This window comes from Dendrobates tinctorius, unplaced genomic scaffold, assembly GCF_039654945.1.
Source record: "Dendrobates tinctorius isolate UK_male_01 unplaced genomic scaffold, ASM3965494v1 ptg000060l, whole genome shotgun sequence".
Taxonomy (NCBI): domain Eukaryota; kingdom Metazoa; phylum Chordata; class Amphibia; order Anura; family Dendrobatidae; genus Dendrobates; species Dendrobates tinctorius.
The window spans coordinates 43,777,501-44,350,501 of record NW_027361728.1 but is presented as its reverse complement, the minus strand read 5'-3'; the positions used below and the strand labels follow the sequence as shown (position 1 = coordinate 44,350,501).

General features: G+C 44.9%; 5 protein-coding genes across 6 annotated transcripts in view; 2 read left to right on the top strand and 3 right to left on the bottom strand.

The window, feature by feature from the left end:
* Window positions 1-6,671: 6,671 nt before the first annotated feature.
* On the bottom strand, window positions 6,672-102,599 carry SERPINI2 (serpin family I member 2). The gene is made up of 8 exons (XM_073579131.1): window positions 102,309-102,599; window positions 97,976-98,206; window positions 76,938-77,132; window positions 59,203-59,395; window positions 56,906-57,003; window positions 42,343-42,429; window positions 30,981-31,067; window positions 6,672-6,856 (listed from the first exon to the last, which is right to left on the bottom strand). The coding sequence occupies exons 1-8, from the start codon at window positions 102,568-102,570 to the stop codon at window positions 6,780-6,782; spliced, it is 1,230 nt and encodes a 409-aa protein (XP_073435232.1). The 5' UTR covers window positions 102,571-102,599; the 3' UTR covers window positions 6,672-6,779.
* A 66,892-nt stretch (window positions 102,600-169,491) lies between these two features.
* On the bottom strand, window positions 169,492-426,653 carry WDR49 (WD repeat domain 49). 2 transcript variants are annotated; one of them, XM_073578935.1, is made up of 18 exons: window positions 426,360-426,653; window positions 421,246-421,686; window positions 412,993-413,169; window positions 412,035-412,206; window positions 407,070-407,237; window positions 344,046-344,194; window positions 343,558-343,791; window positions 307,168-307,332; window positions 252,325-252,440; window positions 244,825-244,955; window positions 238,451-238,549; window positions 219,387-219,545; window positions 215,631-215,818; window positions 209,642-209,839; window positions 209,020-209,192; window positions 180,928-181,034; window positions 176,175-176,321; window positions 169,492-169,714 (listed from the first exon to the last, which is right to left on the bottom strand). In XM_073578935.1, the coding sequence occupies exons 1-18, from the start codon at window positions 426,510-426,512 to the stop codon at window positions 169,569-169,571; spliced, it is 3,123 nt and encodes a 1,040-aa protein (XP_073435036.1). In that variant the 5' UTR covers window positions 426,513-426,653; the 3' UTR covers window positions 169,492-169,568. The 2 variants fall into 2 exon arrangements, with proteins under 2 accessions (XP_073435036.1, XP_073435037.1); XM_073578936.1 differs by lacking the exon at window positions 169,492-169,714 and adding an exon at window positions 175,510-175,664.
* A 58,672-nt stretch (window positions 426,654-485,325) lies between these two features.
* Window positions 485,326-556,384, bottom strand: PDCD10 (programmed cell death 10). The gene is made up of 8 exons (XM_073578934.1): window positions 556,229-556,384; window positions 529,949-530,151; window positions 521,944-521,997; window positions 503,139-503,256; window positions 502,647-502,773; window positions 500,325-500,403; window positions 499,693-499,775; window positions 485,326-485,810 (listed from the first exon to the last, which is right to left on the bottom strand). The coding sequence occupies exons 2-8, from the start codon at window positions 530,042-530,044 to the stop codon at window positions 485,729-485,731; spliced, it is 639 nt and encodes a 212-aa protein (XP_073435035.1). The 5' UTR covers window positions 530,045-530,151; window positions 556,229-556,384; the 3' UTR covers window positions 485,326-485,728.
* LOC141092603 (uncharacterized) lies at window positions 547,241-549,864 on the top strand. The gene is made up of 2 exons (XM_073578932.1): window positions 547,241-549,103; window positions 549,182-549,864. The coding sequence occupies exon 1, from the start codon at window positions 547,413-547,415 to the stop codon at window positions 548,352-548,354; it is 942 nt and encodes a 313-aa protein (XP_073435033.1). The 5' UTR covers window positions 547,241-547,412; the 3' UTR covers window positions 548,355-549,103; window positions 549,182-549,864.
* Window positions 556,385-556,605: 221 nt separating the features above from the next.
* The window catches only part of SERPINI1 (serpin family I member 1), a 61,447-nt gene continuing 45,051 nt past the window's right edge, over window positions 556,606-573,001 (top strand). Inside the window, exon 1 of the mRNA XM_073578933.1 lies at window positions 556,606-556,760. The gene's annotated coding sequence lies outside the window, so the exon portion shown is untranslated. The remainder of the gene's footprint in view (window positions 556,761-573,001) is intronic.

Here is a 573,001-nt window from a genome sequence, read left to right as displayed (position 1 = left end):
TATACCAGTCATATATATCCTCCATCCCATAGTCCAGTGCCCATATACCCATCACACATCCTCCATCCCATAGTCAACCATTATGACATCATAATGAGCGGCGGCGGGGCTTGCAACCTATGATGACATCAGCGTCGCCATGGCAACCATTGTGACATCATAATGAGGGGCGGGGCTTGATACGCACACACTGCTTCCCCAGTATGCAAATAGGGGCATTAGGACATCATAATGAGGGGCGGGGCTTGACGCACACACACTTTTTCCCCAGTATGTAGATAGGGGCAAAATTGTTTGGTGAATTGGAACGTGCGGGTTTAAAATTTTGCCTCACAACATAGCCTAGGACGCTCTCGGGGTCCAGGCGTGTGACTGTGCCAAATTTTGTGGCTGTAGCTGCGACGGTGCGGATGCCTATCCTGGACATACACACATACACACACACATACATACATACACACATACATACACACTTTGAGCTTTATATATTAGATATACGTGCTAATTGCAGACAGGTGAGATAAACACACCCTGTGGGAGTAACTGGGTGGCTGCACGCCAGAATGGAAAAGGCCAGCATAATTGCAAAAAAAAAAAAAAAAAATTCACCTAGTGAGGCTGTGTGCACCGTCCTGGGGTCCCACAGGGGGCGTGTTACTGACAGCAGGGAATGCTGTGTTGAATGGCTGCACGTGCCTGGTAATTCCCTGGAGGGAATGGACGTCTACCGCATGATGGTGAAGGAACCATGCGTGACCCTGATGTGGGTGAGATAACGCTGAGGCTGAAGAACCTGTGTAATGGACATTTGTTTGACCTGTGTGATCTAAGGATAACCAGAGTGAAGCTATAATGGACGCTATGCTGTATATGAACTTTATGTTGCTTCTATGGGTTTGTGCTGCTGAATAAACCGCCTGGACTGTTATGAGTTTATGAAAACACGGTGCCGGATGTGTTTTGTTCGCTGCCTAGCGAGGATCACCTAACTGAATGACAGCGCTACCTCACAATTGGTGGAGAAAGCTATGGGCATTGTTGTAGCCTTGTTGCTGGGAGCAACGGAAGAGGACTGCAAAGTCGGTTGCTAAGCTGACGGTTGGGGAAGCCCCTGCCCGGCTGTGGTTCTGGAACGGTGGGGCAGCCTAGTGAGTAAGGCACTGTCCAGATCGGTGAGCCCAGTGCGGCCGTTTCCCCAGGAGAAAGAGACTTATAGGATACCTCTGCGGTAGAGAGGTCCGAGAACCTGCGCGGCCAGCAGGTGACGGTTGTGAAAACCGTGTTGTACTGACCGGGGTCAGTGAGAAAGAGACCGGTGATTGATAGGGTGCCTCTGTGGAGAAGAGGTATCCGAGTACCTGTAGGGCTGACACAGGTAACGGACAGGTGTTCGTGTTGTACTGACCTGGGTCAGTGGGAAAGACTGTGTACCTGGAGGGTTCAGTGAGCAAGGTCCTGGAGGGTAAGTGTTGGGAGGTTCTGCGAGAAGAATCGGATCCCTGGAGCACGTGGTATGACCTTGGACCTGGTGAGGCTTGAGTGTTGGGCAGTCTCAGGTGAAGACGGATGTCCTGAAGAGCACCCGCTAAGCCCCTGGATCTGGTGAGGCCGGTGTGTTGGGAAAACCTGGGAGGAGGGCTGCTCCCTGAATAGCACCCGGTGCGCCCTGTGTATTGGACGGTCTCAGGCGGAGACGGAACGTCCTGAATAGCACACAGAAAGGACACGTGAGTTTTGTGTGGTGTTTTTTTTCTTCTTTTCTCAACTCAGCCTGCAGTGGCTCAGTGGGGGTCAAGAAGGTGACAAGCGGCTTCCTGTAACTCGGCAGGGTTACAAAGGGGACAAGCAGCCTCCGGTAACTCGGCGGGGTTACGAAGAGGACACCTGCCGCTGTATGTGAACAGCAGCCGGTGGTGTCGGTGATCGGTGACAGCAGGAGCTATGGTGGTGCCAGCAAGGACTTGTGTGGTATCATTAAAAAGACAAACTGTGTTGTGTGAACTGTGGTCTGAGAAGACCGGTACAACGGACATGGGGAAATCCCGAAAAGGGGCGGTGGCCCAAAACGGGGTGGTAGCCCAAAAGAGGGTGGAGTCCCAGAAAGGGGCGGTGACCCAAATTGGGGTGGTAACCCAAAATGAAGTGGAGTCCCAGAGGGGGGCGGTGACCCAAATTGGGGTGGTAACCCAAAAAGGGGTGGAGTCCCAGGAGGGGGCAGCAAACCAAATTGGGGTGGTTCAGGAAATGGTAGCACTGGTAGCCTCACTGGGTATGTCTGGGGAACCGCAGTGGGTCTGTATGAGTTTTGAGGAGTGCGGCATGTATTTTCCAGATAATGACGGGCCACAGGTGTGTACCGTGATGCTGCATCGGGAAGGAGTCTTTGGTAGACTGGACTCAGAGAGTCAGGTGACTCTGACAGGAACTCCTCTCGTTTTATCTCTGACCGAGAAAAACGCCAGGGTTCGCTGTAAACATGGGGTCACGGTGAACTACGCAGTAGACAGAGTAATGTTTGAGGGGACCAAAGGTGGTGAGTGCCAAGGGGGTGGGATACCACGGGACTTAGTCTATGTCTTGGAGAGGGGCCGGGACTTTGTTTTGTTTGATGACGTATGGTCGGACGATGGAGACGTTTCGACTGTGGGGCCAGCAGACACTGAGACAGTGACGGCTCCTGATGTGGACAGGTCAGAGGTAGAACTGACCGGAAGAAGTACATCTGCCCAACTTACGGACCTGACGTCTCGTGATATGACAGATGGTGGGCTGGGAGTTGAGATGACTGGGGTAAAAACACGGTTAAACGGTAACGGGACCGTTCACTCGGCTGACGGGACTGACCCAGTGGTACCCTTTGACAATATAATCAAAGAAGTAGTGGTGAGACACGTGCTGGCCAAAAGAGAACAGGATCGTGAGATACAGCTGATAAAGGAGACAGTGGAAGGACATCTCGAACGGGAAAGAGTCCTGAGACAAATCACAGCACAGGGTTGAGGAGCTCGAGAAAGAGGTCTTGGAGCTCAAAGAAACTGTAAGTGGTCTTCTGCGGGAGAAGAACTTGGACAGTGAGGAACAGCGGCCGGGTCCGACGGGTTGTGGAACGGAGCTGCCGGTGCCTGTCTTGGCAGACGGTTGGGAAGAGATGAGATCTCGTGAGGTTGAGGAGCTGAGAACTGAAGAAGACAGTCACCCGGTCGTGTCAACTGTAGTGAGGGAAGTGTCCGTGGTAAAGCCAGAGCCTCCTGGTCAGGAAGAGAGCAAGACCACGACCTTCAAGTTTGTGATTGATGTACCAAAAGACATGCAAGAGGCCTGTGCTGAGGAAGGTGTGCATGAGGCTTTCAAAGAGGCGGTCAAAGCGTGTAAGGTGCACTGGGTGCCTGAGACTCAGCAGTTGTTGATAATGTCAGCCAGGGAAGACACAGCAAAGCGGGTGGCTGTCCTGGAAAACATGCATCTGCAGTGTCTCCATGTCAAACAGTTGGTTAGGCGGAGTAATATCAAAGCTGCTCGACGCCTAGAGTTAGCAAGAGAGGCTATGGATCGGTTGGGTTTGTGGAAAGAGGTAGTTCCGGTTCCCAAAGGTCTGATTGGGAGAATCATTGGAAGATTCGGGAAGGTAATGCAAGACCTTGTAAATAGCTCCGGTGTGATGAGGGTGAGGATCCCTCCTGATGATGAAGACCAGGTATCCAGTGAAGAGGGTAGGATTCCCGTCCTGGTAGTTGGCTCTGTGGAAAGCCTGAGAAACTTTCGGATGCTCTTGGAGTATCGAGTGGGGTACCTGCAAGAGATTAAGCAGTTGAGGCTGGACCGTTGGCGAATCAATAAAGAGTTTCGGAACACCAAGTGGCGGCCGCCTTCAACCCAAGATGTAAGGACCTGAAGGGTTCCGCCAAGAAGTGACATGGCAGAAGGCCAAAGAATGTCAGCAAGTGGTAGTTCGACTGGCAGGACGACGTTGAGAGACCGTAGTTCCTGTGAGATGCTGAATGAGTCAGACTCAGGCTTAACTAAGACTTATGACCGCTGGGGGCGGGGGAGGCCATATGATGGACGGAGACGGATCTCTCGACCTGTGGGGCAAGGTGTAATGAGTGCCCGGTCTCGAGATCCTGGTGTAATCTATGTTCAACCCTATAAGTTTGAACAGAGGGGGGAGGTATGTGGTGTAGTGACCACTGTGTCCACTAGGGAGTGCTGTATGGATATCCCAGGAGAGTGGATGAATGGCAAGATACTGAATGACCGTTATGTATCTCAAGGTGGGTGGCCTTGAGATGGAGATTTATGTGTGTGCTATTCAGCAGTGATACTGCTGAGGTGCTGGTTCAATGTGTCAGGGACTAGTTACCTACAAACCCACCCAGGGGGTGTGCTTAATAACACTATTGTAAAGTGTATATGTGTGTGGGAGGGACCTGTGATGAGGTCATAGTCATGTGACCCGGTGGGCGTGGCTATGGACCATATAATGTGGCCAGGGTAGGTCACATGTGGTGAATGCTGGGACCTGGTTGGTCCAGTGTGGAAGGCCCTGTCTAAGAGAGATGGGAGCATCTTCCTGACAGCAGGGAACGCTGTAATGAATGGCTACACGTGCCTGGTAACTCCCTGGAAGGAATGGACGTCTGCCGCATGATGGTGAAGGAACCATGACTGACCCTGACATGGGTGAGATAACGCTGAGGCTGAAGAGCCTGTGTAATGGACATTTGCTTGACCTGTGTGATATAAGGATAAACAGAGTGAAGCTATAATGGATGCTATGCTGTATATGAACTTTATGTTGTTTCTATGGGTTTATGCTGCTGAATAAACCATCTGGACTGTTATGAGTTTATGAAAACATGGTGCCGGATGTGTTTTGTTCGCTGCCTAGCGAGGATCCCCTAACTGAATGACAGCGCTACCTCACAATTATTATATTGAGATTTAACTAACTGTGGTTATAACAAATTATAATTATCCTCCATCACATAGTCCCGTGCCCATATACGCATCATACATATCCACAATCCCATAGACCCGTGCCCATATACCCATCATACATATCCTCCATCCCATAGTCGAGTGCCCATATACCCATCACACATCCTCCATCCCATAGTCCCATGCCCATATAACCATCATACATATTCTCCATCCCATAGTCCCATGCCCATATACCCATCATACATATTCGCCATCCCATAGTCGAGTGCCCATATACCCATCACACATCCTTCATCTCATAGTCCAATGCCCATATACCCATCATACATATCCTCCATCCCATAGTCCCGTGCCCATATACCCATCACACATCCTCCATCCCATAGTCCCGTGCCCATATACCCGTCATACATATCCTCCATCCCATAGTCCCATGCCCATATACCCATCATACATATTCGCACCATCCCATAGTCGAGTGCCCATATACCCATCACACATCCTTCATCTCACAGTCCCATGCCCATATACCCATCATAGATATCCTCCATCCCATAGTCCCGTGCCCATATACCCATCATACATATCCTCCATCCCATAGTCCAGTGCCCATATACCCATCACACATCCTCCATCCCATAGTCCCGTGCCCATATACATATCCGCCATCCCATAGTCCCGTGCCCATATACCCGTCAAACATATCCTCCATCCCATAGTCAAGTGCCCATATACTCCTCACACATCCTCCATCCCATAGTCAACCATTATGACATCATAATGAGCGGCGGCGGGGCTTGCAACCTATGATGACATCAGCGTCGCCATGGCAACCATTGTGACATCATAATGAGGGGCGGGGCTTGATACACACACACTGCTTCCCCATTATGCAAATAGGGGCATTATGACATCATAATGAGGGGCGGGGCTTGACGCGCACACACTTTTTCCCCATTATGTAGATAGGGGCAAAATTGTTTGGTGAATTGGAGCGAGCGGGGTTAAATTTTCACCTCATAACATAGCTTAGGACACTCTCGGGGTCCAGACGTGTGACTGTGCCAAATTTTGTGGCTGTAGCTGCGACGGTGCGGATGCCTATCCCGGACATACACGCACACATACATACACACATACATACACACACTTGAGCTTTATATATTAGATAAGAGCTGACCGCACTCCACATTGGAAGCTGTGACAAAGAACGTTGGAGTCGCGTTCAAAACACGTTGCCTTTTTCCTCCCCCTTCACCTTTCTGTTTTCTCACGACAAGGATGTTTTTTTTTTTTAAATCTATTTTTCCAATAAACGGATTGGTTTTACCTGGAGGTGGACTTTCCTCTTGGTTTCTGCACTGTGTGTATAGCATAGCTTCCGTTCAGCTCAGAGTCAGGACCACCTTAGTTTTTCTTTACAATTTAATAAAAATTACTATATTTTACAATTGTCTTTTTGTGCATCTTTTCCTATAGGATTTATAGGTGAGTATATGTGTATTTTTGATGTATTTTTAAAGGGACCCTACTTCAAATAACAGAAAGCGGTGGAGAACCCCTTAAAATTAATGGGGAAATACAGCAGCATGCCACTTTTTTCTGCACTATTTGCCAAAATGTGACCTGTGCAAGAAAATATAACACTATACTAAAATGATTAACAATACCTATAGAAAACATGCTTAACTGGACAAGATAGAAAAAAAAAGGCAAACGTGTCACTTGGATAAATTTGATAATTTCTTTTTCTTTCTTTACAAGAAAGCAAGACATGACTTGATAATAGGAAAGAGGTCATGTCTCTGACATCCTATGAATCGCAGTGTTGATGGCATTTATAACGATTCAATATCTCGTCCTCTTGCGTCGCTTTGATCTGGATTTGTCACCTTTCCCATAAATAGAATTGATCCTAGGAGAGTAAACAATACATTAGAGAACAGCAATATCTCACCACCGGATGATCAAGAAACAATGGTAATCAATAGCCTTCCATGGTTTTACCATTACCGATATCACTGCGTTGAAAAGTGTCAGCATTGCAATGGATGGTGGTTCTTCCCAGTGGCATTATAACCAGCACACTTACTTGATGCTTGGGGTTCATATTTCACATTTATCAAGTACTTTGAGTTATAGGACTATCAGCTTTGTCTGATATATGCAGTATGTGCAGGGAAGATATAGATCTTCAATTAATTTCACATATTTAAAAGGTTACGCACTACTGGATTTTCCATGAAATAATGCATTAACCTGCTCACCCTGTCTTCACATTCTGCAGCAGAAAGCATGAGATATTAGCCATGGTTATGATAGCCATTGCCCCTTACAAACAATAAATCAGCTCCCGTGGATTATTTTGGCAGTGAAAGCTGCAAGTGACATTTTCATAGATCGTCAACTGTCGATCATGAATGTGTAACATTTTAGGTGAGCCATGTCGGCCTATAGCAGAATGTATTAACTACTACGCACAGAGCAAAAACACATGAATTAGAAGCCATACTTACTATGAAATATGAGGGCAGTGGTAGTCCATTACAGAGTTATTTGTATAAGGGCAGTGGAAGTAACAGTTGTGCTCAAAAGTTTATATACCCTGACAGAATTTTTGCTTTCATGGCCTTTTTTCAGAGAATAATACTAAACCTTTTTCTCCACTCATGGTTAGTGGTTGGGTGAAGCCATTTATTGTCAAACTACTGTGTTTTCTCTTTTTAAATCATAATGACAACCCAAAACATCCAAATGACCCTGATCAAAAGTTCACCAAATACCCCATTTCTTAATACCGTGTATTGCCCCTCTAACATCAATGACAGATTCAAGTCTTTTGTGGTACTTGTGGATGAGATCCTTTATTTTCTCAGATGGTAAAGCTGCCAACTTTTCATGGTAAAAAGCCTCCAGTCCCTGTAAATTCCTGGAGTGTCTAGCATGAATTGCACGCTTAAGATCTCCCCAGAGTGGAGCAATAATATTGAAGTCAGGAGACTGAGATGGCCACTCCAGAACCTTCACTTTGTCCTGCTGTAGCCAATGACAGGTCGACTTGGCCTTGTGTTTTGGATCGTTGTCATGTTGGAACATCCAAGTACGTCCCATGCCCAGCTTCCGGGCTGATGATTGCAAATTTGCCTCCAGTATTTGCTGATAACGTGCAGAAAAAAGTTCAATTTTGGTCTAATCGCTCCAAATTACCTTATTCCAGAAATTTGGATGCTTGTCTCTGTGCTGGTTTGCGAATTGTGCGAGAGATATTTGTGGCATTTGTGCAGTAATGGCTTTCTTCCGACGACTCAACCATTTTTCTTCAAGTGCCTCCTTATTGTGCATCTTGAAACAGCCACACCGCTAGTTTTCAGAGAGTCCAGTATTTCAGCTGATGTTATTTGTGGGTTTTTCTTTGCATCCTGAACTATTTTCCTGGCAGTTGTGAACAAAATTTTTGTTGGTCTACCTGACCGTGGTTTTGTTTTTACAGAGACCCTGATTTTCCATTTGTTAATAACAGTTTAAATACTCCCGACTGACAATAATTCCTTGGATATCTTTTTGTATCCCTTTCATGTTTTATACAGTTCAACTACCTTTTTCCAAAGATCCGATGACAATTCTTTTGCTTTCCCCATGACTCACAATCCAGAAACTTCAGTGGCTGGATGACCCAAAAGTCATTAAATTAGAATAATTAACAAAAAGCACTTGAAAAGGCTTCTTAAGTGTTTTAAAAGGTCCCTTAGTCTGTTTCTGTAGGCTCCACAATCAAGGGGAAGACTGCTGACTTGACAGATGTCCACAAGGCAGTTATTGACACACTCCACAAGGAGGGTAAGCCACAAAAGGTCATTGCTAAAGAAGCTGGCTGTTCACAGAGTGCTGTATCCAAGCATATTAATGGAGAGTTGAGTGGAAGGAAAAAGCGGGGTAGAAAAAGATGCAGAAGCAACTGGGATTACCGCAGCCTTGAAAGGATTGTTAAGAAAAGGCCGTTCAAAAATTTGAGGGAGATTCACAAGGAGGAGACTGTTGCTGGAGTCATTGCTTTAAGAGCCACCACAGACAGATATATCTAGGACATGTAAGACTAAAAAACAGAGGGCAACACTAATTCATAATTGAACTAAAGGGGTTCTCCTAAAGCACGCTGCATACAATAGAGTAAGAGGAAGAGAAAACTGCTCGCTTAAAAAATAGGGAACTCCCAGGAAAAAGGTGACCTGTGACAAATGCTAGAAAATTTGCTCGGGATGCAAAGAAAACAACTACCACAAAAGACTTCAAGCTGTCATTGATGTTTGAGGAGGCAATACACGGTATTAAGAAATGGGGTATGTGACCTTTTGATCAGGGTCATTTGGCTTTCTTCTGGCAGCTCGACCATGCAGCCCACTTTTCTCCAAGTGCCTCCTTATTGTGCATCTTGAAACAGCCACACCGCTAGCTTTCAGAAAGTCCACTATTTTAGCTGATGTTATTTGAGGGTTTTTCTTTGCATCCTAAACAATTTTCCTGGCATTTGTCACAGGTCACAGGTGAGGATATTACCTTTAGTAGCCATTCAAACCCATTTGTGTCAACTTCTGTGCATGTTAAAAAGCAAAAATTCTGCCTTTTGAGCACAACTGTATATATTGTGCTTGAAGCAGTGTAAATGCTGTCCAGTGACAAGACATCATATAGTATGCCCAGATACAGTAAAGTGATCCTAGATTATACCTGAACTGATGAATTGTGCAGCTATAACGATATGCACCAAAACTGTGCTTTACTCACTCTCCCCAGGTCTGCTGTTGTCTGCATCGCTGATGTCACAATACGTTGACAGTGCTGTAACCAATCAAGGCGCACCCCTGATGAAGCCACCATGTGTGGCGTAACGCGTGGGGCTTGGTACTCTCTCGCCTCTCATTCTTATTAATGACTCTGAACGTTTTTCCATCAGGTTATTTGTCAGTTCCTTGATCTGATTTTTCTTACAGGTATTTACATTTTGAGATAGCTCAATATCCCAAAATGTGCAGCAAAGAAGACTCAAGACAACATACCCAGAAGGGAGGAGAGAAAATTTCTAAAACAATCCACAGGGAGGAGATTGGAACAAAACAAAATTCTCTAAACTGCATGCTCACAAATGCCAGAAGCCTGACAAAGAATATGTTGCGGCGAATCCTCGTAAATTGGCTCTTTGGTACGTTTAATAGTCAACTAGGAAGGTGACAACTATCTATGGGGATAAAACGATTAGAATCTGTAGTTTTTCTAAAAGTCCGTGTTTGAATTTTATTATTTTCAATAAAAATGGGTCTAAAAAGTTGACAGAGCTGGTGGAAGAAAAACTTAAAAAGTACTCATTTTTATTTAAATTAGTTAAAAATTGTTCAAGCTCCTTGCGACCCCCCGACCAGATAAAAATTACATCATCGATGAAACGTACCAAAGAGCCAATTTACGAGGATTCGCAGCAACTGTTCAAAAGTGCAGGATTTTGACTTGGAAGCAGTCACTCTCAAAAAACAATTCCTAGAAAAAGGGTATAATGATGCTTTATTGGAGGAAGTTATATGTGCCGTGAGGGATAAAACAGCGAGAAGCCTTTTAAGGGCTGATTCACTCGATCTAAGATGTAATACCAGCAAACCTCCGCATAAGATGCAGGACGACTTTATCCCTATCATTTCAGAGTATAACTCCAACTCCCACATTTTAAATAAAATAGTGAGAAAACATTGGAATCCTTTGAGAGAGGATAAAACTCTGGGCTCGATCATTCCACAGGGTCCAAGATTTGTGTACAGGAAGGCACGTAACCATAAGAGTATTATAGCTCCGAGCGTGCCCTCAAATAGTATAAAAAAAATCCACTCTTCCTTTTTTGGCCAGTTTGAAAGGTTTTTTCCCTGCAGAAGTTGCTGCATTTGCTGCCAAACAAAAACTGGCAAACAATCAACCTTTATTAAGGCTGTGGGCACACGTAGCGTTTTAAAACACTCACTAAAAACCGCACTCCTTCCCAGAAATCGCGCGTTTTTTTCCGCGCGATTTCACCGCGATTTTACCGCGATTTTCGTGTGCGATATTCAAGCACTTTCGAAGCGATTTGAAGCATCGCTTGGAAAGTGATTGACAGGTTGGTCACACTCGTCAAACATAGTGTTTGACAAGTGTGACCAGGTTTTTACTATGCGGCCTCAATAGTAAAAGATAGAATGTTAAAAATGATAAAAAAATTAAAAAATGGGGGTATATTTACCTTCCTGCGTCCCGCGCTGCATTCCCGGGCCTCAGTGTTCCCAGTAATGCCTTGCGAGACCTGTGATGACGTAGTCTCGCGTTGCTATAGCGATCTCGCGAGACCACTAGAGTCACGCGAGACTACGTCATTACAGGGCCTTGCCGCAAGGCATTACTGGGAACGCTTAGGCCGGGAATGCAGCGCGGGACATCGGAAGGTAAATATACCCCGATTTTTTCTTTTTTATTTTTTTTTTTACATTGGTATGGTGCCCAGGGCCTGGAGGACAGTCTCCTCTCCTCCACACCGTGGGTACCAACCGCACATGAGACGCTTAACTTCCTGCATGGTGGGCATAGCCACATGCGGGAAGTAAGCGATTCTCATGCATTCCTATGGGTGTGGAATCGCGGCAATTCTTTGCGATTCTGAACAAAAGAATGAGCATGCTGCGATTTTTTCCGCGATGCGATTCTGCCGCGGAAAAAAGCGCAGCATTAGCACAGCATGTGCGGAATGCCATAGGAATGCATGGGGGGCGTTCTGTACACGATTTTTAAACATTTTCGCTGCGTTTTCGCGCTGAAAATCGTGGCAAAAACGCTTAAAAATCGCTACGTGGGCACATAGCCTAAAGGTAGCAAGGAATATACGATTGATGACTACATCACCTGTGCTACAGAGTGTCATTTACATGATAAAATGCCCCTGTGAAAAAAATCTATATAGGGCGCACTAAACGCCCATTAAAAATAAGGATAAACGAACATATCCAGAATATGAAGAAGAAATTCATGGGCCATCCTCTGTCAAGCCACTTTCCTAATTATCATGAAGGTTTGGTGTCTAATATGGCAGTTATGGGGATAGAACTCGTTCATAAACAGGCACGCAAAGGAGACCATATAAAACTAATGTCTCGCGCTGAGTCACGCTGGATTTTTATTCTTGATACTCTCATTCCTAAAGGACTCAATAGTGAAATTGAACTATTTGGCTTCCAGTGATGACGGACATTTTTAATTGATTTATTTACTTCTATTGAGTGTGTGCCTATATACTACAGAGATTGCAAGCAGGAGCACATCCCTGAGGAAGGAGACAGGAGTCTCTGAAACATGTCGGATAGCTTTTTGGTCCTCATTGCAATCTCTAGGCTGCAGTCCAGTGCATCACGTGTCTCTGACTTCACACAGGTCCTGTGCTGACGAGCATAGTGTGAAGTTCAGGCACCTAGTTCAGTGTGTTTTCCCACCCAGCCTGCCATTAGAGTGACTGCTGCCACCGGCCGGGGTAGCATCGCTAACAGGATTACTGCAGTTCTTAAGCAAGAAGCATTTAATCAGCAACCCACCAGAGGAGTGTTATTATTTACAGAAGGACTTTTGGGATCTCCAAACACAGAATCAGCGTTCACTTGTGAGACTGAGCCCGCTCTCCCCTTCTGTGGCTGTTAACCCCTACTGCTTTACAAGGTAATCTTGGTTTCTTGCACTACAATTGGTATTAGCATCCAAAGGGATATATATGACTTTTTTAGTGTTACTTATTGTAGTTCTCTGCCCAAACCTGGTTCTTTTATTGTGCTCTGGACTTTGATTTTTTTTTTTCTCTTCAAATTCATTTGAGTAAGACAATAGATACCAGTGACTCTAAGCACAGTAGTAATTCATTTATCTATACAGACTTTCCCTTTGACATCTATGGTGACTGGTGTCTTTCTACTTTTGCTGCTGGAGTCTCTATATATACTTGAGCGCCACTGAGGTTTTTATATTATATGGTTTCTGCTAATAACCAAGAAAAATGATCGTTCACAAGTGGTGCAGAATCCAACCAGAGGAGCAGCACTTTTAGACCTAATACTGTCCAATATTCCTGACAGAATAGCAAATTTGCAGGTTGTTGGGCATCTAGCAAGTAGCGACCACAATATTGTACAGTTTCACTTGTCTTTTGCTAGTGGGACATGTCAGGGAGTCACAAAAACACTGAACTTTAGGAAGGCAAAGTTTGACCAGCTGAGAGATGCCCTTAATCTGGTTGACTGGGACAATGTCCTCAGAAGTAAGAATACAGATAATAAATGGGGAATGTTTAAGAACATCCTAAATAGGCACTGTAAGCGGTTTATACCTTGAGAGAATAAAAGGACAAAAAATAGTAAAAACACAATGTGGCTAAACAAAGAAGTAAGAGGGGCAATTAACAGTAAAAAGAAAGCATTTAAACTACTAAAGCAAGATGGCACCTTTTGAAGATCTAAAAAACTATAAGGAGAAAAATACTTTATCTAAAAAAACTAATTAAAGCTGCCAAAAAGGAAGCAGAGATTGCTTAGCATTGCTAAGGAGAGTAAAACTAATCCCAAGCTGTTCTTCAACTATATCAATAGTAAAACAATCATAAGTGAAAGTGTAGGCCCCTTAAAAAATTGTGAGGAAAGTATGGTTGTAGATGACGAGGAAAAAGCTAATATATTAAATACCTTCTTCTCCACGGTAGAAAATGAAATGCTAGGTGAAATGTCGAGAGAAAAAGAAAACCCTATTTTAAGGGTCACCAGTCTAACCCAAGAAGAGGTGCAAAACCGTCTCCAGGTCCAGATGGCATACACCCACAAGTGCTAAGAGAACTAAGTAATGTAATAGACAAACCGTTATTTCTTATATTTAGGAAATTATAGGCCAGTAAGTCTAACCTCTATTGTTGGTAAAATATTTGAAGGATTTCTGAGGGATGTTATTCTGGATTATCTCAATGGGAATAACTATTTAACTCCATATCAGCATGGGTTTATGAGGAATCGCTCCTGTCAAACCAATCTAATCAGTTTTTAAGAAGAGGTAAGCTATAGACTGGACCAAGGTGAGTCATTGGATGTGTTATATCTTGATTTTTCCAAAGCGTTTGATACCGTGCCACACAAGAGGTTGGTACGCAAAATGAGAATGCTGGGTCTGGGGGGAAATGTGTGTAAATGGGTAAGTAACTGGCTTAGTGATCGAAAGCAGAGGTTGGTTATAAATGGTATATTCTCTAACTGGGTCGCTGTGACCAGTGGGGTACCGCAGGGGTCAGTATTGGGACCTATTCCCTTCAACATATTTATTAACCATCTGGTAGAAGGTTTACACAGTAAAATATCGATATTTGCAGATGATACAACACTATGTAAAGCAGTCAATACAAGAGAAGATAGTATTCTGCTACACATGGATCTGGATAAGTTGGAAACTTGGGCTGAAAGGTGGCAATGCAGTTTATCAATGATAAATGTAAGGTTATACACATGGGAAGAAGGAATCAATATCACCATTACACACTGAACAGAAAACCTCTGAGTAAATCTGACATGGAGAAGGACTTGGGGATCCTAGTTAATGCTAAACTTACCTGGAGCAGCCAGTGCCAGGCAGGGAGTGCATTAAAAGAGGTCTAGATACACATGATGAGAGCATTATACTGCCTCTGTACATATCCCTGGAGCATCCAAATGGAGTACTGTGTACAGTTTTGGGCACCGGTGCTCAGGAAGGATATAGTGGAACTAGAGCGAGTACAAAGGAGGGCAACAAAATTAATAAAGGGGATGGGAGAACTACAATACCCAGAGAGATTAGCAAAATTAGGTTTATTTAGTCTGGAAAAAAGACAACTGAGGGACTACCTAATAACCATGAATCAGTACATAAGGGGACAATACAAATATCTCGCCGAGGATCTGTTTATACTCTCAGGCAAAACTAACAGGTCAAGGAAATTCTTATCCTCTCTTGCTGACAACTTTATCTTCCAAAAGGTAGGGGAGAAAACAAGGGGAACTGCTACCTTGGATCTAATCCTTATAAACAGGGAGGAAATGGTTGAGGAGGTAAAAGTGGCTGGGACCCTAGGAGGTAGCGACCATGCTATTTTAGAATTTTGGATAACTAGAGGTGGAAGACCTGTGAAGACTCAGACGTCAAGGTTAGATTTCAGAAAGGCAGATTTTAAGGGATTCAGAAAGAGAATTGGAGGGATCCAATGGCTGGATATCCTTAAAGACAAAAATGTCCAGGAAGGATGGGAAATCTTGAAAAATGAAATTCTCAAAGCACAGTTGTTAACAATTCCGAAAAGAGGGAAGAATAGGAAGCATTTAAGGAAACCAGGATGGATGAACACAGAACTTAAGCACATGCTAAAAAGGAAGAAAAAAATGTTTATAAAATGGAAAGAGGGAGGCATATCTAAAGAAGAATATAATGCTGTCTGCAGAACCTGCAGGGCACAAATCAGATTAGCTAAAGCTGAAAATGAACTGAGGCTTGCAAGAGATGTCAAAAGCAATAATAAAGGATTTTGGGGATATGTCAAAAGTAAAAGAAAAGTCAAAGATGCTATAGGATTTTTACAGGATGAAAATGATGAAATGGTAAGACAGGATGTTGAGAAGGCTGAACTTTTAAATTCCTATTTTGCATCTGTTTTCTCTCAGAAAGGAAATGCAACATCAACTGTTATTCACTGTCCTATTAAGGGAATAGAAGAATCCAGGATATCTATAAACAGAAAGATAGTGAGGAAACACTTAGCTAACCTAAATGAATTCAAGTCTCCAGGTCCAGATGAATTACACCCCAGAGTACTGAAGGAGATAGCAGAAGAAATTTTTGAACCCCTCTCCATAATCTTTGAAAATTCTTGGAGAACAGGAGAAGTGCCAGAAGACTGGAGAAGAGCAAATGTTGTTCCTATCTTCAAAAAGGGGAAGAGGGTGGACCCAGGCAACTATAGGCCGGTGAGTCTGACTTCTTTACCAGGAAAGATCTTTGAACAAATTATTAAACAACATGTATGTCAATACCTGGATAAGAATGAAGTGATTAAACAGAGTCAGCATGGGTTTCTAACTAACAAGTCATGTCAGACTAACTTAATTTCCTTCTATGACGGTATCACTGATTGGGTGGATCAAGGAAATGCTGTAGATATAGTATATCTTGACTTCAGCAAAGCATTTGACAAAGTCTCTCATACAATCCTTATTGAAAAAATGACTAAGTATGGAATGGACAAGGCAACTGTTAGGTGGATTCATAACTGGCTTAGTGATCGGACCCAAAGAGTGGTCGTAAATGGCTGCACATCCAGTTGGAAGAATGTCTCAAGTGGGGTACCACAGGGCTCTGTCCTGGGCCCTGTATTGTTCAACATCTTTATCAACGATTTAGATGAAGGAATTGAGGGTAAACTGATTAAATTTGCTGATGACACAAAGCTAGGAGGGATAGCTAATACTAGAGAAGAGAGAGAGAGGATTCAAAAAGATTTAAATAAACTGGAGAAGTGGGCAGCAACTAACAGAATGGTTTTTAACAGGGAGAAATGCAAAGTACTACATCTGGGCAATAAAAATGAAAAAAGCATATATAGAATGGGAGGAATAGGGCTAAGTGACAGCACATGTGAAAAAGACTTGGGTATACTAATAGATCACAGACTGAATATGAGTCAACAGTGTGATGCAGCAGCAAAAAAGGCAAATGCAATTCTAGGATGTATTAACAGAAGCATACAGTCTAGATCACGTGAAGTCATTATTTCCCTCTACTCCTCTTTGGTCAGACCTCATCTGGAATATTGTGTCCAGTTTTGGGCACCACATTTTAAAAAAGACATCAACAAACTGGAGCAAGTTCAGAAAAGAGCGACCAGAATGGTGACCGGTCTGCAAACCCTGTCTTATGAGGAAAGGTTGCAGGATTTGGGAATGTTTAGTTTGCAAAAGAGAAGACTGAGAGGAGACTTAATAGCTGTCTACAAATATCTAAAGGGCTGTCACATTGTAGAAGGATCAACTTTATTCTCATTTGCACAAGGAAAGACTAGAAGCAATGGGATGAAACTGAATGGGAAGAGACACAGATTAGATATTAGAAAAAACTTTTTGACAGTTAGAGTGATCAATGAGTGGAACAGGCTGCCACGAGAAGTGGTGAGTTCTCCTTCAATGGAAGTCTTCAAACAGAGGCTGGACAGACATCTGACTGGGATGATTTAGCGAATCCTGCTTTGAGCAGGGGGTTGGACCAGATGGCCCAGGAGGTCCCTTCCAACTCTACGATTCTATGATTCTATGATTCTATACCAAGGAAGGTGACGGCCACAAGGGGGCATTCTCTGCGTCTTCAGGAGAGAAGGTTTTTCCACCAACATAGAAGTGGATTCTTTACTGTTAGGGCAGTGAGAATCTGGAATTCCCTGCCTGAGGAGGTGGTGATGGCGAACTCAGTCGAGGGGTTCAAGAGAGGCCTAGATGTCTTCCTGGAGGGTAACAATATTGTATCTTACAGTTATTAGGTTCTTTAGAAGGACATAGATCTGGGGATTTATTCTGACGGAATATAGGCTGAATTGGATGGACAAATGTCTATTTTCGGCCTTTTTAACTATGTTACTATGTTACTTATACTTGATTTTTGCTAAGAACTTCCGTCTTTGTTGGACAGGTTTGTTATTAGACATTATACTGTTTTCAGTGATATGTTGTAATTATGAGCAGAGCAATGCATGTATATGCTAAACAGTGCATTTATTATCATTTATTCTACATTACTGTTTAAATTATCCATTTTATTGTACTTGATTGTGGGAGATTGTGATATGTCCATTTGCTATTACTTATATGGACTCTGTACAGGTGGTTGAGTCACTGTTCCCCCTTGACTTTTCCACCACCTTTTTTAATGTTTTCAGAGTTTTCTTATTACTTGCCTCTCTTACATGCCTTTATCGATATCATTATTTAGGCATTTTTGGTGCCAATTAGATGCCTTTTCTCCTTGTTCATAATAGCTATCCTCTCAGGCATTTGGCTCATTGGTCTGTCCATTCATTTGATATTACTACTGCGGTGCTGTTCCACTTGCTTTATATAAGACAGTTATAGACACCAGTTTGTATTTTCTATAACAAAAAGGACGCATCAGACATCTATGGATGTGAGCAGCTGGCCTCAGCTATAGCGTCCTCTTGATGTCTGATTTGGGCAGAGGTGCGAACAGTTACACCAGAGCTGATTGGGTGCAGGAATTTGATTGGGTGCAGGAATTGTGTGACATAGCTATCTCACACAAGCCTCGGGAGAGCAAATGCCGACACTGCTGGATTGGCGTTGGCATCCCAGGCGAGTGTAAGTGTTGTTATTTCATGGGTGCAAACATGCTGAGAATGGGTTGTCCGAGTAGTGGACAATCCCTTTGAATTATATTTTTCCCTGAAACACCACAGCATTTCAGAGTTAAACATATATGGCTGAGATCATACAACCAGTGCCTTATACATGCAGCCCATGAATCTGGCACCATGTATCAGCCAGCAGGATCCCTTTAAGACTAGTGTTGAGCGATACCTTCCGATATCGGGAAATATTGGATCGGATTGGATCGGACCGATACCCCAAAAATATCGGGTATCGCCGATTCCGGAAACCCATGCAAGCCAATGGGGAACAAATATCGGAATGAAAATAAACCCTTTCTTTCCTTGCACATCCAGTTCGGGAGGGGGGAAGAGTGTGGGCGGTGCGTGGGCGGAGACTGTGCGTGTGTGTGTGTGCGGGGTCTGTACGGGCTTCTCAGGGTCTGTGCGGGCCTGCCGGGAGTCTGTGCGGGCCTCTGCTGGGGGTTGTGTGTGTTTGTGCAGGCATCGTCTGATGGGACTACAAGTCCCATCGGGCTATGCCTACTACAATGACAGTGATTGACACATTAGCCAATGATGGGACAGTAGTAGTCCCATCATCCGGCTAATGTGTTGAATGTAAAAAAAAACAAAACAACATACATACTACATATATACTACATTCATACAACATACATACATACTACGTACATACTACATATATACTACATTCATACAACATACATACATACTTCATAATACATACATACTACATTCATACAACATACATACTACATATATACTACATTCATACAACATACATACATACTACATACTACATATATACTACATTCATACTACATATATACTACATTCACACAACATATATACATACTACATACATACAACATACATAAAACATGCTACAGACATACAACATACATACTACATACATTCATACAATACATACATATAGACATACAGTACATAAAACAGAGTACATACTCACCATCACTTGTCACTTTGATCCCCGAAGCCAGTGTCATCTGTAAAAAATATTAAAATAACAAACAACCAATATACTCCCTGATCCGCAGAAATCCACGAGTGTCCCACGACGATCTCCCATGGAGAACAGCAGCATCAGCTGATGCAACCGCTCTCTAGGGGCTCCAGGAATACAATGACGGGAGGTAGGTATCCTTCCACCACTGTAAAAAAATAGTCCCTAGTCTCACTTTTGGCATTGCTGTGTGAGAAAGTTCCCACACAGCTTTTGCCATAAAGTGAGACCAGTGAACTATAGTAACCTCTCAGTGATGCACTGCAGGAGATTGTCGTGGGACACTCGTGGATTTCTGTGGATCACGGAGTATATTAGTTGTTTGTTATTTTAATATTTTTTACAGTGAGATGACACTGGCTTCGGGGATCAAAGTGACAAGTGATGGTGAGTATGTACTCTATGTTATATGTACTGTATGTCTATGTGTATGTATTGTATGAATGTATGAATGTATTGTATGTAGTATGTATGTAGTATGTATGTAGCATGTTGTATATATGTTCTATGTAGTAAGTATGTAGTATGTATGTATGTTGTATGAATGTAGTATATATATAGTATGTATGTAGTATGTATGTTGTATGAATGTAGTATATATGTAGTATGTATGTATTATGTAGTATGTATGCATGTTGTAGGAATGTAGTATACATGTAGCATGTATGTAGTATGTATGTATGTATGTTGTATGAATGTAGTATATATGTAGTATGTATGCATTATGTAGTATGTATGTATGCAGTATGAATGTAGTATATTTGTAGTATGTATGTATGTAGTATGTATGTATGTTGTATGAATGTAGTATATATGAAGTATGTATGTAGTATGTATGTATGTTGTATGAATGTTGTATATATGTAGTATGTATGTTTTTTGTTTCTTTTTTTACATTCAACACATTAGTCGGATGATGGGACTACTACTGTCCCATCATTGGCTAATGTGTCAATCACTGTCATTGTAGCAAGCATAGCCCGATGGGACTTGTAGTCCCATCGGACGATGCCTGCACACACACACAACCCCCGGCAGGCCCGTACAGACCCCCGGCATGCCCACACAGACCCCCGGCAGCCCGCATAGACCCCCAGCAGACCCGCACAGACCCCCAGCAGGCCCATACAGACCCCCGGCAGCCCGCACAGACCCCCGGCAGCCCGCACAGACCCCCGGCAAGCCTGCACAGACCCCCGGCAGCCCGCACAGACCGCACATCATGATGACATCATTTCAGCAGCCAATCACAGCCATACCATTAGTTAACATGGCTAACACGACTGGCTCATTGCATTATGGGAACTTCCGATTCCGGTATTCGATATTGTAACTCGGTATCGGAACTCCGATACAGCGAATATCGGCCGATACCCGATATTTGCAGTATCGGAATGCTCAACACTATTTAAGATCCCATAGGTGATTTATGTGATATTTATGTCACGTGGTTGACCATAATCCTTTTTCCTTTAGGAGAACTGCAACTCCCAGCATGTACTGCAGCTCCTATGACATGCTGAGAATTATAATTCACCAATAGTGTGATGATTTTCTTTTGACATAGTGGCATGGGAGCAGAGTGGAAAAAAAATATTTTATTAGCTCTATTTTTTTTTGCTTATTTAGCCTGACTATTGACACTGCAACTTCGTGCTCTGTGCACTCAAGATAACTGCGACATACTTTCTGACCCTGGCGCCATGTTACCAGGACCTGTTTTAGGCAACGTGGGGCCCTGGGCAAAAGTTTAAAATGGGGCCCCAAATGCTGGCATATTGCACATCAAACGGAAACATTTCGATTGTAGTTACTGCTCTCAGTTCAGGCCGCTAAACGAGTGTTGTCACGGGGTCCTTCTCCGGTATCACACAATCAACAGAGCGAGGGAAGTGTGAACAATCCCAAGACCTTTATTATAGGCAAAATTTGAAGGTCCATAAACAATCCACCACACTGAGGATACAATAGTCCAGAACACGTATGCAGTTCAGTAACAGGATAGAATATCCAGGGAGATGAGAGTCCAAAAATCCAGCCGCCAGAGGATAAAAAGTCCATACGCTTCCCCTTCTTTCTCACTTGCTGTGTTCACACAATGCTCTCCACACAAGAACTGACTTCCCCCCTCCTGTCCTTTCTAGCCCTCTCCCTATGTCCAGGAGTAGTCAGATGGGTTGGAGTGGTTTTTTGGCCTCCCAGACCTGATAAAGGTGCCTGGGGGATTAAGACACTACAGGGGGCCATGATTAAGAGACATAGATACAGTCAGGCTGCAGACATACAAGGCAACAAGAAAAACACTATGAAAATCAGTGAAATAGAAATATACACAAAATGATATCCACATAGCATATCACACCAACACAACCGTGATTGACAATATTGAAGATGTTTGACGCTCGTTTCCTGGCCTCTTTACAATCACTCAATGAATAGGCAGCATTTTGCTTGATTAGTATAATACACACCATAGTCCTCTACATAGTATAATGCACACCAGAGTCTTCTATATAGTATAATGTGCACCACATTCCTCTATATTGTATAATGCACAGCCCATATTCCTCCATATAATATAATGTACCCCATAGTCCGCCATATAATATAATGTGCACCATAGTCCTCCATGTAGTATAATACTCTCATCATAGTCCTCCATATAGTGTAATACACTCCTCATAGTCCTCAATATATTAAAATACACTTCTCCGTTCACCGTATAGTATAATGCACCCCCATAGTCCTTCATGTACTACAATTCACTTCCCATAGTATAATGCGCCCCATAGCTCTTCATATAGTATAATGTATTCCCCATAGTCCTTGATACATTATAATGCAGGTCCCATGTAGTACATATAGTATAATGCACTGCCCATAGTTCGATAGAGTATAATGAAGCCTCCATATAGTGTAATGCAGCTACCTCTCAGAATATAATGTCGCCCCTCAGAGCATAATGCAGTCACCCCATATAGCATAATGCAGCTACCCTACAGAATATAATTCAGCGCCCCATAGAATATAATGTATTCCCCCCATAGAATATAATGTAGCCCTCTCATACAGTATAATGCAGCCCCCATAGAATATAATAAAATGCAGCCCCCATAGAATATAATGCAGACCCCCATAGAATATTATGTAACCCCACCATACAATATAATGCAGCCCTCTTCATATAGTATAATGCAGCCCCCATAGAATATAATGTAGCCCCATCATAGAGTATAATGCAGGACCCTCATAGACTATAATGTAGCCCCCTCACTAAGTATAATGCAGCCACCCCCCATGGAATATATGAAGGCTCACCATACAATATAATGCAGGACCCCCATATAAAATAATGCAGCATCCTCATAGGGTATAATGCAGACCCACCCATAGAATATATTGTGGCCCCCCTCATAGAATATAATGCAGCTCCCTCATAGAGTATAATGCAGGACCCCCACAGAGTATAATGCAGCCGCCTCATAGGGTATAATGACTCCCATAGAATATAATGTAGCCCCCACACAGAGTATAATGCAACCTCCCAAATATAGCATAATGCAGGCCCCATAGAATATAATGCAGCCCCCTCATAGGGTATATTGTAGTCCCCCACCCCCCCTTAGAATATAATCCATCCCCATAGTCCAGTACTCACTCACTGTTAAATAAAAAACCCCACAATACTCACCTCTCCTCGTTTCCCGCGCAGTTCCAGGTTCTGATCCAGTCTCAGCAGCTGCACTGCCATGCACACGGCGGGTACTTCATCAAGTGATGTCATCACGCACCCACAGCATCAGAGGCAGAGGGGGAATGATGGGAGAGAGCGCGTCATCTGATGCTCTGTACTCCATCATTGCTTTCAACTGTATCGGCGTCTATGATGTCGTGGCGTGGGGCCAGTGGCGGGGATTTTGGGGTCGGCGCTGGCACCAGGCTGGCCCCCCTGACTCACGGACCCCATAGGGACCATGTGGTGAGCTGTTGTTAGCGGTTACCCACTGGCTGGGGGCCCCTGGGGGAGCGGGGGCCCTAGGCAGCTGCCTAGTCTGCCTACCGGCCCTGCATGTTACACAGGCAGGAGTGAATGGAGGAGTTGCCATCCTGACTAGTTGCAGAGGTAGCATATAGAACTGGGGTGTGCAACATTTTTTAGTCCAAGGGGTTACATTGCCAATCCCAAAGCCTGCAAAAAATGTAAAGGGGTACTTACATGAATACATCACCAGAACTACCATTAGTACACTAATACATCATCAGAACTAAAGTTAGAAGTAAGTTAGAAGTATTTGAGCAGGATTTGGAGAGATTCAGCTCCATTTCTGCGCCACAAAAAAAAAAAGTGTGAACATATGCTAATTTACCGTTTTTGGAGCAGAAACTGAGCAGCATCTTGCCAAATTCTTCTCATAATATTAATACTCTAAATTTTGAGGATTTTTAAGTTTTAAAGAAGCTGATGCACTGTAGCCTCTATGACATACAGTAAAAAAAAGTTTTTAAAATGACAAAAATTAAAAAAAAAACAAAGTTCAAATCACCCCCCTTTTGCCCCATTCAAAATAAAACAATAAAAAAATACACATTTGGTATGACTGTGCTCAGAATAGCCAGTATATCAAAATACAATAAAGGGCAATCAAAACATTGTATCTACACCAAAATGCTATCAATAAAAACGTCAGCTCAGGGTGTAAAAAGCTCTCACGTAGCTGCATATCACTAAAATTGAAAACGTCACGGGTTTGGAAAATAGGCGACACAAAGAAAATTTTTATTTCTGAATTTTTTTTGGCATTTAAATAAAAAAAAAAAACTATACACATTTGATATCAAAGTACTCTCACTGAAATAGAGTATCATATTACCTGGTCAGTTTTACTGTTAACAATTGTGAAATTGAATTTTTTTTCCCCATTTCAACTGACTTGGAATTTTTTACCGCATTCCAGTGCATCAGATGACATTGCCCACAAAAAACAAGCCTTCGTATGGCTATTTGGATGATAAAATAGAAAAGTTATGGCTCTTGGAAGACGGGGAGGAGAAAATGAAAAAAAAAAAAAAAAGTGGCCTAGGGGTGAAAGTGTTACAATTTACAAGCCCCAATACATTTTCCTCTCTTAAAGAGTAATGTGTCAGTAAAAATCCTATGATACATAGTTGATACTTATAGGATCTGATTTTTTTGGCGCATCCATAGACTTGAAAAACGCCACAAACTAGTGCATGTTGCAATTTTTTTCATGCAGAGTTCAGTCCAGGAAGCAAAAAAATGGTCATCGGAACAGCCCTACTGAATAAAAAAACGGGTCCTGTGTTTTTTTTCTTGGACAGCACTTGGAGCAAAAATTCAGTTGTATGGACCACAAGGTAGGGACTAACCACAAGTCTTCTCGACTACATCATCTAAAAAGCTATTGAGTTCAGGTCTGTAGCCCCGTGGCCGGTCCGTGCACTGCGGTCCATACTCTGTGAAGCATTGATGTGTGAAAAAGACCTTCAATGCAACTTTGCCAAGAACACGGTTATGTTCGCACGATTGAAATAAGGCTGCTGATCCTTGGATATTGCCGCTTTACAATAGTAATACAATCACTAATCCCCTGCACTTCATGCTTGATTTTGCAGGATTTTCTGTCCTACAGATACATTTCGGACACACAACACAGTCACGCTAATTGTATGTAATCGCCTGGATAGCAGAATAACGTTCCCAGCACCACGTTCCGTTCTGCCTCAGTAGCAGGAATGTGTAGGACGGTCTCCTTGCCCTAAATACGCCGTCTGAGTGTAAATGCAGACACAAGAGCGGACCGGCCTGATGGATAATCTTCCGGAGACGGTATAAAGGCCAGTGCCGGCCTTGTTATTCATGCACAAAGAGCTGTGTATTGGGTTAGAAGAGAATGTGATGTGTGACTGTGAAGGACATGACAATAGTATGGCCTGTCAACCTTGAGGTAAACCATTTTATTTGCTGTTGTCATCCACTGAGCCATTAACAAAAACTGTCAAAACAGCTCACAGCGTATGTAGGAAAGAGCAGGTTTTGCCTCGCTTTATTCAGTAAATGTATTTTATATATTAAATTACTTTATTGTAACAAGAAAAAAAAAATGGAACATTGATAAAAGCGGCAAATATCCTAGCAATGCTGCGTCCAGGAAATAGTGTGTTCTACTGCACCAAAATAATAGTGTCACACCAAGTACAGGTATCCATGTACTACCACTAATGTCAGGGCTTTGGTTAGCACTAAGCGGGGGTCCAGCGAACACGGCGGTCCCAGCAGCTATTTACAAAAGAAGAACATTATTTATTTCATTTTTTTAAATTTAGTGAAACCTGTCACCTGATTCCTGCTGCCCGCTCTGGCATTTCAAAGAAAATACACTTTACAAATACAGCTGAGAACTGTAGCTGGAGACCAGACTAGTCTGGCGCTTCGTCTCGCACCGCTTGTTCCTAGTGCTGCTGCAGGTATCTCATGCATACATAGGGAGAGACCTGTCAATCACCTCAAGGGGAAGAGGCGGCTAGGGGACTAGATTTGTCTCTGACTCAGGCCGATTGGGTCTTTAAAGTGAACTTGTCATGAAATTAAAGGGACTCGGCACAGGATGACTTTTCAAACTAAGTACCACCGCTCGGTGCTTCACAGTGTGGCCAATCCTTTATATACACCTTCCCACCTGCTAATTTTCCCTCAATCTCCACCTCCCCTCTTCTTTGATTGACAGCTCTGGTGGAGAAAAGCAAGCAGGTGGGAAGGTGTATATAAATGACTGGGGCCGCTATGATGCACTGAGTGCCTGTACTTGGTTTGAACAGTCATTCTGTGCTGACAGAGTCCCTCTAACGCTATTAGGCCATGAACACATGTTCAGTATTTGGTAAGTATTTTATATCAGTATTTGTAAGCCAAAACCAGGAATGGGTGATAAATACAGAAGTGGTGACATGTTTCTATTATACTTTTCCTCTGTTCCACTCCTGGTTTTGGCTTACAAATATTGATGTAAAGTACTGACCACATACTGAACATGTGAACATGGCCTTAACCTGCAGATATGGAGTTATTCTGCAGGAAAGGGCTCTTACTCACTTGCGAGAGACTTGCACGATTCTCATGCGAGTCTCTCGTATGAAAACCTGGCACTGCCACCGGCACTCAGACCAGAGCGTGTGGCTACATGTATTTATATGCAGCGTCATGCTCCAGTCCGAGTGCCGGCGGCAGTGCCAGGTTTTCATTCAAGAGACTCGCACAATTCTCGTGCGAGTCTCTCGCAAGTGAGTATGAGCCCTTAATAGTGTCACGTCGCTGTCAGACTCGGGGCCTGCTGTCCCGGCCTCGGCCACTAGGTGGCGGACTGTCATGTCGCCGTCAGACTCGGGGCCTGCTGTCCTGGCCTCGGCCACTAGGAGGTGCCGGACTGTCACATCGCCGTCAGACTCGGGGCCTGCTGTTCCTGCCTCGGCCACTGGGAGGCGCCGTGGTTCGTCCCCGAGTGATGGCGGTGACAGAGAAGGGGCTCCTGCGCAGGCATCTGATGGACGCAGGCTCCGCTCCTCGGTCGGTCATGGAGGGGTTGGTGCATGATGCATCGCCATCTGGCCTAGTCCTGGGGGCGGTCGTGATGACATCATCAGTCCGGGAGCCTGAGGGATGACCTGATCCTTCAAATACCTTGGGACTGGTCTTGCAAGCCGCCAGATATATTCTTGGTTCCCCTATGTGCTACTGTGTGATTTACTATTGTTTGACCTCAGTCTGGATTTCTGACCCCTCTACTGCCTGACGATTTTGTACCTCTGCTATTCTCCCGGTTTGTGACCTTGGCCTGGATATTCGACTCTGCTACTGCCTGCCGTTTTTGTACCTTTACTGCCCTCCCGTTTTGTGACCTTGGCCTGGACTCTCGACTCTGCCACTGCCTGCTGTTTCTGTACCCCCGCTGCTCGCCCGGTTTCTGACTATGTTTTTGGCTCCCTGCCTTCCCTATTGGTGACCGTCCTGCTCTGGCGCACTGCTTCTAGACAGCCACCCCCTTGGCCTTGCTACAATTCCAGATCCCTGTATAGGGGTTAAGGGTCTCAGGGTTTCTCGGGGTGCTGTCCCTACTGCAGTCCAGATCCGCGGACGGACGTCACAAATAGCATTCTGAAGGTGTCTCATTGACTGACAGCCCTGCTGCTGTGAGGAAATGAGTTTTATTCCTCCAAGCAGTCTTGGGCTTTCAGTCATAGGGGTGTAGCAGCTTCATCTTCAGTCACCGCTCAGTACATAGTGAGTGGCAGCTGTGATTGCTCTCCTAGTACTAACAGTTGGCTCTAAAGGCTCATTCACATGTCAGTATTTGGTCAGTATTTTGCATCAGTGTTTGTATGCCAAAGCCAGGAATGGAACTTACTGAGAAAAAATATAATTGAAAGACTGACTCCTGTTATTTGTTTTGGAGACACTCCTGATTTTGGCATACAAATACTGATGAAATAATGATCACAAATACCGATGTATGAATGAGGCCTAAGGCTGAGCCAGCTATCAGTTAGTGTCAGGATGTTGTTACAGCTGCCACTCACTATGTATTAAGTCGTGACTGAAGCCATGATGGCCATGCCTTTATGCATGAAAGCCTGAGGTTGCCAGAAGTAATAAAGCTCATTTCCTCTTGGCAACAGGGCTTTCAGTGTGGGCACCAGGCAGCCCCAGACTAACCCCATATCTGCAGGTTAAGGCCGGTTTCGCACATCCTGATATTTCCAGTACCGGAAAACCCGGTACCGGAAATATCCGTGTCCGTGGGTGTAATACTTGTGGTACACGTGTGGCAACTGTGTGCATACCCGTGTGCTGCATCAGTACCAGCCGTCTTCAGCACCTGCCGCCGTGGAACAGCGCTTACTTTAGAGCTTCTTCCCCTGCGGCAGGTGCTGAAGAAGGCTCTCATCATTCTCCCCTGCTCTGCCGGCGATCAGCATGAGCAGAGGAGAATGATGAGAGTTATATTAAAGTCAGAATGATGACAGCAGGTGGCGGCTTATGGGACCAATACTCCCATCACCCACAGTTGCTGCCGATAATAACAGTGACAGCAGGAGCGGATGATCGGGGATTTTCTCAGCCGCTGCTTGCGATCTAATGAATAAATGAATGAAAAACCCGACGTGGGTTCCCCATTTTCTTCAACCAACAAGGCAAAAATCACAGCTAGAGGATGTAACTCTCAGCTGTCAGCTTCAGCAAGGTTGGTAATCAAGAAAAGAGGAGTCCCCATGCTATTTTTTAAATTATTTAAATAAATAATTTAAAAAAACAGCATGGAGTCCCCCCATTTTTGACAACCAGCCTTGCTAAAGCAGTCAACTGGGGACTGGTATTATCAGGCTGGTAAGGGGCCATTGATATAGGCAATAGGCATCTCAGCCTAAAAACAGCAACCCGCAGCTGCTCAGAAAAGGTGACTAATCCAAGCGAACCCTTGATCTCCTGTAATAAAAATAAAATAAAAAAAACAACAATATACCATACCTGTTCATCGTTGTGTCCCACGCCATAATCCATGTCTGGGGGCTAAATAGTTTTCAACCTGGACGGTGCCAAGATGTGACCGTCCCAGCTGTAAAGCACTGGTGAATGAGCTGCTGAGAGCATCATTCACCAGCAGTGACAACATCACTGGCATTTTCTCACAGTCCTGAGGTCACCGCAGTTCAGCCCAGCTTTGATGTCACCGCTGGTGAATGATGCTGCGTTTTCAGAAGCTCATTCACCAGTGGTTTTCAGCCGGGACAGTCACATCTTGGCACAGTCCAGACTGAAAACTATTTAGCCCCCAGACATGGATTATGGTGTGGGACACAATATCGGACAGGTATGGTATATTGTTTTTTTTTATTTTATTTTTATTACAGGAGATGGAGGGCTTTGCTTGGATTAGGCGATACAGTAAGTATGGTTCAATTGAGATTAATAAAGGCGTCTGTGTCATTTTTTCAAATAAAAGACTTTATTCTGGCTGTGTCTTTATTTATTTAAATAATTTAAAAAAACATTGTGGGGACCACTCTATTCTTGATAACCAACCTTGCTGAAGCTGACAGCTGAAAGTGCAGCATCATTCACCAGCAGTGACATAATCACTGACATTTTCCCACAGTCCTGAGGTCACCGCAGTTCAGCCCGGCCTCGATGTTGTCACCTATGGTGAATGATGCTGCGCTCTCAGCATCTCATTCACCAGTGGTTTTCAGCCGGGATGGTCACATCTTGGCACTGTCTAGGTTGAAAACTATTTAGCCCCAGACATGGATTACCGCATTGGACACAATGATGGACAGGTATGGTATATTGTTGTTTTTTTAATTCACTTCTATTACAGGAGATCAAGGGCTTCACTTTGATTAGGCGATGCAGTAGTTCAGTTCAGCCCGGCCTTGATGATGTCACTGCTGTGAATGATGCTGCTTTTTCAGCAGCTCATTCGCCAGTGGTTCTTAGCCAGGACATTGATGACAGCTGAGCTTTTATAATTCTATGGAGGAGGAGGAGCAGGAGGCCGACACAGACATTCTGCTTCAAGTTCTCCTGAGATGACAGTTACAGTTCTCCATAGAATTTTATGAGCACCAACTGTCATCTCCTGTCTCAGTAATGAGAAAGTCTGTCCTAACTTAAAGGGATTCGGTCACCCTATTTTTCGAGTATCAGCTGCTGGCACCGCCATCAGGAGCTTATCTACAGCATTCTGTAATGCTGTAGATAAGCCCTCAATGTAACCTGAAAGATAAGAAAAATGAGTTAGATTATACTCACTGGGGGGCGGTCCGGCGCTCCACATCTCCTAACGGTGATGTCCTCTTCTTTGCTGCCTGTCGTGGCTCCTGCACAGGCACACTGCTCTGCCCTGTTGAGGGCAGAGCAGAATACTGCAGTGCGCAGGTGCCAGACCACTCCCGGCGCCTGTGCACTACAGGACTCTGCTCTGCCCTCAACAGAGCAGAGCAGTGCACCTGCGCAGGAGCCACGACAGGCAGCAAAGAAGAGGACGTCACCGTTAGAAGATGGGAGGCGCCGGACCGGACCGCAACACCCATTGGACAAAAACCGGACCCGGACCGCCCCTGGGTGAGTATAATCTAACTCATTTTTCTTATCTTTCAGGTTACATCGAAGACTTATCTACAGCATTACAGAATGCTGTAGATAAGCCCCTGATGGCGGTGCCGGCAGCTGATACTCGAAAAATCGGGTGACAGATTCCCTTTAAGACAGATTTTACCTGTGAAATGAGAATATTCAGAATACATGATCGGAAAGAAGCAGATTTCTCTGATAAGATATAATACAAAGTTGCTTATTTTCATTTGCATTGTTGATTTATGGAAAAACTTCTTTTTATCCTACTATGTGTACATTTTTGTGCTAGTCATCAGCAGCATGCTTCCACTGACGTTAATGAACGATGTGTAGGGCCAAAAAGTTAAATGACTTCCAAAGTCTCCGAGGTGGACAGGTGATAAATGTTCAATGTGGCAAAATATCTAAGGTCAGCTTACCTGATGGATTGTGTCTGATGAAGAACAAGAATGGTCGATCTGCAACAAATCTGTGATTGGTCAAGCTCATTGCAGCAACGTGCATTCCTACAAGGAAAAGAAGATGAATTTGGCTTCTGTGTCTATTGTCTTGGTTTTCTATTAATGAAATGTCTTTTAAAGGGGTTTTTCCAGGCTTAGGGTTCAAGTTTGTAGTCAGTCTTTGTCTAAATCTAGACTGCACACTTGTGAATCGCACACTGCACGCTGTAAGGATTCTCAGACGCCGGAAGTGGGTGATCACATGACTGCAAGTATGTAATTTGCATACCTCTGCCAGACTTAGTCCAAGAGTGATTCTCATGCACCACTGGTGGCACTGTGCTGACTTGGTTAAAGCCCTTCACAAGGTTCAAAGCCATAGAAAATCCAAGATTCTGAAGCACCAGAGAAAATAGGAATAAAATATAACCTTTATTCCATCATTTAAAAATCAAATGGTGAAATACAATTAAGGTGTCACAATCCATTTTTGGATCTGTGGCAGATCTGGCTTCTCAGATTAAAACTTTTTTACTTTCCTTTTTGCTGATGTAATTGCATTGCTGTTGGGTCTGCTCATGTGGGTGGTGACCACTCCCACCATCCTTCAAGAGGTTGCCTGATGCATCAGCTGACTATTGGTTATACAGGTCCTTTCAGGAGACCAGCCTAGCAGAAGCAGTTCTCTGGTGCCTGCCGCATTTGGTGTTGAGTCCTGTTGCTGTTGATATCTTTGGTGTGGAGCTTTGCAGCGGTGAATATAAGCTAATTGTGGTGTTTTACCTCCTAGTCCCTTTTAGTGTTTGTCACTTTCCCCTGTGTGTATTATCTGCAGTGGCAAAGGCTAGTGCTCCTTGCCGGCCAGTGCATTAGCCAGGGCAGACAGGTGACACTAGGGATTAGGTTCCTGATGGCAGCAGGGAGGTGGACCTGCATAGGGTGTTAGGGGAGTGCAAGGACAGGCTCAGGCTGAGCTCAGGTGGTGACCATCCCTCATTCCCTATCGCGAGGGCCTTCCTTTCGCTTTTTCCATCCCGTTTTGTGTGAGTTGCACCGTCCATTGACCGACCACCCATTGGGGTCAAGTCACACCGTGACATTAGGTAGACGAGTGAAGCAACGCTTCGCCCCACAAGAGCCTTATTCATGTCAGAATCTTTATGGTACTTCTGGCTTTAAAAAGGCCCTTTTGGGCCGAAATGCTGCTTCACTCATCTACGTCAATTGTATTTCACCATGTGATTTTTAAAGGATGGAATAAGCATTATTTTTATCCCTATTTTCTCTGGTGCCTCGGAATCTTGGATTTTCTATACTTCTGGCCACATTCTGACTATACTGTGTCCAGCCTCACTCAATATACTTGTATTGAGCGGGGCTGTGCCCGTATAGTCTGTACATGACCACATGTTTGCAAATCACATACTTGCCGACACACACCCAGCACCCTGCTCCCAGCACCGGCACCAGAGAATCTTCACAGTGTGCGCAATGTGAGGATTCACATAGAGTGACTGCAGACTTGTACACAAAGGTTGGACTCACACCAATATATAGCGCCCGATGCGATATGCTAATGACCCTTAGCTCCTGCTCTGCTGCAAGCATGAGCTGAGTGTCAGTGCTCTATGCTCCGATCCATGAGAGAATTGCAGCACAGGTGTGAGGGAGGCAAAGAAAGTAATTTCTTCATCTCCTCCATGTCATGTCTCAGTGTATATCTGACTGCATTGGGATGACATCCGAGTGAAGTCCGATATTTCATAGATAACCATAGACTTGTATGGGTGCGAGTGAGCCGAGTCTTGTTGCTAATCACAGCATGCTGCCATTGTTCTATTATCCCAAAAATAACCGCAGATCTGCACTGCTTCATAGTATAACACTGGGCCAAATGCTGTCCGATAAAATAAGGGATAGTACTCGGTCATGTTATACGCTCGCGTGACCCCTGCCTTAGGCTGGTTTCACATTTGCGTTTTTTAGCGCTGGAAAAAAACGCACACCTGCGCATGCGTTTTTTCCCCTATATTTAACATGGGTGCGCATACCTGCGCGCTGGTAAGCGCATGTATGCGATTTTCATGCGCTGCGTTTTTTTGGGGTGTGCGTTGGGATTTTCCAGACGCAGCATGTTGCATTTTTTGGCCCTGCAAAAAAGCGCATGCGCACATATGCGCACGTTTTGCGCTAAAAATGGCCATTATAGCCTATGGATGCGCATATGTGCGCACTGGCATGCTCATGTATGCGTTTTTTTGCATATGCGTTTTTTTTTTTAAACCATGGAATTTAGGGGTTTGGGTTAGAGTTAGGGTTAGTTAAGGGGGTTTAGGGTTAGGGTCAGGGTCAGGGTTAGGGTTGGGGTTTGGGTCAGGGTTAGGGTTAAGTATGGTTTTGTTAAGGATTAGGGTCATGGTTAGGGTCAGGATTAGGGTTAAGTATGGTTTTGTTAAGGGTTAGGGTCAGGGTTAGGGTTAGGGTTAGGGTTAGGGTCAGGGTTAGGGTTAGGGTCAGGGTTAGGGTCAGGATTAGGGTTAAGTATGGTTTTGTTAAGGATTAGGGTCATGGTTAGGGTCAGGATTAGGGTTAAGTATGGTTTTGTTAAGGGTTAGGGTCAGGGTTAGGGTTAGGGTTAGGGTTAGGGTCAGGGTTAGGGTCAGGGTTAGGGTCAGGATTAGGGTTAAGTATGGTTTTGTTAAGGATTAGGGTCAGGGTTAGGGTCAGGATTAGGGTTAGTATGGTTTTGTTAAGGGTTAGGGTCAGGGTTAGGGTTAGGGTCAGGGTTAGGGTCAGGATTAGGGTTAAGTATGGTTTGGTTAAGGGTTAGGGTCAGGGTCAGGGTTAGGGTTAGGGTTAGGGTTAAGTATGGTTTTGTTAAGGGTTAGGGTCAGGGTTAGGGTTAGGGTTAGGGTCAGGGTTAGGGTTAGGGTTAGGGTCAGGGTCAGGGTTAGGGTTAGGGTTAGTTAGGGTTTAGGGTTTGGGTTAGGGTTAAGTATGATTTGGTTAAGGGTTAGGGTCAGGGTTAGGGTTAGGGTTAGGGTCAGGGTTAGGGTTAGGGTCAGGGTTAGGGTTAGTAAAGTCATGGTTTGGGTAGTGTGAGGGGCCACCTAAAAATGTTGGAAAAAAACGCAAACGCGGTAAAAACGCGCTAAAAACGCATACAAACGCATAAAAACGCTGCGTTTTTTTCATGCATGCTCATAAAAATGCTTGAAAAAAACGCAGCAGTTGTATGCTTATGTATGCGTTTTTTCAATGCGTTTTTTTGCGGGAAAAACGCGCTGCAAAAAAAAGCAAGTGTGAAACTAGCCTTACTCTCCTACATCAGGGCATTTGTGGGTCTACAGATTTTGCACCTTTCTTTGTTACACCACTGGTAGAGAAATACATTCATTTCTAGCAGCTGTGCCGCAGAACACAGGTATTGAGAACCGCAAAATGGGGAACAGATCAGAAGCACTCAACTTCTCATATCAGAAAATATCATTAAATTGTTTCACGCTTCTCCCACTGTCTGCACTGCGAATGGGTAAGAATAGAGAAATATCTCGCCGACTGCATGTCTCTGTGAGATAATTCACTGAATATGACCAGCTGTATCCTGAGAAAGAAAAATGTTCTCCCCTCTGTCAAAGAGAAAAAGAACAAACTAACGTCAGGCTGTTTTTACAGAAGAGGTTTTTTTGAGTGGACCTCTTACTTGTTTTACATGTATAGAAATGTATCTTATGTGGGAATGCAACATAATAATTGTATTGGGCACATTTATCAATAACAATTTAATAAAAGTGGGTAATGCTGATTGATAAATCTGTTTAGGGCTATGTTCACACATTGCGTTTTTGCAGATTTTTTATGCAAAAGAATAGCCACTTTTTACAGTACCTGCAAAAGCTATGAGATAGCAGAAGTCTCAAGCACACAATTGCTTTTTTTTTTTCCTGGCCGAATTGAAAAACTGCTGCTTTTTTGAAAACTGCAGCGTCGCTTCTTTCAGTGTTTTTTTTTTCACCATATGAAGCAATGAGACTGCAAAAGAGCAAACACAGCAAAACCATAGGCGATTTTGGCTGCAGAATAAAATGCAGCAAAAAAGCAACATGTGAGTGTGGGAAGAACGGTCCCCCCCGTCGAGTGTCCAGGCCGGAACCAAAGGAGTGTCATCCAGGTTCCGGGGGAAACTGTTCCCGGGGCACAGAGTTCAGGGATGGACCGTTGTGACAGACAGCAGAGCTAGGGGAGGGACCAGTACAAAGAGGGCAGGGAATTCCCTGGGCGATGAGTCAGCAGACCGGGACAGAGGCAGCTGGAGATGAAGGGAGCAACTGCAAGTGAGAGTAACTTACCAGGGCCAGGCAAGACGCTCACTGAGGGCCCCAGAGAGACTGCGCCAAGACGAACATCTGAGACTCGTCACCCCGCTACAGCTCGCGGCCACTGCAGCCCCAGTCCAACCCGTGGCCACTGCCGCCTCTCCACAGCCCAGGGCTGATGCCTGCCCGCGGTCACCTGCGGCCGCCTCTCCTCAGCCCGCGGCTGCGGCCTGCCCGCGGTCACCCGCAGCCACCTCTCCTCAGCTCACGGCTGCGGCCTGTCCCCGCCACCCGCAGCTGCCCCACTCTCACCAGTGGCCGCGGCAAGTACAGTGTCATTGGCGGCCACGACTGTCCCGCTCCGATCCGCAGCAGGGGCTGAGCCTCGGTTTGCCGTGGATTACCCGTCGCAGCCGTTAGCTGCGCAGGTGGCCCGTCATTCAGCACCCGACATCACTGCCACTTGCCCCAGTCCAGGGGCTGCGGCCTATCCGTCCAAGGACTCCGCCGGGGCCCGTGGGGCTCCAGGGTCAACACGCGCCAGAGCGCACGAAGATTCCACCAACGCCTCAGCAACTGGGCCCAGCAACTACTACGCCGAAGGACCACCATCCCGAACGGCGTGGGACGTCTGGACAGCTAAGTGACTGTATCATTATGGACCCGTAGTCGGCCACAACACAGCCCTATAGTGACCGGCTATTGCTGGGAGTAGTTGTGTTCTAACGTTTTGTGTTTGTTTATATCGAGCCCCTGCGAGGGCAACCCGTGTTACCCCTTTTGTTGATCAAACCTTGACTGAGGAAAGTTCCCTCTAGTCATATAAACGTTATTCTAGTAAGCACCAAATTGTCTCGCGACTCGTCACTGCATCCTGCCTACCTGCAAACACTACATTTGGCGTAGTCGGCAGGATGCAGTCTCCGAGCGCGGACAACGAGGGCACCCTGCCCAGCATTTTTTTGGGGGCCATGCTGAGCAATCTGCCCAGGTTCTCCGGCAGCAGTACTATGCTGTGGAATTGGACGGAGCGAATGCGTGGGTTATTCAGGATGCATCCGCTTACCCCTGACCTAGAGGCAGAAGTGGACCTGATGGCGTTGGATGGGGAAGCCCAGGATACTGTAATGTTGAGGCCCCGGGGGCAGCGAAACACCTTCATCAGGGTATTACAGATTTTAGAAGAGGCCTATGGGGACCCGACCGATGTGGGGGAACTGAGAACCCAGATGTTTAGACGCATGTAGAAAGAGGGGGAAACAGTGACCCAGTATATGAATGTTTTGCAGGAACTGTTTTTAGCCATTGAAAGGAAGGATGGAGTCGCCGTGGGGACTGTGGACGTAACATTACGTGATCTGCTAGTGACCGGGTTACGAGACACCCTGACAAGATAGGCTTTGCGAGAGCGGGTGCGAGTGGACCCACATCTGACCTTTTCAGAGATAGGGAAGGAGGCACAGGTTCGGGAGCAGGGGGTGACGGTCCCCGTGGGGATGGCTCGGAGTATTGAAGCATCCATAAGCGCCCTGAGCGAACCCCACTGGGTACAAGAGGTGAAGCGAGAGATACAGAGCATTAAAGGTGAACTGGCCGAAGCCAAGAAAGCAGCCACAAGGAGTCGGCCAGGGCCGGGTAAAGGAGGCATGAACCATCGCGGCCCCCACCCAAGTCGGTCCCCACGACCATTTGCCTCTTACGATTGTGGAGAATTGGGACACCGCCCGGAGCTGGAGCCCATCACACGGGGTGGAGGAAGTCGCGAAGACCTGGTTGCGCGTTGCCCAGTGGTATGGGCAGAGATCGAAGGCCGTGCCGTGCGATGCCTAGTAGATACGGGATCGCAAGTTACGACCATGCCAGAGACTTATTTTTGGCAGCATTTTCCCGAAGCAGTGAAACCTCTGTGGGGGACCGTGATAAAATTGGTAGCCGCCAACCAGCTACCAGTTCCTGTCGTCGGAGTAGCCTGGATGCAGGTTTCGATAAACAGCAAATCACTCGCCGGGGAGTGGTACTGACCCAGGGAGACACAAACAGCAAACATCCGGTTATTCTGGGTATGAACATACTACGAGAGTTCGGCCACCTCCTCCTCAATGAACCCACACAGGAGACTCTGAGCCACTGGGGTTCTCGCACGGCCCAAGGGCAGGTCTTCCAGCGGTTGGTGTGGGAGGCGCGAGTGCTCCAGGAGTGACAGGAGGGTGAGGCGCTGGGCAAGGTCATCGCACCAGCGGCCCCCCCACTCGTGCTTCCTCCAGGGCAGACGGTGGTAGCTCTGCCGATCCGCGCCCCGATGCCACTGGAGGGCGTGGAGGTGCAGGTGGAACCATGTTACTCAGAGCGCCTGCACCCTGGCATACTGGTAGCCCACCCCCTGGCCACAGTGCGGGAGGGGACCGTCCTGGTGCCTTGTGTCAACCTGGAAGACCAAGAAATCGCCCTGAAGCCCCGGGCCGAAATGGCCAAACTAGTGAGGCCTTTGGAGGTGATGCTGCCAGACCCCGCGGTCCAGTTGAAGGTGCAGCCGAAGATCCTTGGGTAGTAACGGTACGAATCCAACAGGCTGTCGCACCCTCGGTCCAAGAAAAAGGTTGAGTCATCCTGGAGAGAATGCGGGCCGAACTCTCCGGCCTAGCGCCAGCCCAGCTTCTCCAAATAGAGACACTTCTTGGACAATTTTACAGTGTCTTCGCCAGCCACGAGGACGACTTCGGATGTACCACGGCCATCACGCATGGGATCCCCACGGCAGGAGCGGCCCCCATCCGGGAGCGATATCGGCAAATACCACCGCAGCTATACCAGGAAGTGAAGATTCTGTTAGCCCAAATGCTCCGGAAGGGTGTCATACAGGAAAGCCAAAGCCCCTGGGCGCCCCCTATTGTCTTGGTTCAGAAAAAAGATGGCACCCTGCGTTTTTGCGTGGACTATCGGAAGTTGAACGCTTGCACCATAAAGGATTCGTATCCACTGCCCCGCATAGAAGAGTCTCTGTCCGCCCTGGGGAATGCGACGTACTTTTCAACCCTTGACCTGGCCAGTGGGTACTGGCAGGTGCCGATGTTAGAGGAAGACAGGGCCAAGACGGCATTCATCCTTTCCATGGGACTGTTCAAGTTCAATCGGATGCCGTTTGGGCTGGCCAACGCCCCAGGAATTTTCCAGCGGCTGATGGAGTGGGGTCTAGGAGACCTCAACTTTGAAGCCACGTTGATATACCTGGACGACATTATCATCTATTCCGCCACGTTCGAGGACCACCTGAAATGGTTGGGGCAGGTGCTCGGCCGGCTGCAGAAGTACGGGTTAAAGGTAAAGCCACAGAAATGCCACCTGTTCCGAACCCAAATCGAGTACCTGGGGTATACCGTCTCGGCAGAGGGCGTCAGACCCTCCCTGGAAAAGGTCGCTGCCATCCAGGGGTGGCCCACCCCCGAGACGGTGAAGGACGTGCGGGCCCTCTTGGGGTTGGCCGGCTACTACCGTCGGTTCGTGAAGAACTTTACACGCTGAGCTCAAGCCCTGCAAGACCTGCTGAAGGGGGCTCTCGCCGGGGCAAATGGACGGAAGATCCAGTGGCAGCAACCGCCGGAGAATGCGTTTCAAGATCTCAAGGCTGCTCTCTCGGACGCCCCAGTATTGGCATATGCGGATTTTTCGCAACCATTCATCCTGCATACCGACGGGAGCCTCCAGGGACTAGGAGCTGTGTTGTCACAGGTGCAGAACGTCCGGGAGAGAGTGATCGCCTATGGTAGCCGATCGCTGAACGATTCAGAACGCAACCCGGACAATTACAGCTCCTTTAAGCTCGAGCTCCTCGTGGTAGTGTGGGCAATGACGGAGCGATTCGCAGAGTACCTGGCCGGCTCTGAGGTAGTAGTGCGGACCGATAACCCATTAGCCCATCTGGAAAATGCCAAACTGGGGGCCCTCGAGCAGCGGTGGGTGGCTCGGATGGCCAAATTCAATTATAAGATCATCTACAAACGGGGAGCTGAAAATTTGCACGCCGACGCGCTCTCCAGAATCTGACACACCACCCCAGGACGAAGTCAAGACGACGAATTGGAAGCAGACGAGACGCCGTTCACCCTTACCACTGCCGCGCTTACAGCCACTGCACAAGAAGCGCCTCAGCCGGGACCCTTAGGGGGAATGCTGGAACAGCCGCACGACAAGTGGTTCCAGCAGCAACAGGAAGATGGAGAAATTGGACTCCTGCGCCGATGGGTGGCTACCGGCAAATTGCCCACTGGCTCACAGAGACAGACTTTGACCCAGGATATGTTGCTGATGTTGCGCCAGTGGGAGAAACTAGTCATAAAAGAGGGACTTTGATATTGGAGAGTCGGGTCACAAACAACGTCTGTGCCAGCATGGCAGGTGATCGTGCCCGGAGCCCATCTCAGCCAACTGGCTCGGGAAGCCCACGAAAAGGGGGCTCACTTTGGTGCTCAAAAGATGTTGCAATGGCTGCAGCAGATAGTGTACCATCCACGCTTGCACGCTGCTGTGGAAGAAATTTGCCGAACCTGCCGCCCGTGCGAGCTCGCTAAACCTCCCGCGCAACGAGCCCTTGGGGTATGAGCACTGTCTCGTTATGGTGGATTATTTTACCAAGTTCGCCGTGGTCACCCCCACCCGAGACCAGACAGCGGAGTCGGCCACCTATGCGATTTGTCAAAACTTTATCCAAGTGTACGGCTGCTCGCAACGAATACATTCGGACCAAGGAGCGTGGCTTCCTAGGAAGAGTCATGGAGGAACTACATCATCTCTACGGTATCGATAAGTCTCGGACTACACCCTACCACCCGCAGGGAAACAGAGCCTGCGAACGATTCAATCGGACACTAATCCAAATGCTGCGTATCCTGGAGAGTGACGGAAAGGCCCGCTGGCCTGAATACGTCCCTGAGCTGATGTGGGTATATAATAACCGGGTGCACCGGGTAACTGGTTACACCCCCTACTCATTGCTGTTTGGACGGGAAGGCAAAGGAATCACAGAAGTGGAGTTAAACCCAGAGGAACCTCTACCCTGGACTGGAGTATCCTCCTGGGTCCGAAATCACCGGCACCGGCTGCAGACCCTCCACCGAATCGTCCATACAAAGCTCCAGGATCTAGAACACCTGGGGGGAGCGCTGCCCCCACCAATTGACTTCCAGGCTGGGGATCGGGTACTTGTACTAGATCAGCGCCCCCAAAACAAGTTAGAACCACGGTGGGAGGAGAACCCGTACCGAGTGTTGCGCCGGATAAGCCCCGACGGGCCTGTGTATGAAATACAATCGGAAAGAGACGGTGCACCCCTCACTCGTACAGTGCACCGAAATATGTTGCGCCCCTGTGCGTCCACTGATACCATACGACCCGAACCGATCACTCAGGTCCCCGACCCCCCCGTCAACGGTCTGGGACCTGGATGATGAAGAGGACTTCCCTGCCACATCCGCAGGCCCTCCTAGTAATGATATTACAGCAGACCCAGTGAGCCTGCCAGAATCGACCAATCCACCACCATCCACCACCCCAGAGAGCTCCACCCCGGTCGAACTTAGACGCTCTGAGCGATCAACAGCTGGCAAACCCCCTGAACGTTATGAACAGGACCAGTTCGTATGGCGACAAGGACTGTCATCCCAAAAAGCTAAACTGAGTCTACAAAAACCCTCGCCCGAGGACTGGCGAGCCTACAGGGCGGGGGAGTGTGGGAGGAACGGTCCCCCTCGTCGAGTGTCTAGGCCGGAACCAAAGGAGTCGTCATCCAGGTTCCGGGGGAAACTGTTCCCGGGGACAGAGTTCAGGGACGGACTGTTGTGACGGACAGGAGAGCTAGGGGAGGGACCAGTATAAAGAGGGCTGGGAATTCCCCGTGCGACGAGTCAGTAGACTGGGACAGAGGCAGCTGGAGACGAAGGGAGCAACTGCAAGCGAGAGTAACTTACCAGGGCCAGGCAAGATGCTCACTGAGGGCCCGAGAGAGACTGCGCCAAGACGAACAGCTGAGACTCGTCACCCCACTACAGCCTGCGGCCACTGCAGCCCCAGTCCAACGGCTGTGGCCTGCCAGCAGGCGGCCGCTGCCGCCTCTCCTCAGCCCGCAGCTGCGGCCTGTCCCCTGCCACCCGCAGCCGCCCCGCTATCACCAGTGGCTGTGGCAAGTACAGTGTTGTTGGCGGCCACGACTGTCCCGCTCCGATCCGCAGCAGGGGCTGAGCCTCGGCTTGCCGCAGATTACCCGTCGCAGCCGTTAGCTGCGCAGGTGGCCCGTCATTCGGCACCTGACATCACTGCCGCTTGCCCCTGTCCAGGGGCTGCGGCCTATCCTTCCAAGGACTCCGCCGGGGCCCGTGGGGCTCCAGGGTCAACAGGGCGCGCAAAGATTCCGCCAACGCCTCAGCAACTGGGCCCAGCAACTACTACGCCGAAGGACCACCATCCCGAACTGCGTGGGACGTCTGGACAGCTAAGTGACTGTATCATTACGGACCCGTAGTCGGCCATACCGCGGCCCTATAGTGACCGGATATTGCCGGGAGTAGTCGTGTTCTAACGTTTTGTGTTTGCTTGTATCGAGCCCCTACGAGGGCAACCCGTGTTGTCCCTTTTGTTGATCAAGCCTTGACTGAGGAAAGTTCCCTCAAGTCGTATAAACGTTATTCTAGTAAGCACCAAATTGTCTCGCGACTCTTCACTGCTTCCTGCGTACCTGCAAACACCACATAAACATAGCCTAAGGCTGTCTAGTCCAAGTTTACACTGCCTATTAATAGCTAGATAAGAGAAACGTGCCCCACAATTGTGTCTCATGATCTTGCACGCAAGGCCACACCTCTGCCCAATAAGCAAGAGAGACCACACCCCCTTGTCAAACAAACAGAAAAGTGTCTAAACCACAACATAAATATGCAGCAAATCATGAGATTTTTTAACGCAAATTATGCTAGAATTCTGGCACAATTGTCTTTATAAATACCGAATGCCCCAATCCATTTTATGTCGCTGTTAACCTGTTGATGCAGCAGCTTCACTTCCAGCTTCATTTACTTCAATGGAAACCTTCTGAACCACTTTGGAAATGTACAAGGTGGAAGTGTCTGAAAACAATTTTGGGATAATTAATACAATAGAATGTTATATAAAGTGCAGTTTAGAATCTGTTGTAATTTACATCTAGTGGTTTCTAAGAGTGAACGCATGAGTACTGGAAATGCAGCAGATCTCCCTGCAGGTTTGGACATGGGCGATCCGCAGAGCCTTAGGCTACTTTCACACATCAGGTTTTCGGCGTCAGGCGCGATCCGGCGTCGTGCCGGAATGCCGGATCCGGCAAATGTTTTGTAAAACCTGATGTGCCGGATCCGGTTTTCTGCCGGATCCGTCTTGTTCTTGACAGACAAAACCGGATCCGTCTCATCCGGTTCATCCGTTTTTCTATCCGTTTTTCGACGGATTACGCCGGATCTGGTTTTTAAAATTGACCCTTGTGGCCTTCCGAACGGGATTGGCTACTGGAAAACTATATATAGCATGTTCCTACAGCCCTTCTTTGACAGGTTGTAGAGGAGAAAGTGCAGGTTGGAGAGAAGAGCAAGTTACTGGCGAAGATGGATGTCATTGTAAATATTACCACTAGAAGTTCTGTGACGGTTTCAGTAATGAGGGACAATTTTGCACTATACTTTATGTCACCTCAAGGCAGAGTACACTGGCAGGATGACAGAGTGTGAAAGATTTGTGCCCTAACCAAACTTGTGTACCTTCTGGACCAACAGTATATACCTTTGCCAACCAAAGTTGGCTATCTTGTCATGGTCTTACTATTTTTAGCTTTAGGCCACAGGTGTGTACCTGGCTGTGTTTTATGCAAAGTATTTCACCTTTTAACAAAAGTTGTGTACATTGTTAGGAAATCACCAACAATAAACACAACTTTTCAGGTGAAATACTTTGCTTCAAACACAACCAGGAACACAACTGTGGCAAAAAGCTAAAATTTACCCACAGTTATATACCTGGTTTTGAATACCTTTTTACCTTTTAAATACCCTGTATTTAACCTTTTTTTTAAACATATTTCGCCGCAGAAAGAAATGACAGACAACCGGTGTAAACAATAATTTAACTTTTATTTAAAATATTTTTTTTTGTGTAAACTGTTTTTAAAGTTAAAAAAACTTTTTTAATAAAGGTTTGAAACCAACCAAATGGGCATTTTTATTACAAAAAAAACATTATAACTCGGTGTAGTGTGGGGTGGAAATACTGCTGGAGGGGCTGCGGGACACTTCGACAATGGGAGTGTGGAGAGAGGACTGGGATCGTGGTGGGGAAGGAACAGTTAGAGGTGATGGTGTGGAAAAAGCTACAGAATGGGTGGACATGTGGGAGGCAGAAGAGGTGGTGGGCGGTGGAGTGGAGGGTTGGGCAGGGACTGTAGGAGCAGATGATGTTGATGGAAAGTTGTATGGGGAAGGAGTTTGGTACGGGGAAGGAGTTTGGTACGGGGAAGGAGTTTGGTACGGGGCAGGTTGCTGGAAGTGGGGAGATGTCTGGTACTGGGGAGGTTGCTGGTACTGGGAAGGTTGCTGGTACTGGTGAGGTTGCTGGTATGTAATAGGAGGGGGAGGATGGAAAGTGGCTGGAGGGGGTGCAGATGTAATAGGAGGGGGAGGATGGAAAGTGGCTGGAGGGGGTGCAGGTGGAGGAACTACAGTGGTGGGAGGTGGAGGTTGGGAGGTAACCTGCTGTAGAGCACCGTGGCACGAATGCATTACATGCATCTGCTGGGTAGGAGATAGTGTTGCCATGCGCTCCACAACAGACCTGAAAAAGGTGTGGTTTGGCGAAGATCTTGCTTCTGAGTGCATGGTTTGCAGAAGTGTCTTCACCTCCAGAATGCTGGAGTTGATCTGCTGAAAGCCTGCGGAGATTTGCTCTGACAAGACTTTTAGACAGTTCTGGAAAGATGCATTCAGATGCAAGAACTCTGGCGCATAACTCTTTTCCTGACCCCTCTGCCGCTGCCGCCCAGTACCCGCAGGTGTACTAGAGGTGGCAGGGGCAGAAGGGTGGGGTAAAGGGAAAGCGATCTCCTCACCAGCAGCTTCATGTAATGTAGGCGGCCACGATGCTCCTGTGCTGGTGGATGGGACAGATGGGTCGAATGTGTGGGAAGGCTGGGAAGGTGCAGATGTACCGGGGCGGTCGAAGTGTCCCTCGGTGCCGGTCTCCTCAGGGATCGCCTCAGAAGGGTCCAATCGTGCAGGCTCCCGAGTGCTGCTCACCGTGCTGTGGAATAAAGAGAAAAAAAAACAATTAAAATACTGACATGGTATGGCCCTGGCTGAAAAAAAAAAGTTACATCTAACATTTTTTTTCACATGTGGTGTGTAATATTTACCTTCTAGTGACCATTGTTTCCCGGAGGAACGACAGGGCTTGTGCGTACTTGTACTTGCTCCTGCGTCCTCCAGATCCACTCGGGGCCCGCATCTCTTTATTGAACTCCTTCTTGAAACGATCCCTCACAGACCGCCACCGATTCACAATTCTGTTCCCTGAAACGAGAAAGGAGTGGTTAGTATACAACATCAGTATTTCACAAACTCCAGTCCTCATGGTCCCCAGGGGTCATGTTTTCAGGATTTCCATAGTAAATAGAAATCCTGAACACATGATCCGTGGGGACCACGAGGACTGGAGTTCGGGAAACACTGGTTTACATCAAGCAACCGGTACTGTATATACTTACGCTCTTTAATCTGGGCCCGAACATCGAGGTCCTCCCAGCGGCCCACAAGGAGCGAACAGATTTCCTCCCAGAGTCGTCGGGTAACGATAAGGTCAGCGTGGCGGCGGTCAGCCATATTCCAGAGCGGCTCCCTTTCTCTGACGAGATCGATGAGGTGGTCCACATCGAGTCCTCCATCCTCACCGTCAGAGTCGGGAGCACGCTGTGAAGGCTGTTAAAGAAAAAGACAAAAATAACATAATTAGCCTCCACAAAAGAAATGAAATAAAAAGTGCAAAAAAACAAAGCAAAAATATTTATACTTACACGCTGGTGACCGCCGCGTTGCTGTCGCCGACGACCCTGGGAGGCACTGCGAGGACCTCTTGGCCGAGCACCAGATTGGGAAGACTAGAGAAGAAAACAAAAAATGTTATGTCTTTGGATGTAGGCATTTGTTTGCTGTGTGTGGTCTGCAGAACATTGTTTTCTATGTGTTGTGTGTAGTGTGATGTTGTGTTTCTGCATTTGATGCAAAAAACTTACCAATTGTGAGCCCACTCCAAGTGTCTGTCCACCCCTTCCTTCTTCTTCTGGGAGCTCCTCTTCATCTTGTGAATCCTGTTTTGAAATAAAAGGCAATGAATAGACATATATTACAGAGATGATGGATTTTGGAAATAAAAACTTACCGTCAAACGCTGACGATGCGAGGGAGGGCTCCCAGAAGATGATGTGCTGTCTTCCTGGTGGCCACACTCCATGCCTGTGGGTGGTGTTCCAGCTGCTGCCATTGCTGCTGCTACTGCTGCTGCATCTATTGGGCGGCTGTTGAATAAAGAGAAACAAAGGGCCAATGAATATCTTGATATTCAATAGCCCTAGTTTGGAGGAATGGGGGATTTGATAATTACCGTCTCTCATCTGCTGCTGGCCTCCCCTCCTCAGCATGTTCCATTTGCTGCTCCATTTGGGGTGGTGGTGGTGCTGATGGTGCTGCAGTGGTCTCCTGCCTTCTCCTGCTGCGCTTGGTTGCTTTCTTGGGTGGCATGTTGGGTGTGGCTGTGGGTCCCACTGTCTTGCTTTTATATATGTCTTGTGGGCAGAGCTACTGAGCATGCTCAGACCAAAAAACCGGATCCGGCCACCGGATCCGGCTTTCGCCGGATCAGGCGCATTGCGGCGCTCATAGGCTTTCATTGTGTGAAAAAGCCGGACGCGCCACATTGCCGGATCCGGCGAAAACCGGATGAAACGCATGGCCATCCGGCGCAAATGCAAGTCAATGGGGGGAAACCGGATCCGGCATTGCATTTCGCCGGATCCGGTTTCTGTCAAAAGCGCCGGATCGCGCCTGACGGCGAAAACCTGATGTGTGAAAGAGGCCTTAGCCATACCAGCTAGGTGACATAACTAGTCTCATCCACAAGCTGCACAATTGTTCAGAAGGGAAACTGTTCTGTGGCTCTGTCAAGGCTTTGTCTGAGCCCCGCAAAATGGGATTCAGACATTTGCATTGACGTGCCATTGACTATAATGAAGCAGGTGAACTTGTGTGTGCTCCATCAGACATCATTTACATCAACAAATGGTTGCGTCAATTGTCGTGTCAGCGCAAACGTCCAAATCCCATTTTGCAGAGTGAAGATCCTAATGAAGCAACTGATCGTATGCTCAAACTCTGTGCCTTAGGGCTCATGCTCACTTGCGATGAAATCGGACAAATTCATTCCGATGAAAAAAATCGGATTGAATTTGTACCAATGTTAATCTATGACGATGTCTTCTTCTGCGTTCTTTCTCCAGCTCAGATTGGATTAAGATCGGGCTGGAAAAAAAAAAAAAATCGCAGCATGGTGCGATTGTAATTGCAAATCGGATCGCATCCCGCAATAGAACTCAAAGGGTGCGAGAAAAAAAAAAAAAATCGCACAGCACTCGCACCATGCGGCTATACAGTAAAATCACACTGACAGGTTATAATAGAAAATATAGAATAAATGTATACACATAGAATAGGTGTGTATATTTTATATATATATATATAATATAGTGACACATATACACAGTGGCATGCGTTGAGAACAAGAAAACATGAAAATGATTACTGTAAATCAAAATTAATATCCCATGGAGGTCTGGATTTGGAAGGATACTCAAAATCAAAGTGGAAAATCAAATTACAGGCTGATCCAACTTCAGTGGAAATGCCTCAAGACAAGTAAATGATGCTCAGTAGTGTGTGTGGCCCCCACGTGCCTGTTTGACCTCCCTACGACAACTGGGCATGCTCCTGATGAGTCGGCAGATGTTGCCATGAGGGATCTCCTGCCAGACCTGGACTAAAGCATCTGCCAACTCCTGGACAGTCTGTGGTGCAATGTGATGTTGGTGGATGAAGTGAGACATGATGTCCCAGATGTGTTCAATCGGATTCAGGTCTGGGGAATAGGCGGGCCAGTCCATAGCTTCAATGCCTTCATCTTTCAGGAACTGCTGACACACTCCAGCCACATGAGGTCTGGCACTGTCCTGCATTAAGAGGAACCCAGGGCCAGCCGCACCAGCATATGGTCTCACAAGGGGTCTGAGGATCTCATCTTGGTACCTAATGGCAGTCAGGTTACCTCTGTCGAGCACATGGAGGGCTGTGCGGCCAAACTGGTCATGCTGAAGGATATTGCAGGCAGCAGATCGCTCTCCACGGCATCTCCAGACTCTGTCACGTCTGTCACATGTGCTCAGTGTGAACCTGCTTTCATCTATGAAGAGCACAGGGTGCCAGTGGCGAATTTGCCAATCCTAGTGTTCTGTGGCAAATGCCAAGCATCCTGCACGGTGTTGGGCTGTGAGCACAACCCCCATCTGTGGACGTCCGGCACTCAGACCATCCTCATGGAGTCGGTTTCTAACCGTTTATGCAGACACATGCACATTTGTGGCCTGCTGGAGGTCATTTTGCAGGACTCTGGCAGTGCTCCTCCTGTTTCTCTTTGTGGGTCACCCTCCCAGGGCTGTGGGGTACTCGGTACCGGGCCGGTAACTCAGAGGGGAAGGTGTCAAAGCAGCGGTGACCCTGTCCATGGCCCTGGGCACCCAATGTAAAAAGGGGGGTTTGAATGGTGGAATGTAGTGTATTAGATGAATAGTTCGTGACGCCACCTGTGGTGTTCGGCAATAGAGATGTAAGCCGACGCTGCAGACAGATCCTCTGGGACTGATGGTGTGGTGCAGCAATGATGTTATAGCCCTCCACAGGCAGGTCTGTAGTCCCAGGGCAGAGTAGGTGAAGTGACACGTAGATGGTGTAGTGTCTGGTGCAAGGGTGCTTGGGCTGCTTCCAGGGGAGATGCTCTGGGTGTCCACCTCCTGGTGGGTTGAGGAATTGCCGGTTCCCAGATGGCATGGCTGCTGCCTGAGGTACCTCAGGGGTGGTGATTTGAGGCTGTGGGATGGGTGTTACCGTAGCCTGGCACATGGGGGTCGGCACAAACACAGTCTTGGTGATCACTGTGGGTGGAAGAACAGCAGGCTTCTCCTGCCTGTAGGCCGTGATGAAATCCTGTGGGATGCGGTGTATATTTAGGGCGTACTATCCCCTTAGCCCCTCATGCCGGGTGAAAGTCACGTAATCCCCTGGTTGCAGGTTTCGAGCAGGGTGTCCCTTTTTCAGATGAGACTCCACATCTCTCCGATTGAAGAACAGGTCGGAGATCCCTATGGGGTCAGAGATAAAACCAAACCCCCGCTCGTGGTTCACATTAAGAACCTGGCCCCATCCTGCCGAATCCCAGGACCCATAGGGACCAGCACGGGCTCTCTCTTTGCGGTCCAGATCAGGACCCAACACAGCCAACCTCCCGCTGCTCGGCTGCCAGCTGGCGGATGGTTTCCTGACAGTAGTCCCTTGTCCCTTCTTCCTCTTCCTGGGACCGCCCTCTGCACTCCGTGGACCGCGGCACCACCGCCAGGGGTTCAGATGGTTCTCCCGGGGGGTGGTATCCCGGTCCCAGACCAAATCTAGCACGACCTGGCCAGCCGCTGCGACCGCGGTACACCCCAAAGCTTTCCCAGGTGTAGGGACATCAGACGTACCTGGGGCCTCCTGGCGGTGCTCTGGCTCCCGTGCAGGCTTGAGGGCAGCGGTGGTGGTTGTGACTGCCCGGGTGGATATCGGAGGCGGCAGTGGAACGGATAGCAGCTCTAGGCCCGTGGGGGCCTCCGGTGGGACCTGCACAGCCGCGTCAGCTCCAGGCGGGAGCTCCTCTTCCTCCGCTTCAGCTCCCAGGGTCTCATACAACTCCTCCTACCGCGGGTGTAGGCCCCTCCGGGGCATGCTGCCAGTTTATCCTCAATAATGCCTCCTGCCTCAGCCGCAGATGGTGTGTTAGATGGGTAATCTCCTCCAGCTGTCGGCGGTTCATCTGGGAAGTGGGGTCGGAGCCTTCAGCCATTGCGCCGAGGAGATTTAGCTCGACCTCCTCGCGCTCCACAGGCCTCCTCCCTTCTCCTTCCAATATGGCGTTCTGGCGTTCTCCCTCCTTCCTGGGCTCTTTTCCCGCCACTGTCTCCCACCCCTCCTTCTGAGGGCGGCGTCTTCTTCCAACTCCTCCATACCAGGCCAGTATATAAACCCCTCGGGGGGTGGGCCATGTTGCTGTCGCATAGAAGTTCAGACAGGGGAGGCGCAGGACAGTTCGCGGTCTTTTCTTAGGACCACCCATGTTGTCACGCCTTTCTTCACCGCGCCGGCGGCCATTTCTAGCGTTCATTTTACAGTCTATTAAATTGGATCTTCTGCACATTTTCAAAAGGTTTGAGTCTTAGGCACACAGAACCCGATGGCATCGGGTCTCGTCATCCTGTTTGTGATGCCAGGTTGGGTCGCCCTCCCAGGGCTGTGGGGTACTCGGTACCGGGCCGGTAACTCAGAGGGGAAGGTGTCACAGCAGCGGTGACCCGATCCGTGGCCCTGGATGCCCAATGTAAAAAGGGGGTTTGAATGGTGGAATGTAGTTGATTAGATGAATAGTTCGTGACGCCACCTGTGGTGTTCAGCAATAGAGATGTAATCCGACGCTGCAGACAGATCCTCTGGGACTGATGGTGTGGTGCAGCAATGATGTTATAGCCCTCCACAGGCAGGGCTGTAGTCCCAGGGCAGAGTAGGTGAAGTGACACGTAGATGGTGTAGTGTCTGGTGCAAGGGATGTGGCAGTGCTGGGCAGGTTGGCGCAGGAATGAGTGGAGGCCACCAGGGCATGTAGTTCCAAAGCTTTACTCACAGTCTGTTGTACAAACAGGTGCCTGCCTCCGTGCCATGTCCTCCGGGTCAGGGACTCAGTCAACCTCCAGGCCAGATGGAATACTCCTTTCCAACACTCCGCCAACATGTGCCTTTCTGAACATCTCCTCTTATAGCGCCTTTAAATGAAGTACTCCTAGTACTGAGTTACACTGGAGTTCCTCCTGTCCGATGTTCTTATGAACTCTACTTGTACGGCAGACAGCTGTAGCCTGCTTCGGGGACTCCTTGCTACTAAGTCCCGGCTCACTATCCAGTTGCTGTTGTGCCCCCAAGTCTTGTGTGGGAATAAAGTGGTCACTACTTCTATTCCTCCGGTGTCTGCTGCAGGACCACTAGTATCAATAGAACCTCGGGGACCGGGCCCCGACCTTGCGCTTAGAACTTCTAGGAAGGGTTCTCTTCTAACCCACGTCCTCTGTTCTCTTTTACTCCTCACGTTCCATACTAATCTTCCTTTCTATGGAGAATCAGGCTTTCAGTCTATGTTGCTCTCTCTTCCTTTCCTGTGCCAACAGACCCAGGTCACTGGGATCTGCTGCAGCACTTCCATCCATCTATCGATCTCTCCGGGGAACTTCTTCTCTCCAACTTTCTAACCAACTGACTTCTCAATCCTCAACTCTTCCCGCTCTCTGTAATATAAACTAACTCCACCCACCTCCCAGCATGTTTCGTGTTCCAAGCAGGGAGCCACCAATGGGTGCTTTGCTATACTCCAAGCATGGAGCCGCCGAAGGTGCTTTGCTACACTACTTTGTGGTGTGCGGTGCAGGTGTTGGAGTGTGGTCAGGTGTCTCCACCTTACCTGGATGGTGGGGTACCACACCTCAGGAGGAGGTGCAGTACTTCTGTGGCGACTGAGCCTCAGAAGGGGCCACACTTGCACAAAGGCTGAGATAGCGGTCCTACTACTGTTGCCCTCCTGCAGCCGCCTTCACACCTCCTGGTGTACTGGCCTGTCTCCTGGTAGCGCCTCCAGCCTCTGGACACTACGCTGACAGACACAGCAAACCTTCTTACCACAGCTCGCATTGATGTGCCATCCTGGATGAGCTGCACTACCTGAGCCACTTGTGTGGGTTATAGAGTCCGTCTCATGCTACCAGGAGTGTGAAAGCACAAACAACATTCAAAAGTGACCAAAACAGCCAGAAAGCATTGGTACTGAGATGTGGTCTGTGGTCCCCACCTTCAGAACCACTCCTTTATGAAGCGTGTCTTGATAATTGCCAATAATTTCCATCCGTTGTCTATTCCATTTGCACAACATCATGTGAAATTGATTGTCAATCAGAGTTGCTTCCTAAGTGGACAGTTTGATTTCACAGAAGTTTGATTTACTTGGAGTTATATTCTGTTGTTTAAGTGTTCCCTTTATTTTTTTGAGCAGTGTATATATCTTTATATTTCATAGAGAGATACATTGAAGAATAGCCGTTAATTTATTTGTTGGCTTTTGTCAAATCATAGCAGAAGCTGACAGGATTGGAGATATCGTTTACATACAGTAAACCACTCGTACTGTTAATAGTACAGTTGTGGCCAAAAGCATTGACACCCTTGCAATTCTGTCAGATAATACTCAGTTTCTTCCTGAAAATGATTGCAAACACAAATTCTTTGGTATTATTATCTTCATTTAATTTGTCCTAAATGAAAAAACACAAAAGAGAATGAAGCAAAAAGCAAAACATTGATCATTTTACACAAAACTCCAAAAATGGGCCAGACAAAAGTATTGGCACCCTCAGCCTAATACTTGGTTGCACAACCTTCAGCCAAAATAACTGCGGCCAACCGCTTCCGGTAACCATCAATGAGTTTGTTACAATGCTCTGCTGGAATTTTAGACCATTCTTCTTTGGCAAACTGCTCCAGGTCCCTGATATTTGAAGGGTGACTTTTCCAAACTGCCATTTTTAGATCTCTCCACAGGTGTTCTATGGGATTCAGGTCTGGACTCATTGCTGGCCACCTTAGAAGTCTCCAGTGCTTTCTCTCAAACCATTTTCTAGTGCTTTTTGAAGTGTGTTTTGGGTCATTGTCCTGCTGGAAGACCCATGACCTCTGAGGGAGACCCAGCTTTCTCACACTGGGCCCTACATTATGCTGCAAAATTTGTTGGTAGTCTTCAGACTTCATAATGCCATGCACACGGTCAAGCAGTCCAGTGCCAGAGGCAGCAAAGCAACCCCAAAACATCAGGGAACCTCCGAAATGTTTGACTGTAGGGACCGTGTTCTTTTCTTTGAATGCCTCTTTTTTCTCCTGTAAACTCTATGTTGATGCCTTTGCCCAAAAAGCTCTACTTTTGTTTCATCTGACCAGAGAACATTCTTCCAAAACATTTTAGGCTTTTTCAGATAAGTTTTGGCAAACTCCAGCCTGGCTTTTTTATGTCTCGGGGTAAGAAGTGGGGTCTTCCTGGGTCTCCTACCATACAGTCCCTTTTCATTCAGACGCCGACGGATAGTACGGGTTGACACTGTTGTACCCTCGGACTGCAGGGCAGCTTGAACTTGTTTGGATGTTAGTCGAGGTTCTTTATACAAAATCCGCACAGTCTTGCGTTGAAATCTCTTGTAAATTTTTCTTTTCCGTCCACATCTAGGGAGGTTAGCCACAGTGCCATGGGCTTTAAACTTCTTGATGACACTGCGCACGGTAGACACAGGAACATTCAGGTCTTTGGAGATGGACTTGTAGCCTTGAGCTTGCTCATGCTTCCTCACAATTTGGTTTCTCAAGTCCTCAGACAGTTCTTTGGTCTTCTTTCTTTTCTCCATGCTCAATGTGGTACACACAAGGACACAGGACAGAGGTTGAGTCAACTTTAATCCATGTCAACTGGCTGCAAGTGTGATTTAGTTATTGCCAACACCTGTTAGGTGCCACAGGTAAGTTACAGGTGCTGTTAATTACACAAATTAGAGAAGCATCACATGATTTTTCGAACAGTGCCAGTACTTTTGTCCACCCTCTTTTTTATGTTTGGTGTGGAATTATATCCAATTTGGCTTTAGGACAATTCTTTTTGTGTTTTTCATTTAAGACAAATTAAATGAAGATAATAATACCAAAGAATTTGTGTTTGCAATCATTTTCAGGAACAAACTGAGTATTATCTGACAGAATTTCAGGGGTGTCAATACTTTTGGCCACAACTGTATATGTGTGTAAAATTTGGGACCTGTAGGTATTTAATAAAAGAATGTATTCATGGGAAAAAATTGCATGGGCTCCCACGCAATTTTCTGCACCAGAGAGGGAAAGCCAGTGACTGAGGGCAGATATTCATAGCCTAGGAAGGGACCATGGATATTGGCCCACCCTGGCTAAAAACATCTGCCCCCAGCCACCCCAGAAAAGGCGCATCTATAACATGCGCCAATTCCAGCACTTAGCCTCTCTCTTCCCATTTCCCTGTAGTGATGGCATATGGGGTAATAAGGGGTTAATGTCACCTTTGTTTTGTAAGGTCATTAAGCCTGGTTAGTAATGGAGAAGTGTCAATAAGACACCTATCCATTACTAATCCTGAAGTTTGTAAAGGCTTAAATAAACACACACAAACGCTGAATAAAGTATTTTAATTAAATAAAAGAACCCTTGATCTTCTGTAAAAAATAACAAAACAACAATATAACATACCTGTCCGACGAACACTCAGTCCCACAGCGTAAATCCATATCTGGGGGTTAAATAGTTTACAATCGGGAGCGGTGCTAATGCCTCCCAGCCTGACCTGCAATGAACTCGGCAGCCTGGGAAAATGAACTGTCACTTTCCCACACTGCAGAGTTCACCGCAGGTCATGAGCACCGTTCCCGATTGTAAACTATTTAACCCCCAGATATGGATTTACACCGGGGGACTGACTGTACGCCGGACAGCTCCGGTCCTGAGTGCCGTCGGCAGCGCCGAGTGTTGATGCGATAGACTCGTGTGAGTTTATTGCATCACACACGGTAGTGGAGTCCCAGCCAAAGGGGTATTCCCATCTCCAAGATCCTATCCCAATATGTAATAGGTGTAATATTATTAGCAAATGCCTCCAACTAGAAATGTAGTATAGTTCTTCTGATTCGCTATGTCGCTTTCACCATGTGCGAGTGCATTGAAGCAGCTTAGATATCCATGGTTACGACCACTCATATAGTGGCAGTTAGTTGGTTAGTTGCTATAACCATGGATACCTAAGCTACTGCAATGCCTGCACATGGGGAAAGCAAATCAGAAGAACTATTCAACATTTCTTATTAGAAGGATTTGCTAATATTATTATTATTATTACACCTACCACATATTGGGATAGGATGTTGTAGATGGGAATACCCCTTTAATGAGATTGTATGAGTAGAAACGGCAGTTTCCCTGCTGTGTCTACAAGAAAACGGTCATCTATGATGACAAAATATAATAGATTTGTGAACAAAATGGACTAATTCCCACAATCTTTTAGACAGATAAGACCATCACGCATTAAAGTATTGCTATTAGGCTGCGGCTACATGACGACTTTAGCCATCACATCGGTCACACTGCCAAGTGTTGGTGTATATCATGGCCACGTCGCAGCTTAGTGAATGTAACTGGAAGTCACATTTTATCCCATAAAGTGTCACAAGTAGGTCACAGAAAGTAAGAATCACTTGCAATTTCTGTGACAAAAATCACAAAATATGCAAGTGATTCCAGATTTTTGAGACTTACTTGCCATGCTTGCTTTAGCTGATGCATCCCAATTTGACTCCATTCACTTGCATTATTCTGTGAAATAACAGCGCCATACAGCATTATTTAGCTGTGTGACCTGTGTCTTTGTGTAGCCTCTGTCTTTGGGCTCATCTGCAAAGAAAAAGGATGAGAGCAATCCAATAAAAAAATTGTATTGCACTCTGACCACCCTGACCAATGTTAATCTATGAGTCACTGCTCATCTACAATTTTTTTCTCAGCACAAATCGGACTGAGAAAAAAAAAAATAAATAAATCGCAACATGATGCTAAAACTAACCTGCCATTATGATTCTTCAGGACATTATGAGTTCGTAGATACCAAACATGTAAAGGTTCTTTTTTATTTAAGTGGTACAAGAAAAATTTAAATTTTGGCAAAAAAAGGGCTCAATTTTCTGAGGGCTTATTTTTTGCGTACTGAGCTGATGTTTTTATCGATACCATTTTGGGATAGATACAATGTTTTGATCACCCATAATTGCACTTTATAGCAATGTTGTAATTCTTTCATTTTGATTTTATTTCTTGGTATGCCATTTACCGATAGGATTAATTATTTTTATATTTTGATAGATCAGGAGTTTCTGAACGCGGCAAAACCAAATATGTGTTTTTATTTTTCCATTGTTTTATTTTAAATGGGGCAAAAGGGGGTGAATTGAATTTTTATTTTATTTTTAAAATATTTTTTAAAACTTCTTTTACTTTTTTACATGCTTCAATAGTCTCCTTAGGAGACTTGAAGTTGCTATGTGTAGCAAAAATGATAATCTGCTAAGAGTGACGGCCACGGGGCAGCGCTCATAGCAATTCGGGAATTACAACCACAGGGGTCTCCTGCAGACCCCAGGTTGTAATGTCAACCCATCGGCACCCTGCGGTTATGTGACAGGGGCGCCAATGGATAGAGCTAATAACGTGCATCCAGTATGCACAAGTTAAATGCCTCTGTGAGAGATTGGCAATGGCATTTAACATGTTAACAGCCGCGGATAGATTCCAATTCCCTGACCATTCAGATGTTATGTGCCGGAAAAGGTGCGGGCTCAGCGCCGGAGACCGCACCAAAAAGGGAGAGGCAACCTATGATGGCGGTCTTGATTAAAAGATGTTCTGGAGTCAGACGCTACTGATTTATGAAAAAGTGTGTGCATCAGACAAGAGGTGTACACCTCAGTGTGAACCTTGCCACAAATCCTACTTCAATCCCTGCTGGAGTAGGATTTGTGGCATAGCAAATGCCACTGCTCATCATGACTTTGACGTCATTACACCCCATATCGCCTCAGCTTCACCAATTAATCGGTGCTGGATGAAATGGTGTGAGAACGCTAAAAGCCACAAAATTTTACCACTTTTCAAAACTTTTCATGACAAAATACTAACATAGAAGTTTCATAAATCTGGCCCAATCTCTTTAAGCAGTTATTTCAATCTTACTGGACGATGGCATGGTATGCGATCTATTAGATATTTGGTATTTTCAGCCTAATTGCTAGCAGCTGTGGCAAAGGCCCAAGGATCCAAATAAAACCATTTCTGTTACAAGGAACGAATGCAAAGTCTATAACTCATGTCAAGATAATAGTGTGGAAAGTGAATTTATGGACTTCCTCACGCTAACGTTCCTGCCAGTTGGAATGTTGTCTCTATATCCAGTCTTATTAGGATTTTTCTCTTCTGCCATTGAGCCTTTTTAACTTCCTTTATTCACTAAGTGTTATGTGTAATTGCACTTCATTTTTGCATGATGCAAATTAGTACAGTAGCAGAATTAAGTTATTTAAGGCACCTGTTATTCCAGAGAGATTGCAGTTTGGGTTGAAGACATCCGACACGTTCAGATGAAGTAGAGATTGCTTTAAATCAACTTTATGTTCTATTTTAAACCTGCAAAAAAAATACTTTACAACATGTTGGCACAAGGTCATCAATCCTCTTGTCATTTTCCTACCAGTGTCGCATGTAAAAGTATATTCACACCTGCAATACAATTTACAGGAAGGCCAGCGCAACTTGCACATACTTGTAAATACATTAGACGATTTACTTTGCGTTAATCCTGTATAATCCAATATTATTCACAGCTGTATCCTTCATTCTGCAGACTCGTAAGTCCACCATGAATGGACAGAGTTTGTGTGATAATTTCATCGCATGGTAGATTTCCAACAATCAGCAGAACTATGAATGCAGCTGGGCTATTACAGGAAGTAACTTGTGTTCTAATTTTCTATTTAGACTATATTCTACTCTGGGCACATGTTCTGCTCTCTATTAGGGTATGGTCACACAACTGTAATTTCTCTCATCCGAGAAAATCGGTCCGATTATGCTAATCACACTCTGATTGCACTTTGATCAGTTTGATTAGAGTTTGATCAGAGTGTGATATGATTTTCTTGGATGTGCAGAAGACGGGAAATAAAATCTCCAACTTCTCCATTCTGTCAGTCCGTGAAAATTTGATCACACTTGGATGTCATCTGAGTTTGGACCGATTTTTTTGACGGACCCATTGACTTGCATGACCAAGAATGCTGCAATCTTTTTCCTCTAACAGACTTGGTCCAAGTAAAAAAAATCAGCCATGTGCACTGCCCCATGGAATAACAAGTGTGATCCAATGTTTTGTTGGATTCGCTCAGACCAAAAATATGGTCGTCAGCACTTGCCCTTAGACTGTATTTGGTCAAAGGCAATGCCTGAGCTGACTTATCCTAGCAGAGGATAAGGCTTATCCTGCATGACACCACATAGCTCCATGTTTGGATTTTTTATGCCACTCCTCCTACTTTTGAGACAAGTGGGACAATAGCGTCCATAAACCCGTGATCTTCACCCCTCTTTGAGGGACAGTCTGCTCTTCCTTCATTTGACCAGCAGTCCTTCCTTTGATGGGCAACCTCTGCAAGTCAGAAAGAGGAGACTCATGACTAATGATGTCCTACCATCCTCAAACCATGCAAAGCTTTTTAAAGGAATAGTGTGGCACCCCTGAGGGTTCAGTCACCACAAAGGTACTGCACCTCACCCAGAGGTGTAGTACCCCACTCTCAGGTAAGGAGGGAGCACCCCACAGGACTCCAACACCTACATCCCAGCACATATCACAGAGCAGGGTTCTGTTCCTTCTCACTGGCAGCCCTACTGGGTAGGAAAGGGTGTTGGGAGGTGGGTGGGGTGTAACAGAAGGAGAGCAGGAAGAACAGTGCAGAGTTAGGCAGAACGTCAGGAGGAAGTGAAAGGGAGCAGACGTGCTGACTAGCAGTTCACTGGTAAAGCTAAAGGAAACAGACAGAAGCAAGCTCCTAGAGGGGAGCAGAAGGGGTCTCAGGGGCACGGGTAGTGCGGATGCCACCCGTGGGGCCCGATCCATTAGTGGAGAGACCAGGTCGCAGTGGGGTACTGGCCCCCTAGCCTAGTGGAGTGATCATCGGGCTCAGCTACAAGCCAGACGCAGAGGCACCTGTAGGTGTTTCAGCCACAAGCCACAGTTATCTTCACCGGAAAGGCAGCCAAAGAGGAGCAAGGGAGTGCAGAGAGAACGCTACCTGACAAGGTTGCTGGCCTGGGACACTGACTGTGAGGTGTTGGGTAGGAGAGGCGAGAAACCAACACAGTAAGACGACCAGGAAAGGCAAACACTGAAAGGAGTCTTGGAAAGGTGTATCCCACTCTACCTGGGAGTTTACTGGACTCCTCACCTGGAGGACACGGCACCAAGCGGGCATCTATACAACAGAGAAGTTCTAGTAGAAAGTAGTAAGTTTAATCTGATCATAGTTATTACTTGATTGATAAGGGTTTCTTGTGAATAATTGGGTGGAATTAAATTTATTAACTGTATTTCTCAAATGTTTACCCCCTTGTTCAATTTTTTTTTTCAAATGTGCTTATTTTATAGGGTCACTTTTGTCTCAGCAAACTACATAAATCAATAGTTTATAGTAAATATTATCGGAGAAATATGTTTCTCCTCTTATGAGCCACTTTTCCTTAGCCCCTTTGCCTCCTGAATTTATTATGCACTCTGAATATAGTTAAAAGTCCATTTTTGCATCATTCATGTAAAATATAAAGCATTACCTGGGCAAACTGATATCAACTTGTTCTTCCTTCATGTTGCTGTTCCAGTCTTTTAGTCGTGCTGCTGTCAATTGTTTTTCCAAGTCTTCTATGTCTGCGTTTTCTGCAGGAAGAGCTAGTAATAAACTGAGATTGCCTCCTTTGTAGGGAAGTTCCAGTACTTTATATTTAAGATTATTCTCTGAAAAATAGCCTAGAAACAAATAAGAATAAGGAGAAATTAACAGGTGGAAAAAAGATGAGACGCACCATTTTATGAAGGATAGCGCTGGGGTAGCAGTCTGCAAGGATTTTAGTTACTGAATGATGCTGTGGCCTATAATTTAGCCTATGGGTAACAGATGCCACTATTACGCATCTGTCACACCTAGGCTATAATGGTATCCGTTTAATAGATATCTCCATGAAAAGCTATTGCAAAGTTTATGACGTATCTGTTGAATGGATATCTATGATGGATAGCATACCTTTACATCTGTAACCCATAGGCTAATAATACAGTATAAACTTAATGGAAACATTTTTTTACACAATCCCATCTATGAAAATAGCATAGCTTACTACGCTATTCCATACTTCATTTTTAGCAGTATACTTAAGTATCCTGACAGGGTACTTGAAGATACTCTTTTGGCCCCTGCTTGACTAATCGTCCCCTGTGGACTTGTTTTGTCCGTGGATAAAACTGCAGTGTGAAATCAGACACAAGAAATGTCTTCCAGCATCATACACACCCCAACCATTCTTCCCCACTTGCACGTACCATATACCTGCTGTACAGGCTGTGAAAAGTCACTCCCGATAGAGATGGATTTTTTTTAATTAATATTCATAGAAAACTATTTTAAGAATTTTCATTTATTTTGCCTGTACTATGTTATTAAGCAAAAAAAATGGACTTATCTAGCAGTCATCACAGAGTTAAAACTCCTGAATGGTAAGACAAACGTCAGAATGGTAGGGCAAACGTCAAAATCGTATGGCAGACTTCTAAATAGTAGGAAGGCTGACTCCTGAATGGTAGGGCAAACTTCAGAATGGTAAGGAAGACTTTTGAATAGTAGGAAAGACTTCTGAATGGTAGGGCAAACTTCTAAATTATGATACAGTCCCCTAAATGATTAAGAATCCCAAATAACTGGACTAATTTCTAAATGGTAGAATAGACTCCTGAATGGCAGGACAGACATTTAAATGGTGGGTCAAACTCCTGAATGGTAGGGCATGCTTCTGAATGGTAGTGTCACGCAAAGTGTGGGAAGACTTAGTGCAACATGAAGGGATGAGGGGAAGGGAGCCCAACACTAGGGAAGGTGGGAGTGGGGACCCATAGGCAGCTCTAGTCACCGTCACCCTGTCTGCCTTAAATGTCACTATATAAGTTCTGTACCTATTGCCAAGCAGGAACCTAATCCCTGCCTGACCCTGGCAATAAGCCCTGCTTTGGGAAGTACAGGGTGTGCACTAGTCAATCCCCACTACAACTAAAGACAACTGGGATAAATAAACAAGGGGAACACTTATCTTGAGTAGACTCAGAGTGGTAAAACAGACTTCCTCCAACAGCACCAAAGAGGATAGCTAACTGCTATAGCTCCAAGTCTCAACAGGGAAAAGGAAATATCACCAGTTATTCCCAAAAGCAGACAGGAAGTCTATAAACACCCAGTCCACATGTGTCAATTAGAGCTGGGGGGAGGTTGCTACTGGGACCCAGAGACAGAAGGACTAGGAAGATGTCTGCAAATCCAACCGCAGAGACCTTCTGCAGCCAGATACTGTGCGACTGTCTTCAGCCTCTGATGTTGTGAGCTCATTTTCGGGTTTGCCTCTGGCTTCTGGTGAGGGTTATGGAGCTGGCTGTGCTGACAGAGGAGTAATGAGTTCTCTATCTGAACTCCCTCTGTTGGTGAAGGGAGGTAATGAAGCTGATCTAAATGGCAGAGACCGGCCACCTGAGGAAGAGGACTGCGATTGCACATCAGGAGTTTCTGATTGGATTTAAGGCAGCCGACTCCCTAGTTTCTTGTTGGTGATTTTTCCTGACTGTGGCTCCTGGTTTCCAGTTTGGTTCCTGCCTTCCTAAAGCTAAGTTTTCTCTGCTATTGTTCATATGAGTTTTTGTCTGGTTTACTTAGTTTTTGTGTTCAGCCAGCCCTGGCTGGGACTGGGCTGAATCCCCATTTTGTCTCTGATCAGTTGATCTCTTTTGCTCTGTCTTCAGAATATACCTAAGTGCTGATATAGTGATTTGAAGTCTAGCGACTTCAGGGCCTTTTTCTATCAGACGTGTTGGACATTCTTTTTGGCAGGGTTTTTTGCGTGATTGCAGACAGCAGCTTTTCTTTCCTGTCCTTTCTAGTTAGCGAGGGCCCCATCATTTGCTCAGCCTATCTTTCTACCTGTGTCTGTGTTTTCATCTTGTTTCACCGACAATACATGTTGGGGGCTGTCTATTGCTTTGGGGTCTGCTCTGGGGCAGTTTAGATTTTCCCTTTCTTTCTTTAGGCTTATTTAGTTCTCCGGCCGTGAAGAGGCGTCTAGGACCACCGTAGGCATGCTCCACGGCTACTGCTAGTTGTTGTGGATAGGACCCGGGGTCTGCAATCCGCTAGTTATCAACCTCTCTGGTTTTCTGGGCTTAGCTTGCTTTTTGTTTTTTCCTCCTCGGTGACTCATTCATAACACTCTGACACATCTGTGGCAGATAGGGCAAACTTCAGAATGGTAGAGCAAACTACTTAAAGATTGGGTAGGCTTCTGAATAGTAGAGCAGACTTTTTAATGGTAGGGTAGACTACTAAAAAGTAGGACAGACTTCTAAATGTTAGGGCAGACTTCTGAATAGTTAGGTAGACTTATAAATGGTAAGGCAGTCTCCTAAATGTTAGGAATGGGCAAATGTTAGAGTAGGGCAAACTTCAGAATGGTAGAGAAGACTTCTTAATGCTTGGGAAGACTTCTGAATAGTAGAGCACACTTTTTAGTGGTAGGGTTGACTACTGAAAAGTTGGACAGACTTCTGAATGGTAGGGACGATTTCTGAATAGTTGGATGGATTTCTGAAAAGTAGGGTAGTCTGCTGATTTGTTAGGGCAGAGTCTTGAATGATAGTAAAGAATCGTGAGTTATTGGGACAAATTTTAAATGATAGGATAGACTTCTGAATGGTAGGACAGACTTCTAAATGTGAAGGCAAACTTCTGAACGGTAGGTGTGACTCTTAAGCATTAGGGCAGACTTCTGACTGGTAGGGAAAACTTCTTAATGGTAAGATAGACTTCTGAATAGCAAGACAGTCTCCCGAATGGAAGGGCAGTGTGTACTGAATAAAAGGGCAGTCTTCTGAATGATAGGCCAATTTCCTAAATGATAGGGCAGATTCTTGAATGGTAGGGTACACTCCTGATTAGTAGGTCAAACTTCTGAAAGGTAAGGAAGTTTACTATCTACTGCAAATAATCTCATTACTAAAAGTTGATGCAGTATTGAACTGCCTTAATGGTCGCTCTATTGCTTTCTTCATATGCTATGTGGGGAAAGTGAAGAAGAAAAAATGTAGAATTGACAAAGCATTGTCTAAGAGAGTCAAAGGAAACAATTACCGTATCCCAGGAAAACAACATACTGTAGGTGTTGGTGTTCTGTAACCTTATATTTACCAGTTTCTACATAGAATTATTTGTGTTTTTAGATCCTTTCCACTGACTATAAACCAGTACAATAATATAGCATCACTGTCATGTTATGTAAAAGGACTTTGACATACTTTGTGTACAATAAAATTTAACTTTATTTCTCTTTCCAAACTATTTGAGTGACTCATGAGCGTTAAAAATACACAAATAGCGCTGTCATTGTCACACCTTATCATTTTGACACCTACATATAATAGAAATATAGCAATAAAAGACAGAAAACTATAAAAAAAATTAAGCAAATTAAGCCTTACTCCTGACACTTTACACAAAAAATCCTCCAAACAGGACAGTTTTAATGATTGGTGTCATTGCATGTTGTCGCAACTTTTAATTAGTGTTGACACATTTCCACTTGTATGTATCTCAATTTATATTTAGACATGCAGCCAGCAAAACAGCATGAAGGTTTATAAATGCTTAGTTATAAAGTTTGTTTGTTTTATAACTTTAACACAACTTAATGTTCTGCCATTGTATATTAATGTGTGTTGTGTAAATGCGGTTTTATTATAAATTTTACAAGGGGGGTTGAATGCAAATGAATATAAACTGTCCATGTTATGTAATTTTCTCTATGAAGATCCCAGGATAGATGAGACCTCTTGGCTAACATAGAAGCATTACATTAGTCTGGAGATTAACCCCTTCATGACCTTGCAATTTTCCGTTTTTGCTCCCCTTCTTCCCAGAGCCATAGCTTTTTTTTTATTTTTTAGACAATATGGCAGTGTTAGGGCTTGATTTTTGTGGGACATGTACTTTTTAACAGCACCATTGATTTTACTATAAGGGGTACTAAAAAATGTAATAATAAAAATTCCAAGTGCAATGAAATTGCAACTAAAGTGCAATCCCACAATTGTATTTTGGTTGTTTTTTTTTTACCATGTTCATTAAATGTTAAAACTGACCTGCCATTATGATCCCCCAGGTCATTACAAGTACACAGATACCAAACATGTATAGGTTATTTTTTATTTTAATGGTGAAAAAAAAATTCCAAAATTTGTAAAAAGCCTCATAGCGTCTCTATTTTTCAGGATCTGGGGCTGAGTGAAGGTCTATTTTGTGTGCTCTGAGTTGACGTTTTTATTGATACCATTTTGAGGTAGATGTTTTGATCTCCTGTTATTGCATTTTATTGCAATGTTGTGTGGAGCAAAAAAAATGTAATTCTGAAGTTTTAATTTTTTTTCTCGTTACTCCGATTACCGATTAATTTACTTTATATTTTGATCGGACATTTCTTAACGCGATGATACCAAACGTGAATTTTTTGTTAATGTTTTGTTTTGAATGAGGCAAAAGGGGGGTGATATGGACTTTTATGAATGGTAACTAACCAGTGTATATGGAGTGCCAGGAATGTGCAGACTGTCCTTGTTGTCATCTTTTAAGGGTGGGTGGTGGGTGCCCACCCACCCAGGGGGTTTTAAAGACGGCACCATGCATTAACTTTACCATTTGTTGCTGCATAGCAACCAACAAAGACAGTTTGCATATTTATGGCATTCTATATACACTGCTTACTTACCATTCATGCTACCTATACCTTTGTACCCCTTGTTAACCGGTGCATCCCAACCATGCCCCCTTTTTTCCCTAACTACTTCTTTGCAGTTTTGCTCATGGTCTTGTATCTGATATGCCCTCTCCACATCTTCATGTATTCCTTTATTTTTTCACCTCCAAGCTATCTTTAGAGATCTTTCCAGGAATTAAAATATCCCATCTGTTACAGAATTGGCATGTTAAACCCATAGACTTCATGGTTTGACTTAGGGTGTAAATATATGTATACATGTAAATAAGTTCATGTCACCTACTCACGTCAACTTTGTTTTCTTCATCATATATATACTGTGCAGCAATATATAAGTTTTCATCACCTGTTTCCATGATTTATAACTTTAATCGGCACTGTGCTCATTTTAATTGTGCCTCATTTTTCATAGTGACTAATTTGATATAGATTCCATGAATCGAAACCTCATTACGTATTGTCACAATTAAGGAACAAGCGCTTCTATATGAATGCACCTTCTGTACCTTATCAATAAAGCTTCACAATTTATACTTCACTAATTGATTGTGCAGTGGACATTTCTTTTTAGTTACAGGGGGGACATAATGTTAGGGACAGCAGGCAGTGGTATTTTCTATTAATGTCAAAAGATGTGTATAATTCGGTGTCAACATGGTTTGTCCATAAGGAGTGGTGTGTAGAGAAAAGAGGAGGAGACCTAACACTGAACCCTGAGGAACCCCAACAGGAAGGGGAAGAGGAGAGGAAGATGACCAAGCAAAAGATACAGTGAATTAGTGGTCAGAGAGGTAAGAGGACAATCAAGAGAGAGGAATCCTTGAGCATAGTATAGTGAGGAGGAGCTGGTGATCCACATTGTCGAATTCTGCAGAGAGATCCAGGAGAACCAGATGTGAGTAGTGACCCTTAGATTTAGCTGTTAGTAGATTGTTACAGATGTTATTTAGGGCAGTTTCTATAGATATCAGATGGTAAAGGGTCATGAAGAGAGGTATCTGAGAGATAGCGGATAAAGGCCCTTTTACATTTAGCGATGCACCAGCGATCCGACGAGCGATCCGACCCGGTCAGGATCGCTGGTGCATCGCTAAATGATCGCTAGTGAGCTTTCATACAGAAAGATCTCACTGCGATGCAGCAGCGACGCAGCGCACGATACTTACCATTCACACACAGCGATCCTGCGTCCTCCCGCCCGCGTCCAGCGTCGCTCGTCGTCACAGCAGGAAGTCTCAGCAGGAAGCGCCCGACGAGAAATGGAGCCGGACATTCTCGCGCGATCAGCGATGGACAGCGGGGGAGCCGGTCGCTGGTAAGTATCACACATAGCGATATCGCTAGCAATATCGCTATAACGTCACAAAATCGGTGACGTTTTAGCGATATTGCTAGCGATATTGCTTAGTGTAAAACCCCCTTAAGTTATGTTACATTTTTTCTGAGAAGGACCACAAGAACACCTGGTCCTGAAGCAGCACAAGACGTTGACTCTATGGAAGGGACATTCCCCAGGAAAAATAAATTTGTATTACCATACTTGTTACAGCCACAGAGATTAAACTTGGTCCTTATATGAATGGGGCTTAATTTTTATTCTTTTTTTAAATTTTACTAAAGCAAGTTTGGATGATAAATATTTAAAAGTACTAGAAATACAAATCTGTTATAACTGCATGTGGCTATGCATATATTTATATGGGAAATATACATAATTTAATATCTGCAAAGGAATATAGCTGTAATTTCTTTCCATAATGTTTATTTTTTTTTAAAAAGCTGTTAAAAAACACTATAGCAATAGTAAACAAAAAATGTAAAAATGATAGTGCCTATAAAAAAAAATAGTCATACAGTGCCCACAATACTGCAATATACTGTTTTTGGCACCTGCATATATTTTATACTTGATTTCTGAGAAAAGAAAGAAGACGCAGAGTATTAAAACTAAACCTGTACAGTACCTCATCTATCATTTTAAATAGTTATCTAATATTTTTGTTTTTTTTCCCACGTAATATCAAAGTATTGAAACAATTCAAGATAGCATGATTTTTTTTCATCTAGATCAATTTTATCTACTAGCAGAGAGATACAAGATATCACACATTTTTACTAGCTGTAAAAGACATAAGTAATCTGAGAAAACAGATTTTCTTTACGAAAACTAGATTTCTGATTTTTTGTAAAGTTTTTTCTTCTGCATTTTTATAGAACATTGGGTAATACTAACAATAGTAATAATAATAATCTTTATTTAGATAGTGCCAACATATTTCGCAGCACTTTACAATTCAAATGGGATCTGTAATTTTCTCTCTTCCAGTATGGGTATTAATATTAGTCCTTAGGCCGCTCTGCTGTTAATGCTCAGCTCATTACCAGGAATAGAAAAAAACAATGTTATCCCTCAGCTCAAACTAACGTGTACAAATGACTTTGCATATCTACTCTGCTTAGCATGTCCATGTAGTCCCTGTTCACCATTTCTTCCATATGCAGAGGTCTGGCCTTCACTGCAGTGGACTGCACCAAATAAGTACAAGTCTGGTCAAAACCAAAGAAGCTGGGACAATAACAAAATCATAACCAAATGCATGGTCAAGATGTAGCTCAGTTTAAAGAGGTACTTCAGAGAGATAAAAAAGTATTCTAATGGTCATGCCGTCATAAGCTACAAAGATAAGATGACTAGTTCTAATTCTGACAGTTCCTGCAATTCAATGTGACTGTGGATTTGTTCCTTGGTGCACCCCTTCCCTCCTGGGATGTTATGTCCCAGATGAGGGGGGTGACCGGCTCCTGGTTGCTAGTAACAGCCAGTCCCTGATGATGTCTCCCTCCATGTAATCCAAGATCAGGGGGCGTGGTGAGGCCATGGCCAGCCCTTGCCAGAGCAATCAGTCTATCTGTGCTTTGCCTTCTTCTCTTCCCCCCCACATCAGATCTGTCTGCACAGAAGCTGCACATATATGCACATTGTCACTGTGACTTTTGTGAGGGGTTGACTCACTCAGCTGCTTCCAAAGGTAGACACAGGAACGCTTCTTGTGGTAAATCACCTGCTTGTATATTATGGAACAGCATAAACCATTGCAGGGTTTAGCAAAGTAAACCTGGCCTTGCTGGCATAACAGTAAATCAAAAGAAAAGTATAACAAAGTCCATATGTCTGAGGGGTTCGCCAGCTCAGACCACCATGTGTCTTCAGCTCCACCTGGAACCATGTCTGGTGTCTCTGCTCTCCAAAGCACAAAAAAACAGAGAGAAAAAAATCTGTGGCTGTACAATTAACATCCCAGCCACACCCTCGAGGTGGAGATATGGTGAGTAGGCGTCCCACCCATCTCTGACCTACTCACCTACAAACCCATCCCTTATGATTGCTGATTAGCTTCTTCAGCACATAGCATGCTTGAGAGAAACTTATGGGTTTCTAGATCACAGAAGAAAGCAATCTCCGTGATACATATCTCCCTTCACAAACAGTACCAGTGACCTAGTCATACTATGTATAGGTTTACAGACAAGCCTACAGAGTTATCATACCCGAGAAAGAGACACCAACAGATGCTGGATATGACAAATTGAGCTCTTCTACATTTCTATGTAGTAGTGCGGGAAAGGTGGTCAATAATTGGGTGCTGCTGAGTGGAGGGAGGAGGGTGCGGGTAAGTATGCAAAGCACAGATTGACTGCTGCTTGGCAGAGACTGAGCATTCCACCTTATCTCGGACTGCATGGAGGGAGATGTCATCCGGGGACAGGCTGTTACTGGCAGACAGGAGCAGGCCATGCCCTCGATTTATGACGTAACTCCCAGAAGGAAAGGGAAGTAACTAAGAGCAGATGCACCGTCACATTGTATTGCAGGTAAAGTAAGCATTATTAGCAGTACTATTCATGTTATCAATATAGTTTATGATTGTATGGCCATTAAAACACTTTATTATCTCCCCAGAGTATCCCTTTAAGTCAGAGAGGTTAGGCAGTTACATATGTTTTCAGACAGACCAAGGGCCAATCTATGAAAAGCGTTTTGGGGTAAACAGCAGACACGTAAATCAAAAAGAACGTACCCGAGCATTTAAGAAAATACGAAAGCTGGCAAAAACAGATACACTAGTTGAAATTTAAATAGTATACTGAGTGTGTACACTGCTAACGGAGAGTTAGCGGTGAATGTTGAAACACATAGGTGCGGCTTCCACATGGCTGCTAGAGGATGAGTAATTTGGGGCCAACTATAACCCTTTATACAAATTTTTGTTTCCATGAATATTACCTTCTTAGGCTGGTTTCACACTTGCGTTTTTTTGCGCTGTGTTTTTGCGCATACGTGCGCATGCGTTTTTTTCCTATATTTAACATGGGTGCGCATTGGTATGTGTTTGTATGCGTTTTTCGTGCGCTGCGTTTTTCTCCAGTGTGCGTCCATAATTTCCAGACGCTACATGTTGCATTTTTTGGTCCGCCCAACCGCTTTAAAAAAAACGCATGCGCACGTATGCGCATGTTTTGTGCAAAAAATTAACATTAGAGTCTATGGGTGTGCATACGTGCACATTGGCATGCGCACGTATGCTTTTTTTTGCGCATGCGTTTTTTTAGGTCAAGATTATCTAGACACATGATAAAACCCACCCCCTCCAAAAAAAACATGTCTATATAAAAGTAGGTGTCTGCCAGAACTGTACCACAACTATAGAGACAGCCTAGAGAGCAGACAGACTGCAAAAGAAGACACGATTTTCAATTCCAGCTTCAGCGGCAAGAATGTGAGTATTATTACATCTAATGTATGCCTGTCCTTTTAAATTGTATATGTACTAATGCTTTGTATTATTTTTTCATGCAGTCTGTCTTCGGAATCGGAATATTCACCATCCCGGCAGGAACTGGCGCAAGCAGACCGTGAGGTGATTATTTTCGTGCGTTTGGTAAGTATATCTGCTGCTTCTTAAAATCTAACTTTTTTTTTTTTTTTTTTTTTTCAGACATCGTCATCTTCAGTAGACGCGACTAGTGAGGGCGAACAGCATGAGCAGCCAAGCCCAGTCCCGGTGGTGATACGGAATGTAAGTATAAAATGATTTGCAATGTCCTTTATTTTTTATCTTCTATCTTTCTTCTTTTCTGGATCTTTTTTTAACTTTTCATTCACCCAAAATTCAAATATTATAATGAATGTTTTTTCTCTAGTTTCCACAACGGGATGAAGACGTCTACCTGGAAAATGAGCACCTTATCCGCCTGGTCCAGGAGTGTGCCCTGTTGTGGGACAGCCATGACCAGCTGTACAAGGACAATGTGGTGACCCGGCGGCTATGGAATGAGGTGGCCGCAGCATTGATGGATGGCTGGGACAGCGCCCCTGCAACCTCCAAAAAGGCGTTTAGTAAGTATTTCCCTGCTCTGTTATGCCGCAGTGACTATTGTCCTTGATGGCACTATTGGGTTTCCTGCTAGATATATTCTAGCAGGAAACCCAACAGTGTCATCTGGCTCAAAAGTGACTGCTTTGGGTATTGTATTGCTGTATTATGCCGCATTGACTCTTGTTCGTGATGGCACTTTTGGGTTTAATGATAGCATATATCGTGCATCATACACAATTGTTAAATGTTGTTTGTTTGTTTTTCCAACAGTGAACAAAGTCCGAACACGTTGGTGCTCGATCAAGAACCGCTTCAACGCTGATGTTCGTGCTGAGGGGCAGGGTCGCAGTGGTTCAGCGGCAAGGACCAGAACAAAATACCGGTACTATCAAGCTTTGCAGTTCCTAAGACCGGTCCTTGCCACCAGAGCATAAGTATTATAATTTTTTGGTTTTTATTAATCTGTGTTTTTCTATTCCACAGCTGATGCTTCTTGTAAATGCATGATAGTAATGTTTTTCCTTTCTTCCACAGCTCCTGGAGCAGCACCCTGCAACCTGCCCCTGGAGCGGTCCTTCATCGGACGACCTCGGACCCATCTCAGCCATCCGACAGCCAGGAAGCACCTTGCACATCTGCAACACGGACAGCTGCTGACCAGGAAGCTGGTCAATCAGGTGTTTCCCTGTCCCAGGTCTCTGCCACTGGTTATGCGGGAACTACCCGCCAGCGGCAGAGGGCCTTGGACAGGAATGTCTTGCCCGAGTTTATGCACTTGAGCGAGGCCTTTAATGCCAGCCTCAAGTCGCTGTCAGACAGAGTGGAAAGCGGTTTTTCACTCATGGAACGTGGTTTTAACCACATGGAACACCGCTTCCACTCTGTCGAACAGCGCCTTGACCGTCTGGAGGCCGACCTCAACAGACCAGAGCACCATTTTTTTAGTAAAATTGAAAAGGGCATAGCGGAACACCTTAGTCCTGAGCAACAGCTGAGTGTGCTGCAGGCCTGCAACAATGCTTTCTTGCAGGCTATGCAGCAGAATTGGTACGGGCAGCAGTCGGTGTCATTTCCAACTGTGCCACCATTGCTGCAAAAAAACGCAGCCTTTGTATGCGTTTTTTTAATGCGTTTGTGTGCGCAAAAAAGCAGCGCAAAAAAATGCAAGTGTGAAAGTAGCCTTAGACCTCTTTTTACCTTGCCTTTTCTTTGCTCCTTCTCTCTTCTTTATGCATTTAAACTGAATTCTATTACTTACTATTACTATACTATGGCATCTATTTGGAGGCAAGCTTTTGTGTTTCACGTAATATTCATGCTCACCATGTAGGTGTCTGCTTTTGTCTTTGGGGGCCATGTGCAATGATTTGTGGCATCAGCATGGGTCTATACGTCTTAGTACTTTTTCAATTTTGTATTTAGATTATAATGAAGCATTTTCTTAGATATTACATATACTGACTTGTGTCTTTCTCTTTTGGTACTTTATCTTGCTTTCTTCATACATTGGCTGGTACTCCACTTTTAATAAGGGGTACCCACTGTATACTTATTTGCCGACGTACTGTCATTGGACACAGAATCCCTGTCTATTGGTACATTTTCTGCAACACGATGATGAGAGACATCACTATAACTATCAAACCTACTGGCTGTACCACCTAACAGGAAGAGGGTCCCATCCTCCAACCCTCTCTGATACTGTGTAGAAACTGTCAATAATGCGATCTCCTTCCACTGTCAACACTACCCCAAGAACGGATTGGCAGCATCTGACATGGGTATAGACTGACGCAGGTGACAATTCAGCTGAGTATATTACAGTCTGCAACAGCAACAGAGCTGAAAAATCCACACACCCCTGATGTGAAAAATCTGACCATCAGGACATTGAGGTTAAGGCTGTGTGCACAAGGTGCATTTTTGGTGCATTTTTCCTGCACCAAAAGCGCTAGGGAATCCTTATGCCAGCAAAGTCAATGAGAATCCTGAAGTGCTGTGCATGTGATCAGTAATTTTTCTTTCCAAATTTTTGCTGCTTTAAAATCCACAGCATGTCAATTCTTTGTGCTATGTTTTTCATGCATTGACTTCAATTGAGTCAGTCAAAAAAGCAGGTCTAAAAATGGTAGCAGATTTGCAGAGTTTTTGCTTGCAATTTTACGGTTTTTCTACGATGTTTCCCATAGTGTCATCTGTGTGAGAGCACGAGAAACACCGACACGGCGGTTCTGATCAGAGTGCTGCAGGGTTATGCTGTCAGATGTCAGCGTTACCCCAGAGATGTGACTGTGACCCATGGTAAAAAGTGTACCGCAGGTCACCAGCATTAGCTGATGGCAAACTACTACTCCCATTAGGCGACGCCTGCTGTTACTGATTACAGCGGGAGCAGATGTTGGATGATGGGCGTAGTCATCAGCTGGCACCTGTGCTCAAAGTAAAAAAAAAAAAGTTAAAATAAAGAAATTAATAAACACCATATACTCACCTTAACGCCTAATCCTTGATGCCCATGTCACCTGGAAAAGAGAAAAAGTAATAAACCACCATATCCCCAAATAGCAGCATGCTACCATTGTATATTTTTGTTGTGTGTGTCTATTTAACTCTTTACTTACAGGTTTAGTAATGAGGGTATCTGGCTGACACCTCTTCATTACTAAACCTAGGGCTTGGTGTCAGTGACAGCTGCTGACACCAACCCCAATTCCATTACCCCCATTCGACTGCACCAGGGCATCGGGAAGAGCTTGGGCTAAGTGCCTGAATTGGCGCTTCAAATATGAAGTACCATTTCTGGGACAGCTGAGCGCTGGTATTTTTAGCTTGGGACGGGGCAAATAAGCATGAAAAGGAAGGTGTTGAACAAGGAAATTATACCAGAAAACTTTCCCTTTTTCAAATATCTTTATTTAGCGCTAAAAAGTATTCATAGTTGTACAAAAATGCCTAAAAAGGCATGCAAAAACGCACCAGAAACTAACGTTTTTTCCATTGCGTTTTTATTGCCAACAAATTCCTAGAGATACAGAAATTTCTGCAATCAAATGCTCAACATGTGCACATGGCCTTATTGAATTTTTGTATATGTGAGGAAACTGCTTAAAAGCAGAGATAGACAGGTATTCATGTTTCTTCTGTTTCATGTATTAAATGCTTAAAGTGGCTTCACTGTTTAACTTGGACTAAAGTAAAGTTGTTTTATTTAAATTACAAGTCTATGTATTGTCTCTGGCTGCTGAAATTACACAGCAAACAAGAAAAACCTGGAAAATTAGATAATTCTGCATTCATTTCCTAACAGATTGTTGAGAATGTAATGCTGGCTTTCCCAAATTGGTCAGAAATTTGAAGACATTGACAGTTTTGCAAGGAAACTTTTGGAAACAAAGAAGAATGACAGTTTGTGTATTTGCTCAGAGCATTTTTCTCCGGATTTTTCAAAAACCCTTAATCATCTAAAAGGAAATCATAGGCCTGAAACACAAAATTTAACGCTCAACCCATAAAAGTAAATGGTAGCACATCACAGTCTTGATGGAAGTCACGAAGGATGTTAGTACATGTACCGATATTTACCGAGACACGAAGATGACAAGCACCTCAATCTACCTTTTCTTTGCAGTAAAACATGCATACGTAGGTGCAGATTCTACATGGGAGAAAAAGAATATCAACTTAACCTATAAGTTATTCTTTATCCCCTACTAAAGAAAGGCGATTAGGGTATATTCTTTAGTGTAGTGCAGCGGGGTTGGTGCAGTGCAACAGATAGGCAGTGACCATAGGAAAGTTCAAAACAATGTGTCTTTAATGTCCAATGTAAAGGGGGTTTTACTCATAGCGATATCGCTAGCGATATCGCTATAACGTCACCGATTTTGTGACGCTATAGCGATATCGCTAGCGATATCGCTATGTGTGATACTTACCTCCGACCGGCTCCCCCGCTGTCCATCGCTGATCGCGCAAGAATGTCTGGCTTCATTTCTCGTCGTCCGCTTCCTGCTGGCGCCGACAAGTGACGCATGGACGCGGGCGGGAGGACGTCAGGATCGCTGTGTGTGAAAGGTGAGTATCATGCGCTGCATCGCTGCTGCATCGATGTGAGATCTGCCTGTGTGACAGCTCACTAGCGATCATTTAGCGATCCACCAGCGATCCTGACCGGGTCGGATCGCTGGTGCATCGCTAAATGTAAAGGGGCCTTATCTCACAAATGGAAAGCAAATGGAATCCTCCGTATCGCACCCGGTAGTCAAGACAGTCTGTATGTGAGACCAGTTCCCACAGGCAACTGCACCACCGTGTCACGCTGAGGGGTGCCAGGCCTTGTGGCTTTGCTTGGCTCTGTTACTTCACACCACCTGAATCTTGCAGAGCCACCTGCTCTCCATTTGGTAAACCAAGATTGACACAACCAACCCTTTGCTGCAGGGTTTAAATGGAATCTGTGGCCATGGGCTATTTGTTAGACCTGGTCTGGAGGGAGCAAATGGCCCACTACCATCCTGTAGTTCACTCCAAAAATAAAAGCCCTTAACTGGTTTTCCTAAACACTTCCTTGGCCAAATAACTCGTCCAGGTCCACACTTACTTTTATTTTGCACTGCAGCCACAGTTATATCTGTGACTGCAATGCACTGCAGCAGGTTTAATAGGACTCTGTTCGAATCCTGGGGGACACATATCGACCCTCACATATGATCCTCCTCACGGCCTCACATTAGAAATAAGGTCTATTCTGATTGAGTTAATGAAAAAATAACATCCAAGGTCTAAGATCCTTCAATTATGTGACAACAATAGAGAAATGCTTGGCGTAACTTCCTATATCCAAGAGTCTTACTATATTACAGTACATAAGATTATGGAACCACAATATTGCTTTATTCTATTGATACATATTGGCTTACTGGAGGAATATATATCTAGATAGTGCAGGGAGCACAATTTTTTACTTTTTTAGGAAAAGCAGGAAGGCATCTATATGTGCCTTAATACAAGAAAATACGCTTACAAATAATATGACCTATGCGTAACAACTCTAACTCATTAACCCTTTAGGATTGAGCGATGGTGTTTTTGTATGTAGTTGGCTATTTTATGTACTTTTCAAAATGTAAGTATATTTTCAGGTGAAATATAATTTTTTTCAGATGAGATTTCCAAATAATTTGCTGCTTGATTTGGAATAGTAACAGCTTCCTATATAAGGTAATTCTAATCTTAATTAGTAATATGTTTTTATCTTCATACAAAATTTATTTACTAGAATTGTACAAAAAAATATATATGTATACAGTTGTGCTCAAAAGTTTACATACCCCGGGCAGAACTTTTGCCTTCTTGGCCTTTTTTCAGATATTATTTTTTCAGCATGTTATCAGACCAAAATCAGAAAGAGAAAACACAGTAATTTGACAATAAGTGGCTTCACCAAACCACTAACCATGAGTGGAGAAAAAGTTTTGACGTTATCATTCATAGTCTCTGAAAAAAAAGGCCAAGAAAGCAAAAATTCTTTTGAGCACAAATGTGTGTATATATATATATATATGAACAACGACAAAGCAAAGTCCAGCAATAACGTGAGCAATCCAGGATGCTGTTAAAAATTTTTTTCTTTTTATTCATAAATCCATTAAAATGCAATGGTCCAAGCAGTTCAAAACAGCAATAACGCAGGAAAGTAGTGCAGATAGGACTACGCGTTTCAGCGGTAGAACCCGCCTTCTTCACGGTCCAGAATCTGGAGATTCTGGACCGTGAAGAAGGCGGGTTCTACCGATGAAACGCGTAGTCCTATCTGCACTACTTTCCTGCGTTATTGCTGTTTTGAACTGCTTGGACCATTGCATTTTAATGGATTTATGAATAAAAAGAAAAAAAATTTTAACAGCATCCTGGATTGCTCACGTTATTGCTGGACTTTGCTTTGTCGTTGTTCACATTTGTATGGATGGACTCCTACATCCAGATCTGGGCACAACGGAGTTAACCAGGTCAGCTGCGGTTCCAGGTGGTTCACAGGAGTGAGCTGGTCTACATTGTTGGATTTATATATATATATATATATATATTCATAACAATCTTGACACCTTACCGAAGGTTGGTCATCCAGCTTGCCCAGATTCCAGCATAGTAAATCTGTCTTGTAATGTACATGTAATGCAAGTGAAATAAAGTTGTTGGAATTATTAGCCTGAGATCAGATGCAAAGGGGATCTACTTTGAACATCATCTTCAGTGCAAAAAAAAACTGGAATTACAAAAATCACTAGGGAACACTGATCCATACAACTATTCAAATTAGGCAGATTCCCTCGAATTTGGAGAAGACATTGTAGCAAATTTATTCTCTACAGCATCCGGAGCATCATAAATGGATCGGTTAAATCATGTGATAGTGTACTCACCTGGCCCTCATATTTCCCAATGACGCACCTTAACATCTGGACCTCCGCTGGCTCTCTCACTCCGGCTCCAGGCTTCTTCTTTTCAGACTTCTGTGTAGACTGGGCCTCACACATGCCATGACCTCACGTGAGGCCTGGCCAGCGCCGGAGGCACCAAAGGGTTAAGCATGATGGGAAGAAAATTGGAGCTAAAGGGAGGGAGCCAGTGGAGGACTGGCCGGTGAGCTGTGGAGGCAGGAAAGGTATATTTTTTGTTTGTTTTTTAACCATTTCCTGCCCTTAAAAGCAATCCAGAATAATAGCATTTGGCCATTTAACTAGATTGCAGCAAATCAAATTGTGAAAAATTCAGATTCTGGAGAATCCAAATTTTATTATTGAAACCTAATTTGATTTGGCTCATGTCTCGTGTTCACCATACAGGTTATCAACACAATACCGCACAGTATGACCAATGGTGCGGCCGGTGTTTGGGCCCCTAGCAATTTAATGTTTAACATTGATAAATGATGTTAGTGGAAATACTCCTTTAATAATATTGATTAAACTATTGACATCATGATGTAATAATTAATAATAGAATCTTGTCACTGTCACGCAATGGTTTACTACAAAGCAAAAATAAAATATTTAAAAAAGGAAGATGATAAACTGACTGAACAGAATAGACACAGCAGAGAGACAAGCTTACCAAGCTTTGTGGCTACATGCAGGTTCATCATCGGGACCTTGGCACTAATGCCCCTTTTCACGGTGAAGTTTTGTGGATGAGTCGCGTCTGGACTGAACTTGTGTTCCCATTCTCCTTTGAAATAAATAGCATTGACCAAAATAAGTCTTGTGAGTGGCCCAATGTCTCCACTTGAAACCATATTCCGGATTTTTCCTGTACAAAGAATGATAGAAAAGAGATGTATTTAGAGGAGCGAGGTGGCCCTGATATAATCCCTTCTCTAAAGAGCACGTTTTATTTCAGGTTTTTTTCTGAACTGTACATGACATGGCTTTTATACGCTTGAGGTTTTATGCGAAGGAAAAGAATTACATAGTTTGGATGTGTCCGTCTTGTATTTCTTTTCGGCTGACATTTTCAGCAGTTACCAGCATCCAGTTAGGAAATTAATCATAGTAAAGAGTTACCCAGAATCCTCACTAGCTGTCTTATTTAACCCAGTCATATTATTATCATATTTATAACATGATTTGTAAAAATAACATTTTCATAATCGTTTATAGATATTTTACTTGGTTAAATGCTAAAAATAATGTCTTATTTTCTATCACCTAAATCTTATAAAATGATGCATTAATGACATTGTTTTATATATGTGTCACTTAAAAGGGTACACCCATCTCCTAGATTGCAATATTTAATAGGTGTGATAATACTATTATTAGCAAATACCTCCAATTAGAAATGTAGTACAGTTCTTCTGATTAGCTATGTGGCTTACTTCTTGTCCAGGCATTGCCGTACCATGGTATCCATGGTTATGACAACTACTCATATACTGACAGTTAGTTGTTAGTGGTCAAAACGATGGATGCCTAAGCTATTGCAAAGCCTGCACAAAGCCTGGGTAAGTTACATGGGTTATCAGAAGAACTATACTACATTTCTATTTGAAGGTATTTGCTAATATTATTATTACACATGCTACATATTGGGATAGGATCTTAGAGATGGGAATATCCAAAAGGACAGGCCTCCCGTCTAGATTCTTCTCACTGTGAAGACGTCTGAATGACAAATCTGCCCATTTATATATCAAAGATCTTCTGTTGCTTTTTTTCTTTCTACAAAAGCAACCTTGTGGTACAGCAGAAGTCACCTTGTTTTACTCTGTAGAAGGACAAAAGATTACTAAACCCTGGACCCCTTGATCACGGGGGCTGGCCTTCAGTCACTGGCTAGGTCCAATACGGAACTAATGGACAGGAGATTAACCCCTTTGTGCTTTTCAGGATTTTTACCAGACTGTTTCCAAATTGTGCAGAAAATGTTGCAGGCTAGCGGTCAGAGTGGGCAACTACTTTTCTTGTATAATTTAAAGGGAATTTGTTATCTCCATAACATGTAGTCATATAGGGGAGATAGCCCGTGTAAAAATAATGTTTAGTTTATTAATCTGCCCCTGTATTCTGCTAAAATTCCTTTTGAATCCAATATACTAATTAGGGTGCAAAGTGCACCCATGGCACAGCTGAGCAGGTCTGAGCACTATTCCACCCCCAGAATTTGCATGCCTCTGCCTCGCTCTATGATGAATGACAGTGCTGGGTTACCTGGAGCGAGCGCTGTTTGAAGGGAAAGCTCGCTCCATTATGCCCTCACTGTAGGAGCAGTAGAGCATGATTGCACACAGATCTCTCCTCTCTGCTGCGGCCGCTCGCTGCACTTGGAATTATAATTGAGCTGCCATAGAGAGGTGAAGGGAGTGCATACCTCTGCTTCCTTCAGGGCAACAAACATGCCAGTATGCCATAATACACAAGGCACTTTGAATACCAAAACAGTATGGGGGGACACCCTTACAGCGTCTACGGTTCTCAGGGAATACTATTTCTCCCCTGCTATAGGAAATCTTACAGATCACTCAATGTTCCTAGGCCAAAAAAGTATGAAAATTAGCTCTCCTCCCCAAGGAAATAAAGCTGTCTAATGCCAAATATACTCTTGAGGGGCAGGAAATCCAAAATAGCCGTCCTCCTTCTTGATGGAAACATTGGTCACTATTGATAGTCATTGAATGAGATGACAGCACATCGTTACAACTGTAAAACCCTGCAAGTAAATTTATGACCCTAGTTTACAGGTGAATATTCATTTATATTCCTGCAATCTTGCATGGGAAGCTTATGGACATACGGAAAATCAATCCGAGTGGGTAAGTAACAAGTATGGTGTGTATTAGGAACCAAAACACTCCTTTAAGGTTTAGCGAATGTGACACAGAGCGAAGAACCCATGGAGATCACTGACAAACACATAGAGTGACAGAAAATAAAGAAATGGGAAAATAGTAGATATTGTTTCTCTTGTTCCTGTTCCATCCATATTTCTGTAATACCTACAAGTGTGCTGAGCCGCTGTCCTCTGACAAAGAATAATACCCTCCCAAAGCACAGAATATAGATGGACATCACTAAGGAGACGGAAACTTTCTATAGACGGATCAGGAAGAAAACAACATTAATCAGAGTAACTTTAAAATTCTTTAATCCAGGTCCATTTTTAAAGAATTACTATGATTCTATGATTCTATAAAGCTGACCTGTCATCAGGTCAGTAGTCAATATTACCAATATTACATGCATTTTATCCCAACTGAAGCACTGAGTAATCTGCTTTCTTCTTTCTTTTAAAATCTAGCATACGGTTCCAGAGATAAGGGCCATTTTATTTGGTGCAAATTTTTATAGTCTTTAGTAAGGGGACGTGGCTTACATGATCCTCAGGGGCGTTTCTATAAAGTACTCTGCATTATTACCCTATAAGCCACGCCTCCTTCGTAATGAACATAAAAATTAACACTAAAGAAAAAGGTCCATATCTCTGAAATTGTATGGCAGATAAAAAAAAACAACAAACTGAATACTCAGGGGAGTGGCGGGAATAAAATATGATCAAAAACTCGCCACTTTTTGGTTAGTGATAGGTCCTCTTTTAACAGCTCTGTCTTAAATGAGGTTGTCCACTACTCCACTACTAGATAAAACCTTATTAATTGCCCCTGTGTGCTGCATAAATAAAACATGTACACTTACCAGAAAGCAGAGAAGCGGCTCCAGTCCAGGTGGTAAGTATACATTTTTTTCAATGTATGCAGCACACTGGGACCTTTCAGCAACACAGATACTTACTCTTACTAGTACTATTGTTATCATTTATTTCCTTACAGAACTCCATCCTCAGAGGAGAGAGCAGTAGGTTTTAGCATGTTGTTCCTTCTTGAGCACACAACTATGTCCCCTGGAGAGTTCACTGCAGAATGAGTAGCTGCCATGTATTAACTCATTTCACTATGGTCAATTTCATTTTTGCACTTTTGCTTTTTCTTCACTTTCTTTCAGAAGCATAACTTTTTATTCATCCACTGACATAGCCATATGTGGGTTTAATTTTTGCACAAATTGTAGTTTTGTATGACACCATTCATTTTACCCTATAACATATCTGCCGTATGATGTTGTAATGAGTGATTCACTTCTAAAATTTAAGAAGGACCTGGATGCCTTTCTTGAAAAGTATAATGTTACAGGTTATATACACTAGTCTCCTTGATATTGCGTTGATTCAGGGAACTAGTCTGATTGCCGTATGCGGAGTCAGGATGGAATTTTTTTCCCAATGTGAAGCTTAGTGTTTGCCGCATGGGATTTTTTTGCCTTCCTCTGGATCAACATGTTAGGCTATGGGTTGAACTAGATGAACTTAAAGTCTTCCTTCAACCTTAAATACTATGTTACATGCTGAAACCCTATAAATGTGGAGAAAAATTGCAAGTAGTGTGAAATGAAGGAAAAAACAATTCCATTATAGTTTTTGGAATTTAATAATAATATTTATATAGCGCTAACATATTCCGCAGTGCTTTACAGTTTGCACACATTATCGATCCTCGATGGGGCTCACAATCTAAATTCCCTAAAGTCTTCTGGAATGTGGGAGGAAACCCACACAAACACGACGAGAACATATAAACTCCTTGCAGATGCAAGGCTGCAGTGTTATCCTCTGAGCCACCATGCCGCCCCTTTCTTTTTTATGACTCTCACTGTGTAGTACAACTGACCTGACAACATGATTCCCTGGGTAAATACCGTTATGCTGATGCCAGACATTATATATATTATATACAGTGAAGGAAATAAGTATTTGATCCCTCCTTGCTGATTTTGTAAGTTTGCCCACTGACAAAAACATGAACAGTCTATAATTTTAAGGGTAGGTTCATTTTAACATTGAGAGATAGAATATCAAAAATAAAATTCATAGTCACTTTGATCTTGGAACCCAAGGATGAAATAAAACGGAAAACATGTAGTATATATAAACTTTTTAATAACGACATTGATCTTAAAAAGACAATTAACATGACAAACTGGGAGAAAGATCTGAACTTTACTCAAGATTCAGAACAATGGGAAAAATCTATTAAAACATTATATAAATCCAATACGTGTAAGAAGAAGGACCGTACCGTGGGTACCTGTTCTGTGCCAGTTCTGGAACTGTCGGGGCTGTCTCCTCTGTTGTCCAGGGGAAAGCTTAAGGGACCAGACCAACCCTTGCATGCAGAAGCTGGGGGTGTAGTTAAGGGGACACACCTGCAGTGTGTGCGGAAACAGATTTGGCGGGAGCAGACAGCGCGCAGCAGGGAGCAGTGAGTGCTCTGGCCCCGAAGCATCTGTGCAGCGCAGGCCCGTGCCCAAGCACCGTTACCGCCACCTCCGCCGCTGGCAGAGACTGTGAGGAGATATGTGCATTGTGCTCCTCGGTCACCATGAAGTGAGGTGCTAGACGATTCGCGCCTGTGCCGCCCAAGAGAGACTGGGTGAGGGACCATTACTCGTGCCCTGATTCCAGAGTGTGCATCTGCCAGACCACGGTGGATGCAGACAGCATAGAGGCCCACACTCTCTCGGCTACATCAGTATATGAACTAGGGACTACCAGAAAACGGATTTGCATTATCTTCAGGACCCCCTCCAGACAAGTACTACGCTGGCCGTTGTGGACATCATCTCCTGCTCTGTGATTCATCTCATCCTGGAGAACGTCTGACAGGATAAGTGACCCAACAAGAACTGTGATACTCTGTTTTGCTGTTCTTTCATTCAGCATATTGTTCATCCTTTGAACTGTTTACGCCCTGTTAACCCTTCACCTTCCTGCGTGGAATATCCCCTGTTAAGTAAAGTTATTAACCATTGCTCTTCCTTCTGCCTGTCACTGCATCCCGCAACCTACTCACACAATTTACGTAGTTGGCAGGATGTAGTCTATGGGCACAGAGGGGACAGACCAAGCAGTCATGGGTTCCCCAAGGGCTAGAATCCCGCTGGGGGTAATGCTGAGCAAAATCCTAAAGTTTACAGGGAGCAACACTTTGCTATGGGACTGGACTGAGCGGGTCAGGGGCTTGTTGAGGATGCACCCCATGACTTCTGTGATGGAGGCAATGATTGCCATGATGATCCTGGACAGAGAGGCAAGGAGCTCCATCATGTTTCGGCCCCCACACGAACGGGGCACCTTTGCAAAAGTACTGAAAATCTTAGGAGAAATGCATGGAGACCCCACGGATGTTGGAGAGTTGCGCATGTGCTTGTTTAGCCATGTCCAAAGGTAGGGGGAATCCATGACCCAGTACATGAACGCGATGCAGGAAATCCACACCGCAATTGCTAAGCGAGATGGCGTAGGTGTAAGACCCCCTGACAAAGTTCTGAGAGATCAGCTAGTAGCAGGCTTTAGCGATGCGCTGCTTAAATAAGCCTTGCGGGTTAATCTATGCATGTCCTTTTTGGAAGTAGGGGCTGAAGCGCGCGCATGAGCAAGAGCAGAGGGTGACAGTCCCGGCAGGGAAGGTCCGGAGTGGGGAGGTGTCTGTCCTGTTAGCTACTGAACCAGACAGGGTGAGAATTTCAGAGGGAAATTCATGACCTGCGAGAGCAATGGTCTGACCTGAAAAGGGAAACCTTCAGCACCTCTGGACTCCTCCGGGGTCAGAACTGGCCCCGAGCCTCGTTGGGGGCTGAAACCGCCTCGCATAGAGGGGCCGCCGACCTGTTTCAATTGTGGAGATGCTGGACACTTTGCTCGAGGATGTGCATGTCGGGGAAGTCCCCTCCACCGCTGCCCATTACACTAGTAGGCTTCGTGGCTGGGGGACGCTGCCTGGAGCCTGAGCAGCCAAGAAGGAGAGAGAAGAGTCCCACAAGTTTAGTTTCTTCAAGTCCTCATGTTTGGGCCGAAATGGATGGTCGGGTCGTCCGCTGCTTAGTTGATACCGGCTCCCAAGTAACAATTCTGCCAGAGGCTTACTTCAGACGTCATTTTGCCAAGACAATGTGGCCTGAATGGGGCCCCGCGATCAGACTGACGGCAGCCAATCAGTTTCCCATCCTGGTCACAGGGGTGGTCTGGATGCAAATCACCGTACGTGGCAAGGATGTGGGCTGAAAAGGAGTTGTGTTGACCGCTGGGGACCCTGGTACCGGCCCCATTGTGACTTTAGGAATGAATGTACTGAGGGAACTGTGGAACCTCCTGGTGAGCGAGTCAGCTGATGTGTGTTATGCGAGGCTTAGGTCGAAGGAGGCTGACAAAACCCAGGCCCCTGCGGAGTCCCTCAAACTAGGGAAAACCCTGTCTGACCCTCAACTCAGGGTTTTTGCTAAAGGTGCAAATGCCTGAGCCTCCAGCCTCTCCTTATCTCCTGCTCAGCCCTAAGCTGAACCCTCCACCCTCCACCCAGTGAGTTGTCAAACCACCAAAACCCACACAGTAATGACAGACAGGGAGAACTTAAACCGCACCGCGCCGCATACACACAGGACAATACTATAATGTGAACAGGGCAAAACAAAGCACAAATATAGGAAGGCGAAAAGGTAACAACGGATCATACGACACCAGATATGAATTTCTCTCTCCAACACCTCCACTCCTGACCGGAACCACTTGGCACAAAACACAAGCTATAATCGGCGACGCCCACAGGCCAGCACGACTATTTAAAGAACGTGGGCGTGACCAAACATCCCACCTGATTTCCAGCTAGATTAACCCCAGATAACCTGAGTAAAATCAAACCGGCGCCACTGAGGCTATAGTGGACGGAGATGGAACTACCGCTGCCTGCCAGACGCTGTGGTGTGAACAGCGTCCGACTTGACAGTACCCCGTCTTCTACGAGGGACCCCAGGGCCCTCAAGACTCATAGGACCCGGCTTGTCCGGATGACGGCGGTGAAAGGAACTGACCAGCCGATCCGCATGTATGTCCGAGGCTGGTACCCAAGACCTCTCCTCCGGACCATACCCCCGCCAGTGCACCAAATACTGAAGAGTACGGCGCAGTACTCGAGAGTCCACCACCTTGGAGACTTCAAACTCTAAATCGCCATCCACCATGACTGGAGGTGGCATCGGCGTCGTGTCCACAGAGCCTACCACCTTTTTCAATAAAGACCTGTGAAACATGTTGTGTATCTTGTATACCGCAGGAAGCTCTAACCGATAAGCAACCGGGTTTATGATGGCAGCAATCTTAAAAGGGCCAATAAACCTTGGACCCAATTTCAATGATGGAATTTTGAGTTTTATGTTTTTAGTAGCTAACCACACCCAATCACCCACACACAGGTCCTGACCTGGCACGCGTCTAGAGTCAGCCACACGTTTGTATCTAGCACTCATGCTCAGCAATCGCTGTTTCACACTTCTCCAGACCGATGATAGTTGAACTCCAAACCGGTCCTCCTCTGGGACGCCCCCAGAGCCCCCCTGACGCAAGGTACAAAATTGAGGATGGTGCCCATAAACACAAAAGAACGGAGACTCTCCCGATGATTCTTGGCGGTGATTATTTAATGCGAACTCGGCCAAGGGAAGGAACGTCGACCACTCCTCTTGGTTGTCAGACACAAAACATCGCAAATACTGCTCCAGATTTTGGTTCATGCGCTCAGTTTGACCATTTGACTGCGGATGAAACGCCGACGAATGAGACAACTTGATCCCCAATCGTGAGCAAAAAGCTTTCCAAAACTTCGCCACAAACTGGGTACCCCTATCAGACACTATGTCCGATGGAACTCCGTGCAGTCTGACCACCTCCTGCACAAAGACCTGAGCCAACGTCTTCACGTTGGGCAAGGACGGCAACGACACAAAGTGCGCCATCTTCGAAAATCGATCAACCACCACCAGGATGACCGTGTTCCCCGCCGAGGCAGGCAAGTCTGTGATAAAGTCCATGGAGATTTCTGTCCATGGCCTACTAGGTATCCCCAGAGGCTGTAGAGTGCCAGCAGGACGGGTTCTGGGCGACTTGGCCCTGGCGCACGTGATGCAAGCTGTCACGTAGGAAACCACATCCTGCCGGATTTTTGGCCACCAGAAGCGGCGCGATACCAGTTCCAAGGTGCCCCTAACCCCTGGATGACCGGCCAGGACCGAGTCGTGGTGTTCCCCCAACACTTTAAGACGAAGATGAAGGGGTACGAATGACTTATTAGCGGGAAGTCCTGGTGGTACCTCCTCCTGGGCCTCAGCAATCTCCGCCTCTACCTCAGTCGTGAGAGCCGAAACCACTACACCTTCCTGGAGGATGGGTACCGGCTCTTCCCGAGGTTCTTCCCCCGGAAAACACCTGGACAAGGCATCCGCCTTGGTGTTTTTCGCCCCAGGATGGTAAGTCACCAGAAAGTTAAAACGTGTAAAAAACAATGCCCAGCGAGCCTGCCTGGGAGACAGACGCTTGGCCGACTCCAGATAGAGCAGGTTTTTATGGTCGGTGATGACTGTGACCTGGTGGGCCGCCCCCTCCAAGAAGTGTCACCATTCCTCAAAAGCCAATTTGATGGCCAACAACTCCCTGTTGCCGATGTCGTAATTCCGTTCGGCCGGCGACAGCTTCTTGGAGAAGTAGGCGCATGGACGCAAATTGCTCAAGGACGAGCCCTGTGACAGTACTGCCCCCACTCCCACCTCAGATGCATCGACCTCCACCGTAAAAGGTTTAGATACATCCGGTTGCACCAGAATGGGGGCTGAAGCAAAACGGTTCTTCAGAAGCTCAAATGCACGCACCGCATCCTCAGACCAGATAGCGAGATTGGTACCTTTTTTCGTCATGTCCGTGAGCGGTTTGGCTATAGTAGAGAAATTTTTAATAAACTTCCTATAATAGTTGGCAAACCCAAGGAACCGCTGGAGCGCTTTTAGATTACCAGGCCGTTCCCATCGCAGCACCGCTTGCACCTTCGCGGCATCCATTTTAAACCCTGCGGCGGACACAATATATCCCAAAAAAGGCAACTCTTGAACAAAAAACACGCATTTTTCAAGCTTAGCATAGAGCTTATTCTCACGGAGCAGCTGTAACACCTGCCTGACATGCTCTAAATGAGTGTCCTGGTCGCTCGAATAAATAAGGATATCATCCAGGTACACAATCACAAATTTCCCCAGCACATGAGCAAATACATCATTTATGAAATGTTGGAACACAGCAGGTGCGGTTGTCAATCCAAATGGCATAACTAGGCTTTCAAAATGACCCTCAGGGGTATTAAATGCCGTCTTCCACTCATCCCCCTGACGGACCCTTATGAGGTTATATGCCCCCCTGAGGTCAAGTTTGGAAAACCACTTCGCACCAGCCACCTGGTTGAACAAATCAGGGATCAGAGGCATCGGGTAGGGATCACGGACCGTAATCTGGTTTAACTCCCGGAAATCCAGACACGGGCGTAACCCCCCATCTTTTTTCTTAATGAAGAAAAACCCTGCTGCTACAGGTGAGGATGAAGGCCGGATGTGCCCTTTACTTAAACTCTCCGCAATGTAGTCCTTGAGAGCTTGTCTCTCCGGACCAGAAATACTAAACATCCTCGCCTTTGGCAATTTAGCCCCGGGTTTTAACCTAATTTGACAGTCATAGGCTTGATGTGGAGGTAGTTCTGAGCAACCCCTCTCAGAGAATACGTCCGCAAAATCCAGCAATGCCTCCGGAAGGCTGGGCTTCACGGCGGACACACATGTGGCCAAGCAATTCTCCTGGCAGAAACTGCTCCACTGGACTATGTCCTGGGTTCTCCAGTCAATCACCGGGTTGTGCTTAGACAACCATGGGAAACCCAGGACTATTTGTGCTTGGAGATTATTGAGTACCTTACATGTAACCCACTCAGAATGTAGGACCCCAATGTGGAGTTTAACCTCAGCTACAAACTCAGTAATCTCCCCCTGTGGGAGGGGAGCGGCATTAATGGTAACCACGCGAATAGGATGAGGGAGTTTTTCGATCTTGAAACCTGCCATGCGTTCAAACTCCTCATCCATGAGATTGGTGGCTGAACCGCTATCCACAAAAACTGATATTGGTAGCTCTCTGCCCGCAATAATAACCCTGGCAGGGAGCATACATTGAGATACCATCATGGAGGATATGCATACGCTCAGTTGGGCCTCCTCCATACCCTCTGAGCTTACCAGTTTTCCGCCGGTGCGACTTTCTTTGGTAGCACAGGACAAGCATTTACATAATGATCTCTTTTACCACAGTAAAAACATGCTCCATGCTTCCTGAACCCAGGAACGCGACGCTGCACATGTGATACCCCAGCGATTTGCATAGGTTCCGTGGGCTCATCTGCAGCAACCACACTGGCACCCCTGCTTTCCCCCAGAGGCAGCGTCTCCTGCGCCCCTTGACGCAAACGGCGATCAATACGAATAACCAAACTCATGGCAGATTCTAACGATGCAGGAGTCTCATACATCAGGAGGGCCTGTTTAACTCTTTCTGAGACCCCATGAATAAACTGACTCCGCAGCGCTGGGTCGTTCCACTGTGTGTCTACTGCCCAACGGCGAAATTCTGAACAATAGTCTTCCGCCATACGTTCCCCCTGACGGAGGGCGCGGATTTTAGATTCTGCTAAAGCCAATCTGTCGGGGTCATCATAAATGAGCCCGAGTGCTGAAAAAAACATTCTCAACCGAATGAAACGTAGCAGAGTCGGCTGGTAAGGAAAACGCCCATGCTTGGGGGTCCCCACTCAGTAATGATAACACCAGACCCACCCGCTGAGCCTCATTACCTGAGGAGACCGGGCGCATGCGAAAGTATAACTTGCAGGCCTCCTGAAAGATGACAAATTTGCTGCGTTCCCCAGAAAATCGTTCAGGCAGCGGAATCTTAGGCTCTGCACCTGCACCAGCAGAAGCCGCTTGTACATTAGCTACAACCAGGCCCTGCTGCTGAACTGCCCCCTTCAACTCGGTGACCTGTACGGACAGCGCCGCCAACTGGCGGTTTATGGAAGTCATGGAATCCATGGAAAAATGTTGGGCCGATTATAATGTTATGCGAGGCTTAGGTCGAAGGAGGCTGACAAAACCCAGGCCCCTGCGGAGTCCCTCAAACTAGGGAAAACCCTGTCTGACCCTCAACTCAGGGTTTTTGCTAAAGGTGCAAATGCCTGAGCCTCCAGCCTCTCCTTATCTCCTGCTCAGCCCTAAGCTGAACCCTCCACCCTCCACCCAGTGAGTTGTCAAACCACCAAAACCCACACAGTAATGACAGACAGGGAGAACTTAAACCGCACCGCGCCGCATACACACAGGACAATACTATAATGTGAACAGGGCAAAACAAAGCACAAATATAGGAAGGCGAAAAGGTAACAATGGATCATACGACACCAGATATGAATTTCTCTCTCCAACACCTCCACTCCTGACCGGAACCACTTGGCCAAAACACAAGCTATAATCGGCGACGCCCACAGGCCAGCACGACTATTTAAAGAACGTGGGCGTGACCAAACATCCCACCTGATTTCCAGCTAGATTAACCCCAGATAACCTGAGTAAAATCAAACCGGCGCCACTGAGGCTATAGTGGACGGAGATGGAACTACCGCTGCCTGCCGGACGCTGTGGTGTGAACAGCGTCCGACATGACAATGTGTTTCTGAATTGGTGGAGCACTCGCACCCCCCCAGAGAAAAGTGTTCTAACAGTTGATACGAGTGGCTCAAGCCCAAGAGACATTAAGTGGAGGAAAAGCTCTAGGCAAGGTGATCATTCCAGCCTGCATTATTCTCATCTTACCACCAGGTCAGACTGTGCTCTCATTGCCCATCCGAGCCTGTACCCCTCTTGAAGGAGTCGAAGTCCAGATAGAGCCAGCTGACGCTTTATCCAGAGTGACTCATGAATGACCTGGACCTAACCGAGATGAAGAGCTGGAAGCTGAAGATATCCCTGAGTTCCGCAACTCCGACAGGACGATGGCGGCAACACAGGGACAGATCGGGGAAACTTCCAGGGGTCACATACTGGGGTGACCCTGTGATGATTGAGTACGGCTTCAACAGGAAGATGGGGAACTCACTCAGATGAGGCAATGGGTGGCCTTGAAGCAACTTCCCATCCATAGAGAGCGAGACGCTCTGTCTCCGGGAGCCCTACAGATCCTTCAACAGTGGGAGAGGCTCCAGTTGGAAGATGGCCTGCTGTATAGGAAGGTGCAGTTAGCAAGAGATATGGGGATCACCTGGCAAGTGGAGCTTCTGTAAAAATTGCTCCAGGAGGTGGCCACTGAAGCTCACAAGAGAGGAGCCCACTGTGGCCCGGAAAAGATGTTACAATGGCTGAAGAAGATGGTCTGCCATCCTCGACTGAAAGCCACAGTGGATGAAGCTTGTCAGCAATGCAGGAACTGCGAGTTGGCGATACCCCCAGAACAGGGGGCCCCTACGCAAACTATCGTGATTTCTGCTCCCCTAGAGGTGTTGATTATTGACTACCTGACTGTGGACCCAGCTCACCTTGGATATGAACATTGTCTGGTAATGACCGATCACTTCCCCAGATTCATGGTGGTAACCCCAACCCAGGATCAGACTGCTGAGTCGGTGGCACAGGCTATTTGCAGGGACTTCATCTGAGTGTATGGTTGCCTGAAGAGGATTCACTCTGACGAGGCGCATGCTTTCAAGGACGGGTTATGGAAAAGTTGCATCGCCTGTACCAGATTGAGAAATCCAGAATGACGCTCTACCATCCTCAAGGGAATGGGGTCTGCAAGCGTTTTAATCAGACACTGATTCAGATGCTGAGAACTCTGGAGGAAGACCAGAGGGTTCGCTGGCCTGAGTTCGTGGCTGAATTAGTCTGGGTGACAACAATGGTTGCACAGTATGACTGGATATACACCATACATCCTTCTGTTTGGCCAGAAGGGGAGAGAAATCATGGAACTGGAATTAGATCCAGAGGAGGACTATCCACAGACGGGGTGTCCACCTGGGTCCGCGAACATCACCACCATCTGCAGACTCTACATTGACTTGTGCAGACCAAATTCCTGGAACTTGAACATCATGAAGGTGACTCCCCCGCAAGGGACAGCTCTTAAGGCCAGGGACCGCATGTTGGTCCAAGACAAACGTTCTCGAGGCAAGCTGGAGTGTCGGTGGGAGAAGACCCCGAATCGGGTAAAACCCCGAATTGGATCCGAAGGTCTTGTCTATAAGGTTCAGCCTGAAGGGGAAGAAGATGCTCCCACTCAAGTGATTCATCAGAATATGTTGTGTCCTTGCTTGTCACAGGACCCTGATCAACCAGAGAGAACAGCAGTTGTCTTAAGTATAGTAAAATATTGAGAGAAGATATACTTAAAAGATAGAAGTGATATGCCACATGCACTGCTTGTTCTTGTTGTTAAAAAAAAAAAATGTGAGCAGCTTCATAGGATATAATGGCTCCGTGTGGCACCCATGAAAAAACGAATACCACTCGTGAAACGGTCAAAAAGATACAAGTTTTCTTATCGTGAATGCCCGTTTGTTTTGTTTTCAAGAAGTCTCTGCAATGCTAGCGTCTGCTAAGAGGGTGCATATATGTATATAATGCTTCATTGTATATTGTGTATTGTATATTGTATAGAAAGCAAATAAAAATAAAGAATTCCAAGTCATTGCTCCCTCTTTCACTACCTTTATACATGGATCTAGAAGATCTACCACACTAGAAATGAAAGGAGGCAGCCAAGGAAGGTTGATTGGGGTCTGGGCATAGGCAATAAGCGACCAAAATGTGGCACAATAAATGATATGATATGGACAGATAAGATACCGGACTAAAAAATCCAAAGAACACAGCCCGTCACTAGGCACCTAAGGTTAGCAATCAAATGTGCTTCTGTGGGCTATCAGATGAAAACTTTAGATTAGAACCACAAATTGTAAATGCACAGAAACAAAATGAAATAAAATAGAATAAAGCAATAGTGCAACATTGATGCTACAGGACCTGTGTTAATGGCAAAATTAGTAATACAACACATGGGACTATACATCTTAAGCATTCATATTGTGTTTTATTACTAATTTTGCCATTAACATAGATTGCTGACCTTAAACAGGTGCCCAATGAAGAGCTGTGTTCTTTGGATTTTTTATTCTGGTATCTTGTCTGTCCATATCACATTATTTATTGTGCCACACATTTTGTCTGCTTATTGCCTATCCCTGGCCCCAATCAACCATCCTTGGCAGTACCCTTACATTTCTAGTGCAGTAGATCTTCTATATCCATATTATATTTTTGGCAGGTTAGTACACAGGACCAGTCTCCCTGCCAGCAGCTATAGCTTTCAAAGTTTATAGGAGGAACGCCTGCGCCAGTGTTTTTCTCCACATATCATATATCTTTATACCTGTTTATCACAGTTCGCAAAGTGCACTCCATGCATTAGAGAGGTAGATGATTTCAAAATAGCAACGTAAACTTTCCAAGAATGTAATTGTGAGAAGAGAACATGTGGCCAGTTTATCTTATTGACTATTGATGCAGTCATACAACCACTTGGTTTCCTGGATTTTACCCAGTAATCTAATGTGAAAGAAAACAACTGAACAGATGTGACTGTTATTGCACATGACATGTCACAAGCAGTCTAAACATAGTGTTTTAGGTATGATATAATCTTAAAGGGACATTCCAATCATAAACATTTATGCTGTAATTGGTTGATCATAAATGGGGTCCTACCTCATCTATCCCCTATTCTATAAGGACTTAAATGATCAAAGCCATCAGAGGTGGCAAGCAGAACTTATCACAGACATCAGTTGAGAGGACCATGTGCAAGCATTACCCACATTTCCATTGACTTCTATAGAAAACGAGACTGTCAGAAATGGTAAACAGGAGTTGAAGAACTGCTATTCTCCCAAAAAGAGTTCACTCACACTAGCGTATAACACATTGCCGATTTGGCATGAATAAACAATAGCAGCATGCTATGAGTGCATCTAATAATGATCAGATCATGCATCCCCATACAAGTCTATGGGTGCATGTAAAACATCGGACTGCATTGGATGTCATCCTAGTGTAGTTTGATATATAAGCACAGAGACCGTAGAGAAGATGGAGAAATTAAGTTCTCCATACTGGTGCTGCAATTCTCTCATGCGAGAGAATCTGATCACAGATGAAACTCGAATCACATTCTTGACAGATTTTGAGCTGAGTTTCATTAGCATCATCGGCCCAATTCTCTCGCATGAGAGAATCAATGGCAGTGTTGGCAAGCCCAAAATAAGGATCTCAGAGGTGGAACCTTACCTCTCAAATGTTCACTGTTACACCCAATGCTGGAGCAACTGGATTTTTGGACCCACTGTGCCACAGGACTGGACCTGCCGAGGAAGGGGCATAGCGAAGCGGCTACCTGGTGTTCACTGGAGCTCCTGATGGGGGAGACAGACTTGGCTGCAGTTAGCAGCCATGAAACCACTCCTGGGCAGATCCCGGTACTGCAGTTGCTGACCCAAAGGGTCAGGTTCGCTAACACAGGCTAGAGCTACATTGAGACTAGGATACTCAATAAGGGACTGGCTGCATATGAACCGGGAGACAATGTTCAGGCACTGGTCACTGGCCGTACTGGGACCAAGAGAGTTTGGGAACAGGACTGGCCGCATTGGGACCAGGGGACAACCAGGAGCCCCTTTTTACCATAGGGGGTTGAGCCATGTCAAGGCATCTTCTGCTAGGTAGGACATCAGGAATCCCACCTTGGCCCAGTTGGAGGAAAACTGGTAACCAAAAACTTCATAGCGCCACATGCACTGCTCCAGGAACCCACTGCACTGCTTCGGATCCCCATAGTACCCAGGCAGATCAGACAGGATGAGTTCCACTCCAGAGGCATAAGTTTTGGGTTGCATAATCACAGCAGTAAGTACTGCAACTTGGGCTGGTACAACCGACGTCAGGGCTTCCAATCTGGAAAAAATGGTGCAAAATTTTTTCATGGCTCTCTTGCTGGCAGCTCACCTGCTGAAACAGCTCTGAACACAAGTGCCGCAAGTGGATTTGTGGACCCACTGTGCCACAGGGCCAGGCCTGCCTAGTAGGAGCATAGCTAAGCGGCTACATGGTGTACACTGGGGCTCCTAATGGTGGAGACCAACTGGGCTGCAGGTACATGCCAGGTACTACTCCTGGGCACCTCAGGGGTCTGGTTTGCTGACACGGAGTAGGGCTAAGTTCAGATGCATCATTCAAGGATACTGAATCTGGGACTGGCTGCATACAGAATGGACAATGTTCAGGCACTGGTCGCACTGGGACCAGGGGAGTTCAGGAACAGGACTGGCTGCACTGGGACCAGAGTACAACGTTCAGGCTCTGGTTGCACCAAGACCATGGATTAGAATTCAGGACACTGGCTGCACCAGGACCAGGGGTTCAGGCTCAGGACCCTGACCACAACAAGACCAGGGATTCAGGTTCACGACCCTGGACGCTCCGGGACCAGGGGACCTCACTACTGCACTGGTAGAGCACCACACTACCTAATGACTGGGACTCCCAATGCTGGAGACTGGGCTGCAGATAGATGCTAGGTACCACTCTTGGGAAGATCCCGATACTGCAGTTGCAGACCTCAGGAGTCAGGTTTGCTGCACTGGGACCAGAGGACCTCATAAACACACTGGTAGTACATCATAATACCTAATGAATAAACTCATTGCTTGGTGCCTCCCTAAAGGAGAGGGAGACTTTTATACAGGATGACTCCCAGCAATAGGAGGAGAGACATCCAGCAGATGTACTAATTATACTAAATGCCTCTCAGCTACAGGCTAAGGGCATTTACTATATGTGCACAGCCCCTGTAAGACCAAGGAGGCACGTGCACATAACACGCGCCACCAGGAACTGCGGCACGTACAGCAGCAGAGAAGAAGCATGCCGGGGGACCCCGCCTCGGGGTCGGGCTAGTGAGTATGCCGACATCCCTGAATGGAGGGGGAAAGGGGACAACATGTAGGGGAGCCAGCCATAGTGCAACATTCATCAAATGTTCAGTGGTGTCACACACATTTTAGAGTGAAATATATACTAAAATCAGATTCAATGACAATTTGAGTCATATGACTGGGACTAATCATTGAGGAAAATAGTGATAATTCTAATGAAAATCTACTGCTCACAGCAATACATGAGAAGTAAATCTTTGTCAGAAATTTGAAGGTAAACCACAGATTTCAGTTGTGGAAATACATGACGGATTTTAAACCAATGTGTGAACAAAGGCATAGCCTGTGGATATGCCAATGATATGTATGTACAAAATTTAACCAAACCTTCACATTGAAACTAGTTTAAATAATAAGTGAAACTGTTACCTGATTCATGCAGCCCAAGCCCTAATCAGCATGAATCGGTCACCAGCTTCGTTATTGCAGCCAAATAGTTTTACTCTGAAATGTCGTGGAGTATCAAAGAAAACAAAATTTAAAATACCAGCTGGATTCTAAGAGACTTTGATGACTAGTTCAATGCAGGTACCTGGTCTTTTCTACCGCACCCCACCCCTCATGAATGACAGATCTTTCCTTTTGTATGTATATAGAGAAAGATCTTTCAGCCATGTGGAGCACAGAGGGAAGAAGGTGCCGGGGATCTGTCTTGTACTCATCAGACACAAAGTCCCTAGATGGCTTTTCAAATTAAATTTACTGTGAAATGCCACAGTGTTAAACATACACAGGTGGAATAACACAAGCAGTGTCTGATTCATGCTGGCTGTGGTTCGGGCAGCATGAATCTGCTAACAATCATGAATCAGCTTTAATTTAGAGGATTATCAGAATTGCTAAACTTAGACTCACAAAAGATAATGTATAAGGTTGAAAATACTGCCTTTTCCCTGTAGACTTGCTGTATCAAGAAAAGAAACTGTTGTGTGCAAAATGTCTTTATTTTTTAACAGGTTATTAGGGTACTCTGTCACCCACGTATATGCTAATGTTCCTGTTCTCCTTTTCTGAATATTTTCTTTTAATTTTAATAGTAAGAAACAAAAGTGGCAAAAATCCATGGCAGAAACACGAAGAAAACGTGACAAAAAATATGTACCTGCAGATAAAAATATATGGAGCAATTCAAAAAAGTGTTTTCACTACAAAACTGGGGTAAAACACTGTGAAAAATGGCAAAAAAGTTCCAGTTTGAAGTAACTTGGCTGGACTGGGCTGGATGGGGGGAGGGGGAGACAGTCTAGCCTTTAAATTCAGAATAAGTTCCCAGCATTTCTAGTTAGGTGCACAGAGGTGCACGACACTGAGAAGATGGTCCGAACTCATTAGGTGGCAAATTCTTCATTAAGACTGTCGTGTGCAGCGTGAGTCTAAATGAATCAGCTTTATTGTGTTTTAAGAGTACAATATAAGGTGACATAATAATTATAAAGTTGGAACAAACACCTGGAAATGTTGAGGTAGAGATATATTTTATAAAATCTTCATGCAAATGTCAAATATGAGATGTTGTATCTGAATCGACTGACAAGAAATATTTGGAGGAATTAAAAGCACGATAGAAGCAGAAGAAGCAGAAGACACATAATTTGATTCCACATTTTATCCATGACTCGCAGATGACAAAATGAGTGTAGAGTCCAAACCTGTTTGAGAACTCTGGTAAATTCCAAAGTGCTCTATATAATCATTTTGTAGGACTTTCTTAGCTGAAGCAACAATCAATCGATGCACCAGAAAGTCTCAAGGATCTAAATTGTTGATCACATTCAGAAGAAATTAAGGGCTCATACTCACATGCGAGAAACTCGGACGAATCTCGCACGTCAATACCCAATACTTCCGCCGGAATTACAAAGTGTATGGATCTGTAACACCACAGCTTTCTACATTGGTTAGAGGCTGTTCTGCAACTCAGCTCTTATTCACTACAATGCACAGCCACAGTGGGACCCACAAACAGGTAATCAATGGGGTATCTGACTGCTGGAGCCCTTCCAATCTGATACTCTGACCATTCCTAACGATACACATCAGTCATGGACAAATGCCTTAAAGGGGTTGTCCCTGACTTTAACATTGATGGCCTATCTTCAGGAAAGATCATTAATGTCTGACCAGAGGAGGTATGACAACCGGCACTCCTGCAAATCTACTGTTCCCAGTGACGGAGGCGGCTGGACCTGTTTAGCTACGGAGCTGCACAGCTCTGTCAAGTGTATAGTGGCCACTATCTGACACTGCATATCTGCCACCTATTCAGATCAATAGAGGGTGGATGTGCAATATTTTTCTGTAGCCAATTGTTATGAATGAGTCACCGAAGGAGGAAAAAGCAAAAATACAAGCTAAGTCCAGAAAACCGGAGAGTTTGGTAGCTATCGGATTGCAGACCCCTGATCCTATCCACAACAACTAACAGTAGCCGTGGGGGGTTCCTACGATGCCCTAGACCCCTCGATCACAGCCGGAGAACTAAATAGGCCTAAAGAAAGAAAGGGGAAATCTAAACTGCCCCAGAGCAGACCCCAAAGCAATAGGCAGCCCCCAACATATAATGACGGTGAAGCAAGATGAAAACACTAACACAGATAGAAAGATAGGTTGAGCAAACGATGGGGCCCAAGCTAACTAAAAAGGACAGGATAGAAAAGCTGCTGTCTGCAATCCGTAAAAAACCCTACCAAAAAATGTCCTAACCGTCTGATAGGAAAAACAGGCCCTGAAGTCGCTAGGACTTCAAAATGACTATATCAGCACTCAGGTAAATTCTGAAGACAGAGCAAAGAGAAAAACTGATCAGAGACAAAAATGGAACTCAGCACACCCCCGACCGGGGATGTCTGAACTCCAAAAATCAAGGTAAACAAAACAAAACTAATAAGTTCAATAGCAGAGCAAAAACTTATCTTTGGGAAGCAGGAGTCAGACTGGTCTCCAAGAATCCAGCAGAGAAATCACCAGTGACTCAGAAGGGCGTCGGCTGCCTTATATCCAGTCAGAAGTTCCTGTTACCCAGTCATCATCTACAAGATCAGGTGTTTGGTAATCAGCCTCACTACCTTCCTTCACCAGAAGAGGGAGTTCATCAGACATCGACGGTGAAGGGGAAAATGAACTCACAACAGCCAATATTCGGTCGATGGAGTTGTGCTGTGCAGCTCCGTCACTGAGCAGTTCTGGTCACCGCCGACATTAGGAACAGCTTATTGGCGGGTGTGCAGGGTATTGCATCCCCACCGATCAGACATTGATGACTTATTCTACAGATTGGCCATCAATGCTAAAGTCCCCGGCAACCTTTTTAATATGAATAACACCGTTCTTTCATTCTGTGCCATCGGAGTGAGGAGAACGGCCTAGTAAAAGGATCATGGCTGTCTTGCTGACACTTTTTGTTCTTAGACAGTTTTGGAGGAAACTTAGGGAGGGACTGACATGGGACTTTGTCTACCTACCAGGGTTTTTATTATTATTACATTTATGTCTGTCTATCATCAATCAGTTTCTTAATATCTAAGGCTTCCAGGTTTTGACTATTGGAGCAGAGCATTCTTTGTAACACAATTTACAGTGAACATCGTTTCCAAGTAGAACAAAACGACAACTAAACATTTTTGTTATCTGAGCAGAATGTATAGATTACCGTTTGTTTGCGTTTCCACCCATGCACTTATTATTTCAGCAGAAGCTTTCAAATCTTGGAAATTCACAAGCTTTATTTCACTCTTGAAGAAATCTCTGTTGCTATGGAGATACTGCTCCTTCACGTGGAAGCCTTCTTGAAGGTAGAGGGCATTTGCAAGATTAAATGTAAATTCTTTATTTTCTTCTGAAATGACAGCAAGCAGCTTTTGGAGCCCAGAAAACTCCTCACCTAGAGAACACGAGTTGTGTATTAGTGGATTTTATTGATCAAAGTAAACATTAAAAAAATGTAGCATAATAGGACTTCAGAGGAAAACGTATCCCCTGTCTTGTACCGTGGCATATACTGCACATTACATCAGGCATTATACAAATGGCTGTCCGAATATAATATATGGCACGTCATGCAGGGGTCGTATTAAAGGTAAGAAATAGGATGTGGAAAATTGTGCTTGTCACTATAACAGAAAAATAATTAGCTCTCAGTCTGCAGCAGAAGAAGCTGAACAATCCAGAGCACCCGAATCTATTCAGTTACAAAGAGATGAAGGTCTTGATTTACTAATCCAGGAGAACGTTCATCCAGCCCTGTATTCCCTTCATAGATCTATATAGAAGTAATAGTAATAACTGGCAACACACAAGAAATGTGTTTGATCTGTGTCAGCACTATGTAGGAGGATCGGGATGTGTTAGAATTCTGTTTCATCTTAGTGATTTTCATTGAAAACCCAAAGAAACATCTAAAGTAATAGCCCAAAGCGAATGTCCACATTTGACCAGCATGTAGACTTTTGGTCTAAAATATTTTGCTGACTAAGGCCTCTTTCACACATCCGGTTTTCAGCATCAGGCGCGATGCGGCGAAAAGTGTAAAAACCGGATCCGGCGCCGGTTGCCACCGGATCCGGTTTTTCCCCCATTCAGTTTCATTATTGCCGCATCGCGCCGGATACCTATGCGGCGTATCCGGTTTTTGCCTGATCCGGCAAAAACAGCCTGTCCGGCGTCTGGAAAAAACGTTCCATGTAACTTTTTTTGCAGCGCCGGACCGGCTTTTTCCACAGCGCATGCCCGGACTCTGTGAATGTTAACCCCACAAGTGCCCGGCGAGAGAGAGAGAGATCTCTCTCTGTCACCCGGACACTTGTGAGAGATCTCTCTCGCCGGGCACTTGTGGGGTTAACACTCACAGTGTCTGGGTGAGAGAGAGAGATCTCTCTGTGGGGTTAACCCCACAAGTGCCCAGCAAGAGAGAGAGATTCTCTTGCCTGGACACTAATGTTAACCCCCCATGTCTCTCTCTCTCCACCCCCCTCCCCTCTCCTCCCCTCCCCTCTCCTATCCTCTCCTCCCCTCACCTCCCTTTCAGCAGCTGTCTCATTGGCTGCCTCTGTCCTGCGGCTCCTTTAATAATGTCCGAGCCGTATCATCTCGCCGCACACACATCCGGTGTCACGGCTGCAGGCCGGATCCGGCGGCCCGGCTTTTTGCCGCACGCCGCCGGACCCCACACACCGGATGTGTGAAAGTAGCCTAAAAAGGCACTTTCAGAAAAAAAATATTATTTGGTCCATTGGTAATATATATCTGCTACATATTGTTCATTTTCTTACCGATCACTGTATTCTTTCATTGTCAGCTCTTTTCCAGATCTTACGATATACTGTATCACGTGACTCTCAATCTTGGAATGATGCAGGCTTTCATATGTGGACTGGACTGCAGGGTCTCAGTACTTTGCTTTGAGACTAGCCACAAGGAATGCATAAATAAACTGATTTCCATCCACACATAAGGGCCTGTAATATTTCAGAGAATTAGATGCACGTGGTATAAAACAGAATCGATTTAGAGCAGATAATATAAGACCATTCTGTCCATTCAGTCATATCTGACCCTTGGATACTCTGTAGGCTTCTCCTCACCATTCTACTCTGTTTTCCACAGCATTTTTCATTTGTTTGATGTTCATTCCAATGTCATTTTTAGTGGTATCCATCCAACGACCTTTGGTCTCAACTGTTTCCTTCTACTATTCCTAGCAGTACCTCCTTTTCTGAATGAATTTGCCCTCATTACATGTCCAAAATAGGCCAGTTTCTGTCTGGTGATCTTGTCTTTGAAGGGCAATACTGAGTTTATATGATCCAGAACATTTTTATTGATGATCCTAGCTATCCATGGGACAGAAAGAAGTCTTCTCCAGCACTACATCTTAAAGGCATCACTTTTTCTTCTGTATGCTTTCATGAGTGTTTACACCTCACAGCCATAATTCACAATTGGGATCACAATTGCAGTGCTCAATTATTATAACATGGACATCCTTGCAATTCCATATTTGTTCCATGGTTGTCAAAATGTTAATTAATGCTTATTCTCTGCTTTCAAACAGCTACATTAATTAATGAAGCACCCAAGAAAAATGAAGCTGTTGACCACTTGTATTTCTTATTGTTGATTTTTATGTGGACTTCCTCATTGTTGGTAGTCATGATTTTGGTACTCTTGATGATCAGGTAAAGTCCCATCTAATTGCTTTCTTTCAACTTCAGGATCAGGTTCCATAGGTCTTTCACACTCTGTGGCAGCAGGCTTGTATCATCTGCATATCTCAGATTGCTGATGGACTTATCCTGCGTTGCAACCTTTTATCAATTTTTCTCTGCCATCCATGTCCAGGAAGATTAGCTGCCATTCCATGGGTTATAAACGTTTTGATTATGTTGCGCACCAGTGGCAAAGGAACATCAAGATCTTTGGAGATAGACTTGCATCCTTGAGATTGTTGATATTTTTCAACAATTTTGGTTCTCAAGTCCTCAGACAGTTTTCTTCTCCTCTTTCTGTTATCCATGCTTAGTGTGGTATAAACAGACACGCAATGCAAAAAATTGAGTCAACTTCTCTTTTTTTATCTGGTTTTAGGTGTGATTTTCATATTGTCCAAACCTGTTACTTACCACAGGTGAGTTTGAATGAGCATCACACGCTGGAAGCAAATTTGTTTATCCACAATTTTGGAAAGGCGCCAACAACTTTTGTTAGGCCCATTTTTTGAGTTTTGTGTGAAATTATGTCCAATTTGCCTTTTTTCTGTTTTTGTTTTTTTTTGCGTTGTTCCAATGCACACAAAGGAAATAAATATGTGTATAACAAAACATGATATGTAATTGCAATAATTTTCTGAGAGAAATACTTCATTTTCTGGAAAAATTTAAAGGGTGGCAACCCTTTTGGCCATGACATATACATGATTTAAAAAATAGAAATAAAATTGTTGATAGTTTATTTTTAAGAAGTAACAAAATGCAAAAGGAATCAACAAAAGAGGAATCTAAATCCATATTTGGAGTGACAACCCTTTACCTTCAAAACAGCATCAAAGCATCAATTCATCTAGGTACATTTGCACATATTTTGATAAGTAACTGAATATAGAGGTTGTTCCAAACATCTTGGAGAACTAACCACAGATCTGTGGATGTAGGTTTGCACAAATCCTTCTGTCTCTTCATGTATCTTGTAAGTATTTCACTACATGCAAGCTGCATGCAGACAGCCATCCCATTTCCTTGTCCTGTCAGTCCCAAGACTCTCACATTATTTTCTTATGCATTCATCTAAGCTAAAATTTGATTTTTTTTTATTAGATGTAAGCTTGTGTGTGTGCCCAGGATAGGCAATAAAGTTTGATGGTGACTATCCTGACAGCTGTGAGAATTGAGCAGCTTGCAGTACATGAAAATACATGTAAGCTGCAGAAGTCAAACTGTGCACACTTTTTAACAAAAGCCTATAAAAATGTATTTTTTCATACCAAACTTGCAATGCAATAAAAATGTATGCATTTAGGCATGAAGTAGATGCCCTTAAAACAAAAAAAGTGCTGTGCCCAAGTTTATCCTTTCTAGTTTGCACTGGTTAACTTTTGATTAATTTTCCTGTTTGAAACAAGCTGAATTGTTAAATGTTAAAAACCAAAACAAAGTTGATAAAGTATAAAAGTCAGCACAGAACAGTGAACGTGCTGTGAATTGATGACACCGTCAGTCCCATAAAGACCATTTCTAAATCCAGTTTTCGATTGTATTAACCTATGATTGATAATCTGTCCAAACATGATTGCAAAACAAATAGGTTTCAGTTACAAGCCCATCTTTTTTATCTCTCCTGAGTTCTATAGTCAGAAATAGTCCGCTGACGCATTAACATTATTGGCTTTAGGCAGGACAGACCCCATTTGCTGGCAGTATAAACGAGCATTGATTAGCTACCAAAATCCGTGTACAAACTACAGGTCTGGGATTAATAAAATGGAGACTCACTTTCTTGATTTCCCTGCAGTTTTAGAACTTCCTTTATTTGATGCGATGTTGTTCCTTTTGCTCCCAGTTTTATCATTCCAAGAATCAATGTAGCGCCAAGTGGGGAAAAAATAATGTTTTCTTCTGTGTCAACTGAACGTATGGCCCGGTGCAGATCCACAGCAAATTCAGTAATGGTATCTCCCCAGTGTCTTGGAGCCACGCTAGTTATACAAACTCCAGCCAGAGCAACAACAAACAGCAGCATGATAGTTCTTCTCATTGTAATGCAATCTCCAAGTACCCTTCTGGGTCCTGAATTGGGAACGATATAAAACAAAAACAAAGGATGTAACTAGATTGCTATTGTCTCTTACCGTCTCTAAGCAATTTGCTCAATTCATAAAGCTACCTGCCATCCAGGATGGAATCTAAAATGGAATATTCCTTTACTATTGTGCCACGTTGAAGCTCTTAACATACAAATACATCTGTTTCTTCATTACAAATTTCCATTGCATTTTATATTCTAAATTATACAAGTAAATACTGAGTTAATTAACTTTACACTAATTGTATACAGTTACATCAAAGTTTGAAACTTTGCTTCTTTTCCCTTATTTCTGATACTTATTTCTATCTTATAAAAATACTTACTTGTAAAACAGCTCAGCATTTCCCCCGACAAGAAAAGTAAATGTCTCTGAAATGTAGAGGGAGCAGCTATAATCTGTCAGAGCAATGATTAATTTCTTAAATGGCAGGCTACGTTTGTTGACACTGCTATCTGGAAACTTTTTTAACTACACAAAATCTTCCTTTGGATTGTAAGTGTATTTCGTTCCCGTTTCACTGTGTGGAAATATTGATAAAACACAAAGAGCCCGATTAGTCACTTGCTTTTTTTTAATCACTTTTCTTTTGTGCTTTATGTTAGGCCTTGATGATTTTTTTGCGTCAAATTTCTTCAAAACGCCATTCACGAATTTTACACAAAGTAATAAATGGTCTTTATTTTGGTCTTTAACCTCTTGGTAACTCTTTAAGAAAAAAGGGTAAACGCTGCATGTTTTGCAAAATGAGACAAACTTTGCTCAAAAATATCTGGTGTATATGAAATCATTCTTGGGAGGGACTGGAATATATTTTGGACAAATTTTAATGTTGATGATGAAGCAAACCCTAAACTCCACCCACAATCGCGAACATTAAAAAAAAGTTGAATACATGTAAAATTAAATAAAAAACGGCCAAATGGAATGATGAATATGGCGCAAACAAAAAAAAGATGCAAAACACTAAAAACTCAGCAAAAAAATAGGAGCAAATGCTATAATAATGAATCTCGCCCCCCGAAGAGTAGAAAGGATGACAGATAAAATAATGCTTTATGGATTATTGCTATATCTTCTTTACATGAATTACTAAAAAAGAAAGTGAAAAGAGTGAAAAATTAAATTTTATTTACTTCTGCATTTTCTGGAAATGAACGGTCTTGAATGATAAAACAGAATTATTTTAACTATAAATGGCATTTGTAATCAGCCTCAGAGTATGTGCGCATAAAATCTTTTTCTAGCAGCAGAGCCACCATGTTTTTCTAGTAAATGCCTGTGTTTTTTTACTGAGGTGGCTGTGCTTTTGCTGTCATTTTTTAGAGTGGGTGGCCAAACACCTTTTCTCTCTGTTTCCATTATAGCAGCGAGTGGGCTTCTAGCGGAAGCTGCTCAAAAATGAGCATGTTATTTTAACTGCTTCAAGGTTTCTGAACCCAGAAGCTGTAAAAGGAAGTAGCAAGCGATGGAACATGTGCACAGCAATGATGTTTATACATTGCTGTGCACTTTGATCATTTTTTGCAACCCTTTTTTTTGTCTGCATAAAATCCACCTGAAAAGATGATGTGTGCATGTACCCTTAAACTTGATTTTGCCCCTATTGTAGAAAGATCTGTGGTATATGGTTTCTTCTCAAGAAAGCTGCCTCTCAGTAAAGCATCTTATTGGGCTTTTTGAAGCAGAAAAGAAATTAAGTCAGCTGCTTATAGTACAAATAGGCAAAATATTCACGTTATAAATTCCCTAATACGCCAGCACAAAATTATTCCTTTATGAAAAAAACTCTCAGCTTGATATATTACGAAAAAAAGATTTTGTTGTTAAGGAACACCATTGACAAGGTTGTAGGATGGGCCCAGAAAATCCTAATGATTACCCCTATGAAAATAATGACAATAATTTTTATTTCTATAACAACAACATATTCCGCAGCACTTTCCAATTTTAGAGGGGACTTGTACAGACAATAAAGACATTACAAAATAACACATGACTCAGATACCAAAAGGAGTGAGGGACATACTGGTAAGCTTACCATCCCTGAGGAACTAGGAGAGACAAGAAAGCTAAATGTAAAATGTACATCTATTGTATGGTCCAACTGTCAATATAATAAATAGGGTAAACAAATTGCTCTGTATGAATTGGTTACCAGCCAGTATGTGTACAATATAGACACAGAGGGCTACTAAGTGCATGGTGGGTGTGTGAACAGCTGCTATGAGGGTCAGAATTTTGAAGAAAATTTTGTGTGGGCAAAAAGGGGATAGCTAGCTAAGTGAGGTTGGGCAATAGGCCAGTCGAAAAAAATGTGTTTTTAGGGCACGCTTAAAACTGTGGGTATTGGGAGATAATCGAATTGTCCTGGGTAGTGCATTACAAAGAATTGTCCAGCACGCAAGAAGTCTTAGAGATGGGAATAGGAGGTTCATATTATTGAGGATTTTAGTTTTAAGTCATTAGCAGAATGAAGGGCATGGGTAGGATGTTAGACTGATATGAGGGAGAATATGTAAGATAGTCCTGAACTGCAGAACGCTTTGCAGGTGACATTGATAAGTTTATATTGAACTCTGTGGCATATGGGTAACCAGTGCAACAACTGTCACTGGTTAGAGGCTTCAGTGTAGCGTTTGGAAAGGAATATGATCCTGGCTGCGGCATTGAGGACGGAGAGGGGAGAGTTTAATGAGGGGGAGACCGATTAGTAGAAAGTTGCAATAGTTCAGATGAGAATGAATAAGAGCAACAGTAAGAGTTTTTGCCGAGTCAAACTTAAGAAAAGGTCAAACTCTGGAGATGTTTTTGAGGTGTAGCTGACATGAGCAAATGAGTGATTGGATTTCGGAAGTGAATGAAAAATCTGATCCCAGTCAAATATGGGCCCAAGACAGTGGTCAGTTTCTGTTGAGTGTAAAGAATGGAAACCAGATTGTAAAGGGTCAAGAAATGTGTGATCTGACAGATAGTGTTTTAGACAGGAGTTGACCAAGCATTCCAGGAGTTTAGAGATGAAAGGAAAATTGGAGACAGGTCTGTAGTTAGCAGCGCAGTTCTGGTCAAAGGATTTTTTTTAAGTAATGGATGCATGTTGGGATGTTTAAATAAGGAGGGAAAGATACCAGATGAGAGATTAAATATTTTAGTTAGGTGATTGGTGATAGCCAGAGAAAGGAACTGGAGGAGATGTGAGGGCATAGTGTCACTGGTGCAGGTAGTACGGCGAGAAGATGCAAGGAGCCTGGTCACTTCTTCCATGACAGGTTGAAAGACCAAAAATGAGCTAGATGCAGTGCAGGAGGGTGGAGAATGCATTACTTTAGAGAGAGTTCAGTATTTCAGCTGATGTTATTTGTGGGTTTTTCTTTGCTTCCCGAACAATTTTTCTGGCAGTTTTGGATGAAATTTTTGTTGGTCTACCTTACCATGGTTTTGTTTTTACCGGACCTCAGATTTTCCATTTGTTTATCACAGCTTGAACGCTACTGACTGGCTTTATCAATTGCCTTGGATATCATTTTGTATCCCTTTCCTGTTTTATACAGTTCAACTACGTTTTCCCATAGATCCGCTGACAATTCTTTTGCTTTCCTCATGACTCACAATCCAGAAACGTCAGAGATCTTGGCGCCGGGGTCTCCATCTGCGCATGCACCGCCCCCAGCAGCCATTTTCCCAGAGTTTGCCACATAGGAAATCATGCAACTGTGGGGGCTCTGGCCTTTCACAAAATGTTGGCAGAAACCCCGCAGCATGGATCACCTGCAACATGGAACACCCGCAGTGGCGCGCCGCACATCCAAACAACCCCTTATACCAGCTTGCAGCCTGCAGTGACCCTAGGACCCTGCTTCAACATGGCTGGTAAGGTATATCCTCATTATAAGAACAGAGGGAAGAAAAAAGACCATGTAAAACACTGGTATGCACACCGAATCAATACATGAAAAATCAGTATATGAATAATGCTTTTATTGAGAAAACCAAGCCACACAATTTAAAATAAGATGACTAATGTCACAACATCACACCCCTGAACCGAAATGTAACATGCAACCATGAATGGAATCATAGTCCCCCTATATGTATATGCCAAAACCACTGCAGAAATGGAAGCCTGTCAAGATGCACTGTGGGAAAATGGATGAAAGATCATGAATGGAAAACCCAGAGGTGGACTAAAACATATCCACTAACAAGGCACACCGCAACAAACAAGGTAATATGAACAACAGGGCCAGTGAATTATGGTGATCATCAGTAATCCATACTCACTACACATCCAAAGTGATGAGACATGTCCTGGGTGCCTGCATAACCCACAACAGTGGGAAGAAAACTGCCACCAACCATATATCTGTTGAGGATATTGAAGGCTGTTGGAAAAAAAATGTGCATGTGGAAAGCCAGAATAGGCTAAAAAGGCAGGGAGGACATGGAGCAGGGGTGTCTCTTCCCACACGCACGTCCTTTAGATACCCAATGTGTACCTTAGTTACCAGCTCCCTGCATCAGCGCGCTGGTTACTAAGGTACACAGCGACGCCGGGCGCTCGGCGTTGCTGTGCTGATCGCTGGTGAAGCTGTCTGTTTGACAGCTCACCAGCGATCACATAGCGACTCACCAGCGATCCTGACACGTTGATATTGTTGTCTGGATCGCTGGTGAGTCGCTATGTGTGACGGTACCTTAAGACTCACGGAGCCATCCCAATCTAGGACATTTCAAATGGCTGAAGAGAGGGAGGAGAAATCTCCATCGGCAAACATCCAATGAATATTATTTTTTTGATGGATAAAAAAGCACCTTTATTGTGCCAACATATGTAATAATAAAGCTGGTCACCTAGAGAGTTCTCTAGTTTTAGTGGTCCCCTAGTTCTCTAGGTGACCAGCTCTTTTATTCCATATGTTGGCACAATAAAGGCATTATGTATCCATCAAGAAAATATTATTCATTGGATGTTTGAACAAATGCGCAAAGAACAAATATATATTAAAGTGTTAAAAAATAATATATACAGACCCAGTAATAATAGTCAAGTGGCCAGGGACAATAAAGTGCAAATATATATTTAATATAAAGTGCCAATGTGTAAAGAAATGCCCATAGAGGAAAAGTGAAAGCAGTATACTGACCAGTAAGAGACCCCCGCAGCAGCCTGCACCTGCCTGATGCACGTTTCACTCCAGCTCAGTCCTCGTTAAAGCTCGTTAACAGAGTACTGTCCTGATATTTATCGCATACTTATATGTAACGGTCACCTTTTGCCATGTTACTCTAATTTTATTGGAATTTGCACCTGATATATGGCAATATTTTACTGTTTTGGTGCTTTAAATATATATATATACCCTGTACCACCCCACATAGTAATATTTTTTTCCACTTTTTGTTTTTTGTCCTTCCCCTAATCTGTATCCTTTTAATTGAACTAATAAATATATATTTTATATACATACTTTAGTTGTGTATCATGTTTGTCGGTGCTATATCCAGTGGATACACAACTTCCTTATATTGATTTTTTTCTTTTTGTGCATATTGATTAAAAGGGTTTCCATGTAAATTCCCCAAAACCATGATTCAGACAAAACCTCCAAAGGAACCTCTCACCAGATGGAGTCATTTTGGACTGGTCTCTGTTCTGGCGGTGTCTCACCATTTTAGCGCATCAAGTGTGGACGACCATAGATCTGTGAACGCCTAAGAAGATGGATACCACCACAGCAGACGCCAAATGGAGTCCAAAGTTTCTCCATCTTACTCATTATTCCTACTGGACTTTACTTACACACCCCTTTTTGTCCAGGACTATTTTTGATTGGTTCTTTTTTATATTTTTTATAACACTCCCTCCTTGTGTATGCCACACCCCTGATGAAGGCAACAGTCCGAAACGCACGTTGGGGAAGCACACCATTCTGGAGAGTGAGACCCCATTATCCCTGTAAGCATTTCTTACATATTTTTGTGACTATTTTTGTTCTTTATTAGCTCTTCTTTTAAATAACTGGTCTCTCTTCCCCACACACTAGTAATTGCTTTCTAATGTATTGATTCAAGCCATATATTATTGTTTCTACCTCATTTTTGCTTTTTCACTTCACTTTTTTGCACACTGTTGTCCAATGATTTTTTTTTTTTTTTTTTAATATTTCACCTTAGCACCGTGCACTTTATGGTAGATTATTATCTTGTCTGTGTATAACATTGGTTATAATTATACGTTCAGGTTTTTTACAACCTATACAAGTACATATTTTTACACATTTTTATATATAGATTTTGTTTCACACTTTCTACTATTGTAGGATTATTGTCATTATTTTTAATATTTGACATTGGGATTCGCAATTTTATGGCCCGATCATTTCTTTGTAAAATTTGCATGGCCTTTTATGTGGATGTGCGGCCTTATTTTTTTTTTATCAACTCTTGTTCTATGTGCTGTTGATTTTGTTCCCATTTTTATCTCCCGGATTTTCTTTAATTAATAAAATAAAATGTTATATTATTATTATATTACCTCCTGGACTTATTGATCGGGTTTTCTTTCTTTTTATTTCCCTTGGTTTTCCCCGATTGTCCATGATTGATTTTATTGTTCTAAATTTTTAAGGTGCAAGTTTTGTACTACAACTGACTGGATATTATACACCATATAATAATAATAATAATAATAATAATAATAATAATGTTTACCTTCACAGTCCACACTCCCTGCTCTCCTTAGTATTCCTTTGGATCAGTTTCTCATTATGGTGAGTGGTTCTCTTGAGGGTTTCATCCGAATCGCATTTTTATGAGCTTTATGTGGAAACCTAGACTTTTGCTCAGCGTAAAACCCAAGAATATGATCCAGCTCCTCATTCTAGAAGACATCAAAAAATACTATGTACCCCAAAATGTTAACATTAAAACCAATAATTTATCCTCACAAAACCAGCCCCCACTCAGGTCCAGCATCTGTCACTGGAACAATAGGGAGTTCCCACTTTACTGGTAGAACAAAGACTCTGGAAAAGTGTAATGGCTCAAGCCCCCTCAAATATTATCTAGTGAATTCTGCACTCCCAAATCCAAATGCTCCCTCCTTCTGAGCCCCACTGTGCCTATACTGCAGTATGCAGCTATGTTTGGCCTTATCGTAGTGGGGACAGAGCACTTAATTTATGTGGTGCCTGACACCAAAAGCACAACCTGGGCAGAAGGTATGGGGTGCTGCATATATGGGTTTTCTACACTTTATGAGGCCACAATATATTTGTACTAAACTGGCACATTTGCAATTCTCCAGGAAAAAAGCTTGTTGTGGATGTTACAATATAGCCACTGCAGCCTGTAGATGAATTCATTGAGAGGTGTAATTTTTACAATGGGGTCACTTTTGGGGTTTTTCTGATGTTCTGGCACCTTCGGGGCTCTGTAAATGTTGGCCACAAACTATTCTACCAACATGCGTGCTCCAAAACCCAAATAACGCTCCTTCCTTCTCAGACCTCACATGTAAGCTAGCAAAAATTTCTGACAACATATGGGCCATTACCGCGTTTGGGATAAGTTGCACAATAAATTATGGGGTCCAGTTTTACCTATTAACCTTTATGTTCCTGACAAATTTGCATAAAATGCAAGAATGCCATATTTCCACTTCTCAATGTTACAAAATTCTGTGAGGCACCTGTGAGTTTAAAATATTCATCACATCCTTAGGTAAATTATGTATGCAGTGAAGTTTCCAATATGGGGTCACCTGGGGGGGCTCCTGCTAATGTAGTCCACAATCTATTCAAATGATTTCTGCATAAGTAATGAGTAATAAGTGCATTGAGTAAATTATAAATTTGGTGCTAAAACAGTATTTTAGTGGGAACAAAATTTTTTTTTTTTTCTCACATCTAAATGTTATAAAGTTTCATGAACCACCAGTAGGTTAAAAATGCCCAATACACCCCTAGATGAATTACTTGAGGGGTCTAGTTTCCAAAATGGGCTGACTTGTGGGATATTTCTGTTATTTTCTCATGTCTCGTGTTCTCCAGATGTGACATTCACAATCTACAGTATTCCAGACTAATAGCGCTCTTTCCTTTTCTAGCCCTGCCATGTGCCCAAACAGACATTTTTTACCACTTATGGGGTATCATTGCGTTCAGGAGAAATTGCATAAAAATGATGGGGTCTGTTTTCACCTGTTATTATTTATTATCCAAACTAGACATGTGGGAAATGTTATTTATTAACTATTTTGTATGACATACAGTGGGGAAAAAAAGTATTTAGTCAGTCAGCAATAGTGCAAGTTCCACCACTTAAAAAGATGAGAGGCGTCTGTAATTTACATCATAGGTAGACCTCAACTATGGGAGACAAACTGAGAAAAAAAAATCCAGAAAATCACATTGTCTGTTTTTTTTTTCATTTTATTTGCATATTATGGTGGAAAATAAGTATTTGGTCAGAAACAAAATTTCATCTCAATACTTTGTGATATATCCTTTGTTGGCAATGACAGAGGTCAAACGTTTTCTGTAAGTCTTCACAAGGTTGCCACACACTGTTGTTGGTATGTTGGCCCATTCCTCCATGCAGATCTCCTCTAGAGCAGTGATGTTTTTGGCTTTTCGCTTGGCAACACGGACTTTCAACTCCCTCCAAAGGTTTTCTATAGGGTTGAGATCTGGAGACTGGCTTGGCCACTCCAGGACCTTGAAATGCTTCTTACGAAGCCACTCCTTCGTTGTCCTGGCGGTGTGGTTTGGATCATTGTCATGTTGAAAGACCCAGCCACGTTTCATCTTCAATGCCCTTGCTGATGGAAGGAGGTTTGCACTCAAAATCTCACGAATCACGGCCCCATTCATTCTTTCATGTACCCGGATCAGTCGTCCTGGCCCCTTTGCAGAGAAACAGCCCCAAAGCATGATGTTTCCACCACCATGCTTTACAGTAGGTATGGTGTTTGATGGATGCAACTCAGTATTCTTTTTCCTCCAAACACGACAAGTTGTGTTTCTACCAAACAGTTCCAGTTTGGTTTCATCAGACCATAGGACATTCTCCCAAAACTCCGCTGGATCATCCAAATGCTCTCTAGCAAACTTCAGACGGGCCCGGACATGTACAGGCTTAAGCAGTGGGACACGTCTGGCACTGCAGGATCTGAGTCCATGCTGGCGTAGTGTGTTACTTATGTTAGGCCTTGTTACATTGGTCCCAGCTCTCTGCAGTTCATTCACTAGGTCCCCCCGCGTGGTTCTGGGATTTTTGCTCACCGTTCTTGTGATCATTCTGACCCCACGGGGTGGGATTTTGCGTGGAGCACCAGATCGAGGGAGATTATCAGTGGTCTTGTATGTCTTCCATTTTCTAATTATTGCTCCCACAGTTGATTTCTTCACTCCAAGCTGGTTGGCTATTGCAGATTCAGTCTTCCCAGCCTGGTGCAGGGCTACAATTTTGTTTCTGGTGTCCTTTGACAGCTCTTTGGTCTTCACTATAGTGGAGTTTGGAGTCAGACTGTTTGAGGGTGTGCACAGGTGTCTTTTTATACTGATAACAAGTTTAAACAGGTGCCATTACTACAGGTAATGAGTGGAGGAAAGAGGAGACTCTTAAAGAAGAAGTTACAGGTCTGTGAGAGCCAGAAATCTTGATTGCTTGTTTCTGACCAAATACTTATTTTCCACCATAATATGCAAATAAAATGAAAAAAAACAGACAATGTGATTTTCTGGATTTTTTTTTCTCAGTTTGTCTCCCATAGTTGAGGTCTACCTATGATGTAAATTACAGACGCCTCTCATCTTTTTAAGTGGTGGAACTTGCACTATTGCTGACTGACTATATACTTTTTTTCCCCACTGTAACTCTCTGTTTTAAGTGCATAAGAATTAAAAGTTTGAAAATTATCAACATTTTCTCCAAATTCCCAATATTTCCACAAATAAACACAAGTCATATCGAACAAATTTGACCACCATCATGAAGTGCAATGTGTCACAAAATATCATTCTCAGAATAACTGGGATCTGTTGAAGCTTTCGAGAGTTATTACCTCATTGAATAACACTGGTTCAAAAAAGAAAGAAGAACGAATTCAAACAATTATCTTGTTCATTAAGGTTAAAATTGGCTTGGTCACTAAGGGGTTAAGAGTTACCAAAAAATTATGGTGTCCACTCTACCAATAATCATTTTAGGTCTATGGGCAATCAAATATGCCGTGGCGTGATTGTTTAAAAATGTATGATATAACAGGTTAAAACAATATCTACTCTCATCTCATTATTATTAATTTAATCAGTATTCTGTTGACCCACAGCATTTACAGGTTATCACAAATTATTAAAGTCCAGGTGGAAGCTTCTTGGAAATTCTTCCCATGCTGGGTATACCATCTGTTAACAAAGGATAACTTTTTTCTTTTCTTCTTATTATTGTGAGTCATTAGAATGGCAATACGCCATGTGGTAGAAAGTGTGTATAAAAGCAAATGTGATTTATAGCACTAGAAAAATAGCCCTAAATACATTTCATATCTAGATGTTAGTATTTCATTTTTTTCTTTGTCACAAAGTTAGCTAAGAATAAGAATACTAGCGGATAGTGAGGAAGAAAGTGGGAAAGAATCAAGGAACAATTATCCACTTCACACCCCAAGCCTGTTTAACCCCTTCACCCCCAAGGGTGGTTTGCACGTTCATGACCGGGCCAATTTTTACAATTCTGACCACTGTACTTTTATGAGGTCATAACTCTGGAACGCTTCCATGGATCCCGGTGATTCTGACATTGTTTTCTCGTGACATATTGTACTTCATGTTAGTGGTAAAATTTCATTCAAATAACTTGCGTTTATTTGTGAGAAAAACGGAAATTTGGCGAAAATTTTGAAAATTTTGCAATTTTCCAACTTTGAATTTTTATGCCCTTAAATCACAGAGATATGGCACCCAAAAAACTTGATAACTAACATTTCCCACATGTTTACTTTACATCAGCACAATTTTGGAACCAAAATTATTTTTTGTTAGGAAGTTATAAGGGTTAAAAGTTGACCAGCGATTTCTCATTTTTACAACACCAAAAAAATACTTCAGGTTCAATTTTTTTTATTTTACCAAGGGTAACAGGAGAAATTGGACTGCAAAAGTTATTGTGCAATTTGTCCTGAGTACGCTGATATCTGAGATGTGGGGGGAACGACTGTTTCGGCGCATGGCAGAGCTCAGAATGGAAGGAGCGCCGTTTGACTTTTTCAATGCAAAATTGTCTGGAATTCAGATCGGACGCCATGTCCCGTTTGGAGAGTCCCTGATGTACCTAAACAGTGGAAACCCCTACAAGTGACCCCATTTTGGAAACTAGACCCCCCAAGGAACTTATCTAGGTATGTGGTGAGAACTTTGAACCCACAAGGGCTTTACAGAAGTTTATAACGTACAGCCGTACAATTAAAAAATCATATTTTTTCCACAAAAATGATCGTTTCACCCTCAATTCTTATTTTTCCAAGGGTAACAGGACCCTAAAAGTTATTGTGCAATTTGTCCTGAATACGCTGATACCCCACATGTGGGGGTAAACCACTATTTGGGCGCATGGCAGAGCTCGGAAGGGAAGCAGCGCCATTTGATGTTTTTGGCTGGAATTGAGATCGGACACCATGTCGCGATTGGAAAACCCCTGATGTACCTAAACAGTGGAAACCCCCCACAAGTGACACCATTTTGTAAACTAGACCCCCCAAGGAACTTATCAAGATGTGTGGTGAGCACTTTGAACCCCCAGTGCTTCACAGAAGTTTATAACGCCCGGGCGTGAAAATAAAAAATTCGTATTTTTTCCACAAACATGATATTTTAGTCACCATTTTTTTATTTTCCCAAGGGTACCAGGAGAAATTGGACCCCAAAAGTTGTTGTCCAATTTGTCGTGAGTACGCTGACGCCCCATATGTGGGAGAAAACTACTGTATGGGCACACGTCGGGGCTCGGAAGGGAAGTAGTGACGTTTTGGAATGCAGACTTTGATGGAATGGTCTGCGGGTGTCATGTTGCCTTTGGAGAGCCCCTAATGTACCTAAACAGTGGAACCCCCCACAAATGACCCCATTTTGAAAACTAGACCTCCTAAGGAACTTATCTAGATGTGAGGTGAGCACTTTGAACCCCCAAGGGCTTCACAGAAGTTTATAATGCCCGGGCATGAAAATAAAAAAATCGTATTTTTTCCACAAACATGATCAATTAGTCCCCAATTTTTTTATTTTCCCAAGGGTAACAGGAGAAATTGAACCCCAAAAGTTGTTGTCCAATTTGTCCTGAGTACGCTGACGCCCCATATGTGGGAGAAAACTACTGTATGGACACACGTCAGGGCTCGGAAGGAAAGTAGTGACGTTTTGGAATGCAGACTTTGATGGAATGGTCTGCGGGTGTCATGTTGCCTTTGGAGAGCCCCTAATGTACCCAAATAGTGGAAACCCCTCACAAATGACCCCATTTTGAAAACTAGACCCCCTAAGGAACTTATCTGGATGTGAGGTGAGCACTTTGAACCCCCAAGGGCTTCACAGAAGTTTATAATGCCCGGGCATGAAAATAAAAAAATCGTATTTTTTCCACAAACATGATCAATTAGTCCCCAATTTTTTTATTTTCCCAAGGGTAACAGGAGAAATTGAACCCCAAAAGTTGTTGTCCAATTTGTCCTGAGTACGCTGACGCCCCATATGTGGGAGAAAACTACTGTATGGACACACGTCGGGGCTCGGAAGGGAAGTAGTGACGTTTTGGAATGCAGACTTTGAGGGAATGTTCTGCGGGTGTCATGTTGCCTTTGGAGAGCCCCTAATGTACCTAAACAGTGGAAACCCCCCACAAATGACCCCATTTTGGAAACAAGACCCCCTAAGGAACTTATCTAGATGTGTGGTGAGTAGAGTTGAGCGACTTTTGGTTTTTTATGGTCGCGTTTTGTTTCGTGAAACCCGACTTTTCCAAAAGTCGGGTCGAGCAAGATCGTCCGATTATAGGGAAAAGTCGGGGTCGTCCCGAAACACGAAACCCAATGTAAGTCAATGGGGAATAAAAGTCGGCAGTGAGAGGAGGACAGGAAACACACCTACAGTGCCCATTTGAATGCCAAAAGCATCAATTCTTCTTACTTAAGCTTGTCAACCTTAATTAACTTCATAATATAAGTTACGCACTGAAAAATGGGGGTTATTTGGCTAAAGTTGTGGGGGGGGAGGGCTGGCTGCAGGTTTTCATGTGCCCTGGGCGAAAGTGCGCCCCTTTAACACATACCACAACTCATCATGCTCCGATACGGCAGATAAATAGCGGTATAGTACAATGAAAAATACCTCACTTTTTACATCTCATGACGAGGCCCATCTATTTCTCCATACAGAATCATTGGTCCCATATAATGTTTGAAACAGTATATGATGAGCTCCACATAATGCTACAGTATATGTTGTTCCCCATGGATGAAGCTCCACTGTCTTATGGGCCCAAATAATGCTCCAAACATAATGGGCCCCATTTCTAATGCTCTAGTGTATAATGGGCCCTGTAAATGCTGCTCCAGTGTCTGATGTCCACCTTTGGAATGTTCCAGTGTATGGTGGGCCCCATCTATCATTCTCCAGAGTATAGTGCTCCCCAAAAATTGCTGTTCCAACATTGAAAACAATCAAATAAGTCTCCTCGTTAGGGAATCCCTGTACTTGTCTGGACAGGTGCTGTAGCTTGCTTAACAACTCGCCAGCCGTTCTCACGCCCAGTATGGATTGCACGTGATTGCACAAAGGTTAGAAAGGGTACCGTATCCCTGGATAACATGTATGGATAGCGTACACATTCAAAATATATGTCTCAGGAGGCAGGCTCAGATGGTGTCAGGCACAGTATGGATTGCACGTGATTGCACAAAGGTTAGAAAGGGTACCGTATCCCCGGATAACATGTATGGATAGCGTACACATTCAAAATATATGTCTCAGGAGGCAGGCTCAGACGGTGTTAGGCCCAGTATGGATTGCACGTGATTGCACAAAGGTTAGAAAGGGTACCGTATCCCCGGATAACATGTATGGATAGCGTACACATTCAAAATATATGTCTCAGGAGGCAGGCTCAGACGGTGTTAGGCCCAGTATGGATTGCACGTGATTGCACAAAGGTTAGAAAGGGTACCGTATCCCCGGATAACATGTATGGATAGCGTACACATTCAAAATATATGTCTCAGGAGGCAGGCTCAGACGGTGTTAGGCCCAGTATGGATTGCACGTGATTGCACAAAGGTTAGAAAGGGTACCGTATCCCCGGATAACATGTATGGATAGCATACACATTCAAAATATATGTCTCAGGAGGCAGGCTCAGACGGTGTTAGGCCCAGTATGGATTGCACGTGATTGCACAAAGGTTAGAAAGGGTACCGTATCCCCGGATAACATGTATGGATAGCGTACACATTCAAAATATATGTCTCAGGAGGCAGGCTCAGACGGTGTTAGGCCCAGTATGGATTGCACGTGATTGCACAAAGGTTAGAAAGGGTACCGTATCCCTGGATAACATGTATGGATAGCGTACACATTCAAAATATATGTCTCAGGAGGCAGGCTCAGACGGTGTTAGGCCCAGTATGGATTGCACGTGATTGCACAAAGGTTAGAAAGGGTACCGTATCCCCGGATAACATGTATGGATAGCGTACACATTCAAAATATATGTCTCAGGAGGCAGGCTCAGACGGTGTTAGGCCCAGTATGGATTGCATGTGATTGCACAAAGGTTAGAAAGGGTACCGTATCCCCGGATAACATGTATGGATAGCGTACACATTCAAAATATATGTCTCAGGAGGCAGGCTCAGACGGTGTTAGGCCCAGTATGGATTGCACGTGATTGCACAAAGGTTAGAAAGGGTACCGTATCCCCGGATAACATGTATGGATAGCGTACACATTCAAAATATATGTCTCAGGAGGCAGGCTCAGACGGTGTTAGGCCCAGTATGGATTGCACGTGATTGCACAAAGGTTAGAAAGGGTACCGTATCCCCGGATAACATGTATGGATAGCGTACACATTCAAAATATATGTCTCAGGAGGCAGGCTCAGACGGTGTTAGGCCCAGTATGGATTGCACAAAGGTTAGAAAGGGTACCGTATCCCCGGATAACATGTATGGATAGCGTACACATTCAAAATATATGTCTCAGGAGGCAGGCTCAGACGGTGTTAGGCCCAGTATGGATTGCACGTGATTGCACAAAGGTTAGAAAGGGTACCGTATCCCCGGATAACATGTATGGATAGCGTACACATTCAAAATATATGTCTCAGGAGGCAGGTTCAGACGGTGTCAGGCACAGTATGGATTGCACGTGATTGCACAAAGGTTAGAAAGGGTACCGTATCCCCGGATAACATGTATGGATAGCGTACACATTCAAAATATATGTCTCAGGAGGCAGGCTCAGACGGTGTCAGGCACAGTATGGATTTGACGGCCCAGATTACACAGCGGAGGAGCAGGGAGAGGTAAAGATTGCAAATGCTGGGGCCCTGCCCAAGCAAGGGGGGCCCACTCGTGGGCGTCGGTACTGGCACTGGGCCCCTCATAGTACAGCGGTGTGTCTGACGGTGGGTGTGCACCACCACCGTCAGAGACACTTGATTGCACTATGAGGGACCCTGTGCCAGTGCCCGCGCCCAAGAGTCGGCCTACCCACCTGTCCAGGGCAATGGCACTCGCACGGTGTCGTGCGCTAGGTGGTGACCCCGGCCATGGGGGGGGAGGCAGCACAGTTAGGGAGTTTTAGAAAGTGGCATATGTTGATGTTGGACATTCAGCTGATGCAAAAGGCGAAATAGGTGAAGTACCAGGAAGAGGTGGACCAAAGCAAGCCATTTTTCTGTCACCCTATGTGTCATCAGGGGAAGGTGGGACAAAATCCTTGGAAACCCATGCGTGGTTCATTTTAATGAAGGTTAGATCATCCACATTTTGGGTTGACAGACGGGTCCTTTTTTCTGTCAGGATTGATCCAGCTGCACTGAAGACTCTTTCCGATAGCACACTTGCAGCTGGGCAAGCGAGCTCCTGTAAGGCATATTGGGCCAATTCAGGCCAGGTGTCCAGTTTAGCGGCCCAATAGTCAAAGGGGAATGACCTGTGTGGGAGAACATCGATATGGGAGGAAAAGTAGTTTGTAACCATAGTTGACAACTGCTGTCTCCTGTCACTTTCCATCGATGCAGTATTACCAGTTGTGTGAGCGGTATTTGAAAAATCAGTCCACAACATTGTCATGAAACCCCTGTCTCCAACGCCACTTCTGCTATGTGCACCACGAACACCTCTGCCAAGCTGCCCCCGGCCCGTACGGCTCGTGTGAGAACCATCACCGCTGCTGTGTGCTGGGAATGCCTCAAGCAACCGATTTACCAGAGTTGCTTGTTTATTAGCCAATATTAGGTCAAGGTTCTCCTGTGGCATGATGTTTTGTAATTTGCCTTTATAGCGTGGATCCAGGATGCTGGCCAACCAGTAGTCGTCATCGTTCATCATTTTGGCAATGCGGGGGTCCCTTTTTAGGATCCGCAAGGCATAATCTGACATGTGGGCCAATGTTCCCGGTGTCAATGATGCACTGCGAGTGCTGGGTGGAGGAGCACTTTCTGGCAAATCCACATCCCTCCAGTCACGCACAAACCCTGTACCAGACCTTGCCACGCCAACATTTTCACTTGCCCCACGAGATGCATCCTCCTCCCCTAAGTAATCATCCCCATCATCCTCCTCCTCCTCCTCTTCTTCCTCCACCTCGTCCAGGAGAGGTCCCTGAGCAGACAATGGCTGAATGTCATCAAGGATTCCCTCCTCCTCTTCCTCCTCATCAACATTGGCTGCAGATGCCTGCTCCTTAAGGTGCGTCAAAGTTTGCATGAGCAGATGCATAAGTGGGATGCTCATGCTTAGGATGGCGTCGTCTGCGCTTACCAGCCGTGTGCATTCCTCAAAACACTGAAGGACTTTACAAAGGTCTTTCAGCTTCGACCACTGCACGCCTGTCAACTCCATGTCTGCTCTCAAAGTGCCTGGCCGTGTATCCTCCCACAAATGCATTATGGCCTGCCTCTGCTCGCACAGCCGCTCCACCATGTGCAGGGTGGAGTTCCACCTTGTTGCAATGTCGATAATGAGGCGGTGGTTGGGAAGGTGGAGCAATCGCTGCAGCTTCTGCATACGAACGGAGTGTACAGGCGACCAGCGGACAGTCTTTGCACCTTCTGGAGCAGGGCTGTTAACTCCGGATAATTTTTGAGGAAGCACTGCACCACCAGGTTCAAGGTGTGAGCCAAGCAAGGTATGTGGCTGAGTTTTGAAAGGGCTATGGCTGAAACAAAATTACGCCCGTTATCACTAACTACCTTGCCTGCCTCAAGATGTACACTGCCCAGCCATGACTCAGTTTGTCGCTTCAAGTACTCGGCCAGCACCTCGGCGGTGTGTCTGTCACCCAAACACATCATCTGCAACACAGCCTGCTGACGCTTTCCACTAGCTGCTCGATAGGGGGACACATCGTGTGCAACAGTGGCAGCTGCAGATGGAGTGCTCGTACGACTGCGCTCTGTGGACGAGCTTTCGCTTCTGGAGGAGGAGGAGGAGGAGGGTCGAACGCCTACAGCCAACTGTTTCCTATACCGTGGGCTAGGCAGCACTGTCCCACCACCGCTGTCCCCTGTGGACCCTGCATCCACCACATTAACCCAGTGCGCAGTGATGGACACGTAACGGCCCTGGACATGCCGACTGGACCATGCATCAGTTGTGAGGTGCACCTTTCCGCTCACTGACTGCTTGAGTGCATGGACAATGCGGTCTTTCACATGATGGTGGAGGGCTGGGATGGCTTTGCGAGAGAAGAAGTGGTGACTGGGTAGGTCATAGCGTGGTACTGCATAGGCCATGAGTTCGCGGAAAGCTGTGCTTTCCACCAACCGAAAGGGCATCATCTCAAACGAGATTAGTTTGGCAATGTGGGCGTTCAAACCCAGTGTACGCGGATGAGAGACTGAGTACTTTCTTGACCTACTCATAGTGTCTGGGAGGGTGAGCTGGACTTGAGAGCTGCATATGGTGGAAGTAGCGGTGGACAGGGCGGACTGAGAGAGGGTTGATGATGGTGATGGAGTTGTTGTTCTTTCTGATGGCCTAGAATCAGTCTTTCGTTGATATAACAGTGGGATTCCCTGACTGCTGTGGCCTTGCAACGACACCTCAACATTTGCTGCTGTGCTAACCGGTGGGCTTACAGTGGGGGAAACAATGTAGCGTTGCTGACTACCTTTGTTGTGATCAGTTGCACATGTGGCACTTGAGGTTTGGTGTTGTGTCCACGCTTGCAAGTGCATGCTGGTTAAATGTCTAAGCATGTAACTGGTATTCAAATTTTTCAGATTTTTCCCTCGGCTAAAGGTCTTTGCGCACTTCTTACAGATAACCTTGGCCTGATCATGAGGATTTTGTTCAAAAAACTGCCACACTGCACTCTTCCTACTTTGGCAGACATTTTGCGGCCTAGCACGCTGTGATCTTTTGACCCTCTGGACAAGCTGTCCAGCAACTCTTTTGATGTTTGGAACCTGTCTTTGGAGTGCTCCGGGCCTGCCAGATAACAGCTGTTGCGATGTCGATGTCTGCTGTGGATGCTCCTCATCTGAGCTTTTGGAAGCAGCACCCTCTTCCCCCAATGGATGCCAATCTGGGTCAACAACTGGGTCATCCATCACCTCCTCTTCTATGTCATGTGCACCTTTCTCTGTGTCACCGTGTATGGTGGTATAGTGTGCGGGAATGGGCACCTGAGTCTCATCAGGGTCAAAATCTGGCTCTGTACACTGCGAGGACAATGTAGTGCTCTGAGTGAATGTACCAGCAGAATCATCCATCAGCGGCTGTGCATCAGTGCACTCCATGTCAGATTCATCTTGGCCTGGGTAATTCACCATTTGACTTGATAATCCAGGCATGGTATGTGAAAACAGCTCCATGGAGTAATCAGTAGTATGGCCTGCGTCATCCTTCAATCTTGGTTGGGGTGAAGGACACAAGGAAAGGTGTGGTTCATGAACATGAGCCTCCAATGACGACTCAGTGCTTTTACTTTTTACAACTGAAGAAGAGGAGGCGATAGAGCTGGAGGCTGAGTCAGCAATGTAAGACAAAACATTTTCCTGATGCTCTGCCTTTAAAAGCGGTTTGCCAACTCCTAGAAAACTAAGCGTTCGAGGCCTTATGTAGACAGACGATGACGCAGGGTCAGCACCTCCTGCATTCGGTCCTATTTTGCTCTTGCCACTACCATCAGATCCACCATCAACACCATCATTACCAGCTGCCAACCCCCGCCCAATTCCACAGCCTCTTCCACCAGCCTTCCTCATTTTTGGTAGAAATGTAGACAAAATCCAACAAACTATATAGTAATGTAAAACAAGGTACAAGGTGTCTATAGGACAGGGGAGATTTAGAATTTCTGCACACACTTGTGGACAGTGGACACTTTTGGATTGTGTGAGGCCCACTGATATCTGAGCGCTATGTGACACGCTCGATGGCACAGCTGCCTATGACCAAAGTGACGAGAGGATAATGGAGATTTTGAATCTCTGCGCACACTTTTGGACACTGGACACTTGTGGATTGTGTGAGGCCCACTGATATCTGAGCGCTATGTGACATGCTCGATGGCACAGCTGCCTGTGACCAAAGTGACGAGAGGATAATGGAGATTTTGAATCTCTGCGCACACTTTTGGACACTGGACAATTGTGGATTGTGTGAGGCCCACTGATATCTGAGCGCTATGTGACACGCTCGATGGCACAGCTGCCTGTGACCAAAGTGACGAGAGGATAATGGAGATTTTGAATCTCTGCGCACACTTTTGGACACTGGACACTTGTGGATTGTGTGAGGCCCACTGATATCTGAGCGCTATGTGACACGCTCGATGGCACAGCTGCCTGTGACCAAAGTGACGAGAGGATAATGGAGATTTTGAATCTCTGCGCACACTTTTGGACACTGGACACTTGTGGATTGTGTGAGGCCCACTGATATCTGAGCGCTATGTGACACGCTCGATGGCACAGCTGCCTGTGACCAAAGTGACGAGAGGATAATGGAGATTTTGAATCTCTGCGCACACTTTTGGACACTGGACACTTGTGGATTGTGTGAGGCCCACTGATATCTGAGCGCTATGTGACACGCTCGATGGCACAGCTGCCTGTGACCAAAGTGACGAGAGGATAATGGAGATTTTGAATCTCTGCGCACACTTTTGGACACTGGACACTTGTGGATTGTGTGAGGCCCACTGATATCTGAGCGCTATGTGACACGCTCGATGGCACAGCTGCCTGTGACCAAAGTGACGAGAGGATAATGGAGATTTTGAATCTCTGCGCACACTTTTGGACACTGGACACTTGTGGATTGTGTGAGGCCCACTGATATCTGAGCGCTATGTGACACGCTCGATGGCACAGCTGCCTGTGACCAAAGTGACGAGAGGATAATGGAGATTTTGAATCTCTGCGCACACTTTTGGACACTGGACACTTGTGGATTGTGTGAGGCCCACTGATATCTGAGCGCTATGTGACACGCTCGATGGCACAGCTGCCTGTGACCAAAGTGACGAGAGGATAATGGAGATTTTGAATCTCTGCGCACACTTTTGGACACTGGACACTTGTGGATTGTGTGAGGCCCACTGATATCTGAGCGCTATGTGACATGCTCAATGGCACAGCTGTGACAAAAGTGACTAGAGGATAAGGAAGATTGGATTGCTTTTAAAAAAGCAGTTTGCGGAGCAGTGGGTAAACAGCAATGCCAGCGTGTCAGGAAGCCTTAAAAGGCAGCCCAACAACCAACACCACTGATACACCACTATATAGCCTCCCCTTGCACTGCACACACACTGACTTGTGTGTTGTGCAGGCCAAATCGCTAGCAGCAGAAGCAGTTTTTTTGTCTTCTTCCCTGCCTAACGCTCTCCCTACAGAATCAGCAGCAACCTCTCCCTATACTAAGATCGGCAGAAGTAAGATGGCGGTCGGCATGCACGCCCTTTTATACCCCCTGTGACGCCCACCAAAGCAAGCCAATCAATTGCATGCCCTTCTGAAAGATGGTGGTGACCCGTGCCTAGGTCATCACGTTGCCCACAGTGTCCGTGGATCCTGATTGGCTGAAAAAGAGCGCAAAACAAACTTTTGAAACGCGACTTTGGCGCGTAAGTCGCCGACCTCGTGGCCGACCTCATCCTAGGGTCGGGTTTCGTTTCATGAAACCCGACTTTGCCAAAAGTCGGCGACTTTTGAATTTTTTCGACCCGTTTCGCTCAACTCTAGTGGTGAGCACTTTGAACCCCCAAGGGCTTCACAGAAGTTTATAATGCCCGGGCATGAAAATAAAAAAATCGTATTTTTTCCACAAACATGATCAATTAGTCCCCAATTTTTTCATTTTCCCAAGGGTAACAGGAGAAATTGGACCTCAAAAGTTGTTGTCCAATTTGTCATGAGTACGCTGACACCCCATATGTGGGAGAAAACTACTGTATGGACACACGTCGGGGCTTGGAAGGGAAGCAGTGACGTTTTGGAATGCAGACTTTGATGGAATGGTCTGCGGGTGTCATGTGCGTTTGGAGATCCCCTGATGTACCTAAACTATTGAAACTCCCCACAAGTGACCCCATTTTGGACACTAGACCCCCCACGGAACTTATCTAGATGTGTGGTGAGCACTTTGAACCCCCAAGTGCTTCACAGAAGTTTAGAACGCTCGGACGTGAAAATAAAAAAATCATTTTTTTCCACAAAAATGATATTTTTGCCCCCAATTTTTTATTTTCCTAAGGGTAACAGGAGAAATTGGACCCCAAAAATTGTTTTGCAATTTGTCCTGAGTAGGCTGATACCCTACATGTGGGGGTAAAACACTGTTTGGGCGCATGTCAGAGCTTGGAAGGGAAGGAGCACCATTTGACTTTTTCAACTCAGAATTGGCTGGAATTGAAATCAGACGCCATGTTGCATTTGGAGAGCCCCTGATGTGCCCAAACAGTGGAAACCCCCAATTCTAACTCCAACCCGAACCCCAACACACCCCTAACCCTAATCTCAGCCCTAACCCTAACCCTAGCCCTAGCCCTAACCCTAACCCTAGCCCTAGCCCTAACCCTAACCCTAACCCTACCCCTAACCCTAACCGTAATGGAAAAATGGAAATAAATACATTTTTTTTATTTTATTATTTTTCCCTAACTAAGGGGGTGATAACAGGGGGTTTGATTTACTATTTATGGCGGTTTTTATGTTTGCCGGCTGTCGCACGCTAAAAGACGCTTTTTATTGTAAAAATAGTTTTTACATCACCACATATTGAGAGCTATAATTTTTCTGTATTTTGACCCACTGAGTCATGTGAGGTCTTATTTTTTGCGGGACGAGTTGACGTTTTTATTGGTACCATTTTCGGGCACGTGACTTTTTTTATCGCTTTTTATTCCGATTTTTGGGACGCAGAATGAACAAAAACCAGCGTTTCATGAAATTCTTTTGGGGGGGTGCGCTTACACCGTTCCGCGTGCGGTAAAATTGATAAAGCGGTTTTATTCTTCAGGTCAGTACGGTTACAGCAATACCTCATTTAGGTCGTATTTTTTATGTTTTGTCGGTTTTATGCAATGAAAACTATTTTATATAAAAAATAATTATTTTTGCATTGCTTTATTCTGCGAGCTATAACTTTTTTATTTTTTCGCTGATGATGCTGTGTGGCAGCTCGTTTTTTGCGGAACAAGATGACGTTTTCAGCGGTACCATGGATATTTATATGCGTCTTTTTGATCGCGCGTTATTACACTTTTTGTTTGGCGGTATGATAATAAATCATTATTTTTTGCTTCGTTTTTTATTTTTATTTTTTAAGGGGTTCGCTAAAGGGGTTAACTAATGGGACAGTTTTATAGGGCAGGTCGTTACGGACGCGGCGATACCTAATATGTGTACTTTTATTGTTTTTTTTTATTTTCAAAAAATGGATTTATTTGGGGGAATATTTTTTTTTTTTTGTAATTTATTTGGCGATTTTTTTAAATTATTTTAACACTTTTTTCTATTTTTTTTTACTTTATTAAATAGTCCCAGGTGGGACATCACTGTTCTGTGACAGATCGCTGATCTGTCACATCACAGATCACTGTGACAGATCAGCGATCTGTCACAGGCAGTGCACAAGGCTTCCTCATGCCTGCGCTTTGCAGGCACTGAGGAAGCCAGCTTCCTGCAGGCCCCCGAAGGCCCCCGTCGCCATCTTGGATTCGGGGGCCTGCAGGAAAGGAGCCCCCGGCAGCAGCGCTGCACATTGCGCTGCCGTGGGGGGCTCAGGGAAGCACGGAGGGAGCCCCCTCCCTGCCGATGCTTCCCTTTAACCCCCGGTATACCGCGATCATGCTTGATCGCGGTGTGCAAGGGGTTAACGTGTCGGGGGCGGTCCGTGACCGCCCCTGACACATTGTGCCAGGTGTCAGCAGTGATAATCAGCTGACACACGGCCGCGATCAGCGGCGCTCACCACGTGGGCGCCGCTGATCGCGGTAGACGTACTATCCCGTTCATGGGCATAGGGGCCCGGGTCCCATGGACGGGATAGTACGTCTGATGTCAGGAAGGGCTTAAACTTCATTACCAGGTAATAACTCTTTAATGCTTCAATGGATCCCACTGATTCTGAAAATTGTTTTTCATGACATATTCTACTTCATTTTAGAGGTAAAATTTATTTGATATGGCTTGAGTTTAATTGTGAAAAAGACAGAAATTTGGAGAAAATTTAGAAAATTTCGCAATTTTCAAACTTTTAATTTTCATGCCCTTAAAACAGAGAGCTATGTCACACAAAATAGTTAACATTGCCCACATGTCTACTTTATATCAGCACAATTTTTGAAACTTTTTTTTTCGTTAGGAAGTTAGAAGGGTTAAAAGTTGACCAGCAATTTTCATCTTTCCAGCAAAATTTACAAAACCATTTTTTAGGGACCACATTGCATTTGAAGTGACTTTGAGGGGCTTTTATGACAGAAAATACCTAAAAGTGCCACCATTCTAAAAACTACACCCCTCAAGGTGCTCAAAACCACATGCAAGAACTTTATTAACCCTTCAGGTGTTTCACAGGAACTAAAGCAATGTGGAAGGATAAAATCACATTTAACTGTTTTTCACAAAAAATTTATTTTGGATCCAATTTTTTTAATTTTCACAAGGGTTACAGGAGAAAATGGACCCAAAAATTTGGTAAAACGATCAGGGAGACCTGCGCTGAAGGGCTAAACAGAGGCAGCCAAATGGACAATTCTAGGTCATATGCACCACTTAAATAAATGAAATGCCGGTACAGCAATAATGCAAAGATAAATATAACGTACTAATGCACATAAAAAATGATAATAGCATAAAATAATCCTGAATCAGACAGGAAAGCACTCACCAAAAGAAATGATGATTACGTGAGTTGCAGAGGATGATTAGCATGAACGTGGTGCCAGTGCTGGCCTGGAAGTGTAGAGTTGCAAGGAGAAATGAGCTGAGCGTGCTCTGTGATAAGCAGGGGTGCAAGCTGCAGCATCTGTGGCAGTTACATACCAACAGTAGTAACTTAGGCACAATGAAGAGCGGTATTGCCGTAAAAGATCCGTGCACAATGGGCATCCTTCCAGATAAGGAACGTGTGTGCGAGGCACAGGGGAGGACAGGTGGTGAGGGAAGCGGGAAAGGGAAAGCTCCGGCCGGTAGCGTCCCTAGAATCCCGCTTGGAGACGGCCGCCCGAGAGTACGTACAGTAAGCGTGTGACGTCACAGCCTGTACAGGGCAATGTGCAGGCCAAAAAGCTAACCAACGTGTTTCGAAGGCACAGTCAGTCTTCTTCATCAGGGTTTATTTAAGTGGTGCATGTGACCTAGAATTGTCCATTTTGCAGCTTCTGTTTAACCATTCAGCGCAGGTCTCCCTGATCGTTTTACCATTGTTTTTAATTGCGGGCTGATACCGACCCGCATTTGACCTAGCAGCTGGGGAATTATTAGTGGTTCATTTTTGGGTAAGCGCTTGTGTGATTTTTTTTGTTTATTTAAAATTGGTTTAAGGACCCAAAAATTTGTTGTACAATTTCTCCTGAGGAAGCCGATAGCCCATATGTGGTGAAAAACTACTGTTTATGGGCTCAGAGAAAACAAAAAGCCAAAAAACACAAATTAAAAGTAAAAAATTAACTAGAGTAGGTCTGTCCCACAAGGGTTGTCGTGACGTGGCGGGATGGCTTGTACATTATTTTGATCAAAATTATGTTTACTAAATACCCTTATTATTATTACCTTTATGCATTATTTGCAGTTTATTTTTTACTTTTTATTTGTGTTCTTTGCTTTTTGTTTTCTCTGGTTAATGGTCATGTGTCAATATGCACTTACATTGTGCATACACATTAATTTATTTTCTTAGTTCAGACTTCATTTTGTTTATGGGCTCAGAAGGGAAGGAGCAATGCTTGACTTTTTGAACGCAAAATTGGCTGGAATTGAGAGCAGACGCAATGTCATGCTTGGAGAGCCCCTGATCTGCCTGAACAATGGAAACCGACTGAAAGTGGTCCTATATTAGAATTGATCTGATCTAATTTTTCCTGGTATATGAATTCTATAATGTAGTGGCATATATTAGATGTGCAACAGGTATGCATATATAAATAGTGTAGAGTGCATTAGGTTGGCATAAGGGAGTTATGAAGAGTACGTCAGGTTGGAATATGTGAGTTGTGTAGATTACATCTGGTTGGCATATGTGAGTTGGGTAAATTGCCTCAGGTTGGCATATGTGAGTTGTGTAGCATGCATCAGGTTGGCATATGGGAGCTGTGTAGAGTGCATCAGGTTGTCTAAGTCAGATATGAATTTAGTAGTCCATGGATGAGTGGTACAGTTTTAAATTCTATTTTATACACAGGCCAGGTGTGTCAGGCAGATGTTTCATTGATAAATGGTCTCCTTGCATATACCCCTTCTGTAACACACTCGGTACCTACCTTTCTATGTTGTTTGAGGGACCTCACCAGGGAAATGTTGCCATAGTACGATACAGGCACCTTCAGATCCGGAAATACCGGTGCCCGCTCCTTCCAGACTTCCAAATATTAGGGTCTTGATCACTGCCTCCAGTAACTGAAAATACATACCGGTGTGGCCTTCACATTATGATAGCATGAAAGAGTTATACATTGCCATCTGTATGATGTGTATGGCCAATTTCTTGGACCACACCTTGATCTTTCTCGTGGCATTGTACGCTAGAGGACTTGGTCAGAGGGATCAACTCCCCCATGTTCTTGTTGTACCCCAGGAAACAGTCTGATTTGGTGACCCGTATAGAGGACCCTTGTACAGCGGATAGGTTGCTGCCATCACCAGGTATGATGGTCGAGAAAAGGACTTCCCTGTTGTCCTTGATCTTGACCATCAGCATGTTGTCGCTACATTGGGCTCTGCTCTCACCTTTTCTGAGCAGCTGACCAATCTTAGGGAGACCATTCTAATTTTTGTGGACAGTACCGCAGGCTGCTGTATCTCACGCAGAGAGGGACTTGAAGTGTGGGATGCTGGTATAAAAGTTATCCACGTAAATGTGATAACCTTGATCCTGCAGTAGCTGCACCAAATCCCACACAATTTTCCCACTCAGTCCCAGGACAGGGGGACATTCAGGGGGTTTAATCTGGGTGTCCTTTTCATAAACTCTAAACCTGTCAGTGTACTCTGGGGTACTCTTGCACAGCTTCTAAAGTTTAATTCCATACCTGGCCCTTTTACTGGGCAGTTATTGCCAGAATTTGAGCCTTACATTGACATGTATTAGGAACTTATCCACACAGATCTCCCTTAAGTGAACGTAAGCCTCAGCAAACTTGTTGTTGAAGTGATCAATGACTGGCCAAACTTTAAAAAGTCAGTTAAATTGGGGTCATCTTGGGGAGCACACATTGCATTATCATTGTAATGCAAAAATTTGTGGATGGCCTTTATGGATCATAACCATGCAGAACAGTGGATTGTTGTATAAAACATCAACAAACCAATATTGCAGAAGTTCTGGCTTCTTCACTAATCCCATGTGAAGGACAAGGCTGCAAAACGTCATAATATCTACTGTGTCTACAAGGGTTCAGTTAGAAAATGATGAAGGGCGGTTTTGTGCCAAAAAATGGTGTACAAATTTGTATTGATCAACATGAGGCTTGCAAAATCCTCATGAAAAAACACTTTGAAAAAGTCTATTTCTGTGAGGCCGATGATATAAAATTTGATGCCTAATTTTGCCACAAAATCAGGAATCTGTGGCTCCATTTTCAGGGATGAGGCCATACAGGGTCAGTGATGGGAACGTTAGTTCATTTTCTGTCCTGGGGCATCTGCATGGCAATTCAATATCACTTGAGGAAGAGGAGGATGAAAAGTAAAGGAAGGTGGCATTCTCTCTCTCACTATCAGTGTCAGAAGCAAGGAAGTCATGTATACCAATTGTTCTGTCTCCGACATTTAATTCAGAATCCCTGATTATCTGCTTGTTGAATGTTTTCAGTGTTTTCTGGCGCCATCTAGTGACCAGATTCATTACCGCAGTGTTATTGTGTGTTTTACTTTCATTTTCCCATTTCCCTCCATTCGCAATGCATTCTGGTAAAGTTGCAAGGCACCCTGGTAAGCTTTGCAAAGGATTATGGTTAGTCCAGCCCCCATTTCCCTCCAGTTCTCCATTTTCCCTCAGCCTGCATCCTGGAAGCATCTTATTTCTCTTCTCCCCTTGTGACAGCATCGCTGGTATGTAATCATTCCTCCTGTATATAATTTCTGTTCCATAACAGCCTGGTTAATCAGTCCTTCCCCTGGTTAGCTATTAGTGCAAATGTTGATTTGTGATGTATCATGTATGTTACAGTTGTGGCCAAAAGTATTGACACCCCTGCAATTCTGTCAGATAATACTCAGTTTCTTCCTGAAAATGATTGCAAACACAAATTCTTTGGTATTATTATCTTCATTTAATTTGTCTTAAATGAAAAAACACAAAAAGAATTGTCCTAAAGCCAAATTGGATATAATTCCACACCAAACATAAAAAAGAGGGTGGACAAAAATATTGGCACTGTTCAAAAAATCATGTGATGCTTCTCTAATTTGTGTAATTAACAGCACCTGTAACTTACCTGTGGCACTTAACAGGTGTTAGCAATAAATAAATCACACTTGCAGCCAGTTGACATGGATTAACCCCTTCCTGCCATCCGACGTACTATCCCGTCCACGGTACCCGGGCCCGTATGACCGGGGACGGGATAGTACGTCGGGCCCTTTAATGCGATACCGCGACTAAAGTCGCGGTGATCGCATTAAAATTCCGACGCCATCTCACCTTAGAAAAGATGGCGTCGGCATCCCGGGCTGCGATCCCGCCCCCCCGGCATCCAGAGCGCTGTGATTGGCTGTTCAATTCTGAACAGCCAATCGCAGCGTTTCTCATTGTTTCAGCCAATCAGCTTGGCTGAAACAATGATGTCCTAGGCGGGGATCGAGTACCGATGTACTCGATCCTAGAGCCGGTGCCTGGCAACACCAGGCACCGGCAAAAAGCACCCGGATTGGCGCGATCGCCGATCTGATCGATCGCGCCAATCGCAGTGCACAGCGGCGCTATATCGCCGCTGTGCCCTGCCAGTACCGGCCAGGATCGGTGCTATATTAGCACCGATCGTGCTGGAGCCTGATGCAGGCCCAGTAGGGCCTGCAGGAGTTGGCTGGCGCGATCGATTAGATCGGCGATCGCGCCAACCACAGGGCACAGCTGCGGTCACCATGTGACCGCTCTGTGCCCTGCTGGTGACCTGGGCATGACCTGCCTAGTAATCGGAGCTGTGAGCTCCGATTCTAGGCAGTTGCCATGGTCACCAGGCAGATCAGGGATTGGTGGGATCGATGTAATCATTCGATCCCACCAATGACAGGTCACAGCAGCGATGTGACCGCTCTGTGACCTGCCCCCTGACCTGCCTCTGACCTGTCTGACCTGTCTGCAGGGGTTCTCACTCTAGCTGAGGATTCCTGCAGAGAGGTCGGACGCAGCAAGAGCTCCTGTGCTGGGTATTGTGGTGCCACAGCTTGTAGCATCACAATCCCTGCAGAAGAAAGAAGAAGAAGAAGAAAGAAAACTACAATTGTAAGTGTTAATTGATCCCTGATCCCCTGCCCAATCTATCTTCACCCCCCCAATCTATCTTCATCCCCCCATCCCCCCTCCACCCCCCCTCTTACCCCCCTTTTACCCCCCTCCACCCCACTTTTGCGTCACCTCCGTGCGCAGCCGGCGAGCGTTGATCGGTGACGCAGTTCACCGATCAACACTCGCGCTCGCTTTTTTTTCCTTAGCCCCCTTTGCGCCACTTCCGTTCACACATTCCGCAGCCGCAAAAGTTGGATAAGTGACACACGTCACTTATCCAAGCTTGTGCCTGCCGTTTTTCATTTTTTTCACCCCCCTTTGTGCCACCTAACTACAACCCTAACTGTTGATCCCTGCCCAATCTATCTTCATCCACCTCAATCCCCCCATCCCCCTTCCCCCTATTTTTACCCCCCTCCACCCCACTTTTGCGCCACCTCCGTGCGCAGCTGCCGAGCGTTGATTGGTGACGAGGTTCACCGATCAACACTTGAGCTCGTTTTTTTTTCCTTAGCCCCCTTTGCGCCACTTCCATACACACATCCCGCAGCCGCAAAAGTTGGATAAGTGACACACGTCACTTATCCAAGCTTGTGCCTGCCGCTTTTCATTTTTTTCACCCCCCTTTGTGCCACCTAACTACAACCCTAACTGTTGATCCCTGCCCAATCTCTCTTCATCCACCCCAATCCCCCTTCCCCCTATTTTTACCCCCCTCCACCCCACTTTTGCGCCACCTCCGTGCGCAGCCGCCGAGCGTTGATTGGTGACGCAGTTCACCGATCAACACTTGAGCTCGCTTTTTTTTCCTTAGCCCCTCCGTACACACATCCCGCAGCTGCGAAACTTGGATAAGTGACACAGTTCACTTATCAGAGTTTGCCGTTTTCCTTTTTTTTTTTTTTCCACCCCCCCCTTGCGCCACCCCGTGCGCACATCCAGCAGCCTAGTTTTGATAAGTGACACTTATCAGCTAGGGCCTGCTGTTTTATACTTTTTTCCACAGCTTTTTCTTTACAGAAAGTTTACACCAATCACTCCCCCCCTCACGTACACATACAGTTTTCAATAAAGTGTACACCCAAGCACCATATTTACACAAAAATGTCATCAAATTCATCCCAACAGCGCTATTCAGTGGAGGAGGCATATGCTTTACTTGCCTCCGAAACTGATAGCGATTTGGATGACGATCCGACTTTTCTTTATTTTTCGGATTCTTCATCCTCTTCTTCTTCCTCTTCTCCCTCCTCATCTTCCTCCTCGGGTCCTGCGGAACCGCCACGCAGACGCTCCAGGACAGAAGATGAGGCAGCGCCCACCATGCCCGCAGCTGACCCAGTGCTCCCCGTATGGACCTCGCCCCCCGAAAATTACGAGCCACTGATTCCTGATTTTGTGGCAGAATCAGGAATCAAGTTTGACACCACCGGCCTCACAGAAATTGACTTTTTCAAAGTCTTTTTCTCTGAGGATTTTGTTAACCTCATGGTGGAGCAAACTAATTTGTACGCTCGTCAATTTTTGGAGCAAAACCCGCGTTCAACATTTTCAAACTGGTCTCCTGTAGACGCAGTTGAAATGACGCAGTTTTGGGGCCTGGTCCTCCATATGGGGATACTGAAGAAGCCGGAAATTCGGCAATATTGGAGTGTTGATATTTTATACAACACTCCAGTGTTCCGAATGGTCATGGCCCGGACGCGTTTTGAGGCCATCCACAAGTTTCTGCATTATACTGATAATGCAGCGTGTCCCGCACAAGATGACCCCAACTTTGACCGTCTGTTCAAAGTTCGGCCGGTCATCGAACACTTCAACAAAAAGTTTGCTGAAGTGTACGTGCCCCAAAGGGACATCTGCGTGGATGAGTCCTTGGTTCACTTCAAGGGAAGGCTGCGATTCCGTCAATACCTGCCCAGTAAGAGGGCCAGGTACGGAATCAAACTCTATAAGTTGTGTGAGAGTACCTCAGGGTACACCCACAAGTTTAGAGTTTACGAAGGGAAGGACACCCGGATTGAACCCCCTGAGTGTCCTCCTTTCCTGGGAGTGAGTGGGAAAATTGTGTGGGATTTGGTGCACCCACTGCTGGATAAAGGTTATCACCTCTACACTGATAACTTTTATACCAGCATCCCACTCTACAAATCCCTCTCTGAGCGACGTACCGCAGCCTGCGGTACTGTCCGCAAAAATCAGAGAGGCCTCCCGAAGACGCTACTTGGGCAGATGCTCCGAAAAGGTGAGAGCAGAGCCCAATGTAGCGACCACCTGCTGGTGGTCAAGTACAAGGACAAGAGAGATGTCCATCTCTTGACCACCATACACGGTGATGGCAGTACCCTCTGCACTGTACGGGGTACCTCTACACAGGTCCTCAAACTGACATGTGTAGTGGGGTACAACAAAAAAATGGGGGGAGTTGATCTCTCCGATCAACTCCTCCAACCGTACAATGCATTGAGGAAGGCCAAGGTGTGGTACAAAAAGCTGGCCGTGCACATCGTCCAAATGGCAATGCTCAACGCATTCCTGCTGTCACAATGTGCATGCCCCAGCGATACGGCGTACCTTCATTTCCAGGAGGTAGTGGTTAAGGCCATGATGTTTGGCGCTCAGGAAGGAGCGGGCCCCAGTACTTCAGGAACTGAAGGTGCTCGTATTGTCCCAGGTCAGCATTTTCCGGGGGTGGTCCCGCCAACCCCAAGAAAAGGTAAGCCGCAAAAAAGGTGTCGAGTGTGTTACAAAAAAGGAATACGCAGGGACACCACTTACCAGTGCGACACCTGCCCCGAAAAACCTGGCCTGTGCATGAAGGATTGCTTCAAATTGTACCACACCTCCATGCACTACTAATTTACATTAGATTAGTTGGGGGCACATCTAGATTTGTTCATTGGGGGTCTAGTATCCAAAATGATGTCATATGTGGGTTTTTTTCCTGTTTAGGCACATCAGGGACTCTGCAAATGGAACATGACGCCAGCAGACCATCAAAGTCTGCATTCCAAAACAACACTACTTCCCTTTCGAGCCCCAACGTGTGCCTAAACAGTTTTTTCCCACATGTGGGGTACCAGAGTACCCAGGACAAATTGGACAACGACTTTTGGGGTCCAATTTCTCCTGTTACTCTTGGGAAAATTAAAAATTGGGGACTAAATGATCATTTATGTGGGAACAAAACAGGATTTTATATTTTCACGCCTGGGCATTATAATCTTTAGTGAAACACTTGGGGGTTCAAAGTGCTCACCACACATCTAGATAAGTTCCTTAGGGGGTCTAGTTTCCAAAATGGGGTCACTTATGGGGGGTTTCTACTGTTTAGGAACATCAAGGGCTCTGCAAATGGAACATGACGCCCGCAGACCATTCCATCAAAGTCTGCTTTCCAAAACGTCATTACTTCCCTTTCGAGCCCTGACGTGTGCCCAAACAGTAGTTTTCTCCCACATGTGGGGTATCAGGGTACTCAGGACAAATTGGACAACAACTTTTGGGGTCCAATTTCTCCTGTTACTCTTGGGAAAATTAAAAATTGGGGACTAAATGATCATTTATGTGGGAACAAAACAGGATTTTATATTTTCACGCCTGGGCATTATAATCTTTAGTGAAACACTTGGGGGTTCAAAGTGCTCACCACACATCTAGATAAGTTCCTTAGGGGGTCTAGTTTCCAAAATGGGGTCACTTATTGGGGGTTTCTACTGTTTAGGAACATCAAGGGCTCTGCAAATGGAACATGACGCCCGCAGACCATTCCATCAAAGTCTGCTTTCCAAAACGTCATTACTTCCCTTTCGAGCCCTGACGTGTGCCCAAACAGTAGTTTTCTCCCACATGTGGGGTATCAGGGTACTCAGGACAAATTGAACAACAACTTTTGGGGTCCAATTTCTCCTGTTACTCTTGGGAAAATTAAAAATTGGGGACTAAATGATCATTTATGTGGGAACAAAACAGGATTTTATATTTTCACGCCCGGGTGTTATAAACTTCTGTGAAGCCCTTGGGGGTTCAAAGTGCTCACCACACATCTAGATAAGTTCCTTAGGGGGTCTAGTTTCCAAAATGGGGTCACTTGTGGGGGGTTTCCACTGTTTAGGCACATCAGACGCTCGTCAAACGTGACATGGCGTCCGATCTCAATTCCAGCCAATTTTAGGTTGAAAAAGTCAAACGGGGCTCCTTCCCTTCTGAGCCCTGCCATGTGCCTAAACAGTGGTTCCCCCCCACATATTGGGTATCAGCGTACTCAGGACAAATTTGACAACAACCTTTGGGGTCCAATTTCTCCTGTTACCCTTGGGAAAACAAAATATTGGGGACTAAATGATCATGTTTGTGGAAAAAATATGATTTTTTATTTTCACGCCCGGGTGTTATAAACTTCTGTGAAGCCCTTGGGGGTTCAAAATGCTCACCACACATCTAGATAAGTTCCTTAGGTGGTCTAGTTTCCAAAATGGGGTCACTTGTGGGGGGTTTCCACTGTTTAGGCACATCAGACGCTCGTCAAACGTGACATGGCGTCCGATCTCAATTCCAGCCAATTTTAGGTTGAAAAAGTCAAACGGGGCTCCTTCCCTTCTGAGCCCTGCCATGTGCCTAAACAGTGGTTCCCCCCCACATATTGGGTATCAGCATACTCAGGACAAATTTTACAAGAACCTTTGGGGTCCAATTTCTCCTGTTACCCTTGGGAAAACAAAATATTGGGGACTAAATGATCATGTTTGTGGAAAAAATATGATTTTTTATTTTCACGCCCGGGTGTTATAAACTTCTGTGAAGCCCTTGGGGGTTCAAAGTGGTCACCACACATCTAGATAAGTTCCTTAGGGGGTCTAGTTTCCAAAAGGGGGCCACTTGTGGGGGGTTTCCACTGTTTAGGCACATCAGACGCTCGTCAAACGCGACATGGCGTCCGATCTCAATTCCAGCCAATTTTAGGTTGAAAAAGTCAAACGGGGCTCCTTCCCTTCTGAGCCCTGCCATGTGCCCAAACAGTGGTTCCTCCCCACATATTGGGTATCAGCGTACTCAGGACAAATTTGACAAGAACCTTTGGGGTCCAATTTCTCCTGTTACCCTTGGGAAAACAAAATCTTGGGGACTAAATGATCATGTTTGTGGAAAAAATATGATTTTTTATTTTCACGCCCGGGTGTTATAAACTTCTGTGAAGCCCTTGGGGGTTCAAAGTGGTCACCACACATCTAGATAAGTTCCTTAGGGGGTCTAGTTTCCAAAATGGGGTCACTTGTGGGGGGTTTCCACTGTTTAGGCACATCAGACGCTCGTCAAACGTGACATGGCGTCCGATCTCAATTCCAGCCAATTTTAGGTTGAAAAAGTCAAACGGGGCTCCTTCCCTTCTGAGCCCTGCCATGTGCCTAAACAGTGGTTCCCCCCCACATATTGGGTATCAGCGTACTCAGGACAAATTTGACAACAACCTTTGGGGTCCAATTTCTCCTGTTACCCTTGGGAAAACAAAATATTGGGGACTAAATGATCATGTTTGTGGAAAAAATATGATTTTTTATTTTCACTCCCGGGTGTTATAAACTTCTGTGAAGCCCTTGGGGGTACAAAGTGGTCACCACACATCTAGATAAGTTCCTTAGGGGGTCTAATTTCCAAAATGGGGTCACTTGTGGGGGGTTTCCACTGTTTAGGCACATCAGACGCTCGTCAAACGTGACATGGCGTCCGATCTCAATTCCAGCCAATTTTAGGTTGAAAAAGTCAAACGGGGCTCCTTCCCTTCTGAGCCCTGCCATGTGCCTAAACAGTGGTTCCCCCCCACATATTGGGTATCAGCGTACTCAGGACAAATTTGACAACAACCTTTGGGGTCCAATTTCTCCTGTTACCCTTGGGAAAACAAAATATTGGGGACTAAATGATCATGTTTGTGGAAAAAATATGATTTTTTATTTTCACGCCTGGGTGTTATAAACTTCTGTGAAGCCCTTGGGGGTTCAAAGTGGTCACCACACATCTAGATAAGTTCCTTAGGGGGTCTAGTTTCCAAAATGGGGTCACTTGTGGGGGGTTTCCACTGTTTAGGCACATCAGACACTCGTCAAATGCGACATGGCGTCCGATCTCAATTCCAGCCAATTTTAGGTTGAAAAAGTCAAACGGGGCTCCTTCCCTTCTGAGCCCTGCCTTGTGCCCAAACAGTGGTTCCCCCCCATATATTGGGTATCAGCGTACTCAGGACAAATTTGACAACAACTTTTGGGGTCCAATTCGGCGCGCGAATTTTGGCTCATCTTTCATCGTTTTTAAGAAATCTCAAGATGGAAGAGGCCAGGAGCCATTTGGTGAGCTGCATTTCTTGCTACATGTTCACAGACTTACCAGTGGAAAAGCCAAACTTCACATGCCACAAATGCAAGCTTGTGTCCCTGTTGGAGGAAAAGTTGCAAAATCTCGAAGAGAGGTTGGCTACGTTGAAGATCATTAAGGAAGGTGAAGAGTTCTTGGACAGAGCAGAATTATCTCTTCATGTTACAGAAAGAGAAGAAATTCAATGTGCACCTGAAGAAACAGAGGAATGGAGACATGTGACCCAGAGAAGCAGGAGGATCAGGAGGCAGTCAGCACCCATACTGCTCAGAAACCAGTACCAGGCTCTCACGCAGGAAAATGATGAAGAAATACATCAGGATAAGACTTTGCCAACAAACAGCAACCTTGTACGCCTTCAGAGTCCTCCTGGATGGAGAAAGAAAAATGTTGTGAAGAAGAAACGGAGAGTGGTGGTCATGGGGGATTCCCTGTTGAGAGGAACAGAGGCCGCTATCTGCAGACCGGATATAACTTCAAGAGAAATGTGCTGTCTTCCAGGTGCAAAAATTAAAGATGTGTCTGACAGGATATCAGGACTCTTCAGACCTACAGATGACTACCCATTCCTGCTACTACATGTGGGGACAAATGACACCGCAAGAAACGACCTGGAAACCATCTGCAGAGACTTTGAAGACTTAGGCAAGAAAGTGAAAGAACTGGGAGCGCAGGTGGTCTTCTCTTCCATCCTCCCAGTGGATGGCCATGGAACAAGGAGGTGGAATAAGATTCTGCAGGTGAACAACTGGCTACGTCGATGGTGCCGTCAGCAACGATTTGGATTTCTGGATCACGGAGTGAACTACTTATACGATGGACTACTTGCTAGAGATGGGGTGCACCTTACGAAGACTGGAAAGCATGTATTTGGAAGTCGCCTTCCTACACTTGTAAGGAGAGCTTTAAACTAGAACAACATGGGAAGGGAAGCAAAAGACCAGAAAAAGCCATACACCTGACAAATGCTATTGAGAACTCTGCTAATAGAAGTGGAAAGGAAGAACAAAGACGAAAGAATCTAATTAATAAAAATATTGGAGAAAGAGAAACCAATCACAAACTAAAATGTTTCTATACTAATGCACAAAGCATGGGCAACAAACAAGGAGAATTGGAACTACTAACACAGGAAAAGAAATATGATGTCATTGGAATCACTGAAACTTGGTGGGACGATACACATGATTGGAATACAAGACTAGAAGGATACAACTTATTTGCAAGAAACAGACTTGATAAACGAGGAGGGGGTGTTGCATTGTATGTTAGAAACGCATATATCTGCACAGAGATTGAAGCTTCAGAGACTGGGAGTTCTGTGGAAACTGTTTGGGTAAGAATACAAGGACAGAACAATGGAAAGGACACCATTGTAGGCATTTACTACAGGCCGCCTGTGCAAGCTGAAGATATGGATGAACTCTTTATGCATCAAATGGCCAAGTTCTCCAAAAAATATGACATAGTTGTCATGGGAGATTTCAACTATCCAGACATTTGTTGGGAATCTCTCTCAGGCAAAACTAACAGGTCAAGGAAATTCTTATCCTCTCTTGCTGACAACTTTATCTTCCAAAAGGTAGGGGAGAAAACAAGGGGAACTGCTACCTTGGATCTAATCCTTATAAACAGGGAGGAAATGGTTGAGGAGGTAAAAGTGGCTGGGACCCTAGGAGGTAGCGACCATGCTATTTTAGAATTTTGGATAACTAGAGGCGGAAGACCTGTGAAGACTCAGACGTCAAGGTTAGATTTCAGAAAGGCAGATTTTAAGGGATTCAGAAAGATAATTGGAGGAATCCAATGGCTGGATATCCTTAAAGACAAAAATGTCCAGGAAGGATGGGAAATCTTGAAAAATGAAATTCTCAAAGCACAGTTGTTAACAATTCCGAAAAGAGGGAAGAATAGGAAGCATTTAAGGAAACCAGGATGGGTGAACACAGAACTTAAGCACATGCTAAAAAGGAAGAAAAAAATGTTTATAAAATGGAAAGAGGGAGGCATATCTAAAGAAGAATATAATGCTGTCTGCAGAATCTGCAGGGCACAAATCAGATTAGCTAAAGTTGAAAATGAATTGAGGCTTGCAAGAGATGTCAAAAGCAATAATAAAGGATTTTGGGGATATGTCAAAAGTAAAAGAAAAGTCAAAGATGCTATAGGATTTTTACAGGATGAAAATGATGAAATGGTAAGACAGGATGTTGAGAAGGCTGAACTTTTAAATTCCTATTTTGCATCTGTTTTCTCACAGAAAGGAAATGTAACACCAACTGTTATTCACTGTCCTATTAAGGGAATAGAAGAATCCAGGATATCTATAAACAGAAAGATAGTGAGGAAACACTTAGCTAACCTAAATGAATTCAAGTCTCCAGGTCCAGATGAATTACACCCCAGAGTACTGAAGGAGATAGCAGAAGAAATTTCTGAACCACTCTCCATAATCTTTGAAAATTCTTGGAGAACAGGAGAAGTGCCAGAAGACTGGAGAAGAGCAAATGTTGTTCCTATCTTCAAAAAGGGGAAGAAGGTGGACCCAGGCAACTATAGGCCGGTGAGTCTGACTTCTATACCAGGAAAGATCTTTGAACAAATTATTAAACAACATGTAAGTCAATACCTGGATAAGAATGAAGTGATCAAACAGAGTCAGCATGGGTTTGTAACTAATAAGTCATGTCAGACTAACTTAATTTCCTTCTATGACGGTATCACTGATTGGGTGGATCAAGGAAATGCTGTAGATATAGTATATCTTGACTTCAGCAAAGCATTTGACAAAGTCTCTCATACAATCCTTATTGAAAAAATGACTAAGTATGGAATGGACAAGGCAACTGTTAGGTGGATTCATAGCTGGCTTAGTGATCGGACCCAAAGAGTGGTCGTAAATGGCTGCACATCCAGTTGGAAGAATGTCTCAAGTGGGGTACCACAGGGCTCTGTCCTGGGCCCTGTATTGTTCAACATCTTTATCAACGATTTAGATGAAGGAATTGAGGGTAAACTGATTAAATTTGCTGATGACACAAAGCTAGGAGGGATAGCTAATACTAGAGAAGAGAGAGAGAGGATTCAAAAAGATTTAAATAAACTGGAGAAGTGGGCAGTAACTAACAGAATGGTTTTTAACAGGGAGAAATGCAAAGTACTACATCTGGGCAATAAAAATGAAAAAAGCATATATAGAATGGGAGGAATAGGGCTAAGTGACAGCACATGTGAAAAAGACTTGGGTATACTAATAGATCACAGACTGAATATGAGTCAACAGTGTGATGCAGCAGCAAAAAAGGCAAATGCAGTTCTAGGATGTATTAACAGAAGCATACAGTCTAGATCACGTGAAGTCATTATTTCCCTCTACTCCTCTTTGGTCAGACCTCATCTGGAATATTGTGTCCAGTTTTGGGCACCACATTTTAAAAAAGACATCAACAAACTGGAGCAAGTTCAGAAAAGAGCGACCAGAATGGTGACCGGTCTGCAAACCCTGTCTTATGAGGAAAGGTTGCAGGATTTGGGAATGTTTAGTTTGCAAAAGAGAAGACTGAGAGGAGACTTAATTGCTGTCTACAAATATCTAAAGGGCTGTCACATTGTAGAAGGCTCAACTTTATTCTCATTTGCACAAGGAAAGACTAGAAGCAATGGGATGAAACTGAATGGGAGGAGACACAGATTAGATATTAGAAAAAACTTTTTGACAGTTAGAGTGATCAATGAGTGGAACAGGCTGCCACGAGAAGTGGTGAGTTCTCCTTCAATGGAAGTCTTCAAACAGAGGCTGGACAGACATCTGACTGGGATGATTTAGCGAATCCTGCTTTGAGCGGGGGGTTGGACCAGATGGCCCAGGAGGTCCCTTCCAACTCTACGATTCTATGATTCTATGATTCTATGATTCTATGATTTCTCCTGTTACCCTTGGGAAAATAAAAAAATTGTTGCTAAAATATTATTTTTGTGACTAAAAAGTTAAATGTTCATTTTTTCCTTCCACGTTGCTTCTGCTCCTGTGAAGCACCTGAAGGGTTAATAATCTTCTTGAATGTAGTTTTGAGTAGCTTCAGGGGTGCAGTTTTTAGAATGGTGTCACTTTTGGGTATTTTCTGCCATATAGACCCCTCAAAGTGACTTCAAATGTGAGGTGGTCCCTAAAAAAAATGGTTTTGTAAGTTTTGTTGTAAAAATTAGAAATCGCTTGTCAAATTTTAACCCTTATAACTTCCTAACAAAAAAAAATGTTGTTTCCCAAATTGTGCTGGTGTAAAGTAGACATGTGGGAAATGTTATTTAGTAACTATTTTGTGTCACATATTTCTCTGTTTTAAGGGCATACAAATTCAAAGTTTGAAAATTGCAACATTTTCAAAATTTTTGCCATATTTCTGTTTTTTTCATAAATAAACGCAAGTTATAGCGAAAATTTTTTACCACTAAAGTGAAGTACAATATGTCACGAGAAAACATTCTCAGAATCGCCTAGATCCGTTGAAGCGTTCCAGAGTTATAACCTCATAAAGGGACAGTGGTCAGAATTGTAAAAATTGGCCCGGTCATGAACGTGCAAACCACCCTTGGGGGTGAAGGGGTTAAAGTTGACTCAACCTCTGTCCTGTGTCCTTGTGTGTACCACATTGAGCATAGAGAAAAGAAAGAAGACCAAAGAACTGTCTGAGGACTTGAGAAACCAAATTGTGAGGAAGCATGAGCAATCTCAAGGCTACAAGTCCATCTCCAAAGACCATCTGCACTGCGTTTTTTTATTCCCATAGGGAATAATGGTACTGTACACCGCAGCAAAAACTGCTGCAGACCCGCATCGGCCAAATCCGCTGCGGAACCGCAGCAGAATCCGCAACATGTGCACACACCCTAATACAGCTACAGCAATCTCTGCACAGCCAAGCATTCCTCCAAGACACCCTGTCCCACAAATCACACAGGACAAATTCCGCTACATCCGTCTCCTCAAAGACTGTATCCATAAGCAGCGTGGTCGCCATTGTCAGTACAAATGCTGAAGTCGCCAAAATGCGAGCAAGCTATGCTGAAGAAGAGATGCAACTTAAATTAGAGAAAGCACACCTAGAAGACCAAGAGAGAAAGTCACACATACAGTTGCGCTTAGAGAGGGATGAGCAAGAGAGAAAGATGCAGTTAGAGAAGGCGCGCGCGGATGCCGCCTTAGAGAGCCTAGCAGTAAAAAGAGAAGCTGCTGCAGCACTAGCTGAAGCAGGATCGCTAGAAGCAGCGCACAACCCTGAGCTGCATAGCCGAAGCAGTATGTCAAGTCTGAAGTTGCCACTGCAAGATTCGCCACAACGCACATCTCAGTATGTTAATGAACTTCCTGATCCAAACTATAACCAAGAACATGACACATCCAGTGAAGCGAGTGAGAGTCATCATGAGGCTCAGCTCCAGGAAAAGTCATTCTGCTAATGACTACCTTGCCCCTTGCTAGGTAACCAACGTGAATCACCTTGCTGACACACCGCACGTCAGACCAAAGCAATATGACACTGGCTGAAGCCACCCTGAGGATACTAACAGGTATGAACACACCTCACATCACTATGAGGGTGGCCCATCACCAGTATACTCTGCTGACAACCTGTTCACAACAGAATTTGCTAAGTTCTTCACACGACGTGATCTGGTTGCCAAGGGACTCATAAAATTCACTGACCACGCTGAAGGTTACAGAGTTTGGAAAGCTTCCTTCCAAAATGTTACTAGAGACTTGGGGCTAAACACAGGGAAGAGATAGACCTCTTAGTCAAATACCTAGGAGAAGAGTAGGTCAAACACGCAGTAAGGATCAGAGACATTAATATAAACCACCCTCAAATCGGCCTTAAAAACATCTGGAAGAGGCTGGATGAGTGTTACTGCTCAGCAGAGGTAATGGAGAGAGCCTTGTTCAAAAGAATGACTTTCCTAAAATATCTAACAAAGGTCTCCAGAAACTTAGAGAACTAGGTGACCTACTAAAGGAAGTCCTAATTGCCAAATGTGAAGGTAACCTACAAGGACTTGCATTCCTTGACACAGCCAAAGGTGTTAATCCTATAGTCCAAAGGTTGCCCTACAATCTACAGGAGAGGTGGCTCACACGTGGTTTCACGTACAAATACAAACACAGTGTTCCATTCCCTCCATTCTCCGTTTTTGTAGATTTTATACACGAACAAGCGACAATCAGAAATGATCCCAGCTTTGACTTTGCAATATCATATACCACACCGTCACCAGCTGCAAATCCACGCAGAACGTCTGTGGCAGTGCACAAGACTTATGTTTCTTCTCCAAGTTCCAATTACAGGTCTGCTGGCCGCTCTCAATCAGAGACAAAGGTGCACTAACCTGACAAACAGTGCCCGCTTCAGCAGAAGCCTCATCCTCTCCTGAAATGCAGAGACTTCAGGGGAAAATCTATGCCAGATCGCAGAAGCTTCCTGAAAGAGAATGGTATCTGCTACAAGTGCTGCTCATCCACAACTCATCTCGCCAAGGATTGCAAGGTCAGTGTAAAATGCTCAGAGTGTGGCATCACAGATCATAACACTGCTCTACACCCTGGCCCAGCTCCATGGAGTGCACAGAACACGCCAACTGACAGTGAGCATGGCGGGGAGGAAAGGAGCACTGATGCAGCTTCGCCAGAGATCACTTCACAATGTACTGAAGTCTGTAAAAGGACAATAGACAGTAGGTCCTATTCAAATATATGCCTTGTCAGAGTGTACCCAAAGGGTCATAGAGACAAAGCTGTGAGACTGTATGCTAATCAATCCCTGGCTAGATCAACATTCTTTGACCTATTCAATATCAAAGGGCCAAGCACTCCATACTTATTAAATACATGTTCAGATACTGTGACAACAGCAGGTAGAAAAGCCACTGACTACCAAATTGAGTCCTTAGATGGACAATTCTGCCTACCGCTACCTACAATCATCGAGTGTAACCAGATCCCAGACAACAGATCTGATCTGAAATACCTATGCCAGATGTGGCAATCCATCACGCTCACTTGAAACGCATAGCACACCTTATACCAGAACTCGACCATCAGGCAAAGATAATACTGCTGTTGGGAAGAGAGATCCTAAAGGTTCATAAAGTAAGAAGTCATATCAATGGACTCCACAATGCTCCCTATGCCCAAAAGCTAGACCTAGGATGGGTCATAATAGGAATAATAATAATAATAATAAATCTTTATTTATATAGCGCCAACATATTCCACAGCGCTTTACAGTTTAACAGCTTCAAAACACAAGTCATAAGTAACAACATTAACAATGCAATAATTAAAGCAAAATAAGACAAAATAAGATGACCCTGCTTGTGAGAGCTTACAATCTACAATGAGGTGGGGGGAGATACAAAGTACAGGTGTGTATTTACAATGGTGTATTTACAATGTTGGTCCAGCCATCTTGAGGGATAGATTGAGATAGTGAATGGGCTACACACGCACACTTACACATAAAATGATTGATTAGTGAATGTGAAAGGCTGCTCTGAACAAATGCATTTTGAGGGAGCGCCTAAAGCTGTGTAAATTGTGGATAGTCCTAATTTCTTGGGGTAGATCATTCCAGAGGATTGTCGCAGCACGGGAGAAATCTTGGAGTTGGGAGTGGGAGGTGCGGATGTGGAGGAAATGTATGCTTGGGACATATGCTTGCCCCATCTTCTATGACAAGCATGTTAACAAATACATTGGGGAAAGGATGCCCATCTCTGTTTCAACCTTGCAACAACAAGTTCAATGTCAAGGAACTACCACACAGCATCCAACTACCCAGTCATTTAATAGACTTTACTAATGACAGCAGTATGGTGTCAGGAAACTATGAGGATCAGTTGGGGTGCAAAGTCTTCCAGAGAACTAAGCAAGACAACCAAGTAGCAATGTCAGTAGAGAACAAGTTGTTCTTAGAGGTAATGGACAAGGGACTTGTAAAAGATGAGATCAACAGCTGGGTCGCACCTCTTCCCTTCATAATCAACAGACCACGTCTACCAAACAACAGAAATCAGGCATTAAAACGTTTCTCCTCTCTCAAACATAATCTACAAAGGAAACCAGAGATGAGAGATCACTTTTTCTCCTTGATAGCAATGATTTTTGAGAACTGCCATGCAGAGCTAGCTCCCACTCTCAAAGACATGTTTGGAGTATAACACCCTAAGAAACCGGGCCAGATTAGAGTGGTGTTTGACTGCAGTGCTAAGTTTGATGATGTCTCCCTGAATGATGCTCTACTGACAGGACCAGACATCAATAACAAACTGCTGGGAGTACTTATGCGCTTCCATAAGGATTCCATTGCCTTCATCGCTGACATCCAGCAAATGTTCCATTGTTTCCTTGTGAGAGAGACAGGAACTTCCTAAGATTCTTCTGGTACAGAGACAATTATCCTACTAAAGAGGTCACAGAGTATCGCATGAGAGTGCACATCGTTGGCAATAGTCCTTCTCCTGCAGTCGCCATTTATGGTCTCAAAAGGTCAGCTCAAGAAGGAGACACAGAATACGGATTAGACATCAGACAATTCATACAAAAGGACTTATGTTGATGACTGTCTGAAAGCCATGCCTTCAAATGAGACTGCCATCAGTCTTCTCATGAAAGCCTAAGAGATTCTTGCTTGCTCTAACCTCAGGCTTCACAAAATAGCCTCAAACAGCCAAGAACTCATGAAAGCATTCCTGTTATGAATGGGTCACCGAGGAGGAAAAAACCTAAACATGCTAAGCCCAGAAAAACCAGAGAGGTTGGTAACTATGCAGATTGCAGATCACTGATCCTACCACACAACTAGCAGCAGCCGTGGAGCGTGCCTACGATGAACCTAGACGCCTCGTCACGGCCGGAGGACAGAATAAGCCTAAAGCAAGAAAAGGGAAAACTAACTGCCCCAGAGCAGACCCCAAAGGAATAGACAGCCCCCACACATCTATTGACGGTGAAACAAGATGAAAACACAAACACAGGTAGGAAAATAGGCTGAGCAAACAATGGGGCCCAAACTAACTAGAAAGGAGAGGAAAGGAAAGACACTGTCTGCAATCTGCCCAAAACCCTACAAAATAATGTCCAACACTTCTGATGACAAAATTAACCCTGAAGTCACTAGACTTCTCCCACTATATCAGCACTCTGAAATATTCTGAGACAGAGCAAAAAGAGGCCAATCTAATAAGGGACAAAAATCAAATTGGCAAATACAGATAAATAAGAGTGGAAATTCAGCACAGCCCAAGCCGGGGCTGGCTGACCACAGCGATTTGTGAAAAAAAAATGGAAATTTGGCACAAATTTTGAAAATTTCACAATTTTCCAACTTTGAATTTTCATGCCCTTAAATCACAGAGATATGGCACACAAAATATATAATAAGTAACATTTCCCACATGTTTACTTTACATCAGCACAATTTGGGAACCAAAATTTTTCTTTACTAGGAAGTTATAATGTTTTTTTTTTTAGGGATCACATCACATTTGAAGTTACTTTGAGGGGTCTATATGATAGAAAATACCAAAAGTGACACCATTCTAAAAACTGCACCCCTCAAGGTGCTCAAAACCACATTCAAGAAGATTATTAACCCTTCAAGTGCTTCACAGGAATTTTTCGAATGTTTAAAAAAATGAACATTTGACTTTTTTTCACAAAAAAATTACTTCAGGACCAATTTTTTTAATTTTACAAAGGGTAACAGGAGAAATTGGACTGCAAAAGTTATTGTGCAATTTGTCCTGTGTACGCTGATACCCCATATGTGTGAGGGAACCACTGTTTCGGCACATGGCAGAGCATGGAAGGGAAGGAGTGCCGTTTGACTTTTTCAACACAAAATTGGCTGGAATTGAGATCGGACCCCATGTCGCATTTGGAGAGCCCCTGATGTGCCTAAACAGTGGAAATTCCCCACAAGTGACCCCATTTTGGAAACTGGACCCCCCAAGGAACTTGTCTAGATGTGTGCGCCCAAACAGTGGTATATCACCACATATGCGGTGTCAGCTTACTCAGGACAAATTGCAAAATAAATTTTGGGGTACTGTTTCCCTAGGGAAAATAAAAATTGGGTGTGAAAAGATCATTTTTGTGGAAAAAACTTGTGACTCAGCAGCGATCGTGACTGGGGCTTTAAGAATGAAGCTTTAATCACCTTGTGATTAACGTTGTTGTGACTAGCTGGCCAGGTGCTTGCAAGCCCAACTCCGCCCCCTTGTGTGATAAGCACCTCACTGTCTATTGATATTGTATAAACAGAAACCGAAAGGCATGACCTGGAATATAAATTGGTGTACATGCAATGTGTAGGAGCATGGTCACACTGACCATTAAACAGACAAAACTGAATGAACACATATTCTGTTAATAGTAAGCAGAGGCATAGCTAGGGTTTTGGTTCGGGGGGGGCGAAACTTCTGAGTGGGCCCCTACCTAAGTAACTTTGATTACAACTCGGTGACGCACCCTAATAGTGGATGTAGGATATGACTGCGCTGTTACTGAAAATAATCCCTATATAAAGGCCAACGTGGATATTACCGCCATATGGTCAGTGGTAAATACCAGTCCCACAAAACATATGTGATTACTGCAGTTGTAGTTGGTGTCTTACCGCTGACGATCTTTCTGATGGAATCGTTCACTTTTCACATCTTTTCCATCTGGCCCAGACCGACATGACAACTCCTCCAGCCAGGACTCTGCTACAGAGAATACAACAACGACATGTTTCACTTCTCATATTCCAGCCCCATCACCATCTATCTTCAACCTGCACAAACCCCTCATCCTGCTGATACCTCAATGCTGAGCCGCTGCTGCCATATCTGTCCCTATTACTGCACCTGATACCCCAATGCTGAGCCACTGCTGACGTAGATAGACCATTATTTTTAGTCTTTAAAGATTCCATAATAACAGGGTCTGTACCACAGAACTGGCGTATAGCAAATGTGGTGCCAGTATTCAAAAAGGGGACAAAAACTGAACTTGGAAATGATAGGCCAGTAAGTTTAACCTCAACTGTGGGTAAAATCCTGGAGGGTTTTCTAAGAGATACTATACTGGAGTATCTGGAGACGAATAACCTCATGACCCAATATCAACATGGGTTTAGAAGGGACCGTTCCTGTCAGACTAATCTGATAAGCTTTTATGAAGAGGTAAGTTTTGGACTGAACCAAGGGAATGCAGTGGACGTGGTGTACATGGACTTTTCAAAAGCTTTTGATACGGTGCCACACAATAGGTTGATACATAAAATGAGAACAATGGGGATAGGGGAAAATATGTGTAGGTGGGTTAAGAGCTGGCTCAGGGATAGGAAACAAAGGGTGGTTATTAATGGAGCACACTCGGACTGGGTCACGGTTAGCAGTGGGGTACCACAGGGGTCAGTTTTGGGCCCGCTTCTTTTTAACATATTTATTAATGACCTTGTAGAGGGCATAGAGAGTAGAATTTCAATATTTGCAGATGACACTGACCTCTGTAGGGTAATTAATACAGAGGAGGGCAATTTTATATTACAGGAGGATTTATGTAAACTAGAAGGTTGGGCGGATAAATGGCAAATGAGCTTTAATGAGGATAAATGTAAGGTCATGCACTTGGGAAGAACAATCAAGATGTATAATTATGTGCTTAATTGTAAAAAACTAGTCAAAACTGTCACTGAAAAAGACCTGGGTGTATGGGTGGACGACAAACTCACATTTAGTGGCCAGTGTCAGGCAGCTGCTGCAAAGGCAAATAAAATAATGGGATGCATTAAAAAAGGCATAGATGCTCGTGAGGAGAACATAATTTTACCTCTATATAAGTCACTAGTGCGACCACACTTAGAATACTGTGTACATTTCTGGTCTCCAGTGTATAAGAAAGACATAGCTGAACTGGAGCGGGTGCAGAGAAGAGCGACCAAGGTTATTAGGGAACTGGGGGGTTTGGGGGTTTGCAATACCAAGACAGGTTATTACACTTGGGGTTATTTAGTTAGGAAAATCAAAGGCTTAGGGGTGATCTTATTACAATGTATAAATATATGCAGGGACAACACAAAGACCTTTCTAATGATCTTTTTACTCTTAGACCTGTGACAGGGATAAGGGGACATCCTCTCCATCTGGAGGAAAGAAGGTTTAAGCATAATCACAGACGCGGATTCTTTACTGTAAGAGCAGTGAGACTATGGAACTCACTGCCATATGATGTTGTAATGAGTGATTCCCTACTAAAATTTAAGAAGGGACTGGATGCCTTTCTTGAAAACTATAATATTACAGGGTATATACACTAGTTTCCTTAATATTGCGTTGATCCAGGGAGTTAGTCTGATTGCCGTATGTGGAGTTGGGAAGGATTTTTATTTCCCCAATGTAAAGCTTACTGTTTGCCACATGGGTTTTTTTTGCATTCCTCTGGATCAACATGTTAGGGCAAGGTAGGATAGGATATGGGTTGAACTAGATGGACTTAAAGTCTTCCTTCAACCTTAATAACTATGTTACTTTCTCTCTCACCCATGACAGCACCACGGAGAGAGGGGATCCGCCCTTCAGGGACAGGAACCTACAGATAAAAGGGCGGTACTTCTCTTCCGCCTTCAGTTGGGTTCCTGTCCCTGACGGGGGACCCACAGTACGGTACCATTCGTGTGTCCAGGATCTGGGGCCGGCCTGACCGGTGATGGCAGCGGGGAGGCCCCTGCCTCAGGAAGGTGCAGTGCCCGAAGCCGCCACTGCCGGGGCCGATGCGGGCTGCCGGGTGAGCGGGCGGGAGAGACGCCGGAACCGCCGCTCCGGAGAGGAAGTCGGGGCTCACGGGGACCCGGCAAACATATGGGCGGCGCCGGGGTACAGAGGTGTACCAAGATGGCGGCCGCCCCGGAAGTAGAAGCCGGATTCCGGGTCCCGGGAACCGGCGCATGCGCAGGAGCGCTCTCCTGGGGACCGCGGTGCAGGATGGGAGCAGTGACGTCACGGGGGGGAGGCAAAATTTAAAATGGTGGATGCAGAACTCCTGGCTGGAAGCGATCCTGATAATGGGGGATAGCGACCAGCAACAGGAGCAGCATGCCAGGCTGCAGCCCAAGCAGCAGCACCACCGACACCACCACCGGCAGAAGGAACGAGACAAAGATGGCCGTTCCATCAGTCACTCCACACGGCGCAGTACGTCAGCAGCAAGGAGCAAATCGCCACCAGGAGATCAGCCTATACAGGACCTGACTCCATCTCCCGAACCGGTACCTGCAGCCGCGCACCTTGGGGGTAAGTGATCTTCGTGAATGTCCACCCTTGTAATACATTCCTCTCCCTTATTAGGGAAAGAAGAAGGGGAAAAATAAGAACAGGGAATGCCCCACTTGCACTAGAGCCCTACCTGTATCATGGGAGAAAAAACTATGTGAGTCTTGCACAAAAGAAATTCTTTGTCAGGAGACTCCGGATTTCGCATCCGACCTAATGGCCGAAATTAAATCAGAGGTTTAGAGTGCCCTCGTATCCCTTAAGCATATGGATAAAACGAGGAAGAAAGACACGATAGAAACCTCCCAGTCAGACTCTTCCACGTCGGGAGAAATCACGTCTAAAACCTCGGAATCCGTCTCATCATCCTCAGACGAGGAAATAGGAAGGCGTCACTGTTTTCCCCTAGAAGAGGTAGACAGACTAGTAAAAGCTGTAGGTCTACCATGGGGGTATTGGACCCTAGGCCGGATAAAACAGTCCAGGACATAATGTTCGGGGGACTAGGCCAGAAAAAACAGAGAGTATTTCCGCTTAACGAAATTGTCAAGGGCCTAATCAAAAAAGAATGGGACAAGCCAGACAGGAAAAATACTACAGTCCCTTCCCTTAAAAGGAAATATCCCTTTGAGGAGGAGGCATCTACGTCTTGGGATAAAGCCCCGAAACTCGATGTAGCAGTCGCTAAGGCATCAAAGAAATTCGCCCTTCCCTTTGAGGACATGGGCACCCTCAGGGACCCCCTAGAAAAAAAGGTGGATACCTTTCTAAAGGGGGCATGGGAGTCAGCAGGCGGTAACCTCAGGCCAGCAATAGCGGCAACATGTACCTCAAGAGCCCTAATGATATGGGTGGACCAACTTGAGAAACAGCTGAGGGAAGGGACACCAAGAGATAAGATCCTAGATTCTATCCCAGTAATAAGGGGAGCGGCTGCATTCCTAGCGGACTCATCGGCCGATTCAGTCAGGCTATCATCCAAAACAGCAGCACTTTCAAACGCGGCCCGAAGGACACTATGGCTTAAAAGTTGGCCAGGGTACCTACAGACCAAAATGAAATTCCTTTTTGGGGAGACGCTAGATGACATCAACTATAAAGCAGGGGACAAGAAGAAAGGATTCCCAAATGTGGGTCCAGCAGCATTTAAGGGGCCCTTTCGAAATAGGAGGTTTTTTCAGAGGAGACCACCGAGGGAACAAAAGTGGGATGACAAAAGAAGAGATAGAGGGTTCTTCTTTAATAACTCTCCCCGAGACAAAAAGCCCTCCAAGTGACAGTACACCCAGGGTGGGTGGAAGGTTAACCCTCTTTCTTCCAGCCTGGAGGAGAATTTCAAACAATCCATGGATAGTAAACATAATCCAGGAGGGCCTAAGAATAGACTTTCTCTCTCTTCCACCTCAAAAGTATGTAACAACGCCGCTGAGATCCAGTACGCAAGAACAGGAAGCGCTAGAAAGCGAGGTCCTAGGCCTAGTAAAAAAAGGAGTCCTCCAGGAGGTTCCCCTGCAGGATATGGGCAGAGGGTTCTACTCCCCTCTTTTTCTAGTAACCAAACCGGACGACACCTTTCAAACGATTATAAATCTGAAAAAGCTAAACGAATACGTCAGGAATCAGCTTCAAAATGGAGTCGATCAGGTCCACCACCAAAGTCCTGTTCCCAAACTGCTACATGACGGTGTTAGATCTCAGCGACGCCTATTATCACGTCCCTATCCACAAAGACTCCAGAAAATATCTCAGGTTAGCCGTCTCAAAGGGCAAGGTGAAAGAATTCCAGTACAGAGCCCTGCCGTTCGGAATATCGATAGCCCCGCGGGTATTCACCAAAATAATAGCAGAAATGATGGCTCATATAAGGGAACAAGACATAGTAATAATCCCGTATCTAGATGATTTCCTAATAGCAGGCAGCTCGGCTCAAAAATGAAGACAACAAAGGGACAGGTTGATGGACACTCTACAAGGCCCAGGCTGGCTTCTAAATCTAAAAAAAATCAAGATTGGAGCCCAGCAGGGTACAAGAATTCTTGGGCCTAAAGGGGGTTTTACACTAAGTGATATCGCTAGCAATATCGCTAAAACGTCACTGGTTTTGTGATGTTATAGCGATATTGCTAGCGATATCGCTATGTGTGATACTTACCAGCGACCAGCTCCCCTGCTGTCCATTGCTGATCGCGCGAGAATGTCCGGCTCCATTCCTCGTCGGGCGCTTCCTGCTGAGACTTCCTGCTGTGACGATGAGCGACGCGTGGAGGCGGGCGGGAGGACGTCAGGATCGCTGTGTGTGAATGGTAAGTATCGTGCGCTGCGTCGCTGCTGCATCGCTGTGAGATCTTTCTGTATGAAAGCTCACTAGCGATCATTTAGCGATGCACCAGCGATCCTGACCGGGTCATATCGCTGGTTGGATCGCTGGTGCATCGCTAAATGTAAAAGGGCCTTAACACTAGACTCAAACATTCAGGAGTGTCACCTCCCAGACCACAAAAAGGAGAAAATCGCTCAAATTACAGCAAGAGCAATCCAAAATCCCTCTGACATTAAGGAAAGCTATGTCACTGCTGGGTTCCCTATCTGCCTGCTTGCCAGCAGTTCAATGGGCTCAGTTACACACGAGAGATCTCCAGTGGGACATATTAGCCAACCAGGCAGCAATAGGGGGACACCTAGAGGGTCGTATTACCCTAAATTCAAGAACTATTCATTCCCTAGCTTGGTGGGGAAACCAGGAAAATTTGTCCAAAGGGATCCCCTGGGTAACAAAGATAACACACATAGTGACAACGGATGCCAGTCCGACAGGATGGGGAGCACACATGAACAACGAGGTGACTCAGGACGTATGGGGAGATCAAAAACTAAAAGCCTCCTCAAATCAAAAAGAGCTTCTAGCAGTAGGCTATGCACTGACACACTTCCTACCCCTGCTCCAGAATCACCATGTCCACATTCTTTCGGACAATCGAGTCACAGTGGCCTATATAAATCATCAGAGGGGAACCAGGTCCCAAGCCCTAATGGACACATCCGCCAGAATCCTCAAACTGGCAGAGGCAAACCTGCTGTCTCTGTCAGCCCTACACATCCGGGGTACAGAGAATCAAAGGGCAGACTTTCTGAGCTGCACCCAATTACGACAGTGGGAATGGGTACTAAAGTGGTCCATTTTTCGGCAGATTGTAAAAATGTGGGGGACCCCAGACATAGATCTGTTTGCCGATTTCAAAAACAAAAAAGTAGACACCTTCTGCTCCCTAGATCCCAGGGGGAATCCTCTAACTCTGGACACGTTTATGCTCCCATGGACACAGAGTCTAACATATGCCTTTCCCCCAATCATGCTCAGTCCAGCGGTCCTAAGGAAAGTCAGGGACGACGGGGCAAGAATAATACTAATAGCCCCTTTCTGGCCCAAAAGAACCTGGTTTTCCTGGCTAAGAATGCTCTCAGTAACCGACCCATGGATCCTACCTGATCTCCCGGACCTGCTATCGCAGGGCCCAGTGTTACATCCTCAGGCACCGAACCTCCATTTAACAGCATGGAATTTGAGAGGGCGCTGATGAGGGACAGGGGATTTTCAGAGAACCTGATAACTACACTACAAAAAAGTAAAATACAAATCTGAACTGAGAAAGTAAATTAACGTGTATGCACAATGTAAGTGCATATTAACACATGACCATTAACCAGAGAAAACAAAAAGCAAAAAAAACACAAATATCCTGAACTAAAAAGTAAAAAATATACTGCAAATAATGCATAGAGGTAGTAATAATAATAATAATAAGGGTATTTAGTAAACATAATTTTGATCAAAATAATGTACAAGCCATCCCGCCACGTCACGGCAACCCTTGTGGGACAGTCCCTACTCTAGTATTTAAAACCTTTTCACTTGCCAAGTGACGTGAATGTGAATAAGGATCGAGCGGCTGAACCACTAGTAACAGCTTAGGCCAGACTGGATGGATTTCCCAGCTCAGAAAGAGGGCGGTCACACCAATATATGCACTGAATGCACAATGAAATGAATAAAATACAAATCTGAACTGAGAAAGTAAATTAATGTGTATGCACAATGTAAGTGCATATTGACACATGACCATTAACCAGAGAAAACAAAAAGCAAAAAAACACAAATATCCTGAACTAAAAAGTAAAAAATATACTGCAAATAATGTGGCAGGTGACCCTTGGGTATCATGGTTTATTAAGGCCGCAACCAGATCTAGGCCAATAGTTAGTCAAAGGTTACCATCATGGGACCTGAATCTTGTACTTTCAACACTGACAGGCCCTCCGTTCGAACCAATTTACTCGGCACCCCTAAAAATCCTATCACTTAAAACGGTGCTTCTGGTGGCACTAACATCAGATCGAAGAGTGAGCGATATTCAAGCCTTATCAGCAGGGCCGCATTTTACAAAAATTCTAGAGGATAGAGTCATCCTAAAACCTGACCCGGCCTATCTACCTAAAGTATCATCACATTTCCACAGGTCCCAAGAGGTAGTCCTTCTTTCCTTCTGCCCAAATCCCAAAAATCAGGGGAAAGAAAAATTCCACACTTTAGATGTTAAAAGGTGCCTAGTACAGTACTTAGCGGCCACCAAAAAATGTAGGAAGGAAGGCTCTCTCTTTGTATGTTTCCTGGGTCCTCGGAAGGGGCTCAAGGCATCCAAGAGTACCCTGGCAAGGTGGCTAAGGGATGCGATTGCCCTGGCATACTTATCCAGTGTAAATACCATCCTGGAGGGGCTGAGAGCTCATTCCACAAGGGCAGTGGCGACCTCATGGGCTGAAAGATCTGAGGTATCAATAGAACAAATCTGTAAGGCGGCCACCTGGTCATCACCTTCGACCTTTTTCAGGCACTATAGATTAGATCTAGCCTCTATGTCTGACCTGACCTTCGGGAGAAGGGTCCTTCAGGCGGTGGTCCCTCCCTAGGCTACCAATCTCTGTTATTCTCTCCGTGGTGCTGTCATGGGTGAGAGAGAATAGCTTAGTTACTCACCGATAACGGTGTTTCTCGGAACCCATGACAGCACCCGCTTATTCCACTCCCCTTCACGAGTGTGGTGAGCACGTTTTACTGTTAGTACAGTGTTTCCGTTTAGGCACGGTGCTTTTGATAAATAAGCAGTATTATAATATTGTGTACATATTTCTGTTGTCTAACTAACCTGGAGACCCTCTGATGCTCTGTAACCAACTGAAGGCGGAGGAGAGGTACCGCCCTTTTATCTGTAGGTTCCTGTCCCTGAAGGGCGGATCCCCTCTCTCCGTGGTGCTGTCATGGGTTCCGAGAAACACCTTTATCGATGAGTAACTAAGCTAATGTATGTGTCCCTATTACTGCACTTGATACCCCCTATACACACACGGCTCTGCTCTGCACCCCCTAAACACACACGGCTCCGCTCCGTACACCTTGTACACAGGCGGCTCTGTTCCGTACACCTTGCACACACGCGGCTCTGCTCCGTATACCTTGTACACACGCACCTCTGCTACGTACATGCTGTACACATGCGGCTCCGCTCCGTACACCTTGTACACATGCGCCTCTGCTACGTACACGCTGTACACATGCGGCTCCGCTCCGTACACCTTGTACACATGCACTTCTGCTATGTACACGCTGTACACACGCGGCTCTGCTCCGAACACCTTGTACACACCTGGCTCCGCTCTGTACACCTTGCACACACACGGCTCTGCTCCTCACGCCCCATACACAAGCGGCTCCGCTCCATACACTTCGTACACACACGGCTCCGCTCCGTACACCTTGCACACACGGCTCTGCTACGTACACCCCGTACACACACGGCTCCGCTCTGTACATCTTGTATACAAATGGCTCCACTCACACCATACACATGCGGCTCCGCTCCTCTGTACACCTCATACATGCATATCTCTGCTCCATACACCTTCTACACACACGGCTCTGCTCTGTACACCTCATACACAGCTCTGCTACATCCACCCTGTAAACCCCTCCTGTCCCCACACAGAAACTTACATCACCTCATCCAGCACCATGACAACCAACACAGCAGAGTCCTGCAGCCATTGAAGCCACTGATCATGTGACCCCCTGACTCCGCCCCTCCTGTGACCTCATCACAGGTCCTGTGCACACAGAATAGCCCACGACGACATTGCTGGCTGTGAGGTGGGGGACCCACTGCTGGCACCTGGGCCCCCCACCACCTGCTCAGGGGCCCATAGCGGCTGGGCGGCAGAGTAGGGAGATCGATTCTCCCTGCTCTGCCGCAGAATGTAACTGTATGGGCGCACTGTGCATGCCGATACAGTTACAGTAGCGTAGCTCGGTGGGCCCCCTCAGAGTGCGGGGCCCGGGGCCACCGCCCCCTCTGCCCCCCGGTAGCTTCACTACTGATAGTAAGTATCACTACTGATAGTAAGTAAATATCAAAAGGGCATACAAATGACATAGGGTACTTAGTAAACACTGTTTTGATATATATAAAAAAGCGGAAAACCCGAGATGTACAGTGGGGCAAAAAAGTATTTAGTCAGTCAGCAATAGTGCAAGTTCCACCACTTAAAAAGGTGAGAGGCGTCTGTAATTTACATCATAGGTAGACCTCAACTATGGGAGACAAACTGAGAAAAAAAAATCCAGAAAATCACATTGTCTGTTTTTTTTTCATTTTATTTGCATATTATGGTGGAAAATAAGTATTTGGTCAGAAACAAAATTTCATCTCAATACTTTGTGATATATCCTTTGTTGGCAATGACAGAGGTCAAACGTTTTCTGTAAGTCTTCACAAGGTTGCCACACACTGTTGTTGGTATGTTGGCCCATTCCTCCATGCAGATCTCCTCTAGAGCAGTGATGTTTTTGGCTTTTCGCTTGGCAACACGGATTTTCAACTCCCTCCAAAGGTTTTCTATAGGGTTGAGATCTGGAGACTGGCTAGGCCACTCCAGGACCTTGAAATGCTTCTTACGAAGCCACTCCTTCATTGCCCTGGTGGTGTGCTTTGGATCATTGTCATGTTGAAAGACCCAGCCACGTTTCATCTTCAATGCCCTTGCTGATGGAAGGAGGTTTGCACGCAAAATCTCACGATACATGGCCCCATTCATTCTTTCATGTACCCGGATCAGTCGTCCTGGCCCCTTTGCAGAGAAACAGCCCCAAAGCATGATGTTTCCACCACCATGCTTTACAGTAGGTATGGTGTTTGATGGATGCAACTCAGTATTCTTTTTCCTCCAAACACGACAAGTTGTGTTTCTACCAAACAGTTCCAGTTTGGTTTCATCAGACCATAGGACATTCTCCCAAAACTCCTCTGGATCATCCAAATGCTCTCTAGCAAACTTCAGACGGGCCCGGACATGTACAGGCTTAAGCAGTGGGACACGTCTGGCACTGCAGGATCTGAGTCCATGGTGGCGTAGTGTGTTACTTATGGTAGGCCTTGTTACATTGGTCCCAGCTCTCTGCAGTTCATTCACTAGGTCCCCCCGCGTGGTTCTGGGATTTTTGCTCACCGTTCTTGTGATCATTCTGACCCCACGGGGTGGGATTTTGCGTGGAGCACCAGATCGAGGGAGATTATCAGTGGTCTTGTATGTCTTCCATTTTCTAATTATTGCTCCCACAGTTGATTTCTTCACTCCAAGCTGGTTGGCTATTGCAGATTCAGTCTTCCCAGCCTGGTGCAGGGCTACAATTTTGTTTCTGGTGTCCTTTGACAGCTCTTTGGTCTTCACCATAGTGGAGTTTGGAGTCAGACTGTTTGAGGGTGTGCACAGGTGTCTTTTTATACTGATAACAAGTTTAAACAGGTGCCATTACTACAGGTAATGAGTGGAGGAAAGAGGAGACTCTTAAAGAAGAAGTTACAGGTCTGTGAGAGCCAAAAATCTTGATTGCTTGTTTCTGACCAAATACTTATTTTCAACCATAATATGCAAATAAAATGAAAAAAAAACAGACAATGTGATTTTCTGGATTTTTCTCCCATAGTTGAGGTCTACCTATGATGTAAATTACAGACGCCTCTCATCTTTTTAAGTGGTGGAACTTGCACTATTGCTGACTGACTAAATACTTTTTTGCCCCACTGTATATAGTTGTGCTCAAAAGTTTACGTACCCCAGCAGAATTTTTGCTTTCTTGGCCTTTTTTCAGAGAATATGATTGATAACACCAAAACTTTTTCTCCACTCATGGTTAGTGGTTGGGTGAAGCCATTTATTGTCACACTACTGTGTTTTCGCTTTTTAAATCATAATGTCAACCCAAATCATCCAAATGCCCCTGATGAAAAGTCCATATACCTTGGTGATTTTGGCCTGATAACATGCACAAAAGTTGACACAAATGGGTTTGAATGACTACTAAAGGTAACATCCTCACCTGTGACCTGTTTGCTTCTGTGATCTGTTTGCGTGTAATCAGTGTGTGTGCATAAAAGTTGAGTGAGTTTCTGGGATCCAGACAGACTCTTGCATCTTTCATTCAGCCACTAATGTTTCTGAATTGTGAGTCATGGGGAAAGCAAAATAATTGTCAACGGATCTATGGGAAAAGGTAGTTGAACTGTATACAACAGGAAATGGATACAAAAAGATATCCAAGGAATTGATAATGCCAGTCAGCAGCATTCAAACTGTGATCAACAAATGGAAAACCAGGGGCTCTGTAAAAACAAAACCACAGTCAGGTAGACTAACAAAGACTTCGTCCACAACTGCCAGGAAAATTTTTCGGGATGCAAAGAAAAACTCACAAATAACATCAGCTGAAATACTGGACTCTCTGAAAACAGTGTGGCTGTTTCAAGATACACAATAAGGAAGCACTTGAAGAAAAATGGGCTGCATGGTCTCTACCCTCTCCTAGTGTATCCTCACCCATCCATGTAGACTGAGCCCTCGCGGGCAGGGTCCTCTCTCCTTCTGTACTTGTGTGTCCCTTGTCTTGCACATGTTTATTGTACTTCTCTATATTTCCCCTTTTCCCATGTAAAGCGCCATGGAATAAATGGCGCTATATAAATGTATAATAATAATGGTCGAGTCGCCAGAAGAAAGCCATTACTTCACAAATGCCACAAAGTATCTCCCCTATAATATGCAAAACAGCAGAGACAAGTCTCAAAACTTCTGGAACAAAGTAATTTGGAGTGATGAAACCAAAATTGAAATTTTTGGACACAATCATAAACGTTACATTTGGAGAGATGTCAAAAAGGCCTATGATGAAAGGAACACCATTCCTACTGTAAAGCACTGAGGTGGATTGCTGATGTTTTGGGGATGTGTGAGCTACAAAGGCATGTGAATTTTGGTTGAAGGAAAGATGAATGCAGCACGTTATGCGCAAACACTAAAGGCAAATTTTTAAGCATCAGCCCGGAAGCTGCGCATGGGACATACTTGGACGTTCCAACATGACAACGATAGCTATCATGAAAAAAACCTCATAAAAGACTAATTAATAAAGGTATAACTTTTTATCAATTAAAAAAGGGACAAACAACATACAGTAACACACACCATACAAAAAGTGCACACTACGTCCACCCTATACATGGACCCTGGCCTATCACCTACCTACCTGAGGAGGTTGGCACCCTATAAGAAAGATACGAGAATGGCACCCCTGCTCAATGATGACTGGCCGTATTGTCCTGTATAGCGCTCATGGCAAGTGACCGATATACACCTCTCATGTCCTAAGGGGACCCACAGACAGTCTTGATACTAAAGGGAGGGGTCATCATACTATTTGGGGGGCTATATGGGGGCATCATACTATTTTGAGTGTTATGTGGGGTGCCATCATATTATTTGGAGGGCTGTGTGGTGAGCATTATACTGTTTAGAGGGCTGTATGGGGGCCAATTATACTGTTTGGAGGGCTGAGTAGGGGACAATTATCCTGTTTGGAGTGCTATGTGGGGTCCATTATCCTGTGTGAAAGGTTGTGCAGAGGTGATTATACGGAATGGAGGATTGTGTGGCAGTCATTATGTTTGCATGTCTATGTGGGGGACTATTGTACTGTTTTGAGAGCTTGTTGGGGCCATTATACAGTGTGGAGGGTTGTGTGGGCAACACTATACTGCATGGAGGACCACTCTACTGTATGGAGGGCCATGATAATGTATGGAGGGCTTTGTGGGGGCCATGATATTGTGTACAGGGCTGTGTTGGACCCATCATCAGGGCTGTCACTAGGAATTTTGGGGCCCCATACTGGCAAAATGTTTGGGGCCCCCTTGAGATTCCACCCAGGATCCACCCCAGCCCCGTCCTCCATCCCTCGAACTGTCCAGTCCCACTGCTCTCTTTTGGAAAAACTCCACCTTTCACCAATCACACATTAACAGTTTCCATCTCCAGATCACACACATAGCCAGCAGCTCTTGTTTTGGCCAAAAGATGTTTTAAATCTGCCACCACAACAAGGTAGACTCTTTTGGCCGGGCCCTACTCTACTCTAACCTATTAAACATTTGTTTCTGAATTTTCCCCATGGTGGGACGATTAAAGGATTATCTTATTTCTTAAAATATCCAATATAATCTAGGTATATTTTTTATTTATTTTTCAATTTTTAAAATGACCAATAATATCACATCCAAAGGGACAAATACCACCGCACCATGACCAGACACCATATTACCACCACATGATAACCAATAATACCACATACAAGGAAGAAATACCACCACACCATGTCCAGACCACATATTACCACCACATAGTGACCTATAATACCACACAAAAGGAACAAATACAGCCACACCATGACCAGACCACATATTACCACCACAGTGACAGAATAATAGCACATACAAGGGACAAACACCACCGCACCATGCCCAGACAACATATTACCACCACATGGTGACTGAATACTACAATACTGATCATTAATAAAAAAAGATAATACTATCACCATACGTGCCATTATACACAGGAGCTCTGTAGTGTCGAGCTCTGTATATAGTGTCAGTGTACAGGTAATACAGTGATCACTGGTGACATTGACACTATACACTATATACAGAGTTCCTGTGTACGGTGTACAGGTAGTACAGTAATCACTGGTGACATTGCACACAGGAACTCTGTATATAGGGTATAGTGTCAGTGTACAGGTAACACACTGACTCACCAGTGACGTCTCTAGGTGAAGTCCTTCAGCTTTGCATTTCATCTTTCATCCAGCACAGACCGCCATCACATCTTCCAGCCAAGGCTCGTTTCTGCAGGAAATAACACAGTTATCTAGAGCTCCACTTGCAGAACACATTACTTAATTTTTTCCAACTTCTACACTACACCAGATGAAGAAAAAAAGGTGACATAGTGTCGCTCTGCACAGTAACAGGACCTCCCCCCATTTAAAACAGTATCCTCAAAAAAAAAAAAAAATACATCACTGCAGTAATAATATCCCTTAATTAGCCTCTATGGTAATAATATCCCTCATCCTGACCCCCGTGTGTCTCATTCCTGGCTTCAGCCATATGTTCTCTTATCCTGCCCTCATGAGTATCCATTCTGCCCCATATGATCTCCTGGTCCTGACCCATGATCCTGCCACCCCATCTGTCTACATCGTATCCATCCTGCCCCATGATCCTGCACCATGTGTCTCCCATCCTGCCCCTTATGTCTCACATCCTGCCCCCTCCTGTGTCTCACATTCTGTCTGCGCCTGTGTCTCACATTCTGCCCCCCGTGTCCATTCTGCCCCCTCCTGTGTCTCACATTCTGCCCCGTGTCCATTCTGCCACCTCCTGTGTCTCACATTCTGCCCCCTCCTGTGTCTCACATTCTGCCCCCTCCTGTGCCTCACATTCTGCCCCCTCCTGTGTCTCTCATTCTGCCCCCTCCTGTGTCTCACATTCTGCCTCCGTGTTCATTCTGCCCCCTCCTGTGTCTCACTGTCACATTCTGCCCCCTCCTGTGTCTCACTGTCACATTCTGCCCCATGTCTCACATTCTGCCCCCGGCTTGCCGCTTTCAATAAAAATTATTAAAAAAAGCCACACCTTTTCCTTACCTTGCCACGCTCCTGCGGCGAAGCTTCCTCCGGCCCGGGCCATCATACTGTGTTTTGATCACTGATTTCTATGACAGCCCTGTTAACATCATTTAACATATAAAATAATGAAATCTACAACTGTGCAAGCTTCTTCATGGACATAGACATATTAATCGTTTCTTTACTGTGAGTGAAAAAAAAAATCCCCACTTTTGAATTTGCAGTCAACTATCAATTCTAACAAGTCTCAATTTAATTTCCTTTGTCAAAAAAAAGTATTGAAAATGCTGAGTAAGTTGGAAAAATTGATGCTGATTTATTAAGTCTATTGGAAAAAATATGGAAATGTCCCATGCCAGCCAAATCAGACACCCAGCTGTAAACTGCACTATTTCAGCCTTCTTTGCACCTCATCAGAACAGAATAAGGTAGTTTGCAATTTTTTTTCTCTTGGAGCATTCAATGAAAATAAGTCTCCATATTGACATAGATCTATACAATGATATCCAGCATCCCCTCTGAACTCTACTCATGCATCTCAAGCAGAACCCTGATTTACACCGTTGAAGGACAAAAAGCCATAAACAGCACACTCTACAAATGGGTCTCTGATTTCCCTGCTATCAGCTGCTTTGCATTTTTTATTAATAAAAACTAATCTTATGCAAATTGCTTTTAAAGTGTCTCCTGCCTATTTACACAAGATGGTAACCTGCAACAACACTGTATGCTAAACATGCATTTAGCCCTATTGTCATTTTGTATGCTGAAAGAGTTTTGGAAGATTTTTGGGCAATATTTATGGACTTAAATTTTTTTAATTGCATCAAATATAAAATTTGCCTCCGTTATTCAGAATCAAAAGAAACATTCCACTAAAAAATATATAAATTATAATACATATATATATACTGTATATATATACACACACACACAAAGTATGGGGCAAGTTTTGGATGCTTTGCTGTGGAGGCTGTGCACCCGCTGATTGTAATTGTGCTGTTCTAATTTTTGCTATACACATACAAAGTTAGTTAGGTCCAGAAATATTTAGATAGTGTGACACAAGTTTGGGCATTTTAGCTGTTTACCAAAACATATTCAATGTACACTTATTTAATCAATATGGGCTTAAAGTGCAGAACCTCAGCTTTAGTTTGAGGGTATCCACATCCTTATAGGAGTAAGGCATTTTTTTCAAGGGACCAAAAGCAATTGGACAGTTATCTCAGAAGCACTTTAATGGGCTGCATGGGCTATTTCCTCATCAATCAATAATTAGTTACACAGGTTAAAGGTCTGGAGCTGATTCCAGATGTTGCTTTTGCATTTGGAAGCTGTTGCTGTGAACTCACAAAAAACGATCTAAGTAGCTCACAATGGAAATGAAACAGATCATCATTAGGTTGAAAAAAGAAGAAATCCATCAGAGAAATAGTAGAAATGTTAGTAGTGGCCAAATCAACAGTTTGGTACATTTTGAAATAAAAAAGAGCACACTGGTGAGCTTGGAAATTCAAAGAGCTTTGGGCGTCCATGGAAGACAACAGTGGTGGATTATCACAGAATCCTTTCCATGATGAAGAAAAACCCCTTTACAACATCCACCCTAGTGAAAACACCCCCCGGAAAGTAGTTGTTTCAGTATCTAAGTCTACCACAAAGAGAAGGCTTTATGAGATCAAATACAGAGGGTTCACTACAAGGTGCAATCCATTAGTCAGCCTTAAAATTAGAAAGGCCTGATTAGACTATGACAAAAAACATCTAAAGAAGTCAGCCCAGTCCTAGAAAAGTATTCTTTGGAAAGATGAAACTAGGATCAACCTATACCAGAATGGGAAGCAGAAAGTACGGAAAAGGATTGAAAATACTCATGATCCAACGCATATCACATCCTCTATAAAACATGGTGAAGGTACTACTATGTCACTAGGGTTTACTGATGGGACTGAAGACAGACGTAACTGGATGAATTCTGAAGTGTACAGGGATATACTTTCTGCTCAGATTCAACCAAATGCAACAAGGTAACATAGTAACATAGTTATTAAGGTTGAAGAAAGACTTTAAGTCCATCTAGTTCAACCCATAAGAAAAAAATTCCTTCCCGACTCCACATACGGCAATCAGACTAGCTCCCTGGATCAACGCAATATTAGGGAAACTAGTGTACATACCCTGTAATATTATGCTTTTCAAGAAAGGCATCCAGGCCCTTCTTAAATTTTAGTAGGGAATCACTCATTACAACATCATATGGCAGAGAGTTCCATAGTCTCACTGCTCTTACAGTAAAGAATCCGCGTCTGTGATTATGCTTAAACCTTCTTTCCTCCAGATGGCGAGGATGTCCCCTTATCCCTGTCACAGGTCTAAGAGTAAAAAGATCATTAGAAAGGTCTTTGTGTTGTCCCTGCATATATTTATACATTGTAATAAGATCACCCCTAAGCCTTTGATTTTCCTAACTAAATAACCCCAAGTGTAATAACCTGTCTTGGCATTGCAAACCCCCAAACCCCCCAGTTCCCTAATAACCTTGGTCGCTCTTCTCTGCACCCGCTCCAGTTCAGCTATGTCTTTCTTATACACTGGAGACCAGAAATGTACACAGTATTCTAAGTGTGGTCGCACTAGTGACTTATATAGAGGTAAAATTATGTTCTCCTCACGAGCATCTATGCCTTTTTTAATGCATCCCATTATTTTATTTGCCTTTGCAGCAGCTGCCTGACACTGGCCACTAAATGTGAATTTGTCGTCCACCCATACACCCAGGTCTTTTTCAGTGACAGTTTTGACCAGTTTTTTACAATTAAGCATATAATTATACATCTTGTTCGTTCTACCCCAGTGCATGACCTTACATTTATCCCCATTAAAGCTCATTTATCAGCCCAAGCTTCTAGTTTACATAAATCCTCCTGTATTATAAAATTGTCCTCCTCTGTATTGATTACCCTGCAGAGTTTCGTGTCATCTGCAAATATTGAAATTCTACTCTCTATGCCCCCTACAAGGTCATTAATAAATATGTTAAAAAGAAGCGGGCCCAAAACTGACCCCTGTGGTACCCCACTGCTAACCGTGACCCAGTCCAAGTGTGCTCCATTAATAACCACCCTTTGTTTCCTATCCCTGAGCCAGCTCTTAACCCACTTACACATATTTTCTCCTATCCCCATTGTTCTCATTTTATGTATCAACCTATTGTGTGGCACCGTATCAAAAGCTTTTGAAAAGTCCATGTACACCACGTCCACTGCATTCCCTTGGTCCGGTCCAGAACGTACCGCTTCATAAAAGCTTATCAGATTAGTCTGACAGGAACGGTTCCTCGTAAACCTATGTTGATATTGGGTCATGAGGTTATTCTTCTTCAGATACTCCAGTATAGTATCTCTTAGAAAACCCTCCAGGATTTTACCCACAGTTGTGGCTAAAATTACTGGCCTATAATTTCCAATTTCAGTTTTTGTCCCCTTTTTGAATATTGGCACCACATTTGCCATACGCCAGTCCTGTGGTACAGACCCTGTTATTATGGAATCTTTAAAGATTAAAAATAATGGTCTATCTATGACTGTGCTTAATTCCTGCAGTACTCGGGGGTGTATCCCATCCGGGCCCGGGGATTTGTCAATTTTAGTGATTTTTAGACGCCGCCGTACTTCCTGCTGGGTTAAGCAGGTGACATTTAATGGAGAATTTTATCCCTGATCATGTTATCCATCATGGGATTTTCTTGTGTAAATACTGTTGAAAAAAGTCATTTAGCATATTGGCTTTTTCCTCATCCCCATCCACAATTTCACCCAGAATATTTTTAAGGGGACCAACACTATGATTTTTTAGCTTCTTACTATTTATGTAGTTAAAGAATATTTTGGGATTATTTTTACGTTCTCTGGCAATGAGTCTCTCTGTCTCAATCTTTGCTATTTTGATTTGCTTTTTACAGAATTTATTTAATTTTCTGTATTTATTTAATGCCACACTACTATACTTGCTTTAATTCTCTAAATGCTTTATTTTTGTCACTTATTGCTCCCCTTACAGCTCTATTTAACCATAGTGGTCTCCTCCTATTTCTAGCATGTTTATTCCCATACGGTATATATTGTGCACAGGTCCTATTCAGGATGCTAATAAACGTCTCCCATTTTCTTTGTGTATTTTTATGTCTCAGGATATTGTCCCAGTTAATTGCACCAAGATCATCTCTCATCCGTTGGAAATTTGCTTTCCTGAAGTTTAGTGTCCTTGTTACCCCTCTACTACACATCTTATTAAAGGATACATGAAAACTTATTATTTTGTGATCACTATTACCCAAGTGACTCCCAACCCTTATATTTGATATGCAGTCTGGCTTGTTGGTTAATATTAGGTCTAGTAGTGCCCCCCCTCTTGTTGGGTCCTGAACCAGTTGTGAAAGGTAATTGTCTCTCATAATTGTCAAAAACCTATTACCTTTGCTGGAACTGCAGGTTTCGGTTCCCCAATGTATTTCAGGGTAGTTGAAGTCCCCCATAATAATGACTTCTTGAGTCGCTCACCTATTTGCTTTATGAGGATATTCTTTGTTGCTTCCATTATTTTTGGAGACTTATAACAAACCCCTATCAGTAATTTATTATTTTTTCCCCCTCCCCTTATCTCTACCCACAGGGACTCTACATTTTCTTTAGATTCATATATTATCACGCTTAGATTGGACGCTCTTTGCAGTACCATGATCCAAAACATAATGCAAGAGAGAAAGAAGAACAAGCACTCCTTCTGCAATCAACCAAATGAAAGAAGGTGGAGACTTGTGAGTTATTACAATCACCTGGTTGGGTTGTGTGTGCAGGCACAACACTGGCAATCGTGTGGGTGGTCTCCCTCCAATGGCAGCAGGTGCATCCGCATAGCCTCAGGCCATCAGGTATCAGAACTCGTATATAGCAATGGAAGAAAAATACTGCGAACTTGTTGAGCACTGCTAAAACTTACTGCAAAAGGAACCCAAGAATATTTTTTAAGACAAAGAAGTGGAATATTCTGCAGTGGCCGAGTCAATCACCAAACTCACAAACAAGCAACAACTGAAGTCAGCTGTAGTAAAGGCCTGGCAAAGTATCCCAAAGGAGGAAACTCAGTGGTTGGTTATGCCCATGATTTCCAGACATCAAGCAATCATTACCTGAAAATGATTCTCTTCAAAGAACTAAAAATGAACAGTTTATTTATTGTAAAGTTCATTTAATTTTGTCCAATTACTTTTGAGCCCCTGAAATCAGGAAGCTTTGTAGAAAATGGTTGCAATTTCTAATGGTTTCACATAATATTTTTGTCCAACACCTTTAATTAAACCTGAAAGTCACTGGCCAAAAAATTCTGGGCCTAACTGTACATACAATTTCTGAAAGTCAATAAGAAATGCATACTTAAACACAGATATATCATATGTAGGGTGTATATACCTATACAAACATAAACTGCAACGTCAGTGTGAACAGAGCTTTACCTGTAGAGTGCTTGTATATGAATTTGAGTGTGTAGACATGGGTAACTATGGACTACTTTGGTTCTAAGTGCCTGGGCTATCATTGTTCTGATTTTTTCTGTCTGAGTCACTCAGATTGTGTTGTGTGAGTAACTTAATATTAGGACTTATGACATTAACCTACTTAGTTAGTCGCCAACCGTTTTAAGTGAACGCTAGAGAAAGACAGACACAAGTGATTGTAGACAGATGCATGTTTAATACACAGTACAAGAACACATAGTTGTCAAGGGCTCAGTTCACCCTCTAGAATGAGCTACTTTTCTATTATCCTTGTGGTTCTCTTGTTTCTCTTTATCTTGCATTCTTGAAACATTCTCTCAGTTACTTGTTTTGCTTCTCGTTCACGTTGCAATATTTCTCTTGGGAAGAGGCTTCCCTCATCAAACACGGCTTTCAGGGCTACAATAGTGATAGAATCACATTTACATTATTCATGCGACTGGCAAGAGCCCAAAAAGACTTCATTAACACCAATGACTGCTAAACTGACCCAGTTTCACATTATTATCCTGTCTCTTATCACAGACAAGGTGACATTTTCATATGACCAAGGGCACAAGCAATCCAAAGTGAGGAACTTGTTTCAGTAAATACAGTGCATGCCATTAGCGGGTTTCTTCTTCCTTTTCCCCCGCACACATTTGACAGTATATTACAAATAAACTCTAATCTTCAGGATTTTGCTTTTAGTAAGACAAGAATTCTCATTAGTATGTCTTTGCCGTAAATATACAAGGTGGGTTTTCAGTTTGTTGTAATAACAAGTAGAGCTAAGTATGCCATGCCTTTGTGACATCCCCTCTCTTAAAATTAAATACAGTTTTAACCTCCAATTGCAAAGAGGCAACATATTTTTCTTCTTTCCTAGTATATTCTTACTGGAAACATGTTTCAACACCATGTTCCTCCACTTGACAACACATTGGTAAATCCACTACTCTATTGGTGTAAAATTGTGGCAATAAATGGGGCATAGAATGGATTAGATCCTTGGAAGATCCTCACAATATCTCATTTTGGTATTTCATACTATGTTGCGACATACTCATGTCGATTAAGCAGGTATTTCTTAATCCTCCATGTGTCTCCATTTTTGAATGTCCCAGATGGGCACATCAGTCATTCGGCTGGCTGGTGGAAACGATTAGGGACTTGACGGCATGTTGTGAAAAATGTCATTCACATCTCTTGAAATATTATGTGTTCAATCATCATCAGTACTATTTTTTTTAAAAGTGGATGGAGATTGTCTTTTATAGTATGGCTCCCAAAAAGAAAGTTCCCCATTAGTAATACCTTTTGGAATATACTTTACTATAGGGCCTTATAGTTATATTATCTGTATAGTATACACAATATTACTGGTATTACTTTTAGGATTAGGGTGGACCAGGGAATGTATAGGGTTAGCCATCATAGAGCGAGGGTACTGTTGTAGTCATACTAATAGGGTGTCAACCACGGTAGCTTGTAAGGAAAAATTATATATGTAAATAGGGTGAAGACAGAAAACATTGAGTCTCCCTATAATCTGTACCCTAAATAGTATTTCCAGCCTTTGAGGCTATACATTAATAAACATTATACATAGTGTCTCTTCTTATTCATTTTACGACTATTATGTGTTTATCTATGGAGACATGCAGTTTGGGGCTTTTTTAATATATAATAATAATAATGATGATGATGATGATGATGAATAGTGTTTTCAATAATTGTGGATTTACTGTCATAAGGCTAGTTTCACACTAGCGTATTTTCCATGCAGCACACGACACCGCTAAGCCCCGCCCCCTGCCAGCTCCCTGCCCGCCCCATCCGGTCATCGCCGCCTACTATCACACACGGCCGCATGCGATCTGCACACCCTATCTTTAGCATAGGGTGCGCTGGCCGTGCGCTAGTAGGATTTTAGCGTGCGCTGCGTTCTTTTGAAGGTACGCCCGTGTGCGCCGAACGCACCATGTTGCATTTTGGCACGCTCGGCGCACCTTCAAAAGTGTGCAGCACACGCTAAAATCCTACTAGCGCACGGCCAGTGCACGGTCTGCGCACCCTATGTTAAAGATAGGGTGCGCAGATCGCATGCGGCCGTGTGCGATAGTAGGTGGTGATGACCGGATGGGGAGGGCAGGGAGCCGGCAGGGGCGGGGCTTAGCGGCGCCGTGCGCTGCATGGAAAATACGCTAGTGTGAAACTAGCCTTACTTAGTTTAACTGCTTCACAACATGGCCAATTTCCAGTTTTGCATATTAATTTTTTCCTCCACTTCTTCCCAGAGCACTTTTATTTTTCTGTCCACATAGACATAGGAGGGCTTGTTTTTTTTGTGGGACGAGTTGTACTTTTGATTGACACTGTTCATTTTCCCACATAGTGTACTGGAAATGAGAAAAAAATTCTAATGAGGAGAAATTGTGGAAAAAAAACACAATTCTGACATTGTTTTTTGGGAACTGTTTTTATAGTGTACACGTTGCGGTAAAAATGACCTCGGAATATAATTCAGCTCATCAACACAATTACGGTGATACCAAACATGTCCATTTTTTTTTACTTTAGTGGTGAAATAAAAATCAGTATTTGCTTAAACAAATTTGTGGGGTTGTGTTGCCACTTTCCAAGATCCATAACATTTTAATTTAATTGATCAATGGAGCTGTGTGATGGCTAATTTTTTTGTGTGGTGAGATAAAGTTTTTATTGATTCTATTTTCTTATAGATATAATAGATATATCTTATGGATCACTTGTTACAGCACTTTTTGTCAAATTGCAGTGACCAAAAAAAAAATGTATTTTTTGCGTTCTTTGTTTATGTTGTTTACGGTTTTGGTTAATTCTTTCTATATTTTGATAGATCAGAATTTTCTGAACGCAACAATTCTGAACTTTAATTTTTTTTTATTTTATCATATTTTTTTAAAACATTTGTTTTACTTTCCACTGTTCTTAATAGTCCTCTTAAGGGACTTTAACCTGCAATCATCTGATCGCCTGTGCTACATACAATGATGTCAGAGCATCGCGTTATATAGCAGAAATCATAGTCTCCTTTGTAGCTCAACAACAGGCAGGCTTTCTAAGGAGCTCCGTAATGACAAGCACGGGGGTCTTCATCACAACCCCGGCTATCGTATCAACCCTTTGTCAACCAGTGAGCTTGTCACAGGCGCGATGATAGGCACATGGAATTACGTACTCCCATGTCGGCACATGTTAAATGCTACCGTCAGAGTTTGACAGCGACTTACAGGTTAACAAATTCTGGAGCAGGTCTTCTCCACCTGAGAGTCTTAGCGGCAGGTCCTGGCTGTGACACACAGTCATCACATGCTGAGTATGGCACGTACATGTCGGGAAGGGGTTAGTTTTTGTGACAACTCTTTATATTGCTTTACCTTAGGTCTGTAAGGCAAACATACTGAACTTTCCCTGCTCCCCTACCGGTCAGCAATATCAGATGTGATTACTACATCCCTGACCATGGTGGGGAATGTGCACCATCAAGCCTGTATGATGGACAATGCTACAAGTTTCAGGGAAAGTCCTGCTAGGCAGCATATTAGAAAGGTGGATCATAATTGAGAGTGTAAGCCAATCATAGGTGCAGATCAGCAGACAAATGAGGGGGCAAGGTTGTTATCTAATGAACATTCAAAGTGCTCTATTTAATCCCCGTTGCTCATTTTGGCATTCACAGTTATTGGATATACCACTACTCTGGGGAGTAAAAAACTAAGGATTAACTACAATGTTTCTAACCTGGCTTGGTTCCTGACCAATCTTCTGTTTAATCCCAGATTGCAGTTGTAGATTTAAACCTTAATCTGCCAAATCTCTCTCTACATCTCCCGATGCTCTCTGACCTCCTGAATTTTGAACTAATATTTCTGGATTACACTTTGAACTCCGATTTTGTCCTTTTCCCTGTCTTTTTGGTTAAAAACCGGCATACTTACACTTTCCATTCTATTTCCTCTTAGCTTTACCAGCAGTGAATATGCAGAAGGGGGCTATTTTGAGGAATATAAGGTTTACTAGCTGAAGAGCCTGGCATTGCCCGGGCATAGTAACTAACTATGGTTAGTTATATAACAAATTATAATAATTATATCTATACATATAAAGCTGTGTGTATAACCCCGCCCACTCCTAATAGCCACACTCACTATAATATCCCACATCATCCCTGTTAGGCGTCGAGTTTCCCCCACTGAACAGGGGGAATCTCAAGCCATGTCCTCTGCGGTCTCCCATTCCTCTGTGGCTACAGAGATTCCTGCTCAGCAGAAACGTTGGTCCAGGCATCTTGCCCAGGCTAATGCTAGGCGTCTGGTTGCTCCTTCAGGCTGTGCTGTAACACCATGTTTGAGTCAGCAGCAAGCACACGCTCCAGGGACTAAGTCCTGTATTCTGCCTACTGAGCATGCCCGTGGGACGACCTCTCATTGGAGGTCGGAGGTCACATGCGCAGGTCCTGTTCCTGCTCTGATTGGTCCACTACTGGGAAGGTCCCGGAAGGACACTGCTATAAAAGAGTCGCATGGCCGCTCGGCCATGCGCTAGTATAGACTCTGATGGCTAGTTGTGTGTGTGATGACGGATGTATGAGACAGGTGACTGACTCATTATGAAATCCCTACCCTCGGTTGTGTATGTGTTAGGGTTTAGGGAGATAGAGTCAGCGCCAGTAGCGGCATAAGCTATGTGCCACAGAGCATCCCGCTCTCCACAGAAGCATTAGCAACAGGTAGAGCCATTCAGCACAAGGCACCACTGTACTGCAAGAGCAGCAGTGTTCCTCGCAGCGGCACCATGCACAAGTCAAGCGCTTACCCCCCTGCTCAGGGTGGTAAGTGGTGTCCGCTGAACCAGTGCAGTGTGTACGTGGTGCAATTAAATTATTAGTTCTGGCATCGCAGTTGCGGTGTCGAATGCTAGTGGGACTAGAAGGACTCTAACCCTGTGTCCTTGGGACAGAGTCCTGTGTCTCTTGGCTAGTGTTCACCTTGCCGAGTCCTGTGAGGTTAACAGGCTCCGGCATTTACGTGAGTGGTAGTGTGGCTCTGTGAGGTAACATAGCCTGCTTCCATTCACACTGGGCCAGTGGTTACCCACCGGTGTTAGTTACTACTACTCCATATAGCGTCCGCCATTACTGAGCAGCAGTTTGTCATCTCTGCACAGTGGACCCCGGGTTGCAAACGCACCTTATTCCATCTTTATTATTTGGGGTGTTCAGCAAGCCAGAGCGACAGAAATACTACTCCTAATATCTTCCATCATCCAGAGCCACCGGACTACTGCCCCTAATATCCCACATCATCCCGTCAGCCAGAACCTCTGGACTGCTACCCCTAATATCCTACATCATCCCATCAGAGTTACCGGACTACTACCACTAATATCCCCCATCATCCCGCCAGCCAGAGCCACTAGACTACTACCACTAATATCACACATCATCCCTTCAGTCAGAGCCACCAGACTACAACCCCTAATATCCCACATCATCCAGTCAGCCAGAGCCACTGGACTACTACCACTAATATCCCACATCATCCCGTCAGAGCCACCGGACTACTACCACTAATATCCTACATCATCCCTTCAGAGCCACTGGACTACTACCCCTAATATCCCACATCATCCCGTCAGCAAGAGTCACTGGACTACTACCCCTAATATCCCACATCATCCCATCAGAGCCACTGGACTACTACCCCTAATATCCAATCATACCATCAGCCAGAGCCACCAGACTACTACCACTAATATCCCACATCACCCTGTCAGAGCCACTGGACTACTACCCCTAATATCCCACATCATCCCGTCAGAGCCACTGGACTACTACCCCTAATATCCCACATCATTCTGTCAGCAAGAGCCACTGGACTACTACCCCTAATACCCCACATCATCCCGTCAGAGCCACCGGACTACTACCACTAATATCCCATATCATCCCATCAAAGCCACCAGACTACTACCCCTAATATCCCACATCATCCCATCAGCCAGAGCCACCGGACTACTACCCCTAATATCCCACATCATCCCATCATAGCCAGTGGACTACTACCCCTAATATCCCACATCATCCCGTCAGCAAGAGCCACCGGACTACTACCCTTAATATCCCACATCATCCCGTCAGAGCCAACATTGTCTGGTTGGTGCTGTTACACCATTAAAAATGATACCTGGGTTGGAGAAATTCATGTTGTGTTTCATTTTTTAATCTGTGCTTGAAGTTTTAAGTTAATGAGGTGATCCATGCCATACAAAGATCCTGATTCTGGGCTCCCCTGCAGTCTGTGTCAGAGTGTGGTCTGTGTCGGCACTGTAATAAATTGTGATATTTCCAGTTTTACAGAAGGAGGATAACACCATAGAAATGATAAGAATAATAGGCCTCAGTTACCACAACTGTCGACAAGGAAAACTGTTGCTCATAGCAACCAATCACAGCTCAGCTTCTTTTAAACAGCTCTGGTGAAATGAAAGATGCTTAGTGATTTTGTGGGGCTATGTGGAGTGGGCGTGGCTGATACACACACACACACTGATTTTTATATATATATATATACTATATATATATATATACACACTATATATATATATATATTATATATATATATATATATATATAACATATTCTGGTTTGCTTCACACTAGTTTCCGTACTTCTTGTTTCCATATGTGCCGATTTATGGTTTTGCTGCCATCAGTCTGAATCTACAATGTCCACATTCCAATAAGAACAAGGAAAACCAATGCATGACTAGGTGTGTCCAAACAATTTACTGGCAATGTAATTATAATGGATTATGGTCATGTTCTGATTACTTACTCTCAGTGAAGGTGGGGGATTGTACAATATTAGTAGTTTTTTCTTCTACCTTCTCTCCAAAGTATTTGTCAGGATTTACGAAAAAATCAGGTTTGCTCATTTCAGCAGTTTCCCGCAGAGAACTGATGTTTAACAAGCTGAACGTACCTGCCATGAGTCACATAGAATAGTCATTAAACTTAGTTTGTACAGTTTTTCCAAGCTTCATATTAATCACTACTGCAATTGTTCAATCTAAAATATAGCACAACCACATGAAAGATGTGCTTTCAAATAAGGCCGGTTTCACATTAGCGCTTTTTAAGCGCACGCACGGCCGGGGGTAGCTCCGCCCCCGAGCCGGCTCTCTGCCCGGCGTGCCCGCCCCTTGCTTATAGCGCCGCCTCCTAGCGGACAGCGGCGCCTGCGATCGGCGCACCCTATCTTTAGCATAGGGTGCGCAGATCGTGCGCAGGCCGTGCGCTAGTTGCGCTTTGACCTGCGCTGCGCACTTTTGACGGTGCGCCGTGCGCGCCAAAATCGAACTTTTCGGATTTTGGCGGTCACGGCGCACCGTCAGAAGTGCGCAGCGCAGGTCAAAGCGCAACTAGCGCACGGCCTGCGCACGATCTGCGCACCCTATGCTAAAGATAGGGTGCGCCGATCGCAGGCGCCGCTGTCCGCTAGGAGGCGGCGCTATAAGCAAGGGGCGGGCACGCCGGGCAGAGAGCCGGCTCGGGGGCGGAGCTACCCCCGGCCGTGCGTGCGCTTAAAAACCGCTAATGTGAAACCGGCCTTATTCTACTCAAATGAAATTATGAATTCTTACAGGTAAAGTTACAATTGAAAATGTAGAAAACACAAAGAATATTTCTTGTTTTACAAAAATCTGTAGTACAACTATAGGGGTGTGAGGAAGACTCCTCAGATTCAGGCCTTAGCATTTGTGGGGACTTTATGCCGCCCTGCCACATAAGACCTGTGGTGTCATGCAGATATTTGGTGACATACTGTTGTTTTATGAACTGTAGCTCCATGTAGAGGAAAGAGAAGAACCTATTCTGAAGATTTAAAAAAATGAATGCAAACTACAAACAAAATGGCCTGGACATCTTTAGTATTTGATTAATATTCAAGCACAAATATGCTGTGGCCAATATACATCATATATACATACACTTTGAGTCATATATATATATATATATATATATATACAGTAGGCGCCATCTATGCATACAGTGTGCATCATATTTACATACAGTGTGTGTCATATATGCATAGTGTGCATCATGTATACATACTGTGCATCATATATGCATAAACTGTGTCATGTATACAGTGTGCGTCATATGCATATAGTGTGCGACAGTATGTGTCAGAAATGCATACAATGTTCATTAGCGCACTGCAATTAATGCACACATCAATTCCTCTATTGCTATACACATACAAAAATCTGAGGCACTTCGTTTACAATTTTTGATCAAAAAGTGTAAAAGCCTTCCAACCATGACAAGGTGACCTTAATTCGGATAGTCCTTAATTCTAGTAACTCACTTCTCCATGTGCTCAGAAAGACCTCAAATTAAATGGAAAAGAGATAGGAACCAGACTTAGCTCGTGATAAAAACCTTTCTCGAAAAGAATGATGGATAAGGGGGCACAAATTGGGAAGTTTGCATAATCATGCCTGAGGTCATTTTTTGATGATTTGCGCAAATTGAATTGCAAATTGTTTGAATTCACCAGGATCTGGAAATTGTATAAAATTCAACTTAAATTCGATTGTTCATTTCTAGTCTTTACCCCACTGACACCCTTATTTTATTGAATTTTCATATTTGCAATTCCACCATACCCCTACAGGTCAAAATTTATAAAATTTGCCATCAATTGCACCATATCTTTACAGTACTTTCCAGTGTAATATAAGAGCTTGAGACCAATGTGTCAAAGGTAGCAAGTCAGTAATGATTTTTTTGTGCACACTGACTTTTTTTTGCATGTTAACTGGTACACTTCCCAATGTTAGAAAAGAGTGGGAGACCAGTGCATGAAATGCTGCACGCTAACATAGAATTTTTGAATTGTGACTTTTTATGTATGTTAAAAATGGTTGAAGGATAAATGTATATTACTTTTATAAAACAGCTCGGATCTCTATAGAATCTGCAACTTTTTAGGACTTTTAAACAGCAATCCAATAATAAATATGCAGAATAATAAATGCCGAGAAGCAGGTTATCCGCATCAATGTGCCACTCAACCAACCAACCCAACAGCGGGGTCACAAACGCTACAGGCTTATGTGCCCAGACACACGGCCATCGTCCTTGTATCTCACACATTGCTCCCCTGCTTAAGATTTTGTTATGCTTCAATAAATCATGGATTTTATAGGACGGTGAGTGCCATCCCATTCATTCTTTGCATCCAAGAAGTATTTGCATAATTAGCATAAAAACACAGTGTCTGCAAATTGAGATTCTGGCTTGGCTTTTATCCTAAGTCATGTAACAAGGCTCTTTAAAGGGTGGACATTGACTTTTAGGATTGCTACTTCCAATAGGTGGCACTAGAGTTCTAGTCCTCTTCCTCTCTGAAGAGACAATTTGCATGATTAGCATATTTCCCAGAGGAGCATTGTGGCTTTAGGTCTCCTCACCTCGACATGCTTAGCATGTCATTCTCAGCAAGGAGAAATTATACTTCTTCGATATTGGTCAGACACATCTCTCACAGCCAAACCAGATCTCACACTTTGCACTGACGAGGGGCAGTACCCCGAAACACAGTGTCTGCAAATTGAGATTCTGGCTTGGCTTTTATCCTAAGTCATGTAACAAGGCTCGTTAAAGGGTTAACATTGACTTTTAGGATTGCTACTTCCAATAGGTGGCACTAGACTTCTAGTCCTCTACCTCTCTGAAGAGACATTTGCATAATTAATTCATTCTTTGTGCATAGAATGCCAAATGCCCCATCTGAGTCTGCAGGTGAATGTAAATCTGATCTCCTTCAAGTATGTATTGTCCTTTAGGACCCTATGGAATATATAGATGCATAACTCTATCAGGACTCCCTAAGGGTCTGTTTGTAGTAGGTGACCAGTAGCACTGAATGACCACCAGTATGCTGATCACCGGTTGTTTGCAGGCCAAGCTGGCTTAAGATGAGCACTGAATGATCTGTAATAGATTGTTCAATAGACATAGGCTGCCATTGCTCTTGGTAGTGCAAGTCCTGTTTACACAAGACCATGCACCGCCAAGAATGATGACCTTTTGTGCAAAGGTCATTTGACCCAATGAATGAGAGTTTTACCTGTTCATCAAGAGATTGGAAGCCTATTTAGACAAAAAGGATTATCATGAAACAAGTGTGCCTAGGAAAGCTTGCTCACAACAATCGTGCAGGGTAAATGCCCTTTAACTCCATAACATTTAAGATGCACACTTTTAGCATATACTCTTAAATCCAAATAGTTGTGTAACATCTAAAAAGAATTTTGCATCTTTAAATAGGCCATCTATATATAGTCAGTGGGGGTCCAACTATCGACTTGGCACAAAAACAGAAAGAAATGGAGCATCACCCAGTCCTTAGTGATTAATTTCTTTAATCCATGATTAGGATAACGTCAACATCATAATAAAGTGCGGTGTGCAGGTGGCAGGGGAGTGAGCAGGTAAGAAAGCCTGACGGACTATGGCAGTTTCACGCTTCTACGGGTCCAACTATTGACTTCCCCGCCAGTGAGCTGTTCGAAGGGGCTGCAGTTTTCAGAAAACACTGCAGATTCTTCTACTGGGTTCATCTGCAGACCGTCTACATAGTAGCAGCAGTGATGGGAAATACTGACTATCATTTGCCCATCATATGCTCTAGTGCTCTAGTTCTATCCCCTATACTTCTGTCATTTGACAATCTTTAAATGTTGCACCTTTGGAGATCAATAAGCCATACTCCATTACACTTCGTTTGAAAAGAAAAATTAAAGGATAATTAAGCTGTCATAATCAGATTACCAGCTGTGTATGTGTGTGTAATGATGCATCGTAATGACTATAAATGAAAATAGTAATCAGAAGAAACCCCGGGATGCTATATGTAATAGAAGGTTCATGGTGTCCTGGCAGCTAAACCAAAGCATTGTGGACCTCCTACTACCTTCAACATCATAACACTTTTTCTGATTAGCAGGCCCTTGTAATGCATTATGATGCACATTTTGCATCATAATGATTACAAATGGGATTATTACTCAGAAGAGGCCCCGGGATGCTATAGGTAGTAGGAGCTTCACAGTTCTCTGGTCCTGGACTAAAGACATGGCCACTGAAATAGGGTGGCGAGAATCTTGTTGCTCATGTCTATCGCTGAATAATCAACAGTGCTAAATATTTTATTTTATTACCTTGTATAAAGTTGTCAGAATAACAAACTAAATCGTTGGGTTTAGAATATTGCAATCCTACTTTCTCATATGATTTACAGTTGAATACTGATGGCAGTCACATTAATATTCATAAAGTGTGTCACCTTCATATTTTGGCTTGTAATCACAGTACTATATTTGTAAGCAATGTTTTACATCATGCTTCAAGATACCTTGCAAGTTTAATGAACAGTTTCCATTGTCACAAATCAAAAAACTTTCTTAGAGTAACATTGTGACTGGTGATATATTATTTATGATTATGATGCTGTAGTAAAACGATCATATCATAAATTTCATATGGATCAACCACAACAAATATGTCAGTGCACTTACCAATTGCATTTTGGACTGAATCCCCAATGAAGTTTGAATGTAACTTTTCTTTTAACCCATTTCTTCTGTAGTTTTTCCCTAAGATTGTGTTTTCCCATGGACTATTCCTAAATAAATAAATAAAAAAAAAACGAATAGTTAATACAAAATGCGTTCATTTATGTTGGTACAATGCCAAAAGAAACAACTGGGATTTAAGCCAAATTGTGATTGTTTTGTCTTATTTCTGATTGCAAAATTTTATAAAATTTAATAAAAATTACAGTTACTAAAGGAAAACTCATATGAATAAAATTCCATTTCCTTGCATTGGGGGATAGAATAATACCAATGTGAATAATACCAATGTAAGAGTGTGAACTAGGGCATATGTTATGTTGTGCCTCCCATCCTATTGTGTGTCAGTTCCAGGAAAAAAATGTAGAACGTCTTTAAAATAATAAAACTTAAAAAGAAGATAAGGGCTGAACAACATGGGAATATTACAACTCCCAAAAATCACCAGTAAGTATAAGCCACTGAGTTGTTTTCCTTTGTCAAGTAGCTAAAAGATCTACAGTACATGAAGTCAATATTTGGTTGCTAAAGTTTATCTGTTTTTTTTTAACTTGTAAACATATAATTTTGCTGCTACTACAACCCTCATAACAGTAAATCACTTAGAGACTGATTATTCCTTTGATTTTTTTTTAAGTGACTTGTTTTTTTTATTGTCGTGTTGGCTGTTGGTTTTTACACCTAATTCTCAAAAGTGGTGCATATAGGTTAATGATTTTTTGCACAAAATTAAAATGCTCTTTTTGTCTTTAACTCTTTTCAGTCCGTTTTTGAGCAAAATGTCACACTAAACTTTAAAGTGTTACATATTAGTCTACAGATGGAAAAAGTAAAAATTACATAGATTTTATACTCCACTACTACTACTGTGACAGGGAAGCTACAACAACTCAGCTTGGTGGTGGCAGACTTGCGCTCAGTTGCTTTGCATCACCCATTGACTCGAGGCTTAGGTCCCGCTTCTCCCGAGCAACCCCTGGTGGAGCCCAAGATCACTTTACCAAATAGGTTCTCTGGGGTTCATGTTAAGTTTGTGGTTTTCAAGGAAACCTGCAAACTTTCTTTTAGGTTACATCCTCAATCCTAGGGTACAGGAGGATCGGGTGAGGATCATCAACTCCATGGTGACCCTCAAGCCTGAGCCTTTTTGTCTCGTCTCATTCTCAGTGACTTCAGTCAGTCGAGGAATTTTTTCAGGCTCTGGGTCTTATCTATGATGACCATGACCATGCCTCTCTGGCTAAGTCTAAACTACGTCAGCTTCAGCAGGAAGACCGGCCAGCAAAGGAGTATTGTTCGATTGGTGGTCTACAGACACTTGGTGGAATGACCCTGTGATCTGTAGTCAGTTTTTTGAGGTGCTTTATGTGAGGATGAAGGATGTCTTTGCTCTGTATGAGACCCTGGAGGCAACCATGTCTCTAATTGTCAATATAGACCCTTGTCTCAGAGAGAGACTAAAGGCGATACCTTATTTTGGGGTTCATGTGTCTAATGAACCTAGGCCTGTGTCCACTGAGGAACCCATGCAATCGGCAGGGACAACTCGTTGCAGCGGTCATCCAATGGTTCAGCACACAAGAGGAGTGTTTTTTTGTCTGGGGGATGGGTCATTTTGTGATTATCTGCCCATCCATATGTAAATGCGAACAGCCGCCGGAAAACTAACAGGACCAGCTTGCGTGAAGGTTAGCAACCTGGGTGTACATATTTCCTCCATTGGTAGGTTGCAATTCTTTCCATCCGCTTAAATCATTTTGGGAGGAAGAAAGGTGTCTAGTTCTGCCTTTTTGGACAGTGGGTGGGGTTTAATCTGGTTGACGCTCTATTTGTCCACACCCAGGGCCTTATTCCCCATGAATTGTCAAGAACTATTCCAATAATCGCAATAGATTCTGCACCCTTGAGTCAGGAACATTTCACCCAGATCGTTCAGGATATCCATCTTCAGGAAGGGGCCATGTACACTGAATCCATCAAATGTTGTGTGTTAGAGGGCTTGCCCTTTCCAGTGGTTCTTGGCCTACCTTGGCTGACATTACACACTCCTGTGGACTGGAAGGCATGGGAGGTAATGAGGTGGAGCACTTACTGTTAAAATAACTGCATGAGCACTTATTTATCCAAAGCAACTACCAGGACTCTACCGGAGTATTTGTCTTATTACGAGGATGTGGTTTTGGAACAAGGGTGTCAAGAACTAACACCTCATCGCCCTTATTATTGCACAATTAAATTATTTGCTGGGGCAAAGTTGTCTAAGAGCAGGTTGTATAATATTTTAGGTCCTGAGAGGCAGGCCATGAAAGAGTATATCACAGAGAGTCTTGCTAAGAGACATATCAAACCCTTCTCATTTCTGGTGGCAGATGGATTTTTCTTTCTTTTTTTTTTTTTTAAGAAGAAACATGGGGGGCTGCACCCCTGCTTGGATTTCCATAAACTAAATTGGATTACTGTTTGGGATCCATACCCTCCCCCTATTCAGGATCCCAACCTGGCTTCTCCAAGTCGGATCCATGTGGGTCTGGTGACCGGAGGGTCCCAACCTGGTTTCCACAGAAAAGAGGAGAGGCGGGATGAGCTTAACTCTCATTGTTTGAGTTTTTAATCAATCTGCATAGTTCATCCTTCTCCGTTTTGCAGGTCAACAAACTAACTGGTCTGGTACATTGTGTAATCAGCATATTGTTCAATGATCCTGTGTCCCTGTCTTGCAAGGATAGCGGACAATAAGTTGCAACAAACATCAACTCAAAAGTCAACATAAAGGTAATAGTCTATGTGTCTGGGCCTACTGAATTTATGTCTGGCGTAATTAAGAAGAAATGCCATGTTGTCATACTGTGGTTATCCTCAAAGAATATTAAATTAAAGGTTTCTTCTTGGAAACTAGGACCCTGGTTCATTAGTTCCTATAAGATTGTTGCTGTCGTCAATCCAGTGGCATTTCGCCTTGCTTCACTATCTACTTTTAAGATCCATAATGTATTTCACCATTTTCTTCTCAAAAAATATGTAGTCTCCTCAGTACCGTCCCTATCACTATCTTTCCCTGTCAGGGTTATTGGAAGTCTGGAATTCCAGATGGCTAAAATTCCTGCTTTAGTAGTTTAAATGCTTTCTTTTTACTGTTAATTGCCCCTCTTACTTTTTTGTTTAGCCACATTGGGTTTTTCCTATTTCTTGTCCTTTTATTTCCACAAGGTATAAACCGCTTACAGTGCCTATTAAGGATGTTCTTAAACATTTCCCATTTATTTTCTGTATTTTTACTTCTGAGGACATTGTCCCAGTCAACCAGATTAAGGGCATCTCTAAGCTGGTCAAACTTTGCCTTCCTAAAGTTCAGTGTTTTTGTGGCGCCCTGACATGTCCCCCTAGCGAAAGACAAGTGAAACTGTACAATATTGTGGTCGCTATTTCCTAGATGCCCAACAACCTGCAGATTTGTTATTCTGTCAGGTCTGTTAGAGACTCTATAGCGACGGGGTCTGTTCCACAGGACTGGCACATAGCAAATGTGGTACCAATATTCAAAAAGGGCTCTAAAAGTGAACCTGGAAATTATAGGCCAGTAAGTCTAACCTTTATTGTTGGTAAAATATTTGAAGGGTTTCTGAGGGATGTTATTCTGGATTATCTCAATGAGAATAACTGTTTAACGCCATATCAGCATGGGTTTATGAGGAATCGCTCCTGTCAAACCAATCTAATTAGTTTTTATGAAGAGGTAAGCTATAAACTGGACCAAGGTGAGTCATTGGATGTGGTATATCTTGATTTTACCAAAGCGTTTGATACCGTGCCACACAAGAGGTTGGTACACAAAATGAGAATGCTGGGTCTGGGGGAAAATGTGTGTAAATGGGTAAGTAACTGGCTTAGTGATAGAAAGCAGAGGGTGGTTATAAATGGTATATTCTCTAACTGGGTCGCTGTGACCAGTGGGGTACCGCAGGGGTCAGTGTTGGGACCTATTCTCTTCAACATATTTATTAACGATCTGGTAGAAGGTTTGCACATTAAAATATCGATCATAGAATCATAGAATCGTAGAGTTGGAAGGGACCTCCTGGGCCATCTGGTCCAACCCCCTGCTCAAAGCAGGATTCGCTAAATCATCCCAGTCAGATGTCTGTCCAGCCTCTGTTTGAAGACTTCCTTTGAAGGAGAACTCACCACTTCTCGTGGCAGCTTGTTCCACTCATTGATCACTCTAACTGTCAAAAAGTTTTTTCTAATATCTAATCTGTGTCTCCTCCCATTCAGTTTCATCCCATTGCTTCTAGTCTTTCCTTGTGCAAATGAGAATAAAGTTGATCCTTCTACAATGTGACAGCCCTTTAGATATTTGTAGACAGCTATTAAGTCTCCTCTCAGCCTTCTCTTTTGCAAACTAAACATTCCCAAATCCTGCAACCTTTCCTCATAAGACAGAGTTTGCAGACCGGTCACCATTCTGGTCGCTCTTTTCTGAACTTGCTCCAGTTTGTTGATGTCTTTTTTAAAATGTGGTGCCCAAAACTGGACACAATATTCCAGATGAGGTCTGACCAAAGAGGAGTAGAGGGAAATAATGACTTCACGTGATCTAGACTGTATGCTTCTGTTAATACATCCTAGAATTGCATTTGCCTTTTTTGCTGCTGCATCACACTGTTGACTCATATTCAGTCTGTGATCTATTAGTATACCCAAGTTTTTTTCACATGTGCTGTTACTTAGCCCTATTCTTCCCATTCTGTATATGCTTTTTTCATTTTTATTGCCCAGATGTAGTACTTTGCATTTTTCCCTGTTAAAAACCATTCTGTTAGTTGCTGCCCACTTCTCCAGTTTATTTATATCTTTTTGAATCCTCTCTCTCTCTTCTCTAGTATTAGCTATCCCTCCTAGCTTTGTGTCATCAGCAAATTTAATCAGTTTACCCTCAATTCCTTCATCTAAATCATTGATAAAGATGTTGAAAAATACAGGGCCCAGGACAGAGCCCTGTTGTACCCCACTTGAGACATTCTTCCAACTGGATGTGCAGCCATTTACGACCACTCTTTGGGTCCGATCACTAAGCCAGTTATGAATCCACCTAACAGTTGCCTTGTCCATTCCATACTTAGTCATTTTTTCAATAAGGATTGTATGAGATACTTTGTCAAATGCTTTGCTGAAGTCAAGATATACTACATCTACAGCATTTCCTTGATCCACCCAATCAGTGATTTCATCATAGAAGGAAATTAAGTTAGTCTGACATGACTTATTAGTTACAAACCCATGCTGACTCTGTTTAATCACTTCATTCTTATCCAGGTACTGACATACATGTTGTTTAATAATTTGTTCAAAGATCTTTCCTGGTATAGAAGTGAGACTCACCGGCCTATAGTTGCCTGGGTCCACCTTCTTCCCCTTTTTGAAGATAGGAACAACATTTGCTCTTCTCCAGTCTTCTGGGACTTCTCCTGTTCTGCTCCAGCCTACCAATACATGGAGGGGGCGATTGCCTGGTATGTTGATGCACAAAAACAACTTGTATGCGGCGCTGTTCACACTAAGGCCATGCACAGCGTCCAGGCCAGCCTAGTACCAACACCCTTCTATTAGTTCAGGCGGGCTGCCCAGCGCTAACAAATGCATGCCGTGTGGAAAACAGACACCACAGTTTACAAGACCAAATGAGCCCAACTGCACCCTGAATAAAAAGTGCAAAAAACACATTTTAAAAAAATATATATAAATATATCTTTCATAAAAAATGTGGAGTATTGGTTAATATTTTGGCCAAAATATGTGAGCCCGTAACCTACGTCAAAGATCTCCACGCTTACGGGTACCTAACACTAAATAATAATAATAATACAGCACAGTACAAAAAGAGGACTTGAAAAACCTTGTTGTTCTATTGCTGTTCTCATTATTGGAGGTTTTTCAAGTCCTCTTTTTGTACTGTGCTGTATTATTATTATTATTTAGTGTTAGGTACCCGTAAGCGTGGAGATCTTTGACGTAGGTTACGGGCTCACGTATTTTGGCCAAAATATTAACCAATACTCCACATTTTTTATGAAAGATATATTTATATATATTTTTTTAAAATGTGTTTTTTGCACTTTTTATTCAGGGTGCAGTTGGGCTCATTTGGTCTTGTAAACTGTGGTGTCTGTTTTCCACACGGCATGCATTTGTTAGCATGGATTCTTCTGTTCCCTTAATAGGACAATGAAGAACAGTTGAAGTTACATTTCCTTTCTGAGAGAAAACAGATGCAAAATAGGAATTTAAAAGTTCGGCCTTCTCAACATCCTGTCTTACCATTTCATCATTTTCATCCTGTAAAAATCCTATAGCATCTTTGACTTTTCTTTTACTTTTGACATATCCCCAAAATCCTTTATTATTGCTTTTGACATCTCTTGCAAGCCTCAATTCATTGTCAGCTTTAGATAATCTGATTTGTGCCCTGCAGGTTCTGCAGACAGCATTATATTCTTCTTTAGAAATGCCTCCCTCTTTCCATTTTATAAACATTTTTTTCTTCCTTTTTAGCATGTGCTTAAGTTCTGTGTTCATCCATCCTGGTTTCCTTAAATGCTTCCTATTTTCCCTCTTTTCGGAATTGTTAACAATTGTGCTTTGAGAATTTCATTTTTCAAGATTTCCCATCCTTCCTGGACATTTTTGTCTTTAAGGATATCCAGCCATTGGATCCCTCCAATTCTCTTTCTGAATCCCTTAAAATCTGCCTTTCTGAAATCTAATCTTGATGTCTGAGTCTTCACAGGTCTTCCTCCTCTAGTTATCCAAAATTCTAAAATAGCAGATGATACAAAACTATGTAAAGCAGACGATACAAGAGAAGATAGTATTCTGCTACAGATGGATCTGGATAAGTTGGGAACTTGGGCCGACAGGTGGCAGATGCAGTTTAACGATGATAAATGTAAGGTTATACACATGGGAGGAAGGAATCAATATCACCATTACACACTGAACGGTAAACCACTGGGTAAATCTGACATGGAGAAGGACTTGGGGATCCTAGTTAATGATAAACTTACCTGGAGCAGCCAGTGCCAGGCAGCGGCTGCCAAGGCAAACAGGATCATGGGGTGCATTAAAAGAGGTCTAGATACACATGATGAGAGCATTATACTGCCTCTGTACAAATCTCTGGTTAGACCGCACATGGAGTACTGTGTAAAGTTTTGGGCACCGGTGCTCAGGAAGGATATAATGGAACTAGAGCGGGTACAAAGGAGGGCAACAAAATTAATAGAGGGGATGGGGGAACTACAATACCTAGAGAGATTAGCAAAATTAGGATTATTTAGTCTAGAAAAAAGATGACTGAGGGGCGATCTAATAACCTTGTATAAGTATATAAGGGGACAATACAAATATCTCTCCAAGGATCTGTTTATATCAAGGAAGGTGATGGTCACAAGGGGGCATTCTCTGCGTCTGGAGGAGTAAAGGTTTTTCCACCAACATAGAAGAGGATTCTTTACTGTTAGGGCAGTGAGAATCTGGAATTCCCTGCCTGAGGAGGTGGTGATGGTGAACTCAGTCGAAGGGTTCAAGAGAGGCCTGGATGTCTTCCTGGAGCGTAACAATATTGTTTTTTACAGTTATTGTTAGGTTCTTTAGAAGGACGTAGATCTGGGGATTTATTCTGACAGAATTTTATAGGCTGAACTGGATGGACTAATGTCTTTTTTCGGCCTTACTAACTATGTTACTATGTAAAATTGTTGATTCTCGCTTGGTTCGTCGGTCTTTTCAATATTTAGTGCATTGGAAGGGATACGGTCCAGAGGAAAGAATGTGTATACCAATCTAATGTTTATGCGACAAGGTTGGTTCAGGCCTTTCACACTTCACATCCTGATAAACTGGGTTCTGGGGTTGCAGAGTCCGCTCTTAGGAAGGGGTACTGTCATGGCCATACTGCAACAGAGCAGGGTCAGACAATCGCAATGCCTGGTGACACATACACCTGTGGTAGTTATAATGACTTTACCATCCTATTAGCAGTTTTAGCTTTCTTTGCTTTGGTGCTGCAAGAGTTAAACTGCTTAGTTGGACTCCTGGAGTTCTCGGTCTTGGGTTGTATCAGCTGTTCTCTATTCATTACTCCCAGCAGGTATAAGAAGTTTACTCCTTGCTTCTGACCTTGCCAGTGTCAGTTACTACTGTAGGAGGAGGAGTCCCCGCTGTGTGTCCAGGCCGGAACCAAGGGGGCTGTCACCAAGGTTCCTAGGGGGACTGTTTCTGGGGACATAATTAGAGGACGGACCACAGAGACTTCTAGAAAGGTTGGGGGAGGAGCTAATATAAAAGGGGCTGAGGATGCCAGCAGAGGGCAGTCTACGGAGCAGGAGAGAAGGAGCAAGGAAGCTAGAGGGCGCCAGAGCCAGAGCAAGGAGAGCAAAGCAGTGACGGGAGAGACTGAAGGGAGACTCACCACCGACAGAAGGAAGACAGCACCGTGGCATCCAACGGAGAGGCACCGACCGCCTGCCCACACTCCAGCGGCCGCCACCGCCCGATTCCACCCCGTGGGTGCGGCCTGTCCACTGCTGCTCATGGCCGCCTGTCTCCACCCCGCGGGTGCGACCTGTCTGCTGCCACCCGCGGCTGCCGCCGCCCGACTCCCCCCTGCAAGTGCGGCCTGCCCACTGTCGCCCACGGCAGCCACCGACCGACCACCACGCGGGTGTGGCCAGTCCGCTGCCACCTGCGGTCGCTGCCGCCCGACTCCACCCTGCGGATGCTGCCCGTCCGCTGCTGCCTGTGGCCACCGCCGCCCGACTCCACCCCGCGGGTGCGGCCTGTCCGTTGCCGCCCGCGGCCGCCACCGCCTGACTCCAGCCCGCGGGTGCGGCCTGTCCGTTGCCACCCATGGCCGCCACCGCCCGACTCCAACCTGCGGGTGCGGCCTGTCCACTGCCACCAGTGGCCCCCGCACCTCAGCTCCGGCCCGCGGCTGTGACCTGTTTACCACCACCTGCAGCTGCCCTGCCCGTCCCCAGCTGGTGGCTGCGGCCTACACCGTCCATCCCCGGGCAACGTCGTCCCACGTCCGCCGGAAGGTGGAACGCAGAGGAACTCTTCAGGGGCATGCTGTGCTCCCACTTCGCCGAGCATAGGAATGCCCAAAGTCTCCGCCAAATCCTCGTCAGCTGGGCCCAGCGGCTGATACACCGAAGCATCATCGACCACCGCTCTGCCGGACATCAGAGAGGATAAGTGACACGTTATAGTTAACATTCTGGACCCGTAATCGGCCATACCGCGGCCCTATAGTGACTGGTCTTTGCCGACTTAGTCGTGTATGTGTCACCAGTGTATTCTTGTTTTGATCCCTGCGAGGATAACTGCTGATTAGAGTTGAGCGATACCGTCCGATACTTCAAAGTATCGTATCGGATGGTATCGGCCGATCTTTAAAAAAAGTATCGGTATCGCCGATTCCGATACCGGAAGTCCCATTCAAGTCTATGGGACTTCCGGTATCGGAATAAGAAAAACCCTTTCCTGCCCTTGTACAGCCTCTCTGGGGTCTGTACGGGCCTTTCGGGGGGCTGTGCCGGCCTGCCAGGGGGTCTGTGCAGGCTCCGGTGGTCTGTGCCGGCCTGCCGGGGGGCTGTGCCGGCCTGCCGGGGGGCTGTGCCGGCCTGCCGGGGGGCTGTGCAGGCTCCGGGGGGCTGTGCCGGCCTGCCGGGGGGCTGTGCCGGCCTGCCGGGGGGCTGTGCCTGCCTGCCGGGGGGCTTTGCAGGCTCCGGGGGTCTGTGCAGGCATCGTCCGATGGGACTACAAGTCCCATCGGGCGATGCCTGCTACCATGACAGTGATTGACACATTAGCCAATGATGGGACAGTAGTAGTCCCATCATCCGGCTAATGTGTTAAATGTAAAAAAAAAAAAATTACATGCTACATACATACAACATGCATACTACATACATGCTACATTCATACTACATACTACATACATGCTACATTCATACTAGATAAATACTACATGCAACATACATACTACATGTATACTACATGCATGCTACATACATACCACATATATACTACATACATACTACATGCATGCTACATACATACCACATGCATACTACATACATGCTACATTCATACTACATACTACATACATGCTACATTCATACTACATAAATACTACATGCAACATACATACTACATATATACTACATGCATGCTACATACATACTACATACATGCTACATACTACATGCTACATACATACCACATACATACTACATATATACTAACTGCATGCTACATACATACTGCATGCTACATACATACTACATACATACTACATGCTACATACATACCACATATATACTACATACATACTACATACAATACATTCATACAATACATACATAGACATACAGTACATATAACATAGAGTAACATACTTACCAATACTTGTCACATTGTTCCCCGAAGCCATTGTCGTCTACGGAATAAATATTAACATAACAAACCACAAAAATACTCACCCACGATCCGAAGCAGTCCACGAGTGTGTCCCACGACGATCTTGGGTAGAGAACTGCAGCATCAGATGATGCTGCCGTTCTCTACGGGCTGCAGGAATCCAATGACGGAAGGTAGGTATCCTTCCGCACTGTATTCCTCCGCCACTTAAAAAAAAAAAAAGTCCCTAGTCTCACTTTATGCCATTGCTGTGTGGGAATTTCCCACGCAGCAATGGCATAAAGTGAGACTAGGGACTTTTTTTTTTTAAGTGGCGGAGGAATACAGTGCGGAAGGATACCTACCTTCCGTCATTGGATTCCTGCAGCCCGTAGAGAACGGCAGCATCATCTGATGCTGCAGTTCTCTACCCAAGATCGTCGTGGGACACACTCGTGGACTGCTTCGGATCGTGGGTGAGTATTTTTGTGGTTTGTTATGTTAATATTTATTCCGTAGACGACAATGGCTTCGGGGAACAATGTGACAAGTATTGGTAAGTATGTTACTCTATGTTATATGTACTGTATGTCTATGTATGTATTGTATGAATGTATTGTATGTAGTATGTATGTAGTATATATGTGGTATGTATGTAGCATGTAGTATGTATGTAGTATGTATGTAGCATGCATGTAGCATGCAGTATGTATGTAGCATGCATGTAGTATATATGTAGTATGTATGTAGCATGTAGTATGTATGTAGCATGTATGTAGTATGTATGTGGTATGTATGTAGCATGTAGTATGTATGTAGCATGCATGTAGTATATATGTAGTATGTATGTAGCATGTAGTATGTATGTAGTATGTATGTGGTATGTATGTGGCATGTAGTATGTATGTAGCATGCATGTAGTATGTATGTAGCATGCATGTAGTATGTATGTAGTATGTATGTAGTATGTAGCATGTATGTAGTATGTATGTGGTATGTATGTAGCATGTAGTATGTATGTAGCATGCATGTAGTATATATGTAGTATGTATGTAGCATGTAGTATGTATGTAGCATGTATGTAGTATGTATGTGGTATGTATGTAGCATGTAGTATGTATGTAGCATGCATGTAGTATATATGTAGTATGTATGTAGCATGTAGTATGTATGTAGTATGTATGTGGTATGTATGTGGCATGTAGTATGTATGTAGCATGCATGTAGTATGTATGTAGCATGCATGTAGTATGTATGTAGTATGTATGTAGTATGTAGCATGTATGTAGTATGTATGTGGTATGTATGTAGCATGTAGTATGTATGTAGCATGCATGTAGTATATATGTAGTATGTATGTAGCATGTAGTATGTATGTAGTATGTATGTGGTATGTATGTGGCATGTAGTATGTATGTAGCATGCATGTAGTATGTATGTAGCATGCATGTAGTATGTATGTAGTATGTATGTAGTATGTAGCATGTATGTAGTATGTATGTGGTATGTATGTAGCATGTAGTATGTATGTAGCATGCATGTAGTATATATGTAGTATGTATGTAGCATGTAGTATGTATGTAGCATGTATGTAGTATGTATGTGGTATGTATGTAGCATGTAGTATGTATGTAGCATGCATGTAGTATATATGTAGTATGTATGTAGCATGTAGTATGTATGTAGTATGTATGTGGTATGTATGTGGCATGTAGTATGTATGTAGCATGCATGTAGTATGTATGTAGCATGCATGTAGTATGTATGTAGTATGTATGTAGTATGTAGCATGTATGTAGTATGTATGTGGTATGTATGTAGCATGTAGTATGTATGTAGCATGCATGTAGTATATATGTAGTATGTAGTATGTATGTAGTATGTATGTGGTATGTATGTAGCATGCATGTAGCATGCATGTAGTATGTATGTAGCATGCATGTAGTATGTATGTAGCATGCATGTAGTATGTATGTAGTATGTATGTAGTATGTATGTAGCATGCAGTATGTATGTAGCATGTATGTAGTATGTATGTAGTATATATGTAGTATGTATGTAGTATGTATGTAGCATGTAGTATGTATGTAGCATGCATGTAGTATGTATGTAGCATGTAGTATGTATGTAGCATGCATGTAGTATGTATGTAGCATGTATGTAGTATGTATGTAGTATATATGTAGTATGTATGTAGCATGTAGTATGTATGTAGTATTTTTTTTTTAACATTTAACACATTAGCCGGATGATGGGACTACTACTGTCCCATCATTGGCTAATGTGTCAATCACTGTCATGGTAGCAGGCATCGCCCGATGGGACTTGTAGTCCCATCGGACGATGCTTGCACAGACCCCCGGACATCAGCACAGCCCCCGGCAGGCCGGCACAGCCCCCCGGCAGGCCGGTACAGACCCCCACAGGGTGCACAGCCCCCCGGCAGGCCGGCACAGCCCCCCGGCAGGCCGGTACAGACCCCCACAGGGTGCACAGACCACCGGCAGGCCGGCACAGCCCCCCGGCAGGCCGGTACAGACCCCCACAGGGTGCACAGACCACCGGCAGGCCGGCACAGCCCCCCGGCAGGCCGGTACAGACCCCGGGCAGTCCACACAGCCCCCCGGCAGGCCGGCACAGCCCCCCGGCAGGCCGGTACAGACCCCGGGCAGTCCACACAGCCCCCCGGCAGGCCGGCACAGCCCCCCGGCAGGCCGGCAGAGACCCCCGGAAGGCCCGAAATGACGGCGCATCATGATGCGCACACACCGCGCATCATGATGACGTCAGTCTGTCAATCAACTTTGAACTTCCGATTCCGATGCCGAATTCCGATATTGAAAAAATATCGGAAGTCGGTATCGGAATTCCGATACAGCAAGTATCGGCCGATACCCGATACTTGCGGTATCGGAATGCTCAACACTACTGCTGATAGCTTGTTTGGTTGCTCGAGATAGCCCCTATAGGCATCTATATTTATATAAAAGTTACATCTTAACCCCTTCACTCCCAAAGGTGGTTTGCATGTTAATGCCCGGGCCAATTTTTACAATTCTGACCACTGTCCCTTTAGGAGGTAATAACTCTGGAACGCTTCCATGGATCCTGGTGATTCTGACACTGTTTTCTCGTGACATATTGTACTTCATGTTAGTGGTAAAATTTCATTCATATAACTTGCGTTTATTTGTGAAAAAACAGAAATTTGGCGAAAACTTTGAAAATTTCGCAATTTTCCAACTTTGAATTTTTATGCTCTTAAATTACAGAGATATGGCACTCAAAAAACTTAATAAGTAACATTTCCCACATGTTTACTTTACATCAACAGAATTTAGGAACCAAAATTTTTTTTTGTTAGGAAGTTATAAGGGTTAAAAGTTGACCAGCGATTTCTCATTTTTACAATACCATTTTATTTTTAGGGACCACATCACATTTGAAGTCACTTTGAGGGGTCTACACTGTGTGCAGAATTATTAGGAAAATGAGTATTTTGATCACATCATCCTTTTTATACATGTTGTCCTACTCCAAGCTGTATAGGCTTGAAAGCCAACTGCCAATTATGTAAATCAGTTGATTTGCATCTCTGTAATGAGTAGGTGTGTGGTCTAATGACAGCAAAACCCTATATAAGGTGTGCTTAATTATTAGGCAACTTCCTTTCCTTTGGCAAAATGGGTCAGAAGAGAGATTTGACGGACTTTGAAAAGTCAAAAATTGTGAGATGTCTTGCAGAGGGATGCAGCAGTTTTGAAATTGCCAAACTTTTGAAGCGTGATCACCGAACAATCGAGCGTTTCATGGCAAATATCCAACAGGGTCGCAAGAAGCGTGTTGATAAAAAAAAGGCGCAAAATAACTGTCCATGAATTGAGGAAAATCAAGCATGAAGCTGCCAAGATGCCATTTGCCACCAGTTTTGCCATATTTCAGAGCTGAAACGTTACTGGAGTATAAAAAAGCTCAAGGTGTGCCATACGACCACCTTTCAACAAGAAACATAAGATAAAACGTCAAGACTGGGCCAAGAAATATCTTAAAGACTGATTTTTCTAAGGTTTTATGGACTGATGAAATGAGAGCGACTCTTGATTGGCCAGATGGATGAGCCCGAGGCTGGATCATTAAAGGGCAGAGAGCTTCACTCCGACACAGACGCCAGCAAGGTAGAGGTGGGGTACTGGTATGGGCTGGTATCATCAAAGATGAATTTGTGGGACCTTTTCGGGTTGAGGATGGAGTGAAGCTCAACTTCCAGACCTACTGCCAGTCTCTGGAAGACACCTTCTTCAAGCAGTGGTACAGGAAGAAGTCAGTATCATTCAAGAAAAACATGATTTTCATGCAGGACAATGCTCCATCACATGCAACCAAATACTCCACAGCGTGGCTGCCCAGTAGAGGTCTAAAAGAAGAAAAAATAATGACATGGCCCCCTTGTTCACCTGATCTGAATCCCATAGAGAACCTGTGGTCCCTCATAAAATGTGAGATCTACAGGTAGGGAAAACAGTACACCTTTCCGAACAGTGTCTGGGAGGCTGTGGTGGCTGTGGCACGCAATGTTGATCGTAGACCGATCAAGCAACTGAGAGAATCTATGGATAGAAGGCTTTTGAGTGTCATCGTAAAGAAAGGTGGCTATATTGGTCACTTATTTTTTTTGTTTTGCTTTTGAATGTCAGAAATGTTTATTTCTACATTTTGTGTTGTTATATTGGTTTACCTGGTGAAAATAAACAAGTGAGATGGGTATATATTTGGTTTTTATTAAGTTGCCTAATAATTATGCAGAGTAATAGTTACCTGCACAAACATATATCCTCCTAAGATAGCCAAATCTAAAAAAAAACCACTCCAACTTCCAAAAATATTAAGCTTTGATATTTATGAGTCTTTTGGGTTGACATAGTTGTCATTCAATAATAAAAAGAATCTTTTCAAATACAACTTGCCTAATAATTCTGCACATGGTGTATATGATAGAAAATACTCAAAAGTGACACCATTCTAAAAACTGCACCCCTCAAGGTGCTCAAAACCAGATTCAAGAAGTTCATTAACCCTTCAAGTGCTTCACAGGAATTTTTTGAATGTTTAAAAAAAAAAATGAACATTTAACTTTTTTTCACAAAAAAAAATTATTTCAGGTTCAATTTTTTTATTTTACCAAGGGTAACAGGTGAAAATGGACTGGAAAAGTTATTGTGCAATTTGTCCTGAGTACACCGATACCTGATATGTGGGGGGAACTACTGTTTGGGCGCATGGCAGAGCTCGGAAGGGAAGGAGCACCGTTTGACTTTTTCACTGCAAAATTGGCTGGAATTCAGATCGGATGCCATGTCAAGTTTGGAGAGTTCCTGATGTGCCTTAACAGTGGAAACCCTCCACAAGTGACCCCATTTTGGAAACTAGACCCCCCAAGGAACTTATCTAGATATGTGGTGAGCACTTTGAACCCCCAAGGGCTTCACAGAAGTTTATAACGTACAGCCGTACAATTAAAAAATTATATTTTTTCCACAAAAATGATCTTTTCACCCCCAATTTTTATTTTCCCAAGAGTAACAGGACCTCAAAATTTATTGTGCAATTTGTCCTGAGTACGTTGATACCCCATATGTGGGGGTAAACCACTATTTGGGCGCATGGCAGAGCTCAGAAGGGAAGCAGCGCCATTTGACCTTTTTGGCTGGAATTGAGGTCGGACGCTATGTCGCGTTTGGAAAACCCCTGATGTGCCAAAACAGTGGAAACCCCCCAATTCTAAATCCAACCCTAACCCCAACACACCCCTAACTCTAACCCTAACCCGAGCCCTAATGGGAAAATGGAAATAAATACATTTTTTTTATTTTATTATTTTTCCCTAACTAAGGGGGTGATAACGGAGGGTTTAATTTACTATTTATGGCGGGTTTTTATATTTGGCAGCTGTCGCACACTAAAAGACACTTTTTATTGTAAAAATAGTTTATGCATCACCACATTTTGAAGAGCTATAATTTTTCCATGTTTAGACCCACCGAGTCACGTGAGGTCTTATTTTTTGAGGGACGAGTTGACGTTTTTATTGGTACTATTTTCGGGCATGTGACATTTTTTGATCGCTTTTTATTCCGATTTTTGGGACGCAGAATGAACAAAAACCAGCGTTTCATGAATTCCTTTTGGGGGGTGCGTTTACACCGTTCTGCGTGTGGTAAAATTGATAAAGCAGTTTTATTCTTCAGGTCAGTACGATTACAGCGATACCTCATTTATATTTTTTTTATGTTTTGGCGCTTTTATGCAATGAAAACAATTTTATATAAAAAATAATTATTTTTGCATCGCTTTATTCTGCGAGCTATAACTTTTTTATTTTTTTGGTGATGATGCTGTATTGCAGCTAATTTTTTGCGGGACAAGATGATGTTTTCAATGGTACCATGGTTATTTATATCCGTCTTTTTGATTGTGCGTTATTGCACTTTTTGTTCGGCGGTATGATGATAAAGCATTATTTTTTGCTTCGTTTTTTATTTTTATTTTTTAAGGGGTTCAATAAAGGGGTTAACTAGTGGGACAGTTTTATAGGGCGGGTCGTTACGGATGCGTCGATACCAAATATGTGTACTTTTATTGTTTTTTTTTTATTTTCAAAAAATGAATTTATTAGGGAATATAATTTTTTTAATTTATTTAGCGATTTTTTATAAATTATTTTTACACTTTTTTTTTTTATTTTATTACATTGTCCCAGGGGGGACATCACTGTCATGTAACAGATCGCTGATCTGTCACAGGAGGTACTGGAGGCTTCCTCATGCCGGCGCTTTGCAGCCATGAGGAAGCCAGCTCCCCTGCAGGCCCCTGCCGCCATATTGGATCCGGGGACCTGCAGGGAAGGAGGCCCGCAGAGCAGCGCAGCACATCGCGCTGCTTCGGAGGTCTCAGGGAAGCACGGAGGGAGCCCCCTTCCTTCGCGCTTCTCTCCTATGCCGCCGATACACTGCGATCATGTTTGATCGCAGTGTGCAGGGGGTTAATGTGTCAGGGGCGGTCCCTGACACATAGTGCCGGGTGTAAGCTGTGATAATCAGCTGACACCCGGCCGCGATCAGCGGCGCTCCCCCCGTGAGCGCCGCTGATCGCGCTAGATGTACTATTCCGTCCTTGGGACTTAGGTCCCTGGTCACATGGACGAAATAGTACGTCTAATGTAGGAAAGGGGTTAAAGTTCATCCCGTTTCCTGTCTCGTCACTGCATCCCGCGTACCTGCGATTACTACATTTGGCGTAGTCTGCAGGATGCAGTCTCCAAGCGCGAGCGGAGATGGTGTGGGCCAGGGGGGCAATTGTGGGCCCCAGCCCAGCCTATCCTTGGGGCTATGCTGAGCAATCTACCCAGGTTCTCAGGCAGCAATACTATGCTGTGGAACTGGACAGAGCGAATGTGAGGGCTATTTAAGTTGCATCCGCTGACCCCTGACCTAGACGCAGAAGTGGCCCTAATGGTGTTGGACGGTGAGGCCCGGGATTCCGTAATGTTGAGGCCCCCGGGGCAGCGAAACACCTTCGTCTGGGTGTTACAGATCTTAGAGGAGACCCATGGGGACCCGACTGATGTGGGAGAACTGAGAACCTGGATGTTTAGTCGCATGCAGAAAGAGGGGAGACAGTGACGCAGTATATGAATATTTTGCAGGAATTGTTTGTAACCATTGAAAGGAAGGAAGGAATTGGCGTGGGGACCATGGACGTAACATTACGTGACCTTTTAGTGACCGGACTATGAGACATCCTGACGAAACAGGCTCTGCGAGAGCGAGTGTGAGTGGACCCGCATCTGACCTTTTCGGAGATAGGAAAGGAGGCACGTGTTCGGGAACAGGAGCAAAGGGTGACGTTCCCTGTGGGGATGGCACAGAGTATCGAAGCATCCAAAAGCGCCCTGGAAGAACCCCACTGGGTACAAGAGATGAGGCAAGAGCTACAAAGTATTAAAGATGAATTGGCCGAAGCGAAGAAAGGGGCCACAAGAAGTCAGCTGGGGCCGGGCAGAGAAGGCACAAACCATCGCGGCCCTCACCAGAGTCGGTTCCCATGACCACTCGCCTGTTACGATTGTGGAGGATTGGAACACTCCACCCGAGAGTGCCCACTGTTGTGAGTTCATTTTCCCCTTCGTCACTGAGGTCTGGTGAACTCCCTATTCTGGTAAAGGAAGGTAATGAGCCTGATTATCAGGCACCTGAGCATAATGAGGATGACTGGCTGAGTGGAGTCACTGACTGGATATAAGGCTGCTGACGCCCTTCTGCCCTGCGGGTGATTTCTCTGTGGACTTCTAGGACACCAGTCTGATTCCTGCTCCTCTAAAGCTAAGTTTTCTGCTTTGCCTGTTAGCATTTGTGTTTTGTTTTTGTTTTCCTTGCTTTTCTGGATTCTGCCATTCCATGCTGGGGTGAGCTGAATCTCCTTTTGCTGGTTGCTCTGTCTTTAGAATATTCCTGAGTACTGACATAGCTTTTTTGAAGCCTAGCGTCTTCAGGGCCTTTTTCACAGTCAGTCTGTTGGCTCTTATTTTCATAGGGTTTTTCACGGATTGCAGACAGCAGCCTTCCTGTCCTTTCCTATCTAGTTAGCTTGGGCCCCGTCTTTGCTCAGTCTATCTTTCTGTCTGTGTTAGTGTTTTCATCTTGCTTCACCGTCATTATATGTTGGGGGCTGCCCTTTGCTTTGGGGTCTGCTCTGGGGCAGTTTAGATTTCCCCTTTCTTTCTTTAGGCCTATTTAATTCTCCGGCTGTGATCGAGGGGTCTAGGGCATCGTAGGAACCCCCCACGGCTACTGTTAGTTGTTGTGATAGGATCAGGGGTCTGCAATCCGATAGCTGCCAACATCTCTGGTTTTCTGGACTTAGCTAGCATTTCTGTTTTTGCCTCCTACGGTGACTCAATCATAACAGCCCACGTTGCAGGAGGACCTGCCCTGCCGGCCATTACAGAAGACCAAGACATCGTCCTGAAACAATGGACCAAAATGGCGACGCTGGTGAGACCTTTGGATAAGGTGCTTCCGACCCCTGCATTCCAATTAAAAGTGCAGGCAGGGGACCCTTGGGCGGTATCTATCCTGTCTCTTCAGACCACTGGGTCCTCGACTGAAAAAAAAGGCCGAGCCATCCTGGAGAGAATGCGAGCAAAACTCTCTGGCCTTACCCCGGCCAAAATCATCCAGGTAGAAATGCTTTTGGGCCAGTACCAGGAGGTATTCACCAACCATGAGGATGATTTTGGATGTACCACAGCCATCATGCACGACATCCCCACTGCAGGAGCGGCTCCCATCAGGGAACGATATCGACAGGTTCCCCCGCAATTATATCAGGAGGTAAAAACATTACTGGACCAAATGCTGCGGAAAGGAGTTATCCAAGAAAGCCAGAGTCCCTGGGCGGCCCCCATCGTGTTGGTCCGCAAGAAGGATGGTACCTTGCGGTTCTGTGTGGACTATCGAAAATTAAACGCTTGTACCATCAAAGACTCACACCCGCTGCCTTGGATAGAGGAGTCCCTATCCGCCCTATGGAAGGCGACATACATCTCGACTCTGGATCTGGCCAGTGGGTACTGGCAGGTGCCAATGTCAGAGGAAGACCATGCCAAGACCGCATTCATCTTACCCATAGGACTGTTTGAATTTAATCGTATGCCGTTCGGGCTGGCCAACGCCCCCGGACCTTCCAACGGCTGATGGAGCGGTGTCTGGGAGATCTCAACTTCGAGGCCACATTGATATACCTGGACGACATCATCTTCTATGCCGCCACATTTGAGGACCACCTGCGGCAGTTGGGGCAGGAGCTCGGGCAGCTGCAGAAGCACGGGTTGAAGGTAAAGCCCCAGAAATGCCACCTGTTTCATACACAGATCGAACACCTGGGACATACCGTCTCTGCTGAAGGCGTTAGACCGTCCATGGAAAAGGTGCCGTGATCCAAGGGTGGCCTACTCCCGAGACGGTAAAAGATGTATGAGCCTTCCTGGGGTTGGCCGGATATTACCGTCACTTTGTAAAGAACTTTGCACGTTGAGCCCAAGACCTGCTGAAGGGGGCCCCTGCAGGAGCGAATGGATGGAAGATTCAGTGGCGAGAACCGCAGGAAGAGGCCTTCCGAGATCTTAGAGCCGCACTCTCGGACGCTCCGGTGTTAGCTTATGCGGATTTCTCGCAGCCGTTCATACTGCACACTGACGGTAGCCTATATGGGCTAGGAGCTGTATTGTCGCAAGTCCGGGATGGCCGGGAAAGATTGATCGCTTATGGCAGTCGATCACTCCACGACTCCGAACATAATCCCGACAATTACAGCTCCTTTAAGCTTGAGCTCCTCGCAGTAGTGTGGGCCATGACGGAGGGGTTTGCAGAGTACCTGGCGGGCTCCGAGGTGGTGGTACGAAGCAACAACAATCTGCTGGCCCACCTCAAAAATGCTAAATTAGGGGCCCTGGAGCAACGATGGGTGGCCTGGATGGCCAAGTTCAAGTACAAGATCATCTATAAAAGGGTAGCGGAGAATGTACATGCTGACGCCCTCTCCAGGATTTGATGTACAACCCCGGGGCACAGTCGAGACGACGAACTGGAAGGAGAAGAGACGCCGTTCGCTCTGACTCCCGCCGGGCTCATTGCCACGACCGGAGAACAATCCCACATAGGACTCACTAGATGCATGCTAGAACAATCCCAGGACAAGTGGATCCAGCAGCAACAAGAAGATGGAGAGATTGGAGCCCTGCGCCAATGGGTCGCCACTGGCAAAATACCAATTTGTTAATGCTACGCCAATGGGAGAAATTGGTAATCAAATTAGGACTATTGTACCACAAGGCAGTATCGCGGACGACATCAGCAATAGCTTGGCAAGTAGTCATACCAGGAGCCCAACTTAATGAACTAGCTCGAGAGGCCCATGAAAAAGGGGTTCAATTTGGGGCTCAAAAGACTTTTCAGTGATTACAACAAATAGCTTACCATCCTCGCTTGCAGACTGCAGCGGAAGAAGCTTGCCGTGCGTGCTGTCTATGCGAGCTAACTAATCCACCCGCACAACGGGCCCCAGTACAGACCATAGTAACATCAGCACCCCTCGAACTCTTGATGATTGACTATTTGACCATTGGCTCCGTGCACCAGGGGTATGAACATTGTCTTGTCATGGTGGACCATTTCACCAAAGTCGCCGTGGTAACCCCCTACTCGAGATTAAACTGTGGAGTCGGCCGCCTACGCGATTTGTAAAAACTTTTTTCAAGTGTACGGATGCCCCCAACGGATACATTCAGATCAAGGTGCGTGCTTCCTGGGAAAAGTCATGGAAGAACTACACCTTCTGTATGGTATCGATAAATCCCGGACCACTCCGTACCAACCACAAGGGAATGGGGCCTGCAAACGATTTAATTGTACGCTAATCCAAAAATTACGCACCCTGGAGAGCGACCGGAAGGCCCGCTGGCCTGAGTACATCCCTGAACTGGTATGGGTTTATAACAACCGGGTACACCGAGTCACTGGTTACACCCCTTACTCGCTGCTATTTGGCAGGGAAGGCAAGGGGATCACGGAGGTGGAAATAAATCCGTAAGAGCAACAACCATGGACAGTGGTCTTGTCGTGGGTCAGGAACCACCGGCAATGGCTACAAACCCTGCACCGAATCGTCCACATAAAACTCCCGGACCTGGAACATTCAGGGGGAACTCTGCCTCAACACATCGACCTCCAGGCCGGGGATCGGGTACTCGTAGGAAATCAGCGCCCTCAGAACAAGCTGGAACCCCGCTGGGAAGAGAGTCCATATCGAGTGTTGCGCCGAGTAAGCCCTGATGGGCCAGTGTACGAAATACAACCTGAAAAAGACGGGGATCTCCCTACCCTTACCGTGCACCATAATATGTTGCGGCCTTGTACTTCCACTGACCCCACATGACCCGAGACCACGCCTCAGGTCTCAGAACCTCTGCCAGCAGTATGGGATGAGGACGACAAGGAAGACCTCCCAGCAGTACAAATGGACACTTCAAGAAATAATATCTCAGCGGACCCAGTCGACCCACCAGGCCCGACCGACCCGCCACCTTCCACCACCCCAGAAGACTCCCCCACAGTCGAAAAAAGACGCTCCGAGTGGTCAACAGCTGGCAAACCCCCCAATGCTACGAACAGGATCAGTTCGTATGGCAGAGGAAGCTTTCGTCTCGAGAAGCCGGCCCAGACCTCTCCAAACCCTTGCCCGAGGACTGGTGAGCATACAGGATGGGGGAGTGTAGGAGGAGGAGTCCCCGCTGTGTGTCCGGGCCGGAACCAAGGGGGCCATCATCAAGGTTCCTAGGGGGACTGTTTCTGGGGGACATAATTAGAGGACTGACCACAGAGATTTCTAGAAAGGTTGGGGGAGGAGCTAATATAAAAGGGGCTGAGGACGCCAGCAGAGGGCAGTCGACAGAGCAGGAGAGAAGGAGCAAGGAAGCTAGAGGGTGCCAGAGAGCCAGAGCGAGAGCCAGAGCCAGAGCAAGGAGAGCAGAGCAGCGATGGGAGAGACTGAAGGGAGACGGCACCAAGCCGTCCAGCAGAGAGGCATCGACCACCTGCTCGCGCTCCCAGCTTCCGCCACCGCTTGACTCCACCCCGCAGGTGTGGCCGCCACCGCCCGACTCCACCCCGTGGGTGCGGCCTGTCCACTGCTGCCCGCGGCCGCCGCTGCCCAACTCCACCCTGTGGGTGCAGCCTCTCCGCTGCCGCCCGCGGCCACCACTGCCCGACTCCACCCCGCCGGTGCGGCCTGTCCGCTGCCACCCAACTCCACTCTGTGGGTGCGGCCCATCCGCTGCCGCCCACGGCACTGTGGAACCTCAGCTCCGACCCGCGGCTGCGGCTTGTTTACCGCCACCTGCGGCTGCCGCTGCCTCTCCCCATCTGGTGGCTGCGGCCTACACGTCCGGTCCCTGGGCAACGCCGTCCCACCTCCGCCGGGAGGTGCGATGCAGAGGAACTCTTCAGGGGCCTGCTGTGCCCCCACTTCGCCGGGGCATAGGAACACCCAAAGTCTCTGCCAAATCCTCGTCGGCTGGGCCCAGCGGCTGATACGCCGAAGCATCATCGACCAGCGTTCTGCCGGATGTCAGAGAGGATAAGTGACATGTTATAGTTAACATTCTGGACCCGTAGTCGGCCATACCGTGGCCCTATAGTGACCGGTCATTGCCAGGTTAGTTGTGTTTGTGTCACCAGTGTATTCCTGTTTTGATCCCTGTGAGGATAACTGCTGTTAGCTTGTTTGGTTGCTCGAGACAGCCCCTATAGGCATCTATATTTATATAAAAGTTACATTTTAAAGTTCATCCGTCTCCCGTCTCGTCACTGCATCACGCATACCTGCAATTACTACACTACTACCTGGTTTGGAGTTGAAAAACAGAATTGAGTGTTTGGAGTAGGCGGTTGGAGAGTATTTTAGGAGATTGCTGCATGGAGTTGGTTTGCATGTTTAACCTTATCCTCTCCCATTTGGTTTCTTCCTTCCTATTCCTCCCCTGTTTTCCACTCTGTTGTTTTGTGACTGTATTTGTATGATTGCAGTTTTCTTTAATCAGTCTGTTTACCTCTGTTTGTCTGGTTAGTGTTTGCCTATACAGTTCAGCCTCACACCTCTGGGTGGGGGAGGGAACAGATAAGGGATAGATAAGAGCAAGGTAAGTGACCCAAGCATCTCCACCATCCAGGATAGTCCAGAGAACAGGTATAGCCTGGGGCGCCCCTAGTTGGAGGGATCAGATCGGTGCTGTCTTAATTCCTTCCCTGTCCCTCCTGCTAGGTGTGCCCTAACTATCCCTACTCCCCAGGTTACTTGTGATGGTAAAGATGCTGGGGCTACATACTGTTAGGTGTCGGGTTCCTGCAGCGACTCAGCAGGAATCCAGAGCCTCACATTCTGCAGTCTCCAATTATCTATCGACCGCAGAGGAGATTGCTCAGCAGTCTTGGCATCCCAGACACTCTGCCCAGACCTGCTCTGCGGGTCTGGCTGTTGCTGCCACCGTTGGGTCAGCAATAGCAATGCAGGCTGCTCTGCAACAAAACACTCCAGAGGCTAAGTCCTCTCGTTGCGCTACTGGGCATGCTCACGAGACGATCTCCCATTGGAGATGTTAATGCCTTAGGCGTCTCTGTGAAGCCAACAGAGTATGCCCAGTGCACACCGGATGACGTCAAACCCGTGTGCGATAATACCACCATATTTAGTGTTCGCCATTATCTAGCAGCAGTGTTAGCACCTTCTGCACGGTGGACCCCGGGCGGCGAACACACTTTCCGTTATTTTATATTTAATGCATTCCGCCGTCCCTAATATTATTATAATGGCGGACCAGCAGCAGCTACAGCGGTATATTCGACAGCTGGAGGGCAGGTTGGCAGCCCTCAAGAGTTCCTCTTCGGCTACGGATGCTGCTGCGGTCGCTGCTCAGACAATTGCAGAAGCTGTCTCCCGTGCGTCCATGTCCACGCCGACAATTTCCCGCCTCCCATTGCCCGATAAATTTTCTGGTGACAGCGCCACCTGTAGGTGTTTCGTGAGCCAGTGCTCTATCCAGCTCGAGTTACTGGCCATGCGATTCCCTACAGAGCGGTCTAAGGTGGGGTTCATCGTCTCCCTCCTGTCAGGCAGGGCGTTGGAATGGGCTACGTCACTATGGGAGCATGATGACCCTGTGGTACTGGGCGCTGCTCAGTTTCTAAAATCACTAAAGCAGGTCTTTTTGGGGCCCCGGGTCACTCACGACACCTCTCTCCAGTTACTTGCGATAACACAGGGATCCCTGTCGGTCAGTCAGTACGCCGTCCGTTTCCGGACACTGGCTTCCGAGCTGGAGTGGCCTGATAAAACACTTATCTCTGTGTTCTGGAGAGGGTTGGCTAAGCATGTCAAAGATGCTTTATCTACCAGGGAGGTTCCCGTAAGTCTGGAGGAGGTGATTGCTATTTCCACCCGTATTGACCCTTGTTTTACGGAGCGCGGGCTGGAGCGTACTCAATCCAGACAGAAGCTTAGGTTGGCCCTCGACTTCTCTGAATTTCTTGAACCCCCTGATCTGGACGTCATACCTCCTGAGCCCATGGATGTGTCTCGTACCGGTCCCAAACCGCGTCCGGCACAGGGCTCCACATGCTGTTACCTGTGTCACCAGTCTGGCCACCTGGCTAACAGGTTTCCGCAGCGATCGAAAAAACTTTCACGCTACTGGGCATGCTCACGAGACGATCTCCCATTGGAGATCGGGAGTCACATGCTCAGGTCCTTCTCCTGATCTGATTGGTCCATCTCAGAGATCTGGAAGGTCCCAGAAGCGCACAGCTATAAAAGGTCCACATGGCCCCTCGGCCATGCGCTAGTATAGTCTCTAGTTGCTACTGTGTGAATGATGATGGATGCATGAACCTGTGAATAACTTATTAAGATCCCCTTCCTCTGAGATTACAAGTGTGTATAGGGACTTAGCTTTAGAGTCTGCGCCAGTCAGTGGCAAGCTACAAGCCACAACAGCATCCTCCACAGTGCTAGCATCCGACAGTGTGCCTGCTACCGGGCATTGTCGATTAGCGGCAGTGTCTGTCGCCGCGCTGCAGTCTGCAGCTCCTCTCGGCATCCGCATTTGCGACGCTGCACGCATGGTAGGTCTAGACGGACTCTGACCCTCTGCCTAGGGTCTAGCTCCTGTGACCACATACCGTTCGTGCACTTCTCTGAGACCTGTAAGTCCAACAGGCTCAGTATTTATGTTAATGCCTTAGGCGTCTCTGTGAAGTCAACAGAGTACGCCCAGCGCACACCGGGTGACGTCCAACCCGTGTGCGATAATACCGCCATATTTAGTGTTCGCCATTATTTAGCAGCAGTGTTAACACCTTCTGCACGGTGGACCCCGGGCGGCGAACGCACTTTCCGTTATTTTATATTTAGTGTATTCCGCCGTCCCTAACACATACCTTGAAATAATAGCAAAAAGCCAGATATGCTTACCTGCCTAGGCCTCCAAACAAATGCACCAGGATGCAGTGGACCCATGTAGTTAAGATGGCGGCAACACAGGTACAAAAATACCGATGAGACAACCACTCACAACCTACCAATCCTATGGAGGGGGTGGTTGCTTGGCACATTATTGCACAATGGAGACTTCTATGCAGTGCTGTTCACAAAATGGTAATGCACAGCATCCAGGTTAACAGCCTATTAGTGATGCCCACACTGTGAGATCAGGCGGGCTGCCCAGTACTATCCAAATGCATCCCATGTGAACAGACACCACAGTTTACAAGACCGATTGGGCCCAACTGCACCCTGAATAATAATGTGCAAAAAAACATATAAAAATATGTGAGGTAGTTGTTGGTATTTTGGCCAAAATACGGAATCTCGCAACGGAATATCTACTGCCTGGGACCTCCAGTGGCAAATTTATCCAGTAAGTTGGGAATCTCATGGAATTCTGATTGATGTAGCACATGCCATAACCAGCCCCCATGTGAGCTTATCAAATGTGGTATGTGGGCAAAGTATTGAGCTAATAAAAAGAAACGTTTGGGGCTCTGTCTTTGTTCATTCTGGAAGACATAAGTTTGCTATGAGAATGTTCCATTTTCCCAATCAGAGAGCTTCCGTCCACTAATCTCTGAGCCATTTCTGTCACATCAGGTTTACTAATTCTCTTTCATTATTCCTTTTTATTATATATAATTCTAGATATAGTATTGTCTTGTTCTCATTTCATATAATCTTTGCATATTTTTTATAAACACTGCATACCCTTCTGGATTAAATTGATAAAATTTAATAGCTCTGTTCCTCTTGCTCGGTAAGCCGTGCACCTGAAATCATATGCTACCTGTAACAGGTGTCCAATTGGCCTGTATAAACGATTAGTGGCAGCAGCTAGTAGTGGTTCCTTTTTTGTGTTATTGTAGAGCTGGAAGTGATCGAACTGGGATATAAACAGTATATATTCTACGAGTTGTAATTGTGTAATTGGAGGTGCATAAACCATACACTCACTATGAGTTCAACAATAATCAACCTAGTAGTGGAAGCAGTCACAACCTCGTCCATCACTCGTCAACCAGTTGTGTAATTCTCCAAGTTCCTGAAGATTGGAGGCAACGGAGTTGCGTTCTCCAGATAAACTGGTGACAGCAGGTGGATCTGCGTGATCTTCCTGGTGTAATCTGTGACAAACTGGTAACTGTGAAAACTCCCCCGGCTGCGGATCCGTGACATATATATAACCAATTTCCTTATAGCATTTCCTTATAAATTATAAGCTTGTGAACAGGGATCTGTAACTGTTGAACTATGTGTTACTCTATAATAACTTTATTGCCTGTACATGTTCCCGCTTTATTGTAAAGTGTTACAGAATATGTTGGCGCTATAGAAATAAAATTACTATTCATTGAGGCAGCATTATAAAAAAAGACAAAGGCACAGTGCATTGATTAAGTAAGACCAATTGTTACTTACCTAAAAGGAAGCTCTTCTTTGTGTTCAGTGAGGATCTGTAAACCATGATTGTCGGATGGTGATACAGTTTCATTATGGGGAGAAGCCATCCCCACTACCATTTCCTGTACATTTTCTAACTCATTATTACCTTCGGGAATCAGAGGTCGTTTCTCAATTTTCCAGTGCTCTTCCTAAACAACAGAAGACATGTATAAATTAAATAAAGGAAACCTTTATCATGTTTGCATTGATTAAATCGTCAGAAGGATCAGTACCAATTCTTCAAGAGGAAGGGTCAGTGACTAACACATTTTCCTACTTGCATTACATCAGTGACATGAATGTGTCGTAGTAGCTGGAGACGGCTAATGTGATTAAAAAGATAAAGAATGACTTGTACCTTACTAACAGATCGTGTGGGCACATCAGCTGAATAATTATTGCTATGAAATATTTAATGTACAATATTCCAAAGTCACAAATATCCTTGGACATCCTATACAATATTAGGAAACTAATACATTTCATATGGATAAAATGCTTAGGTTATCTGCCTGCTTTACTAATAAAAATCTTGTAGGCTTTGAGCTATACGTCAAAGGAGTGTGCCAGAATTTTCAATTTCCATTTAAATTTTTACCTGTCCAAATATCCCAATTGAATTCCCAAACACATCACTGACACATAGGCTGCAATCTGCAGATGCAGAAATGATGAGGAGACAGTGATTATGACTGCAGGTCTCTAGGTGTGTGATGCAGTCACTGTGTGGCTGGAATGATGTGACTAATGGCGGCAGTTCCAGAGTCTTCTGTTCACTATAATCCATACAATACTCCTGCGGGAAAAGAAACATGCAAAGTGAATTTGAATAAAATGTAAAATACTCCCTTATGGGAGTTATATAGGAGGTAAAAATGAGCGCATTGGCTCAATCTGAATCAAATTTGTGTCAAAGTTGAGGAAATTTGAAGCACTCTGATTTCTAACAATTTGCACTTCAAATTTGTATGAATCACAAAAACTTCCCAATGCCATTTTACACAAAGCAGTAGATTTAATCAGCCCAAGAAGGCTCATATAACCTCATGTATGGCCAAGCTTCCCCACAACGCCTTGCAGCTATTACATCACATGGTATAACAAAGCCAGTCAGGAGGGACTATCACAGCCTGTATAAAAGCTGATGCAGGAAATTTACAGCCCTAGAGGATCTGAATAGGGAGAGTGTGTCACAGCTCAGCAATCAAGAAAAACAAAGAAAGCTTTAAAACACTGAAAAAACATTATAGATAGGGTGCGTCAGTACAGCAGTAAACACAGCTACCATCGGTTAACCTATAGTCATGTGTGTTGAGGTTACTTCAACATTACTAAGGCTATGTTTGGCTTAACCCCTTCGCGAACCAGCCTGTTCTTACCTTTCTGACCTGGCCAATTTTTACAATTCCGACCACTGTGAATTTATGAGGTCATAACTCTGGAGCGCTTCAACGGATCCCACTGATTCTGAGAGGTTTTCTCGTGACATATTGTACTTTATGATAGCAGTAATGTTTCTTCGATATGACTTGCGTTTATTTGTGAAAAAAACTGAAATTTGGCAGAAATTTTGAAAATTTTGCAATTTTCCAACTTTTAGTTTTTATGCTCTTAAATCAGAGAGTCATATCACACAAAATAGTTAATAAATAACATTTCCCACATGTCTACTTAACGTCAGCACAATTTTATAACCAAAATTTTTTTTTTGTTAGGAAGTTATAAGGGTTAAAAGTTGATCAGCAATTTCTTATTTTTTCTACAAATTTTACAAAACCATTTTATGCCGTCTAATAATAAACCGTATGGACATTTTTTGTGGAAAAACCCGTGCTGGTCCTGATTAATCTGCTGCCAAGTGAGTGTCCCTCAACACGAACAATAGGGGCTACTTTACACATTCAAGTCTTTGAGTCAGTGAGAAAGATCGGATTGTGCTTATAACATCATATTTTCACAGACTGACTGCATGGAGAGGGTAGAGAAACTTTTTTTTTTCTCTCCACCGCCGAGAAAATCGGATACCACTCCGATCAGAGTTTGAATAGCACAATCGGACCTATTTTCTCGGATGGAGAGAAATCATTTGTTTGTACCTGCCCTTAAGGGCCTGTCACACTAAGCGATATCGCTAGCAATATCGCTATAACGTCACTGGTTTTTGTGACGTAGCAGCGATATTGCTAATGATATCGCTATGTGTGGCACTTACCTCCGACCGGCTCCCCCGCTGGTTATTACTGATCTCGTCGTCAGCTTCCTGCTGGGCTTCCTGCTGTGGAGACGAGCGACGCGTGGACGCGGGTGGGAGGACGTCAGGATCGCCTCGTCTGACAGGTAAGTAGCGACCCCCGACCCCTGCGATGTCGCTGGTGAGATCTTCCTGTGTGGCAGCTCACTAGCGACCACTTAGCGATGCACCAGCGATTCTGACCGCGTCATATCGCTGGTGCATCGCTAAGTGTGACAGTACCTTTAGAATGACTTTTGCTGCATATGGTAATTTAAAATAAAGAAATGTGGGACATGTGCTTTCTATCATAATGAAAAATACCTTGAAGGAAAATAAAGAAGCCTTGATTTATAAGGAAAAACAGCTTTTGATTAAAATAAACGTTACTGTAACCAAAACAACCAAAAATTATAGTGTAACTAGCAAATTGAAAGTCTGAACAAACTGATTGGCTTATTGGTTGCTCCAGATGATAACTCTATTTCACCTTTGTACCAGTTTTCCTCAATATCCCCCACTGTGCCTACAGGAGCTTGTGAGCTAAACAAAGGCCTGGAAAGAGCTACAGAAAGAACATGTACACCATGGCATTTTTTTTTTCTGTTTTCCCTGAACATTTCACTGACTTACAAGGTCAGCCAACATTAGAAAATAAAACATCAGTCAATCTAACGAACGCTTCATCACCCTTCAGACCCCAAACACATTACAGAAGAGATTAAAGAAATTTAGTACAATAGGTTGTACAAGATTACAAGAGACGTGATGTGAAACTAAATGCACCAAATAAGGCACAACGCAATCTGAAAGTGCCTTAGTCGCCAAAAATGTCCTGTTTGTTAAGGATTTCAAGTACATTTCCTCCAATTATATAAAGGAACAATCCAAGTAAATATACGTCCTTCATTGTCCTTCTGTCAATTGGTTCAAAATTCAAATAAGCAATTTTGGCAATCTACACAGTTTATAACAGTACTTCTCAAACTATCGGGTTGGCCTTAATTGAGAAGCATCCCTGGCTATGGGTGAGGCTTAGTTGGTTAATGCAGTTATGAAAGAATTGCTCATATGCTGCACCGGCCAATTTCTGTTGCACCAATTTCTGGTTTAGGGCTCGCTCAGGAGCATTTTGTTCGGACGTGTGTCATCTGTGCTAATATCGGATATCACATGGACCAGTGCTATTCAATAGGGCTGTTCAGATGAATGTATGTATCACATGAGTTGGCTGTCTTTGTTAATAAAATCAAAGCATGTACTATTCTCATCCATTATTTGAATGAGACTCAACCATTCAAGTCTGAGTGTGCAAAAAGAGAATCCTATATGGATCATTCTTATTGCATTCATTTTTTGCTGATACATTACAGTTATTAACATGGGAAACTTGAGTTGGTTTTGTAAGTTTCTTTAAATGTTGATGTAATGAATAAAATGAATGTCAAATAGGTTTAAAAAATAGACAAAAGACTTTTGTCTTTAAAAGACAAATTTTAAGCCAAGGCATGATAGTGTTTTGATTGGTGAAGCCACAGGAGAAAGATTGAAAGACCTTAGGTATATGGCCCGAATATCCTCGAAGGCCTATCTGTACCCAGTTTCGCAATGATAAGCTCATCTCTAAGTATGCTTCTTCCATGTTCACATTATCAGTATTTGGTCAGTATTTTACACCAGCATTTGTAAGCCAAAACCAGGAGTGGGTGATAAATACAGAAGTGGTGACGTGTTTCTATTATACTTTTCCTCTGACTGTTCCTCTCCTGGTTATGGCTTACAGGTAGTGAGGTAAAATACTGACCAAATACTGAACGTATAGCACAAAAACCCATATGTATAATGGCACAACTTGTTTAGATGATAAACCACCAAGAGCAAAGAAATCAGTATACCATGCCAATAAAAATTGACTTTATTCAAATTCATCAATATAACAATAAATGAAACAAAAAGAACATATTATCAAGGCTACTACCAAGTGTGAATGGGAGGAACTAACGCCAGAAGCCTGAACTATTAAACATGCATAATAGTACATCAAAAAAATTCACAGACATCGCCACCAACTATATCAGCCACATAATAGTAAGCATCACAGAGACTGCTATGTAATTCAGCTAATGCTGGTTGCTGTGAGCAAGAAATTATTTTCAAGAAGACTTACATATAAGAATGGTCTCCTACTGCGGTCCTCCACAAGCGCCCAACGCGCGTTTCGTCCCTTCATCAGGAGGCGAACCTGATGAAGGGATGAAATGCGCGTTGGGGCGCTTGTGGAGGACCACAGCAGCAGGCCATTCTTATATGTAAGTCTTCTTGAAAATCTTTTCTTGCTCACAGCAACCAGCATCAGCTGAATTACATAGCAGTCTCTGTGATGCTTACTATTATGTGGCTGATATAGATGGTGGCGATGTCTGTGAATTTTTTTGATGTACTATTATGCATGTTTAATAGGTCAGGCTTCTGGCGTTAGTTCCTCCCATTCACACTTGGTAGTAGCCTTGATGATATGCTCTTTTTGTTTCATTTATTGTTATATTGATGAATTTGAATAAAGTCAAACAAATTTTATTGGCATGGTATACTGATTTCTTTGCTCTTGGTGGTTTATCAAATACTGAACGTGTGAATACAGTTGTGGCTAAAAGTATTGACACCCCTGCAATTCTGTCAGATAATACTCAGTTTCTTCCTGAAAATGATTGCAAACACAAATTCTTTGGTATTATTATCTTCATTTAATTTGTCTTAAATGAAAAAACACAAAAAGAATTGTCCTAAAGCCAAATTGGATATAATTCCACACCAAACATAAAAAAGAGGGTGGACAAAAGTATTGGCACTGTTCGAAAAATCATTTGATGCTTCTCTAATTTGTGTAATTAAAAGCACCTGTAACTTACCTGTGGCACCTAACAGGTGTTGGCAATAACTAAATCACACTTGTAGCCAGTTGACATGGATTAAAGTTGACTCAACCTCTGTCCTGTGTCCTTGTGTGTACCACATTGAGCATGGAGAAAAGAAAGAAGACTAAAGAACTGTCTGAGGACTTGAGAAACCAAATTGTGAGGAAGCATGAGCAAGCTCAAGGCTACAAGTCCATCTCCAAAGACCTGAATGTTCCTGTGTCTACCATGCGCAGTGTCATCAAGAAGTTTAAAGCCCATGGCACTGTGGCTAACCTCCCTAGATGTGGACGGAAAAGAAAAATTGACGAGATTTCAATGCAAGATTGTGCTGATGTTGGATTAGGAACCTCGACTAACATCCAAACAAGTTCAAGCTTCCCTGCAGTCCGAGGGTACAACAGTGTCAACCCGTACTATCCGTCGGTGTCTGAATGAAACGGGACTGTATGGTAGGAGACCCAGGAAGACCCCACTTCTTACCCCGAGACATAAAAAAGCCAGGCTGGAGTTTGCCAAAACTTACCTGAAAAAGCCTAAAACGTTTTGGAAGAATGTTCTCTGGTCAGATGAGACAAAAGTAGAGCTTTTTGGGCAAAGGCATCAACATAGAGTTTACAGGAGAAAAAAAGAGGCATTCAAAGAAAAGAACACGGTCCCTACAGTCAAACATGGTGGAGGTTCCCTGATGTTTTGGGGTTGTTTTTCTGCCTCTGGCACTGGACTGCTTGACCGTGTGCATGGCATTATGAAGTCTGAAGACTACCAACAAATTTTGCAGCATAATGTAGGGCCCAGTGTGAGAAAGCTTGGTCTCCCTCAGAGGTCATAGGTCGTCGAGCAGGACAATGACCCAAAACACACTTCAAAAAGCACTAGAAAATGGTTTGAGAGAAAGCACTGGAGACTTCTAAGGTGGCCAGCAGTGAGTCCAGACCTGAATCCCATAGAGCACCTGTGGAGAGATCTAAAAATGGCAGTTTGGAGAAGGCACCCTTCAAATATCAGGGACCTGGAGCAGTTTGCCAAAGAAGAATGGTCTAAAATTCCAGCAGAGCATTGTAAGAAACTCATTGATGGTTACCGGAAGCAGTTGGTCACAGTTATTTTGGCTAAAGGTTGCGCAACCAAGTATTAGGCTGAGGGTGCCAATACTTTTGTCTGGCCTATTTTTGGAGTTTTGTGTGAAATGATCAATGTTTTGCTTTTTGCTTCATTCTCTTTTGTGTTTTTTCTTTTAAGACAAATTAAATGAAGATAATAATACCAAAGAATTTGTGATTTCAATCATTTTCAGGAAGAAACTGAGTATCATCTGACAAAATTGCAGGGGTGTCAATACTTTTGGCCACAACTGTATGGTCTTATTCAGATACAAACATGCACTTTTAGCAAGTCCAAACCATTAGGGAAAGAATTAATTGCCTGGAAAAAGTGTTTACCTGTATGTCCCAAACCTTTATCCATCCATCAATATCCCCTGTAATAAGGTTATTGTTTGCTTGGTCAATTGTCATAACTATGAAACTTGCACCTTCGTGAGCTTGAAACTGTCCCATTAACTGGTTTCTAAATATGTTCCAAAATCTAACATAGCCAGATCCTCCACAAGACACTAGGTTGGCACCTCCTGAAATGAAAGAAATAATATTAATGCGATATGTACACACAGTTCATAATAAATTACCCTACAAGTAAGAGCTCATTCAGATGAGCGTATAATACGGAGAGTTTTATATAGTATCTGAGTGTTAGACAGCACACGCCCGAAATATACGCTCGTCTGAATGAGCCCCTGATTGACCAATGTAACTCAATAGGGGTGTTCAGATGACAGTTTTTTCGTTCTGTTCTCTTCTCAGCCTCCGATGAAACTCACCGATTCAATTCAATGGGTGCTCAAAAAAATCAGGTCCCATATGATCTGTGTAGCATCTGATTTCTTTCTGATACATTGCTATTATTTACCCGAAGAACTGTAAACTGTACAGGTGTTTCTCACAAAATTAGAATACCATCAAAAAGTTAATTTATTTCAGTTCTTCAAAAAAAAAAAGTGAAACTGATACTGAATTTTGCGGTTTATAAGATGAACTTGATTATAAGACGCACCCCAAATTTTGAGGAGAAAAATAGGAAAAAAACATTTTTTAATAAAATGGTGGTGCTTCTTACAATCCATGTGTCTTTTTGATTACCAGGGGTGTTGGCTTCAGTGAAGCGAGGTCCCAGGGTCGCTGCAGGTGGAGACAAGAGTGGGACGATGCTGCGGACCCCAGACTGGGAGAAAGGGGTGTTCGGATGTGCGACGCTGCGGGTGTTCGGTGGTGCAGGGGCTCCAGCGACATTTTGTGAAAGCCCAGAGCCCACATACTTCCATGGTTTACTTTGCGGTGTACTCTGGGAAAATGGCCACGGGGCGGCACATGTGCAGATGGAGATCTTAGCGCTGAGATCTCATTTCCCGAGATCTTGGTGCCGAGATCTCCATCTGTGCATGCACTGGCGAGGCAAAAATTTTATACTTTCATCTGAACAAGCCCTTAAAGGGGTTGTCTGGTCTAAAATGATAAGTCTGAGTGACTGCAGAGTTATCATTTTAGACCAGACAACCCCTTAAAACTAAGACTAAGCTATGGAAAGTGATGAGGTGTTCATGTAGAACTAAAACCAAGACCAAGCACTCACATAGCTCAGCTTCTCATACGTTGCTGTGACCTTGGGAATATGTTATGAGAGCGTGGTACAAGTTGAACCAGAATTTTCAGTTTTTGAGTAGAAAGAAAAGACAGAGCAATACAGATTTATGCAGAAAGGCCATCAAATAATCTTTGTGATTTATGAAGCCAGCCTGTGCAGCTTCATAATATGCTTCCCATCTTCTCTGTTGCTTCCCATAGGATACCTCATCAGTGCAGAGTTAGTGCCTGACATGTTTCCATATCATTCCACTGTTTCTTTAAATCTACCAATTATATGCAAGTGAAATGAAAGTTTCTCAGCCAGGTCTGTACAAATGAGATTAGGTGACATGAGTGAGGTCATTGTACACTGCTGGGCTTTCTACTTGAAGCCACAGTGACTGAAACAAGTGAAAAAAAAAGTCTTCATTATTTCAGATTTGGAAAAAAAATGAAGAGATCTTAAAAGTATCTCTGACACGAATCTGTGTAATTAATACCTCGCTCTTCAAAGTGAATTATTTCAAAGCAAATGAATTAGGAGCTGAGGATTTAACTTATTTATTTCAATAATGAAATTAAGCAAAAAATAAAAGTTACGGTTGTTAAAAAGTCGCAATGCAACTTGGTCCTAGAATTTCCATTCTGCCAGTTAATTACTATCAGTAAATCCACACGCAATATAATTTGTATTTCATACTTCTGCACAGTGTATGTGTATTTTTCCTCTTGCATGACCTCCTTAGTCCTCGGATACACACTTGAGTACATGTAGAGTACTCCTAACAGTAAACTTTATCTGATGTACTAGCGTGTAAGGCGGGAGCACTTACTAACCATACTGTGTGCGATATTGGTACGTTCTATCCTACCCTTTAAAGGGAATCTGTCATCTGGTTTTGGAGGGCGATGAAAACGAGGTCGGTCCGGTCCGATGGGCGGTGTTCCCGATGTGTGCCGCCTCCCCATCCTTGGCCGCCGTCCGCAGTTTTTTGAGGAATAGGAGTAGGTATCCGCCATTTTTTGCACGTGCGCTAAGCATTCTTGGCTAGCGCACGCTCAGTATGCTTTGCCCAACTACAGGCAAAGCCGAAAAGCCTGACTGCACATGCGCCGGTTAACTAAGCCCCAGAACACAGCAAAATACTTCCGGGGCTTAGTTAACCGGCACATGCGCAGTCAGGTTTTTCGGCTTTGCCTGCAGTTGGGCAAAGAATACTGCGCGTGCGCTTGCCAAGAATGCTTAGCGCACGCGCAACAAATGGCTGACACCTACTCCTATTCCTCAAAAAACTGTGGACGGCGGCCAAGGATGGGGAGGCGGCAAACATCGGGAACACTGCCCATCGGACCGGACCGACCTCGTTTTCATCGCCCGCCAAAAGTAGGTGACAGATTCCCTTTAAAGGGAATCTGTCAGTAGGATCAGCCCTCCTCAGTCGTCTCCACATGGGGAGGCAGGTGATAGGAAGCTTAGTAACATGATACCTTGGTACCTGCAATGCGAAGTCTTATTCCAAAGAAATCCACATTCTTGTATGTAAATGAGCTGTTCCAGGCAATGGGCCGGACATAGATCTCCCTGAGAATCTGCCTCCAGAGCTTATGTTAAATGAAAGGAAGAATGAGGAACAGGAGAGCAGACTTTCAGTCATTACATGTCTCACACTGGTAACCACTCCTCTTCATTTAAATAAATAAGCTTTGGAGGCAGAATTTTGGAGGAGATCTATGTCCGGCCCATAGATCTTATCTGCTAATTTACATATTAAGAAAAATGTGGATTTCTGAGGAATAAAACAACACATGACAGATATTAAGGTATCATTTTATTCAGCTTCCTATGACCTACATGAACATATATTGACAGTTGATCCTACTGACAGATGACATTTAGATTTGCACATAAGGATAAAGAGTAAAGCTGACAATGCATATACTGCAGACCCAGAAGTTGCGAGGGCTCGAAAACCTTTCTACTGTTCATTTGAACTGAAGCCTATTTGTTTGTAAGTCTGGTGTGGTAATGATGGACTACGCCACTGATCAATAGCATGCGCTGGGAAGGTACGGTAGGTCATCCGTTACTCAGAAGCTAATTCAGAAGTGACAATAAAAAGGGAAGGACTTGACAGATAGAAAGGTTTCGAAGCCTCCGGCTCTATCTTATCCCTGATATAGATCAAGTACTAATCAGTTCTCCATCACGATCCAGTAAGCCGTGGGCTTCCAGTGCTATTAATAGTAAAAAACCTAGCCACATCTCGGCACACTTGTCTACGGCAACAACAACCTGCAGTGTATAGAAGCTCTATAGAAATGGCAGAAAACTTGACAAACTCGTACCTGCTTCTTCTGTCAAAGTTTATATAAGAGATGAAAGAAGAATCATTTTAATTCTTCGTTTTCTCTTTTACACGGGTGCTCCAGAGACACGGGGAAGATATTTAAGACACAGCTTTAGCTAGAGTCAATGTGTATTGTTCAAGAAGAGGAATGTGTGAAAATAAAAGCTACCTGTAGCTGAGATATGTTTTCTTGCCCCCAGGAAGAACAATCTTGTTACAGTATTATTGCTGTCAGAGTCTGTGTTGCAGAAGCCACTCGAAGACCGTGTATATCTTCTAGAAGATGACGATGAGATGCTTCTTTTTCCAGCGCTTTGCAGTTGAGACTCTGTATAAAAAAAAAAACATTTTTAGATTGGTTCACAGCAATAAAATAATACTACCTTATTTTATTGATGCTACACATTGCAATGTAATACTATTTTATAGCCTACAGATTAGCATATATGCCCCCATCTGAAAGGGGATAAATTAAGTTGCATGATTCCAAAATTGCAAATTGAGGAACATTTCAATATACTGAAACATTTGACGATGATGCTTTTTCGTTTTGGGCATGATAGGGTGTCGTTCATCATTATATTTGTCTTGTATACAGACATCTGGAAAGAGCTGACTGCTGTCAAATGGAAACATTCTACGTGACCATAATACAATTATGCCATTATACCAAACAGAAATCTTGCGTAACGCCAGAATAAAGGAACAATGAATGACTATTTGTATGATTTACATTATTTTGCCATAAAAAATGGCCCACATTCACAAAGACTAATGTCACGTTTCCATCTGCTCCAGGAATATCTTTTTCTGCCACAAACTACCACCATAGTCATTAAGTGTGCGTTGCTGGTGATGGAGGAGGCACCGTGGCCATTTGCTCTGTGTCCAGCCACTAATACTGGTGTGTCTTGGTACTGTAGTGGTGCCCTGTCAGCCAGAATTGGTGTGTGTTCTGTCCAGCAGTCAGCAGGAGTAATAAACTTCCTGCTACGGCCAATGGGGCAGTGCCACATCCTACATAAACTTCCAGCTTACTGCTGGGATTCGCAAGTCATAACTTTATAATGACCGTGGTCTGTAACTATGTGTTATCCTGCTATCTGACCCAGGTGGTGGAAACCCATTGCTTATCCTGGACTGGCTTATCGCTTTGTTTGCCTTACGACTCTGCCTCTAACTCTGTCCACCTGGTTCTGACCTTGGCTAACTCTTGATGCTGTCTCTATCTCTTGATTTTGCCTTATATCTTCACTCTCTGGTTTTGACCTGGCTAGTCGACCTTCCTCTCCCAGTTCACTCTATCAGCCAGCAGCTACTCTATGGATTCAACACAGGGAAGCCTTCTGTAAGTTCATAGCCCTGTGTAGGGGTTTAAGGATGAAGGCCATGATTTCTCAGTGACCCAATTAGTGGAGTTATTGGAGGAAACTATGTACTTTGAAGCCCCATTAAGAACATAAACAGTTAATTCTCACAAATTATATATTTTATGGTACTCCAAGTACTTAAACCTTTTAAAGCGTGTCTGGCAGCACAAAATGATTGTTCAAACCCTGTGTTCAGTGCAAACTTGATGTGGCTCAGCAATTAAGTGCAACTTCCCACCTACTTATTTTTCATTTATTTCCAGCCTCTCTTATCTGATTGACACCTGTGGCTTTACTGGAGCCAGAGAAGGGCAGAGGTATAAATGTAAGGAGAAACATGCAGTGGACTATTTGAAATGCCGAGGGTGCACTGAGGGACTAGGCTTTGTTTGAACAGACATTTTGTGCTCTTATACTCCTTTTATTAAATGTGGCACATTTGTAACTTTTTGAAGATAGAAAATAAACTTAGATTTGCCCTTTCAACATATGCAACATATTTTGCTCTACAAGTTTTATCTTAACTACATCCCCTTGAAGACCTTCTAAACTTTTCTTTTCACGTTCTAAATAAAGAAAATAGCAAAAGAAAGAAAGTTTTATCAGATTGCCAGAAGAAACTATATGAACAGTTTTGTAAATATAAAGTATTATTGAGAAACCTGCAATATATTGTATAAAAAAGAGCCATAAAATAAATGTTAGATGAGTCCCTTTTTTGGTGGGATTTTATGACTATTTGATGTGTATGGGGGACTCCAGTGTTCCCAGGCAGATGATTTTTGGGAAGAGGAGAATCAGGCAATTTAAATTTAAATGATAGATATTTAGACAAAAAAGCTTTAAAGAAGGGCCATATATAAAAACAATATTTTTATTAAGCAGACAAAATATAAAAAAATCAATATGTAGGTACGTTTTAAAAGTGAGAAACCACAGAAGAAACTATTGTTGGGTGTACCTGGATATTAGTATATACATAGTAGTAACTAGAGATTGGCAAACTCGAACAGTAAAGTTCGGGGTCAGTACCGAACACCTACTGTTTGGGCACAGACTCTGAACACGGACTTCACCAGGAAGTCCATGTTATTCTTCGGGTTAGACACCCTGAACACCAGGTTTTTCTCACAAGTTCTCAGAGAGCCACGGTTACCACGCTGTCAAATGACAACTTGAGCCGGCAGCTGTGATCAGAAGTAAAAAGCTTACTCTGGTCAATGGCGTCGGCTGATGGGATTCCTACTCCAATCAGCTTACGTCTGCTGTTGCTATTAACAGCGAGAGCAGGCGTCGGCTGATGGGAGTATTCATCAGCCAGCGCCTGCGCTTTCAATAAATATTTTTTTCTTTAAAAATGGTGTGGATTTCTCTGTATTTATAATAACTAGCCAGGGAAGACTGACAGCTACAGGCTGCAACCCCAGCTGTCAGCGTTAGCATGGTTGGTTATCAAGAATAGAGGGATCCCCACGTCATTTTTTAAAAATTATTTAAATAAATAATTTAAAATAATGGTGTGGGGTCCCCCCATTTTTGACAGCCAGATAAACTAAAGCAGGCAGTTGGGGGAAAGTATTCTCATGCTGGTAAGGGGCCATGGATATTGGCCCCCAGCCTAAAAATAGAAGCCCGCAGCCACCTAGAAAAGGCGCCGAATGGGCATTAGGCAAGTATAACTGTGTTTGTTATTTTTAAATAAAAAAGTAAAAGTGTGTTATTTTTTGTTTCAAATAAAGGACTTTATTCTGGTTGTGTGTTTATCTACAATATAACTATAGGATTAGTAATGGATTAGTAATGGATAAATAATGGATTCTTACTGACGCCTCTCCACTACGAAGCTGTGGGCTTGATGTTACTGGACACTACAAAGGTGACATCAACCCCACAAATATGAACTTCACTTGCTACCCTCACAGGGCAAGAGGGATGATCTGGGTAAAGCGCCAGAATTGGCGCATCTCTAATATTTGCCTTTTTTGGGCAGCGTGCTGCTATTTTAAGGCTGGGGGCCAATATCTATGGCCCCTTACAAGCCTGAGAATACCAGCCAACAGCTGTCTGCTTTTGCTTGGCTGGTTGTCAAAAATGGGGGCACCCCACCCCGTTTTTTCTAATTATTTATTTAAATAATTAAAAAAATGACATGGGGACCACTTTATTCTTGATAACCAACCTTGCTAAAGCTGACAGCTGAGGATTGCAGCCTACAGCTGTAAGCTTTGCCTGGTTGGTTATCAAAATATAGTGGACTCCGTGCCATTTTTTTATGATTATTTATTTAGAGCCATCCATCAGCCACCGCCTGCTCTTGCTTTTATTAGTGGCAGCAGGCATAGGCTGATGGAAGTAGTAGTCTCATCAGCCGATGCCAGTGACCGGAGGTAAACTTTTTACCTCCGATCATAGCTACGCACTCAAATGACAGCATGGGAACAGCGGTTCTCTGACTGGTGGCAATGATTTTACTGCCGATCAGAGGCAGTATTTGCCGCGCTGTCATGCACATTACAGAGTGCCCAACACTGGATGTTCGGGCCCTCCATTCAAGTGAATGGGAATGGGGTTCAGGTACTGTTCTGGCACCCAAACCCAAACTTTTTAAACTGTTCTGCCAAACCTGCCGGACCCGAACATCTAGAGGTCTGCTCATCTCTAGCATTAAGTTATTTGAACATCATAAAGACAATCAGAAGTTCAACATGCATCAATTTACAGACAAAAGGAAATGCAGATCAATTATGTATCCAAAATGTATCAATCGCAAAATGAATATTCAGTGTAAAGTCATTACTGAAAATCAGGCTTTATGAATAAAATATGCCTTACACACTAGTGTAGAAAAGTGTTTGTCCTCTTCCAGATTTCCTATTCTTTTGCATGTTTGTTACACTAAAATGTTTCAGATCACCAAACAATTTTAAATATTAGACAAAGATAACACAATTAAACACATAATGCAGTTTTTAAATGTAGGCATTTATTATTAAGGGTAAAAAATCCAAACCAACAGGGCCCTGTGAAAAAGTGGTTGTCCCCCTCTTTAAAACATAATTTAACTGAGGTTATCACATCTTTGGGAAGCTTAGTTCAAATTCCGTAGCTACACCCAGACCTGATTACTGCCACACCTGTTCTCAATCAAGAAATCACTTAATTAGGACCTGCCTGAAAAGTGAAGTAGACCAAAAGATCCTCAAAAGCTAGACATCATGCCGCGATCCAAAGAAATTCTGGAGCAAATAAAAAACATATTTGGAGTATTTGAGGTCTATCGGTCTGGAAAAGGTTATACAGCTATTTCTAAGGCTTTGGGACTGCAGCTAACCACAGTGAGAGCCATTGTACACAAATGGCAACAACATAGAACAGTGGTGAACCTTCCCAGGAGTTAGCGACCCACCAAAATTACCGTAAGAGAGCAGCAGCGACTCATCCACAAAGTCAAGTTAAAGTAAGTGTTCATTACTCCACCATAAGATCGAGAGTGGGCAAAAATGGCCTGCATGGCAGAGTTCCAATTTGAAAACCACTGCTGAGCAATAAGAACATAAAGGTTTGTCTCAGCTTTGCCAGAAAACATCTTGATGATCCCCAAGATTTTGGGAGAATAGTCTGTGGACTGACTAGACAAAAGTTGAATTTTTTGGAAGGTGTATGTCCCATTACATCTGGTGTAGAAGTAATACAGTACTTCATAAAAATAACATCATACCAACAGAAAAATATGATGGTGATAGTGTGATGGACTGTGGCTGTTTTGCTGCTTCAGGACCTGGAAAACTTGCTGTGATAAATGGAACCGTGAATTCTGCTGTCTACCAAAAAATCCTGAAAGAGAATGTCTGGCTATCTGTCGTGACCGCACTTGGATTATGCAGCAGGACAATGATCCAAAACACGCCAGCAAGTCCACCTTTGAAAGGCTTAAGAAAAGCAAAATTAAGACTTTGGAGTGGCCTAGTCAAAGTCCAGACCTTAGTCTGTTTGAGATGTTGTGGCATGACCTTAAAAAGCAGTTCATGCTCGGAAACCGTCCAATGTGGCTGAATTACAATAATTCTGTAAAGATGAGTGGCCCAAAATGCCTTTAGAGCGTTGTAAAAGACTCATTGCCAGTTACCGCAAAAAGCTTGATTGCAGTTGCTGTTGCTAAGGGTGGCCCAACCAGTTATTATGTTTAGGGGGCAATTATGTTTTCACACAGGGCCCTGCAAACTAAATTTTGTGTTTACTTATGTTATCTTTGTCTAATATTTGTATTTGTTTGGTGATCTGAAACATGTAAGTGTGACAAACATGCAAAAGAATAGGAGATCAGATAGGAAGCAAACATTTTATCACACAACTGTATATCATATATAGAAGTTCAGATATATTGTATTTGCTTGTTATGCATGCAAGGTATACATGCAATCAGAGTTGATGGGAAGAGGGATGGAGCTAAATATATACGGTAATCCAGGAGAAAATCCTGTTAGAAGCGAAAGACTTGAGACAGGGTTGTTGATTCACCTTCCAGCAGGACAACAGCCCTAAGCATAATGCCAGAACTACAATGGAATGGCTTAGATCAAAAGCATTTTCATGTGGGTGAATGGCCCAGTCACAGTCCAGACCTAAATCCCATTGAGAATCTGGGTCAAGATTTCAAAATGGTTACCGCCTAGTTTGTAAAGAAGAATGGGTAAAAATTTCAGCCTCTACATGTGCAAAGAGACATACCTCAAAAAACTTGCAGCAGTAATTGCAGCAAAAGGTGGCCTAGAAAGTATTGACTCAGAGGGGCTGAATACAAATGCATGTCACGATTTTCAGATTTATTTTTTTAAATACTTAGAAAGCCATGTATCATTTCCTTTACACTTCACAAATACTTGGTACTTTGTGTTTCTATATCACATAAAATCCGGATGAAAAAAACATTTAAGTTTGTGGGTGTAATGTGAAAAAATGTGGAGAAGTATGCGTACTTTTTCAAGGTTTCAAGGCCATGTATACACATTCAGTATACAAATATATGCAAATCACATGCATACACATATTACACACATATACACATGTAAGTATACACAGTACACACATTTGGATTACGCACACATAGACTAAAGGTCCTGTTTCACATAGCGACGCACCAGCAATCCTGACAACGATACGACCTGGTAAGGATCGCTGTTGTGAATTCTCTCTCTGGCTTCCCTCTGGTGATTACTGAAGGTAGTGGAGCTGGTCAGATTGACAAAGGGGTTGCGAGTTCCCTTTCTGGACTCCCTCTGGTGGTTACTGGAGGTAGTGGAGCTGATCTGATTGACAGAGGCTTGCCACCTGATGATGAGGAAGACGATTGGAGATCTGGGGTTTCTGATTGGGATTTAAGACAGCTGACTCCCTCTATCCTTGCTGGTGATTTTCTTCCTGTGCCTTCTGAGGTCTGATGTCTCCTGCTCTTTCCCTGCATGGTTCAGCTAAGTGGTTCATTTGCTATTCTGTTTGCATTTGATCTGGTTTTGTCCATCTCTGCTTTGTGAGGGTCAGCCAGCTCCAGCTGGGGCTGCGCTGAATCACCGCCCATATGTTACTGCATGTGTCAGTTTGTTTTGTCCCCTGTTATATTGATCTCTTTTTGCTTTGCTTTCAGAATATACCAGAGTGCTGATATAGTGGGGGCGAAGTCGTGCGACTTGAGTGTTTTTTGTGCATCAGACGTGTTGGACTTTTTGCAGGGTTTTTTGCATGATTGCAGACAGTGTCTTTCCTGTCCTGTCTAGTCAGTGTGGGCCCCATCATTTGCTCAGTCTATTTTTCTGCCTGTGTTTGTGTTTTCATCTTGTCTCACCGACAATATATGTTTGGGGGCTATCTATTCCTTTGGGGTCTGCTTCGGGGCAGTTTAGATTTCTCCTTTCTTGCTTTATCTTTGTTAGCTCTCCGGCTGTGCCGAGGCGTCTAGGATCATCGTAAGCACGCTCCACGGCTACTGCTAGTTGTGTGGACAGGATCAAGGGTCTGCATCCGCTTAGTTACCAACCTCTCTGGTTTTCTGTGGCTTAGCTTGGGCCTGCTATCCTCCTCGGTGCCCATTCATAACAGATTGCTGGTGTGTCGCTAAATGGTCACTAGTAAGCTGCCAAAGAGGCAGATCTCTTCAGCGACGCAACAACAATCCGGTGATCCATATAACGACCTTGGCGGTCGTTGGTACCTTGTCACACAGCAGCTATTCTGAACAATTCCAGCCTGCGTCCCTGAGTTCGGCGTCGCCAATGAGGTCGCTCGTCGGCGTCAAACACAGCAATTCATGCTGGCCAGTGGGACGCCGATGATGAAAAAATGGCCCAGGACATTCCAGCACGATCAGCGATATCCAGCAGGGGGGCTGGCCGCCACTACATGTCACATGTAGCGAGATTGCTGTTGCATCACAAAACCGGTGACGCTATAGCGGTCTCGCTAGCGATCTCGCTATATGAGATGGGGGCTTAATACTGTATATAATCTACATACTTCACACATATAAACACTTTACACTTCTGCTCTACACGCTTGCAAAACCAAACTGACACATCCAACCCTATGCTACAGTGGTTTTTATGATGAACCGGTAGCTGTAGGCCACATGGAAAACCCGTCCGGGAAGGAAACACACTGCCCCACTACTGACCTGTAGTCCATTTCAAAAATAAAAGCCCAGAGCAGGTTTTCTTAAATCTGCCTTGGACAAATAGCTTAATGAAGACTACACTTACTTTTATTTTGCATTGCAATCACATCTATACCTATGACTGCAATGCACTCCCGTGGCCTCAATATGCTTGTATGGCATCCTGGAGGACACATAGCGACCCTCGCATATAACACCGGTCACTGCCTCACAATACATTATACACACCTTTCACACATGTACAGTATTCCCATTATACACATACTGTAGATGTACATTACAAACACACAAACTATCCAGGTATACATATTATATGTGCATATACAGTGGATTAAAAAAGTCTGCACTCCCCTGTTACAGAGCCAGGTTTTTCTCACGTAAAAGGAATAATTTTATAATGTTTTCCACTTTGCATGTGACCCCTAAGTGGCACAAAACCAATGAGAAACAAACTGAAATCATTTTGAAGGGGAGAAATAAAAATAGAAAAATAAAACAATGTGGTTACAGAGGCCAAAATTCTAGCTCTGCGTTACATACTTTTATCTTGCTGCCGTTTTCATGAAATGCCAAATGATCTTCTGATGTCCCATAGTAGCGCCCACTATGTTCTCACACTGCCGAGTCATTGATATTCATGAGCTGTCGCTCCCCCGCAAACTCAGCACTGATTGACCGCTATCTCTTTATGCACAGTATATGGAGATAACTATCAATCATCGGCAGGTGGGAGTAGCCTCAGTTAATAAAGATAGATCAGCATAAACCTAGTGACAAATTCCCTTTTAATCCCACAGGACCCTAAGGGCCCCGTCACACATAGCGATCTCGCTAGCGAGATCGCTGCTGAGTCACAAGTTTTGTGACACAACAGCGATCTCACCAGTGAGATCGCTGTGTGTGACAGCGATCAGCGACCGGCCCCCCTGCCGGTATCGCTGATCGCTCTTGGAAAGCCCTGGACATTTTTTTGGTCGCTGGTCTCCCGCTGGCCAGCACGCATCACTGCATGTGACAGGTGGGAGACCAGCGATCAACTGGTAACTAACGTACACATCGGGTATCTAAGGGACATGTGTCCCTTAGATACCCGATGGGTACCTTAGGCTGGTTTCACACTTGCGTTTTTTTGCGCTGTATTTTAGCGTTAAAAAACGCATACGCTTTTTTTTCCTATATTTTGCATGGGATGCGCTCATGTGCGCATACACATGCGTTTTTACGCGCATCCTTTTTTTGTGGTGTGCGCTCGGGCGCACAAAATGCATCCTGTTGCATTTTTTGGGCGTCCGACTTGCCCCCAAAAAACGCATGCACGCGCAATGCGTTTTCTTACAGCAAGACACCCATTGTAAGTCTATGGGTGTGCATATGTGCGCATTGGCATGCTCATGTATGCGTTTTTTTGTGCATGCGTTTTTTTGTTGACCATTGGTTAGACAATGGAAATTAGGGGTTTGGGTTAGAGTTAGGGTTAGTTAAGAGGGGTTAGGGTTTGGGTTAGTATGGTTTGGTTAAGGGTTAGGGTTTAGGGTTAGTTAGGGTTTAGGGTTATGTTAGGGTTTGGGTTAGGGTTAGTAGGGTTTGGTTAAGGGTTAGGGTTAGGGTTAGTAGGGTTTGGCTAAGGGTTAGGGTTAGCATTTGGGTTAGTATGGTTTGGTTAAGGGTTAGGGTTTGTATGGTTTGGTTAAGGGTTAGGGTTAGGGTTAGTAAAGTCATGGTTTGGGTTAGTGTTAATCCTAACCCTATCTTGATTTTTTTGGTGAGGCCAACTAATGTTGGGAAAAAACGCAAACGTGGTAAAAACGCACTAAAAATGCATACAAACGCTGCGTTTTTTTCATGCATGTGCATAAAAATGCTTGAAAAAAGCGCAGCATTTGTATGCGTTTGTATGCGTTTTTTCCATGCTTTTTTTGCGGGAAAAACGCGTTGCAAAAAAAAGCAAGTGTGAAAGTAGCCTTAGTTACCAGCGCGCTGATGCAGGGAGCTGGTAACTAAGGTACACATCGGGTTTCTAAGTGATGCACAACCCTTAGATACCTGATGTGTACCTTAGTTACCAGCTCCCTGCATCAGCACGCTGGTAACTAAGGTACACAACGACGACGTGCGTTCGGCGTCGCTGGGGCTGATCGCTGGTGAAGCTGTCTGTTTGACAGCTCACCAGCGATCCTGACACGTTGATATTGTTGTCGGGATCGCTGGTGAGTCGCTTATGTGTGATGGGGCCTTAAATAACCCCAAGGTCATCCTCTTAGAATCATAGAATCATAGAATCGTAGAGTTGGAAGGGACCTCCTGGGCCATCTGGTCCAACCCCCTGCTCAAAGCAGGATTCGCTAAATCATCCCAGTTAGATGTCTGTCCAGCCTCTGTTTGAAGACTTCCATTGAAGGAGAACTCACCACTTCTCGTGGCAGCCTGTTCCACTCATTGATCACTCTAACTGTCAAAAAGTTTTTTCTAATATCTAATCTGTGTCTCCTCCCATTCAGCTTCATCCCATTGCTTCTAGTCTTTCCTTGTGCAAATGAGAATAAAGTTGATCCTTCTACAATGTGACAGCCCTTTAGATATTTGTAGACAGCTATTAAGTCTCCTCTCAGTCTTCTCTTTTGCAAACTAAACATTCCCAAATCCTGCAACCTTTCCTCATAAGACAGGGTTTGCAGACCGGTCACCATTCTGGTCGCTCTTTTCTGAACTTGCTCCAGTTTGTTGATGTCTTTTTTAAAATGTGGTGCCCAAAATTGGACACAATATTCCAGATGAGGTCTGACCAAAGAGGAGTAGAGGGAAATAATTACTTCACGTGATCTAGACTGTATGCTTCTGTTAATACATCCTAGAATTGCATTTGCCTTTTTTGCTGCTGCATCACACTGTTGACTCATATTCAGTCTGTGATCTATTCTTGTTTCAAGGAATCATTCATTGAAGAGATAGGCAGGAATAATATATACAGTTGTGGCCAAAAGTATTGACACCCCTGCAATTCTGTCAGATAATACTCAGTTTCTTCCTGAAAATGATTGGAAACACAAATTCTTTGGTATTATTATCTTCATTTAATTTGTCTTAAATGAAAAAACACAAAAGAGAATGAAGCAAAAAGCAAAACATTGATTATTTCACACAAAACTCCAAAAATGGGCCAGACAAAAGTATTGGCACCCTCAGCCTAATGCTTGGTTGCACAACCTTTAGCCAAAATAACTGCAACCAACTGCTTCCGGTAACCATCAATGAGTTTCTTACAATGCTCTGCTGGAATTTTAGACCATTCTTCTTTGGCAAACTGCTCCAGGTCCCTGATATTAGAAGGGTGCCTTCTCCAAACTTCCATTTTTAGATCTCTCCACAGGTGTTCTATGGGATTCAGGTCTGCACTCAATGCTGGCCACCTTAGAAGTCTCCAGTGCTTTCTCTCAAACCATTTTCTAGTGCTTTTTAAAGTGTGTTTTGGGTCATTGTCCTGCTGGAAGACCCATCACCTCTGAGGGAGACCCAGCTTTCTCACACAAAAGTATTGGCACTGTTCGAAAAATCATGTGATGCTTCTCTAATTTGTGTAATTAACAGCATCTGTAACTTACCTGTGGCACCTAACAGGTGTTGGCAATAACTAAATCACACTTGCAGCCAGTTGACATGGATTAAAGTTGACTCAACCTCTGTCCTGTGTCCTTGTGTGTACCACATTGAGCATGGAGAAAAGAAAGAAGACCAAAGAACTGTCTGAGGACTTGAGAAACCAAATTGTGAGGAAGCATGAGCAATCTCAAGGCTACAAGTCCATCTCCAAAGACCTGAATGTTCCTATGTCTACCGTGCACAGTGTCATCAAGAAGTTTAAGGCTGAGTTCACACGTGGCGGTTTTTTCGCGTTTCCGCGGCGGTTTTAACCGCGCGATTTTGCCGCGAAAACGCGAAAAATAAGCATCCCATGCATTCCTATGGGATTCCGCAATGCTGTGCTAATGCTGCGGTTTCTACCGCGGCGGAATCGCTTTGCAGTAAAAACCGCAGCATGCTCATTAATTTGCGGAATCGCGGCGATCCCGCACCCATAGGAATGTATTATTCCGCTTACTTCCCGCATGTCGCTGTGCACACCATGCGGAAAGTAAGCAGAACAATTGCGGATGGTACCCACGGTCCGGAGGAGAGGAGACTGTCCTCCGGGCTTTGGGTACCATATCCCTGTAAAAAATAGAATTTTAAAATAAAAAATATTGTTATTCTTACCTTCCGGCGTCCCGCGCAGTCTTCCCGCTTCTCTTCACGCTCCCGGTCCCAGTAAGCCTTTGCGAAAATGCCCGCGATGGTGTCCACTCTCGCGGGATCGCGAAGTCTCGCGGTCATTCGCGCGACATCATCGCGAATCACCGCGAGACGTCGCGATCCCGCGAGAACTGACGTCATCGCGGGCATTTTCGCAAAGGATTACTGGGAATGGATACGCGGGACGTCGGAGGGTAAAAATAACACCATTTTTTATTTTTTTTTACATTCTATCTTTTACTACTGATTCTGCATAGGCGGCCTCAGTAGTAAAAAGTTGGTCACACTCGTCAAACACTGTGTTTGATGAGTGTGACCAACCTGTCAATCAGTTCTCCAAGCGATGCTACAGATCGCTTGGAGAACGCTAGCATTCTGCAAGCTAATTACGCTTGCAAAATGCTAGTTTTTCTGCGGGAAAATCGCAGGAATTTAAAATGCGATTTTCCCGCAGACTGGAATTCCGGAATTCTCGCGGGAATTTCCGCGAGAGTTCCGGTACGTGTGCACTTAGCCTAAAGCCCATGGCACTGTGGCTAACCTCCCTAGATGTGGACGGAAAAGAAAAATTGACAAGAGATTTCAACACAAGATTGTGCGGATGTTGGATAAAGAACCTCGACTAACATCCAAACAAGTTCAAGCTGCCCTGCAGTCCGAGGGTACAACAGTGTTAACCCGTACTATCCGTCGGCGTCTGAATGAAAAGGGACTGTATGGTAGGAGACCCAGGAAGACCCCACTTCTTACCCCGAAACATAAAAAAGCCAGGCTGGAGTTTGCCAAAACTTACCTGAAAAAGCCTAAAACGTTTTGGAAGAATGTTCTCTGGTCAGATGAGTCAAAAGTAAAGCTTTTTGGGCAAAGGCATCAACATAGAGTTTACAGGAGAAAAAAAGAGGCATTCAAAGAAAAGAACACGGTCCCTACAGTCAAACATGGTGGAGGTTCCCTGATGCTTTGGGGTTGCTTTGCTGCCTCTGGTGCTGGACTGCTTGACCGTGTGCATGGCATTATGAAGTCTGAAGACTACCAACAAATTTTGCAGCATAATGTAGGGCCCAGTGTGAGAAAGCTGGGTCTCCCTCAGAGGTCATGGGTCTTCCAGCAGGACAATGACCCAAAACACACTTCAAAAAGCACTAGAAAATGGTTAGAGAGGAAGCACTGGAGACTTCTAAGGTGGCCAGCAATGAGTCCAGACCTGAATCCCATAGAACACCTGTGGAGAGATCTAAAAATGGCAGTTTGGAGAAGGCACCCTTCAAATATCAGGGACCTGGAGCAGTTTACCAAAGAAGAATGGTCTAAAATTCCAGCAGAGCATTGTAAGAAACTCATTGATGGTTACCGGAAACGATTGGTTGCAGTTATTTTGGCTAAAGGTTGTGCAACCAAGTATTAGGCTGAGGGTGCCAATACTTTTGTCTGGCCCATTTTTGGAGTTTTGTGTGAAATGATCAATGTTTTGCTTTTTGCTTCATTCTCTTTTGGGTTTTTTCATTTAAGACAAATTAAATGAAGATAATAATACCAAAGAATTTGTGTTTGCAATCATTTTCAGGAAGAAACTGAGTATTATCTGACAGAATTGCAGGGGTGTCAATTCTTTTGGCCACAACTGTATAATATACAGTATCAATATTTTTTTTTATGTAACTTGCTTTAAATGTTGTTCGCATATTCTTATATTCTTCAACAGTATTAAAGCAAGAACCTACTAATTCTATATCCATTATCATTAAAACAATCTTTATTATAAACTATTGAAAATGTATTAACTTCTAGTGAGGAGTGAACGTTCTCGGATAAGGTGTTATCAGAGCATGCTCATGTGTTGATGGAGTGTCTTCGGCGTGCTCAAATAATATGCTCGAGTCCCGGAAGCTGTTCAACAGCCACAACACATGCCGAGATTGTCTGTTTGTTAGGAAATCCCTGCATGTGTTGCGGCTGTAGTACAGCCTCGGGACATGCAGTCGCGGGGATTAAAACATATTATTCGAGCACGCCGAAGCCACTCGGTTAGCAGCCGAGCATGCTCAGATAACACCTTATCAGAGCACAACCACTCATCACTATTAACTACTAATTAATTTTGTTTGGAAGTATGGTACTTATAATCTGCTGAAATATACAGATCAAATAGTTCTTTTATTCATCATCATTTGCAAATCACATTTCTTTCTTTCTATAATTAGCTAAGAGTTACAATATATATTCTTTATAAGGCCGGGGTCACACTTGTGAGTGCAATGCGAGAAACTCGCGCAAGTCTCACGCATCAATACCAGGCACTGTTGCCGGCACTCGGGACCGGAGTGTGCGGCTGCATATATTTCTATGCAGCTGAACGCTCCGGTCCGAACCGCCGGCGACAGTGCCGGGTATTGAGGTGAGAGACTAGCGCGAGTTTCTCGCATTGCACTCGCAAGTGTGACCCTGGCCTAACACAGTGACACATACTACTCTAGCAAGTGGAAGATTCTGTTTTAACCCTTTCCGATCCAACATCTGACGTTGTCTGACATTATGATTTTCCTGTTGTTGGAAGTCTTCCGACATGTTTTTGTTGCATTTGTTCTTGTTAGTACTGACCTTACCCAACATATAGCGCAGGCTGTTTTCTTTAAGTTCCTTAGAAGGCCATGTGTTTTGAAAAATCAGAAATAAATTGGATTGGAAAGGAATAAAATGTGTAAATTTTCATGACAAGTGTTTGATACGTTATATATCAAGATTTCTGTATGTGTAAATAAGCCTCAACCTCCCAAATATGAGCCAGTCAAGGTTACTGCCGAGATGTAAAAACTTGTAATTTATATTATTATCATTACTATTATTACTGGCAGCAGGAGTAATATAGGAGGGGAACCAATAAGGTTACATTATTATGAGGAAAATGCAGCTGAAATCTGTTAGACTGATTGTGGCCATACACTTAGGGAAAAAGCCACCTTCCTTTCAGACTGAATCTATATTTTCATCATAATCAATGGACAGGACTTTTTTTTTTGCAAAAAAGGTCTTTGTATCTTGTTTATTTGTGAAGCTGTTTGCTTGCTTGCTATTTTGGATTTCAACTGTTTTCTGATTTCCTTTGAATTGCTGTATGAATTGCACTTATCTTCATCTATTCCCTCACAGGGGTGTGGAGTTTATTTATTTCCTAATCATAGGATAGGTAATAACTTATAGATCGGTGGGAATCCAACCTCTAGTACCCGCACTTATTAGGGGCACTTTTATCCCTGATAGAGCACTTTTATCTCAATTAGCGTGGAGCTGCAGTGCGCATGCCCGCCTGTCGCTCCATTCATTCCCTATGGGGCCGCAGAGCTCTATGCACTCTATTTTTTCCAACATTAAAGAATGAAGAAAGCATCAGTCAGGCATGTACACAGTCAACCCATTCTTATAGGAATAAAAGTTCCCCATTTTTCTGATTGGTGTGGATCTCAGCGACCAGAACCCTACTCATGTATAAAATGTATAAGTTATCACCAACCCTGTGGTCAGATGCCAAAAAACTCCATTGTGCACACCTTGTTGTCTGTGCATTCTGTTTCTCCATCCAGCCACTCTATGACACCAGATGGAGATAATGCTAATCTGAAAACCCCATCCAATACATTATAGGGTTCCCAAAAATATAAATTTGGAACCTTATTCAAATTTTGCAGCACCAGGATTTATCCAGGACTCGCTCACACGAGCGTATAACCTGGAACAGTGCTATCAGATAGAGCTTGGACCAACGTTATACTATGGGGCAGTGCTGATCAGTGCTGATTCAGCATAAGAAAAAAAAGTCAGCATGCTGCAAGTGCATCCAATAATCGGACCATGTGCACCCACACCAGTGTATCTGAGTGCAGTCCAATTTACGCAGGCTCAATCAGTGATACAATACTCTCATGCAAAAGAATCAGATCCCAGTAAACTAATACTTGGATCAAGCTATGATCAGAGTTTGAGCCGAGTGTCATTGCCATAATCGAACAGATTCTCTAGGAAGAGAGAATCATCACTCATGTGTGTACCCTGTGTCATTGTGATAAGTACTATCATTATATTATCAGGAAAAAGACGTCCTCTGGAGCTGGAACACAGCCACTGCCATGGACATCAAATAGTTAAGGATATAGAGATCCTTCTCAAAATCATGTAAAAAAATCAAACTTTATTGATGTGCATTAAAATAATAATAACAGCAGAAGAGATGCACTTACGTGTTTCTGGTGCGTATAACAGGTTCCCCATGATGAAGGGTGCTATGCGCACCTGAAACGTGTGGGTGCTACGTGCCGATCAGTGCACTTTTTTCTGATGTTATCACTATTTTACCGCACTTGGATAAAGTCTTGAATTTTTTTTACTCCATGTTGAGCTGGATTTCCTCTATATCCTTAACTACTATATCTGATAGTGTAAAACAAATAAGTAATCTTATTATTCTTTGGCTAAACATTTTAAATATTGTAATGTGTACTCAATGGTCAACAATCAACAACTAAATAAAAAGCTTTCTACTGGTGAATCTCTTAAATATCTAATACCTTGGTCTTTTTTTTCACAGATTATCAACACATAAACCCTTTTTTATTTTTTTAAGTCAGGTGTTTTGCAACCAAGAGCCACAAAAGAATTAAAATGCAATTTATTTTGATTTATCTTCTTTGTTCTACTAACCAGCAGTAGGAGCCCAGTCGCTTTTCATGTGACACATGGTGATGTTAACTGTATGTGATGGAGACATATAGTGATCATATTAAATAACATTTAACCTGTAGCCCAACACTTCGCAGAAAAGTTAATTGTTTAAATAAGTATGTTATTTCCTTGTACCATGTTAATATTATAATGTGCCGCAAGTAGAGTAATAAAAGTGTCTATGTTAATCCGCAACAAAATGGAAGTATCTCATCCATTTTAATAAGTGCCAGGGAAGTTAATTATATCAGTTTAATTGTGGAAACATATACACTGCATATGCAAGAAATATGCAAATCGCTACTGCACACCATCATCATAATTAATATAGAAGGGCCGTTATATTAATTATAATGTACTTGACCAGGTTCTTTATTCAATTAAGCTAGGAAGCAGGAAACGGATATTGTGGCAGCAAACAAACCGGCAGCTTGATTGGAATTAGAAAAAAACAACCATAATGCACCTTAGAGTGAAGATCGCAATTACAGTTTAAACAAACATGCGAGCCACTTATGAATTATAACATCATTAAATGCTTGAATAGGCACTATAAAGTTCAGGCGGCGAGGGGAAGAGAAGAGGAAAGTTTGGAAACCTGAACATAAGAAACTGTAGTTATTTGTAACTCTCAAGGTGCCAAAATAGTCAAAAGAATGTAAAAAGTAAATCCTCCTATACCCAATACCATGTGTTAGTCCATACGAAAGTAGAGTGAGATAATAATTGACCAATTATTTAAAGGTCTTAAAAAATAAACTGCTTTTCTGAACCAGAAGGAAACTCAGACAGCGTTGGACTGGACCAGTAGAGTCCCAATATTCTCTAATAGGCACTGATTCTATCAAAATCATGGGCCTTAAAGGGTCAATCAGAACAAAAGCTCCTCTTAGAGAAGACTTTGGAGAAAATCACTTAGTCATAAAAAATCCTTTGTGCATTATAGCAAGAGAATAACTTGGGATGTACCGTAATTTAAAGGTAATCTCTCATCCCCAAAACTCGAATTAAACTGTTTATACAGTCCTATAAGGGACTCTGCCCATATAAAACTCACACCTGTAGTGTAGAATTCCTTTGCTCACTTGGACAAAAAAATTATTTTTTCTCATATGCAAAGGAGGATTCCTCCTTCCACTCCTTGCACTCATGGAATGGCCAAAGGATTCGTGCACCATTCTGCCTTCGCTTGACTGACTGTACTAGTAGCATAAAGCGAGCGCTGCCTGAAATGAATAGATGTTCCTTTATGTCTGCACTGCAGGATCACACAGTGAGTGGCAGTGTGTCCAAGCTTTTTTGGCTACTGTAGTGTCAGGGTCAGGGATTCAATTGAGGCAGGACTCACTGACTCATCTAGTATTGCCAATAAAGCTAAGAGGAGGTGCACAGCATTTTGAGTTGAGGGGACAGACTGCTGCACTGAGCTTTTCGCCACCCCAAGGGTGCACCGAGGAGCCCTCATTTGCATATAAACAAAACTATTTTTCTGTCCAATTCAGAAAGGAAATCCATACTACACATCTGAGATTTATAAAAGAAGTTTAAATTGAGTTTTGGGGGTGACCGTCTCACTTTAAAGTGAACTCATTTTACAAAATTGATGGTAGGACATCAGAATCACGTTACTTGCACAGTTAAACATTGCTCTCAAGTTTACTTAGTAATGCTACCAAGTAAACCTGATCTTACTATCATCTTTTGTTTAATCAGCTTTTTTTTCTCCTAAACTGTTCAATAGGGTTGAGTAGTGCAAACATCTCCAACAATGCTACTGGTGCTGGAAATGAACCGTTTCTAAATTTTATATAAAACTATTAAGTTCAAATTAGGGGACCTGCAGCCAGTCTGTAGATCATTGTCCGCACTCAGATTGCAACACATGGCTGTGTGAATCTGGTCTTACCATAACATGTATTAGTATCAGAAAGTCAACATACTTAATGTTGATCAATATTAAGTGATAAAGTCAATAGTTAGGTTCAGCTTATTGGTTCGGTCCTGCAGAACAGTCACAATCCCCTCATGGGCCTCTTTCGGATAGGGTGGTTCAGAGGACAGCAAACAGTGAAATTGTTTTGATCTATAAAAAAATTAGTACAGGAGTCCTTCTAAAGCCTAAGCATGGATTGGACATAGACCCTAATTTTTTCTGGCTTCTATGCTTTCTTTCAAATATGTACTCTTCATTATACCTACCTGATTTTGACCTTGGCGCTTTAGACGGACATGGATGAAGTTTTCTGGAAGCATTTTCTGTATTGTTGTTCCAAACAACTATTTCTCCATCATAGCTACCTGGTTGATAAAAATATGGAAGACTTCAAAAAACATTCAAATAATTTGTACAAAACAGAGAGCCGTGAATAGAGTGCAACTTATTTTCTATTTTCAAGTGTCCAAATTGAATTACATATATAACTAGCTGAAGAGCCCGGCGTTGCCCGGGCATAGTACCTAACTGTGGGTCCCGCTGTCTTCCTTAACATCCCCGCTCTCCACCCGCCACCCCATTCTATCCCTCCGCAGCCTCGCTCTACATCCATGTCCCGGTGTCCCTCCACAGCCCCGCTCTCTTCTTCCACAACCCCGGTCTCTTCATCCACAGCCCTGCTCTCCCGCTCTCTCCCTCCACAGCTCCGTTCTCTTCCTTCACAGCCCTGCTCTCCCCATTGACAGCCCCGTTCTCTTCCTTCACAGCCCTGCTCTCCTGCTATTTCCATCCACAGCCCCATTCTCTTCTTTCACAGCCCTGCTCTCCCCATCCACAGCCCCGTTCTCTTCCTTCACAGCCCTGCTCTCCCGCTCTATCCCTCTACAGCAGGGGTCTCAAACTCGGCAGAGTAAATGAGCCACACATAAAAAAAATTTTGAGCTGGGTGGCCGCATTCTTTTCAAACTTAATACACCCCGTACACGTGTGGCTCCGCACACCTCGTATACATGCGGCTCCGCTCCGTACACCTCGAACACACAGGGCTCCGGTCCGTACACCTCATAGAATCATAGAATCGTAGAGTTGGAAGGGACCTCCTGGGCCATCTGGTCCAACCCCCTGCTCAAAGCAGGATTCGCTAAATCATCCCAGACAGATGTCTGTCCAGCCTCTGTTTGAAGACTTCCATTGAAGGAGAACTCACCACTTCTCGTGGCAGCTTGTTCCACTTATTGATCACTCTAACTGTCAAAAAGTTTTTTCTAATATCTAATCTGTGTCTCCTCCCATTCAGGTTCATCCCATTGCTTCTAGTCTTTCCTTGTGCAAATGAGAATAAAGTTGATCCTTCTACAATGTGACAGCCCTTTAGATATTTGTAGACAGCTATTAAGTCTCCTCTCAGTCTTCTCTTTTGCAAACTAAACAATCCCAAATACTGCAACCTTTCCTCATAAGACAGGGTTTGCAGACCGGTCACCATTCTGGTTGCTCTTTTCTGAACTTGTTCCAGTTTGTTGATGTCTTTTTTAAAATGTGGTGCCCAAAACTGGACACAATATTCCAGATGAGGTCTGACCAAAGAGAAGTAGAGGGAAATAATGACTTCACGTGATCTAGACTGTATGCTTCTGTTAATACATCCTAGAATTGCATTTGCCTTTTTTGCTGCTGCATCACACTGGTGACTCATATTCAGTCTGTGATCTATTAGTATACCCAAGTCTTTTTCACATGTGCTGTTGCTTAGGCCTATTCCTCCCATTCTGTATATGCTTTTTTCATTTTTATTGCCCAGATGTAGTACTTTGCATTTTTCCCTGTTAAAAACCATTCTGTTAGTTGCTGCCCACTTCTCCAGTTTATTTATATCTTTTTGAATCCTCTCTCTCTCTCTTCTTTAGTATTAGCTATCCCTCCTAGCTTTGTGTCATCAGCAAATTTAATCAGTTTACCCTCAATTCCTTCATCTAAATCGTTGATAAAGATGTTGAACAATACAGGGCCCAGGACAGAGCCCTGTATACATACAGGGCTCCATACACCTCATACACACAGGGCTCCGCTCCGTACACCTCATACACACAGGGCTCTGTACTCCTCGTAGCACACGGCTCCGCTCCATACACCTCGTACACACAGGGCTCCGCTCCGTACACCTCGTACACACAGGGCTCCACTCCGTACACCTCGTACACACAGGGCTCCGCTCCGTACACCTCGTACACACAGGGCTCCGCTCTGTACACCTCGTACACACAGGGCTCCGCTCCGTACACCTCGTACACACAGAGCTCCGCTCCGTACACACACGGCTCCGCTCCATACACCTCGTACACACAGGGCTCAGCTCCTTACACCTTGTACACACAGGGCTCCGCTCCGTACACCTCGTACACACAGGGCTCCGCTCCAGCAACCCTGTAAACCCTTCCTGACCCCACGCATAAACTTACCTTCATCCAGTACCATGACAACCAGCACACAGACAGCAGCGTCCGTCCTGCACAGACTGAGGCCCTTGATCATGTGACCCCTGACTCCTTCCCCTCATGTGACCTCATCACAGGTCCTGTGCAGTGTGTGCACACAGAAAAGCCAATGCCATCGCCGCTCCTGAATGCGTGCCTTCCCCCTGCAGGCAGAGTCTACAGCCCAGCTGTCTTCCTTCCTCCACAGCCCCGCTCTCCATGCACCACACGCGGTGACGCTGGGACCAGGAAAGAGAGGTGTGCAGATTGTTCGCTTGGCCAGAGCGGGTGGAGCTGGGCGGAGAGGGTGGAACTAGAGCGGAGCTGCAGCACATGTGATTGGGTGGCCTGCGGGGGGCATGGCCTAGCGCGGGCGGCCGGAGCTTGCTGGGGTGGGCGGAGCTAGAGCTGAAATTTAGGCTGGAAAGCTGCAGGGGAGAGGGGGGATAGCGCAGTTGGCAACGAGGAGCGCCGACTGAGTCGGGACAGGGCTGGGAGAGTGCCGCACTATTCGGCCACTGTCCTGAAGACTGTCTTCCTCACAGCCCCGCTCTCCATGCACTGTCCTGCTGTATCTGTCCTCAGCCCTGCTCTCCAACCGCGTTCCACTCTGCTGCTTCATGATTGGTTGGTGTCCCACTCTGTTGCTTCGTGATTGGTTGGTGACACATGCTCACACACACACACATTCAGATTTATATATAGAGATGATATATATTTATAAACGATGTTATATTCAAACCTCCCAATTTCAAAAACAAGAGTCGAATTTAGTGTGCGTCGGCAATTTTTGTTTTACGCTGAGCCTTTAACTTAACCTCTAGTCATGTATTTGTACTATAGGCTTGCAGCCAGGAAGGTAATGAATGGATTGTATGTGTCACCGAGGTGTCTAGCCCTGGTAATGTGAAACCTGGAGAAGAATGTTCCAGCACGGATATGTGCTGAGAGGTTTTTTAATTGGCCTGGATTTTTAGGTCCAGGTTTTAGGAATGACTGGTAGAGATAATGTAGGTGGAACTGGTCATTCCCATCCTCCAATCCAGGAGGTGCAGCTGAACTGCCTCAGAATTGGCTGAGAGGAGAGGTGGAAACACCTCTGAGACTTGTCTCTGTGCGTGAAGGTGAAAGACCTGCTGTTTACTGGTCAGCTCTTGTAAGTGGCTAAGTCTTGATGTTTGGGATGTGTGGGATGCAGTGACAGGCAGGAGGCAGAGCAAGGGTTGACAGGTTTATTTACAGGGGAATACTCCACGCAGGGAGGTAAAAAGTTGAACAGTATGAATGGTAAAGTGAAGTACAGCGGTACAAATAACGACACTTTGGTAGAAAGTGTATCAAGAAGTCTTAACACTGCAGCTACTGCTGAGAACTCAATAGCGCCGGCAACAACGGACGCAGTGCCTTTTCCAGGATGGCACTGTAGTCGTTGGTTCGTCTTCTGGCGGCAGTGGTCGGTCTCCAGTACCTTCCACTGCCCTTTGTCCATATACTGATGTGGCTAACAAAAGCACGGGCCACAGTCATGTGCGAGCCCAACGTGGCTCCTTAACTATCTTAACTGGGGTAGTCATGTAACAAGGGTTAGGACAACTATTCTCTGCCCACGTCAGGGCGCAAGTGTCAGTCCCGTGTGTGGTCTCTCTTGGGGCAGTGCATGTGCGGTACTCATGGTCACGTAGTGTACGGCACCTGGTTCTCTCTTTTGGTCACTGGACACACACCGCACGTCCCGCTCTCCCTGTTGGCAGCGGGCGATGATGATCTGCTTGGCACTGGTGCTCCCGGCCAGAGCATTACTCTCTGTGGCTGCTGCAACACCCAGCTCGACTCTGCTCTGTGTACACGGCTCTGCTCTGCATGGCTCTCTCTCTCTGGATTACTGCTGGGCACACTGCTTCCTTCAGCACAGCGGTCCCTGTCCTTGTGGTAGACTGCAGCCCGCCCTGTCGCAGTGCCGGTACTCTGTGTCAGGATGGGGAGTGGAGCGCACCGCTCACCTCACTGCACGCTGCTCTGCCCTGACGCCAAACTGCCTTCCTTTACGCGCATTTTCTTTCTCCTCTTCCTCCCCCCTCCGACAGCAGGAAGCCCCTCCTCTCTAGAGCTTCCCCCAGGAAAAAAGGGGAGGTCCGCCTTACTCAGGCCCCCACACCCCGGGAACAGTGGATGCAGCCTCTCTAATTCCAGACCCAGAACGCAGGTACCCTCTGCCTTGTTGACCCCCCCTACATACTTTTGAACAAGTGAGCCAGGTCTGTGAAGCCATAACTGCTATATGAACTGTTTATTTCAGTTACATCAAAACACACACTCACACACTCAGCTTTGCTACATAGACTCAGCTCTCCTATAAACACTTAGCTCTTCTATACACACTCAGATGTGGTATATACACAGACACACAGCTTGGCTACACACTCACACATACATACACACTTAGATTAACTATACATACACACACACACATACCCTGCCTGTGTCCTGCGCTTCTTAAACTCTGCTACCTGGACACATGACATGAGAATATCACATGACCCAAGGTCCTTAAGGATATTTATTCATTAGATAGGTGGAATGGTGCAGGAAGGACCTGTCATCTTCCTTCTCCCACCATTATAATCAGCTGTACCTCTATCCTGAGGACACAGATATAACTTAAATTGGGCGATACCCCGACCTCCCAGGAAAGGAAGACTGCTCACCAAATTCAGGCAGTCCCTCTATATCTGGGAGGGTTGGGTGATAAGTATATTTATCTAATAAAATCTCTGGAAAGAAGGTGAGCACATGAGCTATTGCCCTCTGGCGTTAGCGTTCTCTTCTTCAAATCTCTGGCCTTATGAAACATCTCTGCTTCCTATTTGATTCTACTACACTGGTAAGGGTTATGTCACAGTGAAAGACTTCACCTTATTAATATTAGTAAATGCGGACCCCATGTACATTAGAAAACTGATGGCCAAGTGCTCCTGTGTTCTCTATGAGAGAGCTGCTGCCAGACTTCTGTGGCAGCAGCTTGCCTTCAGGGAGAAAAAAAAATGAGTGGCTGGTGAAATTCATCAGGCTGTGTCCTTGTCTAACCTGACACCATGTCAGGGGAGAGTTGGGAAGCTGCTATATGCATAAGACTGTCAGACAATCCCACCAATAGCCTAATGTATACCGGAGACGTAAGATAACCATATTCTAGAAACAACACCTCCTACCAGAAAACAGATACACCTGACATGGTGTATGCTTTTATTACTATAGTGTTCTTTGAATCCTTGTATCATTTATCGACCCCTGCACTAGTCATCACACAGTGTATAACTTTTACCTAGAGAGTCTCTTTAAGAAATAGCTTATCTGCCTTCTTATGGGAAATCATAAATAACTTCAAGTAATATACTTGTCAAAGCCAGCTGTTCCGCAGCTACAAACTCAGCTTGACTACATCTTTGCATGTTATCAAGGAAAGTACTAAGTTTCTGATTCTCATAATTTGGCAAATAACCACCTATTTGCTTTTTTCCCATTACTGACAGTTTTGTTTTCTGAGGGCTATTGTATTTGATTAGTTTCTGTAGAAAAATGAAGCTACTATCTTGGATAGTAAATAATGTATTCTTTGTGTCTCCAAAAGCTGAAGTGTTCTTTCCTTTCATTTAATTTCTTTGGGAATTATGTGCTGAAAAGTGCCAGGGTGTATTTTACCTAGCTGTCATATATAAATAAATTCATTAGTTAAAAGCTGTAATTTCACCGAACAGCAGCGAGGCATGAACATATCTGATTTTAAAAAAGATTTTACTATTGGACTTTTTTTTTTTTTTTTGCATTCGAAACAGGAATGTAATACAAGAAAAACTTACTGTAATACCGATCCTAAATCGGCACGGGAGCTTTGACATATTGTGACATTTTTTGTAAATTGAAAACCCTTGGGGCATAGGGTTCAGCATGAAGGCTGCACTATTAATTTAGGACTTATTTGTATATAACGTCCCCAGGTTACAAAGGAAGCATCTTTGCACTTGCTGAATGATTCATTTACGTTGATGATTCATTTAGCATTACTCCTTTTCAATTTATTATTTACTTTTTAATTTATTCTATTCATTACCATGTGTCACAAAACAAGTCCCTCAAATTGCACCAAAACCACATGATGAAATCCTTACCCGTAACTAGACTTTGAGGTGGTAAGAAGGCTGCACATAAGATATCATCATGGTGCTGTACTCCTCCTTTCCATTGCGAAGGTTGAACAAGGTAATGGGTTAAACTGTTCATTCGGAATACTGTAATGATCCTTAAAGTAAAGAGAATAAATACATACTGTATATTTAAAAATAGATTTTTATTCATATACCGTATTTTGCGGATTATAAGACGCACCCCAAATTTTGAGGAAACAAATAGGAAAAAAAACTTTTTTTAATAAAATGGTGGTGCTTCTTATAGTCCATGCGTCTTATTGCTTACTGGGAGTGGTGGCTGCGGTGAAGCGGGGTCCCAGGGTCGCTGCTGGAGGAGGCAAGAGTGGAGCGTTGCTGCAGGCCGCAGGCTGGGATGAGGGGGTGTTCGGATGTGCGGAACGCCGCTGCGGGTGTGCGGTGGTGCGGGTGTCTCCGGCGATGCAGGTGTCTCCGATGCTGCAGGAGCTCTGCCGACATTTTGTGAAAGGCTATGCGATAGGCCCTGCAGTTCCATGGTTTCCCATGCTGTGGACTCCAAGAAAATGGCTGCTGGAGGTGGCGCATGCGCAGATGGAGATCTCAGCACCAAGATCTAGGGAGATGACATACGCCAGAACGACGGTCTGCGCCTCAGATAAATCTACCTGAGGACACCGCTGGACCTCAGCCAGGTAAGGAGAAACTTTTTTTTTTGTAAAGCCACACTACACTGCTATGGGGTGCATTATACTGCTAAGGAGGTGCATTATATTCCTATGATGGTGCATTATACTACTATGGAGGCTGCCATATACTACTATGGAGGGTGCCTTATACTACTATGGGGTTGCATTATTCCGCTATGGGGGTGCATTATACTGCTGTGGGGTTGCATTATACTACTATGGGGGTGCCTTGTACTGCTATTTGGTTGCATTATACTACTATCGGGGTGCATTATACTAATATGGGGCTGCATTATACTCCTATGAGGATGACTTACACTCCTATGGGGTGCATTATACTAGTATGGGGTGCACTATACTGTTATGGTGGTGCATTATACTATTATATATGACTATGGTGGTGCATTATACTTTATGTATGACTATGCGGCTGCATTATACTACTTTGGAGGTGCATTATACTCCTATGGGGGTGCATTATGTTGCTATGGGGATGCATTATTCTATGATTATGGGGGTGCCTTATACTATGGGGGTGTATTATACTACTATGGGGTGCATTATACTACTATGAGGGTGCATTATACTATATATGACTATGAGCTGCATTATACTATGGGATGAATTATACAATGGGTTGCATTATACTGCTATGTGGTGCATTATACAATTATATATGACTATGGGGGTGCATTATACTTTATGTATGACTATGAGAGTGCATTATTCTACTTTGGGGGTGCATTATACTACTATATATGACTATGGAATGTATTATACTATTATGGATGACTATGGGGGCAATATGGAGAAACATGGGGGCAGTATGGAGAGACATGAGGCAGAATAGGAGGACACATGGGGTCAGGAACGGGAGGACACATGGGGTCCAGAATGGGAGGATATGAGGGGTCCAGAATGTGAGGACACGTGGGATCCAAAATGTGGTATATTATTATTGTAGGGGCTAATTAAAGGATATTAATTTTGAGGATACTGTTTTCAGTCTGGGGGAGAAGAGGTCCTGTTACTGTGCAGGGAAACACGTTCACTTTTTTCTTCATCTCGCATAGTGTAGAGGTAGGGGAAAAATTGGGGAATGTGCTTTAGATAATTGTGCTATTTTCTGCAGAGACTGGAAGAAGTGGTGGAGGTGTGTGCAGGATGAAGATAAAAAGCAAAGATGAAGGACATCAAATAGAGACGTCACTGGTGAGTCAGTGTGTTACCTGAACACTGACACTCTACAATGCATACTATATACAAAAGCACCTATGTATAATGTCACTGGTGAGCACTGTATTACCTGTACACTGACACTATACAGAGCTCAGAGTCCTATGTGTTAGGGACGGCGGAACGCACTAAATAATAAATAATAGTAAGTGCATTCGCCGCCCAGGGTCCACCGTGCAGAAGGTGTTACCCTGCTGCTATGTAGTGGGAGACGCACAATATGGTGGTATAACGCACACTGGTTGAATGTCACCCGGTGTGCGCTGGGCGGTCTCTGTTACTTCACAGAGGCGCCGAAGCGTTAAACACAAATGCCGAGCCTGTTGACGTCACAGAGCTCAGCGGAATGCATGCACGGTATAAGGTCACAGGATTTGGGCTCAAGACACAGGGTCAGCGTCCCTCTAGACATACCGTGCGTGCTGCGTCACAACCGCAGACGCCAATAAGGTAGCAGCAACAGCCAGACCCACAGAGCTGGTCTGAGCAGAGCATCAGGAACGACGGCGCTGCTGAGCAAGCTCCTCTGCGATCGATGGAGAATGGGAGACCGCTGAATGTGAGGCTCTGGATTCCTGCTGTGCTGCTAAAGGAACCCGTTGTGTTGTGAGTTCATTTTCCCCTTCACCATTGAGGTCTGATGAACTCCCTCTTCTGGTGAAGGAAGGTAGTGAGGCTGATTACCAAGCACCTGGGCAGGATGATGATGACTGGGTGACGGGAATTACTGACTGGATATAAGGCAGCCGATGCCCTTCTGCCTTGCTGGTGATCTCTCTGAGGGATTCTAGGAGACCAGTCTGATTCCTGCTCCTCAAAAGCTAAGTTTTCTGCTCTACTTTTTGCATTTGTGTGTTGGTTTTGTTTTGCATTGTTTTCCTTGATTTCTGCCATTCCCTGCTGGGGTGAGCTGAATTCCTTTTTGCTCTGTCTTCAGAAAATACCTGAGTGCTGATATAGTCTTTTTGAAGCCTAGCGTCTTCAGGGCTTTTGTCCCTATCAGCTGTTGGCTCTTGTTTTGATAGGGTTTTGGCGGATTACAGACAGCAGCTTTTCTATCCTGTCCTATCTAGTTAGCTTGGACCCCATCGTTTGCTCAGCCTATCTTTCTATCTGTGTGAGTGTTTTTTCATCTTGCTTCACCGTCATTATATGTTGGGGGCTGCCTATTGCTTTGGGGTCTGCTCTGGGGCAGTTTAGATTTCCCTTTCTGTCTTTAGGCTATGTAGTTCTCCGGCTGTGATCGAGGGGTCTAGGGCACCGTAGGAACCCCCCACGGCTACTGCTAGTTGTTGTTGATAGGTTCAGGGGTCTGCAATCCGATAGCTACCAACTTCTCTGGTTTTCTGGACTTAGCTAGTATTTCTGTTTTTGCCTCCTACGGTGACTCATTCATAACACCATTGCCTAACACTATGTATAATGTCACTGGTGATCACTGCATTATCTGTACACTATACACTATATACAGAGCTCCTGTGTATAATGTCAGTGGTGATCACTGTATTATCTGTACACTGACACTATATACAGAGCTACTGTGTATAATCTCACTGGTGATCACTGTATTACCTGTACACTGACACTATATACAGATTTCCTGTGTATAATATCACTGGTGGTCAGCATATTACCTGTACACTATATACAGAGCTCCTATATAATGTCACTGGTGAGCACTGTATTACATGTACACTGACACTATACACTGCGTACTATATACAATGTTCCTGTGTATAATGGCACTTATGGTAAAATTAGTATTGTGTTTTTTAATTAATGATCAGTATTGTAGTATTCGGTCGCTATTTCGTTGTAATATGTGGTCTGGTCATGGTGTGGTCATATTTGTGCCTTGTATCTGGTCTTATTTGGTCACTATGTGGCAGTTATATGTGGTCTGGTCATGGTATTTGTCCCTTGTATGTGGTATTATTGTTCATTTTAAAAAATGTATGTGACGCATTAAAGAACCATAAATAAAAATATACCTAAAAAGAGTATTGCATATTTAAACAAATATTTAATAGGTTAGAGTAGAGTAGGGTCCGTCCAAAAGAGTTTACCTTGTCATGGTGGCGGCTTAAAAACATCTTTTAGCCAAAACAAAAGCTGCTGGTTATGTATTTGACATGATGTTAGATGAGAACTGATAATGTGTTATTGGTGAGGACGTGGTGCAGATTTGGAGTATTTCTATGTGTGGGCGGTGGGACTGTGGAAGGTTCGAGGATTGGAGGTGGAGCTGGGTGGAGCATGGACAGAGTCTCAAGGGGGCCTGAAAATTTTGCCAGTATAGGGCCCTGAAATTCCTGGTGGCAGCCCTACTTGTGGGTAGAGAGGAGAGAACCCAAACTTAAAAGTTTGGGGTTTGTATTGGATATTTAGTGTCCAATGCTAAACTCCAAACAGGGACTTCCGGTGTAAAGTTCGGAGTTCCGTGTGGAAAGAGGGAAGAGAGAGAACGAAAGAGAGAAATAGAGAAAGGGAGAGAAAGAGAAAAAGAGAGAGAATTTTTTCCAGCTGCAAAGTCCAAGTCCCCATACATTTTAATGCGGTTCAGGTTCTGGTTCAAGTCCGCTTAAAGTTCTGGTAGCCGAACTGAACTTTGGACTAAACTTTGCACTGGGTACCGGAAACCGAACTTTCACGGGTTCCTTCATCCCTAATTGAGGGTCCTTCTTAAATGGGAAATTTACGGTGAAGGAAGAGTTTACATATCTGAATATTGTCTAGGAGACTGTGGTTGGTGCTGCCCAAAAAATTGATCATTAGCAGATAAAGAAAATGACAGACTCCATGGAAGGAAGGCTTATGACTAGAGTTGAGCGACTTTGGTCGGATCGGGTTTCATGAAACAAAATTTGTTTGAGATGAAACTGGTCCGACTAGGGCAAAAAAAATGTCGGAGTTTCGTCCGAAACCCGACCCCAATGCAAGTCAATGGGGAACAAAAATCGGCACTGAGTGGATGAATGTCATCCGCTCAATGAAGACTTTTATTTCCCATTGACTTGTATTGGGGTCGGGTTTCGGACGAAACTCTGATTTTTTTTGCCCTAGTCGGACCAGTTTCATCTGAAACAAATTTTGTTTCATGAAACCCCATCTGACCAAAGTCGCTTAACTCTACTTATGGCGGTTACTGAAAAGAAGGGTGGCTATATTGGTCACTGATATATATTTTTTTAAATATCAGTTGTGTATTTTGTACATTTTGAGTTGTTTGGTTTATTGGATGAACACTTAATTTAGTATAATAATAATTCTGCACACTAATAGTTGATCAATAATTCTGCACGCACAGATATTCTCCTCAGGATCAGGCTGCAAACTGCATGTCAGATGAAAATGAATGAAGAAATGTATATTCCAGTCTTAATAACTAAGGGTAGACTAACATATATAGAAATAAAATGTTACATGTCAGAGAGAAATGACAGGGTGTTACGTACGTGGTTGTGAAACCATAGTGCCACGGTCCGGGAGGAGAGTGGAGGGACGTAACTAAGGGTCCCGTTACATTTAGTGATGCAACAGCGATCCTGACAACGATACGACCCGGTCAGGATGGCTGGTGCATTGCTAAATGATTGCTAGTGAGCTGCCAAACAGGCAGATCTCACCAGTAACGTAGCAGCGGTCGGCGGTCATTACTTACCTGTCAGACACAGCGATGAAGATGTCCTCCACGCGTCGTTCGTCGGCACCAGCAGGAAGCCCAGCAGGAAGCCGACGACGAGAAAAGGCCCAGGACGTTCTCACGCTATCAGCGATAGCCAGCGGGGGAGCCGGTTGGAGGTAAGTGTCACATATAGCGATATCGCTAGCATTATCGCTGCTGCGTCACAAAATCGGTGACGCTTTAGCGATATTGCTAGCAATATCGCTATGCGTGAAGTCCCCTTAAGCAACCACCTGACTCTTCACTAGAGCACCATACGGTAGGGTTAGATTTGGCTCCAGGTGAACACCAGGTACTAATCCAGGATGGACTCACAGCTGTGGCAGCTGATCCCCATTGGGAAGAGGGAAGCAGGACTGACCAGTAACTGATTAGCGGGATGGCATGGCACAGAAAGGATGGGAACATGAACATGTGATGGCCACAGTATGGGATCACAGATACAGTTATACAAGTGCAAGTTCAAAATGGGTAGGTAAGCAGCACTGGTACAGGCTAGACAGATCAAAATCAGGACTAGGCACAGGCAGGATGGATTTGGGTATGGGTATAGCAGAGGGGACTGGGACAGGAACAAACAGAGCTGACTATTGCCTGGGGACGTCTTTAGCAGCGAGCTAGCCCTTTAAGAGTCAGCGAGAGTGTGCACACCCTAAGCCCACTATCAGGAGACCTATGTGCTTTGCACAGGTCCTGGGAGCAGACAGACTCTGAGGGAGAGCGGATGGGTAAGCACACATGCCGGTGTCCCTGTGGGGAGGAGGGAGAGGACACTTCACTTCAAGCCCACTAGGAATTTCTGAAGAAGTGGAGCATGAATATTTTCCTTGAGTTCCCATGACCTCTTTTCAGGCCCAAATCCTTTACAATCGACTAATAAAAAGTTTTACCTCTCTCTTTCTTCAAGACTAGGATATTCTTAACTTCAAAGGCAACCTCGGAGCTGATGGGAGCAGGCATAACACCAGGATCCTTGAAGAAGTGACTCAAGATGACTGACTTCAAAAGGGACACATGGAAGGAATTGGGTATCCATAAGGAGACTGGGAGCCTCAACTTATAGGACACAGCATTATAAGCGAGCACTTGACTTTTCCATAGAGCCCCTTATAGTGGGGTTAGATTTGGCTCCAGGCCACAGTACAGGATCACAGATGCAGTTACACAGGTGCAAGTTCAGACTGGGTAGGTAAGTGACACAGGTACAGGTCAGACAGATCAGGATCAGGACTAGGCACAGGCAGGATGGATTCGTGTATGAATATAGCACGGTGGACTCGGACAGGCACAGATAGAGCGGACCGGATCAGAACCACTGGGACCTTACAACTAATGAGCAGGAAACACAGACTAACTAAGTTGCTAAGGCATCTCCTAATAGCGGTGGGTGCGTTATATACAAAACATCTTCTCCAAGCTATTGGCTGGGGACACCTTTTGCAGTGCGCACTAGCCCTTAGTCAGGGAGATTGTGCGCACCCTAATCCCACTCCCAGGAAACTTGCGTGCCGCATGCAGGTCCTGGGAGCAGACAGGCACTCAGGAAGCACAGATGCGTAAGTACACACGCCAGCATCCCTGCGAGGAGGAGGAGGGAGAGGACACGTGCATGGGCACCGGCACTGCAGTAATACAGGGTAAGTTCAGATCTGTGCTGAAATTTGTGGAGCAGTCACATCCCCAAAAATGTACACATCTGGCTCTATGTGCTTCTACATATGCTATTCTAAAGAGGGCAGTAGCTGCCTAATATTTACATACCCTAAATCATGTCAAACTAGCAAATACTGTAATGTTTTGCACATACAGTAGACTAACATTGGTCTGTGTGCCATCCATTTATGTATAGCAGGAAGTTAAAGGAAGTTTGGCTGACAGAATATACTATATACCTACCTCTCCCATCCGACCACCAGTATGGATCTCTTCAGCACTAAGATCTGAGAAATTTCCACTGCTCTGTCTCCTCCAGCATTTAGTTTATGGTGACAATGACCATTGAAATCCCATATCTTGAACAGAATATAATAATGTCAATTAGATGCATTTTTATTGTCCTAAAAAAAACCTCAAGCACAAAGAAGTACTATATTCGGGTAAATGTGTTAAAAATAGTCTGGATCTTCAAGTCAATCAGAAAACCACTGGTTTAATTACATTTTTCACATTGTCAGATTCTTAAATGTTTCAGTTAAGGAACGTATTATACAGATATAAGAAAAAGTGAAGCCCCCACATACACTTTAGATGGTGCTCAGCAGAACAGTAGTTCAGCCAATCATTTCTCCGGCAGCTATCCCAGATATCAACACAGGGAGAGTCGAGGGACCAATCCTGTGATCTTTGTGAGAAATGTGAAGCCAGACTATGTTGGCAGAGGCTTATCTCTTAAAAACAAAAGGATCCTTATCTCTGTGGCATCATTTTTCAAGGAAGAGTCAATGGGACCCACATACATATTAGACTGGCAGACCACATTGAGCTCAGCATGTTTATAACTGATGTTAGTCTAATGTGTCTGAGGGCCTTAAGAGAAACATTGAAGTTTCATATGCTTGAAAAGAGTCTTTTTAATGACTTTCATTTAAAAAAAAATTCCTCCCCCTCGTCCTATAGTGGCACTTAGGTTCCCTCAAACTTCACTTTCTGTGTGTGGCTCTGCATTGCACACTTTTCAACAAAGATATTTTCTTTTTGTACCATCTCTTGCCTGCCTGATTCTTGCTCCTTCCTTTGAAGTAGAGTGACCATGGTGTGGAAAAGTCATGGCATATCTCCCAACTTTTACAGAACAGAAAGAAATACAAACCCATTTATAATTTCATTCTATCTTGCCAGTAGGAGATGTCAGAGGGGGTATGGTTGTAGTGGTAGAACTGAAGGAAATTCAGCAGAACGCCTGTGACTGTAGGGTGTAACATAAAATCCGGGACTGCCCCGCTCTATCCCGGACGGCTGAGACTTATAGATTGATTTTTGTGTTCCTTCATTCATAGTTGTTGCAGCCATTACTTTATCATTTTTATGTAATCTCTTTAGGAGGTTTTGCTTGACTGTGTCTGTATCATCATGTTCACACATTGTATAAATACTGTGAGGATAGTTGCGCACATTTTGGGCATGAAAATACAAAATAGTTGTCTCTGGTTATTCCATTTTTGCTGCATTATTTTATGCATTTTCCCCTTATTTTATGCATTTTTGATACAGGTATGAACAGTATCTTAATGTGATTTTCATAGTATAGAAAAGGTTTTATTCTGCACTTTGAAAAGCAATTGCGTTTTTTGCATGAATTTCTTTCAGGTTCCCGAGAGTCTATGGAGATAAAATAAAAACACCAAAACCCCTCAGTCTTTAGACGCACAGTAGGCAGGAGTGTACATGAAATTACATTCACTTTTTTTGGACAGGTTAATACTGAGCAAAAACTTAGCTCCTACGTGGAGTCTGAAAAAGGTCGCATGTAAAACAAATGCTATTGCATTAGTTTGTACTATGTGTCGTATCCGTTTTTTTCACAGATGCCACTTGTACCCATTATAAGCTTGGCTTTTATGCACATGTCCGTATTTTTAAACAACCCGTGTGTCCACGCAAAACATACGGAGATATGTCCATTTTTTTCCAGCAGCACAGATGACAAGGATTAATACAAGTTTACAAGTTTATGCGTCCGTGAAAAACATGTGTGCCATCCATGTACTGTACGCGTTTAACAATGCAAAGTAAAAGAGAAACTTTGTAATTTAATTATTTCGTTGACCATACCAAAAAAATTCTGATGACACACGGTTGGTAAAAAACTGATGACACCGGTACCGTTTTCTCATGTACGTGTTTTATACGGACATGTGAAGGAATACTTAGTGGAAGTTGGGACATTGCCTTGAACTCGCAGAAGAAATCCCCCAAATTGAGACAGTCCTGCTAGATCTGGGATAGTTGGGAGCTGGAGGGGAAGGGTCTGGTCATGCCTGGATCTAAACAACCATGCAATATTTACAATACCGTCAGTGGACTCTGGAGATATGGATTTTATATTTGAAAAGTTTTCTTATTCCTAAAAAGAAAAATATAGTACAAGGGCTACAGTTGAAACCAGAAGTTTACATTTCTATATATAAAATTGAATGTGTGTGTGTGTGTCACCAACAAATCACGAAAAATCTTTCATTTCACCGGAGCTGTTTAAAAGAAGCTGAGCTGTGATTGGTTGCTATGAGCAACAGTTTTCCTTGCAACCAATTACTAAGCATCTTTCATTTCACCAGAGCTGTTTCAAAGACCTGAGCTGTGATTGGTTGCTATGAGCAACAGTTTTCTCTCTCCACGACAACACAGCAGACAGTGACCAGGTGGAAGAAATCTAGCATCCCCGGGAACATAAGCTCCCAGCCATTGTCTGCCCCCCAGAAAGGAGCAGAGAGCACATGACAGAAATGAATCCCCCCTCCCGTGTCAATATACCCATCACACATCCTCCATCTCATAGGCATATCTTCCCTCTGAAAGGGATCTCCGGTATGGAAGTTAGGGCAATTCCACTAAGCGCTCTGGTTCTGACCCCAGGCCTCTCTTAAAGGGATCCCCGGTATGGAAGTTAGGACCGTTCCACTCAACTCTGTGGTTCTAACCAAAGGGTCTCTTAAAGGGATCAATGGTATGGAAGTTAGGGCAATTCTACTATGCGCTCAAGTTCTGACCCCAGGACACTCTTAAAGGGATCCCCGGTACAGAAGTGAGGGCAAATCCACTCTGCGCTTTGGTACTGACCCCAGGCCTCTCTTAAAGGGATCTCTGGTATGGAAGTTAGGGTGAATCCCTCAGCGCTCTGATTCTCACCCCAGGCTTCTATTAAAGGGATCATTGATATCAAAGTCAGGGAAAATCCACTCAGGGCTCTGGTGCTGACCCCAGGCTAACGGGGTGATCTGGGATATTAAGGGTAGTAGACTGGTGGCTCTGTCTTACGCGATAATGTGGGATATTAGGGGAAGTAGTCTGGTGGCTCTGACTTACGTGATAATGTGGGATATTAGGGGGAGTAGTCCGGTGGCTCTGGCTGATGGGATGATGTGGGATATTAGGGGTAGTAGTCCGGTGACTTTGACAGGATGATGTGGGATATTAGTAGTCCGGTGGCTCTGGCTGACGGGACGATGTGGGATATTAAGAGTAGTAGTCCGGTAGCTGTGGCTGACGGGATGATGTGGGATATTATAGTGAATGTGGCTATGCGGAGTCGCTGGGGCTCTACACTCAGGTATATATATATATATATACATATATATATATATATAGATATAGATATAGATATAATCATTATAATTTGTTGTAACTAACCGTAGTTAGTTACTATGCCCGGGCAGCGCCGGGCTCTTCAGCTAGTACACTATATAAAAAGACACATATACATGTTTTTATCAATATCCGACATGAAATCAGGATAAACCTTTCCCGCTTTAGGTCAGTTAGGACTACCATAATTATTAATATTTGCCAAATTCCAGAATAATGAGAGAGATAATGTTTTAAGGCATTTTTGTTCCTTTCTGCAAAGTCAAAATTTTACATACATTTCATTAGTATTTGGTGCCATTGTCCTTAAACTGAATGACTTGGGTCCAATGTTTGGGATTTCCTTCCACAAGCTTCTCACAATAGCTAGCTGGAATTTGGGCCCATTCCTCCTGACAAAACTGGCGTAAAGGGCCTGTCACACTAAGTGATATCGCTAGAAATATCGCTATAACGTCACTGGTTTTTGTGACGTTATAGCGATATTGCTAGCGATATCGCTATGTCTGATACTTACCTCCGACTGCTCCCCCGCTGGTTATCAATCGCGCGAGAACATCCTGGACTATTTCTCGTTGTCAGCTTCCTGCTGGGCTTCCTGTGGTGCAGACGAGCGACGCGTGGACGTGGGCGGGAGGATGTCAGGATCGCCTCGTTTGAAAGGTAAGTAGCGACCGCCGACCCCTGCTATGTCGCTGGTGAGATCTGCCTGTGTGGCAGCTCACTAGCGACCACTTAGCGATGCACCAGCGATCCTGACCGTGTCATATTGCTGGTCGAGATCACTGGTGCATCGCTAAGTGTGACAGTACCTTAACTGATCTAGGTTTATAGGTCGTCTTGCTCACACCTGCCTTTTCAGCTTTGCTCATAAATTTTCAATAGGATTGAGATCATAGCTTTGTGATGGCCACTCCAAAACATTGACTTTGTTATCCTTAAGCCACTTTGTTACCATTTTGGCAGTATGCTTCAGGTCATTGTCCATTTGGAAGACCCATTTCCTCTCAAACTTTAACTTTCTGGCTGATGTCTTGAGATGTTGCTTCAGTATTGCCACATAATCTTCTTTTCTCATGGTGCCATCTATTTTATGAAGTGCACGAGTCCCTCCTGCAACAAAACAACCCCACAGCATGATGCTGCCACCCCTGTTTTTCACAGTTGGGATGGCATTCTTAAGCTTCCAAGATTATCCCTTTTTCCTCCAAACAGAACGATGGTCATTATGCCGAAAAAGTTCAATTTTAGTTTGATCAGACTACAGGACATGTCTCCAAAAATTAAGGTCTTTCTTCCTGTGTGCGTTTGCAAACATTAATTTAATCTGGCTTCTTTATGTTTCTTTTGGAGTAATGGCTTCTTTGTGGAAGAGTGGCCTTTCAGTCCATGTTGACACAGTACTCGTTTCACTATGGATATTGACACAATCTTCCCAACTTCTGCCATCATCTTCATAAGTTCTTTTGCTTTTGTCCTTGGGTTGATATGCACAAGTCAGACCAAAGCCCGTTCATCTCTGGGACACAGAACCCGTCTCCTTCCTATGCGGTATGATGGCTGGACATTCCCATCTTGTTTGTACTTGCGTATAATTATTTGTACAGATGAACGAGGCAACTTCAGGTATCTTGAAATTGTACCCAAAGATGACCCAGACTTGTCCAAGTCCACAATTCTCTTCCTCATATCTTGGCTTATTTCTTTAGACTGTCCCATGATGCTACAAAAAGAAGCAGTGTGTTTCAGATGTGCATTAAAATACATCCACAGGTGTGTTTCTATTTAACTCAGATCTTGCCAAAAAAACAGAACCTTCCAAACACATGACATCATCATATGGGGAGTCCAAAATTGTTTAGAAGGCATAATAATTTTAGTGTATGTAAACGTTTGACTTTGCAGTAAATGATAAAAAATGTCTTAAAACATTCTCCTTCTCATTATTCTGGCAGTTGGCAAATATTAATAACTAGACGGAGGCCCAATGATATTGCATCAGGACAGTAATGTCACGATGGGGGCAGGCTTTGCAGCATTGAGAATCTCTCCCCCCCATGTGCTCACCCACTGTCATTGGCGTACCTTTTAGGAGGAGCCATGTTGGCATTGATATTTGCTTTTTAAAAGGATTTTCCCATGAACAAAAGTTCATTTTAAGAATTACCTGTGTATGACTGTGTACAGAACATACCATAGCTCATGGGCAGGGGAGGAAGCAAAAGACAATACTGACAATACAGCAGGGGATCGCAGAGGATACATTTTGTGAGGTAAAATATATTTTACCTCACAAAATGAATCCTCTGTGATCACCTGCTGTAATGTCAGTATTGTTTTTTGCTTCCTCCCCTGCCCAGGAGATGTGGTATGCTCTGTACATGGTCAGACACAGACAATTTTTAAAATGAACTTTCGTTCATGGGAAAACCCCTTTAATGTGACTGGCTTCCTCTGCCTGTAGACACGTCGCGCATCTGCCGCCGGGATCAGCCAAATGATTCACTGCACCTGTGCGGAATTCGTGCAGGCGCAGTAAATCAGACCACCGCCATCTTTGGGCAGACGGATAGCGGTTGTCACATTAAAACTGCTTATGCGCTCCTCCTGTACAAAGATGGTGGCAGTCAGTGAATCATTCAGCTGATCCCGGCAGCGGCGTGTTCGCGATGGTGTTCCGCTGGTGGTACTGTGCAAGAGTCTGCGTACGGCATATACAGTGTGTGTGTGTGTGTGGTGTGTATGGCGTATACAGAGTGTGTGTTTGTGTGTGTGGTGTGTACGGCGTATACAGTGTGAGTGGTGCGTACGGCATATACAGTGTGTGTTTGTGTGTGGTGCGTATGATGTATACAGTGTGTGTGTGGGTGTGTGTGTGTGTGTTTGTGTGGTGCAATGGTGTTCCGCTGGTGGTACCACACAAGAGGCTGGTACCACCAGGAGTTTCCATATTGAGACACCTATCACTTGGGTGTCCCAATATGGCGGTTGGTGAACTTCCGCCGCTTGGAATTCTGGGATCCGGAGACATCTGGATGGAACAGGATGTGAAGACATTACAAGGAACAGTAAGTATATATTAGATTATGGTAATCCTAATCAGGCCCGGATTGGCAATATAACCAACCGGGCATTTTCCCGCTGGGCCGCTGTCATGTGGGCCGCGGGCGGCAGTGCCTGATCATCTGGCCGCTTGCCAGCTGCTGAGGCCACTGTTGCTCCTGCCGCCGGCCCTCTGCGGGCACGGCGGTGATAGTTTCCAAGTTCCTCCCGCACTGCAGGGAGATAAGCTACCACGCCTCCCCCATGCACCCCATCCTCGCGTAGCATTAGACCGCCCCCGCCCCCGCCCCCACAGCCACTCACAGTGTCGCTTGCCTTCTCTGTTTGCAGGACCTGTGATGAGGTCACAGGAGGGAAGGAGTCAGGGGTCACATGATCAGGAGCCTTTGCCCAGACCCCTGATCATGTGACCCCTGACTCCACCCCTCCTGTGACCTCATCACAGGTCCTGTGCGCTCAGCCTTGCCTCTTGGTGTCTGCAAGACTCTGCTGTGGTGTTGTCATGGTGCTGGATGAGATAAGTATGTGTGGGGTCAGGAGGGGTTTACAGGGTAGATGTAGCAGAGCTGTGTGTGTATGGCGGTGTACTGAGCGGAGCCATGTGTGTATGAGGTGTACGGAGAGGAGCCGTGTGTATGAGGTGTGCTGATCGGAGCCGTGTGTGTATGAGGTGTACGGAGAGGAGCCGTGTGTGTACGAGGTGTACGGAGCGGAGCCGTGTGTGTACGAGGTGTACGGAGCGGAGCCATGTGTGTACGAGGTGTACGGAGCGGAGCCGTGTGTGTACGAGGTGTACAGAGCGGAGCCGTGTGTGTACGAGGTGTACGGAGCGGAGCCGTGTGTGTACGAGGTGTACGGAGCGGAGCCGTGTGTGTACGAGGTGTACAGAGCGGAGCCGTGTGTGTACGAGGTGTACGGAGCGGAGCCGTGTGTGTACGAGGTGTACGGAGCGGAGCCGTGTGTGTATGAGGTGTACGGAGCGGAGCCGTGTGTGTATGAGGTGTACGGAGCGGAGCCGTGTGTGTATGAGGTGTATGGAGAGGAGCCGTGTGTATACGAGGTGTACGGAACAGAGCCGCGTGCACGAGGTGTACGGAACAGAGCCGTGTGTGCAAGAGGTGTACGGAGCGGAGCCGTGTGTGTACGAGGTGTACGGAACGGAGCCGCGTGCACAATGTGTACGGAGTGGAGCCGTGTTTACGAGGTGTACGGAGCGGAGCCGTGTGTACGAGGTGTATGGAGCAGAGCCGTGTGTGCACGAGGTGTACGGAACGGAGCTGCATGCACGAGGTGTACGGAACGGAGCCGTGTGTACGAGGTGTACGGAACAGAGCCGCGTGTACGAGGTGTACGGAGCGGAGCCGTGTGTGTACGAGGTGTATGGAGCGGAGCCGTGTGTGTATGAGTTGTACGGAACAGAGCCGCGTGCACGAGGTGTACGGAACAGAGCCGCGTGCACGAGGTGTACGGAACGGAGCCGCGTGCACGAGGTGTACGGAACGGAGCCGCGTGCACGAGGTGTACGGAACGGAGCCGCATGCACGAGGTGTATGGAGCGGAGCCGCGTGTACGAGGTGTACGGAGCGGACCCGCGTGAGTACGAGGTGTACGGAGCGGAGGCGTGTGTACGAAGTGTATGGAGAGGAGCCGTGTGTGTACGAGGTGTACGGAACAGAGCCGCGTGTACGAGGTGTACGGAACGGAGCCGCGTGCACGAGGTGTACGGAGCGGAGCCGCGTGAGTACGAGGTGTACGGAGCGGAGCCATGTGTATGAGGTGTACGGAGCGGAGCCGCGTGTGTACGAAGTGTATGGAGAGGAGCCGTGTGTGTACGAGGTGTACGGAGCGGAGCCGTGTGTACGAGGTGTACGAAGCGGAGCCGTGTGTACGAGGTGAACGGAGCGGAGCCCTGTGTGTACGAAGTGTACGGAGCGGAGCCGCGTGTGTATGGGGTGCCGCGTGTACAAGGTGTACGGAGCGGAGCCGTGTGTGTACGGAGTGGAGCCATATGTGTACGAAGCATACAAAGCGGGCTTTTCCCACGGACACAGGAGTACACGGCGGAGCCCCGAGGAGCATTTTAAAACACACACATGATTGTTTCACCTGAAGTGATGTGCTTGAAGCTGACCGGAAATGAGATAACTTCTTGAGATTGTAACAGAACCAGGAATGCTTCAGATCCATCACCGTGTCCTCCTCCGACAGCGCAGACAGCAGGATCGCCTTGGAATCGGGAATGCCGGCCATGTGAGTGGATCATGATATGTCCTGCATCGGGAGGCTCAGGTGGGCACTACAATGGGAGCCGGGCTGCTATAGTATCTCTATAGAATCTTTCTTTATTTATTTCTCTCTTTTTCTTTCTTTCTCTGTTCTTTCTTTCTCATTCTCTGCTCTGTCTTTCCCTCATTTTCTTTCTTTCTCTCTCTAATCTTTCTTTTTTCTTTCTCTCTCTATCTGTTCTTTCTTTCCCCTCTTTCTTTTTCTTTCCTCTCTTTCTTTCTCTCTGTTCTTTCTTTCTTTTCTTTACTTCTTTCTCTGTCTCTCTCTGTTCTTTCTTTCCCCTCTTTCTTTCTCTCTCTGTTCTTTCTCTGTCTCTCTCTGTTCTTTCTTTTTTTCTCCTCTTTCTTTCTTTCTCTTTTTTCTTTTTTTTCTCTCTCTGTTTTCTCTCTTCCTTAGTGCCAGTGTGCCCATAATGCCAGCCACTGTGCCCTCAGTACAAGTCAGTGTGATTAGCAGTTCTAAATGGGTGCGATTAGGCGTGGATATGGGTGTGACTAGTTGCAGAATGGGTGTGGCCGGGCGTGGCCTAAAATTTGCAGTCTTTCTCCCTCTTTACCTTCCTCAAAAGTTGGGAGGTATGATAGGGGCAGCTATGACCAGGGGGTCTGGTTGCCCAATGGATAGCAGTTCTGCCAGGAATTCTGTCACCGTGCGTACAAAAGGGGACAGAGCTTTGGGAGGAGTACTGTACCTAAAAGCAATAAATAGGACTGAGCTGAAATACTGGGCACAGCTGTGACTACATGTTATATAGTCGTGTTAATCTCCTCTCACTTCTTGTAACCTACAACTTTACAAAAATATTATATAGTCACCATGTGACTAGTGGGCCTGTGTAACTTCAAATGCCAGGGCTGAATTTTAGTCCCAGTCCGGCCCTGATCCTAATTTACCTAAAACAAGAAAAGTTTATTTCATGTCAGATATTGAGAAAAACATGCATATGTGTCTTTTTATGTAGTGTGTGTAAACTTCTGGTTTCAACTGTACATTTATAAAAGCACTATCCTCAGTAATCACAAGGTAAATCAAAGTGGTGGGGCAAAAGTGTGCTGGTAGGAGGCTTCTATGTGTCTTCCATTTTTTTTAAAAAAAGAAAGTTTTTTAGTTGTTAATATAATATACGGCGTATTTCCAGACAAGTTTTGCTATAACTTTGTTCATTTTTTTCTGGTAGAAGAAAGTGTCATTTTCCTATGGCATAAAACATGATTTACTATGTCACTTTGCATGCTGTGAAGCCTTTTATTACATTGGTATGGCCATTATTCAGAGGTATATTTCCTCATGAGCCTTTTACACTCACAGATTGCTGCTTTGTGGACGTCATTTACATTTAGAATGGTGGAACTCTAGGAAGCCTTGGCATTTTATTGGATGCTTTGTTTCACAAAAAACATCAAAGCAAAGTGCAAGTTCAACCTCTTACAATCTCATGAAACAGCACAATCGAGTATGTGAGTTAGGGGCCGGACAAGGTATGAATTAATGTTAACAGTTACTATGTTTTTCTTTTTTCTTAGGCTACCTTCACAGTAAATACATGCCACAGTTCTCTTTTGATTCCATAAATTTTCTTTACTATAAATATTTCTCAACATCAATAGATATTCAGTTATTCACATTACAAAAGTAGAGAACTTCCACCATATTCACCAATGGTGTGATAGATCGAACTCAATAGTTTCCACTGAATTTATAGAAACTTCAGAGGTGAAAAGTGATAAAAAATTTGCATTGAAGATGCTGTAAGGCCTCATTCAGACGTCCATGTTACACGTAGGTGTTGTATCCTTTTTTTTCACTGACACAACAAGAACCCATTATAATCTATGGTGCTAGTCACATGTTTGTGTTTTTCCGGCAAAATAGATGAAAAGGGCCAATACAAGACTATGGTTATGATAAAAACACGTACAACCTACATGGATACCATCCATGTGCAATCTGTGTGCCATCCTTGTTTAACAGTGCAAAGTATAGGATAAGTTTTTAATTTATTTCTTTATCCATCTGTGAAAAATAAGAATGACACACTTGTAACGTGGCATGGCGTGGTAGCTGTGGGTGAGGTACTCTTGCTTCACGTTCCGTCACGCTACATGAAAATGGGGTCCTGGCTGGATGTATGGACTTAAATTGTTTGATACTGGTGACTTCGGCTGGTCAGAACCAGATGGTGTAGAGTTTAATGTTGGGTGACCACCAATCAAAAACAAGTCTTTTACTGAACAATAACATACAGTAGAGGTAAGTATGTACAATGGATAGCGGATGCAAAACTTCTTGGACGCTTCTCCCAAAGTATATGACTTCTTCATACACATTCCATTCCTTTCTGAGCTCGCTCCGCTCTCCTTTCTCTCTAGCTTCACCAGCAGAACACTTTGGGAGCTTCCCTAAATGCCAACAACAGCACCACTATTAAATGAGAGTCCTTTTCTTTCATTCCACAGTCCTTCATCCTATTCCCCCCCTAGGGGAGCTACTTGTGCCACTATGGTCGCTACTTAACTACTCTGCTTGCCGATATCTTGGAACTACCATATGGGACACTCTCTCTTCACCCCGCTTTCCTTCACAGCTCTGCTGTCAGATAATTCTGCACTGTACTGAAGCCTCCTGCCCCAGACCTCATCTCTGGAGAATTATTCACTGCTTATAACACTTTTCCTTGCCTTCGGTCTCCGCACACTTTCGGGACACCCAATTCATATACATCTCTTCTGACTAATCAGACCAAAGGTCTGCTCTAGCTGCAAGCTAGGGTCTATCTGTCTTCCTGACAGCAAACTCTCTCTTTCCCTTCACTATAGCTGCTCCCACTCTGGGCTAGTCCCAATTGCTAACCCTAACTGTCCCTAGCAACTACCTGTGGATGGGGAGAACATGTCTCTTTGACTAATGGCGCACATCACTAAAACACACTACACATCACATGACTACATTGATACTGTTACACCCGGTCCCCGTCATGCCGCTGCGCCCAGGTCCGCCACTGTTACACCTGGCCCCCATCCTGGCACTGCATCCAGGCCTGCCACTGCTCTCCATTCGGGGCACTCACCTCGAGCCTGTCATGCTGCTGCTCAGCGTTCTGTCCTCCCTCCTGCCTTCTCCTCCTGGCGTCCTGTGAGGAGATCTGTAGCTAAGGCTATTAGGGCACGCCCGCCCGCTCTCTTGCCTTCTTAAAGGGGCGGCGTGCATTATTCAAAAAATGCAATCAACCAATGGCAGCGCACTGGCTGCTATTTCTGGCCTCTCCTCCATAAGGAGAGCGCCGGAGCAACGAGTATCTATCATTGCTACATCCGGTTCTCATGCTAACCTGTCTGCGCAGCATCAGCAGTCTCTGTGCATTGTCTAATGCTCTCTGTTTCCACAGCATATTTGTATCCTGTGTTACCTGGTTATATCAGCAACCATCTGGGCCTACGCCATCCCGTTCCACCTACAGCCATACGAGTCCAAGGACTGTGTGAAGGTCACTGGAACCGACTCCTTACCAACTAACCGGATCCAGGACCCAGCGCATTACGGACTCTGCTGTAACTTTTGTTATCCCTATTGGTCCCGCTGGGACAGCTGCCACGTGTTCGGGGTCTAACTGGAGGTAGCACCTGTGTCCTCCGGGTATTCCATTCTGGCCCTGACTGAGGGGCTTTACTACGGGTGCCCGGGGCTCACTAGTCACGCCCCCTTCGGAGCCCCCCGGACCGTGGTCCCGAGGTTCCACTTAAAAAATAAAAACGAATGTGAACTTCACCATCTCTGCCTCCGCTTCCATTCGTTACAGATTGCTCCGGCCATGGAATCCGCTGGACCCCAGAGGCCTCCGACGTTGGAGTTGTGCCAAGAGGTGACCCATTTAAGAGATCAACAGGATAAGCTCACGACGTATCTACGTAACCTGTCCACCCGCATGGATTCTCTGCAGAACCCGGCTGCTCCTGATTCACCTAGCAACACCCAGGTACCTGCTGTCATGGCAAGCAAGGGCCCCCGCCTGGCGTTTCCTACCCGCTTCCATGGTGATCCCACTTAGTGTTGGGGTTTTCTCAATCAGTGTACCCTACACTTCGAAATCTTGGGGCATATGTTTGCTTCTGACTGTGCCAAAGTGGGCTTCATTATGTCACATCTAGCAGGAGAGGCTCTCACCTGGCTGAATCCGTTATGGGAGAGAGGAAACCCGCTAGTTAATGATCTTCAATCTTTCCTAGAAACTTTTCGCAGGACCTTTGATGAACCTGACGGGGTTACATCGACTGCTTCTGCCCTGCTTTGCTTACGCCAAGGAACCCTCACGGTGGCTCAGTACCCTCTCGTCTGAGTTATCCTGGAACAATGAGGCCTTGCTGGCAATCTTCTGGGAGGGCCTATCTGGAAAAATTAAGGATGAGCTGGCGGGACGGGACAGGCCTACCATCTTGGATGACCTGATTTCCTTGGCGACCCGGATTGACCTGCGTTTTCAGGAGCGTTCCTTGGAGATTAAGCGTGACAGGAGGTCATACCACCTGGACTCTAATTCTTCCAAGATGTCTACCTCATCCTCTTCTCCCGATGCTATGGAAGTAGATCGAGTAAGTCTGGCCAGCCGCCGCCAGGAGGAGCGTCACAAAAACGGAAGCTGTCTGTACTGTGGTAGTTCCAAACACCTGATCCGCTCCTGTCCAAAGAAGTCGGAAAACTCCTGTGCCTAGGCTCGGTAGGAGAGGCCACCCTAGGTAGAGAACGTTCCTCTCCTTCGTTGCAGATCTCAGTCTCCGTGACCTGTGGAGCAATAACATTTTCTGGACTCTGTCTGTTGGACTCCAGAGCCGCCGGAAGCTTTATCCAGCAGACGCTTATGGATCGCTACCACTTACCAGCTCAGGCTCTTCCCAACCCGTTGCGGGTAACCGCTGTCGATGGCCAGCCTCTGACCGAACCCATCCAGTTCCAGACTGAGCCAGTGGAACTCCGGGTAGGTCTTATACATTCTGAAAGAACCCGTTTTTTATGTGTACCCTGGTTTGTCTCACCCCTTGCTTCTAGGTTTGCCTTGGTTTCAGAAACATGAACTAGTCCTTAATTGGAGAACAGGTGAAATTCTACGTTGGGGAGATTCCTGCTCGGACCGTTGTTTAGCCCAGATTGAACCAGCTTCACCCCCGGTCCAACCTGCTACCCTGCCTGGATTACCATCCGCTTACTGGTCCTTCTCGGATGTCTTCGGGAAAAAGGAGGCTGAAAAACTTCCTCCCCACAGGTCGGATGACTGTCCAATAGACCTTCTTCCTGGAACATCTCCTTCCCGTGAGAGAGTTTACCCTCTTTCCCAGGCAGAGACTCAGGCTATGTCGGACTACATCCATCCAGGAGAACTTGGCCAGAGGGTTCATCCGAAAATCATCATCACCGGCAGGAGCAGGCTTCTTCTTCGTGAAGAAAAAGGACGGATCCCTGCGGCCTTGTATCGACTACCGAGGACTGAACCAGATCACGGTAAAAAACAGGTACCCTTTGCCTCTAATTTCAGAACTGTTTGACCGTCTCAGAGGGGCCAGGATCTTCACCAAGCTGGATCTCAGAGGGGCTTACAATTTGATCCAAATCAGAGATGGAGACAAATGGAAAACAGCCTTCAACACCCGTGATGGCCACTACGAGTACCTGGTAATGCCGTTTGGTCTAAGCAATGCTCCCGCTGTTTTCCAAGAGTTCGTCAATGACATTTTCAGGGATCTGCTTTACACCTGTGTTGTTGTCTACCTAGACGACATTCTGATTTTTTCTACTGACATGGTCTCGCATCGCAGACAAGTGCGCTTGGTCTTACAGAGGCTCAGGGAGAACAGACTGTGCGACAAGTTTGAAAAGTGCCTCTTTGAACAATCCTCTTTGCCTTTCCTTGGTTACATTGTTTCCTCCACAGGATTAAAAATGGATCCAGAGAAGTTATCGGCTGTACTCAAGTGGCCTCGTCTGTCTGGGTTGAAGGCCATACAGCGATTCCTGGGCTTCGCCAACTACTACAGGCAATTCATTCCTAACTTCTCCACCCGAGTGGCGCCCATCTCAGCTCTAACCCGGAAAGGTACAAATCCGAAGGATTGGCCGCCTGAGGCTGAGGAGGCCTTTGTTTCTCTCAAAAAGGCCTTTGCTGTCGCACCTGTTCTTCATCATCCTAACGCCAATGAACAATTTTCTCTTGAGGTCGATGCCTCTTCAGTAGGTGCGGGAGCTGTACTAACCCAGAAATCGTACTCCGGGCAAATGCATTCCTGTGGTTTTTTTCCAAGGTTTTTTCTTCCGCAGAGAGGAATTATTCTGTTGGAGTTCGGGAATTGTTGGCTATCAAATTGGCTCTGCAGGAGTGGAGGCATCTTCTAGAAGGAGCTCTTCATCAGGTAGTCGTATACACCGATCACAAAAACCTTGCTTACCTCCAAACTGCACAAAGGCTGAATCCTCGTCAAGCCCGCTGGGCTTTGTTTTTTGCTAGTTTTAACTTTGTTCTTCATTTTCGCCCAGCTGACAAAAATGTCAAAGCAGACGCACTTTCCAGAGCCTTTCTACTTCCTGATCAAGAAGAAGAACCTCAGCACATCATTGAACCCTCAAGGTTAGTCGTGGTCGCTTCTACTGATCTTGCCCGGCTGCCTCCCGTGAAGACTTTCGTGTCAGCTTCTGAGCGTACTCGTGTCCTTCGATGGGGTCACTCATCCAAGTTGGCTGGTCACGCCGGCCAGAGAAAGACTCTGCAACTCATCTCCCGGTACTACTGGTGGCCTGCCATAGCTAATGACATTCTAGAGTACATCACAGCCTGTCCTTCCTGTGCTCGTAACAAGACGGCCAAGCATCTACCCGCAGGTAGGCTTCAGCCTCTTCCAATTCCGTCTGCTCCCTGGCAACATATCGCGATGGACTTCATCACAGATCTCCCGATCTCATCTGGCTGTTCTGTGGTGTGGGTCGATCGCTTCTCTAAAATGGCTCACTTCGTTCCACTACCCGGTCTTCCAACTGCTCCTGAGTTGGCGGACCTGTTCATCTGGCACATCTTCGGTCTCCATGGTTTCCCTCGCCACATCGTGTCCGACAGAGGAGTCCAGTTCACCTCAAGATTCTGGAGAGCAGTTTGTAAACTGGTAAGAATTGAACTGGATTTTTCCTCAGCGTACCATCCCCAGTCCAATGGACAAGTGGAGAGGACAAATCAAATCCTGGCTGGATTCCTGCGTCACTTTGTCAACGCCCATCATGATGACTGGGTAGACTTACTGTCCTGGGCCGAATTTTCTTACAATAATCAAGTAAGTGAATCTTCTGGAAAGTCTCCCTTTCAGATTGTCTTCAGATTGCAACCCGGAATACCTCTTCCCATCTCCGGATCATCTGGCGTTCCAGCTGCCGATACTTTCTCCGAAGATTTTTCTAAGGTCTGGAGGGATACCAAAACTGCTCTGGAGAAAGCCTCCCAGCGTATGAAAAGGCATGCGGACAAGAGACGTTTGGATGCACCTATCTTTCGTCCCGGAGACAAAGTATGGCTCTCTTCTAAGTACATCCGGTTAAAGATGCCATTCTACAAATTGAGTCCCCGGTTCATCAGACCATTTAAGATCTTGAGGCAGATCAATCCAGTCTCGTACAAGCTGAGGTTGCCCACTTCCCTACGTGTGCCAAACTCCTTTCATGTTTCTCTCCTCAAACCAGTAGTTTTGAGTCCCTTCTTTAAGAATCCGGGTACCACTTCTGACCCTGTCTCAGGGGATGATATTTTTAAGGTAAAACATATCCTGGTCGTAAAAAAAGTAAGGGGTAAGACCTACTACCTGGTGGACTGGAAGGGTTTTGGTCCTGAGGAGAGATCTTCGGAGCCTAGGGAGAACATCCAGGCTCCTCTTCTCCTTAAATGGTTCTACGCAGGCTTGAAGAAGAGGGGGATACTGTTACTTCCGGTCCCCGTCCTGGCGCTGCGTCCAGGCCTGCCACTGCTCTCCATTCTGGGCACTCACCTCGAGCCTCTTATCCTGCTGCTCAGCGTTCTGTCCTCCCTCCTGCCTCCTCCTCCTGGCGTCCTGTGAGGAGATCTGTAGCTAAGGCTATTAGGGCACGCCCGCCCACTCTCTTGCCTTCTTAAAGGGGCGGCATGCATTATTCAAAAAATGCAATCAACCAATGGCAGCGCACTGGCTGCTATTTCTGGCCTCTCCTCCATAGGGAGAGCGCCGGAGCAACGAGTATCTATCATTGCTACATCCGGTTCTCATGCTAACCTGTCTGCGCTGCATCTGCAGTCTCTGTGCATTGTCTAATGCTCTCTGTTTCCACAGCATATTAGTATCCTGTGTTACCTGGTTATATCAGCAACCTTCTGGGCCTACGCCATCCCGTTCCACCTACAGCCATACGAGTCCAAGGACTGTGTGAAGGTCACTGGAACCAACTCCTTACCAACTAACCGGATCCTGGACCCAGCGCATTACGGACTCTGCTGTAACTTTTGTTATCCCTTTTGGTCCCGCTGGGACAGCTGCCACGTGTTCGGGGCCTAACTGGAGGTAGCACCTGTGTCCTCCGGGTATTCCATTCTGGCCCTGACTGAGGGGCTTTACTACGGGTGCCCGGGGCTCACTAGTCACGCCCCCTTCGGAGCCCCCCAGACCGTGGTCCCGAGGTTCCACTTAAAAAATAAAAACAAATATGAACTTCACCATCTCTGCCTCCGCTTCCATTCGTTACAGATACACATGTACTCAAGTGGGAACGTGAGCAGAACTTCCATCTTCTTACACAGTGGTGGTAAAAACACATATGGATGACATACTGATGCACAACAGTGATGACACTGGTAACATTTTTTCACATACATGCTTAAGCATTGTGTGAACTAGGCCTAAGATGGAATGAAGTTAGGGTCCGCACACCTATTCTTCAACGATCTCTTTTCTCAATCATGCTTCTATTTACTCACAGATGGTGAATATGGTGTAAGTTAGCTACCATTGTGATGTGAATATCTATTGATGTTTATAAATATTCCTGCTAAAGAAAAGTTATTGAATCAAAAGAATATTGTGGTGTGCATGTATTGTGTGTTGAAATACAGTGGGGAAAAAACGTAATTAGTCAGGTACCAATTGTGCAAGTTCTCCCACTTAAAAGATGAGAGAGGCCTGTAGTTGACATCATAGGTAGACCACAACTATGAGAATCAAAATGAGAAAACAAATCCCGAAAATCACCTTGTCTGATTTGGCAAGATTTATTTTGCAAATTATGGTGGAAAACAAGTATTTAGTCATTAACAAAAGTTCATCTCAAGTTCATCCTGCCACCACAGGAACTACTGGCTCAACAAACCCCTTTAACAGAGACTTATGAAACACGTTATGGATCCTGAATGTAACAGGAAGAGCCAATCGAAAAGAGACCGGATTAAGAATCTCCAAAATCTTGTAAGGTCAAATAAATCTAGGTTTAAACTTTGGAGAAGCCACCTTCATAGAGATATTCTTTGATGACAACCAAACCATATCACCCACCTTAAACCAGGGACCAATGGTCCTATGCCGGTTGGAAAAGTGCTGGGCCTTTTCCTGGGAGAGAGACAACTTATCCACCACTTGGTCCCAGATCTGGTGCATTCTCTCCACCACAGTGTCAACACCTGGGCAGGCAGAAGACTCCACCTGCCCTGAAGAGAATCGAGGATGAAACCCAAAGTTACAAAAAAAAGGTGACAGCAAAGTGGCAGAACTAGCTCTATTATTTAAAGCAAATTCGGACAAGGGCAAAAATGAAACCCAATCATCCTGATCAGCAGAAATAAAACATCTCAAATAAGACTCCAAAGTCTGTTTTGTTCTCTCCGTCTTGCCCATTGGTCTGAGGGTGAAACGCAGAGGAGAAGGACAACTTAATTCCCAGCTTGGAACAAAAAGTCCTCCAAAATCTAGAAACAAACTGAACTCCTCTGTCAGACACAATGTTCTCAGGAATCCCATGCAAGCGAACCACCTGTTGCAAAAACAAGGGCACCAACTCTGAGGAAGATGGCAACTTAGGGAGTGGTACAAGATGGACCACCTTAGAGAATATATCACAAATCACCCAAATAACAGTCATTCTCTGAGAGACAGGCATATCAGAAATAAAATCCATTGAAATATGGGTCCATGGCCTCCTGGGCATCGGCAAAGGCATCAACAACCCACTAGAGCGAAAACAAGGTTTAGACCGGGAGCAAGTCCCACAGGACTGCACAAAATTCCTGACATCACGAGACAAGGCGGGCCACCAAAAAGATCGACTCACCAAATCTCTAGTACCAAAAATAATTGGATGACCAGCCAATGTGGAGCAATGAACTTCAGACATCACTCTCTTCCTCCACTGGTCAGGAGCATACAATTTTCCAATGGGACAACGCTCAGGTTTGTCCTCCTGAAACTCTTCCAGAGCACGTCTCAAATCGGGCGAGATGGCAGAAAGCACTACCCCCTCACCTAAGATGGTAGCAGGCTTGGTCACAATAGGAGAATCAGCAAAGAAACTCCTAGAGAGGGCGTCTGCCTTGACATTCTTAGTGCCCGGAAGAAAAGAGACCACAAAATCAAAACGTGTGAAAAACAAGGCCCACCTAGCCTGTCTAGGATTCAAGTGTTTGGCCGACTCCAGGTAAATCAAATTTTTGTGGTCAGTAAGGACCACGACTTGATGCTTAGCTCCCTCCAACCAATGTCTCCACTCCTCAAATGCCCATTTCATGGCTAACAGTTCCCGATTCCCCACATCATAGTTACGTTCAGATGGGGAGAACTTTCGGGAAAAGAAAGCACAGGGATTCATTTTAGATGTTACAGGATCTTTTTGGGACAAAACAGCTCCTGCACCAATCTCAGAAGCGTCCACCTCTGCCTGAAATGGGAGTGAGACATCAGGTTGCCGCAAAATCGGGCAGAAGTGAATCTTCGCTTCAGCTCCTGAAAGGAAGAAACAGCCTCCGGAGACCAATTCAGCACATCAGCACCCTTCTTAGTCAAATCAGTCAATGGTTTTACAATACCAGAAAAATTAGCTATCAATTTACGATAAAAATTAGCAAACCCCAAAATCTTCTGGAGGGCCTTCAAAGAAGTGGGCTGAACCCAATCATAAATGGCCTGTACCTTGGCCGGGTCCATTTCAACAGTTGACGGAGACAAAATAAATCACAAAAATGAAATCCTCTGTACACCCAAAAGGCATTTCGATCCCTTGACATACAGGGAATTCTCCCTCAAAATCAGGAACACAGTCCGAACATGTTCCACATGAGAGTCCCAATCCTTGGAAAAGATCAAAATATCATCCAGATAGATGATCAAAAATGTATCCACAAAATCTTGGAAAATGTCGTTCATGAAGCACTGGAAGACAGAAGGGGCATTAGTGAGCCCAAAAGGCATCACCAGGTACTCAAAATGTCCCACCGGAGTATTAAATGCCATCTTCCATTCATCCCCCTGCTTAATGCGAATAAGATTATACGCCCCCTTGAGGTCAAGCTTGGTAAACCAGCAAGCACCTTTAACTCTGGAGAATAGATCAGAAATCAGGGGTAACGGATACTGATATTTAACAGTAATTTTGTTGAGGGAACGATAGTCAATACAAGGCCTTAATGAACCATCTTTCTTGGCCACAAAAAAACCCAGCACCTAAGGGTGAAGAGGATGGTCTAATATGACCCTTCTCCAATGACTCCTTAATATAGGATCGCATAGCCTCGTGCTCGGGTACAGATAAATTGAAAAGTCGACCCTTGGGAAATTTACACCCAGGGCTCAGCTCAATTGCACATAACTCCTACGAGGAGGCAAAGATGCAGACTCATTCTCACTAAATACATCATAAAAATCAGCCAAATAGTCAGGAACATCATGCGACTGGGGAGAGGTGGAGAAAACAGGAGCGTCACTACGGGCACAACGACAACCCCAACTCACCACGGACACTGATTTCCAATCCAAAATTGGATTATGGATTTGCCACCAGGGAAACCCCAGAACGATGGTATCATGCAAATTATGCAACACCAAAAATCTGCAATTTTCTTGATGGTCTGGGGCGACCCGCATTACCACCTGGGTCCAAAACTCAGGTTTATTCTTTGCCAAAGGAGTAGCATCAATACCCCTCAAAGGGATAGGCGTCCGCAAAGGTGTCATAGGAAACCCACAACGTTTAGCAAAATCCAAGTCCATCAGGTTCAGAGCTGCTCCCGAATCCACAAAAGCCTTAGCGGAAAATGTGGACAGGGAGCAGATCAGAGTAATTGCCAGAAGAAACTTAGGTTGAACACCACCCACAGCAAATGTGTGTGCAAAACGTTTCTCTCGTTTAGGGCAGACAGAAATCATATGAGAGGCATCTCCACAGAAAAAACAAAGCTTATTATGCCTTCTGAACTCCTGACGTTGCGCCCTAGACAAAACTCTATCACATTGCATAGGTTCAGACATTTGTTCAACAGGTGGCAACACCTCTCATACAGTTTTGCGTTCACGCCAACGCGGATCAACCTGAATGGCTAATGACATAGATTCGTCAAGACCAGAGGGAACAGGAAATCCCACCATAGTATCTTTTACAGTTTCTGGCAAACCCTTCCGAAAGAGAGCTGCCAAGGCACCATCATTCCATGTAGTAAGGACTGCCCACTTTCAGAATTTTTGACAGTACAACTCTGCAGAATCCTGACCCTGGCTCAATGCCAACAGGGCCTTTTCAGCCTGATCAATAGCATTAGGTTCATCATACAACAACCCCAAGGCCTGAAAAAATGCATTCACATCAGTCAGAATAGGATCATCAGGTTTCATAGAAAACGCCCAATCCTGGGGATCGCCGGGCAGCAAAGAGATGACAATTTTAACCTGCTGCGCGGAGCTCCCCGATGAGTTAGGCTTCAAGGCAAAAAATAATTTACAATTATTCTTGAAATTCAGAAATTTAGACCGACCCCCAAAAAACACATCAGGAGTAGGGATCTTTGGTTCAGCAGCATGTGAATGAGCAAGGTAGGCGGAAATTCCCCGCACTTCAGCAGTAAGCTACTCCACACGATCAGACAATTGCTCAATCTCCATTGAGAAAAAATTCCTCCTACGGCCTCAGAGAAATAGAGGAAGAAATATACACAAAAAAAAATTCTGACACTTTTTTTTTTTTTTTAACAATTCTTTCCTGCTATTGACTGCCCTAGAATCTGCGGTATGGCTGGTGATTCTGTTATGAATGAGTCACCGGAGGAGGAGAAAACAAAAATACAAGCTAAGTCCAGAAAACCAGAGAGGTTGGTAGCTATCGGATTGCAGACCCCTGATCCTATTCACCACAACTAACAGTAGCCGTGGGGGGTTCCTACGGTGCCCTAGACCCCTCGTCACAGCCGGAGAACTACATAAGCCTAAAGAAAGAAAGGGGAAATCTAAACTGCCCCAGAGCTGACCCCAAAGCAATAGACAGCCCCCAACATGTATTGTCGGTGAAAAACAGATGAAAACACAAACACAGACAGAAAGACAGGCTGAGCAAACGATGGGGCCCAACTAACTAGATAGGACAGGACAGAAAAGATGCTGGCTGCAATCCACAAAAAACCCTACAAAAATGTCCCAACCATCTGATAGGAAAAAAGGCCCTGAAGTCGCTAGACTTCAAAATCACTATATCAGCACTCAGGTATATTCTGAAAACAGCGCAAAGAGATCAACTGATCAGAGACAAAAATGGAGTTCAGCCAGTCCCAACCAGGGCTGGCTGAACACAAACACTAAGTAAACAGACAAAATCTCATGGAACAATAGCAGAGCAAAAACTTTAGTAGACAGGACTAAACTGGAGGCCAGAGCTCAGAGCAGAGAGGATCACCAGCAACCCAGCAGGGCGTCGGCGGCCTTATATCCACTCAGAGATTCCGGATGTCCAATCACACTCCACCTGTTCAGATGACAGGTTTTTACCATCCAAATCAATTTCACTACCTCCTTTCACCAGCAGAGGGAGTTCATCGGACATCAAAGGTGAAGGAGAAAATGAGCTCATAACAGTTCCCCTTGTGTGTCCAGGTGCTATCGCCATCCTGCGGGTCGTGACACAGATGACAGGTCACACTGTGACATTATCACCAACCGTTTCATTTTTTTCTGGTGAGCCATAGGCCAAATACAGACCTGTGACCAATTGCTGCAGGGCCTCACTGAGGAGAATGAGGAGCTGCATGGTGTGTTGAAGCAGTTCCAGCAGCAGTTATCAGGGTCTGGGGCCTCCCCTCTGGCTCAACCAGAGATCCAAGTTGCGGCTTTGGCGAATATGCCCCCTGGAGTTCCTGCTCAGAACTTGCTCATATGCGCGGACGCACCCAGGTAAGTGGGAAGAGTTGGTGTCCCCATCGTGCTGCCTGGTATTCCTCGAGGTGAAGGGGTACATCCCTGTAGTGAGCAGACTGATGATTCGGTCCGCGGGGCTCACACCAAAACTTCTGTTGCAGCTCAGAAGCTGCACCCCCCTGGTCATGTGGAGGAAGACGACCTGGGAGTGTATATTTCCTCCTCGCCCTCTCAAGGTACTATGTCAGCAGAGGTGGTGGTTGGCGGGGTACCTGAGGGGATACCGGTGCTTGTGGACAGTGGCTCAGAAGTCAGTCTGGTTGATGCTCGGTTTGCCCAGACTCATGGCCTGAGGGGTAAGACGCTGGCCAAACCCCTAAGCGTCCAGGCCGTTAACTCTATCCCACTGAGCCAGGGGTGGGTGACCCAAGTTGTAGAAGACATTCCGCTGTGTATGAGACATCATGAGGAGTCCCTGTCATGCTACGACTTGGAGGGAATGCCAGTACCTATTGTTTTAGGCATCCCTTTGGCTGCAAAAACACAGCCCGGTCATAGATTGGCAGTTTAGGGAAGCAGTCAGCTGGGGGCAGTAGTGTGAGGGCTGTGTTAGGCATCGGGTTCCTGCCACTGCACAGCAGGAATCCAGCGCCTTGCACCCAGCGGCCTCCCATTCTTCTTCAGCCGCAGTGGAGCCTGCTCAGCAGATTCGTCGGTCCCGGCGCTCTGTCCAGGCCAACTCCATGGGTTTGCTTGCTGCTGCCACTTTTGGCACATCTATGACAATGCATGCTGCTCAGCAGTGAGATTCTCCAGGGACTAAGTCCTCATGTCGGGCCACCGAGAGTCACGTGCTCAGGTCCTGCTTGTGTTCGGATTGGCCCATCCGAGAAGCCAGGAAGGTCCCGGACGCCCGTGGCTATAAAAGGTTTGCATGGCCGCTCGCCCATGCGCTAGGATAGACTGTATTTACTATGTGGAGAGAGTGATGTATGCACGTATGAATGTCTCTGGTGACTGACTCATTATGAAACCCCTACCCTTGGTACACATGTGTTGTGCAGCCTAGCCTGCTAGTGCCCAGGCTTAGGTGTAGGTAGGGCAGAGTCGGAGTCAGGCATTAGTCCCCATTAGCGACACGGCACACCACATTGCACGTGCTCCACACTCCGTAGCCAGCCTAGCGGAACTCTAACCCCGTGTCCTTGGAGTAGAGTTCTGTGGCCGCTTTCTGTGCACTTTTGGCCGGGCTCTGTGAGCTAAACAGGCTCTGGTATTTATGTTCAGCGGCTGTGCGGCTCTGTGAGTCAACAGAGTTCGCCCATATTCACACTGAGTGACGTAACCCACGTGTGACTGTTTACACGCCGCTCTATTCTTCCGCCATTACCAAGCAGCAGTGGACCCCGGGCTGCGAACGCACCTATTATTATTTATAATTTGGTGCATTCCGCCAGCCCTAACGTTATCCTAGCGCCAGGGTCTGGCTAGTAATGGCGGATGAACAGCGACTGCTGCAGTACATCCGGCAGCTGCAGGGCAGGTTGGCGGTTCTCGAGCATTCAGCCTCAGCTGTGGATGTTACTGCGGTCGCTGTCCAGGCAGCCACAGAGGCTGTCTCCCATGTGACCACAGCCATCCCTGCCCCAACTTTGTCCTGCTTCCCGCTGCCCGAGAAGTTCTTGGGTGATAGTGCTTCTTGTAGGGGTTTCGTAAGCCAGTGCTCTATACAGCTGGAGCTGCTGGCCGCACGATTCCCCTCTGAGCGGGCTAAAGTGGGATGTATTATTTCCCTCTTGTCGGGCAGGGCTTTGGAGTGGGCCACACCGCTGTGGGAGCATGGTGATCATGTGGTGCAGAGTGTCTTGCGGTTCTTAGACGCTCTGAAGCACGTCTTCCAGGGACCACGAGTCACCCATGACAACGTGCTCCGGCTGCTGGCATTGTCACAGGGCTCGTCCTTGGTCAGCCACTTTGCCATCCAGTTCCAGACGCTGGCCTCAGAGTTAGAGTGGCCAGATAAGGTCCTCATTCCGGCATTCTGGAGAGGTTTGGCTGGCCGTGTGAAAGACGCTCTGGCCACCAGAGAGATTCCCGCTACACTGGAGGAGCTTATCACTGTCTCCACCCGTATAGATCTTCGCTTCGCCGAGCGAAGGTTGGAGCGGGACCAGTGTAGGCAGAGGTTTAGGTTGGCCCCTAGTTTTGCTAAACCTCTGGAATCTTCCGATTGGGCGTCCGAGCGACAGGGGGCTTCCCGTGAGGGATCCAGGCCCCGGTCCACTCGAGCTCCTGTGAGCTGTCATGTTTGCCGGCAGTCCGGTCACCTTGCCAACCGGTGCCCACAGCAGCGGGGAGAACGCTCGCGCCTAGTGGCCGTAGGAGGCGGCGCACTAGAATCAGCGACGTTTTCCTTCAAGCTGTCCTTTAAGAGGACACTTGAGTTTGATTCTTCCACTCTAGCGGTGGAGGTTTGTGTGGATTCCAGGGCAGAGGGCAATTTTATGTTGTCAGCCTTTGCTCAACGGCATGCTATACCCCTGGTTATGATGTCTACACCAGTCACCATCAGAGTGGTGAACGGCGCCACTCTACCCTCACAGATAACCCACCAGACCGTCCCCTTGTTACTCTCAGTGGCTCCATCTCATCAGGAGACGATATCCCTCCTCGTCATGCCCGAGGGTATTGACCAGGTACTTCTAGGGGTCCCCTGGCAGCGGTACCACTCCCCCCATATAGAGTGGTCCTCAGGGAGGATTATTGGGTGGAGTAAATCATGTGAGGGTAGATGTCTGAGGGAGTGCATTCAGGTTGCCTCCACCGAGGTTCCTGCTGATCTCTCCTCGCTCCCCAAACACTACAGTATGCGGACGTGTTCTCCAAAAAGGCAGCGGAGACCCTTCCACCGCATCGCCCCTATGACTGTCCTATTGACCTCTTGCCTGGTGCTGAGCCTCCCCGAGGTCAAGTCTATCCCCTATCTCTCCCGGAAACAGAGGCCATGTCTCAATATACAGTTGTGGCCAAAAGTATTGACACCCCTGCAATTCTGTCAGATAATACTCAGTTTCTTCCTGAGAAGGATTGCAAACACAAATTCTTTGGTATTATTATCTTCATTTAATTTGTCTTAAATGAAAAAAACACAAAAGAGAATGAAGCAAAAAGCAAAACATTGATCATTTCACACAAAACTCCAAAAATGGGCCAGACAAAAGTATTGGCACCCTCAGCCTAATACTAGGTTGCACAACCTTTAGCCAAAATAACTGCGACCAACCGCTTCCAGTAACCATCAATGAGTTTCTTACAATGCTCTGCTGGAATTTTAGACCATTCTTCTTTGGCAAACTGCTCCTGGTCCCTGATATTTGAAGGGTGTCTTCTCCAAACTGCCATTTTTAGATCTCTCCACAGGTGTTCTATGGGATTCAGGTCTGGAATCATTGCTGGCCCCTTAGAAGTCTCCAGTGCTTTCTCTCAAACCATTTTCTAATGCTTTTGAAGTGTGTTTTGGGTCATTGTCCTGCTGGAAGACCCATGACCTCTGAGGGAGACCCAGCTTTCTCACACTGGGCCCTACATTATGCTGCAAAATTTGTTGGTAGTCTTCAGACTTCATTATGCCATGCACACGGTCAAGCAGTCCAGTGCCAGAGGCAGCAAAGCAACCCCAAAACATCAGGGAACCTCCGCCATGTTTGACTGTAGGGACCATGTTCTTTTCTTTGAATGCCTCTTTTTTTCTCCTGTAAACTCTATGTTGATGCCTTTGTCCAAAAAACTCTACTTTTGTCTCATCTGACCAGAGAACATTCTTCCAAAACGTTTTAGGCTTTTTCAGGTAAGTTTTGGCAAACTCCAGCCTGGCTTTTTTATGTCTCGGGGTATGAAGTGGGGTCTTCCTGGGTCTCCTACCATACAGTCCCTTTTCATTCAGATGCCGACGGATAGTACGGGTTGACACTGTTGTACCCTCGGACTGCAGGGCAGCTTGAACTTGTTTGGATGTTAGTCGAGGTTCTTTATCCAACATTCGCACAATCTTGCGTTGAAATCTCTTGTCAATTTTTCTTTTCCGTCCACATCTAGGGATTTTAGCTACAGTGCCATGGGCTTTAAACTTCTTGATGACACTGCGCACGGTAGACACAGGAACATTCAGGTCTTTGGAGATGGACTTGTAGCCTTTAGATTGCTCATGCTTCCTCACAATTTGGTTTCTTAAGTCCTCAGACAGTTCTTTGGTCTTCTTTCTTTTCTCCATGCTCAATGTGGTACACACAAGGACACAGGACAGAGGTTGAGTCAACTTTAATCCATGTCAACTGGCTGCAAGTGTGATTTAGTTATTGCCAACACCTGTCAGGTGCCACAGGTAAGTTACAGGTGCTGTTAATTACACAAATTAGAGAAGCATCACATGATTTTTCGAACAGTGCCAATACTTTTGTCCACCCTCTTTTTTATGATTGGTGTGGAATTATATCCAATTTGGCTTTAGGACAATTCTTTTTGTGTTTTTTCATTTAAGACAAATTAAATGAAGCTAATAATACCAAAGTATTTGTGTTTGCAATCATTTTCAGGAAGAAACTGAGTATTATCTGACAGAATTGCAGGGGTGTCAATACTTTTGGCCACAACTGTATCAGGGAGAATCTGGCAGGAGGATTCATTAGGAAGTCAGTGTCACCAGCGGGGGCGGGATTCTTCTTCGTCCAGAACAAGAGTGGGGAACTACGTCCTTGCATTGATTACAGGCGTCTTAACGCCATCACCGTTAAGAATAAGTATCCTCTGCCCCTGATATCAGAGCTGTTTGATAGGCTACGGGGAGCAAGGGTGTTTTCCAAACTTGATCTGCGGAGGGCTTACAACCTGATTCGCATCCGTGATGGGGACGAATGGAAGATGGCATTTAACACCAGGGATGGGCACTATGAATACCTGATGATGCCCTTCGGCCTCTGTAATGCCCTGGCCGTCTTCCAAGACTTTGTGAACGATATCTTCCGGGATATGCTTACCACCTCGATTGTAGTCTATCTGGATGATATTCTCATCCACTCTCCAGATATTGACTCCCACCGGAGAGATGTTTGCAAAGTTTTCGATTGCCTCAGGGCAAACTCCCTCTATGTCAAGTTGGAGAAGTGTGTGTTTGAGCAGGAGTCCTTGCCTTTCCTGGGCTATATCATCTCCGCCCGGGGATTGGCCATGGATCCTGCCAAGCTACAGGCGGTGATGGATTGGCAGGAACCTCATTCTCTCAAAGCGGTGCAGCGCTTTATGGGATTCATAAATTATTATCGTCAATTCAATCCCCACTTCTCGACTTTGGTAGCACCCTTGGTATCCCTCACCAAGAAGGGTGGAAATCCCAAGTTGTGGTCGGAACCGGTCTCCAAGGCCTTCTCCTCCATTAAGTCCCATTTCGCTAGCGCTCCCATTCTACATTGCCCCGATGTAGATAAGCCCTTCATTCTGGAAGTGGATGCCTCTTCCGTCGGTGCTGGAGCGGTCCTGTTTCAGAAGGACACGCAAGGTCGGAGGCACCCATGCTTCTTTTTCTCCAAGACCTTCACACCGGCAGAGAGGAGTTATGTCATCGGGGACAGGGAGTTGCTAGTGATGAAGTTGGCCTTCTCGGAGTGGAGACATCTCCTGGAGGGGACTCGCCACCCTTTCCAGGTGTTCACCGACCACAAAAACTTGGTGTATTTGCAAACAGCCCAGCGGCTAAACTCTCGCCAGGCCAGATGGTCTTTGTTCTTTTCCCGGTTCCACTTCACCCTCCATTTTCTCTCTGGGGAGAAGAATGTCCAGGCCAATGCTCTCTCCCGCTCTGTGGTGTCATCAGAGGAAGAAGAGGAGGAGCCTCGGCTGATTGTCCCATCCGAGAGCCTGAGGACTGTGGCTCCGGTTGCCCTTGAGTCAGTACCTCCGGGCAAGAAATTTGTCCCTGCCCGTCTGCGACCGGAGGTCCTCTCTTGGGCTCACTCGTCCAGGGTGGGTGGACATTTTGGGACAAAACGGACCTCTGAGCTTTTGGCGAGGACGTACTGGTGGCCGCATATGGCCCGTGACATCAGGGACTATATTCAGGCGTGCATCTCTTGCGCCCAGAATAGTAGGTCCTCTTGGAAGCGGCCCGCTGGGCTTCTTTTTCCTCTGCTGGTAGCGGACAGGCCCTGGGAGATGGTCGGTATGGACTTTGTGGTGGGGCTACCCAAGTCCAGTGGCAGCACGGGCATTTGAGTTGTCACCGACCATTTCTCTAAGATGGTGCACTTGGTACCTCTCTCCCGGTTACCTTCTGCGCGGAGCCTGGCAGTGTTGTTCATTAAGCACGTTTTCCGGCTGCATGGCATGCCGGATAAGATTGTCAGTGACCGGGGTCCTCAGTTTGCGTCTCAGTTTTGGAGAGAGCTTTGTTCCCTGCTCAGCATTGAGCCGAATCTCTCCTCGGCCTATCATCCCGAGACGAACGGGTTGGTAGAGAGAGCCAACCAGACCCTGATCACATATCTTCGACATTTTGTCTCGGCCAGGCAGGATGACTGGTCATCCTTGCTGCCGTGGGCAGAGTTCGCTTTGAACAATGCTGTGGCCAACTCCACCGGTCAGACCCCATTCTTCCTAAATTACGGTCAGCATCCTCGCGTCCCTGTGCCCATGCCCCTGTCATCCACCGACTCCAGGGTGGCAGACTGGGCGGTGGAGGCACGTGACATTTGGGATCGCACCCAGGATGCTATCCGGGCTTCCAAGGAGAGAATGAGGACCTCCGCTGACGCACACCAGCACCCTGCTCCGACTTTTGCCCCTGGCGACTTGGTGTGGCTCTCCGCCCGAAACATCAGGCTGCGGGTAGAGTCCGCTAAGTTCGCACCGCACTACATTGGCCCCTTCAAGGTCCTCGAGCAGATCAGCTCTGTGGTCTAACGTCTGACTCTTCCACCACACTAGGCTATCTCTGATACATTCCACATGTCCCTCCTTAAGCCTGTTCATTTGTCCCGCTTCTCCGAGTCATCTGCCGGGACATCAGACTTGTCTTCGGACGAGTTTGAGGTCAATGCCATCGTGGGATGCAAGGTGATGCGGGGCAAAAAGTTTTATTTGGTGTATTGGAAGGGTCATGGTCCAGAGGCTCGGACCTGGTAGCCAGTGGAGAACATCCACGCTCTTCTCCTCATTGCGGCGTTTGAGCGTAGCGAGGCTCAGAGGGGAGGGAGCCCTAGGAGGGGGGTAATGTTAGGTGTCGGGTTCCTGCCACTACACAGCAGGAATCCAGAGCCTTGCACCCAGCGGTCTCCCATTCTTCTTCAGCTGCAGTGGAGCCTGCTCAGCAGATTCGTCGGTCCCGGCGCTCTGTCCAGGCCAACTCCGTGGGTTTGCTTGCTGCTGCCACCTCTGGCACATCTATGACAATGCATGCTGCTCAGCAGCGAGATTCTCCAGGGACTAAGTCCTCATGTCAGGCCACTGAGCATGCCCGTGGAGTGATCTCCCATTGGAGATCGAGGGTCACATGCTCAGGTCCTGCTCGTGTTCGGATTGGCCCATTCGTAAGCCAGGAAGGTCCCGGACACCCGTGGCTATAAAAGGTTTGCATGGCCACTCGCCCATGCGCTAGGATAGACTGTATTTACAGACTATGTGGAGAGAGTGTTGTATGCACGTATGAATGTCTCTGGTGACTGACTCATTATGAAACCCCTACCCTTGGTACGCATGTGTTGTGCAGCCTAGCCTGCTAGTGCCCAGGCTTAGGTGTAGGTAGGGCAGAGTCGGAGTCAGGCATTAGTCCCCATCAGTGACTCGGCATGCCACAGTGCACGTGCTTCACACTCCATAGCCAGCGTCTATAGCGGCGTTCGTGGCAGTGACGCTGTGTGCTCAGAGGGCCTAGAGGAACTCTAACCCCGTGTCCTTGGGGTAGAGCTCAGTGGCCGCTTTCTGTGCGCTTTTTGGCTGGGCTCTGTGAGCTAAACAGGCTCCGGTATTTACGTTCAGCGGCTGTGCGGCTCTGTGAGTCAGCAGAGTTGGCCCCTGTTCACACTGGGTGATGTAACCCACGTGTGACTGTTTTCATGCCGCTCTATTCTTCCGCCATTACCTAGCAGCAGTGTACCACCTCTGCACGGTGGACCCCGGGCTGCGAATGCACCTACTATTATTTATAATTTGGTGCGTTCCGCCAGCCCTAACAGGCTGCTGCCTGGGGGCTACTGTCTCTACCGTCTCTCTACTACAGTCCCCTTCCTCTCCAGTGGGGGCAGCAGAGGTGCTGCAGGAGAATAGGGGCAAGTCTCAACCCTCGCCATTAGCCAGCCCTGAGAAGCGCAGGCCACGTAGTAGGAAGGGTCAGAGGGTGGTGTTTCCCTCTATGAATTGCGGAGGTGTGAGTGTGGTGTGGACACAGGGAGACGCCTCTGTTTTCAGTTCCATAAAGAGTTCACCGTCTTGTGGCAAATGAATGTGTGGCAATGGACATTCAGGTCCGGACCTGTGTGTGAACTAGCATGTGTGGGTGGCCACCAAAGACATCCAGTGGAAGTGTGTAGCGGGGGTCTAGAATTCTCAGGTGATCGGGCAATATCTGGTGTCGGCCATCCTTGGCCCGGAGACTTACCAGCTGGAGGGACCTCCAAATATGCCCATACACAACTCGTTCCCAAGGTCGGCGCTTTGGAAATTTGTGGTGCCTCCGGAGCATATATTGCCACTACCAGCGGTAGTGTCATAAACCAGAAGATCAGGTAGTTGCTGGGGTGAACTCTGGACCTAGATGTCCCCACTGTAGGTGGTTTTCTGGTGAGGAGCGGTCTTGAAGGTCCAGAGGCCCAGAGGGAGGGTACTGTCACGATCCATGTTGGATTGTGACAGATTTTGCACAAGTAACCTTTTTTTTCCTTTAAGCCTTTGGCTTAAGGTTAGTTTTGCCCCTGGTGGCCGCTGGGATTATTACACTGTAGTTGTTTTAGTTCTGGTTTTGCCCCCGGTGGCCGCTAGGATTACTACAGGTGAATTACTAAGCAGGTGTGATTGCTCTGGCTCCTACCTATAAAGGAGTGTCAAGTGTTCTAAATCACTGTTGGTGATATTGGTCATTTCCAACCAAGTTTGGTGAAGGAAGGAGCTATAGAGAGGAGTTCCTTGCAGCTCAGTCAGAGCTCTGGTGTAGTAACTTCAGGTGGAAGCTGAATTCGGGTGTCGTACTCTGTTGCTGGGAGCAATAGCAACAGAGCAAAGCTAAGTGGTGTTTTCCCTGTTTGGTATATTTCTCCTTGTGTGTGTATTAGTGCAGTGGTGGGATTAGTTTCTGCACCGTCCAATGCACTAGTAAGGGATAGGTGCAGGGCGAGATAGGGATTGAGGTATCCAGCTCGGCGACCCGTGAGGAACCTGTATAGTGATCGGTAGGCGTTTAGGGACACTGCCTCAGGGGAGTGCAGGAGGTCTCCACGTCCCCGCTCCCTATTGCAGGGCCCACCACTGTAACTGTTTCCCCGTGTTCCCCTTTACTCTGTAAATTCGCCCTGCTGGAGGCAGTGTATCCAGGTACACCTGTAATTATCGATATTCGCCCTGCTGGATCCGGTGTATCCAGCTACACATGACAACAGACTTTCAAATCCCTCCAATGGTTTTCTATGGGGTTGAGATCTAGAGACTAACTAGGCCACTCCTGGACATTCATATGTTTCTTACGAAGCCACTCGTTCATTGCCCTGGCGGTCTGCTTGGGTTCATTATCATGCTGAAAGACCCATCCACTAGAGATGAGTGACTTTGCCTTTTTTAGGGTCGAGTCGGGTTTCATGAAACCCGACTTTCGCAAAAGTCGGGTCGAACGAAATCGGCCGACTATAGGGAAAAGTCGGAGGCCAACTGAAACATGAAACCCAATGCAAGTCAATGGGGAAGCAAAGTCGGCAGGGAGTGGAGGACAGTAAACACACCTACAGTGCCCATTCAATGCCAAAAACATCAACTCTTATTACTTATTACTGAAGCTTGTCAACCTTAATTTACTTCATAATAATAGTTACGCATTGAAAACTGGGGGTTATTTGGCTAAAGTTGTGGGGGGTAGGGCTGGCTCCAGGTTTTCGTGTGCCCTGGGCCAGAGAGTGTCAGTGCACCCCTTTAACACATACCACAACTCATGATGCTCCGATTCGGCACAGAAATATAGGTATAGTACACTGACAAATACTTCACTGCTTACATGACATGACTGATCTATTGTATATTGTACAATAGCTCAAAAAAAGTACAGTATATTACTCCATACTGTATGGCCATCACATTGTGTGCCATACAGAATAATGAGGTCCATATATTTCTCCATACAGAATAATTGGTCATGGTCACATATAATGTTTCATACAGTATATCATGAGCTCCACATAATGCTACAGTATATGATGGTCCCCATGGACGATGCTCCAGTGTGTTATGGGCGCAAATAATGCTCCATATATAATGGGCCCCATTTCTAAAGCTCCAATGTGCCCCATAGATGCTGCTCCAGTGTCTGATGTCCCCCATTTGGAATGCTCCAGTATATGATGGGCCTCATGGATGATGCTCCATTGTATGATGGGCCCTAATAATGCTCCATATATAATGGGCTCCATTTCTAAAGCTCCAGTGTATAATGGGCCCCGTAAATGCTGCTCCAGTGTCTGATGTCCCCCATTTGGAATGCTCCAGTATATGATGGGCCTCATGGATGATGCTCCAGTGTATGATGGCCCGTAATAATGCTCCATATATAATGGGCTCCATTTCTAATGCTCCAGTGTATAATGGGCCCCATAAATGCTGCTCCAGTGTCTGAGGTCTCCCATTTGGAAGGCTCCAGTATATGATAGGCCTCATGGATGATGCTCCAGTGTCTTATGGACCCTAATAATGCTTCATATATAATGGGCCCTATTTCTAATGCTCCAGTGTATAATGTGCCCCATAGATGCTGCTCCAGTGTCTGATCTGACCCATTTAGAATGCTCCAGTATATGATAGGCCTCATGGATGATGCTCCAGTGTATGATGGGCCCTAATAATGCTCCATATATAAAAGGCTCCACTTCTAATGCTCCAGTGTATAATGGGCCCTCGTAAATGCTGCTCCAGTGTCTGATGTCCCCCATTTGGAATGCTCCAGTATACGATGGTCCCCATGGATGATGCTCCAGTGTCTTATGGGCCCAAATAATGCTGCATATATAATGGGCTCCATTTCTAATGGTCCAGTGTATAATGGGTCCCGTAAATGCTGCTCCAGTGTCTGATGTCCCCCATTTGGAATGCTCCAGTATATGATGGGCCTTATGGATGAAGCTCCAGTGTATGATGGGCCCTAATAATGCTCCATATATAATGGGCTCCATTTCTAATGCTCCAGTGTATAATGGGCCCCGTAAATGCTGCTCCAGTGTCTGATGTCCCCCATTTGGAATGCTCCAGTATATGATGGGCCCCATTTTTAATGAACCCAGGCATGGTATGTGAAAAGAGCTCCATGGAGTAATCTGAAGTGTGTGCTGCCGCATCCTTCACTTTTGGTGTGGGTGAAGGACACAAGGAAAGGGGTTGCTCCTGACCAGAAGCCTGCACTGACGACTCAGTGCTTGCATTTTTTGAAACTTCAGAAGAGGAGGTGATAGAGCTGGAGGCTGTTTCAGCAATGTAAGCCAAAAACAGTTCCTGATGCTCCGGCTTTAAAAGCAGTCTTCCTAGTCCCAGAAAAGGGAGCCTTACAGGCCTTCTGGAGCTACACCATGACGCAGGCTCAACACCTCCTGCCTTAGCTGCTATTGTGTTTTTGGCACTACCAGCAGATGCACCACCACCACCATCAGTACCAGGTGGCCCATCACGTCCGCGTCCTCTTCCACCATACTTCCTCATGTTTCATGTTTTGGAAAATGGACCCAAAATACCAGCAGATATATGGTACTGTAACAAAAGCGTACAGCTCTATACAGTCTAGGGATAACAGTAAATCTCCGTATATATTTCATGAGTTATACACAGACGCTCACAGGCTCAGTATGAATTACACAATAAAATAAAAAGTTGAAAAAGGGTACAGTATCACCAGATACAAGGTTGTTGTGAGTTCATTTTCCCCTTCACCGTCGATGTCTGATGAACTCCCTCTTCTGGTGAAGGAAGGTAGTGAGGCTGATTACCAAACACCTGATCTGGTAGATGATGACTGGGTAACAGGAAATTCTGACTGGATATAAGGCAGCCGATGCCCTTCTGAGTCGCTGGTGATTTCTCTGCTGGATTCTTGGAGACCAGTCTGATTCCTGCTTCCCAAAGATAAGTTTTTGCTCTGCTATTGAACTTATTAGTTTTGTTTTGTTTACCTTGTTTTTTGGAGTTCAGCCATCCCCGGTCGGGGGTGTGCTGAGTTCCATTTTTGACTCTGATAAGTTTATCGCTTTGCTCTGTCTTCAGAATTTGCTGATATAGTCTTTTTGAAGTTCTAGCGACTTCAGGGCCTGTTTTTCCTATCAGACGGTTGGGACATTTTTTGGTAGGGTTTTTTACGGATTGCAGACAGCAGCTTTTCTATCCTGTCCATTTTAGTTAGCTTGGGCCCCATCATTTGCTCAACCTATCTTTCTATCTGTGTTAGTGTTTTCATCTTGCTTCACCATCATTATATGTTGGGGGCTGCCTATTGCTTTGGGGTCTGCTCTGGGGCAGTTTAGATTTCCCCTTTCTTTCTTTAGGCCTATTTAGTTCTCCGGCTGTGATCGAGGGGTCTAGGGTATCGTAGGAACCCCCCACGGCTACTGTTAGTTGTTGTGGATAGGATCAGGGGTCTGCAATCCGATAGCTACCAACCTCTCCAGTTTTCTGGACTTAGCTTGTATTTTTGTTTTTTCCTCCTTCGGTGACTAATTCATAACACCAGGTATATATAGTATAGTGTAAACATTCTGAATCTCTGTATATATTTCAGGAGGCAGACACAAACGCTCTCAGGCCCAGTATGGATTACACAAGAATATGAAAAGCTGTAAATGGGTAATGTAACACAAGCGTACAGCTGTATACAGTGTTGGGGTAATCTTAAAGCTCCAAATATATTTCCGGAGTAACAGACAGACGTTCACAGGCTCATTATGGATTACACCAGAATCTAAATAGCAAAAAAGGTTGCTATATCAGAAGCATACAGATGTATACAGTGTTTGCCAAATTTGAAATCTCGGTATATATTTCCGGAGTCACCCTCAGACGCTCACTTCAGTCTGGGTTTGACCATAATAAAAAATGTAATAAAGGTACAGGATAATAAGATAGCAAGTATATATATTATAGGGTACATTTGAAATCTCCATATACATAGTCCCGTAATCACTCTCAGACGCTTACTCAGTATGGATTTGACCGTAATACTAAATGTCGAACAAAGGTACCGTATAACAAGATACAAGCTGTATAGAGTATAGGGTAAAAATTGGTATCTCCGATTCACCGTATATATAGAAGGCGTAAACCACACACACTCACTATGGATGATACCGTAATAAAAAATTTTGAACAAAGGTACTGTATCAGCACTTACCAGGTGTATCCAGTCTAGGGGTAATTGTAAATTTCCATCTATACTTCCAGAGTCAGACACAGACAGACACTCATAGGCTCAGTATGTATCATACCAGAATTTAAAAAGTAGAAAAAGGGAAAGGTATTTGAAGCATACACCAGTATACAGTATTGTGGTACTTTTAAATCTTTGTATATATTTCAATCTCAGTAAGCCAGTCCAGACTCTCCGCTACTGGAAGTTACATGGATACAAGTACAGACAGAAAGTCGAGTGTTATCAGAAATTTGGGAATTGCAGAGGCGATGCAGACCCTCAATTACTCTGTCTGTGGAGACAGCGAAAACGGTTCTTTGTGAAGAAAGGATTGCTTTATCGCAGTAGCGTGGATCACATCACCGTTACTCATCTCCATCAAATTGTGATCACAGGGAGAGATGTAGACATGGTCCTCACTGCCTATCATGATGTCTCTGGTCATTTTGGAGTGCAAAAGACAGAAGCCACAGGCCGTAGGCGATTCTATTGGATTGGCATGAGAGGAGACATTGAAAAATGGTGGCAGGAATGTCACACGTCTGTGACTATCACAACTGTGAAAGGTGATCATAAAGCACCACTGCATCTGCTTGTAAGTTGACGTCCATTACAAATGGTAGCCATTGATCATCTGAAGGTAGAGGCCAGCGGGACAGGCCATAACTACATCTTAACCATCATCGATCAATACACCAAATTTGTAGTAGCCGTCCCTGTGAAGGATTTAACTGCCCAGACTACACAGTGGTGGAGCAGGGAGAGGTAAGTATTGCAACTTGCAAGTGCTGTGGCCATGACCAAGCAGGGGGGGCACACTCGTGGGCGACGGTACTGGCACAGGGCCCCTCATAGTACGCTGGTGTGTCTGACGGCGAGTGGGCCCCCCCACCGTCAGAGACACAGTATTGTACTATGAGGGTCCCTGTGCCAGTGCCATCGGCTATCAGTGGGCCCATCCTACTGTTCAGAGCAATGGCACTTGCCCGGGTGCGCCAGGTGTTGACCCCAGCCCTTGGGGGGGTGGGCAGCACAGTTAGGGAGGTTTAAAACATGGCATATGTTGATGTGTAGGCTGGACATTCAGCAGCTGCAAATGGCAGAATTGGGCAAGTCCAAGGAAGAAGAGGACAAAAGTGAGGCAGTTATCTGGCAACTTATGTGTCATCAGGGGAAGGTGGGACAAAATCCTTTGAAACCCATGCATGGTTCATTTTAATGAAGGTTAGATCATCAACATTTTGGGTCGACAGATGGGTCATTTTTTCTGTCAGGATTGATCCAGCAGCACTGAAGACCCTTTCAGATAACACACTAGCAGCAGGGCAAGCGAGCTCCTGTAATGCATATTGTGCCAATTCAAGCCAGGTGTCCAGTTTAGAGGCCCAATAGTCAAAGGGGAATGACCTGTGAGGGAGAACATCGATATGGGAGGAGAAGTAGCTTGTAACCATAGTTGACAACTGCTGTCTCCTGTCACTTTTAATCGATGCAGTATTAGCAGTCGTGTGAGCGGTACTTGAGAAATCAGTCCACAACATGGACATGAAACCCCTGTCTCCACTTCAGCTGTGTGCACCACGAACACCTCTTCCATTGTGCCCACTATGGCTCGTGGGAGAACCAGCACCGCTGCTGTGTGCTGGGAAAGCCTCAAACAAATGGTTTACCAGAGTTGCTTGTTTGTTAGCCAATATTATCTCTAGGTTCTCCTGTGGCATGATGTTGTGTAATTTGCCTTTGTAGCGTGGATAGAGGATGCTGGCCAACCAGTAGTCATCATCTTGGCAATGCGGGGGTCCCTTTTTAGGATCTGCAAGGCATAATCGCACATGTGGGCCAATGTTCCAGGTGTCAATAATGCACTGCCACTGCTGGGTGGAGGAGCACTTTCTGGCAAATCCACATCCCTACAGTCACGTACAAACCCTGTACCTGACCTTGGAATGCCAACATTTTTCTTGCCCCCTGAGGAGCATCCTCCTGCCCAAAATAATCATACCCTTCATCCTCCTCCTCCTCCTCTTCCTCTTCTTCCTCCACCTTGTCCAGGACAGTTCCCTGACCAGACAATGGCTTACTGTCAGCAAGGCTTCCCTCCTCCTCCTCCTGTTCTTCCTCCACTGCAGACGCCAGATCCTTAATGTGTGTCAAACTTTGCATGAGCAGCCACGTAAGTGGGATACTCATGCTTATGATGGCGTCATCTGCGCTTACCAGCCATGTGCATTCCTCAAAACACTGAAGGACTTTACAGAGGTCTTTCAGCTTTGACCACTGCACACCTGACAATTCCATGTCTTTCCTCAAACTGTCAGCCCGTGTATCCTCCCATAAATGCATTACAGCCTGCCTCTGTTCGCACAGCCTCTCAACCATGTGCAGGGTGGACTTCCACCTTGTTGCAATGTCTATGATTAGGCGGTGCTTGGGGAGGTGGAACAATCGCTGCAGCTTCTACATACGACTGGAGTGTACGGGCGAGCGACGGATGTGCGAGCACAGTCTTCGCACTTTATGGAGAAGGGATGTTAACTCTGGATAGTTATTAAGGAAGTACTGCACCACCAGGTTCAAAGTGTGAGCCAGGCAAGGTATGTGTGTGAGTTTTGCAAGGGCTATGGCTGCCACAAAATTACAGATGTTATCACTGACTACCTTGTCTGGCTGAAGATGTAGACTGCCCAGCCATGACTCAGTTTGTCGCTGCAAGTAGTCGGCCAGTATCTCCGCTGTGTGTCTGTTGTCGCCCAAAGACATCATCTTTAACACAGCCTGCTGATGCTTACCACTAGCTGTTCGATAGTGGGACACCTCGTGTGCAACACTGCCAGCTGCGGATGGAGTGCTCGTGCAACTGCGCTATGTGGATGAGCTTTCGCTTATGGAGGAGGAGTGTCGAAAGCCTACAGCCAACTGTTTCCTATACCGTGGGCTAGGCAGCACTGTCCATCGCCGCTGTCCCCTGTGGAGCCTGCATCCACCACATTAATCCAGTGCGCAGTGATGGACACGTAACGGCCCTGGCCATGCCTACTGCACCATGCATCTGTTATGAGGTGCACCTTTCCACTCACTGATTGCATGAGTGCATGGACAATGCGGTCTTTCACATGCAGGTGGAGGGCTGGGATGGCTTTTCGAGAAAAGAAGTGCCAACTGGGTAGGTCATAGCGTGGTACTGCATAGGCCATGAGCTCGCAGAAAGCTTTGCTTTCAACCAAACGGTAGGACATCATCTCTAATGAGCTTAGTTTGGCAATGTAGGCATTCAAGCACAGTGTACGCGGATGAGAGGATGAGTACTTTCTTGTCCTACTCAGAGTGTCTGGTAGGGTAAGCTAGACTGGAGAGCTGCATATGGGGGATGTAGCGGTGGACCGGACGGAGTGAGAGGGGGTTGGTGATGGTATTGGTGGTGATGGCCTAGATTCAGTGTTGTGTTGCAAAACCATTGTGATTCCCTGAGTGCTTTGGCCTTGCGATGACACCTCAACATTTAGTGCTGGTGTTGTGCTTAACGGTGGCGGTGGTCTTACAGTGGGGGAAGCGATGGAGCGTTGCTGGCTACCTTCAGTCGGAGCAGGTGCACATGTGCTACCTGAGGTTTTGTAGTCCGTCCACGCTTGCAAGTGCATGTTGATTAAGTGTCAAAATTTCTGAGTTGTTTACCTCGGCTAAAGGTCCTTCCGCACTACTTACAGGTAACCTTTGCCTCATCAGTAGGATTTTGGACAAAGAAGTGCCACACTGCACTCTTCCTACTATGGTATACATTTTCTGGCCTTGCACGCTGTGCTAAGTTGACCGTCAGGCCAAGCTGTCCTGCAACTCTTTTAGTTTTTGGTCCACATTTTTGGACAGCTACGGGCCTGCCAGATAACCACTGCTGCGATGTCAATGCCTGCTGTGGATCCTTCTCCTTATCTGAACTATTGCCAGCGCCACCCTCCTCCCCCAATGCATGCCAATCCGGGTCAAGAACAGGGTCATCCATCACCTCTTCAAAGTCATCTGCATCTTCCTCTTTACCTTCCTCTGTGTCACCGTGTAAGGTGGTATAGTATGCAGGAAGGGGCACCGGAGTTTCATCAGGGTCAGATTCTGGCTCAGTAGACTGCGAGGGCAATGTAGTGCTCTTGATCAATGTACCAGCAGAATCATCTAGCAGTGGCTGTGCATCAGTGCACTCCACGTCAGATTCATCTTGGACTGGGGAATTCAGGATTTGACTGGATAACCCAGGCATGGTATGTGAAAAGAGCTCCATAGAGTAATCTGAAGTGTGGGCTGCCGCATCCTTAACTTTTGTTGGAGGTGAAGGACACAAGGAAAGGTGTTTTTCCTGACTAGAACCCTGCACTGATGACTCCGTGCTTGCAGGTTTCGAACGTTTAGAAGAGGAGGCAATAGAGCTGGTGGCTGTTTCGGCAATGTACGCCAAAACCTGTTCCCGATGCTCCGACTTTAAAAGCGGTTTTCCTACTCCAAGAAAAGGGAACCTTACAGGCCTTCTTGGGCCAGACGATGACGCAGGCTCAACACCTCCTGCCTTAGCTGCTATTGTGCTTTCGCCAGAACCAGCCGATGCACCACCACGATCAGTACCAGCCGCGCCCCCTGCCCACGTCCGCGGCCTCTTCCACCATACTTCCTCATGTTTGAGAAAATGTACCAAAAATACCAGCAGAGAGATGGTACTGTATGAGGAGCGTCAAGCTGTGTAAGGTGTATTAAAAAAATTAAATCTATGTATATATTTTGTTAGTCACAGACTCTCTCCCAGTATGTATTTGACCGTAATCCAACAAGCAGTTATATGGTACTGTATCAGAAGTGTACAGCTGTATACGTTTTTTGTGTAACTAATAATCTCCGTATATGTATTTACGGAGTGTCACACACACACACACGCTGACTCTGTATAGATGTGACCGTAATGCAAATGGCAGATATACAATACTGTTTGAGAATCGGACAGCTCAATACGGTATATGGAGAAATGGAAATGTCTGTATATGTATTTATGGAGTGTCACACACACATGCTGACTCTGTATAGATGTGACCGTAATGTGAACGGCAGATATACAATACTGTTTGAGAACCGGACAGCTCTATACGCTGTCTGTATGGAAAATTGTAAATCTCCGTCTAATTTTATATGGAGTGACACACGCTGTCTCTGTATAGTTTTGACTGTAATCAAACAGCAGATATACGAAACTGTTTGAAAAGCAGACAGCTCTATACGGTGTTGGTCTAGAAAAATGGAAGATCTCCTCTGTTTGTTTTTCCAGAGTCACACACAGATAGCTTGTATTTGTCCGTGATACCAGCCGGTACACGGTAGTGTGTGAGGAGCGTACACCGCTATACGGTGTATGTATGGAAAATTTGAAATCTCCGTCTATTTTTATACGGAGTGATACATGCTGTCTCTGTATAGTTTTGACCGTAATCAAACAGCAGATATATGAAACTGTTTGAAAAGCAGACAGCTCTATACGGTGTAGGTCTAGAAAAATGGAAGATCTCCTCTGTTTGTTTTTCCAGAGTCACACACAGATAGCTTGTATTTGTCCGTGATACCAGCCGGTACACGGTAGTGTGTGAGGAGCGTACACCGCTATACGGTGTATGTATGGAAAATTTGAAATCTCCTTCTATTTTTTATACGGAGTGATACACGCTGTCTCTGTATAGTTTTGACCGTGATCAAAGAGCAGATATACGAAACTGTTTGAAAAGCGGACAGCTCTATATGGTGTAGGTCTGGAGAAATGGAAAATCTCCTCTGTTTGTTTTTCCAGAGTCACACACAGATAGCTTGTATTTGTCCGTGATACCAGCCGGTATATGGTAGTGTGTGAGGAGCATACACAGCTATACGGTGTGTGAAAAAAGAACACTCGGCAACTGACCAGAACAAAATAATAAAAGTTGGAGTGCTTTGAAAAAAGCAGCTTGAACAGTAGTGTGCACACAGCAATGCAGCTGGCAGGTAGCCTTAAAAGGCAGCCTAATCACTACCAGCGCTGCTACACACAACAAAAATCCTCATCTTTCACTGCACACTAACTGTACAGTGAAAAGCGCTATCAGCAGAAGCTATTTATTTGTCTTCTTCCCTGCCTAACGCTCTCCCTATTCAGAATCAGCAGCACCACCTCTCCCTCTTCTAAGATCAGCAGAAGTAAGATGGCGATCAGCGGTCACGGCCTTTTATAGCCACTGTGACACCACACAAAGCCAGCCAATCACTTCCATGCCCTTCTCTAAGATGGTGGTGGCCGCTGCCCATGTCATCGCGTTGCCCACAGTGTGCGTCCTCCATCATTGGCTGAGAAAAGGCGCTGAAAGCATTATTTGAAACGTGACTTTGGCGCTCGGGTCGGCGACCTCATGGCCGACCTCACGCTATGGTCAGGTTTCGATCGGCGAAACCCGACTTTAGCTAAAGTCAGCGACTTTTGAATTTGACCCACCTGTTTCACTCAACTCTACCATCCATGTTTCATTTTCAATGCCCTTGCTGATGGAAGGAGGTTTGCACTCAAAATCTCATGATACATGGCCCTAGCCATTCTTTCACGTACACAGATCAGTCGTTCTGGTCCCTTTGCAGAGAAAGAGCCCCAAAGCATGATGTTGCCAACCCCATGCTTCACAGTAGGTATGGTGTTCTTTGGGTGCAACTCCGCATTCTATCTCCTCCAAACACGACAAGTTTTGTTTCTACCAAACAGTTCTACTTTGGTTTCATCAGACCATATGACATTCTCCCAATACTCTCCTGGATAATCCAAATGCTCTCCAGTAAACTTCAGACGGGCCTGGACATGTACTGGCTTAAGCAGGGGGACACGTCTGGCAGTGCAGGATCTGAGTCCCTGGTGCATAGTGTGTTACTGATTGTAGCCTTTGTTATGGTGGTCCCAATTCTATGCAGGTCATTCACTAGGTCCCCCCGTGTGGTTCTGGGATTCTTGCTCACCGTTCTTGTGATCATTTTGATCCCACGGGGTGAGATCTTACATGGAGCCCTAGATCGAGGGAGATTTTCAGTGGTCTTGTATGTTTTCCATTTTCTTTTTATTGCTTCCACAGTTGATTTCATCACACCAAGCTGCTTGCCTATTGTAGATTCAGTCTTCACAGCCTGGTGCAGGGCTACAATTAAGTTTCTGGTGTCCTTCGACAGCTCTTTGGTCTTCACCGTAGTGGAGTTTGGAGTGTAACTGTTTGAGGTTGTGGACAGGAGTCTTTTATACTGATAACAAGTTCAAACAGGCACCATTACTACAGGTAATGAGTGGAGGACAGAGGAGCCTCTTAAAGAAGAATTTACAGGTATGTGAGAGACAGAAATCTTGCATGTTTTTAGGTGACCAAATACTTATTTTCCACTATAATTTTCATAATAAATCTTGCCAAATCAGACAAGGCGATTTTCTGGATTTGTTTACTCATTTTGACTCTCACAGTTGTGGTCTACCTATGATGTCAATTACAGGCATCTCTCATCTTTTTAAGTGGGACAACTTGCACAATTGGTAGTTGACTAAATACTTTCTTTCCCCACTGTACATGCAACAAGATACAGACTTATTATACCTTGGAGGCGTTAGATTGCAGTGTCAGCAGATGGCACTGTTGTATCTATTGATGCTTAAAGGGGATCTGTCACCCCATTTTTGGACTATCAGCTGCAACCACCGCCATCACGTGCTTATCTACAGCATTCTGTAATGCTGTAGATAAGCCCCCGATGTAACCTGAAAAATAAGAAAAAAAGAGTTACATTAGACTCACCTTGGCGTTTGGTTCAGTCTGGCCTGTTGAGGGCAGAGCAGAGTACTATAGTGCGCAGGCGCTGGACCTCTCTGACCTTCTCTGGCGCCTGTGCACTGCAGTACTCTCCTCTGCCCTCAACCGGGCAGATAAAGTACGCGTGCGCAGGAGCCGAGGGAGAAACAAGGAGGAGGACATCATCGTATGAAGATGGGAGGTGCCGGACTGGAACTGGACACCCACTGCACCCGCCCCCGCCCCCCGGTGAGTATAATCTAAAGTGTTTTTCTTATCTTTCAGGTTTCAACCGGGGATTATCTACAGCATTACAGAATGCTGTAGATAAGCCCCTGATGGTGGTAGCTGCAGCTTATAGGGCTAAAATGGGGTGACAGATTCCCTTTAATAATATGTAGTGTATCTGCTTCTCTTGTTTAAACTGTCCTACTCTAGTATAGCAGCCATCTTCAGATAAGTCTCGTTTTTTTTCCTCTCTGTTTATGATTTGTACAGTTCCTGTAAGTCACAAGTAAATTCTGGTTTGTCCCACAAATGTCTGATTGCTGTTACTTCTGCTCAAGTCGAACATATCTGCAGCATTGTGAACATAATGCTATTTGGAGAATTGGTAGGTCCTGGTTGGCACATGCCAATAGCTCATCATAATGCACAACTCTCCTACTCTTGGGCCCCTGTGTGATATCCACAATGGTAAATACGGCTGCAGGTATCACTGGGGCTATAGTGGGGTCTCTGCTGCTGGAGGTCTGTGATAAACATGATCAGCCGTTCATTATAACACCTTATTCAGACAGACATTTTTTATTTTACATAGTAGAAAAAAAACTATTTTTTTTAATTGGCGCAATGGATCTGATTTTCTTCCATTTTTGGCCCATATGTCCATTTTGACCATGACTGAGGAATTTGTTTTCATTTGAAAAAAATTTCCAAGCTTCTCCTTCCCACTAACAAATAAAAAACTGACAGCATTCGGATAACAGATGGATGGCATCCATGTTCTGTTCTTTAGATAACAGACCCATAGTTTTGAATGGACGAGTTTGATCCGTGATTCAGATCCAAAACAAACGTCTCTGGTTTTTTGTGAACAGCCCAATAGACTATGATGGGCGAATGTTCTATCCGTCAAAAACCTGATGATGCCTAACAAAGGCATTAAGATGATATAAGGAAAAACAAATTACTACAAACTTGAAACCCCTTTATTAACTAGTAGCCATATATATTTACACATCAGGCAAAGTCTTTCATGTAGTAGCAAAATAAAGTGTTATCTATCATCATTTTTTTCTGTCAATCAGTAGAACATGGGAATATGTGATATATGAGCAGCCTACAGACCCTCTATCCATCTATGTAAGTGTTCACTAATTTTATTCAAAGACTCCAAAATATGCTTGAACAGTACAGGTGTGTGCTTACGGCATCTTTTTCAGGTGTTCCATGAAATGATTACATAGTGTACATCAATATCAAAATGACATTGCTGTGCACATATTCTGTTTTAGACCCCCTTCACATATCTACATAAAACCAGTAATGGAAAAAACAGTACCCCTGTAATCAGTGTTTTGGATCAGTGTGTCATCATTGTGCCATTTGTATGTTATCATTGCGTCATCAGCGTGCCATCAATGTACCATCAGTATGTTATCAGTGTGTTATGAGTGTGCCATCAGTGTGTTATCAATGTACCATCGATGTATCATCAGTATATCAGTGTGCCAACAGTGCACCAGTATGTCATCAATGTGCCAGTGTGTCATCAGTGTGCCATCGGTATGTTAGCAATGTCATCAGTGTGCCATCAATGTACCATCAGTATGTTATCAGTGTGTCATCAGTTTGCCATCAGTGTGTCATCAATGTGCTGCCAGTGTGTCATCAGTGTGTCATCAATGTGCCATCAATGTATCATCAGTATGCTATCAGTGTGCCGTCAGTGTGCCAACATTGTGTCAGTGTGTAAACAGTGCGCCATCAATGTGCCAGTGTGTCAGTGTGCCATCAATGTAGCATCAGTGTGTCATCAGTGTGTCATCAGTTTGTCATCAATGTGCTGCCAGTGTGTCATCAGTTTCATCAGTGTGCCATCAGTGTGCCATCAGTGTGCCAGTGTGTCATCAGTGTGCCATCAATGTATCATCACTATGCTATCAGTGTGCCGTCAGTGTGCCAACATTGTGTCAGTGTGTAAACAGTGTACCAGTGTGTCATCAATGTGCCAGTGTGTCATCAGTGTGCCATCAATGTACCATCAGTGTGTCATCAGTGTGCCATCACTGTACCATCAGTGTGTCATCAGTTTGCCATCAGTGTGTCATCAATGTGCCAATGCGTCATCAATGTGCCAGTGTGTCATCAGTGTGCCATCAGTGTGTTATCAGTGTGTTATCAGTGTTTTTTCTGATATGGATGAAGAAAGAATGAAAAAATGAAATTACAAAGCTTCGCCTTTAGTTTGAAATGTTAAACACAATACAGCACATGGACAGCACATGGATGGCACACGGATGCCATCTGTGTGCTGTACATGTTTTTCATGGACCCACAGACTTGATTTTGCACTTGTTATCCATGCTGCCGAAACAGACTTATAACCTATGCTGCTATGCACATGTCTGCGTTTTTACCAACAGCACAGATGACAAGGGCCAATACAAGTCTATGGGTCTGTACTTGTTTAACATTGCAAAGTATACAAAAAGCTTTAGAATTGATTTTTATTAACGATGTATGCATGCCTTGAACCGCCGTATGAGGGTGAATATATTTGCGCTCGATGTCAGCACATTACATGTTTGGAAGCCCAGGTAATGAATCTAAATATGCAGCTGGCAGCACTGAGTAGCATTGCAAACCTGGAGGGGAGTTTAGAGCTCACTTCGTTGTCTGGGGCCAGTGATATGGAGGAGGGTGGAGGTGGAGAAGATCAGGACCTAGAAATGGGTAGCTGGGCAGCAGTTACAAGAAGGGAGTAAAGTGTCAGGGAGCTCAGTCCTGATCTGGCACAACCTAGTAAACATGCCTGTTTGGATGATCTTAGGAATGCAAGCCCAGGACAATGATCACTACAACCAGGAAAATGACTGCTGTAGGAAAGAGGGAAATAGGAGTGCAGCAAAGGCCAGACAGATGTTGGTGGTAGGGAACTCTATATTTAGGCGGACAAACATGGTCATCTGCTGCTGAGACCGTGAATGCCAAACAGTGTGTTGTCTGCCGGCCGGGTGCTCGGGTTTGGCATATTGCGGATAAGGTAGAATGCTGGATGGAACTGGGGAAAACCCAGCGGTCATGGTACACATCAGAACAAATGACAACGTTTGAGTGAGGTGGAAGGTTCTTAAAAATGATTACAGGGAACTAGGAAGGAAGCTGATAACCTCCAAGGTGGCGTTTTCAGAAATACTGCCAGTGCCATGAGTGTCACTAGAAAGACAGTGGGAGCTTAGGGAGATAAATAGGTGAACTTAAAAAAATAAATAAATTGGAGTTAGGCTTGATAGGACTGGATTTTTCTTTTCTTTTTATTTTACAAAAGAAATTATAGTACGTACGAAAGAAAATTTTCATGGTTGATGTGACCCAGTCGATGCGTTTCGACCGCACTAAACAGTCTTACTCATGACTCATGAGTAAGTCATGAGCAAGACTGCTTAGTGCAGTCGAAACGCATCGACTGGGTCATGTCAACCATGAAAATTTTCTTTTATACGCACTATATTTTCTTTTAAGAAATAAAAAGAAAAGAAAAATCCAGTTCTGTTGAGTCGGACTCCAATTTTTTTTTTATTGTCCTTGATGGGAGGCCAGGGTGAGGCCGTTGTCTCAGCCCCAGGTGGATGAGCATAGAGCAACTGGGTGAGCTGGAATCAAGTTTTTGTTATAGATAAATAGGTGGCTTAGAAATTGGTGCAGGAAATAAGGGTTGTTCATGGAGAACTGTGCCGACTCCTCTGTCGGCTACAGGCTCTACAGTAGGGACGGGCTGCACCTTAATGGAAAGGGTGCACATGGAGAATCTTTTAAACTAGGATTGGGAGAGGGAGGGTAGAAGTCCTAAAAAGGGGATAGATAGAGAGAGTGAGGTAGTAGCGAACAATGAGGATTTAGGGGGGCTGGGACATATAATTAAGATAGGAAGGTGAAGAGAAGTAATAAAGGTGCTAATAGTATTAAATATCTGGTGGGAAATGCAAGAAGTCAGTCACAGATTACGATATGGTGGGCATTACAAAAACTTGGCTGGATGAAAGCCCTGAATGGGTGACAAATTTAGAGGGTTACACAACATTTACAAAGGACATGAAAGACAACAAATGTGGAGGGGTGTGTATTTTCATTAAATCTAACTTAAGACCTGTGCTCAATGATGTTTGGTGGAGCTGCGAAAATGTAGAGTCAGTGTGGGTAAATGTACATGGGCATGGCAATAATGGAAAGCTGCAAATTGGAGTTTGCTACAAGCCTCCTAATATAGTAGAACAGGTAGAGGATGAAATGCTGCAACAAATTAAAAAGGTAGAAAATAATAATAGGGTCCTTATTATGGGGAATTTTAACTATCCAGACATTTAATGGGACATAGAATCTTCTGGTTGTGCTAAAAGCTGCGTGTGCTTATCGGCAATTCATGAAAATTACCTCTCTCAGCTGGTAGATGAACGAACCAGGGGATATAATTTGTTGGATCTAGTTCTGTCAAATAGACCAGATACAATTTCAGATCTACAGCTCAGGGAGCACTTGGGATTCAGTGACCATAATATGGTAAGTTTCAATGTGATTTTCAATCAAACATTCAAAAGGGAAAACGCCAAAAACAGGAACTTTAGGAGAGCTGATTTCAACAAATTAAGGGAAGAGCTTAATCGTGTAGACTGGGACCATGTCATGGTAACTGGGGATACTGGACATAAATCTGGCATGTTTAAAGAAATACAACTAGAATCCGGTAGAAAACCTATAACCTCTGGCAATAAAATGTCCAGGAATAAAAAGAAACCATTATGGAAAAAGAAGACAGTACAAAGTTTAATAAGACAAAAACAAAGGGCATTCAATATTGTGAAAGCCGAGAATACAGAAATAGAATTGGAGGAGTATGTATATCTCAATAAGAAAAGCAAAAAAGAAACCAAGCTAGCAAAGTTATCTACAGAGAAACAAATTGCGAGCGACATTAAAATAAATCCCCAAAAATGTTATACATACATCAAAGCCAAAAAGAAAAAAACAGATGGTATAGGTCCTTAAAAGACGATAATAACAAGATAATTATAGAGGACAAAGAAAGGGCTGAAATATTAAACAGGTACTTTTCATCCATGTTAACCAATGAACTGTCTGCTTCAGGGATCTTTCAACATGGCAAAAATCAAAGTTTAACACAAGAAGAAGTATGCCTGTGTCTGAGCAAATGAAACATTGACAAATCCCAGATATCATTCATCCACGGATATTGAGGTAATTGAGCTCAGTAATATTAAGACTGGTGTATCTCATTCTTAGACTCTCTTGTAACAGGGGTGGTGCCACAGGATTGGAGGATGGCTGATGTGGTGCCAGTATTTAAGAAAGGTAAGAAGGTTGGTCCAGGTAACCACCATCCAGTAAGTCTGACATCAGTAGTGTGCAAAGTTTTTAGGGCATTATAAGAAATGACCTGCAGAGATATATCACAGAGAATCTAATATATAATTGCCAATCGGATCTATGACAGCTTCCGGCGATTGTGTCGCTATCCCACAATCCAGCGCGGCCAGAAGCTGTGACAAAAACGGCACCGCCATATTGGAACACCCAAGTTATGAGTATTCCGATATGGCAGCCAGGATTCAATGAGCGGCGCGGGATTCAAATCCCCTGCCCCTCCGGCTGAGCCAATGAGCGTTGCCGAGCGGGATTTGAAACCCCCGCCAAGCCACGTGGCTCTGCTCATTGGCTGAGCCGCCCACTGGCTGGGGCTTGGCGGGGGATTCAAATCCCGTGCGGCACCGCTCATTGGCTCAGCCGGTGGGGCGGGAGATTACATATTTACCTGACTGGGAGGAGCATTGCCACGGCGCTTCTCTTCTGGCGCCATTTTACTGAAGACACATTTGCAGTGTGCCTTCAGCAATATGGCGCCAGACAGCGTGGTATGGGTATGCGCGTACTCTGGCACCACACTCCTCCCCCATCCTCCGGCAGAACATGACAGTGCTGGAGCACAGGGAATAAAGGTGAGTATAAATATTTGTTTTTTTTGTATGTGTGCAGTTTAATAGGGGTGAGAGGACCATACATATCAGGATAGGGGGGTGAGAGGTAGCATGCATACCAGGATAGGGGGTGAGGGGACCATGCATATCAGGATTGGGGGGGTGAGAGGACCATGCATATCAGGATTGGGGGTGAGAGGACCATGCATACCAGGAAAGGGGGGTTCGGGGACCATGCATACCAGGATAGGGGGTGAGGGGACCATGCATATCAGGATTGGGGGGTGAGGGGACCATGCATACCAGGATAGGGGGATGAGAGGACCATGCATACAGGATAGGGGGTTCAGGGACCATGCATACCAGGATAGGGGGATGAGAGGACCATGCATACCAGGATAGGGGGGTGAGGGGACCATGCATACCAGGATGGGGGTGTGTGGGGACCATGCGTATCAGGATTGGGGGGGTGAGGGGACCATGCATACCAGGATAGGGGGGTGAGTGGACCATGCATACAGGATAGGGGGGTGAGAGGACCATTCATACAGGATAGGGGGTTCGGGGACCATGCATACCAGGTTAGGGGGATGAGGGGACCATGCATACCAGGATAGGGGGGTGAGGGGACCATGCATACCAGGATAGGGGGGTGAGGGGACCATGCATACTAGGATTGGGGGTGAGGGGACCATGCATACCAGGATTGGGGGGGTGAGAGGACCATGTATACCAGGATAGGGGGGTGAGAGGACCATGTATACCAGGATAGGGGGATGAAAGGACCATGCATACCAGGATGGGGGGCAGAGAGGACCATGCATACCAGGATAGGGGGGTGATAGGGCCATGCATACCAGGATATGGGGGGTGAGGAGACCATGCATATCAGGATAGGGGGGTGAGAGGACCATGCATACCAGGAAAGGCGGTGAGGGGACCATGCATATCAGGATAGGGGGGTGAGTGGACCATGCATACCAGGATAGGGGGGTGAGAGGACCATGCATACCAGGATAGGGGGGTGAGAGGGCCATGCATGCATTCAAATCCCACGCGGCACCGCTCATTGGCTCAGCCGGCAGGGGATTTGAATCCCGGGGTGCTCAGCCAATGAGCGGTGCCGCGCAGCTTTGGCGGGGGATTCAAATCCCACGCGGCACCGCTCATTGGCTCAGCCAGCGGGGCGGAGCATTCAAATCCTGATTGGCTGAGCCGCCTGCCGACAGATGTTCATTTCACCGCACTCCCGATGCAATAGCATCGGGCCTATTTCTAGTAATATAATAATTGACATCCAGCATGGATTCATGAGAGATAGGTCATGTTTAACCAATATGTTGGGTTTCTATGAGGAGGTAAGTGCAAATCTGGATTTTGGTAATTCGGCTGATGTGATTTATCATCATTATTCCTGGTGACAGGTTCCCATTAAAATGAAAAAAAATATATATATTTATTTTTGCCTAAAATTCAAAGGAAATGTGTCATCTTTAACTTTAGGCCTCTTAGAGATTATTTAATCTTCAAATTGCTTAAGTGTTCACAATAACAGTAATTTTGACTAGGGGTGCCCATATGTTTGCATGCCACTGTAACTGAAAAAGAACCCATCAGTTATAGTAGATTACAGTATAAATGCAATGTATGTTTATTAAAGGTAAAGAGAATCTGTCAGCAGGTTTTTGATACTTAATCTGAGAGAACAACATAGTATAGGGCAAGCGAGCCTAATTCCAAGCATGTGTCACTTATTAGGCTGTGTGGTAGTATTCATATAATCAGTGTTTATCAGCAGAAGATTATAACTGTTGGACTAGGTTTCATTTTCAGGTCAGTCAGGCTAATCTGTATATCCCACCATTCATTAGCAAATTGCTGACAGTTAACTGAAAGCTGCGAATCAGTGGTACAGGCGGGGTTATACAGGGCTCAATATTGTGACCAATGCTACATCTACAATAGCGAAAATAGGAACCCTATGAAAACTGCACCAAGCAGTCCAGTAAGTGAATATAAAGTGTTTGTCGCACTAATCCTTATAACAATCACTCATAGATGTCAAATAACTGATAGATAGATAGATAGATAGATAAATAAATGCCAATGAGTGAGCAAAATTAGTGTGTCACATATACCACAATTGAAATCAATACTTAATTCAACAATGAGGAGCGAATGCCCAAACCCGACACTACAGAATTAATGTCTGCAATATTAGGTACATGGCACTTTATGAGTAAACAGCTCTATTATTTGTCGCGCATAGGAAGCTAGATGTACAAAATGGAACCTCCCCAATGGACATGCCTTATACAAGGAAGGGATGAATTACAGGTGGGCAGGTGAAAAAGTTACATCAGCCCCTGAAGGCTTGTCACTTACCCTGCTTGTATTCTACCCGGTTCCAGATCATGGAACGTGTGCCCGCTTGTGAGAAATGGCGATGAGATGTCACAGCAAGATGGTGGAGTTCATTGCGGCGGGGGACCACAATGTAGCCGCGTAGAGCCAGGGATGCCCTGGCCGGTGGCGTCCCTGGTTACTCAGCAAAGGAAAAAATGGCCAACCGTACCTGGCAGCGTGTGACGTCACTATAGCTACGGAGCGTCTCAGAAGCCAAAAAGCTGTCCGGCGCGTTTAGGAGAATACACGGTTTCCCTTCCTCAGGGTGTCTGTACATGGATGCACAGAACACAGCTTTAGAGCCTCGCACTCCTACCCTTTTGGTTTTCTTGGCATGTTGTATAGGATCGTCTCCCATTCCACCAATGTAGGATCTGGTTCCCGGAAAAAATAATAAACTACATTCTGACTAGTGTGAATTTAGATTAGTGAGTGTTTTGTTTAAAAACATTGATTGAAGTTTATACCATATTAAAAACTGATAATACAATAATGCAAATTGGGATTAAAAATGGGGTAGACGACACATTTGTTCATATTATATTTAACATTTTATTTTCGAATATTATCCCTGTTGTCTCTAGCGGGGATACATAAAAATATGTAACAAATTAATCTCCCCAATAATCCATATGTATGTTTAAAAAAATGTTCTTTAAAAAATAATTTAAATTACATAGTAAAATAACAATGAAATTTCCAAAAAAAACTCTTTTAAAAAATTATTTTCAAAGAATTTTTAAAATTACTTTTCAAAAAACTCAAAGGGGTTTAGTCTACGGGGAAATTCTTTTTATATATAGAAATCTCATCTTCAAATTGCTTAAGTGTTCACAATAACAGTAATTTTGACCAGGGGTGCCCAAACTTTTGCATGCCACTGTAACTGAAAAAGAACCGATCAGTTATACTGTAGTAGATTACAGTATAAATGCAATGTATGTTTATTAAAGGTAAAGAGAATCTGTCAGCAGGTTTTTGATACTTAATCTGAGAGAACAACATAGTATAGGGCAAGAGAGCCTAATTCCAAGCATGTGTCACTTATTAGGTTGTGTGTTGTAATATTCATACAATCAGTGTTATATCAGCAGAAGATTATAACTGTTGGACTATGTTTTATTTTCAGGTCAGTCAGGCTAATCTGTATATCCCACAACTCATTAGCAAATTGCTGACAATTAACAAAAAGCAGCTAATCAGTGGTACAGGGGTTATACAGGGCTCAATATTGTGACCACTGCTACATCTGCAATAGAGAAAATAGGAACCCTATCAAAATTGCACTAAGCAGTCCAGTAAGTGACACGTCACTGGAATCAGGCTCTCTGCCCCTACATCATGCTGCTCTCATGTTACATAACGAAAACCTGCTGACTGATTCCTTTTAAAGGTGGACTTTAATATTAGAAAATGGAATCTCTTTTTTTTCCACTTTTTTCCACTTGTCTGTTACAATTGAGCTGCAAAACCAGATACAACCAATGGGCAGGATTGGCGCTGTTTCTGGAAAAGTAGCATAACTTTGTTTCTAATTTCAAATGACCCCTTTAACTGCTCTGCAATTTATTACTTGGTTACATGACTTTCATTGGATGTAATCACAAAAAGAGGCAAACAATGAATAATACATAATGATGGGTCTTAAAGCACGTTCTGCTTACCTTCACTGTTCCATCAGTGCTCCCAGTTAAAAGCCTGGTTTCACTTGCATCTAAGGCCATTGTGCTAATCTCCGCACTGCCGTGACAGCCGGAGAACTGTTTGATTTTCCTTCCAGTGTCGATCATCCAGAATGTAATTGTTGATCCTGTGTCGGAGCTGATTACCTAAAAAGTGAGAATTCCACATGGTAAATATAAATCATGCTTAATATTTTCCTGACTAGAATCCATGGATAATGCAGCAGAAAATCAGCTGTAAGTCCCTATCTATAACTGTGATATCTTGAATTGTTCTACAAGATCGGTATCTAAACTATATGGTCACTGTATGGCGCTAACATCATTGTTGGTCTTTGTAAAGAGATTTTTAATCAGTAACAGCCTGGTTCCCCTTTACTCATTACAGTTAGGCCGCCGAGTCTCTCGCATCAACACCCGGCGCTGCCGCCGACACTCAGGACCAGAGCTGCGGCTGCATAGAAATACATGGTGTTGATGCGAGAGACTCGTGCGAGTTTCTCACATCACACACGGTAGTGTGATCCCGGCCTTAGGGTGCACTACCATAGTTGGAAGCATGGTTACTGGTTAGGGGCCCACTCAGAAGTCTTTTGCCCCCTGTGCTGAACCTCAGCTACATCTACATGAGGTATATTATATGTGGCTGTATAGTGGTACTTAGCGAGGGACTCGGGAGGAACGGAGCGCTATTTGCCTATTCAAGTGAATCGGTCTGTGCACAAGTCAGTGTGTTTCCACAGACTGTGTGTCCGTGGGCAAAACACACTGACATGTCCATTTAACGTCATTGAAACGGGGACCAGGGCTGTAGTCGTGGCTCTCAATGGGTGTTTTGCTGCACCGTGGCCCTCCGTCACATACACACAATATCTCTACGGTAGCGTAACTTTTTTTCCACTTTCCCGTCCGTCTGGATCCTCTTTGGTCTGCTGGTGATTTCTTTCTTGAGGTTCCACACAAAGGGAGTCAAATTCCAGCTTAAAACAAACTCAGTTCCTTTCTCAGATCGTCCAGTTCACATTTAGGTACATCACAAGATACTTCACAAGACATGACATTTTCTGTCCCTGTTCTTTCCTTCACTTCTTCAGGAATATCACAGGGTCGCACTAGTGTCCCCAGTACCGCAGCATTCTGTCTGACTACCATTAAGAGTTCCTGGTCCGTTTCACCCCGGACACACAGGCGTCTTCCCATGTGGCTGACTGCCACCATGACAAAACTGCCCTGTATTCCTTTTCTTCACCGGCAATCATTACTCCTAGGCTATGGACGAGATGGGCTTCTTTACTTAGAAACATTACATAGCACAACTGCCCTGTCCGGACTCCCAGGCCCTACTGCCTAGAATCAGGAAAAACTTCCAGCTTACCCAGTTGGCCCCTCCTACTTAACTAATTCCAATCTTACTCTTATTGCTATTCCTACAATGCCTCCCTCTAGTGGACTAAGTCAATCACTACACTTTCCCTACTTTCCCTACACTTTAATGCAATATATATATATATATATATATATATTACACTACACAACAGCACATATAGCAGCATTACATTTCCCATTAAATTTACCAGCTGTCCATAGATGTCCAAACACAGACAAGGGAGAGTGGGCACAGCTAGTCCCTGCGCACCCCTTACATCAGCACGGGCCACAAAACATCCAGCACACGTGCATACGCATAACACACATGGATGTCATCCATGTGACATGCATTGGCATTGGGGAAGAAGCGTTACAGTAAGCGCTGTTCCCCGGTGCCGGGTGCTGAACACAGCTCTCATCATTCTCCCCTGCTTGTACCGATCGCCGGCAGAGCAGGGGAGAATGATGAGAGCCGTGTTCAGCACCTGGTGCCGGGGAACAGCACTTAGTGTAACGCTTCTTCCCTGGCACCCATCCCTGTGGTACTGATGCGGCATACGCATGCCACACGGTATTACACACACAGACACTTACATCTCCAGTACCTGAAATATCAGGTCATGTGAAAGTGGCATTATAGTGGGTTTTTCTCTTTGGCTGCTGTCACACTCTAAAAGATGCTTTTTATTGCAAAAAATAGTTTTTGCATCACCATATTTTGAGAGCTACAATTTTTCCATATTTTGGCCTACAAAATTATATGAGGTCTTGTTCTTTGCGCAACGAGTTGATGTTTTTATTGGTACCATTTTTGGGCACATGACTTTTTTATCGCTTTTTATTCCGATTTTTGGAAGGCAGAATGAACAAAACCCAGCAATTCTTGAATTTCTTTTGCGGGGGCGTTTATACCATTCCGCGTATGGTAAACTTGATAAGCCAGTTTTATTCTTGGGGTCAGTACTATTGCAGCGATACCTCATTTATATCATTTTTATATGTTTTGGTGCTTTTATACAATAAAAACTATTTTATATAAAAAATAATTATTTTTGCATCGTTTTATTCTGAGAGCTATAACTTTTATATTTTTCTGGTGATGGAGCTGTATGGGGGCTTAGATGACGTTTTCAGCGGTACCATGTTTATTTGTATCAGTCTTTTTGATCGCGTGTTATTCCACTTTTTGTTCATCGGTATGATGATAAAGCATTGTTTTTTGCCTTTTTTATGGTGTTCACTAAAGGGGTTAACTAGTGGGACAGTTTTATAGGTCAGGTCATTACAGAAGCAACAATACCAAATATGTGTACTTTTATTGTTTAGATTTTTTTTCATTCAAATATTTATTTAGTGATAGAATACATAATGATTTTTTTATTATTATTTTTTTTATATTTTTCCAGTTATTTAAAAACTTTTTTTTACTTTATTCTTACTTTTACACTTTGTCCCACTATGGGACAATCATTTTTTGCAGGCTGATCAGTTCTATAGCATGCAGATGCAGCACAATCTGCATGCTACAGAAGCTGTCAGCACTGCATTCTGTGCCCACTGACCTTAGAGATTTCCTGACATGCACTGCACATGACAGGAAGTTTCTTTGGTTACCCGGATGTCATTATGATGACATTGGGTTACCATGGCAGCGATCGGGACCTCACGACACCCCGTGGAGTCTCCGATCCAAAGGCATAGGGGCTGTCAGCCCTCTGCCTGCCCCCGGAATGCTGCAATCGTGTTCAATCGCAGCATTTTGGGGGTTAAAGTGCCGGGAGCGGTCCGTGATCACTTCTGGGACTTAGTGCCTGGTGTCACCTGTGAGAATCATCTGACACCCGGCCGCGCACCCGGATGGCGCTGAGACGTACTATTCCATCCACGGTCAAATTGGCCCAGGGCACATGGACGGAATAGTACGTCTGATGTCAGAAAGGGATTAAAAAGGAAAAAAATGAACTTTTTTGAATTTACCAAATGGCTGCAATGAAACAAAGAGTGAAAAATTTAAAGGGCTCTGAATACTTTCTGTACCCACTGTGTATGGAGTGAGCTAATCTTGTTTTTAAGTTAGAGCAACAAAAATATTTAAAAAAAATATAAATACAAGCACACACACACTTACTAGAGTTGAGCGATACCGTCCGATACTTCAAAGTATCGTATCGGATGGTATCGGCCGATCTTTAAAAAAAGTATCGGTATCGCCGATTCCGATACCGGAAGTCCCATTCAAGTCTATGGGACTTCCGGTATCGGAATAAGAAAAACCCTTTCCTGCCCTTGTACAGCCTCTCTGGGGTCTGTACGGGCCTTTCGGGGGGCTGTGCCGGCCTGCCAGGGGGTCTGTGCAGGCTCCGGTGGTCTGTGCCGGCCTGCCGGTGGTCTGTGCAGGCTCCGGGGGGCTGTGCCGGCCAGCCGGGGGGCTGTGCCGGCCTGCCGGGGGGCTGTGCAGGCTCCGGGGGGCTGTGCCGGCCTGCCGGGGGGCTGTGCCGGCCTGCCGGGGGGCTGTGCAGGCTCCGGGGGGCTGTGCCGGCCTGCCGGGGGGCTGTGCCGGCCTGCCGGGGGGCTGTGCAGGCTCCGGGGGTCTGTGCAGGCATCGTCCGATGGGACTACAAGTCCCATCGGGCGATGCCTGCTACCATGACAGTGATTGACACATTAGCCAATGATGGGACAGTAGTAGTCCCATCATCCGGCTAATGTGTTAAATGTAAAAAAAAAAAAAATAAAAAAAAATAAAATTACATGCTACATACATACAACATGCATACTACATACATGCTACATTCATACTACATACTACATACATGCTACATTCATACTACATAAATACTACATGCAACATACATACTACATATATACTACATGCATGCTACATACATACTGCATGCTACATACATACCACATATATACTACATACATACTACATGCATGCTACATGCATGCTACATGCTACATACATAACACATATATACTACATACATACTACATACATACTACATGCTACATACATACCACATACATACTACATACATACTACATGCATGCTACATACATGCTACATACATACTGCATACATACTGCATGCTACATACATACTACATACATACTACATGCATGCTACATACATACTACATACATACTGCATGCTACATACATACTACATACATACTACATACATACTACATGCATGCTACATACATACTACATATATACTACATGCATGCTACATACATACTACATGCTACATACATACTACATATATACTACATACATACTACATACATGCTACATACATACTGCATGCTACATACATACTACATGCATGCTACATACATACTACATGCATGCTACATGCATGCTACATACATACTACATGCTACATACATACCACATATATACTACATACATACAATACATTCATACAATACATACATAGACATACAGTACATATAACATAGAGTAACATACTTACCAATACTTGTCACATTGTTCCCCGAAGCCATTGTCTTTTCCGGGATAAATATTAACATAACAAACCACAAAAATACTCACCCACGATCCGAAGCAGTCCACGAGTGTGTCCCACGACGATCTTGGGTAGAGAACTGCAGCATCAGATGATGCTGCCGTTCTCTACGGGCTGCAGGAATCCAATGACGGAAGGTAGGTATCCTTCCGCACTGTATTCCTCCGCCACTTAAAAAAAAAAAGTCCCTAGTCTCACTTTATGCCATTGCTGTGTGGGAAATTCCCACACAGCAATGGCATAAAGTGAGACTAGGGACTTTTTTTTTTTAAGTGGCGGAGGAATACAGTGCGGAAGGATACCTACCTTCCGTCATTGGATTCCTGCAGCCCGTAGAGAACGGCAGCATCATCTGATGCTGCCGTTCTCTACCCAAGATCGTCGTGGGACACACTCGTGGACTGCTTCGGATCGTGGGTGAGTATTTTTGTGGTTTGTTATGTTAATATTTATCCCGGAAAAGACAATGGCTTCGGGGAACAATGTGACAAGTATTGGTAAGTATGTTACTCTATGTTATATGTACTGTATGTCTATGTATGTATTGTATGAATGTATTGTATGTATGTAGTATATATGTGGTATGTATGTAGCATGTAGTATGTATGTAGCATGCATGTAGCATGCATGTAGTATGTATGTAGCATGCATGTAGTATGTATGTAGCATGCATGTAGTATGTATGTAGTATGTATGTAGTATGTATGTAGCATGCAGTATGTATGTAGCATGTATGTAGTATGTATGTAGTATATACACTCACTGGCCACTTTATTAGGTACACCATGCTAGTAACGGGTTGGACCCCCTTTTGCCTTCAGAACTGCCTCAATTCTTCGTGGCAGAGATTCAACAAGGTGCTGGAAGCATTCCTCAGAGATTTTGGACCATATTGACATGATGGCATCACACAGTTGGCGCAGATTTGTCGGCTGCACATCCCTGATGCGAATCTCCCGTTCCACCACATCCCAAAGATGCTCTATTGGATTGAGATCTGGTGACTGAGGAGGCCATTTGAGTACAGTGAACTCATTGTCATGTTCAAGAAACCAATCTGAGATGATTCGAGCTTTATGACATGGCGCATTATCCTGCTGAAAGTAGCCATCAGATGTTGGGTACATTGTGGTCATAAAGGGATGGACATGGTCAGCAACAATACTCAGGTAGGCTGTGGCGTTGCAACGATGCTCAATTGGTACCAAGGGGCCCAAAGAGTGCCAAGAAAAAATTCCCCACACCATGACACCACCACCACCAGCCTGAACCGTTGATACAAGGCTGGATGGATCCATGCTTTCATGTTGTTTACGCCAAATTCTGACCCTACCATCCGAATGTCGCAGCAGAAATCGAGACTCATCAGACCAGGCAACGTTTTTCCAATCTTCTACTGTCCAATTTCGATGCGCTTGTGCAAATTGTAGCCTCAGTTTCCTGTTCTTAGCTGAGAGGAGTGGTACCCAGTGTGGTCTTCTGCTGCTGTAGCCCATCTGCCTCAAAGTTCGACGCACTGTGCGTTCAGAGATGCTCTTCTGCCTACCTTGGTTGTAACGGGTGGCAATTTGAGTCACTGTTGCCTTTCTATCAGCTCGAACCAGTCTGCCCATTCTCCTCTGACCTCTGGCATCAACAAGGCATTTCCGGCCACAGAACTGCCGCTCACTGGATTTTTTTTCTTTTTCGGACCATTCTCTGTAAACCCTAGAGATGGTTGTGCGTGAAAATCCCAGTAGATCAGCAGTTTCTGAAATACTCAGACCAGCCCTTCTGGCACCAACAATCATGCCACGTTCAAAGGCACTCAAATCACCTTTCTTCCCCATACTGATGCTCGGTTTGAACTGCAGGAGATTGTCTTGACCATGTCTACATGCCTAAATGCACTGAGTTGCCGCCATGTGATTGGCTGATTAGAAATTAAGTCTTAACACACAGTTGGACAGGTGTACCTAATAAAGTGGCCAGTGAGTGTATGTAGTATGTATGTAGCATGCAGTATGTATGTAGCATGTATGTAGTATGTATGTAGTATATATGTAGTATGTATGTAGCATGTAGTATGTATGTAGCATGTATGTAGCATGTAGTATGTATGTAGCATGCATGTAGTATATATGTAGTATGTATGTAGCATGCATGTAGTATGTATGTAGCATGTATGTAGTATGTATGTAGTATATATGTAGTATGTATGTAGCATGTAGTATGTATGTAGCATGCATGTAGTATATATGTAGTATGTATGTAGCATGCATGTAGTATGTATGTAGTATGTATGTAGTATGTATGTAGCATGCAGTATGTATGTAGTATGTATGTAGTATGTATGTAGCATGCATGTAGTATGTATGTAGCATGCATGTAGTATGTATGTAGTATGTATGTAGCATGCAGTATGTATGTAGTATATATGTAGTATGCATGTAGCATGCATGTAGTATGTATGTAGTATGTATGTAGCATGCAGTATGTATGTAGCATGTATGTAGTATGTATGTAGTATATATGTAGTATGTATGTAGCATGCATGTAGCATGTATGTAGCATGCATGTAGTATGTATGTAGTTTTTTTTTTTTTTTTTTTTTTTTTAACATTTAACACATTAGCCGGATGATGGGACTACTACTGTCCCATCATTGGCTAATGTGTCAATCACTGTCATGGTAGCAGGCATCTCCCGATGGGACTTGTAGTCCCATCGGACGATGCTTGCACAGACCCCCGGACATCAGCACAGCCCCCCGGCAGGCCGGCACAGCCCCCCGGCAGGCCGGTACAGACCCCCACAGGGTGCACAGACCACCGGCAGGCCGGCACAGCCCCCCGGCAGGCCGGTACAGACCCCGGGCAGGCCGGCACAGCCCCCCGGCAGGCCGGCAGAGACCCCCGGAAGGCCCGAAATGACGGCGCATCATGATGCGCACACACCGCGCATCATGATGACGTCAGGCCGTCAATCAACTGAACTTCCGATTCCGATGCCGAATTCCGATATTGAAAAAATATCGGAAGTCGGTATCGGAATTCCGATACAGCAAGTATCGGCCGATACCCGATACTTGCGGTATCGGAATGCTCAACACTAACACTTACACGATTATTTTATTTAATTTCATTTATTTTATTTCTTTAAGCTACTTTGCAGTAAGGAAAAAGGATTTTAAACTTAATCTGGAAACTACAACATTTTCTATTAAAGGTATCTTTCCACGAGAGTATCACTAGTATGAGGGCTGGCAGTCTGACGTTTTCCTGCGGTGAAAAGGGCTAAGAAGTTTCCATCAGCCCCTAGACTTTGAATAGGGAGGCAGTATGCTTGCCCAGCCACTGTTTCATTCAAACTACTTCTTACCATTGTCATACAATAAGAACTGGAGACTTCTACAATAGTGGGAGTCTCAGCAATGGGGTAACGGGTGATCAGACATTTGCTACTTACCCTGTTGATAGGTGATCATTCTAATTTGGGAAAATAAAGGAAAATAAACTTTACCCCTACAAGACATGAAAATTTGATTTTTTGCATGTTTGCATTTTCCTGCACTTTTTGCAAGAGCCATAACTTATTTTTTTTGCTTGTTTACATAGCTATAAGAGGGCTTGTTTTATACAGGAAGAATTGTAGTTTTGAATGATTGTTCTAAATTTACTTAAAAAACCTGAAAAAAAATCCAAGTGCTGTGAAATGATGAAGAAAAAAAAAAATGCAATTCCCTTCTTTTTTGAGGAGGGGGGGGTTGTATTTACAGCGTTCATTATGCAGTGAAAATGACTCGACATTATGATTCCTTGGGGTAGCATGGTAATTGTGAAGCTAAACCTGTTTTTTCATGTTTTAATGGTATAAAAAAAATTCAGAACCTTGTAAATAAAAAATTTTTTGTGCCACCATTTTCAGAGACTTGTAACTTTGTTATTTTTGCCACTGATATTGCTGCATGGCGGCTTGATTTTTTTTGCTTTTTTAAACTATTTCATTATTTGGTTTTTTTGCACTTTGTAGTCCTCCCTAGAGACTTGTACCTGAGATGCTACATCCTGCAATATTACAACACCATCTGTAGTCATTGGTGATGGTAAGAGTTAAACTGGTTAACCATTAATCTTCAAGGATCATGAGAAACAAGCTTGAGAAAGATTTACTGAGCTATTAAATGGAAAGGCTAAGGCAGCCGTGAGGCCAAAGCACTGACACGTGAAAGAAGCTGTGGTTTACTGACTGATGAGTTCCTGTCCTAATGTAGGCACCTGGGCTTTTTGAGATTAACCATATTTATTATATCACCAAGACATATCCATATTAAAGCCCAGTAGGAAATAAAAAAAGAAACTTTAAAAGACAAAGAGTTCTCTAATGAAAAGCTTTAAAAGGAACACATTGTTGATAAAGTACAGAAGGAACTTCTTCCTAACTTGGCATTTATCTCTTTGTATGAGAATAATTAAGAAAACATAGACAATATACTTGCTAGAGCATCCACCACGTCTATGATACACTTTGTATTGCTTCATGACAGCGTATTATAGAGGGAGCTATCGATCAATTTAAAGTCAGTCTCTAGGCAGGAATTAAAAAGTATTATATTGGGTAATATAATGCACAAGGCACATGGCTGATGTTCTTTAGATATTTAATATATATCGTTTAAGTTTATCTTTCACCCTTAACTGCATGTAATTAGCTCTTCTCTAGAAGAATTCAATCTTATAAAAGCCAAGACACCCATCGGCAGAGTGCTGTTTCGGGGTTCCTACCCCTCATTAGCACCAAGCAGAGCTATGTCAAAAACAGCTCATCAGTCCAACCAGTAACCTGCTCTGTACAGTTAAGGGGCAAGAACACAAAGCCAACTATATACACATGGGAGTCTCATTTGGGTAATATGAAATCCTTTTTGCTCTCTTAAAGAGAGCTACTTTGCATACTTTTTCCCCATGGAGCATTGCTTGTAAATTTCCATACATCAGTAGAGTCTCTTCAATTAAAAACATTCCTCTCGCCATCACCGCGGTAATATTAAAAAGCTATGATGGAGGGTACTTTAGTCCTTCATTCCCCTCTATAGATTTCATAGACTGCAGAGCTTGAGATGAAACTGAGGACTAACTCTCACAGAAGACCTAGAGAAAGAGAGCAAAGCAGAGTAGGAAAACAGAGATGGCCTGATTCATCAGTTCCTTGTGCAAATACATCTCAACTAGTGACTTTCTGATTTGCAACAATTCATCAATTTTTTCTATCTTTTTTAAAGTTATTTTTTAGTTAGTTTTCAGATTTTAATGTTAGCGAAGCTTTCCCAGATGTTTTAAACTGATTAGTCAAATGAGCCATTTAAAAGAGTTACAAATAGAGTAGAGAGAATCTTGTGAAATTCGAATTTGCCAGCTTCACCAAAATTTACTCAAAACTTCAATTTGCGTGAATCTCAATAACGGAAAGTTTGCAATTCCTCAGCAAATTCACATCATAGAGAGGAGAGAGAGAGAAACCCATTGACCATAAAAGCATACACTTTACAGGCGAGAAAGGGATCTCACTGATCAGTAGCGCTTACTGTCTACAGAAGAGAGAGGTTCCTACAGACCATAAGATCTTACACTCTGCAGAAGAGAGCCTTGCCTAGTGACTCTGAAGGTTGTAAATGACTCTGTCAAACAAACTGAAACCCAAAAAATCAGTTTGAAAATTGCGCCTGCCACGCCTGCGCAGTAGCAGCTATCGGTGTATAGAGGTGATCCGATAGCTGCTATTGCACAGGCGCCAGCGGTGCCATCTTGGAGGAGGAAATTGTTTTTCTCTTCTCCAGCATGATGGTGGTGCCTGTGCCTGCCCACTGGCTGCACCGGAGCACAAGTGTATCATTAACTCAAAACTGAAAATAAAGATTAAACAACCACAAGAAGGATTTCATCAACCAAGGTATCATTTTAATCAGTATAACGGCGCCGACCTGACAGTGTCTGTAGGTTACTAAGCACTATCCTGCTGACAGGTTCCCTTTAAGGGTTATCAGTCTGGCAGCACACCATTACTGGTGTAGCCACTGGTCCTGCAAATCAATTTGTACAATCTTTCGTTATCTGTGAAAAGAGAGTTTTACTTTGGATACATAAGAACTTGTTGGCAGAGGATTCAAAGGATGGGCAGATGGACACCGGTTTATCAAAACCAAACTTCCCATATAATAGGGGGAAATTAATTGATAGCGAGCAAATTATTATTCATGTTTTCTTAACTTTCCTGTCTAATCACCATCATCATTTTTCTATTAAGTAGCTGGGAAAGTGTTTAAATGATAATCTAATTGACTATGCCCTTAGAGTATATGGCCCATTTGTCCAACTTATGTCTCCATGAATGTTCATTAACACAGTCTTTTCTGATAAAAGATTTCTAAAGCCAGCCATACCCATAAGATCAATACTGGCCAATCAATATAAGACCAAAATATGGAGTAATCCTGACTTTCATACAAAGCCAGATGTCAGGGGAAAGTGATAGACAGGTATAACTTTGAGATCTAATCCTTGTGAGATAAGACAGCTGTCTATAGCACTGGCTTGAAGTGGCCATACGCATTATATACTGTACGTTGACGAGTGTTGCACTGATGCAGTCATATGCTGTTCATTTTTAGCCATAGTGGCCACTATCACCGTTAAAGCAGGAATACATGTCACAGGTGAAAAATAAATGATCTTTTTTATGAACATTCTGCTAATGTAATTGGAACATTATTTTATGGAAGGGTCTTTCCATATAAACCAGAAGAAAAAAAAATAATCAAGGCCAACTTCTTTCCAGATAATGACAGTCTATTGTTGTTCAAGGCAAAAATGATTGTTATTATATTTCCCTCTATGACTGAATGTTCAGTTGAAGATGTCCATTTTTTCCACTTTGGACTAATGCTTATAACCACGTTTACTTTCCTCTACCCATTCTGAACTCACGCATATTCTATATGTGAGGTTCGAAAGAAATAGTTGTTGTCATGCCCGCCATGTCTGGTATGCCGCATGACTCCTGGAGCAGTGTGCACGTGCACTGAATTCTCATGCCCATTATGTCTCATGCTGCAAGATCCCTGGAAGCAGTGTGCACACGCACCTTGTGACTGTTGTGCTGCAAGATGCCTGGAGCAGTGTGCATGCGCGCCTCATCTCATGGCTGCCTGCCATTGCCAGTGCACATGTGTATTTTACCTCATGGCTATACGTCATTGCTGTGTGACCAGCCGTCTCTGCTCTGCCTGCAGCAATCCTCTCTGTGTTCCTGGAGCCCCTGATCATGTGACCTTTTCTATGTTCCAGCACTGTCTGATCCAGCTATTCTCTCTGTGATCCTGGAGCCCCTGATCATGTGACCTTTCCTATGTTCCAGCACTGTCTGACCCAGCTAACCTCTCAGTGTTTCTGGAGCCCCTGATCATGTGACCTTCTCTATGGTCCAGCCCAGTCTGATCTAGCAATGCTCTCTATGATCCTGGAGGAACTGAACCAGAAGTCCTTCCCTGGTCCTGACCCGGAAGTGCAGGTGCTAATGCCCTATATCAGACCGCCCCTTCCTATGGTCGGGGCCTGAGTATCGTGTTGCTTCCCTGCATGGCTGCTTAGTCTGCTCGGTCGCTCCCTGTATTCTGTGCCCCTGCACTCTGCCCTGTAGTGCGTGTCTGCACAAGCTCTGTGCTTGTACTCTGCTTCTTGTCCCGTGCCTTGTCTTGTGTTTGTCCTTTGTGCCATGTTTTGTCCTAGTTATGCTTTGCCTTGTAGTCCTTCCTGTGTTTTCTGCCTTGCCTGCTTTGCCATGACTTGCCTTTGATATGCTTTGCCTTGTGGTCCTTCCTATGTTCTCTGTCTTTGCTTGTTTTTCCTTGCTCTGACCTATGGTGCTCTGTTGTGCCTCCTGGCACACGCACCATTCTTGCTCTCTGACCTTTTGTGCTCTCTTGCACATTTCGGGGCTAGTCTCAAGTTTCCCCCTTGACCCGGCTCTGGGCTTCGGCCTATGCTCCACTGCTAGCTCTCGCTCTGACCTGACTCTGTGTTTCTGCCTACGTTCTGCTCCTTGCCCTGTACCTTGTCTTACCTTGTTTCTCGCCTTGCTTTGCCTTGTTTCTTCGCGTGCCCTTTGCATGCACCTGGCCTTCCTAGACTCCTGTCTGTGCCTTAACCGTGCCCGCCTGCTTGTGCCTCAGCCGTGCTCGTCGGACAGTGACAGCTGTGTCGCCTGTTATGCCTCAGCTGGGTTCGCTGGAGTCTTGCCCGTCTGTCTGTGCCGCAGCTGGACCAGCTAGCCAGTGCCCCAGCCGTGTTCTCTGTGCTTCCTTGCACCCATGCTGTCTCTGCACTGTGCTTTGCATGCTTCTCTAATAGCACGCGCAGGCCCTAGCCTGCTCCTTGGCATGCCTCCCTTTGCTTCTGTAAAAGTATGCGCAGGTCTTGCCATGTACCCTGTCGTGCCCTCTTGCACGCACAGGCCCTAGCCTATACCCTGTCGTGCCCTCTTGCACACACAGGCCCTAGCCTGTACCCCGGCGTGCCTCCAAGCACGCACAGGCCCTTGCCTTAGCCTGAACCCTGGCATGCCTCTTAGCACACACCCTGACTTGAACCTGATCCTGGCGTGTCCCTCGGCACATGCAGGACCTTGCCTTGAACCCTGACACAGGCGTGTCACTCGGCACGCGCAGGACCTTGCCTTGAACCCTGACCCTGGCGTGTTCCTCGGCACGCGCAGGACCTTGCCTTGGACCTTGAACCCTGGCGTGTCCCTGCACACGCATCCTTTCTTGTACTTTGAACTTTGAACCTGGCGTGTTCCCTACACACGCACCTTGCCTTGCACTTTGCCCTGGACTCTGGTGTGCCCCTAGCACGCACCCAGCCTGGAACCTTGCCTTGGACTTTCACGTGTTCCCTAACACGCACCATGTCTTGGACTCTGTCGTGCCTCCTTGCCTGAACCATGGCTTGCCTGCCGGATGCCCGGAGCCTGCCGATCGCTGCCTGGGATTCCGAGCTTGACGACTGCAGCCTGATGTCCGGAACTGATGTCCGCAGCCTGAAGCCCTGATCCTGTTGATCATTGCCAGCTGTCTGGAGTCTGATGCCATCAACTCCTTGCCGGTATCCTGGCGTGCCACCTGGCACGTACCATGCCATGGACCTTGGCGTGCCACACATGCACCTTGCTGTGTTTTGCCTGTTATCACGTTTTGCACCTGATGTTACCCTGAGTTTGCCTTAATGAAGATACCTTGAATTCACATCTTGTCTTGTCTTGTTTCCTGCACGTCCTTTGTCGTCAGACACTCGTACTTTGTGTCTACCTGCACTGGCCGTCTGGTTCCAGCTGTCATGGTGGCTCACCCCCTTGGTCTTGCCCCTGACATTCCCTGTATAGGGGGTGGTTCCTCACAAGGTTAGCTCGCCGTAGGTGGGTGGGTGCCACGACCCAGAGGGTTCACTCTAAAGAAAAAGTCGACTCAGCTGAAGCTGACTCGTCACAGTTGTCAGCAGACATGTTCTGTCAGACGTTGGTTCTGCTGACCATCTGTATAAATTAACAAACAGGCAATCCCCCTTGTATTCAGGCTGGCTAGCAACCGCAAATAATGCAGCTATGGTGACAGAAACTAAATCTCCACGCACACCCAAATACTCGGAGAACACCCTAGTATGCTCGGAAAATTTGAGTAACGAGCATACTCGTTTATCACTATTCTCTACTAGTTATTTCAAATTTGTTCTCCAGATTAATCTTCAGGAGGCCACATTTCCTCTGCCTTTATAATGGGGGGTGGTGCGCTCCTGGAGACTGGCAGTACAAATCATCTCCCTGGTCACTCCACTAGCCCAACCTATACGCTTTCCTGTGCTGCAAGTAGAGGCAGATTTGCCTTTGAAGCATCGAAGAAGCACCAAGGCACTGAAGTTGGTTGGATCTAATCATACAGCCAACTTCTTAGCAGCTCTTCCAAGCTGTATAGCATGCAGCTTGCAAGTGTTGCTCTAGTTGACTAGGAGACTGGCCACCTCTGATAGACGGCAGAGGTGGTTGGTAACCTAAGCAATGAGTGGTAAACTATAGAATTTCTTGAGAATGGAGAGAATTTTTAATAAAGTAAATTTTGCTGGCTTTTACCAACACTTGGAAATTAACTATTATGGCTACACTTCTAAAATAAACCATGCAGACTGTCTCAGCTATAAGGCTTAAACCACAAGTTTCTACAGTTTGAAAGCTATTTTTCTGTATAACTTTATATATGTTATCATAAAATGAAATGAGCAATTCTTTTGCAATTAGAGTTTGTCATCTTCATAAAACTGTTCCAAAAAATGTGATTAGTAATCAGCAATCAGCCTTAGTAATGTCACAGTGACGTCAACATACACTCACTGGCCACTTTATTAGGTACACCTGTCCAACTGTGTGTTAAGACTTAATTTCTAATCAGCCAATCACATGGCGGCAACTCAGTGCATTTAGGCATGTAGACATGGTCAAGACAATCTCCTGCAGTTCAAACCGAGCATCAGTATGGGGAAGAAAGGTGATTTGAGTGCCTTTGAACGTGGCATGATTGTTGGTGCCAGAAGGGCTGGTCTGAGTATTTCAGAAACTGCTGATCTACTGGGATTTTCACGCACAACCATCTCTAGGGTTTACAGAGAATGGTCCGAAAAAGAAAAAAAATCCAGTGAGCGGCAGTTCTGTGGCCGGAAATGCCTTGTTGATGCCAGAGGTCAGAGGAGAATGGGCAAACTGGTTCGAGCTGATAGAAAGGCAACAGTGACTCAAATTGCCACCCGTTACAACCAAGGTAGGCAGAAGAGCATCTCTGAACGCACAGTGCGTCGAACTTTGAGGCAGATGGGCTACAGCAGCAGAAGACCACACTGGGTACCACTCCTCTCAGCTAAGAACAGGCATCTGATGGCTACTTTCAGCAGGATAATGCGCCATGTCATAAAGCTCGAATCATCTCAGATTGGTTTCTTGAACATGACAATGAGTTCACTGTACTCAAATGGCCTCCTCAGTCACCAGATCTCAATCCAATAGAGCATCTTTGGGATGTGGTGGAACGGGAGATTCGCATCAGGGATGTGCAGCCGACAAATCTGCGCCAACTGTGTGATGCCATCATGTCAATATGGTCCAAAATCTCTGAGGAATGCTTCCAGCACCTTGTTGAATCTCTGCCACGAAGAATTGAGGCAGTTCTGAAGGCAAAAGGGGGTCCAACCCGTTACTAGCATGGTGTACCTAATAAAGTGGCCAGTGAGTGTATATGGCTATGGGAAAAAAAACAAAGGTATGAACTGGGATATAAACTGGTGTGTATGCAGCATGTAAGCGCACGTTCACACTAGCCACTAAACAGAAAAAAACAAAGACAGAAACATAATGATTAAATACCATGTTAAATAAATATAGTACAGTGGGGAAAAAAAGTATTTAGTCAGTCAGCAATAGTGCAAGTTCCACCACTTAAAAAGATGAGAGGCGTCTGTAATTTACATCATAGGTAGACCTCAACTATGGGAGACAAACTGAGAAAAAAAAATCCAGAAAATCACATTGGCTGTTTTTTTTTCATTTTATTTGCATATTATGGTGGAAAATAAGTATTTGGTCAGAAACAAAATTTCATCTCAATACTTTGTGATATATCCTTTGTTGGCAATGACAGAGGTCAAACGTTTTCTGTAAGTCTTCACAAGGTTGCCACACACTGTTGTTGGTATGTTGGCCCATTCCTCCATGCAGATCTCCTCTAGAGCAGTGATGTTTTTGTCTTTTCGCTTGGCAACACGGACTTTCAACTCCCTCCAAAGGTTTTCGATAGGGTTGAGATCTGGAGACTGGCTAGGCCACTCCAGGACCTTGAAATGCTTCTTACGAAGCCACTCCTTCATTGCCCTGGCGGTGTGCTTTGGATCATTGTCATGTTGAAAGACCCAGCCACGTTTCATCTTCAATGCCCTTGCTGATGGAAGGAGGTTTGCACTCAAAATCTCACGATACATGGCCCCATTCATTCTTTCATGTACCCGGATCAGTCGTCCTGGCCCCTTTGCAGAGAAACAGCCCCAAAGCATGATGTTTCCACCACCATGCTTTACAGTAGGTATGGTGTTTGATGGATGCAACTCAGTATTCTTTTTCCTCCAAACACGACAAGTTGTGTTTCTACCAAACAGTTCCAGTTTGGTTTCATCAGACCATAGGACATTCTCCCAAAACTCCTCTGGATCATCCAAATGCTCTCTAGCAAACTTCAGACGGGCCCGGACATGTACAGGCTTAAGCAGTGGGACACGTCTGGCTCTGCAGGATCTGAGTCCATGGTGGCGTAGAGTGTTACTTATGGTAGGCCTTGTTACATTGGTCCCAGCTCTCTGCAGTTCATTCACTAGGTCCCCCCGCGTGGTTCTGGGATTTTTGCTCACCGTTCTTGTGATCATTCTGACCCCACGGGGTGGGATTTTGCATGGAGCACCAGATCGAGGGAGATTATCAGTGGTCTTGTATGTCTTCCATTTTCTAATTATTGCTCCCACAGTTGATTTCTTCACTCCAAGCTGGTTGGCTATTGCAGATTCAGTCTTCCCAGCCTGGTGCAGGGCTACAATTTTGTTTCTGGTGTCCTTTGACAGCTCTTTGGTCTTCACCATAGTGGAGTTTGGAGTCAGACTGTTTGAGGGTGTGCACAGGTGTCTTTTTATACTGATAACAAGTTTAAACAGGTGCCATTACTACAGGTAATGAGTGGAGGAAAGAGGAGACTCTTAAAGAAGAAGTTACAGGTCTGTGAGAGCCAGAAATATTGATTGCTTGTTTCTGACCAAATACTTATTTTCCACCATAATATGCAAATAAAATGAAAAAAAAACAGACAATGTGATTTTCTGGATTTTTTTTTCTCAGTTTGTCTCCCATAGTTGAGGTCTACCTATGATGTAAATTACAGACGCCTCTCATCTTTTTAAGTGGTGGAACTTGCACTATTGCTGACTGACTAAATACTTTTTTTCCCCACTGTATATTATTTTCATGCACTATGCTATTTATTTATTTACTGCAGGGCATTTAATCATTATGTTTCTGTCTTTTTTATACTGTATATGGCTATGGGTAAAGAGGTGGTAACTGCTTTTTACTGCTGTGCTGTCATGCACAAGCTAAAATCTTTATTCAGTGTTCTATAGCCTTCTCTCCTTATTTCTATTGCCAGTCTGTGAGGTTGCGACATCTTCTCATGATCCATATTCACAACAATATGGCTGCTGCATTCTTTGCCTCTGCTTTTACACTGGCTATAATCTGTTCTGATTGGCTGTGCTATACCATGTGATGTGATAGCTGCAAAGCATTATGTATAAGCCTATCCAGCCACACTAAAGATCAAGTGAGCATATCTGGCTAATGCAATTTTCTGTAGGATACAAAATGGCAGTGGCCAGTTTTTGTGAATGTGTAAATCAAAAGGCAATCTGCTTGAATATGCTGTGTTCAGCAAATTTCTAAAAATTCAGCTCAAATTAGATTTGCACCAATTCACTCATCTATAATCATACATTAATATTATTAAAATATGTGTTATTAAAAATGTGAACACTGTAAACTCAAATGGATACACTGAGAATTAGTAATATTCATCACGTAGGATACACCCAGCCTCTGCTAAATACACTGCTCAAAAAAATAAAGGGAACACTTAAACAACAGAATATAACTCCAAGTACATCAAACTTCTGTGAAATCAAACTGTCCACTTTGGAAGCAACACTGATTGACAATCAATTTCACATGCTGTTGTGCAAATGGAATAGACAACAGATGAAATTATTGGCAATTATCAAGACACCCTCAATAAAGGAGTGGTTCTGCAGGTGGGGACCACAGACCACATCTCAGTACCAATGCTTTCTGGCTGTTGTTTTGGTCACTTTTGAATGTTGGTTGTGCTTTCACACTCGTGGTAGCATGAGACGGACTCAACAAACCACACAAAAGGCTCAGGTAGTGCAGCTCATCCAGGATGGCACATCAATGTGAGCTGTGGCAAGAAGGTTTGCTGTGTCTGTCAGCGTAGTGTCCAGAGGCTGGAGGCGCTACCAGGAGACGTGGAGGGGGCCGTAGGAGGGCAACAACCCAGTAGCAGGACCACTACCTCCGCCTTTGTGCAAGGAGGAACAGGAGGAGCTCTGCCGGAGACCTGCAAAGTGACCTCCAGCAGGCCACAAATGTGCATGTGTCTGCACAAACGGTTAGAAACAGACTCCATGAGGATGGTCTGAGGGCTCGACGTCCACAGATGGGGGTTGAGCTCACAGCCCAACACTGTGCAGGACGCTTGGCATTTGCCACAGAACACCAGGATTGGCAAATTCGCCACTGGCGCCCTGTGTTTTTCACAGATGAAAGCAGGTTCACACTGAGCACATGTGACAGACGGGACAGAGTCTGGAGACACCGTGGAGAGCGATCTGCTGCCTACAACATCCTTCAGCATGACCAGTTTGGCAATGGTTCAGTAATGGTGTGGGGTGGCATTTCTTTGGAGGGCCCACAGCCCTCCATGTGCTCAATAGAGGTAGCCTGACTGCCAATAGGTACCGAGATGAGATCCTCAGACCCCTTGTGAGACCATATGCTGGTGCGGTTGGCCCTGGGTTCCTCTTAATGCAGGACAATGCCAGACCTCATGTGGCTGGAGTGCGCCAGCAGTTCCTGCAAGATGAAGGCATTGAAGCTATGCACTGACCCGCCCATTCCCCAGACCTGAATTCGATTGAGCGCATCTGGGACATCATGTCTTGCTCCATCCACCAACGTCACGTTGCACCACAGACTGTCCAGGAGTTGGCGGATGCTTTAGTCCAGGTCTGGGAGGAGATCCTTCAGGAGACCATCCGCCGCCTCATCAGGAGCATGCTCAGGCATTGTACAGTAGGGAGGTCATACAGGCATGTGGAGGCCACACAATACTGAACATCTTTTCCCTGTCATGAGGCATTTCCACTGAAGTTGGATTAGCCTGTAATTTGATTTTCCACTTTGATTTTGAGTATCATTACAAATCCCGACCTCCATGGGATATTCATTTTGATTTACATTGATAATTGTTATGTTTTATTATTCTGAACACATTCCACTATGCAATGAACAAAAATCTGCAACTGGAATATTTCATTCAGATACATATAATGTGGTATTTTAGTGTTCCTTTATTTCTTTGAGCAGTGGACATTACATAAGGTACACTGAGACCGCTGAATACATCAAATAGGATACATAGATTTTTGTGATTTGTGATACGGTGTAAAATCCTTTTCTCCGAGACGCTCATTGGGGGACACAGATACTGTGGGTGTATGCTTCTGCCGCTAGGAGGCTGACACTAAGTGAAAAAAAGAGGTTAGCTCCTCCTCCGTCGTATACACCCTCGCCGCTATTGCGGGCGGAACTCAGTTTGGTGCCAAAGCAGTAGGAGGACAACAAAATCAGCCTTAATACAGGTACAACATGTACATAAAAGGACCAACCTTATATCACATAAATAAATGCGTATTAACTAAACAAAAACAGAGCCTACTGGCTAATAGGGTGGGTGCTGTGTCACCCAATGAGAGTCTCGGAGAAAAGGATTTTACGGTGAGTTATTACAAAAATCCATGTTTCTCCTTCACCTCATTGGGGGACACAGATACTATGGGACGTCCTAAAGCAGTCCCTGGATGGGAGAATTGACTCACCGATCCAAGCTACATGCACCTCTTGTTTAAAAGGTGCGCCACTGCTGCTTGGAGAACCCTTCTACCCAGGCTCGCATCCACCGAGGCCTGAGCATGGATATTATAATGTTTTGCAAATGTGTGCAGGCTGGACCAGGTTGCTGCCTTGCAAACCTGTTCCGTCGAAGCCTGGTGCCGAAGCGCCCAAGAGGCGCCCACTGCCTGGGTAGAGTGTGCTCTGATCCCTGCTGGAATCGGAGTGCGTCTAATGCGGTAGGAAAAACATGAGGTATGGAGGGCACAGCTAACAATAACACGGGTTCACCACGGATGTACAAAAAACATAGTGTAAAAAATAAGAAAAAAGAGGTACATCCAACAAGGGAACTCCAGTACAAAATATCAAAGTGAAAAGCATGTATAAATTTTATTGAGAACATGCACACAACACAGCAAGATAAAAACACTTAAAACCACACAAAAAGCATGTCACAATCATATGATGCTGAAAAAGTGACTTTCCCACAAAAGATACCCCTATGAAGCAATAATCTGATGTAGGTATAAGTATAGCAGACAACTGGCCAAAAAGCCAAATGTGAAATATCTATAACGCTCAACATATGAACATAGATAATATATTGTAAAAAAGCCCCAAAAAGGGCAACACATTAAACACAGCACCATGCAGCAAAGGAACCCAGTAATTCAGAACAGCCAAAAGATTATATTAAGGCTGTGCAGGGATTGATAACCTTTAAGTTAGAAAAAGGAAAAATGGGAGACCCTTACATATCCAGAGGTGAAGTGTTGACAATGAGCGGTCAAAAAAAAGGGGGAAAAATAACCCAATAACAAATAAAGCCAGTAATCTGCAGGGTAAATCAAAGAGGGAACCGCACCCCACGCGTATCGCCACGTAACGTGTGGCTTTCTCAAGGGAGGATGAAGCGGTAGGACTCCTGAATAGTCAAACAAATTCTTCGGCTATGGTCGATTTTGAGGCCGCGAGTCCCTTCCTGCACCCTTCGGGGAGCACGAACAGCGTGTCCATCTGACAAAAGGGTGCCGTCCGTGACACACACCTCTGGAGGGCTCTTACTAGGTCTAACGTGTGAAGAGCCTTTTCCACATGGTGGACCGGTGCTGGACAAAATGAAGGCAACACAACATCTTCATTAATGTGACAAGAGGACACGACTTTCGGCAGAAAAGGAGGGGCTGGTCTGAGCACCACCTTATCCTTATGGAAAGTGAGGAATGGAGCTCGACAGGAAAGGGCCGCCAGCTCTGAAACCCGTCTGATAGAAGTGATGGTCACTAGGAACACCACTTTCCAGGAAAGGTACCTCAAAGAGATATCCTGAAGTGGTTCAAATGGAGCTTCCTGCAGAACACTTAGGACCATGTTAAGGTCCCAGATGTCCATAGGCGCCTTATAGGGAGGTACCAAGTGGGAGACTCCCTGAATGAAAAAGTCTTCACCTGCAAATTGGTAGCAATTCTGCACTGGAACAGGACTGATAAGGCCGATATCTGTCTCCTGAGGGAACTTGGGGCAAAGCCGGAGTCTAATGCTCTATTGACTGAGCTACCCGGGCTTTCTAAGCCCGACTGGAGAAAAGCCAAGATGTTGGGGATCGAGAATCTCAGCAGAGAAAGACCGCGGCCTCGATACCAAGCAAAGAACACCTTCCAGGTGTGGTGGTAAATTCGTGCAGAAGCAGGCTTCTGGGCGCTAATCATTGTAGCGACCACCTTGCTCCCAAACCCTGCCTGGGTTAGAATCCAAGATTCAACGGCCATGCCGTCAAACACGGGGTGCCTGAGTTCGGGTGGCAAATCGGCCCTTGAGACAGTAGATATGGGCGCTCTGGCAGGCGCCATGGAACGTTGGCAAGCAGCTGCATTAGATCTGCGTCCCACGCTTGACGGGGCCAGTCTGAGGCCAGCAGAATCGCCAGCACCCCATCCATCTTGATCTTTTGGATGACTCTCAGAAGTAGTGGCAGTGGGGGAAATAGATATGGGAGGCAAAACTGGTTCCATGGCAGAACCAAAGCGTCCACCGCGAATGCCTGCAGGTCCCTGGCCTGAGCGACATATGCGGGCACCTTGGCATTCACTCTGGAAGCCATCAGGTCCGCATCCAGAGCTCCCCACAGTTGACAAATCTGCTGAAAAACTTCGGGATGTAGAGACCACTCTCCGGATGCAAGACCCTGCCGACTGAGAAAGTCTGCCACCCAATTTTCCACGCCCCGGAATGTGGACAGCCGAAAACACCGAGTGGTTTGCTTTGGCCCACTGAAGAACGAGCCCCACCTCGCGCAAGGTTGCTCTGCTGCGGGTGCCCCCTTGATGATTTACGTAAGCCACCACCATGGCGTTGTCCGATTGAATCCGGACGGAGCGGCCTGCTAGAAAGTGATGAGACTTCTGCAGAGCCAGCCGAATAGCTCGTATCTCTAACAAGTTGATCGGGAGGCGTGCCTCCTGTGGCGACCACCGTTCCTGGGTTGTGTGGTGGCAAAACACCGCTTCCCACCGAGAAGACTGGCGTCGGTTGTCATTACCAGCCAATGATCAGGGGGGAAAGGTTTCCCCTGGGCCAGAGAGGAACTGGCTATCCACCATCCAAGCGACTGCCTGACTTGAGAGGACAGTTGGCACCGCCGATCGAGCATGAAAGGATTCTTGTCCCAGGCTGACAAGAGGGCGTGCTACAGGGGGTGAAGGTGGAACTGGGTGACAGGTATCGCTTCCATTGCTGCCACCATTTTCCCTAGAATCCTTATCCCGGATCGGATGGTATGAGGGACTGGTTGGCGAAGTGTCCGGACTCCCTGCCGGAGAGCTAGCGCCTTTTCCTGAGGGAGAATTACCAACCCACGGCAAGTGTCGAAGATCATTCCTAGGAAGGAGATCCTCTGAGCTGGCACAAAGGATGACTTCTTTGCATTGCCAACCATCCTAAGCGGGCAAGAGTATCTAGTGTGATGTTGAGCTTTTCCTCGTATGCCCGTATTGACAGGCCCTTGACCAAGAGGTCGTCCACATAAGGCAAGACGACTATGCCTCGAGAATGCAGTGTGGCCATGACCACTGCCATAACCTTTGTGAACACTCTTGGAACCGTGGCTAGCCCAAAGGGTAGCTGTTGTGAGTTCATTTTTCCCTTCACCATTGAGGTCTGATGAACTCCCTCCTCTGGTGAAGGAAGGTAGTGAGGCTGATTACCAAACACATGGGCAGCTAGATGATGACTGGGTGGCTGGAATTGAGGACTGGATATAAGGCTGCCGACGCCCTTCTTCCTGGCTGGTGATTTTCCTGCTGGATTCTTGGAGACCAGTCTGATTCCTGCATCTCAAAGCTAAGTTTTTCTGCTCTGCTTTGTACACTTCAGTTTTGTTTTTGTTTTGCCTTGTTTTTTGGGAGTTCTGCCATCCCCGGCCGGGGGTGAGCTGAATTCCATTTTTGTCTCTGATCTGTTGATCTTTTGCTCTGTCTTCAGAATATACCTGAGTGCTGATATAGTCTTTTGAAGCCTAGCGACTTCAGGGCCTGTTTTTCCTATCAGTCGGTTGGCTCATTTTGATAGGGGTTTTGCGGATGGCAGACAGCAGCTTTCCTATCCTGTCCTATGTAGTTAGCTTGGGCCCCATCATTTGCTCAACCTATCTTTCTATCTGTGTTAGTGTTTTCATCTTGCTTCACCGTCATTATATGTTGGGGGCTGCCTATTGCTTTGGGGTCTGCTCTGGGGCAGTTTAGTTTTTCCCCTTTCTGTCTTTAGGCTATGTAGTTCTCCGGCTGTGATCGAGGGGTCTAGGGCACCGTAGGAACCCCCCACGGCTACTGCTAGTTGTTGTGGATAGGTTCAGGGGTCTGCAATCCGATAGCTGCCAACCTCTCTGGTTTTTCTGGACTTAGCTGGTATTTTGTTTTTTCCTCCTTCGGTGACTCATCATAACAGGTAGCGCTACGAAATGTTGATCGCTGATGGTGAAGCGTAGAAACCTCTGATGAGGAGGAAAAATGGGAACATGCAGATATGCGTCCTGGATGCCTATTGAGGCCAAGTATTCTCACTGCTCCATGGCCGATATGACTGAACGGAGAGACTCCATCCGGAAATGTCTGATCCTGATGAACTTGCTCAGAAGCTTCAGGTCCAAACCAGGCCTGACAGACCCATCCTTTTTGGGAACCGCAAAAAAAAGGTTGGAATAGAACTCCTTAGCTCTTTCATGTTCCGGAACTGGAACAATGAATCCGTTGTGCTGGAGCGATTTGATGGCTCCCAATAGAGCCCTTGCCTGGGTATCCACGCTGGGAAGCTGGGAAAGAGAATATCTGACAAATCCTAACTTGTAACCTGAGGCCACCAATTCCTTTCCCCATGCGTCGTGAGCGACATTGACCCAGACGTGGTGAAAACAGAGTAGGCGGCCACCAACCTTGCCGGTGTCGTCTGGTAAAAGCCTCGAGTCATTTGGCCGACGATCTTTGGGATCTGGATCCCCCTGATCTGGGCTGCTGAGAATGCATTCTCCCCAATGGATTGGCTCTATATGAGACCTGCCGCTCCCTATCGTGGTTGGGGCAGCCTGAGGCGGCGGAATTGGCCGCTGTAGTCCACCCGGGGTTGCGAAAGGCCCGAAATGTGCCTGAAAATGGGTGACAAAAAAGCGTTTTGACCTTTTGTTGAGGGAGAAACCCGCTCTTTCCTCCTGTGGAGTCGGAGATAAGTTGATCCAACTTCTCCCCAAATAGGTGGCCGCACTGATAAGGCAGGGAAGTCAAGGACTTCTTAGAAGTAGAATCGGCTCGCCATGTCCTTCACCATAGGGATCTTCTGATAGAAATTGCATTAGGGGCAGCAAGTGTCGAGCAATTGTCTGCATCCAAAGACGCATTGATTATACATAGTCTCCGGCCATCGCCATCTGAACTGCGACCTCCAAAATCTCTTTAGGTAGATCCTGCTCCTGCGTGACCTTGTTTAACATTTCCAACCATGATATCATAGCCTTGGCTACCCAAGTTGCTGTGAATGAAGGAGCGAGCGCTGACCCTGATGCCTCATATACTGAGCGAGCTAAGCTCTCTATAAGGCGATCCGTGGGATCCTTAATTGAGGAAACACTAGGGGCGGATAGCAGGGTCTTAGTGGAGAGGCGCGAAACCGGAGGATCCACCATCGGGGATTCCATCCATTTTTATGGAGGTTTGGAGCAAATGGATACCTTGTTTCAAGTGACGCTGGAGTATCCAGGTCAAGGGCCTCGTCTGAGTCGCAATCTGAGGTCTGCTCGCTATCAACCACTGGTGACGGGGAGCGAGAAGCAGAACTTACAGATGCCAAGGCACCGGATGGACTGGGCGACAAGGTGTGGATTCGATTCCCTCGGGTCTGCCTGGAGTGAGAGCGGCCCCTGCAGGCCAGAGGCCCTTGTCAGGTGGAGGTCCCCTCTAAGACCGGCGAGCCATTGTCCCTGCCCCCACCTGAGGCCTGAAGGGACTCAATTGCATGAACTGAGACAGTGATAGGGCCCACTCTGGGGGGCTTGGCACATTGGTCGCGGTCGCAGTGGAGGACGGACACTGAGGTTCTGTTAAGCGTCGGGTTCCAGGCGCTGCACAGCGGGAATCCCGAGCCTTGTCCTCTGTGGTCTGCCCACACCAGCATTGTGGGTTCGGTCGCAGGGGAGGGCTCCTGGGCGCGTTCGGAGTCACAAGTTTCACATAATTTTTTACTCTGCGCTCGTGGAAAACTGGCCCCACAGGAACTGCATGAGGCATAAAGGAATGTGTGCGATTTCCCTTTTCCGGTCATATTGCCAGGCTCAATAACCCACTCTATTTTCTATAAGAGGGTTGAGGGAAGGGAGGAGGAGGAAACAAACCCCCTTTTATCGCACGTAGAGCGGCTCCAGGGTAGGGGTCACACTTACCCTGATCCTGTGCCCCACCTGCTCCTGCCGCTGCCTCTGCGCTGCGCTCTCCTGCGCTCCCCTGCGCTCCTTTCTCCCCTGAGTAGGCCGAGACATCCTCTCCCGGTCGCGGCCTACCCTGTATTGAGACCGGGGGCTCAATTTTTTCACGTCCGCCCTAGCCACGGGGGGTGGCGCCGAAAATGACTTCACGCCGGGGGCGGGACTTCCACCCGCGGCCTAGTCACAGCTGAAGCCGCGGACTAAATTTCTACCCCTGCCCGCCCGCGCTGGCGGCCCCGCAACCATGGTGATCCTGCCGGCCCTTCTCTGAGCCACTCCATGGACCGACATCCACGCTGGCGGCCCCCGCCTGGAGGGGTAGGAGGGAGGAAAGAAAATGCTGTGGACAAGATGAGCACAACCTTCCGCCTGGAGCCTTCTCAATGGAGCTCCTGGAATGCTGCCTCAGGGCCCTCCCCAGCCCTCTATACCTGCGATAACCTCCGCTACAGATCCAGTGCACCAGGTAGAGGGGATGGGGTAATTTTCTGGATGGTGCAGGCACCATAGCTCCGTCCCCCCTGCAGGGGCGAGAGGGATCGTCCACTGCCATGCAGCATTGGTGTAGCAGTGGGGGCCGCACAGACTAGTCTTGTACCTCTGTGCAAGCACATGGTTTCAATACCTAGGGGTGGACAGGGCTAAGTCCAGCATTATGTCCCACGTCGCGGGAGAGGATACGTGGAGGGATACTCGCACGTGCTCGCCCGTTGATGGTTTGGGGAAATCGGATCCTTTCAATAGGATGCGTTGCCCCTGTCTTATCTTCATAAAATAAAAAAGAAAAAATAGAAGTCTGGGGAAAAAGACCCAGATATGTCCCACGGTGCGGGAAAGGATACGCGGAGACAATACTCAACGCGTGCTAGCCCGTTGATGGTTTGGGGAGATCGGACCCTTTCAATAGGATCCGTCGCCCCTCTCTCATCTTCATGGGAAGAAAGAAAAAAGAAAAAAAAAGACTGGAGACATCCAGACGTGTGTGCCTCCAAAGGACACTAAGCAAAAAACTGAGTTCCGCCCGCAATAGGGGCGAGGGTGTATACGACGGAGGAGGAGCTAACCTCTTTTTTTCACTTAGTGTCAGCCTCCTAGCGGCAGAAGCATACACCCACAGTATCTGTGTCCCCCAATGAGGCGAAGGAGAAATACCGAGACTCTGCTGTAAACATCACTTAGGAGACACTGACACTCTACTGTATATATCACATAGGATGTGGTAATGGCCCAGATTGGGGGGTGGTCCACTGCTTACCACGACCAGACAACACAGACACCAGACGGAGGCAGATTTAGGTTGCAACAGGTCCGAGTTTATTGGACGTCCTCCTGACGACCATAGCCATACACCGCAGCTCCTTTACAGCTCTCCGTATTCAGGCCCGGGTACCTTCACCTTCCTTCAGTCGTAGTGACGTTCCTCGCGGATCCTTCGCTGGGGCTGCCTTAGGCCTATCTACCACCAGTGCTTCCCCAGTCCGAGGTTGTCATCCAATTGGTACCCCCGGGGCCTCGTCTGTCCTGCGGTTCTTTGTGTCAGGGCCACCCCCCCTGACTGTCTCTTCCTATCAGTCCCCTGGTCGAGCTCTCCACCGTTGTCAGTCCTCCTTACTGAGTCTTTACCTACTGAGCTCCTCCTGGGACTAGCCTAGCCTGGAACCCTGTCCTATTTATCCCCTTCCTCGGGAATTTCGCTCCTGGGTTCCTATCTCCCCGCCCCCCATGACGAAGCGTTTCTAAAGCCCTAAGCTGCTGTCAAGTCCTGAACTACGCTCCCCCTGCCATCTTGTGGTCAAATCTAGGTACTGAACTCCTTTTCCATCTACCCCAGCTGTTTCCCTTCTGTCATTACAAACATCCGTATACAGTGCACAAACCGTCCCTTCTCCCTTCAGTCAAGTCCGTCCGTTAAGTCACCTTCCCCACAAGGATACAAAGACTTATGTATATACATCATATTGGATACCCTGAGACATCTGTATACATCAGAAAAAATACACTGAGACTCTGCTATATACATGAGGCGACAGAAGCTCTATGTCAATAATGTATCATTGCATTCCATTAAATAGGAGCCAGAACATTGTTATGAGACTCTGGCATTATGGAAAATATAGTCTGTATTAGAGGAACCATATCAGAGGTGAAGTAAAAATTGAGATGGCAATTACTCCAGAACTGGCACTTCCAACTAAAAGAGCAATACATGAAGCATACACAAGAAGCCCTACTTTTTTTATGTAGAGTCTCTTACGTATATATGTGTACGCTGCATTACATAGGTAAACAATGAATTACTGAACACCTTTTTAAAAAGCAAAATGTTGAAAATTTAACTATTCTTTAACTGTATAAGCACTTTAGCCTCTACTGCACGTACAATGGTTATGATGAATTCAAGAGTAAAACAACTCTACCCAACTTCTGAAACTGTAATATTCAACATTCATTGAAATGGCATTACAGCACTGTAAACTAGTATAACGTTCAGGAGGGAATTATCAGACATATGTTGTGCAGCATGTAAACCCGCTGTTAGGGTTGGCGGATCGCACTAAATAAAAATAACTAATAAAGTGTGATCGCAACACGAGGTCCACCGTGCAGAGATGTTAACCTGCTGCTAGTGAGTAATGGCGGAACCATGTGGCGAGCGATCTCAAAGAACACACGGGGTTAAACGTCACCCTGTGTGAACAGAACGCAAAATACCCAAACTCTGATAGCGTCTCAGAGAGGAGAACACAGAAATAGAGCTGCCCCTACACAGAACGGTGCAGCTTCGTGCAAAGTAAAGAGGTATGGCGCTAGATACAAATCCCTGTTAACCTCACAGGGAGACATAGCCCGCACACAGGGTAAAAGGTAAGCAGTGATCACACATACAGCGAATGCACTCAACAAACTTCTCTCCAGAGGTGTTGGAATTCTAATGGCTAAACGCCAGCCCTGAATTCATACAAGCAAACTCCTCTACAGAGGTACCGGAATTCTAACGGCTTAAAACCGACCCTGAGCACATGCTGACAAAGATCATACTGCTGCAATGTCCCATACACACACATAACGTGAATGATACTAGCATGCCTGCCGGCGTCGCTGGGAACCTTTTATACCCAAAGCTCCACCTCAAACACTCAAGCAGACATCACCCGCGGGCCAATCCGGAGCTGCCACATCACCAGAGCTGGTGACGTCCGGCCACCAATAAGGCCTCTTTCACACATCAGTATTTTTGATCAGTATTTGTATGCCAAAACCAGGAGTGTCTCCAAAACAAAGAACAGGAGTCAGTCTTTCAATTATATTTTTTCTCGATAAGTTCCATTCCTGGTTTTGGCATACAAACACTGATGCAAAATACTGACCAAATACTGATGTGTGAATGAGCCTAAGGCCGGGGTCACACTAGAGAGGAATACGGACGAGTGAGAGGTGTTAAAAGCACGCATTACACACCGGCAAATGATTCTCTATGGGGCAGCTCCCATCAGCCGTATATTTCTCGTCTGTATTCTACGGTCCGTGCCAATCGCAGCATGCTGCGATTGTCAGCGTACTACGCCCGTAGTACGCCAATGCAAGTCTATGGGTGCGCTAAAAATACGCATTACACACGGACCACACGTGTGACTTGCGAGAAATACGCACCCGGTGTCCTTTAGAAAAGCCGGCAATTCAGTGCGCGATACAGTAAAATCACACTGACAGGTTTAATAAAGAACGAAAGAATAGATATAGACACATAGAATACATATATATATATATATATACATGTCATTGAGACACATATATATATATATATATATATATATATATTTATATTTCACAGAGTTCTTCATAGCAGAATAGCCGCTAATTCAATTGCCGGCTTTTGTCAAATCATTCCCCAACCCGACATGAAATGACACATGGTTTACATACAGTAAACCATTTCATTTCATGGTTTTTTTTGTATGTCTTTCATTAGTAATTAGATGAGGGTTGATGTATAAAATTTGGGAGGTGAAGGTGTTAATCTAAGGGGTTAATTCATTGTTAAAAAATGTGAGAAATTACCGCGGGAGCCCACACATTTTTTTACAACGAATTAACCCCTTAAATTAACACCTACACATCCCAAATTTTACACATCAACCCTCATCTAATTACTAATGAAATACATACAAAAAAAACATGAAATTAAATGGTTTACTGTATGTAAACCATGTGTCATTTCATGTCGGGTTGGGGAATGATTTGACAAAAGCCGGCAATTGAATTAGCGGCTATTCTGCTATGAAGAACTCTGTGAAATATAAATATATATATGTGTCTCAATGACATGTGTGTATATATATATATATATATATATATACAGTATATATATATGTATATATATGTATTCTCTGTGTTTATATCTATTCTTTCATTTGTGTTATAAAACCTGTCATAGGGCTCCATTATATGTCCATTTTGCAAGCCGGCGAGAAAATCTCAGCATACGGATGCCATACGGATTACATACGGATGCAGACATGCGCAAAATACGCGACCACACCTTGCTTACGGATGACATATGGATCACTATTTAGGGGTCATTCATCCGTATTACGCCTGTAAACTACGGACCGTATTTTGCGTCGGTTAGTGTGACCCCGGTCTTAAGACGATGCCACATCATGGACATGCTAACATAGAAAAATTAAAAAAAAACTCATAGCACAAGATATGGCCTTCCCAAAACCCTGTCTGATGACAAATGCACATATAGCAGGATGCAGCAGGCCTCCACTAATAAAGGCAAGGGGAAGCACAGGTGCAAACTACTGATAAAAACTGCCACCCCACACCTAACAAACCATGGTGGGGTTGGCTGCCTAGTAGAAAAAATGCACATAGCTAAGGCTTGCATAGGACGCCAGTCACACATAAGTGTGATGCAAAGTGTCTGGCTTGCAACCTATTAATGACAAATAATACAGCAAAAAAATGCCAATTTTTTGTCAAAAATGACACATACAGTATCTCTCACCCCAAAGCTTTATATCTTTACAGCAATAAGTGAGGTTAAAAAATAACTTTTAATATGTAACTTAAAAGCTCCAAAACAATAATGTCATCAATAGTGATTAAAAGGATGCCAATTTAATGGGTAATCCCTAGAAGAAAATAGGAACCACCCAACCGCATCAATCAGGATATAAAACGTTGCTAATGTATCATGTCAGGCAACAGTTTGTATAAAGGATACAGCATTTAACAATTAGCACACAATGCCATAGCCAATTGCATATATATATTTTTTTGACTAAACCAAAAAAGGTTTATAGCCACAAGATACAAGAAGGTGAGATATATAAAATAGGAACAATCTCACCGGTTTTTGCAGACAGCCAGGAGTCTCCAGGGACACTCTGTATGCACACAGGGAGGTAGCGATGGGAAGACAATACCCTGTCAAATCCCTCAAAAACTAACCATCATCTGATCCCCAGACTCCTGCCCTTACAAGGGCAGTCCACAGCTCACCCTATATTGCACATGCCCTGCACTTTCCCTTAGAAGAGTGTCCCAACGCGTTTCATCCAAGTAAATCTTCAGGGGACTAACTTGTTACAAAGTGCCATAGTGCTAAAGCTCAAAACATGGATCCTTCCACTATAAATGCTGTCTGCTGTCTGCAGAGAGTGGAGGACAGAGGGCATATTTATATGGTAAGATGACAACAAACCATCCACACCTGATGCCACAATCAAAGTGTCACACAAATACTCACTCCCATATCTGATATATCAAACGTCCGTCATTAAGCGGTTCAGCATCTGTGGAACGCACGCCGGTCAGCGCTTTGTTCGCTGACAGGAATAACAGGTGACGCCGCAGATAAAATGTTACCAGAAGTGGGGCATTATTGTAATATGTCCGCTGACCGGAAGTGTGGCATTTGCATCTGTGGCGGTCCGCCTCTAAAAAACGTCACCGGAAGTGTGGCATTTGCATCTGAGGTGATCCGCCTCCAGAAAAACGTCACCGGAAGTGGGGCACTTCTCCATCTTGGTGGTCCAACTGGAAGTGGGGCATTTTTCTTTCTTTTGATTTGCCTTATGCTTGTGACGCTGGTGTGGGCGGAGTTAGCGCCGATTTCGGCGTGCGTTCCACAGATGCTGAACCGCTTAATGACGGACGTATGACGGATGTAAGGGCAGGAGTCTGGGGATCAGATGATGGTTAGTTTTTGAGGGATTTGACAGGGTATTGTCTTCCCATCGCTACCTCCCTGTGTGCATACAGAGTATCCCTGGAGACTCCTGGCAGTGTGCAAAAACCAGTGAGATTGTTCCTATTTTATATATCTCACCTTCTTGTATCTTGTGGCTATAAACCTTTTTTGGTTTAGTCAAAAAAATATATATATGCAATTGGCTATGGCATTGTGTGCTAATTGTTAAATGCTGTATCCTTTATACAAACTGTTGCCTGACATGATACATTAGCAACGTTTTATATCCTGATTGATGCGGTTGGGTGGTTCCTATTTTCTTCTAGGGATTACCCATTAAACTGGCATCCTTTTAATCACTATTGGTGACATTATTGTTTTGGAGCTTTTAAGTTACATATTAAAAGTTATTTTTTAACCTCACTTATTGCTGTATAGATAACCTATTAATGACGCCCATAGTATTATCAGGCGGGCTGCACTATAATATGCAACACACAATGACAATAGACCAAGCTAACAGAAAGATGCCCGGCTGCATCCTGCAAAAACTGATATGATAAGTGCAAATGCTATATGTGCATTTGTTATCAGGGTTTTGGGAAGGCCATATCTTGTGGTATGAGTTTTTTTCACATCATGGACATGCTCAGTAAAGTGATTTCTGCAATTAGACTCCAGAGCGTCTGGCCGCCGCTGCCTATCGCTGGTTACCATAGACTTGGCTGAAGAGCCAGCAATAACCAAACAGCCCGCGCCTGAGCAAGACACTGGGACCGATGTCTATGCTCAGCAGCACCCGCAGTGGCCGAAGCTGAATCGGAGACCGCAGAGGCAGACAAGGCTTGGGGTCTACCCTGTGCAGCGGGAGAATCCCAGCATCTAACACTTGCTCTAGTCCTTTTAAACATGAAAAGCAAACTGGTCTGCAAGACTTACACATATTTATATAACATCCTATATTAGTTTATTTGTATTTAACGAAGAATAAAGATGAAAATCAATGAAGAGTAAATCCACCTGCATCAGAATTTGTTAGAAAGTGACTTCTAGTATTTATAGTTTATAATCTCTTTTTGTGTTACCATTTTTCCTTGGCAAATTAAACTTTGAAAAAAAGTCCTGAAATTGTGTTTTCTCGTTGGGCTTCACTTTTAGTGTGCACCGTATAGACTAGCGTAGAGTCAGTAAGAGCTTGAGCTATGCTGTCCTTCACCTGGGACAAATGTCAAGTGCAATGCTCGGCCTTATGACTTAATATCCTGGCACCCAAGGGATATGTGGTAGACAACCTTGGGGTCAGCAGTGTTCATCTTGTCATTACTGGGCAGTATTGCAAATGTAATAACGCCCTCAAAGGCTGTATGCTGACAGTACAGTATCACACAACTAAAAACTAAGGTTGGGGTCGACTCACTTCTTTGTTGCACCCTCCTCCCAACACAGTCACCTGGGCACTTGTCATAGAGCATGCTCAAATTACATCCAATTCTAATGATTTCCTAAATTTGATTTTTGGATTTGAAATGGCCAGCACAGTGACTCATTGGTTACCACTAGAGATGAGCGACTTTGTCTATTTTAGGGTCGAGTCGGGTTTCATGAAACCCGACTTTCTCAAAAGTCGAGTCGAACGAAATCGGCCGACTATAGGGAAAAGTCGGGAAAAGTCGTGAAACACGAAACCCAATGCAAGTCAATGGGGAGAAAAGTCGGCAGTGAGTGGAGGACTGTAAACACACCTGGCATGAATTTTAACCCTAGAAGCGGCAAAATCTCTCTTCTCTCCCTATCTCCCTCTCTCTCTCCTTCCCTCTCTCTCCCTCTCTCGCCCTCCCTCTCTCTTTCTCTCTCCCGCTCCAGCTACGCTCTCGCTACGCTCCGCTCCGCTTCTCTCATTGGCTGAAAAAAGTCATGTGCAAGCATTCGGCGAAACCCGACCTTGGCGCTTGGGTCGCCGACCGCATGGCCGACTTCACACTGTGGTCGGGTTTCGTTTCATGAAACCCAACTTTGGCGAAAGTCGGCGACTTTTGAATCTGACCAACCTGTTTCGCTCAACTCTAGTTACCACTGTTGCTTTGCAGCACTGGTGTCCTGATTTCAAATCCCTCCAAGATGACATCTAGTAGGAGTTTGTATGTTCTCCCCATGTTTGTATGCATTTCCTTCCACATTCTTAACCCCTTCACTCCCGGAGCTTTTTTCAATTTTTCATTTTCATTTTTCGCTCCCCTTCTTTCCAGAGCCATAACTTTTTTAGTTTTTCGTCAATATGGCCATGTGAGGGCTTATTATTTGCAGGACAAGTTGTACTTTTAAACGACACCATTGGTTTTACCACGTCATGTACTCGAAAACGGGAAGAAAATTCCAAGTGCGGTGAAATTGCAAAAAAAGTGCAATCCCACACTTGTTTTTTGCTTGACTTTTTTGCTAGGTTCACTAGATGCTAAATCTAACCTGCCATTATGATTCTCCAGGTCTTTACGAGTTCATAGACACAAAGCATGTCTATATTCTCTTTTACCTAAGTAGTGAAAAAAAATTCCAAAGTTTGCTTAAAAAAAAAATTGCTCAATTTTCTGAGACTCGTAGCGTCTCCATTTTTCGTGATCTGGGGTCGGGTGAGGGCTTATTTTTTGCGTGCTGGGCTGACGTTTTTCATTATATGACTTTTATGCAAATATGTTTTTTTGATCGCCCGTTATTGCATTTTCTTGCTACGCCGTTTAGCGATCGGGTTAATGCTTTTTTTTATTGATAGATCGGGTGATTCTGAACGCGGTGATACCTAATATGTGTATGTGGGATTTTTTTTATTGTTTTATTTTGATTGGGGCGAAAGGGGGTGATTTGAACTTTTATTTTTTTTATTTTTAAACATTTTTTTTACTTTTGGCATGCTTCAATAGCCTCCATAAGAGGCTAGAAGCATGCACAACCCGATTGACTCTGCTACATATGGGCGATGAGCAGATCGCCTATATGTAGCAGATTTACTGCTGTGCTTTAAGCGCCGGCCACCGGGTGGCGCTCAAAGCCATCTGCCTGGAACAACCATAGAGGTCTTTATGAGACATATGGTTGTCCAGGCAATGCGTCGCCGACCCCCCATCATATGACGGGGGTCAGCGATGAGCTCACTTCCGACCCGGCAGCCAGAAGTGCTATTTAAATGCCAGCTGTCAGCTTTGACAGCGGGATTTAACAAGTTAATAGGCGCAGGCGGACAGCGATTCTGCTCACGCCTATTGCGGGCACATGTCAGCAGTTCATAACAGCTGACATGTTGCGGCTTTGAGGTGTGCTCACCACCGGAGCCCACCTCAAGGCAGGTGATCCTTACCGATGATATACTATTCCATCATCAGTAAGGAAGGGGTTAAAACATACTCATAGGAAATTTAGATTTTGAAGCCCAATGAGGACAGTGATGATGATGTCTGTAAAGTGCTGTAGAATATGATGGTGCTATATAAGCAAAAAATAATAAATAAAATGTACCTGTTTGAATGTAGAGTTGTACAGAACACATGTCACCGGCTTTTCATGACTCGTAACTCTTTTACTGGCCTCTTTTTTCATCTCCAGCACTGACAGCTGATTGTTGAAAGATAGAAACAGACGTCCATGGGGTTCATAGAAGTAAAAGGACAATTGAAATTCCTGAGTTTTGGGGAAGATTCCGGCTATGCGTTGTATGCACACCTGATGATGAATGTCCCAGATCCTCAACACCTGCAAGATAATATATTCAGCAACTGTAAATCACATACAAGGTCCTGGCTGCAGTTCACAGAGCTGGAGTCGTATGAACATGTACAATACCGAGGACTTGAGGATGGGAGAAAATTGTGTTTTTTGTGTTAGTAAAAATAACAGATTCTGTAAAACAGTAAGAAGCAAAAATATGATACTAGTGACAAACACATTGTAAATGGTGACATAGCATAGACCATACCCTCAATTATTACTAGATCATCTCATCTCACCTTGTCTTTAGAAAAGCTAAACAGCTGTTTGCGACTGGCAATGAATTTGACAGTGATCACACTGGCCATGTTGCCTTGCAGAATGCCCGTGGGTTTGGAGACGACATATGGGTTCCATAGACAAATCTTGTGATCAGTTCCAGCAGTCGCTGTTATGAAAATATAAAACTTTGTAGAATTTATATCTTTATTTGATGTTTATTCACTCAATATATAGATCTCAAAAGCTAGGCTGCATTGAGCTATACTGATCAAACTATGTGATAAGTCACTGGAGGAAATGTGGGAAAAAATGAGGTAGATTTAGATTGAAAATTGTGACTTTAAGAGTAAACTGTATTATATGCTTCATATCTAGATATCAACATTCGTTTGGGTATCATAGTGTAGCTAAACTTTAGTTCTTCTCACATGCTACCCAAAGCCATCCATTTGTAAACAATACCCTGATTTGGCTCAGGATACCCCAGATTTATCAAGCTTGTTTTAAAAAAAATTAGGACAATTCTGGCTCATTCAGGACAGTTAGCATTTATTTTTGTTATATTGTTTTTGATAGATTTGTGTCTCAGCAACCTCAGAAATGTTGAAAAGGGGAAAGAATGATGTGTAGCCAATCATTTTGTAAAACGTGCCATGTTTAACAACGATTAAAGGGGTTGTCCCATGAACAAAGTTGATTTTAATCAATATATCTTGGAATAATAATAATTTCCACAATCGAATGTGTTTAAAAAAAAGTTCCTGTGCTGAGAAAATCTTATAAATGCGCCCCTGCTGTGTACTGTGTAATGTCTGTGTCTGACCATGCAGGAATATGGTCTGATCATACCACAGGTCCTGGGCAGGAGGGGAAGCAAAAGAGAATAAAGACACGGTGGCTCAGTGGTTAGCACTGCAGCATGGGTTCAAATCCCACCAAGGACAACATCAGCAAGGAGTTTGTATGTTCTCCCCGTGTTTGCATGGGTTTTCTCTGGAATCATAGAATCATAGAATCGTAGAGTTGGAAGGGACGTCCTGGGCCATCTGGTCCAACCCCCTGCTCAAAGCAGGATTCGCTAAATCATTCCAGTCAGATGTCTGTCCAGCCTCTGTTTGAAGACTTCCATTGAAGGAGAACTCACCACTTCTTGTGGCAGCTTGTTCCACTCATTGATCACTCTAACTGTCAAAAAGTTTTTTCTAATATCTAATCTGTGTCTCCTCCCATTCAGTTTCATCCCATTGCTTCTAGTCTTTCCTTGTGCAAGTGAGAATAAAGTTGATCCTTCTACAATGTGACAGCCCTTTAGATATTTGTAGGCAGCTATTAAGTCTTCTCTCAGTCTTCTCTTTTGCAAACTAAACATTCCCAAATCCTGCAACCTTTCCTCATAAGACAGGGTTTGCAGACCGGTCACCATTCTGGTTGCTCTTTTCTGAACTTGCTCCAGTTTGTTGATGTCTTTTTTAAAATGTGGTGCCCAAAACTGCACACAATATTCCAGATGAGGTCTAACCAAAGAGGAGTAGAGGGAAATAATGACTTCACGTGATCTAGACTGTATGCTTCTGTTAATACATTCTAGAATTGCATTTGCCTTTTTTGCTGCTGCATCACACTGTTGACTCATATTCAGTCTGTGATCTATTAGTATACCCAAGTCTTTTTCACATGTGCTGTTGCTTAGGCCTATTCCTCCCATTCTGTATATGCTTTTTTCATTTTTATTGCCCAGATGTAGTACTTTGCATTTTCCCTGTTAAAAACCATTCTGTTAGTTGCTGCCCACTTCTCCAGTTTATTTATATCTTTTTGAATCCTCTCTCTCTCTTCTCTAGTATTAGCTATCCCTCCTAGCTTTGTGTCATCAGCAAATTTAATCAGTTTACCCTCAATTCCTTCATCTAAATCATTGATAAAGATGTTGAACAATACAGGGCCCAGGACAGAGCCCTGTTGTACCCCACTTGAGACATTCTTCCAACTGGATGTGCAGCCATTTACGACCACTCTTTGGGTCCGATCACTAAGCCAGTTATGAATCCACCTAACAGTTGCCTTGTCCATTCCATACTTAGTCATTTTTTCAATAAGGATTGTATGAGATACTTTGTCAAATGCTTTGCTGAAGTCAAGATATACTATATCTACAGCATTTCCTTGATCCACCCAATCAGTGATTCCATCATAGAAGGAAATTAAGTTAGTCTGACATGACTTATTAGTTACAAACCCATGCTGACTCTGTTTAATCACTTCATTCTTATCCAGTTACTGACATACATGTTGTTTAATAATTTGTTCAAAGATCTTTCCTGGTATAGAAGTCAGACTCACCGGCCGATAGTTGCCTGGGTCCACCTTCTTCCCCTTTTTGAAGGTAGGAACAACATTTGCTCTTCTCCAGTCTTTTGGGACTTCTCCAAGAATTTTCAAAGATTATGGAGAGGGGTTCAAAAATTTCTTCTGCTATCTCCTTCAGTACTCTGGGGTGTAATTCATCTGGACCTGGAGACTTGAATTAATTTAGGTTAGCTAAGTGTTTCCTCACTATCTTTCTGTTTATAGATATCCTGGATTCTTCTATTCCCTTAATAGGACAGTGAAGAACAGCTGAGGTTACATTTCCTTTCTGAGAGAAAACCGATGCAAAATAGGAATTTAAAAGTTCGGCCTTCTCAACATCCTGTCTTACCATTTCATCATTTTCATCCTGTAAAAATCCTATAGCATCTTTGACTTTTCTTTTACTTTTGACATATCCCCAAAATCCTTTATTATTGGGTTCTTCAGTTTCCTCCCACATTCCAAAGACATACTGATAGGGAATCTAGATTGTGATCCCCATTGGGAACAGTGCCAATAATGTCTGTAAAGCGCTGTGGAATTAATGGCACTATATAAATGAGTAAAATAAATAAATAAACATTACAGCTGATTAGCACACAAAAATAAAGTATTTCTCTGCCTGTTTTTTAAAAATATTTTACCTCAAGAATTATTTGCTATCCCATCCCATGTATACTTTTTTAAATCCCCCCTGCCCATGAGATGTGGCATGATCAGACCATGTCCCTGCACGGTCAGACACAGCCATTACACAGTACACAGCAGGGGCACGTTTATAAGATTATCTCAGCACAGGAACATTTTATTTAACACATCCAATAGCTAATAATAAAATTTATTTTTATATAGCGCTAACATATTCCGCAGCGCTTTACAGTTTGCACATATTCTCATCACTGTCCCTGATGGGGCTCACAATCTAAATTCCCTACCAGTATGTCTTTGGAGTGTGGAAGGAAACCAGAGTGCCCAGAGGAAACCCACGCAAACACGGGGAGAACATACAAACTCCTTGCAGATGTTGTCCTTGGTGGCATTCGAACCCAGGACTCTAGCGCTGCAAGGCTCAGGCGCTAACCACTGAGCCACAGTGCTGCCCTTGAACTTATTTTTTTAATTCCAGGATGTATTGATTAAAATCAACTTGGATTGTGGGAAAATCTCTTTAAATTACTTTATGGCTTAAAAGATGATTGATATAAATGTACTACAGCAAGTATCTACAACGTGTAATGAGCTAAGCAAAATATATTTTGCTACATTGACAACTTTGATACATTTGGCACAATTTGTTCAATTTTTACTTCTAACATTTGATACATACCCTTCAACTTCTAGTTGAACCTGACAGCAGAGATATATACTCAGCAAAATGCAAAATGATGGAAGCACGCACATTATATGTAAATTGACAGGCATGTATGTCACTATATGTTTACTGCATACAAACACAAAGATGGGGGGCACTGAGAGACAATCACTGAATATTCAAATTGTAAACTGCATAATTGCTTTATTTACTGTGAATTAAAGGTGGGATTTATAATGTCGGTTTTATTTGAATTGCATGAGTTTATCTGTCCAGACAAGCAAAGCTGGTTTAATACCCTGGGCAAAATTTAGAAGTAGGGCTCCAACTGCACTCACACAGAAACATTTAGGCTGGAGTCACACACAACGTATAAAAATACGCTCCGCTTTTTACAGCCAAGAATAGCATCAATGTTTCATGAACAGTGATCCGTATGTAATCCGTTTTTGATGCGGGGATGCGATTTCTTTGCATCAAAATATCCGTGTGACATCTGTATAGCCCCGCTATGTGTAATGGTGTCACGTATTCAGGGGAATTTGTAGTTATATTCCGCGCTGCCGCAAGAAAGTATTCCAGGAGAGAGATGTCAAAGATTCACAGAGGTTTCTTCAACGCGTTTTGGGGGTCTCATGCCCCCTTCGGCAGGAAATACCACACCTGACGAAGGGGGCATGAGACCCCCGAAACGCGTTGAATAAACCACTGTGAATCTTTGACATCTCTCTCCTGGAATACTTTCTTGCGGCAGTGCGGAAAATAACTACAAATTCCCCTGAATACGTGGTTTCTTCTGGTCGTTGATGACCTGTGGATCTGCAGCAGCCTCTAGCCTTTATGCTTTTTTTCATCCTAACCAGGTGAGCAAATTTCTTGGTGTAATCTCTCCTTGTAACGTGGATAAGACCCTATTGCGCTTTTGTGTCTCCTTTTCTTTGCAATAATGTGTAACACACATGAAATCCGCTACCTCGGAGTAACTCTCGACTCTGCCCTGTCCTTCAAACCACACGTCCAATCTCTTGCCACCTCCTGTCGCCTCCAACTCAAAAATATTTCCAGAATCCGTCCCTTCCTCAGTCCTCAATCTCCTAAAACTCTTGTACATGCCCTGATCATCTCCCGCCTTGTCTACTGCAACACTCTCCTCTGTGGCCTCCCTGCTAACTCTCTTGCACCACTCCAGTATGTCCTCAATTCTGCTGCCCGACTAATCCACCTCTCTCCTCGCTACTCCCCTGTCTCCCCTCTCTGCAAATCCCTCCATTGGATCCCAAATCCCCAACGAATCCTGTTCAAATTACTAACACTGACCTACAAAGCCATCCACAACCTTTCCCCTCCCTATATCTCTGAACTAATCTCCCAATATCTTCCCTCATGTAATCTTCGATCCTCCCAAGACCTCCTACTCTCCTCCACACTTATTCGTTCCTCACACAACCGCCTCCAAGATTTCTCCCAAATATCCCCTATCCTCTGGAATGCCATGCCTCAACACGTCCGATTATCCACCAACCTCGGATCCTTCAGATGGAACCTAAAAACCCATCTTTTCAGGAAAGCTTACAGCCTGCAATGACCATTCTGCCGCCTCACCACCGCCTGAACTGCCGCCTCATCACCACCAGAGCTGCTGCAGGGACATAACCACCCCCACCCTCTGTTTTTCATCCCCAGAGGAGCGGGGTCTCAAGGAGAAAAAAAGCTTACAGCCCTCCTTAAATGCTCTAAATTCATTTTTGTTACCAGCAAACGTATCTGGCAATTTAACCGGGGATTCGGGTGGGACTAAAATGACATCTCTATTCCCCACCTGCTGAAAGCCTGCGGAAAGCACCCCCTGAACCGAGTCCGCAACCTGCCATTGGGACTGGGCCAAAGCTTGATGTTCCAAACATAGCTTCTGCAGCAACTGAGTCAAGCATTTCACCTGCTCAGATAAAGCACACATTGGGTCCATGCTGCAGAAGTGAGGAGAGAAAAAAAAGTTCACGGTCAGTTATAATGTCAGGAACACCACACTGAACTTGCTCACTGAGCCAGTGCACGTGTCCTGAGTAAAACAAACTGTGCTCAGAGATACCTGTGGAGCGGGCAGCAGCAGAGGAGGTGCGTACTTCAGAACAGCAGGACCTGAAGCACATGACTGCTGGGAGCGTGGCCTAAACCTCGGAGAGCTAGGAGCTGCAGGAAAACTCCTAGCAGGGTAACTACAGGACAAAATTACCAAGGGGCATAGACAGGGATGAAAACAGATCAAGCCGGGGTCAAAGCACAAGATAGCATGACAAAACCAGAGGATTAGACAGGAAGGATAGTCCGGACGTAGCCAATGAGTCATACACGGAGATAGCTGCAAAGTACAAGAGGGGTGAGCAGAGAGTCGTCAGGTCACAGGCAATGAGTCATACACAGAGAAGGTAGCGCAGTAGAGAATCAACAGGCAAACTCACAATGGGGAACAGAACCGGGTCAGAACCAAATAAGCAAGCTATAAGACAACGAACAGGCACAGGCACACAGGGGTCAACACACTCGGCCAAAGGCAAAAGTATAACTGATGGGGATGGGAGTTTCTCAGGGGTATAAGAAGCTCTCCCTGAACCAAAGAGAGGCCACAATAATTAACCCCAGGCATGCAGGTCAAAGCCTGCACTGGGCCCCAGACATTAACCCCTGACGTGCAGGTCAAAACCTGCACTGGGATCATGACATTTAAATTCAGGAGTAGCGGATGGGGCCATCGACTGGGCCTCACGAATTTCACCTTCCAATTCCAAGGATATCATGGAAATCACAATTCCTAGAGGAGGAATGGAGGATGGAGGTTCTGGAGGAAAAACAGAATCAAGGCTGTATGACAAAGCGTCAGCCCTAACATTCTTAGACCCCAGTCTGAACGTGATGGAAAAATTGAATCTAGAGAAAAATAAGGACGATCTGGCCTGTCTAGGAGTTAAATGTTTAGCAGTTTCAATATGGGCTAAATTTTTATGATCTGTCACCACAGTAACAGGATGAATAACTCCCTCCAAAAAATGTCTCCATTCTTCAAAAGCTAATTTGACTGTGAGCAGCTCGCGATTCCCCACATCATAATTTCTTTCAGCAGATAAAAATTTCCTGGAGAAAAATGCACATGGAGGCAAGTTGGCCAGAGTTTTGGAACCTTGAGACAAAACAGGTCCTACCCCAACCTCTTAGGCATCCACCTCTACGATGAATCGTTTCTGGAGATCAGGTTGAATCAAAACTGGAGCAGACATGAAGCACTCCTTTAATTTATCAAAGGCACCAACAGCATCCAATGACAAAACCTTAAGATTCGCCCACTTTCGTGTGAGGTCAGTAAGGGTTTCACTATCTGAGAAAAACCCTTAATAAACTTTCTGTGGTAATTAGCAAACTCTAAGAATCATTGCAATGCTTTCAGATTACGAGGTTGAACCCAATCAATTATTGCTTTCACCTTCCCAGGATCCATTTTAAACCCATCAGCAGACACAATGAACTCTAGGAATAATATTTCCTGAACAGAAAAAGTACATTTCCTAAATTTAACAAACAAAGAAATTTCCCTTAGCTTCTGTAAAACAAATCGAACATGCTCAGAGTGAGAATTCAGATTCGGTGAAAAAAGTATGATGTCATTCAGGTATACCAACCATCCAAGAATATCAGCGAAAATGCAATTCATAAAGTTCTGAAAGACTGCAGGTGCATTGGATAACCCAAAAGGCATGACAAGATTTTCATATAAACCCACCGACGTTAAAAACGCCATTTTCCACTCATCAACCGCCCGGATACGTATCAGATTATATGCCCCTCTAAGATCAAGCTTAGAAAACAACTTCGCCCCTGTGAGCTGATTATATAGGTCGGGGATAAGTGGAAGCGGGTAAGTATTCTTAACTGTAATTTTGTTCAGTTCACAGAAATCGAGGCAAGGATGGAGGCCACCATCTTTCTTTTCCACAAAAAAGAACCCTGCAGCTACAGGCGAGGAGGAAGGATATATATGACCCTTCCATAAACTTCCATTAACATAATCCTTCATAGCGGTCCATTCAGGTCCCGACAAATTATACATCCAAGCTTTAGGAAATTTGGCATTAGGAAAAAGATTTATAGCACAATCATAAGGACGATGGGGCGGTAATATCTCAGCCTCTTCTTCCGAGAACACATCATTGAAGTCTTTCAGATAAGCCGGCAGACCCTCCAGACTAGCGGAGCAAATCTGTACACAGCTGAAACATTTCTTATGACAGTACGAACTCCATTTAACAATATCCTTCCGACACCAATCAATAACAAGATTATGGATTTGCAGCCATGGAAATTTCAACACCAACCCAGCAGGTAAATTATCCAACACATAGCAGGAGATGGACTCAGAGTGAAGCGTTCCCACTCTAAATGCGAATTCCACCGTTACCAGCTGGACTAAGTCCTGAAGTAATAGTGTCCTGTCAATGGCAACAATTTGAATAGGTCTTTTCAATCTTACTGTCCCTAATCCTAATTAGAACCAGTCCAGAATCAATTAAGTTGTGGCAGATGGAACCTGAAAACCCATCTCTTCAAAAAAGCTTACAACCTGTAATGACCACATGGACACCTCAACACCATCGGAGCTACTGAAACCCCCGACCTACTGTCTCCTTCCCCATAATCCTGTAGAATGTAAGCCCGCAAGGGCAGGGTCCTGTCCCCTCTGTACCAGTCTGTCATTATCAGTTTGTCTACTCTAAGTGATATTTGTATTTTGATGTAACCCCTTCTCATGTACAGCACCATGGAATTAATGGTGCTAAATAAATAAATAAATAATAATCCCAGTCAATGAAAGCAAGAGCATATAACCACAGGTTCTGAAAACAAAGTTCCACGTTCAGCAATACTTTATCTGAGGAGTAAAAGGGTACCAGGAAGTCTGGGTGACCTCCTCGAATATCACACAGACTAAGACGTTTCCCGGCGGCTTGCTGGCTTGAGAGCGAATGGAGCAGTCTTTGAGGAAATGTCCAGCACGACCACAATAAAGGCAATGTCCAAGATCACGTGGACGCCTCCTCTTCACGACCCGAGAGCAGGCTGTTCCAACCTCCATTGGTTCCATCTCAGGCAAGTGAGCAGACTTGGACAGGACAACTGGAGCCCCCTGTTGTTCACATCTCTCACGAATTTGGTGATCCATTGGAATGGCCTGGGTCATGGCCTAGTCCAGGGAACAGGGTGGAGTATGTAAAGCCAGAGCATCCTTTAGAGTATCAGAAAAGCCATGGTGAAACTGACACCTGAGAGCTGCATTCCACAAAACCTCAGAGGACCATTGCTGGAACTCAGAGCTATAGTCCCCTGGCCCCACTGTGTCAGGTTCATGATCTTAGCTTCTGTGACCTGGGCCCTGTCAGGTTTGTCATAGATCATCTCTAAAGTGTCAAAAAAGGCATCAACGGAAGACAAAGAGAATGCCTAAGTCTGAGGACCCCCTCGCAATAGGGACATGATTATTCCCACCCGCTGGGACACATCTCCTGAAGACCGGGGTTGCAAGGTAAAAAATAGCTTGCAGCTCTCCCTAAACATCCTAAACTGATCCTTCTCCCCTGAAAATTTGTCAGGAAGTGCAACTACAGGTTCAGGAGAGACCAACTGCACATCAGAAGGTAAAGGATTCATTACTACAGTCAATGGTGAAGAGTTTTGGGAAGCATCCATAGTTCTAGAAAACTGACCCTGCAGCTGGAACTGTGTAGATTCTAGTTTCTGGTGTTCCCTTGCAAGATCCTGAACCATCTAGGTCAGATTCAACACCTGATCACAGAGTGCACGAATAGGATGCATTGGTGAAGGGAAAAAAAAAAGTACTTTTAGGGCCAGACAAAATGTGATGCTAGTCACAACCCACGGGTAGGCCATGAGTCAGCGCAGTCAGACGTTCCGTGGTCAATACCAAAAGATCACGTAGTAAACCAAGAGAAAATACGAAGTCGCAAGTCAGGTCACATGCCAGGGTAAGAAAAACAGAGAAATAGCAGATAAGCAAAGGGACAATAACAAACGAGTAGTCTGAACACAGTCCAAAGGTCAGCAGTGGACTATCAGATGCAAAGGGGCAGTAATAAATGGGTAGTCTGAACACGGTCCAAAGGTCAGCAGCAGAAGAAGATCAGAACTTACAGCACAGGGTACACACCAGAGAGCACAAGCTTAGAACAAGATTTTGACTGACAATGATCTGGGCTACAGAAAGTTGTGGGAAGCAGGGTGTGTTGCAGTCCGCGCTGCCGAGATTCACAAATCACCTGGGATGCAAGATGTTGTAGCAGTGTACTCCTTTATTTCCTCCTACGCGTTTCGGCGCCCTTCCTGGCACCTTCCTCAGAGATCCCTGAGGAAGGTGCCAGGAAGGGCGCCGAAACGCGTAGGAGGAAATAAAGGAGTACACTGCTACAACATCTTGCATCCCAGGTGATTTGTGAATCTCGGCAGCGCGGACTGCAACACACCCTGCTTCCCACAACTTTCTGAAGGTTTTTCCACGTGCGAGTGGTTGGTGGAGGTCCTGCAGCAGCTGATTCTGTGATATGCTCTCAAGCCAGTTGTGGGTTACACAACTGGAATAGGTGAGTGGAACTGTATTATACCGCTCATACTTCTAGTGTCACTAGTGATAGGGCACTATTGCGCCTCTTGTTCCCCCCACCATTTTTGTATTGATACAATGATCTGGGCTAGACAGCTCACCTAAATAGCAGGGCAATTACCAAGAAAAAGGAGCACCAGTGGAATCTCTGCACCTTTCAGTCAGATAGGTCAACCGAGTTGTCAATCAAAGCACTGACAGCTCAGCACGCCCCAGCACAGGATAGGCTGACAGAGCTGTCCATCACAGAGTCCCAGACACTCTAAGCAGAGGAATTGTGTCAAATGGGTATTCCTTTGAGAAAAATGGGAAAAAGACATATAGGACTTTCATACTCTTTTGCAGAACGAAAAAAGTCCCAAAAAAATGCAATACAAGGTACACCTGACAAAATGTAGTAAGAAGAACTTTTTATACACTGCTCAAAAAAATAAAGAGAACACTAAAAGTGGAATCAGCCTTTAATTTGATTTTTCACTTTGATTTTGAGTAACATTCCAAATCCAGACCCCACGTGATATTAATTTTGATTTACATTGATCATTTTTAAGTTTAATTGTTCTCAACACATTCCTCTATGTAATGAATACAGATTTGCAACTGGAATATTTCATTCAGTGCTATCTAGGATGTGGTATTTTAGTGTTCCCTTTATTTTTTTGAGCAGTATACATACTGTGTATATATATATATATATATATATATATATATGTATATATATATCTTGCCCATTTTAGTCCATGGATGCGCTGCCATGTGCAGTGTGTCTGAATACAGTTTTTTTGCAACTAAGGAGAATGCACTATATAAATGTGGATCTAGCCTAATATTTTACAGGAACATAAAAAAATCAATAGTGAAACCTAAAGATAAAATACTTACAATTCCTTAGCAGCATTATAAACTGTCCCAACCTTGGATTCTTTTAGAGTTCAGTGTGAAAAAATATTATATTATGGCTACACGGTACCATAGGACATAAAATAGCATTTCAACATCGCATCTAATAATCTTCAATGCGATCTCTTTGCAGCAGGCAACATAGCGCGGCTGATATGAAACTGTTGACACATTGCATTCCTGCTGGGCTTTATTGTTGCAAGTAAAATATGACTTTACCATCATGCATGAAAGTATTTGTCATATGCAACTTTGACTTGCCTGCATCCTGAATGGGATCTGCTTATTCACCCTTGTTGGACTTAAACATTGAAAATCAAATTTCACAATGACTGTAAACATGTTTTGAAAGTAAGCATACCACTGAATTATATAGCCTTTCTGAACTGAGGTGGAAGAGACCTATTGTAACAATGCCACCCCTCAGTGCTGAGATGTCTGTGCAGTGATTGGCAGCTTAATTGTCCAGTCTGGTGCAGGGGCGTACTGAGCTGTCTGTGTTTTTATTGACAGTTCAGCCATCCAATCTGAGATTGAAAGGTGCTGAGTTCTCATCAGGTGCTCCTGGTTCTCTTGATTGTTTAGCTTTATAACTTAGCTAGCAGTCCTAGATAGCTGTCAGCCGTAGCTTCAGCTATGTGCAGTTAATTTACTCTGTGCCTTGTATTTTCCTTTTGATGTATTGCTGCCTGACCTTGGACCTTGTTCTGACCATCCATCCATTTAACCCTTTTTGCTCTGATCCGCTATCCTCCTGGTATTTTGACCTAAGAACAATACCTGACTACAACTGTCTTCTCCCTCTGTTTATGACGTACCCACCTGGCTATTGACCTCGGACTCCTCTAGTATTCTGACTCATGGTTTGTCCATGAGAGGTGACTCAGTGTCGTAATATGGCTGAGGCTGGTTTCACATTAGCGCTTTTTAAGCGCACGCACGGCCGGGGGTAGCTCCGCCCCCGAGCCGGCTCTCTGCCAGGCGTGCCCGCCCCTTGCTTGTAGCGCCGCCTCCTAGCGCACAGCGGCGCCTGCGATCGGCGCACCCTATCTTTAGCATATGGTGCGCAGACCGTGCGCAGGCCGTGCGCTAGTTGCGCTTTGACCTGCGCTGCGCGCTTTTGACGGTGCGCCGTGCGCGCCAAAATCAAACTTTTCGGATTTTGGCGCACACGGCGCACCGTCAAAAGTGCGCAGCGCAGGTCAAAGCGCAACTAGCGCACGGCCTGCGCACGATCTGCGCACCCTATGCTAAAGATAGGGTGCGCCGATCGCAGGCGCCGCTGTGCGCTAGGAGGCGGCGCTACAAGCAAGAGGCGGGCACACAGGGCAGAGAGCCGGCTCGGGGGTGGAGCTACCCCCGGCCGTGCGTGAGCTTAAAAAGCGCTAATGTGAAACCAGCCTGACAAATACATTTTTCTTTTTCACCACTATGGAGCCTGTTCACACACACTGTGACCAGGTGGCGAATTCGAAGCTGATGATGCAGGATATGACTAAGGAATACCAGAGTCTGGAATCATCGCAATATCACTTGCAGGGTCAGATGATTAATTTGATGAATACTCCGGATAGCCCTCCACTTCCAGCAGTGGCTGTGAAATCAGTACCCTGTGACGTACATTTGGTTTCTACTGAATCTGTAATGGCCCTCACTGATAAATTTTGGGGAGAGAAAAACTAGTTTAGTGTTTTCAGGGAAAACGGTAGGTTATTTTTTATCCTGTGTCTCTGGTCATCAGGGAATGAGTTCCATCGGGTGGGAATAATCATGTTCCTACTGAAGAGGGTTCTCAGACCTGGGCATTTGCCTTATCCCCACAAACCCCAGAATGATCTTCTGTGGACACCTTTTTTGATGCTTTAGGTCTGATCTATGATGAACCCGACAGGATCCAAGTCACAGAGGCAAAGATCATGAACCTGGCACAGGTGGGGCCGCACTGCTGAGGACTACTGCACTGAGTTCTGGCAGTGGCCAATGAAGTTATGTGGAATGATGCAGCTCTCAGGTGTCAGTTCCACAAATATCTTTCTGAAACTCCTAAAGATGCTCTGGTTCTTCATGATACCCCTTGTTATCTAGTGGAGGCCATAACCCAGGCTATTCGAATGGACTGCAAATCCCATGAGAGATGTGATGAAAAGCGGGCTGCCCATTATACTTCCCCAGATCTGGTCCATTTAGCGGAGGTAGAGCCATTGGAGGTTAGAGTTGCCAGCCTTTGTGTTTTGGCAAAAAAAAGGAGACAAGATCTTGGACTCTCTTTCTACTGTGGTCTCACAGGGCATTTTGTCAAGAATTGCTCAACTTGTCCTCAACTTGTCCTCAGGTTTACCTTAGATACCAGCGTGCAGCGTCGCTGATCGTTGCTCTCCCGCTGCCACACGCAGTGATGCGTGCTGGCCAGCGGGAGACCAACAATCAAAAAATGGCCCAGGACGATCCTGCATGATCAGCGATACCCGGCGGGGGGGGCCGGTGGCTGATGTGTATCACACACAGCGATGTCGCTGGCGAGATCGCTAATGCGTCACAAAATCAGCAATCTCGCTAGCGATCTCATTGTGTGTGACGGGGCCTTAACATTGGATTTCAAGCTCCAAGTGGAAGCATTCACTCTGAATCCATCTCTTGTTTTGTTTTGGATAATTCATCTGCTCAGTTGGTACTGAGCCTTCTAAGGCTGTGTATTCACAATCCTGTTACTAATTGGTGTGCATTCACAATCCTGTTACCAATTGGTGTCAGGATGAAATTGTTAAAAGGAGCCCCAAATGTTACAAGAAATGTCTAAAGTCTGTACAAATATGCTTCACTAGTCTGACGAGTCTGCCAGGGTACCTGAAATATTTTGGAGATGTGTTCTCGGGGAAAAAGAAGTGGAGATACTACTTCCCTATCATCCTTATAATTGTGCTATTAATCTTATCCCTAGTACCAAATTACCTAAAGCTCGCTGTTAAGGGATGACACCAGAGAGACCGGGCAGAATTTTCACCAATGATACCAATTGTCAAAGGATGACACCGGAGAGACCACACCGATTCCGATGCTGCCACCAATTGCCAAACATCACAGCCAGGCGAGTCATGCTGAACCACCCCCGCTGTTATCTTTCTGTCACAAATAGCCTTCTGTTGCCCCTATCATCTGAACAATTACGCAATTATAGAGGAGGCTGCACGTGTTTCCACTAAGGCTAGTTATTGGGAAATTAACAGTGAACTTATGGTATATACACAGCTGATTCCAACTAATGGAATATGTGTATATACCCATGGTACAGTCACTGCTAACTCCACGATAACCCAAGAACTACTCGCTGCCACCACCAGTCATTTGTGCAGGTTGACTGAACACCTGATTTCTGGCATTGTATGGCTTCGGGGTGCAGTTTACAGAACAAAAGGAACAGAACTATTACATTTTATATTTAATCCAGAGCAATAGGCAGTGTTTATAAAAATATACAGAAGATTTTACAAAGGGGAAAAAACAATACAGCTTACACAATTGCATAAAATAAATAGGATTAACAAAAGAAACTTACAACCTTGATCACAGAGATGATTCGATTTAGTGAAGGAGAGCACTTCAATTGGAAACATCCAGTGAACTGGATCATGTATACACTGATATGTATCTCTCCACATGAACACAGATCATAATTTTGTCTTGATCTTTCATCAGTGCCTAAGTTACACCCACACACCCCCCTTCACGTGGGCTGGTTGTGGAATTCCCAGCATTAACACTATCTTCACTCCTGATGATCACAGAGGTTCGACATAGCCGACATATTTTTTTTAATAGGGATTTTATGTTTACATAGATAGTAAACATGAAATGGCTAGTGTCAGCTATATGGCCACTATTGATTTGGGGCTTATAGGCAGGTGTCACAGTTACTAAAAATTATACATATTCTTCACCAAATTGGTCCTGAATTTGAAGATATATGTCCCATCAATGTAAGATCTATACAGACCCCAATTTCTCTATCACAATCAGACAGAGTTTTAAGAATGTGAGTGCTGACTAGAGTTGAGCGATACCAGCCGATACTTGAAAATATCGGATCGGAATGGATCGGCCGATCTTAAAAAAAAGTATCGGTATCGCCGATTCCGATACCGGGAACCAATGCAAGTCAATGGGGCCAAAATATCGGAATTAAAAAAAAACCTTTCTTTCCTTGTAGGTTAATTCTACATGAAGAAAAACAACTAAGAATAATGTAGAATGTATTGTGGGAGGTGGAGGAGACATTAAAGCCATAGAGGTTTAGCCCAATCAAATGGAATAGCAGGAATTAAACTTTTTTTTTAAAGATGTTAGGAGTTACAAAGATATTGACTATGTTAGCCTCATTTATATTTTGCCAGACATGTATGTCTTCTTCTTCTTTCTTCTTTCTTCTTCTTTCTTATTCTTCTTCCTTTTTTTACCTTCTTCTTCTTCTTCTTATTCCTTTTTTTACATTCTTCTTCTTCTTCTTCCTTTTTTTACATTCTTCTACTTCCTTTTTTTACATTCTTCTTCTTCTTCCTTTTTTTACATTCTTCTTCTTATTCCTTTTTTTACATTCTTCTTCTTCTTCCTTTTTTAAATTCTTCTACTTCCTTTTTTTACATTCTTCATATTCTTCTTATTCAACAATTATTATTCTACATATTCAACTTCTTCATCTTCTTCCTATTCTTCTTCATCATATTCTTGTTTGTGTCAGGCATTCCTGTAGTTGTTATCTAGAAAAGTTAGAAGTTTACACCTTCCGTTCTGCCTGTCCCAAAAGATTTACAACAGGATTTGTCCGCGTTCAGTTTGGCCTGCAGCAGCAGGCCTTTTCCAGGGGCACCACGAGGAGGAACGGACTCACCCCCATACACTGCTTAGTCTTCTTCTGCTTATAAATAAGATAATATCATTTGCTCAGAGTATTAGTCTTATGCTTAATGTTCTTCTGCTTTGTTTTTTTTATGCTTCTTTGTCTTCTCTCTCTTGTTGTTCTGCATCTTGGTGGTTGTCTTCCTGTTCTTTGTCCTCTTGAACCAGCTGACGGTACTGGCACCCGGAGGGGCAGCAGAAGGAACAAGAGCCAATGGCACTACCGAGGACCAGCTGACGGTGCTGGAACCCGGTTACTAAGCAGGAGGTACCTGTGCTACAAAGCACTACCAAGGACCAGCAGACGTTGCCGGAACTCGGATACCGAGATGGAGGCACCTAGGCCAAAGGCTCTGACGAGAACCAGCTGACGGTGCTGGAACCCGGAGGGGTAGCATAAGCTGCAAGAGCAAATGGAAATAGCGAGGACCAGCTGACAGTGCTGGCACCCGGAGGGGCAGCAGAAGGAATAAAAGCCAATGGCACAACCGAGGACCAGCTGACGGTGCTGGAACCCGGTTACTAAGCAGGAGGTACCTGTGCTACAAAGCACTACCAAGGACCAGCAGACGTTGCCGGAACTCGGATACCGAGATGGAGGCACCTAGGCCAAAGGCTCTGACGAGAACCAGCTGACGGTGCTGGAACCCGGAGGGGTAGCATAAGCTGCAAGAGCAAATGGAAATAGCGAGGACCAGCTGACAGTGCTGGCACCCGGAGGGGCAGCAGAAGGAATAAGAGCCAATGGCACAACCGAGGACCAGCTGACGGTGCTGGAACCCGGTTACTAAGCAGGAGGTACCTGTGCTACAAAGCACTACCAAGGACCAGCAGACGTTGCCGGAACTCGGATACCGAGATGGAGGCACCTAGGCCAAAGGCTCTGACGAGAACCAGCTGACGGTGCTGGAACCCGGAGGGGTATCAGAAGTTACCCCTGAAAAGCAAAGTTGGCATGCTGCAAGCTGGCCGCAGTTACCGAATCACACAGTCCTACAGGGGGTGCTTGTCCTACTGGCACTATGGAACAAGCCTTTCTTACCAGAAGCCGCAGTCCACATAGGAAGCACCTAAACTGCTGGCACCCTAGCCTCGGCTAACCCAACCGCAACACGACATGGCAACTTGGGGTGGCAAACTGACATTGACACTTCCCGGAAACAGCAGGCAGGGCTGGAACCAAGCTGGGCAGGAGGGAGTACCCGTGCCAAAGTCAGTTATGAGCAGCAACTGGCGATGTTGGAGCCCAGGACAAGCACTTAGCAGGCTGAGGCCTGATGTGTTGTCAATTGGGAGGCAGCAGGACAGATTGCCATCAAAACAGCAGGGGAACAGCTGACGTTACTGAACCCCACAAACACAGGAGCTAGTGTTTTACTCTGTGAAGACGGCACTTCCGAGCAACAACTGGCTGTGTTGAAGCCCAGGGACAAGCACGGAGCAGGCTGAGGCTGCATTGAAGAAATTTTAAGATCGGTTGTAGACTACTAATTTGAACCAAGCTCCACTTAGGCCTGTGGCTTCACTGATTTTCGTATTTCCCCTGTCCTCCAACCCCGCCAGTTACAGCTCCGAAGTGGCGTCGGCACAATCCACACTTGTTCCTGTGTTACAGGTGTTCAGTCCGGTCAGTTAATCCCCTGATGTGTGTCCGGCAATGTCGCCTGCTCTGTCCACATTCCCATAATGGGAATGTGGACAGAGCAGGCGACATTGCCGGACACACATCAGGGGATTAACTGACCGGACTGAACACCTGTAACACAGGAACAAGTGTGGATTGTGCCGACGCCACTTCGGAGCTGTAACTGGCGGGGTTGGAGGACAGGGGAAATACGAGAGACAGTGGAGCCACAGGCCTAATTGGAGCACGGTTAAAAATCAGTAGTGGTACGACTGTGTAGGCAGCAGGAGACTTTGCCATCCACACAGCAGGGGATCAGCTGACATTACTGAACCCCACTGAGACACGGGAGCAAGTATCTCTTTCCGTGTGGACGGCACTTCCGAACTACAACTGGCTGTGTTGAAGCCCAGGAAATAGGAGGGTGTAGGCAGAGGCCTACTGTATTTTGAATGAGGTGACAGCAGGAGAGACTGCCATCCACACAGCAGGGGATCAGCTGACGTTACTGAACCCCACTGAGACACGGGAGCAAGTATCTCTTTCCGTGTGGACGGCACTTCCGAACTACAACTGGCTGTGTTGAAGCCCAGGAAATAGGAGGGTGTAGGCAGAGGCCTACTGTATTTTGAATGAGGTGACAGCAGGAGAGACTGCCATCCACACAGCAGGGGATCAGCTGACATTACTGAACCCCACTGAGACACGGGAGCAAGTATCTCTTTCCGTGTGGACGGCACTTCCGAACTACAACTGGCTGTGTTGAAGCCCAGGAAATAGGAGGGTGTAGGCAGAGGCCTACTGTATTTTGAATGAGGTGACAGCAGGAGAGACTGCCATCCACACAGCAGGGGATCAGCTGACATTACTGAACCCCACTGAGACACGGGAGCAAGTATCTCTTTCCGTGTGGACGGCACTTCCGAACTACAACTGGCTGTGATGAAGCCCAGGAAATAGGAGGGTGTAGGCAGAGGCCTACTGTATTTTGAATGAGGTGACAGCAGGAGAGACTGCCATCCACACAGCAGGGGATCAGCTGACATTACTGAACCCCACTGAGACACGGGAGCAAGTATCTCTTTCCGTGTGGACGGCACTTCCGAACTACAACTGGCTGTGTTGAAGCCCAGGAAATAGGAGGGTGTAGGCAGAGGCCTACTGTATTTTGAATGAGGTGACAGCAGGAGAGACTGCCATCCACACAGCAGGGGATCAGCTGACGTTACTGAACCCCACTGAGACACGGGAGCAAGAATCTCTTTCCGTGTGGACGGCACTTCCGAACTACAACTGGCTGTGTTGAAGCCCAGGAAATAGGAGGGTGTAGGCAGAGGCCTACTGTATTTTGAATGAGGTGACAGCAGGAGAGACTGCCATCCACACAGCAGGGGATCAGCTGACGTTACTGAACCCCACTGAGACACGGGAGCAAGTATCTCTTTCCGTGTGGACGGCACTTCCGAACTACAACTGGCTGTGTTGAAGCCCAGGAAATAGGAGGGTGTAGGCAGAGGCCTACTGTATTTTGAATGAGGTGACAGCAGGAGAGACTGCCATCCACACAGCAGGGGATCAGCTGACGTTACTGAACCCCACTGAGACACGGGAGCAAGTATCTCTTTCCGTGTGGACGGCACTTCCGAACTACAACTGGCTGTGTTGAAGCCCAGGAAATAGGAGGGTGTAGGCAGAGGCCTACTGTATTTTGAATGAGGTGACAGCAGGAGAGACTGCCATCCACACAGCAGGGGATCAGCTGACGTTACTGAACCCCACTGAGACACGGGAGCAAGTATCTCTTTCCGTGTGGACGGCACTTCCGAACTACAACTGGCTGTGTTGAAGCCCAGGAAATAGGAGGGTGTAGGCAGAGGCCTACTGTATTTTGAATGAGGTGACAGCAGGAGAGACTGCCATCCACACAGCAGGGGATCAGCTGACATTACTGAACCCCACTGAGACACGGGAGCAAGTATCTCTTTCCGTGTGGACGGCACTTCCGAACTACAACTGGCTGTGTTGAAGCCCAGGAAATAGGAGGGTGTAGGCAGAGGCCTACTGTATTTTGAATGAGGTGACAGCAGGAGAGACTGCCATCCACACAGCAGGGGATCAGCTGACTTTACTGAACCCCACTGAGACACGGGAGCAAGTATCTCTTTCCGTGTGGACGGCACTTCCGAACTACAACTGGCTGTGTTGAAGCCCAGGAAATAGGAGGGTGTAGGCAGAGGCCTACTGTATTTTGAATGAGGTGACAGCAGGAGAGACTGCCATCCACACAGCAGGGGATCAGCTGACGTTACTGAACCCCACTGAGACACGGGAGCAAGTATCTCTTTCCGTGTGGACGGCACTTCCGAACTACAACTGGCTGTGTTGAAGCCCAGGAAATAGGAGGGTGTAGGCAGAGGCCTACTGTATTTTGAATGAGGTGACAGCAGGAGAGACTGCCATCCACACAGCAGGGGATCAGCTGACGTTACTGAACCCCACTGAGACACGGGAGCAAGTATCTCTTTCCGTGTGGACGGCACTTCCGAACTACAACTGGCTGTGTTGAAGCCCAGGAAATAGGAGGGTGTAGGCAGAGGCCTACTGTATTTTGAATGAGGTGACAGCAGGAGAGACTGCCGTCCACACAGCAGGGGATCAGCTGACGTTACTGAACCCCACTGAGACACGGGAGCAAGTATCTCTTTCCGTGTGGACGGCACTTCCGAACTACAACTGGCTGTGTTGAAGCCCAGGAAATAGGAGGGTGTAGGCAGAGGCCTACTGTATTTTGAATGAGGTGACAGCAGGAGAGACTGCCATCCACACAGCAGGGGATCAGCTGACATTACTGAACCCCACTGAGACACGGGAGCAAGTATCTCTTTCCGTGTGGACGGCACTTCCGAACTACAACTGGCTGTGTTGAAGCCCAGGAAATAGGAGGGTGTAGGCAGAGGCCTACTGTCTTTGTAATGCGGAGACAGCAGGAGAGACTGCCATCTCCACAGCAGGGGATCAGCTGGCAATGATGAACCCCACTAACACTTGAACAAATGTGTTTGGCTCTGTGGAGACGACACTTCTGAACACCAACTGACGCTGTTGGAGCCCAGGATTAGGCGAGGAGCAGGCTGGGGCCTACTGGATTTTGGCAGGTGAAGGCAGCAGGAGACTTGCCATCTCCACAGCAGGGGAACAGCTGGCAGTGCTGAACCCCACTAACACTCTAACGAATGTGTTTGGCTCTGTGGAGACGACACTTCTGAACACCAACTGACGCTGTTGGAGCCCAGGATTAGGCGAGGAGCAGGCTGGGGCCTACTGGATTTTGGCAGGTGAAGGCAGCAGGAGACTTGCCATCTCCACAGCAGGGGAACAGCTGGCAGTGCTGAACCCCACTAACACTCTAACGAATGTGTTTGGCTCTGTGGAGACGACACTTCTGAACACCAACTGACGCTGTTGGAGCCCAGGATTAGGCGAGGAGCAGGCTGTGGCCTACTGGATTTTGGCAGGTGAAGGCAGCAGGAGACTTGCCATCTCCACAGCAGGGGAACAGCTGGCAGTGCTGAACCCCACTAACACTCTAACGAATGTGTTTGGCTCTGTGGAGACGACACTTCTGAACACCAACTGACGCTGTTGGAGCCCAGGATTAGGCGAGGAGCAGGCTGTGGCCTACTGGATTTTGGCAGGTGAAGGCAGCAGGAGACTTGCCATCTCCACAGCAGGGGAACAGCTGGCAGTGCTGAACCCCACTAACACTCTAACGAATGTGTTTGGCTCTGTGGAGACGACACTTCTGAACACCAACTGACGCTGTTGGAGCCCAGGATTAGGCGAGGAGCAGGCTGTGGCCTACTGGATTTTGGCAGGTGAAGGCAGCAGGAGACTTGCCATCTCCACAGCAGGGGAACAGCTGGCAGTGCTGAACCCCACTAACACTCTAACGAATGTGTTTGGCTCTGTGGAGACGACACTTCTGAACACCAACTGACGCTGTTGGAGCCCAGGATTATGCATGCCGCATGCAGAGGCCAATGGGCAGCGGTTTTTATGGAGGTTGTGGACTACTACTGATTCTAACCATGCTCCACTTAGGCCTCTGGCTCCACTGTCTCTACTATTTACCCTGGCCTCCAACCCCGCCAGCTACATCTCTGAAGTGGCGTCAGCACAATCTACACTTGTTCCTGTGTTACTGGTGCTCAGTCCCGTCAGTTGATCCCCTGATGTTTGTCCGGCAAGTTCGCCAGCTCTGTCCTCATTCCCACTACTGGTTATGGGAATGTGGACAGAGCAGGAGACCTTGCCGGACACACATCAGGGGATAAACTGATGGGACTGAGCCACAGGAACACAGGAACAAGTGTAGATTGTGCTGACGCCACTTCAGAGATGTAGATGGCGGGGTTGGAGGTCAGGGGAAATAGTAGAGACAGTGGAGCCAGAGACCTAAGTTGGGCACGGTTAAAAATCAGTAGTGGTTTGAATGTTGATGGAGCTGGTGACTTTGCCGTCCACACAGCAGGGGATCAGCTGGCATTACTGAACCCCACTAACACAGGAGCTAGTGTGTTTCTCTGTGCAGACGACACATCTGAGCGACAACTGGCTGTGTTGAAGCAAAGGGATTATAGTTCAGGTGGTAGAAAAATGAACACACCAGCAGACCTGGATACAGTTGCCAACCACTAATTTAGTCTGTAAGAGGAATGGCAAAGTCTTTGGAGATCCAGGCCTTGTTCATTTTCAGAAAAGTCAGCCGGTCAACATTATCGGAAGATAGTCGCGTGCGACGGTCTGTTAGTACACCACCTGCGGCACTAAAGACACGTTCCGATAATACACTGGCAGCAGGGCAAGCCAGCACCTCCAATGCATACTGGCTAAGCTCTGGCCATGTATCCAGCTTAGAGACCCAAAACTTGAAGGGGGAAGAGCCATCTGGGAGTACAGCGACAGGGCAAGACATGTAGTCTGACACCATCTGACGGAAGCGTTGCCTCCTGCTGACTCGAGGCGTCGCTGATGGTGTAGACAATTGTGGTGGACACACAAAACTTTGCCACATTTGGGCCATAGTGGTCTTGCCTTGTGCTGCGGCGCTGCCTCTGCTCCCTCTTTGTGCAGAGTTTCCTCCACTGCCTCGACGCACAGAGCTGCTTTGTAAAGCACTAGCAACAATGCTGTCGGGTGGAATGGAAAACATTATGGACTGCACCAGTGACTCTTCGTACTCCCGCATTTTACGCTCCCGGTTCAACGTTGGTATGAGCCTTTGTACGCTGTCCCGGTAGCGAGGATCTAGGAGGGTGTACACCCAATAATCAGCCGAGACGAGAATGTGGGCGATGCGGCGGTCGTTTATCAGGCACTGCAGCATGAAATCAACCATGTGCTGCAGACTCCCAACTGCCAAAGAACCGCTGTCCCCTGTTTGAGGCGTGACCTCGGCCTGCTCTGCATCACCCCACCCTCGCTGTACATACTGAGTAGAGGTTTGTGTACCTCCCTCCTCTGGAGAGATGTCTTCCTCCTCCATCGACTCCTCCTCATCCTCCTCACAAAGTGTCCCCTGCCTAGGCCTTTGTGAGGAAACACGTAGCGCAGACTGTCCAGAAGCAGATGGCATTTGGGACTCCTCATCCTCCACCTCTTCTGAAACCTCATCCCTTAGTGCTTGCAGTGTTTGTTGAAGCAGGCAGATAAGGGGGACAGTCATGCTGACTAGTGCATCATCTGCACTCGCCATCCGCGTGGATTCATCGAAGGCACGCAAAACGAGGCAGATGTCCTTCATAGAGGCCCACTCAATGGTGCTGAAGTGTGAACGGCGCACAGTGCGACTTGTTTGCGCCTGATGCAGCTGGTACTCCATGACTGCTGCCTGCTGCTCACACAACCGCTCCAACATATGTAACGTTGAATTCCACCGGGTGGGTAGGTCACATATGATGCGATGTTCCGGAAGGCCAAATCGTCGCTGCAGAGCAGCGAGGCGCGATCTTGCCGTGCTGGAACGTCACAAGTGAGCGCACTCTATGCGGACCTTGTGCAACAGTGCAGCAAGATCCGGATAGTTCCTCAGAAAGCTCTGCACGACCAAGTTAAGAACATGTGCCAGACATGGGATGTGTGTGAGGTTGCCTAGGCCAAGAGCTGCCACCAGATTTCGGCCATTGTCACACACTACCAAGCCCGGCTGGAGATTCGCTGGCCCAAACCACACATCGCTCTCCAGCTTGATAGCATTCCAGAGCTCCTGCGCTGTGTGGCTTCGATTCCCCAAAGAAATTAATTTGAGTACAGCCTGTTGACGTTTGGCCACGGCTGTGCTCATATCGGTCGTAACAGGCTCCTGCTCTGCTGTTTCTGAGGAACTTGAGTAGGAGGAGGAGTCTATGTGTACAGACTGGAGTCCTGCAATCCGTGGCGTTGGAAGAACACGTACAGCGCCACTCTCCAGATCCGTACCCGGCTCCACAACATTGACCCAGTGAGCAGTGAGGGAAAGGTATCGTCCCTGTCCATGGTTACTGGTCCACGCATCGGTGGTCAGGTGGACCTTGCTACTAACGGCGTTTAGTAGCGCATGTTTTATTTTGCCCTCAACATGTTTCTGCAGGGCAGGGACGGCTCGCCTGCTGAAATAAAAGCGGCTGGGCACGTTGTATTGGGGGACTGCCAATGCCATTAAGTCCCGGAAGGTGTCAGTGTCCACCAGCCTGAATGACAGCATTTCAACTGCCAGAAGTTTGGCAATGCCAGCATTCAGAGACTGTGCTCGGGGATGGTTTGCCGAGTAAGGGCGCCTTTTATCCCATGCCTGTGCTACCGATGGCTGTGATGGATGGGAACGTGCTGCTATGGGTGTAATCTGACAGGGTCTCCGGACAACAGTGGCAGAGGTTCTTCCTTGGCGATCCTGTGAGGAAGCCGAACCAGCAGTGTGTGAGCTGGAGGAAGAGGGCCCAACACGAACTGAAGAGGTGGTAGGTGGTGCTGTACGTTGGTCTACGTCTTCAGGGTGTCTCTGCAACTCCAACTCGTGCTTGGTGCGCACATGTTTCCACATATTTGTGGTATTGAGGTTGCTGACATTTCTCCCTCTTTTGACTCTCTGATGACACAGCTTGCATTTGACAAAGCAAATGTCATCTGCAACTGTGTCAAAAAAGGAACACGCACTGCAACTCTTGTGAGCGCCCGGTTTGCCTTTGGAAGGAGGAATGCTCCTAACGGGTGCCGAAGTGGAGGGTACAGGCAACCAAGTCTTCCCCCTCCCTCTGCCTCCTGTTTTGGCCGGTAGGGGAATCTCTTCCTCCGAGCTGCTCCCACCACCTTCCTGTTGCTCACGCCATGATGGGTCAAGGACCTCATCATCTTCCCTCCCCTCTTCAAACAGCTGCTTCTCCGGGGTTGTCTCGCCAGCACCGTACGCACCAGAAAGTGGCAACTGAGTCTCGTCATCATCTGATGCGTACTGAGGTGTGCTGACCATAGGCACTGGCCCACTCGCCTCTTCAGATTCAGAGGGACAAAGAAGTTGCGCATCACTGCATACTCCCTCTTCTTCACATTCAGGAATGCTGCTTGGCTGGCCCCCTCTTTCCAAGCCAACAGATTCCGAGAACAGAAGTAGAGACTGTGATGGCTCCTGTCCATGTCTCTCTGACTGCCTGGGCACTTTGGCAGGTGGTGAAGAGACAGATGGTTGCTCTTCGGTGCTCTGACCCTGAGAGGATGCGGAAGTAATTGAAGTCGATGCGTTAGCTGCCATCCATCCGACAACGGCTTCAATTTGTTCCTCCCGCAGCAGTGGGGTACGTTGAGGTCCTACAAAGCTGCGCATAAAGGACTGTTGCCTGCTAAAACTGGGGGATGCTGATCCACTGGTGCCCGCAGCAGGCCCAGAATCCCCACGTCCTCTACCTGTAGAATCCCCACGTCCTCTCCCTGCAGAATCCCCACGTCCTCTCCCTGCTGAAACTCCACGCCCACGCCCACGCGCCTTACTCCCTGCCTTCTTCATCTTGCAAGACTGCTTAAGATAGGCAAAAAAGTACAAAGGGGGGCCTTAGTGTGCTTATTCCTGAACAGCTGGTTACAGGTACAAGAAACACTAATTTTATGAAGTGTGTGTGTGTGGACTAGACTTTAATAGGAGCTGATGTGGCCTACACAAGTTCCAAATGTAGTGTTTGGTGAACTTTTTTTGTGGTTTCTTTGTTGGAAACAAACTCAAAGTATGTGAACAAAGAATTGAAACTGATAGTATCACCAACTTTTTGGAGCTATTACAATGCAGGTAGGTAACCTACAATGCAAAAGATGAGGCTCCAAAAAAATTGGGTAATACTAATCTGGCTGCGCCGGCAGGGCACAAGCCAGAAAAAAAGGCTCCTCTATCTACTCCTATATAGTGTTTGCAACCAACCAATGTTGATGGATACGGATGGATGCACACTAATAGGAGAAGAAAAAATGAGCTGCACTCAAAGACAAATATGTGTGAGGCAGTGACGCACGTTGAGCGTCCTACAACCAGACGTAGCTGCAGGACACTCTACTCAGCGTGAGCTGCACTCACACACAGTCAGAGGCCTCTCAGACAGCCGTCAACAGTGCAGCTAAGTGGGCACTGGCACTGACAGGCTGCAGAAAGGCTCCGCTGTGTACTCCTATATAGTGTTTGCAACCACCGTAGATGGAGATGGATGGATGCACACTAATAGAAGAAAAAATGAGCTGCACTCAAATAAAAATATGTGTGAGGCACTGACGCACGCTGAGCGTCCTACAGCCAGACGTAGCTGCAGGACACACTACTCAGCGTGAGCTGCACTCACACACAGTCAGAGACCTCTCAGACAGCCGTGAACAGTGCAGCAAAGTGGACACTAGCACTGAAAGGCTGCAGAAAGGCTCCGCTGTCTACTACTAGTGTTTGCAACCAACGTATATGGATACGGATGGAAGCACACTAGATTGAAATTATGCAAAAAATGCAGCTCAAAAAATAAAAGATGTATGAGGCAGCAGTGATCACACTGGGTGGCCTACAGCCTGACGTGGCTGCAGGACCCACTCCACAGCGTGAGCTGCACTCACACAGCCCTTGCAGACAGCTGTGAACACTGCTGCTAGGGCAAAGAAGGCTACAGTGGTGGTTTATGTAGCCTGGGTAAAGCACTAGATGTTTGGTGGAATCGCTATTTCTAACTGTCCCTCACAGTCTTCTACAGCAGCCTGTCCCTAACTGAATTCACAGCAGAGTGACCAGAAATGGCGGCTGCGGTGGCTTTTATAGTGCATCATGACATCATTTCGGCAGCCAATCACAGCCATGCCAATAGTTAAGATGCCTACATGCCTAACAGGATGTGCCCACAATTCGGAGGATTCCCATTGGCTTAATCAAAGCAAGCAGGCTCATAGCATGATGGGAACTTCCTATTCCGATTCCGATTCCGGAATCCGATATGACAAAAGTATCGGAACTAAGTATCGGAATTCCGATACCGCTAATATCGGCCGATACCCGATACTTGCGGTATCGGAATGCTCAACACTAGTGCTGACGCATTATCAAGCAGTCTAGATTCAGTTTCTCCTCCAGAACCTGCATCCTCCATTCTTCCTCAAGGTATTGAGGTTTCTATGGTAACCTCGGTGTTGGAAGAGGCGATCCGTAAAGTCCAGTCATTGGCTTCTTCCGCTGCTCCAGGATTCAAATTATTTGTGCCTGTATACCTAAGATTGGCATCTGTTACAGGAGTTTCATGATTAAATCTTGACGGATCATCCTGGAGTTACTGCCATTGCTAGATTTTTTTGGTTACTGTCCATTCATAATGATATTAAAGAATGTGTATCTACTTGTGAAGTCTGCACACGCATTAAAGTCAGTCATAGCCAGTTGGCAAGAGAATTAGCTCCATTGCCAGTTCCAGAAAGGCCATGGACTCATCTGTCCAAGGATTTCATTATGGATTTGCCCCTATATGGTGGGAAAACTACTATTTGAGTGGTAGTTGATGGATTAAGCAAACAAGCTCAATTTGTTCCTTTGTCAGAACTAAAGGTCCCGTCACACATAGCGACGCTATAACGATCCCGACAATGATACGACAAGGCAGGGATCGTTGCCGCATCACTCTGTGGTCCTTATTGAGATATCAAACAGTCCGCTGTACCCAACGATGGAGCAACGATCTGGCGTGCCGTAGCGACCTATGTAACGATGTTGGTGGTCGTTGGGACCCTGTCACATTGCAGGCTCTCTTGACGATTCACAGCTCGATGAAGGATGTATTGTGTGACGCTTACACAGGTGGGGATTGCGTTCCCTTTTTCACGCCCTCTTCGCTCTGATTGGTGGTCGCTACCACGTCCTGATTGGCAGCCTTGCCTTTAAAAGAAGGTGACATACTAGCGCTTCAGTTCATTGTTCCTGACTGCGTGTGTCTTTTGGCTAGCACAACCTAGTAGCGATCACCGGCTGTCTTAGTTGAAAGCCCGCCAATCAGGACGCTGTAGCGACTACCAATCGGAGCAGAGGGAGGTGTGGAAGCGGGAATGCAAAACCACGCCTTTGCCTCGCTTCTGAGTTGCTAACGAGGTCATTGGGCTAGGTGTCAAACGTGACGATGCGTGCTACGCTGCAGGACATGAGCGGCCAAAAAAATGTCCAGACCTTTCGGGCATGATCAGCGATACCCGGCAGGGGGGCTGGTCGCTGATCCCTGTCACACACAGTGATATCGTTGGTGAGATTGCTATTACGTCACAATACTTGTGACTCAGCAGCGATCTCACTTAGTGTGACGGGGCCTTAACAAATGCAGAGATATTCTCCAGGTTGTTTTTTCCTCATATTGTAAGGTTATATGGGATCCATCTTAACATTGTGTCTGATAGGGGAGTGCAATTTGTCTCTAAATTCTGGAGAGCTTTTATTTGTAAATTGTGGATTGACTTGTCCCTTTCCTCTGCCTACCACCCAGAAACCAACAGCTAGACTGAGAGGACAAATCAATCTTTGGAACAAATTTTAAGGTGCATTGTGACAGCTCAGCAGGAGGACTAGTCTTCGTTTTTACCGCTCACTGAGTTTGCCTTTAACAATTGGGTATATGAGTCTACGGGAACCTCACTGTTTTTCTGTAATTATGGTTTTTATCACCATTTTGGTGAGTTTTCTAGGATTAGTTCTGAATGTGCTGTGGTGGAACTCGTTGTGCATAAACTTGGTGATGTTTGGAAGGAGGTTCAAAAGAGTATTGATTCGCCAGATTCGCCAGAAATGGAACGCCAAGAGAAGACTTTCGGTGGGCTCTGTTTTTAAGGTTGGGGTTAGGGCTTGGCTGTCATCCAAAAACATCAAACTTAAGGTACCATAGGGGAAGTTGGGTTCCGAAGTTCATTGGTCCCTATGAAATTCTTGAAGTGGTTTATCCGGTGGCCTTTAGGTGGTTGAAACGTCCTCCATACCTCCACATCCCTAATGTCCTCCCGAAATCCTTGTTGAAGGAGTTTGTCCCCTTGTCTCCAACTCCTATGGTTGCTATTAATCACAGTTAACATTATGGCATTTTAGAATATGAAGTGCAGTGAGTTGGTGTGGCGACATCGCATTTAATCTAAATTATCCAGACATATTATTTCAGTAGGCCCAGGGACATGAGCTCGACATCATATGAGAATGACTGTTGACCCTTATTTTCATTGAATTATTATTCATTGGCTGCATTTGTTGTCTGGCTACTGATTAGCTATTTTATGTGTCCTAGTATTGCAGTCCTAGTATTGTTCTACTATCTTCAGGAAACAAAGGCACAATGTTTGATTGTTGGTGGAATGACTGAATGATGAGAAGTTGTGACCTATAAAAATGAGGATCTGCCTGTATTCAGGGAGTCCACGTTACAGAAGTCATATCATCATGGCTCCAACTGAAGAAATACAGAGCTGCTTCATCGACCATCATTAAACCCTCAAAAACGTTTAGAGAATCGAGGTGGGGAAAATCAAGTCACCTGGCTTCATACATCAATGGACTGTCAGCTTCCTTAGCTTGTCATTACCTCCACACTGTGGGGGACCGCTAAAAGAAGGGAACCACTGGTGGGGGTATTCGACACTGGAAGCAGTTCAAATCACGGTGAGTCAGTCTTTCTAAAAACAGCCGGGCCAGTGGACGAGAGCACCCACTGACCCCCATGTCTCCACAGTTGTGGACTCTCAAAGGGTATGAAATTCCCTTTAGTACAACTTCCACTGGAAGGGATATCAGAAGAGAGATCCTGGGTTGCAGCTTGAGATGTTAAGGTCGAATTGTAAGTCAGCGCTTTCCATGTGAAATTTCTTAGGGAGCCTGGGAGTCCGGTAGCCTCCTGATAGAAGAGGGGGTACTGTAACGATTCCACCTCTCAGTGCTGAACTGTCTGTGCAGTGATAATAGATTCATAGAATGGTAGAGTTGGAAGGGACCTGCTGGGTCATCTGGTCCAACTCCCTACTCAAAGCAGGATTCACTAAATCATCCCAGACAGATGTCTCTCCAGCCTCTGTTTGAAGACTTCCATTGAAGGAGAGCTCACCACCTCTTGTGGCAGCCAGTTCATTGATTACCCTAACTGTCAAAAAAAATTTCTAATATCTATCTGTGTCTCCTCCCATTCAGTTTCATCTCATTGCTTCTAGTCTTTCCTTGTGCAAATGAGAATAATGATGATCCCTCTACACTGTGACAGCCCTTGAGAAATTTGTAGACCGCGATTAGGTCTCCTCTCAGTCTTCTTTTTTGCAAGCTAAACATTCCCAAATCCTGTAATCGTTCTTCATAGGACATGGTTTGCAGACCGGTCACCATTCTGGTCGCTGTTCTCTGAACTTGCTCCAGTTTGTTGATGTCTTTTTTAAAATGTGGTGCCCAAAACTGGACACAGTATTCCAGATGAGGTCTGACCAAAGAGAAGTAGAGGGGATAATGACTTCACGTGATCTAGACTGAATTCTTCTGTTAATACATCCCAGAATTATATTTGCCTTTTTTGCTGCTGCATCACACTGTTGGCTCATGTCTGTGATCTATTAGTATACCCAAGACTGTTTCACATGTGTTTCACATGTGCTTTTGCTTAGCCCTATTCCTCTCATTCTATATATGCTTTTTTTTTTTCATTTTTATTGACCAGGTGTAGTACTTTGCATTTTTCCCACTGAAAAACCATTCTGTTAGTTGCTGCCCACCGCTCCAGTTTATTTATATCTTTTTGAATCCTCTCTCTCTTCTTTAGTATTAGCTATCCCTCCTACCTTTGTGTCATCAGCAAATTTAATCAGTTTAAACTCATTTCCTGTCACGGTGAGCAATGGGAAAACAAAAGATAAGGAACCTGGGCCCCTGAACTGCCCCTCAGGCAGGGGTACCCTTGATGGTAGGGAGGCCTGAGACACCAACCTGTCCCTATCTCCTCACCAGCCCTGAGCTAACCCCCACCCCTCACCCCGAGAGGTGAACCGTAATAGAAACCACAGAAAAAGACTGACAGGGGAAAAGTAAACTGCACCACAACGCAAACTATCAGGACGACATAATATGTGTGTAGGGGAAAACACAATACAAATAGGGAAATGAACAAACAACAAAGTATACTTCACCAGACTCCAAATTAAAATTTAAGTATCAACAGCTACTCCAAAACAGGAGTGGTATGCAAGAGGCATGCAAATGCTATAGTTGGCATCCAGGAATGTTCTGAGCCATACTTAAAGGGAGAAGGCAAAAGATGAACCTATCGGCACACGGTTTTCCGATTTCCTCTTTTCAGCTGCAACGGCCAAAGCCCAGTGATCGTTGAGCTCATGGAGACTCTTCACTTATCCCAGAAGGCACTGGGAATATGCAAATGATCTCCTCAGGACTCTTCTTTAGATATGCTTCCCTCTTTCTATTTGATAAACATTTCTTTCTTCTTTTTTAGCATGTGTTTAAGTTCTGTGTTCATCCATCCTGGTTTCCTTAAATGCTTCCTGTTCTTACCTTCGGAATTGTTAATGATTGTGTTTTGAGAATCTCATTTTTCAAAATTTCCCATCCTTCCTGAATATTTTTGTCCTTAAGGATATCCAGCCATTAGATCCCTCCGATTCTCTTTCTGAGTCCCTTAAAATCTGCCTTTCTGAAACCTAACCTTGAAATCTGAGTTTTCACAGGTTTTCAACTTCTAGTTATCCAAAATTCTAAAATAGCATGGTCGCTACCTCCTAGGGTCCCTGCCACTCTTACCTCCTCAACCATTTCCTCCCGGTTTATAAGGACTAGATCCAAGGTTGCAGATCCCCTTGTTTTCTCCCCTACCTTTTGAAATATAAAATTGTCTGCAAGAGAGGATAAGAATTTGCTTGACCTATTAATTTTGCCTGAGAGCGATTCCCAACAAATGTCTGGATAGTTAAAATCTCCCATGACTACTATGTCATATTTTTTGGAGAACTTCGCCATTTGATGGATAAAGAGTTCATCCATATCTTCAGCTTGCACAGGCGGCCTGTAGTAAATGCCTACAATGGTGTTCCTTCCGTTGTTCTCTCCTTGTATTCTTACCCAAACAGTTTCCACAGAACTCCCAGTCTCTGAAGCTTCGATCTCTGTGTATATATATATACGCTTTTCTAATATACAATGCGACACCTCCTCCTCGTTTAATAAAGTCTGTTTCTTGCAAAAACGTTGTATACTTCTAGCCTTGTATTCCAATCATGTGTATCGTCCCACTAAGTTTCAGTGATTCCAATGACATCATATTTCTTTTCCTGCGTTAGTAGTTCCAATTCTCCTTGTTTGTTGTCCATGCTTTGTGCATTAGTATAGAAACTTTTTAGTTTGTGATTGGTTTCTCTTTCTATAATATTTTAATTAGTTAGATTTTTTTGTCTTTGTTCTTACTTTCCACTTCTAATAGCAGAGTTCCCAATAGTATTTGTCAGGTGTATGACTTTTTCCGGCCTTTTGCTTCCCTTCCCACATTGTTCTAGTTTAAAGCTCTCCTCATGAGTGTAGCAAGGTGACTTCCAAATACATGTTTTACAGTCTTTGTAAGGTGCATCCCCATCTCTAGCAAGTAGTCCATCGTATAGGTAATTCACTCCATGATCCAGAAATCCAAATACTTGGTGACAGCACCATCGACGTGATTGACAGCTCAGTTGTCCAGTCTGGTGCACGGGGGTGCTAAGCTGTCTTTGTTTTTATTGACAGCTCCGCCATCCAATCTGAGACTGGAAGGTGCTGAGCTCTCATCAGGTGCTCGTGGTTCCTTTGATTGATCAGCTATTTAACTGAACTGGCAGTCACCGGTAGCCATAGCTTCATCTAAGTGTGGCTGGTTTACTCTACACCTTGTATTTTGCTTGTTGATGTATTGCTGCCTGTGTTTGGACCTCGCTCTCCTCCTTCCATTTATGACGTACCCTCCTGTCTTATCCATGAGAAGTGACTCATCGTCATACCTATTTAATAATGTATGTGTCACCATATTATGTATTTTGTAGACGTGCAGCTTAATATGGAAGCAAGTCTTCAGCTCCTGACCCAGCTAGTCCACTCTTCCCCCTACCAGGGACTTTTGCAGACTCATGCAGGAAAATAGAAATATCCTGTTTCTACATAAAGCTTAGAAGGATTTAGCAAGTCAGATATTAATCACGGAATGTCATAATGGAAAAGAGAATAATTATCTTGGTAGAAAGGCAAAATGAGCAATTGTAAGTATATGGTGCTATATATTATGGTGACTGCAATATACAATATTAAGAGGATAAAAACTTTGATGGGAGTGCTACTTTAACAAATAACAGCTATCAAAAAATACAGTTGAAACATGAATCCAGTGAATTCATGAGTGGAGCACTCCAATTCCTTCTCCCATTATCGTCACCAGTAATTGCTGGGCTACACATGTAGATATACAGATATAAGGCATTTACCAGTCACTGGGGAAAGGGATGGAGGGATTGCTTCCCTTATCATAACTGCACATTCATATTAACTATGAGTCTACTTTGTTATTTGATTTGCCTTCATACAATGATGGCCTTAAGCAGATGGTGAAAGATCCTCCTAAGGGTGCAGTCAGACCTGCTGTACTAGTCACGCGAGGATTGTATCGCAATCCTTGGACTGGCCGTCGATTCTCCTGACCTGAGCATGACAGCATGTATTTCTATGCAGCTGTCATGCTCAGGTCAGGAGAGCTGACCGGCAGTCTCAGGATTGCAACGCAATCCTCCGTGAGTAATATGGAAGTCTGACTGTGCCCTTAAACAGAAGCTATCATCAGTGTGATTGGTGAATCCTGTGTTATTAGCTGTGTATAGAGGTGTTGCCTGTCATTGTAATTTTACCTCTGCTGATAAGAAGCCTGCTGAAAATGCTTCCTGAAAAGACAAGAAGTTAGAGTCTAAAAAAGCCCCAGTGGCCAAGGTGAAAATTGCAAGATTACTAATTTTGCTTTTTAATACAGTTTGTGATCTGGAAAAAAGAATTTAGTGCATTTAACATAAAAACTTGATTTACAGTGGGTGCGGAAAGTATTTAAACCCCTTTAAATTTTTCACTCTTTGTTTCATTCCAGCCATTTGGTAAATTCAAAAAAGTTCATTTTTGTCTCATTAATGTACATTCTGCACCCCATCTTGACTGAAAAAAACAGAAATGTAGAAATTTTTGCAAATTTATTAAAAAAGAAAAACTGAAATATCACATAGCATAAGTGTTCAGACCCTTTGTTTAGACAATCATATTTAAGACACATGCTGTGCATTTCTTTGTGATCCGCCTTGAGATGGTTCTAATCCTTCATTGGCATCAAGTAGTGTTTAATTAAACTGAAAGGACTTGATTTGTAAAGGCACACACCTGTCTATATAAGACCTCAAAGCTCACAGTGCATGTGAGACCAAATGAGAATCATGAGGTCAAAGGAACTGGCCAAGGAGCTCAGAGACAGAATTGTGGCAAGGCAGAGATCTGGCCAAGTTACAAAAGAATTTCTGCAGTACTCACAGTTCCTAAGAGCACAGTGGCCTCCATAATCCTTAAATGGAAGAAGCTTGGGACCACCAGAAGTCTTCTTAGACCTGGCCATCCACCCAAACTGTGCAATCATGGGAGAAGAGCCTTGGTGAGAGAGATAAAGAAGAACTCCAAGATCACTGTAGATGAGCTTCACAGATGCAGTAGGGAGATGGGAGAAAGTTCCACAGAGTCAACTATCACTGCAGCACTCCACCAGTCGTGCCTTTATGGCAGAGTGGCCCGACGGAAGCCTCTACTCAGTGCAAGACATATGAAAGCCGGCATAGAGTTTGCTAAAAAAAAAAAAGGAGATACGTCTAGGAGAAAACACCGTGTGCACTACTGTAATGGTGCCAAGTTAGGTTCCCAAACCATTTGTAATAAATGAAAACCTGGCACTCAACTTAATGCTTAGTGAGACAATTTATTGTAGTACCAGAAAACGTTTCGGTCAGTATAGACCTTCATCAGTTACTACAGTGTGAGAAAATAAACAAATAAATATAAATAAAGTATATACAAAAATAGCAGAAAATACAATCTGGTCATAGTTATGTATGCAGTATAGTACAAGAGATAATACAACAGAGACCAAAAAATTTCTTGAGTGCTCAGATTGAAAGAGAAAAAAAAAAAGTAGGACATACCGTGCTAGTATGTTTGAATGCAGTTTAGAGGAGGGCGCTTTTTATGATTCTCTTTGGTAAAGCTTTAAAGAAAAGTGATTGGCGCTGTTAAGGTATACATGTGCAGATCAGTAAGATAGTGTATGCACAATCTCACAACATAAGGATAATAACATTACCACATATTTGATTCATACTGTTACATACACCTTCCTTATAATCCCCACTCCAATACTGCTATAAATTTCATTCAGGAATCCCTTGTACTTTGACTTTATAATCCTTTATTGCATTGAAATGCATCCTGTGTTGTAATGGAGTGCATGGCCATCTTAGTTCTGCTGACGTCACCATCCAGCTCTCTCTCATTGGTCCTACCTTCCTGCTCGTCAGGATTTTGGTCCCGCCCTCCCTCCACTTAGTCCAGAGTGTGATCACCTCCACTGACAAGCGTCCAGGAGGACCAGGCTGCGCTTACAGTGGGGAAAAAAAGTATTTAGTCAGTCAGCAATAGTGCAAGTTCCACCACTTAAAAAGATGAGAGGCGTCTGTAATTTACATCATAGGTAGACCTCAACTATGGGAGACAAACTGAGAAAAAAAAATCCAGAAAATCACATTGTCTGTTTTTTTTTCATTTTATTTGCATATTATGATGGAAAATAAGTATTTGGTCAGAAACAAGCAATCAAGATTTCTGGCTCTCACAGACCTGTAACTTCTTCTTTAAGAGTCTCCTCTTTCCTCCACTCATTACCTGTAGTAATGGCACCTGTTTAAACTTGTTATCAGTATAAAAAGACACCTGTGCACACCCTCAAACAGTCTGACTCCAAACTCCACTATGGTGAAGACCAAAGAGCTGTCAAAGGACACCAGAAACAAAATTGTAGCCCTGCACCAGGCTGGGAAGACTGAATCTGCAATAGCCAACCAGCTTGGAGTGAAGAAATCAACTGTGGGAGCAATAATTAGAAAATGGAAGACATACAAGACCACTGATAATCTCCCTCGATCTGGTGCTCCACGCAAAATCCCACCCCGTGGGGTCAGAATGATCACAAGAACGGTGAGCAAAAATCCCAGAACCACGCGGGGGGACCTAGTGAATGAACTGCAGAGAGCTGGGACCAATGTAACAAGGCCTACCATAAGTAACACACTACGCCACCATGGACTCAGATCCTGCAGTGCCAGACGTTTCCCACTGCTTAAGCCTGTACATGTCCGGGCCCGTCTGAAGTTTGCTAGAGAGCATTTGGATGATCCAGAGGAGTTTTGGGAGAATGTCCTATGGTCTGATGAAACCAACCTGGAACTGTTTGGTAGAAACACAACTTGTCGTGTTTGGAGGAAAAAGAATACTGAGTTGCATCCATCAAACACCATACCTACTGTAAAGCATGGTGGTGGAAACATCATGCTTGGGGCTGTTTCTCTGCAAAGGGGCCAGGACGACTGATCCGGGTACATGAAAGAATGAATGGGGCCATGTATCGTGAGATTTTGAGTGCAAACCTCCTTCCATCAGCAAGGGCATTGAAGATGAAACGTGGCTGGGTCTTTCAACATGACAATGATCCAAAGCACACCGCCAGGGCAAGGAAGGAGTGGCTTCGTAAGAAGCATTTCAAGGTCCTGGAGTGGCCTAGCCAGTCTCCAGATCTCAACCCTATAGAAAACCTTTGGAGGGAGTTGAAAGTCCGTGTTGCCAAGAGAAAAGCCAAAAACATCACTGCTCTAGAGGAGATCTGCATGGAGGAATGGGCCAACATACCAACAACAGTGTGTGGCAACCTTGTGAAGACTTACAGAAAACGTTTGACCTCTGTCATTGCCAACAAAGGATATATCACAAAGTATTGAGATGAAATTTTGTTTCTGACCAAATACTTATTTTCCACCATAATATGCAAATAAAATGAAAAAAAAAACAGACAATGTGATTTTCTGGATTTTTTTTTCTCAGTTTGTCTCCCATAGTTGAGGTCTACCTATGATGTAAATTACAGACGCCTCTCATCTTTTTAAGTGGTGGAACTTGCACTATTGCTGACTGACTAAATACTTTTTTTCCCCACTGTATACTGCCCACTGATAAGTAAATTACCTCGCCACATATAGCGATATTCTCTGTCTGTATACAAAACATATTTTATCGCTGACTCATGTCATTACATGACACTTGTCTTACAGATTTTTCTGCATTACAGCAGCATTCTGATTATCTGATTACCGGTATGTACTAGCCTACACTATCTTACTGATCTGCACATGTATACCTTAACTCCCCCAATCACTTTTCTTTAAGGCTTTACCAAAGAGAATCATAAAAAGCGCCCTCCTCTAAACTGCATTCAAACATACTAGCACGGTATGTACTACTTTTTTTTTTTTCTCCCTCAATCTGAGCACTCAATGAATTTTTTGGTCTGTGTTGTATTATCTCTTGTACTATACTGTATACATAACTATGACCAGATTGTATTTTCTGCTATTTTTGTATATACTTTATTTATATTTATTTTTGTTTAATTGTTTATTTTCTCACACTGTAGTAACTGATGAAGGTCTATACTGACCGAAACATTTTCTGGTACTACAATAAATTGTCTCACTAAGCATTAAGTTGAGTGCCAGGTTTTCATTTATTGCTAAAAAAAAAACACATGAAGGACTCCCAGACTATGAGAAATAAGATTCTCTGGTCTGATGAGCTGAAGTTAGGGTACCGTTACACCTAGCGACTCACCAGCGATCCCGACCAGCGATATGACGCGGTCAGGATCGCTGGTGCATCGCTAGGTGGTCGCTAGTGAGCTGCCACTCAGGCAGATCTCACCAGCGACATCGCTGGGGACGGGGATCGCTACTTACCTGTCAGACGCGGCGATCCTGCGTCCTCCCGCCCGGCTCCGCGCGTCGCTCGTCGTCACAGCAGGAAGCGCCGCAGGAAGCAGACGATGAGGAATGGTCCAGCAGCTTCTCGCGCGATCAGCGATAATCAGCGGGGGAGCCGGTCGGAGGTAAGTATCACATGCAGCGATATCGCTAGCAATATCGCTGTAACGTCACAAAATCGGTGACTTTACAGCGATATTGCTAGCGATATCGCAGTGTGTAACGGGGCTTTAGAACTTTTTGGTGATAATTCTAAGTGGTATGTGTGGAGAAAACCAGGCACTGCTCATCACCTGCCCAATACTATCCCAACAGTGAAACATGATGGTGGCAGCATCATGCTATGGGGGTGTTTTACAGCTGCACAGGGACAGGATGACTGATTGCAATTGAAGGAAACATGAATGCGGCCAAGTACAGAGATATCCTGGATGAAAACCTCTTCCAGAGTGCTCTTGACCTCAGACTTGGCCGAAGGATCACCTTCCAACAAGACAATGACCCTAAGCACACAGCTCAAATAACAGAGGAGCGGATTCAGAACAACTCTGTGACCATTCTTGACTGGCCCAGCCAGAGCCCTGACCTAAACCCAATTGAGCATCTCTGGAGAGACCTGAAAATGTCTGTTCACCAACATTCACCATCCAACCTGACGGAACTGGAGAGGATCTGCAAGGAAGAATGGCAGAGGATCCCCAAATCCAGGTGTGAAAAACTTGTTGCATCATTCCCAAGAAGACTCATGGCTGTACGAGCTCAAAAAGGTGTTTCTACTCGGTACTGAGCAAAGGGTCTGAATACTTATGACCATGTGATATATTTCAGTTTTTCTTTTTTAATAAATTTGCAAAAATTTCTACATTTCTGTTTTTTTCCGTCAAGATGGGGTGCAGAGTGTAAGTTAATGAGAAAAAATGAACTTTTTTTGAATTTACCAAATGGCTGCAATGAAACAAAGAGTGAAATATTTAAAGGGGTCTGAATACTTTCCATACCCACTGTAAAACAATAGCTCATTTCCTAATGATAGTTTTTTAGCTTTTCTTTGATAATGTAGTATGGTTTCAGACAGAATCTAAGTTACACAACTAGGGCACAGTATAACCTTCTATGTGTACAGTCCAGAAGAGTATATATTTGTATGCAGTGTGATGCACAATTACTGAAGGTATATATGTATCCCATTAGGACACTATGCAGATATTCCAGCAGTTTACTTAGAGGTCAGAAAACAGCACATAAGCATGCTCCTTGTGCACAAAGCATTACTCATCTAACACATCATGCATGAAAAGGTAAACTACTAAATATTGCCATTATATGGGAAATAGATTATAACGAGGCAAAGCATGGTTCAAACATTTTCTCAAGAAAGATTACAAAGGATCAAAGGCTTTTCTGTGAGCCACCTTATATTCCAAAAACAATGAAGTCCTGTAATTACCTCCTAAGCCACAATGAGCTGTGAATGTTAAAGGTTTCAAACATTAAAGCCCAGCTTCAGCATTTATAAGAAAATTATCTCTTGCCAAACAAAACACATTCATGTAAATATTTTCACACTGTTTGGTTAAAATAATTGTGAAATATGAAAACTGCAAGAGTGCACTCAAGCGGGATGCTGAGCTATGGCAGCTATTCATTCTATTAGTATATGTGTGGCCAGCTCTGAAGCTGGAGAGAACACAATGTTCTCCAGCGCAGCGGGCAGGCAGAAAATACATTCACCCTACATGTATTTATTCACCATTTTTGTCAAGAGATGTAGGGCATAAAAGGATTTGAAAATGTTATCACCATGAATAGATAACAATGCAGACATTTATTTGTGCCCTGTACACTTCTATACAAGCGTAAAGGCATCAGACATCTAGTGATATTTTGGTATAATAAGGTTTTTATAGGAACGTTCAGTTTGTATACAGAAGCACTGCAGAGGTGGCACATTAGGTTATAGTCAGGTCAATTCAATGACTCAAGGGTGCAATTCTCTAGCACATTTAATGACGTCAATGAATACAGTGATCAAGTGCCATCAGTGTTGGACTGGAATGCCAAGGGCCCACCAGAAACCAAATCCAGGGCCCCACCTTTTAACTACATGCAAATGTGACATTATCCTCAATCACAAATTTATATAACAATGAACCGGGTACATTGATAAATGAATAAGCTGTTGCCTTTGTCTATACATAGTGATTCAAGTATATTGTGCCAAGTACTGCTCATATAAGAGAGTGGTGGTCCACTCTTGCACAGGGGCCCACTGGTGGATTCTCCTGTTCTCTTGTGGGCCAGTCCAAGCCTTAGTGCCATCCATGCCAGCATAATTTAGAGGACAGCGATTGGATGTTGTAGTAATTTCAGTAATAGACACGATGTCATAATTGCAGGACTGGCATAGACCACCGGAGAAACCGTGCTGGAACAGTAAAGGATTGAAAAAGGTGTGTAATATTTGTCTTCATAGAATCATAGAATGTTAGAGTTGGAAGGGACCTCAAGGGTCATCGTGTCCAACCCCATGCTCAATGCAGGATTCTCTAAACCATCTCAGACAGATGTCTGTCCAGCCTCTGTTTGAAGACTTCCACTGAAGGAGAACTCACCACCTCTCATAGCAGCATGTTCCCTTCATTGATCACCTCACTGTCAAAAAGTTTTTTCTAATATCTAATCTGTATCTCCTCCCTTAATTAATTTAATTTAATTTATTTAATTCCATTGTTTCTCGTGTTTCCATGTGCAAATGAGAATAAGGATGATCACTGTGACATCCCTTCAGATATTTGTAGACAGCTATTAAGTCTCCTTTTAGCCTTCTTTTTTTCAAGCTAAAACATTCGCAGATCCTATAACTTTCTTGTAGAACATACTTTCAGTCCGCTCACCATCCTGTTAGCTCTTCTCTGAACTTGCTCCAGTTTTTCAATGTATTTTTTAAAATGTGGTGCCCAGAACTGGACACAGTATTTTAGATGAGGTCTGAACAAGGAGGAGTAGAGGGGCATAATTAATTCATGTAATCTAGACTCTATGCTTGTCTTAATACATCCTAGAACTGTGTTTGCCTTTTTTGCTGCTGCATCACACTGTTGACTCATGTGCAGTCTGTGATCTATTAGTATACCCAAGTCTTTTTCACACGTGCTGTTGCTTAGTTCTATTCCTCCCATTCTATAGATGTAATTTTCGGTTTTCTTGCCCAGATGTAGAACCTTGAATTTCTTGATGTTAAATACCATTCTATTAGTCGCTACCCATTATTCAACTTTATCTAGATCCTTCTGAATCCTTTCTTTGTCTTCTCTAGTGTTAACTATACCTCCTAGCTTTGCATCGTCTGAAAGTTTGAATAGTTTACCTTCAGTAACCTTATCTAGATCATTTATAAAAATGTTGAACAACACTGGGGCCAGGACAGAGCCTTGTGGCACCCCACTTGAAACACTTTTCCAATTGGATGTGCAACCATTTATTACCACTCTTTGAATACGATCACTGAGTCACCTAACCATAGTCTTGTTAATCCCATACTTGGTCATTTTTCAATAAGCATAGTATGAGATACTTTATCAAATGCTATGCTGAAGTCAAGATATACTATATTTATCACATTTCCCTGATCCACCCAGTCAGTGATTCCATCATAGAAGAAAATTAGATTAGTTTGGCATGACTTGTTTGCTACAAACCCATGCTGGCTCTTGTTAATTAATGTATTCTTATCTAAGTACTTACATACATGCTGTTTAATAATTTGTTCAAAGATATTTCCTGGTATATAAGTAAGGCTCACTTGCCTGTAATTTCCTGGCTCTGTCTTTTTTCTTTTTTTGAAGGTAGGGACAACATTTGCCATTCTCCAATATTCTGGGACTTCTGTTTTCCAGGATTTTTCAAAGATTCTGGCAAATGGTTCTGCAATTTCCTATTCTGACTCTTTCAGTACCCTAGGATGTAATTAATCTGGACCAGGAGATTTAAATTAATTTAAATTAGCTAAGTGTTCCATCAGAATCTCTCTGTTTATGGATAGTGTGGATTCTTTTACTCCTTTGATGGCACTGTGTAGATCAGTTGATTTTACAATTTCTTTCTTAGAGAAAAGAGATGCAAAATAGGAATTTAAAAGTTCGGCCTTCTCAACATCATTTTTGACCACTTCACCCTTTTCATCCTGTAAAAATCCTATTGTCTTAAAGTGAATGTACGTCTCATTTTATTTACTAATTAAATACTTTTGGTAAATAATTTTCTACTTTTTTTTCTACAATTTTCTATTTAATTTCCTGTTTATGTTTATTTTTATTACAGTATATTGTTATCATTAGTTTGATAGGTAGATTGTAATCTTGTGAGTAGGGCCATCACTCTTCTTGGTATCTGTTGATTTATGTGATCATTGTTATTCTGTAATGTCTTTTATTGGCTGTACAGGTCCTTTCTAAAATGTAAAGTGCTGCAAAATTTGTTGGTGCGATAGAAATTAAATTATTATTATTATTATTATTAATTAGGTATTCACCTAGCTTGAGCAAGAGGCACCTGGACAGAATATGCTCCCTTCTCTCTAAAATGATTATTTGGCTTTTATGGGCTTGCTCTGTATCATGAGCAGTTTCCTCTTATTGTAATCCTACCATGCTATAAATGGAGGTGATCTTCCCTAAAAGGCAGAAAGGGAAGAAATATAGTGTGATCTGACCATAGTAATTTGGTTTGCAATGATAGTATATCAGTATATAAGAGGACTCTCGCCTGGCTGAGTGGTGCTAACCAGGACACAACTCTGTCGTTTAGGGCGAGAGCATGCGGTTTGTCCAGGTGCAGCCCACTCGATATGCTGAGGGTGTCTCCTCCAAGAAGAACTCCAACAGTACACAATCCCAAAAAGGAAATAAAACCAGGAGATACCACACTCCCGTAAATAGCCATGTATGTAACAGGCCACCAGAGAAAAGAATGTAACTGTATTAAGCCACTTTCATTTTAATGGTGGACTTTTACTTATATGTACATTTATTGAAGCGCTGTTTCACCTGGTTTTATTTCCCGTTTGTAATCCTGTCAAGAGATGACTGTGAGATCTCTGCTCCTTTGTGTTAGGAGTCAGATTTCGGCCATTGCTAGGCAGGAATCTAGACCCTCACATGCTGCGGTCTCCTGCTCTGTGTTTAATGCAAAGGAGATTGCAGAGGAGATTGCTTTACAGCAACTCTCCCCGGAGGCTAAGTCCTTCATCCCTTGTTCTGAGCATGCTCGTGGGATAACCTCCCATTGGAGTTCAGAGTCAGGTGCTCAGGTCCTGCTCCTGATTCCATTGGTTCATCCCAGGGCTCTGGAGATTTCCGGAAGGTCCTGTTCACTATAAAAAGTGCGCATGACTGTTCCGCCATGCGCTAGTATTTCATACTTGCTGCTGTATGTATGGTGATGGATGCTTGGACTGGTGACTGACTCGTCAAGAAACCCCTTCCCTCTGATAATACGATTGTGTGAGTGTCTGGGTTCAGTCAGTAGCAGCGCTTGCATCAGCGCGCTTACCCTCCATCTACCTCAACAGCTAGCATCCTGCATCGCGCTTGCGATATAGCGGTGCCATCTCTGTGGCACAGGTTTCGCCGCGCTGTACTTGCAGTCTTGTTGGGCGTTCGCAGTTGCGACGTCACGCACCCTATTTTACGGTAGGTCTAGTAGGAGTAGTCCTGTTGTTTAAGGCTACTTCTGTGACTGCTAATACCGTGTCTGCATCGCTGATCGTCTGTGACCCTGAACAGACTCAGCATTTAATTTATGCCTGCAGCTCTGTGAATTTAACCGAGCTTGCTTCGGTGCAATGGGTCCAGTTAAACCCTTGTGCACATTACCGCCGTAGTGTTCTGCCTCTTTTAGCAGCGCTTTTTCCATCCACCGCACGGTGGACCCCGAGTGGCGAAGGCACTTTATTTATTTTTTATTTAGTGTCTTCCGCCACTCCTAACATAATACTAGCGCCAGGGTCTGGCTAGAGATGGCAGACCAGCAGCAACTAGTGCAGTGTGTGCGACAGCTCGAGGCTCACTTGGCTACCCTTGAGAGGGCTCTCGCAGCTGCGCAGGCCACGGATGCTGTTGTTCAAGCACTCACAGATGCGGTAGGGCGTATGTCCATGTCCGCCCTTGCACCGACAGTTACCCGCCTCCTGTTGCCTGAAAAATACTGTGGAGATGGTGCCTCCTACAGGGGTTTCATCAGCCAGTGCTCAATACACCTGGAGCTGCTGGCTGTGCAATTCCCTACAGAACGGGCCAAGGTGACTTTTATTATCTCCCTACTGTCGGGCAAGGCGTTGGAGTGGGCTACGCCACTGTGGGAGCGCGGGGACCCCGAGATTCGGACCGCTGCTCACTTGCTTACTGCCATCAGGCAAGTTTTTCTTGTTCCACGGGTCACCCATGACACCTCTCTCCAATTGCTCGCCTTGCCTCAGGGATCACTCTCAGTCAATATGCCGTCCATTTTCGGACACTGGCGTCTGAGTTGGAGTGGTCTGACAAGGCGTTGATCCCCGTATTTTGGAGAGGATTAGCGGAGCACGTTAAGGATGCTCTCTCCACTAGAGAGTTCCCTACCACTTTGGAGGAGCTAATCTCCATCTCCTCCCGTATCGACCTCCGTTTTTCGGAGCGTGGTATGGAGCGTGCTCACGCCAAATGGAGAGGTACTCCGGCTCTTAACTTTTTTGAGCCTCTGGACCTGCCTGAGCCAGAGGTTCTACCTCCCGAGCCCATGAAGGTGCCTCGCGCCATATCAGAGACACGCCCGGCTCAAAAGTCCGTGTGCGGTTGTCATCATTTACCCGCTGCTTTCCAGGAAGACAGCGATCCGCAATGGTCTGACTGTGAGTCGGCCGGCGAGACTTTTGTCCCTCCTTGCCAGCGGCCTAAAATTCTCGCGTGGGCAAACGCTTCCAATGCGGACGGCCACCGTGGCTATATGCAGACCACGAAGTCCCTGGCCAGTTCGTATTGGTGGCCGCACAGGGCTCGGGATGTGAAGAGGTTCATTCGGGCATGCACCTGTTGTGCTCGGTATAATCTACCCAGACGGGGTGTGCCGATGGCCGACGACACACGGCGGCGTGTCCTTGAAACGCCCGCTCCCATTGTCTCTCGGGTGTCCCTCCTCAAACCCGGTGATCTCTCCTCCGCTAATGCCTGTCGTGTATCCCGGTTCACTGTTTCACCTACCGGGACATCAGGTTCGCCTTTTGGCGAGTCTGAGGTCTGTGCCACTGTTGGGCACAGGCGGGTGGATCGGAGGGTTCAGGAAGGGGGGGCCCTAGGAGGGGGGGGTAATGTTAGGAGTCAGATTTCGGCCATTGCTAGGCAGGAATCTAGAGCCTCACATGCTGCGGTCTCCTGCTCTGTGTTTAATGCAAAGGAGATTGCAGAGGAGATTGCTTTACAGCAACTCTCCCCGGAGGCTGGATAACCTCCCATTGGAGTTCAGGAGCCAGGTGCTCAGGTCCTGCTCCTGATTCCATTGTTTCATCCCAGGGCTCTGGAGATTTCCGGAAGGTCCCGTTCACTATAAAAAGTGCGCATGGCTGTTCCGCCATGCGCTAGTATTTCATACTTGCTGCTGTATGTATGGTGATGGATGCTTGGACTGGTGACTGACTCATTAAGAAACCCCTTCCCTCTGATGATACGATTGTGTGAGTGTCTGGGTTCAGTCAGTAGCAGCGCTTGCGTCAGCGCGCTTGCGAGCTTGCTTCGGTGCACTGGGTGCAGTTAAACCCTTGTGCACATTACCGCTGTAGTGTTCTGCCTCTTTTAGCAGTGGTTTTTCCATCCACTGCACAGTGGACCCCGAGTGGCGAAGGCACTTTATTTATTTTTTATTTAGTGTCTTCCGCCACTCCTAACACTTTGCTCTCTGCTTCTATGTCGTTGTGCCTCCCTCTTTGCCCCTTCTAATGCCTCTGTAACCTTATGTGCAACTCCTCCATCCAGATGCCTCCCTCCTTTAACAGAGGCACGCTGCCTCCTTCTTCCTAAAGTGGCCCTGGTAACTTGCGCCTCTACCCTGTCTCCCATACTTATCTATAGTGGATATAAAAAGTCTACATATATCTGTTAGACTGCCAAGTTTTTGTCATGCTAAAAAAAAAAATATCATACTCAGAGGAATCATTTCAGAACTTTTTCCACCCTTAACATTACCTAGAATTTAAACAATTCAATTGAAAAATAAACTGACATCTTTTTGGGTGGGAAAAGAAAAATAAAGAACTAAAATAATTGAATAAATATGCACACCCTTAAACTAATACTTTGTTGATGAAGCCTTTGAATTTATGACATCTAGGCACATCTAGAACTGGCAATCTTTACCCACTATTCCTTGCTCCTCGCTGTAGCTCAAAATCTGTCAGATTGTGAGGCCATCTCCTATGTACAGAACCTTCTTCAGGACAACCCACACATTTTAAATTGTAATTGTGATCTGTGCCCTGGTTGGGCCGTTCCAAAACTTTGATCTTCTTCTGGAAAAGCCATTCTTTTGCTGATTTGCAGGTATACTTATGGTCACTATTAGAAGGTGAAATTCCTCTTCATCTTTAGCTTTTTAGCAAAGGCCTGAAGGTTTGCAAAATTGACTGATATTTTGATCCGTTCTTCTTTCCTTCCGCCTTGACTAAAGCCTCAGCTCTAGCTTTCCAAAATAGTCCCAAAGCATAATGCTGCCTCCCCCATATTCTGTTGGTGATGCACAATGTTGGCTTTGTGCCAAAGCTTTAGTCTCATCAGACCATGGCACATTTTCCCCACACATTTTTGGCATACTTGATGTAGATTTTAGCAAAATATAGTCGAACTTGGATGTTTTTCTTTGTAAGTAGATTCTCCTGCCTCACTACCCTACCCACAGACATAGGAAGATTTAACCAGTGCTTGCCAGAAATTCAACATCCCCAATTATAAGAGGGGTTCACACTAATTCAACCACATTATTTTAGTTTTGTTATTTTTATTTTCTCCTTAACAATGATTTTGTTTTGTTTCTCAATGGATTTGTACATTTTATGGGTGACAGTAAATGTGCAAAACGCTTTGAAACAATTCTACTTTTTTTTTTACATGACAAAAACCTGACAATCTAACAGAGGTATATGAAATCAGAAGCAAAGGAATACCGTACTTGATGGTGGCAGGGTATCAGTATACTTTTGAAAATAAATTAGAGTATAAAAGAACAACAAGAACAACAAAGAACACCTGGTACCAAAAATCCGGACCCAAGAAATATTATGGACATTCAGGAAATATACAAGAAAAACAAAACAACGGAGAAAAAAACGACCATATGGTCCAAAATATTGTTGTGAAAAAAATCAAAATTAATTTAGTAGGTACATGAAATCAGGTAAAAATAGCAGAAAAAACAACAATGCAGATAACAGAATAAAAGTTATTAAAAACAAGGACGCACACCCAGAACAAATGGAACTAGGTGTTAAAGTGGCAAATTGTCAAAAATCAATAGATACATATTTAGATCATGCACAGAAGAGGTATAAAAAAAATGATAAATAATAATTAATAATAAGTGAATCAAGGAAATGTGTAAACCACAGAATGTGTATACTGTATAACAGGGCTCCTCAAACTTTTTAAACAGGGGGCCAGATTACGGTCCCTCGGACCGTTGGAGGGCCGGAATATAGTTTTAAAAAAATTATGAATAAATTCCTGTGCACACAATAGGCAGCACAGGTCCCCATTAGACAGCACAAGTCCCCAATAGGCAGATAGATGTCCCCATTAGGCAGATAAATGTCCCCATTAGGCAGCACAGGACCCCATTAGGCAGGTAAATGTCCCCAATAGGCAGCACAGGTCCTCATTAGGCAGCACAGGTCCCCATTAGGCAGCATACATCTCCAATAGGCAAGTAAATGTCCCCAATAGGCAGCACAGGTCCCCAATAGACAGGTAAATGTCCCCAATAGGCAGCATAGGTCCCCAATAGGCAGGTAAATGTCCCCAATAGGCAGCACAGGTCCCCAAAAGGCAGGTAAATGTCCCCAATAGGCAGGTAAATGTCCCCAATAGGCAGCACAGGTCTCCATTAGGCAGGTAAATGTCCCCATTAGGCAGGTAAATGTCCCCATTAGGCAGGTAAATGTCCCCATTAGGCAGGTAAATGTCCCCAATAGGCAGCACAGGTCCCCAATAGGCAGGTAAATGTCCCCATTAGGCAGCACAGGTCCCTATTAGGCAGCACAAGTCCCCAATAGGCAGGTAAATGTCCCCATTAGGCAGCACAGGTCCCCATTAGGCAGCACAGGTCCCCATTAGACAGGTAAATGTCCCCATTAGGCAGGTAAATGTCCCCATTAGGCAGCACAGGTCCCCATTAGGCAGCATACGTCTCCAATAGGCAAGTAAATGTCCCCAATAGGCAGCACAGGTCCCCAATAGACAGGTAAATGTCCCCAATAGGCAGCATAGGTCCCCAATAGGCAGGTAAATGTCCCCAATAGGCAGCACAGGTCCCCAAAAGGAAGGTAAATGTCCCCAATAGGCAGCAAAGGTCCCCAATAGGCAGGTAAATGTCCCCAATAGGCAGCACAGATCTCCATTAGGCAGGTAAATGTCCCCATTAGGCAGGTAAATGTCCCCAATAGGCAGGTAAATGTCCCCATTCGGCAGCACTGGTCCCCAATAGGCAGGTAAATGTCCCCATTAAGCAGCACAGGTCCCCAATAGGCAGGTAAATGTCCCCATTAGGCAGCACAGGTCTCTATTAGGCAGCACAGGTCCCCAATAGGCAGGTAAATGTCCCCATTAGGCAGGTAAATGTCCCCATTAGGCAGGTAAATGTCCCCATTAGGCAGGTAAATGTCCCCATTAGGCAGCACAGGTCCCCAATAGGCAGGTAAATGTCCCCATTAGGCAGCACAGGTCCCCATTAGGCAGCACAGGTCCCCAATTGTCAGGTAAATGTCCCCATTAGGCAGGTAAATGTCCCCATTAGGCAGCACAGGTCCCCATTAGGCAGCACAGGTCCCCATTAGGCAGGTAAATGTCCCCATTAGGTCCCCATTAGGCGGCACAGGTCCCCAATTGGCAGGTAAATGTCCCCATTAGGCAGGTACAGGTAAATGACCCCAATAGGACCCGGCGTTAAAAAAAAAAAAAAGTACTCACCTATGTCCCCCGCTGCTCTGAAGAGGCGCCCGCTCATCTCAGTCTTCTTCCTGCCCAGGCACACAGGCGGCGTGATGTCATCAGGCCGCGCAGGCGGCGTGATGACAATCACGCCGTCTGTGTGCACTGTGCTCTGCTGCATACGGAGGGCTGCGTAACGCCTTTCCTCGGCACCTCATCCCGCCCGCGATTACAGGGCCCGCCGGCATTGAACTGCATTGCAGCTCCTGAGTTCATTGTCGGCCTGCCGGGGGGCCAGATAAAAGTCCTAGGCGGGCCTCATGTGGCCCGCGGGCCGTAGTTTGAGGACCCATGCTGTATAACATAAAATATCAGGCCACAAATAACAGTATTAAGTAGGTGTAGTGAGAAGGAGATACCATATAAAAATATAAGAAGTAAATCAAAAATGGAGTGTAGCTTACAATGATGATACAGATCTCAGACTCCTGGATAGTGTCCTTCCCAACGCACGTTTTGGCATGCTGGTGGACGCCATCCAGGAGTCTGAGATCTGCATCACCATTGTAAGATACACTCCATTTTTTATTTACTTCTTATACTCCTATATGGTTTCTCCTTCTCAGTACAACTACTTAATACTGTTATTTTTGCCCTGATATTTCAAAGATGATTCATACGTTCCAAACCACCATGGATTTATGATGATGCCTACTGATGTTATGCTGCACTAGCACTTTATTTATTTATTCATTTATTTACAGGGTGGGCCATTTATATGGATACACCTAAATAAAATGGGAATAGTTGGTGATATCAACTTCCTGTTTGTGGCACATTAGTATATGGGAGGGGGAAACTTTTCAAGATGGGTGGTGACCATGGTGGCCATTTTGAAGTCGGCCATATTGGATCCAACTTTATTTTTTCCAATGGGAAGAGGGTCATGTGACACATCAAACTTATTGAGAATTTCACAAGAAAAACAATGGTGTGCTTTGTCTTAACATAACTTTATTATTTCATGAGTTATTTACAAGTTTATGACCACTTATACAGTAAAATGTGTTCAAAGTGCTACCCATTGTGTTGGACTGTCAATGCAACCCTCTGCTCCCACTCTTGACACACTGATAGCAACTCCGCAAAAGACCTCTCTCGGCGCCTGCTCACTGCAGTACTCCGCTCTGCATTCAACAGGGCAGAGCAGTGCGCCTGTGCAGGAGCCACGACGGGAAGCAAAGAAGAGGACATCACCGTTAGAAGATGGGAGGCGCCGGACCAGACCGCGACACCCATCGGACCAAAACCGGACCTGGACCGCTCCTGGGTGAGTATAATCTAACTCATTTTTCTTATCTTTCAGGTTACATTGGCGGCTTATCTACAGCATTACAGAATGCTGTAGATAAGCCCCTGATGGCAGTGGCCACAGCTGATACTCGAAAAATGGGGTGACAGATTCCCTTTAAACTTTACTTTGCTGCAGAATGAACATTAAAGGTTCATGCAGAAGTGCTTGCAAACCGGTCCGTGCTTGTACCGCAATGCACGTACTAACCACTGCACTCCCAAAGCTTCATATATTTATATGATGCTGTCACACTTGGGTCAGGAGAGCCGCGGCCAACCTGTGCATTAATGGTCCATGCTTGAACCGATTTTCACGGACACCTGCATGAGCACAAAAGGTGCAATTGTTATATAGGCTGCTTCCCCTACAAGGCTCTATGGCAGTTTTGGCTTACAAACTTTCTTTAAAAGCGTTGAATCGACATGAAACTTATCTCCTATCCAAGAGGAGAAGACCAGTTACACTGCGCTCAGCTATCTCTGGTGGTCCTCTAAAGAATAAAAAGAAAGAAGTTGCACATGATCAACCACTGCTCTATTCACACAGGGCTCTGAACACTACATTTCTGGATTAGTTGGGGTCCCAGCAATTGGAGAAGTAACCCCTGTCCTGTGAATAGGGGTTAGCTTCCACACTTGGTACAAAACCCCTTAGAGATATTTAAAAGATTTCATAATAAAGACGGTAGAATATCAGGGTCACAAAGTATGGCTGCATTTACTCAACTTTTTTGTGCAGATGCAAACTATATAATTATAGGATGGGGAAATGTAATTCTGTTATTACATATGTTGTGCTGCTTTGTTTTCCATCAGCTCAGCAATCAAGTCTTTTTACAGTCTCTGCGACCATTAATCTTATCAGCTGTCTTTCGGATGCTTTTAGTGAAATCATACCTCCAAGTCCCATGTATAGCTGAAATATATAGCTGCACCTAGTTTACTAGAAATGTCAAGCACACCTCATACATGCTAATCATAATAGTTACATCTAGACCAGAGGCACATTGCTGTCTTGCCTGGAGTAAGGAGTGTATGATGTATGTGAAATACGATGGAGTTGCTATAGTGACAGTCTGAGAAGTCTCGCACCGTCGTAACAATTTGTTTTTGAACCAAATTTGATTACATTTTTATATACGTCATAAACTTAGAGAAACAGTTTTCAATTTTATCTGCATAAACAATTTTTAATCCTGAGAAAGTTATCAAGATATATGGTATACCCCAGAGCCATTATCAGGGCTGGGCAGTCAGTACCTATGTCAGGGGAATAAATAATCCACAAAACACAGCAAAAAGGTAGAGATGCTTACCTGCCCAGGCCTCCAAACAAATGCACTATCAGGGTGCAGTGGACCCATGTAGTTAAGATGGCGGCAACACAGGTGCAAGAATACCGATGAGACAACCGCTCTCAGCCTGCCAATCCAAGGAGGGTGTGGTTGCTTGATATATGAATGCACAATGAAGACTTGTATGCAGCGCTGTTCACTCAATGGTAATGCACAGCATCCAGGTTAACAGCCTATTAGTTACGCCCATACTATTAGATCACACGGGTTGCACAGCGCTATCCAAATGCATCCCTTGTGAACAGACACCACAGTTTACAAGACCGAATGGGCCCACCTGCACCCTGAAAAATAAAGTGCAAAAAACACATATAATAAATATGTGAGGTATTAGTTAATATTTTGGCCAAAATATGCAAGCTCGTAACCCACGTGCTATTTCTGTTTAGTGTTAGGACTCGTAAGAGCGAGGACCCCGTGACCTCACATAATTTTTATATGTGTTTTTTGCACTTTATTTTTCAGGGTGCAGTTGGGCCCATTCAGTCTTGTAAACTGTGGTGTCTGTTCACATGGAATGCATTTGGACAGCGCTGGGCAGCCCGCCTGATCTAATAGTATGGGTGTAACTAATAGGCTGTTAACCTGGATGCTGTGCATTACCATTGTGTGAACAGTGCCACATACAAATCTTCATTGTGCATTAATATGCCAAGCAACTGTCCCCTCCATGGATTGGTAGACTGAGAGCGGATGTCTTATCAGTATTGCACCTGGGTTGTCGTCATTTTAACTATATGGGTCCACTGCATTTTGCTTGGAGGCCTGGGCAGGTAAGCATCTCTGCCTTTTTGCCGTGTTTTTGAACTTTTGGAGGATTTCCAAGTCCTCTTTTTGTGCTATTTCTGAATAAATAATCCCATCAAAATTTACCACAGCTTAAATTTAGAATTGAGCTGATTTTTGAGGTCCAATAATGTGAGCCAATAAGTGTCCATTAATACATGGTATGCATAGGCAGCTTCATGGTCGGCAATGTTGCTTTGCAGCACTGGGGCCCTGGGTTCAAATCCCACCAAGGAGAACATTAACACCTGCAAGGAGTTTGTATGATATACTGATAGGGAATTTAGATTATGAGTCTCAGTGGCATAGATGAAATCAATGCCGCCATGTAAGAAAAATAAATAAATGGTCCCACCAAGTTCTTCAGATGGCAAGCCGTGAATGCAGGGTAAACAACCAATACTTTTTTCTTGGCCAAGATTACTGTAACGCAAGGGTCACGGGAAAGGCAGCAGTACATAAAGTCGGCCATATGTGCCAAGCTCCCCACAGCCAACACTTACCTGTCTCCACCATGATGATGAATCTCCGCCTCCTCATCCTCCCTCTATTCCTCATCATTCCCATCCTCAACCCATCCATATAGGAGAGACATGATGGAGGTTGTGTGGCCACCAGCTCCTGTTCCTCCTTTTCCTCCTCCTCACAGTCCACCTCCTCATTGATACCCAATTCGCATTGTGCCGATGAGATAAGGCTGAACTAGCAACAACCTCTTTGTGTTATATCTTCCTCCATCCTCAGCTGCTTTGCATGCAAAGCTTCATGTTTAATTATGCGTAGCGACTATTTAAGTAGGCACAGAAGCAGGATAGTTGCACTGACTATGGCATCATTGCCTCTCACTATCTTTGTGGAGTCTTCACAGTCTTGGAGAACCACATAAATGTCAGATATCCATGCCCACTCTTTAGTTGTTGTGTGTGGAGGCTGACCAGAATGCCAACAGGCATGTTGAAGCTGACACTCAAACACTAACCTCTTCTGCTCGCAAAGCATTGCCAGCATGTGCAGTGTGGAGTTCACGAGTGTGATGATGTCGAACACCAGTCGGAGAGCTGGCACTTGCATGTGCTGCTGCAGCCAACTTGCAGAAATGGATGCTAATGCTTTGTACTTTAACCAGAAGCTCTGGAAAATCTAGGTATGTTTTCAGAAACTGACTGACTACCTAGTTGAGCACCTGTGCCAAGCATGGCACATGTGTGAACTTGCCAAGCTTCACAGCAGCCACCAGGTTACGAACATTATCACAAGGGACCATGCCTGGTTGTACGGCGCAAAAAACAGATCTTTATGGTCTGTTATTCCTTTAAGTACCTCTGCTGTGGTGTGCTGCTTATCTCCTAGACAAATTAGCTTCAGCAGAGCCTGTTGCTGTTTCACTGAGGCAGTGCTGCAGAGCTTCTGGCTGATGTGGACGACATGCTCTGCAATAGCACATCAGAGATAGAGGATTGGGAACAGCAAGAGGGGGTGCAGGAACTGCTGTAGGACATGGAGGAAGCCCTAATGGAAGTGTTAGGAACGGCGGAACTCACTAAATAAAAATAAATAACAAAGTGCGTTCGCCGCTCGGGGTCCACCGTGCAGTAGATGTTACACCGCTGCTAGGTAATGACAGACGAGCAATATGGTGGTATAATGCGCATGGGTTAGACTTCACCCAAAGTGCGTAAAGCGGGCTCTGTTCACACACAGAGGCACCGCAACATAAACATACGAAAACGCTGAGCCTGTTAGTGTCACAGACCACAGGGAAATGCACACACGGTATCTGGTCACAGGAGCAGGACCCAAGGCAAAGGAACTGCGTCCGTCTAGACCTACCATGTGTGCGGCATCGCTACTGCGGACGCCATGGAGGGCTGCAACTGCAGCACGGCGTAGGGCACGGCCGCTAGTCAACAAAGCTAGGAAGCAGGTGCAATGTCGGATGCTAGAGTAGAGGTGCGGTGTGCACAGTGGCCTAAGGCTTGCCACTGACTGGCGCTGACTGCTGCACTAATTCCCTATCCACATGCGTAATATTAGAGGGAAGGGGTTTCAAATGAGTCAGTCACCAGAGTCATACATCCGTCACCATTCACACATTAGCTTGAAAAGTCTATACTAGCGCATGGCCGAACGGTCATGAGCGCTATATATAGCCATGCGGGACCTTCCAGATCTCCGAGATGGACCAATGAGATCTTGAACAGGACCTGGGCACATGACTCCCGATCTCCAATGGGAGATCGCCTCCTAGGGCCCCCTCCCCTCTGAGCCTTCCAATACACCACCTTGTGCCCATCAGATGCATAGGTCTCAGACTCGTCCGAAGGCGAGTCCGATGTCCCGAGAGATGACACGGAAAACCGGGACACGTGGAAGGTATCAGAGGCGGCAAGATCGCCAGGTTTAAGAAGGGACACGTGGGAGACAACGGGAGCGGCAAAACCGCCCAGAGCATAGGTTGAAATGGAACGCCGGATGTTTCCACTTTCTGTTTAAGGAGGCTATCCTGAGCACATGAGGCGCATGCACGAATATATTTTTTAATGTCCCAAGTCCTGTGCGGCCACCAATACGACCCTGCCAGGAGTTTTGTGGTATGCATGTAGCCACAGTGACCACCCGCCCTGGACGCGTGTGCCCACGCGAGAGCCTTCTGCCGAAGGCGAGAGGGGACAAAGGTCTTGCACGGCGGCACAAAGTTTGGCCATTGAGGGGCCCTGTTATTCTGGGGAACAGAGTTCTGACAGTGGTAGCCGAAAGTGGAGCTTAGTGCCGGACGCGCCTCGAGACTGGCGCGAGACACCTCCATGGGCTCTGGGAGTGAACACTCTGGCTCGGGTGATTCCAGAGGTTCAAAGAGGTTGGGAGCCGGAGTAACCCTCCGTCTGGATTGAGCACGCTCCAGCCCGCGCTCCGAGAAACGGAGATCAATACGGGTGGCAATGGCAATCAGCTCCTCCAGACTTGCAGGAACCTCTCTGGTAGATAGAGCATCCTTAACATGCTCAGCTAATCCTCCCCAAAGCACAGGGATGAGGGCTCTATCAGACCACTCCAACTCGGAAGCCAGTGTCCGAAAACGAACGGCTTACTGGCTGACCGAGAGGGATCCCTGAGCTAATGCAAGGAGCTGAAGAGAGGTATCGTGCGTGACCCGTGGTAACAGGAAAACCTGCTTGATTGATGTTAAGAACTGACCAGCGGTCCGAACCTCAGGGTCACCACGCTCCCACAGTGGCGTGGCCCATTCCAACGCCCTTCCCCACAAAAGGGAAATAATAAACTCCACCTTAGCCCATTCCGTAGGGAATCGCACAGCCAGTAACTCCAGCTGGATAGAGCACTGGCTCACGAAACCCCTACAGGAGGCGCAATCGCCAGAATATTTATCAGGCAACGGGAGGCGGGTAGCTGTCGGCGCAGGGGAGGACGTGGACATACGTGAAACTGCCTCTGCGATCGCCTGTACAGCAGCCTCCGAAGACTTTGCCGCTGAGATAACACTCTCAAGAGTAGCAAACCGGCCCTCTAGCTGGCGAATGCACTGAAGGAGTTGCTGCTGATCTGCCATTACTAGCCTGACCCTGGCGCTAGTAAAATGTTAGGAACGGCGGAACGCACTAAATAAAAATAAATAATAAAGTGCGTTCGCCGCTCTGGGTCCACTGTGCAGTAGATGTTACACTGCTGCTAGGTAATGACAGACGAGCAATATGGCGGTATAATGCACACGGATTAGACTTCACCCGAAGTGCACAAAGCGGGCTCTGTTCACACACAGTGGCGCCACAACATAAACATACAAAAATGCTGAGCCTGTTAGTGTCATAGACCACAGGGAAATGCACACATGGTATCTGGTCACAGGAGCAGGACCCAAGGCAGAGGAGCTACGTCCGTCTAGACCTACCGTGTGTGCGGCGACGCTACTGCGGACGCCAAGGAGTGCTGCAACTGCAGCACGGCGTAGGGCACGGCTAGTCGACAAAGCTAGGAAGCAGGAGCAAAGTCGGACACTAGAGTAGAGGTGCGGCGTGCACAGTGGCCTAAGGCTTGCCACCAACTGGCGCTGACTGCTGCACTAATTCCCTATCCACATGCGTAACATCAGAAGCAAGGGGTTTCAAATGAGTCAGTCACCAGAGTCATACATCCGTCACCATTCACACATTAGCTTGAAAAGTCTATACTAGCGCATGGCCGAACGGTCATGTGAGCTTTTTATAGCCGTGTGGGACCTTCCAGATCTCCGAGATGGACCAATGAGATCTGCAGCAGGACCTGGGCACATGACTCCCAATCTCCAATGGGAGATCGCCTCGTGAGCATGCCCAGTAGGAGCACAGAGGAACTTAGTCTCTGGAGCGGTCTGCTGCAAAGTAATCTTCTATGCAGTAGATAGACAGCAGGAGACCGCAGAATGTGAGGCTCTGGATTCCTGCAGAGCAGACGCAGAACCCAGACGCCTAACAGTAGGGCCAGCAATCCTTGTTGTTGGATCATATGCGCCATGCCCAAGTGTGACTCAGCCTCAATAATGTTCATCAAGTGTGCCGTCAGGGAACTGTAGAGTCTCTGGCCACAATTGCTTGTCCACGTGTTGGTCGTTAAGTGGACGATGCCAGTAAGTGCGTTGGTAAGGGCACGGGTGTTGTGTTCCTGGACGCGTGCTGGTACAAGGTGGGACCCCACACCAGGAGAAAAAGTGACAGGTGGGGACAGAGTACTAAGGGACAGCTTCAGCCATGAGTTGGCGGCCATCCTCTGCATCTAAATGGCAACATTTCCATGGCAAGCAGCCTGTGCCCGTTTAGCATTTGGGACTGTGGGTGAGTGACTGGGAACTTTATTTTTATTTCCAAGGCCTGGCACAAGGATTTGGAAGTGCCTGATGATGGTAAGTCAGAATGTGCAAAGATTGGTGCAGGGCAGGAGGCATCCATGCCAGTGTTTTGGACAGAGGATTGGGAGGCACCGAGCACAGGGCAAGAGGCAGTGGTGTCACCCGATGGCACCAATCGTGGACCCAGGTGTTTGGCACACCGAGTCTTGTGCTTAAATGACATGTGCCTGATCGTGTTGGTGGTGGTTAAGTTCATAGCGGTCAAGCCCCTGTTGATCTTGGCATGGCACAGGTTGGAAATGGACATGTTGATTGCTTCAGAACTCTTTTTTAAAAAGTCCCAGACTGTACAACACCTAACTCTTTGACTGAGAAATTCAGGAGAGTCAGTGCCCTACAGAACAGTTGCACGCCTTCTCCCTCTGGTCACCCCACTTCCTCTTCCTGTCTGTTTTGGTGCTGCCAATCTCTTCCCCTCAGCAAAGCTGTCCTTGCTCTGCATGCCAGCTTCCCAGGTTGGGTCTGTCGGTAACTTCATTATCCACCACCTCATCTTCCACCAACACACCCTTGTCCTCCTGACTTCATGACTTAGCAACAACCAAACTTAACGGCAACTGTGTCTCATCTTTATCTTTCTCCTTATCGCAAATTTGCCGTTCCCCACCATCATGTTCTTTTGGCCATGGATGCTCTAAGTTTTGTGCATCACTAAACAGCTTGTCTTCCTGTCCCTCTTGGAGCATGCAGGTCGAGAGGCCACAATCAAGAAATTTTGAGGTAAAGAGCTCCTCAGAGTGTCCTAGTGTGGGATCACTAGTTTCCTGGGACTTAACATGGTGGAAGAAAGGAGGATCAGGGTGAGAATTAAGTGATCCAGACATAAGACTGGTGAGACTGGACCGTGTGGAAAACTGGGTGGTGCTGCAAAGCCTGCTGGAAGCATAATCCAACCCACCCCTTGTTCACACTGCCCTGGCTTCAGAAGTGGCATACTGTGCCTTCTTGCAAAGTGGATGCACCTGTTTCTTGTGCTCCAGCAACAGGTGTAGTCGCACCTGCCTCACGTCCTCGGCATCTGCATGCACCATCATCAACTCTTCCAATTCCCTGTCCCTTAACAAACGCCTTTATGCTTTTTGTAATTGTTAGGTCTCTTTAAACCAAGTTTTTTTTTTAATAAAAGAAAAAAATTGGTCACCTGCAACAAAGAGTTTACTTCACCGCAATGTAACAGAAAGAAAGCAAAAGTGTTTGGATGACAATCAAATTCAATTTTTTTTGCAGTATTAGAGATCACAGAAATATTCACAGACCATGTAACACTGTAGGGTTGAGAAATGAAAGCCTACAAAATTTTTAAAAGATTTTTATCAGTTTTAGAGATCACAGAAATGTTCACAGACCATGTAACACTGTAGGACTGAGAAAGTAAAGCCTCCAAAATTTTTAAAACCTTTTTTTCATTTTTTCCTCAAAAATGTACTCCAAAACTACAGAATAGTGTATGGCTGAGAGATGTAGCCCATGAAAATGCTTCAATGATTTTTGGGTGTGTTATATAACACGAAAAAAGGATCTCAAAGAACGTAATACTTGATGGATCAAAATATATTACATTTTTGCAAACGGACTGCACAGGACTAATCCCTCTCTCCCTCCCTAGGCTAAATTCAGATTGTATGTGCTGCAAACAATTAGCCCTTAGAAGAACTATTAAAACTATCAGCTTCAGTGCCAGTATCAACAATACCTCTGATTCGATAAACTGTGCACACAGGCCTAGAGAAGCATTGTCTCCCTCCAATACAAAGTGTCACAGAGCTGTGCAGTGACATCAGTGTGCCGAGTCGAGTGGCGCCTATGCTTTTATAATCCCTGATGATGTCAGCCAATCACAGTAATGCCACAACCAAGATGGCTACAGCATTACAGTGACTCATAAGCAATCCCTGTATGCTTATTGGCTGTGTAACAGGCGCCAAAGATGCGGGGCTTCGAGATTTACATTGAGCACCGCCTATTGCTCGCGTATTAACGAACACATCCGAACACCGTGATACTCGAGTGATAACTCTGCTGTGTCAAGTATCCAGATGACTTACTTGTGTCAGCTATTCTTGTTGCGGTTCACATACAAAGCGCTGCTGTTCCTGTGTCTAACCACTCTCCTGCAGCAAGGTAGCCGGATGCCTACATACATATTCTGTTTGCACATTTGGCTCTACTGCATCTAGTACTTCGAGATTCACTGAACTACTTGCATTCCTACGTATTCAGCTCTACTGGTCCTCGCTATTTCACATGCTGTTCAGCAAGTCCAGTTCCATTGAATCAAAGCCTCCAGTCGATGCGGCTCACCCAGACCTATGGCTTAGGGAATTGATCTCACCATGTCAGCCCATCACAGGTAGGTTTGACCCACATTATTGAGTGTTCTCATTTTTATTTTGTACTCTAGTAAACTATTTCCAATTATGAACTACTGTACATTACCTTTGAGATACAATTCCTTACTACAATTTCATAACATTATGGCTCACCAGATGAATCAGATTCACCAGCCTCAGATCTTGGGCAATATGGAACATTGGAGCTGGATATGCTGTACAGCATATGGAACAGCATGAAACATTGGAGCTGGATATGCTGTACAGCATTTGGAACAGCATGAATCATTGGAGCTGGATATGCTGTATATCATATGGAACAGCATGAAACATTGGAGCTGGATGTGCAGACAGGTAACTTGGTGCCCCAGAGCCGATGCATGTAGTCAGGTACCTTGGCAGTGCTGATTGTGCAGACAGTACTTTGGACCAATAGAGCTGTGTTGGCAGACAGGCACCTTGGTATAGCAGAGCCGAGTGTGGGAAGATTATCTTGGAACAACAAATCTGTGCTGGCACAAAGGCACTTTTAGATAGCATCTTGGATCAGTAGAGCAGTGTTGTCAGACAAGCACATTGTTATAGCGGAACCGAAGGTGTGGACAGCAACTTGGGAGCTGGCCTTAAAAGGCCAAAAGAGAATTATAACAGCAGAGGTGTGCCCTGGGTTATCAAAGTAATTTGTCGTAAGCAGAAACAGAGAGAAACGGCTGCTGGAAAGAAAGATGTAAAGGCAGGCGCGGGAACCAGGACAGGTGAGTAACAACTGATATATTTTAATTAAAGAAAAAGGCCAAAAGCCATCCGAATTTATAGAGCAGTAAACTACTTAATGTGGAAATCGCCATGGCTGCCTATCTTCCAGCTATGAATACTGAGATGGGAATTTATCAAGGAGACAAATTCCTCCAAATATAGCACTGAAGCCTCAAGTAATACTGACTTTAAAATCCCCCTCATGACAAATCGCCTCCTAAATGTTTGGACACTTGCAGCTGCTTTAAACTATACTTGTTAAGATACAGTTTGTTGCATACAACCATATAAAGTAAGATTTAATTAAAGGGAACCTGTCAGCAGATATAAGACCCTAAAATAATATTATCAATATAAAGTTTCTGAAATATTGATTGTGTAATACCGTTTGTATTATAAGACCATTTCTCCATTTTCATTGGCGAATGTTTTTGCAAATGAGCTTGCAAGTGGAGGAGGCTCTGTCTGCACTTACAGCTCTCAGGCCTCTCACCATCCGACGACCTCCTGACAGTGACTGACATGTTACTTTTCTTTGTGATCTGCTCTGCTTCCCAAGATCTCGCACAGGCGCCATCATTCCCAGGGGTGGCGCATGCGCGCTAAGGTCCATATAGCATTACGAGAGCCAGACGATTGATCTGCACATGTACCACGCACAGGAACTACGCCGACTGCGTGAGATTAGGCAGATCACAGAGAAAAGTGATCTGTCAGTGACTGACAAGAGGCCAGTGGCAGATGAAAAAAGAGGGACAGAGGCCGGAGAGCTGTAGGTGCAGGGTAAGCCCTCCTCACTTGCAAACTCAACTGAATAAACACTTGCCGATGGATTTCTAGAAAATGGAGACATGGATTGATAACACAAATGTATAGACATTATCAACATTTCAGAAGCTATACATGACATTAGTTTAGGGCATAAAAACTTAAAGCGAACTTTTCAACGTATGTTTTAATTAAAACTGAAGACTTCTTCCTTTTTCTTTTGTGACCTTCCGTTACAAAATTATGCCCACCAATTATAAAAGTGCAAATTTTCCCTTTAGCCAACTGGGCGTATACCAGAGAACTTCTCTATGGGTGTGCTTCTTCTTTAATTTACAAGGAAAAAAGCCAACATCCACAGAGAAGTTTTATAGTATACAGCCTGATGATTAAAGTGAAAATTTGCACCATTATTACCCAGGGGGCATAATTTTGCAACACAGGGGCAAAAAGAAAAAAGAAAAACTGTTCCAGAATCAGTGGAGCAGCACCAATCAGTGGAGGCCTTCAAATTATATAAAAAAATCCAGTGAAATGTCTTCTTTAAATGGATGCAAATCACCATCCATATCATTATGTAGATTCTGAGCAGCTAAGTGATAAATTTGTGTATAAATGTGGGCAGTAATCTGGATGGTGATTCTCTAAGCATCAGGTCCGGGTGGGAACATGGATCCCTGGTGTTGATGGAACAAGAAGGAAGTCGCATAGGCAGCGAGGACTTGGCACACACAGAAATCTCAACAGCAGCACAAGGGATAAAGTGGAACCCAATGGGGATGACTGCAAGCACAAACACAATTAGCACAGATGGGGGAGCACGCCAATCCTAAGACCCAGATCTACGGAGATGATGTCATTGATCCACGCCAGGAAACTTTTAAAACCTGACATGGCGCACAACAGAGGGCAACTGACCCAAGGAAAGGAAGCAGAGTCCGGTATACCCAGTACACGTATGTAACATGCAGGGTCTTTATGACAACCTTGTTCGTGACAGAAATCAGAAGAAGACTTGTCATCTAAATTTCTCAGTTCAGCAGCTCAGGTTTAGGGCTTGTAACTTCAAGTAATGCATCACATAAAAGGCCTTGTATAAATGCCTCCTCACTAAAGAAACAAATGACCCCGTGTCGATCCCAGGTTTTTCTGTGGGAAATCTAACAATAGGAATGAAAGGTACTTTCTGTAGAAAGGCAAACATACGATAAATGGTCTCCATAATTCAGCCATAAAAAAGAACTACAGCCATATTCAGTCTTTCAGAGCCTATACATACCAATTATATTTAGTCCAGAGTCGTAGTCGAAGCCATTAATTCCTTTAGTGATGTTCAGAGAGGTTGTCTTCAGATGGGTTTTGCCTTTTTCTCTCCAGGCCAGTATCACTGTGTTATTGTCGCTTGTAGTACACGACAGAAATGCCTCTAAATGAGAGCTGTAAGTAACTGAGGGCGAAGACAGAAATATGCTCATTAGTTTAGCACAGGATGCTATTTGATGTTTTATCACACAGTGTTACGGGAATGAAAAATGTCAAGCGAATCCAAAAATGATCTTTATTATTTTGAAGGTTTGGATGTGTCGGCCGCGTACTACCGTTACGTTAAGGTCAATTAAAAAGCTGTTATATTTTTAATCAAACCTTTCCTACAGAACCAAAACACTTAGTAAGACTCTCCGTAGGAAGGCACTGCGGCGTTCTGTGACTTCATTATACCATAATGCATGGAACATGCCTTTTCTGAGTGTGCTGGAAATAGGAAAATCAATCAGAAGGGTTTAGGTCAAAAGAGACAGGAAATTCCAGGTACAGCTCTCTGAGCAATTAGATTACAATATTTCTGCAATGATAACAGAGAAGTATTGTCAGATTCGAAGGAGAATAATGTTACTTGAGGCAATTGAAGCAAATCCAAAGCCTATCCTTAACAGATATCCAGTAACCTTCCTGCAGCTAAATGTGATGTGATATTGTTCACCTAGAGGAGTAAAATATTGGAACATTAAAATGGCTGGAGGAATTTAAGCATTAAATCTTAGTTTTATTAAAATGCCTATTGCTTCTTGAAAAGTTCAATGCAGCTGCAGAATACCTCAGCCTACCAGCTACATAAACCGTGCATCATCCTGTGGATGCGTCAGCCCTGGATTAGTTCTATAGTCATTAGATGTAAAGTCTAGTATCTGTGTAATACTGCATCTCTTCATTGTCTGTGTGGATTCCAAAAGTCAATCTATGGCTACATGGAAATCATCAGCAAGCTGCTATTGATAGATCTTTTACTGGAGTCTGCTTAGCACTTTGAGTACCACTACTGCCCAACTAGAATTGGGCTATGGATTCTCATTCATTTTCTCATTTATTCTTTAAATACTATAGAATAAGATTAAACAGTATATTTCATTGCTGCTGTCTACAGTGGCATGTAAAAGTTTGGGCACCCCTGGGTAAAATTACTGTTATTGTGAACAGTTAAACAAGTTGAAGATGAAATTATCTCTAAAAGGCCTAAAGTTAAAGATGATACATTTCCTTTGTATTTTAGACAAAAAATGTTTTTTCATCTTTTACATTTTAAAAATGACAAATAATAAAATGGAAAAGTTTGGGCAACGTGCATAGTTAGTGCCTGGTATCACAGCTTGTAAACGCTTTTTGTAGCCAGCCAAGAGTCTTTCAATTCTTGCTTGAGGGATTTTCATCCATTCTTCCTTGGAAAATTCTTTCAGTTCTGTGAGATTCCTGGGTGGTCTTGCATGCACTGTTTTTTGAGGTTTCTTTGATCGTTGTGGCCAAAGAGTTCTTTTTAATCTCATTGATCCACTGGATTTGTTTCCAAAATGCATCAGGCTTGTTCTTTTGCATGCTTATAATGCTGAATTGTATGGTGAGTACACAGCAGAGGTTTTCTTCTGATGACTCTTCCATGAAGGCCATATTTGTGCAGGTGTCTCTGAACAACGTACCTGTCATGATCTGAAGTGATCTGACAGTTTTAAATCACTGGGTGAACTTTTTTTACTTTGGAAAGTTCCAAGGTGTCTTGACTGTCCCCGGTGGTGGTTTTGATATTGCACTTTAGGTTTTTGTGCACTTAATCAGGTATCAGGTGTTACACCCTATAAAGGTGTGCTAGAGGTGTGCAATCACGGCCTGTGATATTGTGACTTTGTGTTCATTCTGTTTTTGGAGAGCCTGGATGAAGGATGGAGCTGGTGAGGAGTCCTGCGCAGCTTAGCCAGGGGGGATGTGTTTCAGCTATGGTGTCTGCAGGAAGGACTGGCATGGCTTGGTGGAGTCGCAGTTGATGGTGTCAGCGGGAAGTGTCTGCATGGGCTGGTGGAGTGGCGACTATGGAGAGTGGCACTCACCATGTGGGACTTGGCCGCTGAGCTGGACTCAAGCATGCTCGACTTCGTGTCAGCAGCTGAACTCATCCTTGGGACTCTGGTTCTAAGCAGCTGCAACTGGTGTTGGACTCTGCTCCAAGGCTGCACTAAGGTGGAGGATCCTGTTATGGTGATGGATCCAGGTGGAGGAGAAGATGCACTCAGGTGGAGGGCTCTGTTGCTAGGAGCGCACGCAACAGAGCAAAGCTAAGTGGTGTTTCCCCTGTATTGTCTCTTTCCTCATGTGTGTTATTAGTGCAGTGGTGGGATTAGTTTCCGCACCGACCTATTCCCTAGTGAGGGTTTAGGGTCAGGGCGAGCTAGGGCGTTGAGGTACGCGTGCGGCGCCCGGTGCGAAACCGGCATAGGGAACGTTAGGAGTGCAGGGACACTGGCTCAGGGGAGCTCAGGAGGTCTCCAATTCCTTTTCCCTATTGCAGGGCCCACCACTGTTGATGTTTCCCAGGTCCCCCTTATTTAAATTCGCCGTACTGGAGGCGGGGTTTCCAGAATGTTTATTAACGTGTAATACCTAAATTCGCCAGGTGGAGGCGGCGTATCCACCTGCACGTTTTTATTATTTAAATGCGCCCCACTGGAGGCGGTGTATCCAGGGTCACGTGTGTTATGGGTTCGCCTTGCGGCATCATCTGCGTCCTGACACACGTGATCATGACAGTACCACAACTCCAGCTTCTCCTAAATCTTTCTGAAGGTCTTTTGCAGCCAAGCGGGGGTTCTAATTTGCCTCTCTAACAATCCTAGAAGCAGCTCTCACTGAAATTTTGTTTAGTTTTTCCAGACCTTATCTTGACCTTCACTATTCCTGCTAACCGCCATTTCTTAATTACATTTCGAACTGAGGAAAGGGGAACTTTATTATTATTATTATTATGATAGCACTTTACATGTGAAAAGGGGGTACATATAAAAAAATGAGTACAGTAATCTTAAATAATTAATAGAAGTCACGAGTCGCTGATGGCTCAAGATGATGAATCTGTGACCGAGCGGGGACAAATGTGGTTCCTCTGGGAGACATTCAAGGAGAGTTCAGAGTTTCTGGGCTGGTTAACTGAGTTTCCATAGTTTTCGTAGGGTAGCTGGGACCGAGGTTGGTTTATTTCCCCCTTCCCTTCCCCCATTTCTTACCCACTTTCTCTATTCTCTTTCCCTCTTCTTGACTTTATTTCTCTATATCTGCCTTTTTCCTACACAATCTCAGAATGATTAGTCCAAAGGTTACTAAAATGTGAATGGACATGACGTGTCTGATTTGAGATATCTAGGATTACAAGCTTGTTTTGTCCCTCACAGTGTTGTATCTTACCTGTCTGTATATTCTGATGTATTCATATGTATATCATCTTTCTGGATTGTTGTACCTTATTTTGAAAAGGTTAATAAACACATTTATGGAAAAAAAAATAGAAGTCACAACTGGTACAGTAGGAGAGAGGACCCTGCCCGTGAGGGCTCACAATCTACAAGGGATAGGTGAGGATACAATAGGTGAGGGTAGAGTTGGTCATGTAGAGGTTTGGTGGATTGGTGGCTACTGCAGGTTGTAGGCTTTTCGGAAGTGGTAGGTCGTCAGGTTCCTTTTGAATGTTTCCATTGTAGGCGAGAATCTGATATGTTGGGGGTATATAGTTCCAGAGTAGGGGGGATGCGCGGAAAAAATCTTGTATCTGACTGTGGGAAGAGGAGTTAATAGGGGAGTTGAGAAGGAGATCTTGTGAGCTTGCATAAGTACCAAAAGACTAGGTCACAGATGTATAAGGAAGACAGGTCGTGGATGGCTTTGTTAGGGTTTTGAACTGGAGTCTCAGGATAATGAGGAGCCAGTGAAGGGATTAACAGATGGGAGAGGCCAGGGAAGAGAGAGGGGTAAGTGGATTAGTCGGGCAGTAGAGTTTAGAATAGATTGGAGGGGTGCGAGAGTGTTAGAAGGGAACTTGAAAATGAAGCACTTTGCTTCCTTGTTATAGCCTTCTCCTGCTTTGTGGGCCTCCACCATTTTTTTCAGAGTGCTAGGCAGCTGCTTAGAAGAACCCATAGCTGCTGTTTTTTGGCGCAAGGCTAAAGGAGGCTAGGTTTTTACAAAGCTGGGAAATTTGCATCACCTGGCGATGCGTGCTGGCCAGCGGGAGACCAGCAACCAAAAAAATGTCCAGGGCTTTCCTACAGGGGGTCGGTCGCTGATCGCTGTCACACACAGCGATCTCGCTGGTGAGATCGCTGTTACGTCACAAAACTTGTGACTCAGCAGCGATCTCGCTAGCGAGATCGCTATCTGTGACGGGGCCCTTAGTCAAAGTTATCTGAGCACACAAATCTCCAAGGCCGCCCAAAATTTTGCATCAGCCTATTTCCCTTTTTGTAATTGTTAAAATGAAAAAAATGATAATTTATATATTTTTGCCTAAAATATGAAGGAAATGTGTCATCTTTAACTTTAGATATTTTAGAGATCATTTCATCTTCAACTTGCTTAACTGTTCACAATAACAGTAATTTTGACTGGGGGTGCCCAAACGTTTACATGCCACTGTGTATAGCAAATGTTTGGCTCAGTGCACATTGGATCTGAAGTTTCTACTTGGTTTATATGGTGGAAAAACTCCTAGGATAAAGACCAATATATTAACTATCTTTGCTATGTATTTCTGCCAGTCTTGGTTAAAAATGGACATTTAATTCGGCAAAGTATTTATTTTGAGCGCAACCACTTTCCTTGTGTTGGAGGCTAATGAGATCGTCTCATCCTTTTAAAGAGAAGCAACGTGACCAATATCTTGTCTAATTAGTTGATTTCTAAAAGTTCTCATACAAATGAGTTGGCACTTCACCTTGTCGCACCCAGTTGTCATGAAGTTCATGTTTTGCAATAGAGCAGCATCTATGGAATCCGCCAACCAATTCTTTCCAGGTAATGTACAGAGTACTCTGTTGATCCTCTGTAGAATTTGCCGGCCGCTCAAACAAGGATATCAAGGCTGCCGTGAAGCAGATAGCCTGAACCTATAGCGATAAGGCGCACATTACCACTCTACCAAACAATTTATTGTAATTATCACATGGCAGACATAAAAGAGAGTCCTGGTGTGGCACAATTACCAATCTGCACTGCAAATTTTCAGTAATTTACAATGTAACATATGCTGATGGGGTAAAACTGGTAACAAATAGGTTAATATCTATGGCAAAATCCAGATTTAAAACATGCAGATTTTGTTGAGGATTTGTGTCATAATCCCTGACAGAAATGATCCTAAACACCTGGATTTGTCCTTATTCCCCAAAACACATTAGAAGTCAGTTGACCGATCGTTCGGCTGACAGATATCTGTCTCGAGTCCCCCATACACAGGGAGGCTCGACTTGGCCAATCACACGTGTTCCTATGAGGCTCTGTCAGACTCTGCTGGCATCGGCTTATATCCCAAAGAATAAAAGGATCAGTTATGGGAAATCGTATGTGCGGCATCTTTCTTTACCCTGACAGCAGCAGAAATGCATAATGACAAGTCCTATTAAATATTCAATGGGACTAATCCTTGGCTTTTTGTACAGAATAAGTAGCAGGCTGGTTATTTCCTCGGAGGATCGTTTTCAATGGTGCAGGCAAAGATGTTTGCAGAAATATTCTTGCGGTGTTTGAATGGGGTTACAGTAACTCAATTTACATGCAGGAAATTCAGATTATCATAGAATATGAATCTGTGGAATCTGCACCAAAATTATTGTTTAATCTGACATGTGTGAACAGACACTTAAGCAGACTAGGGAATCTATTGTTTGCTATACCTGCCCATTGACATCTCCAAATGTAAGAATAGCATCATTGCCGTCATCTAGGTTGTGCCAGTAATCCATGCTTATTGGGGTGGCAGGCAATCCTTGTAGTTTATACTGGCAAAACAAATCCTGCTTAGAATTAAGATCATAGAAATATATTTCTTTACTGGTGAAAGCAACTGCGATCTGTGGAGTGAAACACAATAAAAGTGGAACTTTTCACTAGTATTGAGATAAATGTATTAAAGTGAGAATTTTCTATCATGCAAACATATTGTCTATCATGCCATCATGCAAAAAGGTTCATTTCACCTTAAACATCGCCCTTTACAAGTTGACATAATTTTTATTTTTTCTAAATCCTTTGCATTTTTTAAGGAATTTCATCATATCTTGTACTGGAAGTCTGAGCTCAATTTTTTATAGCTACAAATCTTTTACACTCCTTAGCAAGGCTCTAGAGTTAAAGGGGTTGTTGCTTCTTCTGAAGCAGGAGAATGCCAATCCCCAGGCTTCCAGCTTCCTGCTTGCTAGATGTTAGGAGGTGGAGCACCCCAGCCTAACTGACAGTTCGTACCAGAAGCATCGCTGTGTCTCTGGCCTGAATGGTGCATGCTCAGATGCTGCAAGTGAAATCATCTTTGTCTCATACAGCAGCATACGAGGAGCACAAGGTCAGCTTCAGAGCAGTGTTTACAAGCTCTACTGGAATGAGCTTGTAAGCACTGCGCATGGTCAGCCACCAGCTGCTACACTGCAATGGAGGCTGGTAACTTAGGAAGCGAGCATTAAACATTAACATTAGAAATCATCCATTCTGGAGAAGAAACAAGGTTCTTAATAACAAGTAGATTGCAGAGTTGTTTGTTTTTATCAGCCCTTAGCAATTCTACCAATTCAAGATGATGAGAAAGACCCTTTAAAGGACCACTTTGTAGTTTTTTTATTTCACCGCCATGTGGTTTCACTAATCCATGTTTTTTCCCCTTAGTAATATACCGTACTTACCAGCTGTCATCTTTTGCTCTTCCTGGCACTCTTCTGGTCCTGTTCAGACATCTTGTGACTGCAAGTCAGAGGTAAATGCCACAAGCTCTCAATGTAAGTGTTAGAGGAATGCTTCATTCTAGCTCTCAGACTTACACTGAGTAGAGACTGCCGGCTCGCCCAGGAAAATTGGAGTGGTCACAACCTACAGAAGATGACCAGAGCAAACAAGGAATAGAAATAGATGGTGCCTGGTAAGTATATTACTAGGGGAACATGCATTAGTGATACCACTTTGGTGGTGAAAGAAAAAAAAAGTGGTGCTTTAAAAAGGCACATTGGCCCTGATTCATCAAAGCAATTAGGCCAGAATTCTGGAGTAAATTTCTTTGAAAAGTCGCAAATGTTTTGCACAACGTTGAGTTGTGCAAAAATTTTGAAACTTTTGACATTTTCACTCCAGTCTCACCCAGCTTTGCCAACATGGGCAGAACTAGGACGGAGCAGTGGCCTAGTGCCACAGCTTGTCTATTTCATGATGAGTTGTGGCAAGTGAGGACATATCACTGATGCAAAATAAACAGCTGAACATAGGCCCAAGAGGTAAGGGGGTCCATTTCAACCTCCAAAGTACGTGAACTTATGCATTTTGATAAGTTATTGGATTGCAAGGAACCCATGTGTTGTTCTTGCACAGGGGCCCGCTTTTGTCTGTGTCCATCAGTGAGTTGCGGTGTACATAACGACAAAAATATTACAATACTACATATTTCATTGAATCAGGAATGTCTGGATCCAACGCACTACCACCCATTAAGACTTGAGAGAAGTCCATCAGTTTGGAACTTATTAAGTAAATTAGTTCACTTGCGTTTTTATTTTCTTTTAGTTTTTGAGTGCGCTTTTTTTACATGCATTTTTAAGCATGTTTTGACACTGCATTTTTTGTCTCTGTTTTTAGCCATGTTTTAAATACAGCTGCTTTGTTTTTCATACTTCTTAGTATTTGGCTTTGACAAAACTTTATTTATATAGTTATTTGAGGATTGCATGCATTTTTAATATGTGTCTGCAGCGGAAACGCACTAAAATTACCTGTGCATTGTTTACCTGCTTATTTTCCACTTCCATTGCACTTCTACGGGAAAATCTACACATACAACCAGCGTCGGACTGGCCCACCGGGGAACGGTGGGCCCTGGCATCTGGTGGGCCCTGGCACCTGCTGGCAAACAGGGCCAGCAGTTGCCTAGGGCCCCCGCTGCTCCAGGGGCCCCCAGCCAGTGGTGTGTCGCACACCATGCAGCTGCTATGGGGGCCCCTGCCAGCGGAGCAGCAGCGGGTGTCAGGAGGCAGGAGCCCCTGTCCCCGCTGCTAAAGAGAAATGAATATTCACTGCAAAGCAGTGAATATCATTTCACAGTCTCCACCCCCAGAGGCCCCGCCCCCAGCCCAGTAAGCCGCTCTGCAGACTACAGCTGGAAATCAGGGCCGGCGCCGCCCTCAGTCCTCTCTGCTCCTGGCTCACAGCCAGTGCGCGATGACGTCACTACATCGCGCACCCGCTGTGTGTCTGGCAGAGGGGACAGCTCCTGACACTGAGGCCGGGATCAGCGTGGGAGCGAGGAGGAGAGGTGAGTATTGTGTTTTTTTTTTTTTTTTTTTATATCTCTCGCTCTCTCTATCTGTCTCTATCTATCTATCTCTATATATCTCTCTCTATCTCTCTTATATCTATCTTTCTATCTCTATCTATTATCTATATCTATCTATCTCTATATCTATCTCTATCTATTATCTATATCTATCTATTTCTATATCTATCTCTATCTATTATCTATATCTATCTATATCTATATCTATCTCTATCGCTCTATCTTTATATCTATCTTTATATCTCTACATCTATCTCTATATCTATCTATCTATCTCTATATCTATCTATATATATATATATCTCATATATATATAGCATATATATATATATATATTATCGATCTCTGTATCTATCTCTCTCTATCTTTCTATCTCTATCTATTATCTATATCTATCTATCTCTATATCTATCTCTATCTATTATCTATATCTATCTATTTCTATATCTATCTCTATCTATTATCTATATCTATCTATATCTATATCTATCTCTATCGCTCTATCTTTATATCTATCTTTCTATCTCTACATCTATCTCTATATCTATCTATCTCTATATCTATCTATATATATATATATATATCTCATCTCTATATCTATCTATCTCTATATCTATTATCTCTATATTTATTATCTATCTAGCTACCATCTATATCTATCTTTATCTATATATATATCTCTATCTAATATCTATATCTATCTATCTCTATACCTATCTATCTATTTATCTATCCGTTATCTATCTCTATATCTTTTCTCTGTATCTATCTATCTCTATATCTATATCTCTCGCTATCTATCGCTCTATCTCTATATCTATATCTATCTCTATATCTATCTTTATATCTATATCTATAAATCTATCTCTATCTATCTCTATATCTATCTCTCTTTCTCTCTATATCTATCTCTATATCTCTATAGCTATCTATCTATATATCTCTATCTATCTCTATATCTATCTCTCTGTATATCTATCTATCGCTCTCTTTATCTGTCTTTCTATCTCTATATCTATATATCTATCTATCTTTATCTATTTATCTCTATATCTTTTCTCTGTATCTATCTCTCTCTATATCTATCTATCTCTATCTATTATCTCTATCTATTTCTCTCTATATCTCTCTCTATATCTATCTATTTATCTCTATCTCTATATCTATCTCTCTGTATATCTATCTATCTTTCTATCTCTATATCTATCTCTATATCTATCTATCTTTCTCTATCTATCTATTTATCTCTATCTATTATCTATATCTATCTCTATCTATCGCTCTATCTCTATATCTATCTTTCTATCTCTATATCTATCTTTCTATCTATATCTATATCTATCTATTATGTCTATCTATCTAGCTATCTCTATTATCTATATCTACCTATCTCTATATCTTTCTATCTTACTCTATCTCTATATCTATCTGTTATCTCTATATTTATTATCTATCTTTATCTATCTATCTCTATCTATTATCTATATCTATCTCTCTATCTATTTATCGATCTCTGTATCTATCTCTCTCTATATCTATCTCTCTCTCTCTATCTACCGCTCTCTCTATCTCTATCTATCTCTATATCTATTATCTCTATATCTATCTACCTCTATATCTATCTCTATATATATATATATATATCTGTTTCTCTCTATATCTATCTCTATATTTCTCTCTCTATAGCTATCTATATATTATCTCTATATCTATCTATCTATATATTATCTCTATATCTATCTATCTCTATATCTATCTATCTATCTATCTCTATATCTGTTCTCTATATCCATATCTATCTTTCTATCTAACACTATATCTCTATATCTATCTCTATATCTCATTATCTATCAATCTCTATCTCTATCTCTCGCTCTTTATCTATCTATCTATTGATCTATCCATCTATCTCTATATCTATCGCTATATCTATCTATTATATCTATCTATTATCTCTATTATCTATATCTATCTATCCATCTATCTATCTCTATCTATCTCTATATCTATCTTTCTAACTCTATATCTATCTATCTCTATACATATCTCTATATCTAGATATTATCTCTATATCTATCTCTATATCTATCTGTCTCTATATCTATCTCTATATCTATCTATCTATCTCTATATCTATTATCTCTATATCTATCTATCTCTATATATCTCTATATCTATTTTTATTTATAGCCATCTATCTATATATATTTATCTATATATCTATCTATATATGTCTATATTATTATTATTATTATTATTATTATTATTATTATATCTGTATATCTCTATCTATTATCTATCTCTATCTATTATCTATCTCTATCTATATATCTATCTATCCCTATATCTTTCTATCTATAGCCATCTATCTCTATATCTATCTATCTATCTATCTATCTATCTATCTATCTATCCATTATCTATTTTCTATCTATCTCTATATCTATCTACCTATCAATCTATCTATCTATATTTCTTTCTATATCTATCTTTATATCTATCTCTATCTATCTCTATCTATCTCTATGAATCTTTCTATCTATATCTATCCATTATCTACTTTCTATCTCTATATCTATCTATTTCTACATCTATCTTTCTATCTATATCTATCTAACTCTATATCTATATATCTATATAGCATTATACCCTATGAGGAGGCAGCATTATTCCCTATGAGGGGGGCATTATTATACCCTATGAGGGGGGCATTATTATACCCTATGAGGGGGCAGTATTATACCCTATGAGGAGGCAGCATTATACCCTATGAGGAGGGCAGCATTATACCCTATGAGGGGGTGCATTATTCCCTATGAGGGGGGCAGTATTATACCCTATGAGGGGGGCAGTATTATACCCTATGAGGGGGCAGTATTATACCCTATGAGGAGGCAGCATTATACCCTATGAGGGGGTGCATTATTCCCTATGAGGGGGGCAGTATTATACCCTATGAGGGGGCAGCATTATACCCTATGAGGGGGCAGCATTATACCCTATGAGGGGGTGCATTATTCCCTATGAGGGGGTGCATTATTCCCTATGAGGGGGTGCATTATTCCCTATGAGGGGGTGCAGTATTATACCCTATGAGGGGGGCAGTATTATACCCTATGAGGGGGGCAGTATTATACCCTATGAGGGGGTGCATTATACCCTATGAGGGGGTGCATTATACCCTATGAGGGGGTGCATTATTCCCTATGAGGGGGGCAGTATTATACCCTATGAGGGGGGCAGTATTATATTCTATGAGATGGCTGCCTTATATTCTATGAGATGGCTGCATTATACTATGTGAGGGGGCTGCTTTATATTCTATGAGGGGGCTACCCCAACTCCTGCTACATAATTAAGACATGTACAACCTTATACCCGGATATTAGCGTGTTTTACCGCATAATTGGTGGTCTGGTATTTAACTCTATGCAGCTACATAGTGGGCCCCAAGAATGATTTTCTCTGGTGGGCCCAAGGTGTTCCAGTCCGATGCTGCATACAACTCAGCGTACCCTCAAGAGAAATTGACATATTGTGTATTCGAAACTCGCATCGCTGGTCACTTTATATTAAGTTAAAAAAAATCCCACCCTCTTTGCTGGAACTGTAAGACATTGCCTTTTTAATACAGCGAAAATGCGCAGTGTAAAAACACACCAAAAACCTATCAGAGGCACACAGCTTTACAGGAAGCAATCAAAGGTCTAACAGCTTCCGTGCATCAGCAAACTTTTGTGATGATGTTAATAAGACAATGTTACCATATTTAAGATTTGCAATTTCATTGTATCTAGTAGTTATCCATATTAGATTTTAGATTACCACATATTTAGATATGGCAGGTGTACCGGTGGCCACCCATACCTTTCTACATATTTCTTTTAGAACTGCAAATTCTCAAGATATAAAGTCAATAATTTATAGCAACTTTTTAACAACACCCTTCACTGGCTGACTGTCACGATTCATTTTTGGATTCGTGGCAGCTCTGGCTCTGCTATAATTTAAATGTAGCTTTTTACATTTCTGGCCAGCAAGGGTTAAATGTTTCCTTCCTGGCAGCTGCTTTCATTGCTAGTCAGCTGACGTGGGTGGTGACTACCACAATCCTTTAAAAAGTCACATGACCCACCATCAGCTGACTGTCGGTGATAGAGTAATCTATGTTAACCAAGCCTGGAGTAAAGAGCTCTCTGGTTGCAGTGGTGCTTCTGTTGTGTTAGTGGAGTTTGTGGAACTGGTGCCATATCTTCAGCTGTGTGGTGCTTTTCAGCAGGAACAGTGTTAAGTTCTAGTTTCCCTTTTTCTGTCTGTCTTGCTGTCCCTCTCCCTGTGTTGTTCACCATCTGCTGTGGTGATGGTAGTGTCCTTGCTGGCCAATGCACTAGCCAGAGAATAGTGAGGAGACGAACAGCGTTTAGGCATGAGATAGCGACGGGGGGAAGGACCCGCTTAAGGCATTAGGGGAGTTTAGGGACTGGCACAGGTTGGAGCTCCCTACTGCGAGGGCCCTCCTCTGTCCATTCCATCCTGTTGTTTGGTGTAAGTTTAACCGTATTGGTTCATGACACTGACATTCACACAACCCAAAGGGGTCCACATATAGTAAAAACAATTCCCAACAGAGTATTGTGAAATCGTGGTTATTTTTTTTCCTTTAAAAAACTATTTGGCTCGTACCACTCTTTTTGGAATATTTTAAGCCCAGAGGAAAAGTTGATCTGTAGTTGATCAACATTTAGTAAAATAAGGAGGATCTTTTAGGCTGAGACTAAATGATGTAGTTGGTCACAAATTTGAAGCTCTGGCCCACAACAATGACCAATGCCAGCACTATATAGCTTCAAAATCATGTAGCCATTGAACAAAGTTGTCTGCTGAGCCGTCTGACCTTGCCCTGAAATTTATGGGTAAAGGGACCCCAGGACTCTCAATGTTTTTGAAACTCCTTTTTGAAACAAACTTTATTAAGAATTTTAATTTTACGTTTTTGAAACTCCTATTACATGAAGTCGCAGAACACATGCCTGATCGTAGCTAAATATACACACCTCCTCACCTCCTCGCAGATGCACTGGTGAAAAGAAATAGTTCATTCTGATGATCATAGGGCCCCAGCGATCTAACATTTATCATCTATCCCCAGAAGAAGTAATAAATGACGATTGTGGGAAACAAGTCTGTTGTACAGTGAGTTGGGTGATTTATGTGACTTGATGCTGCACTAGGATTTGGAACACAAGTGCATATTCCCATTCTTATACAACTGAAATAATGAACTGTGGGAATGTGGGGACAGGTCACTAGCTGCACCTTGCTTTCTCCATCTTTAGCTCTTTCAGAATGAATAGAAACTAATAATATAATTACTGTCTTATTTTTTATTTAGATTTATGCTTTTCATTGCTTAGTGACATTGCTCGTTTATTTAGCCTGTCTATGTAGAATAGCAATTCCATTTTTTTGATCCTGTTCCCATACCTAAGCTGTGCCAGCACAGGGCACTCGCTTCACATTGTGCACAGTCTGTCACAAAAAAACCACTGAAGCTCACAATGTAACCCTCCGCCCTTGGCTTATTGATATATGCATTACTTATATTTACATCCATATTTACCTTGTTTACATTGGCCAGAAACACCAAGCCGGTTGCCCATAAATCTTTTGGCTTGACGGTATCTGTGCAGATCCGCAGGCTTCTTTGTAGTTTTAAATTCTCTCCCCAGACTCCCAGTAATCCATCTTTGCTCAAAGTTACGTAGCGGCAAGAACCTTTCAAATAAACTACTTTTTGGATGTTTTCCTTGTGAATTAATGGAAGGCTGCGAATATCTTTCCACTGGGGAATTACTGATGATTTCACTCGTTCATCTTTCTCGTAAAGCTCAAGCAGCATGAAGGATGTTAATTTGTCCCAATCAATGAAACCTTCACGACTCACATCTATCTTATCAAATAAATTCCCGTATTCTTCTTTTACGCCGCGCCTCACAGCTGCATATGTTCTCTCCATGAATTCCTCTTTGCTTATACATTCCGGTGGGCTTAGCTCTGGGGACTGCAGAAGACATGGACACAACAACATTTTCAGAAACTGACAAAGGATAAGGTTACATGATAGTGCAATGCTGTGTCAATGTGATAACATAACTGGCATTTCTGATGGTGTTACTAGAGGTCATCGAGCTCCATCACCAACTATTTTTTCTTGAAGTTGGACCATCAATGTCAAAATGTGAATCATCATCAATGTAAGAAGTTCAAAGTTATCAACTCCATCTACTTACTACTAGTGAGAAGAGCAGAAACCATCTTTTTCACTTTTCAATATGTGTTAAATTAAGGAACGTTATTCAAAGGTGTTGTCCATCTTTATTTTAAGCCACATTCATTGTTCTGTAAAAATACCAAACTCAGTTGCACTTACCCTCTGCCACTCCAGAATCGGCAATGTCTTCACAATGACATCACATGACCACTGCAGCCATTCCCTGGGCTCAGCAGTGACGCCAACGAAGATGGCGCAAGATAAAACTTTTTATGGCTACATTAAAAATGGATTATTTAACAGTCACTCCTGCTTAAAGTGGTATTCCCACAAATAAAATTCATATTAATGAACTGATCTTGAAATAATATTATTAAGTTCTGCAATTGAATGTGTTTAAAAAAAAATGTTCCTGTGCATGATTAGACCATGTTCCTGCACAGTCAAATGCAGCTATTACTCAGTACACAGCAGGGGCACATTTATAAGATTATCTCAGCACAGAAACATTTTTATTTAAACACATCCGATTCTAGAATTTATTTTTTTAAGATCTATTAATTGAAATGAACTTTGTTCATGGGACAATCCCTTTATTTGTGCCTTATTAGAGAATTCAGATTTCATAGAACCGCTGGGTACTGTACATTGTGCTTGGTTCTGCCCTACTTAGTGCTTTGTTGATGTGCCGACAACTTCTCATGATGAGAACAGATGAACATTAGGATATTAAGACTAGGTATGGGCGGACCTGTGGATGTCCGGGTCTGTCAGATTCAGTTGAACTTTAGAAAAAGTTTGGTTCGCCAGTTACAGACACTGTCGGGTATCACGGACCGCTGAGAGACCTGGTAGTGCCTGCCAAGTTCGTGCCTACGAAGCTCCATTTTCTGAACCGGGCTCCATACGTTGGAATTTTGGATGGGGCCCATTGTGGGACCTCGATGTGGAATACAGCAGACTCGCATGGGAGTTTTATCTTTAATAAATTGGTGAAAAAGGGTACAGTAATTGTCGGGGAGTGTTTTTAAGAAATAAAGAAGTTTTGGGGTGTGTGTGTTTTATTTTTACTACTGGGTTACAAATGGGTGTGTCTGACTGACACCTCTCCATTACTAACCCCAAAAATAATTACCGCACCAGGGAAATAGGGAAGAGCTGAGGCTAAGCACCAGAATTGGAGCATCAAATATGATGAGCCACTATTGGGGTGGCTGCAAGCTGATATTTGTAGGCTGGGAATGGCCCATAACCATGCATTCCCAGCCAATTAATATAAGTCTGCAGCTGTCTGCTTTCCCTTAGCTAGTTAATACAAATAGAGGGGACCTTACACCGTTTTTCATTTATTAATTACTAATAAATAAATTAAAAGAAAAATACTAATAAATTAATAAAACAACAAAGTGGGTTCCACTCTATTGTTCATAACCAGCCAAAAGAAAACAGACAGCCTATTAATATCAGCTCCCAGCTGTCTATTAACACAGTTGACATCAACTCCAAAATATTACCATTTGCCAATGCACCAGGGCAAGTGGAAAGTGCGGGCAAAGTGCCAGAATTGACGCATCTAATGGATGCGACTTTTCTGGGGTTGCTGCGGGCTGCTATTTTTAGGCTGGGAAGGGACCAATAAATGTGGACCTTCACAGCTTGAGAATACCAGCCCTCAATTATTTTAAATAATTAAAAAACGGCATGGGGTCTCTCTATCTTTGGTAGCCATCCAAGATAAAGCAGACAGCTGTGGGGTGCAGACCACAGCTTTCTTATTTACCTGTATTTGTTATTAAAAATAATGAGGGCCCCACCCACATTTTTTTATTTATTAATTTCTTTTCACATTGTGCGCCGGCCAATCACAGCCATGCCAGTACTTGGCATGGTTGTGATGGGGCCAGAAGTGTCCACACCGGAAAAGCTTGTTGATTGCCTGCTATGCATCTTTTCAACAAGCTTTGTATGGGCTGCCGAACCCGAACAGTAACACAGACTTCCGTGAGAAGTCTGTGTTCAGAGTCCGTACACGGACCCTGAACTTTAGCATTTGGGTTTGCCCATCACTAATAAAAATGCCTACACCAACAGGTCAATTCGGGGGTACATTACAAAGGAAGCTGATATTGCATTTACAGTATGGTGCTGAGACTTACTGCTGTGATCCTGGACAGTAAGCTTTATTCTTGGCTCCAATTTATCTTCCAAGATTAGTGGATTTGTATCTATTTAATGCTAATCACAACAATTAACAGTTCCCTAAGTGAACCTTAACAGAAAGTAATATATTTCTATATGCTGTTAGTAATGGAAGCATTTACTGAACAAATTAAGTTGCCATGATTTTTGGAGATATGCAGTATGCACTGCATGCAATAATGTCATAAAATAGTTTCCTTGTCGACCAACTAGAACTCTCTTTTTCAAACCTGCTGTGGAATATTGAAGAAAACCTGCCAACGTATGCAAATGCTGATGGACGTACACTGGGGCGTGTCATTGACGAAACCGGCTTCTATGCTAGATTTATTATGAATGGGAAAACATTGGAGCTTTACAGAAAGGTATCTTTTATCTTTTCTTTTTATCTGGGGACAAACATTTATGCAGTCATGCCACTACTTCCATAAGTAAAAACTTGCTGACAGGCTCCTTTTTAAACTGGTATCTTCATGCCCTGTAACTTTTTCTGAGTACTGTTTTATTCATGAGACCCAGTGTCTCAAAATTGGGGCAGCCTCAATTAAGATTTAAAGGAGATCTGCCAGCACAGAATGACTGTTCAAATCAAGTACAAGCGCTCGGTGCATCTTGGCGTGGCCAAACATTTAAGTACACTTTCCCACCTACTTGTTTTCCCCCATCACACCCTATTTTGATTGACAGCTTTGGCTTTATAGAGAAAGAGAAAGGCGGAGATAGAGTGAAAAAAAGAAGATAGAACGGTGCTCTAAAATGTTTGGTCACTCCAAGATGCACTGAGTGCCTGTACTGTGCTGACAGAGTGCCTTTAAGCTTGCCATGGAAACTATATGGCTGTTGGCTGAGTGCCATCTCTCTTGCCTTCACCAAATACAGAAAAGCTAAGCAAAGCTGAGCGGTCCTATGTTCTTTATGAGAGAGCTAATGCCAGAATCTCTTGGCAGCAGTTTATATCACAAGCAAAAAAAAAGATCAGGCATTGAATTCCACCTGCCCAAATCTTATTTGCACTGATTTTTGGGGAATAGTCGGGAGGACCCCATACACATTAGATGTCCTGCCAATCCCAATAAAATTGTCAGGTTTGGACAACTTTTATGTGAGGTGTATGGCACTCACCCTCCCAGGGCTCACATCAGGTTGTTATGTCACGCGAGCCCAGTGCGCAATCACTGCTGGCATCACTGTCCCCGCCTTCAGACTCATAAATAATCAACAGGAAGTGAGCGGCAGTCGCATTCCTGACTTCCACTTAATTACTTATGCATCCGAAGGCGGGGACAACCTCACGTGAGTTCCGGGATCATGAGTGCCGGCACAGCTGGAACGGTGCTGGCACAGGAGGTGAGTATAAGTGTTTTAATTTTAATGGTGGCAAACATTCAGATTGAGAAGAGGTTGTCTTAGTAGTCGACAACCCCTTTAACACACTGCAGCCAACCAGATAGTATTCAGACCACTAGACCCCAATCCATGAATAGAAAGCCAACAATACAAAGTTGCATTATAGTCCAAATGTGACTAAATGGTAGAATATTGTAAGTTACAAGAACTTAGGTTACTATATCTTTCTCATATCTTAGAAATTTTCTTAAAAGTCATTTCATTTTAGTTTATTTTACAGCATATCGTACATCAATCCATATTTCACAGGATGCATTTTTTTAAACAGAAATTTAATCTTTTGATCAGGAAACGTATCAGGCATTCCTATACATTGAGGACGTCAATGATCAAATGCTTAGCTATTGGTGGAAAACACGAGCTGGCCACACAATAGTAATTTCTGGGGTATTCAGTGATAGATTTATACCATCTCTTCTTCTATTTCTTACTAAATGCAGATGCCTATAAAAAATTTCAGCCTGACATTTTGGATCTTTTCTATTTCTCTTCAGGTTTTAGTGTCATATTTAAGTAATATTTAAGTAACTTCCATAAAAAACAACAGATTGACCCCAATACCTCCTCAGTCCAGGATGTACCTAAATTTAGTCATTGTAATAAAGAGCAATAATGTCAATAAAAAAGATCCAAAAACTTGACTGATAATGATTAGTCATTCACTTTTCCACTTTCCAATATGGCTAGTGTATGACCAGCAGTATATGCCTGCTTTAACTAACCATGTTCTAGCCCGGTAGACTGCTGGAGAAACTAAGATCAATTTTCAAAGTTCATGACGTGAAAACTTTCAGAGACTCAGTCGCAATGAAATAACACGAGCACGTTCCTGGTAAATCCATTATCTTTTAACTTACCTTAAACAGATTTTGAATTTCGGTAAAATCCTTTATGCTAAGTCTGTTTTCAATTGATTCCCCTAGATGTCTGTCACCTTCTGAACTTTCTTCACTTGGCACAGCATGAGAGCTGGGCTGTCTTTCAATAACAGGAGGGTTTTGGCTGTTCATCTTTTTTGCTAATTAAATCCTTTGTGTTTTAGCATTAAAGTCCAGCATTCTAAGTAGAGGATACAAATACAAGCAAAGTCATATTAGTAAGAAAATTCGGAGACATCATGTTTGACAGTTGCCTTCAGTCCCTGAGCGTCAGGGTGTGAGAGGTTACAATGATGGCTGTGCAGGAATGCCTTTGTCTTCACTTGCAGGCATCTTGCTACTTAGCAACTCTACACAAAGCTGGACAACACAATGCCCGTAAGTGCACAAACACACAGAGGACTGGAAAACTTTGCTCCATGCACTCATCTTGTAGTAAAACCATATTTAAAGCCCCATTCCACTGATTTTTTTTTATTGCACCACTGGAATGGTGCTACCAATCTAAGTTCCCTGCCCCTAAAATGATTCCTATCAACCGCTCACATCTTCTTTTATCCATGCCCCTACGGTCGGTCTCCAGCAGATTGTGACCTGCCGGGTTGCTCCACTGTTTGCTGGGAGAAAATGAGGTCAAAAGTCAGTGTAAATTTATGAGAGCCAGAACGAGGCCAGAAACAGGTTCTCATTGACTAACTCTGAGAGCTTGTGACCGTTACATATGACTTCCAATCAGTCAGAAGTTGAAGTCGCAAAATAGCAATTCAGGTCCAGAGTGACGACTGGAAGAGCTGAAGACAGAGGGTGGAGATTATATTTTTGGTTAAAAAGACTTTAAGTTAGTAGCATCACTTGAGTGCTGAAATAAATGAAAACAATGCTGGAGTGGTACTTTAATATACACTACTCACAAAAAGTTTATGGAAAATGCAAAAAGTTTATGCAGCAATGATATTTTATCATGAAATTAGGGCATTTAAGTAGAAGCATGCAATGGTGATTTCCTCATCTCAAACAATTTACTGAAACGAAAGCCGACAACAGTGGTGGGTATACCCCAACAAAAAATGCCAATGTCACAATAACTTGTCATGTGGCTTTGAGCATCAATTATAGCTTAAAGGGAATCTGTCACCCATTTTTTGAGATATCATGTAAACATATCATTGAATTGTGTGTTACCTAAGTATTCTAGTCGTACTTCTGATCCCCCCTGTCCCCGCACCTTTGATGCATAAATACCTTTTTTATCACTCTTCCGATTTATGGAAATCTCTGTGGTCCGGTCCGATGGGTGTGGCTCATTCTCCCCCCACCTTGGCTTGCTGGACGTAATTTCTTCTGTGAATATCACGGATGCCGTTGTTTATTCGCGCCTGCTTATTGATAAGGCCGTTCGTGCTTGCGCAGTATGCTTTGCCCAACTGTGGGCAAAGCATATAATCGCTACTGCGCATGCGCCTGTATTTTTCCCTGCGTCTATGACCAAGGAAGTCTTCATATGCATATGAAGACTTCTGAGTCATAGAAGCAGGGAAAAATACTGGCGCATGCGCAGTAGCGATTATATGCTTTGCCCACAGTTAGGCAAAGCATACTGTGCAAGCACGAACGGCCTTATCAATGCACAGGCGCGAATAAACAATGGCATCTGTGATATTCACAGAAGAAATTACATTCAGCAAGCCAAGGTGGGGGGGAGAATAAGCCACACCCATCGGACCGAACCACGGCAATTTCCATAAATCGGAAGTGTGATAAAAAAGGTATTTATGCATCAATGGTGCGGGGACAGGGGGATCAAAAGTATGACTAGAATACTTAGGTAACACACAATTCAATGATATCTTTACATTATATCTCAAAAAATGGGTGACAGATTCCCTTTAACAATGATGTCTCATGCTGTTCACAAGTGGAGTTCTTGTCTCCTGAGGCATGGCATCCCACTCTTCTTGAAGGGAAGCCCTCAAGTCATTGAGGTTTTGGGGTACAGAGTTACGAGTCTCTACATGGCAACTCAGCTGATCCCATAGCTTTTCTATGGGATTCAGATCTGGAGAAACTGCAGGCAACTACATTTGAGGTATCCTAGTCTCCAGTAGCCATTCCCTAATGATGCAACCTCAATGAGTTGGAGAATTGTTGTCCATGATAATGAAATTAGGCCTGTGCTGTTCATGCAGAGGAACAATGCCTGGATTTATTATGTTATTGCAGTAATAGGTGCTTGTCACTGTACCATTCAAAAAGTGTAGGGTAGTTCTGTATTGACGACACACCTGTCCACTGTAACACTACCAAAGGCTCATCTGGTGACAACAGTGGCTGATGCATAGCGCTCTCCTTGACATCTCCAACATCATTGGCAGCCATCATTTCTGTTCACCGTGAATCGACTTTCATTAGTCAACAGCACTGAGGCCCAGTGGTCCTTCGTCCAGCATGGATGTTCCTTGGCTCATGCAAGACGATGACTGGTGGTGTGGTCAGGTACCCTTTTGCAGATCACGCTGATGTAAATGGTTTTGAATGGTTAAAGATTCTGTCTCTCACAGTTGAAGTGTACCCAGGATAAAAATTACAGACCTCTCTATTCTTTGTAGGTGAGAAAACTTGCAGAATCGGCAGTGTATCAAATAATAATTATTTTCTCCACTGTATGTATATGCAGGGACGGACTGGGATTGAAATTCAGCCCTGGCATTTGAAATCACGCAGGCCCATGGTGTCTCTGCCCCTGATCAACATTTAAGTTCTTCAATACAAAAAGTGAAACTCGTATATTATATGGAATCATTACAAACAGAGTGATCTATTTCCAGTGTTTATTTCTGTTAATGTTGATGATTATGACTTAGAGCCATTGAAAACCCAAAAGTCATTATCTCAGTAAATTAGAATACTTTATAACACCAGCTTGAAATAATGATTTTAAAATCCAAAATGTTGGCCTACTGAAATGTATGTTCAGTAAATGCACTCAGTACTTGGTCAGGGCCCCTTTGCATCAATTACTGCATCAATGTGACGTGGCATGGAGGCGATCAGCCTGTGGCACTGCTAAGGTGTTAAGGAATCCCAGATTGCTTTGATAGCAGCCTTCAGCTCATCTGCATTGTTGGGTCTGATGTCTCTCATCTTCCTCTTGACAATACCAAGGTCAGATGAGTTTGATGGCTAATCAAGCACAGTGATACTGTTGTTTTGTAAACCAGGTATTAGTACTTTTGGCAGTGTGGACAGGTGCCAAGTCCTGCAGGAGAATGACATTTCCATCTCCAAAAGCTTGTCAGCAGAGGGACGCATGAAGTGCTGTAAAATTTCCTGGTAGACGGCTGCACTGACTTTGGTCTTGATTAGGGATGGGCGAATCCTGAAATACTCGGAATCGCTAGACTCTAACGAGTCCGACTCGGAAACTCGCTAATCGTTGCAAGTCTAGCGAGTCCAATGTTAATGAATGGGGATGCGAGTATTGCAGCGATTCCTGTGCTGCCATTTTTTTTACTCTTTACCCTCGCAAGTGGCCCCTAGCTGAACGATTTAGAATTCATCCCTAAAGCACAGAAAATCGTTTCTACATCACGCTAGAAGCTAAACAGGAAGTCGCCTGTGCTAACCGATTTACTGCACAGGCTGATCTGATATTCTGCACACACAGGCAGATCTGATCTGCACACACAGGGCGATATGATCTGCACACACAGGGCGATCAGATCTGCACACGCAGGCCCACCAAAGATGTGTAGCAGACGTGATACAGAGAGGCTGATAGGCCTGGTTGAAGAGTGGCCCCAGCTGTGGCAGCTCACCCACCCTGGCTATGGTGATGAAAGACAGCGAAATATGGCTTGGAGGTCCATCTCCAGAAGTATGTTCCCGTCATTTGATCACGCTGGAGAAGATGGGCAGGCAAACATGGGTAAGAGTTATGTGATGTCATTTCTTCTATTTTCTTTTACTGTACCCTTTTTTGGATTAGGAGAGAGTGAGATTTCTTGTGTCACCATTGGCGTCTGTGACGCACTGAAACCGTGGTACCCAGCACCGGGCCGGGGTCTGCTTCACTGGGGGGATGTGATGTGACCCGTGCTGTAGTCTCAGGGGATGCACAGTGCAAAGGGGATAACTACAGGGGATGTTTTAATTAAACGTTTTTAGGAGTTATTGTTGGGACGCCACCCAGAATAAATGTGGCTATTTACTGCCACCGTTGCCTATGACTGGCTGGGGATGATGGTGAGGGGCAGCTGAGGTGGAGAAGCCCTTTCTGGGTAGGGCTGGGATCCCCAGGCAGGTTGTAGTAGATGGATCTTGATGTTGGTGATGGGGAGGCTGATGCAGGTCTATGCTTGCACTTAATTGGTCTTGCAACACTTGTCTTCACACTGGATCCTGCTGCAGCTACTTTATTAAAAGCGACTCACACACTGGTCAGTGTTTACCGGATGTAACTCAGCTCTGACTTTCTGGGTCTTTTACAATCACAGATGTTACAATTCTTTTCACCTTCCTGTTACAGAGGTTCAATTCTTTACACTTCTCAATTACACCTCTTTACACTTCAACGGGGACACTCTCCTTTCCCTCAGGGACTCTCCTAAACTGCAGACAGGTTCCTTCTCTTGCCAGACCCCTCTCTCTAAATGGTCCTTCCATGTTTCTCCTTCTTCTCTCCCTTCTCTGTACGTGTACGGTATACTTAACCATGGGTACAAAGAGGGCAAGAAGTGCATGTCTATTGTATGTTTGGGCCTATTGTTTGATACCTGACAATGTGTGATCAAATCTGATGTCTGTATTTTATTTATCTGCTTGCAGTTAAAATGATAATCAAGAGATGGAGGAGCTGCCGTGACCAGCATAAGAAGGAGTACGAGCGGCAGTTATGCCGGGGCCCACAAGCTGCACCACCGTTGCGGGTTTATGACCACTATCACAGATTGGCATTCCTTCGTCCATTTGTGCGCCTTAGAAGGTAGGATATGTCAGATTTTTATTTGCCCATAACTTTAACATTTGTAAGATTAGACACTATGTCTGATGTCCCTAATTTAAAAATGTTACTTGGCCCATTACCTTAATCAGGGCTGACAAAGTTATATTTGTTTATGTTGGACACACAAGGGTAAATGTAAGTGTAGGTTTGCATTAATGTTGGTAATTTTTACCTTGTGTTTTTCCTATCTCAATCCAGCAAATGTGGGCTGACATTTTTTTTTTGTGCTTACAAATAGACCTCGCCGGCAAAATCCCCAAGATGTGGAGGTTCCCCAAGGCCAAGGCGCAGATGAGGAGGCCGGTGTTGCACCTTTGCAACAACGAGACAGACCAGCCCAGCAACAGCCTGTGGAGGAAGCACGGGAGGGTATGCAGGCGGATGACAACCAACCCGTGGCTGATCAGCTTCCACCACCTTCACCACCACGGGCTGCAGAAGAACATGCTGTGAGTGGTATGGCTCTGGCAGCTCCACCAGTTCATGGGCCATCCGGTTTTCAAGATGCTGTGGTCCCCTCTAGCTCTGGCCATGATCTTGAGAACTCCAACAGTGGTCCTGGTCCAGTTCCCTCCTGCACTGCCCCAGCTAGTTTTCTGGTTAGCTCCACCCCAGCTCCATTAACTTGCTCCTCTGTCCCTGCTCTGGCTCCCTGCCACTATGTTCCTTTGCTGCTTGTGTCCACCTCTGGCCTCACTGCTCCATCCTCGTCATTTGGTCTGGATTCTGTGGCCTCCTCCAGCTTGCCCACAGTTTCCTTCACCCCCAGCTTGGCACCTTTCCCCAGATATGTAGCCCCTGAGGTTGAGAATTTCTTTGCTCTCTGGGAAAGGGGGGGCTGGCCATCCAATGCAGAGACCAACGCAGTACAGTGGGCGGCTGCCTTTGCACACAGTCTCATAGGTAGTCTCACACATATTCCACGTGAGCGGAGACGGCATGCAAGGGCAGCCTTCCAAATACTACTTGAAGCAAATGTGCCCCCCAACAGCCCCACACGGGTATTAAATATGCTTGAGGATTGGCAGCGTTCACCACACAACCTCATGGCTACTTCAACCCGCCAGCAGCCAGGGCAACCAAGAGCCGTGCAGGGCTACCAGAGTCAGGATGGACACCCTGTGGAACATAACATATGGCATCCATATCAGCCATTACTTAATGTGCCCAATGTTGGAGGTTTGCCAGAGTATCACAGGCCCTTGGCTGAGGAGATACACCAGGCGCTCAACGTGATCAATGTTCCTGTAGATGAGGGTGACCTAGATGTCAATGTGGAACAGAGTGGTGGGCCAAGTTACCATGTACTCTAATTGCATATGGACATATGGAATTTTCTGTCCAAAACTTTTGTTTTTTTAATTAAACGTTTAATTGTCTATGTTTGAGATACTGTAACATTCTTTATTTTTTGGTTTGTTTTATTTTATTTTTTTTTCTTATCCCCTTTCTGTAATTTTTTTTGTTTTTTACGGTTAAGAAATGTGGCTTTTTGTGGCATTGTGATACATATGTGGAAAGAAGGAAAGAGCAAGACAAAAAATTAATGTAAAAGAAAGCCAACAGGCATGAAAGTGAACCACAGAAATAAAAAAAAGTGTTTTGGCTGCCACACAACAGTTGTATGTGTCATGTGTTCAGTACACCACTCAAAACATGTTTTTTGAACTATCACACACTTTTCACATGAGCACTTAAGCAAGACAGTTTATGTAATACACGGAAGGTGGGATTTCGGCTGCGGTTTCATTTGCATTTGGAATTGGCGATCATGATCTATTATTTGGGGCCACACCACGAGGAACTCCAAAAATCAGATCCGGGTAGATTCTCCAAATTATACTTTTTCTCCAATAGGTCAACACCGGTGTTTTCTCAAAAAACCATGAACGGCATCTGCAATTGTAAACGCAAATGTAACCGTAGCATTAGCCATTTTTGAGACCCAACACAAAGCGCTTGGACAGAGGCACAACGCTTGAGTCAACAAGTAAAGTGTAAGGCTGGCCAGGCCATACGGGTGCATATTCGGGCCAATGACTTAGAGATACAGTGTAAGAAGAATGCTGAGGGCCTAGCTGCATTTGGTGACATGTTGCCAGTCCAACACCACAACATGTCCACATAGCCAAACTGATGTATGTACTTCCCCAATGTGCAGATGGTTTGTCAAATTTTGTACGTCAGAGTAAAGTGTTTGGCACCCCTGCCGAAATGCACATGCGAGTTCATGGTGAAAGACATAATTTGGGCGGACATGTGTGTGCCTTTTTTCCAACCAAAATCAAAACAGTTAGTTGTGGTTTGGCAACTGTTGAGCAACTAATTTGATGATGTGTATTGTTTACATTGCCACATGGAGTATTACCCCCCAAAACCATTGATGATCAGGAGGACCATGTTGTGTGATGTTTGCTAAGGTTAGCAGATATAGTATTTATGGCAACACTGGTTATCCATGAACATTCCATTAAGTGGGTTCGCCCAGGGAAATGCCCCCTCTGGGCTATTGAAATAATGTATAAAACATTCACGGACACGCAGTCCCTAGTGCTCATACAATATACTTGCTTGTACTGGGAGCATAGTACATGCAATACCCACTATGCAGGCATAGGCTTGGTGCCTCCAAAAATTGGCTCAAGGGGCTTGAGGAAAATTTTTTAAATAAAGCAGGGCGCGTGGCCCATACTAAATACTGGCTTGCAGTAAGAGAAGTGCCCACTATGCAGGCATAGGCTTGGTGCCTGGAAAAATTAGCCCAAGGGGCTGTATGGAATTGGATGCAAATACACAACTCTGAAAAATCCTCACAAGTGGATGCACTTGTAAAGTAAAATGAATCAAACTGATTGTGTATTTGTGTTATAATGCAGCAAATGTTGCATGAACATTACTAATCAAAGCGACTGAGATGAGGGACATAGAGATATTTCCAGTCAGAAAAGGGCATAATGTTAAAAGCGCAATCTCACAATCCTAATAATCATGATTATGTTACCCTAGGTTTGGGTACTGTCGTCTGGAGGGCTTAGGAACTGTGATGATATCCAGTCCTTGTTGAACTTAATGAGAGTCAGCCTGTCGGCATTTTCTGTAGTAAGGCGTGACCTTGTCTCAGTGACTATACTCCCAGCGGCACTGAAAACACGCTCTGATGTCACGCTAGCAGCTGGGCAGGCCAGCACCTCCAAGGCATACAAAGACAGCTCTGTCCAAGTGTGAAGCTTGGAAACCCAGTAATTAAAGGGTACAGACGGGTCGGTTAGGAAGCTGGTACTGTCACTGACATACTCGTTCACCATGTTTGACAATGTTTGTCTCCTACTCAAGGTGACCGCAAGCACACTGCGTTGCTGATTGGAAGGTCTGTTGAACATCGCCCAGTTGGTGGACATCTTACCCCCACCTCTTCTTGACATTGTGGGCGTTTGTGTCCCAACCAATTGCTGCTGTTGCAAACTGCTGCTACTTCAGTGAATAGCGGAGTCAGACGGTGATATTGTCATCAAATTCTGTACAAAAACTAAACCAAAAGAAACGGTGAACACAAGGCCAAGATAACATATAAAAAATACAATTTTATTAAAGCATCTAATAAAACCAATCGACAGGTATGTATGGGAACGATGTAGGAAAACGCACACATAATGGTGGTACATAGGCACATGCAAAGGGACGTACACATCCAGATTAATATATATTAGCCATAAATATAGTAATCACACAATTGTGATTTACCCCACATGGGGAAAAAAACCGCTATAATATATAATATCAAAGGGAAAGTGATGGACATATAAATGCACAGCTGGGATATATACCACAATTATTTCCCTTAGCCATATCCATAAAGATCCCACCCTGCTAACAGCAAGTGACCTCCATGTATTAATCACTACCCCAAAGTTACCATACAATTGAGGGGTTAAATTACCAGCAGGTCACAGCAGCAGCAGGGACTGTGATGTCTCCTGGATGAGCACGTCAGCCCGGACGTGCGTTTCGATCCTCCTTCATCAGGGGGCATAACTACATTGATGGCTGCCTGTCTTTTTATACCGCCCGGTCAGAGCGCGTTTGACCGCGCGACCGGAAGTAGCGGTCCCGGACCGGAAGCGACGTGCTCCGTTGTCAAGACACCAACGACGCCAGCCAGCGTCGGCGTCATGCTGGAGGAGGAACCACAAGGAACCACCAATGCATAGAGACGCCGAGAGCGGGCATGCGCAGGAGGGTGATGACAAACAGGCGCGTGCAGGTCGGGAGAGCTAGTCACACAAAAATAAACCAATGCAATTAAAAAATACATCAAGGTGACTAAGGTGTAAACCTGGAAGTATCATAAATAGAGGCTTATACAGAAAATATACAAAAAATATAGATACCACATATATACAGGAAAAGAGGAGGGATTGAGAAAATCCAAGTATTTAATAACAAGGTAGACATATATATGGATATCAATCGCTTCTTCATCAGCGCTTCCAACACTGATCATAAGACGTAATTCCTCATACATTGTCAAAAAAGCCGCTACTCCGATACACATCCAGGACACATAGGCCATCATCATGATGATAATTTTACTAAAAAATAAAATCAAGTGTTAAAATATGGACCACACAAAACCTGAGCGTTCTCCCTAAATCAAAGCAGTGTGATCAAAGGAATGGGGCAAAACTAATATGTTCATTTAATCCAGATGGATGGACAGTACCCAATGTCCAAATCCACCTGGATTCTAACTGGGCCAACCTTTTAGAAGTGTCTCCACCACGAATACCAACATTCAACATGTCAATACCTCTAACCCTGAGAAGACTACCATTGCAGCTATGGAACCTCCTGAAATGACGGGGGATGGTTTTTAGTGATGCGGGGTCCTCAGTGGACACCGTTGCCTCGATCCCCAATACGTGCTCGCGTATACGTTTTTTAAGCTGTCTAGTGGTCATGCCCACATATATCAAATTACATGGGCAGACCGCATAGTAAATCACATTTCGACTCTCACATGTGATATACTTTTTAATTTTATATTCACGTACACCATCCTGGCTCGTAAATACCTCAGTGCGGTCCATATTGGGGCAGGCCACGCAATGTCCACACGAGGAACTCCCACATCGCCTGGCCATCCGATCCAAAAACGTATCCGGTATCACACTCGTGAAGTGACTACTGACTAATGTATCACGTAGGTTTCTAGATCTCCTAGCCGCAATGGCAGCCCTCTCAGGAAGGAACCCAGATAGTACCGGGTCAGCCTTCAAGATATGCCAGGATTTATCCAATATTTGTCTCATACGAGAGAAGTGTGAGTGAAAATTAGTAACAAATCTAACTTTATTTGTCTCACCCTAGACCTCTGCCCGTATAAGAGCGCATCTCTCGATGAGTGTCTAGCCCTGTTGAATGCTCGTTTAATCCTTCTATTACTATATCCACGTTCAGACAGTCTTACTTTTAGGTCATCACTCTGTCTAAAAAAATCCTCGTCGGTGGAACATAATCTACGTAATCTCAAAAATTGACCCGTTGGAACAGATTGAATCATGTGGCCTGGATGGGAAGAGGTCGCATGCAATAACATATTCGTGGAAGTTGGCTTCCTAAATATGTTGGTCTGTATTTCCCCTCTAGTGTCTTTTTTCAAGGTGACGTCCAAAAATTCAATCGTCACAGGATCGAATTTATACGTAATGAAAATATTCATTCCATTAATGTTAAGTGACCTCATGAAAGAATGGAGATCATCACCTGAACCCTGCCAGATTATTAAAATGTCGTCGATGTACCGCGTCCAAGAGAGGACGCGGCACATCGGCGACGATCCATCTGGCAGGGAGAGGTCCCTCTCCCACAGCCCCAGGAACAGGTTAGCATACGCAAGGGCGAAGGACGCCCCCATAGCTGTCCCCTGGAGCTGTAGGAAGAAGGACCCCTTAAAAATGAAGAAATTATGAGTTAATGTAAAAGTTAATAACTCCAAAATCAGTTCTCTGATGTCACCCGGAAGATTTGACATATTAAGGAAAAATGATGTGGCACGGATGCCATCTTCATGCTTAATACTGGTGTAAAGAGACTCAACGTCTCCAGTCACCATTAACATATCATCCTCCAATTGGAGTCCATCCACCCGCCTGAGTAATTCACCTGTATCTTTCAGAAATGACGGTAACCCCTCCACAAGCGGCTGCAGTTTGGAGTCTATCCACCGATTGACGTGTTCTAAATAGTTACCCCTCCCTGAGATAATTGGGCGACCCGGGGGCGTCTGCGCGTCCTTATGGATCTTGGGTAATAAATAAAACGTAGAAATAGTTGGTTCAGATACAATGAAAGCACTAGCCAACTCCTTAGATATTACACCAGCTTCCTTAGCTCTATTAATAATCCTAGAAAGCTGTGTGGAGTAGGCGGACAAGGGGTTAAACGTTAATTTCTTATAACATATTTTATTATCAAGTTGTCGAAAGGCTTCCTGCTCATAGAGCACCTTTGGCCAGACGACCACGTTACCCCCCTTGTCCGCCGACTTGAATACAACATCATCAAGATCTTGTAGGGCGCGCAGACGTCCCCGCTCCTCTCTAGTCAAATTGTCGCCATGGATATATCCCGCTGCGCTTTTTGACGCATTTTTGGCAGTGAAAGATTTACATCTTTTTGCCCGCTCCCTTATCTTCAAGAAACACTTCTTTGATGGCAACCTCTCCAAATTATTTCCCACAGAAGAAGAGCAAATAGCACTGCAGACCTTGGAGGAACTATCCGCCGAACATGACACCCCTGAAGTAGGTAAGGTACCACCATCAATACGTCCTAGGTCTAGGAAATTCCCTCCTCTATCTTTATGTCCCAATGTGGACCTTTTCGTACAAATTGTGAGTAGGGAGTTTCTTGAGATTCCACGATATATCCATGGCGACAATTTGACTAGAGAGGAGCGGGGACGTCTGCGCGCCCTACAAGATCTTGATGATGTTGTATTCAAGCCGGCGGACAGGGGGGGTAACGTGGTCGTCTGGCCAAAGGTGCTCTATGAGCAGGAAGCCTTTCGACAACTTGATAATAAAATATGTTATAAGAAATTAACGTTTAACCCCTTGTCCGCCTACTCCACACAGCTTTCTAGGGTTATTAATAGAGCTAAGGAAGCTGGTGTAATATCTAAGGAGTTGGCTAGTGCTTTCATTGTATCTGAACCAACTATTTCTACGTTTTATTTATTACCCAAGATCCATAAGGACGCGCAGACGCCCCCGGGTCGCCCAATTATCTCAAGGAGGGGTAACTATTTAGAACACGTCAATCGGTGGATAGACTCCAAACTGCAGCCGCTTGTGGAGGGGTTACCGTCATTTCTGAAAGATACAGGTAAATTACTCAGGCGGGTGGATGGACTCCAATTGGAGGATGATATGTTAATGGTGACTGGAGACGTTGAGTCTCTTTACACCAGTATTAAGCATGAAGATGGCATCCGTGCCACATCATTTTTCCTTAATATGTCAAATCTTCCGGGTGACATCAGAGAACTGATTTTGGAGTTATTAACTTTTACATTAACTCATAATTTCTTCATTTTTAAGGGGTCCTTCTTCCTACAGCTCCAGGGGACAGCTATGGGGGCGTCCTTCACCCCTGCGTATGCTAACCTGTTCCTGGGGCTGTGGGAGAGGGACCTCTCCCTGCCAGATGGATCGTCGCCGATGTGCCGCGTCCTCTCTTGGACGCAGTACATCGACGACATTTTAATAATCTGGCAGGGTTCAGGTGATGATCTCCATTCTTTCATGAGGTCACTTAACATTAATGGAATGAATATTTTCATTACGTATAAATTCGATCCTGTGACGATTGAATTTTTGGACGTCACCTTGAAAAAAGACACTAGAGGGGAAATACAGACCAACATATTTAGGAAGCCAACTTCCACGAATATGTTATTGCATGCGACCTCTTCCCATCCTGGCCACATGATTCAATCTGTTCCAACGGGTCAATTTTTGAGATTACGTAGATTATGTTCCACCGACGAGGATTTTTTTAGACAGAGTGATGACCTAAAAGTAAGACTGTCTGAACGTGGATATAGTAATAGAAGGATTAAACGAGCATTCAACAGGGCTAGACACTCATCGAGAGATGCGCTCTTATACGGGCAGAGGTCTAGGGATGAGACAAATAAAGTTAGATTTGTTACTAATTTTCACTCACACTTCTCTCGTATGAGACAAATATTGGATAAATCCTGGCATATCTTGAAGGCTGACCCGGTACTATCTGGGTTCCTTCCTGAGAGGGCTGCCATTGCGGCTAGGAGATCTAGGAACCTACGTGATACATTAGTCAGTAGTCAATTCACGAGTGTGATACCGGATACGTTTTTGGATCGGATGGCCAGGCGATGTGGGAGTTCCTCGTGTGGACATTGCGTGGCCTGCCCCAATATGGACCGCACTGAGGTATTTACAAGCCAGGATGGTGTACGTGAATATAAAATTAAAAAGTATATCACATGTGAGTCGAAATGTGATTTACTATGCGGTCTGCCCATGTAATTTGATATATGTGGGCATGACCACTAGACAGCTTAAAAAACGTATACGCGAGCACGTATTGGGGATCGAGGCAGCGGTGTCCACTGAGGACCCCGCATCGCTAAAAACCATCCCCCGTCATTTCAGGAGGTTCCATAGCTGCAATGGTAGTCTTCTCAGGGTTAGAGGTATTGACATGTTGAATGTTGGTATTCGTGGTAGAGACACTTCTAAAAGGTTGGCCCAGTTAGAATCCAGATGGATTTGGACATTGGGTACTGTCCATCCATCTGGATTAAATGAACATATTAGTTTTGCCCCATTCCTTTGATCACACTGCTCTGATTTAGGGAGAACGCTCAGGTTTTGTGTGGTCCATATTTTAACACTTGATTTTATTTTTTAGTAAAATTATCATCATGATGATGGCCTATGTGTAGAGTTGAGCGATACCGTCCGATACTTCAAAGTATCGGATCGGAATGGATCGGCCGATCTTAAAAAAAGTATCGGTATCGCCGATTCCGATACCGGAAGTCCCATTCAAGTCTATGGGACTTCCGGTATCGGAATAAGAAAAACCCTGTTTTTGCCTTGTACAGCCTCTCTGGGGTCTGTACGGGCCTTTCGGGGGGCTGTGCCGGCCTGCCAGGGGGTCTGTGCAGGCTCCGGTGGTCTGTGCCGGCCTGCCGGGGGGCTGTGCCGGCCTGCCGGGGGGGCTGTGCAGGCTCCGGGGGGCTGTGCCGGCCTGCCGGGGGGCTGTGCCGGCCTGCCGGTGGTCTGTGCAGGCTCCGTTGGGCTGTGCCGGCCTGCCGGGGGGCTGTGCCGGCCTGCCGGTGGTCTGTGCAGGCTCCGGTGGTCTGTGCCGGCCTGCCGGGGGGCTGTGCCGGCCTGCCGGGGGGGCTGTGCAGGCTCCGGGGGGCTGTGCCGGCCTGCCGGGGGGCTGTGCCGGCCTGCCGGTGGTCTGTGCAGGCTCCGTTGGGCTGTGCCGGCCTGCCAGGGGGCTGTGCCGGCCTGCCGGGGGGCTGTGCCGGCCTGCCGGTGGTCTGTGCAGGCTCCGGGGGTCTGTGCAGGCATCGTCCGATGGGACTACAAGTCCCATCGGGCGATGCCTGCTACCATGACAGTGATTGACACATTAGCCAATGATGGGACAGTAGTAGTCCCATCATCCGGCTAATGTGTTGAATGTAAAAAAAAATAAAAAAAAAATAAAAAATTACATGCTACATACATACAACATGCATACTACATATATACTACATTCATACTACATACTACATACATGCTACATTCATACTACATATATACTACATGCAACATACATACTACATATATACTACATGCATGCAACATGCATACTACATATATACTACATGCAACATACATACTACATATATACTACATGCATGCAACATACATACTACATATATACTACATGCTACATACATACTACATATATGCTACATACATACTACATATATACTACATGCATGCTACATACATACTGCATGCTACATACATACTACATGCTACATACATACTACATATATGCTACATACATACTACATATATACTACATGCATGCTACATACATACTGCATGCTACATACATACTACATGCTACATACATACCACATATATACTACATACATACTACATGCATGCTACATGCTACATACATACCACATACATACTACATACATACTACATACATGCTACATGCATGCTACATGCTACATACATAACACATATATACTACATGCATGCTACATACATACTACATGCTACATACATACCACATACATACTACATACATACTACATACATACTACATGCATACTACATGCTACATACATACTACATATATACTACATGCATGCTACATACATACTGCATGCTACATACATACTACATATATACTACATGCATGCTACATGCATACTACATGCTACATACATACTACATATATACTACATGCATGCTACATACATACTACATACATACTACATACATACTACATGCATGCTACATACATACTACATGCTACATACATACCACATACATACTACATATATACTACATGCATGCTACATACATACTGCATGCTACATGCATGCTACATACATACTACATACATACTACATGCTACATACATACCACATATATACTACATACATACTACATACAATACATTCATACAATACATACATAGACATACAGTACATATAACATAGAGTAACATACTTACCAATACTTGTCACATTGTTCCCCGAAGCCATTGTCTTTTACGGAATAAATATTAACATAACAAACCACAAAAATACTCACCCACGATCCGAAGCAGTCCACGAGTGTGTCCCACGACGATCTTGGGTAGAGAACGGCAGCATCAGCTGATGCTGCCGTTCTCTACGGGCTGCAGGAATCCAATGACGGAAGGTAGGTATCCTTCCGCACTGTATTCCTCCGCCACTTAAAAAAAAAAAAGTCCCTAGTCTCACTTTATGCCATTGTTGTGTGGGAATTTCCCACGCAGCAATGGCATAAAGTGAGACTAGGGACTTTTTTTTTTTTAAGTGGCGGAGGAATACAGTGCGGAAGGATACCTACCTTCCGTCATTGGATTCCTGCAGCCCGTAGAGAACGGCAGCATCAGCTGATGCTGCAGTTCTCTACCCAAGATCATCGTGGGACACACTCGTGGACTGCTTCGGATCGTGGGTGAGTATTTTTGTGGTTTGTTATGTTAATATTTATTCCGTAAAAGACAATGGCTTCGGGGAACAATGTGACAAGTATTGGTAAGTATGTTACTCTATGTTATATGTACTGTATGTCTATGTATGTATTGTATGAATGTATTGTATGTAGTATGTATGTAGTATATATGTGGTATGTATGTAGCATGTAGTATGTATGTATGTAGCATGCATGTAGCATGCAGTATGTATGTAGCATGCATGTAGTATATATGTGTTATGTATGTAGCATGCATGTAGTATGTATGTAGTATGTATGTAGTATGTATGTAGCATGCATGTAGTATGTATGTAGTATGTATGTAGTATATATGTAGTATGTATGTAGCATGTAGTATGTATGTAGCATGCATGTAGTATGTATGTAGTATGTATGTAGCATGTAGTATGTATGTAGCATGCATGTAGTATGTATGTAGTATGTATGTAGTATGTATGTGGTATGTATGTAGCATGTAGTATGTATGTAGCATGCATGTAGTATATATGTGTTATGTATGTAGCATGCATGTAGTATGTATGTAGTATGTATGTAGTATGTATGTAGCATGCATGTAGCATGTATGTAGTATATATGTGGTATGTATGTAGTATGTATGTAGCATGCAGTATGTATGTAGCATGCATGTAGTATATATGTAGTATGTATGTAGCATGTAGTATGTATGTAGCATGCATGTAGTATATATGTAGTATGTATGTAGCATGTAGTATGTATGTAGCATGCATGTAGTATGTATGTAGTATTTTTTTTTTTTTTTAACATTTAACACATTAGCCGGATGATGGGACTACTACTGTCCCATCATTGGCTAATGTGTCAATCACTGTCATGGTAGCAGGCATCGCCAGATGGAACTTATAGTCCCATCGGACGATGCTTGCACAGACCCCCGGACATCAGCACAGCCCCCCGGCAGGCCGGCACAGCCCCCCGGCAGGCCGGTACAGACCCCCACAGGGTGCACAGACCACCGGCAGGCCGGTACAGACCCCGGGCAGTCCACACAGCCCCCCAGCAGGCCGGCACAGCCCCCCGGCAGGCCGGTACAGACCCCGGGCAGTCCACACAGCCCCCCGGCAGGCCGGCAGAGACCCCCGGAAGGCCCGAAATGACGGCGCATCATGATGCTCACACACCGCGCATCATGATGACGTCAGGCTGTCAATCAACTTTGAACTTCCGATTCCGATGCCGACTTCCGATATTGAAAAAATATCGGAAGTCGGTATCGGAATTCCGATACAGCAAGTATCGGCCGATACCCGATACTTGCGGTATCGGAATGCTCAACACTACCTATGTGTGCTGGATGTGTATCGGAGTAGCGGCTTTTTTGACAATGTATGAGGAATTACGTCTTATGATCAGTGTTGGAAGCGCTGATGAAGAAGCGATTGATATCCATATATATGTCTACCTTGTTATTAAATACTTGGATTTTCTCAATCCCTCCTCTTTTCCTGTATATATGTGGTATCTATATTTTTTGTATATTTTCTGTATAAGCCTCTATTTATGATACTTCCAGGTTTACACCTTAGTCACCTTGATGTATTTTTTAATTGCATTGGTTTATTTTTGTGTGACTAGCTCTCCCGACCTGCACGCGCCTGTTTGTCATCACCCTCCTGCGCATGCCCGCTCTCGGCGTCTCTATGCGTTGGTGGTTCCTTGTGGTTCCTCCTCCAGCATGACGCCGACGCTGGCTGGCGTCGTTGGTGTCTTGACAACAGAGCGCGTCACTTCCGGTCCGGGACCGCTACTTCCGGTCGCGCGGTCAGACGCGCTCTGACCGGGCAGTATAAAAAGACAGGCAGCCATCAATGTAGTTATGCCCCCTGATGAAGGAGGATCAAAACGCGCGTCGGGGCTGACGTGCTCATCCAGGAGACATCACAGTCCCTGCTGCTGCTGTGACCTGCTGGTAATTTAACCCCTCAATTGTATGGTAACTTTGGGGTAGTGATTAATACATGGAGGTCACTTGCTGTTAGCAGGGTGGGATCTTTATGGATATGGCTAAGGGAAATAATTGTGGTATATATCCCAGCTGTGCATTTATATGTCCATCACTTTCCCTTTGATATTATATATTATAGCGGTTTTTTTCCCCATGTGGGGTAAATCACAATTGTGTGATTACTATATTTATGGCTAATATATATTAATCTGGATGTGTACGTCCCTTTGCATGTGCCTATGTACCACCATTATGTGTGCGTTTTCCTACATCGTTCACATACATACCTGTCGATTGGTTTTATTAGATGCTTTAATAAAATTGTATTTTTTATATGTTATCTTGGCCTTGTGTTCACCGTTTCTTTTGGTTTAGTTTATGTGTTCTTGGTGATAGGTAGTTAAATCCGCAATAAATCTATGGTAGATGTACAAGCAAAATACCATGTATATATGTTTGACCTGCTGGTGTCATCAAATTCTGTACAAGACTCTTGAAATGATCCATAATTAAGCCCCTTGGTGACTGCAACAGCAGCGACGGAAATTTATCTTTGTAGCGTGGGTCCAGAAATGTTGACAACCAGTAGAGGTTGCTGTCATAGATGTTAATGACGTGTGGATCTTGGGACATACATTGAGACATGAAGTCAGCCATGTGTGCTAAGCTGTAAAGACTCATCTCTTCGGTTTCACCCGAATGATGGGCACTACGCATCATGGCCTCTAAATCTGTCTCCGCCTCCTCCTCCTCCTCTTCAGCCCACCCATGCTGTACCGACATAAAGCTGGGGTTGGGAGTACCATCAGGGTTCACATCAGTGCCACGGAACAAGAAATCTTCATCCTCATCACCCTCATCGCATTCTTCTTCCGGACCCAATGTTGCCTGCTGATGTTGGCTTGGCTGGCTAGGATCAGCGATGTTCAAATCTGGCTCCATAGCCATCCGCTGGGCCCTCAAAGCTTCTGTTTTCAGATTCATGAGGGATTCTTTGAGCAGACAGAGCATGGGGATGGTGAGACTGATAATCGACTGATCACCGCTGACAAGTTCGGTGCAGTAATCAAAGTTCTCAAGCACCTCACAAATGTCAGCGATCCAGACCCACTCCAGACCACTAAGGTGTCTTGTCTGACTTCCGGTGTGATGGGCATGTTGCAGCTGATATTCCGCTATTGCCCTCTGCTGCTCATTCAACCTTGCTATCATATGGAATGTAGAGTTCCAGCGTGTGGGCATGTCGCAAATTAGCCGGTGTTTGGGCAAATTCAATTGGTTTTGAAGGGCAGAAAGACTTCCAACCGCCGTGGAGGAATGTCGGAAATGGGCGCAAATTCTCCTCACCTTCTCTAGTAGGTCAGATAACTCGGGGTATGTTTTAAGGAATTTCTGAACTACTAGATTCAGCACGTGAGCCATGCAAGGTACGTGTACAATGTTCCCAAGCTTCAGTCCCGCCACAAGGTTTCGACCGTTATCGCTGACAACAAGACCTGTTTGGAGTTGCAGTGGGACCAGTCACTCATCAGTCTGTTGCTTAAGACCTTTCCACAGCTCTGTTGCAGTGTGAGGTGTGTGACCTAGACAGATGAGCTTCAGAAGAGCCTGTTGTCGCCTTGCTGAAGCGCTACTGCAAAGCTCCCAACTTGGACGTGATATTGCGGGCAAGTCAGCAGTGGCAGAGGAAGTTGAAGAAGCCGATTGGGTAGTGGACGTATATGATGAGGCGGACACCCGGAATGATGTTGTGCCCGCTATTCGTGGAGTTGGTAGGATCTCACATGGTCCACTTTTAGAATTTTGGACACTCTCCACCAGGTTGATCCAGTGAGCTGTTAGTGATATGTATCTGCCCTGTCCACAAGTACTTGTCCACGTGTCCGTAGTTAAATGGACTTTGCCGGTTACAGCATTTGTTAGTGCACGCTTTAAGTTGTTTACCACGTGCTGGTGTAACGCGGGGACGGCACAACGTGAGAAAAAAAAAGTACCGGCTGGGAACGGAGTATCGTGGTGCTGCCACAGCCAACAACTCCCGAAAAGACTCTGTTCCCACAAGCCTAAACGGCAACATTTCGACAGCTAACAACTTAGCAATTTGAGCCGTCATTTGTTGAGAAAATGGGTGCGTCAATTGGAACTTCCGCTGCCTCTCATACAGCTGTGGCACAGACAACTGCACGTTTGGCGCAGACTGACAAGTGGCTTGACTACTGTCATGTCTGTCTTGTAACGCAGCTTCGTAGGAGTACGTCTGAGCAGGACCTGCTGCATGAACACTAGATGGTGAAGGACGGATCTGAGGTGGAGTGGAAGTGTTGGGATCAGAAGCCACTGATTTTGAAACCTGACGGGTCGACCACTGAGTTGGGTGCTTAACAGACATGTGCTTACGCATACTGCTGGTGCTCAAGTTTCCTTTTCCCTGGCCTCTGCTTAGCCTTGCATAGCAGATGTTACAGATCACTACATTTGGTAGTGATGGGCTATCCTTAAAAAATTCCCACACAATGGCTTTTCGTCCTTTATGTTGTATTGGAGGCACAGGAGGATACCTCTGTCCAACACCAACTGTTGATACAGTTTGGGCAACAGTTGGTCCAGTTTGGGCAACAGTTGACACAATTTGGGCAACTGTTGTCACAGTTTGCCTTCTGGAGAAAGGAGTAAGCCTTGGTGCTTTTGGCGGTGGTACATAGCCACTTTCCTCCTCCGGGCTGCTCTGTTGGCTATGCATTCCAACAGTCCATGTTGGATCTGTGGTCTCATCATCAACCCCTTCCTCTTCAAAGTCTTCAGGATAACGTGACTGTTCAGGCTGGCCAGATGAGATGAGTGTCTCATCATCATCATCATCGTCGGCAACCTCCTGAGACGCTGTATGCCTTTGGTGAAAGTGGCCTTCTACAGTAAGAGGTGATTCCAAACTTTGTCCATGAATAGACCTTACGTCTTCTTCAAGTATCTCGTCAGGCAGTGACAAAGAAACTCCAGATTCAATCAGGGGCTGGTAAGAAGCAAATAAATCATCAGAGTGACCAAATTCGCGGTCAAAATATTCCTCTGTCTGCCGATGGGTTGATGAACTAGGAAGAGTCTGAGGATTGGATGACCCTGCGTTGTCTGTAGCGACACTAGACCTAGTTGTCAAGGACAATTGTGTGCTGCAAGAACCAGTGGTTGAGGTCTTCTCAGCCATCCAAGATGTAATCTGGTCTTGCTCTTCCGGCCTTAAGAGACGTTTTGGCTCAGTACTGGGAAATTTAGACAGAAGAAAGGTCGAGCTATCAATCTTCTTCTGTCTACCTGTACCAGTGCCTTGTTGTGCATGACTGCCAAGGCCACGACCTCGTCCCTGTCCCTTTGCAACCTCTTTTTTGGGAACTTGTTTTTTTTGGGACATTGTTGAGAAATGTAGATGTTAGCAGTAATAATCTGAACAATAATTAGCAGTTAATACTTGCTAACAGGAGGACAATCAAGGCTAGTGATGCGTATTGGCACAGCAGGAAGGTAACGTGCGTGCTATTAGCTGGTAGCAGAGAAGCCCTGCACTCTCCCTGAAAAAATTGTTTAGTGCGCAAAGGCAGTCACCTAGGTGGACTGTGGTGCTGTCTGCGTCACCGCTCTGGGGTGAAGTGCGTGCTGTAACTTAGCAGAGAAGCGACGCACTCTCCCTGAAAAAAATTGTTTAGTGCACACAAGCAGGCAGCGTGCGTGCTATTAGCTGGTGGGATAGATAGCAGCAATGCACTGGTCTGCCATAGAAACAATAACGCTGCAGGGGTAAATATGACCCCAATAATATCTGGTGGAAAAAAAAAAGAAAATTTGCTCAGCTATGCTTCTGATTTCAGCTCTGATGGAAGCTGAGTGAGTAAGCTAAGTGTCATGATCCAGTGTTGGGTCTGGCGGTATTAAAAGCACAAAGTGAACTTTTTTTTACTTTGGTTAAGTTCAAAGGTGTTTTGACTGTCCCCGGTGGTGGTTAGTGGTATTGCACCTTAGGTTAGGTTGCACTTAATTATGGTTCAGGTGTTGGACTCTATAAATCGGTCTCAGGGTGTTCACTCACTGCTGGTGATATTCCTTGCTTAGTTGTTGGAGAGCCTGGTGGAAGGAAGGAGCTGGATAGGAGTCCTGCGCAGTCAGCCAGAGAGATCGAGTGCCAGCTAATGGTGTCTGCAGGAAGGACTGGCATGGCCTGGTGGAGTCGCAGTTTATGGTGTCGGCAGGAGGTGCGGGCATGGCTTAGAGGAGTGGCGACTTGGAAGAGAGTTGCACTCAGCATGTTCGACTTGGTTGCTGAGAACTGGACTCGAGCATGCTTGGATTCTTGGCAGAGGCTGGACTCATCTTGGGACTCTGTGTACTGGACTGCTGCAAGTGGTGATGGACTCTGCTCCCAGGCTGCACGATGGTGATGGATCAGGGTGGAGGAGAAGATGCACACAGGTGGTGGGCTCTGTTGCTAGGAGCGTACGCAACAGAGCAAAGATAAGTGTTGTTTCCCCTGTATTGTCTCTTTCCTCATGTGTGTTATTAGTGCAGTGGTGGGATTAGTCTCCGCACTGACCTATTCCCTAGTGAGGGTTTAGGCGCAGGGCGAGCCAGGGTTTTGAGGCACGCGTGCGGCGACAGGTGTGGAGCCTGTATAGGGAATGCTAGGAGTGCAGGGACACTGGCTCAGGTGAGCTTAGGAGGTCTCCATGTCCCCATTCCCTATCGCAGGGCCCACCATTGTTAAAGTTTCCCAGGTTCCCCCCTTATTATTTAAATTCGCCATACTGGAGGCGGTGTTTCCAGAAATGTATATGTTAACGTGTAATTCCTAAATTCGCCAGGTGGAGGCGGCGTATCCACCTGCACGGTTTATTATTTAAATTCGCCCCACTGGAGGCGGTGTATCCAGGGTCACGTGTGTTATGGGTTCGCCTTGCGGCATCATCTGCGACCGGACACACGTGACCATGACATTATCACCAGCCCTTACTTTTTTTTCTGGTGAGCTTTGGCCATGTGGAGACCTGTGGTAATTGCTGCCGGGCCTCACTGAGGTGCAGTGGGGAGCGGCAAGGTGTGTTTAAGCCGCTGCAGCAGCAGTTATCAGGGTCTGGGGCCTCTGCTCAGATAACCAGAGAAACAAAAATGGCGGCTGCGGTCTGGCAAAAGCCCCTAGAGTCGCTGCTGGGGAGCGGGACTTGCTCTTACAGGGGACGCACCCAGACAGGTGGGAGGAATGGTGCCCCACGGAGCTGCCTGGTATTCCCTGAGGTGAAGGGGTACGTCCCTGTAGTGAGTAGATTGGTGAATAGTCCGCGGGGCTCATGCCAAATCTTCGATGCCGCCCCTCCTGGTCGTGTGGAGGCGACCAGCGAGTATATATATTTTCCTCCATATTCCTGCGGCTATGGTACTAAAACCCCCTAGAGTCGCTGCTGGGGAGCGGGACTGGTTCATGCAGGCGGGCGCACCCAGGCAGGTGGGAGGAATGGTGCCCCACGGAGCTGCCCGGTATTCCCCGAGGTGAAGGGGTACACCCCTGTGGTGAGCTGACTGGTGTGATAGTCCGCGGGGTTTTACGCCAAATCTTAATACCATCGAGAAGCCGCCCTCCTGGTCGTGTGGAGGCGACCAGCGAGAGTATATTTCCTCCATTTCCCGTTCCCCTTCTCCTCCTGGTGTGTGCAGCAGGTGTGCTGCGGGGGAGTAGGGACAAATCTCTACCCTCGCCGTTAACCAACTCTAGGAGGCGCAGTCCTCATGGTGAAAGGGTTGAAGGGTGGTGTCCCTTGGTGAATAGCGGGGGTGTGAGTGTGGTGACACAGGGGAACGCCTCTGTTGTCAAGTCCAGAGTGAGTTCACCAAAAAATGACAAATGTATGTGTGCAATAAACGTTCAGGTCCAGACCTGTGTGTGAACGAGCGTGTATGGGTGCCACCAATAAACATCTTGTGGAAATGTGTTGTGGAGTCTGATCAGCTCTTAGCAAACATTCACATACATTAACTCGTTCCCCAGGTCGGCGCTGTGGAGATGAGTGGTGCCTCCAAAAGGAACTTTATTGCTAATATCAGCAGTGTTTGTCATAAACCTGAAGTGTCAGGTAGTGGTGGGGTGAACTCAGGGTCTGGGCGTCCCCGCTGTGGGTGTTTCCCTGGTGAGGGGTGGTCTTGAGGGTCCAGAGGCCCCTCATTAAGGAGGGGGTACTGTCATGATCCAGTGTTGGGTCTGGCGGTATTAAAAGCACAAAGTGAACTTTTTTTACTTTGGTTAAGTTCAAAGGTGTTTTGACTGTCCCCGGTGGTGGTTAGTGGTATTGCACCTTAGGTTAGGTTGCACTTAATTATGGTTCAGGTGTTGGACTCTATAAATGGGTCTCAGGGTGTTCACTCACTGCTGGTGATATTCCTTGCTTAGTTGTTGGAGAGCCTGGTGGAAGGATGGAGCTGGATAGGAGTCCTGCGCAGTCAGCCAGAGAGATCGAGTGCCAGCTAATGGTGTCTGCAGGAAGGACTGGCATGGCCTGGTGGAGTCGCAGTTTATGGTGTCAGCGGGAGGTGCGGGCATGGCTTAGAGGAGTGGCGACTTGGAAGAGAGTTGCACTCAGCATGTTCGACTTGGTTGCTGAGAACTGGACTCGAGCATGCTTGGATTCTTGGCAGAGGCTGGACTCATCTTGGGACTCTGTGTACTGGACTGCTGCAAGTGGTGATGGACTCTGCTCCCAGGCTGCACGATGGTGATGGATCAGGGTGGAGGAGAAGATGCACACAGGTGGTGGGCTCTGTTGCTAGGAGCGTACGCAACAGAGCAAAGATAAGTGTTGTTTCCCCTGTATTGTCTCTTTCCTCATGTGTGTTATTAGTGCAGTGGTGGGATTAGTCTCCGCACCGACCTATTCCCTAGTGAGGGTTTAGGCGCAGGGCGAGCCAGGGTTTTGAGGCACGCGTGCGGCGACAGGAGCGGAGCCTGTATAGGGAATGCTAGGAGTGCAGGGACACTGGCTCAGGTGAGCTTAGGAGGTCTCCATGTCCCCATTCCCTATCGCAGGGCCCACCACTGTTAAAGTTTCCCAGGTTCCCCCCTTATTATTTAAATTCGCCGTACTGGAGGCGGTGTTTCCAGAAATGTATATGTTAACGTGTAATTCCTAAATTCGCCAGGTGGAGGCGGCGTATCCACCTGCACGTTTTATTATTTAAATTCGCCCCACTGGAGGCGGTGTATCCAGGGTCACGTGTGTTATGGGTTCGCCTTGCGGCATCATCTGCGACCGGACACACGTGACTATGACACTAAGCTCTGAGGATGGTGCTGTATGCACTGTAAGGCTGTTCCTGCCTTTCTCCCTGCCTACAGTCCTCTACAGTACTCCTCCGTCCTGGTAGTTCTGAAAAGAACTTTTGTGTTATATGTGAGGAATCTTGAGGTCCTACACTGACTAACAGTCCCTAGATCTGCTCTATGTCTCCAACTCGCCCTGCACTAGCTCAGATCGTCACAGGAATGTGCCCAAAATGGTGGGGGCAGGGTTTATATACAGCCTTGCCTGTGATACATGACATAGGCATCACGATGGACAGCAGCCAATCATAGTAGTGCTCTTCACAGTTTTCTCACCTAACAAACTAGGCTGTCTCTGAAAATTAACATATTCTGCGAGTCCCGAATACAGTATATAGGAGTCCTAGACTCGCTAAGACTCGCTGCTGACAGCGGGACACAAAATCGCTAAGAGACTAGGATTGCTTGTATTAAACTCTGAAAAAGTAGGATTGCCATTGATTTGCATTGGACTCGTTACTGTGCGAGTAATCGCTTGGAAACTCGCAGAGTACCGATTCCTGCGAGTCCCCTACTACTCGCAGAGTAACGAGTCCTAACGAGTAGATTCGCCCATCCCTAGTCTTGATAAAACACAGTGGACCTACACCAGCAGATGACATGGCTCTCCAAACCATCACTGATTGTGGAAACTTCACACTAGACCTCAAGCAGCTTGGATTGTATGCCTCTCCACTCTTCCTCTAGACTCTGGGACCTTGATTTCCAAATGAAATGCAAAATTTACTTTGGTTGTGGAGTGTGTCAATGACTGCCTTCTGGACATCTGTCAAGTCACCAGTCTTCCCCATGATTGTGGAGCCTACTGAAACAGACTAAGGGACCTTTTTAAATGCTTAGGGAGCCTTTGCAAGTGTTTTTGATAATTTTTATAAATTACTGAGAAAAGGACTTTTTGGTTTTTATTGGCTGTAAGCCATAGTCATAAACATTAACAGAAATAAACACTTGAAATAGATCACTCTGTTTGGAATGACTCTATATAATATATGAGTTTCACTTTTTGTATTGAAGAACTGAAATAAATTTACTTTTTGTTGGTATTTTAATTTTTTGAGAAGCACCTGTATTACTACTATTACCCTGTCTGGAGGAAATCAACATTTACTACAAGACTAATATTTCTAATAATACTCAATTAATATTTCTATTTCAAATTACATAATTATATCAAAATAATAATAATGCCACATTGCAGACAAATACCAACAAACCATAACTAATTATTACCAGCATATACAGTAGTGATAATACCAGCATACTGATTGTTAAAAGGGGTTGGGGTTAAAGTCTATGTAACTTCAGACTTCGGAATCCTCATAGTGCACACTGTGAAGATTCTCCGGTGTTGGCATTCGGAGCCGCCGTCATGTGATCACAGATAAGGGATTTTCCCACCTCCGGTCACATTCCAATTAATTGTACTCCACTTTGCTAATTTCACTTGTATTGTGTGAGGCAGTGCACATCTACTTAGCACGTGACCGCATGTATGCGAATCTCATATTTGCGCTCCCATGATCAAGAGTGTAACTACAGTAGGTGCGAGAGTTGCAATCGCACCCGGGCCTATATAAATACATTTGGTCTACATAAAATTCCAATGCTATTAAAGACTTGCAATAATTGGGGTCCCTATTAAAGTTTTTGCTTTGTGGCCTATGCTGTTCAAGTTACGCCACTGCACATGATCACCAACTCCCAGCGCCGGCACCGGAGAATCCTCACAGCGTGTGAGCTCTGTGAGGATTCTGAAATCCACAGTCACATAGAGTCACTGCAGACTTTAACTTCAAGCTTGGGCAACTACTTTAACCAACACCACTTTACTAAGACTGATATTACCACCACACTGTGACCATATGGTAATATAAGTTTTACACCAGTGCTCTGCAGACCATATACTGTATGTGTATGTTGTGCAGGTTCTCACCAGTGACATCTCACTGATTGCTGTCATACATTTTCCCTTTTCCTTTGCATTCCATCCAGACCACTATGACCTCTTATTTCATTCATAACTAGTCCCTGCAAAATGTAATGCACAGAAATCTTCACTTTACTGATTTTCCATCACCCTCCTCACACTCTATCATCTCTACAGAAACCACAACTTGTGCTGCCTTATCATAATTCCTCTGTGCCTCCTTTCATAATGCTCCCCTTGACCTCTTATAATAATGACCCTGTACCTTCTTATAATAATAAAATAATCCCCTGTGCTTTCTTATATTAAAATTAATGACCCCTTGCTTCCCCTAAAATTATAACGATCGCCCCCATTGTGCCTCCTTATAATAACGACCCTCAGTGTCTCCTTATTGTAATAATGCTCCTGAACAGGGGTGAATATAGAAATAACAGGCACCCCATAGTACTTTTTCTATCATGTCACAGTCAATGAAGAGTTTAATTCCCAACATTTTAAGAAACGGAGAAGGAAATATATGGCAGCATAGATATTTTGCCACTACTGAAGTGGTCTCACGAACTATGATACCCCCTTTCATGACCCCGTAGAGGATTATGCCCCCACATAGTATGATGACCGCACAGCACCACACACAGAAAGATTGTCACCACACACTTTAATACAGTATGGTATCCACCACAGCCCCCAATACAGTGTGAGAGGTACCACAGACCCCCACAAATTATGATCTCCACTAAGAAGCCCATATATAAAGTGTGTTGTCCATCAAAGCACCCAGTACAGTATGATGACCCCACAGCCCCCTTACAGTATGATGTACCACATAACAATCCCATAAAGTATCTTCGTCACCACAACCCCCAACCTAGTATAATGTACCCCTTAGACCTCCAGACAGTATATTGTCCACCACAGCCACCCCAGACAGTATGATGTCTATCACAACCACCCTACACAGTAAGATGGTTCCCCTACAGCCACCCCACACAGTATAATAGATCCCTCATACACTTAGATAGATCCCCCTAGCTTTAATTTTGTATGATGGTCCCCCAACAGCCCCTATATAGTATAATGATCCACATTACAGCCCCTCATATAGAATAGCGCCCTATACAGTATGATGGTCCCCCCAACAACCCCCATATAGCATGATGGTACACCCCACAGCTTCTTATATATTATGATGGCATACCTCTCAGCTCCTATGTAGTATGAAGGTACCCCCATCAGCCCCCTATGTAGTATGCTGGTCCCCCCAACAATACGCTATATAGTACTAGCTATGAACCCGTTCTGCGCCCGGGTGGCGAGCAATTTTATTGGTATATGGTCTCCCATCCTGGTATGTGCTGCCCCCTCCTATCCTAGTATGCATGGTACCCCTCATCCCTATTCTGGTATATATAGTCCCCCTCATCCCTATAATGGTATGTATGGCCCCCTCATCCCTATCCTGGTATGCATGGTACCCCCTCATTCATATCCTGGTATGCATGGTCCCCTCACACCCCAATCCTGGTATGCATGCTACCTCTCACCCCCCTATCCTGGTATGCATGGTCCTCTCGCCCCCCAATACTGTTATGCATGGTCCCCTCGCCCCCCTTTTCATGGTATGCATGGTCCCCTCACCCCCCTTTACTGGTATGCATGGTCCTCTCACCCTCCTTTTGTGGTGTGCGTGATCCTCTCAGCCCCCCTTTCGTGGTATACGTGGTCCTCTCACCCCCCTATCCTGGTATGTATGGTCCCCTCACCCCCCTATCCTGGTATGCTTGGTCCCCTCACCCCCTATCCAGGTATGCGTGGTCCCCTCCCCTTTCGTGGTATGCGTGGTCCCCTCACCCCCCTATCCTGGTATGTGTGGTCCCCTCACCCCCCTTTCCTGGTATGCATGGTCCCCTCACCCCCCTTTCCTGGTATGCGTGGTCCCATCCCTCCCCTTTCGTGGTATGCGTGGTCCCCTCACCCCCCTATCCTGGTATGTGTGGTCCCCTCACCCCCCTTTCCTGGTATGCGTGGTTCTCTCACCCCCCTTATCATGGTATGCGTGGTCCCCTCACTCCCCTTTCATGGTATGCGTGGTCCCCTCACCCCCCTTTCGTGGTATGCATGGTCCCCCTCACCCCTATTAAACTGCACACATACAAAAAAAAACATTTATACTCACCCTTCTTCCCTGTGCTCCAGCGCTGCCTGTCACGTTCTGCTGGAGGCCGGGGGAGGAGTCTGGCGCCGGAGTACGCGCATGCCCATAGCGCTGTCCAGCGCCATATTGCTGAAGACACTGCAAATGTGTCTTCAGTAAAATGGTGCCGGATCGCGCTATGCGCATGCACGATTCCGGCCGCTCTCCTGGCCCGGTCTTCGGCCAAAGAGAAGCGCCGCGGCAATGCTCCTCCTGGTCAGGTAAGTATGTAAGTATGGCGCCGGACATAGCAGTATGCAGTGTGTACGCGTACTGCCATCTCAGGCGCCATACACACTCCTCACCGCTGGCTGCATCATTCTGTCTGGAGCCAGACTGCGTAGGCGCGTCGCGCTTGCGGTCTGTAAAGGCTTCGGACAGAGTGACGCTTAGCCGGATATATTATAGATGGTGGTCCACCCAAAGCCCCTTATGTTTCCTGTCCCCCATTAGGGCGGGGAGACAACCTCCAAGGTGGCTGTCATGGAAGGTGACTAGAGAAATGCTCACTTGATATGAGCACCAACCACCGGGCAGCGCTCATAGCAATCTGGCTATGACAACCATAGAGGTCTGTGGAGACCTGTGGCTGTCATGTCAATGCATCAGTGATCCGTGATCACATGACGGGGTTTCGGATGGGCAGGATATTTGATATGCTTGCCGGAAGCGTGAGGGTAAATGCCGCTGTCAGAGATTGATAGCGGCATTTAACAGGTTAACAGCTGCAGGTGGATCGCGATTCCACCCACGGCTATTGCGGGCATATTTCAGCTATACAGATCAGCTGTCATGTGCCTGGAAAGGTGTGGGCTCAAGGGTTAAGGCAATAATTTTTAAAAAAAATTCTGTGGAAGCATGGTTGAAAAGCAATGTTAAGATTGTATCTCCCACGGGTGATCCCAAAATTCACCCTAGGGACATTGTCAACTCGTTTGCAAATTTTTTTAAAAATCTTTATAACCTGAAAGATGACCCCCAAACACCGGTGGTTAACTCGAATTTTGTGGATTCTTTTCTACAGAGTATCGATTTACCAAGAGTTGATGAGCTGGACTTGAATTATGTCAATAGCCCTTTTACAGAGAGTGAAATAGTTGACGTTATCAAGAAACTGCAGTCCCAAAAATCACCAGGGCCGGATAGCTTCTCTGGGGAATACTATAAATCCTTTTCAAAAATTCTGGCTCCACAGTTGGCTTCCGTCTTTGGTCTGGCATCCTCTCAGGGTTCCTTCCCAAAGGAGATGTTAGAGGCAACAATTGTCATGATTCCAAAGGAGGGGGGAGACCCGGAGAGGATACAGAACTATAGGCCAATCTCGCTCATAAACAGCGATATTAAAATCTATTCAAAGATCATCGCAAACCGACTAAAAAACATCCTTCCACGTCTGTTAGTGGATGATCAAATAGGGTTCACAGAGGGTCACTAGGCCTCAGATGGAACTAGAAGGGTATTGAACCTGATAAATTTAGCTAACAATTCGAGAACTGAAACTGCTTTTCTGGCACTGGACGCCGAGAAGGCGTTGATAGACTAAACTGGCTATATTTAAAAACAAGTCTCGCTAGATTTGGCTTTGACGAGAAGTTTCTATCAACAGTCGTCGCCCTATACTCGGGTCCTAGTGCCAGGATCTATGCAAACAACTTCCTTTCTGACTCGTTCGACATTACTAATGGCACAAGACAGGGGTGCCCCCTGTCTCCCCTTCTATTTGTGCTTGCCATAGAGCCCCTAGCCGAAAAAATTAGATTAAACAATGATATTAAAGGCTTTGAAATGCCATCACGAAATTTTAAAATCGGGTTATTCGCAGATGATGTCTTCCTCACACTTCTTGATCCCGCAAATTCCATTAAAGCCCTTTCAGATGAACTAGAAAAATTCTCTAGAGCATCCTATTTTAAGATAAACCCACACAAATCCAAATTTATAACTCTAAACATGAAACAATCCGAAATTAACGAAATACTCAAACCCAGTTCATTTGGGAGGAAAAAGATATTGTCTATCTAGGGATTAGAATTGCAGGATCAATCCAAGCCACAGTTAGTGCCAATTTAGACAGCATTATAAAGACTATTACAGGCAATCTATCCTTTTTGGCTCAGTGAGAGACTTCCATTTTTGGGAAGATACTGGCAGTCAAAGCCTTTATCCTTCCCAAAATTTTATACATATTTAGGACTTTGCCAGTTAGCTTTCCACGCCAATCCATTGATAAAATTCAAGAGCTCATCCGACTATTTATTTGGAAAGGTAAGAAAGCAAGAATATCTGCAGACTTACTTTATAAAAATAAAAAACATGGGGGCGCAGGATTGCCCAACATATACGCTTATTATCAGGCCTCACTTATTAAACAGAGCTGGCACTGGTTTATGGAAAACAAGACACATCCGGCTTGGTATGGCCTGGAGAGAGATGCTAGTGATAGAGGTTCCACGCGAAAGCTTTTCTTTTACTTCCTTCTGCAAAAGCACAGTGCAAACTCATCGCATCCTATATTTCGGTCGATAATCTCAGCCTGGAGGGAACTCATTAAGCCGACTAAAAATATCAAAAAAGCAGAGCAAATCTTAAAACTACCCCTATCTTCATTTGCACCAATGGATGATCTCCCGATGCGAAAGGTATGGGGGAAATCTGGAATCAAAAAGGTGGGGGATGTTTTTAGTGGAGTGGAGTTCTTGAAATTCAGTGAGATCAAGGCTAAATATAATCTACCATCATCTGAGCTGGTCTTTTACACCATGTTGAAAGACAGAATTTTGAAAATCATAAAAGGGAAGACTTTAAATTACGAAATGCTAACTTCACTGTTGTGCAACCTTAAAAATAAAAACCTCTAGAGTCTGCGTAATTTGTATAGATCTGTCGTCAAGGACCTAACGAGCCACAAAAACATATACATGAAGAGATGGGAGTCCGATTTAGGTGCTGATATCCCTCTCGAGAATTGGAACAATGCCATCAAATTCACTTACAATTCCAACATATCAATGGGTCTTCACAAGGGTTATTTTAAACTGTTAAATAGGTGGTACTATACCCCGACAAGGTTATCACATTTTAACACAGAATTATCTTCCTTGTGCTGGAGAGGCTGTGGACATCAAGGGAACCTCTACCATATATTTTGGGGTTGTTCAAAGATCAAAAACCTCTGGTTCCAGGTCACACAGCACATTAACCTCATTGCTAAGGACTTCACAATTACGCCTGAAAGAGCACTTCTTCCATTAGACATGGAACAATTTGATGATTCGGTAAGACATATAATCATCCACATCCTCTTAGTGACTAAGACCATGTTAGCACAATGGTGGAAGAAAGTCGAGGTTCCTAAGTTTTCGGACATACTTGATAAAATAGGCCAACATAGTGATTTAGAACTCAGATTTGTGATTAACAACAATCACATCCACAAATATAAAAAAAATGGAAGACTTGGAACAACAAATTCCATATCAAATACACTTATTAAGAGGTATTATATTTTGAGGCCTAAACATGGCCGTTGTAGTACCGGGATGTCATATCTCCTTCCAAGAATGTTACCCCATAATAAGGATTGTCGATTTTCTTTTCCTTTTTTGCTGTTATTTGCTATATGCTATTTAATGCCTCTTTGTGGGTTCTCTAGTTTTAAATTTTTTCCGTACCTGTAGAAGGTTCTTTACGTCCCATTCCCTTTCCTCCCTTCCTTCCCTTACCCTGTTTAATGACTGAAAACTAGAGTTGAGCGAAACGGGTCGAAAAAATTCAAAAGTCGGGTTTCATGAAACGAAACCCGACCCTAGGATGAGGTCGGCCACGAGGTCGGCGACTTAAGCGCCAAAGTCGCGTTTCAAAAGTTTGTTTTGCGCTCTTTTTCAGCCAATCAGGATCCACGGACACTGTGGGCAACGTGATGACATAGGCACGGGTCACCACCATCTTTCAGAAGGGCATGCAAGTGATTGGCTTGCTTTGGTGGGCGTCACAGGGGGTATAAAAGGGCGTGCACGCCGACCGCCATCTTACTTCTGCCGATCTTAGCATAGGGAGAGGTTGCTGCTGATTCTGTAAGGAGAGCGTTAGGCAGGGAAGAAGACCAAAAAACTGCTTCTGCTGCTAGCGATTTGGCCTGCACAACACACCAATCACTGTGTGTGCAGTGCAAGGGGAGGCTATATAGTGGTGTATCAGTGGTGTTGGTTGTTGGACTGCCTTCTAAGGCTTCCTGACAGGCTGGCATTGCTGTTTACCCACTTCTCCGCAAACTTCTTTTTTTAAAAGCAATCCAATCTCACTTATCCTCTAGTCACTTTGGTCACAGCTGTGCCATCGAGCCTGTCACATAGCGCTCAGATATTCATTGGGCCTCACACAATCCAAAAGTGTCCAGTGTCCAAAAGTGTGTGCAGAGATTCAAACTCTCACTTATCCTCTAGTCACTTAGGTCACAGCTGTGCCATCGAGCCTGTCACATAGCGCTCAGATATTCATTGGGCCTCACACAATCCAAAAGTGTCCAGTGTCCAAAAGTGTGTGCAGAGATTCAAACTCTCACTTATCCTCTAGTCACTTAGGTCACAGCTGTGCCATCGAGCCTGTCACATAGCGCTCAGATATTCATTGGGCCTCACACAATCCAAAAGTGTCCAGTGTCCAAAAGTGTGTGCAGAGATTCAAACTCTCACTTATCCTCTAGTCACTTAGGTCACAGCTGTGCCATCGAGCCTGTCACATAGCGCTCAGATATTCATTGGGCCTCACACAATCCAAAAGTGTCCAGTGTCCAAAAGTGTGTGCAGAGATTTAAACTCTCACTTATCCTCTAGTCACTTAGGTCACAGCTGTGCCATCGAGCCTGTCACATAGCGCTCAGATATTCATTGGGCCTCACACAATCCAAAAGTGTCCAGTGTCCAAAAGTGTGTGCAGAGATTCAAACTCTCACTTATCCTCTAGTCACTTAGGTCACAGCTGTGCCATCGAGCCTGTCACATAGCGCTCAGATATTCATTGGGCCTCACACAATCCAAAAGTGTCCCTTGTCCAAAAGTGTGTGCAGAGATTCAAACTCTCACTTATCCTCTAGTCACTTAGGTCACAGCTGTGCCATCGAGTCTGTCACATAGCGCTCAGATATTCATTGGGCCTCACACAATCCAAAAGTGTCCAGTGTCCAAAAGTGTGTGCAGAGATTCAAACTCTCACTTATCCTCTAGTCACTTAGGTCACAGCTGTGCCATCGAGCCTGTCACATAGCGCTCAGATATTCATTGTGCCTCACACAATCCAAAAGTGTCCAGTGTCCAAAAGTGTGTGCAGAGATTCAAACTCTCACTTATCCTCTAGTCACTTAGGTCACAGCTGTGCCATCGAGCCTGTCACATAGCGCTCAGATATTCATTGGGCCTCACACAATCCAAAAGTGTCCAGTGTCCAAAAGTGTGTGCAGAGATTCAAACTCTCACTTATCCTCTAGTCACTTAGGTCACAGCTGTGCCATCGAGCCTGTCACATAGCGCTCAGATATTCATTGTGCCTCACACAATCCAAAAGTGTCCAGTGTCCAAAAGTGTGTGCAGAGATTCAAACTCTCACTTATCCTCTAGTCACTTAGGTCACAGCTGTGCCATCGAGCCTGTCACATAGCGCTCAGATATTCATTGGGCCTCACACAATCCAAAAGTGTCCAGTGTCCAAAAGTGTGTGCAGAGATTCAAACTCTCACTTATCCTCTAGTCACTTAGGTCACAGCTGTGCCATCGAGCCTGTCACATAGCGCTCAGATATTCATTGGGCCTCACACAATCCAAAAGTGTCCAGTGTCCAAAAGTGTGTGCAGAGATTCAAACTCTCACTTATCCTCTAGTCACTTAGGTCACAGCTGTGCCATCGAGCCTGTCACATAGCGCTCAGATCTTCATTGGGCCTCACACAATCCAAAAGTTTCCAGTGTCCAAAAGTGTGTGCAGAGATTCAAACTCTCACTTATCCTCTAGTCACTTAGGTCACAGCTGTGCCATCGAGCCTGTCACATAGCGCTCAGATATTCATTGGGCCTCACACAATCCAAAAGTGTCCAGTGTCCAAAAGTGTGTGCAGAGATTCAAACTCTCACTTATCCTCTAGTCACTTAGGTCACAGCTGTGCCATCGAGCCTGTCACATAGCGCTCAGATATTCATTGGGCCTCACACAATCCAAAAGTGTCCAGTGTCCAAAAGTGTGTGCAGAGATTCAAACTCTCACTTATCCTCTAGTCACTTAGGTCACAGCTGTGTCAACGAGCCTGTCACATAGCGCTCAGATATTCATTGGGCCTCACACAATCCAAAAGTGTCCAGTGTCCAAGAGTGTGTGCAGAGATTCAAACTCTCACTTATCCTCTAGTCACTTAGGTCACAGCTGTGCCATCGAGCCTGTCACATAGCGCTCAGATATTCATTGGGCCTCACACAATCCAAAAGTGTCCAGTGTCCAAAAGTGTGTGCAGAGATTCAAACTCTCACTTATCCTCTAGTCACTTAGGTCACAGCTGTGCCATCGAGCCTGTCACATAGCGCTCAGATATTCATTGGGCCTCACACAATCCAAAAGTGTCCCTTGTCCAAAAGTGTGTGCAGAGATTCAAACTCTCACTTATCCTCTAGTCACTTAGGTCACAGCTGTGCCATCGAGCCTGTCACATAGCGCTCAGATATTCATTGGGCCTCACACAATCCAAAAGTGTCCAGTGTCCAAAAGTGTGTGCAGAGATTCAAACTCTCACTTATCCTCTAGTCACTTAGGTCACAGCTGTGCCATCGAGCCTGTCACATAGCGCTCAGATATTCATTGGGCCTCACACAATCCAAAAGTGTCCAGTGTCCAAAAGTGTGTGCAGAGATTCAAACTCTCACTTATCCTCTAGTCACTTAGGTCACAGCTGTGCCATCGAGCCTGTCACATAGCGCTCAGATATTCATTGGGCCTCACACAATCCAAAAGTGTCCAGTGTCTAAAAGTGTGTGCAGAGATTCAAACTCTCACTTATCCTCTAGTCACTTAGGTCACAGCTGTGCCATCGAGCCTGTCACATAGCGCTCAGATATTCATTGTGCCTCACACAATCCAAAAGTGTCCAGTGTCCAAAAGTGTGTGCAGAGATTCAAACTCTCACTTATCCTCTAGTCACTTAGGTCACAGCTGTGCCATCGAGCCTGTCACATAGCGCTCAGATATTCATTGGGCCTCACACAATCCAAAAGTGTCCAGTGTCCAAAAGTGTGTGCAGAGATTCAAACTCTCACTTATCCTCTAGTCACTTAGGTCACAGCTGTGCCATCGAGCCTGTCACATAGCGCTCAGATATTCATTGGGCCTCACACAATCCAAAAGTGTCCAGTGTCCAAAAGTGTGTGCAGAGATTCAAACTCTCCCCTGTCCTATAGACACCTTGTACCTTGTTTTACATACTATATAGTTTGTTGGATTTTGTCTACATTTCTACCAAAAATGAGGAAGGCTGGTGGAAGAGGCCGTGGAATTGGGCGGGGGTTGGCAGCTGGTAATGATGGTGTTGGTGGTGGATCTGATGGTAGTGGCAAGAGCAAAATAGGACCGAATGCAGGAGGTGTTGAGCCTGCGTCATCGTCTGGCTACATAAGGCCTCGAACGCTTAGTTTTCTAGGAGTTGGCAAACCGCTTTTAAAGCCAGAGCATCAGGAAAAAGTTTTGTCTTACATTGCTGACTCAGCCTCCAGCTCTATCGCCTCCTCTTCTTCAGTTGTAAAAAGTAAAAGCACTGAGTCGTCATTGGAGGCTCATGTTCATGAACCACACCTTTCCTTGTGTCCTTCACCCCAACCATGATTGAAGGATGATGCAGGCCATACTACTGATTACTCCATGGAGCTGTTTTCACATACCATGCCTGGATTATCAAGTGAAATGGTGAATTACCCAGGCCAAGATGAATCTGACATGGAGTGCACTGATGCACAGCCGCTGATGGATGATTCTGCTGGTACATTCACTCAGAGCACTACATTGTCCTCGCAGTGTACAGAGCCAGATTCTGACCCTGATGAGACTCAGGTGCCCCTTCCCACACACTATACCACCATACACGGTGACACAGAGGAAGGTGCACATGACATAGAAGAGGAGGTGATGGATGACCCAGTTGTTGACCCAGATTGGCATCCATTGGGGGAAGAGGGTGCTGCTTCCAATAGCTCAGATGAGGAGCATCCACAGCAGACATCGACATCGCAACAGCTGTTATCTGGCAGGCCCGGAGCACTCCAAAGACAGGTTCCAAACATCAAAAGAGTTGCTGGACAGCTTGTCCAGAGGGTCAAAAGATCACAGCGTGCTAGGCCGCAAAATGTCTGCCAAAGTAGGAAGAGTGCAGTGTGGCACTTTTTTGAACAAAATCCTCATGATCAGGCCAAGGTTATCTGTAAGAAGTGCGCAAAGACCTTTAGCAGAGGGAAAAATCTGAAAAATTTGAATACCAGTTGCATGCTTAGACATTTAACCAGCATGCACTTGCAAGCGTGGACACAACACCAAACCTCAAGTGCCACATGTGCAACTGATCACAACGAAGGTAGTCATCAACGCTACATTGTTTCCCCCACTGTAAGCCCACCGGTTAGCACAGCAGCAAATGTTGAGGTGTCGTTGCAAGGCCACAGCAGTCGGGGAATCCCACTGTTATATCAACGAAAGACTGATTCTAGGCCATCAGAAAGAACACCAACTCCATCACCATCATCAACCCTCTCTCAGTCCGCCCTGTCCACCGCTACTTCCACCATATGCAGCTCTCAAGTCCAGCTCACCCTCCCAGACACTATGAGTAGGTCAAGAAAGTACTCAGTCTCTCATCCGCGTACACTGGGTTTGAACGCCCACATTGCCAAACTAATCTCGTTTGAGATGATGCCCTTTTGGTTGGTGGAAAGCACAGCTTTCCGCGAACTCATGGCCTATGCAGTACCACGCTATGACCTACCCAGTCGCCACTTCTTCTCTCGCAAAGCCATCCCAGCCCTCCACCATCATGTGAAAGACCGCATTGTCCATGCACTCAAGCAGTCAGTGAGCGGAAAGGTGCACCTCACAACTGATGCATGGTCCAGTCGGCATGGCCAGGGCCGTTACGTGTCCATCACTGCGCACTGGGTTAATGTGGTGGATGCAGGGTCCACAGGGGACAGCGGTGGTGGGACAGTGCTGCCTAGCCCACGGTATAGGAAACAGTTGGCTGTAGGCGTTCCACCCTCCTCCTCCTCCTCCTCCTCCAGAAGCGAATGCTCGTCCACAGAGCGCAGTCGTACGAGCACTCCATCTGCAGCTGCCACTGTTGCACACGATGTGTCCCCCTATCGAGCAGCTAGTGGAAAGCGTCAGCAGGCTGTGTTGCAGATGATGTGTTTGGGCGACAGACATACCGCCGAGGTGCTGGCCGAGTACTTGAAGCGACAAACTGAGTCATGGCTGGGCAGTGTACATCTTGAGGCAGGCCAAGTTGTTTATTGATAACGGCCGTAATTTTGTGGCAGCCATAGCCCTTTCAAAACTCAGCCACATACCTTGCTTGGCTCACACCTTGAACCTGGTGGTGCAGTGCTTCCTCAAAAATTATCCGGAGTTAACAGCCCTGCTCCAGAAGGTGCGAAGACTGTGCGCGCACATCCGCCGGTCGCCTGTACACTCCGTTCGTATGCAGAAGCTGCAGCTATTGCTCCACCTTCCCAACCACCGCCTCATTATCGACATTGCAACAAGGTGGAACTCCACCCTGCACATGGTGGAGCAGCTGTGCGAGCAGAGGCAGGCCATAATGCTTTTCTGGGAGGATACACGGCCAGGCACTTTGAGAGCAGACATGGAGTTGACAGGTGTGCAGTGGTCGAAGCTGAAAGACCTCTGTAAAGTCCTTCAGTGTTTTGAGGAATGCACACGGCTGGTAAGCGCAGACGACGCCATCCTAAGCATGAGCATCCCACTTATGCGTCTGCTCATGCAAACTTTGACGCACCTTAAGGAGCAGGCGTCTGCAGCCAATGTTGATGAGGAGGAAGAGGAGGAGGGAATCCTTGATGACATTCAGCCATTGTCTGCTCAGGGACCTCTCCTGGACGAGGTGGAGGAAGAAGAGGAGGAGGAGGATGATGATGGGGATGATTACTTAGAGGAGGAGGATGCATCTCGTGGGGCAAGTGAAAATGTTGGCGTGGCAAGGTCTGGTACAGGGTTTGTGCGTGACTGGAGGGATGTGGATTTGCCAGAAAGTGCTCCTCCAACCAGCACTCGCAGTGCATCATTGACACCGGGAACATTGGCCCACATGTCAGATTATGCCTTGCGGATCCTAAAAAGGGACCCCCGCATTGCCAAAATGATGAACGATGACGACTACTGGTTGGCCAGCATCCTGGATCCACGCTATAAAGGCAAATTACAAAACATCATGCCACAGGAGAACCTTGACCTAATATTGGCTAATAAACAAGCAACTCTGGTAAATCGGTTGCTTGAGGCATTCCCAGCACACAGCAGCGGTGATGGTTCTCACACGAGCCGTACGGGCCGGGGGCAGCTTGGCAGAGGTGTTCATGGTGCACACAGCAGAAGTGGCGTTGGAGACAGGGGTTTCATGACAATGTTGTGGACTGATTTTTCAAATACCGCTCACACAACTGGTAATACTGCATCGATGGAAAGTGACAGGAGACAGCAGTTGTCAACCATGGTTACAAACTACTTTTCCTCCCATATCGATGTTCTCCCACACAGGTCATTCCCCTTTGACTATTGGGCCGCTAAACTGGACACCTGGCCTGAATTGGCCCAATATGCCTTACAGGAGCTCGCTTGCCCAGCTGCAAGTGTGCTATCGGAAAGAGTCTTCAGTGCAGCTGGATCAATCCTGACAGAAAAAAGGACCCGTCTGTCAACCCAAAATGTGGATGATCTAACCTTCATTAAAATGAACCATGCATGGGTTTCCAAGGATTTTGTCCCACCTTCCCCTGATGACACATAGGGTGACAGAAAAATGGCTTGCTTTGGTCCACCTCTTCCTGGGACTTGACCTATTTCGCCTTTTGCATCAGCTGAATGTCCAACATCAACATATGCCACTTTCTAAAACTCCCTAACTGTGCTGCCTCCCCCCCCATGGCCGGGGTCACCACCTAGCGCACGACACCGTGCGAGTGCCGTTGCCCTGGACAGGTGGGTAGGCCGACTCTTGGGCGCGGGCACTGGCACAGGGTCCCTCATAGTGCAATCAAGTGTCTCTGACGGTGGTGGTGCACACCCGCCGTCAGACACACCGCTGTACTATGAGGGGCCCAGTGCCAGTACCGACGCCCACGAGTGGGCCCCCCTTGCTTGGGCAGGGCCCCAGCATTTGCAATCTTTACTTCTCCCTGCTCCTCCGCTGTGTAATCTGGGCCGTCAAATCCATACTGTGCCTGACACCGTCTGAGCCTGCCTCCTGAGACATATATTTTGAATGTGTACGCTATCCATACATGTTATCCGGGGATACGGTACCCTTTCTAACCTTTGTGCAATCACGTGCAATCCATACTGGGCCTGACACCGTCTGAGCCTGCCTCCTGAGACATATATTTTGAATGTGTACGCTATCCATACATGTTATCCGGGGATACGGTACCCTTTCTAACCTTTGTGCAATCACGTGCAATCCATACTGGGCCTGACACCGTCTGAGCCTGCCTCCTGAGACATATATTTTGAATGTGTACGCTATCCATATATGTTATCCGGGGATACGGTACCCTTTCTAACCTTTGTGCAATCACGTGCAATCCATACTGGGCCTAACACCGTCTGAGCCTGCCTCCTGAGACATATATTTTGAATGTGTACGCTATCCATACATGTTATCCGGGGATACGGTACCCTTTCTAACCTTTGTGCAATCACGTGCAATCCATACTGGGCCTAACACCGTCTGAGCCTGCCTCCTGAGACATATATTTTGAATGTGTACGCTATCCATACATGTTATCCGGGGATACGGTACCCTTTCTAACCTTTGTGCAATCACGTGCAATCCATACTGGGCCTAACACCGTCTGAGCCTGCCTCCTGAGACATATATTTTGAATGTGTACGCTATCCATACATGTTATCCGGGGATACGGTACCCTTTCTAACCTTTGTGCAATCACGTGCAATCCATACTGGGCCTGACACCGTCTGAGCCTGCCTCCTGAGACATATATTTTGAATGTGTACGCTATCCATATATGTTATCCGGGGATACGGTACCCTTTCTAACCTTTGTGCAATCACGTGCAATCCATACTGGGCCTAACACCGTCTGAGCCTGCCTCCTGAGACATATATTTTGAATGTGTACGCTATCCATACATGTTATCCGGGGATACGGTACCCTTTCTAACCTTTGTGCAATCACGTGCAATCCATACTGGGCCTGACACCGTCTGAGCCTGCCTCCTGAGACATATATTTTGAATGTGTACGCTATCCATACATGTTATCCGGGGATACGGTACCCTTTCTAACCTTTGTGCAATCACGTGCAATCCATACTGGGCCTAACACCGTCTGAGCCTGCCTCCTGAGACATATATTTTGAATGTGTACGCTATCCATACATGTTATCCGGGGATACGGTACCCTTTCTAACCTTTGTGCAATCACGTGCAATCCATACTGGGCCTGACACCGTCTGAGCCTGCCTCCTGAGACATATATTTTGAATGTGTACGCTATCCATACATGTTATCCGGGGATACGGTACCCTTTCTAACCTTTGTGCAATCACGTGCAATCCATACTGGGCCTAACACCATCTGAGCCTGCCTCCTGAGACATATATTTTGAATGTGTACGCTATCCATACATGTTATCCGGGGATACGGTACCCTTTCTAACCTTTGTGCAATCACGTGCAATCCATACTGGGCCTGACACCGTCTGAGCCTGCCTCCTGAGACATATATTTTGAATGTGTACGCTATCCATACATGTTATCCGGGGATACGGTACCCTTTCTAACCTTTGTGCAATCACGTGCAATCCATACTGGGCCTGACACTGTCTGAGCCTGCCTCCTGAGACATATATTTTGAATGTGTACGCTATCCATACATGTTATCCGGGGATACGGTACCCTTTCTAACCTTTGTGCAATCACGTGCAATCCATACTGGGCCTAACACCGTCTGAGCCTGCCTCCTGAGACATATATTTTGAATGTGTACGCTATCCATACATGTTATCCGGGGATACGGTACCCTTTCTAACCTTTGTGCAATCCATACTGGGCCTGACACCGTCTGAGCCTGCCTCCTGAGACATATATTTTGAATGTGTACGCTATCCATACATGTTATCCGGGGATACGGTACCCTTTCTAACCTTTGTGCAATCACGTGCAATCCATACTGGGCCTAACACCATCTGAGCCTGCCTCCTGAGACATATATTTTGAATGTGTACGCTATCCATACATGTTATCCGGGGATACGGTACCCTTTCTAACCTTTGTGCAATCACGTGCAATCCATACTGGGCCTGACACCGTCTGAGCCTGCCTCCTGAGACATATATTTTGAATGTGTACGCTATCCATACATGTTATCCGGGGATACGGTACCCTTTCTAACCTTTGTGCAATCACGTGCAATCCATACTGGGCCTGACACCGTCTGAGCCTGCCTCCTGAGACATATATTTTGAATGTGTACGCTATCCATACATGTTATCCGGGGATACGGTACCCTTTCTAACCTTTGTGCAATCACGTGCAATCCATACTGGGCCTAACACCGTCTGAGCCTGCCTCCTGAGACATATATTTTGAATGTGTACGCTATCCATACATGTTATCCGGGGATACGGTACCCTTTCTAACCTTTGTGCAATCACGTGCAATCCATACTGGGCCTGACACCGTCTGAGCCTGCCTCCTGAGACATATATTTTGAATGTGTACGCTATCCATACATGTTATCCGGGGATACGGTACCCTTTCTAACCTTTGTGCAATCACGTGCAATCCATACTGGGCCTGACACCGTCTGAGCCTGCCTCCTGAGACATATATTTTGAATGTGTACGCTATCCATACATGTTATCCGGGGATACGGTACCCTTTCTAACCTTTGTGCAATCACGTGCAATCCATACTGGGCCTGACACCGTCTGAGCCTGCCTCCTGAGACATATATTTTGAATGTGTACGCTATCCATACATGTTATCCGGGGATACGGTACCCTTTCTAACCTTTGTGCAATCACGTGCAATCCATACTGGGCCTAACACCGTCTGAGCCTGCCTCCTGAGACATATATTTTGAATGTGTACGCTATCCATACATGTTATCCGGGGATACGGTACCCTTTCTAACCTTTGTGCAATCACGTGCAATCCATACTGGGCCTAACACCGTCTGAGCCTGCCTCCTGAGACATATATTTTGAATGTGTACGCTATCCATACATGTTATCCGGGGATACGGTACCCTTTCTAACCTTTGTGCAATCACGTGCAATCCATACTGGGCCTAACACCGTCTGAGCCTGCCTCCTGAGACATATATTTTGAATGTGTACGCTATCCATACATGTTATCCGGGGATACGGTACCCTTTCTAACCTTTGTGCAATCACGTGCAATCCATACTGGGCCTAACACCGTCTGAGCCTGCCTCCTGAGACATATATTTTGAATGTGTACGCTATCCATACATGTTATCCGGGGATACGGTACCCTTTCTAACCTTTGTGCAATCACGTGCAATCCATACTGGGCCTGACACCGTCTGAGCCTGCCTCCTGAGACATATATTTTGAATGTGTACGCTATCCATACATGTTATCTGGGGATACGGTACCCTTTCTAACCTTTGTGCAATCACGTGTAATCCATACTGGGCGTGAGAACGGCTGGCAAGCTACAGCACCTGTGGTTTGCACACGTAAGTTTTTCATTTTTTCAAGAATGACGGTTAGGCCTAATTACGGAACTGCAGTTGACCTGCACTTACTGGGAAATCATTGTTCATTGGTAGTAATTGTAATCACTCAGTGATCCCCATCACTAACGTTGTTCAGCGGGTTATCTGCACCTGTAAGCGACAAACGCTGGCCTTTTCAGTGTAGCGCACATGCAGCCACGGACATGTAAGGGCATGACACACCAGTTATTGGCCAATCTCATGTTCCAGAGCCTCACGTGTCCCTCTAGTAAGCCGGACTCGGACCGCGGGGCATGACGGAGTCTCGTTCATTAACGGAATTAAGCTTGCAATGTGTGCATCTGTTCTGTAGCTGGCATGGTTGAGGTTTCCCAGGTGGAGTCGAATTTAACCGTAGGCTCCACTCCTGGTGGTGCCCTTCTGGACATTCCTTTAAGGTTCAGCTTTGCAACCATACTGCCCACGTAAAACAAACACTTTGCCTTCATGAACGCTGTTTGGAGGGTCATGACTCGTGGGAATAACGCCGCCCAATCAGTTAACCTGCTAGAGAGATCCTTCGTTGCTCCCAAGCATGACATCACACTCCCTAGGAGGAAGGTAATGCCACTGTGGCGACCGTACTCCTGGGGGCGACAAAAGTGCACTGATGCCCAGCGACTGCTCGATGAATCTGCTGGTACATTGACCCAGACCACTACATTCCCCTCTCACGCTACACGGCCTGAATCTGACCCTGATGAAACTCAGGTTACCCTTCCCATATACAGTTCCATCTTACACGGTGACAGAGAGGAAGCTGCAGATGAAAGTGCAGGTTCGGCCCACCCGCCATCAGACACACCACCGTACTATCAGGGGCCCTGTGCCAGTGCCATCGCCAACGAGTGGGCCCCCCCTGCTTGCTCAGGATCACAGCACTTGCAAGGTTGAAATACTGTGCAGTGAGATGGAAGATGGGGACGACGAGGAGTCCAGACTAGTCCAGGGATTCCCTAGCGAGGAGACTTATTTGATTGTTTTCAATGTTGGGACAGCAATTTTTGGGGAGCACTATACTCTGGAGAATGATACATGGGGCCCACCATACACTGGAACATTCCAAAGGTGGACATCAGACACTGGAGCAGCATTTACAGGGCCCATTATACACTAGAGCATTAGAAATGGGGCCCATTATGTTTGGAGCATTATTTGGGCCCATAAGACAGTGGAGCTTCATCCATGGGGACCAACATATACTGTAGCATTATGTGGAGCTCATCATATACTGTTTCAAACATTATATGGGACCAATGATTCTGTATGGAGAAATAGATGGGCCTCGTCATGAGATGTAAAAAGTGAAGTATTTTTCATTGTACTATACCGCTATTTCTCTGCCGTATCGGAGCATGATCATTGATGAGTTGTGGTATGTGTTAAAGGGGCGCTCTTTCGCCCAGGGCACATGAAAACCTGCAGCCAGCCCTCCCCCCCCACAACTTTAGCCAAATAACCCCCATTTTTCAGTGTGTAACTTGTATTATGAAGTTAATTAAGGTTGACAAGCTTAAGTAAGAAGAATTGATGCTTTTGGCATTCAAATGGGCACTGTAGGTGTGTTTCCTGTCCTCCTCTCACTGCCGACTTTTATTCCCCATTGACTTACATTGGGTTTCGTGTTTCAGGACGACCCCGACTTTTCCCTATAATCGGACCATCTTGCTCGACCCGACTTTTGGAAAAGTCGGGTTTCACGAAACGAAACGCGACCCTAAAAAACCAAAAGTCGCTCAACTCTACTGAAAACCAATAAAATTATTTGAAAAGAAAAGCAATGTCTGACGTTCAGTTGTTCATTTTCATAGATTTTTAATTTATTATTACTTTTGTCAGATTCAAGTTATTTCTGTGACCATTGTGGGTTTTTCTGTCATTAAACGAGGGGTAAAATAGACAGAATTGTTTCAGCTCACCCTTTCCACGGAAAAAGCCTTTGATTCCATGGACCCCGAGAAGGGATTCGTGTCTCCTCCAGACACCAAGAAATGTACTTGAGGGAAAAAAGGGGAATCCAGCTCCAAGGAATAAAATCAATTTCTTTTATTTAATTTCAAAGATAAAAGTATGACAAAATCATACATGTAAAACGAAAAAAGTGGTATGGTACCAAACCACTTTTTTCGTTTTACTAAATGGAGAACACCAGAATGTACCGTACATCTATGGAACTGAAAGATCGTCTGAAGAAACTGGCACAACTGGATAGCGACATCTTCTTAACAAGATGCAAGAAGGAGCACTTAATACCCAAAGGACTAAGCTTAAAGAATCCCATTCGGAATACCTACAATACTCATTACTCACAACACCTCTGCTAAAGGACTTCGGAGGGTACCAAACCAAAATCATACATCACGCAGATACCGGGTATACTGGTGAGAAAAAGTGCCTGGCTGAAAATGAACGCGTTTTGAAGAAATTGATTTCATTCCTTGGAGCTGGATTCCCCTTTTTTCCCTCAAGTACATTAAACGAGGGGTACCACCAACTTTGACCCTGTGTGTAGATAAAATTAAAAAAATGAGGCAGCACACCAGTAGTCTTCTGTGATTTTAGGATAATTTAACAGGCCATGGTAATGGCGATGTTTCAGTTAAAAAAAAGTGTGAACCTTTATTGAAAAAGGTGTGCGGCCTCAGTTTTTTTTTTTCATTTTATATTGAGGTTTGGTAATTGGCTGGACACTTGGTGCCCTAACAAATTGAAATTGGTTTGTGCTGCTTTTGATTTCTCTTTAGGGCTACACACACTGATCATGATCTCCTGTGAGCGCCGACCACAAGTTGGCTTTCACAGGAGGATCGTAATGATAAGCACGGGGGGTCATCAGCAGACCCATTGCTATCCTGGCAACCCAACGATGCAACACGATCACGTGGAAAAATGCGCCCACTGCTGCTGGCGTGCGTTAATTACCGCTGTCAGAGATTGACAGCAGGATTTAACAGTTTAACAGCCGTTCGCAGAGCTCCACCCTTGGCTGTTAAAGGCACATGCATGTCACATGTTGTGAATGGTCAAGGGGAATGAGAAAGCTGTAAGGAAGAGATCGTTCACATCCATAATAAAAATCTGTGTAAAATTTATTGACAAAACAGAAAAAATCTGAAAAAATCAAGTCCTGCAAGACAAACACTTAAAATCAACTAAAAACATATGCCTTACTTCCTTGAAAATAAGATCTACCCTGAAAATAAGCCGTAACATGATTTTTCAGGATTTTTGGAATATGCTTAAATATAAACCCTACTCCAAAAAAGCCGGATTACTTACCGGTAATGCTCTTTTAATGAGTCCACGACAGCACCCACTTGGAGAGAGAGATCCGCCCATAGGAACAGGAAACCTACAGAGATAAAAGAGGGTGGTCAGCCTCTCTTTCTCAGTTGGATTTCAGAGTACCCGGAGGACCGCCATTATTAGGCCATCTCAATATTTTAGTTTATCAATTTTTACATCTAAGAAGGTGTATATACATTATGTTAACTTCTAGGGAAGGTAGTGAGCGGGTGCTGTCGTGGACTCATTAAAAGAGCATTACCGGTAAGTAATCCGGCTTTTTACTCTTCGCCACGACAGCACCCACTTGGAGAGACTTTCAGAGACCTTCACCTGGGAGGGACCACCATGCCAAGGACCGCTCTACCAAAGGCTAGGTCAGATGAGCATGATAAATCAAGCCTATAGTGGTTATAAAAGGTAGAGGGCGATGACCAAGTTGCAGCCTTACATATAGACTCAATTGCGATGTCTCCCCTCTCTGCCCAAGAGGAAGCCATATCTGCCATATGTGCCCTGATACCCTCCGGAGGATCTTCATTGCTCACGGAGTATGCCAGACCGATCGCGTCTCTGATCCACCGAGACAGGGTACCCCTTGTGACCTCATATCCCTTCTTTTGGCCCTGGAAGGAAATAAATAGAGCCCTACTCTTCCTCCAGCTGCTAGACCTCTCGATGTATTGTAATACTGCTCTTCTAACGTCTAGTGTATGGAATTTTTATTCCTCTGGAGTAGAAGGGTTGCTAAAAAATGAAGGGAGGTGGATCCCTTGCGACCTATGAAACTTCCCTGCTACTTTTGGTAGGTATGAGGGGTCTGGTTTTAATATTAGCTGATCCTGGAATGTTAACAGGAAAGGGGGTTCTATTGAGAGTGCTTGTATGTCGCTAACTCTTCTGGCTGAAGTTAGTGCAACTAGTAGTACTGTCTTGAGAGATAGGTGCTTAAGGGATATTGAGTCTAACAGTTCAAAGGGGGGACGTGTTAGGGCATATAGTACCAAATTCAAGTCCCAAGGAGGAACTATGGGTATGTGTACCGGTTCGCTCCGCTCACAGGCCGAGATGAATCTGGCTATCCATCTAGATCGAGTTCTGCCTTGCCTGTTCAGATATGCGACCACTGTGGTGTTGTCTGAAAGGATTCTCACGTGTTCCCCTTGTAACTGCGGAAGAAAATGATATAATGCATGACTAACCGCATTTAATTCTTTTAAGTTTGAAGAATCCTGATCCTCGCTTATATCCCACAGGCCTTGGGAGAAGGTGCCTCCCATATGAGCCCCCCATCCTGTGGGGCTGGCGTCGGTAGTAATTATATGGGAAGGCGTTATCACCCATGGTACTCCTCCCGATAGATTATCATCCTCTAGCCACCACGCTAGGGAAGTTAGGACCGTCTGGGATAAAGTAATTTTCTTTGTCAAATTCCCTCGGTCATGGGTTTCCTCTAAGATAATTTGATGTTGTAGCTCCCTCGTGTGGAACTGGGCCCACTGAACTGAGACATTGTATCTCTCAAGGACATGCACAGTCTGTCTATTGCTAACCTGACCTTCATTTTAATCGTTGCAATCTTTACCTGTGGCAGTAGGCATTTTTGGTTTATGGAGTCTAGTTGGAGACCCAGGAAGGACTGGACGGATTGTGGCTCGATTCTTGACTTCTTGAAGTTTATTATCCATCCTAGAGCCTGTAGAAACAAGATTGCGTCAGCAACTCGTCTATTACATTGTCGAGTTGAGTTCCCTATTATTAAAAAGTCATCCAGATAGGGTGTTATCAATGTGTCCTTCTGGCGTAAGAAGGCCATCACTTCCAGCATCACCTTTGTAAAGAATCGTGGTGCGATGGAAAGGCCGAATGGCATGGCTGTGAACTGGAGATGCTGTATGGTGCCATCGAGGGAGACCGCCACTCTGAGGTATTTCTGATATCTGTAATGGATGGGAAGATGATAATAAGCATCTTTCAGATCCAAGCCTACCATCATACAATTGGGGAAGAGGAGCTTAATTGTAGATCTAATAGATTCCATCTTAAATTTATGATTTATTATAAATGAATTCAACTTCCTCAGGTTGATTATAGTCCTGAATGAGCCATCTGGTTTAGGCACCAGAAAAAGAGGTGAGTAAAATCCTCTCCCTTCCTGTCCTTTAGGCACATGGACCATTACTTTTTTGCCCAGTAGACTCAGAATCTCAGTTTCTAGGGCCTGCTGTTGGATTGGCGAGCTGAGAGATGTTATAACTGAGTTACGGGGAACGTGGTGGAACTCTATTTTTAACCCTCCTCTAACAATGCCCAGAACCCAAGGGCTGGCTGTGACTTTTTCCCATTCCTGAAGAAAAAATTTTAGTCTTCCTCCTACTGGAGGGACTGGCTCTACTTAGCTCCTGTCTCTGCGGAAGGAGGATCCTTTAAACATGGCACCTATGCCCTTTTCTTCCTTTGTGGCCCAGCGATTTTGATTTTCCGCTGGCCTTCCTCTGCCAAATGGTCGTCTCCTAAACGCCCTCCTATAAAAAGGGAGAGAGGGATTAGGGAAGCCTTTTTTCCTTTCCTTTGCCTTGGTAAGGATTTCATCTAAGGTTTTTCCGAACAAAAACTCACCCTCGCAAGGAATGGCACAAAGCTTTGCCTTGGATTGGGTGTCACCTCTCCAGCTTTTAAGCCACAGGCTACACCTGGCGTTATTAAGTAAGCCTGCTCTTCTGGCTGCCAGGCGTAATGAATCAGCAGAAGCATCCGCTATATACGCAGCTGCGCCACGGATCAATGGAATAGCGGCTCGTAGTTTGTCTCCGGAGATTTTTTGGTCTATTTGCTGGTCTAGTTGATCAATCCAGACCAGCATAGAACGAGCTGTGCAAGTACTAGTATTGCCAGTTTAAACATTTTGGTAGCTGCCTCCCATGCCCTTTTTAGTGAGGCATCAGCTTTTCGGTCAAGTGGGTCTTTTAGAACTCCTCCATCCTCCACTGGTAAGGCTGATTGTTTTGAGGTGGAGGTGACCGCCGCGTCCACTTTCGGGACTTTAGACCATGTTGACAACTCCTGGTCGCTGAAGGGGTACTTTCTTTTTGAGGTTGAGGGGAGATAACCTCTCTGGTCCTGCTTCTCCCATTCCTTCTTAACCAGAGCTTTTATAGGTGGTATAACAGGAAAGGCTCTCCTCTTCCTGTTAGTCCTGCAAACATAATTTCTTTTGTTGTTTGCGGCTCCCTTGTCTCTGTGCACCCCATTGTGTTCCTCACGGATTTAACCAAGTTGTCCATGTTCTTCAAGAGGAAACACGAACGCCCCTCCATATCGGAGGAAGATGATGATGTGGATGCATTGGAACTATCAGAGACTATTGCTTCGTCCTCATCAGAGTCTAAGCTAACCGCAGTTGGTTTGTTAGTCTTAGTACTTATGGGTATACTGCTAGGCTGGGTTAGGGCCTGTAACTCTTCCCTTATTATGGCCCTTATGTCTGTGGCTGATGTTGATGCTTGTTTTGCTGTTTCATTAATGCATTTTTTGCATAGCCTTTTTGTGTAAGAGTCCGGTAGGGGACGTGTACAAAGGGCACATTCTTTATTTTTGATTTCTTTTATCTTAGCCTGAGGCGGTGACGTAGCGAAGGAGAGAGGGAGAAAGAGAAAGGTATTTATCAGCTTGATAGGCAGAGAGTTGTCCACTCAATCAGAGAAGCTGTAGATACCAGATCAGGAGGCTGAGGCTTGTTGGTGTGGCTTCTATCCGAGGAACCTTGGCGCGAGTGATCCTTGGATGCCGCTGTATCACCTGCCTGGGGATGCGTGTCTTGTCCTGGGGAAGACATGCTTGCACGCAATAACCATATCCCCAAGGTTTTTTGTAAGCCCCTTCATTATGCCGGTACCTCCCCCTCCAGGTGCGCCTGTTTGTCTTAGGCGCGGCTTCTTCTAGAAGGTTGCGGGGAGCGCTCCTACATGCCCGTGCGTGGTCTCGCAATACTTCCCCTGGAGCCATGCGTACGTCCTGTGCTGAGGAACCTCCAGTAACCCGGAAGTTCCTCCTTACCCTCTCCTGTCAGCGCTGCATGTGCGTCCCCTTCTGGACGCTGAAGCCTTTAGGAACGCCAGAGGTTACCACAGTCTCCTCCGGTTCTGCGCTCCCACACGGACCGGGATGGTTCCTCCCCAAATCCCGGTGGCGTGTAGCTCTGCAGGGGAACCCAGGCCGGCCTCACCCAGAACCGGTGTTTCTGCCCGCGCTGCTGCGGCATCAGTCGAGGAGGGAGCCAGATCACAGCACTCCCCTGTCGCTGCTTCTGGACCGGAACCCCTGCCGTTCTCGCAGACACTGCACAGGCGGTTTCTTGGCCCAGGTATGAGCTGTAGGAGAATCCTGCGGTTTCCCATAGGAACAGGAAACCAACTGAGGAGCGGCAGACTGCCCTCTTATCTCTGTAGGTTTCCTGTTCCTATGGGCGGATCCCTCTCTCCAAGTGGGTGCTGTCGTGGCGAATAGTAAAATAAGGCATAATTTTCAGTTCAATAAAAGTGTCCAGACAGCGAAAAAGTAAATAAAAACACAGCAGGACCTTTCATCAAGGAAAGCAGACACCCCAAAAGAAAGCAGATACCCCACAAAAAAGGCACTCACCAGACCCCAAGCAATTAGAGTTGACAAGTGGCAATGGTGAATGGGCTCTCATACACAGATCTGCATCACTGTCAGGTCCCTCGCCTTTCCAGCTACATTGCACTGCGGCTCTCATCCAATGTTCGGGTACCAGTTCCACTCTACTCCAGAGCGTTGTGGCTGCTTCTAGTCACCATGAGGAGCCAAACACTGTGGAACGCAGGGGGGCCTGACAGTGACGCAGATTTGTGAGCCCATACACCATCTGCCCTTGCCAACTCTAAATGTTTGGGGTTTGGCGAGTTTGATTCTTTTGGGGGTGACTACTTTCCTTGATGATGGGTCCTACTGTATTTACTTTTTTACATTGACCACATCAAAATTCAGCCAGCAGAGGTGCTTTAGGGAGACAAAGTCTTTTTTATATATGGATTAAAAGTATCATGTAATTACAGTATAAGTAGTGTATACTGTACTACCAATAATGGCACCTTGGAAACGTTATACTTTTTACCATAAATGTGACTATTAATGCGGTAGCATTGAAAAAGACCAATTCACTAATGTATAGCCATGAATAAATTATAAAAGTATATCTTTATTAGTTGTATTAAATATCACAAAAGGTTAATAGGAGTACTTTATAATTTATTCATTACACCTCATTTGTGAATACTGTAAATCTGTTTTCTACATGTACACCGGTACAGTAACTGTCTGGACACTTTACTGAGTCTGCTTATTTTGGCAAATCGAGATCCAACATTTAGGGTAGGCCAGTACCACATGTACCGGTAATCAGAGGAACAAGAAATATACTGGACTGGTGTGGTACATTTTGACCCACAGACAATGAGTTAAAAAAAAGAAAGCACTATTCCGTAGAGTACAAGAAAGGAATTGCAGAGGACTCCCTGGGCAAAAACCGTACTACATTCTGCAAAGAGAAGATGTTAGATGTGCGAATGGTCCAAAAATGGCAAGCAGAGGACGATAACCTCAGTCCACAAGTATGCAAGGGAAGTGTTAGGAAGCGCAAGTGTGGATCAGGTCGGAGTTCATTTCCAGAGCTAGAAAGTGATCTGTGAATGAGATGCTGAAAGAGAGCAAAGGCTTTGGTTGAGCGCAGGGCTAATATTCAAGAATTTGCCCTTACAGTGGCACCACAATTATAAATATGCCCAGAAGATTTCAAAGGGTTACATCACAGGCTGGATGTCTTCTTTCAGAGATGGGAACTACCTCTAAGGAGATCCACAACAATGTTTAACCCCTTCACAACCTTGCAATTTTCCACTTTTGTTTTTTGCTCCTCTTCTTCCCAGAGCCATAAAGGTCTTATGTTTCTGTCAATATTGCCATATGAGGGCTTGCTTTTTGCGGGATGAGTTGTACTTTTGAAAACACCATTGATTTTACCATATTACCATATATTGTACTGGAAAACGGAAAAAAATTCCAAGTGCGGTGAAATTGCAAAAAAAGTGCAATTCCACAATTATCTTTTTTTTTTTAATTTACCATGTTAACAAAATGCTAAAAGTGACTTGCCATTATGATTCTCCAGGGTAGTGCGAGTTCGAAGATAACAACCTTCTATAGGTTCTTTTTTATTTAAAGTGGTGAAAAAAAATACAAAGTTAAGAAAAAAAAGGCACCATTTTCCGAGACCCATAGCATTTCCATTTTTTTAACCCCTTAGTGACGGAGCCAAATTTTTGAAATCTGACCAGTGTCACTTTATGTGGTAACTCTGGAACGCTTCAACAAATCCCAGTGATTTTGAGACTGTTTTTTCGTGACACATTGTCCTTTATGATAACAGTAAATTTAGGTCAATGTTTTTATTTATAAAAAATATCAGAAATTTGAGAAAATGTTAAAAAAAAAAATTAGCAATTTTCAAACTTTGAATGATAATCCCTTTAATCCAGATTGTCATATCACACAAACATTCATAAATAACATTTTCCACATACCTGCTTTACACCAGCACCATTTGTAAAATGTTCTTTTATTTTGTTAGCATTTTAGGAGGTTTAAAAATGTATCAGTAATTTTTCATTTTATCAAGGAAATTTACTATCCAGGTTTGAAGTGACTTTGGGAGTCCTATATATTTGGAAAACCCCCAAAAGTGATACCATTTTAAAAACAGCACCCCCTGACATATTGAAAACTTCTGTCAGGTAGTTTATTAACCCTTGAGGTCATTTTCAGGAATGAAAATGTGTATTTTTACCACCTAAATCTGCTAACTTCTGAACAGGTTACAACAGCCGTCAGGCTCTAAGGCCGCTATTTGGTCATGAATTGCCATGGCAAACATCAGGACCACACAATCATGATCTCAGGGTGCCGATGGGGATAAAGAGGAAGCCCCCACACTCAACCATTTATATGTTGTCACTATTAGCAGCATCTAAGGGGTTAAAATGATTTGGACGGTGCAAACACAGATCGTGGCTGATGCAGCAATTTGTCAGCAATAGTGTACAGCCGACAGCTGTTGGGTTGTCACCTGTATGGGGATGCTATTCTCTTATATCTCACGTCAGTTAAAAGACGTATTGGCGGTCATTAAGGGGTTAAACCTGTGGCTGGGTGTGGGCTTATTTTTTGCACGCCGAGCTGATGTTTTTATTGACATAATTTTGGCATAGATACGATGTTTTGATCGCCCGTTATTGCAATGTTGCAGAGACCAAAAACGTAATTTTCATTTTGATTTTTTTGCTCGTTACGCTGTTTACCGATCAGATTGTTTTAATATTTTCATAGATTGGGAGTTTCTGAATGCGGCAATACCAAATGTGTGTTTTCATTGTTTGAAATGTTATATTTTACATTTTTATAAAAAAAATCTTTATTTATTTTACTTCTTTCTTTATTCAATAGTCGCCTAAGGAGACTTGAAGCTGCGATCATCTGATCGCTTGTGCTACACATGGCAGGGCCACGACCTGCTATTGCACAGCAGGTACACTCCTTCTCCACTGAATATTTTCCCATTAGTGAGATAGGAGAGGACAGCTGCTGCTCAAAGTTCTATGGAAAAAGGAAGGAGAGGAGGAGAGAGAAGCAATAAGCAGATACAGACATTCTGCTGAAAATTCTCCTGAAACCTGTTTCACTTTAACCCTTTAGTGACAGCCAATTTGACCTAACGACAGAGCCTCATTTTTCAAATCTGACCAAATCTGTGGATATGTATGGAGTATCCTGCGTGTTAATTTACTCACCTACCAAAGCCTTCTCCGGTATCCAGCGCTGTTCTGCTCCTCTTCTCAGTGATGTCACCCCGTACAGACTTATCAGAACGAGGCTCCATAGACTTGCATTGTATAAGAGACTTCCGGCTCACACACAGATCATAGAGTGATCTGGAGTCTGCAGAGCGGTGACATCACTGAGTCTAGCAAAGCAGAGCTGGACACCGAAGGGAGCGGCGGTAGGCAGATATATTAGTACAAAAAAAAAAAAAAAAAATCTTCATGGGAGGGCTTTTTTAAACCAGTAATAAAATAGTTAATACCATTTCCCACATCTCTTCATTATTTTTCAAACATCCTCATATTTTACTAGGATGTTAGAAAGGTTGACATTCAGCAGAATTTCTTCATTTTTTTTTTTTCCAAGGAAATTTACAAATCCTATTTTTTTACAAACCTATTCAGTCTTGAAGTTACTTTGAGGGGAAACTCCCCAGAAGGGATACCATTTTAAAACTGCACACCTTACATTATTCCAAACTGCTATCGGGAAATATGCAAATCTTTCAGGTGCTACATAGGAATGAAACCCTTCACAATCTTTGATGTACCCATACTTGGTCGGATATGGATTCCCGACCTTGGACGTATGGGTAACTCATGGCGATTGTGTGCAGCACAGGAGCCATTTTGGATCCAACTTTATTTTTTCCAAAGGGAATAGGGCCATGTGACAAACTTGAGAATTTCACAAGAAAAACAATGGTGTGCTACGTTTTAATGTAACCTTATTCTTTCATGAGTTATTTACAAGTTTATGACCACTTATAAAATGTGTTCAAAGTGCTGCCCATTGTGTTGGATTGTCAATGAAACCCTCTTCTCACACTCTTGACACACTGATAGACTAGCATTTCTTCTGCGGTATTGCCATCGGTGTGTCAAGAAATGGCCGCCATGGTCACCACCCATCTTGAAAAAGTTTCCCCCTCCCATATACTAATGTGCCACAAACAGGAAGTTGATATCAACCATTCCCATTTTATTTATGTGTATCCATATAAATGGCCCACCCTGTATTATGCTGACCAATCATTAGCAAGCAGCAATATAGACGTGCAAAAGGACCTGACCGGTGACGTCAGTGAGATAACAGTCCACAGGTCCTTCTGCCTTAGTGTGCAGTCTAGATAAACCCTCACCATACATCCCATAGCACAGAAACAAAATGTTATAATTTTGATCTTTTCATCTACAGTGAATAGCTCCTGTAGATGAGACTATTCTGCGCTTAGTACAAAAATGATTGCACAGTTTAGTTCCCTTCATTTCTAGCAGATTGCACTGATGGCAGGAAGTTATGAGTGAACGTTCATTCAGTGCCATCATTAGGTAGTAAACAGATTATGAGGTTCTGCAGGCGCTGAGAGATGTATATTATGAGGTTCTGTTTGAGCACAAAGGTTATAATGTTCACAAGGGGCAATAGGATGGCAGGACTCTGAGCGCCACTTGATTTTTAGAGTGAAAATGTGGATACCATGTTGCATTTACAGAACTTGTTAAGTCCCCTCAAAAAACAAAAAAAAACACAAGTGACCAAATTTGAGAAACTAAGGCTGGTTCACACTTGCGCTTTTTTCGCTATTTAGCGCTAAAAACGCATGCGTTTTTTCCCCCTATATTTTGCATGGGGTGCGCTTGTGTGCATACACATGCGTTTGTGCGCATGCGTTTTTTTTGTAGTGTGCGCTCGGGCGCACAATGCATCTTGTTGCATTTTTTGTGCGTCCGACTTGCCCCCCAAAAACGCATGTGCACGCAATGCGTTTTTTTTACAGCAAGACACCCATTGTAAGTCTATGGGTGCGCATTGGCATGCGCATGTATGCGTTTTTTGCGCATGCGTTTTATTGTTGTACATTGGTTAGTCAATGGTTATGGTAAGGGTTAGGGTGAGTTAAGGTTAGTAGAGTCAGGGTTTAGGGTTAGGGTTTGTAGGGTTAGGTTAAGGGTTAGTTAGGGTTAGTACTACTAACCCTAAGGCTATGTTCACACGTTGCGGATTCCGCTGCGGTTTTTTCAGCGTGGAAACGCAGGTAAAGTGACCTGCGGTTTTCCTGCGTTTTGGTCTGCGGTTTTGCCCTGCGGTTTCACACCTCTACTATGGTAGAGGTATGAAACCGCTGCGGAAACCGCACAAACAATTGACATGCTGCGGTTTGTAAACCGCAGCAAAACCGCGCGGAAAAAAAACGCACCGTCAGCACAGCGTTTTTGAAACCCCATAGGGTTTCATTGTACTGTACTTGGTCAGCGGAACTGCTGCGTTTCCGCAGCGGCAAAACCGCTGCGGAAACGCAGCAGAAGCCGCACCGTGTGCACATAGCCTAATTGTTATCTTAATTTTTTTGGTGAGGACAATGTTGAAAAAACGCAAACGCATAAAAACGCGTTTTTCCTGCATGCACATAAAAATGCTTGAAAAAAAACGCAGCATTTGTATGCGTTTTTCCATGCTTTTTTTGCGCAATAAAAGCAGCAAAAAAAAAAAAAAACGCAAGTGTGAAAGTAGCCTAAATTATTTAAGTAATTTTTCAGAATATGGAGACACCCCATATTAGGTTGTACACTACAATTAAGAGCCCTTTCCCATCCCATCCCGCCATGAGCTCTATTTAGCATGCAGATTTTGGTAGAATAGAGTGTGGGTGCCCTCAGCCGAGCCCGATTTGCCATATCAGCAGTAGATGTCCCAGCAGTCGGATACCAAGTTGACCAAGAGGTTATCCATTATATTATTGATGCGGAACAGCCCATGTACTTGGTACAACTCCTTCAATTCTAATCATGTTTCTAACAACCTAACTGTCCTGCTGAGAATTCGCTGGTCACTGTGAAAAAGTTGTCACGTGTTGGAGGACCATATTTCCCCAAGTGTGGCTCAGAGAACTAGTCTCACGCAAGTGTGCCAGTCCAAAAAACAAGTCACATATGTTCCACAACTTCCAGGTCAATGTACAATAAGAGAAGTCAATCATGCAAGACACTATGGCGTTTAACATTTGTAAACTATTTATTGAATATTTGCCACCAAATATTGTTAAATACATAATCTTGCAGCTCTTCGGTTTCAAGTTAAAATGTCAGAAACAGAACACCAATATTTACAATTCTTATAAGGAATGTTATATAATGACACATTAAGGCGTAAATTCTTTTGGCTTATAATTCTGAAAAGAATGATAATAGCAAAAAGTGATGCAAAATCTTCATTGTGAGATTATGATAAGCTACAATATATCTTACAAAAATATGGTGTAAGATGGCAATAATCCCATTAAACATCCTGCATGTCCCTCTGGCGGAACTGATAATTTATACAGTCAAAACTTAATTTACATAATAAAAGTAGCTCTGTCCACCACTTAAAATTACAGCTTTCATTCATTTACACGGTTCAGGCCACAGTTTTAAAGGTCTGGAGTATCAAGTTGGTTTGATGAATTAGGCGGTTGGCACTTATAAATACATTTAATGCCCTGCAAAAAAAAAAAAAAAAGGAATAAAATAAAAGTTAGTCAATTACATTATAAATCCAGGAGATTCAAAGAGTTTGACTTTTTGGCATCGATTATGGCTCTCCAGTGCCCCTTATACAAGGGCTGATCAGAGTTGTTTAATGGTCACCATTGGATGTATACAAGCAGAGCGGCCCATGAACATTCTACATCGCAGATTATTTCTTGCCCATAGAATATCAGGTTATCGGCAGCACAGCACCTGTTTACATGGGGTAATGTGCTGCTCAAAAGGAGGATTTTAAAAAAGTGACGTAAAATCAAAACTAGTGAACAAGCATTCTGCTCTCTTATCAGGCGATTACCCACACATTCATATGGGTTAACAGCGTGGAACTCTTGTCTAACCATTATTGGCTAGACTAAATGGGTCACAAATTTGGCTGGACATAAGGGAACTGAACAAAGTTTTATCCCATGTTATAGAGAAGCTGCAGACACAAGCGACATGTACAGTACCAGTACAGCTGCGCACTGGGAGCACCAAAATGCAAGTCCAAGTGCCATAGAGTGATCAAATGAGAGATGGCCTGCAAGGTACCATGTCCGGTATACCAGACCTGAATAAACTTTACAACAGTAAGGAGCCCATTAGACAATGAACTGCTACTGATTGTTGGTCACAAGCACCTTCACTGTAGCACAAAAATGTGGAAAAAAAGCAGATGTTTCTAGTTTACACCTATATCACTGAGGGTGGCCGCAAGAGTGGACAGCACAATGCAAAATCCATTCAAAAGTAAAGTATGCAAGGTGTGTATCTGGCGCACCGATTCCAAGATTGGATCCCGTCAGCTGTTAACATGTCTGGTTTACTAAGATCTATTTACAAATGTGTAAAAAAATAACGTAGTTACTTACCGATAACTATTTCTCAGAGCCCATGACAGCACCACGGAGAGAGAGGAACCGCCCATCAGGGACAGGAACCTACAGATAAAAGGGCGGTACCTCTCCTCTGCCCCCAGTTGGTTACAGAGCATCAGAGGGTCTCCAGGTTAAACAGAAATATAACATTATAATATTGCCTATTATCAAAGAACACCGTGCCGATATGAAAACTCTACGAACAGTAAACCGTGCTCACCTCACATGTGATGGAGGGGAAATAAGCGGGTGCTGTCATGGGCTCTGAAAAATACCGTTATCGTTAAGTAACTACGTTTTTCTTGATCACCCATGACAGCACCACGGAGAGAGAGAGAATTAGAAACTGGTAGTTTAGGGAGGGACCACAGCCTGAAGGACCCTTCTCCCGAAGGTCAAGTCAGACGTAGAGGCTAAATCTAACCGATAGTGCCTGAAAAAGGTGGAAGGTGATGACCAGGTGGCCACCTTACAGATCTGTTCCATTGATGCCTCAGATCTCTCAGCCCATGAGGTCGCCATTGCTCTTGTGGAATGGGCTCTCAACCCTTCCGGGATGGTATTCCCACTGGAAGAGTAGGCCTGGGCAAACGCATCCCTTATCCACCTTGCCAGAGTACTCTTGGATGCTTTGAGTCCCTTCCTGGGCCACTGGAAAACAGAGAACCTTCCTTCCTAACCCCTTGGTGGCCTCTAGGTACTGAACTAGGCATCTCTTCATGTCTAGGGTGTGAAACCTCTCTTCTCCCCTATTCTTAGGATTTGGGCAGAAGAAAGGAAGGACTACTTCTTGGGACCTATGGAAATGTGATGCTACTTTAGGTAAGTAGGCCGGGTCAGGTTTTAGGATGACCATTTTCAAAAAATTTTGTAAATGGTGGTACTGCAGGATAGAGCCTGAATATCGCTCACCGTACGGGCCAATGTTAGTGCTACCAGTAGAACAGTTTTTAACAATAAGATTTTTAGATGGGCTGACTCAATAGGCTCAAACGGGGAACCTGTTAGTGCAGATAGTACCAGACTCAGATCCCACGAAGGTAATTTCCAACTAATTATTGGCCTAGATCTAGCTGCAGCTTTAATGAATCGTGCTATCCATGGGTTACCTGCCACATCATCGTTATATAGAGCGCCTAAAGCTGCTACCTGCACCTTTAATGTATTGACTGCTAAACCTTGTTCTAGGCCCTTCTGTAAAAAATGCGAGAATTTTAGTAACCTGGACCCCATCCTGAACTTACCCCAGAGGTGGACAGGAATTTCTTCCAGGTTTTCCCATAAGCCTTTGTCATGACCGGTTTCCTACTTTTTGGTAGTGTAGTAATTAGGTTCTCCAAAAGCCCCCTTCCCCTCAGCAGTGTCCTTTCAAATTCCATGCTGTTAAATGGAGGTTCACTGCCCGAGGGTGTGATACCGGTCACAGAGATAGGAGGTCTGAGAGATTCTGTAGGATCCAAGGATCGGTGATCGATAGCATGTGCACCGCACGTGTAGCCCCTACGCGCGTTTCGCGTGGGCTTCGTCGTGGGGCTGTGAATCCCATTCAAATTTTGGGTAAGATTTACTAACTACTATGGCCTGTTTGTGGTCTCATTTATATGTGCATTACTATGCGGGATTAGATACTCTCTTTGATATGGTCACATACTAGGCGATTTGATTATCTGGACAAAACTTGAAGCACTGTCACTTTATTATATCCAATTTTCTTCTTGCCTGTTGGTACTGTGCTATTGCATGTGTTTTTCTGCACCTGAATTCCTTTTTCTAACGGAACTTTGTAGCATTGTACTATTGTCCTTATTAAATGTATTGGTGACTCATATATACGAGTTTAATTAAAAGTATACTACTTTACTTTTTGTGGATTCTTTTACTCCAATCTTCTTGTTAACCCCTTGAGGAAGGTGTCAGATTTTTTATCTAAGGGGTCTTTAAGTGTACCCATGTCCTAAAAAGGGAGGGTGAACTTTGACGCCTTGGCCACAGCCACATCAAGTTTCGGGGCCTTGTCCCAAGACGTGGATGACTCCTCATCGAAGGGATATTTCCTTTTAAGGGAAGGGACCGTGGAGTACTTTTTGTCCGGCTTCTCCCATTCTTTTTTGATCAGGCCCTGTACATTCTCATTTAGCGGAAATACCCTGCGTTTCTTTTGGCCCAGTCCCCCGAACATTATGTCTTGAACAAACCTATCAAGACGAGGGTCCGACACCCCGATGGGTAGATCTCACAGCTTTCACTAGCGTATCTACCTCGTCTAGGGGAAACCAATGAGGGCCCCCCGTTTCCTCGTCTGAGGAGAAAGAGTCCAATGTATCAGAGTTAACTTCCCCAGATGTGGAGAGATCTGATTGGAAAGACAGTAAGGTGTCCTTTTTTACCATATCCCCGTTATAGAGATGTAAGGGCACTCAACCTCTGATCTAATTACAGCTCTAAGATCAGAGGCGAAATCCAGGGTTTCCACGCAGAGCACTTCTTGTATACAAGATTCACAGAGCTTCTTATCCCATGATTCTGGTAAGGCTCTGTTACAGGCATTCCCTGTTCTTCCTTTACCCCCTTCTTTCCCTAATAAGGGAATAGCTTAGTTACTCACCGATAACGGTGTTTCTTGGAACCCATGACAGCACCACGGAGAGAGGGGATCCGCCCTTCAGGGACAGGAACCTACAGATAATAGGGCGGTACCTCTCCTCCGCCTTCAGTTGGTTACAGAGCATCAGAGGGTCTCCAGGTTAGACAACAGAAATATATACACAATATTATAATACTGCTTATTTATCAAAAGCACCGTGCCTAAACGGAAACACTAATAGTAAAACGTGCTCACCACACTCCTGAAGGGGAGGGGAATAAGTGGGTGCTATCATGGGTTCCGAAAAACACCGTTATCGGTGAGTAACTAAGCTATTCTCTATCACCCATGACAGTACCACGGAAAGAATTAGAGATTGGTAGCTTAGGGAGGGACCACCGCCTGAACGACCCTTCTCCCGAAGGTCAGGTCAGACGTAGAGGCTAGATCTAATCTATAGTGCCTGAAAAAGGTTGAAGGTGATGACCAGGTGGCTGCCTTACAGATTTGTTCTATTGATACCTCAGATCTTTCAGCCCATGAGGTCACCATTGCCCTTGTGGAATGAGCTCTCAGCCCCTCCGGGATGGTATTTCCACTGAATGAGTATGCCAGGGCAATCGCATCCCTTATCCACCTTGCCAGGGTACTCTTGGATGCCTTGAGCCCCTTCCGAGGACCCTGGAAACATACAAAGAGAGCCTTCCTTCCTACATTTTTTGGTGGCCTCCAAGTACTGTACTAGGCACCTTTTAACATCTAAAGTGTGGAATTTTTTTTCCCCCTTATTTTTTGGATTTGGGCAGAAGGAAGGACTACCTCTTGGGACCTGTGGAAATGTAATGATACTTTAGGTAGATATGCCGGGTCAGGTTTTAGGATGACTATCCTCTAGAGTTTTTGTAAAAGGTGGCCTTGCTGATAAGGCTTGAATATCACTCACTCTTCGAGCTGATGTTAGTGCCACCAGAAGCACCGTTTTAAGTGACAGGATTTTTAGGGGTGCCGAGTAAATTGGTTCGAACGGAGGGCCTGTCAGTGTTGAAAGTACAAGACTTGGGTCCCATGACGGTAACCTTTGACTAGCTATTGGCCTAGATCTGGTTGCGGCCTTAATAAACCGTGCTACCCAAGGGTCACCGGCCACATCATGGTTATAGAGGGCGCCTAACACCTCTATTTGTACTTTTAATGTGTTGACCGCCAGACCCTGTTCTCGGCCCTTTTGTAGAAATTCTAGGATCTTATCAATCTGAACCCCGTCCTGAACCTTTTTCCTAGAAGTGGATAGGAATTTTTTCCATGTTCTGCCGTAAGCTCTCATCGTAACCGGTTTCTTACTTTTTTGTAATGTAGTTATCAGGTAATCTGAAAATCCCGTCCCTCATCAGCGCCCTCTCAAATTCCATGCTGTTAAATGGAGGTTCGGTGCCAGAGGATGTAACACTGGGCCCTGCAATAGCAGGTCCGGGAGATCCGGTAGGATCCATGGGTCGGTTACTGAGAGCATTCTTAGCCAGGAAAACCAGGTTCTTTTGGGCCATAAAGGGGCTATCAGTATCATTCTTGCCCCATCCTCCCTGACTTTCCTTAGGACCGCTGGAATGAGCACGATTGGGGGAAAGGCATATGTTAGACTGTGTCCATGGGAGCATAAAGGCGTCCAGAGTTAGAGGATTCCCCCGAGATCTAGAGAGCAGAAGGTTTCTACTTTTTTGCTTTTGAAATCAGCAAACAGATCTATGTCTGGGGTCCCCCACATTTTTACAATCTGCCGAAAAATGGACCACTTTAGTACCCATTCCCCTTGTCGTAACTGGGTGCAGCTCAGAAAAGTCTGCCCTTTGATTCTCTGTACCCCAGATGTGTAGGGCTGACAGATAGCAGGTTTGCCTCCGCTAGTTTGAGGATTCTGGCGGATGTGTCCATTAGGGCTTTGGTCCTGGTTCCCCCCTGATGATTTATATAGGCCACTGTGACTCGATTGTCTGAAAGAATGCGGACATGGTGATTCTGGAGCAGGGGTAGGAAGTGTGTCAGTGCATAGCTTACTGCTAGAAGCTCTTTGATTTGAGGAGGCTTTTAATTCTTGATATCCCTACACGTCCTGAGCCACCTTGTTGTTCAGGTGTGCTCCCCATCCCGTGGGACTGGCATCCGTTGTCACTATGTGTGTTATCTTTGTTACCCAGGGGATCCCTTTGGACAGATTTTCCTGGTTTCCCCACCAAGCTAGGGAATGAATAGTTCTTGAATTTAGGGTAATACGACCCTCTAGGTGTCCCCCTATTGCTGCCTGGTTGGCTAATATGTCCCACTGGAGATCTCTCGTGTGTAACTGAGCCCATTGAACTGCTGGCAGGCGGATAGGGAACCCAGCAGTGACATAGCTTTCCTTAAGGTCAGATGGATTTTGGATTGCTCTTGCTGTAATTTGAGCGATTTTCTCCTTTTTGTGGTCTGGGAAGCGACAATCCTGAATGTTTGAGTCCAGTGTTAAGGCCCTTTTACATTTAGCGATGCACCAACGATCCGACCAGTGATCCGACCCGGTCAGGATCGCTGGTGCATCGCTAAATGATCGCTAGTGAGCTTTCATACAGAAAGATCTCACAGCGATTCAGCAGCGACGCAGCGCACGATACTTACCATTCACACACAGCGATCCTGTGTCCTCCCGCCCGCGTCCAGCGTCGCTTGTCGTCACAGCAGGAAGTCTCAGCAGGAAGCGCCCGACGAGAAATGGAGCCGGACATTCTCGCGCGATCAGCGATGGACAGCGGGGGAGCCGGTCGTTGGTAAGTATCACACATAGCGATATCGCTAGCAATATCGCTATAACGTCACAAAACCAGTGACGTTTTAGCGATATTGCTAGCGATATCGCTTAGTGTAAAACCCCCTTTAGGTACAAGAATTCTTGTACCCTGCTGGGCTCTAATCTTGATTTTTTTTAGATTTAGAAGCCAGCCTAGGCCTTGTAGAGTGTCCATCACCCTGTCCCTCTGCTCCCTGCATTTTTGAGCCGAGCTGCCTGCTATTAGTAATAATCCCGATCTAGACGATTTCCTATGTCTTGTTCCCTTATACGAGCCATCATTTCTGCTACTATTTTGATAAATACCCGCAGGGCTATTGATATTCCGAACAGCAGGGCTCTGTACTGGAATTCTTTCACCTTGCCATTTATTGAGACGGCTAACCTGAGATATTTTCTGGAGTCTTTGTGGATAGGGACGTGATAATAGGCATCGCTGAGATCTAGCACCGTCATGTAGCAGTTTGGGAACAGGATTTTGGTGGTGGACCTGATCGACTCCATTTTGAAGCTATGATTCCTGACGTATTCGTTTAGCTTTTTCAGATTTATGATCGCTCGAAAGGTGCCGTCCGGTTTGGTTACTAGAAAAAGAGGGGAGTAGAACCCTCTGCCCATATCCTGCAGGGGAACCTCCTTTTTACTAGGCCTAGGACTTCGCTTTCTAGCGCTTCCTGTTCTCGCATACTGGATCTCAGCGGCGTTATTACATACTTTTAAGGTGGAAGAGAGAGAAAGTCTATTCTTAGGCCCTCCTGGATTAGGTTTACTATCCATGGGTTGTTTGAAATTCTCCTCCAGGCTGGAAGAAAAAGGGTTAACCTCCCCCCCCACCCCCTGGGTGTACTGTCACTTGGAGGGCTTTTTGTCTCGGGAAGAGTTACTAAAGAACCCTCTCTTTTGTCATCCCACTTTTGTTCCCTCGGTGGTCTCCTCTGAAAAAAACCTATTTCGAAAGGGCCTTTTAAATGCTGCTGGCCCCAAATTCGGGAACCCTTATTGTCCCCTGCTTTCTGGAGGATGTCATCTAACGTCTCCCCAAAAAGGAATTTCCCTTCACAGGGGATTGATCAATTTCATTTTGGTCTGTAGGTCCCCTGGCCAACTAAGCCATAGTGTTCTTCGGGCCGCGTTTGAAAGTGCTGCTGTTTTGGACGATAGCCTGACTGAATCGGCCGATGAGTCCGCTAGGAAGGCAGCCGCTCCCCTTATTACTGGGATAGAATCTAAGATCTTATCCCTTGGTGTCCCTTCCCTCAGCTGTTTCTCAATTGGTCCACCCATACCATTAGGGCTCTTGAAGTACATGTCGCCGCTATGGCTGGCCTGAGGTTACCGCCTGCTGACTCCCATGCCCCCTTTAGAAAGGTATCCACCTTTTTATCTAGGGGGTCCCTGAGGGTGCCCATGTCCTCAAAGGGAAGGGCGAATTTCTTTGAGGCCTTTGCGACTGCTACGTCGAGCTCGGGGCTTTATCCCAAGATGTAGATGCCTCCTCCTCAAAGGGATATTTTCTTTTAAAGGAAGGGACTGTAGCATTTTTCCTGTCTGGCTTGTCCCATTCTTTTTTGATTAGGCCCTTAACAATTTCATTAAGCGGAAATACTCGTTTTTTCTAGCCTAGCCCCCCGAACATTATGCCCTGTACTGTTTTATCCGGCCTAGGGTCCAATACCCCCATGGTAGACCTTACAGCTTTTACTAGTCTGTCTACCTCTTCTAGGGGAAAACAGTGACTCCCTCCCATTTCCTTGTCTGAGGAGCCGGATTCCGAGGTTTTAGATGTGATTTCTCCCGACGTGGAAGAGTCTGACTAGGAGGTTCCTATCGGGTCTTTCTTCCTCGTTTTATCCCTATGCTTAAGGGATATGAGGGCGCTATAAACCTCTGATTTGATTGCGGCCCTTAGGTCGGATGCGAAATCCGGAGTCTCCTGACAAAGAATTTCTTTTGTGCAAGACTCAGTTTTTTCTCCCATGATACAGGTAGGGGTCTAGTGCAAGTGGGACATTCCCTGTTCTTTTTTCCCTTCTTTCCCTAATAAGGGAGAGGAATTGTATTACAAGGGTGAACATTCACGAAGATCACTTACCCCCAAAGGTGCGCGGCTGCAGGTACCGGTTCGGGAGATGGAGTCAGGTCCTGATCTCCTGGTGGTGATTTGCTCCTTGCCGCTGACGTACTGCGCCGCGTGAAGCGACTTCTGGAACAGCCATCTCTATTTCGTTCCTTCTGCCGGTGGTGGTGTTGGTGGTGCTGCTGCTGCTTGAGCTGCAGCCTGGCATGCTGCTCCTGTTGCTGGTCGCTATCCCCCATTATCAGGATCGCTTCCAGCCAGGAGTTCTGAATCCACCATTTTTAAATTTGACGGCCCCGTGATGTCACCGCTCCCATCCTGCACCGCGCTGGCCGGGGAGCGTGCTCCTGCGCATTGGCCGGTTTCAGGGACCCGGAAGCCGCTCCTCTACTTCCTGGGCAGTGGCCATCTTGGTACTCTGTACCATGGCGCTGCCCACACATCTACCGGGTCCCCGCGAGCCCCGATCTCCTTTCCGGAGCAGCGGCTCAGACGTCTCCCCCCCCCCCCCCCCGCTCACTCGGCAGCGGCTTCGGGCACCGCTCCTGCCGCATACCGGTCAGGTCGGCCCCGGATTCGGACTCTTCAAATCACGGACTCTCCCCCCCCCCTGTCAGGGACAGGAACCCAACTGAAGGTGGAGGAGAGGTACCGCCCTTTTATCTGTAGGTTCCTGTTCCCTGAAGGGCGGATCCCCTCTCTCCGTGGTGCTGTAATGGGTGAGAGAGAAAAGAAGCCTATTACAAAGGTGAACATACTCAAAGATCACTCACCAGATGTATGCGGTCGCAGGTACTGAGTAGGGGAGGTGGAATCGAATCCTGTACAGGATGATCCAAGGATGATGACTTGCTCTGTGCAGCTGATCTGCGTGGAGTGACTACTGGATTGGGTGTCTCGCCTGTCCCGGTCATTCTACCGGTGGTGATGCTGCTGCTGGTCGCTATCCTCCATTTTGCACAGGACGCTTGCAGCTAGGAGCATTTTCAAATGCCCATTTTTTAATTTGGGAACTGCACCCGCCGTGACAGGGGCCTCCCCGCTGCCAGGATCCAGACAGGTCAGCCCCAGATCTTCATCTTTTCAGGTACCGCTATACTGTAGGTCACCAGTCAGGGACAGGAACCCAACTTGGGGCAGAGGAGAGGTACCACCCTTTTATCTGTAGGTTCCTGTCCTTGATGGGCGGATCCCTTCTCTCCGAGGTGCTGTCATGGGTGAGTGTAATATACAGTATAAGATAATATACTATGATTATATTATGTATTATCTTACATTATATATTAACTAATATACAAGTTTATATAATATACAATATACACAAATATATACACATTTGTAAATATCAAGCATGTTACAGCTGACGGGATCCAACCGTGAAAATCTGGAATCCGTGGGCCAGATACAGGCATAAAATTTTTTTTTTTTTTTTATACACAACCAAGTAAAAGTAGTCATACCACATGAAATTTTTCACTTTTTATTGTACTAGTTACACTCACAAACTTAAGTGTATTTTATTGGGATTTTATGTAACATACCAGCACAATGTAGCAAGTATATGTGAAGTGTAAAGGAAATTATTCATGGTTTTCTAGCCATTTAAAAAAATATATACATTTGAAAATTGTGACATGCATTTCTATTCACCCCCCTGTATTCCGATACAAAAACAGCATCATGAAAACCAAGGAACACACCAGACAGGTCAGGGACAAAGTTGTGAAGAGTAAAAAGAAGGGTTGGTTACCGTATATACTCGAGTATAAGCCAAGGCACCTAATTTTGCCACGGAAAACTGGGTAAGCTTATTGACTCGAGTATAAGCCAGATATGCATTGTCCGCAGCCCCTGTCACACACACACTTGGCCTACATACCCTGCCCGCACGGCACCTGGTCCCTTTATCTCCGATGGTAGCGGCCATCTTCTTCCTGTGCAGAGCGGTCACGTGATACCGCTCATTAAGGTCAATGATTATGCGCTCCACACCTATGGGAGTGGAGATGCGTGCATATTAATTACCTTAATGAGCAGTACCACGTCACCGCTAAACACAGGAAGAAGCTGCCGACACTCAGAGGGAGATGCAGGGATGGAGATCCGATGAAGGGATGGAGATCTGATCCAGTGATGGCGCCAGGAGAGTATCATGTCTTCTGTTAGCCGGCAGCTGTCACTGTGCCAGTCGCAGGCTCCCCTTCCCCAAAGACTCGTGTATAAGCCAAGGGGGGCGATTTCAGCACAAAAAAAAGGGCTAAAAAACTCTGCTTATACACAAGTATATACGGTATTTAAAAAAAATAAATAGTTCAAGCTTTGAACATCTCATGTGGCACTGTTCAATTCTTCATCCAAAAATGGGAGTATTTGACTACTGCAACTCTCTACAAATTGGTCTGCCTCTTACTCAACTCTCCTCTCCCCTCCGTTCTGAATGCAGCAGCCAGGATCATATGCCTTTAACTGTTACACTGATGCATCTAGCAGGTGCCAGTCATTGCACTGGTTACCCTTCCGCTACAGAATGCAATAGAAACTTATCACTCTCACCCGCAAAGCTTTCTACAGTTCTGCACCACCCTACATCTCATCCCTCATCTATGTATTACCCTACCTACGCCCTCTGTTCTGCTAAGAACCCAAGACTAACATCCTCAATAATCTGACCCACATATTCTCACCTCCAAGACTTCTCACAAACTGCACCAATTCTCTGGAACGCACTACCCAGGACAATTCGATTAATTCCTAATACCCACAGTTTTAAGCGTGCCCTTAAAACGCTCTTCTTTTTGTCCTATCGCTTCACCATTCATGCAACTATTACAGTTTTGCCTTTCCAAGATTTTCTTTCAATTTGTTCCCTCATAACATCTGTTTATGCAGCCTCCATGCAGTTAGTAGCACTGACTACTGTACTGACACTGACTGATGACCGGTTCATGCTGCATTGTTTGAATACCCCATTTATTGTATCGATGGCCGGACCAGACAACACAAGCAACTTATAAATTTACCATCTGCATCTCCCCTATTTCTTTAAACATTGTAAGCAGGGCCCTCACTCCTCTTGGCATTGTTGAATTATAGGTTTATGCGGTAATGTCTTTACATTTCAGAGACAAAAAATAATGTACTGCGGAATATGTTGGCACTATAGAAAAAAAAAAAAAGAAAAAATTGTGGCACAACTGCAACCCTAGCAAGACATGGCAGTCCACCTAAACCAGTGATTCCTAAACTCCAGTCCTTGGCCCGTAACACAAGTTTTCAGAATTTTCCTAGTATTGCATAGTTGAGAATCTGTGGCAATTTCTGATGCCTTTATATTAAATTCCATCACCTGTGCAATACTAAGAAAATCCTAAAAACATGATCTGTTGGGGATCCGTGAGGACTGAAGTTTTGGAAACACTGACTTAAACTGACATCCCAAGCAAGGTGCGCGCTAGAGAAGCAGCCAAGAGAACCATGGTCACTCTGGTGGAGCTGCAGAAATCTATGGCTCAGGTGGGAGAATCTGTCCATAGGACAACTATAAGGGCAGTCAGACAGCCGTATAACACATACGACTATCGCATCGCACAGACTGACCGGCGGCTTTCCTGACAGAGCGACCATTACATAGCGCCGTCATGCTCTGGTCAGGATAGTCACAGACCAGTCCGAGCATTGCATTGGTCGTCCATGTTATATGGCCATCTGACTGTGCCCTTAGTCATATACTCTACAAATCTGGCATTTATGGAAGAGTGGAAAAAAGCTATTTTTTCAAACTCAAGTCTTAAGAAGTCTGTTTGCAAAAAGTCGTGTAGGGGACACAGCTAGTATGTGGAGAAATGTGCTTTTGTCAGATGGGGTCAAAAGTAGTTTTCCTCCACATCTAGCACTTTCCACTTGGCTCAAAGTTCTAGCACTGAATATCACTATGAAATCACTATCCACACTGTCAAACATGATGGCAGCATCCTGCTGGGGGGATGCTTTTCTTCCGCAGGGACAGGGAAACTGGGCAGAGTTGATGGGAAGATAGTCATGGCTAAATAAAAGACAATCTTTGATGTTAGAGGCTACAAATGAACAGAGACTGGGTAGTAGGTTCACCAGTAACACAATGACCCTAAACCTATTACCAGAGTTATAATGGATGGTTTATAATCAAAGCACTCATGTGTGTGAATAGGCCAGTCACAGTCCAGACCCAAATCTCATTGAGAATCTGTGGCACGACTTCAAAATTGCTGTACAAATTGCCTTTATCTAAGCTCACTGCCCTAGAGCGAGTAAGCAAAGAAGAATGGGCAAAAATTTCAGATGTGCAAAGCTGGAGATATTGCACAAAAAACTTGAACGTGAAAAGGTGATCCTGCAAAAGTATTGACTCAGTGGGGCTAAATACAATTGTATGTCACAGCTTTCAGATCTAGAGTTTTAAAATATAAATTTCCTTTTCACTTAATACTTGCCTCCATTAGATACAGATACTATATCTTTTCTGGTAAATCTGTATTGTGCCATTCCTCTTATTTTGACTAAAAATGTAGAAATAAAATTGATAGCTGGTTGTTACCATATCCCAATTGGTAAAAGCCAACAATTAAATTTGTACATTTCCAGTTACTTACAAAGACGGACATGTCAGGAGAGCAGACTGACCCCAGTTATGGTTTTGGCTTACAGACACAGCACAAAACTAAATTCATGTCATTAATCCTATTGAGTTACAGCTTGTAAAATAAAATATCATTAATTGCTCCCAAAACAGTAGTGGCCTTTCCAAAAAGCAAGGAGCATCATTAACAGGATACAAAGAAAGTACCAGGGCTACGGAAGTCTAATACCTAGTGTATAAAGGTTAAAGGGTAGGCCTTGCTCCACTCACTGCTACATCACGAGGAGATTCGGACAGGTGACATGTCTACTGATACGTGGCGAGATGTACGTGACTGGAAGAGATCATGCACACCTCAAGAGATGGCAGACATGACACATCCTCCTGCCCCAATCGCCTTGTGTTGTGGAAGTGGAGCAGGGCTTTAGGTCACCTCATGCATTAGACCAATGCTAGCTAAAGTAGCAATCATCGACGGGCTCTGATGATATAATGTGTATGGGGGGCCTCAGACTATTGACCAACAAATCGTGTTGGGGGAAATAAGTGCCGTGTGTCCAGTTTCAGACGGCCAATCCTCAAAGACAAGCAGCTGTAGGAGGAGTCCAGCAGCAGGTCTCCCAGAGAGCACCGGAGGACTTGGCTGAGGAGGTTCTATTTATTTTGACAGCCACGTATTGTGTGTGGGGGCTTTAAAGGTGCCTATGTATAACATCACAGCTTAATATTCTATGTTTTCTGGTATACTGAAGTATAGTTTCCCATGCTCAGCAACACAAATGACTTTTCTCATTTTTGGCTTGTGTTGCTGGAACTCTACGCCGCTCATCTGGAGCTGAACACTGCACTGTGAAAGGAGTCATGTCACAGAAAACTACTTACTTTCCATCTTTAAAATAGGTTTTGAGAGTATCGCTAAAACTTTTAGAGTATTTTACAAATTCTTTCTTTTGGTGCTCGAGTGCCTGCAAAAAACACAAGTAGTCAGTAACGCAAGACAAGGACATCTCTTCACACTTCATTGACAAGTCATCCATCTGGCTTTACTATCCACGTGCAGTGCTTTGGGACAGCAGAGACTCGGACAGCACCCATGTGAATCGCCTGTGACATTTTCAGATGCTATTTGATCAAAAATTGCAACAGAAAAGGTTGCAGTAACTTAAACACCCAAAACATCACAGACCCAAGTGTGGATATAGAAATGTGCCTCTCAGCTTCCCTCTGCCCCACTGGCACAATGCCAAGCATGCCATTTACACCACTCTGGCTAATACAATGTCCCGGTCATCGGTGGTGATGGATTATCAGCCGCTCATGGCTACCGACCAGTCTGCCCCAGCTTATTCACACTGAACTGGCATGGAGCAAGCCGGGCTAATACCCTAGTACTGGCACAGAGACGTTATGGGAGGGTATAGCAGAAGCACGTGCATCTGGTAGAAATGGAGACATGGCCCACTTTGCTGGCAATCTTATGTTTAGGATACAATCATTATGGGTTTTTGACTTACCCTACGATTCTGATATTGATATTTTTTGAAAACATTGTTGACTGTGTCAAGAAGCTCCTTTATCGCACTCGCAATGTCCCTGTTAGTAAAAAAAAAAAAAAAAAAAAGTAAAATTACACCTGTCACACAGAAAACAATGGGGAAAAAAAAAAACAGATCATCTGTACCACCAAGCCTAAATTAGTCCAATGACATCATATACAGAGGATATAATATATACACCCCCTCCCCCATCCTAAACCTGCAACCACGCCAGCAACTTAGAAGCAACGATCTGCAAGACTAGGATACAACCATTGCAGCCACAGACCTAAGCAGTGATGCATGTACAGAATGGGATAGCTGGGACCAGCGATGACCTACAGTGGGCAAATCGCAGTATCGCACTGTGCATCAGGTTACTGCACCCACAAGTAAAGCAGAGTATTGGAGGTTTACTGCAACGGTAAGCCCCAGGTTGACTGAATAGCACTAAAAAAAACAACGAAATTTAAACACTTTCAAAATGTAATATAATATGGCAGCTCTGCAAATGAGCTGCTGCCCATAACATTACATAGATGGAACTGGCTCACTAAAAAAGTCCTTTCTACTGTGATCCCTCATCCCATGCGGATTTCAGCGCAGGCAGCAAAACATTACTGTGAAAAGGATTTAGGCAGGTGTGGAAAAAAACTACATCGTACAATTTTTTTTTTTTTATAAAGTGTTAAAAATGAACTATTAGTTAATGAATTTGAAAGCAAATGAACTGGCGTGAAGCCCAAATCTAAATCAGTATTTGGTGTGACTGCCCTTTGCCTTCAAAACAGTACCCATTCCTCTAGCTACACATGCACACAGTCAGGGATTTTGTAGGGTAATAGTCTGCTAAAATTGGTGACTCACATACATAACACCAAACTGGAAAATTATCCTTGTATTCATATGTAGGTTGAAAACACATTTACTAACCAAGACAGCTGTATAGGAAGCTTTAACCTGGGTGAGGACAACCAAACTCTGCCACAAAAGGTGATGATTTTTTGTCCATGAGATAGGCATCTGGCCGAATAAATGTATCGATATATATCAGTGGAATTTGTTCGTAAAACGGTGAGGTTGTGGAAAATAGTCTTTCACCTGTGGCATGAAACTGACCATAGCAATACTGAGCACATGAACAAGACAAGGTCTACTGCATCAGAACTAGCAGTGATCGGTGGGACTCAGCTACACTCATCTGCTGTGCAGAGAAGTTTGGTCAAAAGTGGTCTTCATAGAAAAGTTGCAGACAGCGCCATACCCTCTACATGTAAAGGCAGCCAAGTGACTCCGATGAAGAACATCACCACCACCGCACATATAGCATCAGGTGCTTTGGACTGAACTTTCAAAATGAAATACTGGGCTGTAACCAGAGTCCTGGACTGGTACAATAGTGAGGGTCTGCAGTGAAGAGCGATGCATGGTAGAGGTTCCTTGCAAGTCCAATGCTGCATTTTAATAAATGGAGTGGAGGATTTTGTCCGAGATTAATGGTGCCCTCAATGCTGAGAAAAACAGACAACTTTTATGGAAAAGTCAGGAAGGTGCCTGAAAGGCTGAAGTATACATTTGCAGCCAGTGTCATTAAAGACAATCTTCAGTGAAGAACATGGAGTCCTGGAAGTAATGATATGGCCACCACAGAGCCCTGACAGTGTGGGATTTCATGGAGACAGAAAGATTTGCACAAGCCTACATCCAAGGAAGATCTGAAGTTAGTTCTCCAATATTTTGGAGCAACCTCCCTGCAGAGTTCCTCCAAAGACTTTGTGCAAGCGTACTTAGAAGAATTCATGATGTTTTGAAGGAGAAGGGCGATTGCATAATTAAATTTTATCTTAGTTTACTTTTTCTTTTTTTAATCAATCAAAATGCAACCTACCAACACTTCAAATTTTGAAAGCATTGTTACTTTGCAGCTTTTTCTCCTACACCTGCCTAGCCCCCTTGCGCAGTACTGCATGTGCACACAGAGGATGGGACTTCATGTAGGAATAGCCTGGTCACATAGTTGGTACCAGGCACTTCAGGCCCACCATTGCCAGCCGTTACGCAGTGGCTGGAGTTGTACGTGCTGTGTATCTAGGAGGTTTTTTTCTATGAATAAAACACTGGATTAAGATTACAATCCTCTGCTAGAGTTGTGGGATTTTACTTGGTAGTTGGCAAGTAACCGGTCCTCCATGGGTTATAGGACATTACCACATTGCTAGACATACAAGTGTATACACTTGGAGAGCTAGAACAGCATTTCATGTGAAAGGAAGGTTGGTGCAAAGTGAAGAGGAGACTCACTTGATTGTCTGAAGAAACCTCACTCTGTCATTGATTTCATCAGGTATTTTCCCAAGGATCTGTTTAAGTGCTCGTGCTTTTTCATTCAGTTCCTGGAACTCCGGTTCAGGCCTGTCAATCATGTATTCTAAGTGCCATAGAAAAACAAAAGCAGTGAGTAAGGCTTTCCTCTCCACTAACAGAACACAACCAGTGGGCATTGCCAGGACAAGCCTTTCCCCTATAACCTGGAACACTCCCTCCCACTCCTAGCGTTTGCTGCATACTGAACCTTAAAACCACTGACACATTTGGGAAACTTATGTGAAGAATGCCAGAAGGAAAAAAAAAAAAAAAAGCCATTCCCTGAGCATATGCAGTGTATGCATGGATTACATATAACAATACTTTAATGAGCTACCAGTCCCCACAATTAGGATATAATGCTACGCGTAGAAGGTGCCCAATTACTATTAGATGCGGTATTGGCGCTGCACCGGAGCTTAACCTCACCTTCCACATCATCAGCTGCCATACGTAGAAGAGATTCTGTAAAATTTACTTCCACACTCTTCTTTTCGAGGATTTTTGTAATAATATCTTGCGTGAGCCCTGGATTCTCTTTTTCTGCCTGTGGAAAAAAATATAAATTATATAACGCTGTATTTTAGAATTCAGGGCACACAAGCACATTTGTTTCATGTACTTCAAGGGTGAAGGCACTTTCAAGCAATTTCAGAATAAGCTGCACTGTATGTGCATATGAGGACTAATTGTGTCTGCCCACTACACCGCATAGCTTGCACTTTCAGAAGTTTCTCTCTGCAGGCTCTCCATTTGCAGATAACTATGAGCGGGTATTAGGACACTAACTGCCATGTTCACTCCCATACACAGATTTCTGATCTTTATTACTTAGTGCACAGAAGAAGCAGCCGCCACCAAACGGTGTAAGTTATACCATCAGTACTGAGCTTTTTGGAAGTGAATCAAGCTCTGGGGTGAGGCAAAAGACTTGTTAGACAGCTCAGCATGATCTTTGCGGTTTCCCTCTGATTATTTTCTTACATCATCTTTTCCTCTCTCCACCTTCCCTCTCTAACGAGTATAAATAAGAAGCATAAACTGACACCGCAATGTGCAGGTAGTCAGAACGTGGAGGAGGTGAAGTAGTGTCTGAACGTGCAGAAAGAAGCTGAATTTTCAGATAAGATTTATCATAAAAGTTTCTTACATGAGCTTGTTTGTTGAAAATAGTTCCTTTTTAAAGAACTTCCCCGAGGTAATGGGAGTGGATCTTATAAGGACCCCGCTGACGTGTGTATTGGGATGCATGGAGGATATTTCAGTTGATGAGTGGGGGAAGCTGACCATAGCCAGAAAGCTCATTGCGGCCCACTGGTTAGATGACAAACCGCCAGTTAGACAGGAACTAATAAGGTTAACTTTATTATTTTGATGGAACAGAACATATATGCAAAAAGAGGTCAACACATGCAGTTTGAGAATGTGTGAGGTGGCTGGATGGAGCGCCTAGACCTGGCTTCGGAGGCTCTTATGAGAGAAGGAATGAGTCTACCTACGCGCCCTTGACCCTCTGTGTTGGTACTTTAAACAGGGATCTTAAGTGGCTGTCTCGAAAAAAGATTCAAAATGTGACATGGTGTGTGATAAGTGCATTGATTTAAAGGGATGGGGTTAGGGTGGATGGGGGGGGGAGGGTAGGGGATTTGGGATGTAAGTACAGTTATATCGCCTGTCAGGTTGAACATGGTTTATATCATATGCTAAAGTTAAATGTATTGTCAAAGTTTCATGCTGACAACTTTTAAATAAAAATCATCTGATTTAAAAAAAAAAAAAAAAAACCACTTCCGATATATGACGAAAAGTTGTGTCATATGCCAGCTCCCTGACTGATGCTTCTTTCCTGGCAGATGATGGCTGTGATACTCAGCCATCATTTGCCTCCAACAGCCAGCCACAGGTGGAAAGGAGCTTCATGCGCCACTATTAACCTGTTAAATGTCACTTAATCTCTGACAGTGGCATTTAATAATAATAAATCTTTATTTTAATATAGTGCTAACATTCTGCAGCGCTATACAGTTTGCACACATTAGCATCGCTGTCCCCAATGGGGCTCACAATCTAAATTCCGTATCCGTATGTCTTCGGAATGTGGGAGGAAACCCAAGCAAACATGGGGAGAACATACTCCTTGAAGATCCTGTCCTTGGTGGGATTTGAACCCAGGACCCCAGTGCTTTAAGTGTGCTGACAGGGTGCATGTCATTCTATGCACCCATGGGTGCGCCTGTGACGCCATCTTAGGTTGCCATAATGATCAGGAGACTGCTGAAAACCCCCATGCCTTTCATGACTACTCAGGAAAGATGATTTTTTTTTTTTTTATTGTATGGACTGTGTGATGTGATTTTTTGCTTGAAATTGACATTTTCCATTTCTTTGAGGAAGGGTGTGAACAAACCATACTTTACATGGTTTTATTTTTTTTCTCTCTACAGAGTTCACAGCGCAGGTTACATAATGTGATAACGTCGTATGGGTTTCTACAGATGAAGTGACTCCAACTGTGCTTTGTCATTTCTTATGACTGCATTTAAAACAAAAAAAAAAAAAAAAAAAAATATATGGGTTTTGGGCATTTTATTTTCCTTTATACCGTATTTTTCTTTGGACCAGATTAGGGCAATTGAACATGGATATGGGCAACACGGTGGCTTAGTGGTTATCGCTGCAGCCTTGCAGCACTGGGGTCCTGGGTTCGAATCCCACCAAGGACAACATCTGCAAGGAGTTTGTATGTTCTCCCCGTGTTTGCGTGGGTTTCCTCCGGGTACTCCGGTTTCCTCCCACATTCTAAAGACATACTGATAGGGAATTTAGATTGTGAGCCCCATCGGGGACAGTGATGATAATGTGTGCAAACTGTAAAGCGCTGCGGAATATGTTAGCGCTATATAAAAATAAAGATTATTATTATTATTATTATTATGGATAGGCTTGATTGTTCAGATAATACTAACTTTTAATAGTCCTGTATTACTGTGTATAATGCCTGTCAGTGCAACATGTGCCCTAGATATTAGGCAGAGTCTTTGTGGGTGTAAAGAAAAGTACTAATATGGTAACCTAGAAGAAATTGTGAGGTCTCCAGCGTCGATAGCATCCCATCAGTACTCCACAATTGTGTTGCAGGGGCAAATGGACTGAAAGGAAGGCTCTTCCCACTGAATGACGTAGATGACGCATTCACTACTGACCACGGCATCTAAGGGGGTAAATTAACGAGGATCAGCCTTCCCAATACCAACAGTGTCGGCTCCCTTGGTGATTGTATGGGGCGGCACAGGCCCTGGCATCAGAAATCACAAAATGATGTTAATGTCAGAGGCAACTGCGTCCCATCGAGTACATACATGCAGGTCATTTTGTGCCATAGGGTTAACTTTTTAAAATACCCATTTCCGAGGCAATTCTCGTTTTCCCTTTAATACAAGATTGCTCATGCTATGGAGACTTCAATGAGAAGTGGCAGTAAACAAGAGATAACAGAAATATTTGGGTACTTATGAGGGGGGAGGATAAGAGCCCTGGTTTATTCCAGGCGAGCAATTTCTTTAAAAGCTGGGTCTAGCCCCAAAACACCCTCTTGCTGCAAGACAATGAATTTACAGCCGGGTGACAGGGATAAAGACTTACTTTTTGCATAGAATAGGGTCCCAGCAAGCGACTCCCCCTTTTTAATGTAACCACATCACTCAATAGGGTACATGGATGGGCGTTCTCACACGGACACAGCCCTTTATATGGTAAAACGGACCGACTGATATAGTCAGATCTACAGAACTTTTAAGGATTTGAATCCTCTAAACAACGTGCAAATTATTTACCTACTCATTTCCCTTGTCCGATATCTGTATAATCCCACTGCCATCCTTCATCTCAATCCCCGGGTGTAGAATAATGCAGTCGCTGCTGCCGACCGCCGGTTAATGATTTGTTTACAGCTAAATTTATCAAAATCGGCTTGGTTTTATTAAAGAAGTTGTGTGGAGCAGGTTCAGGGACACTAACACATTAATAAGAGTGTGATTCATTACATCTGCCAGCTTTAGAAAAACACTTAATCTGCCACATCTAAGACACAGTGCAGGTCACCTTGGCGCACAAACAGAGGTGGCGCTGCCCCGCAGGTCGCATGGGAATGCTTTAATTACATTTGCATTTCATCTGCCTGATTAAAGTTCTCACATGGGAAGTGAAGAAATGTTTGAGGAACAACTTTTTTTGTACAATACTCTGTTAAAAAGTTACACAGATTCTACTGAGTGGCACATATGTAACATTATCCTAATAAATGTACAGGCACATCCCACAGAATTAGAATATCAAAAAGTTAATTTATTTCAGTTCTTCAATACAAAAAGTGAAATCACTCTGAGAGTGGTTATTGGATCACTCTGTTTGCAATAACCATTTCAAGTGTTTGCTAATTAAGGCTTACAGACAATGAAAACCCAAAAGTCATTATCTCAGTAAATTAGAATACTTTATAACACCAGCTTGAAAAAAGGAGATTTTTGTGTACTCACCGTAAAATCTCTTAGCCTTTAATTGGGGGACACAGAACCGTGTTATGCTGCTGTCCACTAGGAGGCGACACTATGCATAATCTGAAAAAGATTAACTTTGGCTCCTCCTCTGCAGTATACACCCCTGGATGGCGTCAGCCTTCTCCAGTTTTGTGCAAAAGCATTAGGAGGAATATACCAGAAACATAACCATGCCTGTAAGAAGGCTACTATAAACGAGCTCAAACAATATGAGAACCCAGCTCAAACAATATGAGAACCCAACCGTAACAACGGCCCGCAAGGGCAACAGGGTGGGAGCTGTGTCCCCCAATTAAAGGATATGAGAAAAAGATTTTACGGTGAGTACACAAAAATCTCCTTTACTCTGTCGCCTTATTGGGGGACACAGAACCGTGGGACGTCCCAAAGCAGTCCCTGGGAGGGAAGCAGTGGACGAATATTGTACTGACAGTTCCCTAAATTTGGGGTACTGCCGTCTGCAGGACCAGTCTACCCAGGCTCGCATACGCTGAGGACTGGGTATGCACTCTGTAGTGTTTTGTAAATGTGTGCAGGCTAGTCCAAGTGGCTGCCTTACACACTTGATGTGCTGAGGCTTGATGCTGAATGGCCCAAGAGGCCCCTACCGCCGTAGAGTGAGCTGTGATACCGGCTGGAAGAGGAGAATTGTTAAGGCGGTAAGCTTCTTGAATGGTGGACTTGATCCACCTAGCAAGGGTGGCTTTGGAAGCCGGTAGGCCCTTGCGAACGCCTTCTGGAAGAAGGAAAAGTGAATCAGACTTCCGGAAGGGAGCAGTCCTAGACACGTAAATACGCAATGCCCTGACAAGGTCAAGCGTATGCAGAGCCTTCTCCACTCTATGAACGGGAACCGGACAGAGAGATGGTAGTGAGATTTTCTCATTGAAGTGGAAGGTGGAGTCTAGCACCCGAAGGATGGAAGAGATTATATCCTCAACTAGCGCAGTATTGCTAGGGGGACAAGGGAGCAGAGTGTTCCTTGTTTCGTTATCTGAGTTGGAGTCACATATGCCCTCTGAGTCTTGCGCATCGCCAAGGAGCTCACTAGCGGGCAAACTAGGGCTGTTCTGTGGTCTGGGATCGTTGTGGAGATTCACATTGTCTCTCTCTATCAGGGGACGGTCTCGGTGACCTGTAGCCACTGTGCCTCTCCCTGGAGGGGGACGACCTAGTGCTATGTGAGGACGCAGATGAACGCGACCTGTGGGTCCGCTTACGTCTCGAACTGTCGTAAGCGGCCTGTTCCTGATACCGGACGTCTCTTTGCAGGGTAACGTTCATAGCCGAGACATGACCCTGCAGAGCCTGCAGTAGTGTGGAGGTCAGGTTATCTATAGACTTTGTCATAGACTGCGACATCTGAGTCGCCCATTCAGGCGCAGTAGCGGCCGCAGAAGCTTTGCTGTTCTTTGGGTACAGTCCCGGCAGTGCGGGTACGTGCTGCCACTGGGGAGAGTGGCCTTGCAGGCTGTGCCGACTGCGTAAAAGCAGTCTTGCCTGATCCTTTTTTGAGCCCAACATAGTACCTATTCGCAGAGGCCCTACAGGGGTATCTACGCAGAGGAAAGGAGGAGTAGGGGAGCGTTATAGGTTACAGGAACTCACAGCTGAGTACAAAGAACCCAGCTGTGATCTTACCCCACCGGTGCTCCCCCTAGGTCCAGCGCTGATAAATCCCACGTCTTGTGCCCCCCAGAGACTGCTGTGCTGCCTTCAGTTTCTTCAGGTGCAGCAAGATGGCCATCGGATTCTGAGGTGGAGGGGGAAGGGGGCGGAGAGCTGAAAAGGGCACGCGGAGCTATGTAAAAGCGCGCCCCTCCTGTCTCGATCTGCCCCTTCTATGACACTGTAGTGTCATTTTTCGTTATCCGGGGGGCGGGAATAAGGCAGCGACTTCGGCTAGGCTGAAGCCGCGGCCTAAATTTGATAGCTCATGCCCAGAAGGGCTCCAGGACGGCGCGGTTTCCGGGGAGGGTCGGATTCCAACCAGACCCCCCCGGATTGAACGGTAGGCTAGCGGTGGGGACATGAGCGCCACCTGGGCCCTGTGGGGGGTCCGTTTGAGGCGCTATGCAGCTGGTGCTGCCGCAGAGACAGGGGTGCCGGGAGCCCTGTCTCTGACAAGTGCCATGCCTGCCTGCACCTCCCCCAGTCCAAACAGGAGCCTGCAGCTGGGCTGGGGTCCCTGGACATGTAAGTGGCCGAATGGTGCCTGGTACAGGCCCTACCTGCGGTGTCTCGACCTAATGCCCCCAGAGGGGGATTAGGGAGGGTGCTGCTGTCACCGTCAGGGGGCTTTGTCCTACTCTCGACCTCAACCCAGAGCCCAAGGAACTGGGGAAGGAGGGGGGGGCCTCGACTTCGAACCAGTACCCGAGGGACTGGGGAAGGAGCGACATGGGGAAGAGCCATCTCGACCTCAACCGGGTACCCCTTAATAGGGGACCGAGGAGGGAGCCATGCCGGGAGTCTCACTGGAGACCCACTTTTCTTCATTTGTAATCAGTTGAAAAAAATTAAGGAAAAAAACGTAAGAGAAAAAAAATCTTAGGTGTGCCTCCTTGCGACACTAAGCAAAAACTGGAGAAGGCCGACGCCGTCCAGGGGTGTATACTGCAGAGGAGGAGCCAAAGTTAATCTTTTTCAGATTATGCATAGTGTCGCCTCCTAGTGGACAGCAGCATAACACGGTTCTGTGTCCCCCAGATTCTCTATGGGGAAGGTCAGGCAAGTTTGCTAGCCAATCAAGCATAGGGATACTGTTTTTAAACCAGGTATTGGTACTTTTGGCAGTGTGGACAGGTGCCAAGTCCTGCTGGAGAATGAAATTTCCATCTACAATAAGCTAATCAGCAGAGGGAAGAATGAAGTGCCCTAAATTTTCCGGGTAAACGGCTGCACTGACTTTGGTCTTCATAAAAAAACAAAAAAAAAACAAAAAAACACTGTGGACCTACACCAGCAGATGACATGGCTCCCCAAACCATCACTGATTGTGGAAACTTCACACTAGACCTTGGAAATCAAGGTCCCAGAGTCTGGAGGAAGAGTGGAGCGACAGAGTCCAAGCTCCTTGAGGTCTAGGGTCTAGGTACAGTAAAAGCTCGGAGGGTTAAGGGGTTAAAAACAGTATCACTGTGCTCAATTGGCCAGCAAACTTGTGTGACCTTAACCTCAGAATCTATGGGTTATTGTCAAGAGGAAAATGAGACATCAGACCCAACAATGCAGACGAGCTGAAGGCTGCTATCAAAGCACCTTGGGCTTCAATAACACCTCAGCAGCACCACAGGCTGACCTCCTCCATGCCACGCTGCATTGATGCAGTATCGACTTTTATAACTAGCTCCTCAAACCTGTAATGTGTCCCATAGGTATGTTGTGTCCCCCTGTATCAGCCGCCTACCATCCGTCCATCATGCCTGTCTGGTGTCTCGGCGCCACCCACCATCCGTCCATTATGCCCGTGCGTCTCTGCATGCTCCTGTTTTGAATGCCGGCGCCTGCGCTGTGACAAAAGTTCTTGGGCATGCGCAGGACGCGCAGCCCGAGAACCGACATCAGGCTATTGCGCCTGCATGTTATGGAGGCCCCAGATCCCGCCCCACAGTGTGTTATGATGTATTCACAGTGCGGGGCTGGGGCCTCCGCAATATCACAATATCTGATTGGAAAAGTGAGGAAACTTGTTACTGCCGCCAGAACCCCTAAAATTGATTCCATCTTGAGGAGACGTGTTGGGAAAGGGGCAATTGTCGAATTGTCGATCAAGCCACTCGGTGGGGCAGCACTTATTTAATGATTGAGCGATTCCTTGAACTAAAACCGTTTCTTATAGATATGGCGAACCCTCAGGTAACCCTAAATGAAGGTCAATGGACACAGGTGGCTGAATTGAAGGAATTGCTTAATCACCCATTTACTGTGACTAAAAAATTACAAGCTGAGGATTTAACTCCTGGCATTTTTTTTCATAAGGGAGTGGAAGAACTTGCTATTTTGCCTGTCCCAAAGAGGAGGTTTAATCGCAGATAGCACTTCTGCTTCAATGAAACGAAGAGAGACAACTATTGGAAAATAAAATTTTTCTTGCAGCTGTTTATGTGGACCCAAGTCATCGTATACGGCTTGATGATCAACAGCTTACTAAAGGAAAAGAAGCTCTGACAGAGGTAGCAGATGGGATGAGTGGCCTACAAGAGGACTTGGGTGCTGACAGTGCTACTGCTCCATATCTTCATCCTCATCAGATGAGGAGTTTGACTTTGACAAGTATTTGGATGACATGGAGCAGGCAAAGCGTTGCCGCAAGGAAAAAGATTTCACTCTATCTCCTATAGCAAGCAGATTGACCATATTTCAGCAAAATGTTTCACTTGCTCTCAAAGAAATAGAAAAATTCAACTGTTCATCAAAACTGACTGTGCATGAGGCAATTCCTTCATACCTGGAAATTGTTAGAGATGTTGCCCATGTGTCTACGGCTTTGCCACCAACCCAAGTTAGTGTAGAGAGGTTGTTCTCTAGCCTTAAAATTATTGGGTCAGATTTGAGGTCATCTATGAAGGAGGATCTGATGGAGGCAATTCTATTTCTTAGAACAAATTCAGCATCCGCACCGTCGCAGCTACAGCCACAAAGTTTGGCACAGTCACACCCAGAGAGTGTCATAGGCTATGTTGTGAGGCAAAATTTTAACCCCGCGTGCTTCAATTCAAACAATTTTGCCCCTATCTACATAATGGGGAAAAATTGAAAGGCAAAGTGTTGGAGGCAAATTGACAGCTGCCAGATGTGAACAAGGGGGACTTAAAGAATGAGAGCGATGGCGCCAAACAGTATATACCGTACAGTTGCTAAGGTGGGGCCCTGACATGGGATACTCACCACACACGGGGATATGAACACACACAAAATGCGCCACACACTACCACATGCTTCAACACATACCACCCTCAGCACACATTTCACCACACATACACCAACCTCGCTACATAAAAGTCAAAACACAAAAGTCGCCACTCAAAACTCGCCACGCTGTCCTAGAGCTGTTTAAAAGATGAAAAATGAGCTGTGATTGGTTGCTATCAGCAACAGTATTCTTTGTAGACAGTTGTGGTAACTGAGGCCTATTCTTATAATTTCTATGGCGTTATCGTCCTTCTGTAAAGCTGGAAATAATTTATTACCGTGCCAACACAGACCACCCTCTGACACAGACTGCAGGGGGGAGCCCAGTATCACACAGGATAGGATTAGATACACAGCTCAGCAGGCAGTATCACACAGGAGAGGATTAGACACATGGCTCAGCAGGCAGTATTACAGGATAGGATTAGACACAGCTCAGCAGTCAGTATCACACAGGATAGGATTAGATACACGGCTCAGCAGTCAGTATCACACAGGATAGTATTAGATACGCAGCTCAGAACACAGTATCACACAGAATAGTATTAGCTACACGGCTCAGCAGACAGTATCACACAGGATAGGATTAGATACACGGCTCAGCAGTCAGTATCACACAGGATAGTATTAGATACGCAGCTCAGAACACAGTATCACACAGAATAGTATTAGCTACACGGCTCAGCAGACAGTATCACACAGGATAGGATTAGATGCACGGTTTTTATGTGCAAAATAATCATTATAATTTGTTATAACCACAGTTGGTTACTATGACCAGGCAACGCCAGGATCTTCAGCTAGTTATGCTCTAAATATCTTGATTATTGTATCATAAAAATGATTAAGGGTGTGTGCACATGCTGCGGATTCTGCTGCGGTTCCGCAGCGGTTTTGGCCACTGCGGGTCCACAGCAGTTTTTGCTGCGGTGTACAGTACCATTATTCCCTATGGGAATACAAAACCGCAGTGCAGACGGTGCGGATTTTTCCGCGGTTTTGAAACCGCAGAAAGAATTGACATGTCAATTCTTTCTGCGGATTCCGCTGGGATTTGCCATCTCCTCCATTGTGGAGATGCAAAACCGCAGAGCAATCCGCAGGTCTTTTGACCTGCAGATTTACCTGCGGATTTTACAAAAACCGCGCGGCCAAATCCGCACTTCAATCCGCAGCGTGTGCACATACCCTAGATGTCTGATGTTAACATTGTACTACCATAAATTTTTCACTTAAATATAAGCAATATATGTGGGATTTGGAGTCGTGGAGTCAGAGTAAGGGAAATTGAGGAGTCGGAGTCGCAGGTTTGTCTTACAGACTCCACAGCCCTGCCTACAATTCCCTGTATATGGTTCTGACCTGACATTACAATTACTGATGGTATTTCTAGCTCTGCATTCATGTATTGATGGTAGTTCTGGTGCTACGCTCATGTGCCAACAGTGGATGATCTTGTACACATGTAGCAATCCATAAGTTTTACGGCTATGCTAAAGTTTAAAAGTGTCAATACTTAGAGTTTTGAAATTATAAAGAGGATTTAGGCTACTTTCACACATCAGGTTTTTTCCGACAGGCAGGATCTGGCTATTTGTTAAAAAACGAATCCGGCGTAAATTTTGGAGAACTGAAGAAACGGATCCGTTTTTCCTTCGGATCCGTCTAGCAGGTTTATGTGTTTCCGGGGGGCTGGCCAATTGGATCTGAGCATGCGGAGACTTAAACCGTATCCGGTGGCTGTATCCGTCGTTTTCCGTATCCGGCGCCCATAGGTTTCCATTATAGCAAAAAAAACCGGAAGCGCCGTATCCGGCGCTGTCCGGTTTTTCGGCGCAGACAAAAAACGTTAGAGACGTTTTTTCCAGACACCGGAATGAAACATTTAGCTGGATCCGGCGAAAACTGGAAGAAATGGAAGGCCATAAGGCACAATCTGGCACTAATACAATTCAATGAGAGAAAACCGGATCCGGTTTTTGACAAATAGTCGGATCCTGCCTGTCGGAAAAAACATGATTTGTGAAATTAGCCTTAGAGGGCTTCTGCTCTAAAAAAACTCAGTTTAAGTTAGCGTGCTTATATACTAATTTTTTTGTAAACCAGAAACTTCAAATCCTTCTCAAAACTGGCTTTGGTGATATAATATACTGATGGTGTTTCTTGTGATGTATTCATGCAAGTAACCTTTGTTAAAAAAAAAAAAAAAAAAAAAAACACACAACACAATGTTGTGCTAGTGTTTGATGCAGAAAGTCACTGGCCACCACGTAAATGATGTCAAGGTCTTCATTCATGCAGATCCGGGCAGAACACAGGAGCAATGGTAAAACGGCAATAGTTGGGCATTTTATGGAAGTTGGGCAAGTTTATGGAACGGTATATATATATATATATATATATATATATATATATATATATATATATATATATATACACACATATACACACACATATACATAATACACACACTAGCTGAAGAGCTCAGCATTGCACGGGCACAGTAACCAGCTGTTAGTTATACCAAATTATATTTTCACCTCACACGTGCACAGCAACTTACTGTAATACGGAGGTAAAATACTGACCAAACACTGAGGCTGTGTGCACACGTTGCGGATTTTGATGCGTTTTCGGGCACGCGGAATTGCATCAAATCCGCCGTGTAGTACAGTACCAATGAGAGTCAATGGGAATTTGAGAATTGCACCTCAATTCTTTGTGTGGAAACGCAGCGTTTCTGCACCCACTGACTATACATTGAGCAAGGCAAATCCGCACATCAAAAAACACATGACAATCCGCAAGAATTCCGCATGAAATCAGCAAGCATTTTGCCCTGCGTTTTCTTCCAAGAGATGCAGATTCTGTGCGGAAAATTCTGCAGGCCAATCCGCAACATGTGCACATACCCAAACTCTTCTGCCAGTTTTAGTCAGGGTGACATACCCAGTCTGCTGCCCAGGAAGGCAGGACATCAGTGCTGGGCTGCCTGCCCCTACACACACAGACTGCATCTGCCTGCTACAATCTCCTCTTGCAGTGAGGAATCCAGGCCATTTTTACCTTGTGCTCTGGGTGACTAAGCGCTACAGCACCATTTCCCAGGAAGGCTTGTGTAATGCTAGCAATAGGGGGAGACTATCGGGCATGCAAGGCTGGAGTGGGCAGAGATGGCACTACACCTGCAGCACCACAGTCCGTGGACAGCTCCGCTCTGCAGCACCACAACCCAGGTAACTGGTGCCCTGCTCGTGCCATAGCCCCCCTCCACCAATGTCACATGGTGCTTGATTGCAGAACATGGGCTGCAGGGATCCATCCACACACAGCGTCAATCACAGAAAAGCTGCAAGGAGCATTCTGAGTGCGGCGCATATACAGTATGTGTGTGCGAAAATATATATATATATATATATATATATATATATATATATATATATATATATATATATATATACACATATATATATACACACACACATACATACGAGGGGCGATCCAAAAGTAATGATAATCGGTTATTTCTATTGCACCCAGAAATTAAAATAAAATGTTTTCTTCTCTCTTAGGTACCCACTAGTCCAGGAAAAAAAAAAAAAGAATCACTTAAATAGGCCACGATTCCCGGGAGCTACATTCATTTGAATATGAACTGCCAAGGAGTGAACATCAAAATGGAAAAAAACGAGCTCAGAGCGGTCATCAAACACCTCTGCTTGAAAAAAAATGTCTACCAAAGACATACACAGCGACTTGGTGGAAACATTGGGGGACTCTTCTCCTCCATGTTCCACAGTTGCACGCTGGGCCAAGGAATTTAAGCTGGGAAGAACATCGACGGAAGATGAACATCGCGAAGGACGCCCATCCACGTCCCTCAATGAAGAAAACGTGAAAAAAGTTGAAGTTGTGTTGGCAGATCGAAAGAATTGCATATGAGAAAGGTCTCCGCGCGTTGGGTGCCAAAAATGTTAACCGACAAGCAAAAGAAGAAATGAACTGACATTTCAATAGCAAATCTCGAAAAGTTCCAAGCAGACAAGGAGAATTTTGTGTCACTTTTTTTTGACCATGGATGAGACCTGGATCCACCACTTTGATCCCGAAACTAAACAATCGATGACATGGAAACGAGCCGACAAACCGACGCCGAAGAAATTCAAAGTGTCAAGCTCAGCAGGGAAGGTTATGGCGTCCGTTTTTTGGGACGCTGAAGGAATTATGGTGGACTATTTGGAGAAGGGAGCCTCTATTATGGGCTCCTACTACGCAGAACAAATAAGAAGATTGCGGGAGGCTATCAAGGAGAAAAGGCGTGGCAAACTGCGGGCTGGAGTGCTGTTTCACCAAGATAACGCACCGGCTCACAAAGCTGCAGTTGCCATGGCTACCATTCAAGAAGCGGGGTTTGAACTGGTGGAACACCCCCCCTATTCGCCAGATCTAGCCCCCAGTGACTTCGTTCTCTTTCCTCGACTCAAGGAACACCTCCGGGGCCAGAAATTTGACGACAATAGCGACGTGATAACCGCCGTTGGGGAGTTTTTTGAGGGTCAAGATCAAGAATTTTTTTCGAAGGGAATTCTAAGTTTAGAAAAGAGATGGACTAAATGTATAGACTTGTTAGGAGACTATGTAGAAAAATAATTTTTTTTTTTTTTACTATATTCATTGTGTTTATTATTGATTATCATTACTTTTGGATCGGTGTGTGTGTGTGTGTGTGTGTGTGTGTGTGTGTGTGTGTGTGTGTGTGTGTGTGTGTGTGTATACGTTGTAACCCTTTAAGAGTTTTTGATCGCCCCTCGTATATATATCAAGAAACGTTGTAACCCTTTAAGAGGTAGCCTGTCACCGAGTTTTTTTAGTGTGTGAACCAATGCCACCAATCAGACCAAGAGCCTTTACATTTTTTTATTTTTTTTTTATTTTCCAAGCTCTGTATGTAAATGCTTTTGGTCCGGTTGGGTGTAATTTCCTCAGCGTTTGTGCCTCTCCAAAAGCTGACCTCTAGCTTTGATGGATGTGGAGGACTCGTCCCGCATCAACCACATAGCCGAAAGATCGCACGCCTGCCCATTAGCATTATCTGCTCGCTCAGGAGCACTTTGCTTTTTCCTGCAGGCGTAGCACAAAACATAGATGCACACGCGCCTCGGAAACTTCATTCCAGTGAATAGATTCTGCTACAAAGGAGCAGGACTGACGTTTCCCAGGCGCGTGTGCGGTAAAGTTTTGTGCTCTGCCTGCTTTTGAGCAGAGAAAAGTGCTCCTGCGGCAGTCGGCGATTTTAATGCGCAGGTGAGATTTTGGCTATGTGGTTGACACTGGACGAGTCATCCACATCAATCAAAGCCAGGGGACTGTTTTTGGGGGCAAGGAGGCGGCACAGGCGTCGGAAATGACGTCCATTGGACCGGAACAAAAAAAATTTACATTACATTGTGGGGAAAATAAAAAGATATTTTTCGTGGTATATAGGAGGAAGTTAGGGGGATGAGTTACACATTTGTGTAATCCAGTACAGGTGCTCACAAAGGTGGTGGCATTGGTTCACACACTAAAACTGGAAAAAATTTCCCTTTAAGAATGCTCCATACACGACAGTGGCTGCGTGCCATCACGATATGGAGCAGACTCAAGAGCACAGTATGGGTGCCATCTGCACTACATAGGTAGAACAAGAGTAATTGTGAGCAGAATTAGAGTTGAGCACTTAACCCTTTGAATGCTGCTGTCAAATGTGACAGCAGCATTCAAAGGGAATGCATTAGCAGGTTGCCACCTAATCGGAGAGAAACAATGTAGAGATCGAGACCATGATCCCAGCGATGTATCACTTACTGGGTTGCTTGCTGTAGTTTCACTGTCTGGGCTACAGATCATGACTCCTGGTCTGATCAGTGATCACACCACTTACTGTGATAAGCAGCTCACTGTCTATAGACGATGTACATATAAAACTGTGGTGTGGGTGGGGGTTAGTCTCAGCTTTGCTACATCTAAGATTGCATCACAACTGCTGCAAACAGTAAACTAATTGGTCTCTCTACAGATTATGCTGCTCTTAGAGAAGGTAGCAACAAAATAGTGACATTCCCTTTAAGGCGACAGTTTTTATATACATTATGTAATATAAAAATAATTTAAGAAGGGAGACTATGAGCAGGCTTTCCCCAATATAAACATATACACCATCGCCTTTAATGCCTCTTTTAGAGCAGTCTGGCCACCTTTATATAAGGTCCCCAGTCTGCATATCCAGAAATACCTTTTATAATCCCCCCCACAACGGTGCGGTCTGGCCTGATGGGCATCGCTGGTATTGCTTGGCGCCACTTCTATCCCCATCCTCCTGCTTTGATACAGGTGTATCATGCATCCTACGTCATCCACAAAGCGCCCCCAATCTCAATCCTGCACAGTTGTACTTCGCTCTACCATGCTGCCGGCAGAACAAAGTACTGTAATGCTTAGCAGGGCAAAGCCAAGTTAACCTGGTGCAGGTGTGAGATTGGGAACAACATAGGACGAGTGTTTCACATGAAGCAGTGCAGGACAATGGGGAGAGACGAGGCACCAAGACCAGCAACCCCATCAGACCGATTGGGAGAGCATTATAAGGCTGTGAGGCCACGTTGCGTTTTTTTAAGCGTTTTCGCCGCTGAGGAAACGCTTAAAATATGCTAACAAAACGCATTCCTATGGGCTTCTGCAGTTGCTGTGCCAAAGCTGCGGATTTTTCAGCTGCGGAATCGCATAGCGGTAAAAGCCGCAGCATGTCCATTAATTCTGTGGAATCACGACGATTCCACTGCCATAGGATTGCATTGAAACGCTCACTTTACACATGTGGCTATGCCCACCATGCGTAAAGTGAGCGCTTCATGTGCAGATGGTACCCAGGGTCTGGAGGAGAGGAGACTCTCCTCCATGTCCTGGGTACCATAATCCTGTAAAAAATATAATTAAAATAGGGATATACCTACCCTCTGTCGGCCCCCGGAGTCCTTCCGGTCCTTATCGGTGCTGCCGGCAACTTCCGTTCCCAGGGATGCATTGCGCGAATGACCTCTGATGATGTAGCGGTCTCGCGTGACTGCCATGTCAGAGGTCATTTGCACAATGCATCCCTGGGAACGGAAGTTGCCGGCAGCACCGATAAGGACCGGGAGGACTCCGAGGGCCGACAGAGGGCAAGTATATCTCTATTTTTTACTATTTTAACATTCTCTCTTTTACTACTGATGCACCAACCAGTCAATCACTTTTCCAAGCAATGCTTCAAAAATCGCTTGGAAAAGCTCTAGCATTCTGCAAGCTAAAAACGCTTGTGTTTTGTGGGAAAATGCATGTGAATTCCGCATGCGTTTTACCCGCGACGGGGAGTTGTGGAAATGCTGCAGACAGTTCCGCAGCACTTCTGCAACGTGGGCACATAGCCTAAAGGGTATTTGGCTATACAAGGTGGTCGAGGACTATGCATGATGGACTGCTGTATGAGAGGCAAAGGCGGTAGCTTTCTATTGGGAAGTCCTTGTGGCAGGTTCCTTTCAAAATCACTCTCCCTTCGCAAATCTAAAATGGCAAATAAGTAAAAAAGAAATCCCTCATAAGTTTGGAATTGGAGAGTTATATTGTCAAGTGATACAGTGATCGCAGTAAAAATAAAGCCCCAAAACAATGGTGGCATTTTTTTTTTTATTCCTCACCACCCTTTCACTGCACTTAGAACATTTTTTCCCCCTCAACTATTTTCAGCAGATTATAAATATGGTAAAATAAATGGCGCCATTCAAAGCTACACTTTCTCTCCCCCAAAAGGCAAAAAGTAAGCATGGAAAAGCAAAAGAAAAGTTATGGCTGTTGAAAGAAAGGGAGGATAAGGCTGGTTTCACATTAGCGCTTTATAAGCGCACGCACGGCCGGGGGTAGCTCCGCCCCCGAGCCGGCTCTCTGCCCGGCGTGCCCGCCCCTTGCTTGTAGCGCCGCCTCCTAGCGCACAGCGGCGCCTGCGATCGGCGCACCCTATCTTTAGCATAGGGTGCGCAGATCGTGCGCAGGCCGTGCGCTAGTTGCGCTTTGACCTGCGCTGCGCACTTTTGACGGTGCGCCGTGCGCGCCAAAATCCGAAGTTTGATTTTGGCGCGCACGGCGCACTGTCAAAAGTGCGCAGCGCAGGTCAAAGTGCAACTAGCGCACGGCCTGCGCACGATCTGCGCACCCTATGCTAAAGATAGGGTGCGCCGATCGCAGGCGCCGCTGTGCGCCAGGAGGCGGCGCTACAAGCAAGGGGCGAGCACGCCGGGCAGAGAGCCGGCTCGGGGGCGGAGCAACCCCCGGCCGTGCGTGCGCTTAAAAAGCGCTAATGTGAAACCAGCCTAAAACAGAAGTGCTTGGGCTAAAATACAGGACACTGAGCGGAAGCTACCAGGACTAAACCTATATAGAAAATGACAAATTCAGCTGACCATTCACTCCCCCCTCCCAAAAAAAACAAAAAAAGAAGAACCCACGCTTTACTAGGGCAGGGCCTCTGCAATACTGCATCTCTCAAATGCCTAAGGCTAGTTTCACTAGCGTATGGCAGAGCTGCGGAGGGATGTGGACTTCCTCCATGAAGCTCCGCCCACCGAACGCAACTTGTTGGATTTTGTTGCGGCCGTCGCACTGTCAAAAAGACGCATGCGGAGGCATCTGCATACATTGGCATGCTCTGTGTACCCAATGCTAAAGATAGGGTACGCAGGCCGCGTGCCAAAGTAGGCGGAGCTGAACGGAGGAGGTGCGGCAGTGGGCGGAGCTTCACAGAGGAACTACGCAGCCCTCCGCAGCTAAGACTTACGCTACTGTGAAACCAGCCTTACTAGGGTGGGTGATGGCTTAATGCAGATTTTAGGTGTAGATTTGAATTAAATTCCAGGGAAGCATTTGATTTACCAAGCAACACCCGAGGGGCAGGATGCCCTTGATTTTGGCACCAGCTCTCCTGTATTAGGAAATATTTTTATATAGCACCAACATATTCCATGGCACTTTACAAGTCAAACATGTTGTATATTCTCCAATCTTGATTCATACTCCAGTCAAAACTTCAGCGCCAAATTGTCTTTGTTTTTTTTAGTGGTGGCCCATTGTTGCACTGGCGATTTACAGAGCTGCACAAGTTACAGCCGTGATTGCCACTGGTCGCATATCCTTGCAGAGCAGCAGTCGCGCCCATCAGTGTAATAGGGGGCTCACAGGAGGACCTGGGAAGTGGTCTGGTCTCATTCTGTTAATGTTCTAATACAGCGCAAATTAGAAGAGAATATTAATAAATTGATAAACCATTAGACTATATCCTTCGGAGTGCCATCTTTACGGCAGATTTCTGCTATCGGATCTCAGAAATATGTACAACAGGCAATAAGAATTAATCCGGCAGAGCCTCTTGAGCGGATTGTGAATTGCGCAGCACTCGTTTTCCGGTGGATTTGCCCACTTTGATTAATTGGGGATTTTCTCCATTGACTGTAGCACATATTACACTGCAGATTTATTTGTTGCCAGATTTCATGCCGACTCTTGTCCATGAAGCAGAAATTACATTTCACAGCCTTTCCCCAAGACAGTGAAGAGTAAAATTCGCTTTACTTTCAGCACCTTTGCTGCAAATCCGCCACGTCTCTAAGTACACCCATAAAACCTCCGATGGGTCAATAAACGCAGAAACTTATTGGTTCCTGGGACAGAGTAGATAATGGACAAAAATCGCTTACCTTTATAAAAGCTGCCCGAAGAGTCTGAGCTGCCGAGAGGTTTACACGCTCTAGCTGGGAGAAGGAAGGGAAAGGAGAAATGAACAATGTTAATGCCTCAATAATCACATAAAGACAGGAAAGTCAATATCCTCTACAAATACAAACAAGCATTAGAAACTAACGCAGGGTTAATACCCTAGGTGCATGCATTGAGGGCGTAAAGACCCTGCCATATGGTACAGGCAGTCCCGTCTATAGAGACCGATATACAAGATTCTGGGGAAGTCAGTGCAACCTGGGTCTCATTTATTGAAATCCGTGTTTTTTTTGTATTCATAGAAGTCTGGTGGCGGAGACCTACTCAGTGATTGCATGCAGAGACACCTGTCAGTCATACAGGGGAGACTGGCAATCGCTGAGTAGCACCGCCCCCCGGACTTCTATGCACAGTCACACGTGCTTTCAGTAAATAGAACACGTTTTACTGGAACTTTAAGAACAATGTATTACACACATCATTCTGATCATTGCCTCTTCTAAAACCTGCAGATCAGAAGCCATTTTCAAACATGACAGGTTCACTTGAAACTTTTACTGAAGCCAAAATGTCACTTTTTTTTTTAATTTTCTTTTATAATAAAGAATAAAAAAAGTTATTTTTTCTTTTCATACAGATTTCTGGGAAAACTGGGGACCACTTCATGGGTAGCAGAGAACTATTGGTTGCTACCTATCTGGTTATAAACATCTTTATTGACTAGCGTTTAATTGGCACAAGACTGTAGCCGAAGTATGGGGGTGAGCCCATCCCATACCCAGCCGATAATGGCGGCAACCACAGCCCGGACCTGCGCAAAGCTCTGTCCAAGACAACCTGTCACATGCCACCGTCAACCTCCAACAGCAGCTTGTACCTGAGCATCAAAGGAGACCATGATTTGTGCTCTATGCAGCAACACTGATCCAAGGTACGAGCGATCCAGCAATCACAGATTCAAGTCGTCTAAGGGAACCAATACAGTGAAAAGTAAAGAAAAATAAAACCCATATACATGCACCCGTATAAATGTGGCATTGCGGCATCCAGACCTACCAAAATGTGATATCTAGCCCAAAAATAAGCCCTCACAGCTCCATCAGAGTGTTACAAGTCTCAGAAAATGGTGACCCGTTTCCCCTGCAAATTCACAGCATTTGGGGTTTTTACTGTGTGTGTTCAGTATGTAGTAAAGTGAATAGAGTCATTCAAAAGTACAGCACATTCTGCAAACACAAGCCCTCATATGTCTAGGTACAGAGAAACTAAGCTATTCTTCTTGGAACGAGAGGAAAGACCCAAGACGCAGAAATGGAAATGTCAAGGGGTTAAAAGGGAATCTCAGCATGTTCTTGCCTATGGTAGTAGTTGGGGGGCTGTATAGTGGGGGGGGGGGGACAAGCAGCTGAAAATATACCTGTTCTTTGTAAGAGATCCAATGGGCATAGTCATGACAAGTCTAGAGTAGAAGCCATATGCTAATCAGGCTGGGTGTGCACTGGGGGCGTGTCAATATGAAGGTGAGGTGCAGCGACAACCCCAGTGTGAATATATAGCTTCTACACTAGAGCTCTCATGACTGGCAGATTGGATCTGGGGTTGTGTCTGTGAAATGGCCACGGTGTGAACATGCTCTTACACTTTACATGTATACCAGCTTATAGTCCAGCTAAGGTGTTTGGAGAAAGGACAAGAGATTAATGCAAAACCTAACAGGGGCATGGCTCCACTTTCTGAGCCAAGTATTTTATCTATATAGCATCCAACGTATGAATTCTCAGTGGTCCCCTGTCCGACTCTGCCCCTATTCATATTGAGGTTGTAGTAAGTTTGAATACTAGAGACAGGTTAGGACACCCTGCTGCGGTGGGGTGGCCTTTATGCTTTGATTAAAATAGAGTTAACCAAGTACCCTATATATGTTAATTCATTGCTGTAGAGTGTATGCTCCATTGGGTTTTTTTTTCTAAAAAGATGGTATCATTTTTAGTGGGGGACAAGGATCTGTTACAGCCGTACCACCATATCCATAAAGACATAAGTTCCCTATAATGGATCTGCCACAACTAATGTAAAGCAAGTGATCATTCTGTGCTGTGACATGCCTTCGTACAATCATTTACTGCATGGCAGCTCAGATCTCCAGGGTTAGCAGAGCATAAGCCCCTATGTGCATAGCTCGCACTCCCACTATACTGTCCTATATGGGAAGTATGCAGCGGCACGTAGAGACTTACAGCGACCCAACGAGCACAAAATAAAATCTCCATCCAGCCAATTTTGCAGATCTGCATATTTTGATATGCGGACAAAACAAAACCGCCAAAAGCAATGCGTCTGAATGATTTCTACTGGAGAGGGCTCCCTACAGATGCACGAGTATTACCGAGCAGTCTGTTTACCAGCTGTCCCAAAAATAATACAATGGCCGTCTCCAAAGCCAGAGCTTAGATGGATTCAAGTTGGAGACACTGCACAAATTGAAGCTATAATTTTACACACGGCCTTTTGTCCTCGTACACTCCCACAGTACTCATAAATCACAATTATCACATCAGTGGAAGCCATAAAAAAGGAAAAGCCGAGCAGAATTATCTTATAATGCGCAGAAAAATAAAAAGGGTTGGATTTTTTTTTTTTAAGCTCATCACAGATCATAAGAGAAGATTGTGGCTGTGTAGGAAAGACTACACGAGAGGAACATAAGTATCGCACTTAAACCCTAGTAGATTATGAGCCGGGCTAGGATGTGTCGCACATCATCTCCGCCCCAAATGGCCTTTATTGCCGGATGAGAGGATAAGGGGAAGAGGCCCGGCTCTTATCAGGTTATTATTCATTTTACTCACGCTCTGTAAAGATGGGCCACTTTACCATCCAATCCAGTCTTGCTTCCTACCAACTCTACAACCAAGATATGAGGTCTCTGGATGTATGGAAGTGCGGTCAACTTGTCTGAGCCGGCCATTAAACCATTCCCAACATCTGCCATAGATGTCGGGTGTATGGCATGGGCTCAGGAGCTGAGTCCACAGCATAGCGGAGAGAACCCAAAACTGCAAGGAGCAACTGGGCACAAACAAACCTTAACCCATTAATGTTTGATTATATTTAGAATATAGCTGCCTCCTGCCTGTAACAGCGATGGGCACCAAGTTTCGATTGTTGCGATTACCCACTTAAAAGCTGCCATCATTTGTTCCCTGTGGCATTTAAGGTGCACAGTCTAGGGGGGCACACAGTTCTAGATGCCCATAGGCCCCCCTATAGTTCCAGGGTGGCAATGAAATGCCATAGTAACCAGAGGCCTGCTGAAGATCCTGACAGCGGTTATGTTGGTATTCCTGTGAGGTCCCGGTACAAGCTAGGCTTTGTAGGAGACAATAAATTTTAGCTGGATTTTTCAGAACATTGTATTGTAACATACAATGTGCCATTATAAACTGCACCAATGACCCGGGAGGTCGGTCCAACTCTAATATTCCATGAATCTATGATGAACCGGCTATGAAACACATATCAAGAAGGCGGTGATGAGGGCATTCAGGGAGGGAGTGACAGCGCCTGTAGTGCTGGAGGCAGAGATAAGGTAGAATGGCAACTCTACCATGTACAACTCCCAGGGTTTCTGAGGAAGGGCTGTACGCCATCAATTTCTGGATGCTGTAATAATCTACAGTACTCTATTATTCATACACCATGAGCACAGAAAATACAGAAAGGCTAAGTGTCCCCCCAGGGAAATACACAACAGTAATTATGTATGTGTATAATATACTGTATCTATACACATACATGTGTAATTTGTAAAATACTGCTCCAGCAACTTATATAGGAGAGCAGAACTACTGGTCTATACAACGACGGGAAGAAGCCTTTCACAAGCAGGACGACGAAACTGCTTTGAGTAATGGCATGTCTTTAAAGAAGGCTGTATATGCAAGACATCCAAGAAAGGAATTTTAAGGAATCAAAACATTTACTGGTAGTAATAGTATTTATTTCCCTGTGAATGTGCAAATATTATTTGCAGCTACAAGAGTTTTTAAAAAAAAAAAAACCAAAAAAAAACACTGGGCACTGTCCCTACACTACAGATGATTTCTCAATGTGTTTAGTACAAGACAAGTGTGTGAGTTATTAGCTTAGTCAAGTTGTATGCCATTAACTGTGATAAGTCAGCTCACTTTTTAAGTAAATGCAGAAATCAAGGAAATTCCAAAGGGATCTTACAACTTGTACATTAGATTTTCAGTCATATAGTAAGCAAGCAACTAAGCAATGCCGACCTCACCCTACTAGTATTGTTTCTTGTGTGTGTCATCTAGGAGTGGTAAAACAGCATTTCTGTGACTGTCCAACTAGTCAGTAAAGATGTCTACTGCCTCAAAAGTGCACAAGAATAAGGTCCTGAACACCAGAATTTATTTTTTATTTTAACCCCTACACGACATGCACCTGTATGGCGCATGTCGTATGTCTCCCTTTAATGTGGGCTCTAGCGATGAGCCCACATCTTCTCCCGCACATGCCAGCTGATTTGAACAGCTGACATGTGCCCCCAACAGCCACAGGTGGATTTGTGATCCAACCGCGGCTGTTAACCTGTTAAATGCCGTTATCAATCTCAGACAGAGGCATTTGATGTGATCGGACAGGGCTGTGGAGTCGGTAAGCCACAGTTGCGACTCAGACTCCTGGATTTTATCAGGCTCCGGCTCCTTCATAAATGGCCAACTCATAACAAATTTACTGTTGTAAAATATTAAACATCGTGCTTATTCAGTTTCTCACCATCATATAAGTAATCAGAGCACTTAGAGCAAAAACTACATTTATTAGAATACAATTAGAATATAGCAAATAACTTTTATAAACTTTTCTAAACTGTAAGTAAATATGCAATAAACACTTTTATGCAGTTAATAAGAAGAAATCTATAAATTTGTCCTCAGAAAAAGTATTGCCTCTGTCAGATCCTCCTTCATGGATGCCCTCAAATCTGATCTAATTATTTTGAGAGCAGAGAACAACCTCTCTACACTAACTTGTGTTGGTGGCAAAGCAGTAACCACTCGGGCAACATCTCTGACAATGTCAGGATACAGAGGAATCGCTTGTTGCACTGTTATTTTTGATGAACGGTCAAATTTCTCAATTTCTTTTAGTGCACATCAAAAATTCTGCTGAAATGTACTGGCTGTGTTCCTTGATGGGGATGACTCTTCTTCTATGCAGGAATGCTTTGCACGGTCCTTGTGATCCAAATATTTTTCGAAATTAAATTCTTCATCAGTTGATGAGGGTGAAGATGTGGCAGGACGACCAAATTCTTCTTGTTCCTCCTGACTGTTCTGCAACCCTTTCATCCTTACTGCTATTTCAAACAGAGCTTCTTTTCCTTTACTTAGCTGTTGATCATCTAGAAGAATCCGATGCATTGGGTCTACATAAACAGCTGCCAAAAGAATGTTATTTTGTAATAGTAGCTCCTCTCTCCGTTTCATTGATGTAGCAATGCCACTTGCAATTAACCCTCCTCTTTGGGACAGGCGAAACATCAGGTTCTTCCACTCGTTTAAGAAAATACCTGGAGTTAAGTCCTCTGCTTGTAATTTTTTAGTCACTGTAAATGGGTGCTCTAGCAATTTTTCCAGCTCAGTCACCTGATTCCACTGACTTTCATTTAGACAGAAAGAACTTGCCCTTTTTTAAGTTCATAGTCTTGCAGAACCTTTTCCACCAAGACCTGGAGAAACTCACTGGTGTGATGAGCTTTGGTGTCTTTTACTGCCAATGTCTTGGTAACTATTTCATTTTTGTCACAAACAAATCGGACATTGATGGCAAAATAGTTCACTCTGTGACGTGTGCAGGCATCCATTTTAAGAAACAGAAAGCGTCCCTTGAGAGTTTTTTTTAAGTTCTTCCTTTTGTTTAAAAGCTTCTTCGATTACTAATTTTCTAATACTCTCTCTCTCCAGAGAAACACCAAGCTTGCGGGCCATTTCCCCATTCAGACACATAAAAGCTGGTCGTGAAAATAATGAAATAGGCACACTATCCTTTACAACAAGCTCTATGATCTGTTTTTTAAATGTATCTACTGTCATCGTCACAGTAACTTTGTCACTGACAAAATATCTTGCAACTGATGGCTGCAAAGTTCTCTGCTCCTTTGTTTGGCTGGAAGAGCTGGGCACTGGTTCATTGGTTTGGATGCAGTCTCTCTCATCCACTGCTTTCAGTACTTCTGGATGAAAGCGCTGTAAATGTCTCTTTAGATTAGAAGCTCTGGTAGGAGCATTTTTATCTTTGCCTGAATATGCACTCATCTTGGCTTCACAGCATTTGTTTTCGTCAATTGTACAAAATTATTGCCAGGTCGTACAACTGATATAGTGGTCAGTAATACTGTTATTATTCCTCATGTACTCACAGTTAACTGATGCAAAGTTTGTTGAAAGGATAATACTTCTTACAGTCTTCCTCTTCTGAGTAGCAGGCAGCTGTGAGATGCTTGGAAGACGCACACCTAGTATGATCTAGTCTAGAGGAGGAGCTTTACTACTAAGAATTTGCAACACATTTTCACTTTCAATTTCATACATTGTAAGTAGGGGGGTTGGGGCAGCATGAGGTTAACCAAGTATAAGATTAGATAAGGGCAGTGGAGAACAGTGACACACAAGAAGTAAGAAATGTCTATCTCCAGCAGAACTGCTTATCACTGTTGTTCATAGTTTGAGAGAACATATATTTGAGTAACATTTATAAAATTCATATGAAAGTTCAATTATGAAATATTAATACATTTTTTTTTTTAAAGCTGGAGTCGGAGTCGGTACATTTCTACCGACTCCAACCAAAACTAACTCCGACTCCACAGCCCTGGTACCGGAAGCGTGTCAGTTATCACGCCCATCAGTGCCCGTGTCACATGACCACGGGTCGCTGATGGGTTGGCATGACAGCCCGGGGTCTGCAGCAGACCCCTGTGGTTGCCATTGACGGATTGCTATGAGCGCCGCCCAAGGGTCGGCGCTCATAGCAAGTGAGAATTTCTGCTACTAAGGGCAGGGCTGAAATACTGCTGTGTAGCACAAACTATTGACTACTGAAGCAAATGTAAAGTAAAAATGTTAAAAATATTTTAAAAAATAAATATAAAAAGTTCAAATCACCCTCTTTTACCCCCCCCCCCCACATATTTGGTATTGCTGAGTTCAAAGTCGCACGATCAAGATATAAAATTAATCCGATTGGTAAACTGCATAGTAACAAAAGTCTAAACATCAGAATTATGTTTTTTTGCTTGCCGCAACATAGCTTGTTGTATTTTAATGCAATCAAAAGATCGCATCTACACCAAAATAGTACCAATAAAAATGTCAGCTCGGCACGCAAAAAATAAGTCTCCTCACCCAGCCCCAGATCACGAAAGATGAGGCTTTTTTTAACTGGATTTTTTTTTACCACAGGGGAAAAAAAAACCCAAAAAACTATACATGTTTGCCATCTATAAACAAATTTTATAGCTCTGAGAAGGGGAGCAAAAAACAAATGCAAAAACGAAAATGGTCTACAGCGTGAAAGGCTTACTCTGTGAAAAAGTTTATAGGGGTCTAATATGAAATTCGTTTTACTTTCTGCCATCCTGACAATTTTGTGCGTTTATGCCCATTTGTACAAAATCATGAAGTGGGGTGCATCTTAACCCATTGGGCCCCTTTATAAAGACTGGCATGTACAACGCCAGTCTTAATGAATTGACCCCAATGAGTTTCCAGTTGGAAAAGAAAGTGAATTGATAGAGCCTGCTGGCATATTACGAGAAAAATCTTACTACAGTCAATGGGGCTTGTTAAGGAAACACGTGCGGACATTGTTGAAAGAGACTTAATTAGCACAAGCAATCCCCCCAAAAATCGAGAGGACATACCTTTACCTAAGTATTCCCAAGTACTGTACATAAAAAGCACCAACCTCATTAAACACTGGATACATAACCGCATACAATGGCATGGAAACCATGGAAGTGGTCTCTGCTTCATTCTTCATCTCTTCCATTGTCATCCTCATTCACAGAGACCAGGCTGTTAGAATATGATGCTATAGAGGCAGAAATCTTTTCATTCAGTGCGCTCAATGCAGGCGTTCCTATCCGTGCGAGAAATTATTCTGTTACCCTAAAAGAGAAGAAACATGGGGGTCAGGGAACAAAATTGCTAGTCCTAAGGATGCAGAGCTCCAAAAGCCTGTGAGAAGTGGCGAGCTATCCTCAGTATAAGCCTCAATGTCAAGCCAGTGGCAGTCCCACGCCGGCACTTGTGCGAACGCTGCAGCCTATTCACACTTTACATCGAGTTGCAAGCAGTTTGGGCTTTTTGTACATCCCATTTTCTTAAGGCAGACTACTGGGAAATGTTAAAGACGACAACCAGCATGACACTTCTACATCCCTTCTACATTAACCATTTATACGATTTGAGATTATTTTTCATAAATATTTTTCACTTTTTTAAAGCGTAAAAGTTTGTCCTATGCACAGTCTTACATGCAATCTCCCCTTAAAGATAAATGTACAGAGTTCATACAAGCCACATTTAACAGGAGTCTGATCCAGGCATCTTTCAAAGTACATTACTTTGTATTAGACTCTACCTAGACTGGAATTGACTGGGATAGACCACCACTACAATGTTTCAGTTTCTTTTCACTATCACCCCCATACTACTTCACTTCTTCCCATCTCCTGTAATCCCTCTACCTAGTAAGGAACTAGTCATTGCTCCCCTCCATCCTCCCCAGCCATCTCACCTCTTCCTCAGAACTGTTCCTCCACATACAATCCTTTTTTCCCCAGACACACACGGCCACATCATATCCTATCCTGCTCCCACCTTCTAATTCTGTCTGCTACTCCGCATTGCAGGCGACATATCCCCAAATCCTGGCCCTCCTCAGCACATCCCCACACTAATTACTAACACCCTGGGCAATCTTCTACACCAGGGGTCCCCAACTTGTAGCTCAGGAGCCACATGTGGCTCGCGGTCCCATAAATTGTGGCTCGCAGGTGTCTGCCAGCGTGATGCATTAGTTGCAGATATAGCAAACAGGTATGAGGAGGAAATCTAAGAATGGTGTATTTTGTGCGTAGCCATGCACAGAAAAGCAGATCTGATGCACATATACTGGTCTTAGGGGGTTTAGAGATAATTTAATTATGATACGCTGGAGACAGGATGATACTACCTGTCGGATAAGGTGCCTGAAGCTGGACGTGACAGTGAGTGCTGAATGGGAGTATTGTGGGGACCACTGAATCTTGGTATACTGCTTTGGGGTGATTTCTGTGGAAAAGTTATGATCATCATTATAACCGTAATGGGGGCTCTGGTTGCCATTACTGTGAGGGGAAGGGAGCTAGATGTGGCTCGCGATGCCCTCCCAGAGCAGAATGTGGCTCGCGGAGCTCTCACTGAGCGGAATGTGGCTCTCTAGGTCAGAAAGGTTGGGGACCACTGCTCTACACGCTTTTGCAACCATGATAACCTCATACCCATTCATCCAGCCCCCAACTCTCCCGTCTCCCTACCTGGAGCACTATGGAACGCATGCTCGGTCTGCAACAAACTGTTGTATATCCATGACCTCTTTATCACCAACAACTCTCCTTACTTGGCATCACTGAAACCTGGTTCGCCCCCTCTGACACAGCCTCTCCAGCTGCACTTTCTTATGGCGGACTTAATCTCTATCACACCCCTCGCTCCAGCAACAAATGTGGTGGAGGAGTTGGCTTGTCCGATACCTGCTCCTTTACCCCAATTCCTCTACCACCCTCCGCTACTCTTCCCTCGTTTGAGGTACACTCCGTCCGCATCTATTCCCTCTCCAACCTCCAGCTGGCTGTCATCTACCGTCCCCCAGAACTAACCATCTCCATCTTTCTCGACCACTTCAGCACCTGGCTTACTTCATTTTCTTTCTACTGACATCCCCACTAACATCACGGGTGACTTCAACATCCCCATTGACACTCCCACCTCAGCTGCCTCTAAACTTTTATCACTGAGTGCCGCCTTTGACCTCCCTCAATGGTCCTCCATGGCCCCTGACAAAGATGGCCACACGCTGGACCTTATCTAAACCTGCCTCGGTTCACTTACTAATCTCACCCCTCCCCATCTGACAACAACCTACTGACATTCTCTTCCCTCTCCTAGTGCGCAACCCCCACTCCACAAACTCACTCACCCTCGCAGAAATCTCAAACACCTTAATTTTTACTCTCACTCTGAGTCCCTTCTCACTCTTACAGACATAGCGTTCTTACATGACAGATGCTGCTGCCACTTTATACCACCACAATAACAGCAACACTCGAATCGGCCACCCCCTCACGCACAGCAAAACTCGTACAATCAACAGGCAACCCTGGGTGACTAGCCTGACCAAAGAACGGAGACGGGCTTCCATGGTTGCTGAGCGGAGATGCAAGAGATCCCATTCTGCCAAGCACTTTATTGCATACAGGCAGTCCCTTGCCAGCTTCAAGTCCACGCTCACTGCCGCAAAACAAACTTACTTCTCATCTCTCATATACGTCTCACAACCCTAAACAACTTTTCAACACTTTCAATTCTCTACTCAGTCCCCCAGCACATCCTCCCTCTCCTCATTTCTGCTGAAGACTTTGCCTCTTTCTTTAAGCAGAAGATCTATAACATTAAGGGCCTCTCACACTAAGCGATATCGCTAGCAATATCGCTATAACTTGTGACTTTATAGCGATATTGCTAGCGATATCGCTATGTGTGATACTTACCTACAACCCGCTCCCACGCTGCTTATCGCTGATCGCGCAAGAACGTCCAGGACTGTTTCTCGTCGTCAGCTTCCTGCGGCGCTTACTGTGGAGAGATGAGCGTGGAGCCAGGCGGGAGGACGCAGGATCGCCTAGTGTGACAGGTAAGTAGCGACCCCCGTCCCCAGCGATGTCACTGGTGAGATCTGCATGTGTGGCAGCTCACTAGCGACCACTTAGCAATGTACCAGCGATCCTGACCACGTCATATCGCTGGTCAGGATCGCTGGTACATCGCTAAGTGTGACAGTACCTTTAGAGAAAGCTTTGTCCTGCAGCCCCCAATGCCCCTCCTCTTAACTGCTCAGCCCTGTTCTTCCAAAACAAGCTTCTCCACCATTACAGAAGATCAGCTCTCCACTCTTCTGTCAAGATCACATCTTACCACTTGCACGCTTGATCCGCTCCCATCCCACCTCACCGCTAACCTCGCCAGTCTTCATCCCAACCCTATCCCATCTCTTCAACCTTTCACTTACAAATGGTGTCTTCCCCTGATCCTTCAAACATGTCTCAATCACACCCATCCTCAAAAAGCCCTCACTCGACATCACTTCTCCCCTATGCCTCAAAACTACTGAACAGCACGTCCATCTTGAACTGTCCTCCCACCTCTCCTGCTCCCTCTTTGACTGGTTACAATCTGGCTTTCAACTGCAACACTCAACTAAAACTGCACTAACTAAAGTCACCAATGACCTACTAACTGCCAAGAGCAAGCGACACTAATCTGTCCTTCTCCTGGACCCGTCTTCTGCCTTTGACACTGTAGACCATTCCCTCTTGTTACAGATTCATCTCTTGGCATCACAGATTTGAACCTAACCTGGATCTCGTCGTATTTAACAGACCGAACATTCAGCATTTCCCCTCTCCCACACCACCACCTCACCACGCCCCCTGTCTGTCGATGTTGCCCAAAGCTCAAGTTTTTGGACCCCCACTCTTCTCCATCTACACCTTCGGCCTGACACAGCTCATAGAATCCCACGGTTTGCAGTATCACCTCTACGCCGTTGACACGTAGATCTACCTATCTGGACCTGACATCACCTCCTTGCTGAACAAAATCCCACGTCAGCTATTTCATCTTTCTTTTCTGCTCGCTTTCTAAAACTAAACATGGACAAAACTGAATTCATCATCTTTCCCCCCCTCCACCAGACCTAACCATCCATGTCAGTGGCTGCTCATATTCTCCAGTCCTGCATGCTCGGTGCCTCGGGGTGATCCTCGACTCTGCCCTCTTTCAAGCCACATATCCAAGCCCTTGCATCCCCCTGCAGACTGCAACTCAAATATTTCCTGGATCCGTACATTCCTTGACTAAGAAAATGCAAAAAACGCTCGTGCACGCCCTCATCTCCCGTCTCGACTATTGCAACCTCCTACTCTCTGGCCTCCCCTCTAGCACCACTGAAATCTATCCTAAACTCAGCTGCCTGACTAATCCACCTGTCTCCGTTATTTCCCAGCCTCTCCTCTCTGCCAAGCCCTTCACTTGCTTTCTATCATCCAGAGGCTCTAGTTCAAAACCCCAACTATGACATACAAAGCCATCCACAACCTGCCTCCTACATACATCTGTAACATGGTCTCCTGGTACTTACCTACACGCAACCTTCAATCCTCTCAAGATCTCCTTCTCTACTCCCCCCTCTTATCGCTTCTTCTCACAACAGCATACAAGACTTCTCCCGTGCTTCCACCATACTCTGGAACTCTCTACCAACACATCAGACTTACGCCTACCACGGAAACTTTCAAAAGAAACCTGAAGACCCACCTCTTCCAGAAAGCCTACAACTTGCAGTGATCCTCAGGCTACTGAATTGCCGCACGACCAACTCCACCCTCTCCTAGTGTATCCTCACCCATCCCCTGCAGACTGTGAGCCCTCGCCGGCAGGGTCTTCTTTCCTTCTGTACTTTGTGTTCCTTGTATTGCTCATGTTTATTGTCTATGTATGCCCCTTTTCACATGTAAAGCGCCATGGAATAAATGGCGCTATAAAAATGAATTAAATTTATAGCGCCATCATATGCCGCAGCGCTTTACAGACATCATCACTGTCCATGTTGGGAATTTAGACTGTGACCCCCAATTAGCAAGTCTAGTCTGTGGGAAGAAACCTACTCAAACATGGTGAGAACACACAAACTCATTGCAAATGTTGTCTTTGGTGAGATTTGAACCCAGGACCCCAGCGCTGCAAAGACAAGGCTCTGTGATTTAGTGCGGACCACTCAATCTGCAAAAATACACAAACATGAGTACAGTCTCAGACCATACTCTGCGATAAATAATAACTCATACAAGAAAACCGGGGGTGGGGTTACACCGCAGCAGCAGCGGCCACCGCCCAGGGATCGGGGGGGGGACAGCAGCCGCAGTGACCTGCAGTAACCTCAATGACGTCACCGCAGGTCCCTCAAGTTCAGTATCTCCTGGATGACCGGCTGAACAATCGCATCATTCCACCATTCAGCAAGGCATCCAGATGCAGCAGAGATGGATTGCAACGTGGGTCAAAGATTGGACAGGTGAGGAATAATTTTTTATTTTTAATTTTACACTAATAAATAGGTAACAGAGGTTGGCTAGTGTTTTTTTTTCAAACAAAGGAGTCTGTTTTCTTTTAATGAACACCTTCACGACGCGGCCCATTTTCGTTTGTTTTTTCCTCCAGTTTTTTTCCCCCCCAAGCCATAAGCCTTATTTTTCTGTCCACAAACAAATGAGGGCTTGTTTTTTGCAGAAGGATTTGAACTTTTGAATGACACCATTCATTTTACTAGTTAGTGTACATGAAAATGGGGAAAAAAAATTCCAAGTACGATGAAATTGCGAGGGGGAAGCATAGTTCTGACATTGATTTTTGGGAATTTTTACGGTGTGCATTTTCCTGGTAAAAATTACCATGCAATATGATTCTGCTCATCAATATAATAACGGCGGTACCAAACATCCAGTTTTTTTTAATTTAGTGGTGAAAAAAACATTTGAAATTTTCAAAAATAAAATTGGGGGAGTTGTGTTGCCATTTTCCTAGACATGTAACAATTTTTCGTCAAATGGAGCTGTATGTTAGCTTATTTTTTTTGCAGGGCAAAACAACGTTTTTTATTAGCACCAGTTTGGGATAGATGTGACTTTTTGATCGTTTGTTACAGCATTTTTGGGGGAATTGTGGGGAAATTTTTTTTTTTTTAATTTTGGCACTCTTGAATTTTTTTCCATTTAAAGTGTTTATTGTTTTTACATTTTGATAGATTAGACTTTTCTGAAAGAGTAGATACAACGTGTACGTTAAAAAAATTTTAATTTATTTTTTTCAGTGTGGGAAAAGGAGGGAGATTTGAATTTTTTTTTTTTTTTTTAAATGATTTTGTTAGCATCCTTAGGGCCCTTGAAGTGTGATCGTCCAATTGCTTGTGCAATCAGTCTCCTTTGAAGCTCAGCAACAGGCAAAATTTCAAAGGCGTTCCGTAATAGCAAGCATGGAGGTCATCGGCTGACCCCCGGCTGTCATGACAACACATCTGCAACCACGTCAGAGGCGCGTTGATGGTCGGAAGGACACAAGCGCTCGTCAGGGTGAGTTAAATGAGGCTGTAAGAGACTGATATAGGCATTTAAAAGGCTAACACTGCGCAACAAATTTCAGGGAAGTTCTTGTCCCCCGAGAAAATGTTATTGTAACAGATTTTGATATGCTGAACGCGAATATGTGCTCCAAAAGGCTATCATGTAAGGTTTTTGACCGGAGCTTTTTTGTTCCCCTTCTTTCCAGAGCCATAACTTTTTATTTTTCTGTCAATATGACCATGTGAGGGCTTATTTTTTGCGGGACGAGTTGCACTTTTGAACGACACCATTGGTTTTATCATGTTGTGTACTCGAAAACGGGAAAAATTCCAAGTGCGGTGAAATTGCAAAAAACGTGCAAACCCACACTTGTTTTTTATTTGGCTTTATTGCTAGGTTCACCAAATGCTAAAACTGACATGCCATTATGATTCTCCAGGTCATTACAAGTTCATAGAGACCCAACATGTCTAGGTTCTCTTTTGTGTAAGTAGTGAAAAAAATTCTAAAGTTTGTTAAAAAAAAAAAAAATTGCGCAATTTTCCAACACCCGTGGCGTCTCCATTTTTTGTGATCTTGGATTGGGTGAGGGCTTATTTTTTGCATGCCGAGCTGACGTTTTTAATGATGCCACATTTGTGCAGATAAGTTCTTTTTGATTGCATTAAAATGCAATAACGGGCAATGTCGCGGCGACCAAAAAAAAAATGGACATTAGACCAACCGGTAATGTTATTTCCAGTAGTCCATCCTGACAGACCCATGGGGGTTGTCCTTTCATCCTTACAGAGACAGGAAATGCACAAGAGGTTAAAAGGTCCCCTCCCACATCCACAATCCAGTGATTTTCCCCAAGTACCACACTAGTATGGATGCAATTAATATTTATTGAGATTTAGTATAAGCATAGTAACACAAATACAAAACGGGAGGGAACTACCAGTGCTGTCAGGATGGACTCCTGGAAATAATATTACCGGTAGGTCTAATCTCCGTTTTTCAGGCCTTCCTATCCTGACAGCACCATGGGGAATACCAAAGAAGGAATTCGCTTAGGGTGGGACTACAGCTTGTAACACTTTACGACCAAAGGTCGTCTGGTTGGCTGTTAACGTGTCCAATTTGTAATGTCTACAGAAAGTGTTTAGTGTAGACCAGGTGGCGGCCCTGCAAGTCTGCTCTATTGAGGCTCCCACCCTCTCTGCCCATGATGTTGCCATTGCCCTGGTGGAATGGGCTCTAAGCCCCTCTGGTATAGGTAACCCCTTGGTTTCGTACGCTGAGGCAATAACTGATGTTATCCATCTACCTAGGGTGTGTGTAGATGCGCCTGTACCCCTATTTTTACCTCTGTACTGGACAAACAATAGTGTCCTGGCGCCACTCTTGCGTGACTTTAAGTAGCGTGTGACTGCACGCCTGACGTCCAAAGAGTGAAAGAGCCTTTCTTTATCTTTTTTGGAAATGGGCAGAATGAGGGTAGGACTCTCTCTTGGTTTAAATTCTGGGGAGATACTACCTTAGGGAGGAAACCTGGGTTCAGTTTTAATATTATGCGGTCCTCAAAGATCTGTATGTAGGGATTCTGGACTGACAGGGCTCAGATTTCTCCCAGCCGTTTGGCTGAGGTGATGGCTATCAGAAAGACTTTTCTGTGTGAGCCTTGTGATGTCTATTTTGGATACTGGCTCGTAAGGTGGACTGCATAGGGCGTTAAGTACAAGATTTAGGTCCCACAGAGGAACTCTTTCTTAGTGTGGGTCTCAATCTCTGGATGGCCTTTGTAAATTGCACTATCCATGAGTGAGAGGCTAAGGAAAAATTAAAGAAAGTACTTAGAGCCGCTATCTGGACTTTTAACGTGCTTGGAGTTAGGCCCTTATTAAATCCTGCCTGCAGGAAGTCAAGGATCTGAGGGATGTTCGGCCGAGATGAGTCTATGGGAGTACTACCACCTTCCGAGCAGAACTTCTTCCAAATTTTCCGATATATAGCCCTCGTAACGGGTTTACGGCTAGCCTGCAACGTTGAGATCACCTGGTCGGTGAGGCCTCTGGATAATAGTGCAACTGTCTCCCGACGGTTTTTTTACGGTGACGAGGGTTGAATAGTGGCCCTGCCCTCTTTCCTTTTCTGGGACTACTACCCCTGATTCTAGCAGGTCTTTTATGTCTGCACAAGTGGGATCTATAAGGGATCTGGACTGAGGATTTGTTATGACTAACCGTGCTGGGGGGGGGGGGGGCTCTGCAAATTCGAGGGTATAGCCCTGGGAGACCGTATTGAGGATACGCCGTTTTGGGAGATGAGTTCCCATGCCCCCGTGAAGTGTCTGAGGCAACGCCCCAGGCGTCATTGTCTCCTGCTCCTGGAGTGGGACCCCTACTTTTCCCCCCCTTTTGTGTAATCCTAGCGAGGTGATTTCCCCTTCCCTCTATATTCCTGCCACTGGTTAGGCCTGGGTCTCTGAAAGGGAAATGTTTTTTTCGGTTTTTCCTCCAGAAGACCTTTTTTGTCATCCAAGGCATTCTCCAGGATTTTATCTAAGGCCGGCCCAAATACCTTCCCACCTGAGAAGGGTATAGCGCACAACTTATTTTTTGACTGATAGTCCCCTGACCAGGTCTTCATCCAAATGGCTTGACGAGCCGCATTGGACAAAATTATTTCTGGCCGTGAATTGTACAGATTCGGCAGAGGCGTCCGCCATGAATCCGGTTGTGATTTTTAACAGTGGAAAGCCTTCTAACATATCGCCCCTAGGGGTCTTATCTTTTAGTTGTTCTAGGTGGTCGATCCATAGGTGCACGGATCTGGCGACCGATGTGGCGGCTAGATTTGTCTTCATAACCGCCGCAGAGGAGAGGCCTCCCAAGCCCTTTTCAGGAGTACATCGGCCTTCTTGTCCATGGGTTCCTTGAGGCTGGAGGAATCTTCAAAGGGAATCGAAGTCTTCTTCGGTACCCTGGCCACCGGGGTGCCGATTTTAGGCACCTCGTCCCAAGTGTTGATGTCCTCCTGGCTAAACGGTAGTCTAAGTTTAAAGTCTCGAGGTATGACTAGACGTTTCTCGGAATCCTCCCATTCCTCCAGAATCATCGAACAGATATGGTCGTTAACTGGAAAGACTTGACGGATCCTCGCTCTCAGGCCTCCGAACATCTCGTCCTGGATGGATTTAGTCTTTGGGGCCTCCTCAATCTGCATGGTGCTTCTCACGGCGCCGAGAAGCTTGTCTGTGTTGTCTGAGGAGAAGAGGTATCTCTTCCCCATATCCAGGGGTTCTGAGGTGATCTCGCCTTCCTCCTCCTCGTCCGTGTCAAGGATCTCCTCGTCCGACGACTGCTCAGACTCCAATCTTTGCCTCTTAGCCTGGGGCTGGCTGGAAGACTGAGCGGGTAGCAGTACGGAGACGGATGTCTGGACCTCCTGTCTGACCATTGTACGCATCTCTGCAAACAGAGGCCTGTTCGCCCCTGATGATCTTCAGGGTGCACTCCGCAGATACGGGGCACTCCTCACATACAGGCTTTTTCCCATGACCCCGGCAATTTACTGGTACAGATGGGGCACTTGGGTCTCCTGGAGGTCGATGCTGTGGCTGCCTTATGCCGTGTTCTCCTACAAGCACAGGAGTTTTATTAAGCTCCTGCCTTTGGAATGTACAGCCCTCCTCCAGAGTCCTACTTACGGATGCTGGCTACTCTGGCTGTGCGGCGTTTTCCGTGGTGGGGAGTGTTTACCGCGTCTCTGCCTGGTCGCCCACCTCCCCGGTTTTATCCTACCTTGTCCTGCAGACGATCTTCCCTGCCGCGCTGATCTGTCATGGCGCCGCCGGAAGTAGTCATCAGACGCCCGGAAGTGACGCGGCCGCCGACGCTTCCAGCGTCTCTGGGTGATGCGGCGGAAGCAGAGAGCCCCGCTGAGGGGAAGCGGCTCCAAGTCCCGGAGCAGCGCTCCATGGGACACCTGGCGGAGAACCGCCACGGGCCATATGACGGGAGGATCTGGTGTTTGGACCCCGCTCCTCCTCGGTAAGTTTCTTGCTGGATGCCGCACTTCTGCGGCGCTCTCGTGCCTGTCCTTACAGGGACAGGAAAAACACTGGAGTGTGGATGTGGGAGGGGACCTTTAACCTCTCTTACATTTCCTGTCCCTGTAAGGTTGAAAGGACAACCCCTATGGTACTGTCAGGATAGGACGTCCTGGAAAATCAGGTTAATTTTTTTTTTTATTCATGGATCGGGCGATTCTGAAAGCGGCAATACCAAATATGTGCAGGTTTGATTTTTTTTATCGTTTTATTTTGATTCGGGCGAAAGGGGGAGGCGAAAGGGGTGGGGGGGGTGATCTGAACTTTTGTTTTTTTTAAAAATTTTTTATATATTTTTAAACACTTTTTTTTTTTACTTTTGGCATTCTTCAATAGCCTCCATAAGAGGCTAGAAGCTGCCATAGCGCGATTGCCTCTGCTACATAGAGATGATGCTCAGATCACCTCTATGCAGCAGAATTACAGGCTTGCTATGAGCGCCGACCACATGGTGGCGCTCATAGCAATCTGCCATCAACCACCACAGAGTTCTCGAGGAGACTTTTGGTTGTGATGGCAAAGCAGCGATGACCCCGATCACATGACGGGGGTAGTCACTGCGTGTATTTCCAGACCGGCGTCCGGAAGTGCATTTAAATGCCCGAGGTCAGTTTGACAGCAGAATTTAACTACTTAATAGGCGCAGGCGGAACGCGATTCTGCTCGCGCCTATTGCGGGTACATGTCAGCTGTTAAAAACAGCTGATGTCGCGGCTTTGAGGTGGGCTCACCGCCAAAGCCCACCACAAAGCGGGGGATACTGCCGTGCTGACGTACTATTGCGTCAGCTGGCAGTAAGGGGTTAAGAAACAGTTTATAGTCTACATTATGATGTCCGAGACACTACATACATGTGCATCGATGTCAGTAGCAAAAGCAATTGTTCAAGAGTGTTTTGCAGACGACTTTATAATCAGTGTCAGATGCTTCTCAAATTAGATTCCAGCAATAGTAGCCAGCATTGACGTATTCCACTCCCTGGTACCTTTTCTCCATCAGCGCAATGTCTTGGTGAAATCTGTCACCGTGTTAATCGCTATCGGCACGACTGGCTGGAAAAAGTCCAAGTGAGAATGCAGAAAATGCATTTTTAGTGACATATTGTATTTCATCAAATGATATGCTGTGAGCATGTTGTCCATGAGATGTTCAAAGTTTGGTGCCCTGCTATTGCCAAGGAAGTTGAAGGTCACATCTTTAAAGGCTCTCCATGCCACTTGTTCAACATCTTGTAAAAAAAGACCATCAAAGCTACTGTCATTCATTAGTTCTCTGATCTGTGGGCCAATAAAAATACCTTTTTAAATCTTTGCATCACTTATTCTTGGAAATTTCGGTCGCAAGTAAGAAAAGGCTTCCGATTAGTTGTTGATTGCTTTGACAAAATTCTCCATAAGCCCAATTTTAATATGCAAAAGGAGGGAGAAATCTCTTTGCTGGATCAACGAGAGGATTATGTTTAACATTCTTCTGTCCAGCAACCAGGTTTTTGCAGAGTGGCCAGTGTTTTCTGAAATCTTGCATTTCTCGTGCACGACTGTCCCAGTCACAAATAAAACAATACTTGGTATATCCAAGCTGCAGTCCAAGAAGAAGTACAACAACTTTTAGATCACCACATATGTTCCAGTTATAATTTCTATAATTAATGTGGGTCAACAGTAACTCCATATTCTCATACATTTCTTTCAGGTGTACGGCATGTCTAATAGATATAGAAGGATAGATATTTCCATTGTGTAGTAAAACAGCCTTACAAACTTAAAACTGACGAGTCAATGAACAGTCACCACCCAAGAGCATCAAACAACCCCAAGGCATCATTGCAAAAGGTTAACCTGTCGACATGGTTGAAAAGTTGATTAAGGTCTTCTTGATGACTGCGAAAAACAGACTCTTGTTCCCGGTAATAAGAGATTCCGTTCTTGTAGCCTTGATCCCATCAATTCAGCCTGCGTCTGACTATTTCAAATCTTTGCCCAAGTCACTCACATCAGCTTGATTGAACAGATGTGGACTAGATGTAGAAGGCTCAAAGTCTGGGTCTGCAGCAGTTTCATTTTCCACTGACATTGTTACCATATTTTTCAGACCTTAAGACGCGCTTTTTTTCCCTCCAAATTTTGGAGGAAAGTGTGGGTGCGTCTTATGGTCGGAATATAGCATGTGGGGAGGGGGCAGCGAGGAGTGAGATCGCACTGGGATAGCAGGAGGCAGGAAAATGTTGCCTGCTGCAGGAATCCAGCCACTGGGGAAACCACGTGGCCCCAATACAGTGAAGTGAATATTCATGAGCCGCTTCCCCGCTCTCCTGTCAGATGAGCAGTGAGCGGGGAGCAGCAAATAACAGACCCACAAGGTTTCCCCAGCGGATTCATGCAGCAGCTGGGAAGATGCGTGTCCGGTGGTGAAGGGGGCAGGAGCAGAGTGCAACTAGAGGGATCGCCACATACCTGACAGGCAGCACAGCCTGGGCTTGATGCTGAATGCTCTGTGGAGGACCTGTGGTGAGGTCATGAAGAGGGTGGGCTGGAGCATCACATGACCGCACAAAGCCCTCCCTCTTCTTGATCTCATCACAGGTCCTGCAGACACCGCACTACAAACAGTGTAGCTTCCTGTTACATGACCTGTGGTGAGGCCATAAGTAGGAGGGCACTGTGCGGCCATGTAATGCTGCATTACCTCACCACAGTGTGGCTTGCTAGCTGCAGGACCTGCACTGAGTACAGTGAGCAGCAGCCTGTACAAGAATTAATTATAAGGTTAGTAATTGCAGCACATAAAAATCACTTACATCCTGTGGTGAACTACAACTCCCAGCATTCCATATGATCTGCAGGACATGCTGAGAGTTATAGTTCTCCCTTGGGATCTTAAAGCAGCACTCCAGTGTTATTTTTCAGTGCTGGAGTGGTGCTTTAAATGTAAGCCCTGTGCCCCTATTCTTATACTCACCCTCCTGTGTCTTCATATAGTACTTTACAGACAACACACTGGTCCCGCAGCAACATCTTCTACCTGTAGCTGCCAACATAATAACATACTAAAATATTATATATATATATATATATATATATATATATATATATATATATATATATATATATATATATATATATATATATATATATTTTTTTTTTAACACCACATATAATAGTACCGTATTTTTCGCTTTATAAGACGCTCCGGATTATAAGACGCACCCCAAATTTTGAGGAGAAAAATAGGAAAAAAAACTTTATTTTTAATAAAATGGTGGTGCATCTTATAATCCATGCGTCTTATTGCTTTCCAGGGGTGGTGATGGAGGAGGCCGGAGTGGAACATTGCTGCTGGGATGAGGGGGTGTTTTGATGTGCAGCGTGCCGCTGCCGGTGTCTGTTACTGCCGCCGCCCTCTGTCCCCTGATGCTTGCCACCACCGCCACGCTCTGTCCCCCGGTGCCTGCTTGCCACCACCGCCGCACTCTGTCCCCCAGTGCTTGCCACCACCGCCACGCTGTCCCCCGGTGCCTGCTTGCCACCACCGCCGCGCTCTCCCCCGGTTCTTACCGCCACCACCGCGCTCTGTCCCCCGGTTCTTACCGCCACGCTCCTATCCCCCGGTGTTTGCCGCCATCGCCGCGCTCTGTCCCGTTCTGAGGGTACTTGCCGCGGCACTCTGTGCCCTGATGCTGCCGCTGCGCTGTCCGCCACCGCCGCGCTCCTGTCCCCCGGTGGTTTCTTCCGCCCCGCCGCCGCCGCCGCGCTCTGTCCCGTTCAGCGTGGGGGGTCTCTGTCGCTCCATGCCTGCTTTCTTCCTGGAAAATGGCCGCCGCGCATGCGCAGACGGACATCTCGGCACTGAAATCTCGGGAGATGAGATTTCAGCGCTGAAATCTCATCTCCCGAGATTTCAGTGCCGAGATGTCCGTCTGCGCATGCGCGGCGGCCATTTTCCAGGAAGAAAGCAGGCATGGAGCGACAGAGACCCCCCACGCTGAACGGGACAGAGCGCGGCAGCGGCGGTGGGGCGGAAGAAACCACCGGGGGACAGGAGCGCGGCGGTGGCGGCGGACAGCGCAGCGGCAGCATCAGGGCACAGAGTGCCGCGGCAAGTACCCTCAGTGGCAGCGCAAATGTATATCCTCTTTGTAAGACGCACCCCCTTTTTCCCCTCAATTTTGGGGGAAAAAAAGTGCGTCTTACAAAGCGGAAAATACGGTATGTTATTTATGTTATTAAATATTTTACCACTTTTTAGTTCAAATATTTTTTCCCTATTTTCCACCTCTACAATCTGGGTGCGTCTTATAGACAGGTGCGTCTTATAGTCCAAAAAATAAGGTAGTTCATCTCCGTTGTCCTCTATTGTTCATACTTTGGGCGGCTTTGGAACACGAAGACTTTCATCGTGTGGCACTGGTCTTATGGCTGAAGGAAGATTAGAATATTCTATTTATTTCTTGTTCTTTGCTGAATATCCTGTTACATTTGTAAGGCAGAAGTAGCAATCTCTCCATATCATTGGGACAGCGAATGGCATTGAATGTCGTGATCCATTCAGCAATGCTCTTAGTATGTCAGTATTGCCTTTTGATTCCTCCCCTGCCCAAGAGGTAAGCCAAATGATTCACTGTGCCTGCGCGGAAGTCGCATAATACGTGCTTGCATATGTGGAGATCAGCGATTTATGTTATTTCAGTGGAAAATTCAGAATATACTGTTTTATAAAAAGTTCATGTGAGTTTTCAGAATTTTAACAGATCATAATATTTCGTATCATTGCTCAAAAACCTTACGCGATAGGAAAAAGCTGAAGTCATTTCTGAAATCAGCATGAAAAAAAAAAAAAAAAAATCTATCGGGAACACTCAAAATTGTCCAAGGGACAAAACCTTGCAATCGCAGGCGGAGCAGGGAATCTGTCACCAAGTTTTTACTACCCAATCTGAGTAGCATAATGTGGGCACAAAGACCTTCATTCCAGTAATGTATCACATACTGGGCTACTTGCTGTCATTTTGATAATAGTTTTGATCAGTTTTCTCTGCTGCTGAGTTCTTTAAAACCCTTGCCCAAATCGACTGTACAGGGGCAGAAAGCTACCAATGTACCCATAAAGCCACCAGTGGTGTTGGCATGGTTATACAAAGCTCATTAATATGGAGGACTACCTGATAAACTGATTTTATTAAAACACTAATCAGCTGGAATCAGTCACTGGTCACTGTTTCTACAACATGCTGATCTCAGATTACATTGCAAATACAGGGGGACAGACTCCCTTTATGCTCCCATATATATATTACACTAATATTAGCTTAACCTGCTGATAGCGACAGGATTGGCCGACAGACTAATGTGTATGGGGGCCCCTGACATCGGAACATCAGTGGAGATTATGTCTGATTACTGATTGCCAATGGCTCATATCCAAGCGAACAAAGCTGTCGCCATACGTCTGGAAAAGGCTTTCTCAGAGAACGCAGGAGTGCTCGGCCGAACAAACGCACAGGTTTAGAAAAGAAATAGTCGAGATTAGTCCGCCAATAGCCATCTAATGTGTGTGACCGACTTTAAAAGGGGTGGTCCAAAATGCAAATTAGGCTACTTTCACACTAGTGTCGTGTGATGTACACGTTGCAATGCGTCGTTTTGGAGAAAAAACGCATCCTGCAAAGTTGCCTAGATGCGTTTTTTCTCCATAGACTTGCATTAGCGACGAATTGCGACGTATGGCCACACGTTGCATCTGTCATGTGACGGATGAGTCATGTTTTGGCGGCCGCGACGCACAAAAAAAAGTTACATGTAACGTTTTTTGGTGCGTCGTGTCCGCCATTTTCGACAGCGCATACGAGGCCGAAAGTCCGCCCCCTCCTCCCCGGACATTACAATGGGGCAGCGGATGCGTTGAAAAACTGCATCCGCCGCCCCCGTTGTGCAAATCTTTCACAACGTGTGTCGGTACGTCGGCATGACGCATAGCGACGGGCCCGTACCGACGCTAGTGTGACAGTAGCCTTAATGCCATAATCTCGACTATTTTATAATATAGTTTACATAAATTCCCTAACTAACTGCTTTTCTTTTTTGTTTCCTACTTACTATTTGATGACCAGGGCATGCTGGGATACTCAAATGAAGAGTCATTCGGGTGCACAAGCTGCAGTAATTCCTGCACCACATGCCCCCTACCTGAGAAGTAGTATCACGACTGACCTTCGTTTCAAGGGCTGGGCTAGTCCCTGAACAATGTGTGCAATGACAGTGCGCTCTCACTGGCTCAGATCATCAGTAAGGAGCCTGCAACAGAGTGCACTGTCAATGTTGTCAGAATACCCAGCTTGCAGAGACCAGTGCCACCCAGGAAAGTGATATAAAGTAGATATGACAGGCTCAGACACCGGTGATTTTCTGAACCACGTTAGAACCCTCCATGACATTCCTTCCTTTTGTTTATTAGCCAGCCTAGACGTCAACAGCCTATATACTAGTATAGATCACGATCTTGGCATCGAGGCTGTCAGATGGTTCCTAGATTTACAATCCTCTCTTAGCGAACCCCAGAAATTGTTCTGTACCGATACACTCAAATTGGTCCTCAACAACAACTATTTCCTCTTTGAGGACCAATTCTACCTTCAGGCACGGGGTACCGCGATGGGGGCGAATGTAGCCCCCCCGTACACTAACATCTTCATGTGTAAATTTGAGGCTGACTTTGTCTACACACATCATCTATATAGAAAACATGCTCTTACCTGGCTCAGATACATAGACGACATCTTTTGTGTATGGACAGGTGACACCAATAGCCTCACAGATTTTGTACATGACCTCAACCAGAGTATACCGAACCTAACCTTTACCTCACATTCCAACACACAGTCTGTCAGTTTCCTTGACACCATGATCTCTAAAACTGACTCTGGCACCATTACAAGTGACCTTTACGTCAAACCTACAGACCGTAATAGTCTACTACACTGGTCCAGTTGTCACCCAAGACACGTGAAGATAGCTCTACCTAAATCCCAACATGACAGAATTGACCGCATAGTCTCAAAACCTGATATCAGGCAAATGAGACATGACGAGATGACTGAAAAGTTTCAAACAAGAGGATACCCCAAATTTAATGCTGAACAACAAACCAGAATTACCCAACGTGACTGTGATGTAGAGAATAGGGTTAAGTTCATCAACACCTATCACCCGTTCTCTCCTCTGATCAAAAAAGCAGTCCTTGAACACTGGCCCCTACTAGAAAAGGCTTACCCGGGGATTGAAAATTTCCAAAATCCTCCTCTCATCTGCCATAAGCGGGCTCAGAACCTAAAAAACACTTTGGTTAGAGCCGACGTGGGCTCCCACTTCAAGACATTCAGGCAGAAGACATTTAGCACGGTGCGCAACGGAACCTTCTCTTGTTTGGGTTGCGCACAATGCACGAATGTTAGTAAAGGCGATTCATTCACCCATCCGAGGTCTGGCAAACGGTACAAGATCAATGGCTATTTTACCTGCAACTCAAATTTTGTCGTCTATTTAATCAAATGCCCATGCGGCCTAGGATACGTTGGGGAAACCACCCAGCATGTGAAAGACCGCATTTCCAAACATAAATCAACCATCCGGTGTGAGAACACACTTTTACCAATTCCTGCCCATTTTGTGGAAAATAGACACTCTGTAAGCCAACTGAAATTTCAGGTTATCGAACAAATCCCTGTACCCAGACGAGGGGGTAATAAAATCCAAACGCTCAAAGAGCGTGAAGCGTATTGGATATATCACCTAAATACCCTCCATCCACACGGTCTCAATAGAGAATCTGAAATGTATTATTAATCCCTTCTAAATTCCACTTCATAGTGAATTAGTTTTGTTTTTCATCAGGAGTTTAAAATCACTACCAAATAAGTTCTTTTCCTACACAACGTTTTTTGGTTTATAGGAGATATTTCTGACATAAGTGTGTTAATATGAACGCCATTTTACTCTTTGTATGTAAACCTTGCTCTAATTACCTTTCTTTGTTTTTAGGCAGGAAAAGGAAGTTTCTCTGAAACCTGATAGGCACAACCAGCACTGAAATTATCACCGTGCATGAATTCAGCACAGTCCCACCATTAAAATGGCCGCCTGTATGCATGTGACATTTCCTCACAACCCTCCCTTTTTTACTTCACTTCCTGGATGGCTCGCACCTGCTCAGTACATTCATTCTGACAATTTTGACCTCACCAAGATGGCGACTGCCAACATCACTTCCTGTCAAGTCAAAACATGTTCATTCTCTATCCCCGCCCTGCACATGCTCAGTACATTCATTCTGACATTTTTTGACCTTACCAAGATGGCGACTGCCACCATCACTTCCTGTCAAGTCAAAACATGCTCATTCTCTATCCCCGCCCTGCACATGCTCAGTACATTCATTCAGACATTTTTGACCTCACTAAGATGGCGATGGCCCTTCCCCCCATTCCCGCCCCTTCCCCACCCAATCAGGAAGTGCTTGACAGTATTTAACATCACTGCACTAAGCCACATGCACTTCCGGCCTCCTCCACACCTGACTAGATTTAGGACACAAGGTAATGGTGCCCTACAGTCTTCATAGACTGGGTTTCCGTTCTCCATCTCAGCTTATCGACCTGCTTTTTTGTCCTTAGGACGGGAGTCACGTGCTGACCCTACACATCGGTATGTGACCCCTAAAACTTTCTTTTATATCTTTTCTTTCTATATACCTTGCTATTCCTTAACCTATACCCTTTTTCAGTGGTTACTATAGGTACCGTTCCAGCAGCTGGATTACAAAGGCAAACCTATACCACTTATACACACACCTCAAAACCAAGGATCTAGGTATTTATACCTTATGCCTTAACATTTCCAAGAGCACCCCTTACACACTGCCTCCTTAGATGACCTCACCTTTATTCCCACTCCACTTCACTGTCCCCTAATGCCCTTTCTCAACACTACCTACACATTCATGCTTTTCAACTCCTTACACCTTCACTCTATTCCTCTGTTCAACCTCTCACATGTTCACTGTATCACACCACAATACATACTCACTGGCCTCACATCATTATAGATCCATACACACCTTCACAAAGGCTGTATGACACTGTCCCCACCTTATGTATCACCTATCACTAGATTTTTGGTTTTATAATACTTTATAAAGTTTATTTATTGATTTTTGTTCTTTTATTGTATATATTGTAGTCATATCCCTGATGAAAGCTCGAGATGTAGAGCTGAAACGTTGGATTGTAACACCACCCTTTTTTGGATTGTAACACCACCCTTTTTTTTCACAATCAATAAAATCACAACAATTAAAGACTGTCGTTGAGAAGACTTTACTTTCATGTTATTAGTGTGCCGGGGTTACTCCTATACTTTACCCAGGAAAGTGATGTCACTGGTCTCTGTATGCAGGGTATTCTGACAATGTGCTCGGTTGATCCATCAAAAAGTAATTAGAGAGGGTGTGGAGCAGAGCAGTTAGTGTAGTGAGGGAAGGATTGGGAATTTTTAAGTTATATTGGAAAATAGTTTAGATTTAAATAGATAGGGATTTAGGATGAAAATTAAGGTAAGGCAATTTGTATTTCGGACCACCCCTTTAATTATGAAATGTTTGAAGGGACAGGGTTAGTGATAAGTGTCTCATCACTAGGTGCCCCCACTCCGATTTCTAAAGGCTTCTTCCAGGATTGTATGCTTTGCCCTACAAATTAAAGTATTGCAAGACCGTGGCAGCTTTAGGTAAAACATGCGCTCTTTTTTGCTATACGGTTCTTGAGCTCCCTGCATAAAGTGTATAAGGGTATTACGGCAGAAAAAAAATGAAATCTTGGCTCCTACACCTGGTAATGTGTGACCACCTCTGAATATATTGACATCAGATCAGTGGTGGTCTGACACCCAGTTCCCTCCACCAACCAGCTGCCGGAGCCATTAGGGCCGACATTGACCACACCAGTTGCAGAAGGGCTCGCTGGAGAACAATGCGCCAAATTCAATAAGAGGCATACTTCCCAGTATACTATGGAGACCAGACCAGTCAGCGAGGCAATCGCACAGCCCTCTGTGAGCATACAACTCACATCAGGCAGGGAATGGAATTCTCTAATGACCGTGGTCACTCTACACACCAAATTTTTCCAAGTTGAGCTGTTGAAAGCAAAAAAAAAAAAAATTGGCAAGTGTAAAGGTAAAGGTTTATATGGCATAATACCACAATCGGTGGTTGTTTAAATACCTGTTTGCACGCTGCACTGAGCTGACTATACTAGGATGCTCAGTGCGCATAGACTGCCATTATTCTCTGCAGTGCAAGACTGATGCACCACTGAGAACAGGTTATTTTTTGCGCTGCTCAAAAGATCATTTCACCTGATGAACAAGAGATTTGCAGCCCGTTTACACGTAAAGAATCCTGAATTTGGCATTTTTAAACAAAACGCGCTCACAGTCCTCTTGCAGTGTAAATGCAGATGTCCAAGCCATGATGGCTAGTCTACTGGGGCAAAGCATTTCCAGAACAGCAGGAACTCGCTATGCGGTGGTTTGTACCTACCAAAAGCAGTCATGGAAGACTTGCTAGCGCACTGGTGTGGCCTCTACTGGTCACAAGAAGGCTGCCACATACTAACGATGGAAGATACCGGCACAATAACATCACAGTGACAGACGCCGCTTCAACCTCCAAAAATTCTATTTTGGACTCTAATAAACTGCACGGCACATACCGCATGTGCAAAGAGTATGAAGCGAGGAAAAGCAACCCCAACATGCCCATAAGCATACTCGAAGGGCTCTGTGGTTTTACCCACTGTGCCAGTGTAGAGCTCACATACTGTGGGTGCATAAGGCTGAGCCGCTGGCCCAAACAGTACACCCTCCATTGTAATTACTCATTCAATAAGATGAGACAACCCCTTTAAATGTACATGTCATTTATGTCCAAATGTAAAAAAAACTGCATGCTGCTATACAACAGGTTAGCTCTGTTATTCTGCTACTTGTTAGCCCCCCCAGCTTCCAGACAATGGAGGTCTTTCTGAAGTCCTCGCCAAACGCGTGTGCTCCACGGTCCCCTACCTTGGTTCCCATAATGCACTGCATGAACTGGAATTACTTCTGCGCCATAAGAAAGGTGGTGACAAGTAGAATACACATGAGGAAATAAGTGTGGGCGCGTCATAAGGAGGTGGTAACACTGTATATAAGAGCTGCAGAGCGCTGGCCTGGAATGACGCCCCCTATACTGTAATGCGTCGTGTCCCTCTGGAGAGAGACAGATCACACCTGACAACAGGCAGGAGCAGCAGCTAGCCCAGAAGGGAGACACCTAGTGGCCATAGCTTTACAATTTCACAATAAGCCACAGATTTGATGCTCTTTTTTTAAAATGACAGCGACCATTTAATAACTGACAGCAGAATTTAGTCATAGCCAGGGATCTTCATACCCACATGGAAATGCAGTCTTAAAGTAGTTCTGTCGGGCTACCCTCCAAGAAAGCGAATTAGATTTTGCTCTGGTGTCATGCAGGTGGATTCTCTCTCTAAGGCCTGGGTCACACTTGCGAGTAAAAAGCGAGAAACTCGTGCGAGTCTCTCACATCAATACCCGGCACTGCCGCCAGCACTCAGGACCGAAGTGTGCGGCTGCATGGATTCCTATACAGCTGAACTCTCCGGTCTGATCCGCCGGCAGCAGTGCCGGGTATCGATGCGAGAGTTTCTCGCATTGCAGTTGCATGACCCCGGCGTAAAGCAGGTAAACTGTCAGTTAAGAGTCAAATGGATAAAAACAGTTCAATGCATTAGTTACCATAGATGGAACACAGATTGATCTTTGAGGTACAAAGTATATCTTCCTAGTTTCAACTCCCCAGAGTTTAAAGAGAATGTCAGTAAGATCAGCTCTCCTCAGCCATATACGAGTATGTAGATCTTAGAAAGCTGAATATAATGATACCTTGACATCTGTGATCAGATGTCTTATTCCTGAGAAATCCACATTTTTCTTTATATGCAAGTTAGCCATTCCAGGCTATGGACCAGACATTGATCTCACTGAGAATCTGCCTCCAGAGAGGATTATATATGAAAAGGAGGCGTTACCAGCGCGTGACATGTAACGACAGTCCGCTCTCCTGATCTACATGTCTCACGCTGGTAATACCCCACGTGATAAAATAAGTTACGGGGGACAAATTCTATTTATGTCCGGCCTAAAGTCCATTTACATATGAGAAAAACGTGCATTTCTCAGAAGGCATCAGATATCAAGCCATCACTTTATTAGGACAGACTGACCTAATGACAGATTCCCTTTAATGACCCAGTCCGATACTTACAACAGATGAGAATAGGACCTGACTTCTAGACTGATGTGTAAATAGCTCAGACTATGGATCAGTGCTCCGCCTCAGCACTAGGACGTGTCCCACGATGAGTGACTGACGCCCAAGACCGTTACCGTGCTTAGGGTTGTAGACACAAGGACGCTCCAGCGGTGTCAGTAGTCTTAAAAACATGCAGTTTATATTCCCCCACCGCTCCCTCATGGCGTTCAGCCAAGTTTTTAATATTCTTTACACATTTGTCTTTCATTCTTTTATGTCCATTTTCTTTTAGATTCATTTCCTCAATTGTTCCCATCAACCCACCCCTCACAAGGCTACAGATCTCATCCATTGTCACCCCTCATTTTCTGTCTATTCCTTTTGGTTCCTCACCAACATACCCTCCCCTTACCCTGGCCCATTACCTCTCATCCGTGCTTGTTGGCCCTCAGCCATCCTCACCCTTCCAATACATCATGCTAGTCCAGCCAATGACTCTCCCATTGGACCCATGCCCACTCCTGCCCTTATTCCTCCTTTTCATTATTTACCTACCGCTTCATCAGTAGATCAGTTTTAATGCAAAAATGTTGTCTACCTCCATTACAGTAGTTAGATCCCAGCCATCCATTTTTCACCACAGTCATGGCCCCTGTACCGTACTTGGCGTGATGAGCAAACCAAGTCAGTAGCCTGAACTCCCTACCAACAAAGGAACCTTGACTACATGCTCTGCTCTCTGGACATCCTTACCAGTCCTGCATTTTTTTTTATGTATTGCTGTATGAAGGTACTCTGAAATGACAGACTGTTCCGACTCACAGAGTGGGGGTGTCCATGGGGACCAGAGAGCTGATTGCGTATATACAAAGGGCGCTTCTCGCTGGTGAGAACATTGCAGGGGAACAAAGAGTTCGGACTAATGGCGATGAGTCCGGTTCAGAGAGCACGGCCCACCAGCTTCCTGCAGACCGATGTGGTCCTGCTCGGCTGACAGTTTGGACCAGCAGCATCATTACTTCCCTGGTATGAACCTTTAGCCCTTTCTTTCAGCTTTGCCTTGGCATCCTTGATTGAGCACAGGAACACCAAAGATGGACAGTCAAGAGCAGCGCTTACAAGCTACATTGGAAAGAACTTGTAAGTGCTCATCACCTTGTCTGAGACTGTCCACTGTGGATGGACTGCAAAGGAGTCCGGTAAGCATGTTAAGATGCAGGGGGAGGGGATCAGAATCCCTCCATTCTCCAAAAGAAAATTACGCTAATAAGCTAATTGTTTTTACAGCAGTTTGCGATTTTTGACCTGTTATAGAACCAGGGCTGTGGAGTCAGTAAGCCAAACCTCCGACTCCTCAATTTCCATGACACAAACTCCACAGCACTGTTATAGAACTTCTATTTCATTCACCCTTTAGTGTTAAATTAAATTCATGGTCAAATATATGAACCCGGAAAGAACGAAGATGAGAAAGTCCGGATACAATAACGTCACAAGAAATAACGAGCCGACAATCACAAACCGACCAAGCGAAGAACGCCATCACATACGCAAGTGCTTTCTGCAAAAAGGTCTCTTCTCCATCAGGCAAACTTCAAGTTGAAAGGGTTAATCCGACCACTGAAAAGCCCATTATATAAGCGATTGGCTGAGCAGTTATACCACCACATCGTGAGGTGCTAGGAAGTGTTGGGGAAGCCCCCCCCCCATATAGCCCTCACGCAGGGCCAGGGAGTCCTCTCCCCCCCCCCCATATAGCCCTCACGCAGGGCCAAGGAGTCCTCTCCCCCCCCCCCCCCCCATATAGCCCTCACGCAGGGCCAGGGAGTCCTCTCCCCCCCCCCATATAGCCCTCACGCAGGGCCAGGGAGTCCTCTCCCCCCCCCCCCCCCATATAGCCCTCACGCAGGGCCAGGGAGTCCTCTCCCCCCCCCCCCCATATAGCCCTCACGCAGGGCCAGGGAGTCCTCTCCCCCCCCCCCCATATAGCCCTCACGCAGGGCCAGGGAGTCCTCTCCCCCCCCCCCCCCATATAGCCCTCACGCAGGGCCAGGGAGTCCTCTCCCCCCCCCCCCCCATATAGCCCTCACGCAGGGCCAGGGAGTCCTCTCCCCCCCCCCCCCCCCCCATATAGCCCTCACGCAGGGCCAGGGAGTCCTCTCCCCCCCCCCCCCCATATAGCCCTCACGCAGGGCCAGGGAGTCCTCTCCCCCCCCCCCCCCATATAGCCCTCACGCAGGGCCAGGGAGTCCTCTCCCCCCCCCCCCCCCCCCCATATAGCCCTCACGCAGGGCCAGGGAGTCCTCTCCCCCCCCCCCCCCCATATAGCCCTCACGCAGGGCCAGGGAGTCCTCCCCCCCCCCCCCCCCCATATAGCCCTCACGCAGGGCCAGGGAGTCCTCTTCCCCCCCCCCCCCCCATATAGCCCTCACGCAGGGCCAGGGAGTCCTCTCTCCCCCCCCCCCCCCATATAGCCCTCACGCAGGGCCAGGGAGTCCTCTCCCCCCCCCCCCCATATAGCCCTCACGCAGGGCCAGGGAGTCCTCTCCCCCCCCCCCATATAGCCCTCACGCAGGGCCAGGGAGTCCTCTCCCCCCCCCCATATACCCCTCACGCAGGGCCAGGGGAGCACCCTCCCCCCATATACCCCTCACGCAGGGCCAGGGGAGCACCCTCCCCCCATATACCCCTCACGCAGGGCCAGGGGAGCACCCTCCCCCCATATACCCCTCACGCAGGGCCAGGGGAGCACCCTCCCCCCATATACCCCTCACGCAGGGCCAGGGGAGCACCCTCCCCCCATATACCCCTCACGCAGGGCCAGGGGAGCACCCTCCCCCCATATACCCCTCACGCAGGGCCAGGGGTCTCTCCCACCCCCCCATATACCCCTCACGCAGGGCCAGGGGTCTCTCCCACCCCCCCATATACCCCTCACGCAGGGCCAGGGGTCTCTCCCACCCCCCCATATACCCCTCACGCAGGGCCAGGGGTCTCTCCCACCCCCCCATATACCCCTCACGCAGGGCCAGGGGACCACCCCCCCATATACCCCTCACACTGTGCACACCGAGTGCCCGGCCTGGTTATGGCCGCAGCAGGTGGATCATTAACCTTTGCCACTTCTGCTCGGGGGTGATTCAGCAGGAGGCAGGGCAGTCACGGCTGCAGGTAGGACCAGACCCCAATCACTGATGATCAGGGCTGAGCTCGGGGCCAGGGAGCTGAGGGCAGAGCACGGCACTGATCCCCTGACTCCTCCAGGCCCGGCATTACTCAGCACACTGCCCGGCAAAGGAGCACCGGTATTCCGGCCCACGCCCCACAGCTCACACATTCAGGCTACCTGTGACCCGGCGAGCGGTTGACACGGCCCCCGCCTTCGTGCTCCCACCACTGCCCCGGAGCCCCTGTCACCGGAAGTCCGCTCTAGGAAGTGTCTGCCGTCCTGAAGAAGAAGTAAGGCGTTGCCCGGAATCAGTCCGACGAGTTTACCTTTCGAGAAGGCGTGGCTACCACATACATAGGCAAAAGATTTGGGTCCACTGGGAGTTGTAGTTTTCCTCAAGGTTTTCTCCGACAACTATGGATTAAAGTGTGAACTACATTTCCCGTCGTGCTTTGCGAAACCAAGGCCTTTCATAACAAACACGCCAGTTGTCAAATAGCGAGCGGAAGTGTAAGAGACAGAATGGTGTTTCTAGGCCAATCAGCGGCGCGGAAGGGGATGGCCGCCTAGTGATTGGCTGTCAGGTGACAGCGTGCGGGTGCTATGGGGAAAGCTGTGGTGGAGCATAGAGCGTGATCGTGCAGTCAGTTGGAGGAAGAGACGGCGGAGCATCAGCAGCACGGAGCGGAGGTGTGCACCGCTGCATAAGGTGAGGGATGCTGAGCGCCAGGAGCGGGCATTGCTGATCGTGCGGTGCAGCACCTCATCCCTGCCGGTCTCCATGGTGATCACAGATATCACTGAGTCAGGTGATACCAGTGCTGCTGTGAGGGCATCGGTGCAGGTGTGGTCGGGGGGTGGGCATGGCCCTGCTGGGCACAGCTACTGGCATCGGGCAACGATCGTGCTGTGGAGTCATACGTGATATCGGGGATGGTGATGGGCAGAGTGATGGAGGTGTGGGCTGTGCCCAGGTGTCATAGTAATATGCCATCTTCTGCATATAATTACCATTGATGCCATCTCTGTATATTCTTATTATTACCATTAGTATGGCATCTTGTGTATTATTATTACTCTTCTGTTATCATTTTTCCATGATTATGGATTATTATTATTACTGTTATTATGTGATCTTCCTGCCTTATTTCCATATGAATTCTCCTCCTAGTTCTGGTGTACTTTTTGCCCGATGTCCCTGTTATTTGTGCCATGGGGTAATTATAAGGTGTAGGACCCACTTCTCAGAGTGCGCCATGGGACAGATGGGCGCCCGGACCGCGGTTTTGTGGTTGGCGCCGCTGTGGCTATTATGGAAGACGATAAAAGCCTCCGGTGCGTGTGAGTGACGCAGGGAGGGGGCAGACATGACGTGTGTCAGGCAGCGATGCCAACTGTCCAGAAATTCCAGGATCTGTAAAAATAGAGATTTTTTTTTCCTGCCTGTTAAAACAAATAAAAAGTAAAATTGGTGATCCTGGTGTCAGGGGGCACCGTCGTGCCATGTCTCAGGTTTCTAGGCAGTTGGGTCCGAGGTTAGGGCAGCACAGTGAATCTTGGGCCCTGATGTAGGAAAGTCTAGCTGCACCTCTATGGGTACGTGACACATGAATGAATCCTCTTCAGGAATTTTCAGTTCTGGAGGCTACTGATTGTGCCTACGTTGCCTCATTCCGATAAGTGAGAACTTGTTTTTCTTGAAAGTCGGCCATGTCGCCTACATACATACCCAGCGCTCAGTCCTGCACAGGTTTCTTTTTATTGACTGGACGTATTGTGAGCCTCAGTATATGAAGTAGGGCTAAAGACCACTTCCTGACTTGGTGCCCGTGGTGATACGTGCCGGCGGGCGTGGGATTATATTAGGCAGCGCTTTTTATGGCCCATGTTCAGAAACCTGTGGTCTCCTGCTGCTTGTGCCACTTGGCAGGACTCGCTGAGCGTACTTGTGGCGGATCACTAGGGTCCATGATAACCCACTGTGGAGGAGGCCCTGACGGCGGCTGCAGGTGCTGCTCTAGGCCGGTGTGTTACATAGGATCCAATGCACAGTAATCACAATCCATCACCCTATATATTTTTTTATCTCTTTTTGCATCAGCTCAAAATATCAGTTTCTACGGAAAATGGGAAAAACCCTACACATTAACGTAGGGCTGAGCTCGGACTCCGTGTGTCCTACATCATCCTCACTGTTCTTGTCGTATTCCTATTTACTTGATTAATTGAATGAAATGTCCTCATAGTTCCACCTCGCTAATGTGATGGGACCTCTCCCTGATCGTATCCAGCTTTATTAGGCCCTATCCTCACCTTTGCCCTACACCGTTTTCTGTCACTTTTTTCGTTGCTGGAGGTTTTGGATAATAATTGATAAAGCAAGATTAACGATAACCTGGCATGTTTCCAGGAATGAATGCTGCAGTGTCAGAGGGATTGTGTGCGCGCTTCTGCTGCCCCTCCCGTGCAGCGTGGTCCTGTCATATCTCATAAGGATGCTGTGCTCAGAAGTGACAGGGCGACGCTGCGTCCCATGGACGTTCCCACAAGTGACAATTTTCCTGTTGTGTTGTCACAGTTGTTCTGTCGTCGTTGCTCCCAGTTTCCTCCGTGCTGACAGCATTAATAATACATTAGTACTTGTTACACATGTCAGCCTTTCCTTCACTCCTTGGTTTTCCAGTATTTTTGGCCGGATCTAGAGATACAGAATAGTATTGGGCGCAGTACAGGAGCTAGCCAGACAAGTATCCTGCAGTGGCGGCTTTATTATTTAGGGATATTGGGAATTAATATTTCATGGCATTGGATATCCTGTAGCTATGAAGTGTATACTGTGCCCCTTCTAGTCTTCTGCATATTGCAATGTGACGCCCAGTCCGCCATGCTCGGGGCAGGACGTGCTCTCTATGTTTTAGATTGCACTTTTTCCTCCTGACTCATTGCAGTCAGGTTCACTATTACTTATTTAAAGGGAACCTGCCACTAGAGTTGACCGAATATGTTCTGAAAACTATCGCCAAATCTGAATTTGCCATATTGTTACCCCATTCATGCCGAATTTGTGTTTGATGATCGTTTCCAAACATATTCACTCATCTCTACTCCCATTGACTCCAATGGCGTTCGGCGAATATTGCAAATGCAATATTCGCCAGTGATCGTAATCTGAACCGAATATTGAAAAATTCGCTCATCTCTACCTGCCACTAGATTTATGCTGTGAGCTACAGCAGCCTGAAGGTCATTGTAGCCGGGTATGTTTTACTCAGAAACGCTGCAAAGTTTCAAAGAAAATAGTTTGAAAAGTAATCCTGGGACTGTAAGGAGAGACGTGACTAGTCTGGTGCTACCCCTGCTGACTTCTCCCTGCCTCCCTCCAGGTGATTGACAGGTCTCTCTCTATATATACACATTGGAACGACCTGTCCATTAACCGTGCTGGACTAGTCAGGTCTCTCCCTAGGGTCCTTGGTTGGCTTTTTGAACAATGTTTCCGCAGCACATCCTGGTCCTGATTCATGCTGCCCGATGTCTGGGCAGCATGAATCCAGTAACAGGTTTCTTTTATAGGAACGCTGATCTGAGAGATCATTAATAGATTACCCCAGCTGTTTATCCGTCTGCAGGAGCTTCTGCAATTTCCTAAAAACCCAAATCCTATAACTTGTGAAAACTCTGCCGAGAACACGGAGTTAATCTGTGCACATCCAGCTAATCTGTGCACATTATACTGCTGCACATCTAAAGGGCGGGGTTTAATCAGTGGGCGGGGCATCTGATCAGCCAAAGGGGGGTGGCTCCTGCTGCAGCCAGTTGTCTTACAGCCAGACACTAAAAGGAAAGCAGAAGGATATGGCTAAATTCCAGGGACCCACATCCTTTTCTTTTTTTGCTTATTTATTGGCAGGATTAAACTTTATTACACTGTGGTCCCTTCGTTCTAAGGATCAGAGTTCAGACTCTCAATGATAAAACAAAAAAAACAGAAGGTGTATCGGAGTTCCGTGCCATATCTGAGTTCCATGCCGCGTCGGCGTGCCATGCCCATGCTTTCTTTGGAAGCCCCTTCAGTATGTGCCCTTAGTGGGGGCCGCAGTAGTGGCCTTATTGAGTGTCTGACAGCTTATCTAGATTTCAACATGACAAATCTGCACGATACGTGGGCCTGTGACATATTACTGTTTGACTTGGAAGCTTTCCTACCAAGAAGTCTTTTGGTGCCTGTTGGGGGGCCTCAGTGGCTCTCCAGTACAGGTCTACTGTAGGAATATGGTCGATGTGACACATTCGTGAGGAAACGCTTGTGTGGTTTTCAATGCCCTCTTGCCGCACCCTCTGTGTGCGATGTACTGTCAAAGCCCCTGGGTAAATAGTCATATCCATTTACACCGGCCGGTTCCCTTATCTTTGCTCTCGGTGATTGCTTCTGGCTGCGACTATTAGCTTTCCAGAGAGTCAACATTGCAAAATTCTATATCCAAACAGTGAGTAATGAAGTGGTAATCTGCCGGGCACTAATGCTGGCACACACGGGGTAAAGTGCACACCACTGTGAAGTCGCCCTATCTGCGAGTCCGATAGAGGGGGTGCAGCTGGACTGGCCGTGGGGGGGGCTGCACCGGTCTGCAGTGTCAGAGGGGCCGTACACTGACCGCTGTGATGTGACGCTGTCTGGGCGATGTAGCCATTCTGTACATGTCATTTGCTGCCCAGTATTTCTAGCTCTTGTTCTAGAGATATTTGGCATTTCCAGAATATGCTGCTCATAAAGTAGCGCTCCCGTCCCGCGCAGGGGGCCAGCTGTACCCCGCAGCCCCTTATATATGCTAATCCCCCTGCACCGACTGCTTGGCGGCACATCAATGTCTCCAGCTGCACAGCAGCGCCCATAAGGCATAAGCATATAGGCTAATGATAACGCTGCCGACTTCATCATCCAACCGTCTGCCTGTCCCAGATGCCGACTAACAGATAATACGCTGAAAATGTGATTTGCAGCCTCCTATTATTCCAGTCTGTGTATTTTTGAAGTTTGTGGACAAATGGTGAGATGCTGAAATGAAGTTTTCTGTTGTCATCAGGTTTGGGAATGGATTTTTATTTCCGCTTCTGGTTATGCTGTGTTGTCAGGAATGTTTCCTTACTCTTGTGGAGGAAAGGTCCCCATACACATGAGGCTGAGCCTGTACGTGTTATGCCGCAGCCTGAGAAATAGCAGTAGGTAGAATGAATGGCTGGCCAACAACTATTGAAAATATATAGCAACCAGGGGTTGTCCAAGTCTGGCATGAAAGTCTGTAGTCACTGTGCGAATCCTCACTACGTGCACAGTGCGAGCTCCGCTGCAGTCAGCGAGCCCGGGCAGTTATGTGACCGCAATTATGTGATATGCATACTTCTGGACACATTCTAACTAGACTTGTTTGGTCTTCCTCAATTCACTTGTATGAATGTGGCCAGGAGTATGGATTTTGCATATTTTCAGTCATATGACCTCCTGCTCTCGACACCCGAGAATAATGGGCCCCCACATAGTCCTCCATACAGAATAATGGGCCCCCACATAGTCCTCCATACAGAATAATGGGCCCCCACATAGCCCTCCATACAGCATAATGGGCCCCCACATAGTCCTCCATACAGAATAATGGGCCCCCACATAGTCCTCCATACAGAATAATGGGCCCCCACATAGTCCTCCATACAGAATAATGGGCCCCCACATAGCCCTCCATACAGCATAATGGGCCCCCACATAGTCCTCCATGCAGAATAATAGGCCCCACATAGCCCTCCATGCAGAATAATGGGCCCCCACATAGTCCTCCATACAGCATAATGGGCCCCCACATAGCCCTCCATACAGAATAATGGGCCCCCACATAGTCCTCCATACAGAATAATGGGCCCCCACATAGTCCTCCATACAGAATAATGGGCCCCCACATAGTCCTCCATACAGAATAATGGGCCCCCACATAGTCCTCCATACAGAATAATGGGCCCCCACATAGCCTTCCATACAGCATAATGGGCCCCCACATAGTCCTCCATGCAGAATAATGGGCCCCACATAGCCCTTCATGCAGAATAATGGGCCCCCACATAGTCCTCCATACAGCATAATGGGCCCCCACATAGCCCTCCATACAGAATAATGGGCCCCCACATAGCCCTCCATATACAATAATGGGCCCCCACATAGCCCTCCATACAGAATAATGGGCCCCCACATAGCCCTCCATACAGAATAATGGGCCCCCACATAGCTCTCCATACAGAATGATGGGCCCCGACATAGCCCTCCATACAGAATGATGGGCCCCGACATAGCCCTCCATACAGAATAATGGGCCCCCACATAGTTCTGCATACAGAATAATGGGCCCCCTACATAGTTCTGCATACAGAATAATGGGCCCCCTACATAGTTCTGCATACAGAATAATGGGCCCCCCACATAGTTCTGCATACAGATTAATGGGCCCCCCCACATAGTTCTGCATACAGAATAATGGGCCCCCACATAGTCCTCCATACAAAATAATGGTATAAAAAAATAAAAACTCCCCTCGCTTTTATCCCCCGTTGCTCCAGTATCTGCAGTGAGCACTCTGCAGCTCTTCAATGCTTGGCACAAAATAGTGATGTCATCGCGTCCGCTGCGCTTAGTCATCAGACGCAGAGGGAGAATGATGGCAGACGGAACATCAGCTGACAGCTGCCTCCTCCATCGTTGCGATAAACTCTATTGGCATACAGGATGCTGATAATGTTGAGCGGTGCCAGCTTCATAGGCCATATATAATCACCCTACAGGCCCGATCTGGCCCGTTGGTCAGAGTTTGACATGTGTGTCTTAAAGGGATTCTGTCAGCACAGAAGGACTATTCACACCAAGTTTAGGTGCTCGGTGCATCATAGGGTCAAGCATAGTGCACCATCTCATCTGCTTGTTTTCCCTCTCACTGTCCTTCTCTGCCTCTATAAAGCCAAGGCTGTCCGAGGTGGGGGGAAGTTGATGGTGGGTAGGTGCACTTACAGTAAATGTTCGGCCACACCAAGGGTGCACCAAGTGCTTGTACTTGATCTAAACAGTCATTCTTTTCTGACAGGTTCTCTTTCAGGCAAAACTACTCCACTTCCTTCAATTTGTTTTGGATTCTCTTGATGTAGAGCAGTCTACGTCCGTGGTAAAACTTGCGTTCATTTTCTCATGCGAGAGAATCAAAACGATTATGCTAATGACTCTCTACTCAGATTACGGTATGTCAGAGTCTGATCCGAGTGTCAGTTTACTGTGATCTGATGCTCTCGCATGAGAAAATTGTGTTACAGGTGAGGAGAAGACAGAGAACGTAATTTCTCTATTATCTGAGTTCACGGATGTCGGACTGCACTTGGATGACATTAGAGTGCAGTGCAATGTTTTATATGCACCCATAATCATGAATGTGTGCCCATGGTCAGATTCGTGGAGCCACTCACAGCCTTCTGTGATTTTTTTTTTTTCCATGCTGAAGAGAAAATGCAGATCAGCACTGCCCCATAGTATACATTGGCTCCAGTGCTGTTGGATAAAATATCAGATAGCACTTGTCCGAGTTATATTCTCATAGGAGCGAGCCTTTTAAAGTCACACCACCGATTCTCAGTTGGATTGAGCAGTGGGCCTTGACTCAGTCTAAACTTCTCCAGTGCAGCTTTCGCTTTATATTCAGGGTCGTTCTTCTGGCAGGTGAGCATCAATCTCTGTTTCAAGTCTGAGGTCTGTGGTGAACTGAAAGCTGATCTGTCAAAAGATTTCACTCTTTAAACTTTAAACATTATTAAATAGATCTCTTAGACCTGAAGAGGCTGATGTACTTAAAAAAAAAAGTCCATGTCATGATACCAGTAAAATTATCAATTTCAAGTGAGCATTTCATTCACTGCTCATTTTAATATTAGTGAGAGTCATTTTTATAAAGGATTATACAGCCCTTGCTACATGGATTTTCAAAGTAAATATACCAGCCTCAACAGGTATGCTCTAAAGATTGTATACACCTCTTCACGCAATGGTAAACTTGTTCTTATTGCAATTGCACATTGTACATTTAGACTGACGGCATCAAACCACAAAGGAACACTTAAGGAAACAAGGAGTTAAGAAACATGTGAAACAAACCAGTTAAACCTTAGATTCCTCAAAGCACCCGTTTTTTACTCTGATGATGGCTTTACACACCCTTGCCATCCTCTCAGGCAGCTTCAATAGGTAGTCACTTGGAATGGCATCCAATGAACAGGTGTCCACGTCAATAGTTAATTTGTGGAATCACCTGCCCTCAGAAGGTGTTTACCACTATCAAGTGGGTTTTGCAGAGACAGTGTTGGTATACAGTTCCAGACAGTGCAGAGTCCTATTCCACATCTCTTCTAAGCCAAAATGTGTCAAGATCCACTCCACTAAATAAAGAGAAAGGTCAGTCTATCTTTACTTTAATAGCTGAAGATCAGTCTGTTTTGAAAACTGCTAGAACCTTAAAGGTATCCTCAAGTGCAGTTATGAAACCTACTCAATGCTATCATGAAACTAGATTTCATGAGAAGCGCCCTCATGAAAAGAAGACCAAGAACTACCTCTGCTGCAGAGGATAAGATCATCAGCGTTACCAGCCTCAGAACCCGCAAACCTACAACACCTCGGATAACAGCCCTCATAGATGATGCACAGACGTCAAGTAGCATATAAAGTTAGGTCCATATATATTTGGACAGAGACAACATTTTTCTAATTTTGGTTCTAGACATTACCACAATGAATTTTAAACAAAACAATTCAGATGCAGTTGAAGTTCAGACTTTCAGGTTTCATTTGAGGGTATCCACATTAAAATTGGATGAAGAGTTTAGGAGTTTCAGCTCCTTAACATGTGCCACCCTGTTTTTAAAGGGACCAAAAAGTATTTGGACAGATTAAATAATTGTAAATAAAATGTTCATTTCTAGTACTTGGTTGAAACCCTTTGTTGGCAATGACTGCCTGAAGTCTTGAACTCATGGACATCACCAGACGCTGTGTTTCCTCCTTTTTGAGGCTCTGCAGGCCTCCACTGCATTTTTTTTCAGTTGCTGTTTGTTTGTGGACCTTTCTGTCTGAAGTTTAATCTTTAACAAGTGAAATGCATGCTCAATTGGGTTGAGACCAGGTGACTGACTTGGCCATTCAAGAATATTCCACTTCTTTGCTTTAATAAACTCCTGGGTTGCTTTGGCTTTATGTTTTGGGTCATTGTCCATCTGTAGTATGAAACGACGACCAATCAGTTTGGCTGGATCTGAGCACACAATAAGGCTCTGAATACCTCAGAATTGATTCGGCTGCTTCTGTCCTGTGTCACATCATCAATAAACACTAGTGACCCAGTGCCACTGGCAGCCATGCATGACCAAGCCATCACACTGCCTCCGCCGTGTTTTACAGATGATGTGGTATGCTTTGGATCATGAGCTGTACCATGCCTTCGCCATACTTTTCTCTTTCCATCATTCTGGTAGAGGTTGATCTTGATTTCATCTCTCCAAAGAATGTTCCTCCAGCACTGTGCTGGCTTTTTTAGATGTTTTTAGCAAAGTCCAGTCTAGCCTTTTGATTCTTGATGCTTATGAGTGGCTTGCACCGTGCAGTGAACCCTCTGTATTTACTTTCATGCAGTCTTCTCTTTATGGTAGATTTGGATATTGATACGCCTACCTCCTGGAGAGTGTTGTTCACTTGGTTGGCTGTTGTGAAGGGGTTTCTCTTCACCATGGAGATTATTCTGCGATCATCCACCACTGTTGTCTTCCGTGGGCACCCAGGTCTTTTTGCATTGATGAGTTCACCAGTGCTTTCTTTCTTTCTCAGGATGTACCAAACTGTAGATTTTGCCACTCCTAATGTTGTAGCAATTTCTCGGATGGGTTTTTTCTGTTTTTGCAGCTTAAGGATGGCTTGTTCACCTGCATGGAGTGCTCCTTTGACCACGTGTTTCCTTCACAGCAAAACCTTCCAAATGCAAGCACCACACCTCAAATCAACTCCAGGCCTTTTATCTGCTTAATTGAGAATGACATTATGAAGGGATTGCCCACACCTGTCCATGAAATAGCCTTGGAGTCAATTGTCCAATTACTTTTGGTCCCTTTAAAAACAGGGTGGCACATGTTAAGGAGCTGAAACTCCTAAACCCTTCATCCAATTTTAATGTGGATACCCTCAAATGAAAGCTGAAAGTCTTAACTTCAACTGCATCTGAATTGTTTTGTTTAAAATTCATTGAGGTAATGTCTAGAACCAAAATTAGATAAATGTTGTCTCTGTCCAAATATATATGGACCTAACTGTAGACCTCAACATCATCTGCCCAGAGGAGACTGCCTTAAGCAGGCCTTTATCTTCAAATTGCTGCAAAGAAGCCATTACAGATCACCACATACAAGAAGAGACTTGTTTGAGTTAAGCAGCACAAGGACTGGACATTTGACATTAGATCAGTGGAAATCTGTTCTGTAGTCTGAAGAATCAAATTTTGAGATGTTTTATACCAACCGGCATCTCTATTCGAGACCCAGGAAAGGTGAGATTATGGTTTCTACATACATGGTGCCCACTGTGAGGCATGGAGGGGGAGCTGTGATGGTGAGGAGGTGTTTTGCTGGTAACAATGTTGGTAATTTAATCCAAAATCTTGGGCACATTACCCAGTTTGGCAACTCCAGCTTCTATAAGGACATGTCATCCCATCTGGTGTGCACATAGTGGGACATCGTTTGTGTTGTGGCAGAATCACCTCCAGACAATGCAGGGGCTGTGTGACTAAGTAGGGGAGGGATAGAGTGCTTTGAGAAATCTAAGATTTATCACACATTCTGCTTTGTTTCACACTTTACTCCTTGTTTCCGGATGTGTACCTTTATAATCTTGCTTGGAACAGTCACTAAATTTTTCGAATTTGGACATATGAAACAGTATTGGCTGCAGAGTAGAATAAAACTTTTTTTTGTTTCGTTTTTTTTTTTTATTATTATTTCGCTTCTCTGTTGCATTATGGGCAATCGAAAATGTTGGCACCTAATGAGTTACCTTTTGTTAAGTCCACATGGGTGTTATCAGATAACTACTCACACAGGGTCACAGGGAGAAGAAGTGGCATCACCAGTGAAAGCACCTGCTTGGACTTTGGGGCCAAACACTTTTCTCGCCATTATCTCTGCTACGGGGAGGCGAAATTCTTCCGCTTTGCAGCCCCTATTACATCCTTGGATTTGACCATGAAATATTTGGTGAAAAGTCCTCTTTAGGTCTGAATCTAAAATGTTCATATTTCAGGAAGAACAAGGAGGACCGTTTCATGAACAGATGTGTCCTAACTTTTCGCTGGTATTGTATCTACTAATTTAGAAAATTTAAATTGCAAAACCTAGTTACAGATTGGATTGAAAGAGATTTACTTGAAGCCTATTCCTGTACTTCCTGCCATCAATGTTTCCTTTAGTTCAGAGCAGCTTTCCAGTCCCTGGCGATGAAGAGCATTACCACATCGTGATGCTGCTTCCACCAGGCATTACAGGATCGTTTTCTTAGGGTGATGGGGAAATGTTGGTTGTGGCCCACAAAGCTTTTCTGTATTTTGACTACAATGACCAATCATATTCTTTAGTTTTTTTTTGTGCGTTTTTTCATCGTCCCTTCCCTGGAACTATAATTCTTTTATTTTTCTCAATAACATAGTTGTATGTGCCCCGTTTGACAGAAGCTTCACGAGAGCCTTAAGTTTAAATTTTTTTTTCTGTCACCAGACCTGTATAAAGACTTCCGTTTTGCATGCCAGGCTGTAGGGGTCAGTGCCATGGGTGAACCTAGCCTCTCTGCTGCCTGAGGCGAACAGCAAAATGACCCCCCCCACACACACACACACACACATAGTAAATTTTCATATCTATCCTGCAAAACTGAGTACAGTAGTGGACATTTTGATTTAGATAAATAGAAAAAAAGGTGTCCAAACACAAGGATGTCAGCGCCATCACACGCACATACAAGAACAACACAGAAGTATCCAGAACAAGGGCAATGGCAATGGTAGGCCTGGCACAGGGCCGGACTGGGACAAAAATGCAGCCCCGCCACACAAACCCCACCAGCCCACAAACTATAGCACTCATCACCCCGATCAGTGAATTTTTGCTCTACTTTGTCGTCCCCTCATCACTCTCTTTAAGGAGTTCTTTGAAGAGCCACATGTTATTGGCACGACTGCGTATGACTGACCACAGCTCCATTTACACGGCGCTCTTCAAAGCTACGTTTCCCATGATCATGGGGGTCCCAGCGGTCTGATCCACAACAAACAGAAAGTCATCACCTATCCCCACATAATGCTCCATACAGTATTATGGGCCCCACATAATGCTCCATACAGTATTATGGGCCCCATATATTACTGCATACAGTATATTGGGCCCCAAATATTATTTCATACAGTATAATAGGCCTCATATATTACTACATACAGTATAATGGCCCCAATATATTACTTCATACAGTATAATGGGCCCCATATATTACTGCATACAGCATAATGGGCCCCATATATGACTTCATACAGTATAATGGGCCCCATATATTACTTCATACAGAATTATAGACACCATATATTACTTCATACAGCATAATGGGCCCCATATATTACTGCATACAGTATAATGGGCCCCATATATGACTTCATACAGCATAATGGGCCCCATATATGACTTCACACAGCATGATGGGCCCTTCATACAGCATAATGGGCCCCATATATGACTTCATACAGCATAATGGGCCCCATATATGACTTCATACAGCATAATGGGCCCCATATATTACTGCATACAGCATAATGGGCCCCATATATGACTTCATACAGTATAATGGGCCCCATATATTACTTCATACAGAATTATAGACACCATATATTACTTCATACAGCATAATGGGCCCCATATATTACTGCATACAGTATAATGGGCCCCATATATTACTGCATACAGTATAATGGGCACCATATATTACTTCATACAGTATAATAGGCGCCATATATTACTTCATAAAGTATAGTGGGACCCATATATTACTTCATACAGTATAATGGGCACCATATATTACTTCATAAAGCATAATGGGCCCCATATATTACTTCATACAGTATAATGGGCCCCATATATTACTTCATACAGTATAATGGGCCCCATATGTTACTTCATACAGCATAATGGGCACTGTCATGGTCCAGTCCAGAATTTATTTTCTGCTGTCTTCACTCCGGACTGGTCATGCGGGAGTTAATCTCCTCAGCCTCGTTCTGGAGCTAGCTGGGCTATTTCAGTCTCTCACAGCCTGCTGACCAGTGTTAGTGATAGCTCAAGCTTCCAGTTTAGAGCCTCTGACCCTTGTACCTTGGTGATCCTCCTGCCTTTGATTGATATTCACATGTATGACCCGGACTGATTTTTGACCCCGTCTCTTGGTATTCGTCTCTGCTGTTACGTTCCCTCTCTGGCATCTGACTCCCCGGCTTGTACCCCGACCACGTATTTCGTCTCACGTTTTGGACCCCGTGCTCATGTTCTGGCTTTCTGACTCTCGGCTTGGTATTTTGACTACGTGTATTGCTGCTCCTTCTGGTACGACTGCTCCTGCTAGTTTCTGACTCGGTTCGTCTGACTATTCTCTCTCGTTACCTGTGGCACCTGTGCTGTTGCTCAGGGTTGCTACTCTTAGTGTGTAACCTCTCTTCCCTCACCAGCTCCACCTGGTGGAGGTTTCACTACAGGCACCATATATTGCTTCATACAGTATAATGGGCACCATGTATTACTTCATACAGTATAATGGGCCCCATATATTCATACAGTATAATGGGCCCCATATATTACTTCATACAGCATAATGGGCACCATATATTACTTCATACAGTATAATGAGCCCCATATATTACTGTATACAGTATAATGGGCTCCAAATATTATTTCATACAGCATAATGCGCCCCATATATTACTTCTTACAGTATAATGGGCCCCATGTATTACTTCACACAGTATAATGGACCCCATATATTACTTCATACAGTATAATGGGCACCATATATTACTTCATACAGTATAATGGGCCCCATATATTACTGCATACAGTATAATGGGCCCCAAATATTATTTCATACAGCATAATGGGCACCATATATTACTTCATACAGCATAATGGGCACCATATATTACTTCATACAGTGTAATGGGCCCCATATAATTCTTCTACCCAAACCCCGCTGTTCTGGTCTCCTCAGTGTATTCTGATCCTCCGCAGTGCTTGGCACAGGGACATCATTAACTTTACCTATATAATTGTCCATTTGGACTGATAGTAATAGTGATTTGTTTGTACCCTGTTGTCTGGCGCTGGCCCACTTTATGGGGGTGCTCAGGGCATATGATTATACACCAGTAAAAAGTATGAGAGGCTCAATGTGACCAGTGCCACCTAGTTTCCTACCCCTCTTATTCGACTGGTACTGTGGGCACACTGACTGGTACTGAGGAAAAGAAAGAAGAGAGAGAGAAAGAAAGAGGGGAAAGAAAGAAGAGAGAGAGAAAGAAAGAGGGGAAAGAAATAATAAAGAAAGAAGGAGGAAAGAAACAGAGAGAGAAAGAAATATTCTATAAAGATACTACAGCAGCCTGGCTCCCACTGTAGTGCCCACCTGAGCCTCCCGATGCAGGACATATTATGATCCGCTCACATAGCCGGCATCCCGAGTCCACGGCGATCCTGCTATCCGCGCTGTTGGGGGAGGATACGGTGATGGATCTGAAGCATTCCCTGAAGTGTCTCCATGGTTCCGTCACAATCTCCTCCCGAAATTAGCTCATTTGCAGTCAGCTTCTAGCACGTCACTTCCGGTGGAACGTCATGTGCAAATTTTAAAGTGCTCCTCGGGGCTCCGCCATGTACTCCTGTGTCCGCGGGAAAAGTAAGCTCCCAGCCAGGGCAGTGGGGCAGAATCTCTCTCAAAATCGGGACTGTCGTGCACACGCGGCTCCGCTCCGTACACCTCGTACACACGCGCGGCTCCGCTCCGTACACCTCGTACACACGCGCGGCTCCGCTCCGTACACCTCGTACACACGCGCGGCTCCGCTCCGTACACCTCGTACACACGCGCGGCTCCGCTCCGTACACCTCGTACACACGCGCGGCTCCGCTCCGTACACCTCGTACACACTCGCGGCTCCGCTCCGTACACCTCGTACACACTCGCGGCTCCGCTCCGTACACCTCGTACACACGCGCGGCTCCGCTCCGTTCACCTCGTACACACGCGCGGCTCCGCTCCGTACACCTCGTACACACTCGCGGCTCCGCTCCGTACACCTCGTACACACTCGCGGCTCCGCTCCGTACACCTCGTACACACTCGCGGCTCCGCTCCGTACACCTCGTACACACTCGCGGCTCCGCTCCGTACACCTCGTACACACTCGCGGCTCCGCTCCGTACACCTCGTACACACACGCGGCTCCGCTCCGTACACCTCGTACACACACGCGGCTCCGCTCCGTACACCTCGTACACACACGCGGCTCCGCTCCGTACACCTCGTACACACGCGCGGCTCCGCTCCGTACACCTCGTACACACACGCGGCTCCGCTCCGTACACCTCGTACACACACGCGGCTCCGCTCCGTACACCTCGTACACACACGCGGCTCCGCTCCGTACACCTCGTACACACACGCGGCTCCGCTCCGTACACATCTCTGCTCCGTACACCTCGTACACTTGCAGCTCTGCTACATACACCCTGTAAACCCCCCTGACCCCACAAATAAACTTCCCTCATCCAGGATGATGACAGCCAGCACAGACAGCAGAGTCCTGCATAAAACAAGAGCTGATGCACACAGGACCTGTGATGAGGTCATAGGAGGGTAGGAGTCAGGGTCACATGATATCCGGAGTGAAGACGCTACAGATGAGGAGAGGAACAACTACAGGACCTGTGATGAGGTCACAGGAGGGGAGGAGTCGGGGGCCCCCCTGACTCCTTCCCTCCTGTGATCTCATCAATTACAGCCTCTTGCAGGACCGCAGCACCAGCGTGCAGAGGCTAAATTGTAGGTGCTGCGGGTAGAGGAGCGCATAATGCCGCCCCCTGCTGCCTGCCGCTTCAGCACCTGGCTCATCTTGCCTCATTATAGCTGCGGCCCTGGTCAGTGCTACTGGTTAGTAGTAATGTAATAGACAAGCCATAATTTCTTATATTTAGGGACTCTATAGCGACGGGATCTGTTCCACAGGATTGGCACATAGCAAATGTGGTACCAATATTCAAAAAGGGCTCTAAAAGTGAAACTGGAAATTATAGGCCAGTAAGTCTAACCTCTATTGTTGGTAAAATATTTGAGGGGTTTCTGAGGGATGTTATTCTGGATTATCTCAATGAGGATAACTGTTTAACTCCATATCAGCATGGGTTTATGAGGAATTGCTCCTGTCAAACCAATGTAATCAGTTATTATGAAGAGGTAAGCTATAGACTGGACCAAGGTGAGGCATTGGATGTGGTATATCTTGATTTTTCCAAAGCGTTTCATACCGTGCCACGCAAGAGGTTGGTACACAAAATGAGAATGCTGGGTCTGGGGGGAAAATGTGTGTAAATGGGTAAGTAACTGGCTTAGTGATAGAAAGCAGAGGGTGGTTATAAATGGTATATTCTCTAACTGGGTCACTGTGACCAGTGGGGTACCGCAGGGGTCAGTGTTGGGACCTATTCTATTCAACATGTTTATTAACGATCTGGTAGAAGGTTTACACAGAAAAATATCGATATTTGCAGATGATACAAAACTATGTAAAGCAGTCAATACAAGAGAAGATA

Bases quoted from the DNA above. Each gene is read 5' to 3' on its own strand.
- SERPINI2 (XM_073579131.1), bottom strand. From the start codon at position 102,570: ATGAGAAGAACTATCATGCTGCTGTTTGTTGTTGCTCTGGCTGGAGTT. The intron at 59,396-76,937 runs GTAAGCTTGTCT...ATTTGTTTCTAG, and splicing joins GCATGTAGCCACAAAGCTTG to GCTATTTTTCAGAGAATAAT. The intron at 31,068-42,342 runs GTTAACAGCGAC...TTTTCCTTGTAG, and splicing joins TGAAGCTGCTGCATCAACAG to GAATGCACGTTGCTGCAATG.
- WDR49 (XM_073578935.1), bottom strand. From the start codon at position 426,512: ATGAACAGCCAAAACCCTCCTGTTATTGAAAGACAGCCCAGCTCTCAT. The intron at 407,238-412,034 runs GTGAAGTGCCAA...CTTCGCCCTCAG, and splicing joins TGACAACTGGGTGCGACAAG to TTACTTACAGCTCTCATTTA. The intron at 244,956-252,324 runs GTAGGTATATAG...CTTTACTTTAAG, and splicing joins CTGGTGGTCGGATGGGAGAG to GATCATTACAGTATTCCGAA.
- PDCD10 (XM_073578934.1), bottom strand. From the start codon at position 530,044: ATGAGGATGACAATGGAAGAGATGAAGAATGAAGCAGAGACCACTTCC. The intron at 521,998-529,948 runs GTTGGTGCTTTT...TCCTTCTCCCAG, and splicing joins TGTATCCAGTGTTTAATGAG to CTAGAGCGTGTAAACCTCTC. The intron at 499,776-500,324 runs GTAAGTCAAAAA...TGTTTTTTGCAG, and splicing joins ATCAATATCAGAATCGTAGG to GCACTCGAGCACCAAAAGAA.
- LOC141092603 (XM_073578932.1), top strand. From the start codon at position 547,413: ATGATCTCTAAAACTGACTCTGGCACCATTACAAGTGACCTTTACGTC.